Source organism: Cheilinus undulatus, linkage group 18 (genome assembly GCF_018320785.1).
Source record: "Cheilinus undulatus linkage group 18, ASM1832078v1, whole genome shotgun sequence".
NCBI lineage: Eukaryota > Metazoa > Chordata > Actinopteri > Labriformes > Labridae > Cheilinus > Cheilinus undulatus.
Genome location: NC_054882.1, coordinates 25297208 through 25873923, shown reverse-complemented (window position 1 = coordinate 25873923; position 576716 = coordinate 25297208). Strand labels below are relative to the sequence as shown.

General features: G+C 39.9%; 21 protein-coding genes across 36 annotated transcripts; 12 read left to right on the top strand and 9 right to left on the bottom strand.

Annotated features, from left to right (window-relative positions):
• Positions 1-53219: 53219 nt before the first annotated feature.
• Positions 53220-193549, bottom strand: LOC121526088 (ryanodine receptor 3-like). Its single transcript, XM_041812420.1, is given in 103 exon segments — positions 53220-54219; positions 55165-55216; positions 55952-56052; positions 57824-57888; positions 57996-58152; positions 58230-58364; positions 60939-61085; positions 61234-61294; positions 61386-61513; positions 61611-61653; positions 61733-61863; positions 63105-63292; positions 63342-63471; positions 63603-63777; positions 65303-65361; positions 65501-66816; positions 67079-67160; positions 69829-69933; positions 70052-70180; positions 70278-70366; positions 71552-71655; positions 73881-73958; positions 74079-74155; positions 74241-74320; positions 74402-74501; positions 74596-74652; positions 74734-74785; positions 75346-75455; positions 76528-76624; positions 80753-80865; positions 82953-83087; positions 83177-83236; positions 83371-83541; positions 86353-86367; positions 86809-86901; positions 88288-88375; positions 88498-88738; positions 88994-89317; positions 90717-90847; positions 90928-91009; positions 91511-91749; positions 94647-94707; positions 96895-96944; positions 97074-97195; positions 97280-97347; positions 97435-97550; positions 97707-97830; positions 98068-98143; positions 98286-98348; positions 100629-100772; positions 100880-100969; positions 101438-101516; positions 104139-104302; positions 104861-105001; positions 105566-105656; positions 105941-106161; positions 107523-107692; positions 108239-108359; positions 108438-108546; positions 108662-108848; positions 109109-109244; positions 109344-109447; positions 113362-113494; positions 114079-114193; positions 114276-114549; positions 123790-123921; positions 124496-124598; positions 126954-127154; positions 128673-129480; positions 131557-131783; positions 132138-132224; positions 132634-132799; positions 133350-133510; positions 133585-133651; positions 133882-134081; positions 134159-134367; positions 134740-134914; positions 136906-137086; positions 137345-137517; positions 139365-139524; positions 139711-139794; positions 142277-142380; positions 146919-147023; positions 147114-147330; positions 150494-150686; positions 150959-151200; positions 152747-152880; positions 157186-157304; positions 157598-157693; positions 160585-160720; positions 164106-164286; positions 165183-165304; positions 169876-170040; positions 171425-171581; positions 172072-172146; positions 172940-173033; positions 173278-173377; positions 175696-175808; positions 176297-176375; positions 178833-178907; positions 179418-179432; positions 185021-185125; positions 193439-193549. Coding segments are annotated over 102 exon segments (14484 nt in total). The 5' UTR covers positions 185054-185125; positions 193439-193549; the 3' UTR covers positions 53220-54123.
• A 44260-nt stretch (positions 193550-237809) lies between these two features.
• On the top strand, positions 237810-328362 carry LOC121526426 (formin-1-like). 2 transcript variants are annotated; one of them, XM_041813003.1, is made up of 19 exons: positions 237810-237872; positions 238732-240343; positions 258540-258706; positions 266528-266648; positions 271053-271114; positions 274734-275491; positions 278902-279043; positions 287585-287672; positions 292428-292489; positions 294711-294799; positions 296069-296198; positions 296284-296430; positions 296534-296593; positions 296668-296788; positions 308409-308501; positions 315674-315725; positions 323832-323981; positions 326632-326713; positions 326803-328362. In XM_041813003.1, the coding sequence occupies exons 2-19, from the start codon at positions 238840-238842 to the stop codon at positions 326845-326847; spliced, it is 3873 nt and encodes a 1290-aa protein (XP_041668937.1). In that variant the 5' UTR covers positions 237810-237872; positions 238732-238839; the 3' UTR covers positions 326848-328362. The 2 variants fall into 2 exon arrangements, with proteins under 2 accessions (XP_041668937.1, XP_041668938.1); XM_041813004.1 differs by lacking the exon at positions 237810-237872 and adding an exon at positions 237966-238039.
• A 287-nt stretch (positions 328363-328649) lies between these two features.
• On the bottom strand, positions 328650-331018 carry grem1b (gremlin 1b). The gene is made up of 2 exons (XM_041812182.1): positions 330741-331018; positions 328650-330330 (listed from the first exon to the last, which is right to left on the bottom strand). The coding sequence occupies exon 2, from the start codon at positions 330327-330329 to the stop codon at positions 329781-329783; it is 549 nt and encodes a 182-aa protein (XP_041668116.1). The 5' UTR covers position 330330; positions 330741-331018; the 3' UTR covers positions 328650-329780.
• Positions 331019-333129: 2111 nt separating this feature from the next.
• arhgap11a (Rho GTPase activating protein 11A) lies at positions 333130-344649 on the bottom strand. Of its 2 annotated transcripts, XM_041813276.1 has the most exons (12): positions 344010-344649; positions 343288-343355; positions 343096-343192; positions 342744-343000; positions 339666-339829; positions 339436-339576; positions 339134-339208; positions 338585-338758; positions 338362-338491; positions 335955-336063; positions 335185-335299; positions 333130-335100 (listed from the first exon to the last, which is right to left on the bottom strand). In XM_041813276.1, the coding sequence occupies exons 1-12, from the start codon at positions 344136-344138 to the stop codon at positions 333683-333685; spliced, it is 2877 nt and encodes a 958-aa protein (XP_041669210.1). In that variant the 5' UTR covers positions 344139-344649; the 3' UTR covers positions 333130-333682. The 2 variants fall into 2 exon arrangements, with proteins under 2 accessions (XP_041669210.1, XP_041669209.1); XM_041813275.1 differs by lacking the exon at positions 339134-339208 and having other exon boundaries at positions 344010-344648.
• Positions 344650-354114: 9465 nt separating this feature from the next.
• On the top strand, positions 354115-358844 carry LOC121526473 (C-type lectin domain family 4 member M-like). 2 transcript variants are annotated; one of them, XM_041813085.1, is made up of 6 exons: positions 354115-354206; positions 354277-354412; positions 354514-354774; positions 354872-355035; positions 357263-357402; positions 358527-358844. In XM_041813085.1, the coding sequence occupies exons 1-6, from the start codon at positions 354159-354161 to the stop codon at positions 358672-358674; spliced, it is 897 nt and encodes a 298-aa protein (XP_041669019.1). In that variant the 5' UTR covers positions 354115-354158; the 3' UTR covers positions 358675-358844. The 2 variants fall into 2 exon arrangements, with proteins under 2 accessions (XP_041669019.1, XP_041669020.1); XM_041813086.1 differs by lacking the exon at positions 357263-357402.
• Positions 358845-361319: 2475 nt separating this feature from the next.
• On the top strand, positions 361320-369962 carry LOC121525766 (CD209 antigen-like protein E). Of its 3 annotated transcripts, none has more exons than XM_041811887.1 (11): positions 361350-361500; positions 361755-361856; positions 362344-362601; positions 362678-362844; positions 364188-364324; positions 364429-365112; positions 366862-366978; positions 367792-368043; positions 368134-368297; positions 368477-368556; positions 369601-369962. In XM_041811887.1, the coding sequence occupies exons 6-11, from the start codon at positions 364995-364997 to the stop codon at positions 369749-369751; spliced, it is 882 nt and encodes a 293-aa protein (XP_041667821.1). In that variant the 5' UTR covers positions 361350-361500; positions 361755-361856; positions 362344-362601; positions 362678-362844; positions 364188-364324; positions 364429-364994; the 3' UTR covers positions 369752-369962. The 3 variants fall into 3 exon arrangements, with proteins under 3 accessions (XP_041667819.1, XP_041667821.1, XP_041667820.1); XM_041811886.1 differs by having other exon boundaries at positions 368423-368556; XM_041811885.1 differs by lacking the exons at positions 366862-366978; positions 367792-368043; positions 368134-368297; positions 368477-368556; positions 369601-369962 and having other exon boundaries at positions 361320-361500; positions 364429-364818.
• Positions 369963-370086: 124 nt separating this feature from the next.
• ttc8 (tetratricopeptide repeat domain 8) lies at positions 370087-375885 on the bottom strand. The gene is made up of 14 exons (XM_041811884.1): positions 375702-375885; positions 375107-375227; positions 374909-374972; positions 374669-374828; positions 374062-374151; positions 373931-373975; positions 373753-373838; positions 373580-373667; positions 373353-373463; positions 373103-373242; positions 372825-372999; positions 372587-372709; positions 370431-370514; positions 370087-370321 (listed from the first exon to the last, which is right to left on the bottom strand). Exons 1-14 carry the CDS (start codon positions 375813-375815, stop codon positions 370205-370207), a joined length of 1518 nt encoding a protein of 505 aa, XP_041667818.1. The 5' UTR covers positions 375816-375885; the 3' UTR covers positions 370087-370204.
• Positions 375886-377501: 1616 nt separating this feature from the next.
• eml5 (EMAP like 5) lies at positions 377502-447704 on the top strand. Of its 2 annotated transcripts, XM_041813495.1 has the most exons (44): positions 377502-377980; positions 392266-392425; positions 396775-396873; positions 399619-399687; positions 405589-405774; positions 407307-407442; positions 408297-408498; positions 411172-411309; positions 411421-411677; positions 411765-411977; positions 412067-412234; positions 415548-415654; positions 415779-415897; positions 416302-416488; positions 416634-416739; positions 419036-419129; positions 425135-425235; positions 425330-425523; positions 425826-425937; positions 426116-426243; positions 428143-428284; positions 428378-428530; positions 430945-431076; positions 431217-431305; positions 433931-434107; positions 434253-434454; positions 434536-434662; positions 436357-436371; positions 437083-437091; positions 438930-439008; positions 439721-439850; positions 439959-440057; positions 442616-442636; positions 443251-443424; positions 443510-443718; positions 443955-444112; positions 444290-444404; positions 444494-444682; positions 444793-444965; positions 445142-445304; positions 445394-445497; positions 445578-445731; positions 446417-446517; positions 446598-447704. In XM_041813495.1, the coding sequence occupies exons 1-44, from the start codon at positions 377784-377786 to the stop codon at positions 446632-446634; spliced, it is 5925 nt and encodes a 1974-aa protein (XP_041669429.1). In that variant the 5' UTR covers positions 377502-377783; the 3' UTR covers positions 446635-447704. The 2 variants fall into 2 exon arrangements, with proteins under 2 accessions (XP_041669429.1, XP_041669431.1); XM_041813497.1 differs by lacking the exons at positions 444290-444404; positions 444494-444682; positions 444793-444965; ... (3 more) ...; positions 446417-446517; positions 446598-447704 and having other exon boundaries at positions 443974-444113.
• A 235-nt stretch (positions 447705-447939) lies between these two features.
• On the bottom strand, positions 447940-450759 carry isca2 (iron-sulfur cluster assembly 2). The gene is made up of 4 exons (XM_041812840.1): positions 450655-450759; positions 450273-450447; positions 448644-448759; positions 447940-448546 (listed from the first exon to the last, which is right to left on the bottom strand). Exons 1-4 carry the CDS (start codon positions 450756-450758, stop codon positions 448372-448374), a joined length of 570 nt encoding a protein of 189 aa, XP_041668774.1. The 5' UTR covers position 450759; the 3' UTR covers positions 447940-448371.
• Positions 450760-451109: 350 nt separating this feature from the next.
• LOC121526781 (NPC intracellular cholesterol transporter 2-like) lies at positions 451110-456716 on the top strand. Its single transcript, XM_041813524.1, has 5 exons — positions 451110-451198; positions 451468-451571; positions 453825-453932; positions 454040-454212; positions 456176-456716. Exons 2-5 carry the CDS (start codon positions 451490-451492, stop codon positions 456260-456262), a joined length of 450 nt encoding a protein of 149 aa, XP_041669458.1. The 5' UTR covers positions 451110-451198; positions 451468-451489; the 3' UTR covers positions 456263-456716.
• A 2542-nt stretch (positions 456717-459258) lies between these two features.
• LOC121526051 (gsk3b interacting protein) lies at positions 459259-463656 on the bottom strand. Its single transcript, XM_041812336.1, has 3 exons — positions 463411-463656; positions 460443-460688; positions 459259-460357 (listed from the first exon to the last, which is right to left on the bottom strand). The coding sequence occupies exons 2-3, from the start codon at positions 460683-460685 to the stop codon at positions 460199-460201; spliced, it is 402 nt and encodes a 133-aa protein (XP_041668270.1). The 5' UTR covers positions 460686-460688; positions 463411-463656; the 3' UTR covers positions 459259-460198.
• Positions 463657-463692: 36 nt separating this feature from the next.
• On the top strand, positions 463693-481045 carry LOC121526050 (autophagy-related protein 2 homolog B-like). 2 transcript variants are annotated; one of them, XM_041812333.1, is made up of 43 exons: positions 463693-463748; positions 464375-464786; positions 464888-465050; positions 465956-466108; positions 466203-466305; positions 466495-466657; positions 466736-466915; positions 467026-467122; positions 467403-467567; positions 467686-467837; positions 468028-468139; positions 468423-468666; positions 468784-468946; positions 469078-469170; positions 469273-469461; positions 469648-469921; positions 470000-470108; positions 470187-470388; positions 470844-470986; positions 471287-471444; positions 471525-471700; positions 471795-471945; positions 472608-472810; positions 474168-474248; positions 474357-474463; positions 474553-474645; positions 474744-474814; positions 474899-474975; positions 475063-475233; positions 476713-476845; positions 476933-477132; positions 477215-477444; positions 477538-477655; positions 477742-477933; positions 478011-478112; positions 478204-478282; positions 478366-478576; positions 478657-478726; positions 478817-478899; positions 479024-479145; positions 479300-479454; positions 479552-479701; positions 479789-481045. In XM_041812333.1, exons 2-43 carry the CDS (start codon positions 464625-464627, stop codon positions 480017-480019), a joined length of 6231 nt encoding a protein of 2076 aa, XP_041668267.1. In that variant the 5' UTR covers positions 463693-463748; positions 464375-464624; the 3' UTR covers positions 480020-481045. The 2 variants fall into 2 exon arrangements, with proteins under 2 accessions (XP_041668267.1, XP_041668269.1); XM_041812335.1 differs by having other exon boundaries at positions 463714-463810.
• A 658-nt stretch (positions 481046-481703) lies between these two features.
• noxred1 (NADP-dependent oxidoreductase domain containing 1) lies at positions 481704-488371 on the top strand. The gene is made up of 6 exons (XM_041813311.1): positions 481704-481923; positions 481995-482146; positions 485715-485895; positions 485972-486117; positions 487283-487481; positions 487630-488371. The coding sequence occupies exons 1-6, from the start codon at positions 481766-481768 to the stop codon at positions 487781-487783; spliced, it is 990 nt and encodes a 329-aa protein (XP_041669245.1). The 5' UTR covers positions 481704-481765; the 3' UTR covers positions 487784-488371.
• Positions 488372-488513: 142 nt separating this feature from the next.
• Positions 488514-491407, top strand: tmed8 (transmembrane p24 trafficking protein 8). Of its 3 annotated transcripts, none has more exons than XM_041811944.1 (6): positions 488514-488687; positions 488998-489143; positions 489231-489324; positions 489429-489522; positions 489713-490006; positions 490113-491407. In XM_041811944.1, the coding sequence occupies exons 2-6, from the start codon at positions 489034-489036 to the stop codon at positions 490328-490330; spliced, it is 810 nt and encodes a 269-aa protein (XP_041667878.1). In that variant the 5' UTR covers positions 488514-488687; positions 488998-489033; the 3' UTR covers positions 490331-491407. The 3 variants fall into 3 exon arrangements, with proteins under 3 accessions (XP_041667878.1, XP_041667879.1, XP_041667877.1); XM_041811945.1 differs by having other exon boundaries at positions 488975-489143; XM_041811943.1 differs by having other exon boundaries at positions 488515-488687; positions 489032-489143.
• Positions 491408-494299: 2892 nt separating this feature from the next.
• Positions 494300-499579, top strand: zgc:163014 (uncharacterized protein LOC100038766 homolog). Of its 2 annotated transcripts, none has more exons than XM_041812722.1 (13): positions 494300-494457; positions 494542-494712; positions 494797-494902; positions 495092-495214; positions 495740-495853; positions 496692-496869; positions 496946-497074; positions 497151-497338; positions 497435-497631; positions 497720-497811; positions 497894-497948; positions 498198-498295; positions 498943-499579. In XM_041812722.1, exons 1-13 carry the CDS (start codon positions 494396-494398, stop codon positions 499170-499172), a joined length of 1743 nt encoding a protein of 580 aa, XP_041668656.1. In that variant the 5' UTR covers positions 494300-494395; the 3' UTR covers positions 499173-499579. The 2 variants fall into 2 exon arrangements, with proteins under 2 accessions (XP_041668656.1, XP_041668655.1); XM_041812721.1 differs by having other exon boundaries at positions 495080-495214.
• Positions 499580-499624: 45 nt separating this feature from the next.
• gstz1 (glutathione S-transferase zeta 1) lies at positions 499625-503526 on the bottom strand. Of its 4 annotated transcripts, none has more exons than XM_041812726.1 (10): positions 503301-503526; positions 503050-503100; positions 502914-502965; positions 502759-502826; positions 500591-500671; positions 500373-500498; positions 500221-500296; positions 500079-500131; positions 499952-500001; positions 499625-499813 (listed from the first exon to the last, which is right to left on the bottom strand). In XM_041812726.1, exons 2-10 carry the CDS (start codon positions 503065-503067, stop codon positions 499687-499689), a joined length of 651 nt encoding a protein of 216 aa, XP_041668660.1. In that variant the 5' UTR covers positions 503068-503100; positions 503301-503526; the 3' UTR covers positions 499625-499686. The 4 variants fall into 4 exon arrangements, with proteins under 4 accessions (XP_041668660.1, XP_041668662.1, XP_041668659.1 ...); XM_041812728.1 differs by having other exon boundaries at positions 502812-502826; positions 503301-503525; XM_041812725.1 differs by lacking the exon at positions 503050-503100 and having other exon boundaries at positions 503301-503525.
• Positions 503527-503705: 179 nt separating this feature from the next.
• On the top strand, positions 503706-515894 carry aldh6a1 (aldehyde dehydrogenase 6 family, member A1). Its single transcript, XM_041812724.1, has 12 exons — positions 503706-503859; positions 505901-505942; positions 506025-506099; positions 506669-506830; positions 506910-506988; positions 511448-511750; positions 512951-513072; positions 513370-513559; positions 514061-514242; positions 514331-514510; positions 515368-515466; positions 515561-515894. The coding sequence occupies exons 1-12, from the start codon at positions 503821-503823 to the stop codon at positions 515663-515665; spliced, it is 1578 nt and encodes a 525-aa protein (XP_041668658.1). The 5' UTR covers positions 503706-503820; the 3' UTR covers positions 515666-515894.
• Positions 515895-516008: 114 nt separating this feature from the next.
• On the bottom strand, positions 516009-528444 carry LOC121526578 (basal body-orientation factor 1-like). Its single transcript, XM_041813224.1, has 11 exons — positions 528401-528444; positions 528059-528311; positions 527917-527982; positions 523866-523979; positions 523704-523784; positions 523559-523623; positions 520503-520632; positions 519482-519963; positions 517316-517420; positions 516519-516587; positions 516009-516341 (listed from the first exon to the last, which is right to left on the bottom strand). The coding sequence occupies exons 1-11, from the start codon at positions 528442-528444 to the stop codon at positions 516242-516244; spliced, it is 1509 nt and encodes a 502-aa protein (XP_041669158.1). The 3' UTR covers positions 516009-516241.
• Positions 528445-538443: 9999 nt separating this feature from the next.
• Positions 538444-547273, top strand: entpd5a (ectonucleoside triphosphate diphosphohydrolase 5a). Its single transcript, XM_041812802.1, has 13 exons — positions 538444-539146; positions 539418-539497; positions 539755-539898; positions 540316-540391; positions 540862-540897; positions 542962-543050; positions 543138-543217; positions 543296-543357; positions 543449-543550; positions 544262-544405; positions 544522-544578; positions 545681-545796; positions 545912-547273. Exons 1-13 carry the CDS (start codon positions 538696-538698, stop codon positions 545993-545995), a joined length of 1521 nt encoding a protein of 506 aa, XP_041668736.1. The 5' UTR covers positions 538444-538695; the 3' UTR covers positions 545996-547273.
• A 1648-nt stretch (positions 547274-548921) lies between these two features.
• coq6 (coenzyme Q6 monooxygenase) lies at positions 548922-562864 on the bottom strand. The gene is made up of 12 exons (XM_041812601.1): positions 562505-562864; positions 562171-562305; positions 559448-559506; positions 557224-557350; positions 554596-554726; positions 554402-554509; positions 552143-552205; positions 551943-552050; positions 551107-551309; positions 550091-550206; positions 549579-549745; positions 548922-549059 (listed from the first exon to the last, which is right to left on the bottom strand). The coding sequence occupies exons 1-12, from the start codon at positions 562704-562706 to the stop codon at positions 549030-549032; spliced, it is 1449 nt and encodes a 482-aa protein (XP_041668535.1). The 5' UTR covers positions 562707-562864; the 3' UTR covers positions 548922-549029.
• A 70-nt stretch (positions 562865-562934) lies between these two features.
• Positions 562935-575550, top strand: fam161b (FAM161 centrosomal protein B). 3 transcript variants are annotated; one of them, XM_041812599.1, is made up of 9 exons: positions 562935-563122; positions 566536-566772; positions 566849-567297; positions 570582-570889; positions 573518-573636; positions 573717-573884; positions 573988-574087; positions 574162-574304; positions 574555-575550. In XM_041812599.1, exons 2-9 carry the CDS (start codon positions 566555-566557, stop codon positions 574631-574633), a joined length of 1584 nt encoding a protein of 527 aa, XP_041668533.1. In that variant the 5' UTR covers positions 562935-563122; positions 566536-566554; the 3' UTR covers positions 574634-575550. The 3 variants fall into 3 exon arrangements, with proteins under 3 accessions (XP_041668533.1, XP_041668532.1, XP_041668534.1); XM_041812598.1 differs by having other exon boundaries at positions 562936-563122; positions 566549-566772; XM_041812600.1 differs by lacking the exon at positions 562935-563122 and having other exon boundaries at positions 566649-566741.
• The last annotated feature ends 1166 nt before the right edge of the window (positions 575551-576716 follow it).

The window sequence follows — 576716 nt, the reverse complement described above, 5'->3', positions numbered from 1 at the left end:
CTTCCATGTAATCTCTTCTAATTCTTGTCAATAACTCTCTTCAACATCTATTGTGTTGGAGAGCTTCTCCTACAATTATCAATTTTTATATACAGTATATTTAAAAAAACGTATTTCACAGTCCCCGCTATAGAAATAGCTTCCTTTTTCATTTGCATTCCTTTGACTGTGGCAGGTTAGCAGGAGTGCCAGTGGCAGCCCGAGCCCCACACAAATAACATTCCTGTCACTGCGGGCGTCCTCCTGCAGGACTTGGATCGCCCCTTATCTTGTTATACAGCGACATTTCATATCACATCACCCATTCCCTGCATTATTACATCAGAGAGCCATGTGAATCTCTCAACAGAACTCTCCCCTGTTTCCTGGTGAACAAAACCCTAATAATTTCTATCTCGGATTTTGATGTTAGCTTGTCAAAACCTCTCATAATAAGGAAGAATTCTATGTTTTTATGCAACATGTTAGCTTTTTCCACTGCTAGCATTATGGCTTGATACCAGGTATTGACTGAAATATCTGCGAAATGATTGGCATGAATTCACCAGAGCTATTTGTTTCCTATGGATTGAATTAAAACAACGATAATGGTCCCATGGCTTATCATATAGCACCTCCATCATCAAACTTACTGGTTTATGATCTTGCTTTATGAAAAGCCAAGTTACTAAAGCTTACCATGCTAGCACGTTAGCTTGGGAATTAGCTACAGTGTGTCTGAAATCGCATCCTTCTATTAGCATAGGCTCCTGTAATACAGTGCATTTAAATGCAGCACAAAGCATTACGATTTATGAAATAGCCACATTGGAAACAGCGAGAAAAAGGTCAGAGGCGTAACCCAGGGTTAAATTATGTACAGACCAGCTTTAGAAGCAGATCTGCAAACAGCTGCTTGCTTAAGCTTTGTTAACCATAGCTAAAGCATATATAGCTATGCTAGCAATATGGTTAACATAACTAAATTAGCCAATGTAGCTTAGGTTAGCTTTAGCAACATGAGCTGTAGCAAATATAGGTGCTGACGTTGCTATGTAAGCTATGTATATAATGTAACTACATAGCCAACATTAGCTTCTTTGATATAGGTATGCATGAGCTAAATGAGCTTTAGCTTTTGTTATGGTTGTAGCGTTATCTACGTAGCTTACACAGCTAACAGAGCTATGCTTGCAACATTATAGAGTGTTCATGGAGTACAAGCTTTTTCTTGGTTAGGTTTTGCAGGTCAGGTTTTTAAATTCTAAAGTTTGGTATCCTAACCCTTGCCCTTACATAAGTGAAAGCTTAATCTGATTTTATTTTAAAAGTTTTAGCATGCATTCTGGCGTCTCACAGCAACGGTTTGCGAGAAGAGGTGTCTGAGACCTGTGGTCTGCAGCCAGACCCCTCTTGATTGGTTATCAAACAAAGGAAGCTACATATGAGTGAATAGTTTAGCAGACTTGGCATTAACGTGCCTGAATCTTTTTCAGAGTCATCAGCATATGAATGACAAAGAGTTACTTAAATCAGACTCCAATACATGCTAGTAGGTGCTAGCATAGAAATAACAGAACACTAACCTTTCAATCACCGAAAAAGTTGGTGCACAGGTGGTTGCTTGATGCAAGTCACAGCAGAGAAAGCCATCTGTCATTATCATGAATGTCACCAGATGGCACCAACATGGCTGGGAGATTCAATTCAGCGATGGAATTAGTCGAGATTATGTGTAGCACATACCTGGCACCATGCACTTGTCACTTAAAGTGACTGCACCACCATTAACAAAAACTTGTAGGCTTTATAACAAACTTAAATATGTTTGTTTTTTTAAATGAACCCTCCATACAATATTTATGAATAGGAAAACTTTCCTTAAGAGACCAAATTGTCGCACAAGATTGTATACTGTAGTAAAGTTTGGCATTGTAGCTTGATAGCCTGAGAGCGGCCATGAAAGGAAGCTTAGTTTTTACCTCTGAAAAGCGCACTGTAATCATTTCTCAGCTCTGGAAATTAATAATAAACATCAGCAACATGACTGTGGGCATGTCGACTTTGGAAATCAGCTTAAAACACAACTGTGCTAAAGAAAAGGAGTGTTAAACTGTTGAAAATTGTACCAAGGAGCATTTCTGGTGTCTGACTACATGTGCTCATTGTTAATTAGTAAGTGTTAGCAAAGGCTTAAGGCTACTAGCATGCTAAACATGGTAAATGTTTTTTCCTGCTTAACATAACCCCCTCAGCTGTGTGGTTATGTGCATGTTAAAGTAGTGACATTAGCATGTAAGTAGAAACACTACTGTGCCTTAAAGCAGCCTCAACCTGGCTGTAGACTCTTATCCATGTTCCTATTTGTTTTGGGCTTTCATTATACATTTAAACTGTAAACAGACTTACTCATATTGGGAATTTACTCAATAAATCAGGCAGAAGAAGATTTTTTCCCTTTCATAGAAAAATGACTTGTGGAATCATCCGTGATTACCTAAGATACCAAAAACATTAATAAATGATGACAAAACTGACGTTTAAGAAATGAATTATTCCTGACTCACCGATGACTGTTGTGCTGCTGGGCACACACAAATACACACTGGGTATGGACTCGTTCTACCTCCTGACCTCAACCAGTGGAACAAGTCAAGCCTGATAATAGCTTCTAAATCGAAGCAGGAAGTGTTTTAATGGTTTGCTCAGGAGCTTGGGGTAAAAACAAACTCGGCATCACTATAAATAGTGAATATGGTCCACTGAGGACACCACCAGTGGACTTTTTATGGATACAGTTTGGTATGAAATGTGACGTATGGTAGGAAAGTACCCAGTCTGGTCATAAATAGAAGATAAAGACAACAAGGTGCTGCAAAAAATCTGGTCGGTCTGTGTTTATAACCTTTTACAAATGAAACTATTACATCAGGAGATAATTTCAGAGCCAATTAATGGTGCAAAGCCATCCTGCTCTCACTTAAACCAAGAGAACTGAGGAGACCCTCTATTGACACCCTGACTGCCTCCTTTAATATCAAGTTAGCTGTGTATGTATGAGAAATGGTCATTTAGCCAGTGATTAACTATCCCTTAACTACAGTATTTGCAAGAATAAAGTTGTTAACAGCACCAAGGATCACCTCAGTTCCTCCAGTGTTGAAAAATTAAGCTAATGCAAAAGTGCTAATACAGCTCCCTCAGTGTCCACCTGAAGCAGGATTTAAAAGTTGTGGTATGTGTAAACTTGAATGATTGGTGGTCTAGCTGATCTGACAGAAAAGTAGATGCGTTGTAGCTGTTTGCAAGGAGCAATCATGCCATGACCAGTGCTGAAGTACCCCCCACCCACGTCCCCTGCTGGTCGGCATCACAGCAACATTACTCATTTTCTTTTAAAGTTTTACCTCAATAAACCTCCCTTAAAGTAACTTTATTCAGAATAAAGGGGAACTGTGTCGGTAACTTTACAAAATAAAGTTTCTCCAAAGAAACTCTAAACTGGGCTTTTACTCTGTAAACAGATGAACATATCCTGCCAATGTGGATGTATATATTTGCTTTAAAAAGATAAATATGGCTATCTGTTTATCATTTTCCTGTCTATTTTGGCTGATAACCACCTAAGCAGGAAAAAATTGGCAAGAAGCCTACTCTCTAGATTTTCCTCCCGACTTGTGCAAATGAATCAAACTGTCACGTTGCAGAGATGCGTCTCACGCTGCCAGTCTGAAAAGGCCAAAAGGATTTGTCTCAGCCTTACCTCTTTAGACCTTTGCACACTGGGCCTGTTTTTTTTTTTTTGTTTTTTTTTTTTTGGTCTGATTTTTTGCATGTTAAAAAAAATTGACCTCATGTTGTTTAAATCACAAGTGGACACTGACACTGAAACTCATTATTTTTTTGGATCAGGGTCATTTTTATGTGACCCCCCCCCCCCCCCAGTTATGTGGATAACAACTATGGAAGTACAATAGACAAAGGCATAAGTTTGCACTCACAGCCATGTGACATAGACTGAATTGCTGGTGCTGGTTGAAGCTCTCTGTCAGGCTACATGGACCCAGTGTGATTTTTGAGGAGTGGCAGAGCCTCAGCCTCATTCTCACTGCTTATATCCGTCGTACGAAACAATTTGCCACATTCTAAGAATGTTTGCAGTGAATACAAATAAAATGCAACAGACTCTGTGTGCAAGGCTCAAGTATGTGACAATTTTTGGATTAGGAATCCAAAAAAACTCATCTGAAAATAACAAACCCAGTCTGCAAAGACCTTAAGTCTGTTACTATGTTGACTGCAGTAAACATGAAGCAGCACTTCCAATAAGGTAGCCACCATTGATAGGCTTCCAATCTCTGCTTTAGAATCCAAAGGGTGGCACCACTCAGTTTATTTACATGCATGTAGAAAAAGTAGATTTTTGTGGTAGTCTGACTTTAGCTGGACTTCTGAAAAGTCTGCAAACATGCAGATAATTGAATTTCTCAAAGTTGGATTAACACACCTAGATAATATGGTGAGATTGATTCAATCAGACCCAAACTGGAGAAGGTTTTCTGGGCCTGTTCCACAATCTCAGCACTGGGCTTGGACTGGGAAGTTGAACAGCATAGGTTGAAAGTAAGACACTACAGTGTGGTACTGCATACTACTAGAAGACTAAGTGCTGATATACAGTACAGTACAGGGAAGAGAGGGGAGCAGCTGTCTATCAAAAACCCACATTCAAAATGAGTCATGAGAAAATCTGCCAAGATCATATTTTCTTAAACAGTACTTCTCTCCTTATTATTTGCCTTAACGTCATTCTGAATGGCTTCTCAACTGTCCATGCTGTTTTGATAGGACACAGCCATCTCTCATTACTGAGAGCAAAAGAAATAAAGGAGAAATACAGAGGCGAGCTGAGACAAATATGTTGATTTAATACTAGTTTAACTGAAGACAAGCATGCAAAACTCACATAGCAATTCAGATAGCCTAGATTAAAATTCAGACAGGATACATTTAAATTATTATAAATAGGTATCATAATAAGTATAATAAGAACATGTATCAAGAATCAAATTAATCATCCCCATAGGTTAAAAAAAATCTGATATCATTCTTAGATTTTCTCTGTAAAATTAATCTATACAGAACAATATTTAGTGCATTCCCCAGTAAATGAGCACTCATCAGAACCGGTAGATTCACCTGGTATCTCAGGTAGCTTTAAAACTGAGCCCATTTCTGCCTTAAGGAACACTGGCTTATATAGCATAGTGGTGGCAGCATCATGTTGTGGGGGTGTTTTTCAGCAGCAGGGACTGGGAGACTATTGAAGGTTGAGGAAAAGCTGAATGGAGCAAAGTACAGATATATCCTCAGTGAAAACCTGTTCCACAGCACTGAGGATCTCAGACTAGGCTGAAGGTTTAACTTCCAACATACCGTTGACCATAAGCAGACAGCCAGCACCTCACAGGAGTGGCTTAGGGAGAACTCTGTGAATATCCTAGAGTAGTCCAGCAAGAGACCTGACTTGAATCCTATGGAAGAGACCTGAAAATGGCTGTCCACTAATGGTCTCCATCCAACCTGACTGAGCCTTTGCAAAGAAGAATGGCAGAAAATCCCCCAATCCAGGTGTGCAAAGCTTGTTGTGTCAAATTTAAAGACTGGAGGCTGTAATTGCTGCAGAAGGTGCTTCAACCAAGTACTGAGTAAAGGATCTTAATGCTTATGTTAATTTTGATGTTGTTGATGTTTGAATTTGATGAATTTGCAAGAGAAAAATGAATTTAAAGACTGTAGCATCAGGCTGCAACATAAAATTAATAAAGGGAAGTGGGTTTGAATACTTTCTGAATGCCCTGTATACTGAGCTGTACAGCAGTTCAGTTAAATATCCCAATCAAGCTCTAACTCTAGCTTGACTTTATTGTGTATTTCACTGACACTCAGTCAGCCTAATGGGAAGTGTGGATCCATCTTGTTGCCGAGTGGCTCCCTGCAGGTCCCCTGGCACCTGGCCATCAGAGCTCCTGTGCCGAAGCTCCATGCACTGGCCTCCACCAGGCCTCCAAGCCATGAATAACCTTTTTCTCCACTCTCCTTTGGTTGCAGCACATCTGCTCTGCACAGCAGAAACGTGAAAGCGAATAGCACAAATGTGTGTGTGTGTGTTTGGTGTGTGCATGGCATTTGTGGAAGAAAAGGAAAGAAGATGAGAGAGACCAACAGAAGAAGAAGAGAGCCAAAGAGAGGCGGGTCAAAGCAAAGGACGGTGTATGTGTGTGCATAGTGAGGATGTATGATGTGTAAATTAGCCCTGAGCTTTTTGGCACAAGGGTTCCTGCATCCTATCAGACCACTGACCCATGGCTCAGATTCCTGCATTTATGACGGTTTTAAGAAGGACCTGAGAAATGCTTGAATATATTGAACATTTCAGGAGGAATAAAGGGATAACAGATGCTTATCTAAATGACCCAAATCCTAAACATGCATGGGGAAATTGTATTCTTGTATTGTGTTGGTGTCCATGGTTGGTGTACAACCAAATCTATCAAGTTAGAAAATGTACGTACGAATATGATCCTTAGATGAGTATTATGATCTGCCTACAGACACCCCAGTGGGTTTGGCAGATGCTGAAGGGAATAATACGATCACGCTTGAAGCCTCTTGGAGTTCTTTTTACGAGCAACATTTCATTAAAACTCCATCATTTGGATAATGATACTCATCTGTGTTCTTGCATGAAGAGTTTTCATAGTTTCTTGCTTGTTGTTGTGTTCCAAACTCTGATCAGACACAATTTACTCCATGCTGATGTTGCGTACGAAAGCAGAGATTTCAATGACCTGCATGCTGGTTGAATATAATTTCTGTGTTAGCAAACCACCTGTGCAAAAGTTTGCACAAAAAAAGTTAGAAATCTGTCTTTATCTGAAACCATTATTAGTATGTGTAATGTCTAGCCTGTTTTGTATTATTGCTGGAAAATATAGAGCAGGGGTGTCAGACTAAAGGCTTGGGGGCCAAATCTGGCCTGTGGTACAGTTATAGATCAAGATCTTATCATATTTTCATTATAACTGGTCCACTGGTATGACGTCTGCAGGTTTTCTCCAGTATAAAAATGTACACTTAACCAAAATGATTTAAAATATCCTTGTCAGAGAAATTTGAAGAAGTAAAGATCAAAAAATATTTAGATTGAAAAAAAAGTCAGGTATATGGAAAAAGAAATTAATTCATGTTTTCATGTTTTCAATTTTGCATCCCACAATTACGATTCAAACTTAGAATTATGACTTTTTTATTTTTTTATATTTTGACGTTTTCAATTCATAATTTTTATTTTTTACCTCATGCTTTAACTTTTTTTATTCACAATTTCAAATTTTAAGTCATATTTTAATCTGTTAAAGTCATGATTTTGAATTCTATCTCATATTTAGACCTTTCAATTCATAATTTTGAATTTTTATCTCATCATTTGACCTTTTCAGCTCCAAACTTTTACTTTAATCCCATATTTAGATTTTTAAGACTAACAGTTTAAAATTTAAGATAATATTTTGACCTCTTTAACTCATGATTTTAAATTTTATTTCATATTTTGACCTTTAAAACTCATGCTTTTTGACTTTCATCTCATTTTTTTTCTTTTTACAACTCATGATTTTGGATTTTATCCCATATTTTGACCTTTAAAATTCATGATTTTTGAATTTTAGATCAAATTTTCCCTTTTAAAACACATGATTTTGAATTTTATCTCATGTTTTGACCTTTAAAACTCATGAGTTTGAATTTTATCTCATATTTTGACCTTTAAAACTCATGAGTTTGAATTTTATCTCGTATTGTGATCTTCAAAACTCATGATTTAAACTTTCTTGATCATATATTTGCCTTTTAAAACATTGTTTTATCATTTATTTCACGTTGTGCACATTTGACCCAACAAGTTTGACTTTTATCTCAGAATTTGAGGCTTTAAACTTATCATTTTACCTTTTTTAAGGTCTCTAAAATCATACATATCATCGCTGCTAATTTTTTTCCATAATTCATTACTGGTCTAAATGAGGTTGACGGTTTATGGTTAAATGTTGACCCTGTTAGGCTCTCAGGTTAGACCTAATTTCAGAATCCGGCTCCTGCTGTGATTGAGTTTGACACCGCTGATATAGAGTATATCCCTGCTGGAAACTCTCCAAACCAACATTAGTTTTCCTACAAAAATTGGTATTTTAGTGAAATTTCTGCAGGAAAAAAATAGAAAACTCCCATCTGACATCTAGTCACAACTTTCCCCTACCCAATCTATGCATTAATGTCTTATGGGAATTGTACTTCCCGTCTTTTCTGAGCACCAGCACCTTCTCACAACTGCTGTAACACCTCACAAGATCTGTGGGGACTGGGTGGACTCGTTAAAATCACGGTTCACTGCTTAATCCTTCCTCATTTTGTCATTTCCACTTAATCAAAGAGAGGATGGGGGAAAGGGAAGGCTTGGAGCCTGTGTGCTTTGAGCTTTGGTAGAAACATATTGATTAATTTTGAAGGAAATAAAGAGGGGAGAAATGACTTTTAAATTTTAGAAACTTGCAGATGGCACAAGGACAAACTTTGATTTTTGGATTGTGTATTTTAAAGACAAGTTGGAGAGAAGAATGAGGGTAGACTGGGTGTGCAAAAATAGGACTAAGGTAAGAAAAAATTAGGTCTGCTACTGACAGGCTCATAAAAATAATTGGAAGATGAATGAGTTTTACTGCAGATGTGAATGTGAAGAAGAATCACCAGAGACTGGAGAGTAAAATCAATATTCAACTTAGAAAGGAGGCATATTTATGCACAAACCCGCCACAGTTATTGATAAAATCTACCAGATACATGGCTAAACATGCTTATTGAAGCTATGATGGAATAAATATGAATATATCTATGACTACATATGCTCATCTAATGTAATGTATGGCCTTTTTTCCACACAGCATGTCTTCAAGAACCTATGTACACAGATCTGCGTGGGAGAGCCTCCTGTGTTGTGTTCATTAAGGTAAAAGGCTGCATTAAAAATACATGCATAGACCTCTCAGACATGCACTTGTGCACCCATGTTGCTATTTCCCTTTAAATCCAGGTCACGCCTTTTAGCATCAATAGAAAAGTGCATATTAAACCACTTACTAATTTTTGAAGACTAAAAGACAGGTCATTGATGCAAAGAGGGAAACATACTTACAGCTGACTTTGGTCAGATCTCCTCTTTAAAGGCTGAGTGTGTCTCCTGGTGGGAACAAAGTTTATAGTTAATCCCTTTGTTTTGCCTTCAGGTCAAGTGTGGCACTGAGGAACAGGATCGCAGCGCAGTCGGAGGGATTGAGGTTGAATCCTGTTGAACTGGCCCTCGCATGCCAGAGGATGAAAAGGAGAATAAGGCGGCTTGGGTCATCCCTACAGGCAGCATCACGTCCCCCTCATCCATCCATCGCTGCCTTTGTGTGTCCACAGGGGAAAAGTATCCGCAAGTTGCAAGAGCATCCTCCCCTCAGATATTCATAAGGAAGTAAAATCAGAAGCAAAGAAGAGAGAACTTTCCCTCCTCCTTCTCTGAATGCCGTGCCACCTCTGAAAGTTGGAGCAGAATGAGCCTGAGTGAAGTCACTGCCACCTCCACACTGCTGCTGCTGCTGCTGCATCCACTCTGGCTGGCAGTCACAGATGTAGCTGACGCGAGCTTGCTGGGAGGAGAAATTCCCATAGGGCTGAATGGTTCATCATGTTTCGGGACAGTGAGCATGCAGCTCAGACCTCAGAGTGTGTGAGGGTGGTAGGAGGAGGGAGGGGAAGAGGAGGAGAGGAGAGGAGAGGAGGTGGCCGGGGTAGCTTCAAGGGATATATTTTTATATATAGGGGGTGTTTGGTGTAAACCCTGCTTTTTATATGTGTCAGATAACTATTAATTGCCTTCTTTTGTGCCTCCAAAAAGCAAAAGAAGACACTGAGTGGGGTTATCAGCTCTCCAGGCGCTCTCTGTGTTTGATCAGCATTGAAGCTGAAGCTCTGTGGTTATCAGGAAACTCATCTGAAGAAACATAAAACACCATGGCTGCCTTTGTGCTCACATGGCAGAGCGCTGACATGGCTGGAGCAGATAAGCACACGACTGAAGTGACAGATGTTTTTCATTCAGACCTTTGTGTGTCTGTGTATGCGTGCCATTGTGCTGATTGGGGAATTATTCTGTTGGCATTAGGCGGCTGTCCTGAATGGTTGTAAAGACCTTATATGTTTTAATCCAGCTGATGGGCTGCTGATCTGCTCCATGAGCTTCTATCAAATCACCACTGATAAATCCAGCTCCTGCTTTAGACTGTTTCCTCATTTAATGTATGGATCTGGCTTGCATTCACAAGGTCACAGGACCAAATTGGCTGTTTATCCGAGCTTCATTTGTTGCAGCGGGTTATCAAATTACCCTTACTCTATAAGATCTGAATATATGATAAGCTAAGCATTACAAGCATGGGCTGCAAACAAATGTTCCATCATAGTGGAGAAGCAACCCAACTTTAATATGGGAACATTTTATATGATCACTAGTCAACGCTTTCAGAATTCAGAGTCCTTTCAGTGGGAAAAAACAAGTTAAAAAAATCACAGTTGCTGTAAAGATAAAACATAAAAATGTCATTTTAATTGTACTCATAAAAATCTTTAATCATTAAAAATCTCAAACAATTTTTAAAACCAGAGAAATTCTTTTACATGATACCCCTGCAACACGAAACTCCATTCTCATAAACTGCTGTAATGGTGTGGCTCCACTAGATATTTTGAAGTCATTCCATTTTTTTTTTTTTTTAATAGGTGGATTTAACATAATGGGGGAGAAAAGCTGTTAAAAGTGTCCTCTTGTTCTCTCATTAGATTGAATTCATCCATGAATTGTGCCAACTGTGAAGTTTAGTGGAGGAGGGATAATGGTATGGGGATGTTTTGCAGGGTTTGGGTTAGACCTCTTATCTCCAGTGAGGGGCAATCTTAATGCTCCAGCATACCAAGACATTTTGGACAAAGCTATGCTTCCAACTTTGTGGCAACAGTTTGGAGAAGGCCCTTTTGTTCCAACATGATTGTACCCCATAGGGTATGTCCACCGATCCAGGCTATTTGTTTCAGGACAGTCTCTTTAAACCAGGGGTGTCAAACTAAATCACAGCAGGGGCTGGATTCTGGATTCTGGTCTACCTGAGGGCCTAACAGGGTCACCTTTTTAACCATAAACTTCCAACCTCATTTCACCAGTAATAAAAATAAAAAATAAAAAAAACTTAGCACTGATTATAAATGATTTTGACATTTTAAAAGTTAAAAAGATAAGTTTAAAGGCTAACAAATTGAGAAAAGTAAATTTATTAGTTAATTGTTTTGTTTTAGAGGCAAATATATTAGAAAGAAAGTCAAAATCATTAGTCTAAAAGGTCGATTTATCAAATAAAATTTGTAATCATGCAATTAATAGTCAAAATATGATTCAAAAATTGTGAAATTAAAAGGTCAAATAATGAAGTCAATGTTTGGAGTTGAAAATATGTTAAAAATACAAAATAATTGGTTAAAAAGGTCAACATATCACTTAAACATTAGAATTATAAATGTTAAAGCTCAAAATATTATATAAGAAGTTAAAATTATGAGTTGAAATGCTTAAAGTATGAAATAAATGTCAAAATCCTAAATTTGAGTCCTAATTATGAGATGCAAAATTGAAAATATGAGATTAAGACACAAATTAATTTCTTTTCCCACATTCCTGGCTACTTATCTAATTATTTTTACTCCTTACTTTTTCAGATTTCAGGACTTAACAAGGATATCTTAAATCATCAAGGATAAGTTTACATTTTTAAACTTGAGGAAATCTGCAGACCTCATAGTTGATGGGCCAGTTATATTAGAAATATGAGATAATCTTGCTGGATTTAACAGTTCCACGAGTTTTAGACTCTGTCCACTATTGTTTTACAATCAAGGAGTAACCGCTCCCCCCAGTTATAAGTAAATAAATGTAACAAAGCCTTGCCATAAGGACTTTTGTGGGTTAGAAGATGGATTGAGGGGAGAAATATAATCTCTTATCTCAGGTCTTGTCTGCAAACATGCAGCTGTATTTTGGACCAGCTGAGTTGTCTTCAGACTCAAAAAACAAAAACAGGGATGATAAAATAATGTGGATTTCTACGGCAGAGGGTCCAGTGGTTGGAAAGACCCCTATGTTGACACACAGAATAAAGAGCTGCTCTCTGCCCTGTGCAGCAGATGAAGCTTGTTAGTGCGACTCCCTCCCATTCCTCACTCTGACATTTGTCATAATGAAGCTCTCACACTGAAACGATTCTGCTACTAGGTCAGACCTGTATATGCCAATGACATGATTGATGCGTTTCATGAAAATCCTGCCACGTCTGTTCCACACAGCGCCCGTATATCCCCTCTCACCCTGACAGTCTAATCTAATGCTGATTTCTAGGCGGCAGGCCAGTGGACAGACACCTGGCTCATCATTACAGCTGATTCGCTGACCGACACAAAGTTTAAAGTGTGGTCATATTTTTCACACATTAACACACACACAGCAGTGCAGGCATGCACACCAATCTGCAAGTTCTTATTGATTATTGATTAAATCACAAAAGTCTTTTATAAATAGTGACAAGCTGCACATGCATTATTAACTGTAATTACATGTAAGGTTGAATAGGAAATTAAGTGTATGACCTTTAACCATCAGGGCGTAGACTTAGCCAATACACTTCATTGAACCCACTGAACCTCAAACCTTTACTCTGGATATCTTTGATTACCCACAATACATCTAATAATAGCAAATGAGAGCAGATGCTAAAGCGCCATGGCATTCTCGTCTCTACTCATCTGCATCCTAAAAGCGTGACAGTTTTTTTCCACAGGTCACTGTCTGATTGCTACACGCCTATGAGAGAGACAAGATGGGGGAGGACATAAACACAGCCAGATATGGATTGCATCTGTCCACAATCACCAGGGGGTTTGCTTATCTTCTGACCCAGTTGTGCACCCATATGCTAGGGAAAGTCTTCACCATGCTGCCATAAATTTTCTTTTTCTTGATCCGTCTCTACCTGGAAAGTCCTCTTCGCGAATGAGCTAATCGAGACACCTTTTTCTTGCTTAGTCTGTAGCCAAATTAGAGAGAAGTCCTGATCATTATCAACAATAAATATCCAGCGGTCTAACCTGGCTGACACGATCGATGGCTCTCTTTAGAGCCCCTTTAATCTAGCTGATCCCTGGTGTGCATGTCTCTCCACGCTGGCTGGAAGAATCGACTCCTCTGATGTCCTTTGATGTGAAACAAATGTTTTTTCTTTCTTTCTTTCTTGCTCCCTGCGGCCCTGAGCAACAACTCCACTTTGACATAATGATTTGCCGATATAGGATGAACTGTTTCAGTGGATTTACAAACCCCCTCCTGCTGTGCAGCGTGCTTTAATGGCTGTGGAGAAAAGGCTGGTTTGTTTGGAGCTCCTATGATGATGAGACACAGTGTTTTTATGTTTTAAGCACAAAAATCTTGTTATAGTAATTGTTCAGCGGTTGAGAAAGCCTCCAGCGCTATTTTTAGAGTCATTAATTCGTAATTGCTTACTGAAATTAGAATCTATTGAGGTCAATGATAGAGTAAATGAGTGAACCACCAGCTTTGTTGTTTACCAATGAGCTGGGTCACAGTGGCACATGAGCTCTCCTGCTCTACAATGCAACTTTAATGTTGCCCTGACACAGGAGATTGGGTGCCAGGCTGCCCTGATTGAGCTGTTTTTGTGGGCCTGTGCTTTACACTCCTTTAAGGACATTCAACACCGACTCCTCACACACGCCTGCGTCAACAACCGTGGCCTTGTCTGAATGTGAGCCAGGATAACCCGTGCACAAGGTAAGTGTGCAAGCACCTGTGTGAGTGCAGGATGAACTGTAATAATGTCTCAGATAATAGTGCATCACAGATCCAGTTCTGGATAGTCAAATGCGCCACAATTTTCCTCTATTTCCATGATTTAAAATTAAAGTGCCATTCTCCTGCCCCTGTATTTATCAAAACTCTGCTTTTACAACCCTCTGGAGGTTCATAATAACACTGCTGTGTGTTTCAAATCTGTTAAAACGCCGCTGTCTACGGTGCTTGTGTTAGTATGGTGCATAATGTTGCTTTTATCCCATGAAAAAAACAACCAAAAAGGCTGTTTTTAAACCTGTTAGGTAGCATTATGCACCAATCTTTCTTTTTTTTTATAGCTAGTAAATTATACATTTTTGTAACCAAAGTCAATTGCGAGTACAGTTTTTATTTTGTGCATTCATGATGAATTTACAGGCAAACATTTTAAATTAATCACACATGCACCTGCCAAATGTCTATAACACAGAGGATCTCAGAAGAAATGTTCAGTCAGGAACTTTCTCATCATACATTTAACCATTTAATTGCAAAATGGATGGACAGTTGTACTTGAACAAGATGCTCCCTGGGTTAATCAAGCAGCATGCTTTGACTTTCCAAGGAGCACATGGCTAGAAACCCCCTTATGGATACAATAAAATTAGTCCAAAAGCAATTAATCCAAGTAGCATGAATCTGAATATGAGGGTGTAACAAGCTTTATGCTATAAATGAGGAGGCTGGGGTGGAGGAGGTAAGCTTTGGCAGCAGCAGCAGTGTGGTACGTCAGCATTAATGTAAACAGGGATTAGTGGGAAGTACGTCATATTTAAATACACCGCTGTGTTGAGAGAAAGAGCTGTGATTGGCTGTGGGAGCTGGGAGGCACTAATTAGGATCAGCTGATCACAGCTGTTGTGTCCTGCATGAACTAACGTTAGACCCCTATGTAAGTGATAGCCTTGGCGAAAGCCACTGTGCTTTCAAATTGTGATCAGAATATCTCAAGAACCTGTATGTGCTTTAAATTTGGCAAAAATGTCCACAAGGATGAAAGCACAAGCAAGGATCAACATCATTAGGCGTCATGTTCATCCTTTGCTAATAAGATTTCAACCACAGAAACAACCCCAGCCGTTCTTTGCTCACCACTTTACTTTCACTGTCGAGAAACTGTAGGGCTCGTGGAGGCTAAAACCATCAGGCAGTTGTTCTTTTTCTCCTTCTGTAGTTAAATCTTTACATTAACGTACCCCTCGCTTGATTCCTGTTTTCTTACGGTGTAGGCGCTTTGCTTCTGTGTACGTTGCAGCCTTTTTTATCTGTGTAGCAGGAGAGAGGTGTGGTTATGATTGATGCCTTTTAAATGGTGCCACATTCGTAAAGAACATGCATTTGTGCGATAAGCAGAAAAGCTGAGTAAAAATGAGACACCATTTAATAAGGGAAATAAACAGGCTTTCCAGTAGTATAGGATTTATTGTCAAGAAGCATTTTTACAACAAAGAAATAATCTACCAAACACAAATGTCCTTACTTTTTGTGCTAAGTTGATTTTGATGCTATTTTATTCACTACTGGCCCCTTACTCACATTTAAAATACATTTCTCAATCCCTTAAATTAATTTTAGATGTATACCCTTTTATTTGATACACACGATGATTGGACCAAATACATTCGGCTTCTTGGAGAATGGGGCCTTCAAGATCAGTGGTTCCCAAAAGATGTGCTAAAGCGCACCAGTGTGCACTGAGGTAGTATATATGCAACGATAAACAAATACAGAATATGTTAGAGGAATATGAATATAGTGTGCCTTGAGATATTGGCTCGCCTTAGGCAAAATAAATGTGAAATCACTGCTCATCTTTTCTCAATGGTAAAACCACCCAGATGGCTTCACTGTGTCTCTTGCTTATGCAGCTGTGTGATTTGTACAAGAGCTTCTGCATTGTGACGCAAATCCTGTCTTTGACCATGTCCACTTTCTCTCCCTGTCAGGTCCTCCTGTCATCATCTGTTGGTTGCCCAAACAGATATCAAGGCTTGACTGAGATCTGCGTACAGTGCACAGAGTGAGCAATATCAAGCATATTTTTAACAAAGCTTGACACAGTCTTAACCCTGTAAACAGAAAGTGTGAGACAAAAGAGACTAAAATCAATTGATAAAGTGTGATCTCCCACTCTCTCTGGCTGATTTTCTATCCAGACACCGGCCTGCTCTCATGTTGTGCTGCTCTGTGGGCCACTCCGTGTCTTTTTAATTACTGCAATTCAGGGCCACCTGCTGGAGGACTCCATCTGCCTCGCTCTGAGGTGAGAGATTAAAAAGTCCTCCAATAGAGATAGAAGTCATGTCTAACCTTTATAACAGCAATGAAATAGATGGATCATGTTAATAGATAGTGCAAACAGTGATAAAACCTATAAAATCTTCTGCTCAATCACTTAACTCACTAGAGACAATATGAGGCCTCATGCTGTTGTTCCTGTACCCCCCAGGGAGATAAATCTTTGTGGATCCCTAGGATATTGTTGTAATCTGCTTTTTATACATGAATGTTAATCCTAATAGAAGGCTGATTCTCATTAAATATTATGAAGTGTAGTACGGCTGACTGAAACATGCTATTTATGTATCACCTACACTGTTCAGAGATACAGAATGTGGACAGTTATGTGTTTTTTGTGAATTTCCGTTGATCCATAGTTGTAATAATATGGACCTATTGGTTAGAATACAATCAAATATTTTGTATCTGTGAATCTGTTCATAAATTATTTAAGATACAGCATTACATACTAATAAATATTTATATATACCATACACAGTAGGCTGTATGCATTATGCATACGTATGAATACAGAGCAGATTCATTGTTATTTAAATAACTCATTTAAGCAGTTTCAAAGGAGCAAGTTATTATTCAAATAAAAAAAAAATATATGATCAATCAGCCTGAACTAAGCATGTACAATACCATGCAGTATAACTATCTTATGTCAGAAATATGTTCAAATTCTTTTTAGTTTTATTTCAAATTAAGGAAAAAGTTGGAGCCATGCCTGCAGTTTGGTGATATTTTGACATATGGTAAATGAGCATGATAACCTGACATGCGAGATAGACTGTTTCATATTGTGGCGATCTCCAGTACCAACCTGAGCTCTGCAGCATTGTGCTGCTGTAGTATGTGAACAGTGGAGCTTGTCAGTTAAAATGTGACTAAAATTCATGCTGAAGCCTACCAGGAGACATCCAAAATCTTCTTCTCTGCCAAGAGAAGCTTTTGGTGAAGGAAGGCTCTTTGAATTTGTTTAATAAAGAAATGTTGTTGAGATCTGATTAAACTGGTTCTTTTCTAAAGCTTCATCCAAGCTAGTCACTCCACCAGCAGCCATTATAGTATAACCTGGCTTACAGTGCAACTTAACCCCACCTGCAAAAATTGCAAACTCATGCCAAAGCAGGTCAGGAGAAGAGCAAAAACACCTTTTCTGTCATGAAAAACTTTCAGTACTGTTCTTTGCTCTTTATTCTACAAAGAAATGTGGTCCAGTTGTGATAAAACTGCTGCTATACTACGTACAGAATGGCTACATCAGGGATAATTGCTACAGTAGAGTCAGCCATTGATATTGGCTTGTCATAGAAGCATATCTCACCTGTAGCTACTGCCTCATTCTCCTCAAATGACACTGAATGGTCAAAACTCTTTTCGGGTCTGGTATGGAGTCTGGCCAGTTCTTCTGCTCTGTAAGGTTATGAGGACAGTTTGACCAACAGGAAATGACAACAGTTTGACTTCCTGTTTCTACTTCTACTTCTGCAAGAAAATTAGAATAGATATGATTATAAATAAAATGTTACTATTATTTTCAGTAGCCTAGTTATAAAATACATGTAACCAGTATTTTATGTTTACATTATTTGCTTAAAGAAACGTAACTAATTTTGCCTTAAAGGTACAGTGTGTAGAATTTGGCTGCATTTTGCCGAACAGAAACAGTGTAAATGGGATATAATGTTTATATATTTATGTGAAGTATGTTTAAATAAGTGCACAATCATCCCCTTTAAACTTTCGTTTTCTTTTTACAAAATTAGAAAAAAGCTTTTTAAATTTACATTACCGCGGGTTGCCCTCACGGAGGCTGACATGACGAACCGCCATGTTGTCTACGGCAACGTTTTGGGGACAGAAAGAGCAAAACGCGATTTTTAAATACGAACCTGCCCTCCTAGCAGGTGGAGAAGAAGACTGACCTATAATCTATAAAAATAATGGTTACAAAAATGAATGAATAAACCCTCACCTCGTCACTGCTGTAAATGATGTCCGGCTCACGATCCTTTTTGGTCTTCACAGGCTCTCGTCACTTAGTGATGTGATGTTTTGGTAACAGATCGGCTCATTCTAAAATCTTAACACTAGATGTCGCTAAAATTCCAAATTCTAGACAATGCACCTTTAAATGCCCTTTTCTGGATTGGAATCTGCTGTTGCTAACTGTGTTAGCTAGCTAGCGAATGCTAACAGTACCATAGTGTCCATAGTTCCACACTCAATTTTCGACAATTTGTGCAAGTATACTGTATTCAAGTATACTCCTCAGTGTGACTGTGTGCACTATGCACACTTGTGCACTCAAAATGTTTAGAATTTGGAAGAAGTATGCGATTTGGGACATACTGTTTGATTTGAGTGGTATCAGTCTCCTAATGCTGTTTCTGACCCTTGCCTAGCTAGCTGTTTAGCCCTGCTCCAGTCTTTCCCTGCCATTCCTCAACCAGATTTTGTTTTTTGTTTTTTTGGCTGAAGATATTTTAGCACCACATCTGCTCTGCTTCCAGAGCATTTCTTCACACAACTTTTAGCTCATGTTTTAGATATGATCGCTTGCTCTTGAGCTCCACTCCTCTACAGTGAAACCAAAACCCTGTATGCCAACTTCAAAAAGAAGCTTCTATCAAAGCAAAGACAAATTGTCCAACAAATGTCTCTGGCTAAAATTATGTAAATTATTGCATCAAAGATAGAACCCATCCCAGCTCTGAAGTGCAGTGCACACAACATCAAAGCACGCCTACATTTGCAACTTGTTACAGTCAAAGACTTCAGTTCAACCACTGTTGAACAGAGAGAAGTTTGCATGCAGCAGTCTGTGCTTTCTTATAGATAAAATGCTTTAAATTTGAACACTCACCCTTAAAACAAGCCCAAAGAGACAACACTAGATCCTTCAAACAAAACACAGCATGACCAATTTAAACAGTTATCTGCCTCTAACAATGCGTGCATCTGTTGACCTACATGTTCTGTTCAGTCTCAAGGGTCCACTGATGCTTCTGTCGTCATTCACAATAAAAATCTGTAATATAACCTAGTTTTACAGCGCTCTAAGATTTGTGTAGCGTGTTTTGATCATAAGAGAAACAGCTAACAGGGCTTTGCTCCATTAACCTGTGATCATTCTTGTTTCGACACCACAGCTCTGACTTGAAAGAGTGATGCTCAGGGTGACAGCTCTTACCTGATCACAAGATCTGACGCCAGCTGAATTCACAAGGATGAGTCAGATGAAGGGCAAGCAGGAAAAGCATTACAAACAGATTCCTCACTGACAGCTGAAGAGGTGAACGCATGAAAGTCAAAAGAAGGCTGAAACAGAAAGTTCAGAACAGAGACAAGAGATTCCAAAAACTGCATACACTCACCGATCGCTTTATTAAGTATACCTCTTCTTCTGCTCGTCACAGAAACAATGAACTTCCGTTGACACTGATGCAGTGGAGACTGCATTCACATACTGCAGGTCAGTGGTTCTCAAATGGTGTGGCCAGGCTTTCGCGTGGTTTTCCGTTTCATGGCTGAGTTGCTGTTTTTCCTAAACGCTCCCACTTTGTAATAATATAACTTACAGTTGACTGTGGGATATCCAGCAGGGATGACATTTTTACAGCTGTCTTATAGCAAAGGTGGCATTACAAAGTATTACACTTGAAGTCCCTGAGCTCTTCAGAATGACCCATTTAGGATCACAAATGCAGTGGCGACTATGGCTAGGTGCTTGATTTTATACACCTGTGCAAACAGGCTTTTTTTAAATTTTAGTCTTAGTTTTAGTCTTTAAATAAAATGCATTTTACTTTTAATCACATTTTAATCGTTTCTCCCCTCTTTAGTTTTAGTCTAGTTTTAGTTGACGAAAACTCAAAACATTTTAGTCTAGTTTTAGTCCATAAAAAGTCCAAACATTTTAGTCTTTACTTTTAGCCCAAGCATTTATTCTCTTGCCTGAATCTGGCACCAAATCATGGTAGTGTGTCCTATGCACCCTGCCAAACCTGGGGTCTCTGCTTTTTTACAGCTGAGAGGCAGAATAACTACAGCTGCATTGTTTTTGACATATTTACCCACAGTGGAGAAATATCATGGGTTTTGAATGTCCAGCGAAAACATTTTAGTCTAGTTTTAGTCATCTTGACGAAAACTAAACTTACTTTTTGTCAGTTTTAGTAATCACAGATTCATTTTTGTTTTTAATCTAAGTTTAATTTAATCTAAGTCTTAATCTATTTTTTGTCATGGAAAAAAAGGCTGTTGACAAACAGTTTTAGTCGACGAAATTAACACTGATGGAAACCCAACTACACTCTCCTCTTCTGTCTACACGTACCCCGCCATATTGTCTTGGAGTGAACTAGTCATGTGACACCGTATGTTATGTCCTGTGACTTGTAAATGCGGAAAAAGTGTTTCAGGTGCACTATTGCAATAAATTGAAACATCTGAAAAACCTCATGAGAGTGTAAAAACTTTTTAATCTTATTTGAGAGGTTTTTCAAAATTCAGGTGTTTCCATTACCAGTTTTTCATTGCGCTATTTAGATTTTGTGCATTTCTAAGGGTAATAGAAACGCAGCTGTTGACATACAGCCAGAAAGTCAGTGTTACAATTATGACACTTTTTTCTGTGTTTCAGTTGGTTAAAATCAGGACAGAGGATTTTCAAAACTGGATATGTTAGTGTTTTATGGGTATTTGATATTTGGGGAGTCTAGGCATGGATTTTGAAAATAGACAGGACATATGGTCAGCTTACATGTGTTTCCATTTTTGCTTAAAAATTCAAAAACTATTATCAAAAATGATGGGACTTGCTGTTTGCAGACCTTAATGATAAGCTTGGCTAGATAACTACTTAATGTTGCATCAAATTTACTAAAGCCCCGAAGTTATTTCATTTCTTAACCAATACCGATGATACAATAAGTGATAGACTAAACAAATCTGTTTTCTATTTATGTAATTGTCATCTCTTAGTTATGACCTACCTTTTTAAAGTACCCATCGATGAACTTAGTCACTGAAATGATTGAATATATTGATCAAATGTTGCTACTGGGGTAGTAAAGATTTCCTGGTAATTCACAGTTAAGAACACATTTTTAAAGACTAGAGTAGTGTCAGTACAACCAAGCGCTGTGAACAGAGTCTATAAAGGTAGAAATGTTTGAAGCATTCTCTGTAATAAATGGTTGGATCCATAAATTTAAGGACATTGCCTTTTCTCTTGTACTCAGCGTACATATGATGAATTACAATATCATCTCCATAAAAGAGTTGTATAAAGAACAAAACCCAGTGGACACAGAGGTGAGAAAAAAATGCACATTTAAGCATAAAATGATAAATGTCCTGGTCAGGTATGGTAATAAAAAGGGTCCCAGCAGAGTTTAACACTTAAAGCAGAAAACAGTAGAAGTAAAATGACCAGAGTGATGGCCACAGCTCATCACATGTAGGAGAATCATCTCATTACTGTGACTGAATGTAACTGAGACATGTTTCAACGTGATTGGTAATCAAAGAGTCAGATAACTTAACCACATTGCAAAAACTAATGGGACTCTCCTTTCATCATTTTTCATTTGTAATCAATAGTAATGAATATATATGAAGCCCCAGGGTGTCAAGAGATCAGCAGATTCTTCTCACCTTTGTAACAGGCCGTAATTCTCAAATAGATCTTGTTCAGTTCTTTCCTACTGACACATTTATTTGCCATTCATAAGCATTAGAGCTAACATCCTATAACACGAAAATGCAAACACTAAAGAGCACCAGATGTGTGAAGCCATGTAAAAATGCAGCTTTAGAGGAAGTTTAATCTGAAATCACTGCAGTGGGACTGAGCCAGGATTGCTTTTTGCAGCAGTAAGGAAGTTTCAATTGTTTCCAGTGGGCTGTCAGATCATTTTAATAGAAGGCTCTTTCACTCTAAAATATTATTCATTCCAAGCAAATGCATATTGATCATTGGAGAAGACTGCCCATTTACTTTTATGTGACTGTGCTGCAGCCATACATTATAATTTTGTGTTCTAATCTAAACATGGTTTAATTAATGTGCTGTGTTTCATCCATAGGCGAACCTTGACAAGGAGCATGTTGGCCCCAATTCTTCTTGTTATCCATCTTGTTCTTCTTTCCATTATTCTTCCCTCTGCTAGCCATAATTCTTATGTCACTCCAGGTTCTACTCTATGCTTATAAACTTGATGTGTATGTGTGGAGGGGTTCTACAGGTGCTGTGCAGCATTCTAGACACAAAAATCCTCCTAGTGGCTTATTTCTTTCCCATCTATTAGCATTTTAGCTAAGAATAAGCAACCTTTAACAACAAGCCTGCACATAGGCATCTGATGTTTGAAGCCATTTTGTACTAAGATTATGTTTTACATGAACTTCTGGCTCGTTTGTTCTTAATTCTTGTGCTGCATTTTATTCTTCTTGTTGTTATTTTTACTCTGTCGTGCTAAAGTTCATTACAGTGTCTGTTCAATGCTCCTAAAAGGGATGCATATCATTGCAAATGCTCTCCATGTGTTGTGCAGCATGTACAAAAAAAATCAATATGTTTGGTCCATCAGAAGATTAAACTCAGAAAGTGCTTAAACTCATGGTTTGCAGAAAAACGCCACAATGACAAATGAGATTATCGCGAAATGCCAGACAAAGGATTCAGATGCAGACACAAAACACAGGTAAAAGTTCAAATCTGTTTAATGGAGGCAAGGCTCGGAACGGAGGTGGTAAGTATCTCAGGCAAAAGTACAAAAACGTCAGGCAAATTCAGAAAACTAAGGTCAAAAACTGGGTCAAAACACAAGGAATCTATCAGGAAATAAGGCTCAAAAGAAATGCAAACCAGGAGTAGAAGAAGACGATCCCACACAGAGGGAAGGGAGTGAATGGTATGAATACACTTGTAGAGGGAAGACAACCAGACGGGGATCACCAGGTGCAGCCACTCAGACAATCAACGCAGGTGACACATATGAGGTGACGCAGGGAACAGGTGGGGATGGGCAGGAAGGAGTGATCTGGAAAAGAGACACAAGGTAAGTACACAAAATAAAACAGGAAATGACAAGACTGGAAACATGAAGGAAAAAATAAACTTAACTAACTCAACCAGGGGATGTGACAGAGATCCCAAAATGAGTGGATTATTTCATCCTCCTAGGGTCTCATTCCCCAACTGTTCTCAGGAAGAAATTTATTCTCAAATCCCACTTATGCAGTTTTAAGAGGATTCTAACCTGAAAACACCAGATAGATGTACGTCTGGCAGTTTTAAGACCCTTTGGACACCCACAGTAGACCAGGGGCTCATGGCAACCTTGCTATCTGTGCTAAAGGTGTGGACTCTTTTTTTTTTCTAAAGATTTTTTCCCATGCCCCTGTGCATTTGCAAGGACATCCAGAGCACATTGGGGGTTGTGTCAATCCTCCTGCCCAGTGGTGCCCTTGGGTGGGCTTACTGACCATACAGATCTTACTTCAGCCTCAATTTTTGGCCCAAATGTGCCTAAAAGTTCTGCACAGTGTATGTATGAATAGATGACATAATTATGGTCAACTTTTAATCTAACCATGCAATAGTTGATCTTAATCAGTTGGGATTTTTTCCCCATTTATCACTTTTTAAAAACTTATAATAAGAAAAAAACCCCACCTTCATCCTGTGTAACTGTTATTTATTAATATGGAATGCATCCTTTCCTTACTACAGTGGGATGCATGTCTTTACTGATGCTGTCTGAATGAGTGATTTTATCCAATTGATATGTGTTTGTAGCATATTAAAAAGCAAGACTGGCACTGAATATATGATCAAATCATCCTTACTGGGTTTTATTTCAAGCAGCACTTCATCCACTCAGTAATACTCAGACTTAGAGTCCATTGTGTGATCAATTTTTTTGTTTACTACTTTTTCCCTCATGTAGCTTATGTGTTTGCATACAGCACTGCAGTCTCATGCCCTTATATGGGCATAAAAGAGGCATGTCTCTATGCTAAAAAAACCTCCAGCCCACAAGCACATGGCAATGCTTGAACACTGGCGAGAACAATTCAGCAGTTTAACGTTTCACTTCGGAACTTTAATTGCAAAAATAAGAAAATAAGATATTGGTGGACATGGCCCGTTGTTTGTGAACAAACAGGAAAGTAATTTTTACCAATAAATCTTTTGAGCAAGAGCTCTAATTTAGACAGTTGATCATTTTGTCATTTTAATTGCTTTGGGAAGATTGCTCTTGTAACTTAATTAGAGTTAATTGGTGTTAATTGCCTTTCGACCATAAAATTATACAACATTAAAGATGTAAGCATTAAAACGGAGTTTAGGTCACTTTGACTTAACAGTTTTGTTTTCCACATCAAACTGAGGTATTTGGCTTATTTCCTGCATTAAAAAAAACAGAGGATTGTGCTTACACATGGGAAAGTGACACTCAGTTTTAAAAAATCAACTATACAAGTTCTTTCTCTGCCCGTTCTAAAAAGTTTGCAATGTCGTAGCCTGAGCACACCAAACTTTTAAGCCAGGCTCTGGCATTTAGGTGGATTTTGAGCCTCGGCAGCAGTCAGTGGAACAGCCTGCAATACCTGTGCTGAATACCTAAATCGCATGTATAAGAAGGCTTATCACTGCCGTGCTGAGGGCTTTGGTCATGCTCTTTTGCTCCCCAGACCACACATTTTTTAAGTAAAGATTGATAAACTGAGTGACATGTCTCAAAAGGCAGCTTCAGATTGGACTCGTTCCAGAGCACCATAATATGAAACTAGAAAAACATCAGAACTTCATTGTACATTATCGACTGTGACTCATGGCTATGAGAACAAAGGAATATGTTTTGTGTCCTGCATGGTGACTCATTCACTTTTCCCGCCTCCTTTTCTTCGTTCTGTCACTTTAGTTCTGCGTCTTTCTGCCTCACTCCGTATCTCTGTCCACGTTCCCTGGAAAGCATTTCATGCCTGAGCAAAGTGCATCTGCTTATCTTCACCCAGAGCCCATTTCCCTCCTGATGGCCTGAGGTCAACAAGCTTTGAATTTTCCAGTGACAGACCCACTAAGGATTAACCTCGGTTCATGCTGATGCACCTGGAGAGCAATGTGTTCACGGTTACATGCTTCGGACTACAGATGGAGAAAAGTTCATAACATTTCCTAAACGTCCAACTCCAGAAGCCTTAAAGAACCTGCTGGATTCTCAGACATTAAATTCATGAAGTTAAACGTGTACACGTCTGTCACAACCGTGCCTCATGACTGACACAGCTCAGACATCTCCCTCTTTTCTGTACATATGCTCTCTGGCTGCACACATTTGTTGTCCTGCAGTGTTGGCGCAGCGCTGTCAGAGCACATCTCGTCTCCCTACTGTCGCACTCACACGCCACATCAATCCCCTGTGACTCCATACAGCTCAATGACAAAACGCCTGTGGAGGAGGGACGAGAGGACTAAATCTTTAATGGCTTTAATGTCTTAGTCAATCTTAGCTTCAAGTCAATTAATATCAAAATTAAATGACCAAGCCTATTATTGAATTTTGATTGATTTATGCTCTTTGCTTTTATTTCCATGTGGCAATAACCTCTTCCATATAATCCTGTTTTATTGAGCTTGATCATGTTCAGAACTTTAACCTCATTGGTGCAATCTGTGGCTCTGCTGAACAGAAAAATCTGTTCTGGAAATATGACTCTTAGCACGCTTACTTGCTTTGCAGTAATTAGATTTTTTTTTATATGATACCTTATTAATAGTTCATTTTTGGCATTACTGATACAAATTATTTCAGGGGATTACCTTAAGCACAATTTATGAAATTTATGGTACATTCTTTTTAGGGGGGTTATGGTGACATTGACCCCAGCTCAGAGGTGCAGTGCATCACCCTTCAATCATAATGGTGGTTGTTATATCAGCGTCTCCAACTGCTGTCATGTCAAAGTAATTTTAGGCTGGCTAAACATCACATGATTTTACAATACTAGCCATACTGAAAGAATCATTCCACATAACATCCAAAAACAGCTGTTGTACACAACAAACTGGAGTGTTGATATCTCAGGGTTCATAGTTTCAGAGTTCATTTTAACTCCTTTGTGCCTGAAAATGACCATCAGTGTTGGAATTATTTGACAGTGTTCATCCACCAATGTTAGCTTAGCTCGGTAAAGCATCAATTGATCTAAGCTCCGCCCACTGCCATCTCAAATTTTAGGGGATGTGGGCTTAGTTCCCCATCATGCTCTTTGGCAGAGTTTTTTGATGGGTTGTATATGTGTTTAGTTGTGTTTGGGTGTTTCCCGTTTTACAGTGATTCCTGCTGGGGTTCTTTTGTTTGTTATTTTTCCAGTGAATTGTTGCTGCTTCAGATGTAAGACACATTTGCATCATAAGTGAAGTTATCCACTGAGTTAGGCTTCCCACCTGTGACTTTAGGAGGATGCATAGTGAGTGTTCTTCATCAGCATGCATTACCTCGCTATGAGACAGACTCTGTTTCGTTCCCACAAATGGAACATTTTCAAGACGTACTGCAGCTGTCATATTGTAAAATATTAAAGATTTTCAAAAGTGTAGCTTAATTATATGTAGTGTACGAGTATAAACTCGTACACTACACTGTTAGTTTAAATAACGCTGTCAATTTTGCTGTGTATTTAACCTTATCATAGCAACACAATCTGGCTGCAGACTGTTCAACTGAATACACGCTAAAACTTCTGAAGTAAAATTTGATTAAACTTTTGTTTAGGGTTACAGTACAGGTTAAGGTAACGGTTAGGATTCCAGAAATTGAAAGTTAAAAACCTGACCTGTTAAACCTAATCACAAAACATTTAATAAAGAACAGTAAACAGTCTGCTGACAGGAAAATAGTTTGTTCTTCATGAAAAAATTCTGACATAGGAGACGTAGCTTACATATTCTGTTAGCTGTGTAATCTATGTAGATAGCATGGCTATGTAGCTATAGCTGGCTCACAAAGCAGATACGTTAGTTACACATCTATGTTATCTGTGTAGTTAAGTTAGCTTTAGCTACTTTCGTGTAAGCTCGCATTGCTAAAGGTAACTTAGCTACAGATAACAGAACTATGTAAGCTCATGAGGCAGCTATGTTAACTTGGAAGATACGTTATTTACATAGCTAAGTTAGCTTTAGCAATATTTGGTAAAACTCACGTTGCTAGAGCTAACTTAGATATTGATAACAGGCAATCTGGGTAACTCCAAGCTCACAAAGCAGCTGTGTAAGCTAGGAAGATGCATTATCTACAAAGCAGTGTTAATTTCGTCGACTAAAACTATGACTAAAAATGTTCAACAGCCTTTTTTACCATGACAAAATCTAGACTAAGACTAACAAAAACAGATCTGTGATGACTAAAACTGACAAAAAGTAAGTTTAGTTTTTGTCAAGATGACTAAAACTAGACTAAAATGTAATTTACATTTTGTTGGACATTCAAAACCAATGATATATATATATATATATATATATTTTTTTTTTTTTTTTTTTTTTTTTTTTTTTTTTTTTTACTGTGGGTAAATCTGTCAAAAACAATGCAGCTGTTACTATTCCGCCTCTCAGCTGTAGAAAGCAGGGACCCCAGGTTTGGCAGAGTGCAGAGAACACATGCATTTATGAAAATAAATGCTTGGACTAAAAGTGAAGACTAAAACTGTGAGGACTTTTTATGGACTTAAACTAGACTAAAATGTTGAGAGTTTTTATCAACTAAAAACTAGACTAAAACTAAAAAGGATAGAAGTGACTAAAATGTAACTAAAACTAAAATCCATTTTATTTAAAGACTAAAACTAAGACTAAAATTAAAAATGGCTGCCAAAATTAACACTGCTACATATCTAAGTTAGCTTTAGCTATGTTTGCTAAAGCCAGTTCCTAAAGCTAACTAAGCTATTGATAACAGAGCTACATAACTCTTAACTCACGAGGCAGCTATGTTAGCTGGAAAGATACATTATCTACATAGCAACGTTTAGCAATATTTGCTAAAGCTCATGTTGCTAAAGCTACATTCGCTTTGTAGTTATGTTAATTATTAAAAAATCTGAAAATCTGTATCTGCAAATTATGGCAACTGTGTTCTGACACAGGTGACATCCCACAGTAGTGGTTTGCTAGAAAAAGAAGGCCTATTAATAACAGTATTTTCTTGTTATGATTTAACAGGAGATGCTGGTCAGTGTAGCCCTTAAGGGAGGTCTGGTAGGAGAACCAGCATGGAAGCCAATTTCTAGAAAAACAGGAAAAACTTTTTTTTTAATTCCTTATTCAAAAAGTTATCAGCAATTCACTTTCTTCTACCAAGCCAGTTTGTTTTAGCACGACTTCAGCACATCACAGCGTGTTCCTCTGCCTGTGTCGCACCAACTAACTGGCATTGCCTGTAAGGATAAAACACAGGGGTTGCACCTTTTGTCTTCTTTTATGAGGACTTCTTCACATCTGTTAAAAATCTGTCAAGACACAAGGCAGCACTAATGCCTGCATCCCACACCAACATCAGTGCTTTTTTCTGCCACCTCCATGCTTGAGAAGCCCAATTCATTTCTTTTATTTCACAGTTTTTGTCAAACATATAAAAGAATGATTAATTATTTCCAGAAGCAAACACATGGCTGCCTTAAGGTGCCAGACGGCAGGCGAAGGGGAGCTTGGTGCAGCAGCGGAGGACGGCTCTTTTGTGTGACTTTAATGTTGGGGCATTAGTGCTGTGGTCCAAAGCGTGTGCAGAGGCGAACTATAGGCAGTGTGGAGGCTTTTGATGTCAGGCTCTTTTGTGAGGTGGCTCATGGCTTTTAATGAGGCAAACCTGCCTCATTATCAGAGCTGTGCGAGGCCCTGACACAGCCACATGGTGGGACTGACTCTACTCACTCCTCTGAAGGCACAAATTACAACAGCTTAGCCCCTCACTGGGACTGGAGGCCAACCTAGTCGCCCTCTCTAATGGCACCCGAGGGACACAGAATTGTACGTACACATAAGTTTGGCCAAAACTAGCTTCACTGGTGAATTCTTTTCCCATTAGAGTGAAAGTTTGAGGATTGGGGCGTGAATTTGAGTTTATCCTCACCAATTGAGAGGAAATATTTGGCAAGTTGTGACTCAAAAGGAGCATTCCTCTCACCCTCTTGTATTTGTTTGGCAGTATCTTACCAGCACAGAATGCTGAAATTAAGGTTTCCCAATGCTGTGCCCACACTGTGGCCTAACTTTAAATTCACCTGGGGACAGTTTAAAAACAGCACACCCAGCAGGGAAGGAAATATCAACAGCAGAATCAAATTAGTCTGCCTCACAGTCTGTTGAATTAAGATAAACAATATTTCAGTTCTGTTCTGCATGATTCCCACTATTGTTTTAATAGACCTTTTAAATATCCGGACATAGATAATTCTCCTGAGCTCTTTAAATGGACACCTTAATTAACCGCCAAATTATTTTGTTGAGCAAGAATTAATTCAGCAGGAAATTATTTCATTCAAAAGCTAAAAGACCTATGTTTTTGCCACCCTTTGTGCCTCTTTTATGTGCTCTTTTTCATTTTCTCTCGCCCTGTTTCCCACAAACCTTTGGACTTTTTCATTGTTTAATAGAATGAGAATTAAAGATTAGCTTAATAATTGCAGAAGAGGAAGGAATAATAATGTGTGAGAGTATAAAGTAAGAGAAAAGTTCAAGTTATGCGCACAGAGCTGGATCGAGTTTATATGAGGGCACATATGAGTTTGCAGGGTAACTTGGCGTATCTTGCTCTTGCTCCCTCAGATCGTATTAGAGGCCTGTTTTCATCCATTTATGCCAAATTGCATTTGTACCTTACAGTGGAGCTTTTCCTAAACACAAGTTCTATGGACTCGAACATTTATCACAGAGATTTATGCTCTAAGTTGTTTTCATCTCATAGTAATGCAGTGCAGCCAGGAACTAACTCACTTACTGTTGCATTTACAGACAATCTGTCATCCGTTTGCTCATTATGAGAGTCAGCAGTCGATCAAGTCTGGGAAAATCTCAAAAGGGAGAGGAACCAGATGCAGGTGGAGATTTCTCAAGACCAACAAAAAGACGAAAATAAAAGGCTTACTGATTTGGCTCCATGGGTAGCAGGGAAGAAAATATCCAAAGAAGGGAACTCAACAATGTACTGATGAGGAAACATCAATAAAAGGAACTGGCAAAACCAGAACTACCTGCTGGTGGTTTTGTGTGTTGGGTCAAGAAGAACCTTGACATCCATAAAATTTTAAGTTCTTGAGTCAGTGAGACACTTGTGCAAATTTTATTGAAAATCCCCAAAATGCATCACTGAGATATCCTGTTATCAAGCAAAGGATTAAATATTAGGCCTAATTACCTTCAGTCCTCAGAATCAAATGAGATCATCCTTAAAGTCAAAGTGGATATTTCTGCAAAGAATGACAGACACTTTATAGTTAATTACACCATTACACCAACAAGGACGGTGATGACATTGTATTCAAACACATGTACTTTAATATGGAGTTGCAGCTATAACAGCTTCCACATTTCTTGGAAGGCTTTCCGCATGATTTTGGAGTGTTTCTATGGGAATTTCGCCCATTCATTTTGTTAAACATTTACAAGAAAGCCAATCTTTTTTTCTATTCATCCCAAAAGTACTTGTTGGGGTTCAGGTCAGGGCTCTTTGTGGGCCAGTCAAGTTCTTCCACACCAAACCCCTCAAACCATGTCCTTATCTCTGCTCTGTGTACTGGTACCCAGTCATGTTGGAATAGAAAAGGGCCTTCCCCAAACTGTTGCCACAAAGTTGGAAGCATAGCATTCCCCAAAATGACTTGATATGCTGAAGGATCAAGATTGCCCTTTGCTGGAGATAAAGGGCCTCGCCCAAACCCTGAAAAACGACCCCATACCATTATCCCTCCTCCACCAAACTTCACAGTTAGCACTGTGCTGTCAGGCAGGTAACTTTCTCCCAGACTCTTAAACACAGACACAGACTCTCTTACACTTACAGTTGACTGTGAAATATCTGGGAGCAGGAGGGATTACATTTCATAAACCATCTTATTGCAAAGGTGGCTCCCATCACAGTGCCATGCTTGAAGTCACTGAGCTCTTCAGAACAACACGTTTTGTATCACAAATGCAGACTGCATGGCTAGATTTTATACACCTGTGGCAACAAGTCTGATTGAAACCCCTGAACTCAATAATTAACATGTGTGGCCAAATACTTTTGTTCATGTAGTTTAATTCCAGCCTCTGTGATCTCCTATGCTGAGGCATAAAAATGGACTGACAAAGAGGCGGGGGGAGGCCAGTGCTTTGGGTGAAACCACTTACTTTCATACTATTCGTACCTAACATGACATCACACTGAGTATGTCATTTTAGAATTCACATGCAATTTTGTGTATAAGGTCAAAACCTGGTATAGCCATTTTTTCATAATTTCATTGTATTTTTTCATAAATCAATACTTATACAGGAATTTAGCCGGATAATTATGTGCATCCAGCAATTCAGACTATAACCCTGTTTTTGAATCAGGCTGGAAACGTGTTTTTATGTTGTCAAAATGAGAGTTTTAATGGTTTTTGTGCCTTTTTTCCTCAACTTTTCAAAAGTTACACTGAGGCGGAAGTCTATGATGCACCTTCATGCACTATGCATGGATGAGACAGCTGTAGATTTTTCTTAAATGTAACTATTGTTTCAATCAGCGGTTTCAAAGAATACACAGTCCATGTTTTAGGCACATTAAAAATTTGAAATCTTTATTTGTGTCAAGGAATAAATCTCTCAACTATGTGAGTGTTTGCGTGTCTTTTTGAGGCCATGTCTCGACTTGTCTAACTTCATTCTATTCTGAGCCTCATCCTGCCTCTTGTTGATGAAATTTGAGCAACATGAAAAATAGCATTTGTTGCCCAAAGCTGTAGGCAAGGTGCCGAATGCTAATTGGTCGAGATGTCTGTCAGGAGTCCTAGATAGCTGTGGGCTGATTACCCAGCAACACCCACAACTCTCTGATAAGGTGTTTATTTTGGGAGAAGAGCCAGCACCCATCATGAGGTCCCTCATCTTCCATGCAGAGAATTTAGCATGCAGGCAAATTACTTGCACCCATGTAGACACACAACTGCATAAATATGGCATTAAAAGCTCTGGTGAATTCTTCATTTGGGTAAAGCACGCTGTGTTTGGCTTGAAGGAAGACTCTCCATACTGATTCAGATGAAACATTCTGCATCATATGTAAATTATTTCAGAATGTCAGGAGCACCACTGTCCATATGACAAGTTTCTTGTTTATGAAATTCTTCAATAATTAATTATATAACATAAAATGTATCCTTGAAGAGAGATGAGAGAGTCAGTCGTAATGGAAAATAAACACAGATAGCTTCCCTGACTGCAGACATCCTGATGTATCTGCTTCATACTGATGGGCCAGTGAGGAGATATTAAAAGTGACATCTCTTGAAAAGTTTGAGGAGGATTCAAGGCTAATTCATAAAGTGCACTTTGATGGTTTGAAGTGCCATACTTGTCTTTTTCAGAGACTCCAGCATCAATCTTTCATTCCCATCCTAAATAATGTGTCATGGTTTATTGATGAGTTTTACTTTCCTGTGGAGCTGCGTGCTAATTGGTCCAAGTTGCACTCAAAAGGGGAGTGAGGAGGAATTAAAGCCAAGGTAGCAACTCTGGATGCCTTACAGAGTCCGAGCTTCTGAAGCTCTTGCAAGGGGTTGCATGGTTACAAGAGAGCTTTATCAGACTTGTCAGAGGTAGCTGACATTAAAGTTTCACACCTGCAGTTACACAGCCCTGTCACTCTTTGTAATAACAGTGAAATGGCTGAGAGTGTGACCAGAACCTTTTGTTTTTGAAGGACATTTTTTAAAAGGTGAAGAGGACTATAAAGGCTCTTTGTAATATCTGTAAGAACTCTGTGGGGGAGAGCTGTTTGCTGTCGTTGCATCATATGGCCTTTGTGCAATCTGTACTGAGCTGTATCATATCGTCAGATCAGCATGGCTTTACTACGTATATACTAGCCCACTTGATAAACAAAAAACACAAATGTATTGGGGGGGGGGGTCCCTATGACCATCCTAAACATTAAGCACATGGCTCTAGGTAGATTTTTGTATGGTATTAAAATCAGATAGACTTTTGAGAGAAAAGCCATGAGGGGTCTTGCTGCAGGCCGTACATCTTTGACAGCCCCTCTCGCAGACCAATCATGTGAAATGCCGTCTCTGTCACAACACGACTATACGCTAAAACCTTCTGAATTAAACTGAATCAACTTCTGTTTAGGAGTAGGGTCAGGGTTAGGAGAACAGGATGCCAAAAGTTAAAAGTCAAAAACGTGACCTAAAAACATTTAGTAAAGCTGTGTAACAGTCTGCTTACAGGTAAAAATCTCCTCCTCCATAAAACATTGTAACTCACCAAACATTGCTTGCGTAGCTCTGTTAGCAGCAAAAACTATGTAGATAGTGTAGTTATGTTAAGGTAGCTAAAACTATGCTCACAAAGCAGCTATTTAAGCTACGCATGTATGTTATCTATGCAGCTAAGTTAGCTTTAGCTGCGTTTTTAGCTATGTTTGCTTAAGCGTATTAACTAAAGCTAACTCAGCTAAAGATAACATAGCTTATGTAGCTAACATAGCTAAAGCGAAGTTCTCAAAGCAGCTATGTAAGCTATGTAGATACACTCTCTTAGCTAAAGCTATGTTTGCCAAAGCCGGCATGCTAAAGCTAACTTACGTAAGCTTATATTGTAACATTAATCAAATAGGTTGGGTATCCTTTGGTATCTATCTATCTATCTATCTATCTATCTATCTATCTATCTATCTATCTATCTGATTAGTGACAGAAATAAATTAACAGCGGGACATGAATCCAGATTAAACCAAGTAATGGAAATGTTAGCTTTAGCTACATTTGCTAAAGGTCATGTTGCTAAAGGTAATTTAGCTAGATTTGCTTATGTAATCATGCTAATTACACAGCTAACATCTCTATGTTAGCTTTAGTTGAAGCTTACAAAGTTAAAGTGAGCCAGTGTGTTTACTTCTGAAACGGGTTGATACATTATTTAATCCCAGATTAGACCTCTAACCTTTATCTGTTTAATTTAACAAATGTTGCTTAGTCTGTAATGTTTGCAATGTGGTTTACTGAATTAATGTAATTGCCAGGCTTTGTTTATGATTTAAGTTAAATTCAAATTTTAAAAAATCTAAAACTGGAAATATGTCGAACCAGCAAATTAAGGCACTCCTATTCTGGTAGAGACGGCGTCTCATACAAGCTGCCTGTAAGAAGTCATAGATGTACAGTCTGCAGTCAGACTGTGTCGTCAAACCAAACAAAAGAAGGAAGAAAATCTTACATGAAAAGACCTGGTTAAATGTAACAATACTTAGATCTAGTGTGGAACTTTAAAAGTAGGGGATTATCAATTTTAAAGGCAATATTTGTTTAAGTTTTGTTTTGATTTGTTTTGTAGAAATAAGATTCTTTGAGTCCCCGACCCTGCAGCATACTTTTGTGTTTAGTGTTTGTTCTGACTCATCTGGTGCATTAAATGGACTTTGAAAGATGCTGCTTTAGCTGGAGAAACCTGAATTCACTTGCTTCAGCGAGTCTGATGTGCCTGGCTTTTGTCCCATCTCTGATGTTGTCCAGTTCAATCAAACTATGCTTTTTCCTGATCTGCTCCAAAAGGATGTAAAGCTTCTACTGATCTGTCTGTTTATCCCCGTCTCACCCAGGAGTTTTGAACATTTCCCTCATTAAACATTACCCAGTTTAAATGTTCCAACAGATTGATAAAAACTTACAATTTCCATTGCATGCATGATGTTATTGAAAGGGAGCTAGATTTTCAAGGGCCCAACCATTTCTGTGGACTAGTTGGTAATCTGAACTTTTCTGATTGCCGGCTATGAAACTGGTAGCATTATCCCCAGTGAGCACAGAGGAATCACTTAGTGTGTCTCAAATGGCATACTCCTGTTAGTATACAGGATTAGAGTATACTAGGTTTTGTCTCAAAGTCACTGCTTTTTGCACTAACAGGAAATGACAAAGGTTTAACTGAAGACACCTAATAGATGTTCGGCAATTATGATAAAAAAAATTGACGGCTATTTTATTAACTACTGAATTAGTGTCACATGTATTTTATGTTAACATTATTTGCTTCAACTTATTTTGCCTTTAATGCCTTATTTTTAGTTAAAATGTGCTGCTGTGGCTAATAACAAGTAAGCTAGCTAGCAGATGTTAACGTTATCTTGCGAGCTAGCTTGCTTACAGTACAACACTTGCTCACTGAGGGTGCGAACTGCGAAGTGTTCAGTGTTCCACTCTATTCTTGGACATTTTTGTGTGTGCCAGTAATATACTGCATTTGAGTATACTTCTCAGTGTGACTGCACTTTGCAAACGTATGCACTCAAAGTATTTAGTAGAAGTATGTACGTAGATGTGCTAGTTTGTTTGTACGTTTATCCTCCTTTAACTCCATCTGTTGTATTTTAGTTTGGTGTGTAGGGCTTGGGAACCTACAACACATCAAGTTGCATTATGGGATGAGGCGGCCATATTGGGGGCTACAGTAGTAAACAAACAGAGACTGAAAGTGTTTGAAAGAGATCTCAGACAAGCAGCTTCGTTAGGCAGAATAGCCAGATTTTAGTTTTCATGCTCCCCAAACTGCATACACATCAATGTAAGCATTTTTAACATTTTACTGACAAATGAAAGGCAGATAATTAAATAAATGTTCATTTATTTCTTCACTCAGATCATGTACTTTCAGCCCCTGAATGAACCCTCTACTGTTTAAAAATAATGGTAACAATCTACATAAGTGCAGGAAGACAGTAATTGTCTTTTTTCATTATGATCATGTGAAGTGATGCCACACCCTGTCACCAAACAACACTTACCCTAATTGTAAATACAAAACGTGAGAAAAGAAAGCAACAGCAACAGACAGAAAGCTTGCTACTGCCACCACACTGCTAATGAGCCGGATGAACCGTGATAGATCTCTCAACATGGCAGATCTCCCAGAAAGTATTGCAGCATGACGACACAACCCAAACCCTATTGCTGTGCTTTTGTTTGGGCCATTTACCTGATGAAACCTGAGGTCTAGTAGCTTTTCATATTTTATCTCTTATTCCTATTACTGAACAGTTATTATGTACTCAAACCATTGCTTTTAAATTCTAAATATTTTATTCAGTATATCAGTTGTTAGTATTTCTCCTAGTTAACAGTTCATACCTCTGCCTCTTTGTGGGGTTACTTTTGCTGATGGGAACTCTTATGGTTTGAGCCTGGGGTAACTGGGGTGAGAAATGAAGTGTGAACTCAGTGTACCTAATGAGTGTTCTCTGGTTGAAAGCCCCAGGTGGGAGCACAGTTGATTTTCTGGCCTGTAACAAAACCTGGCCGGTGCTCTTATTCTCACTTGCAGTAGCTATGCCTGTTTGTGCTATATTTCCTCAATCTGATTAGATTCACTCTGATTGAGGGTTTCAAATGCACTGTTTACATGAACATTAAATGAAGTGAAGAGATTAAGTTGTGCTCATGCATAATGCATCAAGTATTTATTATCAGAACAAAAACCTTTTGGACAAGTGCAGAGCTGTCCTGTGGGTCTCATCTGTCAGAAACAGCAGGGGGAGAAGCTGTTCCCTCCTAGTTAAAGAAGAGAAAAATGTGCTCTTGCTTGTAGGAAAGTGATCTCTTTTTTAGTATTAACTAATCAACAAAGGGGACAGTAACACAGCTGATTAAACACTCTGGTTAGTACAATAAGTCAGTTAGTCAATGTGCTTTTGTTGATGAGTATATGTCAATAAAGTTTTCATCTGTAGTGTAATCCAGTTTAATCTGAAGTAATGACCAACCATGAGTTTATTTTTGTCATTATTTAAAGCTAACATAGCAACTCTAGCTGATATTAACATCACTACAGCTAATGTAGCTAAGTTAACTTTAGCAATGTCAGCTTTAGCAAACATAGCTAAAGCTAAGATAGCTACGTTGATAAATAATCTACATAGTTTACTTAGCTGCTTTGTGAACCTGGCTTTAGCTATGTTAGCTACATAAGCTACATAGCAATGCTATCTATAGCTAAGTTAGCTTTAGCAATGTGGGCTTAAGTAAATGTAACTAAAGCTACCTATGTAGATAACGTAGATACATAGCTACGTTAGTTACATAGTTATCTTATCTACATAGCTTACGCAGCCAACAGAGCTACATAAGCTACATAAGCTGCGTTAGAATGTTTTTTACGGAGGCATACTTTTTTTAGTTAACTCAGCTTTATTAAATGTTGTAACAGGTTTTGCAGGTCAGATTTTTCACTTTTAACTTCTGGTATCCTAACTATTACCATACCCTTACCCGAACCCTAAACAGATGTTTAATCCAGTTTTATTTCCAAAGTTTTAGATTAGTTTTTTTTTTTATTTCTGTTCTGAGATATCAAATGAACAGTCTGTGAGAGTGGCTGTCTTGCTATAATAAAGCTGAACACAAAGCAAAACTGACAGTGCTAATTAAACTCATACAATTAAATTTAGCACTTTAAAAGTGTCTATAACATCCACATTACAAATAGTTGACACTTTTGAAAGTGTTAAACATTTTACAATTTATCAGAGCCGCAGTAACTCTAAAAAATTTGTGGCAGGATGGGTCTCCTCTGGAAAGAACACAGCAGAGTCCATCTCACAGCAAGACAATTCCAACTGATGAAGACTACTCACTGTATCCATCAGGAGCACCTAAAGTCACAGGTAGGAACTTTAACTCAGTGGATAACTTTTCTCATGATGCAAATGTGTCTCAGAACTAACATCGGTGGATCAACACTGTGAAATAACTCAACACTGAAGACCATTTCACTGAGAATTTATTTAAAATTACACTTTAGGAATAAAAATCAATTACAGTAATTTGAGTAATTGTACGTAGCTACTTTCCTCCCCCGCCAATGTGTTAATAAGTTGAATGATGGCAGCTCAGCCAGTGCATCCCCTATAATGCAGCTGGGATACTGTTTTTTTACCTTTTCAGTTTACTTAAATGGTAATTGTTCTGAAATGAGAGTGGTGGGTGGTGGGGTGCCTCAAGGAAGCTGTCTGGGGCCACTTTTATTTTCTATTTTCACAAACGACTTGCCTTTGGTGTTGAATTCTGCCACAGTGGTTATGTACGCTGACGGTATACACTTCAGCAAGCACAGTAGAAGAGCTGGATGAGGTGTTAAATAAAGAACTAAAGCTCATTAAGGAGTGGGTAACAGGAAATAGATCAGCTCTTAATATTGAAAAAACGAAATCCATGGGTTTAGGCTCAAAATACAGGCTGAAATCTGCACCAACCTTGAACCTAAGTATAGGAGATAAACATATAGAACAAAAGACAGAGGTAAAGTTAGTAGGATTGATTATTGATGACAGAAGGTGGAATAGTACATTGATCAGAGGGTGATAAAGATGGGCAGAGGCATGGCAGTAGTAAGACATTGTAAGAAATTTATGCCAAGCTACCTGATCAAACAACTAATTCAGGCACTAGTTCTATCGCATTTAGATAACGGTGCAGTCATCTGGTCAAATACAACACAAAGTAATTTGCACAAGCTACAAGTAGCCCAAAACAAAGCAGCTCATATAGCTCTGAATTGTCCATATAGAACAAGTGGCACATCAATGCATAATAAACGAATCTGGTTAAATGTTAGAAATAAATTACACTACTCACTTGTATCTTTCATAAAAATATTATTATAAATAAAATCCCAAAAGTACTCTATACTAAATAAACATTCTTTTCTGATGAACATCAGTACTGTACTCGGCAGGCATCAGAGGGTAGATTTCGGCTGCCTTCGTGCAGAACAAATGTGATAAAAGGAACGGTTCACTACAGAGCAATGGTGGCAGGGAATTTATTACCAAGATTTTTAATTTCAAATAGTAACAGAAGTTGCTTTGACAAAAAATTAAAAATGAATTTGTTTACATATGATTTGAGTTATCTTGTGATCCCAAAGGGTAAGGAGAGTTCTGTTTTTTGTTTCTCCACTTTTATTTCTCTATTTCTATTTATGTATTGATTTATTTTTCTGCAATCAAGAAGTAAATAATAGAGCTATTGTATGAAAGGATTGTCAGTATGAATGTTATGGAAGGGTATTGTCTGTAAGTATATGTTTAAGATGAAAATATTATTTGAAAATGTAAGATGAGGACCCCAGGAAGAATAGCTACTACATATTTGCTGTATCTAATGGTGGATCCAAATAAGCAAATAAACAAACAAACAAACCTTCATTTGGATGTATGAGCAAAGGGAGGGAAACTAACCATAAATAAAGGGGATCACAAACAGCCTGGTCATTATTTTCAACAATGTGGGTGAAAGGCAAAAATTAAGAGCTGGTATTGTCAATCAAATGCAGCAATTTAGTTAAAACCCATGATAACCTGCAGACAAAAAGTAAAAGAAATGAGGATTTACAGTTTAGATAACATCTGTAAGGCTATGGAATCAATAACCTATTGTTCTGTTTATCTCTTTACATGATAATAGTTGCAACATAAAACCCATTTCAGATAACAACAAACACTAAAACATGGCTTTAGACTCAGCTGACAACTGCCTGCTTTGTTTTTATGTGCACAATAACCTAAAGCTGTCTAAGCTTACGGTAAAGTCCTGGGATGCAGAATTTAATAAAGCAGAGTGAAAAACAACAGTAAATTGCTTTTATAAGCTTGTGTCATGTTAAAATTACCCGTGGAACACACTTGAGGCTTTCTACACAGGATCAAATGAAATCATTGTATCCGTTTTCTCTTTTTCAGTGCTGTCTAGAGCAAAATTATACAATCTCACGCATCTTTATTAACCTCAGGGCAGCAGAGAGATATATGCGACTGCTTTCTTCAAGTGCTGCTGTTTCTCTCCGTGGTCCAGGTGCCAGATACAAAAGTCTCTTTTTCAGACATCCGTCAATGAAAGTGCCTCAGCAAGTCCAGCGGCTGAAACCACACTGAAATCATTATGCACATGTTGGAAATTAAACATGCCTTCCATACAGTATATATGCAGCCTTGCAAATTCAGGCACTTTGAATTTTTGCAGTAAGGAACAACTTAGCCACCACAGCTCCTGCTGGCTGCAGATACCAGCCTGTTCATCAGGGCCTGATGCCACAGAGTGATGCCTCATCATGCTACTAAAAAAAATCAGGTTAAGATTTTAGTCGCAGACCTGACAGGATTATATTGCAAGTTTTGCTTACTGACATTATAAACTTTATCTATTGTCCGAGGCTTGATCAGACAGTTGCTCTGGCACTCAGCTGTTTTTACAGATGTCTAGATATTTCAAGAAAATTTCAGTCAGACTACCCCCGAAGTCAAGTGATTCAGGGAGATTTGGAAGCCACTGGATGCCATTGTTACCTAGTCTTTTTTGTATTGCCGAATCATGAACACTGATCTTAACTGAGTCAAGTGAGGCCTGCAGGTCTTTAGGTGTTCTGGGTTATTTTGTGACCTCCTGGATGAGTCGTCGATGCACTCTTGGAGTAATTTTGGTCGACCGGCCACTTCTGGGAATGTCTACCACTGTTCCAAGTTTTCTCCATTTGTGGGTAATGGCTCTCACTTGGGTTTGCTGGAATCCTATACCCTTTGAAATGGCTTCATAGCACTTAAAGACTGGTAAATGTCAGTGACTTTGTCATCTGTTCTTGAATTTCTTTAGCTTGAGGCATAATATGTTGCTTTTAGAGATCTTTTAGCCTACCTCACTTTGTCAGACAGGTCCTATACATATATCTGACTGGAGACCAGTCCTTCTATGCCTGCACTCAGTCAGAACACTGAGGAAGGGGTGGGGATGTAAGAGAAGCAGCATGCTGAGAGACAGTTTATTTTATTCTGTAAGACAGGTGCTAGAGTGTGATATTTATTTGACAGCTTCCAAAAAAGTGGATAACATACTTTGAATCGAGGTAATACCTAAGATTTGCTATGTGCACCTAGTGTTCTGGTGTTTTTCTGCTCTCTCCATGGTCTGTATCGACATTATTAGAACTCATAGCTAAAGGGCAGAGATTTTTATCCTCTGCCATGCACAATTTTGAAGCCTGCAACAGAAAATCCACAGGGACCATTCCCTTTATTCAAGACACTCACTGCCCTGATGCTCCAAATGACACAGGCTGACTCTGGCTAACATCCAAGGAAGAGTAAATGGGCCATGAAGAGGAAATTCAAAACTACTCAGAAGAATACAGGGAGTTCCTAGAAAAGCTTTTGATAGTTGTACCTCCGTGTCTTTTCGTGACTTGCATTAGTCAGCATCAGTGTCAACACCATTCATGCTCTACCTTCATAATGACATTTATTATTTAAAGGTAAAAGGAGAGAGTCAGACTGTCATTGTCACGATCAGTTAGCTGCACAGGCAAAGCAAATTTTCTTTTTGCTTTTCAATGGTAGGTCAACCAGACCTACGCAGGAACTAATTGATCAACCAGTAATTACCTTCATCTTTGTGAGGATGCATCCTGTGATAAAAAGCCACACTCAGGAAGCTTGAGCAGACAACCTGTTGACTGGAAACAAATGGCTGATTACTGTACATGTTCATGTCATTGGCAACCATGTCTTGATTACAGCCCCTCATGTGTTTGTGAACCAGGTGGAGGAGAACTCACCATGCTCCCCCAGGCTAATCAAAACAACGTGTTTAACTTTCCTACTGTTTCCTGAGCTGATGAAGCCTTCACTGGAAAACAGCAGTTGACTTGGTGTCTTGACTTGTTCTTACTCTTTATTGTCCTTTGTTTGATGTCTCAAGTTGCCATTCTTTCAATCAGATCGGAGGGTTTGCAGACAACAGAAACCTTGTTTAGGATAAAGAATATGGGAAAAGATCTTCATATTTTCATATTTTCATATTACGGCTTGTAAGCTTGTAAGGCTTGTAAGGCTTGATTCCCCTCCTTTGTGTGTGTGTTGGATAAGAAGATAAGGCACATGTGTTTGGAGAATTACCAAGACATTGTCACAAAGTAAAAGAAGAGTTGGCCTGCCAGAATGTAGCGTATTTAGAGAAAGATAATGAATGGCAGAAAGTTAAGCGAAGCTAACCTGTTTAGCTTTTTAAATGTCTGTTTACATCAAGACAGTCTGGCTGTGGACCGCAGATCTCAGACCCTGTCAGACCACTACTTAGAGAAAGTGCCTCTGTCAGAACAGAAATACATGCTTAAACTTTCAAAATAAAGGATACCAAAAGTTAAAAGTCTAAATTTTGACCTAATAGCAAAATGTTTAAAGCAGAGTAAATAGTCCGCTTACAGGAAAAAAACACTTTTTTTTTCTTTATAAAAACACTCAAAAGCAGCTAATGTAGCAAAGGCTAAAGCTAAAAAATCTACATAAACTATGTAGATAAAGTAGCTAAAGCAAGAGATGCAGCTGAAGCTAGCAAAGCTGCATAAGCTTTCTAAGCTTATGCTATGTTTGCTAAAGTTCACTTTGCTAAAGCTAAAGTTAGCATAGCTACACAAGCTTATGTAGTAACATTAACTATGTAGCAGGCAAAAAAGCTACATTCATACTATGATAGTTTGTTGAAAAAGTTTTTTGAAAATGACTCTAAGTGAGAAAAAGTTAGCTTTACAAAACCCTTTGGTTAGTTTTTTTAAAAATGAACAAGACAGTCTAGCTGCAGGCCCTTTCTTCTTCCATGAAAACACTCTTAAGCAGCTAATGTAGCTAAGGCTAAAGCTAATGAAGGCAAATAACTTTTGTAGGTAAGGTAGCTAAAGCAGCTAATGCAGCTGAAGTTAGCAAAGCTACATATGCTTTGTTAGCGTATGCTATGTTTGCTAAAGTTCACTTTGCTTAAGCTAAAGTTTACGTAGCTACATAAGCTTATGTAGTAACACTAACTATGTAGCAGGCAAAAAAGCTAGACTCATATTAAGATTGTTCCTTGCAAATTTTTTTGGAAAATGACTTAAAGTGAGAAAAAGTGAACTAGACAAAACCTTTTTGTGAGTTTTTTTTTTTTTTTTAAATGAACAAGACAGCTTAGCTCCAGACCCTTGCAGACCACTACTGTGAGATGCCGCCTCTGTGAGAACAGAAATATATGTTAAAACTTTCAAAATAAAATCATATAAACTTTGAGTAAGGGTAAGGGTTAGGACACTAGAAATCTAAAGAAAAAAAACTTAACCTGCAAACCTGATTATAAAATGTCTAATAAAGCCGAATAAAAAGTCCCCTTACTAGAAAAAAAACTTTCACTCCTCCGTGAAAATATTAACACAGCTTATGTAGCTAAGGCTAATGCTAACAAAGCTACATTTGCTACATTAGCTATGTAAGCTACATAGTTTATGCAGTTTGCGTAGCTAACATACCTGAAGCTTATGAAGTGACGTTAGCTACACAAGTTTATGCTGGGCTAGTTTACACAATGCTAGCTTACCCGACATTCGCTAAAGCTCATTTAGCTTGTTTTCTGCCTTACCTACATAGCTTACAGACCCATTGTAGAAGTAGTTACTCGAACGGTAGCTCACATTACCTTTGTCAGCTTTAGCTGAAGCTAACATAGCTATACTAGCTTGGTAATTAAAATTATTACATAAACCAATGTAGCTAAGTGAGCTTTAGTAAACATGGCTGAATTTAATTTAGCTACTCAGATAACGTAGATGAGTGGCTCATGTAGTTGTTTTGTGAGCTTAACACCTAATACCTATGGTTACAGGTTTTGCAGGGCAGATTTTTAACTTTTCACTTTTGGTATCCTAACTGTTACACGTAAACCGCTACCCAAACCATAAACAGAAGTTTTATCTGATTTTTTTTTTTTTTTCAAGTTTTAGCATGTGTTACCTTTCTGAAATATACAGCATCTCAGATTAACAGTCGTTAGCGTAGCCGTCAGAAATGAACGGGCTGTAGCTAGCATGTCTTGTGTTTCCCTGACAAAAGCAAAGCAACTGCAATAGCAGCAAGGCAGCTAGTTCCCTTTTTGTGTGTTTATAAAACAATCTTATTTCTATCGTGGTGTTTGATAGTAGCCTATGTTTCTTTTGTTTGTGTCTAAAGTTGCCCCTGAACATTGCATTGTGTTCCATTTGAACAAATGTTGTTTCAAGGCAGCATTCACCACCATTTGACTTCGGCTTCTGTGAGGAACTTTAGGTTGGTGCCAGCTGACAAAGCATGACAGTTCATCTCTTTTACGATCTTGTCCTGTACATAAGTAGTGTCTTCTGAAAGAAAAAATCCTTAAATGTCTTGCACAATAAATCCCTGGCATGGAAACTGTTTTAAAAGTCTGCTTCTGCAGTGTGCTGTAAAATGTCTGTGACAGCAGCCCCACAGCAGGGGTGACAGGGATATAAAATAAACATATTTCTGTCAGACAGCTCGCATTTGTAAAGGTTTAAAACATTTATTTCAGTAGCTAAACAGAGTCACTGTTGAGCATCTGGGCTCTGACTTCATCATTGGTTCCAGATTTACTTTACATGTAGAAATTAAGGAGTGAGGAGCCGATATCTTAAACCTCTATCAGTAGTACAGGTGGATGTCAGGGTGGTGATGAGGTTGAAAGCAAGAGTGCAGTCCTGATTCGAGGCAGAGCTGGTGATGGAGCAGACTGTCAGTCTTGCAGCTTACTGTACAGAATTGAAAAAGGGTATCAATCTTCTCATCCTTTAGCCACAAATGAAGTCTTTATTTGCCATGATAAAACCTTTAAATCTAAGGCCAGTGATACAGACTTTCTACATTTAATGAACACATTCAGTGCAGAAAGTGACACTAGTGCACTCTTCTTTCTGCTCTGTCCTCTCTTGTATGTTTGGCCCTGGGTCAGAGCGGGAAATGCACTTGACTTGTCCCCTGCCGTATCAGCGCAATAGAATACCCGTGGAGTAGGAAACAGCTTGTCACTTCAGTCCTCACTCAGCACCGTTCACCTCACATCACTGTATGTCTGCACTTCTGGCCCTGCAGCATTCAGTTACTCAACAGCCATGGGCTGAAGTGCCTCTGTCTGACCTTGGATGTGTAATAGATCCCCTGTACATGAACTTAAGACCTAGTTCACTGCAGAAATCCAGGGAAAAGACAGCCCATTAAAGCACAGATGATGTTCAGGTGTTCTGTTAATAGATATTGATTGTAATTTCTGTACAACAAGAAAGCTTGTGGTTTTTATTTCCCTGTGGAACATTCAAAGTGATGTTCAAGAACGTGAAAAAGGCATGGTTGTCTGAATCAGTCTTAGGAAGATGAACTAAATAAGAGTGGACAGACTTTTCTCCTTGAAACAATACTGAGTGAAGGGTTTCCCACTCATGCTTTCAGTGGCACAACATTGAAAACGCCTCAGTCCAGCACTGTGTCCTAGATAAACAACAAAAGAAACTTCAACAACTGGGTTTTTGTGCCTGCAGACCTTGTCAAAACACACAACCTAAATCTATCAACTCAATCGTCTCATGGCTGGAGGAAAACCTAAAACACTGGAAATACAAAACATTCAGTTTGTTTATATGCAGTGAAGTCAAGCTAAGGTTACAGTTCAACAGAAGTGGAAAGTAACTAATTACATGGGGGGGGGGGGTTGCACTTTATTGAGCACATTTTGAAATCTACACTCCACTAATTGCAATTACAAATCTGAGTGAATGCCCTAAGGCAGCATTTAGGTGTGTTTTATATGTGTTTGGATGTGCCCCTGTTGTTCACTGACCCCTGCTGGGGTTCTTTTACTAAGGTTTCTGGTAGATTGCTGTTTTTTAATGTGAGAAACATTTTGCACCCCAAGTGAAGTTACCCACTGAGTAAGGGTGCTTTCACATTATGCTCAGTTGTTTCAAACTGCACCGCGGTTATGATCCCCCCCCCCCCCCCACTGGCCTGCCTTCACACTAGTAACATCCATCCATGCCCAGGCCCACTTGTGTATGTACTCAGTCTGAAACAGCAGGTGGCCGTATGCATGTAGCTGGTTTATGCCAGTAACTTCACTCTTCGTATCTACACAGCTACATGCAGCTCAGAGGCTTAAATGGGCTCACGCTGCACAGATACAGCAGTTTTTGAGGTGTCAGGAGACTTTTATTGCCTTTGCATCTCATCTCACTTACTTCAACTTGTGTTCATCCGTAAGTTGAGTCACAACAGGCCATTTATTGACTGGATTCTGATGATTTCCGCCTTTTATCGGGGAAAAATGTGAGCCAACTGCCGTGCCGTGGAAAGAAGTTTAGTTTTTACAATGACGTCATAAAGCTGATATGATGCTCTGTCCCGTATCCGGGCGTGGTTGCATTCACATCTCATCCAGACCATGCCAGAGTCCACTTGAATCACACACGAATTGTTTGCATTCACACTAACCGAAACAAACCGGACTTTGTGCTCAAGTGCAGTGGGATCCAGGACCATGCCCCTAGTGTGAAAGCCACCTTAGAGTTCTCGTCTGTGACCTAAGGTGCTCCTACAGGGCAATAGAGCATATTCTGCATTGTTATGCATATCGTTGCTGTAAGGTTCACTCTCCGCTTTGTTCTTGTATTATACGTAGTAAAAATAATGACTTTTTTCGCACAAACTTGTTCTCCCATTTCTTTGGGACCAAAACGTGTAAAAACAATAATTCTGTGACAAAAAGTCTTTGAAATGTTCACATATTTAGAAAAAAGTTCTTGCCCTTTTTGGAGTTTTTGGCACTTCCTGTCTGCAGTGACACAGAGGGCCACAGCACAGCCACTCTGTTTCTGTCTCTCCATAATGAGCCAGTCACTGCACTGTTTGGCAAAGCATGACATGATGATGGACCAGCCTCTCATTGGTTGTCACAGCCTGTCACAATGCATTGTGGGAAATTTATATAGTGGCTGAAGCTAGCAGCAGGAATCATCAAAGAATAGATTATAAAATGGATAAAAAGATGTTTGATATTGGAGTAACAGGTGTGAACTTACCAAAATCAAGAACTACCGATGAGCAAACCTTATAAAACCATTAAGTAATGTGAATTAGCTAATGTTAGCAAATTTGGACTCTCTTATGCTTTAATGGTGATTCATTTCTTGCCGTCACTTTCCTAACAGACGCATTATTGATCCAAAAATACATAAAACTATCTAGACTTTTGTAGACATTCAACCTGGCAGCAGTGTAAAAGGAAGGATGTTCACTACAGTAGATGTACCAGTAAGTAAACATCACTGAAGGGAATCCTTTGTTACTTCAGTGATTTAAAGTGTCCCAGCTACTGTATACAGGTTAAACAGAACCAAATCTTAAAGTTAAAATTAATACTTCAGCTTTTCCGCAGATAATTTTGGCTGTAAACGTGTCATTTTGAGGAGATGAGGAAGCAAGATGACGGTGCTGCAGCACCAAGTAGTGCTCAGTGTAAGCTGCAACTATCCTAAGCTCTTCTTGCCCTCCAGGCCTCCATGTGGTCACATGACTGAAAGCTGTTCCTCTAACTTTTTATTGGACTTTCTTTAAGGCTGCAGTCCAGTTCAGGTAGGTGTTATTGGCTGTCACAGTATAGTTTAACAATCATGAAAAAGAGGTCAGAAACTTAAGTATCTTTTCTGTCTTACTCAGATTTGTTTTTTAAACCATTCCTATAATTCACTTGTCACCTTCATTCTTAGTCTTCATCCAACTTGCTTCATCTCTCTCTCTCTCTCTTAAAACTAAACTCCATTGATGTACGTAGAATTTGCTTCAGGGGGGAAAACATCTGTCAAAGAACTGGATGCCAGCGCTGCAGTGTGTGAACTGAGGACAGAGGGTTTTATGTTACTGTAGACCTCACTGCATACAGTCAAACACACACTTTACCCACACATAAAGCCACACACTCATTTCACACACTCTAAGGTAAAAGTGATCTCCTATTTTATTTTAGGCAGAGTTAATCTCACCTTTGTTTCCATCTGTCTGCAGTATTCCCTGCACAGATTTATCCTCCATCACTGAATGAAGCCATCGTCACATTCCTGAATCTGTTCAGGAGCTTACTCTCTGAAAACAATCACTCTGTGAGGGAAAGACATGTAATCAGGAGTTATCGCTCTACATATATACAGCAGCACTGTGCATGTTTAAGAGCTCTAAGGTTATAATGCTGATAAAAGCTGCTTTAGGACTTGTTTGTTTGACAATAAGTCTGACTAAAGGCCGGCTCAGACTACACGATTCTGTTGGTCCCGTCTTGGCCGACAGCCTTGCCACACTTCAGGAGTGGTCCGGACTGCACAGTGTATGCTGACGTCACCACTGTCTCCGCGACTGAGTGCGAGTTCACAGGTTGGAGGGCGGGCCAAAGAGTGTCAATCACCCTGCAACAGAAGTGCTCTGTGTGATTGTAGCGGTCTTTTGCTCATAGAAAGGAAAATAAGAAACAACTGTGGATTGGATTATGGATAATAGGTATGGATGTATCAAGAGAAGGACAATATGGACTGGGTCTCCTTCAGATAGAACTTAAGGTATGCATGTGATAACGTAAATAAAAATAAAATGTACACATTGGTTTAGGGAATAAAAGGGGATAAAAGTGGTAAAACTAGTAAATGATGATGCAAAGATAAGGAGCAAATGTTCTCCTGTCGTTAGACGTCAAGATTCACGTCGTTAATGTCAGGTCAGGGTGTCAAACTCGACGACGGTGTACGAAAAATTCTGATGTGCTAGTCTTGTTGAATCGTGGTCGTGAGGAATCATAATGAGTATTGGACATGTCGTTAATTATGTCATACTACAAGACAGTTTGTCATTCCCGACTCTCAAAATCGGGCCCGAGTTTCGATGACGAGCTGCGACGTCACAGTCGGGCTTCAATCTGGCTGAATTCGTGTAATCTGAGCCGGCCTTTAAACATTAAAAACCCTTCTCTACCGGTGCTCTTTCTTCAAGAGATACAACCCAGTCATAAGAGAGTGATCTCAAATCATATTTTCATCTGTGAATTCAAATAACACTTCACATAAAAGGAACAAGAGGGAGACTGAGATAAGCACAACCATTACTCTTAAAACCTGGGACAGGTTGACTACCGTGTCCTGCATGAACTAATGCTATGCTTCACGTGTTGGCCGCCTGCTTCATAAGGCAAATCTGGTATCAGTAGCTCAGTTTACTATTATGCACAATCTCTCTTTAATTAGTGCAGTGGCTAATTAGCAGACAGTTGTGAGGGGAAGGAGCTGTTTCCCAGGCTTAAGGCCATTTCTCCATGTCTTTGCTTGATGCTGTGTTGGTAAAAAGTGCATTTCAAACTGCACTTTCAAACATGGTGGCTGCCATCTTTCAACTTCAAAACTCCTTCAGAGACCAGACGATGACTTCACTGAGACTATGTACTTTTTTATTCAGTCTATGATCTACCTCTATGATAACTGAAAGGCTGTCAAACAGGAATGTCAAATGCTTGAGAAAGAGCTTGATTAGTGAACTGACTGTGATTGTGTTTGTTTTCTCAACTCCTAACTTTCTTGTTTTGACTTCAGTCCACTGATAATTTGAACAAAAGGTTGACAGCCCTGAAAAGTTACACTTTTATGTATTGACACAGTGTTATTTTCTGATGCCACAGAGGCAGGTTGTGAATGTCCCTCCGAGTATGTGGCTCACCTGTAGAGGTGTTGTTTTGACGTTACATAACAGGCTCCAACACTGAGAGGATGCATCAACAGAAGCATATGCGGAGACCTGTCACCAATTGGAGGTTTCTCTGCAGGTTGCCAGCTGCAGGTGAGAGCACAAATTGCTTCTCAAGCTGCTCTCTTTTTTTTTTCTTTCATCATACTTGTCACTCCATGGCGCTGTGCGCCATACGGGGTCCAGGATGACAGCTGGCTGCAACTTTCAGGTGTGTTACATCAGTGCTAAGTTCTTTGTGGGAATCAAAGAAAGAGGGGGGCAGGTGTCAGGCATCACAAGAAGACATATTTGTTTCATATTAGTGACTAAATGTAGCTCAGATAGGGGGCTAATATCTTCAAATTAGCACCCTGTATTCAATGTCATTGGAATTAAAGAGCATAGAAATGTTAAACCACTCACCTGAAGAGGACAGGGGTGAAGTGTGAGACATCCCCTGGGTTGTTTCATTCCACCTTGAGCCTTTGGCTGTTTCTCATGGCTGTCTGAGCCTCTAGAGAGTGGGAAACAAGCTGCCCTGTAAATGAACCCTGCCAGTCTTTTTCTTTGAATTTCAGCCATTTTAAAAATCATTAGACACAGAAGCTACACAGCCGCTGCTCACTTTCTCAAGGCTTAACATCCTTAGACCCTGCATGTACATATGAGGACATTACATTGTGGCTTCCCTATAACATGGTAATAATTTGTGCAACTTGATTTTTTGAGATAATTGCCAGGAATGTCCATCAAAGTTGAAGTAATTTGCTTCAAATGCTGGGAGAATTTGCTCTTCGGATATTGAGGGAATTTGCTAGAAATTTTCAAGTATTTTCATAGAAATTTAGGGAATTTTTTTTCATTGGAAGTTTTGGGGATATTTGCTTTGATACTTTGGAGGAAATTTCCATGGACATTAGGGAAAGTTGTTATAATGTTTGGGGAAATCTGGATGTTTCCATGGATATTTGAGAATTTGATTGGGGGATGTTTTTGAAAATTTTCAAGAATGTTCATGGATGTATGGATGTCTCATTTTCATGGACTTTAGGGGGAACATGCTTTGAAAATTTTCAGGAATTTATATGGAATTTTGCCAAGAAACATCCCCAGAGCATGATGCTGCCACCACCATGCTTCACTGTGGAGACTGTGTGTTTGTGGTGGTGTGCAGTATTTGGTGTCCAACAAACATAGTATCTTATCTGATGGCCAAAAAGCACACTTCTTTTCTCATCAGACCATAGAACTTTCTGCTACTTGACCATGGAGTCTCCCACATGCCTTTTGGTGAACTCTGGTCCAGATTTATTCAGTCAAGTTTTCTTCGACAGTGGCTTTCTCTTTGCAACTCTCTCATAAATCTTTGACTGGTGAAGAACCCAGGCAACAGTTGTATGAAGAGTCTCTTGCATCTCAGCAGCTGAAGCTTGCATCTCCTTCAGAGTAGTCATAGGTGTCTTGATGGCCTCTCTTACTAGTCTCTTTCTGGTACAACCACTCAGTTTGTGACGGTCTGATCTAGGCAGATGCGCCATATTCCCGCCATTTCTTGATGATGGATTTAACTGACTTCATGGGGATACTCAGTGACTTGGAAATGTATTTGTACCCATCACCCCTCACTTATACCTTTCACTAACCTTTCCTCTGAGTTGCTCGGAGTGTTCTTTTATCTTCAAGGTGTAATGGTAGTCAGGAATACTGATTAACCAGTGGCTTGAGATACATTCACCACACTCAGCTGATGCCCATTTCACCAATTGGCTGGACCTCTGTATTTTTTTTTTCTGTCAAGAAAGCCAAATTACATTGACCACGATTTATTTACGATTATATATTTGTGACTTATTTTGTTTTAAGGTGAATACTTTTTACAGCTAAGGAATATCAGAGAAATCCTTTATCATGTCTTCATAACAGGAAACAAGCTAATGTTTACTTTGTGCATCTTATTTACATGTTTCAGGTTTGTTAATGTTTTCTGAAAAACACTAGAATGTTAAATGATATCTGAAAATATGAGATTTTATTACCTGTGATATTTACTGAAACATGACAAAGATTGTGAATAAATCCCTGAACAGATCATTTGAGAAGAAATTAAAGACTCAACCTAATTATACCACTGCCAGATTTAACAATGGGAGATAGAAACTAGAATTTAATAGGTATGTCTCCAGTTATTGAATTGCTTAATTGTTGGTATTTTACATTGAGAATGGCTTCCTGCAGCTTTCATTATGCCAGATTATCAGAATAATTGTATCAGTAATTTCACACCTGTTCTCCCATTGCAATAATTGGCACATAATGTGCAACACATTATGCAGGGAGTCTAATGTGCAAAACTTAAGATGGATTTCTTCTGATGTTACTTTTGTTACAGGGCACTCAGAACAAGATGTACTCATTATTTACTAAACTGTCCGTCACTGATTTTTAAAACAATTGTGTGACCTTTTAATTGTTCAATTTATATTAATTATTTAATGACAAGCCTCTGGTTTATTCAAGGGCAACCATTTCCTGAATGGGCTGTTAGAGGAGTAAATAAAGGAAGGAGAGTTTCTCACAGCAGCCGGCTGCAGCACTGTGTGATGCTTGATGTGTGGTGACATGATGTGAGCTGACAGGTGGCATCATGGGTAATACAGCTAAGACACCCATCGTGCAGCATACTGAAGTCCAGTCCTACCTCTCTGACCAATCATAAGGGCTCTTCAGCCACCTGTAATCAAAGGCTGCTGGATGCTCACAGGTATGATAAAGCTTAAAGGTTTGGGTTGAGTCTGATTAACTTAGAACTAAAGCCAAAGGCTGTTTACTCACGGCAGGTATCTTATTTTGAAAGGATTAAGATTAGTCAAAGAGACAGATGTTGCATCTTGCTGTTTTTGGGCAGAAATGACTCACGGGGCACTACACTATCTTGTGGTAAACTGATTGAGAAACTCTTTTTCAAGCTTAGATGTGAGTTTACAAATCTTAAAGTAGAATCATTGTCATTAAGATTTCTTGCATTGATTTCTTTATTTTCCCAATCAAAAGAAATGCACGGATCAGCAAAGCTACCACATACAAATGGCCATACAATAGCAATTTAATTTTTGTTCTTGTTTGAAGGTGTTCAGTAGATTCTGTTGTATCATTTTTACACATTTGTACCTTGAACAGTTGCAGTTACGCTGCATTCGGCAAAAAGACCAATCAAATCAAACCAATGCTGTTCTCCCATCTTCAAATGGAAAAAAGTTCAGCCCCAAACTACGTATCCTGACAGCTACTCATTACGGCTCCAGGAAAATGACTGTACTTACATACAATAAAGAAAAAACAGAAGTTTTGCATAGCTTCATTGTAATGTAGATACAGTACTGTAAGGCACTTCATGGACAAATTTAGGCATTTTTTAATCTTACATAATAAAATCTTTCTGTCTCTTTACTCCAAATCATCTCAATATTTAAGGTTACAACATTTGGAAAACAAAACATATTTTTGCGCACTATGTAAATCTGCTGCACCGCTCCACTTTTCTTTTGGCATTAAGTCTCAAGTTCAACATTCTCGAAATATAGAAGTTGGGTTCTTGTGCATAATATGACCAACACATTGTCCCATAACCCCACACAACCCAGTGTTTCAAAAAGACAAAAAAAGAGTTGTGCAATGATTTGGGGTTATGTGGAGTAAAAGGCAACACGCTGTCAAGTCCCAAAACTGAAAAGAAACAAAATGTCTGGGCAAGTTATTCGTCACGTCTTCTTGGACTGGCACTGTACCAACATGGGAGGAGGAATTGCATTCCCCTAGATAAAAAAAAGATGTTTTATCTTCTCTTAGGCCAGTCTGAATTACTTGTAGAGGTGACTGTTTGGTATAGTAGTCCAGCAGCTGGTTGTAGGACTACATCTTCCAGCAGCCCCCTGCTTATGTGGATAGAGGTAAGGAGGAGTGTTTGCTCTATCCAAGCTGATCTTCGTACTGTTTGCGGAAGCAGTCTCCAGCTGGGAAGAAATCCCAGCAGCGTTCCTGGTACATCTTCCAGACGTAGGATTCCTGGAGGTAGACATGTTCAAAGTGGTCACTTCTACACAACAATGACTCTAAATCATTCCATGTGACTCTAGTCCAGATGGTCTGATCATAACTTAAGGCTTAATGTATAGCTGCACTGTAAGACTGAACAGTAAAAGCTTATTTAAAAAATGAGTTGCGTTAACTTATCAATCCAAAATAGCTATTTTAGCTCTATTTTTTTGTGTAATAGAACATGTTCCTAAAATTAAAACTAAATCTAGCAAAGGTGCATTTAGTCACTATGGTGCCTCTGGAACAAATTGCCTGCTGACCTGAGATCTGCTAAAACACCTAGTTCATTTAAAAGTGGCCTTAAAACGCTGCTTTTCTCCCAAGCCTTTGGCTGTTAGGTTATCTTTGTGTGCAAACTTGTTCATGGATTTGAATATGCTCCTTTTAGAAGATCCCAACATTAGTATATGCAAAATGTTGTACAGATTGGTGCAAGGTGTGTCCAAAATCATTAATCATTTTGCCTGAAATTTTGTTTTTTCTTGACTCAGTGGTGTATCTTTGTTGCTATTTGTCTGTTTGTTTTGTATTTATCCTCTGTAAAGCACATTGAGTTTACGTTTGTATATGTGCTATATAAATAAAATTGAATTGAAAAAAAAGCTTTTTTTGTGTCAAATAAACAGTGCTCAATCATTCCTTAATACAATCATCCTTCAATCTGCAGAGTTTGAACCCCAGAATTTCTTTGGGCATTAGACACTTTTGCACCATGAGTGAAGTTACCCACTCAGTTAGAGAAGTCCTGGCTGTGGGTCACATCTAATGAACTGGAAACAATTCAACTTCAGTTGGAACATTCTCAAAGATCTCCTTGTTTAATTGATCATGTCTGATGAGAGGATTTTAACTGTTTTTGTCATTCTGTTTCCTCAGAGAAAGGTTAGTAGTGTGGAGTTGTGTGTGCTGTACCTGGCCAGTGTGCTCTGTCTCATCCTTGTTGATAAGGTACATCAGGAAAAACCTTTAAAAAAAAAGGGCAGTGAGACAAAACAAAAATGTCAGACTGAATAAATGGTGACAAGATTGTACATGCACCTTCCTAAAGCTGTGATCCAGCTGATTACAGTTTTAATGCACAACAAAGAGCCTGGCTGAGTCACATTTGGTATTTACATCACTTCATGAACAAGAAATGTCTCATTTTTTGTTTCCCGAGGACCATTTCTGATGCTAACAAAGTAGCACCCCATATCTGCATCATAAAATCACCTGATGTTCCCCAAACCAAGTCTAAATGGCAGCAGGCCGCTGCATCTCTGTGGGCATCCCTGCACGCCAAATTGTGATGAATACTGTATGAGAGCACGCTATCACAAACCTATTTTCCAATAAAGTTCATGGCATTAAATAGTAATGAAGCAACATAATTAGGTCGCTCTCATATCCTCCGGCCAGCTGACTGTGAGCGCAAATGGACTGAGACTTGCTATTGTCACGGGCTCCATAGAGAAACAGTGGATTAGCAGGGAGTGAGGGAAACACAGAGACAGATGGAAAGAATACCTGAAGGGAGCTAACGTTCTGGATCACTGCGGCAATTAGTGGCTTCGGCCCTGATGCTGCAGTAATGTGCTAAATCTATCAATCATGTAGTTAAATTACAGAATAGAGGCAGCACAGGCAACAAGAGGACATGTACAATAAATAACGTCTTATAAAGCACAGAAAAAAGAGTGACTAAACACTTGATACTTACAGGTAGTTCGCCAAATTGTGCTCTTGTAAGGTGTGAGTCTCAAAGCCATGTGGTGTGGTGTCAAAGTAGTCATTGCCGATCCCACAGATGAAACATTTGGTCTGAGGATAGAAAATAAAAGCATAAGTAGACAACACGCTTCCCCGTTTATCACAGTCATTTATCACACTCCTCCCTACCCTGTTAGTGTCATCTGAGCTTTTCGAGAAAGTAACCCTCATAATATCTGGGTTAGGTTAAATCAGGACACAAACAACTTTCCTGTTTTTTCAGGAGTGTTTGGGTTTTTTCAGCACACTGGGAGCCCCAGTTTATCAAGTCTAGAATGTTTGACCAAAATAAGGCTTTTATCATATTTTAAACTAAATATTTCTATTATGAAATAACCTGGAGTGCGAAGCAACCGTCATCTGGCTGGAGTTACTGATGCCTAAAAGACTCTGAGGAGAGGTGGAGAGCTCTGAAAACTAAAGTAGGCCACATGTCGGCGCTCAAGATGTCCTGAAGAGACCTTTAGTGATAGAAATATTAAAGCTATGGGGCTCATTTTCTGTGGAATAAACCAAAGCGAATCTAATTACTATATAAGAAATATTTATTTTGCCTTAATCCCCTTTAATGATATACTTGTACACTGTCTATATTATGTTTTACCCTTACTCATGGTCAATATGATTTGGCGTTTAAAAAAAAAAAAAATTAAAAAGAAATAAACCCTCTTTAATGTCAAAGTGAAAACAGATTTCTACAAAGTCATGCCAATTAATAATAAAAAATATGTCAAACAAAATAAGTGACTGTATAAATATTCTCCCCCTCCTAGCCAGTATTTAGTATAAGCCCCTTTGGCTGCAATCACAGCACTGAGTTTTTGTGGGTAGGTCTCAGACAGGCTTGCACATCTGGACACCACAATTTTCCGCCATTCTTCTTTGCAAAACTAATCAAGCTCTGTCAGGCTGCACAGGAATCATTTTGCTGCAACCATTTTACCCTCTACCTTAGCAAGCCTTCCAGGGCCTGCTGCTGAGAAGAATCCCCACAACATGATGCTGCCACCACTGGATGGTGTGTTTGTGGTGATGTGCAGTGTTTGGTGTCTTGTCTGATGGCCAAAAAGCAACATTGTGGTCTCATTAGATCAAAGAACTTTCTTCCATTTTAGCACGGAGTCTCCCACATGCCTTTTAGTGAACTCTAGTCAGGATTTAATGAGTTTTCTTCAACAGTGACTTTCTCTTTCCCACACTTCTATAAATCTTTGACTGGTGGCTTGGTTTCCTCTCTCACTAGTCTCCTTGCACGGTCACTCAGTTTGTGAGGACGTGCACCATAACCTTTTTTTCTTAGTTGCTTGGAGTGTTCTTTTGCCTTCATGGTGTAATGGTAGCCAGGAATGCTGACTGACCAGTGACTGGATCTTCCAGACACAGATGTATTTATACTACAATCACTTGAGACACATTCACTGCACTCAGGTGATCCTTGTTCATTAATTGTGAGACTACAAGCACCAATTGACTGGACTTCTGTTGAATTAGGTCAGTCACTGTAAATGAGGTGAATTTTTATGCAATTTCTTCTTTACTTAGATATGTTTATTTAATTAATATTGCTTTGCAGATTTTTTTTTCACTTTGACATTAAAGAGTTTTTTTTCCAAAAAAAGAGACACATTCTATTGAAAATGAAATCAATAAAAGGGTAAAACATGAAAAGGGGGGGGTAGTTTTTATAGGCACTATTTATATTACCATTGAAATAAAAATAAGCACAATAAACAGCCAGCAAAAGAAAAAAAAAACATTCCATCTCCACTGTCTCTGTCTTCACTACTGCATGAGTATAAGCCAGAATCTCAGCGTTTCTCACCTCCATGTCCTCTTTGACTTGTTCCTGCTGGTCTCTCAGCTCTCCAAAAGCATCAATGATCAAACCTGCAATGGCAGAGGATATGCTCTGATCACTTAATTCTAAGAGTTTACTTAAAGTCTGTCTGAAAGCATCTTTGGATTTGTACAGCGTGAGCTTATGTAGAGTTTACCCTGGATGATGGCCAGGAGGATGACGATGACAAAGAAGAAGAAGGTGATGTCAAACAGGATGCGGTACAGCTCATAGGGGTCACCAGCTGGGTCCTCAATCTCGTCCCCGATGCCCCCTCCTGCCCTCACTCCGACGTACATGTGGAAGAGGTAACACTGTGCAATCACACAAGGATGGTGAGTACATGAAGCTTTAAGTCAATTTATTTAAAGTACAAGTGAAAAATGCTTACAGTCATCATGTCATCACACTTCATGTCGGGCTCATCCTCATCCTCACTCTTGTTGTAGAACTTCCTGAAGAAGTTGAAGGCCACCACAGTGTAGAGATAGACCACAACTGCCAGCAGGCCCACCGTCAGCACCAGCTGTAGAGACACACAGACAGCAGCTGGAGAGTCTGCTCACACTTCCCATCTGTTTATGCTTTTGGGGTTCAAACTCAGAAGAGACAGCAAGGACAAACTCCTTTTTGTTTTCTCTAAAAGTTATTACACCTTCACAATGATCATGGGGAACAGGAGAGGGAATGATTAAATAAACAAAGCAAGTTTTAGCCGATATCCATCACACATCAGTTTAAATTAACTTCAACCAGACATAAAACTATTCAGAATATTTTAATCAACTGTGTTTGCAGGGACGATGTAGCCACAGTAATGCACTCAGACTGATGCTGTGATTGATCCGCCTGCAGGCAGCTGAGTGCAGCAGGTGTCGCCGATTCCTTGTGGTCTTGCCATTTAGGTACACTTCCACCCTTGGAGATGGATGTGACATTCAATTTTGATTTGTGCCTCTGGTCAGTTGCCATCAAAGTCTCTGCAAGATCTGACAGTCAGGGTTTGGGATTTAAATGAAGGCAGCTGAGCCATTTGGCCTTAGTGAAAAATGTCAAATGATACTGGGTGCATCTAAAATCCAGTCTATGCTTCTTCATTTCCTTGCTAATAATTTCTCTTTTCCCCATGTTCCTTCAACTACATAAATAGATGAAATTAGTGGGTTTTAAAGTGCATTCGGAAAGTTTTCACTTTTTCAGTTTTGTTATGTTGCAGCCTGATGCTACATCATTTTATTCTCTATAATCTACATTCAGTACCCCATCATGACAAAGGGAAAACTGAATTTTAGACTTTTTTGCAGACTCGTGAAAAATAAAAACAAAAACAACTGTTGAAATTTAGCTCAGGTTCCTCCCATTTCTCTTAACCTTTGCTGAGATTTTCTACACCTTGATTGGAGTCCAACTGTGGTAAAATAAATTGCTTGGACATGATTTTAAAAGGCACACCTTGCTATAGAAGTCCTAGCAGCTGACAATACATATCAGAGCAAAAAACAAGCCATTAGGTCAAAGGAACTGCCTGCAGAGCTCTGAGACAGGATTGTTGCAAGGAACAGATCTGGGAAAGGCTACCAAAAAATGTGCCACACTGAAGGTTCACAAGAGCACAGTGGCCTCCATAATTCTCAAATGGAGGAAGCCTGGCACAATCAGGGGAGAAGGGCCTTAGTGAGAAAGGTGACCAAGATTACAAGGGCCCCTCTGACTGAGCTCCAGAGATCCTGTGTGGAGATGGGACAAAGTTTCAGAAGGACACACATCACTGCAGCCCTCCACTGATCTGGGCTTTATGGCAGAGTAAACTAGCAAGGCCACAGGTCAGTACAAAACATAGGAAAGCCTGATTGGAGTGTGCAAAAAGCACATATAGGACTCTCAGACTGTGAGAAACAAGATTCTCTGGTCTGATGAAACTAAGATTGAACTTTCTGGCCTGGCTTGTTGTGTCTGAACCAGGCACCGCTCTACATCTGCCCACTATCATTCCAACAGTGAAGCATAGTGGCGGCAGCATCATGCTGTGGGGGTGTTTTTCAGCTGCAGGGACTGGGAGACTGGTCAGGGTTGAGGAAAAGATGAATGGAGCAAAGAACAGAGGTATCCTCAATGAAAAATTCTGCAGTGCTCAGGATCTTAGACTGGGTCAAAGGTTCAATGTGACAATGGCCCTAAGCACACAGTCAAGACAATACAAGAGTGGCTTAAGGACAACTCTGTGAATGTTTTAGAGTGGCCCAGCCAGAGTCCTGACTTTAACCCTATGTAACATCTCTGGAGAGACCTGAAAATTGCCGTCCACCGACGGTCCCCATCCAGCCTGATGGTCCCCATCCAAGAGTCAAGGCTATAATTGCCAAAGTTGCTTCAACTAAGTACTGAGTAAAGAGGCTGAATACAGTCTTTTCTTTTTGATACATTTGCCAAGATTCCTAATATTCTGTTTTCATTTTGCCATGATGAGAAACTGAGTGCAGAATAAAGAGAGAAAAGATGAATTTAAATGGTTGTAGCGTCAAGGTGCAACATAACAAAACTGAAAAAAAGTGATGGAGGTCTGAAGACTTTCTGAAATGCAGTGTATATCTCCAAAAGGAACAAAAACTAAAAAGAATTAGAAAAACATTCCTATTTACATTTGAGTTTCTGCAGTGCACCAGTTAACTATTCACAGAGTATAGCCATATTTAAATGGTTAAGCATAAAAATACTGTAGCCTACAGTTTCCTTATATCCAAAATATAAACACTAAAATTTAAAGTAAGGCTTTATTGCCCTGGATCTCTTTATAACCTGCAGGTTAAAAGTCAAAAAGCTGACCCCAGCAGACATGATTCTGTTTAGTTTTCTTTTTCTTTCTCTAATAAAATTAATTATTGATTCATTTTTTTCTAGTTTTTAGCAGAGCTCATATCTGGCCCCAGACGAATATAACCCAAGATGCCATCAGGAGGATAGGAGCATGGAAACTGTGATAAAACTGGCTGTGGTGTCACGACAGGGAATAAAGAGAAAATATTAATAACCCAGCAGCAACCCCCGACTCTGCAGTGACCCCTGCTGCTGAAAATAATGCCTGCACCCTCCTTATCCTCACCTGTTTGCCATTGTGTGTGACGGAGGAGAGGATTGTCCGAAGGGTCTTAAAGCCCATGGCAATGTCGAGAAGATGAGCAGCAAAGAAGAAGTTGTTGTAGTGGCCCAGAATGGACATGGTGGTGTACCACACCAGATACAGGAAGGACTACAGTATGAGAGAAACAAAAACATGAATATGAACAGAATCCATCTGTCTGAGTCATAACATCATCTGTCAGCCTCCTCATTCATCCATCAAGTCATTCACTGAGCTAACAGAGCTATTCAACATCCTATTCTTTACTCAAACTCACATTGTCTGTAAACACCACTCCCATTTTCCAGACGTGGTACTTTGTATCGATCGAGCTCAACCTGGAAAAAGAGAGGAGTTGATGAGAGGTTTTATTTTTTCTTTTCGACCTCTAATTTCTCCTTAAGGAGTTGGGCCTGTCTGCTCTCTCACCATGACACCAGAGAAGCCTCCTTGGCCACTGTTTCTTCTGTAGGGTTGAAATCCAGGGCACTTTTATCCAACCCCAGCAGTTCTGCTATCCTCTCTGCTCCATACAGGTCTCCATACTTTTTAATCACCTACAAGTAACAACAAAGCACAAACAGAGGAGTCGATGACATTTGGTGAATAGAAACACAGTGGGTGCATAAAAGATTCTGAATTGGGGCCACTTACCTTGCGTTTTACAAATTTATCCCAGTAGTTGTTGGGGAAGGAACTGAAAACACCAAAAATCATCATTAAATCTTAGTTTTTAAAAGACTATGGCTTTATTAAAAATAGTGAAGAAGACTCACGGAGTATTAATGACCAGTCTGTCCCACTGTCCTTTGATATCATCATCTGATGGCTGCTCTGTGATGTAAAGACCTGCAAACTCCAACTTCCTTGCAATCTCCTTCTCACGTTTGAACACCACCAGGGGCACCTTTCACACCAAGAGAATTAAGCTTTATAATGTGTTCAGAAAAGGAAAAAAGTCAGTCACAAAAGACTGGAAGTATGTGACTGGTCCTATATCTCATTTTTAGCCCTATTCATAATTTTCGAGCACCCCAGAGGGGTAGTGAAATATTCCCAAAGGAAATGGGACGACCCTTCGAAACCTTGCTCCATCATTAGTAGTCGTTTACCACATTCAAAGAGCAGAAGCATTTAAAATGCTTGTTCGATATAAAATAACCATAATGCATTTCAACAAGATTAAATCAAGATGCTCCAATCATTGTCATTAATTTTAAATCTTAGTACTTCTTTTATTGCATCTTGCTGATGGTTCACAAGGCATTCTAGAAGATTTTCCAGAACACTCGGTTTGGAGTGTGCCTCTGAAAAATCTCCATGTTACCTTAGCACCTGCCTTCCAACAAGAATTGGGGCACCCTGCCTCCAGATGTTAACAGGCAAAATTCAAGCTGGGCATACACTGTGCAATTCAAGGTGACTCTTTTACAGCTGTGGTGAAATGTCAGCTCTACCATGTATGGCACACAGCCATCATGCACAATGTATGATCAGCTGTAACAAATATCAATGAAGTTTTCTTTGAAAACTCTCATGTATTATCTTGTAGCTTCAAAACATGACAAAACCACTATCATTCAAAATTTATTCATGACTCAGAAATATCTATTCTAAAAGTATCTGTCTCAAAGCAGTATGTTAGTATGGGTATATTCACAAACCGCAAGAAACTGACCAATCAGAGAGCATTTTCCTGGCTCATCACACGTTTTGGTCCGCTTGTAAATGCCTCGTTGTTAACACAGACCAACTTGAGGTAAAATGAAACAACGTAACAACTGCATCCTTGATTCAGACCAGATCAGCCAAACTAAAGGTGTGAAAACGCCCAAAGTGTTAGCTCAAGGTGTGTTTTGGGACCAAGTTAAAGTCTTTGAACATTTGCCTTGTCCTTTTGCATTTGATAGTTTAAATGTGCTTGTAATCTCGCTCTCTTGATCTTTTTTTAACTCTGACTCAGTCTCAAAATATATTCATATATTCATATATTCTTGTTTTTTCATCATAAGCAGAGCTGTTGAACTCCAAATTATTTTTTTCAGCCATTTTCATAATAAGAAACTCAGCTCAAATTAGTTCTGAATCTAAAGCCTTAGAGTTAACACATTTTTAAGAGTACTTCCTAGTTTGTAGTTGTGACTGTACCTTCAGGTAGTAGTATCCCACTACACATAGGAAAGATATGATGGTGTGCAGTATAGCCAGACAGCGAAGTGTTGGAGCCATGTAGCCTGTGCTCTCCTGCAGGACAAAATACTCAAGTGCACCCTCATCTTCCTCCTCTCCAACTCTACCTCGACCATTCCAGGGGTCTTCATCATCTGAGTAATCCCCTGTCACCTGAGAGACAGTGACAGGGTAAAAATATGCACCAGCATGAACAAAGTTCAGTCCATTTACCATAAAGCCTTTATTTCATGCCTACCTTGTAGAAGAGCAGAATGAAGTTGATAGCAAAAGCAACAAAGAGCGCCAGGAATCGGAGGTTGTAGAAGTTTCTGGCCAGGTAATTCTGTGAAAAAAATATAATCAATTTTTTAGTTTTAAACTTCAAACAACCCTGCCTACACTTTTTTTCAGCATGCTCAGGCTGAATGGCTTTCATTAAAATTTTATAACAAAGCTGTGAGGGAAGATTCTGACCAGCATCTTGGTTTGGTAGATTTCCAAGCCAGCGAAGAAGCTGGCCATAAAAGCCTCAGGTGGTTCCTTCTTCACACCAAGCCTCTTCTTTGGGGCCTTCTTCTCCTCTATGGAGGACTCTGGAGGGGCCTCATCTTTGGCCTTGTCATGGTCCTTCTTCTCCCCATCCTCAGAACTACAAGAAAAAGATTATTGGTGATTTAAAATCAGGTACAGTTGTTATGTACTGTGCCTGAGCAAACTTGCATATAAACACAGTCCATCACAGTATGTACCAGTGTTAATTTTAGTTTAATTTGAGTCTTATGATTAAAATGCCTTTTAGTTTAAGTTACATTTAGGTCATTTTCACTCTTTAAAGTTCTAGTTTAGTTCGAGTCAATAAAAAGTCTTTACATTTTATTCTTAATTTTTACTCATAACCTTTAGTTTCTTAAAACTAATTTAATCATCCATATTGTATATGTTAATGTAAAACACTGATGTAAATGTATGGTCAGTACTTTAATTACTTTAAAAGATTCTGAAGGAAAAAACCTACGAAACTGCTCAAGCTCTGTCAGGTTGCAAGGGGGTCAGAACAGCCCTTTTCAAGCCTAGCCACAAGTTCTCTATTGGATTGAGATCCAATGGAGCCACTTCAGAACATCCACCTTATTGTCTTTAAAGCCTTTCTGTGGCCCCATTCATTTTACCCTCCACCTCTACAAGCCTTCTAAGGCCTGTTGCTGAGAAGCATCCCTACATATATGCTGCAAACACCAGGCTCACAGTGGAGATGGTGTGTTTATGGTGATGTGTGGTGTCTGGTGTCGACCAAATATAGTCTCCCACGTGGCTTTTGGTGAACTCTAGTCGAGATTTAATCTGATTTTTCTTAAACAGTGGCTTTCTCTCTGCCACTCTCCCATAAAGCTTTGACTGGTGAAGAACATGGGCAACAGTTATTGTATGCAGAGTCTCATCTATCTCAGGTGCTGAAGCTTGTAACTACTTCAGAGTAGTCATAGGAGTCTTGGTGGCCTCTCTCACTGGTCTCCTTCTTGCAAGGTCACTCAGTTTGTGAAGACAGCCTGATCTAGGCAGATTTAACCATATGCCATACTTCTTTTCTGTCTTGAAGATGGTTTTAACTGAACTCTAGGGGATGTTCAGTGCCTTGTAAATATTTCTGTATCCATCCCCTGACTTATACTTTTCAATAACCTTTTCTCTAAGTTGTTCAGAGTGTTCTTTTGTCTTCATGATGTAATGGTAGCCAGGAATACTGATTAACCAGTATCTTGAGACACATTCACTGCACTCAGGTGATCCCCATTTTACTAATTGTGAGACTACTAGCACCACCTGGCTGGACCTCGGTTGAATTAGGTCAGTGAATATGTTATCACTTAGTTTAATTACATATTTTTGTTTAATTGACATTAATTTGTAGAAATCTGATTTCACTATGACATTAAAGAGGCTTTTTTTGTCATTCTTTTTGTCAAAAAAGACAAATTATATTGACCAGAATTGATTTTCAACATCAGTTAAAGGTTAAAACATCCAAGGGGATGAATACTTAATATAGGTAACTATACTGTTGCACCACATCAGATTCACAAACAATCTTTATGACCTAAGGGCAGAAGAAATTCTCAGATACTGACGACATCTGGGAACATGGGATATGCAATAAAACAGCTCAGAACACTCACTCTCCTTTCTCAGAATCTGATTTGTAGTCTGCATTTGATGCCTTCTTTTTAGCTGCCATCTGAAACAAACAAATAGATCAGCAGTTTGAACAGTTTCTTTCAGTTTAATTAAGCTTGTTTCAAATGGGAATAATAATGTGCTCTCAGTCTCTATTTGCTGAGACATAATAAGTAATAAGAGTAGCTATGAGAACTGACCTGAGCTTTCTTCTGTTTCACAGCACTTGCGATGGATGGTGCATCCCCCACTACCACCTCAGATACATCCCCTAAGCCTGGTTCTGTCCCATGCTTCCCTTCTTTCTTTGGCTGTATATTGAGCAGCTCAGCCATCAGGTCTGCCTCTGCTGCATCCCCCTGAGCCATCTGACCCATCTCTGCCAACGCTGATGCCTCGTTCGCCTCCATCTTCTCCATCTCCAAAACATCCCCGTGGATCCCAAACTGGGTGGGGTCTGGCATGTTCCCTAAAATGTCTGTAACCTTCATGTTCTTGGCCCCTTCAACAAGGCCGCCCCCAAACATGGTGGTCCATAAAATATGGAAGAATCCCCACACGAGGCTGTACACGAAGTAAAAGAGGCCGGTGATGATCACCCAGAAGAATGAGAAGAAGCCTCGCACCAGCTCCCTGACACTCATCTTCCTGAACTTTCTGTACTGCCGCCTCATACTCTTCAGCGTCAGCATCTGTCTGAAGTGGCTGAGACTTTTCCTCATTGAGATGCAGGCGATTGTAAATGCAGAGGAAGACTCCAGCATCACACTCTCCTCTTCCTCCTCCTCTTCCTGGTTTTCTGCCAGACTCTGGTTGTCATCCTCTTCTTCCTCCGGACGCTCCACAGGGTCCGGCTCTGAAATCAGGGAGGCTAGCTGCATCTCAAAGATGGTGTCCTCACAGAAGTTTACAAACAGCTCCATCTTCTCGCTCTCCCCGCCCTCATTCACGACATCAAAAATGAACTGCCGCTTTGACTCCTTCACCTGAGGCTTCTCCCACTGGGTGCGACTTGACTCACTGATCTCAAAGTAGACTCTCTCTATACGTTTTGCTCCGCCCATGATCTCAATGCGGCCCAGGAAAGGCTCAAAGTAGCTGAGGACGCTCTCGGCCAGGTCTAGGAACGTTGAAAGGCGAGTGTCATGAGGCATGTGCTCGGACAGATTGGTGAGGAGGACGGCGACGTTAAAGCCAATGTCTTTGGCGGGTTCATGAAATCTCTCCACAAACTGCTGGTAGCTAAACATGTCGTTCTCGTCAGCCTCGGCACAGGAAAGGAGAAACTCGATCTCAGACTGAGAGTATTGTTTCTGGTTCTCCATGGACTTCTGGAAGTCTTTCTTTGAGATGACTCCTTTACTCTCAGAATCGTATTCTTTAAAGCTGTCTGAGGAAGTCAGGTCTTTTAACTTGAGAAACATGTCGAAGAATTTAAGGATCATCTCCACGTTGCTGGAAGATTCCACCAAAGTGTCCACCATTTGTTTGCCAATGGTACCATTGACAACATTACCTGTGATGTAATGAAAAAAGAGGCAATACTGAAGTTTGTATGCACTCACAATAACAAGAAGCACTACCAACATAAATTAACAACAAAATAAGGCAGACAAACTCCTGTGAGGAGCAAAACAGGCTTCAAAGTGTCTTGTTTTCTATCAAAATTAATTCCCGACTGTTTCATTACAACTTAAAAACTCCTCACAAGAGCTTTAATGAAAGAGATTTCTCATAGTACACTAGTACAATGCAGGATAAATAATAGCAAAAGTAACCTTCAAGTAGAGAGAGCATCATGACAATCATGTCCTTCTGCAGGTCCAGCAGCTCCTTCAATAATTCAATCTGACTGGAGTCCTGTTAGTGGAAACAAAAGGGAAACCTTGTGACTCACACTCTACTATATCACACAGACTGCTGGTGGCCTCCCTGTAAGGGCACAGCCACCCTGTCTAATATCCCTCTGCGATCAAGGCTGCCTCCGTTTGCTGGGACCCTCAATGGTCCTGCTGAGGCCCCAGAAGGGCCTTCTAGATAACATCCATTCATCAGCTCCAGGGTTACTGTCATTCTTCGATCTGGGAGCAGATGGTAGGGTCAGTTTGACTCATTTAGAGCCTCTATGGAGTCTGTTTTCAGCATGCCATAAATCTTAAGCAAACTTTGAGGAGCTAAATTCAAAGCTCTCCACCTGTGCTTCCTTCATCCCTCTACGGTCAGACTGGGCTCTTTCTGATGACTGTGAGATAAGGTTAGGTGGTTGGACTTTATCCTGATCTTGGCTTCTTGGGGAAGTAGAAAATATCATAGATTGAGCCATGCATCAAAGGGCTGAGTGAGATGACAAATGTAATTGTGCTAGAGCAGCCAGAGGTTATGCTTGAGCCTGGAGAGACCTCTAGTGGAGAAAATATATATTAAAGGAGCCTCTGGCTGGCAAATACAAATACCAACAGTCGATAAAGGCTATAAAAATGTCCATTTATTGTTTTTAAAAGTGGTGATATTACTGATGAAAAACTTGCAATTTGATAACTACTTTTGATATTTTTTTCTTCATAAAAATAGAACATCATGTATATGAGAAGAAATATCCATTATGTAGAGTGTCCTGTTTATAAAGATATATATTAATGTTATAAGAGTAATGATAATATTTCGATGCATCAACACAATAAAGGAACATGTGGGAGTCAAATGTTTAAAATAAATAAACTAGGTATAAACTAGATACCTCTTTATCTCCCAAATTGTATATTTCTAAGGCTACTTTTCTGTTGTTTCACCCTCCTGGATCTATCATTACACTCACCTATATTTATAATACAGACATTTTAATGGAGGCATGAAGGACAGGGTTTTTTTTTTTCTGGCACAATTTCACAAACTTCCAAAGTGTGTGGATGATGAATAAAATCTTGAAGGAAATGCAAAGCTCAAAAAATCTAGTAGTTTATACAAAAAGTTTGTCAGACTGAAGCATTTTGGCTTGTGGCCATCATCTGGGTCATTAACTTAATTTGCCACCATTACTGTTGATCACACTTAAAGTTTGTAATGAGCTTTTACATTCCATTGAGCGGCTTGGCTCTAGTTGGTTTGATTTGGTAAGGCAGCCCAGTGTGGCCAGGGATTTGCTTTTCCACCACAACCTAACTAACTATATTTGAGGGCACGTCTAGAGCTGATGATGCAACGTTTTGAGTAAAATGTTAAATACCTGCGCTCCAGTAAGCACTTTCTCCGCTCTGCAGAGAGGGTGATTGGCTGCAATCTACCATCACTTCATGACCTGCTCACCTCCAGGACTCTGAGGCATGCAGATAAAATTGTGGCTAACCCCTCTCACCCAGAACATGGACTTTTTGAGGCCCTCCCTTCTGGCAATGGGGTGAGGTCCATCAGGAACAAAACCTCCCACCACAAGAGCAGCTTTTCCCCCATGCTGTCGGTCTAACAAACAGTACTCCAGCCCTACCCTACGGACTCTCAGTAAACCCCAGAACCAGTAGACAGAATTATTCATGTTTATACAGACTTTGTGCTACCTTAAAACTCACCGGACTTCATCCCTTCTGTTCACAACTGCTCACTGTGTGTATTATACTCATTTAGAAAAAATTGCACTATAAGCAAATCACCAGTAAACCTGCACATTTCTTCTTTTTGCATCTTTGTACATATTCGTTGTGATGTTTACATTGTGTTTTATATAGTATTATTTTATTTTTAATAGCCCCTTGATATCTTTTTACTCTCTTACTTGTTTTGCACCAAACACCAAGTAGAATTCCTTTTATGTGAAAAATGTACTTGGCAATAAAACCTGATTTTAATCTGGGTTTTGTTCCGCCAGAAAAAGAAGCAGCGCCCATTGTTTCTACTTCAAAGTTTCATCTTTTTCTGCTGTTGGTAATAGGGTAGGTATTTCAAAGTTTGGTGCAGTGCTTGCTACTGTCTGTGAGGTGTCCCTGAATGATGAGGAACCCCTGTGACATCCCCATAGTGCACTTGGTGGACCTGGGACCTAAGACCTGATCCAGAGCAGGACCATTCTGGGCACAGCTCAGCATAGCCTTGCACAGCCAAACTGGAACGGGAAGACTTAATAAGCACGGCTCAGTCTGGTTCGGCACAGCCAAAATCGCAGTGGAAAAGCCCCAAGATAAGATAAGATAAGATAAGATAAGATAAGATATTCCTTTATTTGTCCCACAAGGGGAAATTCCAATTTACAGCAGCAGAAAACAAACAAACAAACAAAAAAAACTGCATTTATTGCGGATGACTGACTTGTTAACCATCTGATGTATGCTGATGATTTGGTCACCTTACAGTGCTGGCTGACAACAACTTTTGTTGTACTTATTTATTTTTGTTTATGTCTGCTGATATGAACCTATGTGTCTGAAATAAAGCATAAAGTAAAGAACAGATTAAAAGGGCATTCATGTTATTACTTTTTAGTGTAGTGAAGAGGAGTGAAACAGCAAAAAAACTGATATACCCAGACATGAGAACAAACCTGGGATAGCTTCATCTGCATGTTGGCAAAAACGTGCAGGAATCCCACGACTGCATCCCACAGCCTGCTGTGAGCCAGACTCTGCTGGTTTCCAATGCATGGACCCTGTAGCACACAGAGCGTGGAGCAGAGACAGAGAGCAGTGGGAGATTATCACGGGCCATCACATTCACAGTGCTAATCAGGGTTTAATGTGGGGGTACAATATGTTCAGATACAGTACCTGTATATACTCTGTTAGTGAGTTGAAAACCTGTTTGGCCACTGCTAGCGCTCTGGAGAAGTTCCTCTGACCTGCTTCATCGATGACATCCTTACCAGAGTAATACCAGTAGAAGTCACTGATTGATTCCTGATAGGATAAAGTGTACCGTTATTTAGCATATTTAAGAACACATATGAAACAAAGGTATAGCACTTTTCTGGATTTGTACGGGATTGCATCTTACCTGAAGTCTTAGCAGGTAGTCTACAGTACTAATGATAATGTTGACTGTAGTAGTATTTCCAGTCTGAGTCCTCAGGAAGTTCTGAAAATCTAATACACATGATAAATTAAGAAATAACTGGTTGCAGTGGAATATATTTCCCTCATGGTCTACTGTTACTTGCCTAAAGTTTTGATATTCCATTATACCATGTGTTTAAATAGTGCCGGTATTTGGTTAGAGTTAATCTAAATCATTCATTAATTACAGCATTAACAATCGCAGAGGTGATCATTGCAGAACCAATATTGGCATCCTAGGTGTTGCTAAATGGCCCAACTGTGCCACTTTCTGTTGCCAGTAGGGGGCGCATCAGCAACAATAAAAGTAATCTTTGAATGGTCAGAGGGGTAAAAGGTAAAAGTCATTTAGCACAGTCAAAAATGCCTTATTTTGATAGTGTGGTTAAGCTGGTGGACTTCCTGTTGTATTTTGGGTAGGGGTCTAAAAGGCTATTTTTGTATGCCTGGTCTATTTGCATTTATTGTCTAGACCTGATACATATGTGTACCAATTTTCATACATGTAGCTCTTACTCAGTCCCCTATCTCACATTTGGGGCCCTGTACAATGGGCTTGCACAATTCAACCAAAATATGAACATTTCCACTGGGGGGAAATCTTCTGGAAGGTTTTGGGACTTTTTAGGCATGTTAAGGCCCCCAAAACATGCCATAAAATGTCCGGACAATAAAAAAATATTATTTAAGAATGCCTACAGATACAATAGGGTCCTCGCGCAGAGGTTGGTGCTCGGGCCCTAATTACAGAAAGCAAAATCCCTGCAAACATTTCCTCTAGTTTATTAATAGTAATTTAGTGGAAATATTTAATTTTAGGTAGGCTCTATATTTTTTCTCCCCTGTACTATGCCCTTTATTACTTTAAACAGTATGTCCAATTTTGGCATGTGTTAACTGTTAAATTAACCTTTCTTGTGTGCAGGTTGAAAATATATATATTTTTTTTTAAACTAACATTAAGCAGTTTTGGGTGTTAAGGAGATCATATTTGGTGCTGTATCCAAACAGGTATTGATATAATTTAAACTTCACTATTATCATATCAAAATTGAAAATTCTGGTATCATGAAACAACAGTGCCTATGACTGGTGTTTCTTTTTTTGTGATATATCTTCACGAATCATGCTGAAGTCTAAAAATCTGATGTCATGGCAAACCTAAATGAAGGTAGCATCTGCATTAACAGTGGTTAATGAAAAGTGTCCACCTACCATTGTTGTGGCCCTCACAGAGGAGCTGCAGGAACCTAAAGAGATCCTTTGTGAACTCGTCATTCTGCAGAACCTTCGAACCTGAGGACAGAAAATGAGACTGACTCTTCCAATGCCTGATAAAAAGTTCAGATATCCATAATTTTTCTGTCAGTACAGGCATCAGGGCTTGCACAGCTTTCACTTTCTCATAAAGCTGCTACCTACTTGCCATATGCCATTAAATAATATGCACTATTTTGGGCTTCAGAACACACAGACAAAGAATAGTGCATCATTTCATAAATTAAAAGAGGGATTATTGTAGGAATAAAACTTATCTTGGTTGTTTTTGCACCAGCAAAGCTTTGTTGTGTCTTACAATCAAAGCTTTAAGAGATTTATTTCTCCTACACTAAAGTTTGTTAGTATTATCAAAGTTAGTAAATGACAAGCAATGACTTCTTATTGAAAAAGGTAGGAAAAAGTGGAGAGATTTGAGTCAGTTTGGGGCATCCAACCCTGGACTGAACAATCTATCCAGATGTCAGAGGAGCATGCATGCGTTCCTTCAGTCCAAGGTACAGAGAAGGAGGTTGTTTAGCATTCAGGGCGCAGAGGGAGGGTGGGAGGAGGAGGGAAAAGGAGGATTGAGAGTGGATCAGGAGAGGGAAGGAGGAGTTGAACAGAGAGCAATCAGGATGTCAGCATTGCATAGGATGAGTAGAATCTAAACCATGTATTTACCCCGCTCACTCACGTTGACTGCGACCGATGACATAAAAAACATGATCAGAGGAAAACAAACAAAAGCAGACATAAGCAAAGGAGAAGACATTTATAATCAATCAGAAGAAGTAGGAACAGGAGAGAATGATAGCGCTATAGAAATATTGTTACATACTCACGTCGATTTGCGACAGACATGGGAAATGTTTAACAGGGTCTTTACGTACAGTCTGCTCGCTAGGTAGGTGTTTGCACTACTGAGTACCAGAGTAACAGTTACCATCACTTATGCCTGAGCTTATGAGGTGAAAATGAGCTGGAATATGTATGAGAAAATCATATCAATGTACTGTATGCTACCCATCAGGTCAATATTAATGCAGATTTTCATGTATGTGGGTGTAGCTATGATTGAATTTAGAGGTGGACAGGGCCCAGACAGGACTTAGACATACAGTAACACAGGTTTACCTGTCTGTCGATGACATACAACATGACTCACAAGACGAGACATGACATGGAGATGTGCTTGTATGACAACAAACTAAAAGGGAATTTATTCTTATTAGCTATTTCTTTATTATTTAGTTTATAGACACTGAAGAGCCTAACTAAAGACAATAATGGCCTGAACAAGACTCATGATGTCCCACGAGGAATTTAAATACACAAATCTATTTCATAACACAGGTGGGTAAAGAGAAAAATGTGTCCATCAAAACTTTCAAGAAAAATAAAGCTAAATCATTAAACAGAAACAGTGCAATAGATCAAATGTCCAAATAGTGAACACAGTTAGAATTATCACTATTTTAGACTTTGAAATGTGAACTAGTCTTTGGAACTTTTAGTGTCCCATAAATCATCAATTTATTCAGACCCCCTTCAGGTTGGATGGGGACTGTCAATGGACAGCCATTGTCAGGCCTTTCCAGAGATGTTCAAAAGGGTTTGAGTCAGGGCTCTGGCTGGGCCACTCTGGGACATTCACAGAATTGTCCCTGTGTTGTCTTGACTGTGTGGTTGGGGTCACTGTCATGTTGGAAGGTGAACCTTTGGCCCAGTTTGAGGTCCTGAGCACTGCAGATCGGGTTTTCATTGAGGATATGTGTAGTTTGCTTCTTTCTTCTTCTCCCAGTCCCTACTGCTGAAAAACACCCCTACAGCATGATGATGCCACCACCATGCTTCATTGTTGGGGTGGTACAGGGCAGGTTATGAGCGGTGCCTGTTATCCTCCAGACAAAACATTTAGAATTGAGGCAAATAGTTCAATCTTAGTTTCATTAAACCAGATAATCTCCTTTCTCACCGTCTGATATGAATTAACATAATAGTTTTCCTATAAAAATGACCTCTTAAGCTTCAGTAACTTCCTATTAACCACTTCCTATTTAAGACATTCAGCCAGCTTTCTTCATGAAGGTCTACTACAGAACGCTTGTAATAAAAGCATGTTAGAAGGTTAGAAAGTGTGCAGGAGTTTACTTGAAAGTTTTGATGGACACTAAGAGGTTTACATGTCCTTTTTAATATTACTTTTACTCTTGAGCCATACCTTTGACACTGAATTTTATAGTTACAACAGTATAGCTCTGTTCACCACATCTGTCATCCTCACTTACTTGATCCTTCTTCAGTCACCATCCCTAGACCCTCGGCTTTATTTTGCCTTTCAAAAGCATTCAAGTCCAAGACACTGCAGAAGACAAAAGACAAAACTGTATTTGTAAGATCTTGTACTACTACAAGATTTACCCTTTATGTTTAAGTCAAGGAATAAAAACACAAGAACGCTGCTTTTTGTTTGGTTCATTACCTGCAAGACATCATCAGTCCAGACAAACTTTTGAAAAAGCCAACATCCCGTTTTTCCTTCAGGTAGTCCAGCATTTTCTGTCAAGATAAAGTAAAATAAACAGTGGGCTGATGCTGTCACAGACATACATTCTCTCTCTATGGTATGGTATGTCCAGCATACCTGCTGGACCAGTATGTTTCCCCCGTTCAGGATGGAGATGCCGAGTTTGAGGGTGTAAGTCACCATAACAGTAAGTCGACCTGATGACCAGAAACAATACATCATGTAGACACAAGCTAGTCGTTACGAGGAGGCAGGAAGGTGAGCTTGTCTTTTCCTACCTTTGCTGGCACTGATCATCTGAAGCACCATCTCTGCAGCTCCTCGATCATGAAGCCTGGCCTGCTGGTACAGCATCTTTTGCTTCTCCATTTCCTTTTCCTGTATAAATCAATAACATAGCAGACACCAAACCTCAATACGAATCAAAAACAAACTCAGGTAGAAAATAGTATTTGTGAGAAATCAATAGTACCTCAAACGTTTTCTCTTTCCCTTCCTCATCTTCCTCTTCTTCACCTTCAGCACAACTCTGGAAGGAAGATGAGATCGTAAAACCTGCAGAAACTTTGCTGAAATAAATTTTGTGAAAGCAGTCCAGAGAATGACATACCTTTGCCATCATATCTGCATATGCAATATACAAGGGATCCTCCTCCAAAGAGCTAACAGAAAAGAAAATAATAAACCATGAATACAGTATTCACCCCTGTATTTTTACCTTTATTGATCTTCTGATTCAATAATGGTCAAAATAATTAGACTTTTTTGACAAAACAAAACTCGTCATTGTCAAAGGGAAAACAGATTTCTACAGAGTAATGTCAATTAAACAAAAATATGTAAGGTAAAATAAAATAAGGACTGCATAAACATTCACCCCCTTTAGACTGACTGACCGAATTAAACAGAGGTCCAGCCACAATTGGTGCAAATAGTCTCACTATTAATGGAGTGGGGATCATCTGACTGCAGTGAACATGTCTCAAGTGATTACAGTGTAAAGACACCTGTGTCTAGAAGGTCCAGTAATTCACAAGTCTTAATTATGTTCACAGAAATTCTATAGTATGACTGAAAACTGCCTGTGTTTGTCTCCCAGATTACAATAAATGTCAATGATGTAGCTAAAAACATCTCTTTATTAGCTGAGGAGCAGGCCAAAGCTGTAATACAGCACAGATGGAGGAAAGTGTGCTGGTGCCAGGTGGACAGGTGTGCTTACCTGCACTCAGTCAGAGCGTTATGACTGAAATGCAGAATGAGCTGGTGAAGAGGGTCCGGCTGCTTTCTGATCTCCTCCTCCTCCTCTTCCTCCACTTTGGGCTGCGTTTTCTGAAGAAACCCACACAAGTTAGATTCAGGAATGTAGCTCCTGTGTCACACACTATGATATGAGAGTCCACTTACCTTCAGAGGATCAGGTGTGCCAGAAAAACACAGCGAGAGGACACACTGGTGGCATGCAGACGAGAAACAGGCACAATCACAGACACATGACAGGCACATGCAGACACAATCAGAGATGATCAGACACAATTACATACTTATACCGAGGATGATGACCAGCAGTGTTAGAGGGTGAAGACTGAAGTTAAGCATGACTCTCCATGAGCCTGTTCCACGTTATCATAGACTTCCTATGATAAACATTTCATGATAGTGCACACATTGAGACTACAACTCTGTAAGGTTTAGTGACTAGTCTATTGAATCACAAAGTTTCCTATCAATACCTTATAGGGAATCCCGTGGCTTTTATTTCAAATACTTTGGGAAGAAATGTGAGATGTGGAAATTTAAAAAGGCTTAAAGAAGACCTTGTTTTATTACTTTAACTTTAATTTTCACTATTATAAAAAAAGAAAGACCCCATGTGTGTAGCTAAGCAGGGCATGTCAAGTTCCAGCACCTCCACTGTATAATCTATAATCTCTTTTTCATAAATCCCTGAGCTGTTTTAATATTTCCATGTGTACAGTGCTGCCATGACATACAAAGTGTAAAATATTATAAAAATATAATATTTTCTTTGAAGCTTTTGAGAAAGAATTTTCTTTTTTCTTTCTCAACCAACACAATGCAACATTGTGTTTTTTTGTTTTGGAAATTTCATGAAAGATGCCAAATCTTTCAGAAGTTTCATTTATAAGTCCAAGCATCTCAGGAGGATGGCTGATTCAGATGGGGTTCAGTGGTCAAACCACCTCAGCTGGCTCTGACATCACTGGTGATGTCATGCTTGCTAAAAATGGGCATCCATTTATATATGGATGACTAAGTGTGACAAAGTGTTGAAACTGGACTGCTTTCAAGCACTTTAAACACTGAGACAAATCAGGGAAGTTGGTATCACGGTAGTGATGCTTATGGGTACCAACAAAAGACCCTGGGGACAAGTACTTACTGCAAGATCCTGCACTAGCTTCTCCTCAAAAGAGTACTCCTCTGTTTCTATCCATATTCTCTGATAGGCCAGGAGGAAGAGGTTAATAGAGCGATGCCTGAGGAAGGGTAAAAGGACATTAGTCTGGGTTAGATAGAAGCAGAGCAAAGGACAATAGAAGTTGCTTTGGAAGAGGTTAGTACTGGTTAGCTTAGGGTGGCACAGCCAGCTGGTCACCTCAGAGGAAATTAAAACTTTCATTAACATTAATGTAATACATTTCCATGAATCAGCATGATAGAAATAGTCAGAGAGTGTTTGACATTGAAGGAAATAAAATGAATAATACCTCTCAATACAAAATTTAACACAGGATTAACACCATAATGGTTCATTCCTAAATATATACAGTGCTTAACAAATTTAGTAAGGTTTATGCCACAGCTGCCCTAAATTAACAGCACTGGTAATTACCAAAATAAATTTTTATGTTTCTGCAATGGTTAATACACCAATATGTAGAAGCTCTTTAACCCAAATTATATTTTTAATGTTAAAATATAATTATTATTGTTATTCATGAATTTTCAAATTTACTGATTTACAAAAAAACTTTAAAAAAAAATAGCAAAGCACATTATTATGTCTTGATTAATATGTCAAATTATAGTTATTTATTTGTATTCCTGCTCAGAAAAAATAGTTTTAGTGGTTAAATGTTATGCATGATTAATTTCTGACTTCTCAGAGAAGCCCAGTGAGCTGGCTCAAATTTGGGTATAAAGAGGTGTATTCAGTTTGAAATTCCTCATTCCTGTTCAAAATGGTAAAACGTGGAGAGCTCACTGAAAGTGAAAGAGTCCGCATTAAAGCACTTCATGATGCTGGATGGTCTCTGAGACAAATAGGGAAAGACAAAGTGTTCTCACAGTGTGGTCAAGTATGCTTTGGAGTCAACTGCCAAGACTGGTACTTACAAAATGTGCCAAGGAAGAGGCAGGAAAAGAAAGTTAACTGAAGCAGATGTCAGACACCTCAAAATCTGAAGTACTAGAGACAGAAGGAAGACCACTGCTGATCTTCAGGCAGAGATGAATGCTTCTAGATCAGAGTCTGAGAAAGTCTCCAGAATGACCATAAGCAGACGACTGTCGGAACAAGGCTCAAAGGGAAGAATAGCTGCTAAGAAGCCATTATTGAGGCCTGCAAACATCCAGAAATGCCTCAGATTTGCCAGGAAGCACAAACACTGGACTGTTGATGACTGGAAGAAGGTACTCTAGACGGACAAGTCCCAGTTTGAACTTTTCGGTCAGCATCATCGTGTTTATGTCCACAGAAAAGCTGGAGAACGTTTTGATGCCAGATGCACCCACAATGAAACATGGTGGAGATTCCATGACGGTATGGGGTTCCATTTGTGGATACGGCGTGGGCAAATTAGTGAAAATCGACAGTATCATGAACAAGAACGTCTACCACAACATCTTAGTGCATCATGGAATCCCTTCTGGACTGAATCTGATTGGTCGTGGTTTCATATACCAACAAGACAATGACCCCAAGCATACTTCAAAGCTATGCAGAGACTATTTGAACAAGAAAAAAGGAATCTGGCGTACTGGAACTGATGAACTGGCCAAGTCAAAGTCCGGATTTGAATCCTATTGAACAAATTTGGGATTTAGTAGATTCAAAGATTGATGGCACAAAAGTTTCATCTAAAGCAAGTCTGTGGGAACAGCTAGAAACTATTTGGAACTCAATAACAAAAGAGAGCGTGGAAGAGTACATAAAAACAACACCAGCAAGAACGCGAGCTGTTATCAAGGCCAAAGGAGGCTGTACAAAATATTACGTTTTTTGGTTATTATGTGTGAAAAAGGACTAGTTGTTTCAGTTTGTTATTTGTCAAATAAATTACAATAACATTTTTAGTTTTAAACAAGTTTTTGAAAGATTTCTAAAATATGTATGTTTTCTCGTTTTTATGACAGGTGGTCTAATAAATTTGTTAAGCACTGTAGATGCAGATAGGAGTTGATTAGCATAGCTTAGCATCAACTTTTGGCTTGGTTGAAAGTGTAAAGGAATAGTTTTTTTGGCTGACAGCTGAGGTCAGCCCTACACATGGGTCTATATGTGACTGACTGACTTGCCGTACAGGGCTGAGTTGCGCTATGGGCGGGGTTTAGTTGCCATTGTAATGGCTGCCTCCACTGCATTGATTACCCCTAATGTAGCTTTAGCATAGCGTAGTTTTATAGAACTAGAACCACATTTATGTATGATAAAAAGGATAAGATTAGATTAAAACCAAGTATATGGCTGACTACAACTATCTGAGTTGCCTGTTGTAATGCCGGACGGGGGAGAGAAGTAGCTCCGCCTACTCCCCCGAACAAGGTATGCACAATGCTACAGACTGTTTCATATATCTATTGCCTTAATTTATTTCACATTAATCTTGGAAAGCTCCCATAGAAAGCATTTGGGAAGGGCAGGACCTTTCAAAAAATTCTCAGAAAGCGATTGGAGGAACATTCGGTGACAAGACAAAATTATGTTTGGTGATGGTGAATAAAATTAATTAAAACAATTAAAACAGCTTTTGCTGTGGTTTTATGCTCTTTAAATAAAGAAATGTGGTCCAGTTCCAATTATATTGCCGCTTGTCCTACAGGTACACCTGAACCAACAGCTACCATGGCATCAGCCGTTGGATACACCGGCTAACCACACCTGCAACAATCGCAAACCCTTTCCCGAAGCAGACTGCGAGAGGAGCGGAAACATCTTTTCCTTCATGAAAAGGTCTCAGCATTGCTCTCTGCCCCTGTTTTAATAAAGACATGTCAAACACTGATAAAACTGCCACTGTGGCTAAGTCGGGGCTAATCACTCCGCTAGCAGTCATTGTATACAACCACTCATAGTACAACTAAACCCCGCCCTTAGCGCAACCCGGCTCTGTATGGCTCTGAAAGTATCATCACTTAGTCAGTCAGTCACAAACAGGCCCATATGTAGATCTGATCTCGGCAGTCAGCGAAAAATATAATTTCTAGCATTCCTAAAGCTCCTCTGTTTGAGTAGCTTCAAATAACTAAAGACTGGCAAGCTTTTACTGCGTGCTTTAAAGTTTTAACAGATCTAGATGAGCTGTACTGTATATTTTAGTTAGATTCTTATTTAGCTTACAGACATAGCGAATGCCTTTCTGCATTTTACAGTTTAAAAGAATGATTTTTAAAGCGTCTCTTATCTCAGCTGGCCACATTACTACACAAATGAGGGCCAGTAAAAACCAAACCCAAACAAAAGAAAGCATGCATATCAGAATGGGAGTTGAACTTGTAGCACAAACCATAGCTGTAGGAAAGCTGGGATAGTTGAGAAAGGTAGGTTTGTAATGCAAAGTCATACAGTAGCAATGTTTGATCAGCACTAAATTACCGTCAGCATGGAGAGCAGACTGTCATAGTCTGAGTTCTCATGCATTATCTCCAGCCAAATATGTCGGTAGGCATTCAGGAAGTAATTATTATTTTTGTGCCTGAGGGGATGAGGTACAATAGAGTGTGACATTGAAAAGAGAACAAAGGCTGCACAGAGAGACAAAAGAGAAAATGTGACATCTGAATGTGTAAAACTCAGGAAGAGCCAGAAGCTTCACATTAAACCACAGACACAAATCAATTACTCCAAACAAGTACAGTAAATTGTAAATAGTGTCTGATAATTATAGGCTATGCTGTGTCATATTTCACTGTCATCAGCTCTGAATAAATGAGTCATGCTGTCAGGCAAGCGTGTGGGCGCCACAGTCTGAGCACATATTGAAGATGGCCACCCCCAGGTTGGTCTTTGTAATTGTTTTCTTCCCTACTGTAGCTCTCTGCCTGACTTCCTGTGATTGAGTTACAGAGCAGCAGGGCATGAAATTGCCAGTGTCCCTTTTTCTACTTCTTGATAACAGCCGCAGGCCAGACATTTGTCCTACAAATGCAGGGAGGGAAGCTGTGCATTAATGGAGGGTCAGAACCCACGGAGATGGGTCCTGAGTCAGAAAGAAGAAGGAGAAAGTATGCCGCTATTTGTCCATTACAGCTCATATCACCACTTGCCAACCACGTGCTGATAGTACAAATGGATTAAACATCTTTAAATTATGATTATTAGGCATTTCAACATGATTCTGTACAGCAGAGAATCAGACGCTCAGGTGTGATGTAGACAATCATACCTTGGAAGATTATAAAGTGGGGCCATTCGGAAACAGGCGACGACCGCCCGTTTTCTCTGCTTTGAGAGCAACTTCTGCCACACACATTTCTTTGATCTCAGTGGCTGTTCAACCTTTTGGGAGAAGAAGAGGAAGTCAGTGTTAAGAAAACATAATCATGAGAATAGTGGATCAGTATTCTCTGTTGCAAGGGAAAACACATATTGTGCTGTGAAACTAGAACTGGAATTTCCTCAGTACTTGTACTTTGTATTTTTGAGATTCATCATGAACTTTAGTGAGCCAAGGTGAGGAAAAGCATAAAAAAGAAAGGAGTCAGAAATGTTTAAACAAGCCAAGTGTAACTTTGCTCCCAAATATCATTGAGTTTATTCTCTCCAGCTGTCATACTTATGTGGCTGAATCAGTTCAGATATAGAGAATAAACATGGACTTTTAAAAAAAAAAATCTTCCATTTACTCTACAAACCAGGCTTTGGCTGAATACTGGTGCTTACACTAACTACTAATGTAATTGATTGTGATTAATGTGAAGCAGACAACATCCTATACAGATTCACACAAATGACTTGTGAATATAAAATAACCTTAAATAAATCTAGCATCATCTTTAATAAGAAGTCTTTTTAAAGTGCTATTAGTTGTGTATTAGGTAAAATCATATCCAGATGTGGAGTGGCTAATCTGGAGAACCAAGAGAATCTTTATGTGAAGCATTGCCAAGAATCCTGCAGCAGCTGCAGCTCCTCACCCAGCTTGCTGCTTACAGTGAGAGTGAGGAAGAGCCCCCACCGCCAAGCACAGCTTAGTAGGCAGGTAGGATTCATTCAGTATTAATATTATAAAGTGTGCAATATAAAGGCCTGCCTGCTCTATTTGAAAAGTAATAATAAATTAATAAATCAGTGGCCCTTAATAAATCTTAAAAAATTACAAAGTTATTTCACAAAAACAAAAAGTACCAGGGTCTAGATCATTCATCTCCCCCGATGCTAATAGTCAGTTGTGTTTCCTTTTTGCTGGATAACAGCCAGTTGTAGTTTTCAACAAGTCTTAGACACATCTTCTGAGGAATCTCAGCCCAGTCTTCTCTGGTCAATCTCTCAAGCTCCTTCAGGTCTGATGGTCTTCTGATATGGACCTTGGTCTTCAGTTCACCCCACATATTTTCAGTGGGATTCAAGTCGAGCTTTCTGCAGGCCAGTCAATAACGCTCGCCTTGGTCTTCTGGAGGTAGTTCTTAACCAGTATTTTTTCGTGCATTGGAGGACAAAGTGATGACCAGACCCAGTTTTGCTGCTGACTGCTTGAGGTTTCTTCTTTCAAAATCTTCATGATTCCCAGTCCCAGTTACAGAAACACTGCAGCTTTCCTACAGCATAATGCTCCCACAGCCATGTTTCACTTTGGGGACGGTATTCTTTGGGTTATATGCCTCTCCCTTCTTTCTCCAAACATAAGCAACATCATCTCTATGGCCAAAGAGCTCTGGTTTGATCTCATCTGACCAAAGGACACGCTCCCAGTGTGCAGAATCTTTCTCCAGGTTGTCTTGAACATACTTCAGTCTGACTTGAAAGGGTCTCTTCTGGAGAAGTGGAGTTTTACTTGGTCCATTCCTGTGCCGGGGTCTAGTGATGGTCTTCCTAGAGACTACAACTCCAGACTAGGCTAAGTCATTCAATAGTGTCCTTGGGGTCTTTAGACACATCTTTCACTAGTCTTCGTTCCAGAGTCTTTGAAATTCTTTTTCTTTCTACCTCTGCCAGGCTGTGTGGCTCTCTTTAAACTTCTGGGATAACTTTCTAGATCCTTCTCCTGCTTTGTGAGCATCAAAAATTGTTTTTCTCAAGTCTAAACTGATTTCTTTTGTTTTTGCCATGATGCTTTCTCCAGTGACAGCTCAACCCTTACTGAAGTTTTTGTACTGTGTTTAAACTAGAAGATAACCCTCAGTTTTAACTTGATTTCACAATCTTTGAACATTACAAAGTTAAAACACATTATTGCACAACAGTGATTTGTGCAAAGTAAAATAATGAAAGCATACAAAATAAAACTAGGATGTTTGGAAAAGGTGTGTTAAAAATCTGTTGTTCTAACTCCAGTTAAAGGTCTGAACTAAAGTGGGCTGATGACCCTCTGAGGTTATTTTCATCACAGAATATGCAAGGATAGGTTTATTTGTTTGTGAAGAGACCTGCTCCAGGTTGAAGACAGCAGCAGAGATCCTCTGGATTCGGTCCACCACCCTGTCAGGATCTGGAGGCCCCTCACTCCTCATCGCTATGTCCTTGTACAGGTTTAGCTGCCACCTCACTGCAGGGTCCTCTGACTGAGACGGTGGTACACAGGAGGATGTTAAACACTATGAACACAATGTTTGCTAGCTTATGACTTGATTTTGCGTTGGGACAAGTTTACCTTCTCTCGAAGATGAAGATTCTGCCGAATATGGTCTTTGACCTCATCATCTGTGTCTCTCTGTTGAACATTAACAGGAACAGGGGTGAGAATTTAAACTCTGTCGCAGTGAAATGTTTCAAACATGTTCATGTTAAAGGACAAAGATGACAGTGAATTCTTAGACCAATGTTCTAAAAAAAAAGCAGTCTCACCAGGAGATAGCGAGTCTTGGCTAAAGAGATGAGCTCCTGATCTCCTGGTGTACACATGTTGAGGCCAATCGGCAGCATCTTCTTCAGAGCTGCCACAATCAACGAGGTTTGAATCGAGTAGAACTCACCGCGTCTTTTCTTGTGTCTCCTCTCCTGATCTTGTCCTCCAGACTTGAAAAGAAATCATGAGATTAATGTTCAGAAAAACAAAAGGGTATGTTTGAAGAAGCTATGACAGCTATAAGCTGGTTCAACAAGCTAATAAGCTGGTCTTTTGCAACCCTTCACCATTTTTACCTCCGCCAAGGAGGTTATGTGATCGGGTGGGTTTGTTCGTTGTTAGCAACATAACTCAAAAAGTTGTGAATGGATTTTCATGAAATTCTTAGGAAATGTCAGAAAGGCATAAGGAAGAACTTATTAGATTTTGGGAGTGATCTGGATCACCGTCTGGATCCAGGAATTTTTTTAGGGATTCTGTACTATTGGGAGATAGGGCTAATGGCAGAGGTCTGTGCTGTTACCACTTTACACCAGGAGATGGCGGACATGAGTAACTTCAATCCCAGCAGCAGTTTTTGGGTGTGTTTCTATTCAAAGTCTTGGAGTTTATAGAGCTTGAAAGACGCACGCCCGGTCGAGGAGACGAGTCGGAGCGTAACAGAGAGGAAGACAGCTAATTGTAGCGAGAATAATCACAATGCTGGGAGGAATAGAGGAATATTCACCCTCTGCCATGACTTCCAGTCGTCCAGTGAGACCATGGGTGAGACTGTCAGTGCATGCGTTGGTACCGGCAGGCAATGCTTCCACAATGACAGTCCACCCAGGCAAAGTCATTGCTTTGCCTCTTCGTGTTTCCACCCCACTGGAGAGGGAGTAATGGGCACATGGGGATGAATCCAGGAATTTTTTAAAGGATTCTTCACTGTTGGGAGATAGGGCTAAAAGCGGAGGTCTGTGCTCTCCGAGTGCTTTTCTAGTTTGTCATATTTTCACCAGCAAACTTCTCTTCAATGAGTAAATGGATATCTTGACAGCAGTCTGCTGAAGACTGCTTTGAACAGAAGCGCATCAGCTGTACTCAAATAAGGAAGAAGCAACTTAAGCAAATATTTCCTGGCCCTTTGACCAGACTGATTCTGTGCTTCACACATCAGCTAAAAAATAAAACTAGCAGATAGTAGTAGTAATAGTAGTGTTACCATGAAGCATGGCTCCCTATTTTGATTTTCCAAAGGGCCTAACTTCATTGAGATTATCAAGCAAAGGGGTAAGTTTTCACAGTCTCCACTGCAAAAATTAAGTTATTATAAACATTACTGTGTCTTTGATTACTATTACTTTTTTAAAATCATGTCATTATAACAATTCAATATTCCTAAGGTTATACAGTGCCTATAAAAGTATTCATCCTCTTTGATGTTTCACCCTTTTATTGATTTTATAAATCAATAATGGTCAATACAATTTTTTTTTAACTTTAAAAAAACTCTTTAATGTCAAAGTGACAACAGATTTCTACAAAACAATGTCAAGCAATTGAAAATATGTAATAAAAAAAAGTGACTGCAAAAATATCCACTCCCTTCAAGTCAGTGTTTAGTAGACGCACCTGTAGCTGTAATCACAGTACTGAGTCTGTGAGGATAGGTCTCAATCATGCTTGCACATCTGCACACTGCAGTTTTACTCCATTCTTCTTTGTTAAACTGCTCAAGCTCTGTCAGGTTGCACAGGGATTGGGTGTAAAAAGACAGACAGTCCAGCAGCAAATCCTCTATTGGATTGAGGTCTGGGCTTTGACTCAGCCACTCCACAACAATCACCTTGTTATCTTTAAATTATTTCTGTGTAGCTTTCGCTGTATGTTTCCAGTCATTGCTTTGGTAGAAAATAAATCCCCTCCCAAGTTGCAGTTCTCCCACAGACTGAATAGGATTGTTTTCCAGGATTTTCCCATATTTTTCCGCATTCATTTTACTTGAGAAGCATCCCCACAGCATGATGCTGCCACCACCGTGCTTCACAGTCTAGATGGTGTGTTTGTGGTGATGTGCAGTGTTTGGTGTCTTGTCTGATGGTCAAAAAGCACCACATTGGTCTCATCAGACCAAAGAACTTTCTTCACTTGAGCATGGAGTCTCCCAGATGGTTTGTGGTAAACTCTAGTCAAGATTTAATCTGAGTTTTCTTCAACATTAGCTTTCTCTTTGCCACTCTCCCATAGAGCTTTGAGCTTTAAACAGATCAATAAACAAATAAATAAATGATTGATCTATAAAATCAATGAAACAGTAAAACTGGAGGTGAATATTTTTTATGGGCAATGTACAAAAAAATGAAAACAAAATCATTTTCAAAAAGTTCACTTGTGGAAAGAGTCAAAATACCTCGTTTAAGAGGACAAACTTCCTCCTGACCGCATTATTTTACCCTTTGTAATCTAAAATTATAACAAGGCTTCATGTGGGCCAGATAACTGGTACTGGCAGACTGGACCTGGCCACCATTTGAGGACCCCTGTCATAAAGAGAAGACTGCAATTTGGAGTCACTTAGAAGCAGCTGGCATATTAAAAACATGTACTTACATATTAATGTACATACACAGAGACACATGTACTGTATGCACACAGTTAACACCCATCGACCATGACGTTACAGACATAGCTTGAGGAAATCATCGGTCAAACACAATTACAGATACAGGGAAACACAATTCTTCAACTGCAAACACATCAGTCACAGGTGATCAACAGAAGGGGCGAGCGTCAACACTCGAGATGAAATGTGATCCGCCCATGAGGAAATGAGAATTCACATGATGACGAACATAGGCCACAAAAAATGAAGACATGTTTTATAACTACACTAAAGACTATATAGCGGCGGCACAAGCTATTGGCTTTTCTGCATGGAAACAGTAGCATTCAAGCCAATGAGCTGGCAGGTGAACGGCTCATGCACTGCATCACTCTACCTTTTCCTTAAAGGACTGTTTGAGACAGAAAGAGGGACAGAAAGAGAAAGGCAGATAGAGGAAAAAGGTGAAGGTGCGGTTAATGGAGGATTGCAGTCCTCACATGGATGTGAACTACAACGAAAACCATTTGTTTGCCTTTAAACAGCTGATTCAGGCAGACAAGAACTAAAATGCTCTGACCATTTTAAAGCAGAAGGTGTGGAGGAATAAATCTCAACTGAAGAATGAGTGTTAGTTTTTGTCATGTCGCTCTAAAATCATGCATTCATAAATCCGCGCACACAATCAGAAGTCAAGGACAGGTGTGATTGTGCTTATTTTGGATCTTTGTCAGCTTTGCCAACTGAAACGTGACATTTTACTGGTTAAAGGTGTCCTGAAACTTGACTGGAAGAGCTGCTTTCAAAACAGGGTATTTAACTTGGCTGAGTAAAGAAAAAATGCAATACCTACCTTAGACATCTTGGTTTTATTATCTCCAGTCAAGAAGGAGAGGTTGTTGATTTCATTCTGGACCACGAAGTTCTGCTCTTCTCTTTTGAAATTCTGCAGGAAAACACATGCAAAAAGAAGATATATTTAATCCTTAGGAGATCCTAGGGACATTTTGTGCCATTCATTTTTTTTTTCTTTTTTTTTCAAGCCATTTTGGCTGTGTTGAAAAAAGACAGCTCAAAAGCTACACGAAAACTGACGCATTTGTTCCTATCGACTTAAAATGTCCCACTGAAAACCACCGAAAATGCCATTTTGATCTCACATTTATCTTAAGAAAACACAAATGCATTCCTTAATGTTACGATTTTATTTTGGACTACTAGCTTTCAACTGTAATTCTGTAATTTTTCCACCAGATGGTGCTACTTTTTTCCCATTCAAAGTACGCTGCAAAATTTCACACTTTTACTGTTTGCTTCAAGGGTACATACTTGCTAAAATCCCCACAATATAAATATAATTTGATATGTATATTTCAGGCGGAGGTGGTTTTTAAAAAATGATCAATTTAAAGTGGAAGAAAAATTAATATATAATATTATTACAGCTGGTTGTGGACATTTTTGGCCCTAGGACCACAAAAGTGAGTTTTTTTTTTTAAATCCAACACTGCAAAAAATAACAGTGCCTCGAAATCAGTGTTGTTGCCAATTGCCGACCCATCTCAGGGCCTGATAATAATAATAATCAAATACTCCTTGAAATGAATTTTCTGGAAATTGTTATTATGGTTATTATTATTTTCAATTAAAAAACAGGGGGAGTTGTGAAAACATACTGGGCTTTAAAGGGTTAAAATATCCAAAATATATTATTAATATTTGACATGTACTTTTCAGGCTGAAGTAGCTTTAAAAGATTGACTTGTTTAAAGTGAAAAAAATATATATAAATATAATATTTTTACAACTGGTTTTAGGAAGCAGACATTTTTCTCCCTACAACTATGAGATTGAGGTTTTTTAAAAATCTGATACTGAAAAAAAGAAAAAAACAAAAAACAAAAACAAAAAAAACAAAAACAAAAAAACAATGCATCAAAATGAATGTTGCTGCCAATCATTGACCCATCTCATGGCCTGATATTAACAATAACCAAATACTTCAGATATGTTTTATGGAAATTATTATTTTTTTTTTTAATAAAAAACAGTGGAGTTGTGAGAATTTACTGGGCTTTAAAGGGTTATCCCCCAATATATATAATTAATATTTGACATTCATACTTGAGGTTTTAAAAGACTTACTCATTTAAAGTGGAAAAACATATTAATAAATACAATTTTTTCAGCAGTTTTTGGGAAGTAGAGATTTTTTGTCTCTAGGGACAAATGTCTTAGGTTATTAAAGGAGCTCTTAGGGGTTATTCAGTGTTTTATGACACAGGGGCTGCCTGTTTTTTTGCAGAGCATGCATGCATCCAAGAAAACTTACATGTGACTTGCACCAGAGAATAAATATCTCAGCGACCATTTTGAAGAGCTCATTGGAGTCAGCATCTGGTTCTTTCAGCCACCTGGACCTGCAGAAAGAGAGAAGGATTTAAACAACCTCTTTATCTTTTCTGCAAGCACTCGCATTTCCTTAATATCCTTCTAAATACTCCTTCAAACAGCTTTGTCATCCAACAGTCAGTGATCTAACCTGTTGTTATCCACATAACGGATGAGCATTGGGTAAAAGGCATACAGGTCCCTGCAGAGTACAGCAAACTCATCGAGGATGAGCAGCTCAGCCTCCTGAGTGTCTCCTTTACTGTCTGCTTTCAGCAGCTCCTCTTCAGAAACAACCTTGACTGTCTTCTTCTTCAGTTTCTCTAGTGTGGGCAGGAAGTGGCTCTTCAGCAGGTCTGCACGGGCCTTGCTGATGATGGGTTGCACATACACTAAAGAGAGAGGACACTATGGGTTATTTTATACAGACAGTTAGTTAAAAGCTTGCCTTTATTTCAGTATGGTTTTAATTCCAGCATTGTGAGATGGAAAGCAATAGATGTTATGGCTACCAAAATTAGATTACAGTAACAAATGACAGTAACACCACTGTACTGCCCTAGATAAAAATTACAGGCTTAAGAAATGAACACATGATACCAAAAAAGTTGTAGCAACTAGGTTTTATCATCCCAACCAACACCAACCTGCAATCCTCTTCATCCAGGAGGCTTCATCGATGCCCAGGTTGTTGTTGAGGATCTTGAGGATGTTGCCCAGGATGACGCTCAGGTGCTCTGAGGTAACTGTTGTGCAGCAGATGCTGCCCCCACTGGCAGGCTGGTTCTCAGGCCCCCTCTCCCACCAGTAGGACAGATAGTTGCACAGCATTGGTAGCACCACCTCGATAACATGAGGCATCTCTGTGTACCTCGCTCCAGACTCAGCCATGTCATTGATGTCCTTCATTAGACCGTCCAGCCGCGGCATGCCGGGACACATCGCCTCCACTGAGTCACTTATACCAAGGACTGAAAACATCACAGGAAATTCAAATTACATTATTATTTACATTATGAAATTACATTTTTATCATGATGAGGAAGGCTTTTCTCAAAGATATGCATATTATGTGCAATGTGTATAATTTAGCGCAGGAAAAACATACATACAGTGCCTATAAAAAGCAATCATCCCATTAAATGTTTTACCCTTTATTGATTAATTTTATAAATCAAGCATGGTCATTATAATTTGGCATTTGTCTTGCTGTAAAATAAATCTTGTCCCAAGCAGCAGATCTCTTGCAGACTGAAAAACATTGTTCTGCATGAGTTTCCTAGATTTTGCCACATTTATTTTACCCTCTTTCTTTACAAGCCCTCCAGGGCCAGCTGCCAAGAAGCATCCCCACAGCATGATGCTGCCACCACTGTGCTTCACAAAGGTGATGGTGTGTTTGTGGTGATATGCAGTGTTGGTGTCTGCAAAAAAATCCTGTCTGAAAGCCAAAAATCACCACCATCAGACCAAAGAACTTTCTCCCACTTGGCCATCGAGTCTCCCACATGGTTTTTGGCAAACTCTAGTCCAGTATGAGTTTTCTTCAATAGTTGCTGTCTCTTTGCCACTCTCCCATAAAGCTTTGACTGGTGAAGAACTAATGCAACAGTTGTATGCGGCGTCTATCTCTCTCAGCCACTGAAGCTTGTAACTCTTCAGAGTAGTCATAGGTGACTTGGTGGCCTCTCTCACTGGTCTCCTTTTTTCACAGTCAGTCAGTTTGTGAGGACAGCCTGATCAAGGCAGATTTACAAATGTGCCATATTTCCTCAATTTCTTCATGATGGCTTCAACATCCAGGGGATGTTAAATGCCTTGGAATTTTTTTAATAACGTTTTTTTCAGAGTTGCTTGAAGTGTTCCTTTGTCTTCATGGTGTAATGGTAGCCAAGAATACTGATATACCAGTGACTGGACCTTCCAGGTGTCTTCATACTATTATCACTAGACTACTAGCTCTGACTGGCTGGGACTTTGTTAAATGAAGTCAGTCACTTTAAAGGGGTGAATATTTATGCAATCATTTATTTTACCTTGCACATTTTTATTTTATTGACAATACTTTATAGAAATCTGTTTTCACTTTGAAATTAAATAGTATTTTTGTCATAAAAGCCAAATTATACTGACCATAATCAATTTGTGACACCAATAAAAGGGTAAAACATCCAAAGGGGTGATTACTTTTAATAGGCATTGAATAAGCATTTAATAAAATGTGAAAACATCAAGAGTATCTTAAATTAAGATGATTCTAAAAACAAAATACCCCTGCTTTACCCTAAAAAAAGCTTTTTAATTGGCCACTTTGGACCTCCCCTTTAAATGGATTGTTTTATATCTGAATAATAAATCCACTTGACCTACCAGCTCTGTCTCTGGCACTCTTTGTATTAAAAACGGAGCAGGGGTTGTATGTGTTGAGCAAAGGCTCCAGGAAGGCCACAGGCATGGCTCCAGCCAGGGTGGCCAGACACTGACCAAGAGCTGGCAGCTGTCTGAGGGACGAGGAGAAGATGGGAGTTGGTAAAAGATGTTATGAATATCAATAAGGTTCACAAGGTTGGGATTAAGATACCTCTCCACATAGATGTTTTTTCCAGTGCCCAATGCATAGAGACTGGTCAGGATTCGATAGCAGGACACTTGAACATCATCCACTAGAAAAGAAAGGACAAAAATGAGAATGAAAAATATTAAATGCCATGCTTCAGGTTCTTCAGAGCTGAAGGCAGGCAGACAGAGGTGCTTGAAAATGTTAACAAGCTTGACACATTCAGCATCATAGTTCAACTTCATCGTATTATCAAGCAAATTATACTCAAAGTAAAGCTAAAGCTGATAAGAAGAGTTTTTTGCATCTTAGAATATAAATATCCAAACCTGGCTCTCAAGTATACATTACACAGGCTTTACAATGATGCATGAGTAGCATAAAGCCCTGTGTAAATGTCCCTTGTTATTTTCTAATTCATATTTAAAGGTAGAAGCTGTAGCGTATGCTTGTGTTGGTAAGTGACAGATATATTCCGTGGTATCAGGATGTAAGAAGCCTGTCATCTCAGCACTACACTCGAGTTAACACTGACACTTGACTCCGGTTCTTAAGCTTCCTCTCACACAATTTTTGATCATTCCTGTGCTGTCACTCCTGTACTCACAAAGCAAGTCGACTCCAAAGTGGTGTTGAGTGATGTGCTCAAACAGAGCGGTTAAAATGGGGAGCAGAGCGACGGTGGTGTAGTTGATATTCTGCGACACCCCTTTCATCTGCGAGCGAGAGTGAGTGAACTTCCCCAGCTTAAGGTTCTCGAACGTCTTCTCCAGGTCCTCGGCTGCATTCTCAAAGAACGTCCTCAGCCCCACCCGCACCAGCTCAGAGCCAGACTTCATCACCGTCCTGGTGGAGTGAAAGAGAGCGTGATAATGACTGCAACTGAATGAGGCAATATGCAAGGGCAGGGATATAATAAACCACTGGATACCCCTTAGTATGCAAAGGACAATGCTGTTTACCCACAGCTAGACACAATCATGTATGCAATTACTCCACTCTCACAGTCTGTGAAGGTTTTTAGTCATGATACATGAGAATCAACCTGACCACCCTCACACTGAAACATAGATGATTAATTAAATGAATAAGTCAGATATTCACATCCAAGATGAGCTTGCCAATGTTGGAGCTCAGAGATATCATGACACTCTGAGACTGCAAAATGCATTAATACGATTAGTCTGTCTATTTCTAACATTTCACAGTTCATAACGATGCTAAATAAATTACTCATTGTTCTGACTTGATGCGTCCCAGCAGGAAGGGGAAATGAAAGACAGAGTCTGTGGGCATCTTCACAGTCAAGACAAAATAATAAAGTGCATTTTTAGCCTCAGTATGTGTGAGCTGCATTAACGAACCGTACATTGTCTAGTAAGAACACTATCAGCCTTCGGCAACATGTGGCGCATGAAATTTGTTTCCTTATTTAAATGCCAGATTTTCTTTGTTAATGTCAGAATCTCCCAGAGGACTAATGTTGACTAACTGTTAAAATAAAAAGCCCATGACATTGGCTCCCTTTTGCTATAACAGAGGTTATATTTTAAGACCCCCTTTTATACCTTGTAATAGCAGGGCCGATTACAGAGTTGGCTGGACCCCTGAAAAACCCAATAAATGGGCCTTCTCCAGTCGTAATTTATTGATGATGTCAATGCATTTCTATTGCATCAGTAGCATTAATGCTAGTGTCCTGGCTAACAGTTACCTCATTTTGGACCTGAAAAGTGTGTCAAACTTACTGGGCTTTAATGTTGGAATTATTTGTTTGTGCCACTTTTTAACCCCTTTTCCATCCCTTTTCTGTCCATTTTTGCTACTCCTTTTACCAATTTTAACCCATTTTTGCTGTTTTCCACCCTTTTTGCCATTTTTGCATCTTTTTTATACATTTTTGACACTCTACATGTATTTTAGCAACTGTTTGGTCACTTTCAGCAATTTTTGCCACATTGTGCCCATCTTTGCCATCACTTTGCAACATTATGATCATTTTTGCTACTTTTTTGCTCCCATTTTTGCCATTGTTTTGCAAAAGAACGATCATTTTTCACCAGGTTTTTGGCAGTTTTATGACATTTGCTACTTTTTGCCTATTTTTGCCACCCTTAACCCATTTTTGTGGTTATCTACCTATCTACCTACCCCCTTTTTTGCCAGTTTTTGCCCCATTGTGACTTTGAACCCATGTTTGCTTTTTCTTTTGGCCAATTTTAACCTATATCTGCTTCTTTTTTGGCCATTTTTCCTGCCAGTTTTAGCCCATTATTTTAAAGCATGTAATTAATTTTCCATTAAAGTTGTCTCATTTTTTCCTGTACTGTTTTCTGACACTCTGACATTTGTGCTTACATAGCTTAGCTATGAAGTTGACATTACTTTCAAAGTGGCAGTCAATGCCCATCCAGGTTGTTAATATAATAAAAAAAGGTAATTCTGTTTTAAGAAAGAGGGCTTACATTTCGAAAAAGGCTATATATGTACCACATGTATAAATACAATTCATTTATTGTTGCATTGATTAGAGTGGTTATTATTCAGGTTAGAAATAAATTATGGTTATCACAGCTTAACTCTACAATTGACCATGATTTTCCTGACAACCCCCCCCCATGCAGGCTGGGCCCCAGAAAGCTCTCCCCTTCACACCCCCTTATGGGTGGCCTTGTGTATTAGCTTTCATCCATCCAGGAAGAGCAGATGACAAGTGGATGGCCCTTCAGAATCAGCGTTTTATTTTTATTTATTTTACTTGAGGGACAGAGTGCATTAATGAACACAATCCCAAAAGACAAATGTAAACATGCTGGAGTTAGAAAAACTGCTAATTTACATCTGAGGTCACTTGGCAGGTAACAAAAAGGTATAATGTATTCTGTGGTAAAAATAACTTTTTGTAAAGTGTAGGGATTGTATTATGTAGAAATTCTGATGATAATTCTAGGGTAGAGGTCCATTTAGAGCGGTAAAGAACTAAATTTCCTCTGTTCCCATTCATTCCTAATGGCTGTTCCCCACTTCCTAGCCCCCCAAGGACATTCAGGATCACATGATTGCAGCCTATATAAATCCCATGAAAATCTTTGCAACTGACAATTGCTGAGAACGGACTCCAAGAAAGAGTTGAGTGTAAGTGAAACATTGTCTAAAGTTTACTCTAAGTTCAGTTGGTCAACTAACGTTTGTAACTGCTGAAGCATTTGGTATGGCAGCATAACACGACTGTTTGGCGTCTGGCTCTGACTTTATCACTCCTTGCAGAATTGTTCTGCATGCAGAATTTGAGGAGTGATGAGATAACATCTTAAACCCCCTGTCGGAGCCTACAGGTGGATGCTGGGGTGGAAGTGGGTTGAAAGCGAGACCTTAGTAATGATTCAGGGCAGAGCTTGCAATTGCAGAGCTGCAGGAGAGGCCAGATATCTTGCAGTTTAGGTGTGAGTCAATGAGCTTGAGTTGTCTGCCTGAACTAGCTTGCAGGCGTCGCTCCATTATCATAAATATTGCTTTGTGGCCTCCATGCCTCAGAATGTTTTTCAATGCATAACGCCCATCTAATGAAGCTATTTGCATTTCCTGTTAATGCAAAATGTTTCGAATACACATTCATGTTGCGATCTGTTTGTTTGTGTTGTAGCTATTAGCAACCCTCTTTTCTCTTAATGCAAAGCATTTTGAAAATGGATCAGTGTGCGGCTTCCTGGCTTCCATAGAAGTCTTGTCTAATTTGTCCTCACCTGGTGTCCAGAGTGTGTGCCAGGATATGCAGACAGCTGACGATTGTAGTTGAATCACTCCCTATAAAAGAATAACACCAGCTATCAATATGTAACAAATAGTTTAAACCATGCAAGACTAAAAGCCTCTGAACAAATGTCAGGAAAAGGATTTTACTTATATTTGCTAGCTGGACATGTTATATGAGCTTTGGTCATGCCACTAGGGATACACTGATAAATTCTGTGATTTAGTTCATGGAGAAAAAATCCTCAATTGTAAAAAGTCAATCATCATTTAATGGCTGAGTCTCAAGAAGCTTTTATAAAGGAAAAGGTAAACAAGATGAGTAGCATCTAAGGTGGAAACTGGTTTAAAAAAAAGAAAGGCCTGGCTCTGTAAGTTAAAAAAAAACAGCATTCCAATAATTCTAAGACTCACAACTTAAAGTATTCTATTATGTTTGTTTGAGATATAAACAGAAAAAGTTGTTGGTCTCCTTCATGCTACCCTTATGTACAGGAAACCAATGATAAAGCCTCTAAGACAACAGAACTTAAAGGCACCAAAGAGAACAACCTTAAAAATACTGCAAGTTACTTAACAGACCAACATTCATACTGAAGCCTCTGTTCAAGCTATAAAAACAGAAAAGAGCATCAGCAGCACAACAAATTATTTCTATATGCCTGAAGTTAATCTAAATACAGGTGGATGCCAAAAGACTAAGAATATCATGAAGAAGTTCATGACAGAAATTTTAATTCAACAAGTAAATCTTCCATACACTCTAGATTCCTCTCATGCAAGCAAAATATTTCAAGACATTTTTTGTTTTAATCTTGATGATTACGACCTACAGTTCACTCAAATAAAAAAAGGAAACAAAGAAAATAGTACACAATGAATTAATAATACAGATTTGCTTCTGGAAAATTCTGCTCATTTATGCACTCAGTAATTGGTTCGAGCTTCTTTTGTACAAATTACTGTATTCATGCAACGTGGCATGGAGCCAGTCAGTCTGTGGCACTGCTGGGGTGTTAGTCAAGGTTGCTTTGATAACAGCCTTCAGCTTGTCTGTATTGTTGAGTCTGGTGTCTCTCATGTTCCTCCAGACATTTCCTCAGAGATTCTCTATGGGGTTCAGGTCAGACCAGTTGGCTGGCCAATCAAGCACAGTAACACCATGGTCAACACACCAGTTTCTGTTAGTTTTGGCTTCACTGTGGGGTGCCAAGTTCTACTGGAAAAGGAATCATTATCTCCATAAAGCTTCTCAGCAGATGAAAGCTTCAAGTTATCCAAATCTCCTGGTGGATAGCTGACAGTGTTGACTCTCGACTTGATAAAGCACAGTGGACCAGAAGCAGCAGATGAGACGGCACCTCAAACCATCACTGACAATGGAAACTGAAACACTGGACCTCAAACACCTTGAATTCTGTGCCTCTCTGGTCTTCCTCCAGACTCTGGGATCTTAATTTCCAACTGAAATCTAAAATGTACTTTCATCTGAAAATAGGACCTGGGACCACTGGGCAAAAGTCCAGTTCTTTTTCTCCTTAGCCAACATGAGACTCTTATAACATCTGTGGTCACTAAGAACATGACACTTGTAGTCCATTTCCTGGGTATATCTGTGTGGTGGCCCTTGATCCACTGACTCCAGCCTCAGCTCACTCCATTTGAAGCTCCCCTAAGTTCTTGAATCTGCTTTCTTTGACAATCCTCTGAAGGCTGAGCTCACCCTTGTTGCTTGTGCACCTTTTCTTACCACACTTTTCCCTTCCAGTCAACTCTCTATGAATATGCTTTGATGCAGCCTCTGAGAACAGCCTGTCCTTTCATCAGTGACCTTCTGTGGCTCACCCTCCTTATAAAGGATGTCAAGGATTGTCCTTTGGACATTTGTCAAGTCAGAAGGCTTCCCCATGATTACACTTGTGTGGGCTGAACCAGAATAAGAGAATGAAGGCTCAGGAAACATTTGTAAATTGGATATTTCCACATTATTCTGATGTTATGAGATAATGGATTTTAGATTTTTGTGAGCTATAAGCCATACACATTAAGATTGAAAGAATAACTAAAAAGTCTTGGAATATTTCACTTTGTATCAGATGATTCTAGAATGTATGAAAGTTTAACTTTTTGAAGAAAATTGTGGTAAAAAATGAACTTCTACATTCCTACAATAGCTCTCAGTATTACAGCACACAGAGATGCACACATACACTACTGACTAGTTAACAGTAACCAGCTTACCAAAGAGAGAAATCCTATGTCTGACAAGAGCTGCCAGTTTACAGAAAAGGCTGGAAGTGTGATGGATAGAAAAAGGAGGAAAATTAGTTCATTATCAAGAGAGAATATAAAGAGTTTGGATTTGTAATTAAGCTAATGAGGGGTTTTTATTTATAAATAATAATGCTTTTATTGTGTACCTGGTGACCATCTCCTTCTCCTTGTTGGAGGCGTAACCGCTGCTGCTCAGGTTTTTATTTGGGGAGGAGAGGAAGTAGAGGGAGTGGTTCTTGAAGTACTGGTCAATGAGTGGAAGAAGAACCTAAAAGAGGACATTATCAATGACAAGATGCGAACAGGGTAATAGAAATTTACTATATAAAAGCTCTTTATATCACATACTTACTTTGGCAAAAAACTTGATTTCTTGTTCATGAGGAGACCGGTCTGTTTTCCCACTGGCAGCCATGGCCTCTGGGTTGTGAAGGAATTATATATTCAATAGAAAGAAGCATTGCTATCTTTAGTTTTATGTTGTGATTAGATGTAATCTTTACTAACCCAGGTGAGCGATGAACTCCTGAGCTGAGTCTACATACTTCAGCAGCTTTTTGAGGAACTTGTAAGCAAACCTTTTCTCCATGGATGAGGAGTCTTGCTCTAAATCCTTCAAACCTCTGCAAAACATAGAGTTAAACCACATTTTAAGGGGCTTATATTTTCAACTAGCCAAGAAAAGGACTCCACAGACCACTGTTAGTACTAGTAGTGGCTAAAAAGTTTTGTTTCTGCAGAAATTAACATGATATTAAATCAATTTTACAATGTCCGACCTGGTGATGCTATAACCATGAATCTGCAGAAAGCGGAAAAGGTCCTGAGCCTTCTCTCGATCACGGGCCTTCTCCTTAGCTGTCAGTGTTTCATAAGGCACCAACAGAGGATGTGTGCCCCCACCTGTAACCAAAGCTAGACTATTTTAGGGCAGATGGTTACAGGAAGTGGATATACCACATAAATTAACATATTCAGTCAAGACCAAAGCAGAAACATGCATATATATGCTCTCAGGCAAACAGAAACAATCACATAGCACTCTTCATCCACACACCCGACCCACACAGTGTTATCCCTTGCTGTTTGTAGATATCTGTTTAATATATGCATCCGTAATTGACTTCATTAAGAAATCACCTCTGCTTCCAAGGTCACTCTTTTTCTTCTTGGCCCAGATGTTATGATAATTTTCAGCTAACACCTCCACCATCCCCTTAGACCAAAAGACAAATAGCACATCTTAGTGAGAAGCACGTCCCGCCCACCTTACTTATTCACATTCATTAAATATTGCTTTTCATCTCGTATTCAATCCGAGAGACTACAGTGAGAAAAACATGTGTAAGGTCACTCACCTGCAATTCTCTCGATAGGATCACATTGCTGGTGTCTATTGGGCTTGGATTGAAGCCATTTGCCTGAAGGATGCAAAAGTATAATAAGGCACAGTATATAAATAGCTAAAAAGAACACTTTGATCATGTAAGATTTCAGCTTTTAAAGCATTTGTTGAAGGATTAGTCTACATCTTTAGGCTTTGGGTCTATTATGCGAGAAGATTAGCAACAATACTAGCTTTGTGTCTACAAATAAAAACAAAATCCTTCAATAATATTGTCATAATATATACCATATGGACAAAAGTGTTTAGCCACCTGACCATCACATCAACAGGGACTATAATAACACTGTATTCAAACACATGTATATATATATATATATATATATATATAGAGAGAGAGAGAGAGAGAGAGAGAGAGAGAGAGAGAGAGAGAGAGAGAGTAGAGCATGCAGAGCATCTATGGGGTCAGGCACTGTTCCAGTTCATCTCAAAGATGTTCGGTGGGTTTCAGGTCAAGGCTCTGCGCAGGCCACTCAAATTCTTCCACACCGAACAACTCAAACCATGTCCTTATAGTCCTTGCTTTGTGCACTGGGGCACAGTCATGTTGAAATAGAAAAGGGCCTTCCCTAAACTGTTGCCACAAAGTTGGAAGCATAGCATTGTCCAAAATGTCTTGTCATGTTGAAGCATTAAGATTATCCTTCAGTGGAATTAAGGGACCTAGCCCAAACCCTGAAAAACAGCCCATTACCATTATCCCTCCTCCACTAAACTTCACAATTCTCACAATGCTGTCAGACATTTGCACCACTCCATCCGACGCTTGGTATTGGACTTGGTGATGTGAGGTTTGCATGCTGCTGCTAAGTCATGGAAACACATTACATGAAGCTCCCACCGTCAGTTTTTATGCTTATATTAATGCCAGTGGAAGTTCAGAACTCTTTAGTTATGGAATCAGCAGAGCGTTGGCGACTTTTACACATCATACACCCTAGCAGTTGTTGAAACCGTTGTGTGATTTTACGATGGCTTTGTGGCTAAATCACTGTTGTTTCTAAATGCTTTCACTTATAATAATATAATTTACAGTTTCCTGGAATATACAGCAGGGATGAAATTTCCCAAACCTTCTTATTGCAAAGGTGGCATCCTATCATGGTACCACATTTGAAGTCACTGAGCTCTTCAGGATGACCCATTTTGTATCACAAATACATGTACATAGAGAATGCATGGCTAGGTGCTTGATCTTGTACACCTGTGCCAACAGGTTTCATTTAAAAAACACCTAAATTCAAAAATTAACAGGTGTGGTCACATACTTTTGTCCATTTGGTGTATATTATAGTATAATCAGAAAACGGTACGTTGTACATGGACTAGTCAGAGTCAGTGTAACACATTTCATCTCGATTAATTCATGGATTCACAAAAGTTTGATCTAAAAATATGAATTCACAGTAGATTTTGTTTGTTAGTAGTTGTTGACTGCTTAGCTAAACATACAGTAAAATAACTAGAGAGAATTAAGCTTAAAAGTACAGTGAATACCTCTGGCTTAAGTGCTAGCTAAAACTGTTTTTATAGCTAAAATGAGTTCACAGTTGCACCTTTTAAGAAAAGTAATTGCTAAAACTTTAAATAGAAGGCAAAAGAAAGAAAAAAAAACTTTAAAGTGTGAGCTAAGAGGTTAACGACTGAAATTGTGAGCTTATCCATTCAAGAGAATTTGCACAGGTAATGTCTTTCCGTTCTTTTTCCTTGTCTTTAGCTCCTACTACCTACTTTTGCTCCTGTTTTTCACCAGATTTCAAAGACTCGATAGCACACCTGTTTGCTGTTTATAATTAGTCCTGAAGTTGTCCAGACCTTCCACTCTGTTACACCCTGCCTTCATCGGCTTTAGCCTTACTCCACTGCCTACTGGCTTGACTTCATTATAAGTTTGTTTTTAGTTTGACAGTTAATAATAGTCCCATTGTTTGTGCTTTGGATTTTTCCTCATGCACCCCTAGCCATGAAAGTGTTTTTGTCCATTATGGCCTCCATGATCAGCCTCTTGTGGTATATTCAACTCGAGCTCTATCAAGATAGACTATGTTTACGTAAATGACTAGTGATGACGTATTAGGACCTTGAAGGGTTGTCTGAGTTCATAGGGGATGGTTCTGTCACTATCCCTTCTAACTCTGTTTGACGGGGAAGGAGCACTTTAAAATTATGAGTGGGGATAGGAGTAAAATTTAGAAAAGTGACTGAGCCTTTATCTCCATTTCACTCATTATAGTCCCATCTTTTTTGGAAACAAGCCTCGTTTGTTTTTGTATTAGTCCTATCGTCAGTACTTTACCTGTGAAGTCTGAGAGATCTTCCTCATTTTCTCCGTCTCCCTCTGAGACATGCTTTCACCGTCTTTGGTCCTGTCGATGCTCCAGCCCATTGCCAGCATACTCTTCAGGGACTCTCTAATAGGCCATCTGTAAATCTCTTTCTCCTGCAGCACAGACACAGAGCTTGGGATTGAGCCCAGAATCTGTAATCTTCAGGGTTATCTGTTCAGTTTCAATCTTCTCCACATATCTCATATTAAACATCATCTACCTTCTCTGTCAGGGCTTTGTAGGTCCTGAGCTGAGGGTGAGTCTTTGCCTTCTCATCCACACAATCTCCATATTTCCATCCCAGCAGCACCTGAGGGGAAACGCACAGAGGGATGCACAGGAGTGAAAGGATCCTTAATGCCTTTACATTCCCTAGGGGATGTGATTTATTACTTGAAAGATGGGTAAAAGATTAACTGTGCATCACACAATAAGGAGCCATGGTACATTCAGTTCCTGCTGGCCTCAGCATTTGTTAATTTTTTTTGACAGATGCAAAAAGTCAGACAATGCATTTGGCTGAATGAAGTAAAGCAGGGGCCGGCTACATTGAGACTGGACCAATTATTGTCTGCAGAGTATCCCCACAGAAAATACAAAAAGAAAACATAACCAGAGATAAAAGATAATAAGACAAAAAAGTATGGATTTTAAGTTGTTTTTTCACTTGGATACAGCTGAAATACCTTCCTATTGATTTTAAAAATAGTGTATCTTTATGCAGTTAACCTTTTCACATATCATCTCAATTTTCCTGTTGGCTCATACGTGGTCTTACCTTCTCCGCTGACCACTTCTCATGGGTATGCTCTGCATATCTGTTAGCAAAGTGTTCAAGCTTCTCTGGGAGAGCAATGCTGGAAAAGACAACAAAAAGATTAGGTGGGGTGCACACTAGAAGATAATAAGGCTGATTATGGACCCAATCCAAAAAACTAAGACATGCAGAAAAGAACAATGATGAGTCAGCAAAAGCCTAAGTATTTGATAGTTCTAAAGATTATATTCCTGTGGTATGAAGCTTGTTTAGAGTGGTTTTACTCTCTCAAATGTGCTCAGAATATGATCAGGGCAACCACAATTTGAAATCCTAATTAATCCTGATGCAAATCACTAACATTTATTTTGGACATGTCCAATCATTCAGGGTAAGTATTTGTTTAGCTTTAAAAACGATTTAAGGCTGTGGATTACTAAATGATATGAAGGTACTGTATTTTAGTTTGATTACAAATTAGTCATTAAAAAGCAAAGACTAGTCAGATAATGATCATGGCTTGTTAAAAATCACAAGGAGATGGTATAAACCTAAGCCCCCAAAACTTAAGGAATGGATGGAAGTAGTTAATGAAATAATGAAAATAATGAAATACAAAGTGGAAAAAATGACTTTTTTACTAAGACTAAAAGTCATGATCCTGGGTTTTGATTTAGTATTTCAGAGTTAGTTTTGTTCCCTGTTTTTGAGATCATGTCATTTAATCCTCTTGTGTTTGTTTATAGTATTTTTTTAGTTTTAGTGTTTAGGGTTTAATGTGTTTTTTCCATGTTTCCTGTTTTATTTTGTAGTTGTCATCCCTGTGTTTGAATCCAGTCTTCTTCCTCCCCTTGGTTTCCTTTGATTGCCCTTATCTTTTTCTCCTGTGTTTCATTAGTCACACCTGTCCCCCTGTCTCTAACTACTCCTTGTCTGTCTAGTTTCTGTGCTGCATTCCTTCTGTGTCAGTTCATCGTCGATGTTTGTACATTTGGGTCCTCATGATTGTGTCTTTTGCGGCTACATTTGCCTGGACTTTCTGAAAACTTTTACTTTACTTTCAACTTCTGTTGAATGAAATCAGATTTTGTGTCTCCATTTGGGTGTGTTTGAAATTTTTGTAAAACCATGAAATCAAAAGGAGTTGTCTTTGCTAAAAAGCGCAAACATTGAACAACTTTGTTGAAAGTATTAGCACACTATCTTATTGTGACTCTGAACTCTAATGGAATTCTTACTTGCTATACGATCAATATTATTACCATGGTCAATATAAAAAGGTTTTGACAAAGAAAATTACAAAGAAACTCTTAAATGTCAAATCAAAAACAGATTTCTACAAAGAAATGTCAATTAAATAAAAATATGTTATGTAAAATAAGTGAGTGCATAAATATTCACCCCCTTCAAGTCACTGTCTTTAAACCATTTCTGTGCAGCTTTCGCTGTATGCTTCGGGTCATTGTCTTGCTGGAAAATAAATCTTCTCCTAAGCTGTAGTCCTCTTGTAGACTGAACAAGAGTTTCCTCCAGAATTGTTCTCTATTTTGCTGCATTCATTTTACCCACTACCTTTACAAGCCTTCCAGTGCCAGCTGATGAGAAGCATTCCCACCACACCTCCTTGCTTAACAGAAAGGATGGTGTATTTGTGTTGATGTGCAGTGTTCAGATCAAAGAACTTTTTCCACTTGACCATGGAGTCTCCCACTGCATTTTGGTGAACTCTAGTCAAGATTTAATGAGCAATCCCCTACGGTGGCTTCCTTCCCTGCTACTCCCCCATAAAGCTTTGACTGGTGAAGAACTCGGGCAACAGTTGTTGTATGCAGAGTTTCTTCCATCTCAGCTGCTGAAGCTTGTAACTCCTTCATAGTCATAGGTGTCTTGGTGGTCTCTCTCACTCGTCTCCTTCTTGCACGGTCACACAGTTTGAGAGGATGACCTGATCTAGGCAGATTTACACATGTGCCATATTCCTTCCATTTCTTCATGATGGATTTAACTGAACTCTGGGGGATGTTCAGTGTCACAGAAATCCTTTATCCATCCCCTGACTTATATTTTCCAATAACCTTTTCTCTGAGTTGCTCAGTGTTCTTTTTTCTTCATGGTGTAATGATAGCCAGGAATATTGATTAACCAGTGACTGGACCTGCCAGACACAGGTGTCTTTTATACTACAATCACCTGAAATACATTTACTGCACATAGGTGACTCCCATTCCACTAACTGTGAGACTACTAGCACCATTTAGTTAGACCTCTGTTAAATTAGGTCAGTCAGTTTAAAGGGGGTAAATATTTATGCAACAACTTCTTTTACATTACAAATTTGTATTTAATTGACTTTACTTTGTAGAAATCTGTTTTTACTTTGACGTTAAAGAGGTGGTTTTGTCTTTTCTTGGTAAGTAAAATGCATATATATACATATTCACCATGACTGATTTATAAAGTAAATAAAAGTACGAAACATCCAAAGGGGTGACTACTTTTAATAGGCACTAAAACTGTGAAATTTGTCATTTTTTACCATCCTGTGTGAAGTTTCTCACATTTTAAAAATGGCTTAAGATTGCAAAACTATTTCAGTGTGCCAGGCTTAAGTTGGCTCACATATGCAAATGTGTGTTAACTTAAGTCATGTAGTATGCATATAACCACAGGTGTCAGGCTGACATGAAAGTCCTTATTGATATCTGGCTTTGACTGGGCTTACTTAGAAGTATTGATGGGTTTGGGGTCAAAGTTGCCCTGAGCGTCTACAGATACAGGCTTCTCCAGAGCGGTACTGATAGAGGCGTCCACGTAATCCGGCGGCAAAGCTCCTGCTATGGCACTGAGGCAAGGCATGGCCATCTTGAAAAGCTCTGCATCATATTTCTGTGGAAAAGAAAAAAAAAGTATAAAAACCTAGCTTTTTATAGGCTATTTAGTTTTGTTTTTTTTTACAAAATGTTTATCTAAAGAATACAAATAAGTATTAAGCTCCTCTGAAGAGGTGCTTAAATAGAGCTATGTGTGTACTTCAGCGGGGGGGGGGGGCTTTAATGAAGAATTATTCTAAAAGCTGAAGAACCCAATTGCAAGAGGCTTTGGATCAATGAGGTCTGTCGAGATATTGATGTTTTTAGGCCAGCCCTTTCACAGCCTCCTTTCATGAGTGTGCATTTAGCAAGATGTGCTGAGTGCAGCCATCTGCATCACGAACAGAGCTCACCATATTGGTGCCAGTGAGTCCTGCTCATACATACATGCTAATCTAGACTGTGATGAATTAGATGACTTTATTTAACAGTTCATCACTGTCACAAAGCATTTGTAGTTAAACAATGGCTTTAACATAGCTTTTTAAAAGGAATGAGAAGTCAGTCTTTAGTAAATCTAATGACTAGAAAATTGAGTCATGCAGAAAAGGGCCATGATAAAATTTTTCCTTACCCTCTGGGACAAAGAATCAAACACTCCCCAGAAGATTTTCTTGGTCAGCAGCAGTTCATCCTCTGAAGCTGTGCCGTAGCTGCCCCAGCCCGACGGGAGGCAGTAGTACTTCCAGTTCTGCTCATAGTGGTTGGTTAGCAGCTGAAGGGTGCATACAGAGAAAAGTCAAAGCATGCACAGTGATAAAGTTCAGCAAAAAAGACATGTTTTCCATGACAAGAAGTACACATACTCCAAATAAACTGGCACTGGAACATGCATGAAATCGTCCACTGAAGCTTAGATCAAATAAAATCAAAATGTACGCATAGGATAAGTGCAGCTGCAACCTCGCAGGCTGCACACAGTCCAGTACATATGCAGTATTTCTCTTGTGTGGCTAGACAGATGGAGTTGAGCAGTGGAGCCAACAAGGCTGTAATCACATACTCTGATACTTCATCCCCTTGTTTTCCCTCCTGTGGCTGCCCTCTACCTCCAAACCTGATGATTAACACCCCTGGGTGGATTAGAAATGTGCACCTTAGAGTTTGGCTGTGTGAAAGGTGAATACCTTTGCTACAAAGGTAAATTTGCAACAGAGTTAGTGTAAATAAGCCGCTGTTATTTTTTCACACAGCTGAAAATCTACTGAATTAAGGTAAAGCAGGACAGAAAAAATCATGCAGAGCAACAGGCAGAAAAGTAGAAAAAACTGTCGCCCACCCTGAGAGGCATCTTGCAGTAATCAGAGAGCAAGGGCACATCAAAGACGAGGCGGCGCAGGAGCTGCTGCAGCATGGAGGGCCGAAGGTGCCTGCAGAACAAAGTTAGAAAGAGAGAGAGAGAGAGAGAGAGAGAGAAAGATAAGAGCTCTGCTGCCCTGAGCTGCCTTTAACCGGAACATCTTCACAGTCTCACCACTTTTGTCCCAGCGATTTAGTAGGATTTACGAAGCCTTGAGCTGTTAAAGAGTTTTGTTAGAAAGCAGATAAAATGTGTTGTTGATCTTGGCTGTTACTGCCAGCTGTGCAATCACATTGTTTGTTGTGTAATCTTTCATCGAAGAAGAGAACCCTAATAGTTTAATATGTGCCTCACTTGCAAACAGCCAGCAGGCACTCTTCTATGGCATCTCTCTGGGCCTTGGTAAGAGAGCGGCCCTTGGATAGGCGGTAGATGGTGTGCAGCGTAGAGTCGATGAGGGTGGCATAGTGCTCAGTCCCGGCAAAGAGAGGAGCGCAGCGGGTGAGGAGGGGAAGTAAGGCTGAGCCGATGTAGCGGTTCATGGCCAGGGCAGTCTCTGTGGTGCACAGACCCTCCTGAAAATGGAAAGAACATACACCATGTGACAAAGGTGACCATACTGTGTAAGGTAAATTGAGGTAAATGTCCCAAATCTATTAGCCACAGTGGCCTATGGGTCATTAAAGGTATCATAATGGAGAGATTTGTGCCAGAAAACATTCAATTTAATCCCTAACTTCTGTATCTCTGCTCTGGCACAGAGCCAGGCAGCTGCGCTTTAGCCAGAGTTCACCATAAGGTCAGGGGGCAGGCTAAATGCTGGAGTGGTTTTCTTTTTTTTTTTTTTTACTTGAACCAGATGTAGCAGGAGCAAACATCTTACCTACTGAAGGTGTGTTTTCATCTAGATTTCACTTGTCTTCAGTCTTGGATGATTAAAAGAAAAAGACTGTGGCTTTGTCTCTCTCAAAGCAGCAATAGTTCAGTCCCTCCTGTCTGTTAGTTTTGTGATGCTTTAGTAATGTATCTCATGATAGACTTTTATTTTGAAGAGATATATCAGGAAATGGAGTATTTTCAGCAGCAACTTAACAACAAAGAGGGCTCACAAATTGGAGGGGGCCATAACTTCACATAATTCAGAAATTTTGATATAAGGAATACCTGAAGTGTTAAATACAGGATGAGAAAATTAAAATGAGACTTTTTAGCTTCAAAACTGACTGCCTGTCATGACATAAATTTGATTGAGTCTCTGGTGGCTTAAAAAAGAGAGTTATAGCATAGCAGCATAGCAGACAGATGATTTCTCCAGTTAGGTTGTAGCATATTGAACAGTTTCAGAGGATTGTATTTCTCCTGATTGGCCTTGGCACATTCAAGCTAGAGCAGATCTTACTGCCTTATTTTTCACGAATTTGAAGCTTAATTTCATAAACTTGGAGATGTTTTTCATGACTGAATTTGGCCTGGTTGTTCATAACACAGTGGCCTGTCATACAACAAACCTAATTATCAAAATGCTGTTTAAGTTATTGATACATCAAGGACAGCCATCCAATATCATTTTAGCATATTTGTGCAATGCAATGACAATAAATGTTTGTCTATTTAAGGCTATATAATCCTACTTCATGGCTAAATTTCAGCCCAAGCTCTGATCTGTTCAGAGCTAGAAATGGATAATTGAGTAAGCAAGGCTGATACACTTTTGTTAATCTACTGATAACTCTGCAAACTTTTTTGGATAAATAAGAGTTAAAAATGATTGCATTAATCAGCTTAAGTGAAACTTTTTAACAGGCCTAATGAGAAACTCCTCATTAGTTTAAAAGGTTGCCCAATACTATCGATCCTGAATAACCTTGATAAAGTTCATGTAACAGAGGCTGTCCATTCATCACTTCTTTCTCCAGCTGTTGCCAACATTACCCACCGTATCCAGAGATGTAGCTGCACGCAGGTCAGGAAGAAAGCCCACCTCAAGCAGGTGCAGCAGAAAGCTCTGATCCTCTATACCGTACACTCTGTCCAAGAAGAGCACCATGGGGGCCTTGTGATCTGGACAGAAGCAGGCTGACATGTCCGGCTCTGTCACTGACCCATCTAAGAGATTAGGAAACAAGAGGAAGGCACAATAAACCACTCAGGTGTGCAGCAGCAACATTGGGAACAGCCTACAGTAAATAATGGAAAGTCCTCTCTGATTAGGGGGCTCGTGTGTATTCATTAGGCAGCATGCAGCAGCACCCAGATGGGAGTTTTCTACTGCTGGAGCTTGTTGTCTTCACTCTTGGCCTGCTGACAGAGCTGGTGCAGCAGTGCTCAGGGCAGCAAATTTAAGAGGTGAGCCTCGCCATGCTTACGCCGATCAATCAATAGAGCATGACAGCTTGCTATAGAAATGATTTGGCTTACTCAGAGCTATGGGAGTGTGCCGTAAAGCGCTGTGCTGATTAAAAAGGCATGAGCGGTGAAATGAAATCAATAACCTTCCGCCTTGCACTGATGGTGTAGACTTTGGTAACTATTGTACTTTCACATGAGCTGCACATCCTGTAGTAGCATGCAAATAAAAGGATCTGACAGAGGTTGTGAAGATACAATGTAGAAAGAGTGCTAATGTTTGTTTTTGAGTGTGAGCATCCTGACCTTTGTTGATGATGGGCATTTTCAGAGGTATGCTGATAATTCCAACAAGATCCTCAGTTGGCACCAGAGAGCGCAAAATGGCACGAATACGCAGAGCTTCACCTTTCCCCTTGTTGATAAGCTAAACAGCAGAACAAGACAGTTTTAAAAGGAAAGAAGTATCTGTGTAAAACAACATAACAGGTTTTTTAACACATACATGCATCTCTGGGGCACAGCGTCCAAGCAAATCAATGAGCGCGGAGTAAAAAGACATGATCGCGTTGCCCATGTGTACCACCTCCTCTTCATCGTCACCATCAGCAGATCTAACAGCAGGAAAAGTAAAGAGCAAACACAAAAGTCATGAGGGATGAGAAGCCAATCTCAGGGTTAAGTCCTCTGCATTGATTTGATAAGCTTTTCTTGATCTGAAAGGCTTACACGTCCGAGCTGACTCCATGCACAGACCCTGGCAGATCCAACGCTGGCGTCTCAGAGATCTTGATGGCCTCCTTCATGGCGGCCAGTAAACCATTACCTCCTTCTCCCCTCAGAGCGGGTCCGAAACACTCCGGACGGCGGATAAGGAGCTTGACGACAACACTGGAGTTCTCCTCAACACTCTCACCTGCAGCACAGATATAAAATCATTTAAAATATAGAGAGCATTAATGAAGGATAAACAAAAACAATCTGATTATTAAACACGACAGCTGAAGAGACAGGAGATATTAAAGCGGGGGAAGACAGGGACTTTACCAGGATTAGATTTTAAACTAATAGTAAGTGCGCCCACTGTAGAAATAAAGGTCTTTCAAACTTTGCTTCAAAGTAAACAGAGATACAGATAAGGAAAATAGTGAAAAAAGGTGTTTACTTTAGTCTTACCATTGACAAAAACAGCAAACCGCAAGAAGGAAAGGTAACGCTCCCCCTCTATGGGGTTCCAGCCGATGTCAGGATAACCTTTAGCCAGCAGCATGGGACAACTCTGGAGACCACAGCCGGCCAGATAAGTGACCACCTACAGGTACAGCACACAGATAAAACCACATACAGAACAATAGTTATCCACAACATCTACAATATTTCACACTACAATAGCAAGTAGTAGTAGTCTTACCTTGTCCAGATCCGGTTCTTCCAGAGCCAAAGCCAGGCCGTTGTTGTCCATCACAGAGGAGGCAGCCACATCAAGAGGAGTAGAGCCTCTCATAGCTGGAGAAGCTAAAAATCAAAGCATACACATAGACACAATCATTTACCGCACTGAGAGTTTTATAAGCTGGTGTCTGTGTTCACATTTTGATAGAGTGTGGCACAACAGCAGGGGGTGCTGTTTCTACTTCTGTCAAATGATCAGCAGCTGCCTACAGCTGGTCAACATCACTTAGAAAGACTCCTCAATTGAAAGTAACCAGTGGTGGACAAATTATTTAATGTCAATACATGAGTCAAAGCAGAGCAACTCCTGCTAAAATATTACCTTGTTGTATTTTCACAATAAATGCATGCAGTTAAGACTATACTGTTGTGCATTCTGCTGTGTTAGTTCAACTTATAAAACATTATTTACTCACATGCAACAGATATCCAGATTTGCATTTCCAAAATAATAGGAACAATATTAGGAACAACTTAAAATACCTGTAGAGCTAGGACTGTCAGACATTTTTTATTTTATTTTCTGCCTTCTACATTTTGTTTCATTACGTCTGAGATGTTGACCAATGAAAACAGAGCGAACTCTGATCATGCAGAAGTCAAAGAATAATCAAACTAAATGCTGAAACAAGGGAAAATGATGAAGTTGGTGCTGTGAGATGGAGCTGTGAGACGCAGGAGAAGCATCCCTGCCTTTGTGAAGTGTTGCAGAGCAGTGGTTCTCAAAGTGGGGGTCAGGACCCCACGGGGGGTTGCAAACACACAACAAGGGTTGTGATATGCCCTCCAAAAACACAAAATGCATTTTTGAATCTCTTTTAAGTTGTAAATTGTAACCATTACTGTCAAATTATATGCATAAATGTGTTTAATTCAAAATAAAACCATTGTCATTAGGCAGGATCTATGCTGACATAATAGTAATGTTTAAAAAAATTCTTTAAATGTAAGTCTGCATACAATTACACTTGAATGTGCAAGGCTGTGTGTAGCTATGCTTTAACCTCCTAAAGGGACAGTGGGGTTCCCCAATGTCTGGCAACATTATTTTGGGGTCTTAGGCTGAAAAGTTTGAAAACCACTGTTGTAGAGGGACTACCAGGGCAGACTGAAAATAGAGAAATGTTGGCAAGAAACAGCTGATGTACTTCAGCAACACAGTGAGCAACCATTATTTGTCGAGCTTTTATTTGGTATGCATTTTTGATATCTTCGAGGTATTTGGACCTGATAAGTATGATAACTTAACATTGTCTTAAAAAAGTAGTTTTCAAAAAGTTGATGTTGTCATATAAGGGAAGTGGGTCTATTTTGCTGTATAACACAATAAAGACACCACCCAAGGCACTGCCCAAAACAATATGGGCAGTTCTACCAAACTAGTGCAACGACAGAGTTGGAAATAGCCTGAAAGAACAAAAGTTTCACATTCACATTTTCTATGCCTGCATATTTACATATACAGTGCTTAACAAATTTATTAGACCACCTGTCATATTTGTCTCAGAGACCATCCAGCACCACGAAGTGCTTTGATGCAGACTCTTTCATTTTCAGTGAGCTCTCCATGATTTACCATTTTGAACAGGAATGAGGAATTTCAAACTGAATTCACGTCTTTATACCCAAATCTGAGCTGGCTCACTGGGCTTCTCTGAGATGTCAGAAATGAATCAAGCATAACATTCAACCACTTAAACTCATTTTTCTGTTCAGGAATGCAAGTAAATAACTATAATTTGACATATTAATCAAGAAATAATAATGTGCTTTACTATTTTTTCAGTTTTTTTTATAAATCAGTAAATTTGAAAATTCATGGATAATAATAATAATAATTATATTTTAGCATTAAAAATATCATTTGGGTTAAAGAGCTTCTACATATTGGTGTATTAACCATTGCAGAAACATAAAAAATGATTTTGGTAATTACCAATGCTGTTAATTTAGGGCAGCTGTGGCATAAACCTTACTTTGGGTGGTGGTCTAATAAATTTGTTAAGCACTGTATATATATGGGCTTTATTGATCACAAAATGGCAGACAGTGTCCACAAATGAGGCTAGCAGGTCTAAGTTCAGCAAAATTAAGAGTAATGGCGTAGGGAACCCAAAACATAATGTCCTCATTTGAGGATGCTGGGCCATAGGAGGTTGATGTTAATACAGTACAGTAAAGCAGAACGTAATGCAGTATCTTCGATATGCCCGTATTTTCAAACTCACTTTAGCCAATACTGATTGATACCAACAGGAATGCATGATAGAATTGGTATGATATCAGTATTGGTAGATATCAGCGGGAATTAGTGAATTAGTTATAAAAAATAACAGCTATTTACAACCGAGATTTTGGCTACAAAATTCTGCCTATATCACCTGTAAATATTGGCTGTACAAACAAATAAATTTGCTGACTTTTTGGCTGGACCACCAGACCTGCATCAGCTGAGTCTTTCTCTGCATTCATTATCCTTACTTACACTTAAAAGTGTGTTTTAAGGACTGAAGTTGTAGGGTTAAGGTTATATTGAATATCAACAAAAATCCAATATAGCGCACCCCTAGATACCAATATAAAAATGAAAGCCAGACTTAAAACTGTAGTCTCTAAAACACATTTTAAAGTTTAAGGATGAACAAAGGAACACACTCTAGTCCCTAAAGCACACTTAAGAAATGAAGATGAACAAATAAAAGAGTTCAGCTGATGAAGGTCTGGCAAAGATTTTTATATCTCCTCAAACCAATTATGACATTTTTAAGCATATATCTGCTGATATTAATATCTTGCCAGTTACACTGTGCATCTTCGTTTAAATTTTCTTCTGATATTTCATCTAGTTCCGCCTCTCTTCCTTTCAATGCCATCACATCGGTTATGGGGATTGGTCAGGTGCCACTGTGTAGTCTGTCATGTATTGTCAAGTCAGGTGACATATTTATGGCTCTGTGGTCGCCTAAACTGACACAGTGGTCATGGAAACAGACACTATTGTGTAGTATGACCTAGGCATTAGGCAAACCACATGCAGAACTAAAGGAAGACAGTTTTTTGTCTTTGGGATTGGATTTCAGAGCAAAAGTAGTGAGTAATGAGAACATTCATGGAAATTTAGTGGAGTAAAGCACAGTATTAAAAAATGTACATAAGTAGAGCACTCATGTAAATTCACTTCTTTACTGTCCACTCCTGTATGCAATAGACACATTTAGTCATGACCACTTTATGATCCAATGTGCATTCAGAAAGTTTCTATATTACTTAGATTATAGCCTGTTTACATCTATTTATAGACTATAATTATGCAGTTTATTTATAAAACTCATTCTAAGGTTCCTCATAACTGGTTGTCACCTGTTTAATGTGAGTGTGCCTGTGTCTGACGTCTGCACCCAGCAGAGACGCTCTCTCACCCCAGCAGGGTGCTCCCTGAGTCTGTGGCACTGCCGTCTTCTAACAGAATGGGAGATGAGTTGCTCGCTCTTCTGATAGATTTTCAGCACTCTGACTCACAATTACACACACTCACGTACACACATCTTTTAAGGTCTAGGGCTTATATGTGTGAGTGCAGAGGCTCAGAATAAGTCCCATGATGGCAAAGCAGAATGTGTTAGACATATTAATGAGAATCCTGGCAGATTTTAAATCAGCCTTTCAGAGGGTTACATGTATGCAGGATTATGCTGGGTCTGCCAAAACAATAACAAAAGATGGTAAATAGAAGCGCTGCTTATCTCCACCTTACTTCTTGTTTTAAATTTAAGGAATCTATTTACCATATAATCAACCTCATAATGTGTTTTAACAAAAAAGCAAACCACAGTTTTTACTTCATGGATAAATTTGAAATAAGACGGAGAAAAGCAGCTAAAAGTGTCTTTCCTTGCTCATGCCTGTGAGCTATCAGCAAAGCATTCTGGGCTGCAGCGTGAACCATGATGGCCTCTCTGATAGAGATGCTAACTCACCGAGGCCCACGCTGCTGTTCTCCAGCAGGTAGCTTAGATGATCAAACATGGCTTTCTGGTTCTGACGGCTGATTCGGCAAAAGTAGCACAGGAAGCGACAGCAGCTCGCCACCATCTTGGGAAAGGCTATTTCCTGTGAAATGTCATAAACAAACCAACTTGGGTCAAATTTCTGTGTGAAATTGTATGTTAAAACAATAAAACTTCAAAAATCACAGCCTAGAATTCTGTACTCAGTAAGAAGGGCCCAAAACAACACAAAACCTATCAACTTTCTTGACGTCTGGGAAATTCTTAATAATTTTCCCTTTAAAAAAGTTTTTTTTTTTCAAACAGTGGTTATGGTATGTGTTTTTATTTTTTAAATTTATTTTAATGGCCTTCTCAGCACTTGTTTCTGTGAAGTCCCCAGCATGTTTTGTGTCTAATTAATGTCTAAAAGGTCTGACACCTTCACACACTGCCAGCCAGCCAGCCACAGGCTGCCCTTTCTGCCCTTTCACAGACGCTGCTGTAAGCTTGACAAGAGAGCCCACCTACTGGGACCAGACCCTGCACCCAGACTTCCCACATGTATGATAACAAGCAAAACTGGGCTTAAAGCAGAAACTTTCTGGCTGAGAAGCATCATTTCAGGGGTTTTAGCACAAAACCAGCATGGGCCTTTTTAATAACGTGGGTAAGCCTCTCTAAATACATAGGGAGAAGCAGTGAAACCTGGGATTTGTCTCCTCCGAGCACATTGACCATGACCTCCATGACGGTCTCATGCATGCCCAGTATCCTCATTAGGTTGGGGTGCTGGTAGAACACCTTGTTGTTCATGATATCCCTGGAAAAGAGACAAAGAATCTTGATACCAAACTCAAACTGCAATAAACCAATTTAACAGGATGAAACTCAACACAACCTACCCAAGTCCATCTATCATCAGCTTCTCCTCCTCTTTCCCCATACGGACAGAGAGCAGAGATCTGATCTGGCCCAGGGAGGCCAGGAGATTGATGGTGTCCTGGACCGAGGCAGCACTGATGGTGTAAGTCTTCCTCATTGCTCGGAGCAGCTCTCCGATGCTGTCGTACTGCCTCCTCAGCAGGCTGAACATCTTACGGACCAGCTCGGAGTCCTGGATGTGACATTCCTGAGCCCAGCTCACCATCGTTTGAGAGATCAGTTCCTTTAGGTTAGCTGTAAACAAAGTTAGGAAAAGTTCCACTTATTATGTATAAAGAGCGTTACATTTTTAAAACATCTTCCTTTTTCTTCTAAGCACTGTTTCTCTGTATTTAAGCCTTTTACATGTAAGGTTTCATGTAACACTCAGGTGATCCCTTTTCATTAATTGTGAGACTACTAGCATCAATGGGCTGGACCTCTGTTGTAGGTCAGTCACTTTAAATATTTATACAATCACTTATTTTACCTTACATGTTTTTATTTATTTGACATTACTTCATAGAAATCTATTTTCACTTTTACATGAAGAGTTTTTTACATTTTTTTTTGTCAATAAAGCATTGTATGGGCACAGCACCTTGATCAATTGTTCTTATCACTTCCATTTTTTAACTCTTCCTGTTAGCTACTGATAGCTAATGTTTTTACCGTAGCCAGCTTATCACTTGATTTGCTGTCATTAGGTGTGTGTTAGATAAGCTGCAATAAAAAAAACAGCTGTCGTCTCATAATTTAAGAAAACAACTAGGAAGACATGTTACATGATCAGGTGCGTAGTTGTATTTTGACTCTCTGATATATCAGCTCAAGTGGGTTTTTACACAGTAATCAATGTTAAGCTGTGAATATTCATTAGTGCAGCTTTAATATTGGATAGAAAAATGACTCCTGACACTATAGTCATTTTAGGCCTAAATAATTGCATTCGAAGTCTTTACCTTTAATGATAGTTACAATAACAAATTGCAAATAAAAAAAATATATTTCTGATAAGATTTGCCTTCAGAATATCAGAGAAAGTCCTCACTGCATAGTTTTGCAATTCTTACAGCATATCATTAGCATAAAGAGAGAAATTTTCTGCATCTCTGCTTCTATTAACTTACACCAAGGTCACACTAGGACAGAGCAATCCCACTTCCTCCTTAAATGCACTGTCACATGGAGGCACACACACAACCATTAGAAAGCCTTATTACCATAATGCAAAAAGGGGCCTCCAGTTGACTGACTGTTATAATTTATATACTCATAATTCAAAAGATGCTTTCATAAAGAGGCACAGTGATGCAAACAGGACCTAAGGACAGTTTATGACTTTAAGGACAGTCCATGACTTTAAAATCTTTAAGGAACTACATGCATGCTATCACCACCTTTAAGCCCCAGCTATTACACTGATGGAATCAGCAGTTATTCAACTACGAATTATTTTTGATGGAGAAGAAAACACAGCATGCAAGCTCATTCAAAAGAAAGACACATTATCATTGAAGCGTAAAGAAAGTCGTATTATGTAACAAATTAGTGAAGGGAAGTGGACATAGATATTAATAGTTCTGTATGGTTTTATTCTTCTTCTTGTGGTTTAATTTGAGGCATTTGTTTGGACAGCTCATCTGTAGAGTACCCTTAAGGCTTCATTAAAAGTGGATCAATAGGATGTGAGTTATTCGTGAGTCTGTTCTTTAGGGTATGAATACACAAAGGAGCAAAAGGCATCAATTAAACAACTCCAAAACCATAAAAGACGGAGCCTTTTATGTGCAATTGATTTCCTTAAAAGTATTGCAATTAGGTGATTGTGTTTTTAAGACCCTTGTGACCGTCTGGGTGATTGGATGTCTTGGTTTTCTAAAAACTGTATGACAGCAGGTTGTCAATCAGTGTAATGTTATGGGTTTGTGTGTTTTGTGTGAGTGGAGAGAAGGCTGCAGAGCGTCACCGTCAGTGGAAACTGATCCCGCCACCACATAGGATTGCGTGGGTGTCAGAGAGAGGGCAGAAGTGGCGGCTTGTTCTAAAATGAGAAGCCACATTTCTTCCTCTTTACCAAGATGCTTTAAAACATCTGACAATCCTTCTGTCGCACTATCAAACACAGTATCTGTCAGCTTTGCTCTTGACACACCCTTCTAACACTTTCCCCTCACTGCGCTGCAACCAATGATTAGTCATACAACTCACATTTGTAATGGTTTTAAACATTTACTCCAGCAGCATAGAGCATCACTACTCACAGATTCATAACGCAACATGCAGACTCTGTGGACAGATGAGAATCAGAGTGATCCTAAGGTATCTTAACCCCCCAGTCAGAGCCTTTACAATGCTTATAAAAAAGTATTCACCCCCTTTGATGTTTTACCCTTTTAGGAGTTTATAAATCAGTCATGGTAAATATATTATTTTTTGACAGAAAAAACCCCTCTAATGTCAAAGTAAAGACTAATTCTACAAAGTAATGTCAATAAAATAAAAACATGTAATGTAAAATAAGTGATTGGATAAACATTCACCCCCTTCAAGTCTATATTTAGTAGATGCACATTTGGCTGCAATCACAGCGCTGAGTCTGTGTGGACAGGTCTCAACCAGGCTAACACAATTTTACTCCATTCTTCTTTGCAAAACTGATGAGTGTGCAGTTTTTGTTAGTTTTCCTATTAGCAACCTTTGTTATCTAATTTTGTTGGGTGTTTTGGGGAAGGGGTGTAACAATCCGACCTGAGTTTCTCCAGTGTCTCCTTGTTTCAACTCCTAGGTCATTTCTGAGGTACTTTTACTGAAGAACTGAGTCCCCGAGACATGCCTCTCTGATTGTCAGGTGGTAAATCTGGCCTCATGATGCTCTCAAAACCATCTAGTGCAATGGTTCTCAACTGGTCTAGACTCAGGACCCACCATCACCTCCTGAATGTGAAATCGCAACCCAAATTTTTGATAGTTTTCAACAAAAAAAAATCTATTTATCACAAATTATTAAGGTTTGCAAAATGTAACCAAACAAAGAGACAGGACAAGCTTGCATTAAAGAAACCCTAAACTGATAGATATGCATATATAGAATTCTTTCAATTTTGCATGATACAGTGTAAATTTTGATTAATTTCTAGATATTTCGAGGAACTAAAACACCAAAATAAGACAACAAGTATTGTTTTCCACAGAAAAGGGATGAAACACATTACAATCTAAAAAAAATTATCATAATTTACTTGTTATCCAAGAAAAACAGAGTTTAATAAAATGCATGGATGTACTCCCAGCACTCATTGGTTGAGTAGCATTTCTCCTCACAACTCCCTTGTCTCTACATCTCTCTCTCTCTCTCTCACTGCATCTCCTGACAGCAATGTTCCCTATTCAACAGTCAACCAGCTTGGTCAGGGAGGTCCATCGGTGACCATCTTTCTGGAAGTGTAGGCTTTTTTGGCTCTGTGATTAGGTTAGCTCTTTGAAATTGGTTAATCCATCCAACCTAAGAAAGTCCAGATGATAACACAGAAAAAAGATGGGTTATAAAAGAGAAAAGGTGGCACTGAAAAAGATAAGATTTAAAATCAGAAAGCTTTCGGCCACATGTGCCAAACTTGATATATTTTTTAAAACAGCTTGCAGCTTAAGGTAATTTTGCCAGGTGGAGATGACACAGGTAAGCTAGCAGTGTCAGATACGCCACACAGAACACAACATATAGCATGCAAACCCCCGTCCAAGTTTATGAATTAATTCAGTGAATTGCGTGGTGTAATTTAGCCAAATATAAACCACAGGAACATGAATAAGTTCTATGTAAAGAGTGGCTACAAGAACTAAGTGTGAAACATTTTTTATGTAGCCCACTGCAGCATTTGCCTCTAAACCAGTTCCCTGCTGACAGTGAGAGTAAAGATCACTACCAGACACAAGCTATGAGAGTCAGCAGGTAGGATTTAAGTGGTAAAATAAAACTGACTTGGCTGCTATTGAAAAAAGTTCAGTATAGTATTCTAATGAAAATACTAAATCCACAATTAGCCTAAGTAACCCATTAAAGGTTGTGCACTCAAGTGGGCTGCTCTGAGCCATGAAACTCTAGGGCTGAAATGAGTCCCACTCCAACCCTGACACATGCCAAGTGTGAAATCAGTGCAGCTTGAGTTTTTCTGCCTGAACTAGCTCACAGGCATAGCTCCATATCTGACTGGTTTGGTATTACATTGATGAAGGCCAAATTCTTCTGGTATGACAGTTCACACAAAATCTCTTTGCCTTCTCGCACCCATTTCATCACCTCAGAGCATTAAATGCTGCGGGTGGAGAAACAATTCATCAGAGGGGAGAAAAGGGAGAACTCAGGGCTCCTTTCCTTTTACTTTGTCCCAGTGAAATAATGGCTGAGACGTCCAGGCTTTTTTGTATCTTCAGGGTTTCACTGAGCAAGATGATCTGACAAAGGGAGGAGAAAATATAGCTAGAGAAACAGGGCAGGATAAATCATCCTCCTCCCTAACAGCAAATCCTCTTCTCATGAAAGATGTGATTTTTTTATATAAAAATTTCAATGTATATAAATAAATCCATCTTATTTTTTCCTATATGACTACAAAACCAGTAATAATGCTAACAGCATGAGTAGTAAAAGTAGTAATATTTTATGATATATCTTAAAATTAGCACGAGCAACTAAAATGCCACAATTTCTTCCTAGGTGTAAGGTTTTCTGTAAAATATGGTTGTATTGACTGTTTGGTGTCAGCAGTGCATTCTCTATGATCAGCTACACTGTTGTCTTCCTGGAGCGGAAATCATTTCCACGTCCACAGTAAAATTATCTTCTGTTTTTACAAATTTCACCACTTATTGTCAGTAATGTTATTTTATTCTGGCTCTAGGTTAAGGTCGAGGCTTTGGTTATTACCTACGCAAAATGCTTTTTCATGTTTTGCATACACTTCACATATGTTTGCACAAGTTGTTTTCAACTGTAAGCCTGCTCAGAGGCACTTAGACAAAAAGGCAGCACTGCATTAAACTGCATTAAAAGGCTTTCACAGATTAGTCAAATTAAGTGAAAGCATTTAAAATTCTGCACTGATTTTATTGGACCCCAAGCAGGCTTTTTAGACTTGGCTTAAAAGATTCAGCTACCTGCTGGAAATGTTGTGTGGATGAGGTACACTGATACATGTATTATGGTCATGTCCCATGATTCATTAGTATTGGATAAGGATACATGGTTACATTGTTAATGTCATAAAAAGCCAGTCTGTACTCTGTCCTATGCTGTATGTCCTTGGGGACTCTAAAGTGTTATCTGCTCTGGAGAACCTCCTTTTCAGAACTGGATAACAGAACTGGGTGTTGTTGCTGCTTATGAAAGAGTGTCATACAGGATTCAGGACAGAACAGAAAAATACTTCCTGAAATGGGGCATGTATCTTGATACCATTAACAGGCCTGAGTGAAGACAGAATGCATGAGCAGTGGGTTGATGGATTTGGTAGGAGACAAAAGAACATTGTCATGTGTTATTTTGGTAATGTAATTTATTTCTATATTGTTAGCCACATGAAGGTATGCTGACCCCTCTTAGTTTGTGGGTGGGGGGTGGGAAGTGGTTTTTGTAACAGACTAAGATGTTTGCTGTATGTATTCATGACTGATTTGGTTATTATAAAATAAAAAATTCAAGTCAAAAAAATTAAGTGAAAGCATCATATGAGCAAAAATATTTAGTTTCGTTTGGACATTAATCTCAACTAGTTAAACTCCCTGTGAATTGAAATCTCAAGTTTTTGTCTAAACGCTCGATATGTTTGAGAAAGGTTGCTGTAAACATTTCCTGGCTTGGTTTAATTTGGGCAGGGAAAATACATCAGCTCATGACGTCCCCAGTCGCTATGGGGAATTACCCTGCCTGCCCTAATGCTACAACAACGTAAAATCACAGAGCAGCCTATCTTAATACAGTCTCTTAGCCAGTGTCACTGCCTTCACTGAAAGTTAACAGCCAGCTACATGCTGTGTTTCTGTTCATCATGAGGTAAATTTCCCAAATCTACCAGCCACAGTGGCCTACGGGACATAAAAAGTTTCTTAACAGAGAGATTTGTGCCAGAAAACAGTAAATTTAATCCCCAATTTCTGTCTCTCTGCTCTGGCCATAGTTGTAAAGTTAGGGGGAAGGCTAATTACTGGAGTGCTTGTCTATTTTTCACTTGAACCAGATGCAGCAGGAAGAACAATTTGAAACAATCTTACAAAGAAGCTGATCTGCCCTCTTCTCTTGTAAGACAGATGTCTTTATGGAAGTTCATGTAAATCTGAATCATAAAATCAAACACTTTGTCTTAATCTACATAATGATGACCAAAGAGACAGAGGCATTTGGCTGTAAATATTTTCAATGACTCCACTCTCTTCATCACTTGCCAGTACTCCCAGTTTCAATAGCAGATGTGATGCTCCTGAACCGCCGCTGCCACCATAAACAAGCCCTCTCATCAATCAGCTTTCACACGACACCCTGCAGAGACCACCAACACCTCCCAGAGCACTTATTCAAAGGAAAATACACCCTCCTCTATCGCTCTGTTTTCATTCAGCCTCCCTCCTGTTGGATCAGTGTGGTCGTCTCATAAGCTCCACGTCAGGGTCACACCAAATCTCAGCGGGCTGATTACCTTCCTCCACCTGCATACTGCAACACATATTTCAGCAGTGTTGTCCATGGGCAATTTTGCCACACTTGGCTGCCAGCGGTGCTGTCAGGGATAGATTGGGAGGCCATGAGATTATCAGAAGGATTTTTGAAAGGAATAAAAAACTCCCTTTCTAGAAAATTGAACGCTGACACAAGGGTCTCTTTCTTTATTGCCACAACAGGGAAATTTTCAATCATATCCAGGTGAAAAATTGCAGCAATAACCTAACAGTCAGAAAAAAGACTCAAAATAATCAGAAGTTTCAAATAATACACTGCCTCCTACACTCAAGGCTAACATAAACAAAAGAGAAATTTTTTTAACAAACTAGTCTGAGGGATTTTATCTGATTGACTCCAGAATTTTTATAGTGATTGTAGACAAGTTGGAGATCTAAAGTCATTAAAAACATTTCCATAGGGTGTGGCTGTGACTGGGGACTAGTTACCCTATTTTTACATTGTTTTCTGCACAACTATTCCATATAACTTTAAACTGCTTATGTCAATCATTGCCAAACTTTACAAGGATGATCGCACATTGTGCCTGAATAAATCATCCATCAAAATCCTTAATTTGATCACAGCACCTCCTGTGGCCAGCCCCTTGACACCATTACACCAAGGCTTATGACCTTCCATCTGCATATACACCATGACTCCACCTATAAAACTAGAAGAGCACTCGGAGAGCGCAGACCTCCGCCATTAGCCCTATCTCCCAGTAGTGAAGAATCCTTTAAAAAATTCCTAGATTGGTCCCCATGTGCCCCCCACCACAGCATTCGCCAATTACTCCCTCCCCGGTGGGGTGGAAACACAGTGAGGCTTCGCTACGGGTGATATCAGATGCGCCCATGGTCTCACTGATAACTGGAAATCATGGCAGAGGGTGAATATTCCTCTATTCCTCCCAGCATTGTGAGTATCCTCGCTACAATTAGCTGTCTTCCTCTCTGTTACGCTCCGACTCGTCTCCTCGACCCGACGTGTGTCTTTCAAACTCTATAAATTTCAAAACTTTGAATAGAAACACACCCAAAAACTGCTGTGGCGCCACCTACTGTAAGAGGCCAGTAACAACTCTGACATCAAATGTCCCAACTTTGAATTTGACTAAATAAATATCTGTCCTAGCCTCATCAGCTCTACATTTTAGCATCTTGCTTTGACAGGCTGCCACCTAGTGATGATGAGCAATACTACTTCATATACAAAATACAATAACCTCATTATTTTACATCAACTGACAGTCCTAGAGGATCTACATGATCTTTCTGCTGCGCTGCAGCACACAGCATGGGTTGCCAATACCAGGCAGTTACTACAAAGCAGCAATCACAGTACAACTCGGCATGCAGCGGGGTGCAAGGGCCCTCCAGTGCTGCTTGCTGCCCTAGTTTTTCTTGTTTTTCATTGTTTCACTTCTGTTAGTGTTTACTGCAATGATATGTTATTTGTTCCATGTGTTTGCTCATTATTGTGTAGTATCTACATACATGTCAATGGGTTTGATTTATTAAAGATCTATTAAAATCTGGTGTTATAACAGTTTTTTCCTCCTTTGTTGTTTTTCCTCATCTCCAGCAGCTGGTAGAAGATGCTCTCCACTCTACAGCCTCTCCACCATCCGGCTCCATGTATTACCATAATAAAATTGAAAAGAAATTGAAATGGAAATGACTTCCACCCGACGACACAGTCCACATGACACAAGCAGACAAATAGAGGCAACACTGAGGGTGCTGTAGGTGCAAAACAGGGTCTCCTGTTTTCTAATCCTCTCTTTAAGTGAGGAACATAGACAGAGAGCTCGTACAAAACAAGGTGAAAGAGACCGTAAACACGCACAATGTAAGGCAGAATGAAAGGATAACATGTGAAAGGAGCCTGGGTTTTAATGGAAATAACAAATGTTGTACATGATGTAAAAAAAAAAAACAACAGCTTCAGGGTTGTGTTAAGGACGCTTATTTATGGAAGTTTTAGCCATGCTGACCTAGAAGTAAAATCTCAAACAAGGAGTGCGTCATAGAAAAGCTTTGAGTGGTTCTATTGTGTTCATTATGTTGCCATGGTAACAAACAAATCAAGTTCGTTTTTTAAAAAGACACTCAAAGCTGAACTAAGGTTAAAGTTTTTTCAAAGTGCATTTGGAGGCATGACTCATGGTCTATGTTTTGACCAGATTTCACTGTGAAATCTCCCTCAGTCAATATTTTATCATATTAACAGGCCATATACGAATATAGAGGCCTATATGACATACATATTGGCAAAAATTATTGTTTCACTGATCCATGCATCTTATTCCCCAACAAAGATGAACCAAAATGAACCACTTTCAATCTCTTGCAAATAAATCTGTTGCTGAAACCTTTCAACCACTAAACTGTCTCTGAATTTTGAGCCTGTCAGGTATCTATAAACTACGTCAGCATTAATCAGAGCTGTGGTCTAAAGACCAGCATCTGTTTCAGCCTCGAAGCATACTGACTATGTGATGGCTGAGACATACGTCAGCTCTGCTCAAAATAGACTTTTTTGTTTTAACCTTTATGATTATGGCTTGCAACCCATGAAAATAAGAAATCCACTATCTCAAAATATTAGAATTTTGTGGAAAAGTCAAAACGTGCTAATATGTGCATGAAAATCTTGCATCCACATCCTCAAGCCAATCAGAAATTAGCGCTTAGATTTTAGATCATTAAGACCCAGGTATTATAAAGCAGGTACCATAAGTTTAGTGCATTTAACGATAAAAACAGTGTTTTTCTCACATGGCGTGGCTTTCTCCTTTTCTGTTGGCTCTTCTGCCTTGTGCGCCTGGCCTTTGATCTTGTTCACCAGCATTAGGAGGCGACCTCTGATAGATGTAGCTTGCTCATCTTCATCTTCCTCCATAGGGATTCCTACACAGTACAAACGAAAAGACACACTATATAAACACGTGGATCAAAGCTTATTAAAACCATATCTCTGCCGAGCATGGCTTCCTGTGGGGTTAGCAGGCGTGTCATGTATATAGTAAACAGAATGAGATGTACAGTATCTGCAGTTTCTTTGCAATCTAAAGCTGTGTGTTATTGTTCTGTGTGTGGCGGTTCCATGACAGGTCGGCACTTTGCAGCATGGCTGAAACTGCCGTTGGATCAGTTGTACCGCAGAGAATTGGGTAATTCAATTATTTATCAAAACATCAAGATGTCAGAGCAATTTGAGAAGCAGTGAAGTGTAACTCTGCTGCAGAAACAGAGAGAGAGGCAGAGGTAGAATGAAAGAAAAAGGCATTTCTGAAAGCAATTACTGTTGTTATTCAACTGATGTTGACAGAACGGAGCGGAAATGACTCTCTTATCATTTATGTCTTCTATATTTTACATTTGATATATCTTTTGCAATTCCTGTTACAAATTCTACAACATGAATTTTATTAAGTTTAATACAAATGTGCATCTCATTTTTAAGATTGTCTCCTAATCTCACCACAGTGAAGCTGCAGCTGGTTGTGAAAGTCGTACAGTTCCTCCTGGATGTCTGTTGGACATGGACAGTCCTCTCCGGTACTGAATGTCAGCAGCATGTTGATCTAAAATACAAAAATATGCAAGAAGACACTTAATGCAGCTGAGAAATGGCTGCTACTTCTCCCCGTCATCACACGAAAAGCTATTTATGATGTGATTTAATTGTAACATTTTCAGAGAAAAAGAAACATCTTAATTTTGCTTCACAGGCCGAAGGACTCTCTGACTATTCATTAAAGTAGCAGTGAAGCGCTGAACTCCATCTCCCACTGTGACCCTTCAGGGACGAAGCATGCGTGTGCATGAGAGTGCACTCTCACTGAAGCAAAGACACCAAAGACAAGAAGGATGATTTGGCCTTGAGGCTTTGTTCAACACACAAAAAGAGTGTTTTCTGAGAAAGGATCTGCTCTAGATTATTCTAAAAACACCGCAACAGAACATCTTAAAATAGGGATACTAAGGGTGGGAGAAATAGTGGCCATATATGTAGGAAATCACAGAAGTTATGTAACATCTCCAGATGAATTATCCAGTTACATGCATCATTTGAAGTGTTGAGCCTGCAGGCTGTCTGTGTGGTCACATGTAACAGATTTTAGGAGTCATCACTCTGAACAGATGCACAGTCCCTGGCATTTACCCACCATGGCTGATCTGCATTTTATTTAAAGTCACATGAGCTTTAATAAGGTCACATGCACAACATGTGAGCGATTGTCAGTCGCATGAGGAGAGGTGTGAAGTGTTGTTAGGATGCTGGGTTTAAGATAACACAGCTGTGATGTGAGGGGGGGAGAAGCGGTATTTCCACGTGGCTCATCTCAGTCTATGTCATGTCTTATTGTATAAGGTTAAAAGTTGCAGACTTTTTCTAAATTGAATAAAGTTTGATGTTTCTGTGCAGACCTTAAATTAATAACAGTCCTGAGGTTAACAATGATTGTAAATTAAAGAGCCCTTGAAACACCCACACAGGTTATTTTACTTGTTTTGGATGATTAGAGCTCTTGTCAGGAGCATGTGCTTGTTCTTTGCTGCCAGGTTTAGATATAAAACACTTAAATTCATACTCTCTTACTTGACAATGAAGTTTTCTAACCCATCTACCTTGTTTGTATTTAAAGCCTCCAAAAGAAGTGAACTCTTTGATAATGTGCAATGCCTTTAAATATGCAAATAAAATAAACTTTAGTTCTTTTGGTAAGTAAATAGGTTTATTTAAAGCTTCTTTGAGGAGTTTTCAAACTGCAGTGTCCAAATGAGCAAGCCTGACTGAGACCTATCCACACATACTCAGTGCTGTGATTGTAGACAAAGGTGCATCTACTGTATTCTGACTGTTTTTATCTGACTATTTGACATTACTTTGTAGAAAGCTGTTTTCACTTTGACAATAAAGAGCTTTTCTTGTCATTTTATTGCAAAAAAAAGCCAAATTACATTTTATATAAATATTTTACATAGACACTGTCATTTTCTTAAATGTTCGTGACGTGTTGATGATATTTTTTATGATAGCCTTTCCTGAGTGGCAGCTGAGTCATGGTAACAAGCTCCTGAAGTCGGTCACTCCCTATAGTACACTGCATTTTAAACCCCAGTACACATCCAGGTTAAGGCTCATGGTCAATATTTTTTCAGGGTTTTAGAGCATTGCATTTCTGATATATTTGGAAATACAAATAGAATAGCACTACCTCAGATGACTTGTACTTTTCAGCATGGTTAATAATTCTTATAACAGACAGCAGGGTTGCAGTGGTTGCACTGTCGTCTCATAGCAAGAAGGTCTCTGTTTTGAATGCCAGGGCCTTTCAGTGTGCAGTTTGCAATAGCTTCTCATGCACATGGGGGGCTCTCTCTGGGTACTGTGGTTTCCTCCAACATTCTTTGGGCATGCTCATTACGTAATCTGTGACTCTGAATTGCCCGCAGGTGTGAGTGAGAGCATGAAGGTGTATGTCAGTCATGTGATTGAACTGCATCTGGTCCCAGAGGCCCAATGACAGCTGGGAAAAACTCGAGCCCACTGTAACCCTCATTGGGATGAGGAGTTAAGAAAATGGATGGATGAATGGATAATTCCTACAACACTTTGTCAATGTTATGCAATGTTATGCATTGTCTAGAAAGGTAGTAAATGACACCCAAATACTGCTGTGGTAACTGGGATGCACTGCTGTTAAAAAGGTGTTGTTGACATAAATACATAGATACAAATTGAGCATCTGTTATTGTGGGTATGCTCTCAATGTTGTTAATATTTATAATATTAACCTACTCAGTGTTGTACTGGGAATAAGAACATTTCAGTAGCATGCACAGCAGACAATGAGACACTCTTGTTTACATTTAAATTAGACCCCTGTGTCCTCATTCCCAGCAGCCCTGCGGTGACTGCAGCCTCGTCTCACCTGTTCTTGAGGGGGCGATCTGAATTCTTTGGTCTTCTTGGCGGTGACAGCGGCCGACATGTTGAGGGCTAGCATCAGCTCGTTGTAGCGAAACTTCTGGTTGTACTGCAGCTTGGAGACGAAGTTGTCTGAGAAGGACACAATGGCCTCGATACGGTGCTTCAGCTCACAGTCACAGAAATAGTGAAGCAGCTCGCACATCTTGACAGGAGACCGGGGGTGAGACAAAGGACAGGTATATTATGTTTGAAGGAAAATATTTTAACTTTACCTTATTCAACAAAATTAACTGACTGGGAATTTCAGGAAGTAGGTACTAAAACAGGTGAAGAAGAATGGAGTATCTGTCTGCTTAAAGTGTCTTGTTTTGCTCCTTACTTGTATTTTGGTTTTATAGAGTTTATTTTTGGAGGGGGTTAATCATTAAAAACTGTGTTCTGTTGTGTTTTTGATGTGACTAAAAATAGTGGTACAAATGTAACAGAATAGTTAATGTAAAAAGTTGGTTTAATCCCTCAGTTGACTGCCACTTCTCTGTCACTGACCAACCAAAAGTAGAAAGGGAAGACTTGTTTTTTCAGCAGAAGAACACTGATCTGACTTGTATTTTGGAGGGTAAAGTTTCCAGGTCCACAGGTACCAATGGCATGACAGGATTCCATCAGACAACTTTTCACGTTTTCTTGGTGACATTTCCCTGAAAAACTGATATATAAGAACATACAGCTATTTAAGACAATGTTAGGGACACTACCAGGAAAGCATAGGTCAACTTTGGTAAACAAAACATTTATAGGAATTTGAGAGAATGTGATTGAAATTTGGGGTGGGGAATTTCTGTCAAAATTTCCCTGATTTTTCATGGATTTTTTCGGGAATATGTTTCAAAGTTTGGGGGAAGTTGTTTGGAAATTTTCCACAATTTTTCCTTGGAATTTTGGGGAGAATCTGTATGTAAATTTTGAGGGATCTGACTAGAAACTTTGGTGAACATTTCTAAGACTGTATGTTAATCAAATCTTTAGGCTTTTATGAAAGGTTAACCTTAAGTTTTGGGAAATGTTTGAGGACTTTTTGGGGCATTTTTAGGGGATTTGAAACAAATGTTTAGAATTTTCCTAGAAATGTTGGCATGTCTTGGAAATTTAGGGGAATTTGACTGAAAACTTGGGTGAGGAATTTATGTCAAAATTTTTCTCATTTTAATGGATGTTTTTTGGGATTTTTTTTTTTAAGTTGGGAGAAGTTTTTGCACATTTTTGAGGATTTGATTGAACCACACAGAGGAACACCAGAGAGTCATTTAGTTCTCCAGTCTGTAAATCCAGTCATACATTCACAAATGTTGAACGTATGATGCAATGGCTGTCAAGATTATATGACTTCACTTTCTGTAAATTGCTTGGATATGTCAAGGCTAACACATGGATATATCTGAAATGAATGAGCATACTAAACCAACACATGCAGCCATCTGGTTAACAGTATTTTGCTTATTTAAGAGTCATTTATATGAGCGGAAATGTGTTCAATGTGTGACATAGCCATTTCATGTGTGATTGACTTCTAAATGGGTCTATAACAGCAGATTGGTTATGAAACATGATGATGCTGACAGCTATCTTTTGGTGTGAATCATCTCTTTTAAATGAAGATGTTCATTGATTTCACCTTCAGTGGTTACAACACATGTAAGAGATCATATGTGCTCATAATTACCTGTCTCTTAACGGGCTCAGGTAGTCTCTTCTCCAGCAGCCCTTTCATTGGCTGTTTAGCCTCTTTGGCTGCCTCCTCCTCGCCAGCCTCTACTGCTTTCTCCTCCGCCCCTGTCAGTCCTTCTTTGTCTGTCGCCCCGACAACCCCCTCTTCCCACGCCTCTCTGAAAACATTTGGGTCAATCAGCAGCAGGATTTTATGGACGTCCTCGCTGCCCAACACACCCATAGTCAGCAAAGTACTCATGAGCTTCAGGATTGGCACAAACTGGTACTCCACACCTCCTCCTACAGGATCTCTAATGTGGTGCCCTCCGCCTTGAACAGCCTCTGTCAACATTGAAATCGCTTTCTCTTTCAGAACATCTAGAGGGATTTGGGGGCTGTAAAGATGCTGCTCCCGTTTGGTGCAGATGAAACAAGGTGGAGCAAAGTTGAGGCGTGGTTTGAGTGAGGTACTAAGCCCCACTCCTGGGGGGAGGTGTTTTTTAGAAGCATCTGAAAAAAGGCGTATGGATCGTGTCTCAGCTGTGACAGGGATGATGAACTCATCTTTCATCATGAGCCGTGCCTCTTTGGCAGTCTCCAGGTGGATGCTGATCAGGACGCTGTAGAAGCCCTCACGTAGCATCCCAGAGAGGTACTGATTGTCGATGGTGTACAGGAGCTGCGATTGGTCCAGGTGGCTGCAGAGGGCGTGGGCCACACGGGTGTTTCCTAGAGCGCAAAGGGCGCAGTAGAGTTTCAGGGTGTGGTAGTGAAACTTCTTCATGTCCTCCTGCTCGGACAGCTCCATGATGTCCACACACCTAGAGAATCAAAAGAGGTTCAGAAAATTACAGTCTTGGTTATAATTTCATACAGGATAACTGTGACTGTATTTTAGGAGTTAAGTGGCATTCAAATATGAATCAATAAAAGTAAATGCAAGGAAATTTTACAATCTCCCAATCATTTAGGGTAGGCCAATTGGACAAGTGAGCAGGCCCAGACCAATAAGGCCCACCCATAATGCTTTGTCTGGGTGACTGTGGCTGTGTGACTGTGTGCACATTCCCATGGTGCATTACTACGGGTTTGAAAAGTAAGACAAAAATTGTTTCCTATTCACAAAGTCATGATACTCATCGCATGGGCCACACTTATTCAAGCCTGCCAGGAGGTAATGGAAGTGAGCCTTTATGCAAACTAGACAGCTGTGGCTTAGTGGAAGAGTATTTTGGTCCCTAGCTCCTGCAGTCCACTGGGCAAGACTCTGAACCCCAAACTTTTCCAAAAAATATAGTGAGGGGTCCGACTGCAGACCGTACATTTCTGATGGCCACTCAGACAAACCGTTCAGTTGAGACACTGTTTATCACAGAAAGAAAATGCCATAATTTGCAAGTACAACATTTTTTTTCATTCAATTTCATTCATTAACAAAGACTGGCATAACAGCACACAAAACATTTCATTAAAAAAGGGGAATAAGATCAGAGGTCTGTGATTCGATTATGCATGTATCTATTTTGGGATAGTAACACTAACGGTGGCTCACTTTAGCTACGCTAGCTAGGTAACTATTGTTACTATATCTTCAGAGATTTGAGCACTTTAAACTACTCCATGTTTTGCTGTAATTTTATGTAACTACTTTGATGTAAAATTTACTATTTTGTCTTTTAATTTTAACTTTTGTATATTTTGTTTGTAACAGACAATTTGTATTGTCCCTATTGAATAAATTTAATAAATACAACAAAAATAAACATAAGCCAATATAGCTTAGCTTTGGCTTCATTAGTTATGTAGTTATGTGGTCTGCATAAGCTATGCTGCATTAGAATGTTTTCATGGAGGACGAGCTTTTTTCATGTTTCAGACTGTTTACTCTGCTTCATTTAATGATTTAAATCAGATCTATCATGTCAGATTTTTAACTTAACTTTTGGTACCCTAACCCTTACCCTTACCCGAAACAGAAGTTTAATCTGATTGTTTTTGAAAGTTTTAACGTGTACTTCTGTTCTGAGAGTGGTTGTGAGAGTGTCTGTCAGAAATAAATGGACTGCAGCCAGAAAATATAAATACTGAAGGCATAACTGTCTCCACTTTAAAACTGGGTTTAGTCTTCCATTTGAATGTGACACTTGGTTCTCTAAGCAGTCATGACACTAGGACAGGGATTGTATAAACGATGCCAATTTACCAATCACTATTGAAACAAAGCTAAGCACCTTCTTACCGTAGAAAGCTTTTTTTCCATTTACTTAAAAAGATCGATGTGTAAGATGCCTTTTTAGTACCTATTTATCTTCTAAAAAGTTAGACACACCTTACACCATCATGACAATAAGTGCAGCTGTCACTACCGACCACTACATGCTATCTGAATTGATTAAAAATTTGCTCCAATTCTTGCAAGTGGCCGCTTCACAGATCACACCATGCTTTAATATGCAGTGACAAAGCCCAGATCAATGGGGGCAGGTATCATTTTTTACAATTTTTTTCCTCATTGTATGCAAATCCTGCATTTTGATTGAAAATATTTCAAAACTCATGACAAAAAGTGACAAGTAGAGGTGATCGGTAAAATTCCCAGACTGTGGGTCTGTCTCACAAAAATGACTGCAGGCTGAGCTCAACTGGAGCAAATGTGTTTTGTTTTTTGAATATTATTTAGGGGCTTTAGATGCCTTCATTGAGAGAGCAAGGGCAGAGGATGGAGTCAGAAACAGGGATGAGAGAAGAGAACAACATGCAAGACTTAAACGTGGGTACAACCAAACAGCTAGACCATCCCTGAAGCAATATGCTTAATTTTCCTCCAAGTACTGCCCCTTTTACTTCAAACCTAAACCCATCAACTCCATACACCAGCACAGTAAAACCTGAAGCACCTGTTCTCTTCAGGTATATGCACGGCCAACATCTGCAGGGGCTCCACACACTGCACCACCCAGCCGTGCCTCTCGTTGACTCTGGCTGTTTCCACTTTGAGGAAGGTGTTTGGCATGCGGCTCCACAGCACGGCATTGATGGTCTGGACATCTAGACGGGGCGGGCACTGAGGTACTGGGTTTTTAAGCTCGCTCTTAAAGATGGCTGATGACAGAGGCATGGCGTTCTGGAGAGGTCACATGACAATGGATGAATATTGCTGTTAAAGTTTTGAAAAAACGATTACTTCTTAACCAGGAGGAGACAGTCTTTTTAAGCTGCATGCAACCATTTCTCTGTGGAATGAGGTACAAAATCTGCCTAGTCTGTTCCGTCACTATCTTCTTTTTTTCTCCTTGAAGATAACATCATAAAGCTTTTAGCATCTTTGTTTCACACTAAAATATTAGCCTTAAGGGTGTAGCTAAAGGCTGCACCTCTTAGCGCATTTCAGGGGAAAATAAGGTGATGCAGAAAGACTCAAATGAAGCTCAAGCAATTATGTTTGGATTGAAGGATTCTGTGTTAATGTGCACTCTACCTTTATCTTGGCTAGCTCAAACTGGAAGAGGTTCGGGCTTGTTGGTCGCACAAACACTGCAGGAAATAGCTTGGTGTTTGGTTCCACCTGGAGCAGAAAAATAGTAAACAACAAGAACACGTCAGCAGCTTGAGGTGCAGCAAGAGAGTCTGACTTGCAGAAAGCAGCTTAATGATGCATCATGAAACTCCATGACGGTGCTAAGCGTGTGCCTGTGTGTGTGTGTGTGTGTGTGTGTGTGTGTGTGTGTGTGTGTTTGCAGGTTTGCATGATAACTGGCGAGATGAGTCAGCGTTGGTTGAAGCGTCACAGAGTTTCAGTGAGGGAGAACATAAGAAGATTATACCCTTCCAAAGGTTCTGTCAGATTTAGTTCTCAGAGTAAATCTGAAAAGGGAGAGTCTGACGTTCAACAATGGAGACGTCATGGCTCTGTTTAGAGAATATGCAAAGAGAGAAGATGGATTTCCTGGTTTAGTACTTAAGTTATTCAGTACCTGATAGGATGTGGAAATCTCTTTTCCGTTGACGGTGAACGTCACCATGCCGGTGGCGAGGTCTATCAGACAGCCAATCTCCAGGTCCACATTGGTGCGACTGGAGGCGTGAGCGGCATTTGTGACGTCACCACCCCACACCATGTAGCAGTTACTCCTCCTCACACTGTCAGAGAGCAGAAAGCAATGACTCATTTCCTCTTTATGTACATTTTATGGCAGCATCTAGCTTTTAAAAGAAGTACATTAACACTCAAAACACATCAACACATCTACTGCATAAACTATAAAGTAAAGAGTTCAAATCAAGGTGAGCAGCTTTACAATTTCACCTTATAGACACAGCGACTCTTTTCTTTTGATGCTACTTTCAGGGCAGAAACCTAACTGCTGTCACAATGATGAGCTGTAAACTGAGCAACTACAGGGTGTATGACAAATTACAATAATTTCACTGTTTCTGAGTAACTGAGACTTTAATAAAAAAAAAACAGATGTCTAGATGTCTAGATGTCAGATGAAAACAGATGTCTAGAAAGAAATGTCAATTAAATAAAATTATGCAAGCTAAAATAATTGACAGCATAAATATTCACCCTCTTAAAATGACTGACCCAGTTCAACAGAGCTGCGTTTGGGTGCAGATCGCTGCACTGACAGAGTATGTGGAATTTTGGGGTTACAGTATCATCAGCAAGTAAGTAAATGAATCTCACCTCTCATGGACTCTTCCTCGTTCATCACCCAGGGTGACAGTGACTGTTCGGATTTTACTGAGGTTGAAGTTGTTGCTATAGTAATGGTAGTCAGGGGTTACCCATCCAACCCACACGGCGGCTGGGTCCTGACCAGCAAAGACCCTTACTGAGTGGTAGTACTGAAATGACACAGGCAGAAGTTAGCCAATACCGTTGATGTTGTGAATGCAAATTAAAAAACATTATGTAGTACCATAGTGATGCTGCCGTAGTCCACTCGTCTGCTCTCCTCACTATGTCTCACTGACCTTAACGGATATCTAAGAAGAGACACATTCAATGGTTGATCACAAAGTACAAACAACAATAATAATATCTGTGCTGCTGATTTTTGATTGGCTGAGACTTTAAAGGAACCACACATCTCAAACAGCATCAAATAATTAGGTTTATAGATTAAAAGGAAACTTGCTTATCAATAATTGAGGTAAATCAGTGAATAAATGTGGAATACAAAATGAAAAAAGTGAGTTGCTTAACATATGATTACCTGTGTTTAACTTTAAGAGTCTCCTCATCATGGACTCCGTTCATGTCCACGACAGGGTTTGTTTTGAAGACTGAGTGGAACTCTACAGGCATGCTGAGGCGACAAAACACCATGTCTGCATTACTGTTCTGGGTGCCAAAAGACTTGTGGGTGACTTTGAGACACGGTGGGCTGTCTACAGTACCGTCAATCCTAGTCACCTGCAAAACACAGGGGAACATTAGCGTTTTATGTCTTAATTTATAAATAAATTATACAATATTTTTTATTTTCTCACTGCAATGTGGTTGTGATCCTTTGGCACGTTGACAAAAGTGGGCAGACGCTTGCTAAACCACATGGTGACCTCTCGGTTCATGTTGACAGCGAACGGTTCAAAGCCTTCCTGCAAGCCGCACATAGTGTAGTACTTAAAGGTGCTGGCATCTTTCCCCAGATTCATACGGCCCACCTGAGCCAGACCAAGGCTGCAGACTGGAATGAAACCTGAAGGACAGCCAGAGGAAGAGAAGGAGAGAGTAAAAACCTCTAAAAAGAGCACAACCACACACACACACACACACACACACACACACAGCAGGAGGGGAGGGAAAATCAATCCAGCTTTTCAAAAAGCCAATTTACAAGCGTCACATTAAATAAGGGTGATTTTGTTACAGGGCACCACTTATTTTTCACTTATTTTGCTGGTGTGGTCATTCTGGGTTAATGCGCCATGCTCTGCCAGTGAAGGCTTTATTAAAAGATGAGTGACCAACGAGTCTTTCGACAATCACCTTATCAGTCTCCCACCATCTGACCTTACACTTCTGGCTCTGTTAGCACACAAGCAATATCCAGATTTAAAGACTTTCTCACCATCCTCAGTTTCAAAGTCTGTGAAGCAGAGTTCTGATCCCTTGGTGGTGATGAGGATCTCTCCGTTGAGGGTGAAGATCATGGATTTGTCCTCCATGTTGATCATGCAGCCCACAACGTCCCCGGCATGCCAACAGCGCCCAAACAAACGGCTGCCCATGTTAAGACAGTGGCCCTGTATATAGAACATAATCCAGCATGAAATACTGCACTCAACAAGTGGTTTTAAATTTTATATCCATTATCCTTATATCCAACTAAACACTCAAATATGGGATGGGCAACTGACAGCAGGTCAATTTTAATTTTCAATAAATTATGACCATTAAGAAACCATGATAGTATCTGACATGAAGAATGCAAAACTTTGTTGCTAGTACAAAACCATTCACAAAATCTAAAGGCATTTAGGTAGAACAATAGAACAATTTCCATAATAATCTTTGATTTACAGTTTATGTCTTGTGCTCTGCAAAACATCATTAAATGCAGATGTTTTTTTTATTTTTTAAAGATTTATTTTAGGGCTTTTCATTCCCTTATCTGACAGAGGAGGACAGTGGATAGACTCAGGAACGGGATGAGAGGGGGTTGAGACATGGGGCAAAGGGCCACAGGCCAGATTCAAACCTGGGCTGCCCACATTCATGGATCACGCCTCAGACCACTAGGCCATCTGCGTGCCCAATGTAGATGTTTTTTATTGTTTCTATGAAACTATTTTCATGTCTTTTTAGAGTCCCTGTAAAGTGAAATCCAAACTTTGCATCTAACACACTAGATTTTTTAGAATAAGGTTGCTGTAAACATGTAAAAACATTGAGATCTATATGTGATTGACCATTAGAAAGCTGTTCAACTCTTTCCTGGTTTGGTTTAATTTGAGCAAGGCAAAAATCTCAGCTCAGTCTTGATGGGGAATTACCCCACCCTCCAAATGCTACAAAAACGTAAAAATCAATGGGCAGTTCATCTCAGTACAGTCTGTTGTTAGCTAATGTCACTGCTTTCATTGAAAGTTAACAGCCAGCTGCATGCTGTGTTTTTGTTCAGTGTGAGGCAAATTTCCCAAATCTATCAGCCACGGTGGTCAACAGGTCATTTAGAGTAGTAGTAGAGATTTGTCCAAGAAAACAGTAAATTGAATCCCCAATTTATGCAGCCATGCTCTTGCCATAGTTCACCTTAAGGTGAAGGGGCAGGCTAATTGCTGAAGTTCTTCTCTATTTTTCACTTGAACCAGATTCAGCAGGAACAAACATCTTACCTGCTGAAGGTGTGTTTTAATTCATGTTTCACTTGCCTTTAGCCCTGGATGATTAAAAGAAGGGAGTTGTGGCTTTGTCTCTCTCAAAGCAGCCAACGTTCAATCCCTCCTGTTTGTAAGCATTACAATGCTGATGTTTAGAATCTGATGATAGACACAATCTATTCCTGCCAAGTCTGTCACAATAAAAGCCTCCAATGCTAATCATCATTGAAAACTTTTATTTGGAAGAGCAACATCAGGAAATGGAGCAACTTAACAAAAATGTCTCGCAAGAAAATGAGATATAAAAAATACCTGAAGAATTAAATAAAGGGTGAGAAAATTAAACTGAGACTTTTCAGCTCTAAACTGTCTGCTTGTAATGACATGAATGTGATTATTTCTCTGGTGACTTAAAAAGAGAGTTGTAAAACGGCAGCATAGCAGACAGAGGACTCCTCCATTCAGGGGGTAGCTTTATCTTTTGAGAGAGAGGATTGTATTTCTCATGGGTTGGTGTGGCTTCAGTGCTTTCCCCCTGACACTCACACAGCACTTAAAAAAATAGAAATGTGAGTAAAATATAGGTCCACTTCATTTGCCCCCTAATATAATATCTTTACTGCATTACAAAAGTTGGTTTTAATTTTGTGTTATCAAATCCAGTTAACTCACAAGATATGTTGTTTTATATGCTAAATTCTGATGAAAAATAAGTATTTGTTCCTTCCATAAAATTATAGGTAATAGTCTAAACAAGAGTATCTGAACATGTAACAATTTGGTCCTCTGGTAGTAAGATTAATACCAAGGTGGCCCTCTTGGTAACCATAGCTCGTCCTTGACTCAAATGAAGGTAAAGGGTAAATGGCAAAATCTAATAGAGTTCAAAAATAAATTTTTCAATATACGCTCACCCTGTATCCATCAAATACAAAAGCAAGCTCATCTGTGCCAAGCTCCACGTCCGGCTTACATCCAGGTCTGGCCCAGCCCACTCTCATGTCTCCCCCTGTCACAGCTTCAAATTCAAAGTACCATTTCCCATTTTTTACAGCGTATGTCCTTTCTACCCGGAAGAAGCGAATCTTGTCGATGCTGAGCCGTTCAACAACTTGACCTGCAGGATGAATTGAAGAGCAACATGGTCAAGATGTAGATTATTGCAACAAAACCATCAGAGTCCCCTCATTAAAAAAGGTAAAAGTCAGTAGTGCAACACCAGAAAAGGCAGTTATTGGATAGAGTTAATGGTATCTGACATCATCATTTTTTTTTTTTTTATGTCATTAAAGGGGTAAAAAATGAATTTGCTTATCTGTGACAGAAAGTCACATTTCAGCGCTTACAATTGGCCTAATTGTAAATGAATTATACCCACCACCCTCCTGGTCTGAAGGCTCAATGTTGTATCCATAGCCAATCAGAGTGCGAATAGCCTCCCGTAAGCTGTCCCTGTTAGACTTCTTAGTACGCTCATCCAGCAGGGCATAGGGAACAAGGCGAGGGTTGCGTTTACTCTTCAGATCCTGCAGAGAGGAAAGACATTCATTAAAAAAAACATAACCAAGTTCCTAAACCAGCTCTGGCTTCCTCATTAACTGTAAACCCACTTAAAGGTTAAATGCGGTGTCAAAGTGTTAACAGCAACTGAGCTGTCAATCCCAATAATTGATGTCTTAATTGGCTATCTAATTGCCATTGGGGTACTGCTACGTATCACTTCCTGAATTTTCCCTCTGTAATCTCCCACTACAGTATTTCCACTGGGATCTGGGGGAACAGCCATGGAAGTGTCTAACTAATGCCACTTAAGCTCATTTGTGGAGCTTAATTTAAAATCTTATGTGGTTATGCAAATCCAAGACAGTTCCTTTGGTTTCAATAAATCGGGTAATTTAAAGAGCAAACTGCAAGTCTACTGAGATTTCAGTTATACCATGTGAACAGGACTGGCCCCAAACATAGGCAACTGTCTACCTGTCTTGACATAAATGTGATTGTTTCTCTGGTGGCTGACACAGAGAGCTGACAGGTCCAGCAGAGCAGAAAGATGATTCCTCCATTCAGGTTGAAGCATTTTTTTTTTTTTTTAAAGAGGATCATATTTCTCATGAGTGGGTGTGGCTTTGGCTCATTTAACCGACATGCTGACATCATCCTAGAGCAGATATTACTACCTCATTTTCATGATTTTGAAGTTTAATTTTATAAACTAAAGAAATGTTTTTTATGTCGGAAATTTGGCCTGGTGGTTCATAACACAGTGGTCTGTCATACAACAAACCTAAGACATTGATTTTTTATATCCCTTTACAGGGACTTTAAAGCCTATATTTAAACGCACATCTTGGCTGCAGAACTAGAAGAGCTAAACTGGTGTTTCCGTAACTAACATGGGTATTCAGCCCACCACAATTCCTCCTCTTTTCCCTCTTATAAGCAGCCAAAAGTTGAGCCTGCATTTCCAACATCATAATCACCATAGCAAAAAAGGCTAGATAAAGCCCCTCCCCAAACATTAGACATGTTCATCAAGTTAATTAGGATAATGCATGGTTGTCTCTCTTTGTCAACCCTCTGATTGACTGATGATCAGTCCCGGGTGAACTCTGACGTTTGCCCAATGACAACTGGGATTAGCTTCAGCACCCCCAGTGACCCAAAACACTATGAAATATAAGATAAATGAATAAAACTACTTCTTGAAAGTGTAACAAATCCATACCTTTAAATAAGTAGGCAAACAAACTACACAGAGAGCATATTTTTCATACAAACCCTCCCACCTTTTGATTTGTCCTGTCCTTAAAGTAAGTCTTGTATTGCACTGACATATGTAGTTTTCACATACATAAAACATTACCTCACTGAGTGTTTTCATATCTAATTTATGGCAACAGAAACAATACATAGCAAAGCCAGAGTAACAGGAGCTGGGAGCTAGGAGCCAGTGTGTGTAGCTTTAGTACATTTTCGTTAAACAGATGTGAGGAGACGTTCTCTTTGGAGCCTGTTCGGCACAATATGTTCTGTGTCTGGTTGGCCTTCAGTGCAGAACATGGTGCTGTGTAGAGAATAATGGAGCTAAGAAATGTCAGGCCAAACAGTCCGTCTGACATGTGCGCTGGTAGAGTATAGGCTCTATTGAGGGAGAATAAATGAAGCATGAAGGAGACAGTGAGAAAACAAAAAAATACAAAAGAAAGAAGAATAACTTGCTTCTTTCTCACTATATTGTAAGAAAACTGAGTTGTTTTGCTTCATTTTGTTGAAAAGTAAAGTTAAAGTTGCATCTTGGGTGACTTTTCAGAGGATTTTTTTTTAGGTTTGGCTCAAACACAGTGTATGCAAACAGCCTGCACAGCTTGTGTACCTGCTGAATGCCATACGTCCAGCCCTGTTTGATTCGATCCTTAGCCCACACATTGTGTGCGTTCTCTGCCAGTTTGTCCACCAGCAGCTCCTGACCTGGAGTCAGTTTGATGTCAGACAGATCCAGAGGAGAAGGCTTATAACCATTGGACATCATGTAGCTACAGAAAAAAGACATGACACATTATTTTAGTTATGCAAGAAGGCAAAGCTAAGTCTGCCAAAGCAGCTTTTACCTGCATTTACATTATATGTAAGCACATCCTGCTTATAAAGTGTAGATAGGGTCAAATGAGCAACATGTAAATAAATGAATTAAGACCATAAATATGAGCATGAATGCTTACTTTTTAGGGAGTTTGATTTTTTTGAGTGAGCTCTCAGCATTTGGATTGACCTGAACGACACGACAGCCCAACGCCAGCAGAGTCCTGAGACAGAGAGAGAAATTGTGCAATCCACACAGTGACAGCAGTACATCTGATTGACAGCACATTTTCATGTTCAAGCAGTTACATTTTCAGTTGCACATCTCCCTGTCAGGAAAGGACAGGCCATGAGTGCCCAGAGAAAGTGCTTCTGACAAATTTCCCTCACACCTTTAGAGGGTCAAAGTGACTGTAAAAACGAGTCCCTCAGAAAGCCATCAGTGTCATCCAGATGTGTCTGCCACAGCCTCAGATCAAGATTAATCACAGCAAGCCCCAACTCTGTCCTCCATGATTAAAGAGCAGTGATGTAAAATATCATAATAAGTCTCGCTGGTGCCTTTATGAGCAGAACCAAATGATGTGATGAGGACTGAGGAGCAGGACGATAGAGTTGGTACCCAATCATATACTAAACTTAACAACAATATCTAGCAAATAAATAAATGAAAATTAAAAATAAATTTATGAAAATGTTTAAATATTAAAATTAAATGCTAAAATAATTGCTTATAAATGTAAATCAGTAAGTGCAAAAATATAGTATTTGTTTCTTAAAATATGGTAAAAATTATCACATTATAAATTAAATATAACTGACCAATTAATAAGAAATAATATAAATAATACATTTAAATTGAATGAAGTTTAAAAAATGCATTTCTGATGTATTAGCCTAAACTTAGATTTAAACTGGATATCTCTAATATAATAAATTTAAGCAATAATTCAAAGATACTTCAATTAACTTGAAGTTAAATACCAAACTTGTTTGGATTTAATTCAATCTATAAACTTGATATTCATTTAAATGCAAAAAGTGATTTAGTTCAAAACAACATTTTTGCTGCTTCTCCTACATCACTGACATCAATCTCAGACAGGTTTGGTCATTAGTTTGCCAGGTGAACCCAATTAAAGGGAAATTATTTAAGGCGGTTGTCCCACATTATTAAGCCAGCCACAGGTTTCATGAAATATGGGGGAAAAGAAAAAGATCTTTCAGCAGATAAAATCGCATGAAACATTGCAGTATCTCGCAAAAAACATAAAAACACTGGATATTTCACAACAAATTAAGAGAGATCATCTTACTGTGAAGAGATTTGTGTGTGATTCAGAGCGCTTACAGGTTCATTCAGATAAAGGAGTTATGTGGAGTTCCTAACTGCCCATTTCCTGCCATGGTATAAAAAGAAGAACCATGCCTTCCAGAGTAAAATCATTTTCATGCAAGACAACATCCCATACTGCAAAAGAAAAATAAAAAAAATAATCCCACTAAGGCCTTGGCTGCCATGGCCATAAAAGGAGAAAAAATCACAGTGTGGCAACCATCATCCCCTGACCTCAACCCTACTGGGAACCTGTGGAGGATCCTTAAAAGGAAGCTCTATGAGGGTGGACAGCAGTTCACCTCTAAACAGCAGCTCTGGGAGGCAATTCTGGCATCCTCAAAGGAAATATAGGCATAAACTATACATGGACTTACAAACTCAATGGATGAGAGAGTTGTTAAGGTGATATCAAATGGAAATTGATGTGTAAAGTTTTTTTTTTTTTGATTGAAATAGCTTTGATTTGAGAAAAATAACCTCCTAATGCAAAAAATACAACAGACTTCCATTTTCAATCCCTCAGAAACTATTGAGTGTTTTGAAACTCTGTTTTGCACAGTTATTTGGATTACTGCATTTTAAGTTATTGTGCAAAAAAAATGCCATTGTCATCATTGGTAATTTTGCCGAACAAAATCCAGATTACAATATAATTGTTGAGGAATGAAAACTCCTATCAACTGCCAATTATATAGACTACTTAGGACAAAAATGAACAAAAACAGTACATGCGTAATGATTTGGGAAACAGTGTAACATTAAAACATTTGTTTTTGTCCCCCATTGAATTCTGTGCAAATACCTTGTCCATTTTCATTTTTGTGCAGGTTTTCAACCTGTTCTGTCTGAATGAAGCCTTTCAAATAAAAAAAAAAAAAAAGAAGTTTCAAGAAAACAAAGAAGTGAGTTGTCCTGTATCCTCTCTTGTCACCTCCAACCTTTCAAGTTCAGGCAAAGCTGCAATAAACCCCTAAGAACTTGACAGTGCTAAGCCAAACAGATATGAAAACCATGTGGACATTTTCCAAGTTTCACCGCAAGCATAAGCTTGTTTGTAACAAACTCCCTTTAGGATCCATCACGATGTGTTGTTATAGAGTATCCTAATAGACTGAATACCTGTGTCAACTAAACTGTGGTTAAACATGCTCATCCTCACTGTTCTTCCATGTCAGTAAAACATACCCCATGCCTTGTTATTGCTCCTAAATGACTGATTGAAACACATGAGAAGCATCTGTTCTTGTCATTTCTGGTTGTGACTAATCCGTCTGGCTCTCTCTTTGGCTCTGTCACAAGCTCCCTTTCTTCTTCTTTTCAGAGACTAAAGCACAATAGAGAAAGCCAACCCATAATACTCCACATACTTCAGAGTTTCTGTTGACATCTGCAGGTTGTAGTTCTTTTCAGTTTCTGGCAGCTTGGAGAAATCCACCAGGCATGGATGCTGCCGCTTATTATCATCCCTTATCTATAAAAAAGAAAGAACAGTCACAGGAATAATACTTCAACTCTCCTTTTATTGCCTACAACTTTGCTCCACAGCAGCTCTATATATGCATGTGGGAAAGTTTACTAAATATATGCATATGAAATACACAGCCTTGTAAGTCAGTGTCACAGTGCACTAAGGAGAGGAGAGATGTGCTGTAAATACAGGCTGCAGTGAGAAGACAGTCTACTCTAGTGAACATGTTATGAGGAGGAAGAAGGAAGCATGTTTTCTTGGGGGAGATAGAAAGGTGCACGACTAGAATACCAAGCGAGAGGTGTGACTCCTCTCTTGAGGCTGCACCTTAGGCCAAATAATCCCTTTGGCTATGCTGCTCAGTGGAGGGCGGCATGGCAATAGTGGATGTTTACCAAGAAAACATGCAGGGCTGTGTACTGATATGCAGCTGTGTGTGTTGTTTTGTGTGTGTAAGTGTGGGTTCAATGAAAACCAGCCAGCTCTTTTGTAAATAGTACAAGAACTAAACAGGAAATCTATTTCTCTGGCAGTTCTTCCACATGAGGATTTAGTTTTGGGGAGCAGATAGCAAATTTAAGAAGGGTGTTTTTATGTAATGAATGATACAGAGCAGCCAATGCTGCATTTATGATTTACTGTGTGATAACAGCTGTAAATGCTGCTGTAATTAGTAACAATGAGATGAGCACAGCCCAGACTGGACTGAAACATTCAATTATACAATGCATTCAGGTAGCGTGCAGACCCTTTTACTTTTTCAATTTTGTTACGTTGTAGCATGATGCAACAGCCATTTCATTTTTTTCACATTAATCTACACTCATACCGATCATGACAAAACAGAATTTTAGATGTTTTTGCAAATTAAGAAATTTTGATTTCTCAACATGTGGCACCCAAATCCGACCAATCAAAATGACTGTAACCTATGATAGAAGATTTTTAAGGCATACAGAGGAGTAAAAATGTCCTCCTTTCCAACACCACATGATGTTCGGCCCCTTTTCATATAAATATCTGTCTGTAGACAGTGCTAAATTGTTTCTTTTTATAGATCTGATATTATGTAGCCCAGACTGAGACAGGCAGCAGGCAGCCCCGACACATGTCCATGTGAAGGTTAATGTGCTATGTACACAGCCGGAGCTGTTTATAAGCTAACAGGACTTTTCTCCAATGAGAAATACAAGTTTCAATTTTGCACAGTGACATAAGTGAAAACACAGTGAAAGCTTGTGTTGACCTGCTTAAAAAAGCATTATTTTGTGTGAATTATTCACCAAAAAGAAACACCTCTGGTGTGCTACGACCTCTAGCATCAGATTCAGTAGAGGTATCAACATCAGTATCAGTATCTATACCAGAGTTAGAGCTGTCACTTTTTATCCAAAATTCAAACGTTCATTTGAACCTGTGGGTGAAAGTTTATATTTGAAGTCAAAATGCAAAATCTATCAGCGCACCTTGACACCTGAAATAGGTTGCCTTTTGATCCAGCAGAGGGCGCTCTCAGTGTCACTTGTGTGCCCTCTTGACCTCAGGAAATAGATCAGAGCAGTGCAACTTCACTTCCCGCTTTCCAATGTGACCCCCCATTCCCTCATTTGGGGGAAAGCAAACCCTCAGATTGAATGCCTGTAGGTTAGAAAATGTCGGTAACAATGCCATTAAAAGCTATTTTGTTGTGTTTCGTACCTTAGACAATTAAGAAGCCATTATTTAAGGCATTTTTTGTTATTCTCAAATAACAAAAGAGTGTCAAAGAATATTTCTGTGTATTTTGGCTGAAACTAGAAAGGAGTATAGCGTGCTAATGTTTGACCGGTGCTGTGGTCTTAATGAATTTAAGCTAGTGATCCCTCTGTGACAGCAGTCCTGCTAACAGCTTTTTCACATGTTAACTAACTTAATAACCACATTGAAGTGTTAAGATCCAACACACATAAGGCATATGATGTCAGTTTATGATTACTCCAGTCACAAGATGGGACTAATTGTCCAGTTTGACGGAGGGAGCCTGAAGACATCCACTCTCATGTATACATTTATAACTTTATTTATTTATTATTGTTAAATCCATCCATTTTCTATACCGCTTATCCCATTGGGGTCGTGGGGGGGCTGGAGCCTATCCCAGCTGTCACTGGGCGAGAGGCGGGGCATACCCTGGACAGGTCAACCACGGCTAATTTAGAGTGCTCAATTAACCTAATGAGCATGTTTTGGTGGTGGGAGGAAGCTGGAGTACCTAGAGAGAACCCACGCATGCACAGGGAGAACATGCAAACTCCGCACAGAAAGGCCCTGAAAGACCTGGGAAGCGAACCAGGACCCTTCTTGCTGTGAGGCAACAGCGCTAACCCCTGCACAGCCGTGCAGCCCCTTATTGTAACTTACGATGCAAGTGTTTTTCATAAATGGCCTACATTATATGTTTACATCACTGGCCTTTAGTTTTGGCTCCCAAAAACCCTTTAAACGTACAGTTTTCATGTTTTAAGCTTTTAGATCCCTAATGACCTAATCCTTCCCACTGACTGCCGTTCATGTATAAAGAACATTTTCCCCCAGAAAGGGGAGGGGCTGACATCGTTTGGGAAAAGTACCCAGATGGGTTGATCTGGTCTATAAAGACAGTTGATGCAATAAGTTTTACAAAGATGGAATGTGTCAATAGCAGAGCATTGAGCGGACAATAACAACACCAAAACACTCTAGAAGCTCTGTGAGGAAATAATTTGTATTCTACACTGTGAATGGTAAACAAAAAAACTCAGGGGTGCGATTCAGGAGATGCAAAGGTAAATAAAGGAGTCTCCTCTCTCTGGCAGCTGCTTTGGTGGAGAGATACGGTGCACTAGAAGGCTGCCGCTCACCAAGCTGCATCATAAACATTATGCATACCAGGAACCTCTTGTTTTTGTAGCATATAATCTCCATAAAAATAACCAGGATGCCATTAGGGTGTCAGTAATGCTTAAATAGCATATTTTTGCTGTTTAAATCCAAGGCTTTGAAAATCGCTGTTGTTGTCTAAAATTGTCATATTGAACACAGGAGATTTTATCATTTAAATTCTGTTAGGACTGTTGTTTTTTTATGATGAGCTCCTGATGAGTGTAGCTCAATGAAAGATCAAAAATGAATGAGGATGTGTCCGTGTGTGGGGGCGGGCGGCGTGTTGTTTTGAAGCTGTTTTCCTAAAAAAAACTGACAGCCCTAGTATCAGTATCCCTATCCATATCAGCATTGTGCATCAGTATTAGTTTTGGCATTGGTCTTGGTATCAGTTTCCATAACTGTAACAGCACTACTGGTAACAGTATTGGTAGCAGTGTTGTGAATCATAACAGTACTGGTAAAGGTAATGATGTTAGTATCAGTATTGTATTCTGGTATCATATTGTATCAGTTACAGTCTCAGTATTGGTATTAACCCTGATATTCGAAAAAAAGCCAGCAGTCAAAGGATAAATGGTGGATCTGATTTTTATATTTGTATTATAGACATAAGAGCTGTGTTCCTCAGTGTTTGACTTATCTGTTCATTTAAGGGCAAAACAGTCACTCTGCAGTCATCCTTTAGCTAATGCAGCATGCAATAAGCAAGAGGAGTTTTTTGGAAAACAGGAAAAAAATCAACATTTTCTATCATATAACTGCAGTTATCATGATTGATATTAAAGAATTTGGTGGAATTAGAAATTCCCATTCCCACAGATCCATCTTTGAATCTAGAATGTAAGCGTGGTTAGTTTAGCATAAATACATCAGGATACAGGGGAGACAGCATCCTAGGATCTTCAACACACTAATGAACTTGTTTTATCTCATTTGTTTAATCCCTACTTACAGTCTGGAGTCTGGTTGTATTTTTGACCTTTGAACGCAGCCAGGATAGCTGTTTTTCACTGCTTCAGGTCTCTGCGGTAAGCTAAGCTTAGCTAAGAGGGTGGTATTGATCTTTTAAGAGAACTCTCAACTAGAAAATGAACAAGCATTTCCCTCAAAATGTCAGACGAGTACTGCAGTAGTCCTCAGACTTGGACGATGGATAATTCAAATGTCTCTTAAAGGTGGAAAAACGTCTTTGAAATGCACACCATCCTCTTGGTTTATTGCCACACTTTTATTGCTAAAAAATGCTGTTCTGCCCTTTGATGGAAACAAAACTTTGTAATTCATGACTTCTACTGAAAACACAGACACAATGGCGCTGCTGCCTACAAACAACCTAGTATGAAGCATCTAAATGAATGACATGAAAAGCAGCAAACATGGAAAATGAGAGTGTTCTTTCCACTTACCCTCTTTTTGGTGTGAACCGCAAATTATAAAAGAGAAAGCAAGATGACGTACAGGCTTTGGATGGTTACATTTCTGTGTACTGCTAACTACTAATGCATTTCAAGCTGCTTTTAACCTAAATTTGTTGAGAAAATATGTAACTTTGATGTTTATTTCTCCACAAACATGGCAAAATGTATGGATTATGCATTTTGAGTTTTTAACATAAAGGGAGGAAAAATCTTTCTTACCTTGCCGTAAGACCAGCCAAGCTCTATTTTATTCATGCCCCACAGTTCGTGGATGTTTTCTGCTAGCTTGTCTCGCACTTTCTCTAAATGATGTGGCATAACAATCTGAGAAAACAGGCATACAAGGGACGTCAAAGGGTTATACCAGCTTATAATCAAGACTATCTCTTTATTCATTTATTTCTCTTAGTTTACCTGGGTGGTTTCAACAGGTGTTGGGATAAAGGAAGCCTGGGATAAAAACTGTGTGGTGCCCAGCAGATCTCTGACTCCTTCTACATCCCTCTTGTACTCCTTCACCGGCTCCACCTTCATCTTTTCTTTTGGCAGCAGAGCTTCGTAACATGGAGCGTAACTCGATGGAGGCAGAAACTTAAAGTCACCATGTCGACCACCCAACAAGAAACGCACCCTGAAGAGATAAAAGATTAATCATGGCTGTATTTTTTCATTATTCTAGGCTCTAAAAATCAAGCAGAAAAAGCTCATTAACAGGAGCTTAAGTGTGTGTAAAAATAAATTGTTTATTGAATCACAAGTGATAATCAGACAGTGAATTTGGAAGCATTCATTCAGCCAGAACTACCCCCCCCACCCCCCACCCCTTCAATCAGTTCCAGCCCCTGCACTAACAGGGACAAGTTTAGCTCTGAGACTGGAAAAAAAAAGTCTCAGGCCATCACTGTGAAGAGGCTCTCCTGAGGCCACCAGAAATAGCTGCTCAAGTAGTAGTGATGACGCAACAGGGCCCGTTCTGACTGCAGCCCTCAATTATTGAGCAGTCAAGATGTGTGGCTGTCATCTGCTGGCACGTTTAAATCCGTAGAGATGTTCACGCTGTTCAGTGGGTCAGATTCAAGAACAAGCTTGGAGGTGTCAAAACCTCAAATGACAATCATCATATGGAAGCTTTCTGTGAGACTGCTGGATGGAAACTGCAGATAATTCTTGAAGGAGAGCTTATAACTGTAGTGCATGTTCATTTAGTTTAGTGGACACTGTATGATTAAAATCAATGGCATAACAACATATAATAAGTGGTATATTTTATGTTCAAGTCTTAGAAGTAGAAAGAAGCATCTGTATTACAGGAGGACTCTTATCTGCGCAACCACTTACAGCAGCTGCATTTTAGATGAAACTGCTTTGAAACTTGATTATAAATCAAAGGAAGAAAAATATATGGAAGGCTACAGGTGCCATTAGCTCTTTATATGTTCTAGCTATTAAAAGGATATTTTGTGTTTTTTAAGTTGGGTTGTATAAGGGACTTGGTAACAGTAGTGACATAAGCTTGCATTGTGCTTCGCCCCTTTTAGCATGACATGCCTTGTGAAGAAGCTACATACAGCTGTTCTGCATAATTGAACAAGTTTTATGTAAAATGGGTCAAAAGAAAATGTCAACTCAATTGAATGCTCTACCCAATTTTTTAAAGTTTTTTATTTTTCACCTGGAAAGTCTCTGTGTTTAGCACAATTTCCAAGGAATCTCTGGCTACTAGCTAAATGCTCTTCCGCCTTAGTGCATCTGATCAGCTGTTTGGGTCTGCAGGCTATCTTCAGAAAGTTGAAGAAGGTCCATAAAACACCAGCGCCCAGAAAGTCAGGGAACTCAGAATGGGGAGTGATGCAGCCTGCAGGCGTATGTGGGTATCCTCTGATCTGAAAAGTCCTGACGAATTGCTGATAAGTCCCACTTGTGATAGCAGCAGCCCTCTGTTTGTGGGCTGATAGCTTACACACCTGTACCAACAGGTAACTCCACTGTTTTAGCTTTGTTTGTTGATGTTATTTCTCAGGAAGTTTGCAGACCCAAGCTGAGGTGGAGGAGCACATAGCTGATAGAGGCTTTCTGGGTTAAAAATTAAACGCTTCAAAAATTGTCAATAGAGTGTACAATTGAGCTGACATTGTGTTTTGGTCAATTTCTACCTTAAATTCACAAAACAACTATACCCATCTATAGCCATCTGTATAGCCTAGCCTCCAAGCATGTCATGCTTAAAGGGGCAACGCACAGTGACAAGTCTGGAGACTAATGCCACTACTATTACAAGTACCTGTCACAAGTCAACTCCACAAATACCAAAATATTCCTGTTGCATCAAAACAGTTGTTTTTTTAATGAATAATTTAAAAAACACTGTAACCCTCTGAGCCCTAAGCAATTTTTTAACCATTTTGTCTTGTCTTAAAAAGCTTGTAAAAAAATCAACCCTGTGGTGCACACAGTCAAGCTCTAAACATCCTTTTTTCAGGACGACCTGGGCTTTAAGAATATGTCTGCTGTAGTAATGTCACTTGATTTTTTAAAAAGTTATGAGACTATAAAGACAAAGATTTTTTGCAAAAACTTGTTCTCCCATCTCCAGGGGACCAAAAGTTCAAAATAATCATTCTGTGACAAAATTCCTTGCAATTGTTTGTACAAGCTACTTTTGTGCCAACATTAAAGCAGTTCCTGTCTGCAGTGGCACAGAGGGACACATCACAGCCTCTCTGTGTCTCTTTCTCTCCATTTTAAGCTCTTCTGGCTGTCTGCTCTGGAACATGTATGCACAGTTTGACAAAGTATGACGTGATGACAGATCAGCCTGCCATTGGTTGTGATAGCGCAGTCAGAATGCATTGTGGGATACAGATAGATAATACAACAGACAGCATTAGCTGCTAGCGGCAGAAAGGATAACAAAAAAAAATAATTAAAAGAAAACGTTCAATAACAGAGTTTCTGGTGTGGATTTAATCTTTAAAGTACTCGAAAAGTCACCAAAAAGAAAGAACAGCAAAACAGAGGGGGAGTAAGTGGCTATGATTTATGGTTCAAAAAACTTCAACTTTTGCTGTTTTAAAAGTGCCTAATTAGTACATTTGGATTTGGATTAATCTAATGACAGACATCAGTAAAAGTGAAAAAAAAAACTGTGGACATTCTATTAAAATTAAAAGATAATAAGATGCTTCTTTTTTACTTTTGAGTTCACCGTGATTCTTTTAGAAAACAGCTTTTTCTTTTTTAATAACTTACTGCTCACACGTCTCATACCACTACTCAAACCTTGTCAGGTCTGGTTTTTCTTTTTGAGAATTCATTTCATTAGAGAATGAAGTCTGACTTGACTTTCAAAGACCTAACATGAGAAAAATAAAATCAGACTCTTGCCGTCAAGTGTCTCTGGGCTTCAGAAAGTCAAAGCTGTTAATGCAAAACGCAGCTTTGCTCTACAAAGTCGGAGTCAATCATGGAGTTATGGAGAACCTGCTGAAGCTTGAAATTCCATTTTAAAGTCTTGTCAATCACACTATCTGTGGTCACCATGGCAACAGAGCAGAATATAAAGCCCGTTTATTTCACCTGTGTCCAATCTCAGGGCCTTGAAGATTAATGAATTTGGAGCAGAATGAGAAGGTGGATTAGATTGATTTCATGCCGACAGTGTTTGTGTGAGTGAAGCCGTGAGGCGTACGTGTACGCTTATTTCTTCTGGCTGGAGTGTCTCTGTCTCATCTTTCAGCATAGCTCGTTCATCAACGAGGAATTTTCTCACAGAGGAGTAACAAATCAACACTCACTTGACCCCCGCAGAGAAGCTGACGACCGGGAAGAAGAGCCCGTCTGTGTTGAAGTTTTCAAACATGCCCTGGACTGGCTGTCCGTTGATCCTGAAAGAGATGCTGGGAGCTCCCAGGTCCAGACAGCAGCTCACAACGTCCTCTGAGGTCAGAATGTGCTGGTTCATAGATGCAACGGCTCGTGGGACACGACCTGAGCCAGACAAATGCACACATGATCATGAAATATGAGCCAGTGAGTGATGCTGGCACAGAATACCTCTCTAATAAACACAAGATTGAACACAGAAATGTGCACAAAGACACGCACACTCTGGGCAAGGAGACGGTCCCTGCAGGGTGCTGATCCTGTCTAGACACAACCTGGCTGTAGCCCAGGGTTACCACTCATCTTTATTATATTAGCGTAGCATGACACCAGCAGGCTAGCACATGCACACAGAGACTTTTTCTCCTCAGACTGACCTGACCAGAGGTGGAGTCCATCAAAACCGAACGAGTAGAGGTCGTCTCCCACTCCGTTGCCCCCCCACCCCTCTCCTCCCCCAGGGTAGGGAGCGTAGCCTTTAGTGTTGGCCCAGCCCACCCTCAGGTGCGATGGCTCACTGGTCACAAAGTGGTCCACTTGGTCGATCATGAGCTCGTAGTACCACTTCTTATACTGAGCCGAGCCCTCGCTCACCCCCAGGAAGATGTTGGGTCTCATACTGAGGATAAATGAAACATGAAGTCATTAGTTATTCCTCAGAGGAAGATTTCAGACACTGATATTCATTTGTGATATTTTTTCCTTAAAAATGTAATGAAAAACTCTGCCCTTAGGACCAGATAATTAAATTTGCTTTTAAACTATCTGATGTCGGAGGTTCCTTGAAGGGGTCATAGCTTTAAACAAAACAGAGCAAAATAGATCGCTGCACAAAAGTTGAGAAAATGTCCCAAAGAGATTTATGAAAGGAGACTTCAGTCAAACCAGAAGTCTCTTTTAATAAAACAACACTAAAAGTTAAAGGTTAAAAACATAAATTAGAAGATATGACGTCTGCTGCAGCTTTAGTTTATTATCTTTCATTGTTTAAAAAAAATGCCTCTGATTTGAGACCATGCTGCAAAGTGACATGGTCTGTAATCTCACAAAGACAAAGTGGGATGAATTAAAAGGATCCCTACACATTGAGTCATATTGTCCTTGTCAGTTTAACTTTATTGACTTTTAAATGAATGTTGTACAAACACACTTGATTTTTACATTTTAAGAAAAAAACAAAAAAACAGATTCACATGTGTTGTGCAATCCACTCTGGGCAGTGATATGATACACTATATTGTACCCTTAAATATGTATAAGACTCCAAAAGCTGCACACAATAAGCTGCCAGAATAGAACAATAGCAACAATAACCCACAAAGCATGTACACAAAGTTGCACATCAATAAAAGATCCAACCACATGATCATCATACTCACATACTATACATACTTTTCCACAATCCAGCGACAGCCTAAAGACATATTATTCAAAATCCTAATTGAGGTGGGCACAAACAAGTTTTTCTTAAGATTTATTTTTGGCCTTTTTTCGATAGGACAGTGGATAGAGTTGGAAACAGGGGAGAGAGCGGGGAGAGACATGCAGGAGATAGTGCCACGGGCCGGATTCGAACCCGGGTCGCCTGCGAATATGACATGCGCCTTAACCACTCGACTACTGGCGCGCCACAAACAAGTTTTTAAAGTGGCTGAGTTTACATTTGGGGACTCTTGTTTTGCCTAAAGGTGGCCAATGTTCAAGCTCATGTTGGAGAATGTGAGATGGATCAGAAAAATCTAGTTGTGCTTGCCTGAGAACAGACTGTTTTCAGAGGTTTTCAGTACTCTCTACAACCTCCATGGCGGTATGTAGATGAGCAAGTTTAGATTTTAATTGGACAGGAAAATTAGCATACCAGGTTTACATCCTATACCGCATTATTCTCTCCAAAACAGCCTGATAAAACAAAAACACGATCTTCTGACCAAAGCCAAACACAGTGAGTTTATATACAAATACTGTATATATATATATATATATATATACTGTATCTATAGTATGACATGGGAGGTCATTTTTTTAATCCATGTAGACATTTCAGTGTGGAAATTCAACATATTTGACCGTCTTCAATTTGTTTTTACAATGTAGTAAAAAAAAAAAACATATATAATTGATGCATAATATTAAAAAGAGGTTTGATGCTTGTTTATCCCACTAACCTCTGGACGTCATTGACCAGCTGGGTTTGCATCAGTAGGTCTCTCTTGGGCAGCAGGTGATCACAGATCAGGTTCTGATTGGTTCTCACCGCAACACCGTTGCACACACACAGCGAGCAGAGCACATCAAGGATCTAAAGCAGAGGAGACAGGAGGAAAATCAAGGTAAATTTGTCAAATACAAGCTCAATATTTTCACTGTATACACAGTGACCTGGTTGTCCCTATTAAACCCTGGAAATGAATCCACACCTTCCAGTAATGACTTGTTATCTGTGTCCAGGTTGCTGCTCTAGGGACAGACTCCTTTCATCCAACTAGTACATAATTACACAAAGATGCTTATTGGGGGCAAAACATGTCCAATAAAATCCCTCTGATGCCTAACAAAGCAGTGGAATTAAATGGAGCAGGAAGCTTTGCCAAAGGTGACAGCCTCGCGTAGCCATGTTTTATGGTTGGCCCTTTTCCTCCTGCTTCCATACTAAATGATACATTCAGGCTGATTTATGATCCAGTCCAGCTGACTGCCCGCTCCTGATCTGCTCGAACTGTAACACTGATTGATTCACAATAGGGACACGGTGCAGCCAAACCCGCAGGAAGCCTCAGTCTAAGACGGCAGTTTGTGTGCTGGTAGAAGGTAAACACGATGAATTAGTAGCTAAACAGAAGAAGTTGTGACAAAGAAGCCCAAGGGGAACTGGTGTTGAAATGATGTGCAAATCTATCCTGAAATAAGCTGACAAGATCCATCTTCCACAACTTCTACAGCTCACTTATTAACACATTATATGTAATTTGTTTAATCAAAATAAAGTGTAAATTTCCTTTAAACAGATGCCACAAACTGTTTTTTTTCTTGGCTAGGTGCTGCTTGCAGCCAGTGGAGACCCCACCACTTTAGCACCAGAAATGCACGAGGTCAGTCTGAGCTTAAATGGGGTTTAGATGTTTTAAACTTTGATGGTGTTGCACCTGCAGATAAAACTTCAATGTTTGCATAAGTTAGTGCTTGATTCTTATTTCTAGCCCCCTCTAGGGGTTAAGTCCTCTTTAGACTTTTGTCATTTATTTTTTCAAATTAAAATTTGTTGGCTGTAAAAACGGTGACTTCTGGGTACAGATACATCAGCACATCCTAATATGATACATGCTCTATCACAGAGTCAGCACAGTGGAGAAATATGCAGACAACATAAGAGTAACTCTCTTTTGTGCCTTACTTTGAGTCCTTAGGCCAGATTTAACACTTAGCTATCGTTTAAAATGATTGTCATGCTGAAGGGTCTTAAAGATAATCCGTCAAATGCACGTTGCACGCTTGCACTTGTGCATGTGTATGAGCAATCGTGCTGCACCAGGGCACCCTTTTTATTTGTACCAGAGCCTATGAAGTGTACCTTGCTTCAGCACATAACAGCTATGGCTTCTTAGTTGCAAGGATAAGGGGATCCTCAGCGGTAAAGGTTAGGAAACACTGGCTTGTATTTTGAAAAATGTGCCCTTTCTCAACTCAATAAATCGCTCTGCTATCCTTTATGCAATATGTGGACTAACTTTAAAAACATTTTTACCTACAGGTACATCTAAAAAAATTAGAATATCATGAAAAAGTTCAATATTTTTTGTCTCTCATTTCAGAAAGTGAAACCCATATATTATATAGACTCATAACACATAGAGTGAAATATATCAAGCCTTTATTTTTTAAGCCACAAAAGGTCATTGCTAAAAAGCTGGTTGTTCACAGAGTGCTGTATCCAAGAATATTCATAGAAAGTTGATTCGAAGGAAAAAGTGTGGTAGGAAAAGTTGCACCAGCATAAGGGAGAACTGCAGCCTTGAGAGGATTGTCAAGCAAAATCCATCTGAGAATTTGGGGGAGCTTCACAAGGAGTGGACTGAGGCGGGAGTCAGCGCATCAAGAGCCACTATGCACGGACAAATCCCAGACATGGGCTACAAATGTCAAGCCACTCCTGAACCAGAGACAACTTCAGGAGCATCTTACCTGGGCTGTGGAGAAAAAGAACTGGACTGTTGCTCAGTGGTCCAAAGTCCTCTTTTCAGATGAAAGTCAATTTTGTATGTCGTTTGGAAATAAAGGTCCCAGAGTCTGGAGGAAGAGTGGAGAGGCACAGAATCCATGTTGCTTGAAGTCCAGTGTGAAGTTTCCACAGTCAGTGATGATTTGGGCTGTCATGGCATCTGCTGGTGTTGGTCCACTGTGTTTTCTGAAGTCCACAGTCAACGCAGCCATCTACCAGGAAGTTTAAGAGCACTTCATGCTTCTGCTGACAAGCTTTATGAAAATGCTGATTTCATTTTCCAGCAGGATTTGGCACCTGCCCACACTGCCAAAGTTACCAAAAGCTGGTTCAGTGACCATGGTGTTACTGTGCTTGATTGGCCAGCAAACTCACCTGATCTGAACCCCACAGAGAATTTCTGGGGTATTGTCAAGAGGACAAAGAGAGACACCAGACCCAACAATGCAGATGACCTGAAGGCCGCTATCAAAGCAACCTGGGCTTCCATTACACCTGAGCAGTGTCACAGGCTGATCACCTCCATGCCACGCCGCATTGATGCAGTAATTCATGCAAAAGGAGGCCCAACCAAGTATTGAGTGCATAGAAATGAACATACTTTTCAGAAGCCTGACATTTCTGTTTAAAACATCCTTTTTTTTTAATTAATTTTATATAATAATCTAATTTTCTGAGACACTGAATTTTGGGTTTTCATTATCTGTAAGCCATAATCATCAACATTTCAAGAAATAAAGGCTTGAAATATTTCACTCTATGTGTAATGAGTCTATATAATATATGGGTTTCACTTTCTTTATTAAGTGACAAAAAATATTGAACCTTTTTATGATATTCTGATTTTTTGAGATGTATCTGTATATATTGACTGCATCTAGACAGTCATCTTGAACAATCATCATCACTTTTTCTTAAGTCTTTCTTACTAACCCTCGTGCTGTTAAACAGAGCAAATACTTTTCATCACAGCTTTTTAAACATCCTAGTTTTATTTTGGATGCTTATTTTACATTTTATTTTACATTGCACATAGAAAGAAAATTATTCCACAAAAACCAAAAACTACCAAGTTCTAAATTATTAGCCCCCTTTAGAACTGACCTTTGTGCTGAGCAATTGCACAAACCACTGCTGTGCATTAATGAGTTTTAACTTTTTAATGCTCAAAGTTTGTAAAATTGAGGATTATCTTCTAATTCACACACAGTATAAAAACTTCAGTAAGATTTTGAGCTGTCACTCAAAAAAGCATCATGAAAAAAGTAAAGAAATTAGTTTAAACTTGAGAAGAAGAATTGTTGCTCACAAAGCAGGAGATGGTTTGTTATCACAGCACTTCCAAGTGTCAAGAACTGAAGTCAGAAGAATCAAGAAATTCAACACAGAACAGAACAAGCCTGGCAGAGGTAGGATGTGTCTAAACCCCATAACAATTGACAAGAATGAATGACTGAGCCAAGTCAGGAATTGTAGTTTCAAAGAAGACAATCACTACAGCCCTGCAAAGGAATAGACCAAGAAAAATTCAGCTAAGAGACACCTTCAAGTCTGACTTAAGTATGCTAAGGACAACCTGGAGAAAGATTCTGCATACTGGAAGCGTGTCCTGTGGCCACATGAGACCAAACTAGAGAGAAGAGACGTTGCTTATGTTTGGAGAAAGAAGGGGGAGGTGTATAACCCAAAGAACACTGTCCCCACAGGGAAACATGGCTGTGGGAGGATTATGCTGAGGGGATGTTTCAGTGCATCTGGAACTGCTGACCTCGTAAAGGTGGAAGTAATCATAATTTTGAAAAAAAAAAAAAAAAAAAAAAAAACCTCAAGCAGGGTTGTTGCTTTGTCTTCCAATGACCCAAAACGTACGTGGACACAAGTGAAGGGCTGCACAAAGCCCTGCCTTGAATCCCATTGAAAATCTTTGGGGTTAACTGAAGATGAAGGTCCATGTCAGAAGACCATCAGATCTGGAGGAGCTTTGGATATTCACCAGAGAAGATTGGGCAGGGATTCCCCAGAAGATGTGACTGAGACTCATTTGTACCCCTTGTTTCCAGGTCCTAATGTATAGAGGTGTCCATCTTTGGGTGGGGCTAAAGGTTTTGATCAAAGTTTGGTTTCTATGTAGTCATTAAAAACATGTCAATAGAGTAAATAAATGATTAATATGTGCATTTTTAAACTTTTTTTTAAAATTGTAGTTTCCACCCATTGCCTTGTATTTTTACTTAACGTTTCTTTCACGTCAACTGTTCACCCTTGGGATCATCGGCCAATTTGCTTGCATGCCAAACAGAATAAAATGATAAAGCCCTCATGTGTCATTATCTAAAATCACAGTCCAGACAGTTTCACTCATTAGCACAGGTATCCTGAGCTGCTCACCTTGTGGTTGCGTCCGTGCTTGTAAAGCAGCGATATGATCGACTTGATGTGTCCTCTCTGGATGATGTTCAGGGCCTCTGGGCTCTCAATTAAAATGCAGTGCAGAACTTCCAGGATGCCTGCACAGACTCATCAATTAGTCAACACCCATCGTAAGAAAAAAAAAAAAAAAGACAGCTATATGTAGAGGACACTCGTCAAAGAGCCATCCAGTCCTGCATAGATCAACAGGGAACATTCAGTGCTGCTGATGGAGTCTTTACCATACTGTACATTAAAAAAAGAGGCAGTTATACAATTCTAAGCCGTCTTTTTACATCTTTAATGAATTGCAGACTGTTCAGGACTGGCTAAAAGGAGTTGGATGTCTTTGACGGAGGTTCACAATGCTTGAAAATGATAATGAGCATACCTGAAGAAGACTCTAGCCGCTCCAGTTTGCTAACCAGCCAGTCTAAGTTGTTGGAAAACTGTGTGCAGTTATTTCTGTTGCCTCTGATTAATGCAGCTGAAGAAAAACAGCAAAAAAAAAAAAAAAAAAAAATGCAATGAATCAGATTTCACAGGTAAAAGGACGTGTTTGTGTTTAAAGATGTGTACTTAATCTCCTTAAGTGCAAAATATCAAATACACCTAGAGTGGAGGAAGGAAAGGTTGTGCTTGGACACCATGATACATATAATTCAGAAGATGCCTAAGATGGAAGGAGCTGATGAGAAAAGACAAACACATACGGACAAACACGCCCACATATGTCCTAGAAAGACAGGCAGGGTCAAATAACACAGAAAAGAAAGGGAAGAAAAAAGGGAGGTAACCCAAATCCACTTAGCGCTGCACTGGAGAAGGTGGGTGGAGGAGGGAACGGGATGAAAGACGTGTATGGAAGACTAATATAAGCAAGGAGGTAAAATTGGTGGAAATATGAGTGGGAAGGAGAAACTTGGAGGGCAGAGGGACTTCAGTAAGGCAGAGTGGAAAATAACCTTCACATATTGACTGAAGACATTCTCTGATTATGAATGTGTTTTCTCCAAACTGTGACAGAGAGAAAAGACTCGCATCTTTTACATCACAGCTGATGATTTGAAAAAAAAATATGATGCAGGAGAGGACAGTAGGTTTGCTGACAGAGGGAGTGAGTTAAAAAAGCACATATTCTTCATGGCAGATCCTCTCAGTGAGATACATCCATTTCTGACAGAGCATATGCAAGCAGAGCGAAAGGTTAAAGTGATATTGCTAAAGCAGGACTGATGACATTCTGTTATAGGGACAGTAAACAATATGCACAGCTAAAGTAAAAAAACAGCACAGTGATGAGATCTGGCGGACACATGCCCTAAAAACAGCCATCTGGCGAACAGGAAACACCCAAAATGCTGCGTGTGCGTCCGTGTGTGGGGGAACAGTCAACTGATCCCATTGGGCTGATGCACTGGAAGCACTTCACAAAAACTGAAAACTCTTTTGTAAGCAGTGGCCACATGCCACTGAGCCTTTTCCAAACAATGTGTGTGTGTAAACGGGGTTTTCTATTGTGTGTCTGTGTGCACATGTTAAGCTGTCTGAATTCTTGCAGAGCTGGGCCTGATTTGCCAAAAATGGATGCTAATAGCTCTAAAAATGGCATCATTTGCTCCCACTTTCTGCTCCGTCTTATGGTCTGATCAACAAAGCATAAAGTGTAATAATAATCAGACAAAATCACACCCTAGAAGTTGTCCTCCTTACTTTGCATCTGAATGTGGAGAAAAGCTATCTGCTCTTATGCTGTCAGAGCCCAATTAGCCCAAAGAAAAATTAGCTACAATGAACAATGTGACATAAGTTCCATCGTTTAAAGTTTTAACCCTAAGTGGAGAATCAGGACGACTGAAAGAATAAAGCACGTGCATCGTCATCATGCCTAAAAGCTCCACATGATTGTGAGACACCGACAGTCTGAACTGATTCAAGCCTTGATTAAAATAATGATAGTAAGACAAAAACGATATTCACAGACTTTAATTCATTCCTATTAAGTCATAGAGTGGTCAGTTATTTTCCTGATCACTGGAAAGTTTGAGTAGGCTGCACACAGCTTAAGTGGTTGGCGCTGTCACCTCATGGAAAGACATTTCCTGGTTTGAATCCTGGTTGGACAGGGCCTTTCATTGAGGAATTTGCATGTTCTTTTCTATGCATGTGTAGATTCTGTAATTCTGCTTCCTCTCACAGACTAGACATACTCACTAGGTTTGTCAGTGACTCTATATGGCCCATAGGTGTAGGCATACACCTGCTATTATCTACAACTGCAGAACACATAGTGGATTGATTGATTTCTGATCAACACTGCAGGGCATTTACAACCTTGTTTCACACAGATGGGCATTTCAAGTTTTGGCTGTTAGCACAGCTGTTTGTCAATAAGATGCCTTTTGCAATTAAGACTGATTTGCATAGAAAGGGTCCAATTTTCCCCAGATGACTGCACAAAGCTTCTATAAACACACACAAACTACAGAGGTGCATAGATATACAGTTTGCTTTGCAGTGCTGTTAGGAGTAACCTTGCAAAGTAGATGGATTAACCAGATTCCATGTCTGTCATCAGGCAAAATCATCTTGCAAAGCACCAAGCTGTTGTTCCAAGTCTGAGAAGAGACCCAACCACACTGCCATGTCTACTACCTAATTTTGTCTTGACACTCTGATTGGCCCATCATGAATGTGACAAAATGTGTGTCCAATCACTTTCTAAGAAATTTTCAAAAGTCCTTCCCTTCCCAAATGCTTTGTATGGGAGGTTTTCCAGATGAATATGAAATATATGCATGATTGTTTTGTGGCATACCCAGGCATGACTGCATGATTGCAACCCCCCTTTCCTTTCCCCTCTCACTTGCATATGTACTGTACATACGCAAAACAGTAGGTGGCATAATGCAGGTAGCTGGTTTAAAAATCTGCCTAAATGAAGAAAAAAAAAAAGACAAACGTTGCAATGGACTCAGGTTGACATTTGTTTGCGCTACATCCTGCAGGCCACCATGAATGTTTAATTATTAACTATTATTAAGAAACCAACCACTACCTGTCCTACTTCAACACCTACTGTGCTGCTCAGAGGATGAAATCCTGCTCAGATACGATGATTTTTGAAAAGACAAGCGATGTTCAGAATTAACCTTAGTACTACCCCATACACGGGCCAAGCTGCGTTCATATCTTCCATGTAATATGCCTGAGTACAAATGAAATGTGCCCGAGACCACCTCAGGCCTCATGCAGACTCAGGTATGGTATTTGAGTATGGTACCTTTGTGTTCACACTTACTAAATGGAACTGGACTTAAGGCTGAAGTGTACTGTACTAGGTTGCATGAGTTTGTGTGAGTTGGTTCAGCGCCTTACCCAACAACTCATACAGCAGGTTGAGGATGTCTTTCCAGGCTGCTCCGGCCTCTGCCCCTGCACATTCTCCAAAATGTGCAGCACTGTTGTAAACGTTCAAACGGTCAATACAGTTTGAAACCAGGGTCAGCATGCCCTGAAAAATAAACAACAGTGTCACTAATGAATAAAATGCTTGTTGCATTAAGCTCAGTTTAGCATGACAGCTTAATCTAGTTAACCCTTTCTGTGGTATTCACTCAGGTGACGTCCTGAGCGCAGCCCTGTAGTGGTTGTGTCATGGTGATTTATACTACAGAGGAATTTCTATGGTGATCAGATATGCTAAATAGAGAGCAGAGAAAGACAAAATGGAAATTGCTGATGATTTATAATGCTGGGGGAACTCCTGAGTCAGCTGCCTGTAGTGACAAATTGACCTTCCACACGAAACCATATTAGGGTTGGGACAGAAACGAGCTGTTCAGGTATATTATCATAGAAAGTCAGGTAAATAAAATGAAAGATTAATAGCTGAAATATGCATAGTTTGACAGCAAATTGTCTTCTTATGTTCTAACAAGTTAATCTGGACCCATGTATGTTGGTTGCATGAATGCTGTATCCTGTTGGAGCAAAGGGGAGTTTTAATAGTTCACATCATAGACCCACTCAATGAGCTGGCTGACATTTTGTTATTGATGAAAGCAATTTAGGTCCTAGAGGCTTAGCAGAAAGCTTCAGTGCACTGGTGCCAGCCTCGAAAACTTATAACACCAAACTGCTGACGCCTCTGAAGGCAGTGCCTCCGAATACAAGATGGTATTAAAACACACCACAAAGAATCAGTTCCTTTAACACACTTTGTCTTGAGCAGTTGAGCTCTCTGCACTATTGTATGGGAAGTCACTTACTAAGATTGCCTCAATCACACGTCAAAATCTGATAGGTAGAGGGACTTTTCATTTTGCTGCAATGCAGAATAGCTCTTCATGTTATGGAGGGTTTGCTCATAATGTCACGTTAGGGTGAAGTCACTGTGGTTACACTAAATAAGTAGCAGAAAGGCTGCTGATACTGAGAGGTAGCATCAGCATTGAGACAGAATAAAGCAGAAACACAAAAAAACATCTGACACAGGGCGCGCTGATGGTTGACTGGTTTAAGGCGCGCACCATGTATGAGTCTAAATTTGTCTCTTTTTTTTGACAAATAAGGATCTCTAGTAACTGGGTAGATCACCATGCTTTTACCTGTTTCAGAAATTATACAATACTTACCTGGCTTAACAATCAGGTATAGTGCCTGTAAAAAGTATTCTCACCCTTGGACGTTTTATCTTTCATTGATTATATAAATCAATTTTGTCTGGTGGCCAAAAAGCACCAGTTGGGTCTCATGGGACCAAAGAACTTTCTTGGCCACGGAGTCTCCCACATGCCTTCTGGCAAACTCTAGTTGAGTTTTTTTCAACAGTGTCTTTCTCTTTGCCACTCTCCCATAAAGCTTTGACTGTTGAAGAACCTGGGCAACAGTTGTATGCAGACTCTCTCCCATCTCAGCTGCTGAAGCTTGTAACTCCTTCAGAGTAGTCACAGGTGTCTTGGTGTCTCTCACTCGTCTCCTTCTTGCAGGTCACTCAGTTTGTGAGGATGACCTGATCTAGGTAGATTTATTCATGTGCCAAATCCCTTCCATTTCTTCATGATAGATTTTACTGGACCCCAGAGGACGTTCAGTGCCTTGGATTTTTTTTAGCATCCATCTCCTGACTTACACTTCTCAATAACCTTTTCTCTGAGTTGCTTGGAGTCTTTTGTCTTCATGGGGTAATGGTAGGCAGGAATACTGATTAACCAGTGACCGGACCTTCTAGCCACATGTGTCTTTACACTACAGTCACTTGAGACACATTCACTGCACTCAGATGATCCTCATTTCATTAACTGTGAGACTACTAGCACCAACTGGCTGGGCCTCCATTTAATTGGGTCAGTTACTTTAAAGGTAAAACATGAAGGAGATGAATACCTTTTATAGGCATTGTACATACACTCACCAACCACTTCATCAGGTAAACCTGTTCAACTGCTCATTTATATAAATTTCTAATCAGCCAATCACATGGCAGAAATCAATACATTTAAACACATAGAAATGGTCAAGATAATCTGCTGAAGTTCAAAGCAAGCATCAGAATGGAGAAGAAAGGGGATTTTTTGAACGTACCATGGATGTTGCCTATGCTGGTCCGACTATTTCACAAACTGCTGATCAACTGAGATTTTCACTTACAGCCATCACTTGGTTAATAGAGAATGGTCCAAACAGAGAAAATATATAACCTTGCAAATCTGATGGATTGGCCAGATTCCACGTCTATCATTGTGCAGATTCATGTTGCAAACCGCCAATCTGAAATTGTTGTGCTCAGTCAGAAGATGGCCTGACTAATCATCGTCATGTGAGGAGAAGGCAGTAGGTGTGGCCAGTGTTTAGTTTTACTGTAAACAACAGCACCTTGTGGAGTGATTAGCACAAATGCATCTCTAGCAGCCGTTTTATTAGAACTGGACCATATTTCTTTAGTATAAGAAGATCAAAGATTCACACAGAAAGATTTTCTTTGCAGAGAGCATGTTTATGCTCTTCACCCATGTGGCCTTGGCTTGAGTTTGTTTCACTAATTGACTTCACTGATAGTGGACAACAATAGCAGCTACGGTGTCAAGTTTCATCGCCCTTCAATCAATCAACCTTCAAAGTTTTTTCAAAGGTTCCTCCCTTTTCCAAACACAGAATATGAGCTTGTTGCTAAAGTGGATGTGAAATGAATCCCATGAAATGGATATGCGAAACAGCCTTTCTTCTGGTCAGGTCAGAAAATATCCAGCAGTTACCCAGGAATAAATGCCGTTTTGATGGCAGAGGTCAGAGGAGAAGGACAAGACTGGTTCAAGAGAAAAGGAAGAAAAAAAAAAAAACAACTAATGTATCAAGAAGAGCTCTTTGAATGCACAACGCGTTGAACTTTGAAGCAGATGAGTTACAGCAGCAGAAAACACACTGGATGACACTCCTGTCAGCTGTAAAAAGGGAAAGTGAGGCTACAAATCACATGGGCTAAGCAAAATTTGACAATAGAAGATCAGAAAAATGGTCTGATCAGTCTCGATTTTTTGACGACCAACAAACACGATACAAGTCACTTAAATAACTTTTTTTCAGCATTCTGATGCTCATTTGAACTTCAGCAAATCATGTTGACCATGTCCACATGTGAAAATGCATTAGTTTCTACCATGTGATTGGCTCTGATATTTTTGTGAAAGAGAGCTTGAACAGGTTTACCTAATGAATTGGTTTTTAGCTGTATAAATGTCAGGAACCCCCACTAATTTAAGAAGATATTCATCTCTGTTATTGTTTATTTCTCTCCCAAAGGCAGCCATGTTCAGGACTCGGGTCGTGTCTAGATGACGTCAATGAAAACCCTCTTTTCAAAGAATGCTTCATTTGCCTCCTTCCTTGCCAAAACTCACTTCTTGTTTGAAAAGGTTCTGCCGGTTCTTGAGTGAGCGCAGCTTGATCTGCCTCTCCTCGTGCTCCAGCTCAGCATCGGGCAGCTGGAAGTATGCAATGAGGTCATTGAGGGTCTGGAGCACCTCCTCGACAGGCAGCGCAACCAGTGCTCTGTTCTTAACACCCAGACAATCCAGGTCTCTGTGAGAGGGAAAGAGAGCACAGTCAACACTTAAGCATGTAAAAAAGCCTCTTTAGGAAGGCAGCATCTCTAACGGTGACGCTCGTGTTCATGGTTTGTTTTTAAAGTACTCTCATTCATCACATATGCAGCCTCCTCCTGGTGAAGTTGCTCTAATGGGGCAGCTGAGCAGACTTAAGGAGACGTGGTGATGACTAACACAATGTTTAGCCCACAGGTTCATCCATGCTGAAATGCTGATTTCCGCTGGAGCGCTAAAAATAGCTCCTGTCGTAAGCGTGGGAGGGGTCTGAGGCAATGTGAGTGTGTTAAAGCCGCGTGGGAGGCAGACAGACTCTCACATGTTCCCAGCGTGATTGGCCCCGAGCCTGACCCAGGGGGACAGCAGGCCGTTTGATAATAAATAAGGCTAGTGGAAGCATCCACTTAGGTGCACTGTGACTTTTTTTTCCATAGCTGGCCTTGTGTAGCCATGACAGCATTGCAATGTTTTCTGTTTTTGAAACGCATGAGTGGCTCACTGCGTGAGCTGTCTGTGGCTTTGGCACCCCACTCAGTCAAAACTCACAGCCCTGGAGCTGAACTCTCCAGTGAGCGTGCTCACAATCTGGGGGGACATTACATCACAATCGTGTGGACTGTGCGAGTGTCCACAAGGCTTTAAAATGTTCTCTAATTTGTGGATATGGTGTATTTTGGGACTCTTTGGTTTATCATCTCTATTAATCATGCTCTTAAATCACAAGTGTGGTGCTAACATAACTTGTACCAGGAACAGGACATTTTGGGGGTTGCCCTTTAAAGTTGCCTGTGGATGTTAATGTGGTTTAATTGGGCAATTTCTGCGATCATGTCACTTTTTTGCATGCCAGTGCTGCTGAAATGTTTGACATACCTTATGAAGCGATTAAAGAGTAACGTGGTGTTGCGGATGATTCGTGCAGCGCGGGATTCCTCATGTTGACAGCGCTGCAGGGTCAGCCCGTCATCCATGTGACCTTCAGCGTGTAGGCATGCCTTGAGATGACAAGAAAGGAGAGAGTGTGAGACATAGGCATCGGATATTATGGGTAACAAAGAGGGAGAAAATTGAGGAAAAAAGCAAGAGGAAGCTATTTAATGGAAAGATAAGTGCAGGGGTGGACAGAGGTATTCCAGAGCATTACAAATGAGCTGCAAATACCACAAACAAGTCACTTGAAACGCTAACCCAGAAAACCTGTTTTATATCAATGTGGATAGTGCTAAAACTGCCTGTGAGTGAGGCCAAAACATGCAGAATTCCCTCTATTGATGCTCAATGTAGTTGGCATATACTGGTTTCAGTAGTTATTAGCTTGACAAGTTAAATATCAGTATTGGCAGATATGAAAATTTCTGTCTGAGGCAAGACAAACAGACCTGTAGTATGTCAGCTAGGGGTGTATAGGTACGTGTATTCACGGTACGGGCAGTAGGCAATTTGAGGGGGGATGAGGGGGGATGGTGTCCCCCTTGTTAGCAAAATGACCAAAATGCGTCCCCTTTGTACTAGGTCCCATTGGTTAAAAAAGTAATCCAGTGCTGAAGTCCGTGCTGAAATCGGCAGAATAGACGATAATTAGCATACTTAACAAGCTAACGCATGGTTGTATGATGATGTGTTCAGGTTGGCTGGGAAATTTTAAAGAATGGGTATAAATATGTCAATATATCAATTAAAATAACCTAGTAATTCAAAAATGTATTTATTTATTACTAATGTTAATCATTGAAGAACTTTTGGAAGGAGGTTGCAGCACTAACAATAATTTAAATGTAATGTATTCAGCCTATTTATCTTAATACAATTTAATTTTAAAAAATTATAAAATAAAAATGTATTTATTCGCTTCAATTACGGTTCTGAAAACTTACCAAACCGTGACTTCAAAACCGAGGTATGTACGGAACTGAAATCTGTCTGTACCGTCACACCCCTAATGTCAGTTAAAGCCTTTCTTTGTTTATCCTCATTCCAAGTGTGTTTTTAGGGCTGACATTACAGTCGAACCACAATTATATAAACTTAGCACAAAAAGTAAGGAAATTTGTGTTTGGTATATTATTTCTTTGTTGTAACAATTCTTATGGCACTATATCTTTTACCAAAAGTCAATAGCAACAGCAGAATAAGCTGTTTGGCACCAGCAGAGAAGACCTGGCAAATTTTTCAAGGGTGCAACCCACATACTCAGCTCTTCTGCTTATCTTACAAATGCATGCTCCTTACAAATGTGGCACCATTAAAAAGAGAAATAGACAAGCTTTCCAACGATATAAGATTTATTGCCAGGAAGTGGCAGAACTGCATCCCTAGTCCTCTCTACTAACTAGCTTCACTACAGATTTTGAAACAGCCTCCCCTATGTGAACAGCTGGGAGATGGGTCCATCAGTCATCCCTCAACTGGAACGTTGGGGGTTCGATCCCCAGCTTCTGCAGTCACATGTTGATGAGTACTTGGGCAAGACATTAAAAACCCCAAAAGGCTCCAAGTGCTGTGTCAGTGGTGTGTTAAAGCAAATATGATGTTCACTCCTACTGTTGTAGACAATTTACACAGCAGCATTTGGCATTAGTGTGTAAATGTGGATAATGATCCGCAGAAGAAAAAACACATAAAGCGGCCAAGGGGACTAGAAGAGCACTACACAAGCTAAAGTCCATTTACCTTGCACAGGTTGGACTATAAAGTTTAAACACAGAGCAATTAAATTTTTGTCACACCCAGACTCTGTTGTGATGGTTACTTATTAGGAATGGGAACAATTAATCAATGATCGATTAATTGGTCGTTAAGAATTTGGTCGATCACAGGGAATTTAGTCAATCTGATGTTGGCATTTAATAAAGAGATTAAACACGTCTTACTCTGCACTGCACAACAATATCTACCATCATGACATTGTGAGTGGGTTTTAACAAAAGCAATGAGACATCTTACCCATCAGGGGGCAATTTCACTTATGGAGAGAGGGAGAGGGCAAACAGAAGAAGTACTCGAGAAGCGCAATGCATTATCTCAATTTGCCAAAACGCAAAATGAAGAGAGCGAAGCGAAGCGTAGTGTGGGACTATTTCAGTTTAGAGAATCATTGAGAAACACACTCATTAGTTACCAGTTTTTGTTATATAGGGAAATGTTAAATATATCTGAGTTTCCATTAGCCGGCATTGGCTGGTAAAAAGGGCGGAAGTCCGGCAGATAAAAATATAACTGGTCAAAATGTCGGCAGAAAACATGCCAATGACCAGATAAGTAAATACTGAATGCTTGCAGATTATATTTTGTGTAACCTAGAGGATATGTTGTGAGAATGCATTAACATGAACTAAAGTAGCCTGATCTTACTACATCTACTGTCCTGCGGTGCTGGGGTTACCTCTTCATACGGCAAGCACATGGCTAATTATGTATGGACGATGACGTAAAACCCAACCCTTCTCTCTGAGCATGCGCAGTACTGCTGGGACTTTGCTGGAAAAGTTTGACCAGAAAATTCTCGGAAAGCAGAATTTTAATCTAAGTGAGGTTTTCCTGGTTAACCAAAGGCTTAATATCATCAGCGGTATGGAGGGATTTTGTGTTAGTCATCGCTGCGAGTAATTAAGAGGCTGAAACAAAGGAAATTGTATAGCTGAGCGGCTGAAACACTGATGCAGCAGCAGAGAGAGAGAGGCCTACACCAAGCACAACAGTGGACTTTGATAAACTACCTATAACCAATCCTCAGATAAAGTTGGATTGTAGTCAACACAGAATCACATCGTGCAGAGCAGCAGAGACCGCTGGAGCTGATAACGACGGCTCTGTCCCTCCGCCTCGTACGTAGCTGGTTGTTAAGGCTCGGGATATCCTGGCTATTTAGCAGAAGTAGTCTTGGAAAAGCCGTTAATGAGAGGAGGACTGAACCGGACTATCTGCTGTGAAGCTTTTGTCTTTTTGGGACTACTCCAAATAAACCAGGATGGTTGGATTTCCAGCTTTAGCAGAGGTTACAGTTAGCTATATCATCATGAGGACTGATATTAGCAGCTGATGGTAAGACTCATTTTTCATTTGAAATGTAGAGTTCTAACGTTGTGTCCAGTTAACAGAGCACCTTTTTTATCTGTTAGAATGCTTCGTTGTTGTCGTTGGAGGATGGTATTTGGCTGTTTTAAGCTGCTAAGTTATGATGGCGACCGATGTGCTAACAGGCTAATGGTGGTTATGTGAAGCTAAGTGTTGTTGTTTTTGAGTTTAATGTGGGCATGTGTTGTGTTACTGACTGGGTGTGTAAGGAAAAGCTCGCAGCTTTCATTTTGAAACCACTTACACAAAGAAAAATAAGAGAAAGTCTGTGTGCAGTCATTTCTAGGGTTTTAATCATGTGTACGTGTCTACCAGTCTGTAATAACAGGATAATAATTACTCAGGTTTACTGTTGGCTTGGTTTCTACTGTCTCGGTTTTGGGTCAGGTCTGGAAATAAAAATGTGTCTTCTTTTCTGTTTAGCGCAGACATGTATGTATCAATGTACCACAGAATATCAGATTTATGCATTTTGCTGCTGTTAATGCAGCAAAATAATATTAAAGCAAATGTCCGGTAGTTGTTCTAAATGGCCGGAATTCTTGAGGACTGCCGGTCATTTTGACCAAGGACAAAAATGTCTAGCAGAAACGCTGTGTTATACATATGCCCATGTATGTATGTTTTTATACATACATACATAATGATTAATCAGTTAATTGATTGTTAACATTAATGATGCTCGAGTTGGCAGGTTTCTTCCAAACGCCCATCCCTATTACTTATCATATTTTTGTCTAAGTGTTCATTTTTAGATGGTTTAAATTAGCTAGTTGATGCACTAAAAAGTGAAAGCTGTCACATTATTATGTGCAACAGCTTGAGTCGAGAAGTAAAGGCTAGAGAAAATGTAAGGGAAACTTACATGACAGTAATCAAACTTTCCATTCAAATAAGCTTCTGCAAAACGTAGACACAAGGATCTGTTCTGCTGTGACAGGTTTTCGGTATTTGTATACAGTCAGTGATTTCTGACTTTTCATTCTTTTTGTCATTTAAAGCACTTTTGCTTGTAATGTTATATTTTTCGCTTTGGAACTACATTTATTTACAGTGCAATTCTGTGTTTATATTTGTTATTTGTTTTGCATACATTTTTAAATTGGAAGCCTGTTTCTATGGAAATCATTCCGCCTGTTGCTGCAGAATAACCTTAGTCAACCACCGTACCTCAGCTTTTATCAAGCCACAATGTCTGGAACGCAGGTGCTGACTCTTCAGGCTATCTGGCTGTGTTAACATGCAGGACACATCTCCACCTTCACACAAACATCTATCACTTCTGCCACAGCAGCCAAGGGACAAGGTTTATATTTAGTGGAGAAAGAATTCCGAACTAATAGACAATCATCCTGACTGAATCAACTCATTATCCTCTTAGTAATTATCCGCTCCAAGGAATTTCATTATTTATCTATTAAATTTGCTTGTTTTTCTTATGATATCATCCCAAGACAGAACCATGTTTATGTGTGGGCTGAGGCCTGCTCACTCGTCTCTTGAGGGGACCCAGACGGGCAGATTTGACATCGGGCGCCTGGTAGGAGAGCCACAGCCCTGTGGCTACGTGCATGATGAAGCAGAGTGAGTCCCCGTATTTAATCTCGGCCACACCCATGCCTTCGATGTCCCGCTTGGGGCTCTGCTCCAGCTTCTCCTATACAAAGGAAATGAGAAAATGAAGATGTCAGAGCTGTCAGGGGGGACAGACAAAAACAAGCTAAACCTGTAGTTCACAATCAGTTACACTCCAAATGTCAGATGTTTTGCTTTTAATATTTGCTAATATTTATTGTTTACATTTCCTAGTGATGCATATAATTCTCATTGTTGTTTTTGTTATTGTTAATAATCTAACTTGTTTTTTAATGTCTTTTGCCCCATCATACACCTGCACAAAGGGTAGATGTCCTTCTGATATTCCACCCGATGCAGTTACCATTTTCACACCCAGCGCTCACAATATTTGAATAGCAAATTAATGTGCCCCTGTTAGCACCCAGGGTTGTTTGTTTTAAATGGGGTTTGATCAGGCAAAAAGGTTGAATGTTTTTAATCTTGCTGATGCAGACAACAAAAGTGTATTTCAGTTCAATTTCTGTCATATTTATATTTCTCCCTAATCACTCTAAAAGGGTATCTGTATATCCAAATTCCCCCCCTGCGTATGACAGGAGTGTTTCAGATTCTGTTTATGGCTCTACCTATGACTCTGAAATGGAGCTTAGCAAAAGTTCAAGCATTCATTACCCAATAATTTGTCCCCACTCGTTTATTTTTCTCCCTTCTTCCTTCAGTCTCTCTTCCCTCTCTGGTGATCGGCTGATTATGGGCGTTCATTAAGCAAATCACATTCTGCCACAACCTCGTTTGACGAACCCTCCTCCACCCAAGCTACCTCCATTCAGTTTATCAGCATCTAGTCCAGATCCTCACAGGTCTTCTGCTCATCTCTTCATCACTTCTCAGTCTCCTTTTCATTATTGGTGTCTCGGTCCAGCTTCTCAGAAGTCTCCTCATCTGATCCTGCATCCCTCATCAACACCACCACCAGAGTCTAGACTCCATAGGGGGGTATCCTATTCCTTCAGTCAGCCTCACAACCCCTTCAAGTACATGAAGTCATCATGTATTTTTGTTCAACTCGTATTAAGCCTCTCTGTTAGGAACATATATTTTATGATACAAGCTTTAAATCCATGTTTTAAGGGTCACTAATAAACTAAAGATCACTGTCCATATCTAAAAACTCCATTATGTAGAGTACGGCTGATTGGTGTCTTCAGTAAGAACCTGTAAGTTCAGCTAAATTAACCTCTATGCTGGTGGTATTTTCACTGCTCCAGTAGTTCTTGTAATTTTCATTGTCCTTGACCAAATGGTGATTTTCCAGCAGGAGTGGGCAGTTCATTTGTTAAGGTATAAAGGAGATCCTTTGTAAACACTTTCTAGCAGTGCTTGATGAGAAAAAGGTCACCTTCAAAACCAGCAGGGTGTTAGGTGCATACATTTTGCGCCCTTGTATCTGTGATTGTGCCAACCTTGGAGGCTCTGAAGCAGAAGGCAGTGGCGACAGTGTCAGACCGCTCCCTGTCCTGCAGCACCAACCCCCTGTCCTCCGTCAGGGCCAAATAGTGACCTGTGGTCAGGTGCCGCAGTCGGAAGGGCTGCCCCCAGCGGATGTGGCTCCCGCTCCAGCTGTCAAGGTCACATGTCACACATTAAAACCAACAAACACGAGGAAAATGCTGCACTTTAGAAACTCTGGAAACCTAATATCTGCTAATTAGTTGATCTAAGCATTGCTGCCAGCTGTCATTTATTCTTGTGCCATGCTGCGGGATAATTAGCAGAAACCATCTCTCTAATTTGTTTCTGTTCAGAGAAGTCAAAACAAAACCAGGGTCAAACACAGAGAAGATGTAACAAATATCACGATTGACACAAGCAAAAGAGAAAAAATGGAAAGGCTGCATCCCTGTGGGGCTGTGAAATAGCCAGGATCAAAGACTTAAAAGCGAAAAGGGAGAGTGGGGAAGGAGAGAAAAAAAATAAGGGAGGGAGGGGATGCATAAAGAGGCAGAGAGGGCAGAGCAGAATCAGATCATATGTGAGGATAGGAGAAGAAGGATTGAGGAAGACAACAGGATAATGCTAAGTAAAAGAATAAAAGGAAGAAAGATCGGACCTGATTCGGAGTGGCTCCAGCCTCCATAGGGACCTGGCCTTGGCCCCCGCTTTACCCGTCTCATAGTTGACAATTCTGTAAACAAAAAGAACAAGTGGGTGGTCTGTGTGTGGGTGCTTTTAATGGTGAGACACCACTGATGCTGTCAAGGTCGTTCACCCCGGCTGAGGAGAACGGCATCTCTTCACTCTCATTCTTCACGCAGGTGGATGTTAGACACACCACACACCAGAGCTCAGGTTTGTGTTTACTCTGCCGACTACAGCATCACATCCTTCAAACGGAGACATGTGCGCCCTGATAACCCACAGCTACACTGTCTATCAGTGATATGGGTGACTGGGTCTGATGATAAAAGAAATCCTTCATCAGCCCCCCGCTGACAGCTTGGAGTGTGTTTGATCTGCCTCAGACAAATTATAGACCTCTAAGAATCGTCCTCCGTCTGTTGGATTTCAAGGGCAACAGAAGGAGAAAAGCTGGAAATAAATCCCACCCCTATATATCGGCTCTGTTCTAAAAATAGACACAGTGTGTACGTGTTTGTGCCAAGGAAGAAGACGCGTCTCTTGGCACATGGCTGAGTGTGAACGAGCCTTGCCCGCTGAACTGACCCACTTCAGGCCCATGTGTGCCATTTTTCTATGGCAGGTCTTAGCTGTGTTGGCACCTGGTGCTAAAAATAATGCAGCAGCCATTTTGGCTCCCAGGAGGGCCAGGTGTCACATCAGTCAGAGGCATTTTTATGAGGGAAGGTGGGGGCTAGCTTGCAGGTCAGTTAGCCTCCCGTGTGCTACATAACTGCTGAAAGTGTGTCCCCTGACGCTGCAGTGTAACCCAGTTTGTCCAAAGTTTGCTGTGTTTGTACCTTTGCTGCTCTGCACTCTGGTCTGATCCCGGGATGGCCACTACCTCGTCATGACCGTGGAACAGACGCATGACATGACCACCCAGCAGGTAGCCTGGGGGAAGAGGGAGAAGAGAAACTTCAGATGTTGCAGTTGAAAATGTTCCTTGCTGTTGCTGCTTTTGCCTCCACTTTGCATCTTTCTTTCTTTGACTAATTAGGGAAACTTTTGCCCAGCCAATTCTCATTCATCTGACAGCCAACTTCTGCTCTATTTATACTGTTTATGTTCTAGTTCTTTCTATATATAAAACTCTGTGAAGAAATTATGCATTCTGGGGTTTCAGTATAGCATATACCTTCTTCTATGTTGCTACCAGAGCAGATGGGATGCACGTTCCACAGGGTCTGCATGAAGGAAGCATCCACCTGGATGTTTCCATTGGAGATGGATAAATGCTGCAGGGGAGAAGAAAAGATCACACAAAGAATTAATTATTTGATTAAACTGACACCAGTTTCTGTGCAAGGACTATAAGGAGTTAAAGGTTTTTAGCATTTAATCTGTATGGTTCTATTCTGTCAAAAAATGCTATCAGCCTGTCAAAGAAGGATATAACAAATCTTAGGGTGGAGGTGGAAGCTGTTCAGGAATGAGCCTGATAACACAGTATCAATTCATCTATTTTACTTTTATTCTGGCTTCAAAGAACTGCAAAGGATCAATTTGATGTCTAAAACTAGACTAGACATCCACAGAGTTGTCTCTAAGTCTCTCCTGTGTTGTCTTAGCTGTGTGCTTAGTGTCATTGTCATGTTGGAAGATAAACCGTTGACCAAGTCTGAGGTCCTCAGCGCTGCATAACAGTTTTTCAACAGGTTTTCTCTGCACATGGCTTCATACAGCTTCCCCTCAACCCTGACCAGTCTCGTAGTTCCTGCTTCAGAAAAGCACCCCCACAGCATGATGCTCCCACCACCATGCTTCACGGTTGGGATGGTATTGTATTGATGAGCGGTGCCTGGTTTCCTCCAGAAATGACGTTAGAAAGGCCAACAACAAGGCAAAACAGTTCAATCTCACTTTCATCAGACAAGAAAATCTTGTTTCTTACAGTCAGAGAGTCCTTCAGGTGCTTTTTGCAAACTCCAAGCAGCTTTCATGTTTCATAAGTCCTGGTTGTACCAAACTTCTTCCATTTGAGAATTATGGAGGCCACTTTGTTCTTGGGAACCTTCAGTGCAGCAGGGTTTTTTAGTAGCCTTCCCAAAATCTGTGCCTTTTAACAATCCCATCCCTGAGCTCCACAGGCAGTTCCTTTGCTTTTTGTTTACTCTAATATGCATTGTCAGCTGGGAGACCATCTATAGAGACAAGTGTGCCTGTCCAAATCATGTCTAATCAAGTTAATTTACCACAGGTGGACTCCAATCAAGGTTTAGAAACATCTCAGCAAAGATCAAGAGAAATGGGAGGAACCTGAGCTGTATTTAAAGTCTTGATGCAAAGGGTCTGAATACTTATGTCAATATGATATTTCAGTTTTTCTTTTTAATAAATGTGCAAAAATTTCTGAATTTCTGTGTTCACTTTGTCATGATGAGGTACTGGGTGTAGATTAATGAGAATGAAAATGAATTTAAATGACTATAGCATCAAGCTGCAGCATATAAAAATGAAGGGGTTCCTTGGGGAAAAATCACTTTCCTGATGTTTTTGGATCAAAGTTAAATCAGTCCTTCTGAAAAGCCTGGAATTACAAAGACTAGAATTTCATCTGGGGGGAAAAAGAAAAAAAAAGCAGGATACCTTTTCTGATTTTTATCAACAATACATAAACTTCTTTTTTTAACTCTCAACAACATGATTTCAAGATTTTATCTGATTCAAAAGCTTTAACCAAATCAGATCACTCTTAACAACAAGTCCTGGATCTCTAGAGGTGAACCAAAGAGCTCACAAATGTTGTTTCTATTTCTTTTATAAGAAAAAAACATGCTACATTACAAATGATGTGATTTTCACATAGTTCAGCTAAGGATGGAGACGGTCTGTTTCTGTGACAGTCAGTTTTTCACTGAGAGTTGGGAACCATAAAACTTGACAGCTGCCATCAGAGTCAGGGTATTTATGTGTCTGGAGGGGCTGTGACGTGTGTGTGGGGCTAGGTTTCAACAGTTTCTGTGTGTCAAACTCTGTAAAAATAGCCTTTAGGTGGTGTCCTCAGAAACCACCGAGTGGATGACTGTGGTGACAGACGAGCAGATTGACTATGGTGACTGTGAGGGGAAAGATGAGCATTTGACCATGCTGCTTCTACTATAGGTGGGCAAAGACCGCCTGGCTACTGTTACTGACTTCATGGATCACCGGGGACATGCTTCCCAGGGTTAATGAAGTGAAACGCTCAGAGGCTCAGCTAAGAGGTTTCATAGCTTAGCTGTGCAATGGCAACAAAATGATTATTAATGTAAGGATGTAACAAATCCACCAAACTGACATTTCCTGTGCAGATCAAATTTTGCATAATGCAATTGTTAGCAGGCTTGGAGTCATGTCAGAGGGAAAAGTCGTCACTTTTAATGTTAAGCCTCCGGCAGCAGAGAGGTCATGGCGAGAGTGCAGCATGTGGTAACCGGATTGGGATAATCTGAAATTTTGTCACATCAGGAGAAGCAGAGTTGATGCTCTCTCACTAAGACCTTACATTATGCATGCAAACTCATACACACTCCACATAGAGCTTGGGGGATCAAATTCTTAATGTTAAACTTACAAGGTATCTCTCTGACGACAAGCTGACGAGGATGAGGTCATCACCAATCCGTACTTTCTCTCCTTCTGATCTCTGTTTGGAGGCCGGGTGGATCGTCCACCAGCAGGCCTCACCTACGGTAAAACATTTAAATAATATTTAAACGTTGCCACTGTGTTTGACTCGAGCAAACTGATAAAGTGTTAAAACTTTGGATAGAGCGCCACACTGCTGCTGCTTAAATGTCATCTGTAATTACTCGCAGTAAGGCAGAGGAGGCAGAGGTAAAAATGGATGTACCATGGCAACAGTCATCTGGTGCACAGTGGAAAATAAATGACAATGCAAAAAGAAGCCAGCCAAGGTTGCAGAAGACCTTCGCATAACTATTAAACTGCAGCAGAGGTGTGATCGGCTCTGATAAGAGAAAAACACAGTACGTCTACGACACTCATCAAGGAATATTAAATGCAAAGATGAAAAAATGCTTGAATGTTTGCTCATAAACAAATAAAGTACAAATAGAAAGAGATAAGAGAGGGGTTTTGAGACTGAGGAAACAAAAACAAAGACAGACAAAAGAGATGGATAAAAGCAAACTATGTCAAAGGTTTTCTTTTACCTGTTGAATCTTCCTGCAGGCCGACATCAAACGACAGCTTATCTGTCTGTGACCTCGATGTCTTCAAACAGGCCAGGTACTGTGATGAACACAGAGAGGGGGATGACACACATACACACACTCATTTTTCCAACAAGTGGTTTAACAGAGATTTTTAGTATAACTCGTACCTTGTGCCAAGTTTTGACAGAGAAATGGCAAATGTAATCTAAATAAAACAACATAAGACATTTACTCCTATTTAGTTCTAAGTGAGCCACTTGAAAAACAAAAGAATTCATATAAATTATGATGTCAGAAAATCTATGGCAAATAGGATTCTGCAGCCTTATGAAGAGCTTTTATCAGGTCTAAACTGCTGCCTTCCATGTTATGCCTATGCTATAAGGAAGGCAGCCTTGCCTGTGAGCCTGCGCTGAGGGCAATAAAACCCAGTGCCTACACTTACAGAATTGAGTACACATTTGCAGATCCTGCGTGGCAGAAGTGCTGCAAAATTCATACGTGTATGACAGCCAGTTGAGAGGTAGACTTCAGTTGAAACTGATGGTTTGTGAGTATTTTGACAGCTTAAAGCAAAAAAGAACGAGTTTTCTGAACCAAAATAAACAAGTAAATAAAAATTGGTCTAGACATTTGTAGATTTGTGCATGCATTTGTGGATCTTTGTACAAATTTGCATATCCTTTACACATTTGCAGATCTGTAGATGCATTTGCAGATTTCTGTACAGACATTTTTTTGCACTTTCAAATTGTTTTGCAACAATAAAAGCTTCATAAGTAAGCAGACACGTTGAGTCAGGATTCCTTGTACCAGGGATTGTAGAATTCACAGTGAGTCTTAAAACTTGTCTTCAGGAAAACAGGATAGGCTGAGTAACTCAGGGCTCCATGGAGAGTGCAGGCATTATGAAAGTGTGTCGGACACAGCTATGTGAATATTACTGACACTAAGAGCTAGCGCTGCTCCTGCAGCAGCCGTGTCTGAGGAAGCAAGCGGGAGAGGGGGTCTGCAGTTGAAAAATACTCTCAGGATGTAGTGAAGTATGTTTAAAAAATCGATTCTTGAGGAACGCAGATGGACTAGCAGTCTAAGGCACGCCCCCTGCACGCCCTGGGTTCGAATCCGGGCTGTGGCCCTTTGCCGCATGTCTCTCCCCACTCTTGTCCCATTTCCGACTCTATCAACTGTCCTCTGTCGAATAAAGGCAGTATAAGCCAAAAAATAAATCTTAAAAAAAAAAAAAAAAGAAAGAAATATATATATATATATATATTAAGGGTGGCCTGGAATAGTCGTCAATTTGACGATTCGATTCGGAGGAGTCTGATTCAACTATTAGCCTCATAGTCGAATCAGACTTCGCCCACTGTCTTGTGGTGCTGGGGTTGTTTATCACCTCAGACGGCAAGCACATGGCTAATTATGTATGCACGACGACGTCAAAGCAAATCTATTTCTCTGTGCGAGCTCAGTATTGCTGGGGACTCTGCAGGGAAAGTGGGAAAGTTTGACCAGAGCTTTCTCGTAAAGCAGAATTTTAATCTAAGTGAGGTTTTCCTGGTTAACCAAAGGTTTGATATCATCAGTGGTATGGAGGGATTTTGTGTCACCGCTGCGAGTAATGAAGAGGCTGAAACAAAGGGAACTATAGCTGAGCGCTGTAAACACTGATGCAGCAGCAGAGAGAGGCCTACGCCGGCCAATTAGCAAAAGTAGTCTTGGATAAGCCGTTAATGAGAGGAGGACTGGACTATCTGCTGTGGAGCTTTTGTCTTTTCGGGACTAGTCCAAATAAACCAGGATGGTTGGATTTTCAGCTTTAGCAAAGGTTTCATAGGTCATCGTGAGGACTGATAATAGCAACTGACGGTAAGACTCATTTTTCATTTGAAATGTAAAGTTCTAATGCAGTGTCCAGTTAAGAGAGCACCCTTGTTATGTGTTTGGATGCTTCATTGTTGTCAGTGGAGGATGGTATTTGGCTGTTGTAAGCTGCAAAGTTATAGTAGCAGCCAATGGGCGTATATTGTGTAACTGACTGCGTGTGTAAAGAAAATCACGCAGCTTTCATTTTGATGCTTTAAACCACTTACACAAAAAAATAAGAGAGATTTATGCATTTTGCTGCTGGTAATGCAGCAAAATAATGTTAACGCAAATGTCTGGTAGTTGTTCTAAATGTCCAGAATTCTTGAGGACTGCCGGTCCGGGGACAAAAAAGTCTAGCGGAAACGCCGTTCGCCTATTAGTCGACTAAAAGCAAAATCTGACGAATCAGATTCGACTATGAAAAACCTTAGTTGTTGACACCCCTAATATATATTTATATATATGTTAGGGATAGATTCTTGGACATTTTGAATCAATACAGAATCATTGGCATTAATATATGCAATTCTGACATGATTCATTTTTTCCAACACCTGTAATGATTTCCTACCTCAAATAAAATATGAACCTTTTTTTTTTTGAGATAATCAGGTTTGGTTATGTTGTTATGATGATGAAGTTGCTTGTCTGGGTTTCTCACCATTGAGCTGAAGGAGTGCCGCAGCAGGATGGCATGTCCATACAGTAGAGTCTTGTGTCCACCACTCTGCGCCGCCTGCACACACACATCACACAAACAAAAGCAAACAAACACATTGTTACATGTCTACTTGATCTCCTGACAGAACAGCCCCAGCGGCCTCCCTCCAACCGATTCAATCCACACCCGACCTCTGGCACTCAACATTGACCTCAGCCAAGACCTTCTCGCCATCCATGATGACCTCAAGCTCGAGGAACACATCTCCCGGGAGGGCTTTTGTCACCCCAGTCTCGTGAATGAAGACATGCAATCTGACTGGCCACGGGAGATGGTAATTCTAGTTCCTGTATCCATGGGCAACCAGGATACGGGCTCATCTTTTCCAGCACTCCCACTACAGGAATGTGGGAAGGATGTGCAACTACAGTGAGTCTTCAATGTATATGTCTACATTAGCAGGGAATGACTCCACTGCTTATGGGGTTTGGGTTAAGATGCGGGAAGGGATTAGATCTCTACTGGTAGAGATGCAAAGGGGATAAGAGTTTTCTTTCTTTGGCAAGCAACCCCAATGCTACTCACCTTTCTTATGAGCCTCTAGGAAGCATTAAAGGCAAAAAAAGGGTCATTATTTGGAATGAACCATTGTTTTCTAGAGCCTTCTGCTTTCTTTTTGGCTTTTTTAAATCTTTGCATCTAATTTAGAACATTCTCAGGGCACACATGTATGTCTAAGTAATCTCTTATTTTTCATTTGGACAAAAAAGAAAAGTTGAAGCCTCTTTTGGTGTACAGTGTCAATTAAAAAAGTATGCACCTCTTTGGATGTTTTACACTTTTATTGATTTTATAAATAAATCATGGTCGATATAATTTGGCTTTTTGACCAAAAAAAAATTACAAAAAAATAAATATAGAGGGGAAAATGAAATATAGGAAAATCCTGGAGGACAATCTTAGTCAGTCTGCAAGAGAAATACAGCTTTGGAGAAGATTTATTTTCTAGCAAAAAATGACTTGCAGCATACAGAGAAAAGTACTACAACAAGGTGAATGTTCTGGATTGGCTGAGTCAAAGCCCAGACCTCAACCCAATAGAGAATTTTTTTGTATTTTTGGGGTGTTTTTTGGTCAAATTTAAGTGCCTAATGACTGATTTAAAAATCAATAAAAATATCCAAGGGGTTGAATACTTTTTGTAAACACTGTATTTTTAATGTTCCATGAAGCACTGCTCAAACCAGCAGCTGAGCATTATTTAAAAAACTGAACTGCAACCACAGCAGAATGTTAAAGAGCTTAATTTTAGCTAAGATTTGAGCTGTATATTTATCAAAAAAAACCATGAACCATGGCAGTGTTTCATGAAAACATCCCACAATGCATAGCCTCTTTTTCATACTGTCTCTATTTTATCTCTTTCTCTCTTCACCTCCCCCTCCACGTGCTTCTGGGACGATTGTCAGCCTGTGATTTGATGCAGTTTTGTCGTGCAGACTGCAGCACTGGCTTCCAGGCCTCTTCTGTGCTCCTGGCTACAGCTATATGCTGGCTGAGGTACTGAGCTTAATGCGGCGAGGCATCCAGCTGCAATCTCCACAACCGATAAACCCAAGCCTTCCGCTCACTTCCTTATCCCGCGGCTGGGCGGTGACTTGCACAGATATAGCTCTGGTGTTAAATAGTGGCTTATATCAGCAAAAAGAGAGGGAATCTTCTACATGTGATACACCTGAACGAGTAAAATTGTATTACCCTAAACTCATTGAACCATAAAAAAGGGGAATCAGATCAGGGAGGTATGAGTGTACCCAACTGTGTCTCCTGTCCAGCTGTTGACCACAAGTGTCAGATCAATTTAAATGACATTTAGCTGAATGCAGACTCCTGGTGTGTGTGCCTTGCAGCAGATTAATGTGTGTGGCCATAGTGTGGAGGTTTAATCTCAGGGAAAAGAGGGGGTTGAAAAGCCACAAGCTCACTCTAAGATAATAAAAAAGGTGGTGGTGAAAGCAGAGGAAAAGATATGAAAGCATGCCTGATGTCGTCAGAGCAGCTCTGTTTCTTTGACTGACTGATCTCATTATTCGCCGTTTTGACCAGTGAACCAAGCATCGAACAGGTCAGCGCCTTTAAGACAGGCAATAACAAATTCACACAGAGTTACTGCAGGTGGATACAGAGCTTAATGTGCTGTGGCATTTTAAGCTTTAAGGGTGTTGTCTTTGCAGCCTCTTCAGTCCCCTCGGAGTCTCGCAGTCTTCCGGCAAAAGCAGCCCGCACTACCGATTTGCTCCAGCCACTGTCTATTGATAAGCCCATCCGTTCAAAGACGTATCGATTTCAGAGCCTCAGCTGAGATGAATTCAACCTCCATTTCCCCTTTAATGGCGCTTCCTCCAGTGACAATTCAGAGCAGGCGAAGGATGATGAATAGGTAGACAATATCGAAAACAGATAACTGTGAGACTGAAGAAAATACAGTGAAAATGGACAATCCAGCCATTTAAAATACTCTGGGGTTTTTGCTACAACCTCATAGAGTTAAGGTTTAAAAGAGATTTCTGAGACAAACCAAAGTCACACTCAGTCCTCTGCTGATACAGGAATAAACTTCTTTAAAGATCTAAAAATGTTCATTAATTGTTTCATCGTTCTTTCTTAACACCATGTGCAGCCCTGCATTATTTGCTATTTCACTTTGACAAGCATTTTGCTTGAACTGTTGCTCTATTTACCAAAACAGTATTTGACAGAATAGTGAACCCCTTCAAATCTTTACATCAGAGACATTCAGCCTACCTGGGATGCTCTTTTTACTCCTTATCAAGTTAGTTAACCCTTTAAACAGTGGCATGTTTCATCAGGTGTTTTTAAGCATTTCCAGTCTTTTGTTGCCATTGTCCCAACTTTTCTGAAACATGTTGTCAGTATTAGCTTTTAAATATTTTTTGGAGGGAATGATGTTTCTCAGTTTCAACATTTATATTGCTGTCTCTCTGCTTTTAAAAAATATTTTCAATGTTTAGTTTCAATGTTTTCATTTTATTCTGTTTTTATTTGCATTTTATGCAATGTCCCAACTTTATTGAGCTTGGGACTGTGCAATAAATGATATTGTTGATGTCAGTAGTTGTATTAATTTTCTGCTTCAATTTGCTCAATTTTATTTTATTTCCCTCTCACTGCCATTTTGCCAAGCTAAGGCTCGCTACACAATAGATGATACTCAAATCTTGACTGACATAAAAAGATATTAGCTCAAAGGCATGAGGACAGTTACAACTAGGGCTGTCAAGATTAATCTGACTACTATAACTGATGGCGTGTCTGTCTGGAACAGCTTTAACGCTCCCCTTATTGTGTTGTTGGCCAATCCCGGTTATTACGCACCGATATGCAGAGACACTGAGCCATTATACAGTTATTTGAGGAAAAACAAACCTTTCCAGGCAAAATGGCCTTACTGCATTAAGCATCTAATGACGAGGTTGGTTACAGCATAGATAGAGTTAAGATTACTGTCTACTGTCTGTGAGAGCTGCTGGAAGTGCGCTGCAGTTTTCATGGTGCGCAAACTTTCCAGAGATCAGGAAATAATTCCACCTCTGTATGACATGAGCTACACGCAAAGTATTTTGGGAGCCTGGACCGGTGCAAGGCCAGAAGGCTTCGACACTTTAAACATCTTTTCCCTCTTAATATGTGAAATGTATCCAAGGAAATAAAGTGTTGGTTTACTGTATATTACATACACCGTGTGGAGTTCAGTTTTAATAATAAGACACCTCAATTCAAAAAAGGCATGTAAGCCCTGGGGGTGGGCGGGGCAAAATGCTCCGTCCGACTGTCACATGGACGGATTCAGTGGGGCCGTTACTCTTGATATTGTGGGTATCATACCTGATCATTGTTTGGACAGATAATCAGTTGTGATAAACCTCAAATTGGGCCTGATCATTGATCACTGAGAACAAATCAGACCCAAAACTAGGCTGAACAACCAGACTTCTGTTGTTGCTTTATGAGGCACATTTTCTTTGCATTTAGCATCTTTAACATTACATGTTTAACTTTTTCTTATAGCTAATGATCTGTTGTGTAACTCCTATTCAATATACTCTAATTTTGGAAAAAACAGAACTAAAATTTCCATCTGAATTAATCAAACAATATCTGATTTTATCCTGATACTTTCATCATAGATAGAAAAAAAGGCGTTGGTGACCATAGATGCCTGCTTTCTCTCAGCGGCTGGAGGAACAAATATATTCCTGCTATTGACTGAAATCAGCAGGTTACCGGCTGAGCTTCGGCAAGGAAGTGAGAAAGGATGTAAACAAACTCATGCACTTGCTTACAAAGATGGAGAGAAATGTATTACGAGCGACACTGTGTAGGCCACACCAGCATCTAAATGGACCTAGGTGACATTTCAAGCCAAGTTTATTTGCAGTTCACACTGCTGCAGCTAACTAGCTAGCCTGAAAACTCTTAGCAGTGCAGTGCATCTACTCTTATAGAAACGAACACCTGCAAAGCTCTGCAATTATGCAAAACAAAAGGAGGGGTTCCTTTTAATGTTTCCTCAAATATGTGTGCTTTGGCAAGAACAAATCCTCACTCTGACTTAAGTTGGACTTAAAGAGTGGTGCCAAGGTTTTAAAAGTTGCTGATGCAGGAAAAATGACACTGTACAAGCAGTTATATGCATCCATTTGAGCTTTAATTTAGCTATTTAATATGATGAGCACCCATTTTTTCTGCTTTTCTGCATGTAAGTCCCTTCCTTTCAGCTTTTACTCTCCCCACAGCGACAGTGGAACCAATGCTCTTAACTTATGCTACAAAGACAGTCCACCGTAGCCCTGAAACATCATTTAATCTCTCAAGTCAAGTCAGTGAATGTGAGCCTTAAAAACTGAGGATTTATGGGAATTGTCACCATCATTACAGACGTGGCATAAAAATTGTGAACTGGCTAAAGCTGGATGAGTCCAGTGAGAGCATTTTTATCTTAATAGCCCAAGATTGTATTCTGGTAATCTTGGTCTCTGCTGTTTATGGCACACATCTAAAGATAGTGGGGAAAATGCAAACAGATCCTATGTAAAGAAAATGACACTGCAATGAGCATACAACTGAATGCCCTGAGGACAGGGCTAATGCTAATCTGACACTAATCCAGCATCGATGCCGCTCTACTTCACCAGCAGTGGAAAGAGAGTTGTGAGAGACGATATATGTGGAGAACGCTGTTGGGAAGTCTATATGAATCAGACGCAGTCATATCGCCCAGTGTTCACACAAACACCCACAAGGTCTTTCACTGCATTTGAATGGATAGGTTCTGGTGATATGCATTAGGAGGAAAAAGTGAGACACGTGGAATAGAATAGAAGCCATACGAGGCAAACAGGGTGAATGAAAGAGCAAATAGTGTCTAATCTACTGAGTCATGCATTGGGGATGAGAGAGGGAATGATGTGAGTGGTAAACATACCAATCGATCCAGGCTGCGACTCTATCATGCAGAAGATGAAGATTACACACAGAAAATAGAAGATAAAGGCGGGAGAATTACACATCTGTCGCATCAATGAGGAAGAGAAGCAAACACACTTGCAAGAAGACAACAGCAACAGAAAATTATCAGCCATGTTGTATTGCTTAAATATGCTAATACCTTCCGGCAGAGACTTGATGCTACTTTTGTAATAGTGGATTTTCTTGATAAAGTCAAACGCTGCTCTAGCTGCACTCTTTGCTAGTAGGGTGTTTATTACAGAAAAGAAAATATGCAGCTAATGATGCCATTTTCCTTCAAGGCATTGTGTTAATCAAATGGGCAAAAGTGCATGCGGCACTTAAGGAAAAGCTGCAGTAATGCCGGGCATCCTCATTAATATTCATAGAAGCCCGGACCTTTCTGCAGTCGGGGTCCCCAGGCCGCTGTAATGGGCCTATTTGCCCATTAATCTCTTTATAGTGACTGAACAAGTTAAGAGTATTCAACTGAGCTGACTGCATTCATTACAATTAACTGTTTAACAGCCTGGTCTAATGAACATCTAACAGAAAGAGACAAACAGAAGACGATTCAGGGATGGCTTATGACGAGCGGAAGTATGGAGTGTCAGAACTTGCCTGTGTGTGTGTGTGGTTGTGTGTAATACACCACTCACCCCTTCGCTGTTCTGTCCACTCTTAGCTAGCATCTCCTGCAGGGCCCGCACTGACAGAGACTGCTCCAGCACAAAGGTGCAGATGCACAGGTCTGGAGGAACATACTGCAGAAAGAGAAAAGAGCTTTTAAGGTCAGTGTAGTTACTCTACATACAGTTTAACTTCTTTTGAGTTCCCTTTTTCTCATTGTAAAAGCCTCAAGCTGTATGAAACTGATGTTTACAGGTGATTTTTAAAAAATCTAGCAATGGTCTCAGGCTAAATAAAAAGCAGAGGCTGTAGAGGCATACGACAAAGGACAGGCCATTCCCAAATATGTTATCACAGAAATAAACAAGTCTATCAGCCGCTCTCTAGTTGCTCTGTTTTTCCAGTTAACTAACCTTGTGACCTTAAATGTGTCAGATAAATAAATTCAAATAAATGTTAGTTTTAGACAAAAATAACCATGAATAAACTGTGATTACCCACTTTTCTTGGAAAGCTGAGTTCAATTTCACGAGCCACACAGAGGCCTGATCACTGCCAGACCCGCTGGATCAAGAAACTTAAATAGAACCCGCCTAACAAAGTGAAGTAGGCTACAAGTTCTCAAAAAGCAACACATCATGCTGCAATTCAAATAAATTCAAGAACAGGTGAGGAACAAAGTAACTGACATTTATTAGTTCGGAAAAGTTACAAAGCCTTTTCTCAGGCTTAGAGACTGCAGCAGGCCCCTGGTTAGAGCCATTACCCACAAATGGAGAAAACTTGGAACAGTGGTAAACCTTCTGAGTAGTGGAGTCTCCCAAAATTACTCCAAGAGCACATCAATGACTCATCCAGGAGGTCACAAAAGAGCCCAGAACAACATCTAAAGACCTGTAGGCCTCACTTGACTCAGTTAAGGTCAGTGTTTATGATTCAACAATAAGAAAGAGACTGGGCAAAAATGAAATCCATGGGAGAGTTCCAAGGCCAAAAACACTGCTGACCAAAAAGAACACACAGGCTCGCCACACATTTGTCAAATAACATCCCCAAGACTTTTGGGAAAATATTCTGTGGACTGGCAGGAAAAAAGTTTGACTTTTTGTAAGGTGTAAAACTAATATTGCATTTAAAAAAAAAGAGCATCATACTAACAGCCAGACTTTGTGGTGGACGACTTGCTGCATTTGATGGAACCATGAATTCTACTTTCTGTCATCCTAAAGGAGAATGCCTGGCCATCACTTCATGACCTCAAGCTTAAGAGCATTTTGGTTATACAGCAGGGCAATGATCTGAAACACACCAGCAAGTCCACCTTTGAATGCCTTAAATAATTTAAGTAAGATTTTGGAGTGGCCTAGTCAAAATCCAGACTTAAATCTGATTGAGAGGCTGTAGCATGACCTTAGACAGGCTGTTTATGCTCTTAACACCCTTCAATGTGGCTGAATTAGAACAATTCTACAAAGAAGAGTGGACGAAAATTCCTCCATGGTGATGTGAAAGACTCATTGCCGGTTGTCTCAAATGCTTGCTTGCTTGCAGTTGTTGCTGCCAATACCTGGCACAAGTTGTTAGGTTCAGGGGGCATTTACTTTTTCACATAGGGTCAGGCAGGTCTGGATGACTTTTTTCCCTTGACTAATGAAATCATCGTTTAGGGACTGCCTTCTCTCTGGCAAATTTTTCTTATATTAAAATTTGTGTGATGATTTAAAGAAATCAGGAAGGGGGCAAACAATTATTCAAAGAAATGTATGTAGAGTTGCTGTATATACACGCAGAGGAAGCAACATCTACAGAACATCATGTACTGTACAGCAGGTTCTCACAGAGTGTGAACCCAAAAGCAAAAGCAGCTGCAGTCCCCTTCTCCTCAATACCAAAGAGTAATTAATAAAAGGATTACTGCAGCCATGTCTTGTCTCCTGTCAATACTAATTTTGCTAAAGTACTTAAAGAACTTCTTGCTGTGTAAGCGAAATATCTACATATAGCCAAACAAATGAAAACTCCTGCCTGAATCTACAGGGATATTCTGATTAGATGCCCATAAAAGTCTGCTGCTGCAGCATTTCTGCCTGACTTGAACCAAGTTTTGTCTTAATCAAGAGGCTGATATTCATTAAAAGGTACTTTAAAAACAGATTAAGTGGGCTCAGGTCAGTCTGTGCTCAGATAAGTCAGGTCTTGGACCGAGCGTGAGCAGGCAAAAGAAGAAGCTGCCAAATCACATCCTCAACCAGGGCAGTGCTGGACGGGACAGCAGAGGATGGAGGTGATCCCCTGACAGAATGAGGGAGGCAGGAATGGCGATATTGTGGAGTATGACTAGAAGATTAATTGTACTAACCTGAACAGCCTCCCTGGCCTCCTTAGTGAGTAGCTCAACTCCTACCAAAGCGGTTCAGTCACACAGGTACATCTAACCTCATTTGCAAACTTTACACAACCCAGTTTTAGGGTAAAGTCACAACAAATTCAAGAGTAGAAAGACAACTCCTGTGAGCAGCCATAGCACTGTGATCATTAAAATCTATGTCAGGTTGAGGTACAGATGCTCCAGGGGGGTCTGTGGAAAATCTTCAGTGAAAACAAACAGAGATGATTTGATTTGAAGCGACACATGCCAGTGTGAGGGAATTCAAACTCCGCAGGCTGGAGACTGAAGACATACGGCACAATCATTAACAAAGTAATCTTTTAATATTTGTTTGATTCAGAAGGATTGTATTTATTTCAGCATAAATGTCAAATTAGTTTCAGGACAGCACCAAACATCTGACACTCCCATAAATGCACTGAAAGGATAACTTTGATAGTTGGGTAAATATCTGCGGGTTGTCTCATAAAACAGCTTAATGAAAAGATATTATTCTTCTCTCTGCCTCTTAAAGTGCCCATTATTAATACTCTTTCATAACCAAAGGATGAAATGTAAATAAATCAGACAAGTTTTTGTCCTTTCGCTAATGGCTCTATGGAGCTAAGAAGCAATTTTTAAACAGGGGCTGTTTTAGTAATCTGGGGGCCCAAGGGAGAGACTGATATGAGGCCCAAACACATTTTTCTAAAAGCAGTTAAAGCAAGTAAACAAAATATTTGGAAGCATTTTTAATCTGGTAACAAGGTCAGACAACTACAGGATTGAAATATACAGTATCTATGACTGTAATTTGCTTGATATGATGACATTTTGGGGTTTTTTGAGGGGCTTAGACCTTGTTGTCCAGGCTAGAGGTCACCCTAAAGGACTTTTTAGTATTAACAAAATCTATTTTGGTGTTTTTTTTCTTTTATGGCCCATTACTTATATTCAGAATGTCATCGAGCAGCACTAAATGTTTAACAGACAGATCAGTATTTTTATGATGGAGACCGGGATAGCTGATGCCCTGTTGTAGGATGACTAGCAACATCACTCCAAATAAGGCTGATATCTATCAGTTTTGTCAATTGTCTGATCTATAAATTTGCTGATAAAGCTTGTTTTCTTCACCACAAAAGCCATGAAATTGAAAAGCTACAAATTTAAATGTAAAGAAAAATATCGATTCTTGGAAATTTTAAATCAAATCAGAATTGTAGAAATTAATATATGTGATTCTGACGTGGATTGATGTTCTCCAGCTTCTCTGCTATTTACTGTAATTTCTGGACTATAAAGTGCACCTGAATATAAGCCGCACCAGCTAAATTTAGGGAAAAAACCAAATGTGTACATATACAAGCCGCACTGGACTATAAGGCGCAGGTGGAACGGTGGCACGGTGGAAACACCTCGGCCGTCTGCTCTCTGTGTTCAGCCAATCTTCAAGAAAGTCTTCAAGTTCGGGCCATCTGCTTTTATTACCTCTGAAAGCTTTTTTCGTCTTTTTGCATTGAGCCAGTTCTTCACGCTGGCGTCTCCAACGTCTCACTATTGATTCACTGATGCCAAGGGTACTTGCAGCAGCTCTATTTCCTTCTTTGACAGCCAGATCGACTGCCTTTAACTTAAAAGCTGCATCATATGCATTTCTTCGTTTGTTTTCCATAATGAGGGTTTGTGCATGAAAACTTCCTTTGCGCAAACTGTCTCGCTCTCGTAATGTCTGTCTTGCTCTCGTTCTGTCTCTCATACTGCATTTGGTTCCACTTTTGCTTTCGTTGTTCGCGCGAACTGCCTGTCTCACTCTTTTCCGGCCTCCAGCATTTCCTGCTGGAGCCCGCCTCTTAAAGGTGGGGGACGTGGACCGGCCATAGAGCCCATAGAGTTTAAAGGGGGGGGACCGTAACCTGTAAAATCCATAGATTTAGAAGGTCCCCTAGTGGCCGTTAGCTGTAACTAATCTATGTAAAAATCCATATATTAGCCGCATCGTTGTATAGGCCGCAGGGTTCAAAGCATGGGAAAAAAGTAGCGGCTTATAGTCCGGAAATTACGGTAAGTACTATATCGTATTTTTAAATTGCAGTATTGTCCTGTATAATCCCGATCACGCATAATTACCTAATTGTGCTGCGCTACTCCAAATGTAAACTATATGTTTCTCAATTCCTATTTTTTTTTTAAACCAAGAACTTGTTGATTAGGGGTCATTTTCAGTACCAGGAAGTTTAAAAAGCACAGTTACTTGCTGTCATAATTAGCAGGGGACTTTGCCAAAGAGATGCTGCTAGTTAGGTTTTGTGCTGGAAGCAGATGAAACTTAGCTTGATGTAATTCTTTCGTGGTAAAGATGCTGCTAGCTATAGCCTCAATTATTCTGTGACCAGCAATAATCTTAAAGATGTACACTAATATTTCTGGAAAGAAGTAAGCTTGGTGCATCTTAGCTTAGATCCTAAAAGATGTAAGATAAGATGTAAGCTAACCAGATTCTGCTGGTTGTCTTGAAAAGTTAACTTGTAAAGATAAAGATTTTAAAGTAGCTACAGCCAGTAGCATAAGCCAGCAAACAATGAAAATGGTTGATGGCTAACCTGGCTCTTTCCTTTTGGTAAGAATTTCAAAAATCAAAGGCATATAATGTTTATTTCCCTTATAGATTTGCGATGACCAATTCTATTGTAAATATGTTGCTTGCTAACACCTCCATATGTCGGATGACTAGTCCTACAAACATAAGGTAACTTTTCTAATTTCTGCTGGTTAGCTTTAAAGCTTTTAGTGAATTATAATGATTGTGTTCACAGCCACAAAGTAAGGAACAACTTAAGGTAATGCTTGAGACAGTTAGCTTAGCATAAATTTGAGAAGCATGGGGAACAGCTTCTTTAGATCTGTACAAAAACTTAAAATGAAATGCTAACTTTCTCCTTTATTTTCAAATTCATGTTAAAGGCATAGACAGGAAAGACTTGTGCAATTTTCATGAAAAAAATTAGTGTACACCCCCCCACACTTCACACTTTTTTGCCCATTGTTTCCATCGATATTTTTCCACATTATCAGTGCAATGCTTTGTCGCGCGGTAGTAAGCCTTCTCCCTACAGTGGTGAGACTTGATCCACCCCCGCCCTCCTCCCTCTGGGTGACTAACGGCCGACCTTTGCTCTCTCTCCTTGCACAGGGCCGTAACAGTAAGTACAGAGTCAACGTCCATAAGAGTGCGAGGCAGTGAAATAAAGGTCTAGAACATCCGGAGGGGATGATGAGTGTCCACCCATGTCAGGATGTCTTCTCACAAGGAGGAGCATGAAGACATCTTTACTGCGGCTTGGTCATACTCTGCTGTTTGCTTTATGACCAAGATGCAGTAGGGTAATGACGGGAAGAGTGTAGCTTGATGGTGGGAGAATAGAGATTACGTATTCCATCTGTAGGGTCAAAACTGCTGATTCCCCTGAGGAGGTGACCCTGTGCTCTGTCATTTAAAGTCAGCTTAATTGGATGTGCTGAAAAAACAGTTAATTGAAAGGTTAGTGGAAAGAGCAACAATGTCGGACATATCAGTGGACTAGAGCTGCTGTTATGTAAAAAAAATCTACATTTCAGCCATGATTGTTTGTTTACATCTGCAGCCAGTTGGTCATAAAATTAAGTCCCTGACAGGCGAAAGCTGCCGCTTGTATATCACAACCATCCAGCTCCTCATTGGCTGATTGATGCTGCTGTTTAAAGCATGCATGCTTTAAATCAACCTCAACACGTCATCTCAGTTCCTTGCTCCATTGCTGATCTACTCTGCTATAAAAAAAGAGGCTGTTCCAACACCACCTCGGGTTTTCTCACCTCTCTGTCATTGATCCTAAAGGTGGGGTGTTGCCTTTTTTTTATTGAAAAAAAAAAAAACGGCATGCAATTAGGACAAAGTGCCAGATAGGGAGAACATCCATCACACCTGTCAGCTGTAATTACCATCCAATATGGGGTGAAAGCTTCACCTCGCTGTGCACAACACACAAACATGGAGGGTCTATGTGAGGGCAGGAGGGGGTTGAAGTGAGGAGAGAAAATACAACATGCTACCATTGTTTCTCTTCCTTTCATCACATATTCTCCTTTTTTTTCTGAAATGCGTCTTCGTATCTCTTAAGTCTTTACGCTGTAAATTCCTGCTGTCCTAAGCTTGTGAGAAATTATCTCAGACAATACTAATGGATTATGATTAAAAGACAATCAATGCGGAAAAAGCCTATTAGGCCTGCTGTCAACAGGCTCTCAGTGTAGGAAAACATTAATGCCAGATAAGCATCAGAGCCACAGGAGCAATGTGAGAGCATCTATAAGGCAACCATCAGTCCGATATACCTGTCTTTATAGCTCCAGTGTTTGTCGAGCACCATACTACAGAAAAAGCCTGAGGAAGTGCTCGGGTATTTACATAATTTGTTACACAAAACCTTAATAAGGTGGCAGCCTGCTGATTACAAAGGCAAACAATTGAATTTAACTCAACTCTGGTAATTAAAACTTTGCACTTAGTTGCACAAACCGGCAAATGCGTCAGCAAGTACAACAATGTTGCTCAGCTGCAATAAAAAAGCTGTAGGCAATTAAAGGCAACGACGGTGCACTTTATGAAACAATCCATCAAATAGTCCAGGGGCATAATTTCAGGGAATTATCTTCTGACAGAGGACCCGCAGAGATGCTACGTCGTCCCCTGAGCCACAGGAGGAAAAACTCATCAAGGAGAGTGTGTGGATGTGACATGTTCCTGCTTTATCACTGAATTTGTTGGACTTAAACAAGGGTGAACTAAACAGATGTCTGGTTTCCATGGAGCTCTTGCCTGGGTGAATGCATCTTTTATCCTCTTTACTTGTATTCACTGTGTTTCTGGGCATTTTATCGTATTTATGTCTGAATGTCCGTGCGTGTGAGGAGAGTTGACTCTGTAACTGCTGACAAAACAAACCCCATCAAATGTAGTAAACTTAGCACAAAAATAAGGACATTTATGTTATTTATTATTTCTTTGTTGTAACAATGCTTCTTTGTGATTAATCTTATAATTTTAGAAAGCCTGTTTAATTTAGTTTAAAATGGTGCCACATTAGGAAGGAGCATTCATTTGTGGGATGAGCAGCAGAGCTGAGTATGTGGGTTGGGCCAATGAAAAATGTGCCATAAAGAACTGTGACAGCCTGGCACCTCATCCTCATGCTGGTCACCAGCCTGGTCAAACACTGCTGTGGGATGGCATCCTATTCTTCAACCAGCATTTTTAACAAGTCAGCCAATGTGGTTGTGTTGGGCACTCTGGCAGGAACAGCACGCCCAAGCTGATCCCACAAGCGTTCAATGGGGTTCAGGTCAGGACTGCTGGCAGGTCATTCCACCCTCTCCACTCCCAAATTCTGGAGGTAGTCTCTGATAAACCCTGTCCTGTGTGGGTGAGCATTGTCATCTTGTAGGATAGAGTTCGGTGCCAGACTGTGGAGATATGGGATTGCCACTGGTTCAAGAATATCATCTCGTTATCTCTCTGCATTGAAATTGCCTCCTGATGACAAGCCTTGTTTTTCCATGCCACCCCAAACCATCACACTGCCTTCACCAAAAGATGTTAATCTATGGGTGCAGCAATCAACACAGAGTGGGAAGAATCTGGACTAATAAGGCCCCTGTTTGTCAGCACCTGAGGGTACAAGAAGCTCAAACAAGAGTCAATTGCAACAGCAAAATCAGATGTTTGGCATTGTTCAAGAAGATTCAGCAAATTTGTCATGGGCGCAACCCACATACTCAGCTCTGCTGCTCATCCCACAGATGCATGCTCCTTACAAATGTGGCACCATTTAAGAGAGAAATAAACAGGCTTTCCAGTGGTGTAAGATTTATTGCCAAGAAGCAATGTTACAACAAAGAAATAATCTACCAAACACAAATTTCCTTGCTTTCTGTGCTTTAGATATTGATGATACAAAAATCCCACACAAATTAAAGGATTTGTCTTCCATAAAAGATTTTTTCATCTCAAACCACGATAAGAAGGATTCACAGTTCATACCTTCGCCTCAGACGTTGGCTCCAGGTAACACAGCCGATTGCCGAGCCCCTCAGCAGCCAGGCAGAACTTGCGATTCTCCTTCTGGATGCAGGCCACGCACTGGAGCACCACTTCATCATCCTGTCAAGAGAAAGCAGACCTTAGTTTGTGACTTGAATGTAGACTCTTTGATTTTAAGGATCGTGTCCCGAGAGAGCACACATGTAGCAGTACACATGCCACGCGCTTTTCAAGGGGGGTACTCTAGTGCCACTAATGGTCATCACCCACCACAGTGATAGAGGAACAAGACATGGACAAACAGGCTCAGAGATGAACAACACCGCTATAAATCACTGAGCTAGAGCCTGTGTTTGTTCCTTATAGCGGGGTCACTACAACCTTTTGTTTCCTTAATGGGCTGATTTTTTTAAGGGAAAAGTAACGGTAAAACAAGAAAAAGCATGAGTAATTCAATTTTGAATGGGCATCTAACCTGATTCGCCCTCGAGAGCAGGTGATCTAAACCATTTTAAATGGGAGGCTCAGAAAAGCTGTCATAAACCCTGTTACATGTGCAATATTTCCTCAGTTCATCAGAATCAGTCTGATTGGTAAATGGTAAATGGACTTCAGCTGGACTCTTCTACTGTTAAACATGCTGTTCTGACTGATGCAGTTCATTGTTCACAATGCCTTGCTAAAATAATCAAGGCTTTCCCTGAAGAGGACGGACGTCGTCTGTATAGAAGCATATGCTCTAAAACCTCTACATACTTTTCAGCATTAATAGAGCCTTTCCAGATGTGTAAGCTGCCCACGCCTTAAGCACTAATGCACTCCAAACCATCAGAGATGCAGGCTTTTGAACTGAGCACTGATAATAAGCTGGATGGTCCCTCTCTCGTCTGTGGATTTTAAAAAAAAAAAAAACTTAAAATTTTGATTCATCTGACCACAGAACAGTTTTCCATTTTGCATGAGTCCATTTTCAATGAGCTTTGGCCCAGAGAAGATTGTGGCGTTTCTAGAAAATGTACACATAAGGCTTCTTTGTTGCATGACATAACTTTAGCCTGCATTCGTGGATGGTATGGTGAACTGCGTGATTCCTTGAAGTCTTACTGAGTTCATGCAGTGATTTCCTGTACGGAATCATGCCTGTTTTTAACGCAGTGCCATCTGAGGGTCTGAAGATCACAAGCACTGACCTTCAGCCTTGTCCCTTGTGCACAGAGATTTCTCCAGATTTTCAGAATCTTTTCTTACTATGAACTGTAGACGGTGGTATATTCAAAGTCTTTGCAATCTTATGTTGGGGAACATTTTTCTGAAATTGTTCCACAGTTTTTGACACAATTTTTAACAGATTAGTGAGCCTCTGCCTCTCTAAAATGCTCCTCTTATGCCCAATCATGTTATTTACCTGTTCTCCTAATTAGTAGCAAAATGCCCCTCCAACAGTTTCCCATGAGTGCCACTTACTTTTCCAGCCTTTTTTGCCTTATCCTTTCTATTTTAAGATGTGTTGCTTAATCAAAAAGAGCTAATATTTTTCATGAAATGTTAAAATTTCTAAGTTAAAACATCTGATATGTTGCTTATGTTGTACTGTGAATAAAATACCATTTTGTGAGTTTTGCAAATCATTGCATTGTTTTATTTACATTTTACACAGTGCCCAAACTTTTTGGAATTGGGGTCACACATCCTATAATGTAAACAATACTCTTTTGTGCTGTTCTCCAAAATAAAAGTGAAAGCTCAGAGGTACAAGCCTGCAATGAACAGGGAGAGCGTAGGACTGCAGGAGGGCTTACAGACATGCATTTGAAGATAGAGGCAGACTTGTGCAGTAAGGATAGATTTGTGACTGAAGCCAGATAAAGTTCCTGCAAGTCGGCATTCCGGTGGTTGAGAAAAATGGATACAAAGTCTTTTTCTTCAAAATGATCTTTTCTTGTTTTTTTCTTATTCTATGCAAGTCCGACATTTAAACTACTTATTCCATGAAAAAAGTAATACAAATGTGACATTTAAAAGCGTTAATTTTGGGTTTTAAAATGCCCTGTTTTTGGAGTTGCTGCAGGGAGATTGAGGGGAGGGGAAAGCGAAACTGCGGGGTGATAACTGGCCACTCAGCCTGGCATTGTTCCCAGTTTCGCCCATTGAGATGGACAATAACAAACGCCGCATGGCTCAAACGCCACCCCTCCCCCGGCACGTAAATACAGCTGTTTCTAGTTATCACCTTTTATTAACAAGCCTCAAGGTGCACCCTGCAGCAAAGAAAAGTAGAAGAGACGATGAAGAAGCGGCAAGAATTATCAACAGACTTGGGACAACTTCAGGATCACTCCACAGTGAAAGTCTGATGAAGGCGGATCTCCTATGGGAATATTTTGATGAGCGTCACCAGTCCGATTGAGAAGCTTGGTTTGGATGGACTTTATGCAAATGTGGCCCTATTGTTCACGCCCATTACCTGGCCTGCCTGAAGGTAGGAGAAGTCCTGAAACTTTGAGCCTGGTTTTCTCAGAACAAACAGGAACTAGAAGTTAACATTCAAATGAAATGTGCTCAGATTAAGGTGTATTATACACTATTTGGAAGCTTGGAATCTACGCTTTCATAATGTGTAAGAAAAAACTAAAAAATGACCTCGGACAACTTACAGGAGTTTTTACCAGCTTTGGTCACATTTACCCCAACCAGAAGGTCATGATCTGGACTAATGATGTTCCTAAGTGTCTATTTCTGTATTCGGCTGACTGCTCACTTAAATTTCATTTAACCGACTAGTCTTAAGAGAAGAAACACCTTAGAAACAGTCAAATTTTTCACTGGGTCATTGTGTCAGCGGGTGTGACTTTAGTCTGATATACTCTCTACAGCAAGGCTAACATTACAAGCTAGCGCTACCAGCCTTCGTTCCTCTTTGCACATCAATATCGTGCTTTGATATGTGGCCTCTTTCACTTTGAGTGAGTAGTTACACGTGAGTTCAACCCTCGACAGTTTACATACCACTTTATTTCCATTTACTACTTTAAAAAAACTGTCATACCGTGCTGTTCCTGCTACACGATAACTGCTAAGCCACACTGAGCCTCTCATGTTTCCATCCTTGAAGAACCAGACAGGAAAGCAGCGGCCATTAACTGAAGCTACAGCGGCCTCTAGTGGTGGGAGGTTCATTACAGTTTAAAAGCATTTTAGACCAGGATTTCAAGCCTGTGTTTATAAAAATTATGGATAATTCGTTTAACTGATTCTTAAATACCGTGCTGGGTAATTTGAAACACGAATTTAACCATTTTAGTGATTAACCGAGCACATCCCTGATCTGGACACTGGTCAAAATAGTGATCCACCTCCATGTAAGCCACCCCTCTTGTTCAAAATTAAATGCCTTTCCACATGGGCTGATCTGAATCAGAATTTTCTGGTTGACGTGTTTATATGAAGCATTTTTATTCTGAATCTCATCACCAGTTTACTAAAATGAAAGAACATAGTCCAAACTTAAATCTCGTATCATAAGGAAAACAAGAAAACTGTCTAAAATCCTGATAAAATCATATTGTGAACTCAGTATCATGTACCAGGTGTCATACCTTGAGTTGAGAGTAAAGATACTTCTCTATCTCACATATTTCACAGTTAATCCTTATTACTAACATAAATTTCCCATCTTAAAAAAATATATTTTCTCTGCCTTTGCCTGGCTAATTGGGCTTTTTCCCCCTAAAAGTGATGATCAAACACAGACCTTCCACAGTTGATGCCTTTGAAACTAACCATTCTCCTTTAGGCTGTTTACTCAGCACAAATGAGCCAATTGATTGGAGTGTTACACGTTTAAAAGGAAATTAAAACATTCATGTATGTGGGAAAAAAAACACGGCACAACTTTGATGCTGAATTAGTAATGTTACAAATTAAGTGTGCATTTTTAAGCGTATTTGATTTTGTGTGTCATGTTGCTGGATTCTGGAAGCCATGTCTTCTTGACTTTAAGCACAAGTCTTTGACAAGTCCAAAACACATTAGAAGTGTCACAATAATGTAAAAAGACAGCCCTAAGAGAGTATAAATCTACATTTTCTATTCACTTCGGCTCTAATTTGCAAAGAAAATGATGTAGAAATGATGTAGGCACATCTGCAGGAACATGATTTTAATAGTAAGTTTATGTAGACATATGCATAAACAGGAGCCATACATAAATAAACAATATTAATGCTTAATGCAGATGAGTCATTCAGTTACTAGACCTACTTTCTGTCTTTTGCACGTGTATCCATTGTAGCTACTGTATGTACCAGCAAAAAGAGGTGTGACAGAGAGCAAGCACTCTTCTGGGAGCGCAGCAGCAAAAAAAAAACAAACATCTGATGCTGCTGTTGTGTAAATGGGATGATTGTGTTTATAGTGTTGGCGCTGTAAACGCTGAATTGGACATAGTTACTCTCTGTGATAGCAGAGTGCGGAAATTTGCTGATACGGGCTGCTACGGAACGCAGGGGTGGGGGCTCCTGCACAATGGCCAGCTGCATTATTTAATGTGCTGAGAGCAGAGTGCAGCAGTAGTAGTAGTAATAGTTAAGCGCTCCATAATGATGCGGAGTGAGAGAGAGATGCAGAGGAATAAAGATGTGCAGCATCCATGTTTCTCTTTGCTCCAAGTATAAAGCATTAACTTCACATTCGTTTGTTTAGAAACCCGGCATGAAAATCAATACGACACGCCTCAGGCCACACAAAACACAGGCATGACACATTTTGATTTTCCAGTTGATGCTCACGTGTGCTTCAGATGTAGTCCAGAGCAGATTCTGATGATGAACACATTGTGACGGGGTATTTATGAGGATGCAGTGCAGAGAACAGGGCTCATATCACAACAAATAACTGTAATATGATCAAACATTGTCAAAGTTGTGTAATTTTGTGTAACACAGGTCGCAGGAATGATTCCCTGACTTTTCGTTTTATGATGATCCAAATGTTTCTTCCAGAGAAAGGTCTGGACTGAAGGCAGGTCAGTTCAGTACCCAGACTCTTCCACTGCCAAATCATGCTGTTGTGATGGATGGGTATGTGGTTTAGCTTTGTCTTCCTCAAATATGCAAGGCCTCCTTTAAAGGAGCTGTTGTCTGGATTGGAGCATACATTCTAAAACCTCTATATCAGTGTTACTCAACCCTGCTCAACCAAAGAGCCAAATTGTTAAAAAATACCTTTGCAAGAGCCATACTCTAAGTGGTGAAAAGTGGGTGAAAGCGGCAATAAAAATAAGTTAAAGCTGGCAAAATAGGTAAAGAGCTGCAAAAAAAAAAGTGGCCAAAAGTGGGTGAACAGGGGTAAATTAATTAAAATTGGCAAAAAGCCACAAAAAGGTAGTGGAAAATGGGAAAAGTGACATGTAATGGCAAGAAGCAACGTAATGGGCAAAAAGTGGCAAAAAAGGGAAAAAATTAGCAAAAAATTGCAAATAAAGACAATGGAAATATACGGACGAAAAATAAAGGCTAACAATTAAATCTGACAATTAAAGCCTGCTGTACAAGTGTGGGAAATAAATTGCAATGGATAATTCTGAGGTCAAAGTTTTCCTTTTAAATGGTTTTCTGGGGAAATCATATTTCAAATTTAGACATAAAAGAGCCACATGTGGCTCTAGAGCCACAGCGTTGAGTATCACTGCTCTATATACTTTTCAGTATGGATAGTGCATTTTCAGATGTGTAAAGTGTCCACACCATAAGCACTAATTCAACCCAATACCATTAGAAATGCTGTTTTTCATCAGTACCGCTTACTTTTCCAGCCTTTTGTTGCCCTGTCCCTACTTTTTTAGATGTGTTGCTGCCATCAAATCAAAAAAGAGCCAATATTTTTCATGAAATGCCTCAGTTTCAACATCTGATATGTTGTGTATTTTGTATTGTGAACAAAGTATGGATTTATGAAATTTGCAAATCAATGCATTCTGTTATGAAAGTGTAAGTGAACCCTAATTTAACTATGCTTACTTCAGGAATTTGAAAAATGCACAAAAAGTGGCCAGTCTGGTACTGAGAGGAGGAAAGGTAACAGTCTACTTTTTGTATAAAGTTTGTGTAACACAGACCACGCCTTTTCAGAAACAATTTTTCAAAGCAGATGTCCATTTGAGCTAATTTAAAGCCTTAAAATGCATCACCCCAACTTTTTTTGTATCAGGGTTGTTTAACCTCAGACACTCAGATTTGGCCTTTAAACTTATGTAATGGTCTGATGACCAAATAAATAAATATGCATTGACAGCCAAAGTCAATAACACATAATTGTAGTACAATGATCCTGATGACATGACATCCACGAGGACTTATGTTGAGAATCTATTCATCTCAATTGTCATTCCACATGATATGAATGCAGCATCGAAGATATGCTTCTTCTCAGATAAGGGGAAATTCAATTATTGGGAAAAATTCATTCTGACAGCCTGATTTCGTTCACCGCAGGCTGTTTTTGTTGAATATTTCTTTGGATTACTACAGCCCTACTAGACAAACCTAACTCTACTAACAGCTGATCTGCCAGCAGGTGGTCAGACAACCACGGTCCATGATGGAACACACATTAACCTCCAAAAGTATTGGAACAGTGAAACCATTTCTTTTATTTTTGCTGTAGACTGAAAACATTTGGGTTGAGAGAGATGAGATCGACATTTCAGCTTTTATTTGCAGTTATTTAGATCTGGATCTGATACACAACTTGGAAAATAGCATTATCTGTAACGGAACACCAAATTTCTAAGGTGAGCAAAAGTATTGGAACTTTAAATAGATTAAAGTGAATAAGACTTAAAGGGGACATATTATGCAAAAATCACTTTTTCTGGCTTTTTTAACAAAAATATGTGCCCTAAGCCTGTCCACAATCCCCTCAAATACCAGAAAAATCCATTCCCTCCCACCCTCTCCTTCACCTTTCAGAAAATGTGTGCTAAAACAAGCCATTCTCAGATTTTACACTCATGATGTCATGGGGAGTAAGCACCTGCCCCCAGGTTTGGTTGGCCCTCCCTGCTTGCAAGAAAGTTCCACACTCCTCTCTTTATCTTCCTCTCAGCTGCCTGCAGAAATGCTGGATAGCTCAGTAGGTTACCCTGCTGACTCTTGACTGGGAGATCAATGGTTCAAATCCCAGTCAGTTCCTAAACTTTGGATTAAAGTGTCAGTAACATTGTAACATCAGGAGTGTCACATCCATTTCCTGAGAGAGGTGTGGTCAGGGGTGGAGTCAGAGAGCTGATTACCATTTAAAGCCACAGACACAGAAACGGCTTGTTCTGAGAAGGGCTGAAACAGAGAGGTTTTTAGACATGCAAAAATCCTATACTGGAGTGTTTTTCAGCAACAAAATCGACAGACATGTTTTTGGGACCTCTAAAAATAATATAAGCTTGTCTTAAAAGGATAAAACGTGTCTCCCTTAAATATTTAGCTGCAAATCCTTTTCTTGCAGTAACTGCATCAAGTCTGTGGTCCACCAAACTTTTGTATTCTTCTTTTGTGATGCTTTTCCAGGCTTTCACCGCAGCCTCTTTCAGTTGTTGTTTGTTTCGGGAGGTTACTCCCTTCAGTCTCCTCCTAAAGGGATACTTCAACATTTTGGCAAATTTGCCAATTGCCATAATCCCTATAGTCTTAGTAATATGTTCATTTCCTTTAGTTGTTGGTGCAAGCTGTTTTTAGATCTGGGGGGCTGATACGCCAGCTGCTCAGCTAACGCTATGGAGACCTCTGGTATTTTCGGCTTTCCCTCATCAAACTAAAATACAGGAGGTCTCCATAGCGTTAGCTGAGCAGCTGGCATATCAGCCCCCCCGATCTAAAAACAGCTTGCACTGACAACTAAAGGAAAAAAAACCTATTACTAAGACTATAGGGATTATGGCAATGGGCGAATTTGCCAAAAAGTTTTAAGTATTCCTTTAAGCAGTTAAAATGCTCTATACGGTTTAAGTCTAGAGATTGACCTGGCCAGTCTAAAACCTTCCACTTCTTGCCCCTGATGAACTCCTTTGTTGCTTTGGCCGTGTGTTTTGGGTCATTATCTCGCTGCATGATGAAGGATCTCCCAATCAGCTTGGTTGCATCTTTCTTTAAATTGGCAGACAAAGTGTTTCTGTGTCATGTGTTACATCTGTACTCTGTACTTCTGTTCATGAAGTCTTCTGTGAACAGTAGATGATGATACCTTCACTCCTGTCCTCTGGAGGTCATTGCTGATGTCACTAACAGTTGTTTTAGGGCCTTTCTTTACAGCACACACAATGTCTCTGTAGTCAACTGATGCTGTTTTCCTTAGTCTACCCGTTCCACGGCTGTTACTGAGTACACTAGTGGTTTCTTTCTTCTTAAGGATGTTCCAAACAGTTGTACTGGCTATGGCCAATGTTTGTGCAATGGCTCTGATTGATTTTACATCTTCTCTCAGCTTCACAATCGCTTGTTTTTCACCCATAGACAGCTCTCTGGTTTTCATGTTGGTTACACCTCTAACTATAAATGCAGTCTGCACAGGCAAAACCCAAATCTGAAACCAAGTCTAGACATTCAGCTCTATTTACTATTTGAATAATACATGTAATAGGACACACCTGGGCAACAAAACACACCTGTCAGTCACATGCTCCAATATTTTTGCTCACATGAAAAATGTGCAGGTTCAAACAAAGGGTGCTGTCTTTCGCAGCTTTGTTGAAAGAGTAGCTTGTCAGCTTGTCTGTTTATTCTTACGTTATTATCCTGCTTGTGTATTCACATTGATAAGAAGTAGATCTCATTGAGACGATACTTACTGCTGGAATTGATCGTGCCATTCATGGACCTGTTATGGGAAAGTCTTTGGATAATGCTAACAGTCATGGATCGATATGAAAAGGTTATTCAACTCAGATGCAGATTGAAATGAATAGCTCTCTATGATAAATCAACACTTGGCTGTGCTGGAACATGGAATCAGTCCCTCTGGTTTGTGCTTGGGCACAGGGTTGATTTAGGCCATATAAGGACAGTATCGATCCACACAGCCCATTCATGCCTGTCTGAGTGCCAAGATCTACACACACACACACACACACACACAGGTGTTATGCACATACACACACACACACACACACAGGAGCATCACTTTAATCAGGGAGGCTAACTCCCATGTCTCTGGCTCTGTCTAGATCACGACTGGACCTTTTACCTCGTCTCACCCCTGTGCTGAGGTAAGAATGTGACGTTGTCTCTTGTTCTCCATCCCCGCGCTCTCTTACTCACTCATTCCTGCTGTTACAGAGGAGGAGGAGGCACATCAATCATTCATAAAGCGAAGCACTGAGCGATGTCAGCCGACCAGTAGGAAAAAGGATGCTCTCCTCCATATGGGAAGGTTCAATTTACAAAAGAAAAAAATATCAGGCTGAAGGGAATTCTGCGACTTTTGGCTGACTCTTTGCTTCAGGCAACATTTGGAAAGGTCACAAAAATCAAAGTGCTGTGCAGGAACTTTTTACTACAAGAATTAAGAGTTTGAAGGATGATAAAGCAAAGAAGGGTAATTTTCAAATTTTGCAAATTCTGCAGTTGATACCCTTCACCTCATCAGGAAGTTTGCCAAAAACAGGACTACATTTGGTGGGTAGGAGACAAACTGCACACCTAGAACAAGGTTTCCCCTGTTGTAAGATGAAAATAGTACTAAACCGCGCTGCAACTGCGAAATGCCATCGATGCAAGGCAGTAGTCATTAAGAACAGCCACAGGGGCTACCAGTGGTGGCTGCTGCGTGCAGTTTAAACAAAGTGTTTGACTTGGATTTGGGGCCTGAACTGATGAAAACAATATTAAGAATTACTTCAACCGACTCTAAATAATGGTGCCAATTACCAAGGGATCCAAAGTTCACTGTTTAGGTGGCTAATTGTGCTTATCCCTCTCTACATTAGTAGACAGTATATAGGAGTGTTGTTCAAATTATGAGTGAGCATTAACATGCCTTTTACAATAGACTGAATCTATCCCACAATGCATTGTGAAAAGCAGAGTAGTATATACTCAGAGGTGGAAAGTAACTAATTAGAGTTATTCAAATGACTGTAATTGAGTAGTTTTCAGGTACTTGTAGTATTTTTTTTAGTATGCTCCGAAAGCATACTTTTACTTCTACTCAAGTAAGTTTTAACCAGAGTAACTGTACTTTTACTTGAGTACAATACTCTTGTACTTTTTCCAGCACTGATGACTACACGGTAGCACATAGCGAGAAAGTGGGACTACAAAACAGCACAAAAAACTGGAGTGCTGATATCTCAGGGTTAAACATTTCTGAGTTGATTTTTACTCCCAAGGAAATGGTCTTCAGTGTTGGAGTAATTTGGCTGGTTGATCCAACAGTGTTGGTTCAACACTGTAAAGAGTCAATTGATCTAAGCCCCGCCCACTGCAATTTCAAATCTTGGGGGGGGGGGGGGGGTTGTGGGCATTTGGACGTTGCCTGTTGTACAGCTATCCCTGCTTGGGCTGTTTTGCTTAAGTTTCTGGCCATTTGTTGTTGTTAAACACATATGCAGCATAAGTGAAGTTATTCACTGGGTTAGAGTTCCCCATATTACTTTAGGTTCTCCTAAAGGGCACATTGTGTATATTCTCATCAGTATTCATTGCCATGCTATGAGACTGACTGTGTTTACATTACTGTGTGTGGCACACCTACATACCGCCCACACTCTGTGGAGCCGTGAGTTATTCGACCTGTCCGTCTTCACCAAAGAAAAGTTTTAATATCACTGTGGATTCCACAATCCCAGGTAAGAAAGCAGTGTTCGCTGAGTGTTCTAAACTTAAGTACTGTTGCCTACTTCAGGAATGGTTCATATGTCTGGGTTCACAGTGTTAGTTCAACTCTGTAAAGAGTCGACTGATTTAAACTCGACCCACTGCCATTGCAAATCTGGGGGGATGTATGGATGTAGTTACCTAAGAAAAGAAACTTAAGTAGAATGCTCACATCTAGTGTTAAGTTTGTCAACTAAAACTGTTAATTTTCATCAAGATGACTAAAACAAGACTAAAATGTAATGTCATTTTTGTCGGACATTCAAAATCCTTGATATTTCTCCACCGCGGGTAAATCTGTCAAAAAACAATCCATCTGTACCTATTCCGTCTCTCAGCTGTAGAAAGCAGGGACCCCAGGTTTGGCAGGGTGCATAGAACACCCTAACATGATTTGACACCAGATTTAGGCAGGAAAATAAGTGTTTGGACTACAAGTAAAGACTAAAATGTTTTGAGGTTTTGTCGACTAAAACTAGACTCAAACTAAAAAGGGTAGAAATGACTAAAATGTGACTAAAACTAAAATGCATTTCATTTAAAGACTAAAACTAAGACTAAAATTTTAAAAAGCTGCCAAAATTAACACTGCTCACATCATATAGACACATGGACCTGGAGTAAAAACAGTTGGACAGGGCCCTGGTTTAGTTCAGTAGCTAGAGCAGGGGCACAAATACAGAGGCTATAGTCCTCAACACACTGGTTGCAGGAATGATTCCCTGTCTGTTTGGTGCATGTCTTCCCATACTCTCTCCCCATTTTTCCAGTCTTTCTTTAGCTTTCCTGTTGGAACAAGGCAAAAAGCACACAAAATAATCTTAAAAAAAAAAAAAAAAAAAAACTATAAACAACAGGATCTATGTTGTTTCACTCCAAAGACCAATGTTACGGTTGAATGAGTGACCGTGTTAACTGGTGACTATACGAATGCCTCGGGCTTAATAACAGTTGTCAAAAAATTCAAGAGCCCCATTATTTAGTTTTTATTTAACCCTTAATCTTCTACGCATATTTAAGACACGAAAACATACCCTTACCCTAACCCCTGCTAATGCTCTTGCAACCAGAGCTGCTATTAATTTACAGTAGAAAATAAAATTAATTTTTTAAAGTGTAGGTGAGTATAATGCACCACGTAAATTCAACCCGTAACCATTTTTATTCTAATCCATGTGACAATTTTTGAAACATTTCCCACTAAAATAAAATGATGGTATGGAATAAAAAGGCAGTTCTACATCAAGCAACCTACATTTAGTAAACAACAACCAGCCTGACTGTGAGGCCATCACCTTACATCTCTATAGATTCAAAGAAAACATTTCATTCACTTGTTCTTAAGCACTATGTGAACTGAGCAGTCTCCAAGGGCACCTTGAGATTGAATCCCCCTTCATCATACTCCCTCCCTCACACTCCCTCAGTGCTTTGTTCTGTGTAAATCCATGCATTTGTCATCTCCAGTGAGTATTTATGTGTCTCTGTGAGCACAACAATAGCATCAAACTCCTGCGAGACTTGTGTGAGTAACACTGAGGCATATCAATGAGCGGGCCTTGATGACATCACAGCTTATTTTCTTGGTTTCAGCCAATCAGGCTCTCCTGAGAAAGGAGGGGGAGATAACGGCATTGGTTAGAATGTTTGCATAGTGACAGGTAGGCGTACCAAAGGTCTCCTCTACGAGGCTGCAGGGAACCAATCAGAATCCAGAAATGCATATGGCTCACATGAATGACATGCTTTAACACCAGAGACCTGCCAGTGCTGCCCTTCAGCTTTGACCTTGTAGTACTGCCGGCATGGGCTGCACTTAATCACAGACTGCAAATGAATTATAATTATTGATGATTATGAGGAGAGATAAGAGGGAAGTAACAGGCTGTTATGGCTTTATTAAAAGCATAACAGCCCTTCAAAGTGTGCAGTTACTGAAAGAGCATCTGTTTTCCCTCCTCTTTATTTGCACATCTGCAGGAATAGTTTTTGAATCCTTCCCTTAAGACAACAAAGATGAGAAGTCCAGAGTTTAAGAAGTTTAACTTTGTGTTTTCAGCTGCAGGCTTCCTCTAAAGCACCAGGATAAAACAGAAGCAAACCAATCCAAAATGCTTCCAGGAGTCTGAAATATCTAAGCCGGTGTTTGGGCAGATGTTTACAGCAGGTAGTGCAGTGCAGTGGGTGCCATTCCCTTGTGGAAAGAGAGACTCTTCCACCTTATCATGCACTCTGCAGAGCTGCGGTGCTTTGGCAATGTATTCTCAAGTACATCCTGGAGGCGCTACAATAACTACTGTAAAGCTTGAGTCACAACATGTCTTACAGGCACGAAAGAAGGCTGAAGCAAGAGGGGAAAGAGCAAAGTACCTCTGCAGGAAAAACATAATGTTTCCTGTTTGTGAGCACGGTGAGCTGGGGTGGGATGGCCAGTGAATTGCTTCAGTATTTCATGCACTGCTCCGATGCCTCCCAAAAGGCTCGCATTACAACTGCTTGCACCATGTTACACTGAGAAGTCTATGCTTGGGACATTAGGATTGCTCATTTTTCATGATATTTTACTTAATTCATTACATGCCACAAGCTATGCATCCATAAAAACATCACATCATATCTTTAAAATATGGCAAAGTTTGCATATAATTGCAAAAAGAGCGTTATATCAAACCCTTTAAAGTCTGTGTACATACAGCGGGTGCATAAAAACCTTTGGGAGTTCATAAAGAAAAGCCAATTACACCTCCTGTTAAGATGAAATTGCCATTGCTAAGAGTACCCCATCAAAGTAAAGACGTGTGGTGATAAAATCCAGACTCTGCTGCAGCTCTCTGCTCTCTGCATCGCTCTCTGAGGTCAGATTTGTTCTGTCTTCTCCACCTTGATCGTGTGCCAAAAAAACAGGTGAATCAACAGCAGATTGATCTGAGGGTGGCACCGAGAGGCCCCCGGGGAGGAAGTTGAAGGGTATAGCAACATAGGCAAGAGAAGAGGAGATTAGAGGAGAGGAAAGGAAAGGAATAAAGTATGTAGAAGCAAAGATTACACCCCGCAAATGACATACAGAGCAGACCGCAGCACTTGCCTCCACTTGCCTTTGTCCCTGTGTGACACCTTTTTTACAGTGTTCTGGGTAATGAGTCTCCATCATCACCAGGGGCCCTGCTGCTGCCAGTCAACACCGTACACAGGCTGGCTCGCACACAGAGGCTCTGTTCTGCACAGATTGATACAGCTGGTTAGGCAATGAAGAACAAAATACAGCTGGGCAGTGTTTGCACCCCCTACAAGCTTTCTCTCCCACCTTGACTTTCTCCGCACATCACTCAGGGTAGAAAAAGACCAGGATTTTCCTGAGAGAGCATTTCAAGCTGTCATTAGAGAGGACTGCAGTCTAATCAGTCTGATCAAGCACAGGAATGAGCGGAAGAGGGAAATCAGGGCATAGTCTATCTCAGAATCCAAAGGCCAAACTTTCTACTTTTAAGAAAAGCTAAAGGCCTCCGTTGAATGTCCTTAAATTCTTACATTTCCTTCAGGAACTGAACACGTTCAGACCAATCAGCGTCATTTGAGGAGAACGAGGTGGTAGCTATGGGCGGGGTTTGGTTATATGATGTTTGCAATGGCTGACTCAAGTTTAGCGATTAGCTCGGATATAGCTCTAGTATATGGTCAGTTATACCAGAATTGACCACGTTTCTGCATGAAATAAGGAATAACAACACTAAAAGCGCTTCATGATGGGAAAGATGTATTCGCCCTTCTACCCACCAGCATTGGTACTAGTTTGTGAGAGTTACGGAGGGAGAGTGTTAGTTGGTGCTGGCGGTTGTATACAATGGCTGCTAGTGGAACGATTAGCTCGGACTTAACCACGGCAGCGGTTTTGTCAGTGCTAGATAGCATTTCTTTTTCTTAAAACGAGGGCAGAGAGAAACACTTAAAGCTTTTCATGACAGCAAAGATGTTTTCGCTCCTCTCCTGGTCTGCTTCGGCAAGTTTGCAATCGTTAATGGGGGGGGTTTGACAGTGTATCCACTAGCTGTTAGCACAGATGTAGCTGTAAGAAAGCAGCAGTAGAATCGGAACTGGACCACATTTTTTTAAAACAAGAGCAAAGAGCCACACCAATAGCTTGTCTTGACAGAGAAGACGTTTTTGCACGCCTCCTGACCAGCTTTGGCATCACTTTTATTCACAGAGAGCCATTAACAGTCTACAGCAGGGGTAGCCTGTCAGCTAGCGCATGCGTACAACGTCATTGTGTCTTGTCACTCTGATTGGCCTGTCATGAATGTGACAGACAAAACTTTCTTGCAGTAATCTTCTGAGAATTTTTTGAAAAGTTCTGCCCTTCCCAGGGTGTGACGGTAGTCCAATGGTTAAGGCACGCACCATGTATGCGGGCAGCCTGGGTTTCAATCTGGCCTGAGGCCCTTTGCCGCATGTCTCTCCCCCACTCTCGTCCCCGTTTCTGAATCTATCCACTGTCCTCCTCTATCCAATAAAGGCACGAAAAAACCCAAAAACAAATCTTAGAAAAAAAAAAAAAGGAAAAGTTCTGCCCTTCCAAATGCTTTCTATGGGAGCTTTCCCAGATGAATGTGAAATCTATTCATACAATGGATATATTTGAAACAGTCAATCTGGCATGCCAGGTTAGAGTTATTAACAACTGCAGTAAACTTCTCTGTTTCTATGATTTGATTAATTCCTGATTGTTGACAGTGACAAATTATTGCTCTCTAGAATGTAACTGTAACAGAAATTAAATTCATTTATCATCTCAATAGTCATCTAATACAGGGGTGTCCAGACTTTGTCCATTAGGGGCCACATACAGATATTAGTAAGGATGGTGGGGTCACTTTTATATCTCACCTTTATATCAAAGTTAGTAAAACCAATCTAATTTTTTATTATGATCATTAAAATTAAAAATTATCTTTTTATGCCAACAAGAGATTTTTTAAAGGGACATATTATGCAAAAATCACTTTTCAGGCTTTTTCAACAAAAATATGTGCCCCTGGCCTGTCCACAATGCCCCCAAGAATCCGAACCCCCCCCTTTCAGAAAATGTGTGCTGAAACAAGCCGTTCTCAGATATTCCCATCCTGATGTCTTGTGGGCAGGCAGCACCGCACCCAGGTTTGGTTGGCTCTCCCTGCTTGGAGGAAAGTTCCGCCCCTCTCTCCTGATCGTCCTCAGGACAGCCACATCCATTAAGCCACATCCATTTCCTGAGAGGGGCATGGTCAGAGGCGGAGTCAGACAGCTCAGTAACAGACGGAGGGGTTTTTAGAAATGCAAAAATCCAATACTGGAATGTTTTTTCAACAACAAACTTCACAGGCATGTTTTGGGGACCTCTGAGACCAATATTAACTTGTCTTAAAAGGGTAAAATATGTCCCCTTTAAGGAAAGAAAATCTCCATCATAAAAAGAATATCAGCAGGTCAGACAAGGCAAAAAAAAAAAAAAAACCTACAATCAGTACACTTCTGATTTGTTGTTTACTCTGTGCTGTGGCAGCTGTGCATCTTGTCCCTCTCCGGGGCTCTATGGGGGTGACATACCGCCACCCCACCAACTATTACAGAATTTGAAGTTTTGTGAAGAAGTTAACAAACACCTTTATCATGGGTGGATATTATCTGTCAATATTTTATCTGAATAATAAAGAATAAACATATACGATACAATTAGTCAAATATACTTGTCTACTTTTCCACTAGTCCTGTCGTCTGCCTCAGCTGACTCGGCGGCTATACTTTACATCTCCTCTGATGTCTCCTCTGTCTTCTGTGAAATAACTGCAGTATGATCAACTGCTGCTCAATATTTAACAGCTCCAAATGAAATATAATACAATCAGATTAAGTTGCTGTTGTTTTCTGTATACAAACAAATAGAAAATGTGTCATCAGGACCAGGAACTGGCACAAAATCACATTACTGAGAAGTGTATTAGTGTATTACTGCAGACGCTGACACACTGTAAAGCATGTTTACTCTTTTCATGTATCCACCAGTGATGGGAATTCTTACACTTCATGGGTACGTCCTTATCTAGAGAAAAACAGCACAGTTTATATAAGTCAGCTTTAGTTTTATCTGTCATACTATACAACAACAAGGCTTAAATCTAGTCATTTGTTGTTTGGACTGAAGGTCATGTATTTCATTGTCCACTTTCCTTCTTAAGGTTCTCCAGCTGAGGAGGAAACATTTAAACACAGCAGATGTTTAGTCCAGAATCTTCCAGCTGAGATTACACATGCTATCTGCTTGGCTCCCTGTTGCAGTGATTCAGACTTGTAGCTTAGCACTCTCTCACATTGTGCAGTGACACCAGCAGAGATGGAAAAGAACAAGAAAAAAAAAGTTAGACCAGAGGAGCTCGGCTTTTCTCTCATGACTCAGAGCTGCTGCGTAAATGGGAACGCTAATGCTCGACTCGAGGCGCAGCGCTGAACATGCTGCCCTCAGAGCACAGACAGACCGATACAGAGAGAGAGAGAGAGAGAGAGAGAAAGGCAAACAAAGCTACAGAGGGCTCAAGGACCTCACACATACACAGATCATTAAAATCCCTCGGTCAGAGTGACACCATAAATGCGTCTTGACATACGCTTAAATTTCAGCCTTCTTTAAAGGCTCTCCTAAGGGTGCTGAGGATGACAGTTTTACAGCTTGTTATTGAACAGTGTCTGTGGCCAGCCCTGGCACAAAATAAAGCAGACGTATTAGAGACTGCACAATATTTTGTTGGGAGAATCTTTGAATATATTTCAGTAAATTTAAACTTAGAATATGCACTATCAGCTGTAGACAGGGAGGTTTATTTCTATAAATATCTATTCAGTAAATAAACTGTAATCCTTAACATCACAGAGTTTTGCACTCTGAAACAAGGCAGCTTAAATAATAATTTATCTTTCCACTTTGCTCAGAAAAATTGTTTTTAAGCTCTACACTCAGGCAGCTTACAAGGAAGAAATAAATAAACCAGAAAATACAACTAAGGCATTTGAAGATAATCTAATCTGTGGTGGTTCAATAGTCTCATCCATATTTGATCTTCTCAGGTTTTCTGTGTGAGACATCCTCATCTGGCAGGTATTTCACTCCAGGCCTGCACTGTCTAATCACTGTAGGCAATCTAATTACCCAATCACCATACAATCTCCATATAAAGCTGTGAACAGCAGCCACCATATGGGCTGAGGCAATCAATCTCAGAGATTGGACAGGTATGGCCATCACTGCAAAGCAAATAGCTGGAGGAGAAAAATGGATATTCCTTAAACGGTTGAGAATGTTTCTCTGCTGCTGTTCGTTTATTAACGTAAGAGTATATCATGATGCTGATATGACAAAAAGTCAAAGCAATAGTCTGCTAAAAATGAGGGCTGCCATGGGTCATATGAGGAGAAAGTTCATAAAACCAGTGTGATTAAGTAGCGTCAAACCCCTACTCCGTCAGGAGGAATAAAGCCTGCGTGCATCAGTACAGGAGGAGCAGAGGAGGGAGGCTGTAAAGTGTTTCATTGCACCCTGCAGCACTGCCTCTCTTCCCCAGCGGTGGTTTTAATGTGAGAGGCTAAATAAGCATTTTCATCACTTTGTGCTTCCTGTCAATGTATGCTGAACAAAATGAGGAACAAGCTGGCAGTGAAACATCTCTGTAATGTCTGAAGCAAACTGTTTGCCTGATGATGGTCCACTAGTGAAGTGGTGCAAACAAATGACTCTTCTTAGTAGTTAAACAGCGTGTCAGAGTTTACTTTGATTTTTCTTGCCAATGATGGCAAAAATGGCAATATATATCTAAGAGTATCATCATCCCAATGTCAGGTTTTCTAACTCAGTAGCATATGATACATTATGATCAATACGTAACGTATTATAGAATATGACATGATATGATAATACAATTAAATATGAACCAACACTGTATAATTGATTCAGTATGATACAATATGATACAAGGGCTGGACTCCAGGCCCTTTCTGTGTTGAGTCCAAATACCTCGGCTTCCTTCCACCATCAAAAATATGCTCGTTAGGTTAATTGGTGGCTCTAAATTGGCCGTAGGTGTGCCTGGCTGTTCGTCTCTATATGTCAGCCCTGTGATTGACTGGTGACCAGAACAGGCAATGAAGATGGATGGATGGATGGATGGATGGATGGATGGATGGATGGATGGATGGATGATATAGTATGATAGGGTGCAATATGCTGCAATACAATAATGCTCCATGGAACTACACAGTATGATGCAAACCAAATTATAGAATAAAGAAGGAAATGATGAAATACAGTATGATACAATTTAATATGAGCCAGCCTTTTTACAGTATGATATCATTTGAAACTATTCACAACTAAACCCTATGAAACAATGTGATACACTACGATACAGTACCCTACCCTAGGATATGATTTGTTTCGAAACAATATGATATGAAACAACATCACACAATACCATGCCATACAATACAATATGGCTGAACAATTTGGGAAAATAATCTAATAATCTTTTTTCTCCCAATACTGCAATTGCTATTTAATATGCAATTATTCTTCAAGTTCTTCATCTGATGTATTTTCCAGCAAACATAAGATATAGACACAAGTGTCTACACTATAACCAACACAATAGCCGATTAAACCAGGGCTGAACAATTTTGAAAAAATATCTCGAATTGTGATGATTTTGACTTGTATTGCAAACTGGATATGAATTGTTGTATTAAAGGGAATGATCATTTTTATGTCATTCTCATATTTAATAAGAAAAACATACAAAAATGAAGAAAGTAGTTTTTGGTAGATTATTCGAAAATATGTCACTTGAATGATTGCATATGCAATACATAATATCTCTGCTGCAAAAAAAAAAGTTTTAAACTGGTATTTTGACACAAATTTCAGGTTAAAAATATATTGCATCCAGCCCTACAATACGATACATAAGACAATATCATATGATACCTTAGGATATGATGCGATGCAAAACATTATGATACGAAAAGATATCATATGATACAATACAATATCCTTCGACACAACACATTACAATATGATACAAGATACACTTTAATGATACAACACAATACCCTATGATCAGGGATGCACAATATTGGATCTTTGGCGATATCTGACATGCTGATAGTTAGAGATTTATTTTAGACAATACCATATTTAAATATGTTTGTCAGACCTGAAAATTTACAAACTTTACTCCTTAAAAAAGAGTTTTAAGTTTCACGAATGAGGTTAAATAAAGAAAAGACCTCACCTGACATAGGCCTGTTGGTCCAGCCTAAAACTCCCCTAATTTATTTTTATGTATGGCCAAAAATTACAGTTGATATATGCTGATATTTATGCCAAAATATCAGTTTTCAATAACGGCAAAAATGTTAATATCTGCAGATACCGATACTAGGCCAGTAATACCATCATCCCTACAATATCCTACAATATGATACGCTACAATACGAAACAATATGATAGGAAATGATATCATAAAATACGATAACCTATGATGCAATTCGAAACAATACCTTACCCTACGATACAATACAATATGATATAATACACTATGATATGATACCCTGTGACAAAATACGGTACAATACGATATGATTCAACACGATACAACACAATACTAAACTGCACCCTACCATATGACACGGTAACCTACGATACAGTCTTAATTAGATACACTTAAGTGGATTGGTTTGAGTATAATAATAATATATAATAATAATAATAATAATATATAATTACACCAGTGCATATCATGTTTACAGTGTAGTAGTGGTGAGGGTTATTTCTTTACTAAAATTGATTCTAACACGACACAGATGTTTTCAGATAAAGTTCATGCAGTGTGGTGCTGTTCATCTGTTATAAACTTTGATTGTTTTATCTGTTTCTCCATCATACACTGCTCCCTGTCTGCCAGCTGTCTCATGCTGGTCATGTGTGTTAATACACACATCTACATCCCAACCGACCATGACCTGCCTTTAACACACCATAATAAAAAAAGATAACAAAAGGGATATTAAGGGGCAAAATGTGACAGCACTAGAAGCTGGGCGAGGAAATGTGCAAACTACCTCACACTCCCTCTCTACAAAGAAACCTCTTCCATCAAGGGAATTGAGACTTTTCGTGGCAGGACACAGAAAGGAGAAAATAGGCTGGCACTACTATTGCTGTTGACAACCAATGTGTTGTATTTTTAGAGGAAGAGCCTCCCCGAAGGTCCAAAAAGAGAGCAGTGCTAACAGGTGCATTTGTAACCATCCAGCGTCTGGGAAATGAAGCATGAATTCTGACTCACCATTTCAACTCTGTGACGCTGGAGAAAGACTGGAGTGGTGAGGAAATGGAAATGCACTTTGCTTTCAGGGTCAAGAAAGTGGAAAAACTGTGTATGAGCTATCGTCTACAAGAGAGCAGTCATTACAGGTGCTTTACAAGTGTCACAACCCATCCCCTGATCACCAGGAAAGGATGTCACTGAAGCATATCAAACTACAGAAATCTACCTGTCACCAGTTTAAAGACATAGTTTGGAGGAAAAAAGTCCATTCCTGGAGATGAAATACTGGCCAGGAGAGCAGTAGCTTAGTGTACAGAAGGCTTCAGCAACACTTTGATTTCAGTGTCTCATTTTATAAGTTCTCTGAACAACAAGTGTTTCTGGAGCCTTCTGTTTCCCTCAAGACTTTCTCCATCCTCCATGCACTTTAGCAGCTGATGAAGTCGAGCCAGGAACACCTTTAGCTCAGAGTAGCAGAAACAAATAGAGGAAGAAAAAAGCATGTTTAATAAAACTCTGGTGTGATTTAGATTTCAACTACTCTACATTTCCCTACAAATTGGGCCAATTTTTCTCATAAACTTCTACTTGTTTTAATTGTGTGCTTGTATGTTCTTGGGTTTTGTTGTACTATGAAAAAATCTTAATAAACGCTCTACTAAAAAGCACACAACTGTGTTTAAAAAAAAACAAGAGGCAGGAGTAAACAGCAGTCACTTTCTGGAGTCAAAGCTCAAGTTAAATTTAGAGCTGGACTGATACGTCGATTCACAACCCATGCGTCCATTTGTTGCAAGAAGAAAGATAGATTCGCCCTGTCAAAGAGTTAGCTCTGCTGAAGCAGTGTTAATTTTAGCAGCCGTTTTTAGATTTAGTCTTCGTTCTAGTCATTAGACAAAAATAGTTTTTGTTTTAGTCACATTTTAGTCCTGTTCACCCTTCATAGTTTTAGCTTAGCTTTAGTCGATAAAAAGTCCTTACATTTTAGTCTTTACTTTTAGTCACACTATATTCTCTCTCTTTAAGAATTTGCCAAATTATAAAAAATAAACACTCATTTAGTACAATCAATAGGCCGCATGTAGTAATCTGAAATAAACTGATGAAAATACAAATATACAGTGGATAAAGTACTTTTGTGATGATAATCATTGATTTTTATTCATAATTGTACTCTTATTAATGCACCTTAATTATCAAACTCTTTATTGATAATGTCAGTAATATTATAGGGATATTGGTGCATTTTGGGTAAAAAATGAGACAATATGTTTTTAACAGAACTCATGCTTTAAATCTATTTTGTATTATTAAATAAATACACGCTTCTCTTTTAGAAGACAGAATTTATTCCAATTTCTCACCAAAAACTAAAATTCAATTTTCTCCATGTGACTGTGAACGCATCATAGTAAGTTCACTTCATCCTCCTTGAATTGTCAGAAGTCTGAGCCAACTTTAAACACATCATATTGTAACAGTGCATCACCTCCTTTGGATAGCTAATTAGCATTTGTCTTGATGATTTTAAAGCGGATTTCAACTTTGGATAAATATTTTAAACTAACGAGAGTACAAGGGTTTGGAGGGTTTTTTTATCACTGCAACTCTGACCAAGACTGAGGAGGATTACTGTACAGCAGCATCAGAGGCTAATATTAGAGTCTATGCTGCTAAACAGCTGATGGAAATTTTCATGATTCAAAGGTAGGCTGGCTGCATTTTAGTTTAGTTTCTTACTACCACTAGAATACAGGGAAGAGACAGAGATGGGGGCTCGAATCCGCAACTTCGACTCAAGTCGCAAGTCACATACATTAGTGGCTTGAGACCTGACTTGGACTCTTGCGCAAAAGACTGGAGACTCAAGTCGGACTCATGGTTTGGGACTCGCGCACAATCTTTGGTTTCAAATTTTCCATCAAGACCTCCTGTCCCCCCTCACTCTTTTCATGTCGTCCCTTTCCCTTTAACCATTCGTGTGTCTTTGCCACTTTGTCCACAGTAGTTGCTTAAACTGACACAGACTGAAAGTTCCACACAAGACCTTTAATTAAAAGTTCACAAATCTGACTGCTCCTCTACCCTGCAGCCTAACTTTATTAAACATACTCCCTAAATATCTAAGATAAGTGATGACAGTGTCAGCCTCTCAAAGTTAAAAATACCCTTTGTCCTTCATGACCAGACTAAAATTCTTCACGTGCTCATGAGTAAAGCTTCATAGTGTAACGCCCTGCAGCACAGGAGAGACTAAGATGGAACAGCAGCTATGGCAGCCCTCTGTGTCAACTCTTTTTGTTCAGGGACTGGTGACAATGGCCAAGTGAGGATGTCAAACCTGGATCACAGCTGAAAAGCACAGGCACAGAGGATGCTGCAATAGTTTAATTTGGTGTCTAAATTTAGGAACATATGTGTTGCCTGCATCAACATGTCAAAAAAAGGTGGTGGAAAAAGCTGTAAGGTGCAGAGAATCAGACATCCCACTTCTTCCAGGCTGTTAGTCATTAAAAAAAACCCTCCTGTCAGGTAACTTTTTTCTGCTCCGAGTATCAACCTGCAGCACACTGATTTGTCATACATTACAGGAGGAGGCCATTAAGAGCTCAGTGGGGGAATTTTGAAGTGTCAGCTGTTCTTCTATACTGCCACTCTCCTATAAAGTTAGAAAGTAGTGCGCAGGATGGAGGGAAAGACTCAGCAATGCTGCAGAGGTATCGGCCCAGTAAAGGTATAAAAAATGCTCCACTGTCTCTCTGCCGTTCTCACCTGCAGGGCTAGACCTACCTATAAACTCCTCAGAATCACTGCAGAGTCCCAGAAGAGAGAAGCAACACAAAAGCTACAGGAAATAAAAGTCCATATGTAGGGCACTAATGAGGGAAATGTGCATTGAAAATGTGTGTGTTTGCCGTTAAGAGTATCCTTGCTGTGTTTGCAACCTCCATGAATCTCTAACCCTGCTGGCAAGGCAGGATAGTGTGTTTTTTTTATAACACATATCGTTGACTCTGCAGCAACATGGCCCAATAAAGACGGTGATATCGCCTCGTCTGTGCTGGTGTGGTGCGACGCAGAGGTTGTTAAAGACGTATGAATCTTTTATGAGGTGGGAAACGCCACCGTTGTCAATATCAGATATAAACGCCAGGACTCTGGCGTCAGCCTGGAGGGGGGGAGGGACAGATATTCTGAGCACAGCAATTGTTGTATCGTCGGGTGCACCTATGTGTGAAGATCCTGCAAATTACACCATTACACACCTTCAGTCAAGTCAATAAGATTCTTCATGAACATGCCCTGGTTGCACTGGGAGTACCTCGCCTACAGCATAACGATCCAGCATTACAGTTTCAGATGACTGTCAAGGTTTTCTTTAAAAGTCTGTAAACTCGGGGAAAGGCACTCAACTTTCTGCCATATAAAGTGAAGCACACCAGCAGCAGATTGCAGCAGTAAACACTCCTCTAAATGGCCTATTAGGGGCACAGTGGGGAGACTGAACATTGGACATAATTACGGCAGATACCAAAGCTGCTTCATGTAGGAGGAGAATGATGCACAAGCAGTGAAGTAGTGAGGGTTTAATGATTTTTACCCATGATTATGTGCTAGAATCAGTGGTTTCTGTGGCAACAAATGTGCAGGTACAGAAAATGATTTTATAAAGTTTCTGATGTGAACTAATACATACAATTATCCCTCGCTGACTTCAGTTTATTAACCACCTGTGACCACTACACATGCTGAGCCATGTAACTATGAACTCTACCATGTATTCAGTTCATCTTGAATAAAATCTGTTCACTGTTTATCCAAGACTTTTAAATCAGAAAGTTTAAACGAGTCAGATTTTCTCACTGGATGGATTTGGTGCCACCCCGGCAGCTAATTACAATAGAGGAGGCGATTCTCTGGTTTGTTTTGGGTAATGGGCCGGCTAACAGTGACGCCTCGGAGGATGCAATAATTGATGCAGTGAATTTCACCTGACAGTGCCACAACTCATCTTCAAATAATTAAAAAGGTAAAGATAAAACTAAGAAAGCCTGACAGCGTAACAAAGAAGAAAGCCTTGAACATTTCATCTGTTTATGATTAAGATACCCACAGCCTGGAGGTGGGTAGTAAACTAGTATAATGTCATCACCTATTCAAACTAGGGCTGAATGATTTGCAAAAATAATCTAATTGCAATTTTTTTTTCCCTAATTTAATATTGCAATTACTATAAGGTTCCTCTTCTTATGTATTTTTCAACAAATTTGAGCAATAAATAATTCTGTATTATTCTGTCAGGAACACTCTCATCAAAATGTAACCATTTTATTGCAAAATGGATCAACAGTTTTTTCAAAAGTTCTGCTCAAAAGAACTCCCTTGGTCAAGCAGATACATTTATGACAGTGTAAACTGAAAACAATGAAATTATTTCAGAAGCAATGAATCCATTGTAGCATTAATCTGAATATTAGGGTGCAACAAACTTTAATGTACAGTTGCAAGAAAAAGTATGTGAACCCTTTGGGATTTCTTGGATTTCTGCATAAATTGGTCATAAAATGTGTTCTGATCTTCATCTAAGTCACAACAATAGACAAACACAGTCTGCTTAAACTAATACCGCACAAAAAATGCTATGTTTTCATGTTTTTATTGAACAAAACATGTAAGTATTCACAGTGCAGGGTGGAAAAAGTATGTGAACCCCTAGGGTAATGACTTCTCCAAGAGCTAATTGGAGCCAGGAGTCAGCCAACCTGGAGTCCAATCAATGTGATGAGATTGGATGTGTTGGTTAAAGCTGCCCTGCCCTATAAAAAACACGCACCAGTTTTGAGTTTGCTGTTCTCAAGTCATGCCTCGCACAAAAGAGCTCTCAGAAGACCTACGATCAAGAATTGCTGACTTGCATGAAGCTGGAAAGGGTTACAAAAGTATCTCTAAAAGCCTTGATGTTCATGTGTCCACGGTAAGACAGTCTGTCTACAAATGGAGAAAGTTCAGCACTGTTGCTACTCTCCCTCAGCGTGGTCGTCCTGTAAAGATGACTGCGAGAGCACAGCGCAGAATGCTCAATGAGGTAAAGAAGAATCCTAGAGTGTCAGCTAAAGACTTACAGAAATCTCTGGCACATGCTAACATTCGTGTTGACAAATCTACAATAAGGAAAACATTAAACAAGAATGGAGTTCATGGGAGGACACCATGGAGGAAAAAAAACATTGCTGTACGTTTGAAGTTTGCAAAAGAGCACCTGGATGTTCCACAGCACTACTGCCAAAATATTCTGTGGACAGCTGAAACTAAAATTGAGTTGTTTGGAAGGTGCACACAACGCTATATGTGGAGAAAAAAAGGCACAGCACACCAACATCAAAACCTCATCCCAACTGTAAAATACGGTGGAAGGGCCATCATGGTTTGGGGTTGTTTTGCTGCCTCAGGGCCTGGACGGATTGCTGTCATTGATGGAAAAATGAATTCCCAAATTTATCAAGACATTTTGCAGGAAAACTTAAGACCATCTGTCTGCCAACTGAAGCTCAACAGAGGATGGGTGATGCAACAGGACAACGACCCAAAGCATAGAAGTAAATCAACAACAGAATGGCTTCAACAGAAGAAAATACACCTTCTGGAGTGGCCCAGTCAGAGTCCTGACCTCAACCCGATTGAGATGCTGTGGCATGACCTCAAGAGAGTGATTCACACCAGACATCTCAAGAATATTGCTGAACTGAAATAGTTTTGTAAAGAGAAATGGTCCAAAATTCCTCCTGACTGTTGTGCAGGTCTGATCTGCAACTACAGGAAACGTTTGGTTAAGGTTATTGCTGCCAAAGGAGGGTCAACCAGTTATTAAATCCAAAGGTTCACATACTTTTTCCACCCTGCACTGTGAATGCTTACATGTTTTGTTCAATAAAAACATGAAAACATATCATTTTTTGTGTGGTATTAGTTTAAGCAGACTGTGTTTGTCTATTGTTGCAGCTTAGATGAAGATCAGAACACATTTTATGACCAATTTATGCAGAAATCCAAGAAATCCCAAAGGGTTCACATATTTTTTCTTGCAACTGTATAAAGGAGGCAGCAGGGGTGGGGGAGGTTAAGATCTGCCAGCAGCAGCAGCAGCGTGGTGCCTACATTAATGCAAGCTGGGATTAGTGAGAAGTACGTCATACTTATATGGACAGCTGCATTGAGAGAAAGAGCTGTGATTGGCTGTGGGAGCTGGGAGGCAATAATTGGTATCAGCTAGCTATCAGCTAATTGTGGCTGGGGTTAGGACTTCCGTGAACTATCCATTCATTTCATCCATCCATTTTCTACCAGAACTGCATGCAGTGGGTGAACTCTGACAGGTTTATCACTGAGAATTCAACTCACCCGGTTTTGCGGTGTAGTGTGTATTCTGTCTGTTGCAGTTCTATGCTCACAACCTCCCATTTTGCGTCACGATGGAGCAGAGATTCATGGTTGAAAATTTCAGCGTGGGGTATTGACAACAATGAGGTCTGACCCTTGATCATTTGTGAGGATGCTGAGCATCCACACTATTGATATTCACGTCGGCCATTTTGTTCATTATTCTTCTTCCGCACCGCCTATCTCCTTCTTCATACTTTGTCAAATTGACACTGTTTAAACTTTAAAAAATTCAGTTTCTTCGTCATTTGACTGCTATGAATTTTCTCATTTCTAACTTTAATAATTTTTAAAAATATAACTATTTTCATGCTATTTTCAGCTATTTCTATGCTTTTTCAGCCATTGAATTCAATTTTCAGCTACTTTTAGGCCAAAATCAGCTTTTTTTTTTTTTTTGCTTTTTTTCAGCTATTTTAAGGCTACTTTCAGCTATTTGAATCTATTTTATGCTATTTTCAGCTATTTTTGTGCTTTTGGCCAGCAGTTCTTCCACAATTCAGCTCTCAGTATCCCCACACAATTTTAGCTGAAATTGCAATTTTGATCTAGTTATTGAAAAAGGTTAAACAGTATAATTATTGATTCCCAAGCATTTATTTCCAAGCATGCATGCTTGAACTGATCTCAGTCTAACGTCACTGTTCTCTGTTCAATACTAACTGTGATCACAACCCCTTCATAAATAAAAATAAAGACTCAGATCAAAGAGACCTCCAACTATGAAATGGAAGGTATTTCAGTGTATTTCATGCATTGACCAACAGCATGTGTCTGCTTCAGTCTGGCAGTAAACATGATAATAAAAGGCTTCATTACTGATCCCTGTCGCACGCCTGCTTCTCTCTGATTCTATCATAAAAATATTAAAGCCCAACATGTTGGAGGTCAACAATCAAAGGGGAAAGAACAACATCTTCTTTAAGTGGAAGTACCCTACCTCATTAAATATTCATGCTCTGAAACAGCAGATCAATCAGGCCTGCTTACTGCATGCCACTGACATTACTGAGGAAATTTCTTCATTTTGTGGCACGATCAATAGCTCATTACAGCAGCTTTGCACTGGGTTGTCTGTGGGCTGGCAGGCTGGCTTAATTCCCTCTAACTCACAGCCCTATCTCATCTGTCCATCTTCATCATGCAACACAGAGGAACAGCTTTCTGCTTAAGAACAACACTGCACATTAAAGCTTGTTTCAACTTACTTTACTGCAAGTGCCATGTTGGGAAGTGTGAACAAGCCCAAACTAACTAGTTTGGTAGTTTATATGTATGCAGAGTCAAGAGAGAGAAAGAGAAAAATCAATACTGTGCTTCATGCATGATTCAACTTTGCATTTGGAGGAGCTTAAATGCACCCCATTGAGGAAAAGAGTCTAAATCAAGTCCATTTCACACTCAGAGGAGGGAGAAAATCATACAACAAGGAGAAAATTTAGGCAGCTTTTTATCTCTAATTCTCATTAACAGCTGCTAAACATACTAAACAAAAGCAACTGAGTGCATAAAACTATTTTTCCTGCTTTAATGTAATTATTTGTCATTTTTGAGTGAATCTTTCCGCTCCAATCTGCGCCGTTATTCTCCTTTGGTTGCTAATGAATCTGAGGTATTACTTTTTGAATCCAAGCATGAAATGACAGCAGAACCTCATCATAATAACATTAAAGCTCCCCTCCTTAGTGTCAAGAGGAATGTGATGAAGTGAACTCCCATCCGTGGGAATAATTTCATGGTAATCTCTGATAATTATACACAGGGAGAGTGACAGGAGGAGCAGAGAATTAAGTGAGCTGGGGTGCTGAAATCATAAATAAACAAGTGCCAAGTTGGGGCATAAAATTCAGAACTGATAAAGAGTGGTGAAAGAGTTCACAGCTGATCTGGGATCCATTCAAGACCATGCCTCATATAATCCATCCTGATCCACTTTATATATGCAAATCAGAGAAAGTGATGCAACACAGTCACAAAGTCATTACAATGTCATTTAGCAGACACTTTTGTCTACAGTAATACATTGTACATCTGAGAGTAAGAACACAAGCAAAGATCTGGACAGGAGGAAACAACATTAGTAAATGCCACAAAGTGCTTCAAGTCCAATCAAGCAAAGGTGCTGCCATGTAGCGCTAGAGGCAATGCACATGGTGTTTCGCAGTATTTTTCCTGATGCTATGTATATCAGCAGCAAAACAAGTCGTCAACATTGGGCCCTCTATCATTTTCATCAATTACATTTTCTTCACTAGGGTTGAGCTGTTTAGGTTGTTTGCGATCATATGACCCCAAATGGTCAGTGGGGGTTAGGAAGTGGGCCACAGCTGTTAGGAATGAATGGAAACGGAGTAAAGGAGGCAATCAATATTGCCATGTAGCGCTAGAGGCAATTCACATGGTGTTAAGAAGCATTTTTTCCTAATATAAAGCAACCAAGTAATGACGTGTCATTCATGAACAAGCCTCTCCTAAAGAGCTGCTCCTTAATGTGAGCCACTGTAGCTAGCTCTGATTGGTGCCAGTTTCCTTTCCTCCATCCTCTAACTCACATTTTAGCCATTTGGGAGCCAAACAACCAGCCCTACTGAGCTGTGCCAAATTATCTGGATCTCTTAAAAAAGATGGCTTGCCTGTCACAACTGAGCTAAACTGGACTGCTTGTGTTGTAAGACACTGCTTGTTCAGGCTTCAGAAGGACACTTCTTAAAATTCCTGAAAACTGCCGTTTTTTGCAGTTTTTTGCCTGAAAATTTCACAACTTCTGAAGCACGAAAGTAGCTTAAGAATTTAGAGTTTTTATATATTGCACTTTGAATGCTTGACATAGCCCTAATAGCTCAAAACATGACCTTTTCGGTAACGTTGTTCTATGCAGAAATCCCTTCTTTCCCCCCATCGGGATTGCTCTGCAGCTGAGTGACATTATCTGCAAAAGACAGATACCATAATTTTTGTACTTTTTCAGTACTTCTACTCAAAACAGCCAGGTACAAGAGTTTCCTGGTGTTCGGTACCACTCATTGGTCAAAGTTTGGCTCTGATGCAAGTAGAGTATAAAGCAGACTGGAAGAATTTGAAAGATGTATGTGGATCTCCACAAGATGGCAGTGTGAGCAAGCCAACAGTGAACCAATCAGTTAGGCAAAGCAACTGTTGATTCAAAAAACTGTATTTTTTATTAGACAGAAGAAGAACCTTGTTGAACCCTATTATTTTAAACATGGGTATCCTCTCTAATATTCACATGTGGTTCATCTCGTGTTAGTGCCCAACAAAGGCAAACAATCAATACCAAATATGCCCTGCAAAAAGACAAAATAAATGCATTGACTAAAAAGGTGCTGCAAATACAGCAATGCAAATTCAAATTGACCAACCTTAATGCTGTCAGTTAATGACAGTTATTATAAAGTGTTGCTAAAACGTCTCCTTTAGGATGCTTTAGTACAGTTCATAATCAGGAAGATATATCCCAGACTGCATGCTGCAGATCAAGGGCACCTCTGGCTCCCTGTGGACCAGTGTGGAGCAGCAGTTGGTGACAGCCTCCCACCCTCACATCCAATCCCTAAACTGGAAACATACAGCACTGTAAAGAGGCACACATATTTGAACAAGCTAATAACATGCAAAACAGGAGACGGAGATAAAAGTGAAAAGCAAGAAAAAGAAAGTTAATTTGTGAAGACAGAAGTGTGGAGCAGAGAGGAGTGAAAAAAGAGCAACAAAGGATCAACACAGCAGGGTGTCCAAACATGAGTGGGTGAGGAAGCAGTGAGCTCTGGCACTGATGTCGCCAGCAGATTCAACAGCCAAAATTAGCCTAACTCATCATATGCTTGTATTCATTTATTTATTTGTCATGGTTATTTTTTGACTTTCTTCTGCACGTTCAGCTCTGTGCATTTCCTTTAAGTTGTCGCACTAATGCTCCTTGCCTGCATGCAAAGTGCAGCTGCTGCCTTTCACATAAACAAGCGCCGCCTGCCACTGTGCATTAGTCCCAGACCCAGTCTGGCCTTTTCAGAGTCGCTACACCCACTCAAACTGATAATAGATCACCAGAACTTCATACACTCCTGGCAGGGAACCTTGCAGCACAGAAGCTGTGGGCAGGGAAGCTCTCACTGCATGCTGTAGCATGTTTGTACCAAAAAATGGCAGTCATGCATTAAGTACATAAAATATAAATCTGACTGAGACAAAAACAAAAGTTTGTTTTTCCTCTGTCCTCGCCTTCTCCTCTCTGCCTCCTCTAATGACACAAAGCACAGTAGGCAAGCTTTTCATTTAGAAAACAAGCCTTACATAAGGAGCAGCTTGAGCTATGTTAGCATAAGCTGATATTTTATTCCGTATACTGCTTATAATAAAGCCATTGATGCTTGAGCCGGTGCATCTGAGGACAAATCAGATTCCCAAATAGGAGTTCCTGTAGAATATGTAGCCTTATTAAAGTCTCTGCTCAGACCCTTTGCCCCCTCTGAAATTAAACTGCAGTTTGGGGGAGGCTTTTCTTTGAGTCTTCTCGCTCAGCATCGGCACCGTTCCTCTCCCTGTAACATCAAATTACCCATGGCTGAGGTATCCTTGCTCTCTTCCCTTCCTTTTTCCTCCCACTGAGTTGAGGTTTATAGGCAGCAGTCCGGCAGGGGTAATTTCTGCTCTCACTCCAGGGAAATTACTTTGTGTTGTTAGAGAAAAGGCAGTTTGTGAACTGCTTTATCAAGCTCCCTAGCTTTAATAACAAGCTACATTTGGGCTGCTGCGAGAAATATTGCCACTACATATCCTGGCAGACTGTTTTCCAACTATTGCTCTTTGAAAAGCAACTTCAGAGTTTTGCAGATTTTCATACCAGTGTCAGAAATACCTCTAAAATCAACTTTGGAGAGTATGTCTTTCAGTGCATCACTGTGGCCATTCTATACTTAAGCTGTTAACACACTGACTTATTCAGTCTTCCTAAATCCTCACACAGTCAGTGATGGGAATAACATGTTCTGTTATCCAAGTAGTAGATTACATTGTTACTTTTTCACATAAGTAGTCTGTTCTTGGAATAGAAACGTACAACATTCATAGTACTGCACTATCAATACTTCAATTGATTTTAAATGTACTGATAAGTCGTATTTAGGAGTGATTTTTAACATTCAAGGATCCGGCCTCTTTTTAGTCTGTTTGACAAAACCTACCTACTTTTTGTCAAAAATTTTACCATCAAAGACCTAGCTCTAGCTAGTGGTTGTCTAGTCTTCATCTTGGAAAAAACAAATAAGAAAAAGAAGACGAAGAAAAGAAGCAGAAAAAAGATGGAAATCCCCACAGCATGTGCATTGTTTCTGTTTCTCTGCTACTTCTAGATAGCTAGATGCGTATCGGTGAAAGGTAAACCTAGTCGTGTCAGTACCCATGTAAGGCTGATTCATCTAGCAAGATGTCATACAGGACAGCATTTATTTTGTGGACATGTACATATCTTATTATAATTGGCGGTGTGTCTGTGTTGATTTGCACGCCATCACCAACTTGTGTTTATGCACTGATCTGATACTGGTGTTGTCGTACATGCCAAGAAGTGACACAGGTTATTAAAAGTCAGATAACTTTTGAACCATAAATTGTAACATCTTACTTTCATTGCTGTTGAAGCTAGCCATTGTGCCATTCCAATGATGCTATCTATGCCTTTGTAACCCTTAGGGTTCTGACTTTAATCCTAGAATTGGACGACTGTGGCTCAGTAGTTAGAGTTGGTTGTCTCACAATTAGAAGGTTGAGTTTAATGCCCAGCTCCTGTAGTCACATGTTCGATGTGTCCTTGGGCAAGACACTTAAACCATATTTTCTCCCTCTGCTTCATCGGTGGTGTGTAAATGTGTATGGATACATTCAAATAGAACTAGCTAATATAATACTGCTGGCCAATTTTCCATAGAAACTGCTGCCATCAGAAGACTAGAAAAGGGCTATATAAGCTCAGGTCTATTTACCTTACAGAAGCTTTTCTAGTGAGGCTGGAACTCAGGTGACTTTTCAGTGACATTAATGATTAAATCAGCACCAGTAGATCCAATATTGAAAGTCTTTAAGCCATTTTTAAAAAAATAATTTTCAGTCTTTTATTGCCGCTTGAATGCTAAGCACCATACTGTTTTCCCAGAATGCTTTGTGAGGGGCTGTCAACCACTGGCAAGCTGTTCCATTATGCTGTGTCAAACTGTGCATGCTTAAAAATGCAGATCATTATGGAGATGGCCTGAATAGAGCATAATGGAGAGAAAGAGAGATAGAGAGCCTGTGGATTGGCCCTCTGTGTTATTGTCATTTTGACATTTAGCAGTAAAACTCACAACAGTTTGCAGGAAAAACAACTTTAAGCAAGACATTACAATTCTATTTGTTCAGCCATGATCTGAGTTCAATGTAGGGCTAAAATAATGTGCCAGTTTTCCACAGCACAGCTGGTCCAGAATGTTTACGCCATGTTCCAAATTATTACGCAAATTGTTTTTTAGTGTCATAAAAATTCATTTTTTGTTTTTCAGTTAAACTTGTGTATGGTATTAGGTCTCAGGACTCTTTGGGTTGCTGAAATCAATCTCAGACACCTGTGATAATTGGTTTGCCAGGTGAGCCCAAATAAAGGAAAAATACTTAAGAAGGACATTCCACATTATTAAGCAGGCCACAGGTTTCAAGCAATATGGGAAAGAAAAAGGATCTTTCTGCCAAAAAACATCGAATAGTGCAATGCCTTGGACAGAGTATGAAAACATTAGATACAAAGCAGGTATTTGAAGCTGCTGGTGCCTCTGGAGTCCCATGAACCTCAAGGTGTAGGATCCTTTAGGGGCTTGCAGGCGTGCGTAAACCTACTATTCAGCTGTCCCTAATCAATGCTCAAAGCAGAAACGGTTGCAGTGGGCCCAGAAATACATGAAGACTCATTTTCAAAGTCTTGTTTCCTGACGAGTGCCGTGCAGACCTGGATGGTCCAGATGGATGGAGTAGTTGATGGTTGGCGGATGGCTTCCATGTCCCAACAAGGCTGCGACATCAGCAAGGAGGTGGTGGAGTCATGTTTTGGGCTGGAATCATGGGGAGAGAGCTGGTAGGACCCTTTAGGGTCCCTGAAGGTGTGAAAATGACCTCTGCAAAGTGTATAGCATTTCTGACTGACCACTTTCTTCCATGGTACAAAAAGAAGAACAGTGCCTTCCGCAGCAAAATTATCTTCATGTATGACAATGCACCAGCTATTGCTGCAAAGAATACCTCTGTGTCATTGGCTGCTATGGGCATAAAAGAAGAGAAACTCATGGTGTGGCCCCCATCCTCCCCTGACCTTCAACCCTATTGAGAACCTTTGGAGCATCCTCAAGCAAAAGATCTATGAGGGTGGGAGGCAGTTCACATCAAAACAGCGGCTCTGGGAGGCTAATCTGACGTCTCTCAAAGAAATTCAAGCAGAAACTCTTCAAAAACTCACAAGTTCAATGGATGCAAGAATTGTGAAGGTGACGTCAAAGAAGGGATCCTTTGTTAACATGTAACTTGGCCTGTTAAGATGTTTTTGATTGAAATAGCTTTTGATTTCAGTAAATATGACCTCCTAATGCTGCAAATTTAACAAATGACTAATTCCAGTTCTTTACAACCTATAAAATGCTCTGAAACTCTGTTGTGCATAATAATTTGGAATAGTGAATTTTGAGATTTTTTGTTTTTGAAAAAAGATCGTTATCATTGGGAGGTTTGCTTAGTAAAATTTGAATTATGCTCGAATGGTTGATGACTTGAAAATTATACTGACTGTCATTTGCATCAACTTTTTCGGAAAATCAGAGAAAAACTGCATTATATTTGGAACAAGGTGTACACCAGTATCAGATCAGGACTTGGTATCAGCCAATTTTGGAACATTTACAAACTATAAGTTATAAACTGGTTAACATGACAGCAGTTGTGATACATTTAAAGGCAGTTTTAGAGTAGGCTATGACCCATTCCAATGGTTTTCAACTGGTGGGTTTGGGCCCAAAGTGGGTTACAGAGTGGCTTTCAGTGGGCCCTGGATGTGTCTGCAAAAGAAAATACAAAAAAAAAATAATTGGGGGGGTTGGGTCAAGATTTGTCATTATAGGGCTCGCAGACGGCCTAGTGGTTAGGTCACATCCCAGGTTTCAGCCTGTGCCGCCCCCCCCATCATCCCCATTTCTGATTCTATCTGCTGTCCTCCTCTATTGATAAAGGCATAAGAAGCCCCAAAAATATTAATCTGAAAAAGATTGTCATTATGGAGGTGGTAGCGGGTCCTGAGGCTACACTAGCTGAGAACAGCCTCTTTATGAGCACAGAGGAGGCTGCCAGCTGAGCAGCTGCTAATACCTCATCTTGTATCTTGCTTCTCTTCTTGGTTTTAGGATTTTTTAAATTGTATTTTGTCAGGCCCTTCAGCCATATCACTGTTAAATGTGATAGAGGATGGAATCAAGCTTGTAAAAATCATCACAAGTTGATGATTTTTTATCAGAGGGGTTCTTGCTATCAGCCATTATGGTATCAAGATTGACAAACACAACATGATGAGTTCAGAGCTAGCGTGTATGCATGAATGTTTTTCAAGTAGCATATGTGTGTCCTACTGAGCTTTTGTTTCTGCAGGACTGACTTCAGTCATGTAACTAAATGTAGGCCTGTTTGTGTGAGCATGTTCATACTTGTGTGTATCTGTTCTGCTCTTCTACACTGAGTGGTTCAGCTGTGCCTCGCTTGGCCTGATGAATAATTTCTGCACTGTGCTCTGCTGTGGCACGTCTGGTGCAGCCTGACTGCACCACACAGCTACAGCTCTGCATTTGCATTCAACACGCACACAAACTTATGCACACACTCTCAGAGGCGCACACACTTTTACCCTCATAAACACCAAGCCCGCTCACTGCGCACCCCCTTCCAAACACCATCCAGCCTGTCAGCTGCCTCCCTGTGTGGAGGGATGCAACAAGCTGCTAAGCCTTTTTTTAAAGCAACAGCGGTTTCCTATAAGTCAATATCATTTCATTTCTGCTTCCTGAGTTGAAAAAAATGGCACTAAAAAAGAGTGCAGCACAGTCAAGATAGCAGAAACAAACTCATGTGAAGCTTGTCTCTTAAATTCCTGATTGTGGATTGCTGGCATTTAAGTTCGAGCTCAGAGAAGAATAGAGAAGCGGTGCTGAAATGTCAGCTTTTTTCTGGAGTGGCAGGCATGCTGATGTGGTGACCTCTATGTGCTGTGGTTAAAAGGTTGGGGAGGAGGCATCAGCTTTTCTGAGTGAAAGGAAGGGACATTTAAAGATTGATGGGGAAAGGTAAGCTTTTCTGTACAAAAAAAGCAGATTTAGTTAAGATCAATCACTGCAGTGTGCTCTTTATAGGACTCATGTTGATACTTTGATACCACATTTTTAAACAATACAATGTGCATTATTTTCACAATTAATAGCATCAAAAAGTCAAATCTATCTTTTTATCTGTTTGTTGGAAAAGATTCCACATATTTTGGTCACAAAAACAAAAATCTGATTTTTCCAATTCAGATTAAACCTGCAGGACATGAAACATCAGAGAGTCAGTTTGGTAGGGTCCAGCTGACCAGTTTAGCATAGATGTTATATAAGATAGTGTACGACCAATAAGGGATTTATAAATAAAAATACACAGGTGTGTTTCACCTCTGTGCAGAGAAGATCAATTTTGTTTTACAAAATGCAATGATGAATCAATATGGTATTTAAATGTAAATCACACCAAACCCCAAGATATTTATATACTGTTACTCTCTCTTTTAATGTTAATACCATCGAGTGTGGATAAATGTAGACAGTTAATAGGAACATCTTTAGCCTTGGGGAAAAAAGCATGAATTTTGTTTTGTTACAATTAAAAACAAGCTTAAGGCTTGCAAGTGCATTTTAGAGGATATTAAATTATAATTTCTCAGCAGGAAGCTAAACAGAATCAGCAATGCAAGATCAACACAGGGCTAAGAATTGACCCCTATAGGACACCTATGGTGTGGCACGCTTTGAGGCAAGTTTAGGTGGCCTTGGGGTTTTGGCTTGATCATAGGTACTTTATGTCAGTTTTAGTCAACAAAGATCTATTTTTGGCTAGTTTTAGTCTAGTCTTTCTCATGGAAAGATGGCTGTTGATGAACATTTTTAGTCATGGTTTAAGTCGACCAAATTAATACTGTATTGTATTTGAAACAAATCAGACACTGTAGAGGAGTTGCCTGCAATTTTTTGCTAAATTAAAGTAAGAAGTGACCCATTATTGGATGCCTAGAACCTGCGTTTGTTTCATTGGTATCAAAACAGGAATCAATATCATTTTGTCTTTACGAGTATGGTATCAATGATGGAAATCCTGGTATTTTGACGAGCCTGTTTGTTTATACCACCCTGAAACCTAAAGATAGAGTAACCCAGCCTCACTGGAACGCTTGATTAACATGTTGTCTTAACATGTGATAACTGACTACATGAATGCACTGAAATGTGAACTTGCAAAATTAGTTTCAAAAGAGTCATATATTGTAGTTTCAATCAAAATATCATAGTTTACATAAACATAGCAGCATCCCTACTTGGTTAACCTCAAAGTACACGAGGTTGCACATCTGTGAGCAGCTTAATAATGAAGGGAAACCACAAGCAGCAGTGCTAGTGATATGTGTCTCAGGGTCTGTCTGGAAGACCATCAGCTCTCTGCCCCTTCATGCATCAAAGATGGATGTGTATTTTCAGACATGGCATGCATCTCAATGCATTTGATCATACATGATCTGATGATGTATGTAATTGTAACAAGTGGAAAGTATTCCTCTCTGTGCAACAACTGTGGGATATTTTCAATCTTAGGCACTGCTTTTTAGTTGGAGAATGACATTATGATAAATACTGTAGTCTGGTTAAATCCTAAATTACAATCTCCTTAATACATTGCAGCCTTTTTGCTGTATATTGGCTTTAGTTCAACAAGTAAGGCACATTATAAATCTAGCTGAATGCAGTGATACTGTATTTGTAACAAAGTCTTGCTCTCAGTGCATTTGCATGGACCTTTGCTGCTGCATAAGAGCCCTGGGGTGACTGTCTGGACTGGCAGCCTACACTGCCAGGATACCACGTTTGAATATATTATACAGCATGCAGCACACTGACTCCTTTTCCCTCTGAGAGATTTGCCATACTTTAAAATTCCTTGAGTTTTTAAGCCAGCTAAATCACAGTGTTTGACTGTCAAGCTCTGTCCAAATTGTTTCTGACAATAATGCATACAAAAGTGCAGCATGGGGCTCGTGTAAGTTTGTCATGGCTTGGGGAACAGTGCTGTCAACTTCTGGAGACAGAGACTGCAGAAGAGACAATAGCTGTCAGTGAGCCATGCGCAAAACAATAGAGTACTATCACCGCCTCTAAGATCTGCAAGAATGCAGAGGGTTATCAAAGACTACAGGATTCAATAACCTGTGAGAATCAAACCAAGTCAAAGGAAATCAACTGTCATAATCCCACACACAAGGCACCATGAAAAAAGAAAGCTTCACATGTCTTCACAGCCACCGGGGCAGCGCTTCAACTACAAGCGGCAGGAAAATGTACTTACAGTCCTGAGGAACTGAATCTCATCCTCTCCTTCTCCACCTTCAGCCATGGCTGCAAAGGAGCCTGTTCAGACTCGGGAAGCCTCCGCTGGCTCCTCTCTCCTATCGATATTAGCATATATGGCTAATCCACGGCCATTCAGCGGGGTAGACTACCGCAGCATGTGTCACTGAAGCCCCTGTGCTCGCCGCCCGGAGGAGGAGTGAGTGTCAGCATCGGTGGGCTGGAGCGACTGTGGACGGTGAGGCGGCGGGGAAACGGGGAGAAGCCACGTCGTGTAGCCGAGATACAGCAGCGGGGTCTTTATCTTCGACGTCACCGGCAGACCTAATAAATACAACAGAGAAAGCGCGAATATTTAAACACGTGAGGGGCAACTGCAGTCAAAAAAAAAAAAGCTCCACATAACACGAGGCTCTCATTTTTGTTGTTTTCCCGCCCTATCTCCTAGCTACAGCTTCATGGTAAACATGCTGCTTCATGACAGCGTCACCGTATAGCACCTTAAGTAAGACGTTGATGTTGGCTGCTGTTTCTAGAGCTAGCCAAGTTCAGCACCATGGACAGCACCCCACAACACAAACAGGCTACTGTGTGGAGGTAGACTGTAAACGACTTCATATCAAAACCACTTTCGACAGTTTTTTCTTCATTTTAACAAACGCTGGACATAGCTAAAGGTAGACTAATGTCCTCTCATTTTTATATAGAGAACGTGTTACTCATGCTGTTGTAGACAGGGGCGGTTTTAGCTCTTTGGGGGGCCCAGAGACAATAGAGCTCAAAACTGTCCACCCTCTTTTTCCGTGGCGTTGGTTCCGGAAGTAAAATTCGCCATACAAATCCCCCACAAAATCCTTATTACAAGAATTTTAATTGCAAGAACCAAGCTATCTAGGTACCTGAGTTCTCATGACTATAAAACATTTGATTCAGCGCAAACAACTGCGTTGGAGAATGGAGAAAAGTCAAAGGCACAAGATGGTGTACATTTCATTACAAGGAGGAACTACGTATCCCACAATCCATTGTGATTCATTTTATTTTTTGTAAATGATAGTTTTTCGAGCCGTCAAACAATTTACGTAGGCTACCTCTTTACTACACTTACTTTTCATTTTTGTAGTGTTTACATTTAATAATGATGTATTTAGGGTTGTCAAAAGATTGACCTTTTTAATCGCAATTAATCTCTGAATTTCTGTAGTTAATCGCTCCCTTTTTGGTGCACTTTAAAATTCCATCACTGTGCATTCAAAACTTTTTTTTTTTTTTTGTTGTTTTCATTTTCACTTTTTAAACTAAGGGAAATTGACTTCCTTTTTGGTACAGACCTGCTTTTATAGGTAGGTCAAAGATTTTAACATTAATTTAACCATGAAAAAAAGGAACTTGTTATAGATTGGAAATGAAATAAAAGATAATTTAAAAGGTTCAGATGACTTCTGACTTGTCCACTTAGCTGTCTGCAAGTTTTTTTTAATAAAATGAGAAATTAAGAAGCAGTGGTGGACTTATTTTCCATCACTGTGGCTGCAGAGAGACACTGATATGTCTTATACGATGTGTGTTGAAGGGGACAATAAAGCATGCAATTAATCACGATTTAAAATATTAGTGCACTTATTGTGAACCTTGATTAATCACAACCAACGTGTTAAATCTTAACAGTCCTAGTTGTTACACATTGTAATTGAAGTATTTTTTTGCCCAGTACTGTGGCGGCATGTTGTCATCAACAGTTGACAGCTTTAATTTGCAGGCCCTGGGAGACCCCACCAATCAGAGATGTCACTTTAACACTTAAGGATTGTGGGTATTGTTCTATTTTTGGGTGAGATTGCGAATGAACAATTTTTTTCTTGAACCAAGGTAGATATTGTGTTAACTTTTGTCTTCTACAGGAGCATATATCATTGTTTCACTTTCAGGTAGCTTGCTGTAAAAATTTTTGATTTAAAATGCCAACAAAAATATTTGGAAAAAATATTTTAAAAATATACTTTTTAACAGCAAAGGCAGGGTAGGAATCTGGAGTAATAGTTCACATTTGAAACATACAAAGATAAATGTGTGGCTACAGATATAGATTCATGTATTTATTAAATGTATTTATAATAAAAATGCCAAAAATTCTAATGCGAAGTTAGAAGTATTTCTTGTACAAATAGGTGTCTTTAATCTCTTTGAAGTTAAAAAAATAAAAGTCCCTTATTTCAGATTTGGCTAGAATTCAGTAGTAGAGTTCAGGGGTCCTACCAAAAGAATGTGCTACTGATTTTATTCACTCTAGGCACCTTATTTACTCTCTAACTACTGGCCCTAATGATTGAAATTAGTTACTTTACATTTGATGCTCACCTTTAACTGTGTCTTGAACCCCCTTGGTGTACCAGGCTCTGAGCAATTGCCTATCTTCACCTAATCACAAAACCACGTATGGTTGGAGGAATATACCCATCAACTTTCAGCACTATTGTAGTATTTTCAAGGGGAAAAGAATATTCAATGTATATTTATTACTGAACACAGTCTGTGACGCTGAAACATTAAGAAGGAAGTGTCTACATTATACTTTCCTAGCTGAATTAAATGTTTTACCTTAATTTTATGATGCTATGGGACAAATGCAGCCTGAAAAAACTGGTACATGGGCTCCTTGCAGTAGCTAGAACTATTTATAACAATGATTTGATGAATAGTCACTAAACTATCCAGTTTAATGTAATACTGTTAAACAGATTAACCTCAGTAAAATACATGAATGTGATGACAGTTCATTTCAGTTTCTTTTTTTCCCTGAGGACTGAATGCAGTGACAGTGATCAGTCTGGTCCTTGGTTACCCACTGTTGAATCACAGTTGACTCAGCCTTGGTATAATGAAGCCCACTCACCCCTGCCACTAAATTAAACACATATGCTCCGTAATAATGATGCTGTGGCGCCCTCTAGTGTCGATGGTGTGAGTGACATGTTCTTTCCCCATTCTGTTTTCCTTCTTTCATTCAGCCTTTTTGAGCTCTTCATCCTTTCTTTCACCTCTTTTCTCCCATCCTCCTCGTTCCAATTAAGTCCCATGTGCCTCTTTCCTAATGATGACAAATGATATCCCCCTTCTTTCTTTATTGCCCCATTAACAGCCTGTTAGAACAAGCCGCCTAATGATAACATGCATATTTCAGTAGCCCTTGTAATATTCATCTAAAATAATTCAGTCAATTTATGAAGGTAATAACACTATCAGCTGCTGAAATACTTCATGCTTCTCTTGTTGTAGATGTTGGCAACTGAATGTGAAATTAAGTGGCACATGGTGCCCCCCCCCCCAAGCCCAACAACAGATGGAATCATTCCATCAATTGCAAAAATATTTCAAGCAACACAAAACATTTTATAACACAAACAAATAAACAAAAATGATCAAAATAATCAGTCATTAATAATGATCAAAATTAGCTTTAAAACATTTAATGACATGCCATAACATTATGTGAAACACAAATATTCACTTACTTTGTGAGATTCAGAAAATCTAATTAAACAAAAAAGGCCCAAAAAGCATTTCATGAAATGCAAAAACATTTCATGAAATGAAGAAATTGCCTGAAAACTCAAATTATTTCACAGAACATGAAAAAAATTGAAACCCAAAAATTTTTAAAGACACAAAAAAAACATTTTGTAAAATATAAGGAATGAAAAAAATAAGAATAAATACAAAAAAAAGTAATGTAAATATTTCTGTGCTCCATGAAACAACAAAACAATGTATTTTTTTCTATCAAAAAAGCAAAAGCAAGGGGCAAAAAGCAAATTATCAAACATAAAAGGTTAAATTCAAATTAAATCTGATTTTACAGGTTTATGTACTCAGGCTATTTGGTCCAGTTCCTATAAAACTTTTCCTTTTGCGCTTTGAGTGAGAATGACAACTTTTACATATGTATATTTCATATACAATTTCAATTCCATCGTCGATAATGGGTGGTTCTACCTTTAATCATTTCCTAGTAATGGCTTGTTCACTTGCTACCAATAGTATAAAATAGTTTTTGTGATTTCTACTCCAGTCTTCTAATAGTAGATCACCAAAGTACATAGTTTCACATTTAAAGTGAATGTTTACACCATATATATTCATGACATATTTATAAATCTCTTCCCAGCATTTTTGATAACCAGACAATTCCAGAGTATATGAAAGTGATGAGCAACATTGGTTCCACAAAGTCTCCAACTTGTGTACCCTGATGCTCTTCCAGCAGAGTTTAGGCCACGTGTTTGACCCTGTGGTGAGCCACTGTAGAGGGCTAATTTTCTCCCAACTCTCTTTAGAAAGCAATATTTGTGCCTCTCTTTCCCACTTCTTTTTGATATATTCTGTACTTTCTCGCTGAGACCACAAGACATGTTTTTATAGTCTAGATATAATGTTATTGCATGTTTGAGACTTACAATAAAATGTGTTTGCAGTTGACCTTCAGGGCCACCGTAATTTTTTCCTCCTTTCACGTATATTACTGATATTTTGGTAATTATCACTGACAAACGTATTGAACATCTGATGATCCTCATTAAAAATACAACTAGAGTGAAAACAAAACATTCTCTGCGAAAATACATGTATTATTCAGGGCTTTACGTTCTATTTTAGGGTAAGTACAAGTCTCATTGTAAAGCAGCTGTAAGCCACTAGGTGCCTCTGTTTCGTAAGAAATGGCGCCCCCTTGAACCTCAAAGAGCAGGTGTTTTAAATAACCTACACTTCATCTTCCGTGAGTACAACTTAAAGATAAAATGATCATATGAAAAGCTAGTGACAGTGACGACATTTTAGTACCTCAATTTAAGCCGCACTTTACTTTCTTTCGCACTGAAGCCAGGCCGAAAATTATCACATGGCCTACCTGGGAGCTGCAGCTGCACTGGGCTGGCTCAAACTGTGGGAGGTGGGTGCAGAATAAGAAACCAATCAGAGAGCAGTTAGCCTGCGCTGAGTTTCTCCATTGGTCCAAATACCCGTCAGTCACTCCTGAATGCCCCAGTGAGGCAGCGGTGAGCAGTGGCTGGTTGCAGAACAGAGATGTGAAGAAACATTTACCATGCGACTAAATCGGGTAAGTAGTTGTTTATCTTTTATGAGCTAGTGCTTGACTTGTGCCCGCTGCAGGTGCTTTTAACCGGGACAAGGCTCAGTTTCTAATTAATTGTAAAAATGAAGGTTATGCAGCTATTGCGGAGTTTTTTTTTTTAGTAATTTCATTCAAATTTCCCTTAAATTAAGGTCAGTATTTCCTGTTGTGAGTTGTAAGTTGGCTGCAAAAACCCTCGGGGTAGTTTAATTATGCTGCCATTTAAACACTGATTATTGCACTCGTGTCTCCTTGCAAGGTGACAGCAACCCACGGGGTTTTGTTGCGATATAAACAGTTCAGAAATGTTGCGAAATGTTAGGGGAAACATTGAGGACACGCGACATACGTGTGAGCTGAAATGGCATCGACAGCACTGGGCTCTGCTTGTGTCGTCACCTTATCTGACACTCAGGTTTGATGCAGCAGCGTGTGAAATGTTGCTGATATGCGTTTTGGAAATGTTTCATCTAGTTGTGCAGCAATGTCGTAAAGGAGGAGGATATGATAGGGGTTGACAGGAAATGTTAATAGTAGATTTACAATTTTAGTGTGCATGCAGTGTTTTATGTAGCTTTTGAATTAAAATAGGGCTGGCTGTATAATATGGAGGGCCTATTGCTGAAAAGGGGCAGCTTGTAGTGGTTCAGCACCAGAACTAGCTTCACAATTAGCCTGCAGTGATTTGAGAAAATGCCTTTTGTGTTTAAGATAATAATAACTAATCTAATATTTTACTCAAATGTTAAAATGTCTTCAAAGTTCAGGAGAGCCACCAGTAAGTCTTGTATGTTATTGGACATTACATGTGATTTAAAGCTGTGTGCTACTTTCTCCTTGACAGCATCTGGACAGGACAGGTGATGAATAGCCAGAGATCCTCCTCTGCAGTCCGAGCCCAGTCACTTATCCTGGGGACTGACCACTTTCTCACAGTGCTTCAGTGATTAATATGGCACCCATCATGGAGGGCACTCACACTGTGTTGCTCCTGTATGCACCCATCCGTGAGCTAAGCCACATCAGCCTGTATTTCCCCAAGAGGCGGGCCCCGGTCTTCAAGTACAAGAGCCGCGCCCCTCATTCAGAAAGGTTTACTAATGACCATGACTGGGGAAAGGAGGATCTTGCAGTGTCCGAACAAAGAGGCCAGTCTTCTTACTCTTCAGGCGAACTCCTCAACTCCCAGCGGGCAACAAAGGAAGCAGTTGCAGAGCTCTGCTGGCTGGCGGCTGAGAACCACCAGTTGCTTGCAGATCTTTTATCGCTGTGTCGGGTTTGTGCCAATAAAGTAAGGATGGGCAACCAGGATGGGAAACTCCAGGAGTACATGGAGGGTCAGGAAGTTCACCTTGGAGGTCAGGTTCTCAGCAGCACCAACTGTCCTCCCGCTGGGTCTCCAGAGCAGAAGAAAGCAATGTCCAAGAGCAAAAAACTGAAGAAGTTAGGAGGTAAAAAGCTTGACAGTGCTGAGGATTTTCTGCACAGCAAGATGAAGAAGAAAGTTTCAAATGGGACATCATCAAATGCTCCAAACGGTGTGTCAAAATCTTCACCCTCAGTAACAAAACAGATCCCTGGTGCACCTTACCCTGTCCCTGTCTCTGACAGCTCAGTCACCGGCTCTTATGTCAGCGCCGTCAGTAACCCCATCCTCCCCATGGAGGAAAACTTCAAGATCGGTCATGAGGGTTGGGACTTCATGGAGGACAACCGTGTGTTTGACCCAGACATAGATTTCTGTGCTGACTTCTCAGAGTGCGATGGTGAGCTAGGTTACGAGTCGTCATTTTGCAACCTGACTGAAGGTCGGACCCGACGAGAAAGTGGCAGCAACCTTCGACCAATTAAGAAATGTGATTCTCTAGATGAGACATTAACTGAGAACGTCAAGGGAACCAACCAGGGGGTCAGAGCGGTGGCGAAAGTGCAGCATGTAGAAGGGAAAGTTAAACATGTCAACCACACTGAAGGGCCTTGTGTGACTCATCCTGGGCCTAGCAGTTGCCAGCAGGAGTACGGAAACTGGAGTGGACCAAATCAGGGAGAAAAACCAGGCCGGAAACTTTCAAAAGGGCTACAGTTGCCTTTGTCCAACACAAACGAACCATACCTCCAAAGCAAATCCCACCTCAAGAGCCCCTCTTCACCGTCTCTGGCTGGGGTCTTCAACACCTCTTTCCCTGCATCTAACAGCCTCCAGAGCATGTCCCCTATCCTGTCCCCCCTGTCCTCCAAGCAGGAAAGCCCACAGCTCAACCACCGGATCGTGATGCTCTCTGACAAGGATATAGACGTAGAGCAGGATAGTTCTAGCAACACAGACGAGCCTAAAATCTTCACTGAGGTCATCGACAGGAATGGCAACAAGCGGACTGTCACCCGTCTGGATCTGAACCTCAGCAGGCGGCCAAGCAACTCCAAATGGAATTCCTCCAGCAACTCCACAACAACAGGTGAGTTTTTAGATCTTAAAATGTTCCTGTTTGAACATCAGCACTTTGATCATCTAGGCAATAAGAAATGTTTGTAAGGATTAGGCCCTCATGTGGCAGCGCTGATGCTGGATCTGAGAAACAGAACTAAAAAAGGTATGCATTGAGAGTTTGTGTGTAAATACTGCCTCAGGTTGCTAAAATTCTCAAGCAGTTTTCTCTGTGAAGCATGTAACTGTCAAGCATTGTCCTTAAAGGAAATTTGATCTAATACGCTAGTAAGACAGATGAATGAGAGATACTATCCAGAATGTCTCTTTGAGCCCTGATTTGGACCATCACAAGTCGTGAAGACGTGTGACCACAAATTAAAAGCTACCCAACAGAGTTGCACAAGGGGGCAAGCAGGACCCTGAGAATAGTTTCCCTGATGATTTGTTTTAACTCTTTGGGTGCAGCTGGGAAAGCAGAGATTAGCAGGAGTGTCACAGATGAAAGCTCAGAGTTAACTCTGAGGTTGACCTGATCAGGGTTCTCGTGAGCGCCTTGTTAACTGAAGCATTGCCAATTTGGACTTTGAGGGATCTGCTGCCCCTCCCTTAAACTCACATCCCGTCAAGCTCACGGGAAACGGACAAAGGATCAGGGACCAAGCAGGGACGAGGGTTGCAGAAAGAAGGATTAGACTTAATGCAAGACTCTCTTCCTCTTTCTTTAAACTTTATCTTATCCTAACAGTTATTGAATAAATAATTTAAATCAGTGCTTCTTAATGGGTGGGTCAGCACCCAAAAGTGGGAAGTGGAGCTGTTACAGTTGGTCACAAATGTGTGCCTTGGACAAGAGTGTCGTCAAATGGTGTATGATGTATGGAAGCCCAAAGAAGACATGCATAGATATAATTCTTCTTCTTTGAGTTTGCAGTGATAATGAGTACATATTCATTGTTTTCTTAAGATCTGGACTTACCTGTCATATTACCGTAGGATTAAACAAAGCTATTTTTCCCATGATAATGGGCTAATTTCTCAAGACCTTTGAGACTTTTATGCTTTTATTCAGACTGGAGGACAGTGAATATAGAAAGAAACAGGGATGAGAGGCTGGAGTCAAACCCTGGCCACCCACATAAGCCACCACCGAACTTCAGTCAAGTGTTTTATTCCATTTAAGGTTCAAACTTCTGCATTTTTCATTTTTTGAATTAAAAAAATTAAAAATTTCTGGAGGGGGGGGTTCTCTATCAAAACAATATTGCAATGTGACTAAGAGGGACCATCACTGCTCAGCTACTCCCATCTCTGCTGTAAACGTTTTCTTTACTTCTAAGATAATGGCACTCCATACTGTGTTTACTAAACAGTCAACCAGCCTTTTGGTTTTATTTATATGTATCACATGAAGAGGGAGAAAAGCTGTTGGTAGTGGCCTTCCTGATCCACACTGTCAGCTATTGCAAAGCATTCTGGGATCAAGAGGTGTCTGGCTACAGACCCCAGATCTCAGGTGCCCCTTCTTGCAGACCACTACTATGGGACGCTGCATCTGTCAAGGCAGAAGGGATGTAATTCGCCAGCACAATGTAGTTCGCATTTTAGAAAGTTTTTTAAATTCCACTCTATTCATTTCATAAATAGAACAGAAAAGAATGTCAGAGGTCTTAACTGGGATGTATTTATGTATAGACTCGTTTCAGAAGTAGTTACCTGAACACTGGCTCACTTTAGCTTCAATAGCTTTAGCTAATACATAAGCCAGTGTAGCTGTGTTAGCTTTTGCAACATGAGCTTTGGCATATGTAGCTAATACCCCTTTCCCACTGGCTGAAAAACCCGTTTAAACATGCTAACAATCGGCTCCTGTCGGCAGTGGGAAAGGCTCTAATCGGCATTCAGACCCGCGTTGACTGAACCTGCAATGAACACAGGTTTTTATCAGCTCGCCTCCAATTAGCTCCAGTGGGAACGTCACACCCGGGTGAACGCGTGATGACTTTGGCGTAACGTGCCTATGTTTGTATTAATACAAATAATACGTTTATGTTACTTGCCTGTTGTGATCTCATAGATCCTTTTTGTTATTGTTGTTGCACAGAAACTTTATTCTGTCTGCTGCGCATTTAAGCCTGATGTGCTGGAGGAGGCAGGAATTTAAAGGCAGAAGTTTCGCAGCATGGCAGCACAGTTTAACGGCACATATAAACACAAAAATGCCCATGTCATAATGAACATATCCGCTGAGAATGTTTTTTTTCCCCTTTCCCTTTATCACATGTCTGCACATTGGAAATGACTATATATTCTTGTTTTTTTTTTAGTTTTCACCCTTAAATCTCAGTCTGAAAACTCTGCCATCTCCTCCATCAGCTGTTAAGCTGGATGACAGCTGATGGAGGAGATGGCAGAGTTTTCAGACTGAAGTTTCTGTTTTAAATCATTAAAAAGATCGATGTTTGCCTAATATTTCCAAGAAGCAGATAGATGTGAAAATTTGAAATAGAAACATTGTTTAGAAAAGGTTAACTTTATTTGGCTGTGCTCATAAGTAGGAAGTGCTGAGCTTTACTGGATAATCCATGAGAAATTCAAGACTGTAGGAGTTGAATGTGTCAGTAGAATATTAGTTATTCTCAGTGGATATTTTTGTTATAGAAAGACTGAGATAGGAAAGCATTTTAGTGTCTATATGTGCCGTGAAATTTCGTTGCCGTGTTGCAATGGGCGTATATAGCCTTTCAAAATGAGATTTATATTTCCCTTATTGCATTTCTCTGCTTGCTGCGTTCTTAAACCCGCTCTCTACGACTTAATAGGCTGAATTGCTGGCAACTCCATCAGACGGCTTCATTCGCGCTGCAACGCTTAGTTCAGACTGCTGCGACTCATTCTAGAACTGTCTTGCGTCGCGAATCTTTTGCCTGAACTGGGCTTTAACTGTGTTTCGGCGCGCTGATGATGATGTCTATAACGTGATGACATCAGCTTGACACACCAGAGGAAAAAAAACAGCCATGCAGCTCGTCTGCTGGAGATCAGACCTGGGTCTGCTAGCAATGGGAAAGGAGTCACTTGCTGATTGTTAGCGGGTTTACCCGCGTTTAAAAAAAAAAAAAACGCTTTTACATGCTACTTTAAGTGGGAAAGCGGTGTAAGTTAGCTACATAGGTAATTCAGATTACTAAGCTAAGTTAGCTTTAGCAAATGTAGCATAACCTTACATATTTTACGTAGCATGATGTAGCATAACCTAACATATTTTATGTAGCATAATGTAGCATAACCTAACATATTTCAGTTGTATTACCTACCTAACCAATGTAGTTTTATTAGCCGTAGCCTTAACTTCATTAGCTGTGTTAGAATGTTTTGTAGTCAGGCTTTTTAACTTTAACTTTTGGTATCCTAGCCCTTGAAGTAACCCTTACCCAAACCCTAACCAGAAGTGTAATTCAATTTTATTTTGAAAGTCTAAGTGTACATTTCTGTTTGGACAGAGGCGCTGTCTCACAGGCTTCTGCAAGGAAGCTGTCTGAGATTTGCGGTCTGCAGCCAGACTTTCTTGAGGCATCCTGGCAAAGTTACAGTACAAACCAGGAAGTCCACTTTTAACAGTTTTTCTCCCTCATTATGAGAAATTAATTAATGAAAACAAAACGTGGGTCTACTGTCAAGTAAATACACTGTATGGAGTGCAATTTTATCACGCAGAGTCCTTAGTTCAAAACAGAAGGTAAGCCACAGCAGGCCTGTTCTCCACTTGATCTGGAAATGCTTAGTGGGCCTGCTGCATTCTGGGGGGAATTCCATGTTACAGGGAGAGCAATCATGGTCCATTACAAGTAATCGGCACAAAACATGAACGAGATACAGCAGCTTCCAGTTGCAGCTCCCTCCGTAATGACAGCCACCATATCAAGACACATCCTGTCAAAACTGTAAAAATTCAGAATTTCCCTGGTATTGAAAACTGTTAACCTTGCATAACAGATGGATACGCCCATTTCTGTGTTTCTCACTGGCGAATCTATCTTATAAAGCTCCCATCTGAACCGTTTGGGCCCGGTTAGAAAGTGACAGGACCAATCAGCGTTGATGGGCAGTACTTACAGGCATGGCAGAGTTATGATGTAAGCAAGCAGCGACAAGAGGCCAGTGAAACTGTAGCAGAAGACATTAGCGTGGACGCTGTTAAAGCGCCAGTTTTATGAGAACTTGACGACATTTCTTCGTTAGAAGAAGAACAAAGAACAGCATTGAATTACTTTCTTTGAAAAAATGACAAAGGTTGTGTACTGACATGTCTACAGTCAACATGGTTTGCGTTATGCAGTTCTCTATGGCATTTACTCCATCGGTAGGGGAGCAGCTCGGTAGCGGCTACGTCATATGTTTTGTTGCTCTGATTGGCCCATAAAGATGTGACAGACAAAACGTTCATCCAATCACCCTCTGAGTTTTTTTTCAAAGGCTCTGCCCTTTCCCAAAAGCTGTCTGTGAGGGGTTTTCTAGATGGATTTGTGAAACAAACCCGTCTGGCGTGCCAGGTTAGGAAACTGTTGGAAATATGTGAGATAATGAGATCTCAACAGAATTAATATAAAGGTATAACAAAGGAGTAGTCTTTTTTAAATTAATCTTCATATTATAGCTTTAAAGAGAGGGTGCTGGTTCCTCAGGATAGACCAGTTAAGAGCCACTGGTTTAAATAGTTAAACACACTTAAATTACACACTTTAGCTCCCCTTTTCTTTCAAGATTTTTTCACAGGTCTGGTCATGGTGTAAAGTTAATATATGTTTACTTGCACCCCAAACTGCACAATCAAATTTGATGTTTAGGGTCTGATCCTTTAAGAGAGGCCTTAACATTTTGACGTCTGCTTACCCTGTAACATTGTTAATCATCCCTTTGCGTCATTTCTGTAACAGAAAACACAAAGTCTTTCACTGATTACGACATTTACTACAAAACTGTGTATAACTTTGGGCCCTTTAGCACAGTGTTACTCACATTGGAAGAGCTACGGTACATTTGAAGGAGCGCTACGGTGTGATTTGTTACATCACAGAGAAGCGCTAGGTCATCCAATTCAGCTAGCAGTGCTGATCTCAGCAGCAGCCGGAGGGAGAAGGAGAGCTGAGCTGTGTGGGGCTGAGCTAACGGTGGACGGGGAGATATCCAGTATAGCCTGGCTTTACTCATTCTGAAATGTTTTGGATCAGTTCTCACTTAAGTTAAACTGGCAGTGTGTGACCTCACTCAGAAACAAGCTACACACACAGTTACAGTCAATAACATTTACACAGACGCACATGCATTGGACTTAAATTGCTAAACGCAGACCTAGACACACAAAGTCATTGTCAGAAGTAATAGTGTGATGTTTTGCCTCTAATCTGCTTGTTTAAAACCCTTAGGAACAACACACATGTAACATTGCTGCATACATGTATGCTATATTACATGTTTCATGCCATACAAACTTCACAGTAAAAGCTAAAACCTTTAAGCTTTAAAAAAGCCTTTTATCAATTTGGCTGTGCCTTAGCTCTTTTCTGCATCACCCTTGTGTTGCCTGATAATTAAGCGCACATCAGATGCTAACACAGATAAATGAACATCACAGGGTCCAGCTGAAACGACTAAGTGGGTCATTGTGAAGCTTGCTCCTTCATGATTTGCGAATGCCGAACTAATTATGATTCTGGCTCTTTAATCTTCCTAAGCTAAGTGCTTATTAATGAGTTTGATTATTATGCAGATGGGAATGGTTGTTTTTAAAGAAACAAATTATCCTGTTTGTTTCATGTGCTAATGCTCTTACATCCCAGTCTGTGCAACATTGCTGGAGGTGTGTATGTGATGCTGATTAATGCCTGCCTTTGTCTCTTATGTTAGCTTAGTATTTATGATTCTCACTCTCTTGATATCTATTCTAAACCCTACAAACATTTTTAAAACATTATTTTAAAGCTGCACTGTAAATTTGTACATACTTTATTCAAAAACATGTACTTTGATAGGGAGTTTTCTCCTTTTGTAGGTATCACAACCTCCACTCTTTTTGAAAGGCGCTACACAAGATTTGGAGTGTTTTTGTGGGAATTTGTGCCCATTCATTCTTTGGAGCATTTTTGAGGTCAGGGACTGATGTAAAACGAGGCCTGGATCACAGTCTCTGTTCCAGTTCATCCCAAAGGTGCTCCATGGGGCTGAGGTCAGCTCTGTGTGGGCCAGTCAAGTTCGTCCACACTGACCTCATCAAACCGTGTCTTTATAGTCCTTGCTTTTTGCCCTTGGACTCAGTCATGTTGGAATAGAAAAGGGCCTTCCCCAAACTGTTGCCACAAAGTTGGAAGCATTGCATAGTCCAAAATGTCTTGGTATGCTGGAAGCATTAAGATTGACCTTCCCTGGAGCTAAGGGGCCTAGCCCAAATCCTGGAAAACAGCCCCATACGATTATCCCTCCTCCACCAAAATTCATTGTCAGTACAGTGCAGCCAGACAGGTAATGTTCTCTTGGCATCTGCCAAACCCAGACTCTCCCATCTGACTGCCAAACACAGAAGCGTGAATCGTCACTGAACATGTTCCCACTGGTCCACAGTCCAGTGTTCTGTCCAATCCAGATTTATTTATAAAGCACAATTAAAAACAACAAAATGCTGATCAAAGTGCTGTACAGTGAAAATAAAAAAACAAAACAAACAATAAAACACAAACAATAAAACACAGATGCAAGACCAGAGTAAACACTGGAGGACATAAATGGATCAATAAAAAAAGAAAGGATAAAAAAGCCAAATTCTCAAGTAGAGCTGAAAGCCAGGGAGTAAAAGTGCATTTTTAAGTTTGATTTAAAGACAGGCTGTGAGGGGGACAGTTGAACAACCTTGAACTCGGGACAGTCAGAAGACACTGGTCAGAGGATCTGAGAGTCCGAGATAAAATATGGGGTTTAAAAGGTCAGAAAGGTAGGGAGGAGCCAGCCCATTTAGAGATTTATAAGTCAATAACAAAATTTTTAAATCAATCCTAAAATGCACAGGAAGCCAGTGAAGAGAGGCTTAAATGAGGGAAATGTGGTCATATTTACGTCGACCAGTTAAAAGACAGTGCCGGTGTGCTTTACACCGCTCCATCCAACACTTGGCATTGGACTTGGTGATGTGAGGCTTGCATGCAGCTGGTTGGCCATGCAAACCTATTCCTTGAAGCTCCTGCTGCACAGTTTCTGTTCTTACATTAATGCAAGTGGAAGTTCAGACCTCTTCAGCTATGGAATGCACCTTGGCAGTCATTGACTTCGCGCTGTGATTTTACATGGTCTTCTGCTTTGTGGAGGTGCTGTTGTTCCTAAATAGGCTCCCACTTTCAATATTATTACTTACAGTTTTCTGTGGAATTTTAACACTTGAAGTCACTGAGCTCTTCTAAACAACCCATTATGTATAATAACGGAGACTGCATGGCTAAGTGGTTGATTTTATACACCTGTGGCAATGGGTCTGATTAAAACACCTGAATTTGTCCGTATAGTGTATGAGTATAACCTTAGGCTACCAGGGACATTATCCTTTACTGACAACATGATCATTAGTTTAGAGTACATTTTCTCCACTTTGGAAATAGGGGTCTTATTTCATGACATCACGATTACTACTTGAGGAAATTTGTGGTTCTTTAGTTGCTTTAGGTGAAAAGTCTACACGCACATCCAAACCAAGGCAGGTGGTAAGCCAAAAATGAGACTAAAAATGAACAGAAAGACATCTCGCACACTGCAGGGCTCCAAAAATACAGTTATATATTGCACCACCGTAGTGACTTTGCAAGCAGTGTTGCTCTTCATCAGACTTTAGTGCTTGAAACGTCACTACGTAACTGTATTTTTAGAGCCCTGCAGTGTAAGAGTCACTTTCTGTTCATGCATCTTCATGCTTTCTATTACAGTGGTAAGTGCAGTAGTGCTAGCATAGCTGAAAATTAGCTCTGGCTGTAAATGCTGTCTTGTGTGGTAACAGTATACTTGCCTCATACTTGATCCTACACACTAGGCATAAAATACCTGACTAAATAAATAAAAAGCTAAATGTATAGTAGTGGTATAAAAAGTAGTGTCAGGTGGGAGGTTTTCTCAACCTTGCCTGTGTTCTTGGACCTAAAACAATTATCAGAACTGACCCAAAATATCTCAAGTTCTGTAAAGCTAGTGGAATAGCATTGGTTGATATCTATCATCAAAAAATCCTTTTTAGCCTGGACGTTGTCATTAAATCTGCTGGTATTAAAATATTTGATTCGGCAGCTTAACTTTTTTTAGTCCCATCAGTCATTACTGTCCTATCCATTTATATGCTTTCCTCTCTGTGTCCAACATTTCTATTGATGGACATATGGCAGGCAATACCATAATCAGATTACCCAATAGGTTCCAGCAAGGTCATATGAAACTGATCAGTGCAGAGCAAGAGTGCTTCAGTCTGCTCTCCATGCTTGCTGTCATTCAACACAAAGTGCCCTGCTATGCAACATTGTTCATCACGGTGAGGACAAGGGCCGGCTCTATTTGGTTAATGAAGAGAATTCAGCCAAAGCAGACTTGGAGCACTTCAGTCTGTCTCACATTGTTGCTCTTAGCTTCATTCTGCATGCACAGAAACAGAGCACAAAGGTTTGTTTTTTTTAATGTATAACTTGTTTATACTGTGGTTAACGTCAGCTGTATTTCAACCTGTGCTTTCTAATAAGAGTGGCTTTGGGTCAGAGTTTCTCCTCAGTGTTTCAACACAAATTGGACTCCTGCAAACGCTACCAAATATCCTGTCTGCCAGTCAGTGACGTGCCCTTCTCAATGAAAGCACCCCTCCCTCTTCCTCAGCTCTGTATAAACCCATCAGCCTCCAGAACTGCATTTCAAATGACTAATGATGACTCTGTGGGCATCATGTCAAGCTACATTACAATTGTGGGCCTCAGAGCACAGCAGCACTCTGCTCTCAGCTTCCACTTGTAGCTGCCTCTTACATTGGCTTCACCACTGACAGCTAAACCATTAAATCCATCAACCATGCAGCTAACAAGCCAGTGTAGAGAACCAGCAGAGACTGGGGCTAAAGTAACTGGGTGATTTATAAATCCTGCATTTTTTAAATGATTTATGTAAAAGTCTATGATCCTCCGTCCTGGCTGGAACGTAATGGAGGGGGGTTGGAGGCTGCTAAATACATCAAAAATGCCACATGGCCTAGTTTTTTATATTTCGAACGATGATTTAATAGATTATGAGTGTCTAAAATATGGCCCACTGGGCAAAGCTGCTTGAGTGATTTTAATAGGAAGCAGGGATTTAACAGGAGGAGGGGCTGAACTAGTGAATGATCAGTTAACATATTGCCCTGTCTGATCAGATTACACAGGAAATTATCAGTAGCAGTAGATGACACTATTAATGTTCTTATTCAGCAGAGTTGTTTTTATGTGACATTTAAACATGTATTTTAATTTCAAACATGGGAAGTAACTTGAGGGAATTATCTTGGGTTTTGGTGTCTGTTTTCATTTAACCTGACATGCCTGACTGTTTAACATATCCATTGCATGGCATATATTTCACATTCGTCTGGGCAACATCCCATAGACTGTGTTTGGGCAGGGCAGAGCCTTTCAAAAATGAAACACAGAAGGTGATTGGAAAGAACATTCTGTCTGCTACATTCATTATGGGCCACATATGAAGTAGGTGTGCACCACTGCTGAGGATTAAACAACATAATGCAAGCTTCTCAGGCAGCTCTTGTCATGTCTATATACGATTCTTCACCATCAGTAGAGGACAGATGACAGCGCGAGCGAGGGAAAAACTACAGGACTTTCAACTGGTTAATTGATGTACCTGCAAGTACAGCAATATGTTTCACTTTGTTAGTATTAAGAGTGAGATATACAGTGCTTAACAAATTATTAGACCACCAACCAAAGTAAGTTTTATACCACAGCTGCCCTAAAATAACAGCATTGGTAATTACCAAAATCATTTTTTATGTTTCTGCAATGGTTAATACACCAATATGTAGAAGCTCTTTAACCCAAATGATATTTTTAATGCTAAAATATAATTATTATTGTTATCCATGAATTTTCAAATTTACTGATTTCAAAAAAACTGTAACACAAACACAAATAGAAGTTAAGTATTTAGAAGAGAGTAAAAGTGGAATGTAACTATTATTTTGGTTCTAACATTATTCTGATCCGACTATGAGAGAGCATGGTTGATAGACATTTCCAGACTTTTTGGAACTTACTGGGCCTATAAGTCTAGGGAGGGCCCCCACACCAGTTGGGGATTACCTCTTCACCCACCAACAGGGACCAGGGGAGGACAGGACAAACTCTCCTGGTGTGGAAGCAAGTTCAAAGTTCACTGTTGTTATATGTTTAAGGTTATGTAGTTCTTTTCTTTCAGGGGAAATATTGCCAACTTTCAGTTAAATATAACATCTAATAATGTCGTAATAGTGCCGCTGAACGTGAACGGACTTAATACTCCAGTTAAAAGGGATGAAGTCATGAGGAAGATGAAGAAAGAAAAAGCCCATATCACATTTTTACAAGAAAGCCATCTAAATCATACAGAACATGAAAAACTTAAAAAGTTTGGTTTCAGGAATGCATATTACAGTTCTTATGGTAAAAAAATACAGGTGTTATTATACTGATATCAAATGCTGTCAAATTTGAATTGATGAGGGAATTATAACACAGAGAAGAGATGTATGTATTGATTAAAGGAAAACTTGAAGACCAAGTAATTACTTTGGTTAATATAAATGCACCCCACATAGAAAAAGGGATTTTGTGGAATCCTTTTTAAACAGCTTAGCAACAGAAGCAGAAGGGATTTTAGTTTGTGGTGGAGATTTTAATATAATATTATGACAAAAAAATGAATACAACAAGCTTAAAGAGAAGAAATACACATCAATCAAGGTTTATCAAAGTCTGTTTGAATGAAATGGGAATGGTAGATATCTGGAGATATCTCCACCCAAATGAAAAGCAATTCACTTACTACTCTCCATACCACAAAACTTACTCAAGAATGGACTACTTTTTTGTAAACTCACAAGATATACACAAAATAAGAGAATGTATAATTGGGACAGCAGATGTATCTGATCATAACTCCTTACATTTAACATTACAGATTGGAAATAAAAGGAAAAATACAGTGTGGAGGTTAAATGTAGGAATATTGAATAATGAAGAATTAAACAATCAAATAAAGAAGAAGTACATAGGTATCTAGAAGAAAATGATAATAGAGAAGCAAACCCGGCCATCCTATGGAACGCAATGAAAACAGTTTTGAGAGGTAACTTGATGGCTTATACTTCGGCAATCAAAAACAGGAGGACAGAGGAGTATAGAACACAAATTTACAAATGTAGAACAAAACTACTTGAAGGAATTGGAGAGGAAACATGAATCCTCTAATGACTCTGGAATATATGACGATATCACAAACACGGAAACATATAAACAAGTTACTACTACAAAAAGTTGAGTGGAAAAATGAATATATAAAACACAAATACTATGAAATAGGACTGAGAGCAATAACATTACTAGCAAGAAGAATACAAAAACAACAAACACAACAAACTATCTTTAAAATAATGGATCCACAAACAAAAAAAGATTACACACGAACCAGAAGTTATAGAAGAAGTATTCAAAAAATATTATAAAGACCTGTATACACAACCTTTACTACGTAGATAACGAAATAGAAAACCTTTTTAGAAGAATTAGACTTGCCTTCAATTGGAACACAGCAAAATGACATACTGCAGATATTACAACAGCAGAAATAAATGAAGCCATTAACTCACTAAAGAATAATAAATCTCCAGGTAGTGATGGGTACCCAGCAGAGTGGTACAAGAAATTCAAAGAGGAATTAGTACCATTACTTCTGTCTTCCTCTAATTGGACATCAAAAAATAATAAAATGCCGCCATCGTGGTCAGAGGCAATCATTTCAGCCATACCTAAACCAGGAAAAGATAACAGTTATTGTGAAAATTACTGACCAATATCAATTCTGAGCATAGACTGCAAAATTTACACATCAATTATTTCTAAAAGACTCAACAGTTTTATAGCCAGTTTAAAAGACAAAGATAAAACAGGGTTTATAGCGGGGCGACAAACACACAATAATATAAAAACAACTTTATATATCATAGAAGAGGCACAACAACAACAAAGCACTGTATTGTTAAGTATTGACGCAGAGAAAGCGTTTGATCGTGTTAATTAGAGGTTTTTATATCAAGTGTTAAATCAATTTGGGTTTAATAGTTAATCAGTGGTATGTATACAGACGTTATATCAACAACCTAGAGCTCGGATGAAAATAAATGGCAGTTTGACTGAGAAATTCGTTCTACAGAGATCAGCTAGACAGGTATGCTGTTTATCCCCCACGTTATCCCCCACACTAGAAATATGGTACAGAATGGTTAAAAGATATCAGCTACAGAAAGACATTAAACCTTTAAAATGGATAGCAAATGATAACAGTTTTGAACCTGTTCAACAAGAGCTGAGATTTAAACATTGGCCTGTAAAAGGAATTACATCATGGAAAGTTTTGGAAAAAGATGGAAGAATGAAGAGTTTTGAGGAAGTGAACAAACAATTTGGCCTGGACAAACAGGACTTTTAATTATTTACAAGCAAAGGATTATTATAATAGGGAAATCAGGGGAGCTGCTTCCATTGGAGAGAGCCTGGTGATAAAAATAATTCATAAAGCATATGACGGAAAGTTGATGAGAGTTTTTTCAAAACTTTACCAGTGCACTTATAATGACCAATAAACATTCAACTGATCATAAAAAGACAAAGTGGAAAAGAGAATTAAATGTTGAAATATCATCAGAGGATTGGAAAAATATGTGGAAAAACCACCAAACAACCACTGGCTCTCAATGATGGAGAGAGTTCTCATGGAAAAATCTTATTCACTATTTCCTAACACCTAAAATCACAAGTAAATATTCTAACCAGTTTATCCCATGCTGGAGAGATTGTGGTTTAATAAATGTTAATCATAGCCATATATTTTGTAAATGTTTGAAAATCATGACCTCCTGGGGGAAAATAAATTTATAGAAATACCAAAAATATTGGGATATAATTTACCTCTGAAGGGAAACACACTATACCTTAGTAATTTTTCAGAGAAATATGTACGAGGGAAGGATAAATATTTAGTTAAAATTTTGACTGTAGTCTGTAAAAAAACGATAACAAGGAAGTGGCTTCAAGCTGACCCCCCAACTGTAAATAGATGGTTCCAGACTATTGAAGAGCTTTATCTAAGGAAAAAAATCTTACTCATATAATGAGACTGCAACAATCCCAGGTGGAGAAAAAAAAATGTGAAAATGAATGGTATACAGAAGTCGGAACAGCGGCACTGGAAACTGAGACATATTTTTAAGAATACAGAAGAATGACGGATGTATGTTTGTACGGCCTTGAAGTGGAAATATCTTCCCCTCGGTTGTAAAGATTTTTTTTTTTTTTTTTTTTTTGATGAAAATAAATAAAAAGAAAGTTAAAAAATGTTTTATTTGAAGGATTGCTGGTCTATATTGTCCTCCTTTTGATATGATGTCCATAATTATTTTTTGTCATTTTCTTTTTTTCAGAGCAAAAGGCTGCTATCATCACACCGTGCACTTCTGTTGTAGCTATCGACACTCTTTGATCTGACGAACTGCAAACCCACACACAGTCGCAGAGACAGTAGCGACAACAGCATACAATCAGTGTCAGATCACACTTGTAGTGTGCCCAATCTGTCAGCCAAGACCAGACAAGATTTTCATTGCATCATCTGACATAATGCCATCATAGAAGTCAAAAGCAGTTATGAAGTCTGAGCTGAATCTCTTCTCCTCAACTGACACTTATTGGCATTCTCTGACCAGGAACAGCTAAAGCTTTGTAAGATGGATCTGCCTGATGACTGACATAGAATCTAGCCAGTCCATGTGCTTTGCAAGGCTAGTTTTTAGTGCTCAACAGCCCTGAATTTGTGAGTTGTCAAACATAAATCACACACAGTAATGCAAACCAGACTGTAGGTCCTGTGTTTCTTGGCAGAGGGATCTGCAAATTTTAGGCAGAATTTCTTGAGTAAAAATAAAGTAATCAAACATAAGTTGTACTTCCTAACATGGCTGCATGGTTTGTGTCTGCACTGTAATGCATATGTACACTACAGCCACCTCAGTGCTTTCTCTAACCACTTGGTGACTGATGAGCTCCAGACAGAGTGATGGGATTAATCCATCACTGCTGACAACACCCACCTGCAATGATCTGACATTAGAGGGTTTCTGAGCCGCCCAGAGCACAGATACTCCGCTGTTACGATAATGCTAACGTTTACACAGAGAAGCGTGTTCTGACTGACAGCTGCTCACTCACACTCAGTGATTTTTCTTTGCCAGATAACTGCAGTGTCACTCAACACCTGCTGGTTTGCTCAAAGGAAACACCTGTGTGTTATTTAGTCTCCATTACAGTAAAGGGCAGATTATTGCATTAAAACACTGGAGACTGGAGAATAATATGTAGTTTGATGGACTGCTGTTGCTTTAGGTTGGAATTATTCAGTTATTATGCATTAAACACAATCCCATCCACAGCTGATGTCCCCTCCATTATGGATGGACAGTGTGATTTAGTCCTGGCTTTTAGAGCCAGCAGGGAGGAAGATTAAAATGTAATAAGCGCACAGTTCTCCCCAGGGCTGGTGCAAGTTAAGCTCACTGTGTGTGCGTGCATGTAGAGCCTAGTGCCATTATATAATGCATTTAAAAGTTGCTTCACTGTATCTGTTTACTGTCATTGCATTGCACCTGTTTTTGTTGCAGAGCTTGTCTTATTAAGAGCATACAGCAGAGGATGACTACAGGCAGAAAGGCTTGCATTTCCCTCCCTTTGCAGATGGGGGCAGTGTGGGACAATTTGTGCATATTTAATGAGGGAACATGTTGGCCATCAGTGTAGAGCATGAGCTAAATGCACAAATATTGTGTTTGAATAGAAATGCAGTAATTCCTTTATAAATTCAATTGCTTTTATCAGAAGGAATTGTAGAGAGGGCTGTTTCTGATCAGAAAATTCTTGCCTTGGCTTAGACTTGGAAGATGCCCAGCTAACAGTCAGCATTTCCCACTGTGAGACCATGCAGCACAGCATTATGATAATGAAAAGTTATTAATCTAATCCTTCTTTTTCCTGCTGTCCAAGTCTGATATAACTGAAGGGACTGCAGGCTCTGCTGCTCTCTCCTTATGACTGATGGTGACTGAAGCTGAATTTCAATGCTTTGTTTTTTTTTTAAACAAAGCACCCCCAGTTACTTGTGTGCGTATATTTTTCTATATGTGTGTGTGCTGGCACTCATAACTGAATTTAAATCATTTGGCTAAGGCCCAGGCTCTGTGGAGCTGTCCAAGTCCTTAGAAGTGGCTGCAGGTGAGCATTGCAGCAAAACTGTTCTCTCTGTGCTCTCTTCAAGGATACTCACCACAAAGGAAGGTTATGTGACACTTAAAGCTGGTTATTGAACAGGAAGTGACATGATTCTTTTCTTATGTTTTCTGCTCATTTTTCTGCACAAGCAGGTCAAGGTGTTGTCTTACAGCTGGAGGAAAATTGAGGCCACAAGCTGCAACATGCATCCCCTCCCCCCCCTGAAGCTGCCCCTTCACTTCCTCCTTTACCATCTTGCATCTTCCTCACTCTTACCTCTTAACTTGTATTTTTCCCCTTCTCTTGCATGACCGAGTCTTTTGATACAGTCGTGAATCAAGGCAAGATAAATCATGTTTCAGTGTACGTGAGAGGAATGTGAAATTCCCTTTCCTCCTGTGTTGGCAGCAGAGGAGCTTTCCTGGTTGTTGAAGTTCATACCATGTGATTTTGTCTGCAGCCTGTCAGTGAGTGGTAAATATTAAATGCCTGATCCTTCTTAAAGTACAGAATGAAAGCATCTTGCCTGGTGCTGTAAAACAGAAGTAACTGTTTGAATAACATTTTCTATGCAGTTTTCTTCTTTACAGCTTCTTTATCATCCTCTGGTTAATTTTTGTAACACATTACATTACAGTGCAATGTAAGATACATTATGTCACAATACAACATATTATGTAATTATGTTTCTTTATAATGTGATATGATATAATACAATACAACACAAGATGATCCGACAATATGTTGTGCCGTGGAACAGTGTTATGTCATGCTTTATCTGCTTAAAACTACAAGATGAGAAAGACAGAATAATTAAAAAGAGATAATAATAACAGATAGGCCATACAATACGTACAGTCTAATGAGGATAAAGCATTAAAGAACTAAGATAAAGCTTTATATTTTGAATCCTTATGGGCAATTAAATGGCCAAAAGCACTCCAGTCTGTACAACATCCCTGCTGAGCAACCCCACAGAGCACATTCCTTGGATGCAAATCAATATCAGTCAGTGGTATTTGCTTTTTAGGCCAGTGCTCTGCAGTTGCTTTCCTTCTCTGGATCAGTGTGGCTCTCTGCTGGTGCTGGCGACAGGAACTGGGCCGGTTAAGTGCAGATAAAAATAGCCGTGTGCCCTCAAGCCTGCAGCAAACAAGGGTCTCTTTCTGCTGCCTTGATGCTGAAAGAGTCTGATGTCTACCTCATTCCACTTTAACTAGCCACACAGGTGACACATTTAAACAGGACCATGGTCTGTTTTGCTGATTTATAGCTACTGTGAGGAAATGTTAGCATTGTAGATTTTGTAGACCCCATGGACAAGGCAGCACATCATGTTTCTTTGAGGATTTTATTTTGCACATGGTTAAAGCTCCTGTAATCAGGCAGTAGTTTGTGTTGAGTCTGGCACCCCTGTGGACTAAGCAGTATCTCTTGTTGCTTTACTGATCTTTAATGTGTATGTACCGTTGTTTTTAGCAAAAACTACTTGAAATTTCTTTTAACTGTCAGCAGCTTGACACCCCCCCCACCACCAGCAGCAGCAGCAGCAGCAGTCCTAGGCTCAGTTTAGATGATTTGTGATACAACAAAACTGTTTGAGAACGTTGCTGTAAACAGTTGCAGCTGTGTGAACTGAGCCACCACAGAATCGGGACAGCTGATGGTGTTCCCTCCATTCAGCTTGACAAATTGTCAATAGCTGGTTTTTGGACGTTGCCAGCAGAAACAAGTGAAATGGAAATCTTGTTTTGTTAAGCTGTAACTGCCAACAAATATTTGTTGAAAGCACAGCATTTAGTTAGCTAAAACTGTGTGGTGAATTAGGAATGGCCTGTAATACAGTATTACCGTATGCTGGGGCATTTAAAAATGGCCACAGTGTTGTTTTAATAACCCTTCAGGACTGACGTTGCATATAACAAGAAGTGATGCAATTTATAAAAACTTGAATAACTTTTGAGCCATGATACATAGCCTTTTACTATTTTTCCACTTGAAGCTGCCATTGCGCCTTTCCTATGATGCTGTCCATGAGAGCTGAAGCTTTTCTAGCACACCTGGAACTCACATGACTATTCAGGGACTTTGAAGATTAAATCGACACCAGTAGATTTGATAATGAACTTCTTTTTATCAATTTTTAATCAATTTTCGATCCTTTTTATTTGCTGCTAACTCAAATGCTAACAGCCATATTGTTTTAGTTGTATGCTTTGTAAGGGGCTGTCGATCAATGGTCATCGCGTCATACTGTGTCAGTTCTAAAGGCAAAGATCATGATGGAGACGGCTTAATAGCTCATAATGGAGAGAAAGAGAGACAGAGAGCGTGTGATGTGGCCCACTGCAGACAGGAACTGCTTTTAGGAAAACAGGAGCTCCCAACAGGAGCTTTACTCAGTGTTTTTCTCCAGCAACTCTCATCTTCCTTTCTTTAAACAGCTAAGTTTTTAACTTTTCTAGAATCTTTGCCATAAAAAACATTTTAAAGTAGTTGATTCTTGCAGTAAATAACTTAGTTTTCCACCTACCCTGCAGCTTTGACTTTGCCACACCTGTTGTGCTCTCATTTTTCCCCCCCTTTAATATCTTTCTCAATCTAGAGCTTTGAATAATTACTCTGTGGTTGTGTCTGTGTATTTTTGTACAGAGGATTCCCTCTTGCGTCAGGATGACATTTGGATGCTGGATGGCGATGATCCTCAGGACACCATCTCCCGCGTTCCACGCCCCGATCACCTGGACTTCCTGCGCATCACGCCGCCTGAGGATGACATCATTGGGGACACACCCTACATTCCCAAGCTGGAGTGCACGGTACGGAGCCTCAAACACAAACACCTGAAGATTAAAATGGGCTTTAATACATATTGTCACACCAAGAGCAGTGTACCACTCCCTTTTTTCCCCTCTCACATATTTCTTCACTCGACTGTTCAACCACCTGATCGTGCTTTCTTAGAAAACAGATTAACAGGTCACGGATTATTTTCTGCAGGCTGTAGTCTTAAGCCAAAACTGACTGAGATCATTCCACTCAACCTTTTCTCATTCAGAGCAAACACAGTAAAATTTCTCTCTTGATCCTGAAGAATTTTTAAAGCACCCTTTTTTCAATGTTTTTGGCTGTTAGGAGTGATTAGTGCTTTTGCTTTGTTGTTCACATAATGTTACTGTTTCTCTGCAGTGCATGCGACCAATATAATCTCATTGTATTGTAAGTTTTCCATCCTGAAAAGCAGGACAGCAAACAAAGCACAGTTTTTTTGTTGTTTACAATGTTTATGCCAAAAGAAGACATGGTGTACTTCTAAATCATCCAATCAAAAACAGTGAAAAACTATCTCTAAATCAGTCAGGATTTCATCATGCTGTCCGGCAGAGGCATTCATTCCTGTGTCAGACGGGGCAAATTACTTAGGAGCGGTTTAAGGCGGTATGTGTATCAGCGCAAACAATGCATTGTTCTTCCAAGACACAATAACCACCCTGACTCTGAGCATAATAAGCTAACATACTGATACAAAGGCCACGCTAGACAGATTTAGACACTCTGGTTTTTTGTGAAAGTGACATGTCTTGCATACTTGGGTGTAGCATTGCTTCACTGGCACAGTGACGCGACGCTTCATCTGTTTCCTTGTTGTTATAAAAAGAATTTGCGGTATTATACATGATGTTTTATAAATCTGCTGTAACAACTTATTTTACAAATGTAGATTTGAGAGGATGACACCAAATCCAGTTCTATAACAGATTCTTTGCTAGATTGCTTTTTTCCCCAAGTAGGGTTCACTTGATCTGACACATGAAAAGGGATCAATCTTCTCCTATTCTGGGCTCATATTTGTCAGCTTTACACTTGTGTCACTCTTTGTCTAGCAGTCGTTCTCTCTTTCTAGTACAAACCATGAGGGGGATTTACTGTCTGTGCATGAAAAGCCATTGCTATTACATAACTTAATTCCTCATCCACACAAGCCCCATTCCTATTTATGGCTGAGGGCAAAAAATAAGCACCAATCCTACGAAATACCATTTCAAATGTCTTTGTTGATGTCTTTTTATTTACTACAGGGTATTATTTTCTTTAATTTGCCTTCCAATTTTTTTTTTTGCATCATATACCTAAGAAGAGTCTTTATGATTAAAAAAAGTTTATTTCTCAAAAATAAAAACATTATCTAACACCTTTACTAGTTAATCTAGTGTTGAACAGGTTCTGTATTTGGCTAGACATTAATATTCAAAAGGGATTTAGGTAAGACGTAAAAGTGAATCAGAAATCTTTAAGAAAACCAACTTTAAACAATCAAGTAGAAGTGTGCCATTTAGGTGCTCCAGTTAAGACAGTGATCAGTCTGGCAGTCAGGAATGTGGGCCCTGTTGTTGCTAAGGGCAACAACAGCCTGAAGACTACTGTTACTCTGTCTCTTTCATTTTGACAATATCAATGGTAAGTGAACATTAAACTCAGGGTAAGCTTTAAAAATAATCATTTAACCATCAAATATATTATTACCTTCTGCCTCTACCTATATTTTTTTATAGTGTGGATGGATTAAATTACTTGCATTAGCCTGGAAAGTTATGCTAACATTGGCTAGGAAACAAAGGCAAACTTTCAGGAAAATACTTGTTACACCAAAGATCCAAAGATATCGTATCCCTTTGGTTTTTTGTTTGTTTGTTTGTTTTGTTTTTGGTGATAGATGAATTTGTTAAATATTTTTCCCATTAAACCTCTTCACTGGATAAAGCTAGCGTGAGTTAGCTTGTCAAAGTTAGCCGATGTAGATTACATTAAAAAACATTTGTAGAAAGGCAGTTTTAACACCAAGAAGGTAACCCCTTCTTTTTCCTGCACTTGTTTGAGAATTGAGGAACTGTTTTACACTGATTAAGTTACTTCCATTAGCTTTGAAAGTTATGCTAACATTAGCTTAGAAATACCTTAGATCTTTCAGTAAAACGGTAGCTGTTGTACCAAGAAAGTCATTTCATTTAAGTCTTTTTGTTGCCTGATTTGTAATGAATTAATTTCTGCAATAGTTTTCCCATGAGCCCTCTTCTACAGATTAAATAGCTAGCTCGTGTTAGCTTGTTAAGGTTAGCTGACATGGCTAACATACGTTTAAAAACTTTAATAAATAGGCAGTACCCTGAATAAGTTCTTCCCTCTCTGCTTTTCCCTGGATTTTTTAAAACTGAATAACTCTTTTACACATATGTAGTTACTTGTGTTCACTTGGAAAGTTATGCTAAAGTTAGTTTAAAAACATCTGAAAACCGTCAGTTATAAAGGTAGTTGTAATAGATTAATTTCTTTTACCTTTACCCATTAACCGTCTTCACTGGATATAACTAGCGTGGGTTAGCTTGTTAAGGAGAGCTGACTAGCTTACATTTAAAAACATTCATAGAAAGGCAGTTTTAACTCCCAAGAAGTTAGTCCTTTCTGCTTTTTCCTGTGTTTTATTAGAGTAAAGGAACTCCTTTATATGGATTAAGTTACTTGCGTTAGCTGGGAAAGTTATGCTGACAGTAACTTAGAAGTACCTTAGATCTTTCAGTAAGACGGTAGTTGTTTCAACAAAGAGGTCATTCCCTTCTACTTTTTTTCCAAAATTTCCAGTAGCTACAAACCCTTTGACATAAATTTCTCCGCTTCTGTTAGCTTATAAAGTTTAACTAACATTAGCTTGGAAACTCTCAAAACCTTTCATAAAGCAGATACTTGTCAACAAAAGAAGTTAATACTTATTTCTTTGATCTGAATGTTTTTCACATATACACTCAGTGTGTCCCAAATCACATACCCCTGCGCCAAATACTAAACATTTTGAGTGCATAAGTGTTCAAAGTGCATTCACACTGAGTAGTATACTCAAATGCCGTTTAATAATGGTGTACTCAAAACCGTCCATGAGTTGAGTGTGAAACGATGGACACTTTAGCACCCTTAGTGAACACCAGTTTTGTGAGATAGCAGGTATTGTACTGTTAGCCTGCTAGCACGCTAGCTAATATTAGCATCTGCGAGTTATTAGCAACGGCTGTACATTTCAACCAAGAAAAAGGCATTTAAGGCAAAATGAGTTCAATTTCTTTAAGCAAATAATATGATACAAATTACATGGATTTAATAGTGAGTAAAAATAACTGTCAGATTTCTTTTATAATCACTTAATGGCTCTTAGAGGTTGCTGTTAAAAATGAAGCAGAAGAAGAAAACAGGCGGTTAAACTGTTGTCACTTCCTGTAAGTGTGCAATTTGTGACAATAATAAGCCACTGTGATTAAGTTTACTGTATTAGATATTAGTGTACTGTAATACAGTATAGTAACATAAGTATGCAGTTTGGGACATATGGGTCAAGTTTGCTAACTTGTGTTAGCTTGTTAAATTCAACTAATGTTTGCTTGGAGACATTTTTAAACTATTGTGAAATGGTAGCAAACGTTGTCTTTGATCATTGTAAAACTATTACTTGACGTGAAAGTAGTTAATTATTTCTCTTTTGTTATTTTATTTATATGTTCTCATACTTTTAAAAACAGAATTTAAGCCTTTAGTGTTAGCTTATTAAATTTATCTTGGAAACTTTAATCCCAAAAGGAAAGTATCCTCATAAGATTTTCATTTTCAATTTAAAAAATTGTAATCCTCATTTAAACAACACTTAAGGTAAGTGTATTATAACCTTGATTTTCTAAATGAATGCATCTCTTTGTGCAGTGATGGGAATAACGGCGTTAAAATTAATGGCGTTACTAACAGCGTTATTTTTTTCAGTAACCTGTAATCTATCTAATTACTACTTCCATCGTTACAACGCCGTTACCGTTACCGGCAATAAAATGGGACATGTTATGAACTAAAGCTACTCATTGAGGTTCGTGTCATCCGACTTGGCTCGCCACAGGAGCTGCAAAACTATTTATTTTTTCTTTGGTGAGGGAGGAGGGAGGCGCGAGACATCAGAGGCAGCGTTCAGTTTACACACAAAGCACGCACGCACACAGCAGCCTCACACACCCAAACTAAGAGAGGTACGCTCAGCAATGGCGACTCTGGAGGGAAAGTTGGCTTCTTTTAATTGGAAGCACAGACACTACTTTTATTCACCTTGAGGTAAAAGGCAGAAACATACATGTGAAATGTACATTATGTCCCGGGAAGTGTAGGGAAGTGTTTGTCCACGTCCGTTGTAAGCAACTCTAATCTAATGAAGCATCTCTCAACGGCACACGCTTCTACAAAACTAGTGGCCAAAAATACTGTTGTTAATGTAACAGAGCGATCTGGGCTTCGCCTAAACTGTAGAGAAAACAACAGGACACTGAATTTCCTTACAACAAAATAGCTTTTTCTGCTCCAGCTTCACAAAAACTTGTGACACAGACTGAACTGAATGGAGTGATAGGCAGGGAGGCTATGTGTGAGAGTTGAAAGCACTTGTCATATTGTTATATTGGTAAAGTGTGTATTTTTGTGATGAAGAAAATACTTGAAGTACAGTATGTCTACCAGCTGTGGTCTGTTGAGATGCAATAAATATTAAAAGTTCTGTGTTAGTACCTGTCTATGCAGTTCTACTCTATGCAACTGGCTTGTGAAACCTGCTTAGAAAATATCCAAGTTCTTAGACATATTTGAACTTTAAAAAAGTAACGCAATAGTCACTTTCCCTGGTAACTAGTTACTTTTATAGTAGAGTAATCCAGTTACTAACTCAGTGACTTTTTGGGAGAAGTAACTAGTAACTATAACTAATTACTTTTTAAAGGTAACGTGCCCAACACTGTCTTTGTGTGAGTAATACTGCCCTGCTAATCTAATGTTAGTGTCCTAGCATGTTAGTCAGAGCTGACTGCCTAATCACCACATCTTAAGCCCTTTACGTCTTTAGCTCACACAATGCTGGTGGTCCATCTGACCACAGACACTCTCTCCACTCTTGGTGTTTGCTCTTTTACCTCAGTGTTCATTATACGGAAGTGCGTAGAGGTAATCAGACACCTGCAGTGCTGGGCTCCACAGGTCCCCTCCCAAGAAGGGAGGGACCTGAAGGGAGGCGTCCCCAGACCGGGTAGACCAGTGAGACACATTTTCTTTCCGACCTGAGGGCTTTTTTTCCCACACTACTCCAGAACACAGAGTTTCCTGTAAACTGAGAGAGAAAGTTAAAGAAGACAGACTCAAATCCAGAAGATCTTTTTATCTATGGACTCCAGGCTGTGAAACCGGCACAGGACAATGTTTAACTTTGTGGATATAAGTGCTCAGCTCGTGGGAGCTGTTGGGAATGCTTGTGTGAAAGGCAGGTGAACTCTGCTCTCCCAGGGAGATTACACTGGGACATGCTTCCAGCCACTGAGCAGCTCACTCACAGCGTCATGGGAATATTGCTCTTACAGAGAAGTATTAGCTGCACCAGTGACAGCATACTGTACCGCCTGTTGTGCTTTTGCTTGATGCTGTGAAAGTCTGATTTATTCAACACTTCTATGTGATGTTAAACAGAAATACAGGGTTGTGTGGCTTTATTTGGCACCCTCCTGGAGAAGGTAAGAGGAGCTGGGGAGATTTGTCCTTACAAAGGCCTTTTGTTCCCAGCTGGCAGTAGAAGTTGAATACAAGCAGCCTGGAAGTGGAAGACGAATTGTTTTGTGACATTTTCAATTCACTTTTTTCTTGAGCTGCTACCTGTTTTGGTTTTCCTTGCTTTCTTCACAATTGGTATCATACTTTGAACTAGAATGGACTGCACTGGCAGCAACTCGGATAGCCTGGTGAAGCAGCCCTCTAGTCTCCTTAATGTCATTGGTGGTATCTTTGGCCTCAGCAGATCTGAAGACCCGGCTGTGCTGGTGGGTTTCAAGGACATACCAGATGAGGAGGAACCTCCTCCTGAAGATGATCAAACTACTAAAAGTGAGCCCAAAAAAGGGGAAGAAACACCTGGGGATAAAACGCATGCTTTCGATGATACAGGAGCAAGCACTGATTCAACAGAAACCAGCGAGGCAGTTAAAAAGAGGGCAGCCAGAACCTCGGCTGACCTAGACCTGGTCCAGGTCACCATGGTAGAGACATACAGTGACACAGAGGATGAGGAGGCAGCGCACAGAAGAACTAGTCTGTCAGAGGATAATAAAACAACGGACCACGGGGTTGGAGATCAGTTAAAAAATGCCAGCGATGAAGAGTACCATGTGCCTGTGTTTAGAACACACAAACTTCAGGAGAGATCGCCTATAGAAGATATTTTATATTCAGACAAGTTATCAAGTAAAAGTCCCTCCAAGTCTTTAAGCTCCAAACAGGAAAACTCCAAAGAGGAGAGGGATGAGACGAAAGAGAGCACCACAGAAGACAAACAAGAAAGTGATGAGACAAAAAAGAATGCTGCAAGTCTGATTTTGGATGTAGAAAAATCTGGAGGTAACACAGACACTGTGGGAACAGATGAGAGCGAGGAGTTTGCTAGTATAGATTGCTCTAAGCCTGTTCCCACCATCAGTCCCACAAATGCTGCAGCCCCAGCGTCGTCTTTAAAAGACTTAGGAGATGGAGATAATAAACAAAAGGAGAGGGAGAAAGAGCAAATGTCCACGGCTGAGAAGGAGACGAATGAACCTTCCAGCTCCATGTCCTCTGTTTTCTCAAGCCCTGGCACTCCTGAAATTTTGGTCCAATCTTCGTCCACTCCACAGGAGCTGTCAGACTCTACTGATATCAAAAATCAAACCAAAACACTTGCATCTTTATCCGATGAGTCTCCTTGTGACATCAAGCAAAGTGCCAGTCCTTCTTCTCCAGTCAAAACTGCTCCAAAGACACCAGAAACAAACAAGCCATCTCCAAATTCATCTCTTTCCCCCTCGCCTTCCACTTCATCACCATCCAAGGATGGGGCGCTCTCTTTGTCGCCTTCCTTCCAGATGCCGGCTCTCTTCAGTGGATTACGTGTGCTGAAAAAAGGAGCAGTGGGTGAGGAGAGAGAGACAGTGTCAGAGATAAAACAGAGGGAGAAAGATGCTGATTTGGCCCTTCTTAGCCTGAAAAAGTCTGTAAATAAAGCCAAGCTCTTCCCAGAGCAAAAAGCGGCCAACCCAGCTAAAAAACACACAGAGACAAAATCCATCATAGACACTAAAAGCACAGTAATGGCCCAGCTCAGTCACCTTCGCACAGGAAACAAACACAAGGAAACTAAAAAGCCAAACGACAAAAAGGATGCTGACCCCGAACTGAGCAAAAATGTTTCTGAGAAGGCAGGAGAGGCTGTAGAAGAGAAAGGTCCAGGTACCAAATCACCTGCATCACCACCAGGGGGAAAGAAAACCTCAGATCTGGCGTATGAAGCCTTCAGGAACTTGTATGGCCCCAAGTCTGTTAAAAAGGAGATAACGGAAGATGTGGATCTGGAGGCAGTGAAAAAGAAAATCAAGAATGACAAGGAAAGTCTGAGGTCTATTTTTGAAAGAACCTCCAGATCTCCTGGCAGGGAAGCCACAACTCCAACAGAAGCTAATGTATGAAACTTTAAATCCTCACACTATGCTTCAGCTTAGTTCTCGATGCTGTTTTTTTGCATTGTTAATGTTTCTGCATGTGTTTCTTTCTCACAGACAGAGATTGTGTCGCCTTCAGACAGCGAAGACCGGACTCCAGGGCGTCTGCAGGCTGTGTGGCCCCCACCCAAAGGGAAAGATGAGGAAGAGAAGGTGGGGCTGAAATACACTGAAGCAGGTAAGAAGCTCAAGCTCGCTGCTTTTGACACTGCTGTCTTGGAAGATTGGAAGATTAGAATGTTGGCAGAGAATAATAGCAGTCAAGCCTAAACTGACACACCTATCACAGATTTGTTTTGTCATTGTAGACAAATCACAGACCTTAGTCATTGAAAAGATGACAACACTGAAATTATTCTAAAACTGTCACTATCACACCCTAGAGATTAGAATTTAGATCCTGCCTAGTATCAGCAGCAATGTGTCAGACATCCTTAAATCCATTTAGGGATGTTAATGCAGCTGTTTATCTGGTTGCTGTTTCTTGTTGCCACAGATGAGCACGTGTGGGTGGTAGCACAGAAAAAGCACTTAATGGAATCAAATACACTCCGGGCAGCACGCCATTTTTGCCCACCTTGTACTCTAAAGGTGTAATGACACAGAGAGAGGTCAAAAGCACACATAGGCTGCTGCAGGTTGATTAAATTAAAAAGCTTTTCTTTCATGTTCTGGGTGCAGAGAAATTGTGTTGATCACAAGTGCATTGAAGAGGAGGGAAACAGCTGTTGGATGTGGTGTTGCTTCAGCCCTGAGAATAGATTAAGACTATCAAATCTGGATAATCCCTGTGGTTTGTACTCTTGTCTAAGGAAATAGAGCTGGGAAATTCAAAGACAGAACAGAGGTCGTATAGATAAAACTAACACGTGTACATTCATGTATCATGTAACAGGTCACACAGTTACAGCCTATGAAAGGTGCACCAATTAAAAGCAGTGTTATTATAGTTAACAAAATATCTGAAACAAAAATGTAAAATTATTTTAGTTAACTGTAATAGAATTTAAAAACATGCCTAAAACTTAAGTGTGCTGACAAAACTAATGTAAAATAAAATCAGAGGCAAAATGGTCTTGGTTTTGGTTTTTGACAGCAGCATACAGACTGACATACACTTAGCAAGTTGAGTTTATAAAGGCCAGATTTGATTGAAGAAGACTTCACAAAGTGGTAAGGTTATGTCTTGAGTTGTGTTCAAACATAAAATTTGAGCAAATAAAATGAAAGTAAAGAGTAGCCTATATTAATATGTATTGTAAAAATTGTATGACTACTTTTTTTCTGGCCCTTTTGGGTCTCGCCCCTGACAGGTATCCCATATTACTGAAAAAAGCAAAACTAACTTCAAAGCTAATCAAAACTACATTAAAACAGTGTTTTTACAAAATAAAAAAAGAAAGATAACACACCACAAACTAAGTTAAAACCCAACAAGGATTAGTATGTCACTTCCTGCCCCACTGTTGAGGTTGCCCCATCATAGAGGTCTGCAGCCAGATGCTTCTCAAAGTTGAGGCTTTGAGCTAAAAAAGTTTCCACTTGATTAACAACTGTGTTTTTTCAGCCTTTAGTGTAATCAGCAGTTAGTTTCAGTCAGTTTAGTTAGTTCTGTAAGGTTTCAGGTAGGTGAAAAAACATCAGAGTAACAGAAAAAAATGGGCACACACATGCTTTAATAGATATGATATTGTAATAATTGTAATAATTTAAATGAATAATTGAATTATCCACTGAATCCAAACCTGTATTCTTGCTTTTGTTTTAAAGGTACAGTGTGTCAATTTTAGCTTAGTAGCATTGAGCAAAACAAACTTGGTAAAAATGAAACATAATATTTATAAGTAAGCCTATCTAAACTAGTGTTTAATAACCTGAATATTTAAAATTTTTGTATTATTTGATCCTTTCTGTGGCACTGTAGAAACATGCAAGATGCAAAAATCAAAGATTGCAGAGTCCATGGAGGGTACCCTCCCCATGTTTACACAATGCTTTAATGTAATTTATCAGACACTTTTGTCCAAAAACTACATCTGAGAGAAAGTACAACAAAATTAAAGATCTTGACAGGAGGGAACACCATCAGTTGGTGCTTCAAATAAAGTTGAACGCAGGTGCAGCCATGCAGTACTAAAGGCTACGCATATGGTGTAAGAAGCTTTTAAAAAATATTTTTTAACGATAAACATCAGTAATGAAAAAATGATCATTAATGTGAGACCCCTAATCATCGCTATCAGTTAAATTGTCTTCACCAATAAGTAATGACCAAAGTAGTCAGTTGTTCAGAAGAAGAAGCAAAACCTCCAGAAGTCGAGCAGGTCAGTGTGAGCCACCCTTATTGGGAGACTCATTCTACCACTGGACACAACAGAGGAGATGCACATTCTGATGCTTGGTTTTCAACTTCTTGTCCATGTCTAAATGCCTAAAATCATCGATTATCATTGGCTGATTAGATATTTACTTTCCGTGTTAAAGTTAACATTTACAGCTGCACTGCCTCTACATAATCTGTGTCTGTCTGTGTGTTAGCCCAGCTCCTCAGTGTGAGCGGGGTCAGAGAGAAGCCCCCAGTGTTAGAGACATATTAGCTTAATGATTAGAGAAAAGAAGAAATGTCTTCAATCACACTGACGGACTAATCGTCACTAAACTCTGCCGCTGAAAACAGTGAAAGAAAAGTTGCAGCAACGGGATGGCGGAAAAGTTTTCTGTCCATATCTTTATTCTAACTCCCTCATATAAAGATTTTAAAGTAATCTTTTCCACCATTATCTGCATAACTCCCTTATTTTGGTAAAATCTGAAAATTACACTGTCTAATGTTTGACTTTATACAAGGTTAGCTGTAGATAGTCTTTAGTTTTATTTGTTAAAGCAGTAAACAGGCATCTCTAATGTTATTTGTGTTTTATATGAAACTACTAATTTTAGAATTGCTACGTGAAAAAAAAAAAACAAGGTAACTAGAATGTGAGCTTTATAAAGGAAATCCCAATCTTCTATAATTGGTGATCTTGGATTTCTGACTGAAGTTCCATCAAAAATGGTTTCATAAATATTCACCAAAATGTAGAAAATTGTGTGATGGATTTTCAAATTTCCCGGCGGGCCTCCAGACCCCCTCTCCTATTAAATATGAATAAACCTTGTTAATAAACTGTTGTGAAGCACTAATCTAATTCTTTTAACCACAGGGGTTTATAGCAGCCCACCTTTATTTTAACAGGACCTCCCTGTAAACAGTGTTCCACTCCTTTTTAATCACAAGAATCAGCTCAGCACATCTGCTCAAAATACTTTATAATTAATATCAGTTTGCAGTTTATTGATAGATTAGAGGCTTTAAACATGCCAGAAACCACCAGGGTTGGGCGTTTATGACCTAAAAGCTTCTTTGTCCTATACCAGTGGACATTTCATAAACAGAACATTAAATCAGAAAAGTCAGTCCTGGTCCAGTGTGCCGAGAAATCTTAAATGCCTTTATTTTTCAAGTGCAAAAACTTGTATTAGTTTTTCTCAGTTCAAGTCTTAATAAAGGTCTTTTAAATTTGATGTTTTAATGTGTGAAGCAACCCTGTAGTAAGATGTATAATTATATCCTTTACATTAACTTTTTTATGTTTCTTTACTTTAATTGTTACCTTTTCTAAATCATCTTAAAAGAATGTTTTATGTTTCGGTTTTTTGTACACCAAAACTCCAGCTTTACTTGACAGCACCTCAGTTCTGTGTGGTTTGGAGTACTATGTATATAAAAACACAAAACCAATTAGAGATGTGCAGACAACAGTAATGAATTCTTACAAGCTAAAAAAAAATGCAGTGCTTAGGTTTTAGTTTTAGTTTCTTGATGTTTGAGATCAGCCTGAGTCTGATTATTGACTCAGCTGCAATGCTGTGTTGCTCATTAAAAGAACCATAGGCAGGCAGTGCCTTATATCCTATGAGATCATATTCTGTGCCTGGTCTTGATTTTATTCTCAATTTTAGATACAAAATAAATGAAAATGCGCCAATATGCAGCTGTTAAGTCAGCAAATACAGTGAAATAACAGGAGGAGATATACGATTTTTTAACTTTATTCATTCAGATACAAAGTAGCCCAGGACAGAGGAGAGAGTAACATGATATATTAAAAATGCATAAATAAAATCATTTAAATCCCCTCCCTTCATCTCATATTGCTGCAGATAGATCAGAGGTTTAAATGTGTTTTCTTGTGGAAAAATGTTTTGGCTTTCATTTCAGCCAGCAGTATGATGTAAAACTGGTTAGCTGAGTTTTAAATATGTCCCTATTATAGTGAAGGTGACCCGCCCTTCTCTTAAAGTTAACCACAAACAGTTGTATGTCTTGTTTTGATGTTTTATATCTTGCAAACAAGCTTGGTAATGATTTACTGTGCTAACCTTATAGCCAACAGCTCAGGAAAACATAACTCTCTCCCCCCTCCCTTCACCGATAAATAAAAGAAAGACTCCAGCATTGAGCTGTGATTATTGAATGAGTGTGCGCTTGAGTGTTTGTTGAATAAATCACGTTGTGTGTCCTTGTTCTGCCTCCTTTCAGAGCACCAGGCTGCCCTCTTGCAGCTGAAGAGAGAGTGCAAAGAGGAGCTGGAGAGGATGCATGTAAGTAATTATTAAAGGCTTAAGCAGATGTGTTACAACACTGAATTTAATGCAAGAGTGTTAAAGGAAGAGGTAAAGGAAGCAGGTTTTTAAGTGCATTATTAAACAGACAAATAGCAAATTCAGTACATTGGTCAGGCAATTAAGGAATCTAATCACAGTTAACTCTTCTGAACACTAGATGGCACTAAGTACGCATGAAATGAAGTGCAGCAGTACCTCAATGAGGAGCAGTCACTTTTATGTGAGAGCACTGAAAGAGATGTTACAGCTTTCAAGAGTGCCACGTATTCTTCTTGGTTTACCTATCAGTCAAGATGATTAAAAAGATCATTTTGAGGTTATCCCCTTCCACTTAATCTTGCAACTTTTAACTGTTTGTGTCAATGTAGACTGGTTTTAAGTGGAAGAACAGCCTAAACCATTCTATGGAAATGGACTTGTAACGCCTATAGTCGTCTGACTACTCAACGCGCCTTTTACACAACGAGTCATGCTTAGTCATCAGGTTTCAGTCATTCACAACTGTTCACTCGACATTTAAACACTGATGCAGAAGGCTGCTATGTCGAGTGGCCATCATTAGTATTAGCTAATGCCATTCATATGCATCCCTACACATTGACATTCCACTGACGCGGCAGTGGGAACAGAGGACACATCAGCATGTGACTGTCGGAGTTGGAGATATCCATTTTCTGACGCTGTCTCCCATCCTGTGTTAATAAAGCAGGGCTTTAACTGGGAAAAAATGGTGTGAGTACGCTCCTTAATCACCTGTCATCATGGAACTGATTTGGCCAATATGAAACATAAATCTTATCTTAGTATCTTTTTTTTTTTATCTGAATTGCAATTCATAGCTACGTTTTTTTTTTAATCTATAAAGACATAAATAGTCACTTCTAAGTCAAATCCTCGTGGATCAAATGTCACACAAGTCAACATGGACATGAAAAGTTATATAAAAATAAAGTACTTGTTAAACAAGAAAATGAGAAAAATAAAATGCTATTTCCCATTAGACTCAACAGTTGAAGTTGACTATTTTGTGGCCAGTATTACTGATAGAGGCTCACATTCCTGACTTTCTCTCCCTGATTTCCTACGCTATCCACTGTCCTGTCCTCTCCAAATTAAGGCAAAGACCCCAAAATAATTTTTAGTAAAATAAACCATAATATGAAATATAAAATAACAGAATAAAAATTAAACAATGAGCCAAAATACTGTCCATGATCGTTTTATCAACAGTCCAGCCGTTCTTTTTAAATACCGTTCTTGTTATCAAATATTGTTAATGTTGACATCTTGTTCAGGGAAATATCAGCAGGAACAGGTGTTTTTGGAGGGTCAGGCTCCTCTGTGGAGGTGCAACTGCTTAAGTGCTGTGTCCATTCTAGTCCTGGACTGTCCAGGAGAGGTGAACATTTTATACTCTGGTTTTCCTCCAGCACAGTGACCAGTGAGTTCACCTGGATTCTTAAACAAAGGTGAACGTCATAGCACACAACCAGGAGAGCGCTGTTTGCCAAATGGATCTGTCGAGATGCTAACATAAGTCATCCACAAAAGCTGTCAGCTGTGGAAAGGACAGGAGAGCGTACCAGCAACTTCATGGTGTCCTGGGGGGTCTTACAAAGTATTAAAAGTGAAAAAACTGATTTGGAAAAATTAAGGCTTTTAAAAGATATTAAAAAGTCATAAATGCAAGACTATGAGGACTTCAATTTTGTTACTCTTTTTCATTTTTATTCACTTAATAAGATTATAAGTAGTTTTTCTGCTTTTGATTTTTCTTTCATTTTACTCATGTCGCGTTCCTTTGAACCTCTGCCAGATTATTAAAATGTTATAACTCAACTATAGTGAGCTATATTGTTATCAGCTGAAACAGTAAAGTGATCATTGACACATCAGTGAATCAGAATCTGAATTAAAGAATAATTAAGTGTCCTGAAACGGGCAAAAATGCTGTATAATATTTTCGTTAATCCTAAATGTATCCTGTTCTATTTTGGAGTTTCAACTGAAGTGCAAAACTTGTTAAAAGGTACTTAAAGAATATGGTGTGGCCACTCTAGGTCATTAAACTAAAAGAAACCTTCCATTATTAGCTTCCTTGGTCTCAAACTGAGGTCTTTTGCCTCATATTCTTATCTCAGAATGCTTCAAGAAAGCTTAATCTACATACTAAAATAAGAAACACTACTGTTTTTTTCTGTGTTGTTGAATTTGTAAAGGTCTTAAAGTTTTAAATTTGATGTCAGGTTTTCTGTTTATACCTTGAACTTGTGAGAAGTGCCAGTATGCTGGTCCTGTATACCGTTGCGTACTGGCCCACTTTAAGTGCTAGAAAAGACTAAAAAGTAGAGAATCGATGATTGTCAAAATCAAGGCTGGCACCGATGTTTGAAATAACTTTTTTTCCAGTTGCTGATACTGATGCTGATGATTTTCATCACTTGTTTTGATGAAATACTCTCAAAATGCAGACATTTCCTCTCATGTTTGACTACAAAAACAGATCAGATTTGTCAAACAGGTCGCTTTCTCTGCCTGATTAAAAAGTGTTGATCTAAATCAGCTGTCATGTTTGCCAGCATCAGATTGATCAAACAGAACCAGACAGAAATGTGCAACTAATATCTGTTCATACCACATTATTTGCCAATATGCCAATCTCTGTTTACTGGGCAGATATTACAGATGCAGATGATGAGCTGATGTATTTGCTCATCCCTACAAACAAAAGTAAAATCTTAGATATCAAAGATAAACTGAATGAAAAGATGGAAAATCATACTTTAGACACCCAAGAAGACGTGAACTGTGGAAAGTTAGAAAAAATGTCAAGAGAGTGATTTTTATTAAACTTGAGCACTATGTTTTTTTCTTCCTGCACTCTCTCAATTCGGTGACTGACATGAATGTTATGTGTAACATGACGCTCACCCTCACTCTATTAGAGCTGTCAGTGTTTCATTCCTTCAACGTCTGACTTAACATTTTTAACTCTTGATAGCCAATAGAGCAGAGCTCTGGTCATGTTTCATAATTTGTTCCACTGATAAATGACTTTATGGACTGTTTCCTTGAAGTCTAACCCCAGAGTTGGTTTCCTAGCCTGTCTGCTTTAAGCCATTAATTTGATGTTGCCCTGTAACGGACTGATGCTGACACTGAGAAACATGCACCACAGTCACACCACAAGAAAGGGTGGGAACGTGCCTAATTCTGTTTGTGCTCTGACCCTACTTAACCAGGAACATGTGTTAGATATATTGCAAAACAATGTTCTTTGTGTCCAAATCAATACTTCACTTAGGTTGGACTGTTTTAGTTGGATGGATGACATGTCAAAGGAAACCAGACGTTAAAGATTGTTATTGTGCTTGTCACATATTGACCTCAGATTGGAGAAATATAATAAATGGGTATGAAGTTGGAAACATGATAATATGATAGCTACTGTAGTCCCCTTAGAAGATTAATAACAGTCTAAGCCAAGTTCATTCAAGGAAACACTCTGTCTACCTACTAATATGGTTTATTTTTACCCTATGAAGGAAAATGGCTGAAGTTTCTGGTCTCTTTCTCCTTCTTTTCCATCTTTCAGTCCGACTTTGAGCTCAAGATCTTCCAGCTACGAGGGGAAAATGCCGTCTCTCTGTCACACCTGGAGGGAGTCATCGCAAAGATGCAGCGAGACAGGTCGTACAACTCTGGCCTGGAGCGAGTTGGGGTCTGCGATGTGGCTGTCTCCACCACGGACGACCCAACACTAAAGATGAATCGCACTGTGGGGGTCCAGACAGACAGGGACACCTTCATCAGGAGCCCTGACGGAGACCCAGGCGGGCTGGCCCAAAGCCCCAGCCAGAGCATCCCAAAAAGACTCAACCTAGACTCTATCGGACTAAATAAAAAAGCTGAAACTGCCTCAGGGCCTCCTGCACCACCTCCTCCTCCACCTCCTCCCCCTCCTGTTCCTGGCTTCTCTGGACCTCCACCAGCTCCTCCTCCTCCCACTTCCCTATCGGGCCTCTCGGGACCTCCACCACCACCGATACCACCTCCCCCTCCCCCTTTGCCCGGCAGCATGGGAGCACCACCACCACCACCTCCACCACCACCTCCTCCTTTCTTTGGAGGTGGTCCACCTCCCCCACCTCCTCCACCGTTGCCTCCTGGCCTACCTGGAGCTGGACCACCTCCTCCTCCCCCTCCACCAGCTTTCGGCGCACCACCTCCTCCCCCTATGGGGGGCTTTGGTTTTGGCCAGAAGGTGGAAAAGGCCCCGCGGAAACCTGCCATTGAGCCAGCATGTCCTATGAAGCCTCTGTACTGGAACCGGATCCAAATACAGGACAATAAGTATGTGCTTTAAATTGCAATCTAGGTCTTATTTTTACTATTTTGTCTCTTGAATAACATTTTACAGCTCAGATTCATCAAAGAGATCTTGGAATGCAGCATTTCTGCAAAGAAGTTCCAAAAAGAACAAAAACACAAGCAATAAATAGACTCCACAACAGTCAGATTTATTCAGAGGCTGACTAGCCTTTTTTCAACCATAGTTATCTTAATTTTGTGCAAACATTTTTCCTTTACAATCAAGGATTTATGATGACTTTGACAACTCTTACTTAAAAATGACCAACAAATAGAGACTCTGCAGAAGATGTTGACTTTTTCACAACTGTTCCAACCTCTGAGCATGGCCAAAACTACAAAAGTAAGTCCTAGGCTGAAATAAATCATAATTTGTTTACAACACAAAAATCACTTTGGTTTCACACATCTGTATTTCTTCACCCTTACCTAATTTGAACTCGACTTCTAGTGCAACCTCACTTAGCATTTGTACTTTTCATTTCAGTAAATCAGTGTTAATCAATGTAGCTACAGACTGGAACATCGGCCAATATAAGCATGTTTTCTAATATCTATTGCAGATAAGTAGCTGTCTCTGTTTCTACCAGAGAGTGCTGACAAGTAGATGTTTTCCTTAGAGTGAATTTGTGTAATAAAACAAGACAAAAACAGATCAAGGGTTTTGCTCCAAGATTTTTTTTTTCTCTTTTTTATTTCACTAGATGTTTCTCAGACAGTAGCAAGAGTGTCGATGATATTCAGCCTATAAATAAGAGAATTAAAAACGGTTAAATTCCTTTAAAAATGTAAGTTACTGCAGAGTCAGGACATAACATTTGCATGGGCTCCCTGAATGTTCACCTTCCCTGCCCTCTCAAAATCTTTTGTACCATTCAAACCCATATGCATGTGACATGCAGTGTTTCCCATACAATGCACGGAAAGATTTGGCTACTGTTTTGTTCAATTTCACCAAAAAATTAAAGTTAATGTTTTCAACTTTTAAACTAATTCTTTTTTAAACGCCTTAGCAAAAACACATGCACTTCAACCAGTAGCTAGCAGTGAACTAAAGACGTAACTTATTGGAAACTCACAGCAGTTGTGTAGGAATACTCAACCTTTAATCTATAACACTCCATGTGACTGTGAACCGCGTGGTTTTATCCTCTTAAGCACAATCTCATTATTTAATATCCATACCTTGTAAACCCGGCTTGGTTGAAGTTTGTCCTGATTTACATTTTTACCATGATCATGATATGAATATGCATGATAAACGCATTGCAAAGGAGCATTTAAAAGGTTATTAATTAACACAAATGCATCTTATTTGCAGGAACATGCATGCATGCACACTCAGCTTGCAATCATTTGACCAATCACGTTAAATCCTGGATACTTTGGTCATGCTTTCATGCCAAATCAAGCAGTTCATTACCCTTAGATTCATTGGTGCTCTTGTGATTGTGTCTGCTAAGCTAGCTAGCAAGTCAGTAAAGAAAAGGTAGGAAAAAAACAATATAAAAAAGGTAATTTGTATTGTTTGGATTATGTAGAGCAGAGGTTCCCAAACTTTTCAGCCTGTGACTCCTAATATAAAAGCGTCAGAGGCCGGGGACCCCCACAGTCCCTGGAGGTAGTTGTAGCTTACAATGTGGCACACAGCGTCATGTATAAGTTTACACTTTAAACACAAATCTCACTCATCTATTAATAATTTGAAATTTTCTTTGCTGTTTTGAAAAGCATCATGTAACGCCACCTTAGAGCCCCCCCAAGTCTCTTAGTGTGTAACATGCAGGTACTCATTTAAAACACACCCAACCTGCTTTTATCCCCTTTTAACATTTAATAGTTTCATTGCACATCACAGATTTTGCTGGGTAAGATGATGATCCTGGATATAAATAGCTGCAGTTGTGTGAGCAGTCATCCTATTGCCATAGCCTCATTGGCTGCAGTCGAATAGATTCCTCGTGTATCTGGGAAAACTGACATATCATAGATTCTGCTGCTGCACCAGATCCTCTGTAATTGTAAGTGGATTATCCAGCCCATTTCCAGTGGCTGTGGTTGTTTCCAGGCCTCCAGCTTTATGGCCTTGTATTTCCATGGCTGGATTAGTGCGGGAAGCTGAAGTTGTAGTTTGCCCTCTCACTGGTCTCAGCCGGTGCTGCAGGACTGACTGACGGCGCTTTCACGTCAGCAGTAAATTAAACCATAAATGGCAGAGTTAAGGGGCATTAAATGGGTCAGATGTTTAACTGTAGCTGGATCAGCTGTACGATCGCTGTTTATGGTGTGAGGTTCTGAGTTATGAGGGGGAACGGTGTAAAGGTTTGAAATGACGCCAGGTGAACCAAGTACAGTTGGCAACATTTGGAGAAGACTTTATCTAGAGGCTGTGAGCAGAGCTTTAAGGAGGATTCGGATTCAATTATAGGCATGATCTGTTCAATTAAAAAGTTGTCTTGCATGGAAAAATGTCCTGGGGTTTAAGTGCAATTATCTTTTCCAAGCTGAATTCCTGCACAGATGTGTTCAGAGGAATCAAAGGCTCATCATTGGACTTTTTCCCCTTAGTCAATGGGAAAAAAGTGGAACTTAAAGGCTTATTTAGGGACAGTATTATTATGTCTTCAACACAAAACCTCTTTGCTCTCACCACTGAAACAGGAGACATATGCAACTCCAACTGCACTTACATGACCCTCATTAAGTCTACTTTTTTGGAGTGTGTATTCATTCCTATAAGGTATTTGTTGCAGTGTTTTGCATTCTGATTCTTGACTTGAGCTCACAGATGAGATGCCAAATCAGAAAACTATGACCTGAAAAAACAGCTGGGACTTGTGAATAAACATAGGAACCCTGTGAGCAGACATGTGCAGTGTATTACAGATGTCATCACTCTAAAATCTCTTCACAGAATCTTTTTTTTTTTGTCAGTCTGTTGATTATGCTTTTAATGTACATTTGATTAACAGATTTAGCAAAGGAAAGCAGAGACATATGTTTTAGGGTTCAGTGAGCAGACAAGTAGACTTGTTTCAGCTCCTGAATGTCCTCTTGACTTCAGACACAGATTTTTGTGAAAAAAATATACTTTATGTTTTCTTCTGTGTTACTGAGCAACCTCTAAAATACAACATTACTCATGTATTCTGCTTCATTTGTGAGAAATGTTCTTTTATTAGTGAAGCAAACTTTTGTTATTTTATCACTTAGCCCGTAAACTTTTTAAAGTTGAGAATCAGGCTTTTACTGCCAAGTTTTGGAAAGATTGTTAAGTAAAAGATGAGGAACAAAAGGACCATGATCTTGGATCAAATCATAAGCAGCATATTACCTCATATTTACCGCAAGTTAAAGCAACATGAATCTAAACTCTGCTCCTCTATTTCCAGCAACAACTCCCTGTGGGGTTCTCTAGAGGAGCCGAGCATCATCAACGCCAACGAGTTTGAGGATCTTTTCTCCAAAGCCACGCTGCAGCCCAAGAAGAAGCCTCTATCGGACACCTACGAGAAGAAAGCCAAAACGAAGAAGGTAAACTCAGCTGCCCTGATCATCCCTCCTTACATTTTCCTTTTATCTAGTTTTTCCTTGACGTAGATTGTGTATCTGAAGCCACCTGAGAGTGTCATGAGTTCGTCTTCTTACCAAGCTTTGTTTAAAACCAGCCCTTGTGATGCGCAGTCATAAATCAAAGAAAGCAATAACAAAACTTGAAATGGGAAGAGATAAATTGCAGCTCTCATTAGATCTTTCTCTAAGGAAACAGTTGCAAGGTCTTGCACTGGGCCAACAAAGGCAGTTATCTCACTCCCTTAAATGCAGGCCAAGCTAACAGTGCAGGGTTCTGATGTAGGTAGGTTTTTCTAAATGAAGCCTAGCATTAATTAATGCATACGCCCAGCTGTGATTAGCTGACTCCCTGCTGATCCCAATTATCGCCTCCAAGCTCCCACAGCCAATCACAGCTCTTCTCTCAACACAGCAGTGTATTTAAATATGATGTACTTCTCACTAATCCCTGCTGCTGCTGGTAAAGCTTAACCTCCTCCACCCCAGCCTCCTCCTCTATAGCAGGGGTTCTCAACCTTTTCGGCCTGCGACCCCCAAAATAAAGGTACCAGAGACCAGGGACCTCGCTGTATCTGAATGTGGTTGGACACAGTCAGACAAGGCTGTCCATAAGGGGCGATAGAGGGGGAGGTGTCTGGGACCCAGCCAAACTTGGGGTCTATGGAGGTTAGCAAAACCATGATCCATTGTGAGGTTAAGCTGTGAAAACCATATTTTATATTTGACCTGAATAATAACCACTCTTATCAAAGACAGAAATATCTTTATTTATTTATTTGTGTAATAAATAGCCCTCTTTAAATGGAAATAACTTATAAGACATAATTAAAATCGGTAAAAAAATGTTAAAATTTGTTAATAATGGGAAAAAATGGTGGAAAAGGTGATGAAATTGGATTTTTAAAGAAAACAAATGGGATAAAAGTGGCAAATATTAGATGAAAGTGGAAAAAATATCCAAAAAAGGATTAAAGTGGCAAAAACAGGCACAAAAAGTGGAAAAGGGGATTAAAAAGTGGCTGAAATGGCTTTTTAGTGCAAAAAACTGGAGGAAATAAGGTGGACTGGGATGAAAATTTGATATAAACTGGCAAAAAAGGGTTAACTGTGGTTACGGCAAAAAGGTGTGTACAGAGTGGTTGACAGAGGCAACAATAGGCAGTAAGTGGCAAGAATTGGTTTAAAAGTGGCAAAAACAGGCAGAAAAAAGTGATGGAAAGGGTTTAAAATTGACAAAAATGGGTTAAAATTGGCTAAAATGGTGTCAAAAGGTGATAAAAAGGATTAACATTTGGTCAAATTGTTATAAAGTGACAATAGTGTAATTTCAAAAAATGTTCTTAGTTTTTTTTAGGTGTCTGGTGACCCCCTCTCAGTGTCTTGCGACCCCCAAGGGGGTCACGACCTCAAGGTTGAGAGCCACTGCTCTATAGCTCAAAGATTGTTGCACCCTCATGTTCAGATCCATGCTACTATGGATTCATTGCTTTTGAACAAATTTTATTGTATTCAATATGCTTTGTCATAAATGTATCTGTCCATATGGGGGTTTCTAGCCATGTGCTCCCTGGATAGTGAAGGCATGCTGCTTGACTAACCTAGGGAGCATCTTTTAAGCAGAGCCTTCTCTGCCAAGTAAAAGTGAATATCCATTTTGCAATAAAACGATAAATGTATGACAAGTGTTCCTGACTGAAATATTGTTAGTTTTTCATTTGTTCAAGCCTCAAAGTTTAAGATACATCAGCGAAGACATGCTCCTGCTCTAGATTGATCTACCCCCAAAGACACACTTTGGTGTCTTGTCAAATCCTGCAATTCTGCACCTTTGCATCAGCCAACGCCGCGTCAGCACCCAGGCCGCCTGTTGGTGCTCACTGTGGCGTCCGAGCACTTGAAAAATCGGCCACTGCCCGAGACTGTCCCCTCTAAATCTATACAGCTCCCCTATTCTGATCAATTAGGTAAGGCTCCACTCCACAGGGCCACTTTGTGACTGTGTCTGTGTCTTTGATCTCTCCATTCAGTCTGGTCACTCAAAAGCAGCAAAGCATCCAATATTAGATCCAACTGACACAGCCACATCTAGACACAAATTCTTCCAACTGTCTCCTGTCTTAGCTTACATCAGCTTGGAAGATAAACTCATGGAAAATCTACAGAAACAAATTCATAACAGACCAAAACTCCCACATGAAATGTAGTGTTTTTATAGCCCTGAAATCTATGTTTAGACATCTTGTTCCCAGTATTTTTATTATGCAGGAGTCTTATGTTTAATAAGTAGGTCTGTGTTTAGAGCATTCAAAGTCCAGATCTGCTGGTCCAGGAAAGTGAATACGCAAACAGCAGCAGGACTATTTTCAGCCTGTTTAGCAGTAAGTGACTGGAAAGGTCCTCAAACCTTATCATTAATTTATCCCTGGAAGTTTATACAATGAGTTAAAGAGCCATCATTTATGAGAGGAGTCGTCTGATTTACCAGATGATGATCACTTCCAAGAAGTTCAGCTGGTTATTGACGGGGAAAAATAGAAAAAGAAGCAAATAAAGGAACAGCTTGCAGAGATTTAGAGGAAGAGATCAGAGCTAGATGACAGATTGCTGCTTGCTGAGAAGGAATGGATCATAAAGGTGGGCTACTGTTCCAGGGACTAGAGAGTGCAGAGTATAGAGGAGCCTTAAGGGGGCATATTAAGCAGTTTTGGTAGACTGTGAAACTTTTTTCCCCCTTCTGGGAAAAATAAAGTCATATCAATCTGAATCTTGTCCACAGTGCTGTATAACCTAGCTTTCTGGCCTGTGCCCTTGGTGCCCCTGGTGCACCCCTCTCTACTAAGGCGCTCAAACTCATCGCACCAAAGAGCTTTCTTTCACTTCACCATGGAGTCTCCCACATGCCTTTTGGTGAACTCTAGCCAAGATTTGATGTGAGTTTGTTCAACAGTGGCTTTCTCTTTGCCACATAAAGCTTTGACTGGTGAAGAACCCGGCAACAGCTGTTGTATGCAGAGTCTCTCTCATCTCAGCTGCTGTAGCTTGTAAATCCTTCAGTGTAGTAATACGTGCCTTGGTGGCCTCTCTCACCAGTCTCCTTCTTGCGCAATTGTTCAGATTGTGAGGACAGACTGATCTAGGCAGATTTACACATGTGCCATGTTCCTTCCATTTCTTGATGATGGACTTAACTGAACTCTGGGGGATGTTCAGTGCCTTGGAATTTATTTTTATATTCATTCCCTGACTTTTTCTTTATAATAACCTTTTCTCTGAGTTGCTTGGAGTGTTCTTTTGTTTTCATGATGTAATGGTAGCCAGGAATACTGGACTTTCCAGACACAATTGTCTTTACTACAATCACTGGAGACACATTCACTGAACTCACTCCCCATTCCACTAATTGTAAGACTACAAATTGGCTTCTGCAACTCTTGTTTGATAAACCTGTTCCCTTTATGTATGTGCTGCTCACTTTGCAAAATGTAATCCCAAAGTGGTCCCTTCTTCCAGCATGACTCCTCAGATCAGTGGTACCTCATGTAGATTAGCTGCTGTCTCCTGTCTCAAGACAGAAAAGTGTTCTTCTACAAAGTGACTATTGAATCTGTTTATGTGTCTGTGTGAGAGGAGTGGGTTTCACAGTAATGTTTGCATCTGTTTGTTTGTTTCTGCTGCATGTTTGTGGTTCCCCTGACCTGTGTCTGTTTCTGCATCTGTGTTGCCTGGATGCACGTGTGTGATGACGGCACGTCCTCCTGAGTCATTATACACTTGCTTCAGAAAGTGTTGCCAGATCATGCTAACACCACAGCCCAGGGGGGCAGCAGAGGGGGTGTGTGGGGAGAGGAGATGAGTCTGAGAGAAAGGAATGTGTATGTGCATTATGCATATGAGCCACTTCCCCACTTTTCCAACAACTCCACACACCAAAAGTTGAAACTCTGGGGATGCAGCCGATGCCTACATGAGCGGGTTAATGTCTATCATGTGTGCCATAGAAAAAATCAAAGCTCTTGTTTACGCTGGAACCTTTTCTCTCTGTGCGGATTAGCATATCAAAGCAGAGGAGATGACATGGAAGAGGGAAGACTGGGCCGGACTTGACCAGGGGTATAATTGCAGGCATGTGGCTCCACTCCAATCCTGTGTATGGAGGAGGTGAGGAAGACGGAGCACCCGTAGGAGCAGAAACGGCGTGCATGTCAGTGCATTCTTGATTGAGAGATTATCGGGAATCAGCACAGCTAAAAGTGCAAATATGCACATCAGTAAACACATGAATGGCAAGTTCCTCTTCCCACATAAATCAAATCAGAATCAAGTGTACACATAGCAGATCTTAAACAAACAGCAGCTTCAACAGCTTTATGGGAACATCTTATGAGCAATCAGAGAACGTTTATTAAAGACATATTTGGATCTCTGGCGCTGACGTTAGAGAGTGGGTGTAAGACTAACACGGCTGGGTGAGACTGGGGTTGATGGGTGTAAAGTAGGTGGTTATTGATGGGAAGTCTTGATGCAGTTGTTCTTGGAAAATCTGCCTGGGTAATTCCAGACAGATAGCGGATGCAGAGTGGGCTGGCTGCTCAGCCGTGGCTGTGTAAACTATCTAAACCTGCCCATGTCTCTGAACATCATCCACCTGCTTCAGCTCACACTGTCTCCCTTCATCATTCTGTTTATTTTCTTAGGCAGCACAGTTCTCTCTCCTCTTCCTTTTCTATCCACAAGAGGGAGTCATAGTTTTTGATGTCTGCATGCCTCAGCATCAGCATCTAACCCCGTCTGTTTGCATCCAGGATCAGTTGTCTTTTCTCATTAACGTAACTGTTTGAGCTAATTGTAAGCAGCGAAAAGGGTTCCTGGGCTGCTTTTAGAGTGGCCCGTCCAAAATGGTTAATTAGAGGTGTTGGGAAAAGCCTGCTACACAACTCCTTAGAGCGGGAGATCCCCAGTGATCCAGGTAATAGAGCTGGAAGCAGCATGGCACCCACTAACGCTCTGTAATGCAATACCCACTTCTAAGGCTTCTGCTCTCCAGCTCCCACTGGACACAGTGCAGTAGCCGACAACGCCATAATACCTAATGAAGAAGCCTGACACATTAACTTTTAGAGCGGGGCTTTACCTTGCCAAAACTCTCTCTGGCTTTACGGCTAATTCAGTCATAAGTAATTGTGACCATATGTAGGCTCAAATAAAAATCCTGTGAATTTATAGTTTGTTATAAAATAAAGGCCTGCTTCTCTTTGCTTTGCTCTTCTAGACTGTCCTTTTATGGTGCCACTTTTGCCTTTGTACTTTCACTGCGACTTGATATGTTTTGATTATATCTCACATGTGTTCTTCTGTAAACTGGAGGACTGTTTGACTTTGCTCACTCATTGATGTAACTTGTAACTCGTCTGCATCATGATGATAGGGGTTGGACAACTTATATTGATAAGCCTGATCTATCCAGGCTGCATAGACTAATTTCACAGCAAGCAGTGTCCAAGTAATTTTACCCGACTCTCATCACAGAAAGTTGCTTTTTATTTACCAGCCTAATCCAAAATGTGCTCAATGTCAGTGCTTAAAGCCACAAATGATAGTAAATGAAGGTATGAAAAATCAAGGAAGACCTTAGTGCGTTGGTCTCCAAACTATGGCCTGGGGGCCAAATGCGGTCCAGGATCCAATTTTAATTGACCCCGTAAGAAATTTTAGAAATAAAATGAAAAATAGCCCACATTTGAGCATGAAGCGTGGGCTTGACTGTTAGTACTTCATAGTGTGAGCACAAGGCAAGTGCCACCATGCTAAGTCTGTAAACAAACATTTTGACAAGAAGAATTTATTGATGTGTTTTTTTTGTGTAACTAAATTGAGACAACTGTCTACATGGTAAGCATACAGCCAACCAAAATAATATCAATGTCTTATTTTCTAACTCTGTGATGGGGTATGACAGCAAATAGCAGTACCAATATTATTTCAGGGGCGGAGCCAGTGGTAGTTTGGGCACAACAGGGCCCCCTGAAATCTGACGGCCTCCCCAGTAACAAGGAATTGATTGTCTATTTGCCTTGTCAGACATTAAATCGAGCGTAAAGCATTAGTTCAAGCAGGTCACGGAGTTAAGCACTGCCATAATCACACAAGCCCTCATCAGCTCTGCTCTTGCCTAGCCATGCTCTGTTGCTCTCTCTAGAAGCTGCTCTAGTAACCCTCCTCCACCCCAGCTCCTCCTTTATTCTGCTTCTGACATGATCAATGCCACACAGTTGTCACTGATGCCTGCTCTGCTCTAAGTTTTTGCTGCTTCCTGAAGGAGCTAGCCATTTAGGCATACTCAATCACTAAGCACATCTCAACCTATATTATTTTGGTTTTAAAAACTTTCATATACCTCATCTTGTGGATATTAAATTGGCCCAAACATCCTTATATATTTCTGTATGTGGCACTCAGTGGAAAAAGTTTGGACACCCCTGCCTTAGTGCAATATGGAAGATACAACTGGTCACGCAGGGATACATTGTTTTTACTTGATTTTTATCCATGATTGAAGTAACTTGTGATTAGGATTTTATAATCTCAAGATAAAATATAATTGTAATCATAGTTCAGTATCGAACAAAAATCAGATACTAGTGATGAACTCCTTATATAAAGCAAACAGTATCAATACTTGTTTAAATATTAGAGCAGCATTTCCCAACCACTTTTCCTTGGGCCCTCCCATGTACCTAAGAAAAGCAGGGCCTCTGCAGGACCAAAGAGAGAAGAAAAAGTAACACACTGCCATCAAAAACTGACATAGATTTTAATTGTTTCACTGATAAAACTGTAAAAAGAGGCATGTGCATGTTTTTCTCATCAAAAGACCTTTGTATAAACTACAATAACTGCTTTATCATCGTTTTAACCAATATTTTTAAATCTATTTTTGGCAGCCTCAGAACAGACAAGGCCTCGTGCCCCCCCTAAGATCGTTGGCGCCCCCCCCAGGGGGTCCTAGACCCCAGGTTGGGAACCAATGTATTAGAGCACCAAAATATAAGTCCTGTACATCCATGTATTGGGTATTTGCTAATTGCATTCCTCAGACTTAAAGATTGCAATCCAGTGTAAATTAGAATGATTGGACAGATATGTGGCGTTTTGAATATCAGCTGACCCCCATTTTGGACTATTGACTCCTTATTTTATGCAGAAGGCCTAGTGGTTTTGTAACGCCCCATGAAGATATTAATCTGGCATGCCAGATGGATTTGTTTCGCATATCCATCTGGACAACCTCTCATACACAGCATTTGGGAAGGGCAGAGGCGTTGAAAAAAAACTTGGAGGGTGATTGGATGAACGTTCTGTCTGCCACATCTTTATGGGCCAATCAGTGCAATAAAACATGTGACGTAGCCGCTATCGAGGCGTCAACTCCATACAGAACTGCATAACATGAAACATGGCAACTGTAGACATGTCAGTACACGACTTCTGACGTTTTTGAAAAGAACACAACTCACTGCTGCTCTTTGTTCTGCTTTTAACAAAGAAATGTCGTCAAGTTCTGATAAAACTGGTGCTTTAGCAGCATCCATGCTAATGTCTTCCGCCATATCTGCACAGGCCTCTTGTTGCTGTTTGCTTACATCATGACTCCACCACGCCCCAAAGTACTGCCCCTCAACACTGGTTGGTCCTGTCACTCTCTAACTGGGCCCAAACGTCAGACGGATGCTTTGCAAGGTCGATTTGCCAGTGAGAAACACAGAAATGGGCGTATCCATTTGCTTTGCAAGGTTATGTAGATAGGTGGCCAGAATTCAGATCTGGCTCTTTCACCTACTCTATTCACTGTTCTATCTCTACAATAAAGGCATAAAAGCCTCCAAAAATCTTTAAAGAAACAAAAAACAAATTATATGGGGGTGTGAAATGTCCAATTTTGAGTACCTGTTTTAGCTGTTTTAACTAATTAATAAGTGTCTTAATTAATATGTTGAGTATAGATAAATTTTCTCCCAAACCGTAGATCTCTTGCAGACTGAAGATTGCCCCCCAGGATTTTCCTATATCTTGCTGCATTCATTTTACCATCTACCTTTACAAGCCTTCCAGGGCCGGCTGTCAAGAAGCATCCCCACAGCATGATGCTGCCAGCTTCACATTTGGGATGGTGTGTTTGTTGTGATGTGCAGTGTTTAGTGTCTGCCTAACATAGCATCTTGTCTGATGGCCCAGAAAGCCCCTTTTAGTTCCCATAAGACCAAAGAACAACTGAGTTTTCTTCAACAGCAGCTTTCTCTTTGCCACTCTCCCATCAAGCTTTGACTAGTGAAGAACCTGGGCAGCAGTTGTTGGATGCAGAGTCTCTCCCATCTCAGCTGCTGAAGCTTGTAACTCCTTCAGAGTAGTCATAGTGGTCTTGGTGGCCTCTCTCACCAGTCCCTTTCTTCATGCTGTTATTCATGAAAACTAGTATTAAGAGCATATTTATTCTCTGTGTTTCAGATAATCAAACTACTGGATGGGAAGCGTTCACAAGCAGTCGGCATCCTCATATCAAGCCTGCATCTGGAGATGAAGGACATTCAGCAAGGTACAAAAGACAATCTTCTCTGTTATGTCTGTGCAAACTGTAATTAAATCTCTGTCAAGGAAGGAGCCAGTATTAATATTCCACAGTAAAAAACTAAACTTACATTCCCTTGTAGGAAGAAATTGTGAATGACTCCTGATAAAATGCAGATGGAGTTATTATGATCTACTTCTTTTCTTTTGACAGTGACTAATTTGTAAGCAGACACATTATTTATTTATTCATTTGTGTCTAAAGTGGATGATTTTCCATTACTTTGGTGGGAAAGAAAATGCCTCTATTTGTCATAATGTGAAACTCAAACAGGGGGATGAAAGCAGCCTAGTTTTTCCATCAGACCATGTCAAATCTCCTCTGCACTGCTTAAATCAAATTACAATCTCCTTTATTTGAAGAGCCGCATGGATTGATTACATGCTTGGTTGTTCTGTGGAAAATGCAGGAGTGTGTGCATATGTAAACACATTATGTGTGTGTTGGGGACAGCGTAGATAGGCCAGGAATTGGTCCTGTCCTGGGACTGTGGCGGAGAGTTCCTGCCGCCTGCTAGTCTGAGCATGCGGCCAGCAGATCTGTTTATTGTAGCCAGTGACGGTTTCCACAAGCCTAATGGGACTGACACCCCACTAATGATCTGAGCATGTACAAAACCACCTTCCACAGTTAGCAGACACTGCGCTACCACATAAAACCACCTCAAACACGAGCCAAACAGCACATAGCACCAGGACACCCATTTTGTTTAGATTTTTTTCTCCCCATTCCTTTGAATCCCTTTCTCTCAGTTCTAGTGTCTGCCTGTAGGGGAGGTTTGGTTAAAAGAGGCCCGCTCGCTCTCAGCGTGAGGCTGCTTCCTTGTGCCTTAATGGGAGGTGAATGTGAAATTAACAATTTGAATCTGACAATGAAGGACAGCACCTTAATAAGCACTTCTAAGGGCTCTGGTCCCAGGCCTCGCCTGCTTGCCTCCCCTTTGTTGCCAAATTAAAAGGACATGGGACATGTAATGTAATTAGAGCTACTAGGGAGGGAAGGAGGGGTAGGTAGCACTCTAGTTACGGCATAGAGGGGGTCAACTACACCCGTTGGAGTGGCTGAGGGACCTCAAGGGCCACCATGGTTCAAGGGCAAAGGGAGGCTTTCCCCCACACACCAACTACAAACACACATACGCATGTTCACACAGCCCTTCCACACTAAAGCCGATGAGTGAAAAGTGGAAGGAGAGGGTGTGAGGCGGTTGGCAGGCCGGCTTTGATCTGCCGGTGTGGAGAGATATCCGGCTCCCCTCGGATCAGAGTGCTCTTGTGCACACTGCAGCAGGCCCCCCTTTGGTGTGTGATTGACGGCTGCATGGCTGAGGGACTGAATAATCCACTCTAATAAGATGTAGGAAATGGACCTCCAGCGATCTCTGTGATCCAGACATCAGGACCACATTGACAGCTTCTCTGCAACTGGAACAGCTGGGAACCAGAATACAAAGTATTACCTTGTTAGCTGGAAGCAGAGTGTGATTGAGAAGACTGTTGTCTAAACTGTTACTTTTACCTTTGCCAACACAATATGGCACTGGCATTGCTTTCACATTACTATAAATATTTTATTCTTCCTGAAGCCATTTTCCTCAAAATGCACTGGTGTCTGAAGTACAACACATGTATTTATCTGAATAAATGGAGTATAAAATAACAGATGTTGACTTTTACAATTAATGACAGCGACAGTTATTTAGCAAAGGTTGCCTAATTTTGCTTTGATGTGTTGTTAAAAAGCTGGTGAGCAGCTTGAGATACATTTTCATAAAACAAATAAAGATTCTAGTCTTATTTGTTGTCTCCCCGTGGAACAACAGAGCTTAATTGAACTAACTGCCTTCTTTTGATAGTTGTCATTTATGGCCATAGCGTCTTCATTCAGCTAAAGTATTCTTATTTTGCTCTCATGTTTTTTTTAAGCTAGTAAGCTCATGTCAGTTAGGCAAAAGAAGCTGACTATGCTACAGGTTTTACATAACGGAAGTTGCTTTGAGACTTTATTTATCTGCTGTTTTTGCGCCACATTAGGGTAATTACTGTTGTGTATTTCTCAAGTAACGGCTGTCTTTTGGTGGATGCTTTGTAATTACGCTTTATGTGCTATTGTCAAAATAGCTAATGTGCTGGCTTTGTTAGCTATCAGGTAGGCTACTACTTTATATTTTTTGAGGAATTTTCCCTATTTATGCAGTTAGTCTAATTTGAATGTATTATTATCATCTTGTAATTACTTATGACTTGCCAAAGTTGTGGCATTGCTGGGCAAAATGTGAAAATTTTTGTTTTAATTAAAAATGACTTGGAAGCGAATGTAAACTTGTCGCTCGATGGTGTTTTGTTCCCTCAACCTCGCCCCAACCGCATTCCAGTCAAGTAAAGTCATTAATTTAACCCCTCGTCCATCACCAGTCACCATATTCTAGGGAACGAGATTGCCGCTTCCCCAGTCAATTAGCTAGCTTGCTTGCTAGCTTCTATAGCGTAAGTTTGTTAATATTAGCTATCTAAAGTTAAATCTAAATAATGTCATAGATTGAAACAAACAACCAAAATCTACCCAGTTAAATCTCCTTAGCAAATTAAGAGAATCTTATTTATTTGCTAGGCGTCTAGATGCCATCTAGAATGCTTGGTGTTATTATAACAGAGCCTAGCTGGCTTCAAGGCAGCTAAAGACATGGCTGGGACATGTTCATTTCTTCCAGGCTGCCCATTGGTTGTGAATGACTGTAAGGCAGTTAGGCACAGTTAGTGCTTGCCTTCCTAGCAAAGTTTAGGGCACAAAACACTATCAGGCAACATTTTTAGGCTTAGCTCCTGCTAGCAAATTTAGGATAGATTCTCCAAAGTGACAAATATCAAGTAAGTTTGTGACTTACTCTTGTTCTTATGCTAATGTTGAGAGATTTTTTGGCCTTTAACCGAAGAAATTGTTATATAAAGAGAGTAATTCAAGTTTAACATTGGTGGCTAATGTGGTGTTAGCTGTTGTCCGGAAATTTAAGATAGGTCTTTAACTTAGAATACTGAAGTGTGTTTTACTCTACACTGTACTTTTATTGCATGACTGCATCTGCTATACTTTTGTTGAAGTTTAACTAGTTTTTATTTTAATTTAAGTATTGCAGGTGTCAGGCCAAAACCTCTTATCTTCAAAAATAGCCACTTTTCAGGGAAGGGGGAAAACACTGGATTTTTCTAACAATTTAACACTACATGGTGATAGTGTCATTTTGACACTTGTTAATGTTTAAAAAATTGGGAAACAGATGCAAAGAGTAATTGATAACACTAACTTTTAAAAAATAAAATAAAAATCATGAAAAATGGAGATAGGGGGTTATAACTCCATGCTAATAATTTACTGTATAAAGAAGCCAAGAAAGTTAGCATACTTTAACAAGATTTAGCACCGTGTGTGATATTGCTGACGTTAGAGACTTTTGTTTATTTGTGCTGCTTTTGAACTACTTTTCATTATTTGTACTCATCTTAAAATTTTCACCTCTGGCTGGGAGGACTGTCTTTTAGCTAAAGTAACCCAGTTTTTCTGTAATATTCCATGGCGAGGATGCTACCCAACACAAGTAATACAATTGCAATAGCACACCCTAGCATTTTAAGGGTGTCTTCGATTGTCATTGATAGTTTGTTAAATTGCCCATCAGCCTACTGTATTTGTTCAGTACAGATATTGAGTAATGATATAATTTCCACTTGTTTACAGTAACGTATTAGTTACACAATAAGGCTGGGAAATTGATGGAAACTTAGATTAAATCACGATTTGGCCTACTGCATTTTTCAATCATGAAGGGAACGATATTTCTTCTATCTTAAATATGTGTCAAAATACCAGTTTAATAAAATTTGACTGCAGCAGAGATGTTATGCTCTACACTTCCTGCAGATATTTAAGTGTCAATTTTTTAGAATGTTTTACCAAAATTCCTACTTTCCTTTTTTTAATTAAAACTGAGAAACATAAAAATTATTATTCCCTTCAATACAAAAATTCACACTGAATTTGCAATATGAGTCAGAATTATAGTAAAGAAAAAATAATTGCATATTGAATCATTATTTTTCCAAATCGTTCAGCCCGTTAATGCGTTTCATTTTTTCTTGTCAGTTATAAGTTCTTGACTGTTTAATTCAAAACCACAATATGAAATCTAAAAAGCAAGTGTGATGCATGATGTTGGTGACATTTTCCTCCTTCCCACTGATCTTCACCTCCTCCTCTCCTCCTTCACCAGAGCTGTAAACTTGTGACGCCTCTCAGACACAGAACAGGAGGCACTTTCTCTTTCTGTGCTGCCTTCTTCTCTCTGTCCCCCTGCACTCTTTCCTTTTCACTGAAACATGCAGATGAACAAGATTCAGAAAATCATCAGAAAGTCAATGCTTTCCTGTCTTCTTCTTCTTTGTTTCCTATCTTCCTCTTTTGTTTCTAAATGGCTCACCTTTTTATGCGTTTATATAAAAGTCTTTGTAGTTGAGGGACCAGAGACGAGGAGCCATGTTTTGTAATGCATGCCTTAAATATAATGCTTTATGCATCTAAGTTTAACAAAATCCCCCTGCCATCATGAGTTTACTAGTCTAGTCAGAAAAGTGCAGTCAAGGTCTGCTACAGCTCTTTGATTGGTGATGAGAGTAAAATCACATCGATTTATATGACAAGTTTCTAACATAGATGTCTTTACTATTTCAGCTGTTCTTACTGTGGATAACTCTGTGGTGGACATGGAAACTATTGAGGCGCTATATGAAAATGTAAGTACGAGGAGAAGTTAAGTACAGTGATGAAAATCAGTTTGCTCATTTTAATCATTTCATGCTGGAAATAAGTATTATTATGGAGTGTCATCTATGACGTAAAGGGCTGTGGCTGTATAGAACCAGAAGAGAACATCCAGAAAAGACTAGAAAAAAGAGAACACTATTATAACTTAAAAAGAACAGAAATCTTTAAAACATCAAGATTCAGAACTGAATGGACTGTAGCATTTCTGACAAAGGAATCAGTTTTGAAACAATCCCAACAGAGAAACAAGAGACTCTTAAGTTAAGTATTATGTTTCAAAACAATTAATACCTGTACGTGAAGAAAAGAAAATGATGTTTTTGCTTTGTATGTGTTGTGGTGTTACAAAGATGAGTATAACATGAGTTTACCTTGAAAGTAGGATAGCTAGGCCTCCAGCTTGTTACTTAATTTCACATTATTTATTAGATGTTATATTTTTGTATGTTTGTATTTTGTTAATTAATATCTTATAAAAGAGGGGCAGATAATGTAAGATTATTATTCTCTCTGCTCCTTTTCATTCAAGATTTTATGTTTGGATATAAATTTAGCCTTCAGATAAAATAAACTTTTAAATAAATTCTACTGTTTGAATATTTTCCTATTTCCACATATTTTTATTTTGTGTATAGTCGATGTAATACAACTAAGGATGTTACCAGGCATCTATTTCCCTATTTGGCTAAACATCCATTAAAATTGTGGATAAAATGCTTAGGAAACAGTCAAATTCAGCAATGTCATCGTATCAGCGGGTATGATGTGAGCCTGATATACTATGTAGAGCAGGGGTTCTCAACATTGGGGGAGACACTGAGAGGGGGTCTCTAGATGCCTTAAAAAAAACTAAGAACATTTTTGAATTACACTGTTGCCACATTACACCAATTTTGCCTCATTTTAACCCATTTTTTATTACTTTTCCTACCAATTTTGCCAATTTTAACATTTTTGCAACATAAAACCATTTTTTGTCAATTTTTTTCTTTAAAGATTTATTTTTGGGCCTTTTCATGCTGCTTACATGGGTCGTGCCTTAAACCACTCAACCCTCTGTGCTCCCGTCAATTTTAAACCATTTCCATCACTTTTTTTAAGCCGGTTTTTGCCATTTCTAAACCAAATCTTGCAACTCTCTGCCTATTGTTGGTTCTATTGACACATTATTGCCACCATTTACTCCTTTTACCACTTTTTAAGCCACATTTCACAATTTGATATGCCCATTTTTGCCAGTTTCTGACTTTTTCTGCCCCAGCTAACCCTTTTTTTGCCAGTTTATATCAATTTTCATCCAATTTCACTAAATTTGCACCTATTTTTGCCACTTGAATGCCATTTCAGCCACTTTTGAATCCCCTTTTACCACTTAATATGCCTGTTTTTGCCACTTTAACCTATTTTTGCCATTTTTTTGGTTATTTTGCCACTTTCATCTAATATTTCTGCTACTTTTAAAATCCAATTTCACCACCTTTCCCACAGTTTTTTGCCATCATTAACCTATTAACCTATTTTTAATGGAATTTGGTTCTGTTTTTTACAAAAGGATATAAATTTTTTAAAGTGGGCTACTTACTACACGAATCAAAATTTGTTTCTTTGTTAAGAATGGTTATTATTCAGGTTAAATATAAAATAACACAGCTTAACTTTACAATGGATAATGATTTTGCTGTCCCCCAGCTTGGCTGGGCCCCAGAAAGCTCTCCCATTTTTCCGCACTAATGGGTGGCCTTGTCTGCACATGACACATGGCTTTGTTGTATGGCCTCTTTTCTCTTTAATTGAGTAGTAATATGTGAGTATAGCCCTCATAAGCCTACATACCACTTTGTTTCCACTTTCTAGTTAAAAAAATCTGCCATACCGTGCTGTTCTTAAGACATACTAGCACACTAAGCTATTCATGTTTATGTCCGACAAGTGCCAGGGAAAGCTACACCACGATGGCAGCAGCCATAAACTGAAGCTACAGTGGCTAATAATGGCAGGAGGCTTCATTTACAGTCTTAAAAGCATTTGACCAGGATTTAAGGTCTGGGTTTATAAAAAAAATTTAAAGGAAGTTAGTTTAACCGATTGTAAATCTTGCGCCGGCTGATGTAGTATACAAATTTAGCCGCTGAACTGGCTTATCGCCACATCCTTAAATAAAACTTTTTTTTAACTTTTGTGTTTCTACAGAGGGCCACCAGCGATGAGATGGACAAGATAACAAAACACTATGAGACAGCCAAAGAGGAGGAAGTAAAACTGCTGGACAAACCTGAACAGTAAGTAACATGGTAACATATTAATCATTTTCAATCAGGAAAGAAATTCTTTAAAAAGATAGATAATCAGGGGAGTTTTACTTGTTTGCGCAATTTTTCAGCATACATATATAGTTTAAAAAACATTGATTGACAGGGAAATATGTGATTTTTTTTAGTAGTCTGTGAGGGAAAAGACATTTTTGCTTATTTTCTATCAGGGCTGGCAAGATTAATCATGATTGATTAAGGACTACATTTAGTGCAGTAATTTATTATGTTTAGCCTAAATTGCAAGTAATCTCATACTTTATTGTCACTTTTAGCATACTTTTCAGTCACTGCATCATCTCCCTGCAGCCACAGTGTTGTAAAATAAGTCCACCACTGCTCCTTAATGTCTCATTTTACTTTATTTCGTTTTCAATCCATAACAACTTCTTTTTTCAGCGGTTAAGTTAATGTTGAAGTCTTCAATCTACCAATAAAAGTAGGTCTGTATCTAAACAGGAAGTCAGTTACCCCTAGTTTACAGTAAAAATAAATAAAAATGACACAAAAACAGTTTCAAATGCAAAATAGTAGAATTTTAAAAGGGTGGGATTAATCAAGATTAACTACAGAAATTCTGAGATTAATTTCAATTAGAAATTTTAATCTTTTGACAGCCCTGATTTCCATATTTCTAACATGCATACTTTAGGGAATTATTATTCTGTACAAGTGTTAAGTTATTATGAAGAATTTCACAGTTCTGTGAAAAAAACATGAATTTGTTTCTGTAGTTCACTAATTCCTGTCAGGGTTAAGTACTCTGGGCCAGTTAACGAGGCCGGGACTCAGCGGTGCCGCTCAGCCTGGCCTTCCTGTTTCCATGTTTGACCAGAGCTGTCACTAAGGCTGCCAGAGTCATCCTTACTAAGTGTCTCCCTCCATCAGAAGGGCCTAATCACACAGGATGTTACTGCTCTGCTCCCCTCTGACACACCAATGTTTACATAAGTCGTCCCGCATCAGGCCAGAGCTACCTTTGATCAATCTGTGTGCGCCGCTCGCTGCTCTCCCTCTGCCCCGACCCCACAGACCCTTCAAACCCAGCAGAGCAGCACTGCTCATGACTATCAGCTGCCTGTGTGCTTGTGAACAGCAACACTGACTCAGCCGACCTGTATGCTGGAGCAGGGCCTGCCAAGAACCTGGAATAGTTCTTCCTGTTAGACATTTTGTTTAAATTTCTCTCTACATATCACACCTCCTTCTCCTCTACCTCCTCCTTCCTTTTGTTTCCAGGTTTCTTTACGAGCTCTCACAGATTCCCGACTTTGCAGGCCGAGCACGCTGCATCATCTTTCAGTCAGTTTTCCTTGATACCATCGCCTCCATCCGCCGCAAAGTGGACATTATCTTGAATGTCTGCAAAGTAAGAGCAACATCAACAAACACTGCTTCAGAAGAGTGTTGACTATAAGAAGGCTGACTAACATAAGTGTGTTAATGTGTTTCAGGAGCTGTTAGAGTGTGAAAATCTAAGGAATATATTGGGTCTTGTCTTAGCCTTTGGGAACTATATGAATGGAGGGAACAGGACAAGAGGTCAGGCTGACGGCTTTGGACTGGAAATCCTTCCAAAACTAAAAGATGTCAAGAGCAGGGTAACATAGCTTCACATTTGACGAAAAATACAAAATGTAAGCAAAATAAAACCACATGATAGAGGCAAACCCTGATCTTCAAAGTCACTTGTTTCCCCCTCAGGACAATCGTATGAATCTGGTGGATTATGTTGTTCTATACTACCTGCGTAATTTTGACAAGGTAAGCCACTCTCAATTAAATTACCCAAATTTTACACTCAACAGTTACCCAACACTCATTTTTATATGTTCCAGCATGCAGGCACAGATAAGAGCGTGTTTCCTCTGCCAGAGCCTCAGAGTTTCTTCCAGGCTGCTCAGGTGAAGTTTGAAGATCTCTCAAAGGACATCAGGAAGCTGAAGAAAGATCTGACTAGTAAGCAATGCCCTATTTTATACGAACCCAGTCGATTTAAATTGTCCTTTTTGCTTGGTAAGTTTCCTAACTGAGTGTCAGCCATGATAAGAGCTAGTCAGACAGAATCAGTGATTTCCTTTTTTTCTGCATATTTTTCACATTTAATATTAGACAAAGATAACCTCAGTAGGTATGAAATGCTATTTTACAATGATGATTTCATTATATCATTGGCCCTATTTGAAAAATAAATTGCCCCCACATCCTAATTACTGGCAACAACTGGAAGCAATCATTTGCAGTAACTGGCAATGAGTCTTTCACATCACTGTGGAGGAATTTTGACCCACTCTTCTTCATTGTTTGAATTCAGCCTCACTGGAGAGTTCTCAAGCATTAACTGCCTGTTTAATGTCATGCCACAGCATCTCAATCTGATATACAGTGCTCTGCAGAAGTTTTAGGCATGTTTGGGCCAAAATTTGAGGCTGAAGTAAGGTGTGTAATGGCAAGTACGCCCACCTGAGGGCCCCATCAGGCGGGAAGGAGGATTGACACAACCCAGGTCATGCTCTGGGTGTCATGGGAAAATAATCTGATGAAAACTAAACAAAAAAACCACAGCTTTAGGGCAGAGTTATGGGTAGATGTGGCGCTTAAACACAGCCAAGGGTACTGGTAGGGCGGGTAGGAGGGTTGCCACAACCCCCTGGTTGTCATGTGTATGTTCTAAGCACCTAAAAACTGTTGGTGGTTGCGGGGCGTATTACCAGGGGTGCAAAGGCCCAGACAAAAGAAATGCTGTTAAGCTCGACCTTGGATGCTGAGCACCGCACACACATGTCAAATGTGTCGACACTGACTCTGGCCGCCCTCCCTCCTCTCTTCAACCCGGGGTTGTGGAACATCAGGACATGTGAAGAACCGTTAGTGCTCTACATGACTAAAACTTCAGCACAGTACTGTATGTCCGGTCTTGAGGATCATCAGGAAGTTTTTTGGCAAATGTGAGATGAGCCTTTGTGTTCATTTTGGTCAGTCGTGGTTTTGGCCTTGGAACTCCCCCATGGTTGCCATACTTGTCCAGTGGCTTTCTTATTGTTAAATCATGAACACTGACCTTAACTGCGAGGCCTGCAGGTCTTTAGATGTTGTTCTGGGCTTTTTTGTGACCTTCTTGATGTTCTCTTGGAGTAATTTTGGCAGGTTGGCCACTCCTGAAAAGTTCACTCTGTTCCAAGTTTTCTCTGTTTATGGATAATGGCTCTCACCATGGTTCTCTGGTGTCAAAATGGCTTTGTAACCATTTCCAGTCTGATAGATGTTAATGACTTTGTTTCTCATCTGTTCTTCAGTTTCTTTAGGTTGCGGCATATGTTGCTTTTTGAGATCATCTACTTCAGAAACCAGTTTTTAGGTTTGAGGGGAATTTACTTTTTCACATAGGGCAAGGTAGGATTGGGTGGCTTTTTCCCTTAATAAATGAAATCCTCATTTAAAAACGTCATTTTGTATTTACTCAGGTTATCTTTGTTTTGTTTGATGATAGGAAACATTTAAGTGTGACAAATTTGAAAAAGAAAGAAATTAGGAAGGGGGAAATATTTTTCACAGCACTGAAGGCTTATGTGACTATATAAAATATAAACATCTTAGAAACAAGAAAGTTAAAGAAAGAAAGAAAGAAACCAAGATGGTCATGATTACAGGAAAAATAGAAAATTGAAATATTCATCAAGTCATAGCTTTCTAAAGAAAGTAAAGAAAGTTCTTAAGAGATATTAAATCTGTGAGGTGTTGTCGGATATTGCTTGTCCTGAATAGACATTTAAAAACCTTAAAAAGCATTTTGTGTTCACATATTTTCTTGATTATGTAATATCTTTCATCAAGGCCAAGGAAAAGAGGAGAGGAAAGAACTTTGGAAGTAATTCTGTTGACGTTTTCGAACAGGCCCACCATCTTTTAACTTTGGTTTTCAGGGTTTGTACTGCACACTGCACTTCAGTTTCATCTTTGTTTGATAGTAAATCAGTCATTATTGTGGTATGCATTACTATCTTTCATCAGAGCAGTTTAAATGTAAATGCAGAAAGAGTTTTGGAGGGTATTTAAGAGCAAGGAATGCCTGAGGCAACATTCCCCAGTTTCCAGACATTGTATCCCCACAGGCCTGTCATCTTCACCTCTAACTTTTCTGTTTGAACACAAGTGACACCACAGCTAAGAAAATTAGCATCTAAACTGTTTAAATTGACTCTAAAGCAAGGATAGAGTCCACAGAGCTCTCTGAGGAAGCCTCAGATGAATAATTTCCTGATTAAAAAAATGAGGGTTTGTGGGTGCCGATCCACTCAGTAACCAAGCCAGCCAGTCTTGGCCGGGGCCATGCAAAGGTTAAAGGCGACGCACCCCAATGCCCCTGGTGTCTGTGGTTATTTAAATCAAGCAATAATACGGCATATGAAAGCAATTAGATATGCTCTGCAAGTTTCCCCTACGTTTTTTTGATCGCTGTTAAAGCCCTCTCCTCTCTGACCTGGGGGAAAAATACAAAGAGTCTACTAAAGCACCCAGACCCACCTCAAGCTGTCACTCATTTATTAGGAAAAATGGAAGACCTGAAGACAATAAATGCAATGTAAGGGCCCTCGTATTTGATCTCCGCTACAGCGCAGTCTGGCACAGTAGTCCTCGGGGGTATAAGCATCAGAGAGCAAATGTTGGATTTTGGATGTTTGGCAAGCTCCACCTCTGACTCCCGCCATTTTTATCCTCTGCAGACGCCAGGAATAAATATTTATGCCTAGCTAGTATAAACCTGCCTAAAGAAAGCAAGTGGTCTTAATTATAAAGCTAACACAGATCACTTCCATCCACAGTGTGAATTGTGTCACTCAGAGGCGCACACAAGCAGTCTGCCTGGTTCTGCTGCTGAGGTGGTGACTGCATCATCTTGCCCTTCAGGCTTGTGTCAAATTGGTTCTGAGTAATTATTGAGTTTCAATTTCAGTTACATTTTTGGCTTTCCACCATCATAAAAATCATATAATCATGATTAAACAATTACTGTGCTATATGCCGGGTTACGCTTGTTTGGTCCTCAGGTTTTGTCATCTGGTTAATGTTCCAGTGTTTGTAGTATTTTGGTCATAAATGTAAATCTTGTTGTATACAGTGCCTATAAAAGATATTCATCCCCTTCATGTTTTACCCTTTTATTAATTTTATAAATCAATCATGGTGCTTGTAGTCTCACATTTGGCGAACTGGGGATCACCTGAGTTCAGTGAATTTGACTCATGTGATTGCAGTATAAAGACACCTGTGTCTGGAAGGTCCAGTCACTGGTTAATCAGTGTTCCTGGCTACCATTACAACATGAAGACAAAAGAACACTTCAAGCAACTCAGAGAAAAGGTTATTGAAAAGTATAAGCCAGGTGAAAGATACAAAAAAATCAAGCCACTGAACATCCATCCTCAAGTTCAGTTAAATCCATCATCAAGAAGTGGAAGGAATATGGCACATGTGTAAATCTGCCTTGACCAGGCTGTCCTCACAAACTAAGTGACCATGCAAGAAGGAGACTAGTGTGAGACGCCACCAAGACACCAATGACTACTCTGAAGGAGTTACAAGCATCAGCACCTGAAATGGGAGCTCTTCCCTTCCTCTTGGTTCTGTGCATTCACGTCAGATGAAGGGGTATCCCAATTCTGTTTTTAACTGAGGGCTAGGGCTAAGGGCCAAGGGCACACAGCCCTTAAAACATCGATTTTTCAGGACCACACTTGAAACCAAGGGATAGTTAATTTCTCACCATGCACTGCATTCACTTGCAAAATGGCACAATGGACTACGAAGGAGGTGGATAAATGTAAATATTTTCGTCATTGAATATAGGAAAATATAACAGTGTTTTCTCATATATTCAATCTTTAAATACTGAGGATATTAGTTTATTATATTTTCAGTATGCACACAACTGAGGGCTATCAACTGTATTAATATATAGTATGAACAAGATGGTTGAGGCTTTATTCTCACCTCTGATGGCAGACTGTTTATTGACAATGTTTGATGATGAACAGCAATCAAGTGGCGTCACGATTCTTAAGGGAAGTTTTTCACCCCTACCCCTTAGCACTCTGTTCTGAGGGGCAAGGGGGAAGGCTAAGGGGGTAGAAATGGGATTGGCCTTAAATCTTGACTAGAGTTTGCCAAAAGGCAAGTTTACTCAAGTGGAAGAAAATTCTTTGGTCTGATGAGACCAAAATGGTGCTAGATGCTATGTTTGGCGGACACCAAACACAGCACATTACCACAAACGCACTATCCCCACTGTGAAGCACGGTGGTGGCAGCATCATGCTGTGGTGATGTTTTCCAGCAACCAGCCCTGGAAGGCTTTTAAAGGTAGAGGGTAAAATGAATGCGTTAAAATATAGACAATTCTGGAGGACGATTTTGTTCAGTCTGGAAGAGAGCTACGGCTTAAGAGAAGATTTATTTTCCAGCAAGACAATGACCTGCGAAAGCGAAAGCTGCACAGAAATGGTTAAAAGAAAACAAAGTGGATAATCTGGAGTGGTCGAGTTAAAGCCCAGACCTAAATCCAGTAGAGAATTTGTGGCTGAACTTGAAAAGGGCTGTTCACACCCAATCCCTGTGCAACCTAACAGCTTGAGCAGTTTTGCACTAAAAATGGAGTCAAATTGCAGTGCAAGATGTGCGAGCCTGATTGAGATCTCTCCACACAGACTCAGTGCTGTGATTGCTGCCAAAAGTGCATCTACTAAATACTAACTTGAAGGGGGTGAATATTTATGCACTCTTATTTGTTTTTTTCACTAATTTATTTTCATTCATTGCTTGTTTAAGTTTAAAAATGCAAATGATGCAGATGTACTTAAACCAATGAATAATTGTGTTCAATAATCAAGATCTCAATAACAAACAAAATAATCATGATATAATTATGGAGCAGGTCTAGGTCAAATGTCAGGAGCCTTTGTGCTTGCAGTCAGGAGCTCACCTCTACTAGCTCAGCCTTCACCTAAGACAAATATTTGATTGTGTAAATGAACTGTAGCCTTTCCTTTTGTTAAAAAAAAAAAATCACATCTTGTTGTGGGTGAACTTGCACAGTTTTGCTAAGTGTGTGTGTGTGTGTGTAGAATTTAGTAAGTGATGCTCAGGAGTGTGTCCCTGTCCTCTTGGCTGCCCTCTCCTTCACTGGCTTGTGCAGAAACATGATCCTCTTTTGATGGGGCTTCCTGTTTGGGGAGAGGGTGGTGACCTCTCTGTGTGCTCCTCACAGAGGGAAAGGGATGAGTGGGAGGCCACAAGCAGTTAAGCCCACTGTAGAACTCCCGAAAAGCAAAATATCTCCTCTTCTCTGTCAAATCATTGCTTTCAAACCCAATATCCAGTCCAGTATTAGTCTACTGCACAACCTGAGCTCTGAGCTGCTTATCTAAGTGGACGCCGAATCTGCAGATCAGATTCAGTGACTACCTACATAAAGATCCATTTAACTGCAGAGTAATTGGACTTGACAGAGAGGTAGGGACGCTACTGGATGAAATAGGATCAAATAAAAAGAAACAGTCAGAGCTCATTTGCTGCTCAGGGGAGTTTAGTGTTTCACTGAAGGCCTGGCCCAGGTTAGGCATTCATCACTGGTGCAAATCAGACAGTGCACTGATTTTAAATGGCCTTTAATGTCAGGTTCAGGCAGGGCCTTTAGCCTGAGCTTTGCTTTACGATGGAGGCTGCACTCGGAAAGGCATGTGTGAAGTCAGTGTGCAAAAAGACAAAATTACCCTGAATGTTCAATCAGTCAGCTTAATTGGCCTAGTATGCTTATGCAACAAGGAATTTGACCAGATGAGCTCTACTCTGAGTGTAAATACAAATAATACATACCACTGAAAAAAATATTAAGATTTAAATATGTACAGGCTCTTGTAGGTATTATTTCTAGTATGTACAACACTGTTAGCATTAATAGAATAGTTGCAAGATATGCAAAGGGTGCAGTGATGCTGACTAGATATGAGGTGAGGCTTTTACAACAGAAAGCTTTCTTACAGTATTTGAGAAACCCTAAAGGAGTAAGAGACGGTGCAGGATATTTTACGTTAAACTGGGCTAAGGTGCTTGATAAATGAAATATTTATTTTCTCTGAGATCATCAGAATGACTGTGATTCCATTCAGCATGATATAAATCTCTATTTTGCTCACACTTAATTTATTTACTGTAGCTATTAGATGAGCAGGACTAATTATTCCATAAGTTAGCTTTTGAGTTTTTGATGCCCCCTTCACTGACATTTCAAGACAGGTTGATGCTCTGGCTCATATTTGCAGCTTCCTGCAGCCTAAATTTAGAAGAAGGCTTATAGTTTTTTGTCGATTTATGAGGAGTTGAAAGGCTAGAAAATGTCTTACCTTTTCCTGTTGAAGCAGTCTCCTGGCTGGCCTTGCATCAGGGAGGATAGAAGGCTTCATTCCTCAGAGAGCTGAGCTGGAAGTCTGACAGTCTGCAGGATTTGGAGATAATTGGGGGTCACAGAGAGAAATCACATCCCAGGTATAAATTATTAGGATGAGCCTTGGCTAGAGCATTGCACTGGTTTAACCTCAGATAAAAAAGCCATAGTTCTCTGTCCAAGAATGCCTTTTTTCACATTAAGATATTTGTCAGAGTGGAAAATAACAATCTAGGAAATTAATTATTGCATTAGTTGGAGCTTTAGTTCCGCTGGCAACTGTTAAACAACAATGAAGTCACTGGTTTATCATCATGTGTTTCTGCTTCCTCAGTCTCTATTTTAATAATGATCCAGAGCTTCAGAGACAGGAGGTGGCGAGGCGTAGAGACAGAAACATTCATCAAACAGCTAGTTTCCTCATCTTGCGGTGCTCTCCCATCCACTGCTCCGGCTCGTCCTCTAATTCTCTGACACTCGTAGTCGTGTATTGTCTTGGCTGGTCGCTGCATTGGGCAGTAAAATCTACTGCAGTAAATTCATAAGTACATACTGGCATCACCCACTCTGTAAACCTCACAGGGCAAAAACCGGAGCATGATTTTTCTTTTCTCGTTTGTTTTTCTTCCCATTTACTCCCCCACCGCTGCCCCTCCTTTACCCACAGCTTGTTGTCATGTTACCTCAAATGCTGCACTGTCAGATTCAGATATGATGGATTGAGAAATGATTCCTCTGGAGGAAAACTGTAAATACTTGTTTATTTTTCCCTAATGCTTCAGAATATCAGCTCTGATTTGTTCAGTTTGTTAGCTTGAATCTGGCTGAGGTGGAAGCTGTGATATCCTCTCTTTAGCTTGGATAACACAGTCCACCTTAAAACGTGTTAATGTGATCCACACATCAACACATGACTTGTAGCCAGACAAGAATTTATAGCCCTTAGTTCTGTTGTTTAAAATTGATATGATTCATTTGTTTTTGTAGTTCAGTTCCAAAGAACCCGAGTGTTGTGGATGTAATTTCCCCAATTGTTTTTTTGTCGTGACATTGAAAGTTAAACCTGCCACCACTCCCATTTTCACAGGTTTTCCTGTACTTTTTGTCCATCTCTTGCCCACCTCCCGCTTTGTAATTTCTTCTGGGAAACCCTTTTTTGTCTGAGGGTACCAGAGTTGCCAGATCATGTATGAATCACACATTCCAGATCCACCAAAAAAATTCAACCCTTCTGTCTCTTGGACCTGGCAACCTAAAACGTGGTGTGAGAGCTACAAACAGATGAGATGAGTTACGTGAAGAGTGAGGAAAATGCCAGGACCAGACTGCCTTCTGCATTATGATAATACTTTATCTTATTGTTATTATAATATTTGGTGCTGTCATACGTAGTGTGTGACTAAAAACAACTACATACTGAGAAGAAGTGTTCACACTGTGCGGATTTCTTTAGTGTAGTCAAAGCGTCACAGGTGATCATCGGGGTTTTTTTCAAACTTCGTCTGCTTATATGAATATTTTCACAAAGTAAGAGAGTGACCAACATGGACTACAATACCAAATATGAATGTTCTTATATGTTGAATTTTAGTGGAAAACACATTTAAAGTTAATTCCCTTATTATGTTAGAATCTGGATAATCAAAACTAAAGTAGAAAACATCCCTGTCAAAGAAATTCTTAGACTGAATGATGACACTGGTGCTAAAATTCATGTGAGAGAGGAAGGCCAGACATTAAGGCTGATATTTGAATGAAATAGGCCAATTTTTTTTTTTCCCTCACAAAAAGAAACATAATTTCATGACAATAATACAAATACTCCTAAACACAGGAAATAAAGTGTTAAACATCAAAATTTCCTGGTGTAGAACTACCTACCTTTTCTGATCTACCTGCTTAAGGTCTTAAAATGGGTGTTTAAATTTCCATTGCCCCTGAATGTCACACAGCAAACATCTGCATGATCAAACACAGGACAGACTGGTTAAAAACATGGTTTTAAATGGGCGACACTTTCCAGCATAACTTTAACGGCCGTGATAACTTCTTTAATATGAGCTCATAACAACAAACTGATTATCTTGCCTCTCAGTTGAGGCAAGATAAGGAGGTTTTATGACCTAGCTGCAATGGAAACTCAAAACGAGCCTCAAAATAATCTGAACAAGAAACACCGCTTTTTCTCAACTTCAACTTTATGGTCCGCTCAGGGAAATTTGCTTTGCAGCCAGGTGAAAACATGAACATTAAAAACACCATCACACAAATTTAGACACAACCCTGAAATGCATAAATACAAAAATTCAATGAAAGACAATTGAAGGCAGAACCACCATTTTAAGACATCTTCAGACATCTGTAGTGTAAATAAAGTGCCTCATATTTGTTCATTTTTAAAATTGGGCTTGAGTTATGAACAAATTTTTCATCCTGTTGGATTTAGCCTTGAAATTATTTTCATCTGCCAAAAAGCGGCCTGGCCGCTGCTTTAATCTGAAGAAATGTAATCTTCAAATCTTCAGATCTTATCCTTTTTCTATATTCTTCAGCCCAATTATGAGCAATTCAGTACATGCAAATATGTTAATGAACACCTTTCCTTAAAAAAAGTGTTAGACAATAAAACAAATTAAAGCAGCACTACAATTCTCTTTTTCTGCTCCCTTGACCTGCATTTGGCTAAATTAATGAATTTATTCATTCATTTATTTGTTGGTGTCAGCAATAAGGTCTTCTGTCTGACTCACAAAAGAATCCTCCCTTTCTAGACCCGCCTTTGTGAAACTGTATTATCACTGTAAGACAATGTCTGAAACTGCAGCTTTTGGTTTTTTATTCTTTACAGCTGCTGTGTTTTGTGGGCTTCCTCCTTGCGGCCTGTGCTGTCTGGACCACATTTGGGAGAGAGCCGCCGCTAAATTGTAGACTTGCTGTTTTGAACACAGTTTTTAATGGGTCGTTTTGAGTTGGGGGATTTCTGGCGAGGAAACGTGGTTTTGTCCAAACAGGATATTTTGGTCATCATGTTTTGTTGCTGATCTCTGTTTTTTATTTTGATAACTGCTGGCTCTCACTACTCACAAATTTAAAAAGAGTCCTGGAGACCAGACAGTGAGGCTGCACGTAGTTACTCCTCTTTTTTAATGCTCAGACGTTGTGTTTCCTGTCTGATTTATTAACACAGCCAATAAATAAAAGATGTAATAGACTGAGTATACCCAGTTACAGGTGCAGCTGCTCCGCATGCGAGCATTTGAGAGCAAAACTCAGATCTAAAGCTTTGTCCCAGTGAAAGAGGCTGCGGCGAGACCTGTTAATGCTCTTGTTGTGTTGCAGAACTATTAAGCTATGCAGTCATAAGCAAGTCAAGGTATTTATTGCAGCCATTAATGACTTACAGGTTGGAGCAATGTGCCAAAGTTCTTTTAGCAGGCGTCTGTGTGTATATTAACCCGGGTTACAGTTGAGAGGAAATGGGAAAGGTTCGGCTGGAACACGCTCAGTCACGGCTGTTTCCTCTCAGATCGTGCGAGTTAGGTCATTTGGAGCTGCTCAGAAAACAAATCCACAAACAGCAAACACACATCTGCTGCTCTCACGTGTATATTATTAAGTCAGCAGAGATACCAACAACATGGAGAACAATGCTTGAGAACTACTGGTTTTTAAATCAAAGAGTATGCGACAACAACATTAGAACCTATCCAAACAAGAAGCTTATGGGGAAAATTAGTCAGAACGTTTAGTGAAAGTGTACTTATATATGTTATTTATATATGTAGGGAAAATGTATTTATTCTAATTAAGACTTATTTTACATGGTTGATATAAGCTAGTTTAGTTTCAGTTGGCTCACTTTTTTTTAACAAGTCTTGTCTTGTTTTTACAAACTGGGTGACTGTGCAAGAAGGAGACTAGTGAGAGAGGTCACCTGTAACTACTCTGAAGGAGTTACAAGCTTCAGCAGCTGAGATGGGAGAGACTCTGCATGCAACAACTGTTGCCTGGGTTCTTAACCAGTCAAAGCTTTATGAAAGAAGGAGAAGAAAACTTGAAAACTCTGAACTGGAGTTCGCTGAAAGGCATGTGGGAGACTCCATGGTCAAGTGGACGTTGTGGAAGTTCTTTGGTCTAATGAGACCAAAGTGGTGCGTTTTGGCCATCAGACAAGACACCAAACAATGCACATCAACACAAACACACCGTCCCCACTGTGAAGCGTGGTGGTGGCAGCATCATGCTGTGGGGGTACTTCTCAGTGGCTCGTAAAGGTAGAGGGTAAAATGGATGCTGCAAAATGTAGTAAACTCCTGGAGAATATTCTTATTCATTCTGCAAGGGAACTACGGCTTGGGAGAATAATGTTTGTAGCAAGGCAATGACCTGAAGTATGCAGCAAAAGCTACACAGAAATGGTGAATGTTCTGGACTGGCCAAGTCAAAGCTGTCAGGTTGCAGTCCATGTGCAAAGTTTGCACACTTTTGCGAGGCATGCAAAAAAAGCTGTGTATCTTCTGGATAAGCAGTGTTTAATGCACCAACTATTGCATAGAAATTAAACTAGATGGAACAAAATGTGAGTTGGTTAAAAGTAATACATGAGGGGAACCTAGAATAATAAATCTGATAGTAGTAGTAATTTTAATGATAATGATAATGATGCATTTCATTAAGCACTTTTCAAAGCCCTCAAGGTCCCCTTTAAAGGCAAAAACCTGGAACTTGGTTTCTTTCTTCCTTGATGAACTGAACTTGTGCCCAGCCTTAACCCCCAAACTGGGACCTCTGTACTGAATCTTTCCTCCTCGTGATTTTTATAAAGATTTTTTTACACTAAATTATTTATTCCTTATATATAAATCTCAGGTCAAAGTAACAAAACTGCGCACCCGTATCCTTTGTATATACAGTATGTTCATAAATTTCAAGAAACCAATTGGAGTGCATCTTCATCACACATCATATATTTTGGCCTGCATGTGAATGTCTGCATGTGAACACAGAGCACACTTCAGTGGAGCAATGTGGTGTTGAAGCAAAAGAAGAGAGTAATAAAAAGTTTATATAATATGATGAAAGAATAAAACTGATACAGGAAAATGTTGATGATAAATTTCCCTCCATTTTTTTGTTCTAGCTTGTGAGAAAGACGTACAGAAGGTGTGTGACAACTCTTCAAGGGAGCACCTCAATCCATTTAAGGGGAAGATGGAAAGATTTATCTCTGCTGGTAAGTCAGGCTATGATTCAGTTTAACTTTATGGAGCATTACAGCCCTAAACGGGTACAAACTGGTCTTTCATTTATGTAAAAATGTCTTTATAGCTTATATCAAGACAATGTCAAAACATAAATGTGGAATAAAGAGTCAAAAATACCCTTTAGCATCAAAGGAAATCAAAGGAGAAGTCATCCATTGCAACCTTCCTGCACTTCTTAGAATCTCATTTCCTTATTTAAGTCCCAGATCTTCACATTTCCATCTCCTCTGAAGCTTCCGTCTAATGTTAATATTCCCAAAATGTTGTTCTACACACATTAATTTGACTTATTCAAGTCTAGAGGAGCCATATGTAGTTTAATCAGCTACTGCTCCCGAATCATGCAAGAAAACGTACTTATGTCCCCCCTTATGTTTGCTCTCAGTCCCACTCTCCTGCTGCCCCGTCATTCGTAAAGCTGTAAAAGGACACTGAAGAAAATTCTTGTTTTCTTCAGAAATGAAACGGGTTATTTGACAGAGGATTTACAGCTGAGCAGATAGACATGAAACTGAGCTAGAAAAGCCCAGTGTTCGCCCTCATGCCCAGTTTGGGACCTTTAAAAAAGAGGAAGGTATAATTATGTTTTTTGCCATGTCAGACAGTCAGCTGAGTGGTGCAAAATCTGCCTGTCAGTGTGTGCTTGTGTTTGTGCGTCTGTGTGTTTTTGGTCTTGCTGGGAGAGGGTGTCTTGGTGCGCTGTAAGACAGCATGAAGACAGGAGTCTACAGGCCCGTAGAAGGGATCGCATTGCCTCTTACATGGTTCTCATGCACTCTCAGCTTCTATAAAGCTGGCGGGACATCTCTGGCTGCGGGCTTGTAAAGACTGGCCGGCCTCAGTGGATCCGACCTGGGGACCACCAGGACAGGAGCAGAGCTTCTGAGACTCACTCAGACTATCTTTGTGCCCTTACTCCTTAAACTGTGGGATATTTTTTGAAGCTGTCAAGTGAAAAAGATGCACCAATGCAAAAGTCACTCACCATCTATGCACCTTTAAGCCTCTGGTGTTATTATGGACATTTTTGTCCACATTATGGTTTTTTCTATTTTTATTTTGCATTAATTTTTACTGAGTTTCTGCATGTTTCTGCTTTACTGACAAGTTTTTCTGCTGATACAGCTCAGCATCAGTCCCCTCAGATTTTGTTGACATAACATCTACTTAACCATCGTGATATCAGAAAATAGTCATTTGTAGACAGTTAACTGTCATAGGCAGCCAACTTCTGACCTTAAATGAAGTTACCATTTCATACTTTAAATGTATGGTGGAACTTTTATTGCAGCCTGTTTTCTTTTGCTCTAAAAGAGACGACAAGGAAACTAGAGCATGCTGTTCTTCTCAAAGGGTTGGTTCACACAAATCAAAAGCAGGCTCTCCTTCTAGGAACAGTGTCCCTGCTCCTCTCAGAGATCCACAGACCCTCTAAACCTATGTTACTGTAACAGCAAAGTCCATATTCATGGTCTATTTATTAGTTCTGGTTTTTTGTGTGTACCATTGCTCTCTGGGGGCAATACGTTGTCACAAACTTAAACCACAACACAACAAGGATTTCCCTCTGTATTTTTTCCTTTGTTGTGGTCAAACCTGTAAGCCTGTTTCCTCAAACCACAACCCCACAGAACCACTCATACCAAAGGTTTGTCTCAGATTAAGGGAATGAATGTGCAACATCTCTATGGATATTCCATGAAAACTCTCACTGATGTCTTCATATCTTCAACCTTTGTGTTTTTCAGGTTTGTTCTTTGAACCAGCAGTCGACAGAAATTAACTTGAACAATGCTCATTCTTGTTTTAAGACACTAAAGATATGTCACTAAAGAAAATGCATGACAACAGAGAAGAAAAATAACTAAAGCTAAGCTTTAAATTTATGGTCTTGTCATGTTACATCAGATAAACTCAGGTTTCAGTACTTTATGGATTGGTACAGTGCTTAACAAATTTATTAGACCACCCTAACCCTAACCAAAGTAAGGTTTATGCCACAGCTGCCCTAAATTAACAGCATTGGTAATTACCAAAATCATTTTTTATGTTTCTGCAATGATTAATACACCAATACGTAGAAGCTCTTTAACCCAAATGATATTTTTAATGCTAAAATATAATTATTATTGTTATTCATGAATTTTTAAATGTACTGATTTACAAAAAAAACTGAAAAAACAGTAAAGCACATTGTTATTTCTTGATGAATATGTCAAATTATAGTTATTTACTAGCACTCCTGAACAGAAAAATGAGTTTTAGTGGTTGAATGTTATGCTTGATTCATTTCTGACTTCTCAGAGAAGCCCAGTGAGCCGGCTCAAATTTGGGTGAATTCAGTTTGAAATCCCTCATTCCTGTTCAAAATGGTAAAACATGGAGAGCTGACTGAAAATGAAAGAGTCCGTGGGGTTTGCTGGCCATAAGAATATCTGCATATTAAACAAAAAAGGCAACTGACATAATATGCTTTTCTAAACTTTTAGTACAAACTTTCCTTTAACTTAAGGAGTTCCAGAAAACTTCAGATAAGGCCCAGCCTCTCTTACTCGCCTGGTGTTACTGCACCTTCTGCCCAATAAAGGCAAGTCTGAGCCAGAGGCCCTTATGCATTTAGTGTTGAGGGAGGTAGCAAATTAAAAACAAGAAAAAAGATCAGCTAGACTCAAAAAGTAAAGGTAAACTTAATTATCTGTCCAATAAAAACAAACTAATGGTAGTATGTGTGTCCCCTGTGAAACAGGTTGATTTCACATCTTCAGACTGGGTGCGTGTTTGCTGCGTGACGGCAGCAAAGCATGTTTGCTCCAAGTTTTTTTACCTCTGTCCCCCTGCTGTCACAGCTTTGTCTTCCCCCCTATTTTTACCTCATTGAACCTCCCTACAAGCCACTTGATTTATTGCATACCTATAAATTTGTATAAATTTCAGAATAAAAAGCAGCACTTAACAGAAATGCTAAACTGGGCTTTTACTTTGAGAAGCACAAACCAAGTTGTTAAGCATTCTGCGTTTATCGTCCCTATGACATATTCTACCGACGTGGACACAGAAAGCTCCGGCAACAGTTGAAGTTTAGAGAACAGCTTTATTAGAACAATGCATTTTGGTTTGTGGCCTTTATCAGGGTCATCAAGAAACACATTGCAAACATTTTCTACCAATGTGGATGTGTATCTGCTAAAACAAGGTAAGTATTTCGGAGACCTCCTCATTTTTTAGGTCAGTTATTCCTCAACTGTTAGGTCAGGGCCCAAAGTGGGTTGCAAAACTTTTTAAAGTGGGTCACAAATGAGTGTCAGGAAAAAGAAATGTGGGAAAAACAGGATCCCTAAGTAGATTCATATGTGTATTTTTAGGTTTTTCCATGAAAACAAGTAAATCTCAGTATTTGTCTTGAGAGTTCTACTTATTTGTCTCCTTTTCTTTGGATAACACAGCTGGTGTCTTTGAGAAATTACACAAATTTCAAGTCCGCCTCTGGAAAAATTGAGTAAAACAAGATAAACGCATGAACAGCCTTCTGTAATGACATGCATTTTAAACATATTTGTTTTACATTGTCTGTTTGTTCGTTCTGACTTTGTTTGTTTTTTTCATTTAGGGTTCAAACTGAAATTGTTTTGTTAAATAAATTCAAGAGGTCAAACATTTTCAAAAACTTGGTCGCTATTGCTCTCCAGTGAGAGATACTGCTTTAGGTGATACTGTTAGAAGAATATGGTGAAAAATGGATGTCGAAGCTAACTAGGAATATTACTGTTATCAGAAACAACAGAAATCATTTTCGAATAAGCCGTTTTAGGAAATAAAAGATAAATATGGCCCTCTGCTTATCATTTCCCTGTCTGTTTTGGCCTAGATCCGTGTGTGGCTTGCGGAAAAAAATCATCCTTTATTCTCTAGATTTTCATCCTGTGAGATGCAGCACTGCTGCAGGCAGTCTAAAATCCCTGACTTAACATGCGCACTGAAATGAAAATCAAGCTTTGACGCAGCTGACACACTGTTGACATTCACCCCAGTCTAAAGCAGCCCTAAAATAACAATTTCAAAGCAAGATCATATGCGATTTCACATTTTTATTAATATCCTAGTTTTACAAACAGTTGAATTTTCTTTCTGGTATAATCTGCATTTTGTTTTAAAGAAGTGTTGACATCTGTCTGTCCCAAGTGTAACAGGGCCTCCCTTGTAGGCTGATGTAAATAAAAGCTCAGGTTTTTACCTGAATATTTATGGTATGTTTGTCAGCATGAGTGATACCGTTTTAATCCTGTCCACAATATTCATATCTCACAATGACTACATTAACAGACTACAGCCTGCGTTATTTGCAGAGGAGTTCAGAATAGATAAACAAGACTCCCTCCATCATCTGAAATCTGCAGCCCTTCTTTGGCTGTGTTCAGTATCTCAGAATATTTGAAGCTTTTAAAACCACTGTAGCCGCCACTGGCTACAAAATCCTCTCGGTTTCTGCCTGCACATCTTGAACATAAACTTTCCAATGGAAGACTTGTAAACCTTTCTTAATAAACACAACTCCTCAAGCCGTTGCCTGTGCGTCAGCGAGGAGAGGTGTGTAATCGTTGTTTGTGATGAATCCATGACTTCAAAAGGCAAAACAAGGCAACTGTTCTCACATCAGAGACAGCTGAAGCTCTTAAAATCTGACTCATCAGCAAATGCGTGAATTTCTTACCTAGGTACACACCCTGGAGGCTGACAGCAGACTCATGTGCTTGGCACATGATTTTAAATATTGAAATTAACTGTTTAGAAACAATACTGAGACATGCATCATCACATAACAAGGTCTTTCTCTTACAAAGTAGATCAGTGATAAACACTTTGCTCCTGTTTCTAAGTAGCACTGACCTGTAACCTGCAGGCTCACAGCAAGTTCCGCAAGTGAACCCAGACGCTCTGTGCTCTTGCCTGGTTGATCTCTCTCTGATCTAACGGGGAACTTTAAAAACTAAGCGATCCGATCTCTTGTAAGACTGCTCTTGTGCTTGTCACATCATGTTACTGCTCTGATTCGAAAGTCCTGGCTTCCTCAAGATTTGTTTGCCAGTTGACATTGGAATGAGGCCATTATTGAATTGTTGGAGTCAAATAAAAATATAATAATAACTAATCCCTGCTTGCCCTTAACCTCCTCCACCCCAGCCTCCTCCTTTATAGCATAAAGCTTGTTGTATCCTCATATTCAGATCCATGCTACTTTGGATTAATTGCTTTTCTATAAATTCTATTGTATTCAATATGCATTGTCATAAATGTATCTGTCTATGTAGGGGTTTCTAGCCATGTGCTCCCTGGAAAGTCAAAGCAAGTTGCTTGACTAACCCAGGGAGCATCTTTTGAGCACAGTTTTCTCCGCCAAGTAAAAATGTAGACCCATTTTGCAATAAAATGGTTAAATATGTGATGAGAGTGCCTCTGACTGAAAAACATTAATTCTGGCCATTTTATTTTATTCAGTTATTTAAATCGTCTGATCACTCATTGCAATACAGAATTTAGTCGCATGAATTGTTAGGGGACTTGTACTGTGCCATATCTCCCACACCATTTCATATGAAGACTTGTTTTTTTACGAGGCATTAACCTGATCCTTTTTGCTTATTTTCTGCCATATATCCTGATGTCTGGCATTTTCTTCTCTTTGCATAAAAGTTGTTTCTAAGGTAAAGCTAGAAAACAAAAACATCCCCGTGGATAGGATTGTGTTAATGACAACATTCCCTCTTTTGTTTCCCTTTATAATAAGCTCTTTGAAACCTCTAGGGATGCCCTGATGGACATATTTTCGTGTTGAATATGTGCCACATCTAATTAAAAACAACTCCACTCTTATTAAATGATCTGGCTCTTCCAGTGCAGGCACATGTATCATCACATCCTTACGCTTTCTTTGTTGTCAGTGAGTCACACCCAATAACCAAAACTCCACTTGTCCAGATGACCATGAATTACGTAAATCAAGTAGAATCTGCAGATAAAATCTGACTAAGGATCGTTTTTTTAGATGAGCTCTGAGATGGGATCAAATAGAGATGGTAAAGGGATGCCCAAGGTCTTCAACACTCTTCATGGGCTTTGTTCCTTTGCTTTGTTATCTCGCTAAAGCAGCCGTTTGGTAAAGTGTGTCAGAGTTTTAAAGCCCTAATTTATTATCCCTCTCAGCATGCACATCTCATAACTTTCTAGTTAGCGACTACTGGTTTCATGTTTACACAGGGAGCCGGCGAAGAGAAACTTCACACATCCTCTCTCTCTCTCTCTCGGCTCCAGTGCCACCTCTGCACAGTCGCACCAGAGGGGTACCTCAGGCGCCAGCCCGACCCCCACTGAGACTAACACCATTGGTCACGGCCCCTCTCCTCGCCCCCCCTCCTCCTCGTACCCCAGACATGGCCACAGCCTCCCTTCATTAGGTTTGCCTCCATACCCACAGAAAAAAGGGTAAAAGTAAGAGGGGTGGTTGGTTGGAGGCTTAAGCTCACCTTCTCCCAGAAGACCCCCAAACCTTTCTTTGAACAATTTTTTGGAGACTTCCCGCTCTTAAATCTTCAAGTAGGAAAAGGTCCCCCATCATTGTAAAAAGGATGAATCTGGAAAAATGCAATAAATCTGAGATCACAGGCTCTCTCTGGCCCTAGATAAATTCTTGCACCTCAGCCTGGCCCGCCGCACACATCTGCCTTGCATTTAGACACTTTTACATGGCAGCAGTCCGCAGGAGCCTCCAGTTCCCAAGCCTCTATGCTCAACCCTGCACCCCTGTTCAGCTCTGCACAGATCATGCACATGTACCAGACCACCTCTCCCCACCCTGAGCCCAGGCGTCACAGGCTCACACTCCCTTGCGTCAACTCACAGAGGCACGTCAAACTTTACAATGTGCTTAACTGACACTTGGATAATGCGCTCGTTGAGTACATGACATCTCAACCCAGAGCCCTTTCTTCTTCTGTCCTCCTCCAGTGGTAACTCTAAGGTTGTGTCATGAGTGCAGCGCCCCCATCTGGACTCCATGAATCACAAGGGAACAGTCTTCTTTATCTGAAGTTGTTTGATAAGTCATTGTCGATGTGCCTAAATCTTACATTTGCCCTTTTTTTAACAGCTCAAAAGGATCATTCAGCAGAAGAGGACCGACTCAATGCAGCACAGAAAAGGTAAGATGCCAACTTATCAGCCTCAAGCCCAGGCACATTTAGAAATAAGACTAAAAATCTTGTTTAGATGAGAAAAAATAATGTAGTAGCCTGATTTGTTTATCATTGATCACAGATCACATAACAAGTATCTGCAGGTACAACACTGCAAAAACTCAAATCTAAACAAGTCTATTTGTCTTATTTATTGTCAACAATATCTCAGAACCTTTATTGTAAGCCACATTCACCTGACAAGTCCAGATAAACATTTTATTTCAAGATATACAGATGCATCTAAAAAAAAAAGACTATCTATCTGATATCCTCTGATTAAATTCAGGAAATGAAACTTCCATATGTTCTAGATAAATCTCATACAACGTGAAAGATTTACCTTTGTTTTTGTTTGTTGTAATCTTGATGATATCACTTACAGCTCATGAAAATGAAAATCCACCGTCTCAGAATATTAGAATATCACAAAATATCCATCCAAAAAAGAATTTGTAGTACAGAAATGTTGACCTGGAAAATTCAGCTCATATGTCCACTCTGTAATTGGTTGGAGCTCCTTTTGCACAAATAACTGCATTTATGTGACGTGGCATGGAGCCAGTCAGTCCGTTGTTGCTCATCTTCCTCTTGACATTTCCAGAGATACTCTATGGGGTTCACGTCAGACCAGTTGGCTGGCCAATCAAGCACAGTAACACCATGATCAGCAGACCAGTTTCTGGTAGTTTTGGCTTCACTGTAGACAGGTGCCAAGTTGATAGAAGAGGAAATCAGTATGTCCATAAAGCTTCTCAGCAGATGAAAACATGAAGGGTGCTAAAATCTCCTGGTAGACGGCTGCCAGTGTTGACTTTATAAAGCACAGTGGACCAACAGCAGCAGATGACATGGCACCGCAACCCATCACTGACTTTGGAAACTGAAAGCAATAGACTTCAAGCACCTTTAATTCCTGGCCTCTCTTATCTTCCTTCGTATTCTGGAACTTTCTGGATTTCCAAATGATATTCAAATTTTCTTTCAAACCTTTGCAAATTGGATTTTTCCACAATATTCTATTATTTTGAGAATATTTTTTTATGAGCCATAATCATCAAGATTAAAACAGAAAGAAGTCATGAAATATTTAACTTTTGTGAGGTGTGAATCTAGAATTTATGGAAATTTAACCTTCTAAAGTAAATCACAGAAACAAATGAACTTTTCCATGATTTTCTAAACTTTTAAGAATCACCTGTACGTAATTACATAGCTGTGTAAATATGTGTACAAAATTCATGTTGTTTCATTGTTCCAAGAAAGATTTCTGTCCATCCGTATCCCATTTTACATCGCCCCCGAAAAACTTTCCATGAACAAAATGTGCCCTACACTGATGACTGTGGGGAATTCTGTGCTAGCATCTAGAGAGTAACATGCACCTATCACCATTCAGACAGGGCCTGGGCAGAACAGACTGTGACATCAGAGGCAAAAGGGCTGCACTAATGATCTTTTTCTTGATCTTTTTCTTGGATTTTTGATAGTAAAAAAACAAATCTTCAAAAACAAACCATGTCCCAGTGCTAACTAGGAACACATTGGATTTCAACACACCCTCACTATGAAGCACTCTGTATTTTAAGCCTGAACGCCCAGTGCTTCCTCCCCTGCAGTTCCTATCATTCTTATCTGCCATGTTTTGTGCAGAAGACTCCCAAGAGTTTTCTGAGAGGCATCTGATTTATAGGCGTTAGACACACTGTCCGAGCAAAATCATATCTGGAACATTTCATATTGGAAAAAGATGTTGGAGCAGACAAACAAGGGGAATAGATTATTTTGCCTTGTTTGGATAGAGAGCAGGGTTGTTTGCTTTATAATCTTACTCCCCCACTTTCAAAATGAATCATGAAAGCACATAAAGGAGAAAGTGAAAGATGTCGGATACATGGAAATGGAAACTCTAAACAATGAAGACGTTTATAGCTTTGGACAAAACTATAACTCAGCAAATTGGTCCCAAACTCTTGTGTCTCATGTTGCTGTTTGAAGCCAGGGAAAAGGCTTCTGCAGCTCTCAGTCTGTGCCATGGCCTCTCATCACCACCCGCACTACAGACTAATATCTGTAGCAATGACCTGGACTAACATGTTTTTGTGTGCAGCACAACTGTAATGAAGGTGTTGAACTTCAGGTGGAATATTGATCAAAGGGGCCCTGCAGCTGACAGCACCTTTGCCTTTAATGAAGTTCTCCTTTAATTTCATCTAAAGAGGGGGCTGGCTGACTGGTGCTAGGTAGAGCAGAAGGGAGGCAAAGAGGTGGTGGGGGGCGTTTTTCTCAGGTTCCCACAGAGTCACCTCATAAAAGTGACACGCTGTTGATGAATATGGGCGTCAGCGGGCTCACCGGGCCCTGGGTGGGCTTTCACATCTGCGCTGGGTGAGGGATCCTCACAAACAGCAGCAGCAGTAGTAGTAGAGGCGTCAATATTATGGCTCAGTGATAATAAAGGAAACAGACAATGCATCTTTAGTGCTACATAATACCTAAGCCTCATAAGGAGTCAGTGGGTATCCAAGAGCCTGTGAATCAAAGTCAGCCAGTTGGTTTTACATGGTGGGCTGTTGTGTCACTGAGTTACTCATTTTAGGTTGCGTGTACAGCTAAAGTCACAGTGTTTTAGTCGATGACGTTAGATAGCTGCCGTTCAAGTAAGCATTGTTTTTTCATGCCAAAGTATTCAGACTCCCTTCTCTTTATAGATTTCGTTATGATGCAGCCTGATCCTGCAATCATTTAAATTCATCTATTCTCTCATTAATCTACACTAAGTACCCTATGATGGTTAAGTGGAAACGGAGTTTTAGATATTTTTGGTCAGCTATGAACTGAAAACTGAAATATCACATTGACATTAGTATTCAGACCCTTTACTCAGTACTAAGTTGAAGCACCTTTTTAAATTTGACACAACAAGCTTTGCACAACTGGACTGTTGGATTTTCTGCCATTCTTTTTTTGCAAATTCTCTTAAACTCAGTCAGGTTGATGGGGATCATTGTTGGAGAGATATAACACATTCAAGTCAGGGCTCTGGCTGGGCTACATTCACAGAGATGTCCCTAAGCCACTCACAGCCACTTGGCTGTGTGCTCAGGGTCATTGCCATGCTGGAAGGCGAAGCTTCATCCCAGTCTGAGGTCCTGAGCGTAACAGGTTTACATTGAGGATATATCTGTAGAGCATGATGCTGCCACTGATATGTTTTGTTGGGCAGGTGATGAGTAGTGCCTGGTTCTCTCCAGACATGATGTTTAGAATCGAGGTCAAACAGTTCAATCTTGGTTTCATCAGACCAGAGAATCTTGTTTCTTATTTCTCTCAGTGTGAGAGTCCTGCAGGTGCTTTTTTTGCAACCTCCAAGGAAGCTTTAATGTGTTTTACACTGAGGAGATACCTCTGTCTAGCCATTCTGCCATAGAGCCCAGATCAGTGGAGGGCTGCAGTGATGGTTGTCCTTCTAAAACTTTGTCCAGTCTCCACACAGGATCTCTGGAGCTCATTTCTTTAAGACAGACAAGATTCTGGTTCTGGTTCTGGCTCTGTTCTGGAGTCTCAAGACCTTGGTGCTTTCTGGTAAACCAGTGTGCGTTAACACCAGTTTAAGCAGAACCACAGTGGGAGGATGTTACTCCATGTTACTCAGGTTGTTTCTTGAGTTTATTAATAATTTGTTCTGGCATTCAGTCACACCCAGCCTTTGTCATCTCTTCCGTGTACTACTCTCCAGCTTCATCTGGAATTCTGGTGATTCCCATATCGCAACCAAACATTTCATCTCCTCAGCAGACATCTTCTTCTCCATTTTCTGCCCAAATTCACAGCCTAGAATATGGCAAGCCCACTGATGATGTCATGGTTCACGAGGAAGAAACAACTATTTTTGGTTCAAGCTAAGAACCAGCTTTTCAGGTTCCAAACCAGTTCAAAATTAGGTTTAGGAAGTTGAACTAAACCATCAATGTAATAATTTTAAAAGCACTCTGTGATGCTGTATAATATGAAAGCATCTGTTAAGTGAGTATCTGGTTATTTGTGTTTTTCCACATTAAAGCCTGTATAAATTGATACTAGTGCCTTCTCTTCAATATGCAGTCCTAATTTGTTCATGTCCCAGTGCAAATGAGGTTTTTCTGGTTCTGTCCTCAGTTCTGCCTCATTACATTTGCTTCTCCCTGCATCATGCTCAATTTGATCTGGCCTTCACAGTCACTATACAGTTTTGGTTTCAAAGATGCCAGGTGGTTTATTATTCCACTCGGCTTTTCTGTGATGACTTGTTGCCTTTGCTGAATCAGCCAACAACACGGCGTTAACTTGTGTAATCTTCCAACTGGGGAAACAAAAGAATGCAGAGTTTCTTCTCCAAATATTTCCCTGATTCTCATGGCTGCTCATGGTTTTGTAATGGCCCTTTTTTTTTATAGCTGTCAGTGAGGAATGCCGGCTGTGGGTGCTGCAGTAAACCATCTCACGGCAATGCCATCATAGTGTGGATCACAGAAGCGTGTGTTTGTTTGCATGAGTTAAATTCTTGTACACTGGTGAGTGAACAAAGGTCTGCTTGATTGTGTTTATGCTTCATATGTACACTCACATGTGTGTGTTGCATCTGTTTTGAGTAAATCTTTGTGTATCTGTCTGTGGTGTATGCTTGGAGGGGTGAAAGGAAAAGCACTGATGCTTGATTTGTGCATTCTTTGACATGATGACCCAGGGTCAGAAGGGAGCTGATAGAGAGGCGACCCTGTTCATCATACCAGACCGGACCAGCTGCAGCAAACGTCTGTTTGGTCAGTCCAAACATCCAAGAGCCTCTGATTTCTTTTGTAGCGTACAGAATGATCTACAGCGAAATGACGCATCACTGGGAAATGTGAAGCAGGCTCACGCAGGAGCCCACTTTGTTTTCAGCTTTCAGCCACGCCGTCTGGGCAGCATATTGTACCGTTTCTCTGTGTGAACATGTCTTAGATTAGCGTCACCAAAAGCCACTTCAGAGCATATCAAGGTGTCAACGGGACAGGGAGCATCTTTTGAATTATAGCACCCTTTATCAACCTGTTGACAGGCAGGGTGAGAAAACATCTTTCATGTTTTGGTCAGAGGGGAAAAATGAAGGGGAAGTCTGCATTTCACTCAGCAAAACTCAAATTTAAGCATGTGTATTTGTGCAATTTATCATCAAAAACATGTAACTGCCTTTATATTAAGCCACATTCACCTGACAACCCCAGTCAAAATGTAAAGCACAAATTGTAAGGGAAGCATTGTTTGTAGCAAGTAAAATTCTTTCAATTGGGTTAGCAATTTTAACTGGATCGTCTTGAAATAATCACACTATCAGATGTTATGAGAGGTGTCTGGCTGCAGACCACAGAAGCCCCCCCTTGCAGACCACGATGGTGAGATGCTGCATCTGTCAGAACAGAAGGGAGATAATCTGCTGAAACAAAGTTTGAACCCTTTTTTATTTATTAAAAATCTGGCAGTTGCATTCATTAAATAGCCACATTGCAAACATTAGCTTTAGTTAAAGTTAGCATAGCTTCACTACATATGTTGTTAACGCTACTATGTAAGCCAATATAGCTAAAGCTACAGCTAAATCAAGCCATCATTCACATACTTACTGTAAAAAGTAGACCTCAAATCACTGCAATTTTCCATGCAACATATTTGTAAAAAAAAAAATCACATTTCACTGCAGTTGAAAAAACAGGACAAAAACAGAAAAACAAACCTAAAACTAACTCATCAAAGCTTTCAGTGCAACAAATTTGCGAAAAAAAATTGCAGTTTAAAAACAGACAACAAAAAAGACAAACACAAACACACAAAACTAACTCATCGTAAATTTCAATGCAACATATCTGTAAAGTAAATTGCAATGTTCATTGCATCTTTTCTGAAAAAATAAAAATAAAATAACATTTATCACTGCAAGTTTTTTGGAAAAAGAAAACCTCGAATTGCAACTTTCACTGCAATCTTTTGAAAAACTATCATTAAATCAGGCATTTCAACCCTCTGCAGTAACAGACACGGATGGATTATTTTTAGTTAATTAATTGTGCATACATGTCCAGGTTCACATAACTACATATTTAATGGGTCAAGCTTCAGTGAACATGACATATCTGACATAGTTACCGTAGCTTTGTTTGTTTTAGCTTTAGCAAAGTTAGTTATGGAGCCACATTACCTATGGTGCATATGTAGCATAATTAGTTTGAAGGTAGTTACGTAACTACGTTATCTGTTATCCACCGCAGCTTTGTTAGCTTTAGCCTTAGCTATGTTAGCCGCATTAGAGCGTTTTCATGAAGGAGAAACTGTTTTCCTGTAAGCAGACTGTTCAGTTCAGTTTATGCAGGACACAGTAGTCATTCTCCCAGTCGTGATCAGCTGATCACAATTATCACCTCCCAGCTTCCACAATCACAGCTCTTTCTCTCAACACAGCGTATTTGAATATGATGTACTTCGCACTAATCCCTGCTTGCATTAATGCTGATGCACCACACTGCTGCTCCTATTGGCAAAGCTTAACCTCCTCCACCCCAGCCTCCTCCTTTATAGCATTAAGCTTGTTGCACCCTCATTCAGACTTGTGCTACTTTGGATTAATTGCTTTTGAACTAATTTTATTGTATTCAATATGCATTGTCATAATTGTATCTATCTATATGGGGGCTTCTAGCCATGCCCTCCATGGAAAGTCAAAGCATGCTGCTTGCCTCATCCAGGGAACATTTGTTGAGCAGAGCCTTCTACGCCAGGTAAAACTGTATGGCTGTTTTGGAATAAAACGGTTAAATATATGATGAGAGTGTTTCTGAATCAATTGTAATTGGGTCAGTATTTTTACTTTTAACTTTCAGTATCCTAACCCTTACCTTGATTCCTTCCTTAACCCTAACTGAATGTTTAATTTGATTTAATTTTGAATGATTTATTGTGTATTTCAATTCTGACAGATGTGGTGTCTCATCAGTGTGGTCTGCGAGAGATCTGCTCTGTATGAGATCTGCCGGACTGTTTTGGATATTTTTGACTAGAAATTTGAAGGTTGGGCTTATTGCAGGGTATGCCTTCTTGCCACCTTGCAAAGCTGATGAATTTTGCCAGAGTCAATGTCTGTCATCTGGCAGATCCATCTCTCCAATCTGAAATGTTTGTGCTTGATCTGAGAACTGACAACCCAAGCAGCATCATTTGAGGAGAACGAGGCTGTAGCTTTGGGTGTGATTTAGTTGCACTGTAAATTGGTAAACAATGGCTGCCAGTGGAGCAATTAGCTCAGATGTAGCTATAGAGGTACTTCTATCACTTATTTCTTTACTTCAGAAAAAATAAAGAACAGTACTGAAAGCTTTTCTTGGGGAAGGTATGATTCTTCTCTCAACCAGCTCCGTCGTGCGTTTGATTCACCAACAAGCTCCACTGATAGTAAACAATTTCAATTCAGTTCAGTTTAGTTCATTTATTATTACTTAAACATGCCATGCACCAAACAGGTGGCCAGCCCTCACAGACTTACAAGATACTGGGAAGCAAAACATACAAGAGCAACAGCATAGTACATGTGTCTGAAATTGCTCTCGTGGGTATGTCATATCATTGTCTGCCAGTAAGTGTGTTCCTGCAGAGTTCAACCGTAGTGTGTTTTAGAGAGTGTGGAGGAGCAGCAGCGGGTCTTGGCTGTCTTCCTCTCCTCTGGCAGTCTTCCCTTGCAGTCTCTGGAGGTCAATGTGATAATGAAGCCGCCGCTACTGGAACAGCAGGGTGGACTCTTGCCCTCCAGCTCTGCTTCTCGCCCCTCTGTCCAACTACATCCATCTTTTCCTGCGTGCGCTCCAGGACTGTTTTTAACCTCTCATTTGTTCATGTTTTTGGGCATACACACCTTCACTTCCCAGTGCTGTCTGACCTTTCTGTTTATAACTTTAACTTGTAAATCCTAGACAGTTCACTGAAACTCTCTTTTGTTTATGTCTGAGGTTATTTATAAGTGTTTATGTGTGATAAGACAACACTGTGTTTGTCTCTGCTCTGTTTCAGTTTCCAGGACACAGTGAACTACTTTGGGGTTAAGCCAAAGTCTGGGGAGAAAGAAGTGGCCCTGAGTCATGTTTTTATGCTGTGGTACGAGTTCATCAATGACTTCAAGAACGCCTGGGTACGACAGAGCAAGAACGTCTCCAAAGAGAAGTGAGTTAGTGTCTGTTTCTTAGTTTCTATGACAATGTTGTGCAAACTTTTCAACCTGTAGATGTGGTTTATATGGGATCTCTGAACGATCGACAGTGTTTTTATGTAGTTTGGTGATGAAAGCCAGCACCACATACGTCACTTGCCATCAAATCAGCTTTTAAAGAGAATTAAATTACACTTGCCAAGTTTCTGCCCATAAAGAGTATGCCTGTAGTCAACCAAACGACCAAAATTACACCATCACACAGACCGATCAATTGGACATTGAGGAAAGCCTTTACTTGATCTCCTTTTTCTCAAAATCATTTTAATCCCCGACAGATTCCTCATCTCATCCTTCTGGTAGTCTAAAATTACGTTCACACTGCAGTTAAAAGTGACCCAAATCAGATTTTTTTTTCTTGCTCATATGTGACTCATATCTGATTTCTTCTGACAGCGTGAACATCACTAGACGCAATGAATCTTGTCTTTTCATGCAGATTCAGGCCACCTTCAAACGTAGTTCTAAATCAGATACATATCTGATCTTTGGGACTTTGAGTGAGAACAGCCAAACAAAAAAACATCAGATCTGAGAACAAATCAGAATTAAGCATTGAGGCCTGCAGTGTGAATGTATTTTAAATTATCTTAAAAATCAACATAAGTTTTATGAAGCATTATTAATTGTTTTTGTCCTCATTATGTTGTACTAAAATAACAGCTGACTGAGATGATCAGCACACCTGCCCTTAGCCATATCATTTCTTTGTTCACAATACAATAACTACTTTTTTAAAAGTGTTGCTGCCATCAAATTCAAAATGAGTTAATATTTCTCATGAAATGATAAACTGTCTTAGTGTAACATCTGTTATGTTGTCTATGATCTATTAGGTATAAAATATGTGTTTATGAGGTTTGCATTCTGTTTTTATTTACATTCTACACAGTGTCCAAAGTTTTTTGGAATTGGGGTTGTAATTATTCAATTCATTTGCATTATGATCTTGTTTTTATTTCATTTTTTTAAAGATTTATTGTGGGCATTTTTGTGCCTTTATTTGATAGTGAAGGACAGTGGACAAAGTTGGAAACAGGGACAAGAGCGGGGTACAGACATGTGGCAAAGGGCCCCAGACTGGGCCGTCCGCATACGTGGGGCACGCCTTAAAACTTTTTTAAAACTGAGAAGAATGGGTAAAAGTTAGAAACCAGAGTCAAAGTTTTCCCAGTTAATACATGAGTAAGATTAATTAAACATATGTATCTTTATTTTAAAATGATGGTCAAAGATTCATTCTCTTGTTTTTGCATTAAGGAAGAATCATGTGTCATGTTTCAACCCCATCAGGTGTCAAAAATAAATAACTACTCAGGACTACAATGTAAATGAATCACTTTTTATTCTACTTGATTAGCTTTATAGGGCATTGATTTTACTTCTACTTAAGAAATTTTGACTCAAACTAACTGTACTTTTACTTGAGCACAATGTTCTTGCACTCTTCTCTCCCTTGGTTCCAAGATATTTATACTACCATGTTGCATTGTGGGATATGTAGGACCCAGTAGTTTTTTGGAACACAGAATTTGACTCTTTTCTTTGCCTTCAGACTCCGTTAAATCTGTTAAAATCTTGCCCATATTGCAAAAACCTGACTGTTATCATTTAGTCAGGTCCTCTAAGAGAGGATGAACCCAGGCTCTACCATCTGGTTAGACTTCTTGTCTTTGTCACTTTCCTCTTTCAACAATCTCTGACATTGTGTCAAATTAGCTCTAATTGTGGAAGAGTGATGAGCAGGTTCTGGTGAGGAATTAAATTGGTGTGGGGGGGACATCAGAGAGGAGTAGCTGAGGGTTCTGTGTCTGAAAGACTAGGGTCTGGATTTATGATGTTTCCTCTGACCTGAGGCATCATGTTGGGGGGGCATTCCACTGAGGGACTGCAGACCCTCCTGGCTGCCGCCTGGCTTTATTAGCAAGCGAACTGGGGGCCTGTGGCCGTTAAAGGCAGTGGGTTTGGGGAGAACTGATAAACACTGTAATGATGGTGGACATGGCAGCCCAAAGGGCAGGAGAGCTGCAGGGTCAACAATGACACCATCAGAGGGTGAAGTCACTGCTCATCTCTGATAAGAGGAAAGTCAAAGTTTGAAATATCAGGTGGTGCCTTCACAGATCCTGCCATCCTCCGCAGATGCGTTAATTGTTTACTAGGTAATCGTGCCTCACATCACTCCCAGCTGATTGTGCTTATGTACAATTAACTTGATCTTAAATGGTGTTCGGACTCATAAAAGCAAAGTGTTTTTTAAAGGCTGCCTCATTATCTCATCAACCCACTGTCATTCTCTACTGCCTCTCACTTCCAGAGCATTCACTGACCACAAACTCCTCAGAGGATCTGCATGTGTGTGTTTGAGTGTGTTTAAGACTGCATGGCTCCATGACACAAGGTGCCCTAGGGAGATACTTAAATGTCTGCTCTTACAAACAGCTTCAGAACGTCACAGTGATGAGAGGCTTCTGACCTTACATTGTTTTTATGAGTTGCACAAGGACTATTTTCATGATTTAGCACCAGAGCTTTCAGTGTGCTTTTTTAGTTTTAAAGGGAACTGCAAATATCAAGTCCATGTGGATTTTTTTCTCTCTGTAGGTTGAAGGAAGCTGAAGAAAACATCAAGAAGATAACAGCGGAGAAGAGGGTTGAAACCAAGAAAGTCAACGCCAACAGTCTGGTAAGTAGTTGTAAATGCATGGTAGACAACGCTCTTTATTGTGTGCATTGAAATGAATAAACAGAATCTTTGTTGGGTGTTTCCAACAGAAAGAGAGGCTGCGGCAGAAGGAAGCTGGTGTCTCCTTGAGCTGAATGACAGCAGAAGAAGAAATGAGGAGATCAAGAAGGCCTCTTCCCTCTTTCCCGACAAAACCTCACCGGACTCTAACAACTCCCACTGCCATATCTCTGCCCTACTAACCTCTGCCCGTCCCCACCCTATGCTCCGCCACGCTCTCATCAAGGTTTTTCTGCCTGCTGCACAGACAGAAGTCGGGCCTGCAGGGAGGATGCATGGCTGACACCACTGCAGTGATGAGAGTGTGAGAGGGTAAAGGTTGATCTCATTCATCCAGAGTGACGTGACCTCTGAGTGGCCGGCCTGTGAAAGGTCTCAGCGGGTCAGCGGGATTCACAGCAGAGCCAGCTGACACATCCACGAGGAGTTTCTTCTGCACTGTCAAAGTTACATCAGAGAGCAGAGGGATGAGGCTTCTGTGTATTCAAAGAGGGAAATGTCTCTGTAAGTGGTAAAAATACAGTTCCCATTGTCTTTTTTTTTTTGTAGCTTTTCATTCACCACAGCTCATTAAAAATCTTGTAAATATGTCATGTAGCATCGGCAGGGACCATGCAGCGTCTGATCTGCGCAGAGGAAGTGTGATAATGTCTGTCCACCAATCAGAATGTAAAGATTACCCACCCTTTTGTGTACCTGACTGACGGCCAGAGAGGGGACGATGACTGTCTCACTCACACAAACTTGAACTTCTGGCCCCGCATCCACTCACGCCTGATATTAAATATGCATTTTAGAGTATCCTCGACAGACATCACAGTGTGTGGTGCACATTTTTAAGCACTTTACCGCTTGCAGAAGCTGTTTGTCATAGCTCGCGATAAGTCCCACTCCCCTTGTATGCTATCTGTATGTGTTTTTCATGTCTTGCACTTTTTTTTAACACCTCTTTTCCTATGCAAAGGTTTCCTTGTTGTAACATTTATGAATTTCATTACTTCATGTTTGTCATGTTTTTTTATTTTATTTCTCAAAAAGTGTAAGAAACTTTGTTTTATTTTGTAAGGTGTAACCACGCTCCTGTAACATTCAAGAAAGTCTATTTATGTAAGCAAAGATTTATTTTAAACCAAAAATATTCCCTTTGTTCTCTTTGAGGCTGTATTTTTATGAGTTATAAAGAAGCTGGAGTTAAATGAATGCTATATTTTCAAAAAAACAAATTGAATTTATTTTTCAGTTCTTTTGGAGAGATGAGGGTTGTATTTTGTGTACGGAGAACATTGAAGCCATGTGAGTTACCTCAGATAAACCCTCCATGATCAAAGTTTCCATCAAACTGCACCTTGAATTACTTTTTTACCCTCCAAAGTCCTTCATATGTGCCATTTTTTTTGTAAAAATATTTCCTGCTATGCTTTGCTTCAGAGGGTTTACGAAATGGGGAAAAAGAGCAGATAGTGCCCAAGGACCTGCTGTAGCCCCTACTGTGTGTCGGTTCATGTAACCTTCAGTAACTCTCACATAGGTGCTCTGTAATTTTATGGAATTGTTTTAAATTTCAACAATAAACTATGGATGCTGAAAAAACTGGAACCCAATCTGTGTTTTTTTCTTATAAGGCAGAAGTGAAAAGACTAAGGGTGCAGCCAGCAGGAGACCAGAAGAGGATGTGATGAGTCATAATTCAGAGGGTTTTCAATAAACTGAGTCAGCATGAAGCCTCACATTCAGAGCTTGTGTCAAAGATAGAAATTTTATGTGGTGGAATATCCCTTTTCATGTCCTAATTTGGCGCATATAAAGCTTACTTAAAAACACTAAGTTAAAGTTCTTTGTTTTCACAGCAGAAAGATTTACGGATAATGAGCTGAACCTGATTTAAAAAAAAACTTTTATTTTGACAGGAGATTTACATCTTTGGCGCTTCAATTAAAGAGAGGTTAAACCAATAAGTATGACTGTGATAGAATAGTGTCTTTTCTAAGCAAGAACATCAGATTTGCAACAAATCAAGTTTGTGCCCTGTAACCAGAAATCCCCTATAAAATCTACTATCAAATCATAATCTCCAATTGCATAGATTGGGCCAATATCAAGGCTTAATTCAAACCTCTAAAAGGGCATCTTTTCCCATCAAACTAAAGGATTTTCTGGGATTGGTTTCCAGGCATCTGAGAGCCAGTGAAGATGAGAGAAGCAGGTGATGATTCAACATGGTTTTTACACACATTACATCAGGGGAAACAATCCCAATTTTCCAACATCCGTTTATTCTAAGTTTCCAGGGATAATTTAACCAAAGGGGAAATCAAACCGGTAACATTAAAGTTGGCTGTACATTTTACAACTATTTAACCTGGACGCTGTAGAAGCAATCACTGTACATTCTTTATTCTAACTAAATAAAAAACGTCTACAATAAACCTTACCAAAAACAATTACTTCGAAATCCAAAGAAATCAGTCAACCTCAAAAGATTCTTGTAATAAGGAAATAAAATCACATTTTCTATTTACAAATATCACGTGTAATCCATCAAATTCCACACAGTGGAAACCTCCAGTTAGACTAAAAAATAAACTCATAGAAAAACAGCCAGAAGCAGAAATAAGGTCCTGCCACAATGCGCTTTCAAAAAAGAGTGATGTGTTGAATAAAACTCGGGTTCTGCAGTCATCACTGGGTGAGGAAGCCGTGCGTAAAACGTGCTCATTCAAAGTCAGCGTTCCCGTGCAGTGATGTTTTTTACAAAGAAGTGAGGAGTTCAACTCTACAGATCAACATCTGTTTTTTTGTTGATTTTTTGTTTGTTTGTTTGTTTGTTTGTTTTATATCCTATGTGTTCACGCATTGTGCAAGAGAAGAATCCATGTAGCCTAAAGATGCTCGAACGGATGCCTCCTCCTAGTTGGAGGCAGGCACGTGCTCTTTGCTGACACAGCATTTCAGTCCAGTCCATAAAGTAAAACGCAATGAGAAACATTCAGCGTGTTTCTGTGCGCCTTTAGTCCAGATCGATGGATATACAGCGGCACTGTTTGACGCGCTGAATGCGTTTCTTTTTGGTTGGGGGCTGCTGGTCCGGACAGTTCAAAGTAAACGTCATGGTGGTGAAACGCTTTGGCTTACAAAACGAGCAGGACTGAAAAGCCCCCTCCTCCCTGCGGATGTGCCGGGGGATGTAGAAGGAGTTGCACTGTCCGTAACAGAAGCGGTTGATGATGGTGCGGCTGACGCAGCCCTCCTCGTGGATGGTCTGCTTGAGGGGCTGCGTCTTGCACCAGTCCCGTTTCAAATACTGGCGCTCCGTCACGTGGAGCGCTTCCTGGCTGGACTCCAGCACCTCGTCGGCCGGTGAGGATGAGCCCTGCCTCTGCCGGGACCCGGAGCCCGCCTGTGGAGGCTGTGGTTGCTGCTCCGATTCGTTTGGGTTGTTTTTGTCAGGATGAGGGATGGCGCCTTGTGAACCTCGGTTTCTTTTGGCATCCACGGGAGAGGAAAGCAACCCGATGATGAAAACCATACTACAGAGGATATGCGTCGAGCTGGCCATCCTGAGAGGGAGCAAGAGAATAATTCATCATCTATATCGTTTCAACTTTAGACGTTTTACGCACAGCTGTCAGTGGTTTTACGCTGCGTCAGAGCGCACTGAAATAGGTCGCTTTAAAAAAAACCCGAACATTCCAAGCTGGTATAAAGAGCAAAACATATGACTTCATACTAATCTAACTTAAATAGATCAAAAATCGTCTGTAGTTTCAACCCAGGCTGTATGCGACTGTGTACTATCCATTACGCATAGGGATACCACACCTTCTAGCCAATACCAAAGCATCCGCTTTACTACGGCCATATTAAACAATCTTCGCAAAAACTGCATATAAAAACATGAATTTTCATAAATTTAGCAACAATGTCTAATGTTTGTGGCGGGAGACAATACGCATCCAAATCCCCTCACCTGCGCAAGCCTCCACTGTCACAAGTGCGATGATCTAATCCTGAATGAGTCCTCTTCGGCACCCTCCGAGGTGATCAGCACCTACTGCTGTCGGCTGTACGCTGGTGGGACTGCTAATGGGTGGGAGACTACGCGCTCCATAGACAGGGGCCAGGGGGGTTTAATACAAATTGCTCCAGCGCCGGACTGTCTCCCTTTTAAATGTCTGCCAGCTGAGATGTGCACAACAGTCCCCTCTACATTATTGGCTCAGAGAGATGCAGAGAAAATCAAACTATCCGCCCCCTCAACACTTCCCTGAACCCACCTCAAGAAAACAGCCGAGGAGGAGAGGGGAGAAAAGAGGAAGTGGGGAAGACAGAGGGTGGACGGGCCTGAAATTTCTACAGAAAAAGTGTTTCATTAAAGAAGCACTTGGATGATCTATTATCTGTCTTAACTTAGAAATATGAACATGGCGCTAAACTAACAGTGAGTAGGCCTACTTGTGGGAAAGAGTGACAACAATTAGAAAAGCTAACACACATTTCAGCACACCTGTTACCCCCAACAAACAAAGATATAACTTTGACATTTTAGTATTAAAAATAAATAATAATTTGGACGTAGTAATGTGTTAGCATTGCTATACTTGCTGTAGTTATTAGCTATAGTCTGTAAGTAAACTATTGCCGTCATTACGTTTATTTACGCTGCCGATATTTTAAAAAGATTTTAAAATGTATACTTTGTTAACGTCATAAAAAAAAAACTAGACGGAAATAGTCGGTCCTGAAACAAAAACTGCACAAAATAAACCCCGTCATTACTGCACGAGACAATTTGCTTTTGAAAACGTTGGCTACATCCGATGTAAGCTAGCTCTGGTATGTGTACAATGCAACAAGACTATTTTTATGTTTAATTGTAAAAATTGTCAATTTTCAATCCCAGTAAATTAAGTTATAATTAAGTGTATTCTTTTTTTTTTTTAATAATTGTCTAATATTATTTACCTACGTCAACATTGAGAGCAACTTCTGGGTTGCCAGGTTTGCAAATTTCCCACTATTTTTTCTATAATATTAATTGTGATAAGCAGCTTCATATGTAATTATGAACATAATTAAGCCGGGCTTTTAACTGATTTAGAATGTTTCATGAATTGTTTAATCCCCAAATGTTTTTGTGTTTATTGTAGGGAAAAGTGCACATTTATGAACATGTAAATATGCTAGACTGTAGCTATAGGCTAATTTCCTTCTGTGGTCCCCAGCAGGTTGATGGTCTATATTAAAGTACTAACAAGCATGTATATAACGAACATAAAAAACAGACAATACACAGAGACCAGATATAAACAGTACACTACAAAGACCCACTTACAACAATACAGACTGACCAGGACTAAAGAGACTATTGCAGTTAAAGTGCATAAGGCAGATGGTAAAGTGCTATAGTAAACAATGCAATATTATGCCACACTGGATACCTACAAGCTGAACTGAACAGTTATTTAAAAAAGATATGTCGGGATGAATCTAAAAATTCCCAACCTGATAGCTCAAAGTTAACTGCTATTAGCTCATAAATAAAGAACTGGTGTAGTAAACGACGCCAGTGGCCTTTATTCCCACTGTATTTGGTGGACTAATCACTGTCCGTGACTTCCAAATGTCACTTGAAAAATCACCCATTTTCTTGATTTAAACTTTCTTAAATTATTTCGTGTTAGTTCAACACATTTTGCCCCACATCGCGCTGTTAACTCATCTGCTGAGCACATGGCCGCGGCGCAACACTGTTCTGTTCCACTTGTGCGTCATGACGCAGCGTCTTACGTGGTTGAGAAAGACTCGAATAAACTACGCTGCAGTGAAAATTACAATAAGCTGATAGATTTGAGGAGGGTTTCGACCTTTCATCCAAGTATAATATATCCTGTTTCACATGAAAAAGCTGAGAGCCTCCCAATGGGCTGAGGAGGATAAATCTTTGGAAATGATTGACCTTCAGCCTCTCACAGTCTACTCTGCAGATTCTTTACATGAAGGAATTTCACTTCTTTATGCCATCATCAATTTTAGGCGGGTTGACCTGGTGCACTCGGGCAGAGCTATTCAGTATTTTTAGCATCTATTTTCCCTGCTGAGCTCTGGTACTGCTGGAGGAAAAGTCAATTTGGTAAGTGAGTCTATGTATGACGTCTTTTTAAATTAATGTTGAAAATGAGCTGTTGATGAATATATTGTTTAGTCTGTACCGACATTGCACCGTTTCTTTAAGAAAATAGTGAGCCCTGTTTCAGCGCAAGCTTCAGTAAGCAGTTCAGACTGACGAGGTTACAGCAGTGGTTGTAGGGCTCCCCCTCGTGGATCCAAGGAAAACTGACAAGACAGATACATGCCGTTTAGTTTTATTTGTGTGAAGCAGAGAGCACGGTAAAGCACTTGAACTGGTTGATGCTTTGAAATCAATACAGTGCATACAATCTGTCTATAAAGGACAATGATCAATACTGCTTGGCTTTTTTTTCTTAAAATCCAATCAAAGGTGCACATTTTCCTATTTTCTCATAAGAAAAATAGTATGAAAATATTGTTATCAAAGAAATATTCAACTGAAGTAAACATTTTTTTTCTTTTTAAAAAAGCAACTAAGATTAGATATAAAATGCATAAATAAAAGCCTAAGTCTAAGTCCAAGTATTTCCAGTCATACCGTCATTCACATTTCAGATCATTTGGCCTGCACACTAGTCTAGAACATATTTTTATAGGCTGACGTGTTGATTATTTGACTTGTAAACTTGTTTCACTGAAGTAAAACAAACTTAAGGCATATGAACATCTCCCATTAAGGCCCTTGCGCAACACAAACAGCACCTAGCATAGCTACAAATAAATTAAAACCCCTGAAAATGTGGATTATATGAGAAGGAATGTTTAGAGTCAGGTTTGGGACTATAAATCGACAGGCTTGGTGGCAGACAGCAGGCGTGTTTGGACCAGAGGGTTTCTAGGTGAGCCTCTGTAATGGTTCATGTCCTTTTCTGCGACCTGCTGCACCAGAGGCTTCTGAGCTGTAGCTGGATTGGAAACACAGAAGTCTGCTTTGGTCTTAGCTTGGACTTTGTTGGTGACATCGCCCAGAGCGTAAGCTTTACGAGCCAGGGTGCTTGGCTTTTTAGGTGGGACAGGAGGCGGCATCTTTTTCGACAGTCCCACATCTCTCTGCAGTGGCTTCAGCTCTGGGTGAGGGGAGAGTCCACTCTCCAGGCTCACCGTCTTCACCACTTGAGTGGTGCGGCCGATGGTGAGCTCCATGCTTCTCGTCGGCCTCCTGCTCTCCCCAAGCAGAGAGTTCATCCTGCGAACAGTCTGCCGCACCGGGGTGCGCTGGAACTTCAGCGGTGATCTGATTAGTTTGCCCATTGGTCCTTTGGGTGAATGAAGGGTGAGCCTGTTGAAGTGTTGAATGTGATCTGCAACACGGCGCTTTTCTTTCTCCAGGCTGCGAGGTGAGAGGGGCTGCTGGGCTTGGACCTCTGTAGCAATCTCATGGGAAGATTCACTTTCTTCATGTACCACACTGTGACAGGCTGGTGTACCAATCTCTCTTTGCTCCAAATCTAGCTTGTATGGAGTTGACTGCAGTCCAGATGAGACGCCCAGTTTGAAGAGAGCGGGACTGTGGATGTCCAGGGCATCAATCAACCTGCTGCAGTTCAGCTGCTCCACCTCCTCCACTGTGGAGCTGTTGTTGCCGCTGATGGGAGCAAGACTCGAAGACTCTTTATCACCCTTCACTACCGGACTGAACGCACCAGACTCGAAATCAACAGTGTCTATATGCAAAGGAGACAAAGCAGCGATTTCAATCTGACCGAAGGTGATGTTCTGATCAAGCTGGGTGGTGAAACAGGGCGCCTCTTTATCTATAGACAGAACATTATCTGTGGGAGTCTCTGGTGGTGGCACTGCGACACAGTCTTGTGGTTGTGTTGCATGTATTTCTGTGGAGAGGACGGGCTCCTGTACGACAACCTGGAGGTCACTGCTCAACTGTGTGAAGGCTGTCTTAATTTTGAGCAGGGTAGGGCCAGTTAAGCTCTGTGCTTCAGCGATGGAGCTCTCGCTCTCCAGGCTCTCAGCGCTGGAGGCACAGCAAAGCTTCTTAGGAAGGTTTGCCACCACTGGAGGCTTTGATAGCACTATGACCGGCTCAGACACGTAGGTGCTCTTAAGGCGCATGTTCATAGGGGTGTCAGTGAACGACCCTCCACCTACTGGAGACCCCCCAATCCATGAGGCACCGTATGCTCCTGAGTTACACTGAGGGGTCAGCAGGTTGTCCTCAGACTTACTGATGAACTTTGAGTCTGTGAAAAAAGAAGTGGGGAAATTAGCAACAACTCAAAGGAATACGCTTAAAAAAAAACCCATACATATCTTATTTTACTTACTTTTTGATTCTACTTTTCCAGGCACGACTGAGGGACTGAACTCTGTCTCTTTAGTGAAACAGAAAGTGGTGGTGCTCTCCTGAGTGGCAAGTCGCAAGCCGATGGACTCAGATCCCTTTATCACCAGCATGAAATGAAAGATGAAACAAAAGCTTAGAGGAGGATTAAGCTTGATTTTGTTAAAAAGAGCCCAAAGATGTCAGCCATCATGTGTCATTAATATGTTAATTCCATGATTATTTGGGTTAGTTCTTCAGAGGACGATAAAAATCACTCAGAAGAAACAAATATGATTTGTTGGTCAACAACTTTTTATTAAGTGAATGCACATATAGCTATAGAGCATAGGGAAGACATGCACCTTAAACCTGAAAGAGCTCATTCAATGTTCCCCAAAGGGTTACAGGATTTTTTACACTATAAAGTCAATCATCATAAGCTGATGGCTTAAACCACTGAAACACAGCACCAGAAATTTCCTCCAACTTTGTACCTCACAACAATAAACATTATTTATCCTAAGTGTTACAAACCTAAAGGAGCTAATTAAAACTCATTTTTACAGCTGTGCCTGTATTAGTGTTAGATATGGAAAGGAAACTTAAAATGTTACCAAAAAAAGTGCTAATGTGCAACAAAAAACCCCTGTGCAAATGTTACTAGAGATTTAATAAGTGTCACTTCAACACATAAATCTTTTTTAAAATTTTCATTATTTATCTGTGAACCAGACAGGTGAACTGTGAAGTCTATTGGGCGACCACACTTACAGCCTCTTTGCTGTTTTTCCCCAGGCTGAAACGCAGACGCAGAGATTTGCGTGGAGCTTCTTTTTTGTCGACTTTAGGAGAAAAGCAGCCAGCTCTTCCGGATTCAACTCTGGAAATTGATGTATTTGGAAAAAGAAAAAAAATCAGCACAAGACAACGTAAGAACATTATGTAGCACAGTTTAAATTTGATTGAGCAGCAGAAAGAGAACTATTTAAAACCCTTGGACCACTTAAGTCCTATTTATATGGATATTTATTAGGCCCGCTGATCATTTAGTGTCCAAATCTCGACACTGGAGCACTAAGTATTAAAATTCTTTACTTTGTGTTAGAAATATGCAGAGTGACTGCCCTCTACAGGCTGAAACCTGCTACTTCAACTGTTTTTAAATGGGTGACCCAGAGGCATGTGAATTATGTGACGTCTGCTTTTGTTACCACAGCACTCAACAACCATTAAAACCCCTTTAGAATTCCAAGTAAAATCAGTCAAAAACGCTCATCAATGAAAACCCAAATTAAATTCAATGCTGCATTTGAACCATCTTGAGTACAAGCACATGCAAAGTGTCTTTTAAAAGGCAACAATGAATTTTCCTCCCAAACTGTCAGACTCACTGTAGCTGCTACTGGTATTGAGTAATACAACATTAAGCTTTTTCCAGTCTGAATTTGTACTGTGAAACAGAGGTCTGTAGATGACTGTAGCTGGGATGTTTTCGCTGGAAAACTCAATTGGACTAAAGCATAAAGCCTTAGCAAGTTCAGCTTTAAAGCTGATGACAAAAGAACGGAAAATGAGGATTTTATATCTGTTTTACAAGGAAAAGTCCAGGCGCTGAGACTCCAGAAGAGAATTGAGGTTAGCAGACATTTCTTTTTAACGCATTTCTAATATACCTTTCTGGAAATAGAGCAAATACAGTGGACAACTGAGAACAACAGACTTTTTTAAATGTGAAATTAAATAAAACCAGTCAATGGGTCTTCATGCATGTAATCATGTTATTTGGACTAAATTTTTGACTTGATTTAGATTGTTGGGACTCTTTCTGATGCAGAAGGACTGTTTTGGATGGAATATTATGATCAGGAGAGCTTCTAATGGTGAGCTATAGCACTTTTATTATTGTTTGTAGCCTGACAAATGCATTCATTGTGCCTGCTGTGGTGGATTTTTATCCAGGAATGGTTTACATGGTCAGAATCCTGAGAATCAGAGCTTCCTGGTGGTTAGTAAATGAATAGTTTAAAAAAATCTGCTGGCCTGCCGGTGGGTCCTTGGATGTTAAAGGGTTAACTTCAATGGTAGCGGGAAGGCTCATCAATCAGAGCTGTTGCTAGGATTAGGATTAGGTGCAGTGTATTTCTACCCAAGATCAAAAATAAGGAATAATGTCTTTGGGGCACAGGTGACCTTGTGGTTTAAGGCGCCTTATGTGCGCTGTTGGCACGGGTTTGAATCCAGCCTGTGGCATTTTCCTGCATGTCTCTCCCAAACTTTCTCATCCCTGTTTCAAATTCTATCTACTGTCCTCTGCTGTCATTAAAGGCATAAAAAGCTAAAACTAAATCTAAATAAATGAAATAAATCAAGTTTTCCTTAAATGTGATCAATAGCAAATCAACTTGTGCCGTCTACGTGACAATATACCATTGTTTCCTGCTTAAAACGTTTGTTTTTTAAAAGTGACTGTTATACCAAGTCGCAGCAGCCAAATGTGGCAGTTTTCAGGTAAAAGCAGGCTCCTCCAATCAGAGACATCACTGTGACACTCTAGGGTTGTAGAAAAAACCTTTTTTGTCTTAAAATAAGGTTGACAAAATACAAACTTCTGCCTTCTACAGGATCATAAACCATTGCTTCGCACTGAGGTAGGTTGTGGTAAGCCTGCCTTTGATGGTTATGTCATTATGGCGAATAATCAATTCTGTGGGGCAGAGTGAAGGGGGTGGGTGGGTGCATCTTTTCCCTCAACCTTCCCGGCCCTGTCCATGCTTTTTTTAAGCATTTCCGAGCACAACTATTTCATACCGCACCCCGGCATGATTACTACCTCTCCCCTGCTTTCACATTAGTGACACTGTTGCTGGTTTGCAAATCCACTGAGATGAAAAAAGAAGAAGCAACCACTGGCAACTGAGCGACAATTGCTTATGTTTCATGCAGGCAAATGGAGTCCATGCTGCCACTTTGTTTATAATTATATTCGAGCCAATGATGACTCTCTTCCTACTTCCACATCTGCCTTGCAGCTGAGGATGAAACTGGCTCATGTTGTGCAGATACAATGGTTTTTGAAGAGACTGGAGAAGTTTGGAATTTCAGGGTAGATATTTCTTTATTGAGACCCTGGAGCTTAGTTACTCTTTAAGCTAAACTGGAGGATTGAGAGAGCCTGTACCTGTGAACAGCATGTCTGCTGCTAAGTCTTCGGCTCTTCCTCCTCACAGACGTAGCCGACTGTCTTCTAGTCCTTCCTGCTGATGATAGGGCATTGTGGGAAGTGTCCAAGACCCCAGAAGCACTGTAAGCTGCAACAAAAACAAATGAAGTATGTAAGCTAGATTCAAGCTTTATATAGGGTAAATGAATGGATGCCCCGTTGTTTCCACAGCCATCAGTACCTGATCCAGGAGTGGACGTCCCACTGAACAAAGTATTGGGGAGTAAATCTATGCCAAGGTTCTTTTTGACCGATCTACGTTTCTTGTTTGAGAATCCAAAAGAGTGACCAGACTCCAAAGGAAGCTTTCTCTTTGAGGTCGGTGTTGCAATCACAGGAGTTGCAGAGGAAAAGACTGGCAAAATCACAAAAGAATTAACATAGTCAGAGATAGGATTGGATTTACTGTTTTATATCTGAAACATTCTGGAGATGATTGGAAGCAAAGGCATGGAGAATAGAAAACAATACATGCAAATGAGGCAGACGGCCAAGAAAACAGCCAGTGAAGACATGTACACCAGGCATAAGTCAACTTCATTCGAATGACTCCATAAGAGCAGATATGAATCATTCAGGTTTGAAGAAAAGCAGAAGAGTAAATATGTAAAAAGTAGTTTGATTTCTGTGTAAGGAACAGTGTTCGTCATTTATGCACAGCAGATGGATTACTAGAGTATCACCATGCTCCAAGACGAGTTATGTTGTCTCATCTGACCAAAGTACATACCAAGACTGTCTGACTGCGGGGCTTTTGTGGGGGTTCTATTAGTTTTTATCATATTCAGAGCACCATTGACCATATCTGCAATATGAGACAAGGCAAACCACTTGAAATAGCCCAGCATGTCTGAAACTTCAATGTAACTTGATTTATTTACAGTTTAATCCAAAAAGGGCACCATTGTCTTTGGATTTGTGTGTCTAATGCACACAGATTTCTTTGGTTGCACTAGTTTTAAGACATAATTTATTTGTCTACTGTAAGTTTTTTTCATACACTGCATACATGAATGTATGACATAATTTTACCTCCAAAGCTGCGCCTGTGTCTCTTCTTCATCCCAGTATTTAAGTCCAACTCCTCCAGTCCTTCATGAGTTGGGGACATAACAGCTGCATCACAGCCCATAATGCCTGGAACCTTCTCTTGAAGGAACTGTGGTAACACACCTACAACAAACACACACAGATCAATCAACATTAAATATTAATGGACACTTATTGGACTAGCAGTCAACTTGCAGGTGAGAGTTTTATACCAAAGCTGTGTGCATTCTCTATGAAGCACTGGATAATGGCAGCCTGTAGCTTCAATCGTTTCTCAGTGTTGGCATTTATCTTCTCTGTACCGTCACCACAGTGAAGGAGGTTGGGAGCCAAAATTACAGACAAGTTACTGCTGTCCATCTTATTTTCCACACTCCTATTAAGCAAAGAAAAAGTAAAAACAGAAGAAATTGTAATTGTAAAGCAAACAAATGTGAGAAGACTGTGAGAATGTGAAACAGCATTTGCCCCTTCCAGAGTTCTTATATTTTGTATATATGTCACACTTAGATGTTTCAGATTAACAAACAAATCGTAATATTAGCTGACTTACTCAAAAATACCTTATACAAAAATTTCCTTATTCTGGCTTTACACAAGAGGACTTCGTCAAAACTTTAAAAGACTGACATCTGAGACTCTCTCACATCTAAAGACAATTTGTCACCAAGTTTAGACACAGACCAAGATTTTGCTAAGACTGGGGGTCACTAAATACAAGACTAGAACAAGATTCCTTCTGAAATTATTTCCCCATCATGCATGTATTAGAAAGTCACAGCTTTTGGGCAAAGAACAAGATGGAGAAGGATATTATAATTGGATGTTTTTAAAACATTTACATAAAGTAGAAATGAAAGGAAATTTAAAAAAAAAAACAACTTAGCAAGTTACTGCACCAACCAAAGAACGATCCCAGACATACTTCAGAACAAAAGCATCGTAAGAAAACAAGGGTTGTCTCACCACGGAAGCAAACTGATCAGGCTTTTACTTTGAAAAACCTGATAGAGGTTGACTGTACCTATCATATCAGCCTGGAGACAGACAAGATAGACAGAGCGCAGAGATTTGACTCTGAGCAGAAAAGATTTTTCCATCTCTTGGGGCATGAGCGGACATTTGTCGGCTTCAGACTGAACTACACTCACGTTCATGTTATGAAAAATGAACTGATTTAACGTGCCTACACACAGCACTGGCTCCCATGGGTTGTGGATAATGGTTGGATCACTGAAAACTGCTCTGATCGAGTCTTATGATCACCTTACACCTGATGACTGATGTAGTGCACTGCAAATTTTGCAAGGCTCTTATGATTTTACTCCAACGTTAGAATTTTGTCTGCGACTTTGAAATTGCTTGAAAAGTCATTAAGTGTCAGGCCAGCATTAGTAAAACAATGGCAGCAGGCATATAGTTTCTCAAGAAGGTGGACATTTTTCTTTTTAACAACAAGGTGGAGACATCTCCATAAATGTTTCAGCAACTCGAGGCTTACAGTGGTGTAAAAAGTATTTGCCCCCTTCCTGATATTTTTTTTCCATATTTGCAAGATGTAAATATTTCAAATCTTCAAACAACTGAAGTTTTTGAATGATTATTTCATTTTTTAGGGGGAAAAAAACCCTCCGAGCCTACCTGGCCCTATGTGAAACAGTATTTGCCCTCAATTGTAGTAACAGCTCATGCCACTTTTGGCAGCAACAACTGCAAGGAAACATTTGCAATGACTGGCAATGAGTCTTTCGCATCCCTGTGTAGGAATTTTTGTCCACTCTTCTTTGCAGAGTAGTTTTAATTCAGCCATACTGGGGGGGGGGGGGGGGGGTGTTCAAGCAAGAACGGTCTGTTCAAGATCATGCCACAGCATCTTAATTAGATTTGAATCTGGACTTTGACTAGGTCACTCGAAAACATTCCCAAACCATTTTCCAGCCATTCAAAGGTGGACTTGCTTATGTTTTTCGAATCATTATCCTGTTGCATAACCCTAGTGTGCTTTATCTTGAGGTCACAAACTGATGGTCAGACATTTTCCTTCAGGATTTTCTGGTAGAGAACAGAATTCAAGGTTCCATCAGTTATGGCAAGTCTTACAGGTCCTGAAGAAGCAAAGTAGCCCCAGACTATCACGTTTGACTGTTGGTTTGATACTTTTTTAATTAAATGCATGTTAGTTTTAAACCAGATGTAGCAGGATGTAAAACCTTCCAGAAAGTTCAACTTTTGTCTTGCCTTTCCCAAAAGTATTGGGGATCATTAAGGTGCTTTTTGGCAAATGTGAGATGAGTCTTTGTTTGTTTTGGTCAGCAGTGGTTTTGGCCTTGGAACTCTCCCATGGATGCCATTTTTTCCCAGTGTCTTTGTTATTGTTGAATCATGAACACTGACCTTAGCTGAGTCAAGTGAGGCTGTCAGGTCTTAAGATGTTGCTCGGGGTTCTTTTGTGACATCCTGGACTACTGGTCGATGCGCTCTTTGAGTAATTTTGGTAGACCACTCCTGGGAAGGTTCAGCACAGTTGCAAGTTTTCTCCATTTGTGGATAATGGCTCTCATTGCGGTTTACTGGAGTCCCAAAGATCTAGAAATGGCTTTGTAACCCTTTGCAGGCTGCCAGTTATCAATGAATTTGTCTCTTGTCCGTTCTTGAATTTATTCAGATAGCAGCTTGGTTTTGCTTTCTGAAATCTTTTAGCCGACTTCACTTTGTCAGACAGGTTCTGGTTTAGGGATTTGGCCAGGCAGTAATTTATTTATTTAACCATTTAACCACACTGAGATCAGTGATCTCTTTTTTAGGGGAGACTTGACCAAGAATGGCTGGCCTGGGTGTACCAGATGAAACTGAACTTGGCTTTCCAAAAACGTGGTTCAAATAAGGATTCTTTGTTTGTATAGCTCCAATTCATAACCAAAGTAATCAAGACACTTTACAAAGAAAGCAGGTCTAGACTGCACTCTCTGTTGTGGCCTACTATAATAAAAAACAGCATTAATAACCACGATTAATCACAGTTATATATGATTATAAAAAGGGGGGTGCTTTTTCACAAAGGGACAAGTAGATTTGGATAGCTTTTTTCCATTAGTAAATATAATGCTCATTTAAAAACTGCATTTTGCATTTACTCAGGTTTGTCTTTGTCTAATATCGCAATTTGTTTAATGATCTGACATATTTAAGTGTGACAATAAGCCAAAAATCAAGAAAGAAATCAGGAAGTGGGCAAATACTTTTTACAGCACTGTATACACTGATGGATATAGGTTAAGAATCTTGGGCACCTCTTAGACACATTATTGAGGAAGTCAAAAAAGTGTCGCAGCACACTCAGGTTTCTGTCAGGCAGTACACAGGACAGCAGCATGGTGGCAGAGGTCCTCTCCTCTTGTGTTGGGAGCTGCTGGGCCTTCAGAAAGGCCTCCTGTAGCTCTGTGGACAGTACTGGCTCTGGCAGCTCCCTGAAAAACTGCTTGACCAGCCCAGCCACATCACAAGGAAGAGCAGAGGACAGGCATTCCTCTCCTGCATCTAATTTAGCCTGAAAGAAAGAAAAGCACAGCTCTGTTAAGTCAAGACCTTTCTCTTCAGGTCAAGGTCCCTCTGAAAACAAGGTCAACAGCAGCCATCACTCACCCTGAGTGCTTTCAGACGGATAACAGATCCTGACTTTCTGAACAGGCCCTCTGTGTCGACATGAGCGAGCAGTACCATACATGCGTCAACCAGAAAGCTTTGAAAGAAGGAAAATGTCAAGATCTTTTCACTAAATCAAGGAAAAATGAACACTTTTGGTTAAAGTTAAAACAAATATGTATATCCATTTACCTTGGCACACTTCCACATTCCATATTATAGTATGGTAAACTCTCCAGGGACACTCCGAAAATCTTTGTCTGAAGGAACAATTGAAAAAAATAGAAATAGAACATCAACACAAAAATACTAAATAATATGATCACACAAAATGTGTGGCATGTTGAATGTTTTTGAAAGTAGCCCCAAATGCAGAAGTTCAGTGTTCAATTGAAAAGTCACAAGTCACTTGCAACATACCTTGTGACTCTTGTTAAGCAACTGGAAGTAGATAAAGAGAATCTGTCTCCAGTCTAAAATTAACGGCTGTGAAACTCGGCATGCATGGCTTTTAAAAAAGTTTCAAATTTCATGCCTTAATAACGAGGGGTTTATTGCTAAAAATGTCCAGAGATGCTTCAATCATGTGCCATAAATGTTTATGCGAAAACATTGCCTTTTTGTGTTGTAACATCTCTCTATTGTTGGTATACAGATTTGTGGTGTGAATAACCAAGCCAAACAAAGCAACAGCAGTGACTGACATGGGTGACAACAGCCTGTGAACAAATGGGTCTCATCAGTGGGGGCAAGCTTTCACTAATATGCTAATTCCATTCAGCAGACAAAACAATAGTATGTCCAAGGCTGACACTATAATGCAGTTTCGTCGTCTGCCGCATCAGGGAAATTCATTGTATAAGATTAACTGGATAAGCAGTTGTACAACAGCAATAACTTTTACTTTAACTTACCGAGATGCTGCTTGTTGCCTTACAGCTTGCTGTTTTGTTTTTGTTCCAGTTCTTTGTCTTTATCCCAAACGCTGAGCGGAGATGTTGGACAGCTACCAGACGCATCACATTTCTCTCCATGACCCTCATTTTACACTGGAGTTTCCTATCTTGAGACGTGAATCTGTAACCGATGTCGACCTGACAGTCGCTGCTTTTACTGTTTTTTTAACACGAGGCCTTTCTAATTTAACTACTTCACCCAGAGTTCTGCTAAGTCATCCTCATGTGAGCCCTCGCCCCCCACAGACTGCCTGTTGTCCAGAACCTGCTTATCTAAACCGTGACCTCAAAAGAAAGAGCGACATAAAATTTGAGTAGATGTTAGCTACTCCGCTAGCCTCACATTATGAAGTGCTATCCAACGGCTAGCTATAGAGGTAATGTAGTTAGCTAACTAACGTTAGCGCGTCGTTATAGTAAGACGAACTGAAAGAAAAAAAATGCGGAACGCAGACAACAGCTTAAACAACCCCTCGCCTCGTCTGAAGCGGCGAATTAGTCCATTTTCTTCCGTTTACTGTCTAACTGCATTGTGCCACGGTATCTTGATGTCGTCGGGTCGGTTGCGTTGCAAGGGGTGTCTGTTTCCGCAGAGCATTCAAACAACGGCGCTCCCTACGCTCTGCGTTCTGATTGGCTGGAAACAGTTCGAAAAGCATTCTATAGGGCGTGTGTTTTAGTTAACGGAGCAGCTTCACTGGGCGGGACGGCACGACCCGACTCTATTCTATCAACCGGCCCACTCGAAAACAAAACTAAATGCACCTTTAAAATGGAAAGCGCACACAGCTGCAAGTGTACTGCAAACGTTGTGATTACATTACACAATTTATTGAACAACAGAAAAGTAGAATTTTATTAGTTTGTGATCTTTTAACTGCGTGTTTTGATGAATGTGGGACACATATACAGCTTTTGTATTGCATTTAATTGTTCAAAATCTCACATTTGAGCAAGATAATCAGATATTGGTCACTATTTTACTTCAGTGTGAATGTAGCCTAAGTAACTAACTTGCAGCATTTATTCATTTACTGAAGTGAAAGTGCATGTTCATTTTTCTGCTTAGCTATTAGATGGAGATCCAAACAAAAATTGCTGTGATCTCTTCTAAAAATTGTATTTGTGTGTTTTTTAAATTATACTCTGTGAAAGAATTTCATTTTGACAAATCTACATTCTGGACATTTCAGCACATTTGAACAATATGAAGGTAAAAATGATAATTACCCATTCATTTTGGTCACAATAATTATGATATGAAATGTTCATACTATGATATCTTCAGTTTAAAGTTTCTCCAGGTGATACAGAATGGTAATGGCTGTAAGGTTTGTTAATGTTAATGTTTTTCTTCAAAAAAATGAACCATGGTGTATTTTGGTTAAGAAAACATAAAGCTCAGTAAACGTAAAATTTGATAATGCATCTGTGCTAATGATCATGTCTGTATAATCCAGCTTCCATTATGACACTTAAGCCAGAATCTTCTGTTAGTAATATTCTATTAACAAGCAGCCAAAACAGCCCCACTTGAAAAAACAACATAGAAAGCAGATACAAGCTATAGGAACTGCTTTTTCAATTTATTTTTTTTCACATAGAACCAGACGCATTTATTTTGAAAAGGGCATTCGAACGGTCGAATGCCCTTTCAAAATTAATTATACTGATACATGTATCATGGTATCATGGCACATGGAAAAAGCAAAATACAACAAAAACATAAAACAGAACTTACATTTTTCACTGTACTTATTTAAATTTCCCTGACCTCCTATGACCACATTCTGTGCAGCAGAGGACACCTTCCCCTCATGCAGAAAGCAGTTTAGATGCCATATAGAACTAAATAAATGAGCTATATGATGTTTAGGGAAACATGCAACAAAACCTACATTTTCACTGTTCTTATCTGCATTTCATACTCTGGTCATTTTCTGCATTTACAGAAATAATTGAGGTATATTGCTGCTTTAAAAAAACAAACAAACAAAAAAAAAGTTTAATTTTCCACATGATAGAATAAGCTACATCTTGCATTCATCCGTCAACTGCAGACAAAAACATGATAAAATATGCTGTGAACCTTCAAAATCTATTAGCAATGTTTATAAATGACAGTCTCTCTGGGCAAAATTAACAGAAAATGTACTTCCTTTGTGAACACAAAAAACATTAATAGTTTTATCAGAGCTAATTATACTTGAAATGTACCATTTGTTACTAGTAATTAATATGTCAGAGATCATTATAAGAAGTTTTCCCCTGAAAGAACTTCCCTTAGAGACTCATGTGTCCATTTTGCAGCTTTGTTGCAATTTTTTATACTCTCACACTTTAAAAAAAATTTAAGAAATCCAATGTGCATGTATACATACACATGGGCTAAATTGTTGGTACCCTTCTGGTAAAGAAAGAAAAACCCACAATGGTCACTGGAATAACTTAAAGCTGACAAAAGTAAGTAGAAATGAAAAATAAGTGTAACATGAAATGAAAACCAGATATTGATTTTGAATTGTGGTTCAAAAGAATCTTCTTAAAAAAAACAAAGTAATGAAACCTGGACAAAGTTGTTGGTACCCTTAGGAAAGATAATTTGACCAGAGGGACATGTTAAACTAAGGTGTGTCCTGTAATTAGCATCACAGGTGTATTCAAACTTGTAGCCAGTCTGCCTATTTAAAGGGTAAAAGTAGTCACTGTGCTGTTTGGTATCATGGAGTGTACTTCACTGAACATGGACCGCTGAAAGCTAGTGTTTTACAGTATATTTTTATTGCTGTTCATATGTGTTATTCATTTTAGGATCTGAAGAATCTGAGTGTAACACCTTTTAGGGTATCTGAGGGTCAAACTTCAAACTCATATAGTGCCAACAACTTAGATAGGAAATGCGAGTTATTCTATTTTTTAAATATTATTTTATCAAGAGAGAACATTTATCACTAGAGCGGAAATCGCAAGAGGGGCTCGGGGAGGCGTGCAGGTTTCATTGCAAGGTCATGTATGACAATAGACCTGACTTGTCATTACAAAGTCATGTCCAAGTCCAGGCTGAAGCAGCATGTAGCTGGACAATGACACAGTGAAATGGTTAAGAAACACTGTACATGACAGGAGACTTCATTCATGTGTTTTAGTCACGTGTGGCCTGATTAGCTGATGCTGATCACCTGGCACCTGAGCCTCAGCTGTCTTCTTGATATACCTGGTGGTGTTGGCCCTCCCTATGAAATAGAGTCCTTTAATTGAATTTTATACAGACATGCAGTTCCTGTCAAGGTCTTGATGAGAGCAGGTGCAGAAGAGATGAATTTTATCATTTCCAGCTCCATTTGAACACATGAAAAACTTTTATTGAGAAAGGATTGTGGGTTCTTATTTTGATTGACGTCACCAAAGTCAAGACAACACAAAAAACACACACATGCGCGCTTCATGCGCTAACACACACATACAAGTGCACAATCTCTCCCATTCACTTCATATGGGGTATGTGTGTGGCTGTCTGCACTGCTGATGCCCTGAAAATTGTCATCCCAATGTATTGGGAGCGCCTGGCCAAATATGTGTCCCAACCTGAAATAGCTTCAGGATCAGATGACTTCAATGTAACAGCACGCCTTGGAGACTCCCTCTTATGCCCCTTTTCGACCGAGCTGGTGCTAGGGCTAGTTCCAGGCTAGTGCCTGGGTTAGCACTGGTTCTTTCTATTTCCACCAACAAAGCACGGGCTCAAGGTGCTAAAAACTGGTGCTTAGCAAGCACCAACTCTTTGCTGGGCCAGAGCGAAGCACCAACTACATCAAGAGGCGAGGTTATCGTGACGATCATGACATGGTGGAAAACAGCCATTCTGAACTCGGCCACAGCCATGAAGGAGTACATGCTGGTCAGCTCCGTCCTGCAGACCATCGTTACTGATCCTGGTTAGTTTTATTTCACCCTGTTGTTTGCCCACTATGAATACGCTTGCTACAATATTCCCTCATCAATATTATGAATGTTATACCAGCAAACGTGGTGCGTGCTATTGTTTGCTAGCCAGTTAGCTGCTAGTAAGCTAACAAACAATTACAATGCCTGACCTGTATTCAGAACTTCCCTCATTGTTAACAATGGCCCCTTTAATTATATTACTGAACTATATGGTAATCAACAATGTTTCTTGCTCATTTTACAGTTGTCGACCGTGGATTTGGAGGCTCTCTCACAGAGCTTCGCCAGTGCTCTGCAGGTCCCACACGACAAATGTGAGAGTGCAGAAAAGCTGGCAGAGATGATGGTGAGTGAAGTTTCACAGAAGGCAAATTCTCTTCTATCTGCGGCTGCCAAAAGCCCACATTGGCCAGAAGATCCTGCGGTTTATGTCACCAGTTCCGTGTCTAGTGTGTCATCTCTGCGGCACATGTTGACCTATGCAGCTGAGTGTCTGAAAAAAATTCATCAGTAAGCTTAAATTTAAGAGTCTTAGATTTTGTATGGGGCCAAAAGATGTGGAGATTATCTCCAGCCAGGGATGTAAATCACAGGTAAACTCTGTGTGTTCACTAGCAAAAGAGGAAGAAATACAATGTGAATCCCCTCAGAGCTTAAAATCAAGGATCTCTGTTGAGTCAGCGGTCCAATCAGTGAGTGACATCCTGCAGAAATGGTCTGATCAGAAACCAGACATCACAGAAGAGGCAGAAAAAGACACCTCTTTTGATGTTCACTATGCAGCGACTGAAATTGTAAAGCAAATAACAGATGGTTTGCAAGATGCTGACGTTAAAGAGGAAATTCCTGAGCCAAGGAGCCCAGCTAAACCTCGTGTGAATATGAGACCAATACTTGATACAAGAAGACACCAGCACTACAGAAGGGGTTCACAAAGTCAAATTCTACCAAGTTGTGCAGAACAAAATTGAGACAATGATTGAAAATCTACAAAATTCCTTTAAAAAAAAAAAAGACCCATACTTTGTGAGTCTTATACAGGTTTTAAAGTCCATCAGGCTCATGGAGGAAAAGAAGGCTCTGGAAGAATCTTTACCAGGAGTTGTTCCAGAATCAAAGCCCATTCGAAAAGTTTGCTTTCTGCTTCCGGATACACAAACTGTCCCAGAAAGAGATACGTCTTCTACGTTAGATTATGCAGACATCACAAAGGAAGTCGACCTCTTGATTTAAAAGACCAACTTGCCGCAAGAAAGACTGAAAGACTTCATGTCTAGTAACGAGATCCAGATGTTTGCGAAGGACCTGACAGATAAAATTTATGTTTATTTGAATCCCAGCAAAACATCTCCTTGTTCCCTTGTCCCATGGAGAAAATGTTACTCGGACCCTGTCATTTCCAAGAAAAGGGTGGACCAAACCACCCTTGAGGCCCTGTATATCATGGTAGAGGATGAAGTGAGAGCGTTCTTGCAGAAAGTCCTGCTTTGGTTGGATACAACCAGAAAGTTTCAGATGCGCTAACAGACATAGAAAATCTGATTCCAACTATACTGAACCCACCTGAAGAGATATGCAATGGCAAGAAGACAGAAACATCTGCTTCCAGTCAGCTGTCACCTCCTGACATGGCCTCAAAAAACTCCTCTTTATGCTATGACGACTCAAATCTACAATATCATTTTGATAGTTATATTTTGACCTCGCGCTATGAATGGGTGTCTTCACGTCCAAACTCACTTGAGGTACCCTCTCTGTCTCCTCCGACCTCCCTCCTGAGCCATCCATCAGCACCTGACAATCTGGTGACAGACTCTGAAAGGTTGTTGGTTAAAGACTATTTAGAGGAAACCAAAACCTCATCGAAGTTAACTGATAGGGTCCTTTTAGCTCCAAGTAATGCCTCATCCAGTGAAAGCATCAAAAGTACTAACAGCCTCATTGTTGCTCTGGTGGTGAAGCTCCAGTCAAAAGCGCCAAAGAAGGTCCGAATGTCCCTTAGTTTGGAGGATGTTGATACCGTCATCAGCTGTCTGTTAGAGAAAGCGATGGAGGAGATTGACTTCTCTGCTTTGACTAAAATCCAGGACGAGGAGATTTTTGTTAAGGCAGTGCTAAAAGAACTCTACGATGAATATGGATCTCCAGGAGAGACACTGAGGACGGCTTTATCAGATCAGACCCATTTTGATGAAGCTGTCCTTGAGTATGTGAAACTCCATCCGGATGCTTTCCAAAACGCCCCAAAACCAAATATAGTTACGAGGTTCTTTGTGGCACTGGGAAAAAAGATAATGGCCCCCTTTTACTCGTGCATGAACACAGGACTAAATTGCCCCCCACCTCCCCAAACAGAACCTTGATCTTCACTGTGTTGTTTCTCAAAGTTGGCATTTTGACAGTTGATGGCTTCCATTTAGGTGTCGCTAAACGCCACACTTAAATGAAATCAAGTCGAAATGTCAGCAATGGGGAACACACAGTAGGGTTGGCTCTCTGATTTGGGGTTCCATCATCCTTGTGGGTTTTCTCTGGGTGCTCCGGTTTACCCCACCAAATAAATTTTGGGGAAAAAAAATAAAGAAAGAAAATAGACAAACTTGTCTTCAGTTTTCTTGGCTGTAAGAGTTTAGGGATACAAGTGAAATGTGTCAAACTGATGTGACAACAAAGTAAGAGTATTTTATAGGTTGTATACTTTAAATTTGCAATCATAGTGCAGTATATGCGGCTCAAGGTCAGACACACAATGCTAGTTTTAAACAATAAAGATGCTTGGCAATAAGTAGAAATTGTACACTTCTTATTGACAGTTAAATACAGAAACAAAACACGCTGGTCAAATTAAAACATCAAAAAAATCCATAGTGCCTCAAAGTTCTGCTAGGAATAACCACAAACAGCTTTTGAAGCCAATCCACGATGGCTTCCATATCAAAATCGTTGTCTTAACCGAACCGGATCCATGGACATAATATACGTAGACGCCTCATTGGCTGTGTTTGACCGCTGCCGTGATAGGTCAGAGTGTCCGCCATATTGCCAGAGGCAAGACCGCCTCACAAGCTTAAACAAGTACATGAGGGAACTTGAGATTTGCTGAATAAAAAGCACTCATGTGGGACCATGAACGCGTGATAAATGCAGTTTTGAATACATGAATACACAAATTACAGACATTTATCATATCATGATTAGTGCATTAATGCAGACAGCCCTAGATGTTACATATTACAGTTAAGTTGACATTACGGGCAGTAGAAGTGGGTATATTCTTCATTTTAAACAAAATTCAACCAATTTTCAGAGTTTGTTTCCTCGTTTAACTGTTTCAATCCAAAAACCAAAAAAAGAATAAATGGTTTTTCAATTTCTGTCCAGAAACGAAAAACAAATAAAGCTGGCCACCTTGATGTCCCATTCAAAATAAAATATACTTTGACACCCTGAACCTTCTGGGGAGTCCCATTTTACAAATGACTATTTCTTTCATTATTTGACCAAGAAATCAAATGTTTCAAATGTAACCCAAATGCAGACATAAAATACAATTTAAAAAAAACAGGTGACTTCCACAAAAAACCTCTGATTTTGCCTTGGAATGGATGGCTGCATTAGTACAGTTTCTAAAGAAGACATTGATAGTCATTTTCTTTTAAACCACAAGGTGGAGACATTTCCCCCTCCATGTTTCAGCAAGTCAAGGCTTACAGTGCTGGGACAAAGTATTTGCCCCTTACTGACTTCCTGTTATTTTCATATTTGTCCCACTTAAATGTTTCAGATCAAATAACCTATTTTAATATTAGACAGATAAAAACTGGGTAAAAACATTCAAGTTTTCACTGATGATGGGAAAAGAGCCATCCAAACCTACCTAGTTATGTGAAAAAGCAGACCCTATAGCTTGTATTTGCTTTCTGTGTTGTTTTTCAAGTGGGGTTGTTTTGGCTACTTGTCAGTATATTACTGACAGAAGATTCTGGCTTAAGTATCATAATGGAAGCTGGGTTATACACACAATCATTAGCACGGATGCATTATCAAATTTTAGGGGAACTGAGCTGTATGTTTATGTAACCAAAATACACCATTGAAGAAAAATGAAGCAACAGTAACTAACCATTACCGTTCTGTATCACCTCTGATAAACTTTAAACTTGAGATGCCAGGTGACAATAATTAAGATATAAAAATTTCATATCATAATTATTGTGACCAAAATAAATGGGTTATTATCAGTATTACCTTGATAATGTTCAAATGTGCTGAAATGTCCAAAATGTAGATTTGTCACAATGAAATTCTTTCAGAGTATAATTTAAAAAAAAAATACACACACACACACAAATACAGTTGTTTTTAGGAATAAATTCACTTCTACTGTCCCTAATATCTGTAACATGTAATATCTAGGGCTGTCTGCATTAATGCACTAATTATGATATGTAAAACTGCATTTATCACGTGTTCATGGTCCCACAGGAGTGCTTTTTATTCAGCAAATCTCAAGTTCCCTTGTATGCTTGTATATGCGTGTGGTGGTCTTGCCTCTGGCAATGTGGTGGACATGTTGACGTACCACCGCAGCAGTCAAACACAGCCAATGAGGTGTCTACGTATAAATGTCTATGTAGGAACCTCCTTAAGCAGAATAGACAATTTGTATGGACCCAGGTAGAAGCAGTTCTCTCTCTCTCTCTCTCTCTCTCTCTCCTTGCAGTTGGTCAAGTGGAGCGGACCATCCATGTCCGTCTGATTGGAAACAAAACCGTTAAACTGTTTCCACATTTAGCACGTGAGTGGTCGATCCCTCCTGCACAGTCAAAGGTATAATCAAGAGAGAAAGATTGATATTATCGTGAGCGAAGTTGGCGAAAAAGTTGGACTAAGAAACAGAGTGCTTTAGAAACTCAAATATGCAAAGTTAATTTTATCACAAGCTCACAGTTCGATGTAAACGCACCAGGTGGAGATGACACAGGTAAGCTAGCAGAACCACGTGTTCAACACATAACAGCATAAACTGTGCAAACCACAATCTAAGTTTATGAATCAAATCAATGATTTGTATGATTTTATAGCCTATAAAATAACATATAAGTACACAACAAAAAGAAGCTCTAAGCAAATAGTAGCTATGTTGAATTGTTAAACATCACCTCTTCAGCAGCAGCAGCCCCTCCACCAGTCTGCTGCTGAAAAGAAGAGCCTTCACTTCTAATGAGAACAAATGATTGAAAAAAAAAAAGGTTTTATGAAGGGAACACATTTCAAGCAACAGACTTGTACAATTATAAAACCTACTTAGAAATTGAGTTGCATCGAAGATCACAATAATGAAACAGTCAAAATTATGAAATAAAAGTATAGATTTTTGTTCTTTTCTAATTGTGGGAACTAGCTTTCATTGACCCAAGAAAACATTTCCTAAAGTTTCAAACTTAATTTTTGCATCAGCAACAGTACCAGGCCCCAGTATTGAGCTCAGTGTAATTGTTGCTATCAGTAATACACCGTGCCCAAGCTAACTGTTGTTCTACGGTGTGAGCAATTACACAAAATGAAACTGTTTCCAAAATATGTATACCGGAATGCTAAAAGTAAACTTTCATGCTTTTTAAAAACTTAATAGCCTAATTAAACTTTAATGTAATCAAAATACGTAATCTGCAATTGAATAACTTAAGTGAAAGTTTTTCTTGTGAGTGGGTGTGGCTTCAGCTCATTCAACCTACACAAACTGCCTCATTTTTTTCCTGATTTTAAAGCTTAATTTGATAAACTTAGAGATGTTTTTCATGACTGAAATTTGGCCTGGTGGTTTATTACACAGTGACCTCATACAACAAACTAAAATAAAGATTATTTTTTATCACTTTACAGGGACTTTAAGGGGAAGAGAAGAAGATTAGCTGGCTGCTGCAGAAAAAACCTATAGTGTTATTTTGATTATATCAGTATGTAAGATGATGTTTCATATTATATCTTGTTTGAAAATATATCTATATATTTGAGAAACTCGAGTCCTTATGCCCCCCTTATCATACACGCACACACAAACAGCCTGCATCCCGTTTTGTAATATTGACACAGCAGATAAAAGTGACATGCTGTGGAGAATTCTGAGAAACAACCCCAGGACCTGAGAGGCATCCAGACATGGTTTCAAATGATGAAAACTACAGAGGTGGAAGTTCTGCAACAAAGGTAGGTATTACTATTATTATGACATTCATAGTTTTAATATACATATTAAAGAGTGGCTGTGCACTTCCAGGTTTCTGTTGGTTCAGGATTTCTGAGCACTGTCAGAGTTGGGTCCAGAAGTCTCCCACTTTATCCTCGGATTATTCTGTGCTTGGGACTGCTTGACACTGTTCTGATCATAACGGCAATTGTCATTGGGGTTTACTGTGAGTACAACCATAAAGATATATTTACAACCTAAAGCTGTTATGGTTTTCAACTCTTTTTCTGGACGTGAAATCTTTCTCTAATTCTGTGCTTATCACAGGTGGTACAGCTACTGAGAAGTCAGCTCCAGACCAAACTGCACAAACCCTCTTAATAGAGTTCAAGACACTTCAAGAAATGCAAACTGAAGTAATCCAGTCTCATGAAGAGGACAAACAAGCATTAAAAGAGGAGTTGAAGAAAAACAAAGAACTGAAACTGCTTGTTGAGCTGAACCAGAGTTCCTGTGATCGACTGCAGACACAGATTGAGTCTCTTCACGTAGAGAGAGCAACACTGCAATCCCACATTTCTGATATTGGTGAGAGGCTGTTGAATCCTTTTATTAATGACTTCTGTTGTCAAACCTTGTCCTGATGTAACTTTAGCTTTTTTTTTCAATTTTTTTAACTCAACAGAGGGCAGTTGTGGACGATGCCTTTCAGGATGGCAACTAATCAACTCAACATGCTACTTTCATTCTGTGTCAGAAACTAGAGCCTTCAAGAACTGGCAAGACAGCATGGTGGATTGTATCAGCCGGGGGGGCAACCTTACTGTAATTAATACCTGGGAGAAGCAGGTGAGTTTAGGATGCTATAGACAGAAATAGTGGTGGACGGGGAGCCATCTTTTCAAAAGTCCCATGAAGTGTAAGAATTTATGTTCATGAAATAACAAAATATATATGGGCTTTCTACCAAATTCATCCAAGTTGCAGTCCCATACTAAAAAACACATTTAAAAGACAACAGGATATTCATAGCCTTGATATTTATTAATGTCATGCTATGATCTGTTCAATACAAATGCATTAGTTCAGATAGCATTAAATTAAATATATATAAAATGTCCTCCTTTTTATGACTTTGCATTGGGAAGTGGCTGTCCCAAACTCTAATGCCTAAATTTCAATGAATAATAATATCATTTAAATGATTTTTTTAATGGGTTTATTTATATATCTTGTTGATTTCTTTTAAAGGGAAGTTAAAATATTCAAATTGATTTTGATAGCGTTTATTGTCATTGTACAGGAATATACAACAAAATTTGAATTCAAGAAATACACTTCAAAACACCTGTCCCATGTTTTCATGTCACTACTGAAACAAGATGAGTTAGGGTCTATAGGTTGAGCCTGTTTTCAGCTACAAACACCAAAATTTTACCAACAATAAAGGCAGACTTTCTCTCTCTGAAGGCCAAATGGTGAGTACAGAAGTAGCGCTGTTTTAAAGTTGTGTTGCAAAGTCTGACAAATCGAATGCATTTTTTCCAAGAGGATCTGGCTGCAGATCTCAAGCAGACCTCTATGGGGAGGCGTTCAACAGCAGAGCCCTACAAGAGTACCTGGTTGTAGCTGGGACCTCCACTTCACACCAGAAGTCAGAAAATCGCCACTATATCTTGTCCTCTAATAACGGAAGTCACTTTAACTGAACATCTTCTTCGTTGTTTTCTCCATGTGTCGCCGCCATGTTAATATAGGCAAGTCTGCCACACAAGGAAATACAAATAGACAAAGAGTTTTTGGGTTAAACAAGCACAGCGATAACATTACATTAATTTTAATGAATCGATTTATGATCCAAATTCAAGTATCACTGAGCAGAGACGTAATACGCAACGGGAGATTGGTTGGCTGGCGGACGTCGACTGCCATGTTGCCAGAGGAAGGTCTGGCAGGTAATGCAATACAAGTAGACAAGGAAAGTGCAAGTTTTTGGAATAAAAAGCTCAAACGACAAGATTACATTGATTTTAATGAGTCATTTCAAATCAGTGGTCCATATGAAAATAACTGATAGTGAAATATAAAATCAGAATCCTCTTTCTTGTATTTTCTCAGTTAATTTAATACAAATATTTTTGATTTATATTTATGCATATAATTGATATATAATATATACATGCATACTCATATATTAATATAGATCACGAGGTAGAAATGATTCATTAAAATCATTTTAATCCGATCGTTTGAGCCTTTTACTCCAAAAATTTGCACATTCCTTATCTACTTGTATTGAATATCACATCTGGGCCAGCCAGCCAATCTCCCGTCGCATCTTATGTCTGTGCTCAGTGATACGTGAATTTGGATCATAAATTGATTCATAATAATTGCTGTTAAGTGTTCGCTGTGCTTTTTAGTCTGAAAACTCACGTATTTTTTGTCTACTTGCATTTCCTTATGTCCTGCCTCTTTTAATACGGGGGTGACACGCAAAGAAAACTTTTTTCTTCATACATACATACATTATTTACTTGATTTACCCGTTTATATACAAACTAATACACTAAATACATATATACATGTATATATATAGACAATCCATATATGAAGAAAACAATGAAGAAGACATTCAATTTAAGCGACTTCCAGTATTAGAAGATGAGATATGGCGGCGCTCGTCCGACTTCCAGTATGAAGTGGAGGTCCTCGGCTGCATCCAGGTCACTCTCGACCTCTACACTGGAGCGTTCAGCAGCAGACCTCTCCACTAAGGCGATGACGTATATTACCCGAGCAGAAATTGCAAGAAGATTTTCAGTTTTTTTTTTTTTTTTTTTTTTTTTTCATAAAACTGTTTTGTTGTGTAAAATAGCCACTTACCGGCTGTGTCCGAATTCACACACTCATTACCTACTCCCTAAACACAAAAATGATTTTGGACACTACTCCGGCCATGGGAAAAGATGTCATCGCCAATCCAGCATATCGAGCTGGGCCTGCTCTGCAAATCAAATGTTGCTGTGTTAACTTTGACTAATTCTACTGTTGTTTGACCCCTGTTTCCACCTAGCTCAACCTGTATGAGTTTCTACCAAAAAAGGATCAAAGCTTACAGTTCGGAGCACAAAGAGGAGCCTGGATCGGCCTTAGATATATTCAAGCAGACCGCAGTTGGGTGTGGTTAAATAAAGTGACTCTGCACGGTCCAGGGTAAGAGCTCTAATCCACACTAGAGATTGAGAGACACAGATGAATATAGAGCACACCAAATCCAGATGATATAGCCAGACACCACAGCCAACTATATAAAGGGTGCAACATACAGTACAAGGCTTAAAGTCAGTATGCAGTAGCCGTCCAATTCCTACCTTACTGCATGCTATTCCTACTGTATCCAAGACAACAGCCTTCATATTCATTCCAATATTTTGAGGACTAGTCCATCCAGTCCACTCAGATGTTTTGTCCGTCATCCTTCTTCTAGATGGCCTGGACTTCATCATGAACTAGCTGGCTGCTTCCCTCTGCCGTATCATAACTGCTGCAAAACAATCTCTGCGCTAGTATTGTGTTTCACTCTAAAAAATTGCAACCTTGCAAAACAGGATGGATTGGCCAGATTTCATGTCTGTCATCAGGTAGATGCAGCTTGCAAAGTTTCAAGTTAAAAACGCTTGTGAATCTGCGTCCTTTGAGCTGAAAGAGGCAGTAGCTACAGGCATGGTTTAGTTGCAGCCACTGCAAGCCTGTAAACAATGGTGGCAGGTGAACAGATTAGTCTAAAGACTAAGACTAATTAAAAATAGCTGCCAAAATTAACACTGTTCTGAAGAGCTCACTCTGTGCATGGATCTGTGATGGATGCCACCTTTGCAGTAAGACGGTTCATGATATTCCACAGTCAACTGTAAGTGATATTAATAGAAAGTGGAAGCACTTACGAAGAACAGCAACCTAGCCACAAATGCAGAATGAATGGGCACAAATTCCCAGAGAAACACTCCATAATCTTGTGAAAAGCCTTCTTAGAAGAGTGGAGGGTCAACTCCATATTAAAGTACATGTCTTTGAATACAATGTAATTACCGTCCCTTTTGGTGTAGTGGTCAGGCTGCCTAATACTTTTGTCCATATAGTGTATTTGCAACCTGACACTGATGAGTGGACGCAGTTTAAGACAAACTCAAGAACAGAAAACAGAAAAGAAATGAAGAAATGCTGTCACAGTTTAGTTTCTGTAAGAAATAGATGAACAGGTACTAAAATGTATTTAAAGAGCATACAAGATTATGCTGGCAGCACCACTGAACAGAGTTTTTATTCTATCTCCCTAGGTACTGGAATGTCGAGTCGCTCAACAACCAAAATGAAGGAGATGAGTCTTGCGTAGCAATTCTGAATATGAGAACCCCAGAAAGAACGTGGTTTCATGCATATTGCCGTTTGGAAAAGGAATGGATATGTGAAATGGAGCCAAACTAGCTGTGGAGAGAATGATTGGTCTGTTATCAGATGAGATGAAAATCTCTCCATCATATTAAAGAAGCTAAGAGAAGAAGATGCTATGATGTTCTTTTTTCAAGTATTATATGTCTGCAGTGTTCTTTTTTGAATAAATATAAGGAAGTATTAACAAAAGTGGATTATTCATTTCTTTGGGCTGTATGCTGGGTTTTAGTTACACATTTAAAAGACATTAGAGGGACTGGAATGCATTCATTCATGTAATAACTGAAAAGAAAGAAATGTTTTATTTTCTAATAACTACAGATCGACAAGTTAAGATACTTTTAGAAATGGACTAAAACTGCATACCACTGATTATAAGATTAGTTCAAGATTAATAAACACAGTTGTTTCAGTGTTGGTAGGTACATCACAATAATGCAGCTGCAGGCAGCTATAAGGAAACTTCTCATAACTTCACTTTACTTTTTTCAATTTTGGCATGTTGCAGCCCGATGCTTCAGTCAGAAAAAACACTTTTTATTCTAATTAATCTATACTAATCATGACAAAGTTAAAGCAGAATTTAAATTATTTTTTATTTTTTTGCCATGAAAAGCAGCTGGATTGGCCAGATCCTATGTCTGTCATCAGGCAAATCCATCTTGCAAAGCCCTACTCTGAAACAACTGTGCCGAGTCTGAAACTGACCCGACCAATCAGCATCATTTCAGGAGCTGGAGGTGGTATTTATGGGCAGGGTTTAGTATTACTGGAAGCTGCTGCCTGTGTAGCCTTTAGCTTGGATGTAGCTATAGCAGAAATGCAGTTTTATCAGAACTGAAACATATTGCTGATTAAAACAAGAGCGAAGAGCCACTTCTCTCGCCTGGTCTGGGCGTGAATTTTGTTTACCGACAAGCTCCACTGTTCATAAGCTACAGTAGCTCCCGTCTGTCGAGCTCAGGTTACTATAGCTGCACATGCCCACTACCTCATTTTGTCTTGTCTCTCTGATTGGCCTATTATAATGTGACAGACAGAATGCTCATCCAATCATGTTCTTAGAATTTTTTGAAAAGTCCTGCCTTTCCCAAGCACTTTGTATGGGAGATTTCCCAGATATAACCATGAAATGTATTTATCAAACAGTCTATTTGGCATGTCAGGTTAATGTTACTGTACTTCAGACTGGTAAATCATGCTGTTTTGAATGCCCAACAGATATATATTACTGTATTCTGTATCATATAATCTGTATTTAATTTACAATCATATTTAAGCATAATAATGACATTCACTATTTAGTAAAACTATAACAAGAGCAACGTGTTTTAATCATACAAACGCATAACTGAATTGAAGGAATAGCCTCTTAGCTAGTTAGCAGCTTGTTCACTAAGATAGCCTTTTGTTTTTAAATATACTCAGGCACAGCCTTGACAAAAATACTGGGTGCAAGAACATCAGACATCACAGACAATCCCGTAGGAATGAATGGACTTGTTTACTCGCCCCCATAACCATATACAGTCATGGACGAAAGTATTGGTGCCCCTGGAATTTTTACAGAAAATATTCCATTACTCCCAGAAATTGTTACAATTACAAATGTTTTTGTTGTATACATGTTTATTTCCTTTATGCACATTGGAACAACACAAAAAAAACAGAAGAAAAAAGCCAAAATTGACACAATTTTACACAAAATTAAAAAATGGACCGGACAAAATTGTTGGCACCCTAAATTTAATATTTGGTTGCACACCCTTGGGAAAAAAATTACAAAAACCAATCACTTCCTATAACCATCAACAAGCTTCTCACACCTCTCAACTGGAATTTTGGACCACTCTTCTTTTGGAAACTGCTCCAGGTCTCTCAGATTTGAAGGGTGCTTCTTGCAACAGCAATTTTGAGTTCTCTCTTAGGTGTTCAATGGGATTTAGATCTGGACTCATTGCTGGCCTTTTCAGAACTCCTCAGCGCTTTGTCTCCAACCATTTCTTGGTTCCTTTTGAAGTATGTTTAGGGTCTTGTCCTGTTGGAACACCCATGACCTCTGACGAAGACCCAGCTTTCTGACACTAGGCCCTGCATTGTGGCCCAAAACCTTGTGATAGTCTCCAGATTTCACGATTCCTTGCACACAGTTAAGGCACCCAGTGCCAGAGGCAGCAAAACAACCCCAAAACATCTTTCAACCTCCACCATGTTTGACTGTAGGTACTGTGTTCTTTTCTTTGTAGGCCTTATTCTGTTTTCTGTAAACAGTAGAATGACGTGCTTTTCCAAAAAGCTCTACCTTAGCTCTACCTAGCTCTAGCCAATAATTTTGTCCAGCCCATTTTTGAGTTTTGTGTAAAATTATGTCAATTTTGGCTTTTGTATTATGTTTTTGTGTTGTTCCAATGCACATAGATGAAATAAACATGTGTATACCAAAAATATTTGTAATGGCAACAATTTCTGGGAGAAAAGGTGTATTTTCTGGAAAAATTCTAGGGGTGCCAATACTTATGTCCATGACTGTATAAGTGGAAATGTTGGGTAAAGAGCGCTGATGATAGTGCTTATGGTGATATTTCTCTGCCTTATCCAAAAATATGCACAAGGTCCTTAGCATTCAGACCAGTGTCTAAACACAAAGACACACGCAAACACGCACACACACAACAAACATGCCCTTTCACTGGTAGAAGCAGCAGACAAACAGATCGATATGCTCTACTTTCACCAACATAATGGAGGACTTTCAGTCACAGGCAGAGTCCAGGGACAACATTTTCTTAAAACAGAAGATGTCTCGGGATTTTGAACATAAATATGGACGTTCTGGATTTCACCATCAATCATTTGAAGGTACAGCAAACCTTTAAAATCTGATTTCCAGCAGTTATTGACCTATATCCAACTTTTACTACAGACATCTGCTGTTTTCTTCTTTGAACTGATTCAGTTACTTTAGATTATACTATACTTTTAAAATATGACAGAAATTATTGAATATAATCCAATTATTTTTGATGTGTATTATGTTAACTATAACCAGATCATTTAATGCCTCTGTAACCTGTAAACTATTACGATATTAACTCATAAACATTTGTTTACAGAGGGAGGATGCTTTGCATTTCTACGCCATCGAAAAGTTATACTGGGTCTTTGTCTGCTGAATGCTGCTCTGTTGATAGTTGCTGCCGTCCTTGGGGGTTACTGTAAGTATCTGAGTTCACAGAAAAGGCTGATTTCAGAATAATCTGTCTGTAGAGCTGGGAGTCACAGCTGAGATTTAACGCCATGTAGATACACTATATTGGACAAAAGTATTTGGCCACACCGGTTAATTATTGGATGCAGGTCTTTCAATCAGACCCATTGTCACAGGTGTGCACCTGGCTGCGCAGTCTACATTTGGAACATATGTGATACAAAAAAGGGTTCTGGAGGGCTCAGTGACTTCAAGCATGGTACTGTGATGGATGCCACCTTTGCAGTAAGATGGTTTGGGAAATTTTATCCCTGCTAGATATTCCACAGTCAACTGCAAGGGAATCAGAAAGTGGAAGCATTTAGGAACAACAGCCACAAAGCTGAAGACCATCTAAAATCAAAGAGCGGGGTCAACAGCTGTTTAGGGGCATAAAAGTTGGCATCACTCTCCATACTCATATCTTTTATTTACCTCGTGTTTTCATGCTTCAGGTGCCAAAGCCATCAACTTTCAGGTTCCTGTTTCAGCTGCCACGCCCCTCATCCACGAGATGAACTATCTCCGAAACCAAAGCGGTATCATCAGAGCCACGCTGGAAGCTAGGACAGCATTGGCAAAAGAGCGTGCCGGTCAAGTGCAACTAAAGCTGCAAGTAAAGCAGCACAAAAGCAGCCTGGACAGGCTTCAGAAACAGATAGAGACACTGCGTACAGAGAAGGAACAGCTGCAGTCCAATATAACTTCATTGGGTGAGCAGGTTTACATCATTTAACTATACTATGCAAATATGAAGGGTTTAAAATGTTTAATTTCTTGCTGTAACAGAGGAAAACTGTGGCAGATGCCCAGTCGATTGGATTCTTCTCAAATCCTCCTGCTATTATTTTTCTACTAACCATGAGTCCAACTCCAAAAAGAACTGGCCGGATAGCAGAGCGGACTGCCACAGTAAAGGTGCAGAGCTGCTGGTGATCAATAACTTGGACGAGCAGGTGAGTCAACAAATTAACGGAAAGACTCAGTCTATATCTGCCCTTTGGCAGATGAAAATACATTCAGCCCCTCCCCCCACTCCTCATGTACGTATCCACATCTAAAAACATGTAAATGTATGACAAACACCGTTATTCATAATTTTTACAATTTTTTTAGACTTTACCATTACATAAAATCTAACCTTTTTGAGTTTTAGAGAGGTTAGAGATTTAGCTCTGCTTATGATTTCCCTCTGCCTCCAAAACGTTCGTACGCATGGGTCAGGGTGTGCTTACAGGTGCACACATATTGCAATCAGGTCTGTTTTTTTAAAGATCACATACTTTTGAGTGGGAATTAACTTTGGTTTGCACACCCCGTTTTGTGCGTTCGAATGTTTATAAATTAGACCCAAGAGCTGAACAAGGGCAGAGTGTCGGTGGCTAAAGTCAGGCCAAAAGCCAAACAGGGGACGTACAAAAACATCACTGCTGCAAGGAGAAGCTTTCGGTGTGGCTTTTTGCTCTTGTTTTAATAAAGAAATGTGGTTGAGGTTTGATTAAACTGCTGCTTTTCTACAGCTTAATCTGAGCTTATTGCTACAAAAGTATCAGCTACTGTATACACTTGCTAAACGTACAACGAAACCCCACCCTAAACAATCATAAACTCATGCCGAAGCAGATCAGGAGAAGAGCAAAAACATTTTTTCCGTCATGAAAAGCTTTGAGTGCTGTTCTTTGTGCTTTAAAGAAATGTGGTCATGTTCTGATAAAACTGCCATTATATGATAGCTACATCCAAGCTTATTGCTGCGCCGGTGACAGCCATCACTATTGGCTTCCAGTACATCTTAACCCCGCCAGCTGCTGCCTCTGTTTTTTTAATGATGCTGATCGGTCAGAACCATTTACAGGTCTGGCACAAACGTTGTAGATTGGAGCTTTGCAAGATTGATTTGCCTGATGATGGACATGGAGTCTGGCCAATTCATTTGCTTTGCTGGGTTCCTATAAAGAACTCAAAAGAAGATGTCAGTCAAAAGTCGCAATTTAAAGTACCAACAGTAGAAATGTGCTTCACCAAAGTGCAAAGGTAGTTACTTTGAGCCAATCAATCAGATTACAAGGGGGCCCATGCCGTATGCCCCTGCGCGTAACTACAACACACTGTGAAGTCGCTTCTTTTACGTATGACCTCTCAAAATCAACAACAAAAAGACAGGTAACACCTCAGGTCTGAGAATTAAGGTAGTTCCTCTCTATTAAGGGCCTCTAAGTTCTGCTTGATCATACTTACAGATACGATAAACTGAAAATCAGCAATTAAAAAAATTCAATCAGCATTTTTTCTCTTACAGCAACTCCTCACTACCCAATTTCCGAGTCAGAGTGGCATCGGTGAGTGGTGGGAGAAGGGATTTTGGATGGGCCTGACTGACGTGGTGACAAAAGGAACATGGGTGTGGGTGAACAATGTGACAGAGGTGCTAACAATGTAAGCATCTCAGATTATAAACAGATTTAACAAAACAGAACCATAAATAACATAAAAAAAAAGATTACCTTAATTTTTCTTTGTCTCATTGTGATGCATAAAAGGTACTGGAGGAGTGGACAGCCGAGGAGCAGTGGACCTCAGAGTGGGGACTGTGCTGCTTTGTTTTACTTTCCTGACACCATCAGGATGTGGTACAATGGGAACTGCCAAAACCATCAGTATAACTGGATATGTGAGAAGCAGGCAAGCACAATATGAAATCACAATAACTGAAGAAATGATCTGCAAATGTGCAAAAACTTTTAAATAAACATGCTACAGCTCTACAATGTTATTGTCTTTTTAAAAGTTTGAGGTTTACTACAGGTATCTGTGTGCTGTTCTAGCATATACAAAATTAGATTTGCCACAGAAATTTTTATGAAACTCTTTTTGACATGTTTGATGTCCCACCCTGTACCTTTTAACTCTGAATAAACAATGAAATCAGACTGTTGTCAGGAATTGAAACTTCTCTCCAAATTGCCTCACGACCCTGTAAATATTTAACAAATGATCTGGATTTTGTGTTTGTGATGTTACACTCGTGCTCTCACACAGGGCAATGTCCTAACAAATAATCTCTCCTGGACAAACACATCAGTCTGCCTTAGTCTTTGCAGTAAAAATGGAGGACAGAGAAAATTCAAGTGGGACTTTTGGTGGTGGTTTTAACAGACTGATTAGTCAAGATGAAGTCAGTGCAGACGACAACACGCTTGACTCAAACCAGGAGAAGCAACAAGGTAACGTAGATAACTGAATTTATGACTGCTGAAATAATTACATGTCTGTGTTCTCTGCTCTTAGTCGAAGACAACACTCGCTTCTATGCATTCTGCAAAATAGTTCCTGCGCTTGTTGTAATCTAAGCTTTGTATTTATGTATTTACTGAAGCTTTAATGTATAGCTTATACATTATTATAAAATGTGAATAAACAGAATACGGTTATTTGCAAATCATTCTCAACCCATATCCAATTGAATACAACCCCCAAAACAATATATTTAATGATAGAACTGATATTTTTTGTAATATATATATATTTATGCCTGAGACATGTTCAAGAAAACTGGGACAGTAACATGTTCACCACCGTGTTACATCACCCTCCCTGACAACACTCTATGACTGTATTTTTAATGGGAGACAGGTCTGTATTGCATGCAGGCTAGTAGTAGTAGTACCCACAATCTTATTTTGAAGCCATGCTGTTGTAACTCATGTCGAATGTGGCTTGGTATTGTCTTGTTGAAATAAATCGAGGCATCCCTGGATGGAGGCATGTGTTGCTCAAAAACAAGCACTGCAAAATCTGTGAGGTCAATTAACACTGTCCAGGTTAAAGTCCCCATAAAGTGATGAAAAAAAAAATCTCTGTATGTTAACTTTGTTGTATGACAGAGCATCACCAGGCCAAATTTCAGTCATGAAAAACATCTCTAAGTTTATCAATTTAAGCTTCAAAATCATCAAAATGAGGCAGTCTGCTCAGGATGGTGTGGGCGTGTCTGCTGAAGGAGCCGAAGCCTCACCCACTTTCGAGAAATACGATCCTCTCAAAGTTTAAAAAAGTTTGTAATTAGAGCACAGCTGCCTGGCTCTGTTCCAGAGCAGAGAGACAGAAGTTGGAGATTAAATTTACTGTTTTCTGGCACAAATCTCTCTGTTATAATGATTTTAATGACCCATAGGTCGCTGTGGCTGATTGATTTGGGAAATTTACCTCACAATGAACAAAAACACAGCAGCAGCTGGCTGTTAACTTTCAGTGAAGGCAGTGACGTCAGCTAAGGACAGAATATACTGAGATGAACTGATCTGTGATTTTAAATCATTGTAGCGTAATGGGAGTGGGGTAATTTCCCATCAAGACCTGTGATGTCATGGGTTTCTATTGCCCCGCTCAAATAAAACCAAGCCAGGAAAGAGGTAAACAACTTTCTGATGGTCTAAATTAAAAATTCTGTCACACATTGATCTCAGTGCTTTTCACATATTTACAGCAGCCTTATTTCAAAATATCTTGTGTGTTAGGAAACATTTGTATTTCACTTCACAGTGACTTTGATACTGATGCTTTTACACTGTCTATCTGGGTCCACACCACAGAACATTGATTTGACTCTTTTTTGAGGTATAAATGGACTCTTCTTAACACTGAGCAGTGTCACTTTAGCTTTTAACTATTAATCATTGGATCCCAAAGCCAATTTTTGCTATTTGTTGTCCGCTTCTTTGTTTTATGCGAAAATGACTGTAGAATCTCAACCCTTTAAGTGCAATCAAGTTATAGACTTTTTCAGGACAACCTGGATTATCAGAACACGTGTGCTGCACAGATGTCAGATGAATGTATCAAAAGTTAAATGACCAGAAAAACAGTGAATAGAACTTAACACAATGCCAAGATCAACACTGAACATGCTTTTTCACATCTGCATTTTTCACGTCTGCATGGCCTGTATGTTGATCTAACACTTCTCTCTGTAGTGTCCATGTCCATGATGGGACCTAGATCCAGTTTGAATCATTACAAAGTGCTCACAGGAAGCCTGGCTGTGCTCGCTGTCATTCTTCTAGCTGCTGATATCGGCCTTGGGGTCTATTGTAAGTCACTGCTAATCAATCAAACTCTCCTTGAATACAACACTGACAAAAATAGTTATTAGATGATTATGAGGTGACATTAGATACAAAGGCCAAAACATTAATATGAATATTTCAAAATTTTGTTGAAATCTAAGACTAGTATTCCAACTTTTTGCAGCAACACTTTAAATTTAGCTCAGGTTCAGCCCATTTCTCTTGATTGTTGCTGAGATGTTTCTACAAGCTGCACTTCATGGTGCCATCATAACAAAAATCTGGCATGTGTAACAACTGCTTGTACACAGTGTATTTTAGACTTACTTCTTGAGCTGAGCATGAAATAACAAGATCAAACAAAAAGAAACAATGTTACCAAAATTCCTGCAACGAATCATCGAAAAAGAAAAGCACGTAAAATGCACACAAGGGTCCCAGAGGGTTAACAAAAACGTCTAAAATTCTTTTTTTACTTCGTCATGGGGAACTGAGTGTAGATTAATGAGAGGAAAAGAATGAATTTAAACAACTGCAGCATCAGGCTGCAGCCTAAATACTTCAAGGGAGAATAGAGAGCTACACACACGTCAGGTAATCACAGATGCGAGAGGCATGTAGGGACACAGGAGGATCTGAAATGAAAACAAGGTAATCATCAAAATAAAACAGGAAATACAAGACATGAAATATCAGGGAGGAACTTAAATATCCTGATGGGATGACCAAGTTAGGAGGTGAAAGATACAAATTAAGGTATTAAACTGTTATTAACTGTGCATCAACTGTATAGACGTTAGCATTGCTTCATTAACACTACATGTTTAACACCCACAGATTATAAACTTACTGATGGGTTCCATTTAGTCACGGACATCAACAGTGAGCTGGCTAAACTGCATGCTTCTTACAACACTGCCATCCAGAAAAGGGATGAAGCCAAGAAAGAGCTGGAAAAAGCAACCTCTGAACATCAGGTTATGAAGTGGGAGCTCGAACACCAGAGCATAACATGCAAAACATCTGAAAAAGAGGCTGACAAACTTCAAACTGACGTTGTAACATTGAGATCACACCTGCCAATGCTTAGTGAGTCCTTTTATTTTGTCTTTGACTATTGATTCTTTGTGGTTTTTAAGGCATACATAATTATCATGTTTCCTTCTTCTTTGGCAACAGAGGAGGGCTGTAGACACTGTTCAGCAGGATGGACTTACACAACCTCAAGGTGTTACTACTTCGCTTTCTCCAGTACCCTTATACGCAGAACGTGGCAGGACGCAAGAGACTTCTGCAGGAAGCAAGGAGGCGACTTGGCAGTGATAGACAGCAGAGAAAAAAACGTAAGACTCCACCAATATTTCTGACCTTTTTTTTCTTCATTACCACTTCATATGTTTTTCTGCATGGTGTAAGCAACCCCCCAAAAAATGACTGTTTGTCTTTGTGTCATCCTTGGTATTATTAGCTGGCATTAACTGAGCTGATTAGGGCTTATAATAAAGAAAAAGCTATGTTCCAGAGTGGTTTTTGGATTGGACTGAGGGATGTGGATGAGGAAGGGAATTGGAGATGGCTGGATGGGACACCTCTGACTGTCAGGTAACACAACTCTTTTAAGACAATTAATTTGTTTGAATAGAAAGTGACTGAGCAGATGACAGTCATTAGCACTGTTCACCAAATAAGGTGACATGACTGTTCCCCTTAACTTTAGCAAGTACACAATATGGACAAATGTATTCCACCACCTGAGAGCACAGAGGTCAGGTACTGATGTTAGACTAGAAGGCCTGGCTCACAATCTCCCTTCCACTTCATCTACAAGGTGCTGGGTGGTCTTCATCAAATTGTGTCTTTATAGTCCTTGGGCACAGTCACGCTGGAATAGAAAAGGGCTTTCCCCAAACTGTTGCCACAAAGTTGGAAGCATAGCATTGTCCAAAATGTCTTGGTATGCTAAAACATTAAGATTGGCCTTCACTGGAGAAAAGGCACCTTGCCCTAAACCTCAAAAACAGCCCGATACCATTATCCCTCCTCCACCAAGTTTCCTAGTTTGCACAATGCAGCCAGGCAGGATTCGTCACTTCACAGAACACGCTCCCGGTGCTCCACTGTGATTTTATGAGGTCTTCCGCTTGGTGGCTGTTGTTCCTAAACGCTTCCACTCTCTAATGATATCACTTACAGTACACTGAAATATTCAGTAGGGATGAAATTTCACAAATTACCTTATTGCAAAGCGGCATCCATCACAGTACCACACTTGAAGTCAGGTAGCTCTACAGAACGACCCGTTTTATATCACAAATGTTTGCAAATGGAGACTGCATGGCTAGGTGCCACACCTGTGGCAACAGGTCTGATTGAAACACCTGAATTCACTGATTAACAGGTGTGGCCAAATACTTTTGTCCATATAGTGTACCTGCAATTGGTACTTGTTGGGTGTTAATTTACAACACTGGTTTGAATATTTTCTTGCTGTGATAGGTTTCTTCATCCCAGCTCATGGACTCAAACTCACACTCACACTCAAGCTAGTATTACACCGTAGATGCTATATCCAACAGTTCAATACTGTAGCATTCCTTATATCTACCCCAAAGTATCATTATAAATGTGATCTGTTATTCGTTTTAGCTTCTGGAACACTGGAGAGCCCAACAATCAGGGAAATGAGGACTGTGCAGCTACATATCCAAGAGATAACCCCTTCTTTTCCTGGAATGACGCTCCATGCAGTCACCATCTGAAATGGATTTGTGAAATGGCACCAAGGTTTAACAATTAATGGTTGTGCTCAATAAATACATTTTTGGGAAAGTGATCCAAAGAATTAACACTGTCTCGATAAAAATACTCTGAAATATTATTTTTATTTTTTGTTTATATTTGTTGAGACTACAAAATGACAGGCTAAAAAGTACATCAGATTGTTGAAATAACCTATAAAATGTAAGTTACTTCCTTTTTTGTAATAAATAAAATCTTTAAATTAACAATATACAAACAGTGTTTATTATTTTAATACAGCTCTGTACACTAAGTTACCAGTTTATCAGGAATAGCTACGTTCTTTAGGTGAAAACAGTAGTTGAGCGTTTATGCCAAATTACTGATTTTTATGTCTGATTATCTTGTCAACTGTCTACCATTTTTCTTTACATACCACTGCAGTTTCCCTGATCTGTGCCAACTTTCTATTCCGACTATGCCTTGATTTTTAAGAATGCTGGCCGGCTGCTCACAGCTCAGCAAAGTGCTGTCGGAGCTGCCTCAGAAGCTGCTGCGTGTCGACGTGCTCTGGAAAAGAGTCCTCAGACTTTTGTGCAGCAGTGTAGCTGCTCTGGAGGTCTCCGATCTGAAAACAGCCCAAAAAAACAACAACTTTAGCAGACTGCATCATGGAAATTTACTTTTATTCTTTAACTTCTTCACACGCACAGAAGAATTACATCACATCACATTACCTTTTCAGATAGAATGGAGAGATTGTAGTGGGGCTCATACATGTGAGGGGAGAGTGATTCTGCAGTCTGCAGGAAGGCTTTAGACTGAAAGAAAGGAAAAAAATACATGTATTGATTCTCATTGTATTTTACCATTTTGTTCTTCAGTTCTAGTCAAGGTTAACATCCTTCATGGTACATTGCCTATAGAAAGTATTCACCATCTTGGATTTTTTAACCTTATTATAAATAAATCATGGTCAATATAATTAGGCTTATTTGAAAAATAAAGATCTTCATTGTTGAAGTGAAAAGACATTTCCACAAGCTAGTGTCAATTAAACAATCTAATGTAATGTAAAATAGGCAACTGCATAAATATATGAACCCTCCTTAAAGTGACTGACCTATTCAACAAAGGTCCAGCCAATTGGTGCTAGTAGTCCCACATTTAGTGAAATGGGGAACACCTGAGTGTAATGAATGTGCCTCAAGTGACTGGTAAAAAGATACCTGTGCCTGGTAGGTCCAGTCACTAGTTTATCAGTATTCCTGGCTACCATTACACCATGAAGACAAAAGAACACTCCAAGCAACTCAGATAAAAGGTTATTGCAAAGTATAAATCAGGGGATCGCTACAAAAATATTCCAAAGCACTGAGCATCCGCTGGAGTTCAGTTAAATCCATCATCAAGAGATTGAAGGAATATTGCACATGTGTAAATCTGCCTAGATCAGGCCGTCCTCATAAACTGAGTGACCGTGCAAGAAGGAGACTAGTGACAGAGGCCACCAAGACACCTGTGACTACTCTGAAGGAGTTACAAGCCTCAGCAGCTGAGATGGGAGAGACTCTGCATAAAACTGTTGCCTGTGTTCTTCACCAGTCAAAGCTCTATGGGAGAATGGCAAAGAGAAAGCCACCGTTGAAGAAAACGTATTAAATCTCGACTAGAGTTCACCAAAAGGCATGTTGGAGACTTCATGGTCAAGTGGAAGAAAGTTCTTTGGTCTGATGAGACCAAAATGGTGCTTTCTGGCCATCAGACAAGATGCTCTGTTTGGCAAACACCAAACACTGCACAGCACCACAAACACACCATCCCCACAGTGGTGGCAGCATCATGCTGTGGGGATGCTTCTTGGCAGCCAGCCCTGGAAGGTTTGCAAAGGTGTAGTGTAAAATGAATGCGGCCAAATTTAGTAAAACCCTGGAACATGCAGCCTCAGTGCTGTGATGGCAGCCAAGGGTGCATCTGCTACATGCTGACTTGAAGGGGGTTAAAATTTATGCAGTCTCTTATTTTATCTTACATTTTTTCCTTATTAGAAATCTGGTTTCTTTTTTACATTAAATAGATTTGTTTTATTTTTTTAATGTATATACAGAGCTTAACAAATTTATTAGACCACCTGTCATATTTGTGTCAAAGACCATCCAGCATCATGAAGTGCTTTAATGTGGACTTTTTCATTTTCAGTGAGCTCTCCACGTTTTACCATTTTGAACAGGAATGAGGAATTTCAAACTGAATTAACCCAAATTTGAGCCGGCTCACTGGGCTTCTCTGAGAAGTCAGAAATGAATCAAGCATAACATTCAACCACTAAAATTAATTTTTCTGTTCAGGAATGCAAGTAAATGACTATAATTTGACATATTAATCAAGAAATATTAATGTGCTTTACTATTTTTTCAGTTTTTTTGTAAATCAGTAAATCAGTCTGCATATTGGTGTATTAACCATTGCAGAAACATAACAAATGATTTTGGTAATTACCAATGCTGTTAATTTAGGACAGCTGTGGCATAAACCTTACTTTGGTTAGGGTTAGGGTGGTCTAACAAATTTGTTAAGCACTGTATTTTTTTATTTATGAATTGCAACTTATTGCACACCCCTACATTCATGTAACTGGATTTCATCTACCCACATGAGATACTTGTGTGCAATTACAAAATATTATCTAGAGTTTGTGTACAGCATTTTAATTTACAACAGATGAATTCTGCTGGAAGGGATCATTCGGTAAAAACAATTAAAAAGATGATGAGAAGAGATACAAATATGTAGACAAATTCTACATATTGTACCTTTGAGTTTGAAATTAGTTACTGAAATAATCGAATATTATCTAAAGTGAAATATATATAAATATATGATGTGCCTTCACCTGTTCAATGCGGCCTTTGCGCAGCTCTAGGACAGCCAGGTTGTTGTAGGCCTCAGCGTGGTCATTATTAAAAGCCAAAGTCAGTTTAAAACACTGATAGGCCAGAGTCAAATCCCCAATTCCCTGTAAAAACAGAACAAATTGATGCTCCTGTATTTGAAGTAAGCTGAGGTATTTTTGCTAACAGAGAATATATGTTCATTATTCTAAGTAAGCTGATATTCTGGATTTAACTCACCACTGCCACATGTCCGATGTTATACCAGACATCAGCCTGCTCTTCATCATTGGCCACCAGAGCCAGAGCCCTTTCAAAGGAGGACAGAGTCATATCATACTGCTGAGCATAGAAGCAGCACAGTCCCAGGTTGTTGTACAGCTGGCAATTATACACCCCCATCTGGAGCAGCCGCCTAGAAGTGAAAGAAACGCATTGAGTCACAGATGAAAAATAACTTCACATTACATTAACTGTGACAATGAATCACACAAATTATATAGAAAAGCTTGTTTGACCTGTAAAAGCGCAGAGCGATCTCAGGCTGATCCGTGTAAAAGTGGTTGCTGCCGATACAGGCTATAGCCTCGACGTGAGTGTTGTCCTGCTTCAGGACATCTTTGTAGTATTCAGTGGCTGATGAGATGTTGTTCATCTCCTGCAAAAATAGCACAGAATCAGCAATGAAAATGGTTTTCTTGTACCTTTAGAAAGAAGTGGGTGGACTCTGAAGTCAGGTGAAGTCAGGACCATGATGGCATACTGTACCTCATGTATGCGGGCAATTCCTGTTAGAAGGGTAACCTCACCAGGAAAGTGATCCAGACCTTGTTTGAAAAGGTTGAGTGCTGTTATTGGTTGGTCCAGGCGTTGATACACCTGAGGGATAGCATGTATTTTTTAAACCATAGGCAAAACCTTGTCTAGCCTTGTATAAACTATATTCAGATGTGTTACAGATGATAAATGTGAAGCAAAGCCATGATGATCCTTACTTTTGCAAGGTAGAGGTATGTGTCCACCACCTCTTGTTGGTTGAGTGCTGATCTAAACTGTTTTTCTGCTTCCCGATATAAACCAAGCCTGCAATGACAAGGACATTATAACTCATCATATAAATTATAATTACTTAATTCAAACTTAAATCAGTCACTTATGAGTTACTTGCCTGTAGTAGCATTTTCCCAGCTGAACTTTCCACCACCAGTCTCTGAACTGAGCATGCTCAGTGGCAAGAGCAGCTAAATCTAAAGCCTGAATAAGACAGATTAAGTTAGTCCAAATATCCAAATAGCTAAACATGCACAACATTTATTTGTTATGGCACAGTTTTTAACAGCACTTACATTTTTCACATCATTTTCATGATGGAAGATGTACTCAAAAAGAGTCTAAGAAGGGAAATTATGGTTACTTAACATGCAAGAAAAGAACAATGATCTTGAGAAATTTTTGAAAGTCATAGTCTCTGCCTTACCCTGGATAAATTTGGCTTTTGGGAATACTTGGCCAAATTTAGTCTGGACAGGTTTATAAATGGCCCTTCAGGATTGGTTAACATTGACGCCTGGAGAAACAAGGGAAAAGGTCACAACAGACAGATTTTTTAGGCTTTCTTTAGAGTAAAATAGACTAAGTAAGATGAAGCATTATTGAAAAGACAGAGTACAAAATATAATTGGTCAAACATCATTTATATCTTTAGATACAGGGGACACTACTATAAACATAGGTCAATAATATACAAATATCATTGTAAAAAGATAAAATTTACAAGTGGTACTTTCACAATTATGGAGAATATTCTATTTGCACAAATAAAACCTCAGCTTAGAAAAGCATTAATTTATGTCCTACGAAGCCTCTCAGTTATGTCTTATAAACTAAATACCTCTATATAGGAGTCGTTCTTTTCATCTGATCTGTTTAGCTGCTTTGTATAAGTCTTGTTATTCTCAGAGAAGATGGCGTCTTTGTAAGTCTGTTTTGGGCTTCTAACCACCATACACAATGGTTTAACTTTATCACACACTATTGTCTTTTTAATAATGTTCAAATAAAATAAAACAAAATAATCTACTCACTGTTCCCATGCGAATATGTCTGCCAGAGGCACTAGTAACAGGCCGGGCGGTGCTTGCAGTGCGTGGCGTCTTGATGGCCTGCTCCATTGTCCCAGGACGCCCCGACTGTGTGCCGGGTCTTACAAATCCTGTGATTGGACGTCCTGATTGTGTCATAGGCCTTGATTTAAGAAAATTAAAACTAAGGTTAAGTGTTTCTTATCTTTTAAAAAGAGTCATCAGTATGATACATTATAGTACCTGACAGCCTGTGTGGGACCCCCACCCTGACTTGTGCCAGGGAGCCTCAGTGATGTTCCTGGTCCTTAAGAAAAATAAGGGTACATTAATTAAACCAAATTAGCCCCTGAATAACTGTATGATTTTGGTTTTTCAATTACACACATTTTGTTTTTTATATATTTTTTGATGTTCATATTGAGAGGGGTCTAAACTCACGTGCAACTTGAGCAATTGAGCTCTCATCCAGCATCATCTCAGCAATCCCCTCCTGGTCTACCTCAACTTCATCAATGTAGACCATCTCTGTAAGTGCACGGGTTTTCAAGCTCCATGCAGCCTATGAAAAACAAAGTTTCGAGTTTTTTCCAGGTGTGCACGTGTTACAGACATACACACTCAGACAGGAACTGTGTTGTAGTGTCCACATGAAAGAAGATGGCAAAGAAAAACAGCCACAGTTACCTCAGAGATAGGCAAGGAGGAGTCCTTAAGATAGCATGCAGTGATTTAGTGAGAAGGGAAGTAAAGAGGGGACAGGTGAATGGAGGAAAGAAAGAATGAATAAAGGAATGAGTGCAAAGAAAAACAAATGTGTGAAAATAACATGCAAAGCAGTGACTACAAGTGTATCTAAATTTTTTATGTATTTGAGCAAATAAAATATTAGTTGACCTATGTTTAAATAATCCACGGCGACCTGGCTTGTCAGGATTAAATGCATTCCGTGCGTTAATGGTAGCAAACGAACAGGCTTTCCTAAATAGATAATCGCTAGCATGCTAAGCTAGCCCAACCAACTACAGCACAGTACCTGGTCGTACGGGTTTTCTTGCAGTATTTTAGAGCAAATGTCGGAACATTGTTGAAGTTTTCTCCTCCTGAAATAGCTCCAAGCTAAAAACATAGGGTCCATCGTCACCTCCATAGCTGTGGTTGGTAAAACGCTCCAAGAAGTCGGCTAGCAGGCTGTTTGAAGAACTGGGATGAGAGTAAGCTTCCTCTGTCGCTCGGCAACGGCGGAAGAGGAAGGTTCTCTATTACGTAGTTTCCGCTAATGCTATAAAGTACAAAATAAAATAAAATAAAATAAAATAAAATAAAACGAAATAAAATAAAATAAAATAAAATATTATTGAAATCTAACATATACAAAAAAATCTTACTTTAAAAATACATACAGAGTTCTAAAAAATAAAGTTTTACAATGCTATTTTAATGAAAAAACGGAGCAACGAAATATACCCTCTATTTGCACACATAGGTCATAGTTTTATGTCGTTACCTACACTGACAAAAAAACATCAACCTATTACATAGATTAATTTGAATGTCTTGTATAATTCCAAAGGATTTGACGCTGACTGTGTAAAAACATTGCATAGTAAGGCTTTTCATTGATTATTAATATAACGTTTGTGAGGCACATTTAAAAACAACAACAACAACAAAATAGAGATGCTTGTCAACGAACATTTATTTAATGTAATACTGATGAAGCTCTTCCTTTGATGCCCTTTCAGTTGTCAAAATGTGGGTGAATATGTATATAGGGGTTTCTAAAATAGGGAGGAGGCCTCATAGGCTGCCATAAAACTGGAGGGGGTTTTAACAGTTCATTAAGTGCATTATGCGTTTTTTCTAGAAATGCAAGATATTGGGTCGTGCTGATATTTGCAAACAAATATTACTTGATACTGATATTGAAACCAATATCCAAATGAAGTTGGTCCAGCCTGAAACTACACTTACCTATTTGTTTGTAAAGCCAATATTTACAGCTGATATAGGCAGGTTTTTATAGCCAAAATATCAGTTGTAAATCTTGGCAAAAATGTTTATACTGTATCTGCTCTTACCAATAATTTACTTTTTAAGGTTATATCTACAGATACCGATATCATGCCAATAGTATTGTGCTTCCTAGTTTTCTCTATACTGATGCTCCAAGTAGGCTTGAGTGCCTTTTGAATTTGGATAAGATGGTTTAATTTGAAGCTGATAGTTTAAAAAAAAAAAACGGTGTGTCTTAAAATTCTTCTTCGTGATATGAACTTTCAGTATGAGATGTCTTGGATTACATTGTGATTTGCTCAAATGTTTTCAGTACAACTTTAATAGAAAAAAACATACACTCTTTTTCAAGATGATGATTATGACACCATTATGATTCTTTTTAGTACACAGATAGTATTTCCTTTCTCAGTGAAATGACATAAATACACTACATATAGTTAAAACCCTACATTATGCACTAAGTCCAACCAAAGTGAGAAATGAACAATAATGTGAAAATAAAATGCAAGAAAAAAATTAACACTAGGAATAAAAACAATAGGTAAACAATGTTTACTTGAATTTACATATAAAAACAATAAATATTGAAGGGAAAAGGAATGATTTGGGTTTTCAGTCTAATTTTAACCTAGCATAACTTTTTAGCGTTGGCGGAGTTGACCCCGCCTGCTTTTTCCTCTCAAGGCTGAGATACGGAATCTGATTGGCTGGCAGGCTTGCCCGTCACGTTTTTGGGCGGTGCTTGCGGAATAACAGAGCAGCTCCATCTTTGTAGGATTTGACAGGAGCTTTGACCTGTGTCGAAGAGGACCGCGAGCCCGGGGCTGAGGAGGTACAAGACGATTCTGACAATGAAGACAGCAGCTTAAAAACCTGTTTCTCCAATAGAGACAGAGAGGTTTTCAGCCTGTCGGACAGCGGAGACGTTTAATTCACATGACCCTCAGAAAATGCCTCATTTCAACGCTCGAGCTGGACTGGTGGAAATGCAACGGAACTAATGGGACACGCGGGCTTAAAATAAATCCTTTTTGGTGAATGACACTGTTTCAGAAAACCTACCTGATAGCGACAGAGGGACAGACACGGAAGTGCGGACATGGCTGACAGGACTGCTCCCAACTGCCACCTGAGACTGGAGTGGGTTTACGGATACCGGGGACATCAGTGCCGCAACAACCTGTACTACACCGCCGCCAAGGAAATAGTCTATTTTGTCGCCGGTGTTGGAGTTGTGTATAACACCAGGGAGCATAAGCAGAAATTCTACCTTGGGCACAACGATGACATAATCAGGTAGTGTAACCCCACACACATACATCTGACAATTAGTTTCAGCACCTTGGACAGCAGCAGACCCTTAGCAGAGTATGAACTGATACTGTACTGCTGTCAGTGTAGGTGCTGGTGTCACCTTGTCAAATGTAATATGATATTGGTGTAGGTTCGTATATAGGGAGCTGAAAGGGTCATCCACCTAGCCCTCAGAGTTTGCAAAAGGGGTTTCAGGGTTTTGAAGACACTCCAACAGGGCAAATGCTCTCAGCCAGCCGTCCAGATTGAGGAAGGCTGCTTCAGATCACGCTGGCTCCCCTAATAAGGTCTCCTTATGTAGTTGGAATGCTTGTATCCATCAATCTGGCGCTGATCTTAGCACATTTAACAGGGATTAAAAGCATCATTTAAAAAAATCAGAATTCAGGGCTATGATATGAACAACCCCCCACCAAACAATGTAATGTAATCAGTTAAAACCATAACAACATCTACTTAATAGCAATAAGTCATGCGTGAGTACACCAAATCCACTTTATTTTATCCCATCTTAAAATGGACACATCTCTGAATACAACTTTTCTTGATTATTTTGACTGTAATTCATATGATAGTACACGTTTAAAACATGGGGAGGGGAGGTATGCTTGCATTGAGTTCTGTCAGAGTGCTCAGGCTTCCTCTCACAAACCAAAGACATTCTCGTTTGGTTAATTGGTGGCTTTAAAGGTGTGAGGTCTCAATATGCCATCCCTGTGATTGACTGGCGACCAGTCACGGTCCAGGGTGCACCCCCGACTCTCGCCATCTGGGATCAGCTCCATCCCCCTGCGACCCTGAATGGAAGAAGCGGTATAGATAGACGAATAGATGGTTGGACTTTGTCTCTGTAAATGTGGCTCCTACTCTACCAACTCAGTATATTTTAAAGCTTTCCCACTCTGCATGCGTCATCTTTCTATTTTTATCATTCTTCTGTGCAACTTTAAAAGTTAACAACAGCATAGGTGTCCTTGCAGGCATCCTTGACTTTAAAAGCTGTCTATGGCTTGTGGCTGCATTTCTCCATGTGGTCAGAAAAACCTTGAGTCACCAGCTTTTCCCTGATAACTCACAGCAGAGTAACCAACTGCTGTTACATCACACACAATCCTCCAGCCTTTGTGACTGCTCATAAGCATGCGACACAACAACAACAACCTGTGTCCAACGCTCCGGCGTTGACATGTGTGTGTGGGTTGGCGTGGAGATGACGAGCATTATATAGTGTGTCGGTAGTCAGCTGGACTCCTGCTCCATTATTAATGGGACAACAGAGATGCTTACTAACCCTGGGCTGCCCTGTGGGTGAAGAGCCACAGAGTTCAAACTCTTAGCTGGACGAGTATCTGACAGAGCTGAGGTGAAAATACGGCTTGATATTTAAAAAAAGTAAGGAAAATGCAAATATTTATGAATTGGCAACTCATCAGATTGGCCATCTGCACTTACCAGTGCAAGCAAATTTGTAAAGATTCAGTCAGATTAGGCTCCTTATGGTGTCATTTGGGCTTCTGCTGCACCCAGGTTATTCAAATAGATGCTAAAACATATTTTAGGTGATGGTAACTCCAATATCAGATGAGTGCTTGTGCAGCTCCCATAAACACTATCTTCGACTTCTCAGTAGATTTAGAGCTGAATAACTATTGGTGAGCGCTCCTCACGTTGCACTAACTCATGTGGAATGGATGAATGCAGCCCCCTCAGAAAGCAGAAACCTCGCTCTTTTTGTTTCCTTCTCCTTGATCTATTTTTGTTGCTGCTATTTTGTCTGTGTGTTACATATAAATAGGTGTATTACTTTATGAATTAATTCCCTGCCTTTTTTTCCCTTCCTGGGCTTAATGTTGCCCTGCAGCCACGCTCAACTGGTCTCCCTGTCTGGTTTTCATACAAATTAAAAGGCAGAGTAGTCCATGGCAGAAGAGAGGATTCAAGGTAGCTAGTCCTTTATTCATACAGAAGTGGCAATCACAGGGTAACTGGATGATACGATACAGGATAATACGATACGATACAGGATGTTCCCAAAGATTTGTTTCCTAGGTAGTTGAACAGAAAATGAAATTTTGACTAAATTACTAAAATGAAGTTAAAAAAAACCCCACAAAAGCTGTAAAAGTTGAGCACAGTATCACAGTGCCTGCATGTAAACAGTGATTAGTTTGCAGAGGCTCACATTAGCTGTGCCTTTAGGCCTCTTTTTCCTGAACGTGTCTGCCACTTTAACCTTCATACAACTTTATCCAGATTTCCTAGACCAGAATTCCAGGGCTGTAGTCAACCAAAGAAAAACTTGTTCAACTGAAATGACACCTGCTCATTAACCAATCAACTGGCCGTTTAAATAAACTTGAAGATTAACACAACAAGGTTTTTGTAGCATAATCTTTAATTTATTTTTAACCTCATTATGTTGTACTAAAATAATAACTCAGAACCAAGCAGTACCTGCCTGTATTCATATGATTTCCTGTCTTTCTGTCACAGGTCCTAACATCAATTTATATGCTTTAAGCAAGATATTATAGGGACTTTTGCTGGCTGTTAACTAAAACAGGTAGCTGGTGTAGCAGCTGTGACAAAGGAGAGAGCAGAGACATGCAGCCTGCAAAAAGAGGGCCTCTTACCTCAGCAGCCTTCAAACAAAATCCACCTTCCTGCATGTTTGTGACCACGTGTTTCTAAATTCTTATGGGTAAGGATCAACCAATGTGCATGTTTTAAGGCCATTATTGATAGCCAGTATTAGGAGTTAATTAGACAGAAAACCTGCATGTGCTGGGTAGGGATGAGAGAAAATTTAACATCCATTCACATAAACTACCAAATGCAACATATAAACCCAGATACATGGCCAGGATGAAAACAGATCAACCTCTACTTTAGGGCATAACATCCATCCATTTTCTTCCGCTTACCCGGGGCCACAGGCTAATCAAGTCAATCCAGACATTCCTCTCCCCAGCTACAATATTCAGCTCTTCCGGGGGGATCCCAAGGTGTTCCCAGACCAGACTGGATATATAATTTCTCCAGGGCGTTCTGGGTCTTCCCTGAGGTCTCCTCCGAGCTGGACGTGCCTGTAGGACCTCTAAAGGGAGGCACCCAGGAGGCATCCTGATCAGATGCCCAAACCACCTTGACCACCTCAACCCTTTTGAAAGGGAAGGAAGGCCATAACCTCTGTTGAAACAATTTGTAAATAGTAGGGATCCACAATACTGGATTTTTTCCATTATTTACAAAATGATTTTTGCCAATTTATCCAAATAGATATTTAGATGTAACCTTGCAAAGCAGATGGATATGCCCATTTCTGTGTTTCTCACTGGCGAATCCATCTTGCAAAGCTCCTGTCTGAACTGTTTCAGCCTGGTTAGAAAGTGACAGGACCAATCAGCGACAAGGGGGCATACTTTCAGGCGCTGCAGGGTCGTGACGTAAGCAAGCAGCAACAAGAGGCCGGTGCAATTATGGCAGAAGAGCTTAGCATGAATGCTGCTATCAGAACTTGATGACATTTCTTCGTTAAAGGAAGAACAAAAAACAGCAGTGAGTTGTTTTCTTTTCAAAAACATCAAAAATCGTGTACTGACATGTCTACAGTCACCATGGTTGGCGTTATTCCTTGGTAGCTGCCACGCGCACCTCGGTTGCAGCTTCGGCACATGTTTTGTTGCTCTGATTGGCCCGTAAAGATGTGACAGACAAAACGTTCATCCAATCACATTCCGAATTTTTTTCGAAGACTCTGCCCAGTTTGAGAACGAACAAATCAACAAATTTCATTCATTAAAACACACATTAAACTGAAAAGAATGAGGATGAACAAAGAAAAATACTTCAGCTGTAGTACGTCTGCTACTCCAGCCTAAAAGTCCACTAACTCATTTGTTCGTACGGCCAATGTTTACAGCCGATGTAGGCAGATTTTTATAGCCATATCACTTGTAATTATCAGCAGAAATGTTCATATCTGCCGATACCATGATTCACTTTTTAAGCAAATATCGTCTGACACTAATATCATACTGATATCCCTAGAATACAGCATCTAATTTCTCTGCATCACTGCTTTATTTGTAACTCTCGGCACTTTCTCTGTTTGACTGCCCTCCTTCCCTATCCTTCTGTTTTTGTGATTATCCAGTCAATGAGATTTCGGTCGGATGAGAGCTCAATGACCGGCTAATTAAGCAACTGACTGGAAGGTGTCAGCACTGCATAATACTGATAGGCCTCATGCTCCTGCGGGATACTAACCGTTCATTGTGCTGGTTTACATCTGGGCAGTAAAGTAAGAGACCCACTGGGCGGAGCTACAGCCTCTCTCCTACACATAGTCGTGGGCAGCTGCGTTACAGTTTATACAAAACATTTGGCCATAATTGAGGGCAAATATCTAGAAAGTAATTAATTAAACTGACAAGTAAGTCTGATGTCGACTAGCAAGGGTGACTATATTTAATTATGCTACATTAATGTACTAGAGCCCTGCGTAGGACTCAACTACAACACTCATGTCCTTGTTATGCATTATGGAGCCACACATGGATGAAAAAATAGCCGAAAACCCTAGACTGATTTAACACCTGGTGATAGCTAAGTAGCTAAGTAGCAATGTCAAAGTAATATCTACCGACTTTATTTACATATCACTTAACAGTATGTATTTTAAAGTCACACAGAGGTGGAATTGTTTCCTGATCTCTAGAAAGTTTGTGTGTCATAAAAATTACAGTGCAGCTTCATCAGCTCTCACGACAGTAAGCTCATCTTTGATCTATTTATGCCATGCTGTTACCGTCCTCATCGTTAGATGCTTAATGCAGTTAGGCCAATTTGCATTGAATGGTGTGTTTTTCTCCCAAATTACTGCATAATGACATCTCTGCATGCCAGTGCATATTTGCTGTGATAGACCTACAACATAATAAGGGGAGCATTAAAGCTCTCAAACAACACTGACTGCACAGACAGACTCATATTCAAACATATTTACACAGCACCGCCATGTGTTATACAGAGACGTAACTGAACCAAAAGATGCAACAATTTTGGATTTAATAGAAAGTCTGTACATATTCAAGATTTTTTCATGGCACTAGTTTCGAACTATTACACCCAAGAGGCCGTCTGAGCAGTTTCAGGGCGATTTGAGCAACGGTGTGGCGTGCAAAATGAGACAGCCACACAGACACGCCGCCAATCATAATAACAAAATAATATCAAATTATGTTAAAGCTATAAAAAAAAACCTAAAAAGCTATTTTCAGTTCAGTGCATTTGGTATCAGTTACGCTTTTATTATGCTTTATCTCATGACTTCATTTCACCACTGTCTTTCACTATCCTGCTGTCTTCTTCGTTTATTCCCCGGACAGATTCTTTTTTGGCCACTAACTCGCGTTCATGTTATCCTTTTCATGTCTGCAGTGCTCACACGAGGAGTCATGAAGTGGCGGCACTATGAGACAAATTATCAGGGAAATCTGTCAGGAGCATTGTATGCTTCATTAAGTCATCAATACTTGGCACCATTGATGCCATAAATGTGTCACACAAGTCAAGAGAGCGATATATTGCTGTATCAATATTTTTTCCCTACCCCAGGTTGCTTGGTGCTAGTAGATCAAGGATACCAAATCCTCTTTTAGCCATTCTAGTTTTCTGTCCTCGATTTTTTTCTACACACCAAATTCAGATTTATTTCAAAATTTATAGAACTCAAGGCTACCGCTGAAAAACCTGCCAGAGTTATTCTGAACCACAAACTTTAGTTATTCCCCCTTTTTTCCCAATCATACTGACATGCCAGGCACTGAGCTGAACAATGCACACCAATGCATTCAAAAGACAGACATGCACATGAAAAAAATGTAAGCCGAATTACTGAGAGATGCTCTGAGTGTGTGATCCCATTGAAATCCCGTGGCTGCTGCAGGACAGCACACACAATCCAGCTTAGTTAAGGGAAGGTTGAGGGGAATGGGGCGTATTTATGCCATCATTTGTGATTAAAAACAACAAAGAGGTCTGCATTTAGACTGTGGGGGTTGCATTTTGAATGCTTAGATGGATATATTTGACCTTTGATCTGTAAAATTCATAATATTTGACAGTTTAAGTTCAGTGAGCACAGATCCCTTTTGCTAAATTAACAGAAAAATTCTGATTGGCACACTGAAATATCACAACAGGCATATGTAGGATTATTTCTGCTTCTTTATTTACAGTTTTGGCTTATCTGTGTTCATTGTGATTAGAGAGAATGAGGAGGATTAATTGGAGGTTGTTATGAACACAGAAGCAAAAAGCTGTCTCTTATTACAATATCTTGTTCTCTTTATGACAGAACACTGCCAGAGTTATGGATAATAGATACGAGACCGAGGCCGATCTTATTTCAGTGAGCTTTGAGAGAGAAGGTGAATAAATGTTAATGAATGTAGTCTATCCATCTAGCTGCTAATAAATCATACTTCCTTGTTAGAAGCAGCAGGAGGTTGCATAGAGAAAAGGGTTTGCAGAGAAGTCTTGCACCTGCTCTCCGCCTGAGCTGTGATCTAACTCTGCATATTAATGTGTGAACTAAAGTCAAACCATGTTCTGTACTGACGCCATAGTGTAATGAAATCTGTGCAATATAGTGCGTTTGACTTCTAAATAACGCTGCTTAGGCTTTGTGTGTGGTACGGATGACTCAGGTACGTATGTGGGAGTGTGCTTTAGGCAATTACTGTTGACATCAGCCAGGAGAGCTAATAGATATGAGTCATTTCTCCCTGTTATTGTTTATCTTTAGTCCATCCACAACTTTATGTTTCAGTGACCATAAGGACATAGTAGAAACAGAAGCTTTTGATCATCAAGAAAAGCTCTATAACTTTTACTTTTATTGTGTTTCTTTTATTTCATCCTAGCCTGTACATATTTCCAGGTGTTGGGTGCAGATTGTCGCTAATCTGCTGAGGTCTTAAGTCCCATCATCGCTGTGAAGAGCTGAAAGCCTCTCACAGAGGAAGGCAGCGTGGTCTCTAAAGAGCAGAACTGTCCTCCCCCATTAGCATCCTCCAGGGTTCAGTACAGTAACTTAGCTCGATAGCATGATTCAGCATCTTTGTCGCTGGGATTATAGAAATAAATTTGAATAGACGTTTCATTTAAGTGGTGTTATAAATGTTTAACACAGAGGAGGTGGGAGCAGCTCTGCTAATGTCCTCATGTTACCCTCAATTAGAAGCAGCAAAGATCTCATTAATAATAATGATGATTTAGAATTGACCGAGGATTGGGATTAGAGCTCAAGTTTAGTTTTAGAGGAATTGCCTCAAAATTGGTGAAATTGGCTTTCATTCTCTGGAATTATACCCATTTTACCAACAAAGCTCTTCTCTGAATTAGCTGTTGGGTGTGCTTAATAAATGCCAGCATTAAATTGATACAACCGACAGATAAATATCTGCTTCTGACATCTTATTTGCCGATGGCCTGTGTTAGTCGACAGGGCTAATAGTGGCCGATACTGATGTTAAACCAAAGCATCACTAAAAATAAATACACAGTAAATTTAACTGAGCAAATTTGACCCAGTTTGAATAAAATTGTACTGAGAAATATACCATTGGTCCCAGTCTATCTAGAGTAAGAATTACTGTTCTTGCAAATTAAGTTTTCAGTTATTTTTACTTGAAAAAGTGTTTTTATTTAACTGATGATTATGCACTCCATGATGAACAGGATGAAAACAACTCAATATGGAGTAATTGTACTCAATATAGGGTAATACAGAAGATGGACCCTTTTTGGGGGAGCTGAAGCCACCCTAAAGTGTTCCTCAGCCCCCCTAAAAGTAATTACAGATGATGATTATGATGATCACTGCGATACGTGTCATCATCAACGAGCCTCACACATGCAGATCACATGACTTAATAATGGGACTTAATCTCCCATGAAACTTGTCCAAGTGTGGGTGTTTTACTTGATCTTTAATGTGCTACTGATAATAAACACTGTTAAAAGAGCAGAAACAGGACACCAAAGCAACAGAATGAGGCAGGGTGGGACGATGTGTCTAAGAGAGCTGCAGGTGTGAGGCAGGGCCTGTTTTAATTATTTTGAGGCCTAGGGCACAGACCTAACCTGACTGGATGAACGTCCTGTCTGTCACATCTTTATGGGCCAATCAGAGCAACAAAACATGTGACGTCATAGCCACTACCAAGGTGTGTGTGTGTAGCTACCGAGGAATAAACTCCATATAGAACAGCATAACCCGAACCATGTACCTGACTTTTGTCATTTTTGACTCGAAAACAACTCACTGCTGTTCTTTGTTCTTCTTTTAACAAAAAATGTTTTCAAGTTCTGATAAACCTGGCGTTTTAGCAGAATCCATGCTAAGCTCTTCTGCCATAGGTGCACTGACTTCTTGTTGCTGCTCGCTTACGTCACGACTCCGCCACACCTGAAAATACTGCCCCTCAACGCTGATTGGTCCTGTCACTTTCTAAGTGGGCCCAAACGGCTTTGCAAGACAGATTCGCCAGTGAGAAACAAGGAAACGAGCGTATCCATCTGCTTTGCAAAGTTAGAACGGACCAATATGAGGCCCCTCCCCCCTTTAGCTTAAAGCATCAATAATGAGTGGAAAAAAACAGAAAACATCTCTTTTGAGTTAGACAGAGCCACAGAACTACAATAAATGTCCCAGTGTAAGATATAAATACCCAACTAGTTAACCATAATTCATCAGCTCTTTAAAAAGCATCTCAGAGCTCAAACTAATATTTATCTAAGTCATTAGACCTGGTGGAACTTGCATAAATATATATGCTAATATTAGTGACATATCCTTTCTTCTGATACTATAGACATTTTTTGTGGCTGATTGCATCCAATTTAATTACACCATGAAACCATTATATATATAGTACCATTATGAAACTATATATTTTTAGATATTATGTACCACATTCATATTTAACTAAATGCATTCATGGAGATGTTTCTCAACATGAACTCACCCCAACATATAGACTTTCAAATACCAACTCATAAACACACTCAGGCTGTTACTAGAAAAAAGGAAGCTCTCCCCAAGAGTCAGGAAAGGACAGTCTTCTTAAGGAGATGAGAATGAGCCAGATTATACTGTAGGTCCTGATTAATGCTCTACAACTAATAATGAATTAGTTAATGAAACATTCCAAGGTGTAGATAAAAACATTTGGTGAGCACTGTATGCCAAGCATTGCCTGCAACCCTTGGGGCTAAGCCCTCTCTGTCTTTCAACCCTAGTGACATCCCTGACACAGAACATCATGTACTTTGAAAGAGCTGTTTTTCACTCAATACATTGATGATTTTAATCCTTTCAGAGCCATACCGTATAGAGTTGTTTTTCATTCCTTATAGAAATGCTTCCTACTCATTATAGAACAATTTATCCTCCATAGAAATTGGGTACGCTTTATGTAGAACTATGATTTTTACTCTAAATAGATTAAAGTTCCTCTTTATATACAGCTAAATTCTATTCTAAATAGATAATCCTCTTTCTGCTGCCTTTCCACCTGCAAAGTGCAGAACAAAAAATGAGGGTTTTTCGACTGTATTGAAGCTATATATAAGTATAGACATAGTGTTCTAATATTAAATAAAAAAAAAAAAAAACACTTAAGATGAAAATATGATGTGGACCAAGAGCAGATCCCAAGACGAGATAGTAAGGTCAAAGAAGTTTATTTCACAAGAACAACACCGCAGATGATGGTGAGTCTACTGGCTGGTTGTCGGCAGAAGCACTGCAGAAAGGTGTTAGACAAGGCAAAAAACTCCCTGAAAAATCACTGGATTCAAATGCTGGAGAGGAGTTGGGTTACCACACAGGAAGCTGTTATGTACTCTGGCATGTGAAGGTTTAATACTAAGTGATTAAAAGGAGATCTTTATTGCCATGGTGACACCTAACAAGCTGCAGCTATGACTGCCCAGTGCTCCTGCCCTCACCAACCAGCCTGCACTGAGAAAGAGAGAGAGAGAGAGAGAGACATCTCCAACACAAAAACAATGATGTAAACAATAGGGGTGGGAGAAAAAATCAATACAGCATAGTATTGTGATATTTTGTCTGGTGATATATCGTATTGTCTCATCCATCTAGTATTGATTGTTTTTCAAATTAATTGCTAATATGAACTGATCTTTATGATATTGGAAAAATAAAATCAATTGTTTAAGACAATTTTTTGTCCAGTAAGGTCAGCAGAGGTGACGGTCATAGAGCAGGAGAAAGTTAGTACAACCAATATGGCAGCACCAGGGGAAGGACACTAGGAATGCAAGCAGGGCACGAATGAGATGGACATGACACATGAGGTTTGCAAGAAGTGCTACGTGAAAATAAAATACTTAAGAAATATGACAAACATGAGGGCAAGATTTTTAGCTGATAATGCTAAATCAGCTAAAAAGTTGAAAAAAATATATGGTATCGTAACACTCACTGTATTGCAAAATGTTTAAAATGGCAATAATATCGAATCGTGACCCAAGTATTGTGATAACATCGTATCGTGAGGCCACAAGTGATTCCCACCCCTAGTAAACAAAGAGAATCACATAAACTAAAGAAAACAAGAGACCAACCATCCACTAGTCAGCTTTTTCTAGGTACAGCAGGCCATTTCATTCTCTCCATTCCCATATTCTGGAGGTAGTCTCTGATAAACCCCACTCTGTTGGGGTGATAGTTGTCATCTCAGTGGAGAGTTTGGTCCCTGACTTTGGAGATATGGGGTGCCTCGAGATGCTGCCCCACATCATCACACTGTCTCCACCTAAGATATCACTCTGACGACTCGACAATCCAACTGTCGTAGGCAGAATGAGGGCTCGTCACTGAACTTAACAGGTGCCAATCAGGCACCTGATTGTCAGCACCTGGGGGTACCAGAACCTCAAAACAAGAGTCAGGGGTGACGGCAGACTAAGCTGTTTGGCATTTGGCAGAGAAGATTTGGCAAATTTTTTTATGGGTGCATCCCATATACTCAGCTCTGCTGCTCATCCCATAAATTCATGCTCCTTACAAATATGGTACCATTTAAAAGGGGAATAAACAGGCTTTACAACAGTGTAAGAGTTACTGTCAAACATTGTTACTTATAGCTTGTTCGTAAGAGGCAAAAGTTGGAACATTAACTAGATTGGCTATTTTTTTTCAAGATTTATTTTTGGGCTTTTTCATGCCTTTAAAGAGGTAGTGAACACTTTAATTTTTTTTTTCAGCTGTACACTGAGGTATCTGACTGAACTATGATAAAACACATCAGTGTTGGTGTTATAGCTGAAATTTGCACCAAACTGATAAAAATCTGGATTTTATGGCTTTTAATTAGCTCAAACGGACATCTGCCTTGAAAAATCTTTTCTGAAAAGGTGGGGCTTATGTGACGTAGAAACCGTCCATCAGTAGGTTTCTACATCACAAACTCTATATAAAAGGTAGAGCGTTACCGCCTCTCAGAGACCACTCCCATCCTCTCCTGCCTGCACCTGCACTGTCTCGGGTCTGAGAGCTCTGGCTACAGTAACGCCGCTGCTGGAGCCAATGGACCGAACAGGTAGTGCTCAGAACCACCACAGTCCACCACGACACTATAGTCTGCATCAGGGGGACACTAGAGGGGAAAACTCCTCCACTTTAAAAGATTGCCATGAGACAGCAGTGCTGTGGGACTCTGTCTGTGTCTCTCTCTGACAAGGGGACGTCACTGTTACTCCCGCCTCATCTGGAAAGCCCTGTCCTTTTCCCCTCCCTCCTCTCAGCACCAAACTGCCCACTTTCTGTGCAATTTTTTGAATTATGGAGGTGGGCGGAGTTAGCTCTGAGCCGGGGGTTCACTTACACTTTAATAGATAAAGGAAGGACAATGGATTGACTCAGAAACAGGGAGGAGAGTGGGGAGAGAAATGCAGTAAAGGGCCACAGGCTGGATTCGAACCCAGGCTACCCGTGTACATGGGTGGCTCCTTTCACCACTCCACCACCTGCACGCCCATAGCTTGGCTCTTTTTAAAAAATATATCAGTCTATGAAATGCTCTAATAGAGTAAATAACTTTTCAAACGCCCCGTAGATAACATCGTCAAGCTGTTTGTTTTTTATAGAAAACAGATACCCAATTAACTGTTACCTGATAAATGACCAAACCGATTATGTCGAATTGACTAACTCATCAGTTAATGGATTAATCAATTCAGCTCTATTACTGGTAGACAATGTGTACCTGTGACAGTACAGGGCTACTTATTTCAGCTACTCATGATGGATGGATGGATGGAGTTCGTCAAACGCCAACATTATCTTGTGCTTATTCTCATTTCAGGTCTTTATTTCCAGCTGTGAATTCTGCTGTATGGGCAAGCGTTGCAGATGACATTTGATGGGTGGATAGATTAAAATCAGTTTCTGGAATCCCAGGAAATACTGATCAGACCTTCAGTAATATGCTAATCCTGTGCTCCTCTTTAATCCAGTGTAGGTAGATCAAACAAAGGGGAATGTGAATCAAAGTTGCTGTGGGAACTCGTCATATCACAGGGGTTTATCATTATCCCTCCCTGTATATAACTGTCTATAATCACTGGTCAAAAATAGCTCACTTTATTGACGCTGAAGAAGGAAAGCGTTTATGCAGAAGTGGGAAACGATGTAATTGATTCGACCACCGTCTCCTCCTGTGCTGCAACTGTGCATATTTTCAGTGAGAAATCAGCTCCTCGGGCTGTTTGTTCTCCCCATATCTACATGGAAAACAGGCTGTTTAATTGCTGCAGTGTTTAGCTAGTTTTGTAGTACAGGGCTTGGCAGATGGGAGACAGCCGCATCAAACAGCCGTAGCCATTCACAAACAGGAGAACTGTGGTGAAGCACTGCAGGCAAAGTCATTAGTGATGGCATTTAGCGAGCTCTTCAGATGACAGAAACAAAACTGAAACAAGGATCTTTTAGTGCTCTCAGAGACTGAATTGCATGACCCACCGTGCTTATCAAACCTTCTATGATACCCTCACTTTGACCTGAGCTTGACTCCATAGCTTTTTGTGGTTCCATGCATTATACCTGCACCATTTCTGCCTGCTTCTCAAAGTCTTCTAATCATTTCACCTCCTTTGAGGGCTATTTTTAGCTGCTTTGCTCTGATTATATAATTCATAAAAAGTGAGATGTGAATTTGTGCCATGTTAGAGAAAAGGTCCAGCAAAGAAGGTGGAGGAGGAGGACAGAGAAAACAAGAGTTGGGTCGACAGAGGACAAGGATAAGTGTTGTCACATCTCACCCACCTCAGCTGTCTTAAGACCCCATCAAAGACTTGTCAGGGCAATGGTGACAGAGTGTTGAGGGTGCAGATGAGGTGAAGTCAGACAGAAAGAACAAAGACAAAGGAAGACAGGTAGAAGAGTATGACAAGGTGAAAGTGGAAGAGCTGCACAGGCTCAGCAGGTTTCATAGCTGCTCCCTGCCATCTGAAAACAAGCAAAATTCTGGAGAGCAGTTGGAAAAACCAGACAGCCTGATTATAATGGAGGGAGCTCCGTCGCAGCATGAAATATATAGGCCAGGACAAGGCAAGAGGAAGAATCGCCCAGTGAATCACTCAGGCCTGCCTGGAACGTGACTGGCGGCTGCTGAAAGGAGGGGCGGAGCAGAGAGAGAGAGGAGAGGAGAGGAGGGAGTGACAGCTTTCTGCAGAGGACTGTTGCTCAGCTGTAGAGTGGGAATTCTCGTAGGTGGGGGGAGGTATGAGTGGAGGGGAGGGGGGCGGGATTATGTAACAGCCTTACAAACATATGCCTGGCGATGCGAGGAAACCCTAGATGAATTAGAAAAGGTGAAAGGGGCAGGGTGTAGATACCGGGGATGCTAAAAAAATTTGAAAAATTAAACGCACAGATTCACCATTACTGCTCTTTATACTGTGGAAGCACCCCATAGGCATGCATGAAGCCGGGCTCTGTGTGTATTTGAGCATTACTGAGTTAATTGAACCATGTCACCTCATCAAGCTGCCTCTCTGCCTCCATATTCAGACCCATCACAGACTTAACATGTTCATTTCATCCCAGTGGTTTCCGCTGGGAGGGTGAATCCCTCATCTGCTCCCGGCATACACAAACACGCTGACAAGCACGCGAAACCGCCATGCTAACCAGATATTTTCTCTCCCTTTCTCTCTCTCTCCCTGTACAGTTTAGCTCTGCATCCCGAGCGTGTGTTGGTGGCCACAGGACAGGTGGGAAAGGAGCCTTATATCTGTGTGTGGGACTCTTACACAGTACAAACTGTGTCCATCCTCAAAGACGTGCACACGCACGGTGTCGCCTGTCTGGCCTTCGACCTTGAGGGACAGGTACGGTTGCCACACAATAATGCTCTTGTTTAAATAATGATCATCTGCCAGGGAGTTTTCAAAGAGACTGGTTATAAGTCACCAAAGACTCTCAGTTTGAGCCACACAGAGCTGCAGGCTTGCTTTAACAGTCCGGCTGAGTTTCTGAATGACACATCTGTGATGACTCCAGAAGTATTAGCTGGATAGCTGCACACAGACATGCTCTACTTGGTAGATTTTGCAGGAAAACAGTCAACCACAATGCTAAGTACAGTGGACTCTGCGACAACTTCATTTTGTTATTGCCATTATATTTGTGTAACTTGCAGTTCAACCTTTTCATGTAATCTTTTAAGCCAGCTCTCTGCAGACTTGCCACCAGTTAATATTTACACACTGCAGCCTCCACCTAATGTTGATTTGGACTATAAAAATCGATACTGTGTGAAAACCACCACTAGGGTTTCATCTTTGCACGCCTCTCTCTTCCTCCCGTAGGAGCTCTCAGAGTGGAGTCATACCTCCTGTATTTTGCAGTAAGAGACAGGAAGATGACCCTGCGCTATTTTCCTGCTCGGGTAGAGAGTCGGGGATTTAGATGGGCTGTGACAGAGTTTAAATTCAGAGGAGGCTTGTTCACCTCTCAGTGTTCTCAGCACTGTTTACTCTAAAGCGCTCCTCTTCCTGGATCAGAGAAAGTAAAAGCTGAACCCAAGAATCCCTTGTGCCACTGCCCTGTCCATTTATTGAACGAAGATTAAAAAATAAAATTAATGTTGGGAAGTCTCTGTGCTGTCTGGTACAAAGACAGTGACTCATGATGTTTGTTTTACTTCATTTTGTTCAGATCTCTATTCTGTTTGAGTCTATGGTAAAGATCAAGTAACATTTTAAATGGTCACTCATGTCACATGATTTCAGAGAATGTTCTACGCATGAAACTCTAATTAACCCTCAAAAATAATTAGAAAAAGGTACCCTTTCATTTTGACATCTCAGCTAACATTTTGCTATTATTTTGGTATTATATAAGGTGTTTAGCAAGACTACACCTGACGTAGAGCTCATATAATATTTTAATTAAAAAATATTATGCTATGTCCAGATTTTCTTACCATTTGAAATGGCCACGTCACTGCTCTTCTCATGGTTTCCCTTAAAGCACTGGTTCTCAACTGGACCCCAAAGTGGGTCGCAAATGTGTGTCTGAAAAACATGGTGGCAAAACTCTATGAAGAACATGCAACCATGCTGTTTATTTTCCTATTTTTTATTGTGATAATGGGTAAATTTAAATGCGTTATCAATATTTCAACTCATTTATCTCCTTTGCTTGCAATAAAAGCTGCTTTTACCATGTTAACCCTTTAAATCCTAGTGTGTCGCTGACGACACGCTGTTGAAGTACACTTTGCGTGACCATAATTGCATGACTGTTTGTGTTAACAGAAAAATTCAAACAGTTTCTGAAAGCTGAGAAATTGTGCTTCACAGCCAGCATGTGGTTATTACTGTAATTTCCCCTTTTCTCACTAAGATTCTAGCATAAAGTTCCCCCGTTTTTTATGTTTTTTCATTTTAAACTGTAAAAACACTCTTAACATACAGTAAAATGTGTTTTATCTGTGTTAATTATTTTTCTGTCGTCGAGTTATGATTAAAAGGGTTTTCTCCACTCTTTTAAACTTATTCGGCCGGGAGCTCCTTGTTTTAGCTGTCTACAGTCTCATCTACAAACTGGAAGTCCCAACATGCAGTAAAATGTAAATTACTGCCATATATTCAAAGTTCTAAGTTTTGTGGAAAAATGGGCAAAAGCACGTACTCACAGGACATTTTCTGGGCCTTTTATGATTAAAATAAGAAGAGTCCAGAAATTCAGGTTTTAAAGGGTTAATGAAGTAATTTCTCAAGATTACTGGAAAATTGGACAAAATTTACACATTATCATGGGGAAAGAGGGTTGTAAATCATGCCAGTTTTGCCCCGCCTCTTGTCCCATCCAAGATCTTGTGAAACAATTTTATTTACCAAACGTGCAAATTTTCAAACATGTTGAAAATTTTGGGAAATTTGGGTCACAACTTGTCATCAAAGATATTGGTGGGTCCTGTGGTTAGACCAGTTTAGAACCAGTGCCTTAAAGCATGATTAAGGCTGCAAGAAAACAGAGGTTGACTGGCTAGAGAAAAAGTTTCCAGCAGGAAGAAAGAGGGAGAAGAAAGATGTTAGTCAAAAAGATATTGTGATGTATCTTATGTGAATATCTTCCAATATGGCCAAAATCTCTGGATTGCTATATTGTGATGCTGTTAATGTAACCAAAGTCTTATGTCAAGCTGGTCTCATCGTGTATAGTATGGTTTTGTGAGGTTCATATTGTACCATGCCTTTCAGCTGTGGTTCTCAACTGGTTGGGCATCAGGACCCACCAACACCTCCTTAAGAGAAATTTTGACTCACATTTTTGAAGCTGTTCAACAACTTTTATTTATTTGATAAAGCATGTTGCTGTTTGGACACTAAAAGGAAAACAAAAACATGTTGAACAGAGAGACAGGACAAAACAAACATGTTTAAAAAGAACACCATTACATAACTACATGGATGCATGTATATTGTGTATCGAATTTTGTAATTTCTCAAGGAGTTTCCTTGTTATCTTGGGAAAACCAGCTGTGGTATACCAAGAAAGGAAGATAAATAGGGAGAGATCTCAAGAAATGCTCATATTTATTTAGAATATGTACTAGGGAAACTTAGATGTATCATGGTTTATTAGTGATTGGTGGCAAACTGGTACCAGTCCTGTCACCAGTGTAGTTTTCTCTCCTGAATGGATTTTCCTCTGTAGGCCTGACTGGGGCTTTAACACAAGCTCTGTGCTTTGTTTGGTTGACCTGGTCTGTAAAGTTAGCAGGTTTTACATGCGTTCATAGCAGCAGCTATAAACTTATTAGTTCCATACACTCACTTAAGTTAAATCAATGATAAACATGCTGTGCCTGAATTTTCTTCAGTATATAAGTGTATATTTCTTATTCTTTTTCAGTACTTTTATCGTGAACAAGAAGCAGCAGCTTGACGCACCTCAGCAGGAGAGAAATTAAACTACAGGTGGTTTATAAAGATGTGAACAGACAAAGACTAACAAATACATTTTTTGTGATCTTAGGCACAGACATGAGTTGAGTATGCCATCACAAGCTTGTTTTAGGGGGGATGTAACACCTGGGTGTGCATTTTAAGGACTATGATAATTCCAAGATATAACATTGTTACCACAAAAAGACAGTAATATCAATTTTAGGCAATAATACCCAGCTCTAGGGTGTATCGTATCACATCTTATTGTATCATATTGTGCGTTGTTCCCACCTCTTAGATGCTTTAAAAGACAATACTAGCAAACAATACACTTCAGTTTAGCATGTTGGCATTCCAACATTGATTTATTACTAAAAGACAGATCAAGGTTGTGAGTGTGATAAGTTTTGCAGGTATTTGCACACAAAACTTAAAATCTGGGGAACTTTTGACCCGATGACACTAGAGTAAAGTGTCTCATATCACCTAAATTTTCTCATAAAATCCTGAGGAAATGAATGTAGACATTTGCCCCAAGGCTTGTAAGGTATTCACTTAAAAACAACAACACTGGTTTTTAAGGAAGTGACAGGGAGCATTGAAGTCATAAGGAACCAGAAATAATTGCAATTTCTTGTCTACCTTCAAAAAAAGAAAGAAAAAGAGATCCTTGAGTCCGGATCAAAGTGGGTGCCTAATCTGCAGACTAACATCCCCCAGAGCCACATTGCTTGCATGGCTAATTCGCTTGAGTTTTCATAATATGGATGCCCTTTTCAACCCACTCATCTATGTGGTTTCAGGAGGTTTCGTCACGCAGACTGTCTTTGCTCATCATTAAAACCCAGTCCCCTCTCATCCAACTTTAAAACCACGGAAATGCTTCGCAGAGACTTTTATCTAATAGCCAAACATTGATTCAGCCGTGGATCAAACAGGACATCCTCCGACATGTAAAACAAGCTGCAGAGTGTTGAAGGATTTCCATACGAGCTGCTCTTTCCTCTTCTGCTCCACTGCTGTTGCTGCTGCTGCTGCCTACTCACTCAGTCCGCTATAGGAGGCTCCTCCAGCAAAAGCACTCAAACACGCTCAATAGATGTGCCAGGGGCCGGACAGCTACTTAATTCTGCTCCGTAGCCGTCATTAGCCCTTTCATTGTAGCTGTGCATGCTACAGTGGCGGTGGCTAAGTTTCTACACAGTGATTAGTGCAGCAGAGTGCAACAAAAAGTGTGTTCAATCTGTGATGTGAGATCTTTTTCTCTTCTTTCTTCACAGTGTCTGGTGTCCGTGGGTTTGGACTCTAAAAACACAATCTGTGTGTGGGACTGGAGGAGAGGGAAGGTTCTGGCAGCCGCTCCTGGCCACACAGACAGGGTGAACACTCTCTTCCTTTTCTTGTCCTCCTCATAAGCTCAGTATTGACCAGTTCAATCAGCCACACAGGGGGGAGGGAGAGTAAGGCCCAAAGAGGACATAAACAAGTTAGGCTTGATTGATCGTCAGCTTCCCAGAGACTGCACGGCTAATGAAAAGGAATTTTAAAAAGATGAAACACGGGCAGCTGTTGCTTTCTGATTTTCTGCCCACACACAATATAACAGCCGGGACAAACACATATGCACTTTCTCTGCTCATTTCCCTTGTTGTTGTCTTTGTTTTTTGTTAGGAGTCTAGACTTTTGATTAATATGAATCGGTTAAGCTCATTCAAAATAACGAACACTACAAAAAGTCACATCTCTGCGAAAATCTTGGCTAGTTTCGCACCAGAAATGTCTCAAAACAGCTAGTTAAATCCACATTCTCTGTACAATTCTGGATTTATTTTTTAGTTCAAGTTATAAAAAGAAAAAATAAGATCTGATTTCTTGTGATAAGTAAATATATCTGCCAATACAGCAGGAACATTTTACTTGTTAATGTCTTTGTATGAGATATACCACCTAATTTAGACACTTCGCTAGTCACGTTTGCTCAGCAGATATTTTTACTTATTTACAGCAATTTAAGCCTTATCATTTCTTTCCTAGGTGTATATTTAGCACTTTTTACACGTATTGGTATTACAAGGAGGTCTCTGATAGTTATGAATTTACCTCTGACCTCAGTGTTTATTGTGGTGCATTCACAGGGAATAAGTAAAATCTGTAACATATATTTGAAACACACTCTGCACTTTGTTTTCTAATTCAACACAGAAAGGTATGTAGTTTTCACAACATTTTTGAAGTTGGGTTGTGTAGGCTAATTGGCAATAATAATGGCATTTGCCTTCAGTGATTCCAGTCTAATTTGCCCCTCTAAGGTAAGTTGGCCGGGGGCACCAGCAAGGAAGCTAGGCTATACAGCACTATAGATGGGTACAGTTTCTACATGTAGTTTAGCAAGTTTTAGGAAAAAAATGGGCCAAAGATTATATAAGCCCAAATGTAAGCTCTATCTAAAGATTCTTTATTTTCCCCAGAAAGCCTCAAGGTTCAGCACTACTTTGCAATGCAACTTTTGGCTTTGTGTTATTTCACCTGTGTTTTGTCATATTCTGATAAGCTGTTGGGGTTTGTAGGCTTTGACAGAGACTACAAAAACAAACTTAAAGCTTTCTTTAATTACTGACTACTGACTAGCTACTGAGGAGCTGTACAGTGAATGTAACCTTTCCTTGGTGGCAAGAACAACACAGGAATAGATCTCCAACCAGGTTGTCCAACCACCTCAATAGTAACGTAAAATACTCAGCAAAATTGACACTGTTAATTAAACTTATATAAAGTTAAATTTAACACTTTAAAAGTGACTGTTGGTCCAAACAACAGAAAGTTAAACTACTCCTTTTAAGTGTTAAATATCTATGATATGACAAAAGCTGCTGTAACTCTTAAAAATGTGTGGAAATGGTGCAAATGTGTCTAACAACAAAACCAACAACAATCCACCGGAAACACAACCAAAAGAACCCCAGAGAATAGACTCTGCCCAAGGGCATGATAGGAAACTCTGCACATACATCCCACCAGATTTGAAATGGCAGTGGGCGGAGCTTAGATCAGTTGACTCTTTACAGAGTTTAACTAACAGTGGGGGATCAAAGCTGTCACATAACTCCAACACTAAAGACCATTTCACTCAGAATGGAGTTAAAAAAACTATTTACAGTAATTTGAGTAGATGTAATTGTTTACTTTCCACTTGTGCATTAAACTTTTAGCTCGGTTTTCCACTTGAACAACTAAGACTTTGCCTTCATAGAGTAAAAATATCATGCTGACTGTTGCTTTTCTAATTATCAGCCATTAGAGGAATAGAGCGACAGACAAAAAAATGACTTTTATGACAAATTTCCTTTCAGCTCTTCTGGTAGTAACTGGTTTTTCTAATTTATGTATCTGCAAAAAGTTGAAGAAGGTCTGTAAAACATCGGCAAGCAGTACAGCAGGGAACTCTGGATGGGGAGTGATGCAGGCTGCAGGCATCTGTGAGTTTTATCATCTGATCAGAAATGCGCTGAAGTAGCATAATAGCTTAATCCCACTAGTGACTTTGGGTTTGTGGGCTCACAGTTTGCACATTCACTCCACCAGGTAAATGAGATTTCTTCTGTTCAGCTGTCTCTAGTAAAGTTGCTCCCCTCTCTATGTAGGCCACGCTGAGGCTCCATCTGCAGGAGTTGTTCCACTGTGTACTTAGGGTCTTAAAAGTGTCCCCTTGTATCCACAGGATATGGCATGTCCTTGTCACTCGAGTTGAAACCACTCAGTTTTAGTTTAGTTTGTTGTTGTCTCTGTTGAAGCCCAGCTGGTCAGGAGACGACAATACGCAGGGGTGGATGAAACATGAAGCCGAAAGGCTGCACTGCAAAACAGTGCCAAATCATCCTGATTCATACCTTGCATTGGGATTAAAAACACAGCTATCATCTGCAATTATTATTAAATATCAAAGGTCTTCAGGTCACTTTAGAGTAAGATGTTGATCTGGAGTTGTCAGGTGAACCTGTCTTCTAGTAATTGTGCAAAATAGTCAAATAGTTAGATTCAATTAATAAATCAAGAACTAATATGCTGTATGACAGAAATTGGACTATTTGTTGTTTTTGGTGTTTAATGCATGTGTCTCTATGCAGATATTCGACATATCGTGGGATTTGTACCAACCAAGCAAGCTTGTAAGCTGTGGTGTCAAACACATCAAGGTAAAGCCACTTCCTGTTCATTTAAACATCCATTTTTACGACAAGCTCTTAAGAGTTTCTTTTCTTCTGCCTGATTTGAATAAAATCTGAGAACAGATTATAATTTTTTGGAAGTTCTCTGAATCCCTCGCCTCCTTGCCCCTTTCCTTCCTGCCTTTTCAGCTTTATCGCCATGGCCATATCAAAGTCTTAAAATAGATGTATGCAAATTTACTTTATTCCAGAGAGTTCATGGTTATTAGGCACTTTACATAAGTAGGACAGGCAATGACTCACAGTCTCTTCTCTCAAGATTTGTATGAATCTGCTGCTCAGAGAGGAGAGATGTTTTCTTTCTGTTGGGAACCATGACTTCACTACTCAGCTCCCCCTTTCAGCTCCCCTCATTCAGCTTTTAAAAGACCCTCTATTGTACAAACCACAGCTGTGCACGCTCCTCTCTCCAGGCCTATCTCTATCACTTCTTTTTCACAGAAGAGTGCTGCTCATAAATCTTTGATGAGTTCATGCCGGGTGTATTCGCTAAGCCTTCCTTTGGGATATGTAGTAGTGTTGCTTGAGCCGCATGGCCATTAGGAAACAACAAGTAGTTTGAGGCGTCAGAGGAAGCTCATTTCTCAAACATTGAGAGGAGAGGTGATCACGCTCAGATAGGCCTGGTGGCACTCTTTCAGGCACTCTTTAATAGGTTTGATACAAGCAGGAGGTTTAGCCTACTGTACGTATTCCTCAGCGGTGTTACAACTCACTGATGACTCCCTCATGTCAATCCAGCTTGACCTGCTGCCTCTCGTAGTAATTCCCCCTTGAACTCTTCCTCCACAGAAATCCCAACCATGCCACCTCACCCAGCCCACCCCCCTCCTCCTCCAGTCCCCTACTGATTCCTGAGTCTTCCCCCTTTCTCCCCCTCCTCCTCCTTTTCCATGTCTCATTCCCCCCCTTCTGGTTTTTTGATGCCAAGGCAATCCAGCAATTGTCCCACATAATTCCCCTGCCTTCACCCTGTGGACCATGTGACATCTGCTCCCTGGCCCTGCACTCGCTCAGCGATTATAGCACTCAGAGCATCCAGGAGATTTAGTCCCCGGTAATCCAGTCACTAGCAGGCTGAGGAAAACACAACCTCTATGACGCGGGCCGCGGCTGCTGGCATCGCTCTTCTTCTCACGCAACTCCTTCCAGCTAATTATGACGGTTTGTAATTTGATTGGTTTAGGAAAGCTCAGATGTTAGCATGGCCCAAACACGCCTAGCATTATTAATCATCAATTCCACATCACAGGTCGGATCCTTTATGTTATTCGTACACATCTCAAGAGCCAAGATCATTAAGTTAATCAAACATTGAGTCCTAAATATTTGTATTTATGATTTTAAGATATCCTGAAGTTATCTCTGAAAGAAGAAACTGAAGTGTGGGCAAAGCTGTGAGTCTTAGCGCTTTGTTGATCCTGTAGTTTGTAGTTTACTCTTAGGAAAACTCCCATCCTGCATCCTTTTAACTGGATTACACACTATTCCATTTGCTTGGGAAAATGCCAATAAAGGCTTCTTCTGTCTGCACGCTGTGCATTGGTTTGTTTAAACCCGACCCATTGACATGCATTTAAAGTAACCAAACAGAAAAGGTCAGTCCTGCAGGTGATGGTCTGGATTGATTCTGAGGGTCATATAATGGTTTGATCACTGTTTTAGAACCAGTCAAAACACTTCACCTTACATTCAAACCAAAGAATGTTTATCTTATTAACTACACAAGTTGGAAATTTACAGCATTAGCTGTCTCCGAACCCATCAGCTGCTGTTTGAAAAGCATACAGAATAGTCTCGGGGCCAACCAGGCCTCAGGGTAGCCAAATGCTAGCATCTAGCCATTTTTTTTTTTCATTATGAAATATATCATTGTCAGTGGTTCGAGTACCAACTTGGGAAGCAAGGGTGAAAATGAACTTGACATAGCTGACTGTAAAGACCGCTCAGACTACAAGAATTTAGCAAGATTGTGGCCAGACCGCAGTGTCACAGCTCGTCGGGAATGACAAATGCTGTGACATAATTTACAGCGTGCCCTAGACACCCCTCAAACACGATTTGATATGACTTGCATGTCCTAATTTTTCTTGTATGGTCGTTTAGTTTGGCACCCTTATCTTACGCCAAATCCTGACAGCTAACAGAGGAGAGCATTTTCTCCCCATCTTTGGAACAACTTCATTATTGTTTCTTGTTTGTTGTTTTTCTTCTTTTCAGAGCAAAAGGCTGCTAAAATCATATAGAGCACCTTTGTTGTAGCTATGATTGTCCCTCTTTGACCTGTCTCCCTGATGACCTGTTGTGGAGACAGTTGTGACGTCTGCAAACGATAAGCAGTCAGGATCACACCTGCAGTATGGCCAGCCTGTCGGTCATGACTGGATAAGATTTTAGTTTCAAAGTCTGATATGGTCGTCATCGTGAAAGACCAAATAAATGTGTAGTCTTTGCTGGCTTTTAGCTGCACTTAATTCCAGAAGTCTGTTTAGAACGCTTGATTAAAAGCCAAATGTCATGACATGACAGCCTAATGTGCTCTGGTTTTGCATTCAGTAGAAGTGTTATGTCTCTTTTGCTCTCATCATGGTCTTTCTCTGACATGCAAAGCCTGGTGGAACGCTGGAGAATGAAAGGGCTCAGAACACAAACAGAAACCATAACACATCTGACACTAAAAATCTTGTCGCTGGCTCACTGTTTAAAGTGTCATAAACTGGATGTCAGAGGTGTCAGTCGCACAGAATTCATGAGATTCTCCAAAACATTGGACAGTTAAAAAAAACTAGTTTAAGCTTAGGAGCGTACTGTTAACTGTATTGTATATCCTGGAAATAAAAAAAATGCCCTCAGAACATCATGGGGGGGATAAGATGCCAATTCACTCATTCATGCTGTCCCCATCCAGCCCCAACACCATACAGTCTCTGCTGCTTTTGTGGATTGGATTATTAGCCATGTTGTCATTACCATCCAAGGTAAATTTAGCACTAACTACCTGAGTGTGAAACGATGGTAATTTGGACCTGTAGAACACTTTATTTCAAAGATGGGTTCCTGACCCTCTGTGGGGTCGCCAAGTGTCTTCTCTGATGGCTAAAAAACACAATTTTGGTCTCCTTAGACCAAAGAACTTTCTTCCACTTGATCATGGAGTCTCTAACGTGCCTTTTGGAGGGCTCGAGATTTAATGAGTTTTCTTCAGCAACGGGTTCCTCTTTGCCACTCTCCCACAAAGCTTGTCGTATGCAGAGTCTCCCATCTTGATAATGGATTTAACTGAACTCTGGGAGATGTCCAGTTCCTTGGAATATTTTTTATCCTTCCCCTAACTTATAATTTTCAATAACCTTTTCTCTGAGTTGCTTGGAGTGTTCTTTTGTCTTCATGGTTTAATGGTAGCCAGGAATACTGATTTACCAGTGACTGGACCTTCCAGGAGGCGATCCCTGTTTCACTAATTGTGAAACTACTAGCACCAGTTAGCTGGATCTCTATATAATTCAGTCACTTTAAATGGGGTGAATATTTATTCAATTACTTATTTTGCCTTAAATATTTTTTTTTTGACATTACTTTGAAGAAATCTGTTTTCACTTTGACATTAAAGTCAAAGTGTCGTATCGTTGCATTCCTATATGAAATGATACTGATGACTTCTTTATTGTAATTATAAATGCCTGAAACTGCTGCCAAGATAATCAAGCAGATTCCCCTCTTCCGACCACAGTCAGCAAAGGCCCGATCATCGTATTGTTCTAAAGATTATCATGACAGATTTTCCTGTCGTGTAATGTGTGTTAAGAGTGATTTTTCCTCGTTAATCTCCTCGGAGGATGATCGGAGCTACTCTGAATTGAGATCATAAAACACAAATCCTGTTATGTGGGGGGGAACACAGAAGACAACCGAGCAAACAAGAGCGGGATTGTTACGTCAAACTGAGTAATAGCCAATCAGGATGCAAGCTGACGGAAGGAGGAAGCACAACAAACAAACAGCAATGGTATAAATAGTAAATATGGTCCCTGCATTACAAATGCCTTTGTAAATTTCTGTCATTATGCGTCAGTTGTCATGGTGTTCACTTATGCTATCCGACCAAAGCCTTGTATGAAAATCGTGAATGTAGGCCCTTAAAAGCCGTAAAGTGCCAGCGCCCTCAAACATATATATATGCAATGCCTAGGAGTGCTACAGCATTTGGCACCATGTGGATGGATGTCAACAGCTTTGAGAAAATCTGCTTCCAGCAGCACTGACAGCCAGTGGTCTAGTTTTGTGAGCTGCCAAAGAGTTGACCTCTGTTAGCGTAGCATTTAGTGACAGGGTCACTGTAGCCTGAAGGGGGGGTATTATGAGTGAGATGTAAAGGGATAGGGGAGCTGTAGCTGTTTAGTACACTCTGCAAAAAAATGACAAATGCAAGATTTTCCTTGGTGTGGTAGAGGAGGTAACTGAGCTCATGACAAACCACTAATCCCATGTTAAGAGCAGCAGCCTCCACTATGCCTGTGATATCCCCAGAGGATGTTTGACATTTTTATTCAGAGAAAGCAACACTATAAACCAGACCTTCATTTCGAGTCAAAGCAGTCTCAAGGTTCAGCACATTTTCACCTTTTCCACTGTGCTCCCCCCCTGCCCCTCTTTGCCTTTTCTCCCATGCTCCTGGCCTCTTCATAAACCCCTCCAGCATTTTGTCTCCTCTCAGTAATTCAACAGCAAGGGGATTAGCCGGTGCCAGGGTCTCGCTGTCTTATCAGTTGCGGGCAGGGAGAGCTGTGCAGTCACGCCGCATCCATCCTCGCTGCTTCTGCAACAGGCTGGGACCACAAAGCCCCTTCCCATCCCCTTTCTCTTCAACACTTGACACACTTACACCTGCAAATACACCTTCCTAAGATTAGACACACACCTATGATCTTTCCTGCTTAAGCGCCAGCCTGTAACCTGTGCGTAAGCTCGTGCTTGTGCACATGCAAATTCTCACTTTGAGCAAGGATTAGCAGACCTATGCTGCTGAGGTGTGTATGAGCGTTAGAAGTGTGATGGCAGGGCTGTATCTGAGGCTGTGATGCCTGCCGCTGATAATCGATCGCTCCTGTTAGCACACAGCAGCCCTATCAGTCAGGAGGATGGTTGTTAGTGAGGGCGTGGCAGGCTGTCACAAGCTGAGAGCTCATTGTGTGAGTGTCTGTCAAGCTTGTGCAGAAGGAGTCTTAAAGTTTGCCTACAGTTGTACTTTGTTTTGAGCTTATAAAGCATTTTTGCAATAGATGATTACTGGTCATTCACTGAAAAATTCTGCTTTTGTCAGTGCCATCCTTCAGTGATTTCCCGGCTGCTTGCAGGTGATGATTGTGTCTGTTTCCTGTGCAGACAGCCGTGTCTCAGCATTCGAGACGCCCTCCCTGAGCTCTCCCCCTGTGATCTCATCTCCATGCAGACAGAGCGTCTCTTTTTCGCCCTCTCCTCCTCCATTTGATGGATTTAGGCCTCAGATGGGGCCATGCCAGCGCATCCCAATGACCTTGTTCATAAATAATGAGCCCCCATGTGTGCGTACGTGTGTCTGTGTCTGTGCATGCTGATCAGGTGGTTGAAGCACTGACCCCCAGCTAGAATCCCTGGTATCACATGAAAAGGAGGGGGGAGCGTTTGAATTTGACTTTGCTTCCTTTCAAGGTCTGTATGTGTGTTTTTTCAGTGGCGCTTCTCTCTGTGTGACCGTCAAGTTAAATGACTTGATGGTTTTCATACTCTTGTATCCAAATTGTCAATAATTGTCTATTTCCTCTTTCAGGGACAGGATTACATTAGGGATTAACCACCATGCTTTTTCACTCTTTCTGTTTGTGTTTGCAGTTCTGGAGCTTATGCGGTAATGCCCTCACACCCAAACGTGGCGTTTTTGGCAGAACAGGGGATCTCCAAACCATCCTCTGCCTCGCCTGCGCCAAGGACGAGGTCACATATTCAGGTGCCTTGAACGGGGACATCTACGTGTGGAAGGGGATCAACCTGATGAGGACGGTGCAAGGAGCTCACGGGGTGAGTTTTATAAGATCTGTGTGGTTACTGCCGACACCTGCCTGTTTCATTATGTTAAAAACTCACAGTAAAAGCATCTAGTAAACTGAACCAGGGCCGCAGCCATGCATTCAGTAGAAAGGATCAGCCTTTTACTCCACAGGATTAAATGATATCTATTGGATCAACAGCTGGGTGAGGGGATGGGCAGATGGGGGAGGGGATAATAAGTACAGTGCCTGTTCATTCCTGCTTTTTGTCCCACCAAATGTCTCTGAGGGTTTAGGTAATGCATTGTTTACAGAGAGAACACACATGGTCATCCATAAAACCGCAGCACCTTCTGTTACGTCATTCCATATTACCTTCAGGGACATTTATATTTGTATTTTAACCTTTTTTAAACCAGGAGTATTTCCAATGAGATACAAAAATCACTTTTACAATGGAGTCCTGGCCAACAGCAAGGTTGCATCAATGAACAAATAAGCAGCTTCAATAGAAAACATGGGCATACACTGGTCGAATATTCCCTTATTCTCAAGTTTTCGAGCGTTCTCAGCGTTCAGCTTGGAACAAGATGGTGGAGCAAACACATTAAAAGCTCTTTTACCAGCTACAGAGCAGGTTTGAGGAATCACATACATGGTGAATCCATGGGAATGAAGGTTACAGCACAGTTTTTGGAGTCATTGGAGAACGTTGATAAGAGGGTAGTTCATGTAGAATGGCCTTATGGAGAAAGATAGACCAATGGTTCATCCTTCTGTTATGCAAGGAAGGCCAACCAAGCCCAATGGGTGCATCTCAAAAAACTCCAACAACATGTCAAATATTTTCTTGGGATTTATTCAAAAAGTTTCATTTCCATATAGTTTAGATTAACTTCATACAAGAGTAGAATATTCCAAGACTGTTTTTTGTTTCAGTCTTGATGATTACGGCTTACAGCTCATAAAAATCAAAAATTGACTATCTTAACATATTAAAATGTTCCGGAAAAGTCCAATTTGCAAAGGTTTCCTGAGCCACCCTTCAAAAGGAGGGTAAGCCACAGAGGGTTACTGCTGAAAGGGAAGTCTGTTCTCAGAGGCTGAATCAAAGCATTTTCATGGAAAGTTGACTGGAAGGGAGAAGTGTAATAAGAAAAGGAGCACAAGCAACAGGGATGAGCTCAAACTCTAGAGGATTGTCAAACAAAGCAGATTCAAGAACTCAAGGGAGGGTTCAGAAGGAGTGGACTGAAGCTGGAGTCAGTGGATCAAGAGCTACCACACAGACGGGTCTGGGAAATGGGCTACAAGTGTCATGTTCTTTTTGTTGAGCCAATCCTGAACTTTGCTTTTTACCACTCAAGTAATCTTTCAAAGCATTTTAGTGCTGTGTGGGGAAACTTCTGTAATAGGATATATCCATTTTTTGATGTGTGGTTTACAAAAATCATTTTTTTATTATCATGAAAGCCTTTTCAAATACAAAGTTGAGCTGGAGCTTGTCCTGCTATTGCTCATTTGTCGTGCACATCCTCACTGACAGTCTGTCTTTTCTTTCAGTCAGGGATTTTCAGCATGAATGTCTGTGAAGAGGGCTTTGCCACTGGGGGCCGAGACGGCTGTGTCCGGCTGTGGGATCTCAACTTCAAACCAATTACCGTCATCGATCTCAGGGAAACAGACCAAGGATATAAAGGTGAGCTCAAATGATCTTTTTCTTACTTAAAGGCACAGTGTTTAAAACTGGGAATATTGGCGCCATTTAACAGTCAGAAGCTAGGTGACAATGCTAACTTCTGGTGTGACAGCCACATTTCTGATTTTCAGTCCCTTCTGTGGTACTGTCGAAACAGGCAAGATGCAAAAATACAAGATGGCGAAGTCCATAGAGGGGACCCTCTCTAGTAATGAATAAAACAAATTATATTCAGGTGATTAAACACTGTTTTAGATACGCCTACTTATAAATGTTATGTTTCATTTTTACCAGGTTTGTTCCACTAAATACTTACAGGCAAACTATTACACACTGTACCTTTAAAACTCAAAGTCTCAGACCTAACTATAGTCTCTTGACCCAAAAGAAATTTAAAGATCATCCTACTAATTTTTCTCTGTTTATCTTCTTTATTTAAAATCTTGGACCTTACAGTAGCTAGAGGTGAAAATAGTCGAGGTGGGTAATGTCATCATGGGCAGAGCTAAGTAATATGTCTGTCTGTAGCAGTCACATCATTGTTCTGCTGTTCCTCTTGCTGTTAGTAACTCCAAAGTCTGTTGCAGTTTAATGCCGTATACTATACATACTCTTGGTTTACGTATGTATACAGCACATGCTTCTCTGGATGTAACTGTAAAAAAGTTAATCACCGATTTGCTGCCTTGTTTTGAAAACTCCATCCTAGTCTGCCTGCAGTTGGCTATTTACACCTCTTGTCTTTATCCACCCTGTCCTGTCTCTAAAAAGTCTATGTGCTGTCATGTGAGCATGCTTTTACTGTTCTTGTTACTGATATTAAAGTGCTTTCGTGGCTTCCATTTTTGTCATAGGATTGTCTGTGCGCAGCGTGTGCTGGCGGGGAGATCACATCCTTGTGGGCACACAGGACAGTGAGATCTTTGAGGTGGTGGTCCACGACCGCAACAAGCCCTTCCTCATCATGCAGGGTCACTGTGAGGGCGAGCTATGGGCTCTTGCTGTTCACCCCACCAAGCCTCTGGCCATGACAGGAAGTGATGATCGATCAGTCAGGTAAATTTATAGCACTTTTAAGACCTGGGAGATTTTTCAGGGAAGTCGTGTCATGTAATGGGTGTTTTTTTAGTGGGTCACATTATTTAACACTGAATTGTCATAGTCAGCATTGTAATTAAGATTTTTTTATTGGTTTCAAATTTGTTTAAACCCACTCACAGATGTAAAGGGGGACTAAATCATGGACAAAAAAAAATCTAAATTATGATCGATGGAGGTTTTGGCCTGGCACAGACTATATTTAACATGCAAAGACAATAAAAAGAAAATTTTGTGCAGGCACATCAGTTTGAGAATAATACAAGTATTGTATCTATACCATCAAAAGTCCATGATTGTCCAGAGGGAGGCACAGTGTAGCGCTCTCATCCTCAAGGTTTTTTCCGGGTTTGGACTAGGTCCCTTGAGCAAGTGAGGCCAATCTTAATGCTTCAGCATTCCAGAAATTTTTTGACATTGCTATGCTTCTAACTTCGTGGCAACAGTTCTGGGGAAGGCCCTTTTGTATTTCAACATGACTGCACCCCTGTGTACAAAGCAAGGATCATTAAGACCTGGTTTGATATGGGAGAACTTGACTGGCCCACACAGAGCCCAGACCTCGACTCCCTTGAGCAAATTTGGGATGAGCTGCAATGGAGATTGTGAGCCAGGCCCTCTCATCCAACATCGCCTGACTTTATAAATGTTCTACAGAATGAATGGGTACAAATTCCAAGAAGAGCGGACTATATATGTAGCTGCAAAAGGGGACCAACTCCATAAAAAAGTACATGTATTTGAAAACAATGTCATTACAGTCCCTGTTTGTGTAATGCTCAGGTGGCTGAATACTTTTGTCCGTATAGCATCTACAAGCCAAAAGGAAAAGAGATATGCCATCTTAATGGCCACTTAAAGATTTATACTGTACATATATACACTATATTTCCAAAAGTATTCACTCACCCATCCAAATAATTGAAATTAGGTGTTCCAATCAATTCCATGGCCACAGGTGTATAAAATCAAGCACCTAGGCATGCTGACTGTATCTACTTTCTGCAGGTCAACTGTCTTCAGAGTCAATCACTACAGACTTCCAAACTTCATGTGGCCTTCAGATTAGTTCAAGAACAGTGCGTAGAGAGCTTCATGGAATGGGTTTCCATGGCCGAGCAGCTGCATCCAAGCTATACTTTACCAAGTGCAATGCAGAGCGTTGGATGCAGTGATGTATAGCACGCCGGCACTGAACTCTAGAGCAGTGGAGACACGTTCTCTGGAGTGATGAATCGCGCTTCTCCATCTGGCAATCTGATGGACAAGTCTGAGTTTGGCGGTTGCCAGGAGAACGGTACTTGTCTGACTGCATTGTGCCAAGTGTAAAGTTTGGTGGAGGGGGGATTATGGTGTGGGGTTGTTTTTCAGGAGTTGGGCTTGGCCCCTTAGTTCCAGTGAAAGGAACTCTGAATGCTTCAGCATACCAAGAGATTTTAGCCAATTCCATGCTCCCAACTTTGTGGGAACAGTTTGGGGATGGCCCCTTCCTGTTCCAACATGACTGTGCACCAGTGCACAAAGCAAGGTCCATAAAGACATGGATGAGAGAGTTTGGTGTGGATGAACTTGACTGGCCTGCACAGAGTCCTGACCTCAACCTGATAGAACACCTTTGGGATGAATTAGAGCAGAGACTGAGAGCCAGGCCTTCCCGTCCAACATTGGTGTGTGACCTCACAAATGTGCTTCTGGAAGAATGGTCAAAAACTCCCATGAACACACTCCTAAACCTTGTGGAAAGCCTTCCTAGAAGAGTTGAAGCTGTTATAGCTGCAAAGGGTGGACCGACATCATATTAAACCCTATGGTTTAAGAATGGGATGACACTTTTCATATGCGAGTCAAGGCAGATGAGCGAATACTTTTGGCAACATAGTGTACATTTGTACACCACTGCTCATAGCTTTAAAAATGATAAATAAATAAAGTACTAAAAAAAGATACAGCACATAGATAGCACAGAGTAAATTGTCTGGAGTCTGATAGACGTATGATTTATTTCTACCATTTTATTAAATGAAGCTTTATCCTTAAAGTCTTGGATAGACAGTCATCATTTCGATTACTAAGGCTTCTTTCTCTGTCTATCCATTCTTTGTGGTATGGAAGCACATGTTCAAGCCAGTTTCTCATAATGGCCTGTTTACAAATTAAAAAATATACACAGTAGCAGTCTATTTTGAAATAAAGAGCATCCATACTTAAACCAAAATATTGTTTGAGTTTTATGTAAAAATATATTCCAGTGCTCTATTCTGAGCTTTGGAGCTCAATATTCACCTGAAACAGGGCCAAAAAAAGTGGGAGTGATTAGTGCCCCTGAGTCCACCAGCTGCATAGCACGGCTTTATTTGATTGAAAATGCTGACTTTTGATGTGTGATAATGAAAAAAAAAACAGGTAACAATTATTACTAATTATATTTTGAGTACCACTCTCTCCTTAAAAGTTCCGTAATGAGGGCATTTCTAGAACAAAGTGTTGCAGAAGTCAATTTCATTTACAACAATTAAGCTGCTGTCATCTTGAAGTCATAAACCTAATACATAACAGGTCAGGTCGTTTGACTCTCTGTAATCTCATCACAGCTCTGTCTTTTCATTTGTCCTCTCTCCTCTGTGTCCAAAGGATTTGGAGCCTCATAGATCACGCACTGATCGCTCGCTGTAACATGGAGGAGCCAATCCGCTGTGCGGCTGTGAGCACTGATGGAATTCACCTGGCGCTGGGAATGAAGGATGGCTCCTTCACCGTTCTCCGAGTCAGGTGTGAACACAATCCATAAGACAAATGGGAAAATTCACCTCTGTGTGAATTCAACCTTTTGTATCCATTTTAGTTTCCAATTTCAGATACATTTTCTCTTTCCATCCACAGAGATATGACAGAGGTGGTGCACATCAAGGACAGGAAGGAGGCCATCCATGAGTTGAAGTATTCCCCTGATGGTGCCCACTTGGCTGTTGGGTCTAATGATAATTCAGTGGACATCTATGGTGTGGTGCAGAGATATAAGAAAGTGGGCGAGTGCATCGGCTCCAACAGCTTCATCACTCACATGGACTGGTCGACGGATAGCAAGTATTTGCAGACCAATGACGGCAGCGGCAGGAGGCTTTTCTACAGGATGCCAAGTATGAGCATGCTCCCAGGGCTGTTCTTTCATAATATGTTATCTCAGAGCTCCTTTGTAAGATGGCGTGTTTGTGTTTTCTGTTGAGGTGGGAAGGAGGTTACCAACAGGGAGGAGCTGAAGCTGGTACAGTGGGCTACATGGACATGCGTGCTGGGCCCTGAGGTGAATGGAATATGGCCCAAGTACTCCGATATCAACGATATCAACTCTGTGGACGCCAACTTTAACAATCAAGTCTTAGTAACAGCTGATGATTATGGATTAGTCAAACTGCTACGATATCCATGTGTAAAAAAAGGTAAACAAGGCTCAGTTTTATGGAGAGCTAAGTAAATGTTCAAACTCCATATAAACTGATTTGTAATGATGTTGTCCCCTTTATTTTAGGTGCAAAATTCAAAAAGTATTTAGGTCATTCAGCTCACATAACAAATGTCAGATGGTCCCATGATTACCAGTGGGTCATATCCATTGGTGGTGCTGATCACTCAGTGTTTCAGTGGAAGTTTGTTCCTGAAAGAAAGTCCAAAGAAGCCGTTCATATAGCTCCACAAGGTAAGACAATTCTCTGCCACAAGCACTGTGTAATCAAACTTAGGAACTGACCTCCACAAAGAGGATTCAAATTTGACCGTACAATCAATGAAATGAAGGATTCTAAAAGGATAAACATTTTATTGTAGCTCTTTGTGCAGAGCAGGGACTTGCATATTTGGTATTACTCACCTCACACAATCCTCAGCTTCTGCCAGCACGACATTTTCAAATCAAACAAAGTGGAAATCCCTTGATGGAAATGTTGATGTCCGCTCAGTCTCTTACTCACATTATGAAGAACAAAGTGTGAAACAAAATTCATTAAAAAAGAAGAGATTTTTGTCGAAATATTTGCTTTTCTACTTAGGGCTTGCAGATGAGACCACTTTCATCTGTATTAAATATGGATGCGTAGCCAGGGGGCGCTTAGCTCAGCTCTTCTGGAAGAAAGATGAGCCTGGTATAAAAATATTCCCGCAACGGCTGCTAATGCCTCCTTTGTCAACATGGTGTTTAAACAACTAGAGACTGAATGAGACTTATTTGACAAGACAACAAGTAAGCTATAAACAGGTTTAATTTGTGTAACAGCTCAGCTGTTTCCCCTTGTTTTAAGTGTAAAGGTATAAGTTTCCTGGCAGATCACCTCCTGACTCGGACAATTGCAGAGTGAGAAAGAGAAAGAGCAATCATAGCAGATGGAGTGAAAGTGGGAGCATGCAGGGATGGCATCACAGGGAAGATGAAGCAGTGTTGCAGAGCATTTTTGGTTTTTAGAATGTTTCCATGTGGTTACGCTCTAAATATGTAGAAAGACAACAAAAGGTCAGCATGTTCAGTTTCAGTAGTAACCTGAGCTCGACAGGCTGGCACTGCCATAGATCATAAATGGTGGAGCTTGTTGATGGATAAAAATCATGCTGAGGCTGGCTGGGAAAAGAGCAAAACATCAACTCTGCCAAAAACAGTTTTAAGTGCGACTCTTTACTGTTTTGTGATAAAGAAATGTGGCCAAGTTCTGATAGAACTGCTGCTATACTAGAGCAACATCTGAGCTAATCGCTACACCGACTGTTGTACACACTGGCTTACAGTACAACTAAACCTCGCTTGTAACCATTGCAAAGTCATGCTGAGGCAGATTGGAAAAGAGCAAAAACATGTTTTCCATCATGAAAAGCTTTCAGTGCTGTTCTTTGCTCTTTATTCAATAAAGAAATGTGGTCCAGCTCTGAAAACTGCTAAGCTACATATAAGCTACATCGGCGGCAGCCATTAAATGGTGAAATGGAAAATGGTAGAGCTTGTAGAGCTCTTTCCTTGTTATCTCGCTACTCAAAGTGCTTTTACACCGCAGGTCACACCTTCCAATTTACACCACATTCACATGCTGATGGCAGACGCAGAAATGGAAAATTTGCCATCATTAGCTAAGGCCAGTCATACACATTTACAAAGCTATTGAAGCAAATTTGGGTAAAGTGTCTTGCCCACACTGACATGCTACAGCAGGAGCTGGGAATCGAACCCAAGACCTTCCGATTGCCAACTCTACCACGGAGCCAGTCACCCCATTTCTACCCTCTCCCAGGACAACTAATCCCTGACCATCAGAACCATTTTCAGACCGCTGAAAGGGGTCCAGGATGCGCATGCTCTCTAGCGTTGCTTCCAGTGCACATGCACATTCTGAAATGGCTTCTAGGACAATCCCAGAAGTGCCTTTCTCAGTGCATTTCCACCCCATTACTAGAAATGTATGAATAAAAACAGAACATCGGTTTTCTGTTCAGTAAATACACCTTATGAATTTTATTGACAAGAGTCCTCAATTCAGATCAAGAAGTAAATGGTGGAGCTGAGTGATGCAAGTCTTGGCTCATCATATTGTGGCATTGTTTTGGTTGAGAGCCCCCTGGTGGCGGAATTTTCCATACTGCGCTTTTAAACAACCAGTTGGATTTTTCAGTGTGTAGTAGTAATTTTCTCTTGGTTGACTATAGCTTTACTCACTGACATTAATCAGTATTATTAAAGCTAAAGACAAGGACCAAAAAATGTTTGAAAAAGATGTGTATGAGGTTTATATTGATTTGAGAGTCTGATCTATATCCCATCTGTTAACACTGAGGATGTTGGGCTAACAACCAGCTCAGGGACTGTCATGTTGTTCATCTTTTTATACTGTCTGTTTAACACATTAGGAATAATTCTGGTCATGTAATTACCAAGAATTTGGTGGGAATATTAATACCATTTTAATCTAAATATAAAGCTACAACAAGCAGCCTGTTTGCTTTGTAAAAAGACTTGGTGGAAACAGCAGGCCTGGCTCAGTCATACAGATGACAGATTCCACTACCAGCACCTGTAAATATATTTATATTATATTATATTTTCTTCTTTCGATCAGAACATATCTTGGAGTCCACCTTGCAGCCTCCTGCTTTTGCAGTTGGACTGTTTGCATGTCTTTCTGCTATGCTAAGCTAACCATTTGCTAGCTTCGTATTTAACCGACATCTATAAATCTCTTCAAGGCACATAAGTGTAGGTGTTAGCTGTTACATTCTCCTAGCAAGAAATGAAATGTCAATTCCTGTAAAATCGCATTATGTATTACGAGTGTCTGCCTGAGAGTAAGATTATTTTAGTAACAATCGCAGTTGATGTAAACCCATTTAGATGAATTAAAGTTCACAGTAACATTTTTCAGCTAACTGTAAGGATTGTATTCATGCCGTTACATAATGTGCACCCATACTGCTCCCACCAGACTCATAAAATTAATGCTCTGAACCACTGGAGAGCAATGCACTAGATTGTCCTGCATAATGTCTTTCACAAGCTACCATTTGGATAAAGCTCTGCAAAGAAAAAGTCATCATATTAATTAAACATTTATAATAAAAATGACTGAAGCTTGGAGAGTATAATTGCATTGTCATTCCCAAGTCATATTTTTGCAGGAGACAGAGCACAGCTGTGCTTACTAAAATTGAAGCACACACTCACTGCCTTTCCTTTTAATTTTCCTAATGGATCTTGTGAGTAGCTGCCCTCAGCTGCCTTTTCTGCTTATTGCCTTGTCCTGGCACGGCTTCACTGTGCTGCATCAGCATTTTTTCACATTTATCTCAAGCGATGTCACTGTGAAGCTTGACGGTCTGATAAATAGGAGATGTCATAGAATTATTACATGATTGACCCCTCACTCTTGTGGAAATACTGCAGTGTTTTTCTCACAGTTTGAGCAGTAGATATGTCTGATTAAGAGGCAGGGAAGGATTTTACCAAAAATGTGTGATGTAACCTTTTTTTCTGCCTTCAGAGACCCTGGCAGACTCAAACAGTGAGGAGTCAGACTCTGATCAGTCAGACGTGCCTGAGATGGACTCAGAGATCGAGCAGGAGACACAGCTAACATATAGACGGCAGGTCTGTGATTCAATTCAATCTAGTCTCCTTTATTATATTTTTGTAAAGAGAAATGTGCTTTATGTTTCAAACTCTTAATGTCTCAATGTCTGGAGAGTTTACACACTTTTCTCCATACCTTTAGGTTTATAAAGAAGATCTACCTCAGCTTAAAGAGCAGTGCAAAGAGAAGCATCGAGCAACAACCATGAAGAAAAGAGAGCGAGCGCCGGGGAGCGGGGTGAAGCTTCACTTCATTCATGGGTACGTTTACTCAGCTGCATCAGAAAGAAAAAGTCTTGACATACTGACATTATATAACAAAATTAATATAGCAAAAGACCTGAAAATGCTGCAAAAATTCAAATCTTAGTAAGTTTATTGGTCTCATTCCTATACAAAAATATCCCATTGCATTCAGGGTAAGTACAATTTACCTAAGAAGTACAGATTAACAACTAATTTAAACATATAACAAGCAAAAAATAATGAATAAGAATATGCAGAAAGAAAATGTGACTGCCTTGAGATGTACTGGTTGAAAAGAAACTCAGTTACAATATGTAGAATTTTGACATGAAAATATCCACAATAATATAACAATAACAACAATAATATGTGGTGAAGTCCCTGAAAAATCAAAGCTTTTCTCCTCTTTTTGTTTGCAGATACAGGGGTTATGATTGCAGGAGCAACCTCTTCTACACTCAGACTGGAGAAATAGTCTACCATGTTGCTGCTATTGGGGTTGTATACAACAGACAGCAGAATACTCAACGCTTCTACATGGGCCATGATGATGACATCCTCTGTCTGGCGATCCATCCCCTGAAGGACTTTGTAGCAACAGGCCAGGTAGCTTCTGGCACCTCTTTTTATAAACCAGTCAAAGATTTTGTTAGCTTTGGTATGGATCTTCAGAGATTATCTGAGATACTGTAGATTTTTTGCTGTTTTTTGAAGTATAAATGAACATAATTTGATAAATTTGTCTGTCCAGGTTGGCAGGGATTCCTGCATCCACATATGGGACACCGAAACATTAAAACCCATGTCTGTGTTGAGGGGTTTCCACCAGCTGGGAGTGTGCGCTCTGGACTTTTCCGGTAACTCTTTCAGCTTGTTTTCTAGTCCCGTTCACTCATATACCTCTGAAAAATTCCTTTCCCACTGTGCATGGATTTGCCTTTAAGACAGAAAATTTTTTGTATGTATTTCAGTGATTTATGTAACTGGACATATTCACAGTATTAAAAAAAAGGTTAAAAATAGCATGATGTAGCTTAATTTTGGGGTGTTTGGTTTTGCACACGTGGACTGGGATGCACATCTTAGCTTGTTGGCTTGATGCTAAAAAATGATAGCAGCTGCCATTGACAGGCTAGCAGAATTAGCTTAGCGTAGTTTATTTTTGTCCGAGCTCCAAGATTTTTTGGAGTGTTTTTGTGAGAATATGTGCCCATTCATTTTGTTGAGCACTGATGTTTGACGAGAAAGTCTGGCTCACAGTCTCCTTTCCAGTTCATCCCAAAGGTCCTTGATTGGGTTGAAGTCAGGGCTCTGTGCGGGGCAGTCAAGTTCTTTCACACCGAACTTGTCACACCATGTTTTTAAAGTTGGATTACAAAAGGGCCTTCTCCAAACTGCTGCCACAAAGTTGGAAGCATAGCATTGTCCAAAATGTTCTGCCATGCTGAAGCATTAAGATTGCTCTCCACTGGAGATAAGGGACCTTGCCAAAACCCTGGAAAAACATATCCATACTATTATCCCTCCTCCACCGAACTTCACAGTTGGTGAAAGCAGTCAGGCAGGTAATGATCTCTCGGCATCCACCAAACCCAGACTCACCCATCGGACTGCCAAACAGAAAAGCGTGATTCATCACTCCACAGAACATGTTTGCACTGCTCCACGGTTCAGTGTCAGAGTGCTTTACAGTACTACATCTGAGGTTTGGCATTGGACTTGGTGATGTGAGGCTTGCATGAAGCTGGTTGGCCATGGAAACCCTTTCTGTGAAACTCCTGCCACACGCAGTTTTTGTGCTTTGGATTCTTCCGCTATGGAATTAGTAGAGTGTGGGCAACTTTCATACACCATGTACCTTGGCAGTCACTGATCCCACTCTGTGATTTTACATGGTCTTCTGCTTCGTGGCTGAGTTGCTGTTGTTCCTAAAACCTTCCACTTTCTAATAATATCACTTACAGTTGACCATGGAATATCCAGCTGGGAGGAAATTTCAAAAATCGTCTTGTTGCAAAGGTGGTATCCATCACAGTACCTCGCTTGGAAGACATTGAGCTTTTCAGAGTGATTAATTTTGTATCACAAATGTTCCCAAATGGAGACTATATGGCTCGGGGCTTGATTTTATACACCTGTGTGGATCGGATTGAAACAGCTAAATTCAATAACTAACAGGTGTGGACAAATATTTTTGTCCATATAGTGTACTTGAGATATGTCAGATATCACAGAGATTCCTATAGGAATGAATGAACTTCTGGTATACAAGGACTAAGCTAAAGGACAAAAGGGATGGTTGCACAACTACATAGATGGCAGTGTGCTCATAAAGTTTATTGGGGGAAAATGTTAATTTGACATTTGGCATCAGTTGCTAAATCATGTTGTAGGGAAACATGAGAGGAATATTACTTTGCTTCCAATAAAAGTGGTTGTGCCCATTATAAAAATGGCAAAGACCATACCAGTCGAACACTGATAACACACCACTCCCTCACAGGATATTAGAGTCATCACCCTCTCAATCTAGCTCTTGATCAGTTTTCCTAAATGTTATCCACCATGTTTACCCTGTCTTCTTACAGAGCTTTACTAGGAGTCTTGTATGGAAAAGTTCAGATTAAGAAAAAGTAGACCATATGCATGCAGACAAGCAACCCACCAGGAAAAATATCAGGAAATTTTAGGAGCACAGTGCATGTGTGAAAGGAGCTCTGACTTCTTTTGGTATTCCTTTCCAGACATATTTAACAAAACTTACAGTTTGTATTCATAAATCGAGTATGTATTCATGAATTCTTCCAGACTAAATCTTTTACAGGGGAACAAAAAAGCCTCTTCCACACATAAATGAAAAGAGCAAAGTCAAGATACCCAATTTACAAGACACAAAAAAACCTGTGTCTGTTACCTTTTATTCACATCAGTCTGGCAGCATCAAGGTAGACCTGTTTGTCTCACTTCCTTTAATTGGCCCCACACAGAGGCAGAGGCAGTGATCTGTATGTCAGAGTCGGTGAATCACCTGCCATAGATCAAACCCACAGGGCTGCTTTCATGTTTCTAACAAGGGCCAAACATCACTGAACCGAAGCAGGAGTGGGCGCTCTCTGAGGTTTTACTGAAAGGTTTTGGTTTTTTCTTCCACAGCGGACGGCAAACGGCTCGTCTCAGTGGGCCTGGACGACAATCACACCATAGTGCTGTGGGACTGGAGGAAAGGGGAGAAGCTCTCAGCCATGAGGTTAGTACAGCTGTACTATAGCAGCTCACAGCACCAGAAATCTTTGACAAATCCTCCATATAATTATAAAGATTGTCTGAACGCTTTTAGCTTAAATATGGACAATTATTGATGAGGGTTAAATTGAAGCCACTTTGCTCTGCAGGGCTGACAGCGTGATTGATGAAAGAGAAGAGAGAAAGAGAATTGCTTTTTAGATTGCATGGCTGCTCTGCTGAAACACTTAACCCTGCCTGAGTTTGAACAGTTAGAGTAGGAGCTTGCCCCAGGGCCCCATTTTGGGATCCATAATTAAGGAGAGTTACTTTTCATTTACATTTGCCATGGGCTCATCCAGTAGAGATGATGTTTTCATTTGAACAACAGCGCATTTTGGGAAGAAAATTATTTTACAGTGGCAAAATGTTCCAGACATCCTGAACAAAACATAAATGGTTTCTAAAACAACCAGGCAAAAATAGAAAGTAAAAACACGGAAATAGCTGTAATTACATACACCCTGTTCTCATCTTTAAAGTAAATAAAGATGGAGGAAGACAAAAGTGATATACAGTGCCTATAAAAGTATTCACCCCCTTTCTTATTTTACCATTTTATTGATTTTATAAATCAATCAGGGTCTATATAATTTGACATTTTTGGCAAAAATGTGTGAAAGTATGTAATGTAGAACAAGCGACTGCATAAAAATATTCACCCTCTTTAAATTGGAAGACCTAAAAGATTCTAGTGGTCTCACAATTAGTGGAATGGGGATAACCTGAGTCCAGTGAATGTGTCTTAAGTGATTGTAATATAAAGAAACCTGTGTCTGGAAGGTCCAGTCACTGGTAAATTAGTATTCCTGGCTACCATTACACCATGAAGATGAAAGAACACTCCAAGCAACTCAGAGATAAAGGTTCATGAAAAGTGTACGTATGTCAGGAGATGGATCCAAAAGAATTTCCAAGGCACTGAACATCCCCCAGAGTTCAGTTAAATCCATCATCAAGAAATGGAAGGAATATGGCACATGTGTAAATCTACCTAGATCAGGCCGTCCTCACAAACTGTGTGACTGTGCAAGAAGGAGACTAGTGGGAGAGACCACCAAGACACCTATAACTACTCTGACAGAGTTAAAAGCTTAAGCAGATGAGATGGGAAAGACTCTGCATACCACAGCAATTTGAATTTTGCCAAAAGGCATGTGGGAGACTCCATGGTCAAGTAGAAGAAAGTTCTTTGGTCTGATGATACCAAAATGGTGCTTTTTGTCCATCAGAGATGAAGCTATGCTTGGCAGACACCAAACACTACACATTCCCTCTGTGAAGGACAGTGGTGGCAGCATCATAGTGTGGGGATGCTTCTTAGCAGCAGTAAGGCTTGTAAAGGTAGAGAACTACTGCTTGGGAGAAGATTTATTTTCCAGCAAGTCAATGACCTGAAGCATACTGCATAAGCTACACAGAAATGGTTTATGTACAACAAGGCGAATCTTCTGGTCAAAGCCCAGACCTCAGTCCGATAGAGAATTTGTTGCTGGACTTGAAAAGTGCTGTTCTTACGCCTGATCCTCATGCAACCTGTCATAGTTTTGCAAAGAAGAAAGAGTAGAATTGCAGTGTCTAGATATGCAAGCCTAAGACCTATCTTCACAGACTCAGTGCTGTGATTGCAGCTAAAGGTTTATCTACTAAATACTGACTTGAAGGGGGTGAATATTTATGCAGTCACTAATTTTACATCACTTATATTTGTTTTATTTACATTTACTTTTAGAACTCTTGACACTTTGACATTAAAGATGGTTTTTGGGATATTTTTGTCAAAAAAAGCTAAATTATATGGAGCATGATTGATTTATTTTTATGAAATCAACAAAAGAGTAGAACATCCAAGGGGTAAATACTTTTTATATGCACTATAAGTCTAAATTTGGCTTAGACTTTGGCTATGTGGCATCTCATCAATACATGTGATCATAATTGTTGCAAACACACCTGGCTTGTACCTTAAAGACCTCCTATGCGACCTTAAAGAGACGATTTGCAGACCAAAATAGTTACTATCTTTAAACACACTTCACCGGCCCCCTATCATTCCCATGCTCCCTTCTTACTTCATTGGGGATCAATTTCAAGTGACGATATGCGTCTCGTAGGTTATTCAGCTGCTGTCTGTTAGTCTTTTAGGCCAAAGAATATCCCTCCTTTAATTGAGAAAGACTGTTTGTTTTCCTTCAGTTAGTAGTCCTGCAAAAACACTTGTTATACCCCTTGACATGGCTTCTCTGAGTGGGCAGTACCGTCTCCCCTCCCCTACATGTGGATCATGTGAGAAAAAATATGTATGAAACATGTCTGAACCTTTGAAGATAACATAAACAAGCTGAAGAAAGTGTAACTCAAAGCTGAGAACAACAAACTAGGTTTTAATTAGATTTTTGCTGTACTGATAATCAAAATGCTACATGTTAAGCCTTTAGGTGGATTTCCTCACTAGTCCTGTCTTGTGAGAGGTGGTGATATGATAAGCGCATATTGTTGGATTTTCAGTATCCCAGCACTTAACATTACATAACCCTAGAACCAGTGGAAGCCAAAATTATCTAACTGGAAAACATCCACTGCCCAAAATAACTGCTTTGCTTTCTTACTCGTCCTACTTGACGCTCACGTTTAGTCTCTACTCCATTGGAACTCCCCCCTGGCGAGTCTGAAGCAGTGCATTGCGGATCGCTCTCCTGCGTGTTGTTTGCCGGTCTCTCACTGCAGCTCAGGGACAGCTTGGAGCTGCTTCTAATCTCCTTAGCAGACCCGGGTGGGCAGCGCAGTGAGGCGGACGCAGGGAAATGGGGCCTGACAGAGCTGAGCTTGTGCAGTGCCACTGTCCGTCTGGACTTCAGCTGGGGGAGGAGTGGGTGTGTTAGGGAGACGTTAAATGAGGGTGTAGTTTGGTTTAAAGTTGGATACGGTGAAAAGGAGACAGGAGGGGGCTGTAAGTTCTTAAGTGCAGCTCAGTGCTTTGGAAAATTGGTCCTTCCCTGAAACTTTAAAAACGAAGGGGAAGTTAGGAAGCAGAATGTGATCCATCCAGTCCAATAATACCATCAAATAGTGATAAACTGTCCCACATTATTAAACGTATCAGTCTGTAATTCAATCAGTTTTTATTTATATCACGCCAGTTCTGTCAAATATTATCTCAACACTCTATAAATAGCACAGAAGCCCTAAAGAGACCTAAATCCATGCATTTTATTTCTAATACATATTTGTCTCCTTATCTCAACTTTACAACTCTGATTTTGCCATGATAACAAGTTCTCAAGATCCAGGAACATTATTGAAATAACTTATCCTTTGAAAACAAGCATTTTATTCTGATTTAAGATTAAAAAAAAACTCAGATAACTCAAGTTTAAAGAAAACAAGCAAAATGTACTGATCTTTGTGGGATAACTGTGCAAAATTCACTGTTTGCATGAATGTCCTCTTAGAGAAAAAGAGCAGGTCTAGACAGTAGACTGTACTATCTCTCTTTTATTTATGTAAAATTCTGTGTATTCTCCTTGTCATATTGGTCAAAAATGACCTATAAATTCAGCTTTAAAATATTGTTCTGGTCATGATAATGTTTCACATTTTTTCCAGTGTTGGTGTCACTTTAAGAAAAGTCATAAAATTTCATGATGACAAAAGTTTATTAAGGCAAGTTTTGCTGTTGTTAAAGATTTGTTCGGGTCATTTTTGACCCTAAGAAAACACAACAGATCACAGCAGAAAAACGGCCACCTGACCATCACACCAGCAGGAACTCTAATGTATTTGTGTTCAAATATACAGTACGTACTTAAATAGGGAGCCTTAGAAGGCTTTCCACAAGTGTGGGAAGTTGTGCCCATTTATTCTTTAGATCATTTATGATGCTTTGCTCACAATCTCCCGTCATCCCAAAGCTGCTTGATGGGGTTGAGGTCAGCCAAGTTCTTCCACACTGAACTCATCAAACCATGTTTTTATAGTCCTTGCTTAGTGCACTGGGGCGCAGTCATACTTAAATAGAAAAGGGAATTTCCCAAACTGTTGCCACAAAATTGGAAGCATAATATTGTTTAAAATGTCTTGGTATGCTGAGGCATTAAGATTGGCCTCCACTGGAGATAAGGGGCATAGCCCAAACCCTGAAAAACAGCCCCATACCATTATCCCTCCTCCATCAAGCTTTATTGTTGGCAGTGCAGTCAGGCAGGTAATGTTCTCCTGGCATTCACCAAACCCAGACTCACCCATCTGACTGCCAAACAGAGAGACATGATTTGTCACTCCACTGAACACATTTCCACTGCTCTACAGTCCAGTGTCGGTGTGCTTTACACTAATCCATCTAATGCTTGGCGTTGGACTTGATGATGTGAGGCTTGATTGCAGTTTTTGCACTTACATTAATGCCAGAGAAAGATCAGAACTCTTCAGCTATGGATTCAGCAGAGCATTGTGGACTTTTACTTTCAATGCACTTTAGAAGTCGTTGACCCCGCTCTGTATTTTTACATGATCTTCTGCTTCGTGGCTGAGTTTTTGTTGTTCCTAAACTGTTCCACTTTCCAATGATATCACTTACAATTGACTGTGGAATATCCAGCATGGAGGGAACTCCTGAACTGTCACAGTAACATGCTTGAAGTCACTGAGCTCTTCAGAACAACCTATTACCTGTACCTCAAAAGCATGGTTAGGTGCTTGATTTTGTACACCTGTGGCAATGAGTCTGATTGAAACACCTGAATTCAATAATTAACAGGTGTCACCAAATACTTATGTCTATGTTGTGTATATAGACCGTGGAAGTACAGCAATGGGTCAAGAAGAAGGGCTGGGTGATTTCTGTGGTTTTGTAACTTGTAGAAAACTTATAAGCAATGAATGAAAATGAGGCTCAGTGACCTTGACCTTTGACATACTAAATCTTTCCAGTTCACTCTTGAGTCAGAATCGACATTTGTGCTAAGTTAGATGTCATGCTCTAAAGAATGACCTTTTTTACAATCATTACCTCCGCCAAGGAGGTTATGTGATCGGGTGCGTTTGTTCGTTTGTTTTTTTGCAACATAACTCAAAAAATTAATGGATGGATTTTGATGAAATTTTCAGGAAATGTCACAAAAGGAAGAACTGATTAGATTTTGGGAGTGATCCGGATCACCATCTGGATCGAGGAATGTTTTTAAAGGATTCTGTACTATTGGGAGATAGGGCTAATGGCAGACGTCTGCGCTGTTACCACTTCACACCAGGAGATGGCGACAAGTGGGAGCATAACAGAGAGAAAGACAGAAAATTGTAGCGAGAATACTCACAACGCTGGGAGGAACAGAGGAATATTCACCCTCTGCCATGACTTTCAGTCATCCGGTGAGACCATGGGTGCTTCTGCCATGACAGTCAACACATAGCAAGGCCAGTGCTTTACCTCATCGTGTCTCCACCCGTGTCTCCCTCCAGGGGAGGGAGTAATCTGTGAATTAGATTTTGGGAGTCATCCGGATCACCGTCTGGATCCAGGAATGTTTTTAAAGGATTTTTCACTATTGGGAGATAAGACTGATGGCAGAGGTCTGAGTGCTTTTCTAGTTATTATTTTTATGTATGCATTTTTGGATATTGTTGTTGAAAAAAAGATTTTTGTGTGGCTGTGGAGTCACTTCTAACTTCAGTTCGGAAACTGTTATATTCCAAACACTCAAGTGAAGCATGTTTCTTATGGCGTGATTAAAGGCTCCAGTGTTGCCTGCTTCATGTGCTCTGTCCTTAAATCTTTTCTGCTTCCAGCCACATTTGTTCAATCTTTAAAGTCCAACTTTATTTGTCCAACTGTGAGAAGAAATGAATTTCTGTTTCCTCCATGTTTCAGAATAAGAATAAATGGGCCATAAAATAAGTGAGAGTATGCATCACAGAATGTCAAAATGAGAAGTCTTCTCTGTGATCATTAAGTGATGTAAATATGTTTTTCAGGGGAAGCAAAGACAAGATATTTGTCGTCAAAATAAACCCCTACCTCCCTGACAAGCTCATCACAGCTGGTGTGAAACACATGAAGTTCTGGCACAAGGCTGGTAAGACTTCCAAGTGTTTATTTTTTTCACCAAGAGCAGAAACTCTAACAAGCAGAAACTCCACCTCACCATGAGCCGACTGTTTCTATTTCAGGTGGAGGCCTAATTGGACGCAAGGGAAACATGGGGAAGACGGAGACTATGATGTGCGCCGTGTATGGCTGGTCGGAGGAGATGGTGTTTTCAGGGACGTGCACGGGTGACATTTGCATTTGGAGGGACATGTTTCTAATGAAGACTGTGAAGGCTCATGATGGCCCTGTTTTCAGTGTGCATGCGCTGGAAAAGGTACCACAGAGTAAAGGGGTGTTTTTCAGATCAAAATAGATTTATTTTAGTAGTTTGAAAATGTTGTTTTCATTGTCTTATTTTTCAGCCTCAGGATGTAGACAATATGAAAAAAATCTATTTTGAAGGACTGTATGACAGTAAACTGTAGGCATAAATGAATAACACTACATTAGATGCATATTTTGTCTCTGTCTCCAATTGTATCTCTAACTCTGCTTTCAAATGTCATATGTTTAGATAAATCTGTTCTGACATAGATCATTTCAGGGTTAAATGTGCCCACATTTTCTCCCTTGTAGGGATTTGTGACAGGGGGAAAGGATGGTATAGTTGCTCTGTGGGACGACACATTCGAGAGATGCCTCAAGACCTACGCCATCAAGAGATCAGTACTAGCTCCAGGCTCTAAAGGTAAAAAGGTCACCCTGTTTTTTATGTTGTTTTTTCCAGTTCCACAAATGTAATCCACCCATTCAATGCAAATCCATTTAAAACATTCAGTGCTTTTAGCTGAGATGAATATTTCCCTCCAGCGGCCTGGTTCAAGCTGAGGTCTCTGCCTTCATGCTATAATTCATGCATTCTGCAGGGCTGCTCTTAGAGGACAACCCCTCCATACGTGCCATATCTCTGGGCCATGGACACATACTGGTGGGGACCAAGAACGGAGAGATCTTAGAGGTGGACAAGAGCGGGCCAATTACTCTGCTAGTCCAGGTAAGATAGGCGACTCAGGCAAATGACCCCAAAATTTGTCACAATTCAATACTGTAAACAAGGCTTTGACAAAAATGCAGACGTATATGTAAAAGCAGAGCATAAGAACCCAGACACTGAAGAACCTATCCAATAGCAACAAAACAACATAATTTAAAACAAAAGAAGAAATCCAACCAACATGAATGACCCAGACATGATATGATGGGTTGGAACCTAAGCAACACAAGAACCAGACAACATAACATTAGACCAGAAGGACCAAAGATGTGAGAAACCTTACGAGGCAATCACGTTAAAAAGAGATGAAACAATGAAAACGGGGAGTAGAAACTATTAAATGAGTTCAGGCACTGAATAGATAAAACATGTTTTAAAAAAGAATGAATAAATGAATAGATAAAAAGTGGAAATATATGCTAAAACCAAGTAAGAAGACAATAAAAATGAAGTGATTTTAAAGAAGTAACTGATTCCGCAAGCCTTATCTCTTCAGGCTGGCTGTTCCAAAGTCGACGGTCCCTGATGGCAGAAGCCGCTTTCAGTTTTAAGCCTTGACTTTGGAACTACCAGGAGGCCCCCACCTGGGATCCGAGGCTATGGGCTGGCTCATAGAGCTTTTGCAAGTCTGTAAAGTAGCTGTGAAGACCCATATGTGCTTTAAAAAGTATGAGACAAACCTAAAATCAATGTTTAAAAGTGCAGGGAAGCCATGTGATGGCAGGCCTCTGCCTTCTGCATTCTGAACTACTTGCAGGCAAGAGAGTGCTTTGTGTTTGAGAGGAACAGATTATGGAAATTAAGAGTATGGTTGACTATGAATATGGCGTTCCTTGGGATTTTGGCTTGGTCTAAGGTGTGATTTTGTCAAAGGTGTATGGAAACATATGCCTTACACTGGAGAGTTCTGTTGAATGGTTATGAAAGGGTTATATTTACTTTAGGTCAAATTTGAAAAAAAAAAAAAAAGTACTATTTCCTGGAAAAAATTCATCAGTAATTGTTGCATATCTACAAAATCCCCATGAAGAGTTGCATCCATACATTTGAAGTCATTTCATCCTGTTTTTTTGGGGATCTTGACTTATTTTTCTTCTGTTCTTATAGTTACAGAATTACAAAACAAACATAGGCTTAAAGGTACAATATGCAGAGTTTTCACAAAGAAATATCATTAATTAAAAATGGATACTCCTATGTTATGTTTCAGTCAAGAATTTTTTTTTATTATCACAGGACAAGCTGAATAAATAAAATGTATGGTTGCATGTCCCACAGGGCTTCTGTTGCATTCTGTTGACTCATGTCTATGGCAGAATCAGCGGGGAGGTGGCCATAAATGGTGATGAGTTATTGCTGCTGGATGTGAGTTGTTAATTTAGCTAAGTGGTCCTGCAGTGTCTCCTCAACCGCCCCCATCGTAGGCATACAGTGCCAATTATATTGATCGCTCCTTTCAAATGCTTTAAAATATACAAGTAGATTTTGATGAATAGGGTGGTTTGATTAGGGGAGTGGAGGTTGTCTTGGGTCATTTCCAATGGATAACTTTCAGTAAGCTTAGAGAATTACGTTGGTGGTAACACATAGTTAGCCTGGTTTCTTTAGCCTATGTTTAAGTCAGTGAGGAGAGAAGGCAGAAAGAAGAAGATGCATATAATTAATATTAAATATACTAGGCAGAGGTTGTTGCTGTAGGCTCTCTATATGATCAAAAGGTTAAAATCTTTGCTGCAGCAATGATGAGCACACAGCATAACACACAAAGCATTGTGTGTTTACTGTGCTCTTTTGACTTTTCTTTAATAAATGATAATATTCAGGTTTGAGCTCATTGTTTTTCCAGTGTTTTTTGCCATATGCTAATCTTTATCAACTTGCTATCCCATGTGTCTTTAGGGTCACATGGAGGGTGAAGTGTGGGGCCTGGCCACTCATCCTCACCTCCCTCTCTGTGCCACTGTCAGCGATGACAAAACCCTGCGCATATGGGACCTCTCGCCCAGCCACTGCATGTTGGCGGTACGCAAGCTCCGAAAAGGTGAGTCACCGCTCAGACGCTAACAGATGAGTTTATTTTCCGACAGGAAGCGCGCAGGTCCCAAGGCGATAACAAACGCATTATCCTCCACAGGCGGCCGTTGTTGCTGTTTCTCCCCTGATGGTAAAGCGTTGGCGGTGGGCCTGAATGATGGCAGCTTCCTCATTGTGAACGCAGACACTCTGGAGGACCTGGTGTCCTTCCACCACCGCAAGGACATCATCTCTGATATCAGATTCTCTCCAGGTCTGTGGTCCACCTCCACATTTCTAAAACGTTTCAAAACTGCCCTGACATCCTTCTCTGAAGGATAAAAAAGCATCTTAAATCAGTGTGCCCTTCAAATCCTCTTAGTGTACGTAGGATGCTGAGCAGAAATTCAGCAGGTATACATTTTTCTCTCCTGCTGTTGAGACTGGGAGATATTGCTGCAGGCTTGACCCAAATTAGTATCTTTCTGTAATAGGGCCAGACAGAGAGACATTGAGAGCAGAATGGGAAGCAGTGGGGGTGGACAAAGTGAGAGCGAGAAACTAAACTCTTGTTCGCCTGGACACTTAACCTTGATCCACACTGCAATGGATCCTATTTCTCAACCCAACACCCAAGAATCCTCAGGGCCTATGTCTTAATGTAGAAGTCGCTATACAGAACTGTGTAATGCTGAGCAGGATTTCAGTACAGTTATGATAGAGAAACCAATAAAAGTTTTAAAGCTAAGAAGCTACAGCTGTGCCTCTGAGGCTGTAATTTTCCTGAATTTTAGATAAATTGAAAAAAGATTCAGAATACACAAAAAGTAGGGTCTTCACTGAGCTCAGAATAGATGACATACTTTACTAATCCCTCAAGTCACTGTTGTTGAAGAAACGTCACAAAGATATTAACGGTCAGCTGTGGAAAGACTTGATGATAATGAGATTTTTCAGGACTCCATTGGTAGTCTCAGGGTTTAGTAGGGCTGCCAAGATTAATTGTATTAACTGCGTTGAACTTCAATTCACGATTAATCGTATCATTCATTGTCTCTTCAGCACTCCTTAGCTAAGCCACTGTAGCCTCTCCCTGCAGCCACAGTGATGCAAAGTAAGTCCACCACTGCTCCTTAGTCTCAAACTCACAGACAGCTCAGTGGACAAATCATTAGTCATCTGTACCAAATTATATAAATTTTTGACTTTTTCACTGTCCCCTTATTTTCTTTTCCATCCATAGCAAGTTTTTTTCTTCAGTGGTTAAGTTTATGTCGTATCTTTAGTATATCTATAAAAGTAGGTCTGTATCCAAAAAGGAAGTCAGCGGCCTTTAGTTTAAGACAGAAGAACAATCCAAAATGTCACAATAACAATTTTAAATGCAAAATAAGGGAATTTTCAAATATGATGGACAGCATGTGATAATTGCGATTAACTATAGAACTCCACGATTAATCGTGATTAAAGTTTTTAATCTTTTGACAGCCCTTGTAAAGATGCAACTTTAGCCTTGTGTTAGAGGAAATATAGGATAATAGGAGATCATTCACATATTTTCTGGGGCTGTCCAATGCTACACAGATTCTGGTAGGACATAAAGGAAGAGTTGGAGAAAAAGAGAGAGTTGATAATGACCACTGGTAAAGATTACAGTGAACTGGAAGAAGGCACTGCCACCAACAAGAACTCAGTGGACCCAAAGGCTGAAACAGTTTTTTATTAAGGATTATATAACAGCATTACTGCAGCTGAAGACAGATGTATTTCTACAAAGATGGACTCCGGTGATTACTCATTTGAATGTCTGAATTCCTGGATGTATAAGCCATTTGTCAAGGAGGATTAGAAAAGGTTTTGTTATTTGCCTTCTTGAAGTTTGAGTAAAGTTAAAAAAAATGTGAAATATTATTTCTGCATATATGAAATTTGTCATTATTTACAACCAATGTATCAACTGTTAATATCAGGCTTAGTCAGGACTAACAGACCTAAGTCAGCTGAAGTGTTTTTCTTTGTCCATCCTCATTCCTTAAACTTGACATAATTTGTTTTGTTTTTTTGTGTGTCTTGTTTAAGTTTTAGGTTTGAACTATATCTATATAGCAGTATCAATATCAGTATTGGCTAAAATAGTTTGGAAATGTTGGTATATTGTATTTTGTTTGTTTGTGCATTTACGTGACAATTCACAGCATTTACTTAAAGCATATTTACAAACTGAATAGAAGAAAATGAGGAGGTTAATAACTATGGCTTTAAAATACAAAAAATGGGAATGAAATCAAAGTCATTCAAGTCCTTCATGAACTCTGAAAAGCACAGATGCTATGTGATTTTTTTTCTTAATTTTGGCCCTCAAATGTCTTAAAAAGTCTTTTTATTTGGCTTAAAAACTTATGAGCAACCCCAAAGAACTAATTAAACGGTGGTGGTTATGTCTGTGCTGGTGCACAGAGGCAAAGTGGGTTTAATCAAGTCTTTGTCTCCTCTCCTGCATGTTATTTCCAACTGTCTTCCCCAATTTCTGAATCTGAATCTAAATAAGGGCATAAAAGGCATTGGTTTGGAAAGAAGGGAAACACTCTGGAGCAAATTGATGGCCAAACTGAAGACTGACACAAGCACCCAACCTGATCAAATCCGTTGATCTGTTGGATGACAATCAGTTCTCTCTTTTGTTCTCAGGTGCTGGGAAGTATCTTGCAGTAGCATCTGGAGACACATTCGTGGATATTTACAACGTAATGAGCAGCAAACGGGTCGGTGTTTGTAAAGGATGCCTGAACTACATTACCCATTTAGACTGGGACAAAAGAGGTAAACACACATCCTTGTATACTTTCCTCTTTCCTCTCAGAAAATTGTTGCTGCTAAGGAACCATTTTCAGATTAAAAGAAAGAGTCTGTATTTATGGACAGCTGAGCATTTCTGCCCACTGGGCTTTGTTCATTCGCAGGAAAACTACTCCAAGTCAACACAGGTGCTAAAGAGCAGGTGTTTTTTGAAGCTCCTCGTGGCAAGAGGCAAACCATCCCAGCTACAGAGGTAAGCAGGGAGCTGAGGGATAGGAGTGCTGTGGTTGTGGAGCTGTTGGCTCAGACATTCCCAGAGGAATCAGAGTAGGCTCAAGGAAGGGCAGCACAGCATTAACACGCCCCACTTTCACCAATTCATTCTAATTTTGGCAGTAGAAGTGGGATATTGTTTGGTGGCTTTGATACAGAGTGGCATTTAGACATCGTACGAGGTAAAAAAATATGGAGGGCTGCATTAAGAAAATAAAGCTCAGACATGATGGATAAGTTTGGGTCGTGTCTGGCTGCAGCCCAAGATGTCCTCTTTGCTCATTCATCCCCATTATTTACCATGATGCATTAGCTCTCCTTAGTCCTCCCATTCATTAAACGCCTCTTCATTGCTGTTTTAAAGTAAGGAGCACATCAAGGATCTGTTATCTGCCCCGTTTTTATTAACTCCTATAAAGTGAAATTCATCATATCCTGTATTTTCTGTTTTAAATTTAGATATCATTAAGTTAAAGGAGTGGAGAGACTGGAAATCACAGAAGTTGCTCCATTTGAATAAGGATAAACTAATTCTGACCAGTCTCTTAATTAGGTACACCTGATCAACTGCTCATTAGACGGTGAATGGACTTCACCTTATAAAGTACTTTTTAGATATTTTTAGACAGCTCCCACAGTCACATCAACATGTGACTGTCAGAGCTGGGAATCGAACCCATGACCTTCCAATTGCAAGACAACCAACTCTCCCAACTGAGCCCCATGAGCACAAATATGAAACAGTTTATGCCGTGCATGCCCGATGGGTTGGTCTATTTCACAAACTGCTGATCTACTGTGCTTCTTTGATCATCTCTGGGGTTTGCAGAGAAAACATCCAGTGAGCGGCAGTTCTCTGGGCTAAAATGGCTCGTTGATAAGTGAGATCAGAGAAGAATGACCAGACTAGTTTGAGCTGTTAGGAAGGCAATAGTAGCCCCAATAATCTCTTGTTCAATCAAAGAATACAGAAGAGCATCTCTGAACACGTAACATGTCAAACCTTAAAGCAGAGGGGCTACAGCAGTGGAAAACTACACTCAGTGTCACTGCTGCCAAGATCGAACGATAGGAGATAGAGAAAATGCAGTCAGGTCTGATGAGTCTCAGCTCTTGCTGTGATATTTCAAACTGGAGGTTCAGAGTTTTGAGTAAATGGCATAAAAGCCTACCAGACCAACAACAAGGGCATGATCAAAGTCACTTAAATCATCAGCAGATTGTGGAGACCAGCCTTTCTCACACTGGGTGCTGTAGCACTCTGGGGTACTTTCTGGCATTGCTGGGGAGCTTTCAAAATGCTTTAAATTCAACTTGGAATTACCTAAACAGTTTAGATCATTAGCTGTCCTGGCATAGATAATCAAAATTGTCTTATATGTCCTACCTGAAATCAACTGTTGCCTGAGTTCTTCTCCAGTCAAAGGTTTAATAGGAGAGTGACAAAGAGAAAGGCACTGTTGAAGAAAACTTGTGAAATCTGGGCAAGAGTGGAGACTCCATGGTCAAGTAGAAGAGAGTTCTTTGGTCTAATGAGACCAAAATGGCACTTTTTGGCTTTCAGAAAAGACTATATGTTTGGCAGACACCAAGCCTGCACATCACCACAAACACACCATCCCCTCTGTGAAGCACGGTGGTGGCAGCATCATGCTGTGGGGATGCTTCTCAGCAGCCGGCTCTAGAAGGTAAAATAAAGATGGCAAAATAAATCAGAGGAAATAATAATAAAGGATATTAGTGGAGGACAATCTTATTTGGTCTGCAAGAGAGCTATGTCTTGGAAAAGGATTTATTTTCCAGTAAGACAATCTCCCCAAGCATGCAGTGAAAGTTACACCAAAGTGGTTTTAAATAAACAAGGTGAATGTTTTGGAGTTGCTGAGTCAAAACCCAGACCTCTATCCAATAGAGAAATTTGTGGCCAGACTTGAAAAGGGCTGTTCATGCCTGATCACCGTGCAACTTGACAGAGCTTTAGCAGTTTTGCAAGGACAGTGTAAAATTGCAGTGTCCAGATGAAAGCCTGATTGAGACTTATGATTTATAAAATCAGTAAAAAGGTAAAACATTCAAGGGTGGAATACTTTCTATAGGCACTGTAGAATTAATTGTGATTGGGTTGACTTGAGATTTTTTATTTTTTACAATATTTAAAAGTTCTTTAATAGAAAAAAAGGTTGACAAATGCTGCTGAAGACCATGTCTACATATCTAAATGCACTGGCTGCTGCTGTGATTGACTCGTTAGACATTTTTGTTAATTAGCGGTTGAACAGGTGTTTGTAATAAAGTGGTCGACGGTTCTTTATCGTTGGCCCTGAGAGACGATAATAGACCCTGCAGCTTTAGCTCTGCCTAAAGATCAATAGGAGTCTTAAAATGTGCCAGTAAAAACTTAAGTTGGTATTCTTGTATGGGGTAAGGTTAGCTGTCTAGCCCTGTTTCTAATCTTTAATGCTAAGCTTTTATTCTGTTGACTCAGTTTTGGCTGCCTGCAGGTTTCTAGTTTAATAAAGCATTCAATAAAAGGTTCGTCAGTTTTTTTCTCAAAATATTTTTAATGTGCTTCATTAATGAATGCATATTTACTCGCTTGTCTCAGGTGGAGAAGATTGAGTGGAGCACGTGGACATGTGTCCTGGGAACGTCTGTTGAGGGCATCTGGCCATTGATCAGCGAGGTCACAGAGGTGACCGCTGCCTGCCTTAGTAACAACAGGAAGGTGCTCGCAACAGGGGATGACTTAGGATACGTGAAACTCTTCAGATACCCTGTGAAGGTGACACACTTATCATGATTTTTCATGTAATCTGGTCTGTGTGTGTATACCAGCTTGAGGCTTTTAGTTAAAAATTATGGAAATGTTATGTTAATTCCTGTGAGAATGTCACAAATGTTAAACAAATGTTGCCCCTCCTCCGCAGGGAAAATATGCAAAGTTCAAGCGTTATGTGGCCCACAGTACACATGTTACCAATGTGCGATGGACCCATGACGACAGCCTCTTGGTGACTGTCGGTGGGGGCGACACGTGCCTCATGATCTGGGCCCATGAGCCCGAGGGCCACCGGGAGTTCAAGCAGTGTGACAGCGAGGAGTCAGACATCGAGAGCGAGGATGATGGAGGTAGGTTCTACTTTTTGGATTAAGTCATCATATGTTCTTGTTTCTAAGGTTAACTTTTAATCATACCCTACCCTTTTACAGGTTATGACAGTGATGTGACGAGGGAGAATGAGATCACCTACACCATAAAGGCCTTATCCACAAACATGAGACCCATGACAGGGGTTAAACCACACCTGCAGATGAAAGAACTATCTGTAGACGAAAGGTATTCCTCAGTTCAGCTAAAATAAAGCACTATAGACACTCATTTGGATGCTCCTGAAGAGTCAAAACTTAACTTATAAATCTAGCACAAAAAGTAAGGACATTTCTGTTGGCTTATTTCTATGTTGTAACAATGCTTCATGGCAATAACTCTTATACCATTGGAAAGCCTGTTTATTTCCATTTTAAATGGGGCCACATTTGTAAGGAACCTGCATTTGTGGGATGAGCAGCAGAGCTGATCATAAAAAATTTGCCTTTAACTTTTGTTTGGTGTTGTTTGGTGGATTTGATGATTGAAGTTTGAAGAAACAAGACATGTTGGCAATTTAATAATTTATTCATTTAACAAACAGGAGCCTCAGTAGTGTGTGGAAGAACCATACACAGCCACAACAGCCTGGCACCTCCTCCTCATGCTGGGCACTAGCTGATCCTACAAGTGTTCAGTGGGGTTGAGGTCAGGACTGCTGGCAGGCCATTCCATCCTCTCCATTCAAAATTCTGGAGGTAATCTCTGATAAACCCTGCTCTGTAGGGGCGAGTGTTGTCATCTTTGAGGATAGTGTTTGGTCCCAGGCTGGAGATATGGGATTGCCACTGACTGCAGAATCTCATCTCCATATTTCTCTGCATTGAAATTGCCACTAATGATGAGAAACCTCAATTATCCAGTGAGGCAGATGCCGCTCCATACCATCACACTGCCTCCTTTAAAAGATGCAACTCTGTCAGTGCAGCAAACCAACTGCTATGGGCAGAATCTGGACTCATTGCTGAACATAACATTGCTCCACATGTTAAGGTTTGAGTGCACGTGTTGCCGACACCAGCGCAAACAGGCCTGATGGTGAAGGGCAGTCATGACAGGCCTCCTGGCCGCCCCATGAGACCAGAGATTGGCTGCGTACAGTCTGTTACAGATTGTCTGGGCAGAGAGCCGTCTACCATATCGTCCTGCAACACTTGGCTGCAAATATATAGAAGACCACCTCAGGTCTGATGCTGACAGGATGAGGACTTGGTCTTATTGGGGTCTGCGCCCTGTCTTTGGCATCCCCAGTTAGATGGAACTTGGCCTTCAATTTGGGGATGGTACAAGGGCTGACTCCTAGTTGTTTTTGCTGAATACCGAATCCAGATTGGTCGAATGTGGCATGCAGATTTTTGGAGCAGACACCTACTGACCACTGTAGCAGGACCCATACTCAGGAGACAATCAGGCCCTTGATTGTCAGCACCTGGGTTACCAGGAGCTCAAAATAGGAGTTCATCGCAACAGCAGAATAAGCTGTTTTTGCACTGGCAGAGAAGATTTGGCAAATGTTTCATGGGGCAACCCATATACTCAGCTCTGCTGCTCATCCTACAAATGCATGATCCTTACAAATGTGGCACCATCTAAAAAAGAAATAAACAGGCTTTCCAACGGTATAAGATTTATTGCCATGAAGCACTGTTACAAGAAAGAAATTCTCTACCAAACACAAATGTCCTTTCTTTTTGTGCAAAGATTACCAAAATTCTACCCATCATTGGTTGAAAATGTGTCCATATATCAAAGCTGAATTCTTTAGTCTATATCTTTTTTCTGTCCTGTCCCTGCTTTATTAAAATAACTCGGCCTTTCTGCTCTTCTTTCTCGTCCTCTCATTTCCCTTCTTATCCTGCTTCCTTTTTCAATTCTACTTGAAGACAAGGTGTTGTCAGGTAAGCTTTTGTATTCATCATTGGTCATGATTAAATTGTGTTATAGGATGACATGAAGATCTAAGAAAGTATCAACAAATTTCTTTCACCTGTTGCCATCTCCTATAAATAAAGTTTGAAGCCTCTTTAATCTTTTTCAGTGCTGTGGGACTTTTTCCTTCTCATATAAACCAAGATGCCGTTTCAGGCATTTTATCACTTGCTAATGAGATTCTGTTCTGACTGGCAGGACAAATTGGGCTGAACATCGAAGTAGAGCTTGAATTTAATTGACTTTAATTAGTTGGATGTCCACTTTAGCATTCAGCAGAGCAAAATCTGGATTGGATGTACAAGATTGTTTTTTAATAGTTAGGAACTCTTGGGAAAAGTCATGATTAGAGATGATCAGTCGCTTCTCACCACAGGAAAAGCTTACACATGTACCAGTATGTAATTTATCAGGATGGCTTTAAACAGACGTCAAATCTTCATAATCAATGTGTGACAGACTGCTGCTGCTTTAGGTTTATTGATTTCTACTTTTTTTTTTTTAAGTATGCAAGCATCCATGCAGCAGTTGTCATGGAAATGGACTTGAGTTGTCATGGTTACATGATGGCGCTGACTCTTGTATTTTATGTCCTCAGTGCGTCTGCTGGGCAGCAGTGAGTGCTGTGAGAAGCCTTTTTTGTAATTCTTGCTTTTTTCTTTGTTATTGCTGCCATGAAGAGGGTCAAGGTAAGCTCTGAACGCACTGATTCTATGATTTTATAAAGCACACACACTTACACACAGATTTATGTGATTGAATATGAGGTAAACTGGTCCTTGTTGTCCCTGTAAAAGGTCAAGTCTAATTGCTTGAAATTTAAGGTTTGACTGACCTTTTTGTCTGAAATGTGCTTTTTTTCCCATGAAAAAATGAAACATGAAAAACTCAGTGGCATTCTTTGCCCTCTATTTAATAAAGAAAATCGGCCAAGTTCCGATAAATCTTCCGCTACACTATAGCTACATTTAAGCTTATTGCTACACCGGTGGCAGACATTACTGTCAGCTTCCAGTGCAACTAAATCCCGCCAGTAGCTACTGCCTCGTTCTCCTCAAATCATGCTCCTTGGTCAGGCTCATTCTCAGACCGTGCACAATCATTTTAGATTGGAGCTTTGCAAGATGAATCTGCCTGATGACAGACGTGGAATCTGGTCGATCCATCTGCTTTCCAACGTTATCCCTGCAAAGGGACCTGAGAAATCTTAAACTACACTGATCTGATGAGTGAACTTCACTCTGGTTATCCCATATCAAGGGTTTCTGAACTTTGCCACGCCAAGGACCCTTTATAGAATTAGCCTCCTACGTGGTCCTCCCTTTGCAAAGATTCTTAAATAAGTCGTCTGTTACATTCGGAAAATTTAAAAAAGTAACCTTGTAACTTAATTTAATGTTCCCTTATTTTATTTACGGTTTATAACGTTGTTAGTCATTCATGAAAAATTAGTAAATCAAAAGAAAGTTAATTTTTCCTATGATTAACTTCAGAAAGTTAAAATTCCATAAATTATTAATCTTATACAAAGTGAAACATTTCAAGGCTGTGTTTGTTTTAATCTTGATGATTAAAGCTTACAGCTCATTAAAATCAAAAATCAAGTATTTCAAAATATTACAGTATTATGGAAAAGGTTTCCTGAGGCTTCATCCTGTCATTCTGGTTCAGTACATAGCTCCAATCATGGGGATGACTGCTGACTTGACTTTTGACCAGGAGACAATCATTGCCATCCTGCTGAAGGGTCAGGCTGTTCTTAGAGGCTGTATCAAAGCATTTTCATGGAAAGTTGGCTGGAAGAGAAAAGTCTGGTTAAAAAAGGAGCACAAGCAACAAGGATGGGCTCAGCCTTCAGAGGGTAGTCACACAAAGCAGATAATTCATTTATGAATTTGAAATATGATCTTTCCTTAATGTGGGATAACAACCAGAATATATAACACTCCATCCAGGTTGTAAAGGTAAAGGTAACATTCATGATAAAGTGGAATGCAACAACTGTTTTTGTTTTGTGCTAATGCCCATCATGTAACCCTTGGGAGTCAGGACTTCCGCTAAAGTAAAAACTGTCCAAGATCACTTAATTTTTTGCTATGAATGCTGAAACATATTTTATCAATGATGTTTTGAGCCATTTTAGGACTTTTTAATGATGTTTTGATTATACAGAAGAAGTAACTACACTCCAGTTATTTAATGCTGTTTCTTTCTTTTTGATTTTTACTTCAGAACCCTGTAGTTCATGTTATAATTAAGGTTAATCAGGTCAAATTTCACCCCTTCCAACCTTGCCCTTTCATTGCTGAGCTGGTTGTACAAACTCTGCACATGTTTGTTTACAAGAAACCTTGACAAATAAAACGTCTCTGTCATCAACTTTTCAAAATGTTCCTCTTACCTGCATAAAAAAATCCCTTACCTGTATGCACATCAAAGCATATACAGTATTTGTGGAACATTATTATCATCATTAGCCTGATGAACAGCTGTGTGTCAGACATCTGATCCCAGCTCTCTGTTTCAGGCCTCCTGTCAGCAGAGCGCTGCCACAGCCAGAGAAGCTGCAGACCAACAACGTGGGCAAAAAGAAGAGACCCATTGAGGTAAGAATCAGAGATCCATCACGTGAGAGGGCCAGTGTGATACGTATCACTGTGTCCTTTAGGGTGCTGGTTTTGGATGACCTAAGGCCCATTTAGGCTGAATCATTGTCTGAAAACAACCTCCCAAAACCTGAGGCTTTTCTGAGAAACTGCACGGTTGCTCCAGTGTATTTCAGTGAAATATGTTGCAGTTTATCAGTCAAATGTTGTAAAACGGGCGACACAGACGCTGCATCAGGTCTTACAGGTAGAAGCATGCCAGTGTCTCATCAGGTCCTAAAGGAACATACACACAAATGGAGTTTAATTTTCTAATACAAGAAGAAAGGACAGAAAACTTTGATTTTGAAAGCACAAATAAACTTTTTATTCAATGCATTTAACATTTGAAAAAGTATCAAAAACAGCATGTAAGTAATAACTAATTACTAACATACATGGGCCTGCCATCCTAACTAAACCACAATAAACTTAAAGATGCTTAAACTTTATAAATAAACTAAAGGAGTCTTGTGTCTCTCTAAACGGTAATGCTTCAAGTCGTGCTTCTTAATGTGATTATTTGAGCTGAAGACGCCGTGTGCTTGCCCTCTCTCCAGAGACTGATGATGCTTTAATCAAATAATGATGCTCTCCATCAGCTCTCAGCATCTTAGTTGTCATGGCGTGGTTGACCTTTCTGACTTTCTGTCTCTTCCTGACTCTCTCTCAGGACCTGGTGCTGGAGCTGGTGTTTGGTTACCGTGGCAATGACTGCCGCAATAATGTGCACTACCTGAACGAGGGGGCAGACATCATATACCACACAGCCTCAGTGGGCATTGTGCTCAACCTGACAACCTGTAAGCAGATGAGGACTGGACAAAAAGACCCCTCTACTCTGTTTACTTCCTTTAAAGCAAACATAACACGTACATACTTCATTTTGAGCCTCTCTGTGTGTTTTACAGCCTGCCAAAGTTTCTATGTTGAACACAGTGATGACATCCTGTGCCTGACAATCAATCAACATCCCAAATTCCCCAACGTGGTGGCAACTGGCCAAGTAGGTATGTTTGTGAGATGTTGACCTCCTGTGTCAGCAGCTGCCTCATTTTTTTCCTCCCTGTTTCTGCTGTTTTATTGTTTACTCTGCAGAATTACTGTGCATGACAGATGGCCTTCCTCTCCTACAAGCTTGTCTGCACTTTATAGCAACTAACGAGATAAATTAACATTTTTGAATACATGAATAGTCGAGGGATTTTCACAAATGTTGCATTTCTTGGATAAACAAGGCTGTATTCGCAGAATGCCAGAGGCCTTATAAAGCAAAATTTACATAAATGTCAAGACTATAAAGACATACAGACAGTACACAGCAGGGAAATAAGCATACACTTCACTCATGATGTGATGCTATCATGGTGCTGTGCTCATGACACAGTTTGATTGGGATACGTGTAATAATATAAGTTTTTTGTATCTTCAAATGAGATTAAAGTCTAATTATGAGCTAGAAAATTCTTAAAGAAATTTTGACAGGTGTCAGCATGTTGCTGGGCCACTAGATGTGAGTGTGAACCTAAAAGAAGTAGATTCTTTTCAAAAGTAGAATTCCTACTTGAAATTTTTTTGAGCTGTTGGTTGTGAGGCTTTAATTTTGAAATGATGGAAGCTTTTACTTTTTTAGAGCTCAGTTTGACTGACTTCATATGATTATTTTATTTTAAAAACCAGTCTACTTAAATTAACTCTAAGAAAGTAACATGAAATGATGAAGGCTTTTAGTTTTAAAGTCTGCTCTATATAAGAGATTCAAAGAAACTTATTTTGGAATAAATTAGGCTTTTATTTTGAAATAAAAGTGTACTTAAAGGGATTCTAGTGAACAGATTTGAAATTATTGAATCTTTATTCTGAAAATCCAGTCTACTTCCAGAAATTCTGAAGAAATAACTGAGAGTATTAAGTCTTTAATTAAGCCCACTCTAAGAAAGAGATTTAAAAGAATTTAATTTGGAATAATGTAGGTTTTTATTTTAATAACACAGTCTACATAAGAGATTAATAAAGTAGACTTTTATTTTGAAAATCCAGCCTATTTACAGAAATTCTTAGGAACCAACTTCAAGACAACTGAGGCTTTCATTTTAAAAGTACACTCTTTGTAAGAGATTTGAAGGAAATTGATTTGGAATGATTCAGGCTCTTATTTTGAAAATGTGTCTATTTAAAGGGATTCTAAGGAACTGACATTAAAATATCAAGTCTTTCATTCTGAAAATCCAGTCTGCTGAGAGATGGTCTGAGGAACAAACGTTGAAATAGTTAAGACTTTCAATTTGAAAATTCAATCCATGATAGAGATTATGTTTGAATATTCTTTACATAAGAGAATCTGGCAATCTGACTTTAAATGATCAGTTCTTATATTCTGAGATTATTAGGGCTTTTATTTTGAAGTCCACTTTAAATAAGAGATTCAAAATAATTTATTTTGGAATCGTTTAGGCTTTTATTTTGAAAACACAGTCAACAAAAGCGATTCAATGAAACTGGCTTTTATTTTGAAAACCAGTCTACTAACAAGATATTTTAAAGAACTAACTTTGGGACATTGAGGCTTTTCCTTTGAAAAACAAATCCATTAAAGAGATCTATTTTATTTATTATCGAATTTTTATGGTGAAAATTCCAGCCTGCTTACAGAATTTCTAAGGAACTAACTTTGAGATGATAGATGGTTTTATTTTGAAAATCCAATCCATGAAAGAGAATTTTTAAACATCTCTCTACATAACGTGATCTAGGTAACTGACTTTGAATTATTTAGTCATTTATTCTGAAAAGATGCAGTCTACTGAGAGAAATTCTAATTTTAGATTTTGAGTCTTTTATTTTGAAAGTCCATCTTATATAACAGTTCATATGAATCTATTTTGGAAAAATTTAGGCTTTTTTATTTTTAAAATTTGTCTCTGCAAGAGATTCTAGGAAACTGATTAAGGATGATTGAGTCTTAAATTGTAAAAATAATACTCACACAAATTCTAGAGAACTTAATTTGGAAATGAATGGAGGTTTTATTTTGAAAATCCACTCTATATAGGAAATTTAAAGTAAATTATTTTTGGAATAATTAAGGCTTTTATTTTTAAAAATCTGTTTTCTTAACGTCATCTAGGGAACTTGCTTTAAATCATCAAGTCTTTTATTCTGAAAATCCAGTCTACTTACAGAAGTTCCCAGCAACTAATATGGAGTAATAGAGGTTTTTATTTTGAAAAAACAGTTTATGTAGTTGATTCAAAGGAAATGAATTTGAAATAATTTAGGCCTTTATTTTAAAATATTTCTACTTAATACTGACTTTTAAATTGTTGCATTTTTTGTGTTGAAAAATCCAGGCTTCTTGAGAGATTAGGTGGAACTATCCCAGAATTTCAGGATGTGGAAGAAATATGAAATGGCTTTTTTTCAATACTGTCCAATTCATTACAACAGGAAGTCTTTGCCCATTTTTGATCAATAGTGTCCCCATTGTCAAGCTTTTGTACATGAAAAGTAACAGCACACTAGTCCTAAATTTTCCAGCCATGATAAATTGGATTTCCCTTTTTTCCAGGTGATACTGGTGACATGTCAGGTAAGGAAATATTTTAATTACTCTTGCATACAGCATTATATTCTTGATGTTACTGCCATCTAGTGGCCACTTGATTTGGAGCTTAAATCCTTCTCCTCACATACAAATCTCTCCATGCTCTGGCTCCCCAGTACCTTTCTGATCTCCTCCATCCATACACACCATCCCGCAACCTTCGATCTTCAGACACTGGCCTACTTTCCATGCCCAAAACCAAACTCCGAACCTATGGAGACAGAGCCTTCAGCGCTGCTGCTCCCACCCTCTGGAACACTCTTCCTGCAGACATTCGTAGCGCTCCATCTCTAGACATTTTCAAAAAACGTCTCAAGCACCACCTGTTCACCACAGCCTACAGTCTTCACTAAACCACCCCTTACACTCATCCTACCCCTCACATAGTTTGTCCATGTCTATGTGTTCCTGTAAAGGGTCCTTGGGTTTCTTGAAAGGCGCTATATAAATTCAAGATATTATTATTATTATTATTATTAAATCCCTTCAGATAATTTAAATACTTTGGCCTGATGTTCCTACATACGCTGAGTCTAATGACTGGGAAAAGGGTGTGGTAAAATATTTAAATGTTCTTCCTTCCTTCCCCTGTTTCTTAGCCACGTCTCCATCCATCCATGTGTGGGATGCCATGACCAAACAGACTCTGTCAGTGCTACGTTGTTTTCACTCTGGTGGAGTTTGCTCTGTCAGCTTTAGTGCGACAGGAAAGCTGCTGCTCTCTGTGGGCCTGGACTCTGAACACACCGTCACCATCTGGAAGTGGCAGGAAGGTAAAATAATGTGCCACTAAGCCCTCCCAAAGTCCCACCACAGCTGAGATTTCACACTCTCACCGCTCTCTGTTTTGTTGTTCAGGTGCCAAAGTGGCCAGCAGGATCGGTCACTCTCAGAGGATCTTTGTGGCTGAGTTTAGGCCGGACTCAGACACACACTTTGTGTCTGTAGGGATCAAACACGTGCGCTTCTGGACATTAGCGGGTCGAGCTTTACTCAGCAAAAAAGGTGTGCTGAGCTCCATAGAGGATGCTCGGATGCAGACGATGCTGTCTGTAGCATTTGGAGCTGTAAGTGACTTCCAACCAATAAAACTTACAGTTAATAATTTTGGTCAAACAGCTAATTAATCCTGACATGTCACTATTTTTATAAAATCTTCATAATATACCTCATAATTTGATTTTGCTGATATTAAAGTGATCAAATGTCAAACTTTCTGCTTCAGTGTGCTGTGAATTGTTCTTGCCTTGCTTGCTCTGCTCTTTTAGGCCACTAGATTAGTGCAGATTTGTTTTCTTTTCAGAATAACTTGACATTTACAGGTACCATAAGTGGGGATGTTTGTGTGTGGAAGGAACACATTCTAGTAAGAATTGTGGCCAAAGCTCATACGGGCCCTGTGTTCACTATGTACACCACACTGAGAGACGGCCTCATCGTCACCGGAGGCAAAGAAAGACCGTAAGTACTGTGATGTCACATTTCTACCATGCTTATTAATCATTAAGCTTGGATAGTGACTTAACTGTCTCATACACTATGTGGACAAAAGTATTCAGCCACCAGACCATTACACCATCAGGGACTGTACTGACATTGTATTTTGAATATTAAAGACATCTTTTTTTCCCCACACAGGTCAAAAGAAGGAGGTGCCCTGAAGCTCTGGGACCAGGAACTAAAACGCTGCCGAGCGTTTCGATTAGAAACAGGACAGATCATAGATTGTGTGCGCTCTGTATGCAGAGGAAAGGTACATCCTGTTCTGCACTCAATAAAATGTGCAACTTATTCTCAAAACTTCTTCTGTGTTTTGGTGATATTTGATCATTCCTGTGTTAGGGTAAAATCCTTGTTGGGACCAGGAATGCAGAGATCATAGAAGTAGGAGAGAAGAATGCAGCGTGTAACATCTTAGTGAACGGACACATGGACGGACCAATCTGGGGTCTGGCCACACACCCCTCCAGAGATGTATTTCTGTCCGCAGCAGAGGATGGCACCGTTCGTCTGTGGGACATCCCAGAGAAGGTCTACTTATTCTGAGTATCTCATTGCTTCCATCAAAAAGAATTAAGAATTTATTCATGAAAGATTTCCACTTACTAATGCGTTGATTATTTTCTATGTTGGGAAAACAGAAGATGCTGAATAAGGTGAACCTGGGCCACCCTGCACACACCATCAGCTACAGTCCTGAAGGAGACATGGTGGCCATCGGCATGAAGAACGGAGAGTTCATCATCCTGCTGGTGGCCTCACTCAAAATCTGGGGCAAGAAAAGGGACCGGCGTTCCCCTATTCAGGATATCAGGTAATGAAATTAGTGTGTGGCACTTTACACTTGTACTGTTGGACTTATTCATTTATTAACAGCAAGGAATTTTCATCAAAGGTTTTCCAAACATCCAAGTTTTATTTTGGATGCTTACCTTACTTTACTTTACTATTTTACAAAAAAACTTCAGACACTGCTTATCTCTCTTACAGGTTCAGTCCAAATTCACGGTACTTGGCCGTCGGCTCCACTGAGAGCGCAGTGGATTTTTACGACCTGACACTCGGCCCTCAGCTGAACCGCATTAACTGCTGCAGAGACATCCCCAGCTTTGTGATGCAGATGGACTTCTCTGCTGACAGCACCTATGTCCAGGTAAAGACCGACACACACAGTGGGAGGGCATGTTTGACGAAGAAACATACTGTCTGTGCGGTCTCCTAACCTGAAATGTCTTCATACAGATCTCCACAGGTGCTTATAAACGACTCGTGTACGAGGTGCCGTCTGGGAAGCAGGTCGCAGAGCAGACCCAGATCGACAGGATAACATGGGCCACCTGGACAAGGTGAGAGTCTGTCTGAGACAAGTCTGTCAGACAGGTGATACTGAACTGAATTTAACTCCTCATTCTCTCTCTGTCTCCAGTGTCCTCGGGGACGAGGTTGTTGGAATCTGGTCCCGTAACACAGACAAAGCAGACGTCACCTGTGCCTGTGTGTCACACTCGGGCCTTAACATGGTCACAGGTGATGACTTTGGAATGGTAAAGCTGTTTGACTTTCCATGTCCAGACAAATTTGTAAGTATGATTGTTTAATATTATTATTACTTTCTGTCACTATGTCAACATTTTCAATCCATTATGATGTTAATATTTACAGTATTAGAGTTTGTCTCATGATAATATGTTAACAAATTACAAAAAACTCTTTAGTGAGAACATTTTTCTACAAAGTAATGTCAATAAAACAAATATTTGTGCTGTAAAATAAGTGAATGCATAAATATTTACTCCCTTTAAAGTGATTGGCCTAATTCAACAGTGGTCCAGCCAACCGATGCTAATAGTTTCGAACTTACTAGAATGGGGATCAGTATCCAGTATTCCTGGCTACCATTACACTATGACGTGAAAAGAACACTCCAAGCAACTCAAAGAAAATGTTTTGAAAAGTGTAAGTCAGGGATGGATGCAAAAAAGGCAATGTACAATTTCCAAGGCGAGTTTGGTTAAATCCATCATCAAAAAAAATCAAATGATATTGACCATAGTTGATTTGTAAAATCAATAAAAGGGTAAAACATCCAAGGGATGAATACTTTTATAGGCTCTTTAACTGGTTTGCTGACCATGATGACTTTGTGGCTTTAAATCTTGAGTTAGCCTCATGTTTTTGTAATATTTCATTACCATTATCAGACACATTTATTTATCAAAGATGGAAATAATACCACATAGATGATGTGCATTTCATCTTTCTCAGGCCAAACACAAGCGCTTTCTGGGCCATTCTGCTCACTTGACTAACATTCGCTTCACAAATGGAGATCGCTTCGTTGTTAGTGCTGGAGGAGACGACAGAGGGTAGGGTCCAAACCATAACACTGATAACAACTTAACTACCAATATTGTCGCATTCACCTTCTCTTTTATGCCCTTTGCAGTCTCTTTGTGTGGAGGTGTGTCCACGCCCCTCACTGAGGACAACACCTGGACCATCCTGCCCCCCACCCCGCAGAAAGGCTCCTCAGAGAAAAAAAAAACATCTGCTTTAAATGAAGATGACGAGGGGGAGACCTGGCAGCTTGTAAATGAGTCAATGTTGTGATCTGACTCACTGCCTCAAAACAAGGTGCATGCATGTGACAAGGCTCATTTTCATGTCAGCATCAGTCCTGATTGTGAATGCAGGCAGAGAGCAAACAGCCCTGCTCTTACTACATCACATCATCAAAAAAGCATCTCGTGCATATCATCTCAGAGCAGGATTTTTAACAAGCCTACGTGTCCTGAATGGCAGTTTTTTGCCACTTGGCAGGTCTATGAAGTTGTGTTCCTGACAATGCCATTTTTGAGTAACATGTAGCAAACTGAATTGGCCTTAATCTGAGTGTTCAGTTTATGAGGGTTTGGATTTTTTTGTATTCTGTTGGGGGTTTTTTTTGGGATCATGTAGTCATTTGTTTTCTATTTTTACTGGTAATTCCAAATCCTGTGGCCTTCCTCCTGAATGTAACATCCACTGTTATGTTCTGGATGTCAGCATGCCAAAGCATACTATGCACTGTACACCTGACCTGCTCACTGTGTTACCCCGATGGTTCATTTAATGGTTTGTTTACGTGGTTGTGTTGTTGACTGGTTGACCTTGAACCTCCCTTGGCAGTGTTCCCCCCTCATGACATGTTAAAAGTGTGCGTACTTGTGTGAGGATTTGTTTGTGGTCCGTAGGGTGTGCATGGCTCACTGAAAGACAATCCGTCCAAACCAAAATCCTCAGAAAAGAAAAAAGAACAGCTGTAAATCGATGTTTTTATGCACTGTTGCAAATCTTTGGGTCATTTTTCAGTGTGCTGCTATGACGTATTATTGTCGCATTTTCAAGAATATGACAGTGTGACTTTTTTCAACAGTGAGCTAAATGTTTTGTGTAATCAGATATATTACATAAATGGAATGTTTTATCAGAGAGAAATTATGAAAAGTGCAAAACATTTTGCTTCTAACTACAGACTAAGTACAAAAAACGTTGCTGCATATTTTGATTTACATTATACCAGTGTAAATATCATTTGTACATATTCTTTTTGTATATTTTTTGTGAGATGTTTCTTAAATTCCACTTTAATAAAAAAACAACTATGATCTTGAGTTTAAATTTGAGTGATTCCTGCCCTTTCATCATTCTACCATTATCAGGAAATGCATCATGTGGTCTCAGAAGCATGATGACCTTTCAGACCCACAAATTAACATACAATTACCTGAAATCAGGGAGGAAACATCTAAAATTCAATCAATTTTAATTTAGATGAAACAAGTACAATATAGCTTTCTATTCATCCATATAGCCTATTTACATTTTTACATACAAGGGAAGATACAAACCTTTCCACTGAGCCCTGTGTTCTTGAAATACACAACAAATGACAGTTATGGTGGCCATAAATGCAGTCTTCATTAAAGCTAGTTGTGACACTAGATGTACTTATTGGCGTATTGAAACAGGAATTAAAGACAATCAAAGATGGTTTTCATCATGTAATACCCAAAGTTTCCAGTTTAGGAGGCATGCATGTACTTTTAAAGGCAATCCATAAGTCTGTCTTTTAAATATTTTAAATCTTTTAACGTTCTGTTCTTGTTGACCATGTGTCAGGTGTCACATCATAAGCTGTTAAATGTGGGTAGTAAAAACATTTCTGCAGTGAAGTAGGGTCATAGTTTGACAGAGAAGGAGCTCCCGCAGGAGCATCCGTGATCAGCCTGAGGATTCTTCTGCACCTGGAAGGCCGAGCGGATCAACTCCTGGCTGAAGTCCACAGTGGATCCTTTCACAAACTCCAGACTGTCCTGATCCACGATGACTCCCACTCCTCCCTGCTCGAACACCCTGAAACACAAAGCAGAGGGGAGGGGGCAGACTTGATTGGATTAGCGAACAGGGGCAAGATCAAAACAATGTCTAAACAAGATGAGTGGTAGTTTACCTGTCGTCTTCATTCTTGTTACTATCAACTGAGAACTTGTACTGGAACCCAGAGCAGCCTCCTCCCTCCACATGTATCCTCAGGTACTCTCCTTTCCCCATGATTTCACCAAGTCTCTGTGGTAGAGAGGGATATAACCAGCATGAAGGTGGCACAACACACACAAAAAAATGACTGAACACATGAGGAGATTCTTGCTTCTAGCTCAGTGATTCTCTTTCCTTGGAGCCCCAAAGTCCCCACCATCTACACTGATTATAATTGTTTAATTTATAAACCCATAAGAAAATAGGTGTACAAGTGGTTTTCCTACCTGAAGACATGTGTATAAACTGTTTAATCAGTGTATTACCATAATTTTAGTAATTATGTGCAAATCTAATTTTGACTACCTCAGAGCTAGAGACCTCTGCTCTGACACCTCAATGGGGTCCTGGATTTCAGATTGGGATACAGTATTCTACCTCATATAACAGGCAGAAATTAATACTGATGATACTTTGAGACCTACAACAGCAGATAAAACCATCTGCTTCAACACTGACTACTTCTGTATTGACGCTTGTAAAGCCATGGGGTAAGTGTCAACTTGCAAATTACAGCAACAGCAAATTAAAAAAAAAAGAAAAACAGCCTCTTCTTAAGTTTCACATTAGAAAAAAATACAATAGGAGATTTTGAATGGAAATAGATGGGCTTTTTTTTACAGGTCAAGATTGCACAGATCAATGACATATAAGGCTGCATTCATTGCGGTTGCACTACCTGATATTTGCAACAAATTTCAAGTGAAATAGGCAAATACTTTGACACATGTTGCTACTTTTATCCTTGTTAAAAAGAAGATTTTATATATATATATATTTATTTATTTATTTATTTATTTAAAGTGCTATTTTAAATTGGTTGTACTATCTGACATGGAAAGTGCACCTGCCAACCTGTCACTGGAAGTAAATGTTTTATCTTTACTTGAAAAGGACCTGCAAACCTTTTTACTTACCCACAAGTGTTAACTGGAGTTAAATGGATGATGAATTGTGCTACAATCTGTTTTCATCACTTCATTTTAAAATAAAATACCCATGATTACAGTTAAGCCAGCTTCACATTTAAGAACTTGTACATTCCCAGACAAAAGTTTTTTGATGATCTTACCATCTGATTAATTCTAATATTTTTTTTTATTTCAAAGATTTCAACCATAAAATAATTCTAAAGTACTTTTTGAATTTCTCACAATTAAAATCCATTTTTGATAGCCACAACAAACTGTTCATTCATTCAGTCACGCGACATGACATTTTCAGGGTTAGAGATACCAAAATATGCAATTACTTATATCATTTGAATAAACTAAAAATATTCAAACAAAGTCATTGTCATAGGATAAACTGATATATGCCATGATTTTGTTCAAAAGCAAATCACAGATTCGACACAAAAAAATGCATGTCATGTCAATGACTCGTTATCTGTCCACAGGAGGGCGCCAAAAGTTCAACATAGTAGCTTTGATAACAGTGTCTGAACAGCATTAGGTATTATCAATTCTCATTTATTTCTTTAAAACGTAATGTTTTATCTCGTCTTGTCAGACCCAATAAAGTGTATGGTGTGTCTGCTCACCTTCACACATGACTCAGTCAGATTGACTCTATCTTCAGATGGATTTGACACCTCTTGTTTCTCCTGTGTTGAGGTGCTGAAACGCTTGACCCCAGCTGCCTGAAGGGGTGGGGGGTTTGGTAGAAGCCGCGGTAGTTGTTGGCCCACATTGGTATTGTTGATAAGATGAGATGCCCTGTAAAACACAAACACTGCATCATATGACAGCAGAGGACTTTAGACGTCAATAGCATTAGTGCTAGCTGGTAACATGGCCAGTAGGCTAGGTTTGCTAACAACCAATCAAATTCTACATGCAGTGAACTAAACACCTTTACGTTATATATTTATGTTCCAGAGACATGTATACTTATGTTAAAGATGTATGGATGATGAACTTTACCTGGCAAGGCTCAATACTTTTGACTTTGACGCAGTTATCATCGCTCTTGTAGCGAATGACATCTTCCATAACAGATGTAGGAAAGTCCCACCCCCAACCGTCATCACAGACAGATAGCATTCCTATTGGTTAAAATTGTCGCGTCAGTTAGACGCGCCCTGATACGATCATCTCTTTCGTCAGTCAACATGCCAATCGCAAGGAATTTATGTGGGTGAAAACGACTTTTATACCTCAGTTTTGCCTGTAAGGCACAAGTTTTAAATCATGTGTCCTGCTTCGAAAAAGAACCAAAACATTACACATGCACATAAATGGGTGGATTAACGACGAATAGCGCTTGGACTCCGTAATATTCTTTTCTTGTAATCAAAGCAGAAAACATACGATGTTTACGCTGGGGGAGTTTCCTGTCAGGCTTTACTTCGGGCAAACAACAGGGGTGTTTACTAATGGGCGTTACTAAAATCTCGTGATAAAGCGAAATAAAACGTGCCAGGCACTAATCATTTCCACTTTAGCTGCTGGTGTAAGCACGTCAAAGGTACAGACTGTTCTTCTTTACTTTCTTTAACCTCTGTTTACTGATTTTAAAAGACGTCTTATTCTAACTGGCTTGTTTACCACAGAGTAAGGTGGTCGAAGTGTTTTTCTTCCGCGTTGCTGTGAACTTTGTACTCCCTGCTGCTCTTTTGTGGTGTACTCCGGCTCTGGGGGGGACAAACACGAAGTCATATGATTTGACAATTTATGCTGACTGCTTAAAGTCAGCCTGGTCTCATGGGCTCTGCTTCTCCCTTTTCTTTGTTTTAGGGTGACACGATAAGAAGGGAACATGGACGTAAGAACTGGTTTGGTCGTTTTGCTCTGCTTAATGGGGTTCACCTGTGCGGATCCGGTGAAATTCAAAGACTGCGGTGAGTTTCTGAATTAAAATGCTTTATTTCTTTGTTAACGTGCCCGTTACTCCATTAAAAGTGTTCATAGAGCCGCAGATTTAAATTCTTTATTTTTGTCGATTTTCAAAGATTTTGCATTTGCTTTTATCTTGTGAATGTTTCTCTTGTAATAAAGTCTTCTGTGCCTCTACTAATGTCACCCTCAGTGGTGGACTTAATAATTTTGGGGCGTAGGGCGCACAACCATTTTTCTCCCTTTTTAAATTTTTATTTATCAAAGAAAGACCTGCTTTTTACCTCTTCTTTAATCAGTCTTCACACCGCAATGACATGAGGATGTCTGGGAAAATAAGATATATAATTTTCCAGTAGTCTAACATATTTCATTCTAAATTTCTTTTTGCAGTCTTCAGTTTTCAGTATTTTGTTTTTAATTCTGAATGTCATTTAGTCATGGCTGGGTTTTTTTGGTCATTTTAGAAACCTTTTCCTTCCTTTGCCTAATAGTAAAGTTCACCTCTGGCCACCCAAATATTGGCATCTGACATATTAGCCAATACCTGCACATGAACTACTTCCACATGCACTTATCTTTGTGGTTTGTGAGTTCAGAGAGTTCCCTGCGAGGTCAGATGTCTACATGGAAGCCTTTATCCTCTATAAGCTATAAAGTTCAGGGTCCTGTGACAAATACTGTTGAGTCTAAACCTAGGGCAGCAGAGTAAAGGAGATCCTCATGGGCAGTTTTACCATTAAGGTGAAGTCGTTTTAGTTCTGCACCAAATATGATGTGTATCTCTGAGGAATCTAAAGTGATGAAGACTTGATTTACAAGCAGGGGTTCAAGAGTAAATTTTAAAAAGCATAAAAACACTCTGTCCAGAAAGTTCCTTAAAAGATTTATGGCCCCAAAATCAAGGGACGAGCACCTGAAAAGCCCCTAAATGTCTTCATATCAGGGAAAATATGGTTTTGTAGATCATTATAGAGATAATGAAACAATGAGTTGGTGGATTACTGTTAAAATGGCATACAGTACATAAAAGTTAGTGGTTTTTGGTAAAAGACATGAGCTAGTGACATCTTAAAATGTTTAGATGTGGTGAGTCTAAATTATGTTGCCGCTCTAAGGTGCGAAATGCAGTCACTGTCGGGGATTTAATATTTATATCTGTAATCGAGCTTTGCCTTTAAGTGAAGATTATTATTTGAAACATTTTGTTCTCTTGCCGTGTTTGCTTGCAGCTAAACGAGGAAGTGACTCATACTGGTCTTTAGCTGAAGCCTCCAAATAACACCTGGATATCGTGACCTTTGTGCCGAGTTTTTAAAAAACTGGATCTTTCGTTTCCCTAAATACACCTCAAGTGTCTCTGCTGTGTCAGCACTTTTTTGTGTCCCACTGTGGAAGTTTTTCCCCTAAAAAAGCCTCAGGAAAAAGATGAAAGCTGACTAAGACCCTCGTGACAATGGCTGTGTAAAAGTTTTACAGTGCACCTTTAGTCATTGCTTTATGAACTCAGATTTTAAAACGAATTGGGTCAAAATGACTTTAAAATAAGCTCAATTAAGGAATGTGAAAAATTTGGGGTTAACGATATAATCTGCATGCTAAATCCAAAAGTAAATCCCTCAGAATGCTTTTAAATTACTTTAACACATTTCTGACTTCACTCATGCATTTGACACCCAACAGTTTTTGTCTTGGATAAAGGTGGAAAAAATAAGCGTTGACAGGCTGGTTATAATGTTTATCCTGCTATTAAAGACTGAAAACATCTGGAATAATATACAATAAGTTTCAAAACTTTATGTATGATTACGTTTTGCACATTCCGTAACTTACAAAAGCCAAAAGTGTAGTTGAAATAAAAAAGATCTGGATGTATGCAGTACAGCATAAGCTGAGAAAAGCTAAATCTTTGTGTAAAACATTACCAAAAATTACCTTTTATTACCTTCCTGTTTCTGTCTAAAAGTTTTATAACAAAGAGCCAGTTTCTTTACAAACCCAGTGTCAAAATTGTGAAAAAATATCTTAAAGGTATAATAAAAAGTGTTTTTTTTTTTCATGTTTAACCTCTTTTCCTCTGAGATGTGAAAAAGGGAAGTCCTTTATGAAAGTTTGTGGCAGAAAAAGATGCATCACTTAAAAAAAAAAACAAAAAAAAACAAACTCCACTCTTTAAAAGTTTTCTAACCATGAACAACAATTTGACATCTTTGGAAATATCTTGATCAAAAACTCCCTGTACCTGTGCTTTTCTTTAGGCTCTACCTCTGCCTCAGTGTCCCTGGTTGACATCACCCCGTGCCCCACGCAGCCATGCCAGCTCAAAAGAGGAGGCTCCTACAGCGTCAATGTGACGTTCTCAAGTGGTGAGGGGCTTTGGCTTTTTAAAATGCTTTCCAAAAAATCAGAACATCACTGGTAAAGTTTCTGAACTTTTGAATTAACAGCCTTATTTTTTGTTTCTGTGATGTAGGTGTTAAAAGTGATACCAGCACGGCGGTGGTTCACGGTGTTATCGCTGGTGTTCCGGTCCCCTTCCCCATTCCCAACGAGGATGGCTGCAAATCTGGAATCCAGTGTCCCATCCAGCCGCAGCAGTTGTATCACTACGTGAACACTCTTCCCGTGAAGACTGAGTATCCTGCAGTAAGTACTAAATGTGACATCAGTACAATAAGCCGATAAATGATCTCAGATCTATAAGTCAGATTATTTTATGATTCAATGTTTCTGCAGCTCCAACAAGCCTCTGGAAAAGTGTTCAGAGGAAAATTAGTGGACAGTTTTTTTTTTTTAGATGTGTAACCTTGTGTTTGGATCATTTGACTTGGAACTTTCAGTATAGAAGTGGAAAAAAAATACAGGAGTACTAGAGTAGATCTGCTATAGAGCCCAGAATATTGGGCTCATTTCCTTAAGTTTTGCCTCCACATCTTGTTTGAGTGCTCCTTGAGACGGAGTTACAGGAGCTTGTGGTTAAATCTTCCCCAGTGAAATCTGACGACCCTTCAAGCCTCTGATAAGTCATCAGTTTTCATCAACTGTAGTTACAGAAATGGATGTGGTGGCAATGCCAGACTTTTCTAATGTAATGTAGTGAGAAATTTAATTTTGATTTTGTAATTTTCAAATTTTGCCAAGGATTCACCAGGCAGTCTGGGAGATTTCCTATAGCACTAGGTGTGGACTGTGCCTTTGGAAAATCTTGGTTTTAAGGTCCATGTAGCCCTAGCTCTTCACCCAACTCCATTCAAACAAGGATGGATCTACAACCAGGTTGACTATTATAAGGTGATTTAATTGAAAGTAAAATGCAATAGCTGTTTTGAGATGCAATGTGGGATCATTCACTTGCTCTGTGCTACTGCTTGTATTGTTTGTGAAAGTCAAATTAATACCATTTTCTCACTGGCAGAAAGTGTAGACCCCCTTGTTGGGCTTTACATGATTTTACTGTACCTGATGCATTTTAAAATGTAATAAGTTCAATACTCTATCTTTTAAAAAAAGCACAGCTTTTGTGATCCTCCGTCCAAACTAATGATTGTGTTAAGAACTTGTGTGTGCAAATAAGGTACAGTGTGGCTGGAGATCAAAATAAACAGCAAATCAGAAGAGTCACTGTGAAAAGATGTACTTTTTTTTTTTTTTAAAGGGATAAACCCTCCCATTAGACTGGCTGTGGGCTTGAAGCTGACAAATTTTGAGTAATACTTGATTATACTGTGGTTATAGAGAATGATGAGACATCAGATGTTTTCTGCAGCCATTTTTCTCACTGGAGTACACAGTGACTCCCTCATCACAACTACTCCTGTACGGAGTGAACTCTAACATGAATGAAGCTCCTTTTGGTTGAGGTGGAGGGTGAAAATTCAGCAGCAGGCTTTGGGACAGGCTCCCCTCACTGCCAGGGGAACCAGAACTTTAGGTCTCCTGTCTCCCTTTAGCTGTCCTGTCCAACAAAAGGCTAACAACGGTCTTTAAATCTGTTTATTGGAACTTCTTTTAAAAGACTTGTTTTTGCATTTGCCATTTTTAACCTCCTTTTGATAAATTCAAGTTTTTGCAGATGATAAACTTTAACCTATAGAGCTTCTCCCATGCAGAGCAATGAAAGCTGCCACACCAAATTTTCAGTCCAATGTGTTGGACTCGATGTGGTGGACTCTCTACAAGAGAAGAGAAAGGCACACAACGTGCCTATAGGCATCACTGAGACTGGCACACAGACTGATGCTACCCAGCTAACCAGATCCCAGGGTCCCAATATCATGGTTACATTTTAAGGAGGTGCATGTCAGGCTTCTGCAAAGTTTCAGGGCTGCACTAAGATTTGAGGCTGGTGTATAAGTCAGGCTGTATTATTACCAGATGGTAGGAATTCCATACACTTGAGTCAACTGCAAATTTGCAAAGGTAAAAAATAAATGTATGTACTTTACATTCAACAACTGGGAACCAAAACAGCAGTTCATAAATTCTTTACATTCCAAGAAAACTAACCAGTATCAGTATCCACATTGTAACACGTTTTCACTTCCTTTTTAAAGATTTAAATTTGCAGATGTTCGCCCTCTGTTCACTGACTACTATTCTGCTTTTTCAGATAAAGCTGGTGGTGAAGTGGGAGCTGAGAGACGACAACAAAAAGGACCTGTTCTGCATCGAGTTCCCGGTGCAGATTGTGAGCTGAAGCTGCAGCAGTTACTCTTAAATTAAATGTGCCGTATTTTTTATTAAAAGGGATTCAACTTTGAGTTAAAAACCACAAGAAGACTGAGCGAATGGAGATCTCATTTTAAATCCATCAGATTGATTTTTAAGATGTCTCTCTCTGGTCTGCAACACTTTGCCTCCTTTACACCTCATGTCCTGCTGAAACTGGTTTAAAAATGCGCAATCATGGCTGCAGTCTTCCTCACAGTCAGTTTTTAAGAGTGGTGGATGTAAAATGATGTGATTAATAACCCTGAATTATATTCCACTTTAGCGCAAATGTCTTGTCTTACTGGCTGCTGTGTAGTCTCTAAAGATTGATAATGTACTTAAACTTTTGTAATATTTCTTACTAATCTTGTACCACTGAGACTTATCAGATTGAAATGCAAAAAGGTTATATGATTAAATTTAATAAAGTCTAATATGTACTCAAGTCTGAAAGTATCTTGTTTTAACTTAGCAGAAACTCTCCTCATATCCCTTCCTTCCACCTGATTTACCCTTTTTTCAAACATAATTTCAGACTACAGGCAACCTTAGCCCCAAATGTTTTCATCATGAGAAAAAGGAAAATGGGCATCTTTCTTGAACTGATTTGCTCGAGCAGTAAAGGAAAAACGTTAAATGTGCAAAGGTATCCAGATCATAATCAACTGTCATTATGCACAGTAAACCAACATGCCACATGGCCAAACAGTGTTTTTTTACGGGTGTAACCGATCACCTCATGATTCAAATATCCACAGTTTTAACAATTCAAATTTATTCAAGGAAAAATGTTTGGACCTTTACATAGAACAAAAAATGCATGCAGACAACTTATTTTGCTCTATTTTAACAAATAACATGTCGGTTGTTTTCCCGAGATCTAGAGAAGATACCTCTGTCAATTGTAAAAAAATAATGCTAACGGTGAAGACTCAAACAAGTCTACACAATGAAATGGATGGCTGTCAGTCTACAGATGAAGATGGCCTTTTTTATCTGAGTGGACATGTATCGTGATGACTTCATGTACCTCAAGGAGCAGTGAGACCCATACATACGTACTAGTTTATGTATTTCTGGGGATGGAGCCCTATGTCACAGATTGTCCTGTAATTTGAAATGTAAGATGACTTGTGAGAGAGAGAGAGAGAAAAAGAGGTCTCAAGAAGGAAACACATCAAGAATAAACAGATTTGTCATCCAAAATAATGGCAAAAACACAATTTTTCTCACACACACACACACACACACATTACCAAACCCCTGAAAACCACCCCACAATCCACCAGACGAGAGCCAATAATTTATAACTTCATGTTTTGTATGTCTGGAACTTGAAGCTTTAAAATCGATGAAGTACAGTATATTCACAGCATTTCTCTTATGAACTGGCATGCGTTAAAATGCTTAAGTCATAAGCAAATGGACACAAAAAATGCATACCTTTGTAGCATTCCACTGCTGGAAACAGTGATATACACATTCTCTACATTCTATGATAGCTGGTCAGTGAGTCAAACAAGGCATATGACCTGACCCTTGGTGTTTAACTTCCAGCTAAAAGAATGCTTCTCTTGTGTGTCTAGAAAATACAATATTTGTCAAGTGATACTGTCTGTGTATGATTTGAGGTTTCTGTTGAATCAGGGTTTTTTCACTTCCTTTGGCCTTGTTGAAATTGACATTTGGTCAACAACACACATATATTATTACATTTCAAGTTTTTTATGCAAATCCAGATTGTGGAAAATATTTTTAATTTACCTCTATGACAGCTAGCTGTTTGTTTGCTTTTATATATTTGCTTGATTCCAGTTTAAAGGCTACTCTCACATTATTAGAGAGCTACAGAATATTCAACTTGTTGTCTTTAAACCATTTCTGTGGAGCTTTCACTGTATGCTTCGGGACATTGTCTTGTAAAATAAATCTTCTCCCAAGCCGTAGTTCTCTTGCAGACTGAGTAAGATTGTCCTCCTGGGTTTTCCAATATTTTACCCTCTACCTTTACAAGCCTTCCAGGGCCAACTGCTGAGAAGCATCCCCACAGCATGATGCTCCCACCACAGTGGGGATAGTTTGTGGTGATGTGCAGCATTTGGTGTCTGCTAAACATAACATCTTGTCTGATGGCCAAAAAGCACCTTTTTGGTCTCATCAGATCAAAGAACTTTGTCCCACTTGACCATGGAGTCTCCCACATGCTTTTTGGCGAACTCTAGGTGAGATTTAACACGAGTTTTCTTCAACAGTGGCTTCTCTGTGCCTCTCTACCATAAAGCTTTGACTTGTGAAGAACATGGACAACAGTTGATGTATGCAGAGTATCTTTCATCTCAGCTGCTAAAGCTTGTAACTCCTTCAGAGTAGTCATAGGTGTCTTGGTGGCCTCTCTCTCTAGACTCCTTGCATGGTCACTAAGTTTGTGATGAAGGCCTGATCTAGGCAGATTTACATGTGCCATATCCCCACCATTTCTTGATGATGGATTTAGCTGAATTCAAGGGGATGTTCAGTGCCTTGGAACTTTTTTGTATCCATCCCCTGACTTGTACTTTTTAATAACTTTTTTCTCTGAGTTGCTTGAAGTGTTCTTTTGTCTTCATGGTGTCATGGTAGCCAGGAAAACTGACAATATGAGACACATTCACTGCACTCAGGTGATCCCCATTTCACTTATTGTAAGTCGTCTCTCACCTGTTTAATCAGGGTTAAATCCCTGTCTTCTTCAGACACTTAAGCCCTCATTGTTCCAACTGCTGCATCAGTGGCATGTGATTGGGATTATGCTGTTGGTAAGTATGATTTGTTGTGAAAAAAGCAACTTGAGTAGTAAGATGACTTAAAAAGCACTATGCAAGCACATGTTTATTTACTATTTGGGACCAAGTCTCTGCTTACAGACCTAACCATGGACCAAAGTGAACTCTAGTGAGACTTTCATCAACATTTTTCATATGGTGTAAAAAAAGGAAACCGACATCTTTTTTAAGACTTTATTGGTCTGAGCAAAGGCCAGCAGCAAGGAATAACAGTAGAAATGCAAATGGAGCAAGTTTTCTCAAAGTAGATATCTTAACACTGAAGTATCAGGATCATAACCAGGTCACATGTACTATAAACCAACACTGTAAAGCGGCTCTAAAGGTCCCACAAATGCTGAGCAGCACAACAAAATGAACCAAAATTTAACCACAATAGAAATAAAAGTATTTATCCCACAAGGATACAGCAGCAGCCTGAAGTGTAAGCTTGAGTTGTAGTTCAAAAAAAGAGAGAAAAGCAAAATAGTGTTACTTGGTACTGAATACTGAGCCAGCTTAGTCAAAGGCAGAATATAATATAAATTATCTGTCAACACAAGATTCAACAAGGATAAATAAAGGAGTTTTTGTACTTTTCTAACCAAAAGTCAGGCATTAAGGCAGTTTAAAAGACTGAAGCTGATATACTATAGCTTTGGCCATCTCCCACTTGCTGTCAACAAACCGGTTGTTAATATCTGAGCAGTTCTGAGCTTTAGTGCAAGCAGGGCAGAGAGTGAAACTGACTGAATACTTTGTAAAAACGTGCTGCTGCTTTCTCAGATCATTTTTCATCAGTACAAAAGGTGCTGAACTCACAGTTACAGAGCTGTAACATGTGGGAGCAGGAAGATCTTTTCCACAGTGAAGTCCACAACACATTGTTGCAACAGACCCCGCACAGCCAATCCCTAAACTAACATGTAGTCATTCGATGGTATGAATGTCAGAAGAAAGCAGAAGATAGGGCAGGCAGGCCCGCTTTGTGGTGGCAGACAGGCAGGCAAACGTCACATAGTATGCTAGAATAATATTTGATGACTCATGTCCAAATACACCCACATCCTCAGCTTCTGTTCCATTTGACCCACTTTTGAATGACTTGGTCCTTTATATTTTTATTGTCCATTTTGCTTCAGCCTCTCGAGCCGTTGGAGCAGAGCGTTCCCAAAGGCCTCCCTGTACCCGGGACTCAGTGTGTCCAGCAGGGAGTAAACAGTCTCATGATACTGGGTGCTCAAATCCTCGTCCACTTGATCGAAGGCATAGCCCACCACCTGTGTGACGGATAGATTCCCAAACTTAGCATCCATTAAGTAACAAAACAAGAAACAATGCGGTGTCAAGTTTTGTGGCTCTTACCCTCAGTCCTGCCTCTGTGAGCTCCAGGCAGTACCGGTTTCCCTCTCTGGTTTCCACGTTTATGTACGCCACATCCGACGCACTGTTAAGACTCTGTGACACGTGCATTTCAGCGACAGCAAAAAGAACGTCATTGACCACTGCTTCTGCCTCTAGTCTCATGTCCTTGACGTCACCAAGTTCCACACAATCCTCATCAAATGAAGTGACGATGGCCTCCTCAGGCTGACAGTCTATCTCCATTCCCTGTGAGAGAACAGCGTTAGACACCAGGTGAGCTGAAGACAATATAGCCACAACTGTATGCTATTAAAAGTATACACAAAAGTTAGGACCATTGGAGCAGTCTGACTGGACAAGAGGCATTCAACGAGTGCTGATATAGAGTGCAACATCACTCTGCCTCAGCAAGGCGTCTGAATAAATTAACATTCCAGCAAATAAAGTTTGTCCTGATTAAACTAACTGGTGCCTCTGCAGGAGAATGTTTCGACTGCTTATCAACAGGCCAGTTTCAGTTGATGGTTTGTGTTTATTTGTCCACTGAGGTCAGATATTGGTGTTTTGAATGCTATCACACCTAAGTTTGGCACTTTCAACTTATAAACTGGTAACTCAGGGTACTGAAACTTCCTCTGATTTCCAAGATCAAATAGAACACAAAAAAATGTACAAAAATTGAGCACAAAATTTTTTGTTTTGTACCGTTTTCTTTTATATGCATGTGTTGGAGAGCAATACCACATTAGAATTCGAGTGTTGCACTGAATAGCAGCCCTTCCTGGATCATCCTTGGCTCTCTGCCTGTGGCCTTGTACCTTCAACTGATTCACAGCAATGCAGACATCCAGCCCAACAGCACTCCCTCTCATGTCATACTGCTTAACTACAGAGTTCTGCAAATCCATGATGACTAAAGTATACCAACATTTAAATAACTGTGTAAAACCCAGCAGCTGTCGGCCTTGACAAAATTCTACAGTCATAGAAATTATACTGAAATAATAAAAAGTAACATGATGCCTTAAAGGCATAAATGCATTAGAACAGGGACCTTGAAGGTATGACATTGCAAACAGCCCTTTCAGCAAACATAAAGGAGAACTAGAACAGACGTCCTGTATTGTTTAGTCTTATTTTTAATGATTAACTTCCTGTATGAAAGTTTAAAGTACTTTAGGGAAATTACCCACCTTTATCTAACTTCCTTAGGTGATATAGTTTTATACACGTCAAACAAATGAGTGGTTACTTGCTGGTTTATTTTTTTTAGTTAGAAGTTCGTCAGAATCTGTAAAAGGTTTGGTGTTTTTTCCAAAGACAAAGCTGCCTAAAGAGAAGAGCAAGAACAATACTGGGTTGGCCACAGTTGGCTTTTTTTAACAAGTCAGTTGCTGAGAAAAGTGTTATAAAAGTGTATAAACCTGCCAGGCAGATCCTCTCTGGTCTCTGTAAAGATAACTGACAAGATCTGACTATGATATGCTGATAAAGCTGACCGGTAATTACAATCATGCTCCTCTATCATGAGTTCTTCAGCTGTCGTGGTGCTTTTATGGGCAATGAGCCCTGATTAATGTAAAATACATTTATGAGCCATTATCTTAATCATATATCAATAAAAAGATACTGTAGAAAGTTTTAAAGAGGCTGTTTTGTATTGATATGAATATGGTGTGCCTTCAGATTTTTGCTTGATCTTAGGTGTACCTTGTGCAAAAAAAACCCACCCCAAAGTGTGGGAAAGGGAAGATTATAAGTTGAATGAACCATCACCAATCTGACCAAAACTTTACAATCTTAATTATGATTTAATTGGATGCTGATAGTCATAAACATTTTGCATTTCCCACATCACATGTTCATGACTAGATATGTGATAATGACAGAGAAGTTAGTAATGACTGAGAAGATTTTTTAATTTAAGTAAGCCTGCAATATCACTACGACTGATAAATTGAGCAAAAGATGTGTGGAAAGGAATAACAGTACAACACGTTATGGGTTCTTAACTCCTCTCAGCCCCTCTCTCTTGTTTTTCTTTTCTCACTGTCTCAACAGCACCACCTGCTGAACAACCTGTAAAACCCCATGCTACCATAGCATTAGCCAACTGTTAAAAAGTGAGTAGGCGAAATAATAGATGTATTACCCCAACCGTGTTTGACCTTACAACTGCACAACCCTTTTTTATATGTATTTGTGTCAAAATACAACAATTTCATTCCCTCAATACAAAAATTAATATAAAGTAGAAAAATGACATTAAAAAGCATGCCCCTGGAAATCTGATTTGAGGGAATGACAGTACAAAGGTGTATTCTTCTTCTAATTTATAATATCAAAAGTAAGGGATTTTGATTAAGAAATTAACCCTATCTGTGCATTACATTACACACAGTATTGTAAGATTAGTGTTGTTGCATTAGTTAAGTTATATTGTTGGTGTTGGAAAATGAAATTGAAGTATCAATATAGCGTAGCTGAACTTTGTAAAGTCCAGTAGGCTTCTAGTGCAAATGCACTAATGTTAAACCTACTAGTATACTTATAATACACGTTAATTTAAACAAAACAATCATCATAGCCACATCTTCTGTAGCAAACTGAGGCAAAATGTCTGGTAACTGTGCCCACGTCCTACAGATGACATAACTATTATGTATTCATTGTGCGAGTGATATGCGTGTGTTCTAGTTTAGCCCGTTCATACAGAAAGCTTAAACAGTCTACTGCAGTAAACTTGAACGTTAGCATGGCTAACATATGCTACATTAAAGGGCTGAACTCTGGGGAAACTACCCTGTACTGGTTAACGGTTACGCTGGCAAAAAAAAAAACATTGGCGTAATTCAGTTTTTTTATATATTTCAAATTCAAATAAAACATATATGTCGAAAATAATCAAATATTCACTTCATTTAGTTGAAATAATCATTTCTGACATTACTGCGTTCAGTTTTCTCACCTCCTCGCTGGTTGTGTTCTTCCGGCTTGTGGAAGCTTCGAGCTCACTCGGAGCTCTCCGTCAAACGCGCGCTGACTCTCGTGAGATATGTAACGGTTGAGGATCAGAATAGTGTACAGAAGCGGGCTGAAGCTACATTAACGCATGCAGTGCATTAACCTTGAGCGTACCTGATTAATGTCTGAATAACTACTTAAAATAAATCTTGACCCAATAATTGTCCCGTGGGCAGCACAGTTCCGCCATGTTTTGACGTCACCGACTAATCCCACCCCGAAGTGTGTAGGCTTCAGTTGGTGCGGAGTCATGAAAGTGTTTGTAAACAACTCTGTCAGAAGGTAACTTATTAGCCGCACTCGTATCGTCAGCTCTGTCAGTTACTCATACGTGTCAGCAAATGGTTGGTGAATATGAGTGTTGTGCTTTTTGCCAGTGTGCATGTCACATGCGAGGGTTTATAACTTGAGAAATATTGGGGTTAATGGGTTACCTAGCAGGCTAACTAGCAAGCACGCAGAGCTACAAGCCTAGCCTGACGTTAGCCGGCTGTGCTAATGCTGACTCGCTTGGAGCGGTCCATATGCCAGCTAACGGTGCTAGCCGGCTAGTTAGCTTGTCTTTGTCTAGCTAGCAGTCAGAGCGCAGCCACCTTCTCTTGAACACGATGACAGCTCTGTTTTAGCAAACATGGCTACTCTGGCATGCTAACTGTTATTTCGCAAGTGCGTTCGGTTAGTTTACACTGACATTATTTTATGAACAAATAAAAGCTCAATAGCAGGACTTCAGGTATAACCATAAGGTTATAGCATCGCTACTCAGGTCGATTTTACACGTCGTTGTTATAAATTGATGATGCATGAATGGAGCTTCCTGATTTGTACTGTGTTTTGAATATATTTGATTAATTCTAATGTCTCAAATGTGAAATTACAATGCAGGCACCATGTTTGTCTTTCTACAGGCGAAGCAAACTGGAGTCGGACCAATTCCCACACATATCCTTGAGTGTCAAAACATCCCCCAAAGTGTCCCTAATCTTGGGATATGAAGGGTATTTGAGCTCACGCTTTCTCAATGTCTTTAAGCCGACAGGATGACACCACTGTAACCTCAGTGACTAATTCAAAGCCTTGTCAGTAGCCATAGTGTTCCTGTTGTAGATCATCGAGATCCCTTTCAGTACCTGTGCACTGCTGCCCTGTTGGAATAAGATGCCTTGGCCATTTTCTGAGTCTATCAAGAAGCGGGCATGCAGGTACCTACTGCATCGGTACCTTGGCAACTTTCTGCAAGAAAAGCTGAGCTTGGATCAGCTCAGTTTGGACCTTTATCAAGGCACTGGATCACTTGCACAGGTGCCACTGGATAAATGGGTATGTAAAGTGTCACATCTGTGGCAGGAAATGTATTGGTTTTATATATGCAAAATCAACATGAATGAAGAGAAGCTTCATAATTATTTCTCTTTCCTCAGTCGCTAAATGAGCTCCTTGAAACAGCGGATGCTCCTTTTGAGGTGATTGCAGGGTTTATCCAGACAATTTCTCTAACCGTCCCCTGGGCAGCCCTGCTACAGGAAAACTGTGCCCTGGAGGTCAAGGGTTTAGAAATGGTGCTCAGACCAAGGCCAAGAGTGGGTAAGGAGCTCCTTTATAACGTGCCATCCTCTATGAGAAACTTTAATGAATGTTCACACAAGGGTTGGGAATTAACTTGTTTGCCTACCTGCCACTTTGGCTGGTGTACTCAAAAATCTACCCACATTTTTTACCATTCATTTAGTGTTAGCAAGCAGTATTATGAGATGAGATTTGATATGAAAATCAAGAATAGTATTGAGTATTAGTATAATAGTACTTGAAAGCAAGATCAGTAAATTAAATGGGAGTTAGTGCACCAATAATCCAAACTGTCACTCATTTTAAACCATATTTTTAACCAGTTTGTCCTATACCCGTTCATGCAAATGTTTGCTGCTTGACATACGGGGGCACTGTAAATTTATGCAGCATTTTCCTGCATAATAAGTGTCAGACTTAAGATAATTATATATTTAATGCATGATTTGTGCAAGCTCACACCTTAATTCAGGCCTAGTTTCTCAATCTTAGTTCTAAAATGAGGAAAACATTATTTTAAAGACTTAAGCAGGTACACCAGCTACAGCACTACTCATATGATAGTGGGTCAAACCATTACAGCACACAGTTGACTGCAAACATTTGACAGCAGCTCTGACACAGGAAGGAGGAGTCAGGGTCCTTCGGCCAATTGGTGATTCGGTCTGCACAGTTATGGTCATAAAGTTTGTAGAAACTAGCAAAAATCCAGGACTCAATTTATGTTGTTTACCATCACAAAATCAGTACGTTCTGTTACTTTTTATCTACCTCCCCTAGTGGCTGGTACATTTAACAAATTCACCATACACTGCTCAAAAATACCCACATTTGGCTAGTAGCAAGTGCTTATTTCCCACCCTATTGTACACATTGTTGACTAATTTTAATGACATCTATTTTACTACTTCAATTTCTTCCAGCATCTGGTACTGAGCCCATGTACTGGTCCAGTTTCATGACGAGTAGTATGCAGCTTGCCAAAGAATGTCTGAGCCAGAAACTCACAGATGATATGGGAGAGAGCTTCCAGCCTTTTGAGGGATTGGAGAAATTTGCGGAAACTATAGAGACAGGTATGTTATGTCTGTACTGTCAAGCATTATATGAAGAGGGTTGTAAGATGAGCAATGTGCAAAATGTATTTTCTTTGAATTTACTATCTTGCAGTTCTGAGGAGAGTTAAAGTGACATTTTTGGATACTGTTCTTCGAATTGAACACATTCCTGAAAATTCCAAAACTGGAATCGCTCTTGAAATTCGAATCAACAAGTGAGTTTTGGCTTTCATTGAGACAACACTTAAATTGTAAATAATGTTCAATATCAGAGTAGTCTTATCCCATCATTATAGTTCTGCCATTTCTTTTCTGGTTTGAAATATATAACAGATTTATAAGAAATCAACAGAAATAAGTGGGAAGCCCCTGTGCTGCTAACTGAGTTCTGTGTTTGCTTTCAGGATTATTTATTGTGACGAGACAGGCGAAGAAAGTTCAAGTGTGAATGTGCACCAACCAACAACATTTGCACATAAAAACCTGCAGATGGAAGGCATCACCGTGTTTTGGGATGAGTTTTCAGACATCTCCCGTGCTGGTTGTAAATCTTCGCCCACTCAAACGGTTAGTCGATGTTGCCTTTAATAGATATTTTACAAAAAATGTGTGAATATGTTTTAATAGTGTTCTTATTTTTTACAGGAAACTGAGCCAAAACTCTCACCTAGCTGGAATCCCAAAATAATATGTGAGCCTCACCCCCAGTTCACAGAACCTGTATCCTCTACAACACCGTTTGAACCTGTGCAGGTTGGGAGCCTCTGTGGTAAAATCGAGTTGTCCCTCACTCTGAAAAATAACCTGGCTATGCCTGGAGCAAAGGTAAATGGACAACTGCTTGAAAATAAATATTATAAGGACATTTTTCAGTTATAATATTATAAAAAAACAAGTGTTTGCTTTTAACTGTGTTTTCATGCTTTGCTCCTCAGCTGGATGTTGTTGGGCATATTGACACACTTATTATTCTGCTATCCCCTCGCCAAGTTCATCTTCTTCTTGACTTGTTTGGAGCCTTCTCTGGTGGAGGTGAGCACCCCTCTGATGAGAGAAGATGGTGAACTCTTAGGTTGTACAGGGAGACAGTAAAGCCAATGATTTAGATGTAAAAGAATGGATTTGGGTGCTGGTGTAGCTGTAGTTATAGCAGGTGGCTACATACTGAATTTTTAGTCCTCAGTGGTGCATTTCTTCCTCTACTCTCTTTCTCGATATTTCCTGTCTCTCTTCAGCCCTCTCCATTAAAGACAAAAATATCTATTTAAAAAGAAAGAAAATTAATGTCTTCTTTCTTGTTCTTTCTGTAAAGCTGCACAGGAGTGGGCAAAGGATAGAAAAAGCCGACCGATGCAGCAGGAGGACGAGTATCGACTCCACATGGAACTGAACCGCTGCCTGAAGAAGGATACTGCTGTGGCAGGAGCAGACCCGGACCTCTTTGAGAGTCAGACCACCAGAACTGTGTCTAGTCGAGGTAGGACTGAAACACAATCATGTAATTGATCTGTCTCTGAAATCTGATGTGATGTAGGCATCAATTTGATTCCATTCATACTTGTTTTCTCTTTTTTACACACGTGCGGGTGATGTAGATGATGTGTTCTTCTCCATGGCTGACATGGACATGTCTCACAGCTTATCATCTCTCCCTCCTCTGGGTGAACCACCCACTGTTGACTTGGATTTGTCACTTAATAGCAACTACTCTGCATCCCCTGGAGAATCTCCTTCTGGCAACGCAACAGTAAGTGTTCACCTGTTTGACACGTGGCATAAAAAATAGAAATTTATATGGTTGAGTTGCTCCATTAGATCCTGAAAGCTTTGAGAAACCACAGTACAATTTGATAGAGTTTTTGTACTAAACAGAGGAGAAATGTAAATAATAATTTCCTTTAAGGAAACATTATCTTGTCCTGTCTCTGTGTTCTTAGGCTCTGTGGGATGATTACATGGATGTTCCTCGACAAAGAGAGAAGCAGACAAATGAAACTCCCGTCCAGTCAAGGGATTCACAGCTCCCTCAAAAATTACTGAGACAGACCTGTATGTATCACAGAGCATTTCTTATTTTTGTACTCAATATAAACACCTTATACTTGTTATGCCAGTCCCTCTGTAGCCACTTTAGAGAGGGAAAGGAGTTCTCAGCTTTTATTCAAAGAAGGGACAACATCAGCATAGCTACCTGATGAGATCTGTATCCATGACTGTACATATATTTATCAGCTGCTCTAATATTTGGATCTATGAATACACTACGTTCACACTTAACACATCACTGTAAAATGGCATATCTGAATGCTGATCTATCTTTGTTGTATTTCAGCCCATCCATCCAAAACACATGGCGATGAGTCTAGGCCAGAGCTGGTGCTTAAACTGACTCTGAGTAGCCTGGCGGTCTCGGTCCTCCACATCGACCCACTGCCACCACCAGATGCTACACCCAGTCCACTCGGCCCCTTGGCTGCACACTTCTTCAGCATGGTGGGGCCTGGGTGCCTCTCTCCAGCTGCTTTTATTCAGTCCCGAATGGTGTTTAACCAGGCCTGTCCCCATGACCATCTCAGGTGCATGCTTGTTTTTATCTAGTTCCTGTTTGGCAAGGTTATATTTGGTGTCTTATGAAGACATACTGAAGGACAAAATTGCAATTTAGAGGTTTTATATATGCCTGATCGATGCAGGTTTGTGGGCCAGGGCCTGAAGATTAACTATGAGCACTGTCAGGGATCCAGCCTGCGCACTTTCAGCACAGACGTCTCCCTTAATCAGATGGAGTTTCTGGAGTGTCTCTTCCCATCTGAGGCTGTCATTGGCGGCTACCAAAGAGGCATTCAGTACACAGAGGTCAGTAAGCACGTTTTGCAATGCACAGAGTTACATTTTGTCTAATGCTCCACATAAATCAAGTACACCTAAATGTTTTGGCTGGCTTCCCATTAAGAGTGTTTCTTATTAGCTTATCTGGCACATTTCAGCTCCTGACATTTGACACCTTAGCCGGTGCTGATGCGCCGCTCACCACCTGCCTTCACCTGCTTTACAAACTGGCAGAGCGGAGAGGTCCTCAGGTATTTGTACAACATTTATCCAAAGCAAGCAAACAGTTACTCAAACATATGAACTGTCAGTTTTGGGCTTCTACTAAGTCTGCTTGTGTGTTCTTTGTGCAGGGGGGCCAAGTTCGCCTTAGCACCATCCCTAGGAAAGCTGAGATCCAGGTGGAGCTGGGTCGTGTGCGCTCTGAGCTCGACATCAGCATTGTAGACCGACTGAACTCTTTACTACAACCTCAGAAGCTGGCAACAACAGAGCTGATGGCCTCCCATTTGTACACATCATACAATAAACATGTCAGCTTGGTAAGGGAGTCCCAAAATAACTGAATAATTTTGAACTCATAGATGACTTCAAGTGTGATAGTAAAAGGGTCACAATATGGATGAATATTGCTGCCAAATAAATTATTATTATACTGAATTGCCAATTTAATGGCTCTTAAACTCACAAGTTTTCTAAATATTTGTCTCATTAAACTCATTTTACAGCATAAGGCCTTTACTGAGGTTTTCCTTGATGACAGCCATACTCCAGCCAACTGCCACATATCGCTGACAGTCAATGCCCCAGTGCTGGGCCTAACGGTACGCTTCCCTATCCCTGACTTGCGCTCAGATCAGGAGAGAGGGCCCTGGTTTAAGAAGTCCCTTCAGAAAGAAGTTTTACTCCTGGAGCTGGAAGACCTGGAAATGAAAACAGAGTTCATGGGTGGCAGCTCTCCAGACCAAACCAAGATGGAGCTCACCTTTAGGGAGCTAATTGGTATGTGGACTTAGAAAGTACCTGGCATTTCTTTAAATCCTTGCCTGTAATCTGATTTTTTTTTCTCGCTTTGCATAGGGAAGTTTCAGGAGGAGCCAGATCAACCAGCTACTCGATTTCTCAGAGTGTCCCACACAATGGATGGAGACATGACTACATCTGAAAGTGTCAAGTTTGACTGGCCAAGGTGAGTTAAACTAACCAACCTCAAGCTTATCTGTCTACTAAGCAACACCTTTCAGTGATGTGTGATCTCTCTGAGCAGGGTTGTGCTGAAGATGAACCCCACTGCAGTCCACTCAATCCTAGAGAGGGCGACAGCTGAAGATGATGAGGGTGCTGAGGACCATTCTCTTGAAGAGGAAGAGGAAGAAGGGGCTGCTCATTCACTGAAAGATGTGTGTGACTTTGGGAAACCAGAGCCGTCACCCTTTTCGTCACGAAGGGTTATGTACGAGAATGAAGAGGTAGATTATGACAAAGTAATTATTACAAGCAATATTAAACAACAATCAAAAACTTCATTGATTATAACATCTTTCTGAGCTGAAGTTTAGCATTTTTTATTCAAAAGTAAATTTGTTCAAGCTTTGAAGTTAGCTATGGGTAAAAATACCACGATTATCTTTATAGAAGCTGACTACTTATGTCTGGACAAAAGAATAACAAATTTTCAGTGTTTAAAAGAAAACCTCTCCCTAAATTTGCTTCTCAAATTGTTTCTGCATCCTTGATGATGTTATTTGTGCAGGTGCACAGATTTGCATGCAGGAGCGAGGGGATCCTCTGATTGATGCGTCATGATGTTTGGCAGATGCATCATTATGCAAACAGCTCACAAAGACTGCTTTGCATCCTAAACCTGTTGAGAGCACAGATGGAGGTGTCAGGAAAATCTTGTTTCTATGTTTTTTAATTTCAGATGGTTATTCCTGGTGATGTCGCTGAGATGACAGAGTTTCAAGAAAAAACCATGAACAACTCTCGCTTTGTCCTTGAGTTGTGTTTCCCCAACGTGCAATTAGTCCTCCCCAACAAGGCATTTTATGAGAAGCTTCACAACAGGTATGGCGTCAGTAAGACCAGGTTTGTTACAGAAATAGCAAATGTTTTATGAATACTGCTGGCCATAAAGAAGGTATCATCTGATTTTTTTTCAGATGTAAAAATGTGCTTTGAAGGTGCTGAAATATGATCAGATAATCAGTGCAGATTCACTCCCCAAATCCTGCTTAAAAACATGTTAAATGTCAGTTTAAATTTGTTGACAGCCAGTTTATATAATGAAAATAGTAGACTGTAACAAGATGCATTTTAAGCCTCTACTTTTTTCCTCAAACATGATATTTATTCTTCATATTTCAGGATAAACAATGACCTGCTGCTGTGGGAGCCCACTGCTCCATCTCCAGTGGAGACGGTGGAAAGCATGCCTTATGGAGTTGGACTCTCTGTTGCCAGTCAGCTGATCAACACTTACTCCAAAGACAGCTTCAGCCAGTTTCGCTCCACAGGTCCTGAGGGTGAGACAGACGAAGACCTTTCTGTGTAAAGTGAACTCATTTTTTAAACTTCATAAACATGCTTTTCAATGTGCTTTCAGATGAGACCAGTGGTTCTGAGGAGGAGACCATGCACTATTACTGTCCTGCATCTGACCTTGGCCTTAGGTCTCGCAAGAAGAAAAAACCCAAAGCTCAGTGCAAGACCTCGCAGAGCTTGTTCTCCGTCATCCTCAGTGTCAATCATGGCCTGGTGGCTCTCCAAACTAATGCCAAGGTTAACGCAAATACTCTTTAAATTATTCACAGAAATGTATTAATTTTTAATAGATATTTTTATTAATGTTTGTTTTTCTGTCTCCATTTTTCAGAAGGAGGATAAAAGTGTTCTGAAAAACAGACATGGCGAGTTCTGGCTGGAGGTGAAAAATGCTGTGCTCTTTAGTGTGACGCAATATGAAGGCTACAAAGACCAGCACTATGTCTGCTTCCACACCAGCAATGTTGGCATGTATCATCAAGGTAAACCAAATCCTTATGCTAAATCTCATCTAACTATATGTGCATTTCTGCCAAGCAATCTGGTTCAGTTCTGTCAAGGACAGAACGCAATCATTTTTTGCATTTCACTTTTATAAGTAAAGGTACTAAAGTAAGTGGTCTGGAGTAGAGCTAGACTCACTGCAGTCTTAACTTCCCCTGCAAAAGCAGTTCTAATGGAAAAACACAAGACTTGCCCTGTTTTGTACAGAGCTGAACAGGCTCTCTCCTTTATTTTGTCACAAACATACTTTTAAGGGAATGGTAATTTACTATTTAGCAGTTAACATCATGGGGCACTAATTAGATTGAAATGAGTGCTTAGTTCAAGAGGACAAGTTGCAACTCATGGTAATGTGTCCTTTTTGAAAGAGCCAGGTTAATGGCAGGAGATGGCTCCAACTTGAGAGCAATTTTTCCCATTTTGATTATTTAATAGACATTTAAAGCCAAAGTAGTACCAAATAAAGAGCCATCTGGGAGCTAAAACACCCGCTGTTATGATTGAGCTATGCCAAATGATCCGATCTTAAATCAGAATAAGGCTGGATGGACATTGGCTGGGTCTACTGCATCAAACAGAACCGCTCGGTAGAAATGCACCATGTGGTCTCACTGATGATTTGTTCTCTGAAAATTATCAGGACTTTTGGATGGAGGTACTTCTGTCTCAGAAATCAAGTTACCAGGCAGGACGCATCCACACTGGTTAGAGCCCACTATCTACCAATCAGAGACGTCTCCCGAGAGATCTTCAACACCCTCGGAGGGCATCGGTCTGGAGGCCCGCAGCATGGTTTCTGTTGCTGTCAAAATCTCATCACAGAACACAGAACGCAATGTTAAGGTAGGGCAAACTGATCATGACATTACAGCATAGGTCATGTTAAGTTTTCTTGTTGAGCTATTTTCAGGTCAGTTATGAATCTTGAGACCCATCAAAAGGACTATAACCACATCTCAGGGGTTTGTTTTTGAAAGAGATTAAAATGCATAGACAGCTACAATACTTCCCCTCTTGATCCATTTCTTTAAGATCTGTTATGGGTGGCTGCACACTAGAAGATCATATGATTTCTAACATTACAACCCTTAGAGCACACACGCTAAATGATTCATCCAACCATTTGTTACTGCAGTGTTAAAGCCATTTGCAACAACTTTACAGTGGTGAATCCATGGACACCAGATCCCTTAGAAACAGAGGAAAAACAACATCTGCTGGCTGTCCTAGCGTACACTCTGTTCTGCAGCAACAAATAAGAAACCAGGAAAAGACTGCAAAATCTTAGCTGAGAAGAGGGTAGAAGTTGTTTATGTTTGTGAGCTGTGAATGCACACAACATCTGGTTGGTGACGCAACCTAATCTATTTTCCCTGACTAGTTTTTCTGTCAGAGGCAGCTTGACTTGGAATCTAACTTTCAAACATACTTTATATTTATGATTTCAAACCGTGAGGCTTCAACTCAATCTGAAGTCAGTGAAACTACTGTTATGGTACCACACTTGAGGATTTTTTTTAACAAATAATCGGTTGTGACAAGCCCCATATCAGGTTTTTCACCTTCTGACTGCCTTCTGACAAACAGACTTTAAGTTGCTCCATTTGTAGCCAGACATCTCTTACATGACCACGTTTGCCCTGCAGGTGGGGCTGTGTTCAAATTCAGTGTCTTTTATCTTACTACTATAATTAGAGAGCTGTCTGGATGTCTCAATTTGCAAACCTCCCTGTTACTCCAATTGTCGTTTATACCTCTCAGGGGACTTTTTGGGTACACTGGTTGGATTGAAACTGGAACCATGACAAAATCATAAATATGTAGCGATTTTCTATAAAATCCGAAATTGTGAAGTTTCTGTTCGGTTTGCTCCCCCCACATCCCCAACCAATACGGCTGATGTGCAATGTGTGCGTTACATTAAATACAAAAGTATATAAACTTGTAAAGTATTACAATTACGATGTAGATATGTACAAGCTTTTCATGGTATTATTTCTAGTTGATTTATTCTTCAACCATAACCCTGACTGTCTAGTGAAATGGCGCTTAATACTTGTCTTTTTAAAGTCAGACTAATGAGTTTTCATATCCACATCATTGATTTAACAGCCAGTGTACTGAATTACCTGATTGTACCTGTTTGCAGTGGCATCTGTTTTAATCCATGTGTGCTTTGTGGCTTCCTTTTTTACTGCAGGAGTTTCTGGTTGCTATTGGAGTGAGAGGAGCCACCCTCCAGCACAGAGTGGTCCCTCCCAGTCTGGGTTGGTATGACCAGGTAGGAGCACTGTCTGTCCTTTATTGTTTTGTTTTCACTAAAGGTTCAAAAAGCATGTTAAGGGAGTATAATGCCTCAAAAGACTATCTTTTATTCTGTATGCAACAGATTGTTGACTTTCTGAATGTTTCTGATGAGCCTGTGCTGGGTTACGCCCCTCCAACATCTGTCACAACCTTACATTTACACCTGTGGAGCTGCTCTTTAGACTACAGGTAGAGTAAGCCTCAGATCTTCCCATTACTAGTGAGTATTTTTTAATCTAAGTGTTTATTCTAATGGGTTTTCCTCTCCTTTTCAACAGACCCCTTTACCTGCCAGTCAGATCACTGCTGGTTGTGGAGACTTTCAGCATCTCCAGCAGCGTCTCATTAGATCACTCCTCATCTACACTCAGGTTTGAACACGCTGCTTGTTTTTTGCTTCAGAAACATCTCTAAATATTTAAAGTAGAGTTAAAGAAAAAAAGTAATCTGTTTGATCTTATGTGTGCAGGATCATTTTGGATGAAGCTGCTCTGTTCCTGTCAGACAAGAATAACGCTGTCTCGGTCAATCTAGTACGAGGTAAGTTGACTTCAGTGATGACTGTGAAGAAACCCCCTTAAATGTTTCCCTGCAGCTTTGAACAATGATACATTTTTCTTACAGACTATGTCCAAGTAGTCGACATGGGAACACTGGAGCTGAGGATTACGGCTGTCAAGCCTGGAGTAGATGGAAAATTGGTAAACTATTGGCTTCAAAATGGCAGAAACTGGTTTGATTTAAAACTTGATTTGTACATTATTTTTTACTGTCTTTTTGATTTTTAGTCAGAGCCCAGGTTTGAGCTGCGCTGCTCCAGCGACGTTATTCACATCAGAACATGTTCGGACTCCTGCGCCGCTCTCATGAACCTGATCCAGTATGTAGCAAGTTATGGAGATCTGATGCCTCCTGCAGAACCTGAGACCAAGCACAGCAGCTCAACTCAGAAAACAAAGGTCAGCATTTACGATAACCCAAAATTTCCATATAGTCTATCAGCGTTCTGTCCGCACTGCAGTTTTACGTCAACCAGTGGCTACTGGATCGGCCCACTGGATTGGTCTGTGAAGCAAAGTGCGGTCCATAGCAGCTTTTGTTGATTTTATAAATCAGTCATGGTCAATATAACTTGGCTTTTTGTTACAAAATATATTTTTAAAAACTCTGTAATGTCAAAGTGAAAACAGATTTCTAAAAAGAAATACCAACTAAATAAGAAAGTGTATTGTAAAATTAAGTGACTGCATAAATATTCACCCCCTTCAAGTCAGTATTTAGTAGATGCACCTTTGGCTGCTATCACAGAACGGAGTCTGTGTGGAGAGGTCTCAGCCAGACTTGCACACCTGGACACTGCAATTTCACTCCATTCTTCTTTATAAAACTGCTCAAGCTCTGTCAGTTTGCTTTGGGATGGTGAACAGCCCCTTTCAAGTACATCCACTAATTCTCTATTGGATTGAGGTCCGGGCTTTGACTCGGCCACTCCAGAACATTCACCTTGTTGTCTTTAAACTATTTCTGTGGAGCTTTTGCTGTATTCTTTGGGTTATTGTCTTGCTGAAAAATAAATCTCCCAAGATGCAGTTCTCTTGCAGATTAAATGAGATTGTCCTCCAGGATTTTCCTATATTTGGCCACATTCATTTTACCCTTCTCCTTTGCAAGCCTTCCAGGGCCAGCTGCCAAGAAACATCCCTACAGTATGATGCTGCCACCACTATGCTTCACAGTAGGGATGGTGTGTTTGTGGCGATGTGCTGTGTTTTGTGTCTGCCAAAAATAGCATCTTGTCTGATGGCCCAAAAAGCACCATTTTGGTCTCATCAGAATAAAGAACTTTCTTCCACTTGACCATGGAGTCTCCAGTGTGCCTTTTGGCGAACTCTAGTCGAGATTTAATCTGAGTTTTCTTCAACAGGTGAAGAACCCAGGCAATAGTTGTATGCAGAGTCTCTCCTCTCTCAGCAGCTGAAGGATTTAACTCCTTCAGAGTAGTCATGGGTGTCTTGTTGGCCTCCCCTGTTGTACACTTTTCGGTAACCTTTTCTCCAAGTTGCTTGGAGTGTTCTTTTGTCTTCATGGTGTAATTGTAGCCAGGAATACTGATTAACCAGTGACTTGACCGTCCAGATACAGTTGTCTTTATACTACATTCAGTTGAGACACATTCACTGAACTTTGGTGGTCCCCATTTCACCGATTTTGAGACTACTAGCACCAACTGCCTGTACCTCTGTTGAATAAGGCCAGTCACTTTAAAGGGGGTTAATATCTTTGCAGTCACTTGTTTTACCTTACATAATTTTGTTTGATTGACATTACTTTGTAGAAATGTAAGGCATCCAAGGGTGTGAAAACTTTTAGGTACTGTATATGAAAATGGATCAACTTTAGCGCTCATGCTTGATTTTATTGGATGTTTTATTTGACAGGTGGAGTTTCCTAGTCGGCTCACCTCTCAGACCCCACTGCTCGCTGAGACAGAGCAGCAGATCCTGCAGGATCTGATGAGTGAGGCAATGGAGGAGACAGATGGGCAGCATGTACCAGGACTGCAGCAAAATGGTGAGGACTTTGGATTAGTTTTAAGTGTCCTGTCTGTGAATGACACGATCTGCTACTGTAGATTTGCTAATTTTCATATATCTTAAGGTGCACATGAGGAACAGAATCAAGATCATGACCCGCCTCGCTCTGACCTGTTCTTGTTCCCGGATGAGAGTGGGAACATAACCCAGGATTTGAGCCCCACCTACCCTCTACTTCACTCTCCTTTGATCACTCCTGTGCCTTCGCTTGCCCAAGAAACTGATGACTTTTGTATTCTTGAGACACCAGGTTCAAGAGGAGAGGTAACGGTGTGCTTAATCACAGTTTTAACTATATATAAAAGGGACTGAGGATCTGTGTTGGCTGAAATGAACTGTGTTTCAGGATCTCGATCAGGAGCCAGTGGTAAAGCAGCTCACCTCGGACATTGTGGAAATCAAAGACGATCACTTCAGTCAGCCCCTATATGGGAGCGACACCAGCCGTGGAGCTATGAACTTTCCCATCCCAGAAGTACGATACCTTATCAAAGAGATCTCTGTTGTCTGGCACCTTTACGGAGGGAAAGACTTCGGGAGTGCGACTTTCACAGCATCACCTGCTAGAAGCCGAGGGTGAGTTACAAACTATGGGACTGTGAAGACATTTTTTTATGTGTAAGAAGAGAAACAGCTGGTGTAATTTTTCACATATTCAATGTTTTGCAGGTCTACACCTCATAGCTCCCCCTCTCAAACTCCAGTGAGGCAGGCCAAGACTTCAGGACGCACAGGCGGGGGAAAAGGAAGGAACCCGGACGTCCTGATGGAGATACAGCTCAGCAAGGTAAAACGTTAATTCTGACACCCTCTTTTTGATGACATTCATGGGCTCTTTTCTTTACCTTTAACTTGATTTCTTTGTTTCCTTAGCTGAGATTTCAGCATGAGGTGTACCCACAGACTCAAGTTGCATCTGGGTCAGCGATGGATCAGCCTGTCTCTAGGCAGGTGTTCATTGTGCAGGACTTGGAGATTCGAGACAGATTGGCTACTTCACAAATGAACAAGTTCCTGTATTTGTATTCTAGCAAAGAAATGCCCCGAAAAGCTCATTCTAACATGGTAAGTAAGGCAACATGCACTCGTTAAGTGCATCAAAACTCAGCCTGGTGTAACATGTTGCGTGCTCTTGGTTTTAGTTGACAGTTAAGGCTCTGCACATGTGTCCTGAGTCAGGCCAGGCTCCACAGGAATGCTGTCTGCGGGTTTCCCTGATGCCTCTACGCCTCAACATCGATCAGGTGAATTAATCTGCAACACCTGATTTTTCAAAGTTTCAAAGAAAAAAGTCCACATTTTCTGTGGCATCACAGTTTTGTTTTTTTCTTGTAGGATGCCCTCTTCTTCTTGAAGGACTTTTTCACCAGTCTTGCCACTGAAGTGGAGTTTTTTTCTCCGCCTGCTCAAGAAGGTAGTATTCATTCCTCAAAATGCCTTCATGTGAGCATTACTTTCACCTACTGGTGCCCGATATAATATATATGTTCCCCACAGCTGTCAGTGTCTCCACAAAAAAAGCATCCGCTCCAGAGATCTCCTGCAGCTTCTCCAAGCATGCTGGCAGCAGTCAGGACCCAGCCCCAATCATCTCAGTACCTGCTCAGAGACGCCTGAGCCACAATGGATTCTCCACATCTAGCAGAGAGGAACTGAATGACAGTGAAGCTTCTGCTGCTCCCTTCACAGACCAGCCTATCTTCTTTAGGTCAGTGTACTAAACAAACTAACGACAGCCATTTGGATTTAAGTCCCAGTCTGAGTTTTAATGATTTCTTTTCCGTACAGGGAGTTTCGGTTTACTTCTGAGGTTCCCATTCGCTTGGATTACCATGGGAAACATGTTTCAATGGAGCAGGTCCATGTTTCATCAAGCTATAGTGTTGCAGCATTAGTCAACATTATTTATTGTGCTTTGTGAATGGTTTTTCTCAATATCTTGTTTCAGGGAACATTTGCAGGGATCATTATCGGGTTAACACAGCTGAATTGTTCAGAGCTGAAACTGAGGCGCCTTTGCTACAGACAAGGGTAGGTTTATCTCAGGAATGTCATATAGTGACCCCCTAACTATACTCCAGTCGAATGTGTAGATCACTCTTCACAGAGAAGCAGTAATATTTCCCTGGGGACTAACGTTTGTATTGCATTTCAGATTATTAGGTGTGGATAAGCTGTTTTCCTATGCAATAAATGAGTGGTTAAATGACATTAAGAAGAACCAGCTTCCAGGATTATTGGGTGGAGTGGGGCCAATCCACTCTCTGGTACAACTAGGTGAGTCCTGCCCATTACCAAGAGACAAAAGTCTGACTTGTGGTTCTTCTCTGTGCTTGATTTCTTATGCTATTCACTCCCCTGTCCTTTCAAAATAAAGGTGTAATGCATGATTTTACATAAACCTTGTTCCTAAGATTCCCTTTCTGTTCAGTTCAGGGATTCAGAGACTTGGTGTGGCTGCCGATTGAGCAGTACAGAAAGGATGGTAGGATAGTGCGAGGGTTTCAGCGTGGCACTGCCTCCTTTGGAACTTCTACGGCTATGGCTGCTCTAGAGCTCACCAACAGGATGGTGCGGACAATTCAGGTGAAGCCCCCTTTTGCCAGTCACTGAAAAGTCTGAATTCACCGTCTATGCCTTTTAAAGGCCAACTGTTTTATCTGTTGTTGTGGTTTGTTTTCAGGCAGCAGCAGAAACAGCATACGACATGGTGTCTCCTGTCCCAGATGAAAGAGACATGAAGAGGATAAAACGTTTCTCACATTATGGCCTGGCTCATCAGCCTGTGGACCTGAGAGAGGGTGTGGCCAAAGCCTATACTGTCGTAAAAGAGGTGAGAAAAATAAATTCATTACAGCGTTTTAATTTCAGTGATAGTGACGGAGAGAGACTAGTTTAAACGAGGATCTTTAATCTGCAGGGGATCACAGACACGGCTCTGACCATCTACGACACCGCCACCAGAGAGCACGAGCAACGTGGGATGACAGGCGCTGTGGGTGGAGTTCTCCGCCAGCTCCCACCAGCAGTGGTCAAACCTCTCATTATGGCCACTGAAGCCACCTCCAACGTCCTGGGTGGGATGAGGAACCAGATTCACCCCGATGCCAGACAGGAGGAGTCTCAAAAATGGAGGCAGGGTGAGGAGTGATTCTCGTTGCCATGTGGTACCTCAAATCATGACTGTGCAGAAGCAGCAAATGGTGAAAATAATAGAAAATTTTCTTTATGAAGACATCTCAGAGGTTTATTAAAGCTCTGATGTAAATAAACTCTGTTCATCTCATGGCAATTTGAGCTACCGTGGTTCAGCTTGTGTCAGTTCCTTCACAGTGCCTTCATGGTTATCAGCAATTAGCCACAGTACATTTAATCAAAGGGATGAAAATAATGAGCCACATTTTGTCTTAATGTGGAAAATGCTCTATTGTGGAATAAACAATGGCATTAAAGATATAAAATCCTAACAATAAAGACATAGGCTGCTTTCACGAGGTGCAGAAATTAGCTTCATTCTCAAACAGCTGTTTACAAGATGTGTGTTGTTGCGTTCCCCATCCTATTTGATGTCAACAGACACTAATAATCTAGTTATATTGACCTGTAATTTATAAAAACTGCACTGTATGTTGGCTTTATTTACTGTATATATTCCTGATGTGTTACATTTCATGCAAATATGAGAGAACAAATACAGATCTGAATGTTTGAAGTTCTGTAATCAGCACTTTTAAGTGACTCAAAAGGTTGCTTCCTCAAATGAATGACACATGGGAAGATCACTCAGATTTGTGATAGTTTTGTAATTTTATTTTGAGCTGTGATCAATGTTGTATACATTTTGAGAAAGCTGCTGTGACAAGATGTTTTTGAAAGTTAAAAAACGTTCAAATGTTTCATTCTTTCACTTTGCTGCTCACATTTCACACTGTTGACACAAAACAGTCCACCCAAACTCTTGAAGAAAAGTCTTAAATCCTGTGTACAAGATTTTTTTTAAGTGTATGTTTGATTTTTGATTTTTAGCTTGAAGGTGTATTGCAGACATTTTGATTGACCCATTTTGTTGTTTATGTGGCCAGGATAATATTCCTTGTACATAGGTGTACAGTTAAATTGATGAATTTGTATTAAAAGCATGAAAGGGAAATAAAAACAGTTATACCCATGAAATAAATTTGTGCCTTGGAGAAGTTATTACTTTTAACTACAGTGCCTAAAAAATGTTTTCACTTCCTTGGATGTTTGACCCTTTTTGTTGATTTTATAAATTAATATAAGGATTTTTTGGATTTAAGAAAAAACAAAGCCAGACAATTGTTGCTAATAGGCTAATAAGTAGTGAAATGGGGATCATCTGAGTGCAGTGATTGAAGTATTAGTTGGTTTACCAAGTTGGCCATCACAGAGACCCAGTGGGAAGATAAAAGGAAATGGAAAAACGATCATCTATGACATTTGCGACAACAATAACTATATAAATAAATAGCTATATAAATGAAAGTTATTAGTATTTTATATAGTATCCATCGCTGCTTGTTAAATCAATGTTTTTTCCCTTTGCCAACATTTTGCTAGTGTTTTCCTTTTCATGTTTTCATCCTTGTTCGTTTTTTTTTCCAGGAAATTCAGTTTAAACATAACTTTTTGTAGTCCTGGGTAGACCATGTTTGTAGTACTATTTTTTGATTACGGTAGTTTTACTACATTATACCGCGGACTGCGTTTGAAAAGTAGAGTTTGACGTGACTTTTATTTTGATAGGCTAACGTGTTAGCCATACGTCGGAAGTTGCCACGTTCCCATAGAAACACGAGGAAGAGGGAGTCTTTGACCGTAAACAAGCGAGCCATTTAACAAAGTCAGTAGGTTATTATCATCCTGAAACTTTAGGACGATGGTGGACGTGACAGCTGGTTTAAACAGTTTTTCTTTTGAGACCGGATGTACAGATGAGGAGAAAGAGTCACTTCATCTTCGTGCTCGCGCCTTGACACTGGCAGTTAGCGGGTGTGCGCAAGCAGTGTTCCTGTGTAAAGTCGTCCAATCACTCAGGTAAAGACAGACGGACAGACAGAGTTTGTGAAAACATGCAGATGTATGATCAACAGTCACTTTCCATTCAGGGACTCGATGACATCAAAAGACGAAAGAGACCTCTGCGTGGGGATCCTGGGGATGGGTAACCTGGGAAGGCAGTTGCTCAGGTCCCTCATTGAAAAGTCCTGCATCAGTCCTTCAAATATTAAGATCTCCAGTAGAAGACCAGAATCTGCAGGTACAGCGACAAGCATGAGCACTAAACGGTTTAAATCTCAAGTCACAGAAGTAGCAAGTAGCAACATGATTTATGCTACAGATCAGTTGGAATTCATTCAAGATGAAAAGGGGCATCTAGCACATCCTGGGGCAGAGGGCCATATGCCACAAATTCAACAGCATATTAATTAATTATCATACATGGCATTACTGCAGTGCCATGGCCAATGGCACATATGGGCCTATTTTTAATACAACCAAATGACAGAAAAGCAAATTCTTTTAGTAACATGGTTATATTTTGAACCTCATTTAACCCTTGTGCCCTCCTCAAATTTACTACCCCCAGAGACCTTCGAGGTAAAGATGTACATGTACAGAAAAATTAAGAGTCTTGCATGGGTCAAAGATTAGCAAAAAACTTGATTTGACTGCTCTTGTATTTTTTTATGTAGTGCCAGCTTTGACATGAGGGCACCCTCTGGACACCTTTGAGGCAAAAATGTACATGTACAAAAAACTGCTATTAAATCATCATACGTAAATATTGGTTTCTACTTTTTTTCATAAATCTCTTTAACAACTTCAACTTGTAACTGGAAAATTACAAGAGTTTCCTGCATGGGCCTACAATGGGTAAATAGTTGAATCTGGTGGAATACGGTAAAAATGTCAAATTTCGGGCTGGTAGGCGGGTGGTTAAGGCGGCCTGAGGTCCTTTGACGCTTGTCTCTCCCCCACTCTTGCCTCTGTTCTTCAGGCTGCTTTTTTTGCATGTCCTCCAGCTCTTTCTTTAATTTCACAATCTCATTGGCATTTTTGATGTCACTGTTGAAGGCCTCTCTTTTCTGTAATCTTAATTTCTCCACCAGATCTTCCTTTTAAGCCATGAGAGTTGTGTTTCTTGGTCTCGATTCCTCCAATTCCTTCCTCAGCACCTCATTTGCCTGCTCCTGGGCTTGGAGTTTGCAGAGGAGATCTTGATTTGCTTCAGTCATTTCTTCCAGATGGTTATTCAGAGCTACTGTCTGCTTTGCTGCCAGAATGTTTTCTCTCGATCGGCCTTTAGTCTTTTCCTCAGAGCTTCAATTTCAGCTCTGAGAGTTTGCTCCACTTTCAGGTCACATGAGGGTGTTTCCTGGTTAAGTGAAGTGACACCTGTGCGCTCCTTTTCTTCCCTAAATGCCCTGATCTCTTTCTCTAACTCAAGTCTTTCTTTTCTCTCCACCCTCCACTTTTCCTCTACCTCCTCACATTTGGTCTTGCTGTTTTCGAATCTTTTCTCGGCTGCACCTCTCAGTTCTCTCTCCTTTCTCAGATGAGTCTTGACTCCTTCTAATTCATCCTTTAAACCTGCTATCACCTGCCTTGCAGGTAGGTTTCCCTGGTATGAAGGGTTTGGGTTTCCCTGATTTTACGGATGTGGACCTCTCTGGCGTGACGGATTTAGAGGTTCGTCACCGTACAACCACTGGTGTTGTCCCAACGGTTCCTCACTTTGGCTTCTTAATTGTTCCATTTCTGATTTATCTTAAATTCAGACGTGGAGTAATGAAGTGTTTTGTTACCTAGTTTTCCACTGTGTAATTAAGGAATTAAGGAAATACAATCAAATTTGTAGTGAAAGTGTTTGAAAATATAAGAGGAGTCAGAAACGACCACAATGCAGTGTGAAACTACATTCACAACATCATTTGTTGATGCAGTGTTTGCAGATACATTAGCATTAGGCTAAGTACCTAACAGGTTGGCTAGCACATAGCTGACTGAGAAGGTCATCCCAGATACCTTTGATGGCATTAAAACAACTGACAACTATGCTCTAAAATGATGGTATGGATGGGTGTTGATTTAATTATCTGTGGTCGATATAATGAAGCCAAAACCTGTATGACAAGTTAGCAACATAAACACTACACAGCAGCCATGAGCCGAACTTCTGCTTCAGCCAGTCCATTGACTAGAGGACAGCATCAAAGTATTCACAGTGGACATTTCTCTTTCTCTTTTCTTTGGTTGGATTTTATATTTTTAGGTGAACAGCAGTTGTAGTTGAGTTCTTCAGCTTATGAAGAATAAGATGGTAAGATCAATTTTATTGAAATGCTGAGTTTTAATGTGGTGTCTAATGAGAACTGACTGCTGGTTAGCTATGTGTTGTAATAGTTTGTTGGTGTTTTCTCTGGAGGGTATTTGGCTCTAGTAGCAAACGGGCTAACGTGAAGCTAAGAGGCCTTTATGTGTTAAACACAGCAGCATGTATGTTGTAATGTACTGTATGAATGTAAGAAACAGCTATTTTTGTTGTTTTTTTTTAACAACCAACATATAGATGGATGGAATAATGATTTTTGCTAGTCATATCACCATCTGAGCATGTGCAATCTGTTTAAACAGGCAGGCTGTAACAGGACAACAGCTCAGGGACTACCAGGCTCGATTTTTACGGTCCGTGACTTGGATCAGAACTCAAATAAAAATATGTGACCCATTAGGACAAACATAATGAAACAACACTGCTCTTGCTAATGTTGAGTTAGCTTTTAATATGCGTGTGTTAACATTAGCCATTGGCTAACTAATCTAAATCCCTCACTGTTCATGCTGTCTCAGTCTCCCACACTGGTTTGTTTCTATCTCACATCTTTCCTCTGGGTTTTTATGGCTTTGTGAAAACAAAAAATTCCACTCCCCACTGTAAAGATTTGGAGAAGTTCACTGCTTCAGTACACTATCATCTGCTGAAAGCTTGTCCGGCCTCCTGTGCATAGTTACGGTTGCTAAGCTAGGATTGGACAGTGGCTTAGAGAAGCACATGATCAAAGCTAAAAAAAAGCTAACTAAAATTGAAATTTTATGTTTTTTGAAATTCTTGGAATAGTATTTCAAAGAAATATACTCAATCCACATAGATACGTCTTCATCAGAGGGTAGTGAACTAAAGTGGGCCGGTGTGAGCTGTCAAACTCCAGGACTAAAAATTAATCTCAATTAAGATCTAGGTTATACAGCACTACAGACTGGTACAGTTTCTCAACATGATTTGGTGAGTTTAAGGAAAAAACGGGCCAAAAAAACAATGTAAGCTCACATGTACACTACGTCGAATCATTGTGAGGTGTTTTATTTTTCACCAAGAAAGCCTCTGTGTTTGGCATTATATTGCATTGCAAGTTTTGGCTACTGGATACATGCTCTTCAACCTCAGCGTGTCTGTTGCACAAATATATATGTTATATTAAATATGCTTATTCAAATATAACATGTCACATTTTTCATCCACTCTGTGTTGTTTTAGGATTAACAGAAGTTAGCTTACGTTATTTTTAGCAGTTACTGGGTTAAAAACTGCTCTATATAGGTTGGTGAAATGAAATGAAAACGTTATATCTGCACCAATATTTTAGTTAGTTTGGATGTAGAGCTCTACTAGTTAAGATCAACCTTATATCTCTGTGGTACAACAATGACACAACCTAAGATATAAACATCCATCAACGTCCTTTTAACGTGCTTCTAGCCAAGCCATGGATAAAGAGAAAGTCCAAATGATAGACTCAAGTATCTGAATGCTGTTTCTTTTTCAGTGGAGCCTATTCAGTTTGGCATTGAATGCTTCTTCAACAACAGCAGACTGGCAGCGTGGACAGACATATTGTTCCTCTGCTGTCTGCCCTCTCACCTCCCTAAAGTCTGTGCTGATCTCCGCTCTCACCTGTCAAAGCACTGCCTGGTGTTCAGCTTTACCTCAGCTGTGCCTGTCAAGAGGTAGCACCCCGCTACAATCAAATAAAACCAATGTATTTTTAATTATCAGTCTCTTAATTTCTCTCTTTTATTTAAGATTGGCTCATCTTCTCGGACATGACTTCATTCTCAAACCTCATTATGACTTTGTGACTGATGGCCCTGGAGATGGCTGCTCCCAGCTAACCACTGCTTTGAATGACTCTTTGTTGATAGAGGCATCACGTCCGCTTACAATGAGAGGTATTACAATTGCCTTGATTTTTGAAGACTGGAGCTTAAGTTGAATTTAATATTCTGTATAAAATCTTTGGGAGCACATTTTATATTAAATGCATTGTGGCAAAACGAATGCAATTTATGTTTAGCTCTGCTTGCTGTCAGCATACTTTCATGCAGTTTCTTGGTTGAAACAAGCCTCAAACATCAGGCGAAGCTCGTGTTATTCTGTTTTTGAAAGAAATTGAAAAAACTGAAAAATTAGTGGTTTTTCTATTTTTTCGTTTCAATCACAGAAATGGTAAACCACAAAACACAATTTTAGAAACTGGTCCACTTTTTGTTTTCAATTCCTTTTTTGTTTTCTTGTTCTAATTCAAGGACATCATGTTACCCAAGGGGAGAGGTGCACATTTCAAAATAAAAGCCTATATGTCAGAATAATAGTATAATAGAAAATTTGATTTGTATTAAATACATGGATAAATACCTTTAGCAGTCCAGGCTTATGATTTTTATTATTTTTTCTTGTAATAATAATAATATAATCCATGAATTTATCAGTACATTTACCATTAAGATCATGTATGATACTCTGTGTAAGTCAGACAGACCTATATACTGTAAAACACAATGAATGGCTATGAAGGCTTTTATTTTGACATGAGGGTTTTTATTTTTAAACATGTACCTTTCCCTTTCGATCAAAGGCTTTCCTGATTTTCGAATATTTCTTTAAGATAAGAAAACCCAAAAACATTGATTAAAAACACAATTTAGTCCGATTTTTTAGATTTTTTAAAAATGGTTTTCTGTTTTTGTTATTGCAAAGAAATAATGGGAGAACAGCTTATTTTCTTTTTTGAATATTTTTTTTTTCAATGGAAAAAATTGCTTTGTTTTTTAGTTTTTCAACTATTTTTCAAAAACAAAAATTGAATAACAAGAGTTTCTCCTGATTTTTGAGGCTCCTTTCAAAGAGGAAATGGAACTGCTTGAAAATCCACTGGCCATTTGTTCAGCATCTTCAGTCCTTTTTGTTTCTTTGAATTTATTTTTTATTAATTGCATTCATGTGGCATCCATTCTTTCATATGGTCTCATTGTGTTTGAGCCTTTTGCTATATTAACTGTTTAAAGAGACAACAATACTACATGTTTAAATGAACTTTTTTTCCTCTTAATCCAGGTGGTCCTTCTCTGGGTCTGAACTGGGTATGTGCTGTGTTGTACAGCCTGCTAAATATCTGCACATCGGCTAACCTTGGTTCCAGTGATGCTATTTGTCTGATCAACATTATCCTTAGAGAGAACGGGGCTCACAATGTGGAATTAAATGTGCAGAATTTAATCAGTGCATCATATGCATCTTCTCTCCTTCCCAAAGAGTAAGTACAATGCTGCATACCTCCGGATAATGAAATGGCAATGAAAAATGAAAACTCCAGCAAGGATGCAGGTTACCTTTGACTGTGGTGATGGATGATGAAAGATATTTGAATTAAAATAATTTAATGTTTTGGCTTTTTTTCAAAGGCCTTTTCCCTGGATTTCTCTCACTGATGCTCAGACCAAGGACACCCCTCTGCAGTGCTTTCTATCAAGCAACAAATCCATGCAACAAAGCATCTCAGCATTGTTCCAACCTCTGTTGCAAAACAGTAAAACTCTACTTACAAATGAAAATTAATATCCTTCTTCTCAGTAAGGAAAAATCACAACCCAAATTTCCAGGAATTTTCAACCATTCCAATGTATTAATGTCCCTGCAAAGGAAAATCAGAAATAAATCTCTAAGTATGGTCACAGTATTCGGCCAAACCTGTTAATTATTGAACTCTGCAGTTTCAGTTAGTCCCATTGCCACAGGTGAATAAAAACAAGCACCTAGCCATGTAGCTTTCATTTGCAGTGCTCAGTGACTTCAAGCATGATATTGTGATGAATGCTGCCTTTGCAATAAGATGATTCAGGAAATGTCATCCTTGCTGGATTTACCACAACTAAAAGTGATCTTAATAGAAAGTGGAAGCATTTAGGAACAACAACAACTCAGCTATGAAGTGGAAGTCCACGTAAAATGACAAAGCCAGTTAATGACTGTTAAGATGCATAAAAGTCAGCAGTGCTCCTCTGATTCCATAGCTGAAGAGGCTTTTTTTCACAAAAGGCTGCAGTCTTTAGTATCCTCTGCAACAGTACATTTTACTGCATTTAAATTAAAACAATCCACGAATAAAATTAATGCGTGTATTGTTGCCATTTCAGAAGAACCTTCATGATTCCTAGAAGGCTACATTATATTTTTTGACTTGTTGCGTAGCCACTGTTATATTTTTATAGCAGGCATTTCCAGCTTTACTTCAATGACTAGATTTCTTCAGAGAATCTCGGCTCCTCAGGATCGCGGATTTTCGGAAACGTTCGCGAAAACACGGAAGTGTCAAAAAGTGTCGGCTGCTGGTAAAAGAAAACCAGCACAGTGAAAAGAGCCGTCACATTATTACAGTGACATGGAGATGTAGTTCCTAATGGTGTGCTTTGGACTGGTGTAAAATCGCTCCAGACTATCACATTATTAGTGTCACATCGTGGTAAGTTTTTTTTTTTTATCCAGTCTATCCTTGGCTGCACTTTCTGTGATTGCTAGTTAGCGTTAGCTACAAAGATGCTAACCATCTAGCCTGGCATCTACAAGCTAATGTTAGCGCATTGTGACGTAAGCACAGTATGTTATTTACATATATATCTGAGGTAAGCCGCTAATTTGGCAGTTTTTGTTGTTTACGTGGTCCTTTAATGGCTAACAGCTTGTTATTTTAGTCCTGTTTCGTTGTTAGCTTCGTGCTGTCATCTTTTCCTCCCTCCCTGTGCCTGAGAGGGGCGGGGATTCATCTTTTCCAGCCACGCAGTCTGAGGTGTTTGCTTCCCTTTCCAGCCATGGAGAGATTAGAGGCTACATCAGAGCTCCAGTCTCGGCTGTCATCTCTGTCCTTCTCCTCTTTTCCCGGAATAACATCCAAACAGTGCGACAACCGTCCTCTGGATATGTGAGTGAGTTCGCCTGTTGCTGCATGAAGCTGCTGTCACCTTCTCGTATCCTGTTGTATGCATCATTGAAACTGTTTGCTCCTCAGGCTTCCAAATACAGACCTTTCACAGAGCTGTGTCCAATCCAAAAACCAAGCTGAAATGGATGAACCCAAGGAGGACTCGGGACCATATACAGAGGTATTGATATTTAAGAATGTCCGGAAAGCTGTCATAAAAAAAGAGAAGAAAATAGGATCTGATTTCTCAGCTGCAATATTAGTCTTGTGTGTGTGCATTTTAAGGGTAATGAAGAGGTCCCTGCTGAGCCAGCCCTGGGGGAAGGAGGCGAGGAGAACAACAGCTCTGGGAGCTGTCAGCTCTCTGCTGAGATGAAAGGTGAGGTCCTGCTGCGTGTGCCATCATGACTGCTGTTTTGTTTTATGTGTGATGAGGATTCATAAATCTCTACTGCGTGAGTTTAAAGAGTAGCACAGGCTATAAAAAATGAATTGAACTGTTGTTACGGGTTATCTAAGCTACATAACAAATTCTGAGTCTTCATGCCATTTGTTCCTCCTGATGGCAGCCCAGATGCCGCAGCTGAAACCCCCTTCAACATGGACATCTGCTGCTCTGAAGGAGCTGAAGGCAAAGCTTCGCACAGAGGAGGACAGCGTGGTGACAGTTTACCGAGGCGACATCATGACGGTTCACGTGCCCACCGTGCCCGAGGCCAAAAAAGTATGCTGGGAGTTTGCTACAGACGGTTATGATATTGGCTTTGGCATATATTTCGACTGGACTCCTGTCACAAACCGGTCTATCACTGTGCACATCAGTGAGTCGAGTGATGATGAAGAAGAGGAGGAGGAGCTGGAAGGTCAGTGCTACATGCTTTTGCTTTAATCACGCTCACTTTTCACACACCTGTTTTAATGCTTTTCCTGTCATTGTTGACTTTGTGCCCCATCTGGTTTCTGCTGCAGGACCTGTCAGCAATGGAGACATCGAGAAGGGCTCCAAAAGTCAGTCCAACTCAAACTTGGGTGAAATCTTACCAGTGTACCGCCAGGACAGTCACCTGTCAGTCCATGGGGGGAGCCACGAGTTTCAAGGTGAAGGCACATACCTTCTGAAGTTTGATAACTCGTACTCACTATGGCGAAACAAAACACTTTACTACAGAGTTTATTACAGTGCCTGAGATGCCAAATTATACTTAATGAATGTATACTTAATTTACAGAATACTACTCTTTAGAACGATGAACTATTTTTGATTCCATGCTTCGGAGAAGATGAAGTTATAATATAAAAGGTTAAATATAGGCATATCTATTTTTTATCGCTATCAGCTTGTGTTAATATCCATATATGGTCATATAATTCAGAGGAGGCGAGCGTCGTGCTGAAAGCTCTTTGAAGAAGCCTTGCATATGTGCCATATCCCCCATGTATGCACTGTGCTGTTTGGTCATAAAACCTATATATTGTCTTCAGGCCTAGCATTTCTATGGTAGCAGTGATCAGGGAACGCCTGCACAGGATATTTTCACCCCGCCAGGTGCTTTAATCAGCAGTGCTCTGCAGAAATGAAGATTTTCTTGTTTTGTGTGTGTTGCGTTGCGTGCACCATCTATAATTCTGTTGCTTTGTTGTTGTCACCTGTATTTATCCCTCTGCTTTGCAGCGTAACTTATTTTTTATCTGTGTTAAATTAAACCATGTGATGATGAAGAATATAATTCTGTGCACAGATCTGTCTTCTGTCTCCGTGCTGTTTGCTAAATGATATAAGTTGAATGTACTGATAACAGTTCTCCAAAGTGTGCTTTTTTATGACACAAATAAAAGTCATCCCTTATCACTCAAGGCTCTTATTATGTAATAAAGATTCAATATTTACATTTTGTCATTCCCACTTTTATTTGCAGTGTCACAGGTTGGGAGTGGTTGCAATATTTCATCTAAATGTATTTTGTGCTCATGTCTGCAGACCTTGAAGTCGATGTTTTGTTTTTGTTGGTTTTTTTTAAGTTTTCTTGATGCATTAGGCATATGAGTGTTAAATAGCCTTGTTACATCCTGTTTGTAAAATTGTTTCCTGTACAACATTCACTTGTGCGCATGTTCCCAAATATGTCACACATTTGGCTGCTCAGTCCATATACAATGTAACCAACTGTTTTTGAGTTTCCCATGTTTGCTGTACCGTACCCTCACTGTAAGTTATGAGATTTGTTCCTCAAATTTATATCAAACAATAAAGAGAATATTGTCTACTTCTGTTGTGTTTAATTCTGCAGAGGCTCATGTAAAGCTTCAGGATTCGGTTTATAACCATGCATATCATCTAGTGCAGCCTTTCCCAAAATAACTAACATCGTTTAAACATCAAATATCCTGTATGCTATAATAAATTATCATTGTCTTCAGAGGCATACAGTTTATTAAGAAAGTATTTGCAGAATGACAAATTATCACGCCACCAGTGTTTACATATTTGTAAACACTGTGATATCTGTAAAGTCAGCTACATTTTCTTTTTAATATCCATCTCTTTAATATTACTTTGCAACTCGGCAAACTCTTCAGGTAAAGTTATGTCCACAAAGTTCTTACAGTCAGGAAGAGAGTAGACTAGTAGAACATTTAAGGAGTCACTAGTTAATCCAACACCAATTAAACTTTGACACTGATTTTATAACAGAAAAGTGAAGTTTAATGAAATTTTTGGTTGGGATATTTTTTTATTATTTAAAATGTTGTTGGTTGGTTGGTTTTTATGCTCACCTGAAAGACCTTCAGGGCCCACCATTTGGCCCCTGCCCACACTTCAGGACTGATCTAGTGGATCGTTTAGCTGTTTTCAGTGGGTTGCAAGTGTGTCCTCGATAAAACTAAATATTTTTTGAGGTTATAAAGTCATAAATATACAAGAACCAGAATTTTTGAGATTATAAAGTTGTAAGTTGAAGTCTATACATGGAAGAAAATCATACAAGATGATGCTGTTTGCTCTGCATAAGTACAGCAGTTGAGAGCCTCAATAAGGAAATACTGTGATTTTAGCCCAGAATCATCACTTTAGCATAAGTATCTGGACTTTGATGAGAGATTGTCATGAATTGGAGCTTTTCAGAACAAAATGACTCACTGACAGCATGTAGGAGGGGATTCTGATCCAACCACTGTCGTTTTTTCATTTCTTGCAAATTTATGAGTTAAAATGGAATTTTTTTTTTTCTTGAAAATTAACAGAGTCATTCTTAAATATTTTTTTAGGGTAGCACTTTATATGCCATCATAATGATGTACGGTAGCCCAAAGTGGGCATGCATCCTTGCTTATCACAGTCATAACAATTTTTTTTTTCCCTTCACTTTTTAAATCTCATTATCTTGAGATAAAAAGCTTATTTTCCTGTGAAAATGCTTTAATTTCTGAAGATCCCCAAAAAATAAACATTTACATGATATCACAGGACATTGAGTTAAATAAACTTATTTATGCCGGTGATCTTTTTTAAAACATGTTTTTTTTTGTCCTGTCTCTTTCTTCAACAATGTTTTTTAAAAATCTAATTTCCAAACTGCAACAATTTTCATTAAATACATTTGAACAGGTTTGGAAATTTTGGTTGCATTTCTCAAGGAGGTGATGGTGAGTCATGAGGCGAGACCATCTAAGGATCACTGGTTTATAAAATGTAAAAAAAAAAAAAAAAAGAAAAATGTGAATACTACTTTATTTACTTTATAATGATTTGTCAATCCCCCAGGGAAATTCTGGCAACACAACACAACACAGGAGAGGGTTGGAAAATGCAATACAATAGAATCGACAACATAAATGAATGAAGACTGAATAAACAATTAAATAAAAGGGACGGTAGATCTATACAGTTAACATTCTGTGCAGACAGTAACAATTAAAGTGATGTTCGTGTAAAGGGATAGTACACTTGTTGGCAGCAAATTCTATACAGAACAGTGATATGACACGAACGTGAGGTAGTGCAAAATAAGTCCAATAGAATGGGATGTTATATGTGCAGTATGGAGAAGCAAGATTATAGATAATACAAAGATATATAGATAACAGCGAAGTTTGGAATTGTAGTATGAATGTTAATATCAAAGTTAAGGTGCAAAATATAATATAATAAATACAATATAATATAATATATGCAGCAAAAGTGGCATAGTGAATATGAACAGTATTGCCCTGGTTCCTGAAGCTGAGGATATCTTTGAATGTCCTGATTAGTCCCTTGCCCACCCAAAAACTACTACTGTTATATAAAAGTATACCAGAAAATATTTCTGAAGATTCAATCATAAATCTTTGTGTTGTTCAATAAACGAGTACAAATCAATAATCGTTACACATAAATAAATGTAGCAGCTGAATGCTACAACAGAACAAGAGGTGTCTTTACAACACTCGTGTTGTCTCCAACCAGCCAAATCTGTCCGTTCCACCTGAGACATCATAACAGTCTCACTGCAGATCCAGAATTACATGGTGCTTCAGGATGCTCCCCTGTGTTTCCATTAAATTGGCGCATTAGGGGTTTGATGTAATTGTTACAGAGGTGCTGATGACACACGGTTTTATTTTCAGCTCTCCCCAAAGGACTGTCAATCCAGTTGACTCACCTTTTTACTGGCCTACTGAAAAGGAACCTATATGTTCTGTCTTCTGACATTTTTTTATTGTTTTAAGGAAACTGCAAATAAACTACTGTTAGTTTTAAGTAGCACTATTAGACAGTCAGACTTTAAATGTTTATGTTAGAGGGTGTTGACAGGAAATATGCAGCTACCACCTTTTTAAACTGGATGGTTGTCCATTTGAGTGTTATGAGGGTAGTACTATTGTTAAAAATAAATAAATAAATAGATGAATAGATAAATAAATGGGAAAGAAATTTCACTTTGCTCACATTCAACACAAAAATAAAATAAAATTCCATAAAATAAAATAGTATAAAGTAAAACGTTACGATGAACATAATTCTTTTTTTTTCTATACATACATTTTTCATCGGTCGTTACGTAAAATAAAAGTAGAACAGAGCTTAAAACCGAAACTCTTCACATTGCAGTTGTCTGTAATCAATCGTAGAGGATTTCAGGTGCGCGTTTTTCACAGTGTCCTCGCACTCAAGTCAGCCAATCAGAAAGAAGTATCGCAGCTTATGTTTCCCTGTGGGGTTGCTAGTTGTTGTAAGAGTAAACTTCTTGACAAGAAGACCCTGAAACAACATGGGGAAGATGACCTTTTATGTGCTCTACTCCCTGCGGGACGCCCCACGTCAGTTTTTTTGGTAGGCCTTTCATGAAAAAGTACATATCGATGTTTTAACACTAAAACATGGATTTTTAACATGTCCTGGTGTTCCCACGCGCAGCAAATCCAACCGAAAGTGCTACCAAGTGCACGTGCCCCTACCTCTTCCCAAACAGCTGGTGGTCTTCGGTCTCGGAGAGTGGAAAGGCAGCGAGACAACAATCTCTGTAGAGGTTGTGGTCAGTGCGGAGGTACCTGCTCAGAAAATAGGGACGCTGACCTCTCAAGCGAGGTATGTGTGTGATTAAAGGTGTTAGCCAGTTCCCACCAGAACCGCTCCAATCTTAGAGGATAAAACTGACCCTTTTGACCTCAGGTGCATGACCTGGGAGGGCGAGTGGAGCCCTGACATAGTTTCAGTGGCAGCAGAGAGAGGCAGGAGAGGAGTTTATGGAAAGATAGTGCTCACAGTGTGTGGAGAGGTAGGAGCTTTACTTGATATTTAATCACTGCTCTTTATTGTTCAGGAAGGAAGACTATTTTTTCTTAATCTGATAAAACTGTAAAATCAGTTTAAAGGGCACACTGCTCTTTGTCCTGGCGTATATTTCCCCTGCATTGTTATATTAATATTGTTCTTTTTATATTTAATGCCACTGACTTTTGAGCAGGCACAGGATAAATCCACTATCTTCAGCAGCACTCCTCTGGTTCAAAGAAAATGTCTGTTCCCAGACGAGCACAACGCCACTGATCTGTCTTCTACATTACCCCAAAGCATCGCAAATGACACGGTGAGATATTTAAGCTGTATCACACCAGAGGGAGTTAGGGCTGTATAGTAAATGAATTAACCCTTTCATACGATTAGGCTAAATCACTTCATCTCCTTGTTGCCACAGTAATGTAAAATAAAGACACTATTGCTCCTTAATGTCTTATTTCCCTTTGAAAAAACCTGACAGGAAGCTCCTTTTTACTGTTCCATTATTTTCTGTTCTATCCATAACAAGTTCCTTTTTGCTATGTTTACATTCATGTCAAGATCTTTGATCTACCCAAAGTTTTTTTTCCAAAATAAAAGCAGCTCTATACCCAGACAGGAAGTCAGTCACCCCAAGTTTAACACAGTACAACAATCCAAAATAGAACAAAGTAGTTTTGAAGTAAAAAATGTGGGATTTCAAAATGTGAAGACTGATGGTAATTAACACTTCTCTACACTCATTAGATGCCTCTTGTCTAATCAAATACTGTTTTGTTTTTTTGCATTTGTTTACTCGTTTTGTGTATTATTTTAATATTATTGTTCCCTGCAGATAACTGCTGAAGTGTCACACTTGGGCGAAAGCGTTTCTTGTGCAGAGATCCAAGTTAACAAAATTGACAGCAGCGTTTCCACTATGGGAAATAAAGCCAGAGTTTGGCCTACGGTAAGGGTCGTGCTTACTGACTAATGCACATTCATTGCCTCTGTTGGACTAAGAACACGTTACTGTGCTGTAATCTGAACCATAGCTTTAATCAAATGTTTCTTATTATTATCTGAATTTTGGCAATTAATTTAGATTTTAAAATAAATGGTAACATTTGTTTTTGATTTTACTTTTTATTCCAACATTCAACATATTGTTTTTCTCTACAGATAGTTTGATAATAATAACTTTACTTATATAGCACCTTTCAAGAACACCAAAGTCCCAGTCCTTTACAAAATAGATGGAGGAAACACAGGCAATGATACAAGGTACAATTAAAAAGAAACCACTGTAAAAAAAATTAATTAAGGCCACTGATCTTAAACCCAATGGAAGAGGGTACCAAAGAGTCAGAGTAATGAACTTGGTATTAAACGATGGTGTCGGCTCCAGAAGACACAGAAGACACAAGTTGTTCTGTGACAACCCTGTTTTAAGAAAAACATGGTTTACTTGATTGATGGGGGAAACAACTACACTACCCACTACTCATAAAAACAGCGTCTCTGATCAGTGTTGCTATACTAAAGGTAACATGGCTGCTATATCTTGAGGTCTTAAACACATGTGTCGACTTCCTCCAGATAAACAATAGAAAAATAAGTTGCATTTACAGGGTTTCAGCTTGAAGAGGATTGTTGCATATTTTAAACACAAAATGTAGAATTGAAATACTTTTAGGATTTGCATCGTATCTGGTAAACAATACTACTAAATACCCATTTACATAGTTTTACCACTAAAAAGTGGTCTTGGAGTTTAATTAGTCTTTAACTTGCCTTGCCTTTATAAGGAGAAAACACCCAGGCGTACAGTTATTGGTAAGAGAGGCCACCTGACATGGAGTCTAGAGGATCTGGACAGCCTTTCAGAGGACATGGACCAGGCTTCGACCCCAAAGAGAATGAGGATGTCCAGGATGAACAGTCAGGACGACGTGTCTATGCAGATCAAGAGTGAAAACAGAGAAGGTCGGAGACAAACTTTTATGACAACAGCTCTCTGACTTCACAAAATGGGATTTTTTTTTTTAACAATCTTTTTTAGTTTCAGCGTGCCCGTCTGAGCGCTGGAGCCATACAATGTGTCTGAGCGACCCTGACACGGCCATCCTCATTGGTGGAGAGACGGCAGACAAGAATTACTGCAAGGACTCGCTGTGGAAATTTGAGTTAGGTCAGTATTGTAATTGTGTTTGTGCGCTTACACAGAAATAAATCACATTAAGTTTGATTTCTGATGCTCTCCTCAGACAATGACTTCTGGTTCCCCATGAACTCCTCTTCCTCTGGACCTGTTCCCCCATGTGCTCGAGGGCACTCTGCAACATACGACCCTGAATCAAAGTCAGTCTATGTTTACGGCGGCCTTAGGGAGAGTCAGTGTTACAGCGAGCTCTACATCCTTGATACTCTGACCTGGAAGTGGAAGCTTGTCAATGTGAGTCATTTTAAAGCCTGTAATGGTATTTTCTTTTCTCAGTAATTGGTTTTAAAGTGCTTTATGTTACTTTCATGGTGAATTTCCCCCTTCTAGGCTAAAGGAAATGTACCGAATTTGGCCTATCACTCTGCATCCTTTTATAAGAAAGAGCTTTTTGTCTTCGGCGGAGTTGAGTCGAACCATTTGTCTGCAGATAAACCCTGCAGTAATGCTCTGTACATCTTCAACCCAGAATTTGAACTCTGGTACCAGCCCATTGTGGAGGGAGACATGCCTCTGCCACGTTTTGGGTCAGTCGTCTTTTCAAATTCAACCCCAGCAAATAAATACACAGCCAGTCTTTCCTGAACATTCCTAACCATGTTGGTGTTTAACCAGACATTCAGCCACTCTGATATTAAACAAGTTGATAATATTTGGTGGAAGGAAGACTGCTACCTATCTGAATGATCTCCATGTGCTGGATCTGGGTAAGATGAACATTTAATAGCTGCTTAAGGCAACATATTGTGGTCAGGTTGAAATAGCTAATTATTTTCTTAATGATTGAAGGATTCATGGAGTACACAGCTGTGAAGTGTGGAAACATGCCACCGTTGCCTCGAGGGTGAGTACTCATCTACTGATCAACCTTGAGAAATGTCAACCATGTAGCCATCTTTATATTTTTGGCATCTTTGACGGGCAGGAAATAAATATTTAGTGGGTTAAACACAGTATATATTATTAAGTAGACATAATAGTCTTAGTTTGGTGAAGTATTCAGCTCGATGCGTGAGCAAATTTATTTTCTGTAGGAATTAGCTTAATCACTTAATTACACCAGTAAAAATCCTCCTGGTCTGTATTTTGACAGGTTTCATGCAGCTCTGCCAGTTTCAGACAAAAAGATATTAATCAGTGGGGGATGCTGTGCAGTTGGAGCCCTGCAGGATGTCCATGTTTTCAACACTGGTGAGTGTGCAATTTATGAGACACTTGGTATTTAATTTGATTTAAGAAAGTGTCAGTCTGATTGGTTGAAGTCCTTTGTTTTTACTATGTCTGTTTTTAAGGCCTTGTGCCTTTGGCACTGTTTGATTTTTGACCTGTGACATTATTGAGGTGTTATTAGCACTACAGAGACAAAAATACATAAAATCGTATCAGTTCCCATCCCTGTTACCTGATAATTCAGAGAATTCAAACAGCCCTAATCATGGCTGGACCTGAGGCCTTGAAATCTGCAAACGCAGATGATTGACATAAATAAAATGTGCAAAGTTTTGCTCACTATTAGTGACAAAAAACCTGTTTCAAAGAAATCTGAGCTTCGTCTGTACATGCATTTTGTTATGAATTTTTCTTCCTGCAGTGCTTTTAAAACCTCATTAATGCCTGAGCCAACATCATATACGGGACAAAAATATGAGGGTGTAATGTAGCGTGTTCTTTGTAGTCTGTTCTCATTTACTAATGATGATGAAAATGGTAGATATTCTATCATTTTTCTTTTAGTAAATGTTAAAACAACTTAATTTTACCCAAACACCAAACTAGGGGTGAATCCAAAACAGACATGATTATTCTATCATAAATCAGCTCATTTTCTTCCCTTTCAGACACCAACATGTGGAGTGCACTGGCTACTTCTCTCCTCTGCTCCAAGCCCCGTGCTGGTCACAGCATGATACATTTGGGATGCTCCATCCCAGCTGATACTGAGAAGCATAAAAGAGGTGAAAATGGCCTAGTAAAATGCAGTTTGCTGGTGTTTGGAGGATCAGATTGCTCTGGGACTTTCTACAATGACACAGTGAAATGCACAGTGGATATTCCTGTTGACAAATGACAGATCCATCACTCAAGAAATCCAAACAGGTTTTTAGAGGTTCTAAACAATAGAGCTGTACTGATCTGTCCTGATGTGACAAATATATTATAGTACTTCAAAGCTTTTAACAGTTATGTTTCGATGTAGTTTTCATATATTTTACTTTTTGTGATGTACTCTTTCTTCTTTAACTTAACTATAGCTTCTTTTTAGGAGTATTTTTAAACAGCCATCCATTCTTCATTCACAGAGATAACAAGCTGCAAGCATTGAAATAAGTGGTTTTTAATTTGCATAACAAATCTGATCTGTTTACACGTGAGGTTCTGACCTTATCCTTGTCCTCTTTCAATGTTTAGAGGATAAAACTGCTGGACGTGGTAAAATGGACAAAGGCAAATGCTAATAAATACTTTTACTCTTCAGTTTCCCTTGTTTTATTGTTTTAAAGCAACACGCTGGAATGAGACTGTTTTCAAAGCATTTTATTTAACAAAGCAGAAAAATACATGTGTGTCCTGACACTGGAGATTTATGCACGCAGGTCATCAGGTGTGTCTGGTTGGCTGGATGGGTGGCTCACTTTGAAGGCGTCGATCTCAAGTAAGGTTTGATTTAACCGTTTGATGGTGGGAAACTGTTCCATGTCCACTTTGAATCTACACACATTAAAGACACACAGGTGTCATGCTCCTTTGTGTAGGGTGTTTGGAAATTAAGCAGAGGCTTTGGTATAGCATCTTGACTTCACACTAATGAAAAATCAGTTTTTCAAATAAATTATCTGACCCCCTTACCTCTCTGCATTGTAGACTTGTGGAGCCAGACAGATGTCAGCCATGGAAATCTAAATGCAACCAAAAAGATCAAATGTTTGTGTTCATCAAACTCTTGCAATGTGTGTTGTCATGATCATCCCCTTACCTCGTCACCCACACAGTATTTCCCTGCTGTTTCTTTCAGAATGGGTTCCAGAGCTGAAATAGAAAAGGAAGCACATGAGAAAAATATACAGTAAAGAAAGTCAAGAGAGGATGAGAGGTAAAGTTGATGAGCTTCTACCAACCCTGAAAGCCTCGATTAATGAAGTGCTGAGACCACTGCACCTTCTCTGCTCCTATTTTCTGAATCACATACAAATTCTAAAACACACAAGATTATTAGTATTTAAAAGTTACTGGCATTGACTTTGTAATAATTCACACTTATATTTCTTACCTGCAGAGGTTGTATCCCAGAGGCAATGAGGTCACTGATCATCCGAACCTGGGCACGCTTCTTTGGGTCTGCTGGAAGAAGTCGGGGGCCTGGCCTGGTCTCGTCGAGGTACTGGATCACTGCCAGCTGTGTGAGCAACAATTTCCATTTCCATTCAGGTTTGTTTAATAAAATGTGGCTTTGCAGGATTTACATGGATGAAGAGTTTAGGGACTCACTGACTGACAGAGGATGAAGCCATCAATTTCAACTGCAGGCACTTGTTGCATGGGGTTTATTGTCTTGAACTCTTGTGTACGCTTCAGCACAAAGAGAGCTTGTGTTAGACTAGTGTGAGATTTTCAGATGCATAGAATTGATCAATTTAAGACTGTTACAGAAGCTGATCATAGTGCATGATTCAAGAAGTGATTAAATCTCATTCTTTCTGGAGGAAATGATGAATAGCAAAAAAAAACTTGGGTGCATAAATATGCATACCTCTGGACTTAAACTTCACTGAAGCTCTTTTTTATTTCATCTCAGCACTCAGTCTTTTTGGTTATGAGTTTATCAACACAACTTGTTTCAACCCTGAAAAAATCTTTCTTTCAAAAGCATAAAAAAATCTGTCAGATTATGAGGACATTACCTATGCATATCTCTTTGTAAATCAGCCTTGAGGTTTTCAGTGGGATTAAGTTCTGGGCTGTGATCGGTATAATCCAAAACTTTTATCTTCTGGGAAAGCCATTCTTTTGTATTTTTTGATGTACTCTATGTTTTGGGTCATTGTCACTCTGAAAGTTGAAATTCTTCCCATTTTCAGTTAACAGCTACCTGTAGGGTGTTTTGGAACTGTTCATATTTCCTCCACCTTAATGAAAACTCATACTATAGCATGATGCTGCTTCCATCATGATTCAGTGGGATCTGCTAGAAAGCTGGAGAAATACGGGAATTTCACCTCTTAGTGTGTTGTTGAGCCAAAGCATCTTACCAAATCTACAACAGAATAACTTGACCAGAAAAAGATAAAAGTTTTGGGTTGGCCCAGCCAGAGACCAGACCAGAGTCTTTTTTTTTTTTTTTTTTTTTTGTCCGATCGAAGTGTATATGCCAAAGAGGGAACATTTTGTGAAATAATATACAGGTGCTTATCATGTCCCCATGATTTTATTAATTTTATTATTAAATTCTAGATTAGAATTCTAGATTAGAATATTGTAAAATGTCTATTTTGCAAAGGTTTTTGAGCCTTCATTCTCACTATAGGTCAGTACACACAACTGCAATCGTGGGGAAGACTGCTGACTTGAGCCTTGACTCTTTTGTGGAGGACAATCACTGACACCCTTCACAAGGAGGATAAGGTACAGATGGTCACTGCTGACAGGGCAGGCTATTCTCCGAGGCTTTATCAAAGCATATTCATGGGAAGATTACTGGAAGGGAAAAGTTGCGCAAGCAACATAGATGAGCTCAGCCTTCAGAGGACTGTAAAACAAAGCAGATTCAAGAACTTAGGGGAGCTTCACATGGAGTGGACTGAGGTTGGAGTCAGTCGATCAAGAGCCACCACACAGACAGGTCCAGGAAATGGACTACAAGTGTCATGTTCTTAGTGTCTAGACAATCCTGAACCACAGATGTCATAAGCTTCTCACCTGGGCTAAAGAGAAAAAGAAATGGACTGTTGCTCAGTTGTCCCAAGTCCTTTCAGATATTTCATTAGAAAATCAAGGTCCAAGAATCTGGAGGAAGATCTGAGAGGCACAGAATTCAAGGTGCTTGTAGTCCAGTGTTTCAGTTTTCCTTTTCTAGCAGGACTTGTCACCTGCTCACAGTAAGTCAAAACTACCACAAACTGTTTTGCAAACCATGGTGTTCCTGTGCGTGATTGGCCAGCAAACTGGTTTGACCTGAACCCCGTAGAGAATCTTGGATGAGACACCAGACTCAACAATACAGATGAGCTGAAGGCTGCCATCAGAGCAACCTGGGCTTCATAACACCCCAGCAGTGCCACAGACTGACTTCATAGATGCAGTAATTTGTGCAAAAGGAGCTCCAACCAATTACTGAGTACATAAATAAAATAATTATCCAGAAAGTCAACATTTCTGTATTAAAAAATTGTTTTTGGACTGATGTTTTGTGATATAATATTTTCAGATAGGGTTTTTGAGAGCTGTAAGCTGTAATCATCAAGATTTAAACAAAAAGTCTTGAACAAAGTTAACTTCTTGAATTAAATCACGAGTAACAATAACTTTTTCATGATCCCCCTTTTTTTTTTTAGATGCACCTGTATATCTTAAAGGTATGTTGCCCAGCCCTAATGCCACTTTATCATCATGCACAGTCATTTTTGCATTAATCCAAACTTTCAGAATCTCTACTGTACCTGTTGACCTCCATCTTTGATTAGATTGACTGGAACCTGGTCATATTCAATACCTTTGAGAGCAAAAGCTGGAACACAAGAACATTTTTTTTATCATTAGGTAGCCATCAAAATGCTTTAGATGTTAAGTAGTCAAATGCTTTGGTACAACTCACCAATGCGGACCCTCCAGGAGCAGGAACTTCTGAAGTATCCATGAAGAACAGGCTGCAAAGAAGAAAAAAGTTAGTTTAATCCATTTGGAAATCTATCATATTTCTGTTTGCAGGTGATTTCTGTCTTCCGGTTCACCTTGGTTTGAGATGCCATAGCTTTTTTGCTTTACTTTTCTCCTCAGCTAGACTGCATCGACAAATGAAAGCAGTTTTTCTACACTGAAACAACTCTTCATCCTCCAGCAACCAATAGCATGAGCCCCCTAAAATCCCTCCTACTTAATCTTTGGTCCATGACTAAGCAACAACTGGGCTTCATATGGTTCACATTAGGGACTCGGTGCAGACAGTTCACCAGGCTCAAAGCCAGCAATGTTACTACTGTACCTTGGCCAAGAGGACTACAGACAGGCGCATTGTTGTGGCTGTAATATCGCTTTGACTCTGAGGATGAGCTCTGTCAGTCACACGTCAGACGAAAATATTCTGCCTGAGAACTTTTGTCATGTGCACATTTCTCAGCTGAGCGGAGACAATCTCTTCGCTAAGCTAACTCCTCTGTTTTTAGCAGAATTTGTGTCAACAGTTTAGCCCCTATTACGCAACTCGACCGGCTTTCTTCTAACCAATTAAATAGCGAGTTGTAACTCTAAGGCGGGACTAGCTAAAGTCTCAGCCAGTGATTGGAGAGAATCCGCTGACAGTTAGCCAATGGCGCCGCGTAGTTGATGGGAGTGCGCTGTGCCATTGGCACGGAGCGAATAGCAGTTAGGAAATTGCCTTAAGCCCGCCCACAGATAATACATCTTTGTTAGGAGAAAGATTGGACTCTGTCTTCTCCTGGCCACCGTACTACCTGCTGAGTGGGGTCTAGAAAAGTCGACCAACGCCTGGTAACATTTCCAACATGGCAACAACAGCGTTAAGATCCGTTCTGAAGGCAAAGGTACGTTATAAAAGTAAAACGTCTGTAATTGTAAATGGCTGCAAATGACGCAGGTATATTTGACAGCTCACATTGTTTACAAAGTGCCAGGTGTCATGTGCTGCAGGATTTAGGTTCCTGCTGCTGTTATACTGAGCTATTACAATCGTGTACGAGTAACTTATTCACTTCAAATTAGTTTTGGTCATATAGTTACACACAACTGAACTGATTTGGAATTTGAAGCATATTTTATTATTCATCATTTAAAGATTGAACCTGAGTAAAGCTTCTCACTTTGCCCCTGCAGGCTGGACTGCATTCATTCCTCCAGTTCTATCCAGTCCTCTTGACTCTGTGCCCTTCAGACCTCCTCATAACTCCATACTTTGTAGTTGTTCATTAATCTGGTTTGCAATCAGGCTGCAACTGGAAACAACCTGCATTGTGTATTTGGTGTGAGAGGAAACCAATCCTACAGTTACAGTATAATAATAAATTGATAATATCAGTGAAACTCAACATGTGGCCCTTGAGCAAGGACTTCTGGCCCTGTTAATGGAAAAGAATAATCCCCCCCCAGAAAACTTTAGGGAAAGGTAATTTGTGATATCAGAAATTATCCATTGCAAGTAATGGCAATGTGTTTGTTTCCCACACTTAAACAGTTTGCTTTAAATGTCTAATTTAATTTTCAGCCTTTATTTTTTGTTTGTGTATTTCCATCGGATGTGTACAAGAAAGAACATGCAAGATAACTATCATTGATTCCTGAGAAGAGAGAAAACATACTCTAACTTAACTGTACTTATGTTTTACTATAACAATTTCAAATTGGAGATTTGTGTATGTTGAGGTCTCAGCTAGCTGTTGTGTGTAGGAGGAGATTTTTAATTCCATTTCTTTTTTTCCAAAAAAGTTTTTTGCCTATAATATCTTGATTTTTGTCAACTCTGTCAGACACAAAAAAAAATTAACTGAATTCTACTTTATCAATTCAACATGAATCGCAAGTTTTCAGTTCTCTAATACTGCTATTCAGTGGTAATCTTTAGTAGGAAAATGCATTTATTTTCACATATCTTTACCACAATCCCATGAGTTTAAAAATTAATCTTTAATATTACCCATACTAAATTAATCATTTAAAAATTATTGAGTATATATAAGCTGGTATTTTAACATGCACAATAAACTGAACTTAGAATAATGCATTTTTTTGTAAAATGAACAAAACTCTCATCTGACAGATTTGCCAGTGTGGATAATAACTGACGGCTTAAACTAGCTTTTGAACCCAAACAATGATCTTTTAAGACTAAAGTTAAAGAAAAATTATGAAAATAAAGGTGAAACCAAGCTCTGTGCCTGCTTAAATTCAATTAGGGCTGTCATTATTAATTGAGTTAGTCACGGTTTATCAAGGTCCACGAATAATGCATTGTATATTTTTTAATCATGATTAATCTCATGCTTTATTGTTCCTTTCATTCCACTTTGGTTAAGGCATATCAGCCTCTCCCTGCAGCCACAGTGATGTAAAATAAGTCCACTAATGTGCCTTAATGTCTCATTTCACTTTTGAAATATTACAGACAGCTTAGTGGTTAAGTCAACGTCATCTAAATTTTTTTAATGTTCTATCATCTAATTTTCAATCCATAAGAATTTCCTTTTTCAACAGTCATGCTTATGTTTAAATCTTAGGAATACCAATAAAAGTAGGTCTATTTAAACAGGCAGCCAGTTACCCCTAGCTTAAGACAGTTGAAAAATCCAAACTGGCAAAAAAAAGGATAAAATGCAAAATAGTTGAATTTAAAAATGTGATTAAAAGGGTGTGATTAATTACAGAAATTCCAAGATTAACTGCAATTAAAAATTCAAATCTTTTGACAGCCCTAATATTTAATTATTCCTTTGAGCACATTGGACTCAAACCCAGAGGTCTTGGTTGTCTCTTGCAATGGTCTTTTTTTCAACAGTTTGGCTCTTTGGTTGAGTAGGGTTGAATAACACTGGATAACATTATTGCATTTAGTGACTTCTATTTCTTTCCCAGGTCCCGCTAAGAGCTAGCCGCATGTGCTACTCCTCCTCTGTGGTGAGAACAGTGTCTACCTACTGTCACTCTGCTGTTACATCAAATGTCATCCATAGGTGATCAACCCTCTCTCTTTTTACAGCCCACAACCAAGCTGTTTATTGATGGGAAGTTTGTTGAATCCAAGAGCACAGAATGGCTGGATATTCACAATCCTGTAAGTATTAGACCAGGCCTAGATCCATAAACATGTGCCTGTTAACTAGGGTTGGCTGATCTGGTGTTAAACATAAAATCTGGTTTTAATTTTTTCCACATTAAACCTTATTTACGATTTAAATAAATTTTCCTTTCTTGCTTGATATTGCAACATGCACTTATGGAGTGGAGAGAACAATGGTCAACTTCTGTATCAATCATGGAATGCAGTCTTTTGTGGATAAAGATAATAACTGCTTCAATTACCAGGTCAATATTCAAATAAGAAATATAAATTTGTGACTTTTAATCCTCAGCCCTAACACATATCTGTGATACTAAAATAATTGACTGCTAGTAAGAAATACTTCTACTAATAATAAATGATTATCTTAAGGAATAAATGTTGAAATTTGTTATTTATATTTGATCATCTCTGACCTACAGATTTATGAAAAGCCGGTTAAAAATCAGCTACAATTGATCTGTTGTGTAATGTTGCATGGAGTAAAACAGCACGTGCTGATTAGAACAAATTGATCTTAGCCTATTATTCTAAATTGACTTATGGTCTCCGCTTCTCTGCAGGCTACCAACGAGGTGATCTCCCGTGTCCCCAAAGCCACCCAGGAGGAGATGCTGGCTGCCGTAGACTCCTGTTCCAGAGCCTTTGCCTCCTGGTCTGAGACCTCCATCTTGGCCCGGCAGCAGGTCTTCCTGCGCTATCAGCAGCTTATCAAGGACAACATCGTAAGTCACAGAGTCAGGCGCAAGTGAAAACATGAAGCAGAAAACAAAGGAGTGACGCAGCAGTTGTCTTGTGTTGCAGAAAGAACTTGCAAAGTCCATCACAGTGGAGCAGGGCAAGACCCTCGCAGACGCAGAGGGGGATGTGTTCAGAGGATTGCGTAAGTTTATCTTACAAACACACGTGCACACACAAAGGGCAAAAGTGAACTTTTACATGTCATGTAGGCTTTGACGTCTGTTAAAGGGAAAGTTAATGAGTTACACTGACTCTGCATGAGCATAAATCAGAGTGGGTCATTTTAAATGATTGCTTGTAGTTATCAACCTTGACTTGTATGTTGAAAAAAGGAACTTAAGTTGGCAGATATTTAATTTAAAAATATCAAAATAAGCCTTTATCTCCTGTCATCATTACTTTCAGAATTGTTCCACATCTTGTGCTTACATAATTACATATAGTTTAATCAGGAGAGACCAGTGACTGATTTAAAGATAACCTTTTATTTTACATGTGTGATGAATTATATTTATTAACATAGCTGTGATACTTAATTCTTGTCAGAGTCTCTTTGACGCTTGAACTCCACTAGGACATAGCGTGATTGAAGGGTGTCTGACCTTAGCGGCGGAAAGATCTATCCCCCAAAAGAAAGGGGCACAAGCCCCATTGTTAACACAATTTGATTGATTCCATGGAGAGATTGCTCAGTGAGCAAGGGTGAAATTATCTGAATTATGTGAAGGGCCATAGATGATAATCAAAACATACAACTTAATTTGGGTCATGCTGAAACAAGGTGAACTTAAGTTTGAAGAGATTAGCCCTTCAAGAGGAATCAAGGAGAATGTTTTACAGAATGGTTACTTACCAAACAGGCATAAGTAATCAGTCCTACAAATGGATATGTATAGCAAAAAGATCACACTGATACGTCAAGAGTTAATTATGAACAAAGATATGGCAACACTATCTTTCTAGCAGAGATGGTATGAAAACTGGCGATGCAACAGTGGTGGAACTGATATGAAAAGCTTTGAGATGATGCATTGAGATGACAATGCTACTGAAAAAGGTTTTAAAGAGGTTAACCCCTTAAATTTGAAATTGATGACCCCCCCAAAAAAAAAAAAAAAAAAAATTGGAGACCTAACACTAGAAGAGAAAATGAAACAAAATGAGAATTTAAAACATTACCCCTGATGCACTGATTACAGAGTTGCTTAAAGCCACCCGGGATGAGGCCATCAATGGCTTAGGGACCACTTGGTTAGCAATGTGGAACCAGGAATGGGGCAGATTGCTTGGTCCCACCTGAAAAGAGATGTAGAGCCTTGGATGGCTTAAGGACAGTTTGCTTGATGCCACCTGAAATGAGAAATCAGATATGAGATATTAGGCAAGCTACAACTTAGAGAACTGCTATGTCCTACTGCCACCTGAAACGAGATGCATGGCCAGCAAGTGCTGACAGGGGGGAACACATTCATACTCATAGTAACACAAATACAGAATATTTTTGTGAGTTGTTTATCCCATTTGATGCGATGCAGGCTAACAATTGTTTAGTCAGTTTATTTTGCCCATTTGATGTGATGCAATTTTGCATCTGTTAAATCTTGTTTGTTTTGTTTGTTTTGTTTTTTAGCCCCTTTGATGCATTGGGAACTAGCAACTTTCAGCCACCAGTGATTAACCTTATTTCATACAATGCAAGGCTGGCAACTGTTTACCACAATTCATTTTACTTTATTTTATGGGATGCTAAGCTAGCAACTCTTTAGTTGATTTGTTTTACCCATTGGATACGATTTGATGCGATCCGTTGTGATGCGATGCAGGCTAGCAATCGTTTAGTCACAGTTTGTTTAGCCCATTGGTTGCGATGCGATTTAGCATCTATTTAATCACAGATTGTTTAGCCCCTTTGATGCAATATGAGCCACCAACTTTCAGCCACCAGTGATTAACCTCATTTGATACAATGCAAAGCTGGCAATTATTTATCCACAGTTCGTTTTACCTTATTTTATGAGACACCAAGCTAGCAACTGTTTGGACACAGTTTGTTTTTAGTTATTTTATGTGATGCCAAGCTAGCAGCTGTTTAGCTAAAGTTTGTTTTACCCTGCTTTATGCAATTCTAAGCTAGCAACCGTTTAGCCACGGTTTGTTTTAACTTGTTTTGGGCAATGCAAATCTGGCAACTGTTTAATCACAGTTTGTTTTACTTTATTTAATGTAATACTTAGCTAGCAACTGTTTAGTCATACTTTGCTTAGCCCCTTTGATGCGATAGGAGCTAGAAACTTTTAGCCCCCACTGTTTAACATTGTTTGACGCAATGCAGATCTGGAAACAGTTTAGCCAAAGTTTATTTTTACCTTATCTTATGCGATGCCCAGCTAGCAACTTTTAGCTAGTTTGTTTAACTGCTGTTGCTGGGAGATGTGAAGCCAGTGGTAGCTTAAGGACAGTTTGCTTTGCTCCACCATAAATGAAACGCCCAGGATTTTAGTTAGTATTAGTGATTACACTGCAAGCAGTTTTATTTATTAATTTATCTATTTTTCACTCCCTTGATTCTAGTCTGTATGACTGAGTTAAGAATAAGTTGCTTAGACCCACCAAACATTAGATATTAGCTAGCAATAGCTTAGCAGCAGGTTACTCAATCTTGATAGAGTTTGATTGGTTGCACATAGAAAATACTTATTTGGATGCTTGTAGTTAGTGATGAGAGCAAATGGCAATACCTCTCAGGGATAGTTTGCTTAGTCCCACATAAGATGAGATGCACAACCAGCAGTTTACTTAGCCCCACTTGCATTTTGTAATACTTACAAATAGCATAACCCTAATGGGACAAAGGAATGCTTAGGTCAGCAATGGGACTGCAGTACTTGATATCTAGAATAACATGCAGAATATGTATGAGCAAGCTTTATCTTTTTTTTTTTATCTTTTTTTTTTTTTTTTTAATTACTGTTATTTATTTATTTATTGTGACCCAACATCATTTGTTTAGGTGGGACTTTCACACATCACCACCAGTAATATGCAATTTGCAAAGCTGTGCGCTGACGATGAGATTTGCAATCAGTAGTTTCATCAAAATCATATTTGCAAAAGCCAAAGTGACATTTAGAGCCATAACAGAATATGTTAACAGGAGCAATGACTGCATTATTGCTACCATAAATAGGTGTACACCGTACACTGATGAATATAATACAGGGGGAATGCAGCTGTGCACAATGGTTTTGCAAAAGAAATGACCATTATTACTTTTTGATACATTTATACATTAGTGATGCAGAAGGCAAGCAGTGCTATTAGTTTTGCTAAGAGGTGTATTCTGGGTATTCAGGATCCTTACAATCATTTAACTAGTAATCTATTACCAAGCCCCTCAGAATGATAAATTGTGACATATCACACACTGTGATTAATGTGAAACCTGGTAAATAAATACACAAACTGGTCCAGGATGAGCAGTTTGGATGAACAGAGCTTTTACCTCAGATGGGAAATTTCCTCCTTTAGACCACGCTTTGAAAGTGAGGCGTCCTTGGAGAACCATTTTGATTGGATGCTCTTATTTTGAAATGTTGTACCTCTTTTAGCAATTGCAACTTTACTCCCGTTTTTACTTTTACTTTATTTTGAAGGGCGTTTGATATTTCCGGTATGTCGTAACTTTCAGCAAAATTACGTAGAGCAGGCGCCCATATACTGAGGCTTCAGTCCCAAAAGCAGTGGTTGTGAGATCGATTCCTGGTCTCGGTCCATGTCTTTCCCCTCTCTCTCCCCATATTTCATGTCTCTCTTCAACTGTCATATCTAATAAAGGTCAGTGAAAGCCCAAAAAACAAACAAAAAGAAAGGTAACTGCTTTGTCTGTTTTGGTATATTTTTTTGGAAACAAAGTAGACAGCTGTCCAAGTTGAACAAATCAGTTGTGCAAAGAAAAATAACCAAAATCATATGAACTTACAGTGTATTCACATTTTTTCAACTATGTTGCAGCCTGATACTACAGTTAAAAAAAACCCTCACTTTTATACTCAGTAGTCTACAGTCAGTGCCACAACATGACAAAGTGAAAACAGAATTTTAAAAAGTTTTGCAAATTAATAAAAAAAAAAAAACCCTGAACTATCACACTGACATTAGCCAAGAGCTGGTCAACCAGCCAAAGTGAGCAATAAGGGGAGATGGATCCTAGTAAGAGGTTTGACCAAGAATCCGATGGTCACTTTGACTGTCCCACTTCCACCCAGGATCTCTGGAGCTCAAACTTCCAGAAGGAAAAACATCACTGCAGTCCTCCACTGGCATCTGGGCTTTATGGCGGGGTGGCTAGACGGAAGTCTGTTCCCCGTTCAAAACACATGAAAGCCTGCTTGGAATTTGCAAAAACTCAACATGATGGGTTAGTGAGTGTAGATTAATGAGAAAAAAATGAGTTTAAATTATTGTAGCATCAGGCTGCAACAGAACAAAATTAAAGAAACTGAACTGTGCCTGAATATTTTCCAAATGCACTGTAAGTCACACTAAGCAAATTAACCTGACACACATGAACTTATATGTTGCATGCATCATTTTCCTTGCAGAGGTTGTGGAGCACGCCTGCAGCATCACCTCTCTGATGCTCGGTGAGACTCTGCCCTCAATCACAAAGGACATGGACACCTACACATACCGCCTGCCCCTTGGGGTCTGCGCCGGCATCGCCCCCTTCAACTTCCCTGCTATGATTCCTCTGTGGATGTTCCCTATGGGCATGGTGTGTGGCAACACCTACCTGCTGAAGCCTTCAGAGCGAGTCCCGACCTGCGCCATGCTTCTGGCGAAGATGCTGCAGGACGCTGGTGCTCCAGATGGGACGCTGAACATCATCCATGGCCAACATGATGGTACGAGTTTGTCTGTAACTTTAGCCAGTGTTTATATGTCATTCATATATATATATATATATATATATATATATACAGTGCTTAACAAATTTATTAGACCACCTGTCATATTTGTCTCAGAGTCCATCCAGCATCATGAAGTGCTTTAATGCGGACTCTTTCATTTTCAGTGAGTTCTCTACGTTTTACCATTTTGAACAGGATTGAGGAATTTCAAACTGAATTCACCTTTTTATACCCAAATTTGAGCCAGCTCAGTGGGCCTCTCTGAGAAGTCAGAAATTAATCAAACATAACATTCAACCACCAAAACTCATTTTTCTGTTCAGGAAAGCAAGTAAATAACTATAATTCGACATATTAATCAGAAATAATAATGTGCTTTACTGTTTTTTCAGTTTTTTTGTAAATCAGCAAATTTGAAAATTCATGGATAACAATAATAATTATATTTTAACATAAAAAATATCATTTGGGTTAAAGAGCTTCTACATATTGGTGTATTAACCATTGCAGAAACATAAAAAATGATTTTGGTAATTACCAATTCTGTTAATTTAGGGCAGCTGTGGCATAAACCTTCCTTTGGGTGGTGTTCTAATAAATTTGTTAAGCACTGTATACATAATAAAACTGGATCTACAAGGTCAAAACAATTCACCAAGATATTTGCTTTGCATAAAATTTTGATTTTTTTTCTCCTTTTGCTGTAAAACTGACTTTGATCATGGTAAGACATCACAAAAAATCAGAAATGGTCAGAAAATATTTAGAGGAGCCATCAAAAATGATGTGAAAATACTTTTAGTAAGAGATCACTTCTTACAAATACAAATAAGATGTCCGTAACAAGATGTCCTTGGGCATTAAGTTCTCTCATCTTGGCTCTTAAGAGTTTTAATACGCATTTTAAAAAAGAAAAAACACCAGCATTTCAATATTACTTTTGTCAAGTCAGTAAAAAAGCATTAATTTCAATTAAAAAAAAAAACTAAATTAGGAATGAGGCCAATCATAAACAGTAATATTTTTCAGTGATTTTTATCATTCTCAGTAATGCAAAATCGCAGCCTCATTTCTTTTCTATTTCTTTTAAAATGGCAGTTGGCAAATTACCAAATTATCCATTACACTGTATTGACAATTATAGTCAAACACAGCAACTTTGATTGTTAAAACTGTATGTCAATTCCTCCACAGCTGTGAACTTCATTTGCGACCATCCAACTATCAAAGCCATTAGCTTTGTTGGCTCCAATCAAGCTGGGGAGTATATCTACGAGAGGGGATCTAAAAAAGGCAAGAGGGTCCAGTCCAATATGGTGAGCATGATGGGATGATATAACATTATCTGACCCCTGGTGTAAATGTCCACAAGGTGGTAGCATTGGTCAACAGACTTTGGTTTATGGTGGTTTCTTCTCCTCACTGCCAGCTGTACAGAAGTGAGATAGTGCAACAGATTTCAGCTGTGCATCACTGTTAAAGGGCCAAGTTGTGAATAATCCCGTTCCATTAAATTTCATGCCTGTCCGTCAATCACATAAGGATTAAATTTGTGATTTTCTCTGATTCTGAGATCAAACAGCAGGAGGCTAACCACTTCTTATGCACTGCAGGGAGCCAAGAACCACGGTGTGGTGATGCCTGATGCAAACAAGGAGAACACTTTGAACCAGCTTGTGGGTGCAGCGTTTGGCGCAGCGGGACAGCGTTGCATGGCTCTGTCCACGGCCATCCTGGTGGGCGAGGCTCGGAGCTGGCTGCCGGAGTTGGTGGAACGAGCCAAGGCCCTGCGAGTGAATGCAGGTACCGCACCCCGTCACTCCATCCTTAACCTCTGTCTCTCCTGACCTTTGCTTCCCCTGAGGGCCTTCGGTTTAGTCATCTCGGTGGCCACCCACGCTGCCCTAACCACACCTCTCGCCTTCTGCGCTGTTGTAACTTCGCTTTGGAGTCAGCTGGGAGAGACGGCCTGTTGAGTCAGCCATGCTGCAAATTTGTGGCCAGATCCGCGGTTTAGACCTAAATAGCGGTTCAGAGCATCAAACCTTTTCAGAAAGGAATGATGTGGAGTAAAATTGAGAAGGATTTTCCCCGTTTGCCGTGATACGGACTCTAATTTGTGTCGTACACAGGAAACCCATAAGTATCCACTTTTGAGGGCGTGCCTGAAGGTGCCCCTCGTCCTGGCTTTTGCGTGTTTGTGGAAAAAGACATATTTGAATGTCAGTGCCAGTAATGTGCTCACATCATGCAAATGCCATACTATGTAACCTTATAGCTGGTTGTTTTTTGGGGCCCTGCTAGGAGACCAGCCTGGGGCAGACGTGGGGCCCCTGATCTCTCCGCAGGCCAAGGAGAGAGTGTGCAGTTTGATCCAGAGTGGAGTGGACCAGGGAGCTAAGCTGCTGCTGGATGGCCGAAGCGTCAATGTCAAGGGTTATGAGAACGGCAACTTTGTTGGTCCCACAATCATTGGCAGTGTCACAGTATGTTGGTTTAGCATCTTAAGTTGTATTTACCTCTGTGTAACATCAAAAGTTTGACTGTAAAAGTGTCGATTTTTGTCCTCCGCAGCCTGAAATGAAGTGCTACACAGAGGAGATCTTCGGGCCTGTTTTGGTCGTCCTCGAGGCAGAGACTCTGGATGATGCCATCAGTTTGGTCAACAAGAACGTCTATGGCAACGGAACAGCTATCTTCACCACAAATGGCGCCACTGCACGCAAATACACTCACGAGGTGGACGTGGGCCAGGTGAGTGGCTGCTGCCTCCAAATGTGTTCCTCAGTTTTGAGAGAAAGGAGACATTCACATCAGTCTGTCATGTCTGCGCAGCATCTCAATCTGGAGGCTCATCACTTTTCTGTTTGTAAAACATTCACACACATTAAAAAAAACAATTATTTTCCATGTCAAGTATAGCCTTGTTTGCCCCCTCACCTAAAATAAACACCTTTGCGCCCCTTCCCTCCACTTCCCCTCCTGCATAGGCTACAAATAGCAACAGCAAATATGTGTCTTACCTGAAAACAGGGGGACATAGAAACCTTTTTCCAGGTAGTACTCGAGGAGGGAAATCTTAAATTAAACTCAGAAAGGGATTCCTAGGGTCCTGTTCATGATTTAAGCATAAACATGGCCAGCTTTCCCCCTGTTTGTTTGCCTGTGAAGCCCTAGTTATGCCCTGTGTTTGCTGTTCACATGTCGGGGAATGCTGTGCAGGCCATGTGCTGTGCTCCTCTCCAAACCTCGGTGCAACAAACATCTACTTTTCCTTTTTTTCCCCTCCCTGCACCTTCGCCAAAAGGCCTTAGTGTTCCAAAGTTATTCCTGCTGTATCAAACATTTAAAACCAACCTTGCCAAGCCTCTGCTGCTTTCATAACAAAATGTTTTCTTTAGGGTTTCTTCTCTTCAATAAGAACATGCTACGCTCTAACATAAGCCGCAGGTTTTGTTTTGTTTAGTGTGACCATGTTGGTTTGTTTGTTAGAGTACACAGATTTACCACTCATCTGCCACATCTCACTTGTAGCACTTTAACATCAGGGGGGATTATTTTAAAAAGCTCACAATTATGGAAATTGAAGGAGAGATACTTGTTTTCCACAGGTGGGAGTCAATGTTCCCATCCCGGTTCCACTGCCCATGTTCTCTTTCACCGGATCAAGAGGATCCTTCAGAGGAGACATGAACTTCTACGGAAAACAAGTACAAAATAAACAAAAGCATCACATTGTTCCAGGTGTGAATCCAGCACTGTTAGATTTTAATGGAAATGCTTTTATCTTTTTTTCTTCTTCAGGGAATCCAGTTCTACACTCAGATTAAAACAGTAACCTCACAGTGGAAAGCAGAAGACGCCACTTTGAAGAGTCCTGCAGTAACAATGCCAACAATGGGACGCTAAATACTCCATCTAAGAGCTCCTTTTGACCTGGACGCCCTTGTTCTAGATATAAAACAGAGTATTATTTTCACTGTGAATAGTTTCTAACTGAAATAATTAGCTTTAAAGACTTGATATTGGAGTTCTATGTGAAGATACTTTTTAAATAAAGCACTGTTGCCAAGAAATATGCAAAAGATCTGTACAGCTGAGACAGTGCATTAAAACCAATGTCATTACCTTGAATACAAGACCAGTATTGTAACAGCTGTGCACTTTATTTTCGCGTGTATAATCCTCATAAATGATGGGCTCACTGCATTTTGTTCCACTGACCCAGCATTTATATTGTTTTTGTTTATTCCCTGGTACATATTTTGGGATCAAAACTCCAGAAAGTAGTTTTTACTTGAGGACAAAGCCTTTAAATAGATAAGAACAAGCTTCATACATGAAACAATACTCATGAGAGGTGTATACATGCACGTTAAGATATTTATAACAAGAACAAACAAACATTTGTGCTCCATTTGTAGACGTGTACAAAACAAAGGCGAACAGCAGAGTTCAATGTTCACTGCAGAGGCCAAACAGAGGTCAGGTGGTGTGCATATCCGGTGGGCTGTTTGGGTTCGGGGGCAGAGTGGGCTCAGGCATCTCTGTGTTGAAAGTCGCTGGGGATTGCTCCTCTTTAATTCTGTAAGACAGTCATCATTATGCAACACTGAACCGCAACTGTCGAATAAATCATACGTTGGTACTTGGATGCTTTCTAAGCTAAACATGGAATGTGGGACCAATAAATCTGCTCAGGCTTCTCAATTGCAAAGATGAGGTATAACTTAAATTCTCCTGCATTCCTCAAGGTGCTTACCCAGCAGCATCACTGTCAATGTGGCTCTTCTCAGAGGAGGCAGACAGAGTAAGAGGGTTACTCACTTTCCTATCAGAAAATGCAGAGTTGCAGTTAAACACCGAACCTCGAAGTGTATAGCCATGTTTTAGCACATTGGTGTTTATTCACTTGGACCTGCAGCCTGTCTTGGAAATAGGGGGGTCACTTTAGGTCAACCCGATTCACATGTACTTGAATACTACTAACGGACTCAAGAGTCGCCAAATGTTCTCTGTTATTCTGCAGGACTAGGTGCCAGACCACTGCTAACATGAATATACATTTCTGCCTGCCATACCCCCATACATCCAGATCCCCTGCACACTCCTCTCTGAGAATCATGTTACCAGCTGCTCTCTGACCACAGGCGTTCAAAGAACAAAATAAACAGCCAGTGCACGTGAAAAGGGGCCAATCGGCTTGAAGCAAATCGACGTGACCAGATGTTTGTTTCCAAGCACACGACTCTGTGGCTGGGCCTATTTTTACTATTGTGCCCAGACTCTTTATTCATTCTTTTTAAGCAACTGGATGGAAAAGAAAATTGGTTGAAGCCTAACTGATGTTTTATGGTATCCTCTTCTTCTGAGAAAATGGCTGTTTTAAACATTAAAAAGAGGGAGGAGCCACATGAAGTTTGGCTGTAACTACTGCTCAGTTAGGTCACTGCACTTTGTTCATTGGAGGTAAGTAATTCAGTTTTCAGCCTAGTTCACGGTTTAAAAGAGCACTCCACAGAAAAATTATGCAAACTTATACTGGAGAAGTTTTACTACCTTGTGGCCCGTTCATTCATTTTAGCAAAGAGAAGACTGAGCACTTGTTCCTTCTGCTCCCAGGTGAGATCTGAGATTTGAACTTTGCTTCCTGGCAAATGACCCCTGTAAAAAAAAAAGATAAAAGTCTTAGAGTGTGTCCTAAATGGCATACTTGTGTTTGTATAGCTACTTTATTTCAGGAAATCGAGTACACAGTACATAATCACAGCTGGCAAGTATTGTCTTAAATCTTGGACCGCCATTTTAGACATACAGATGGTGATAACGATTTAACTGTTTTGTCCCCCAGCTACTTTTTTAACAGCAAGTTGTAGACAGTTGTTAGGCAGTAATAATCAAAATTTGACGGCTAATTTCACTCACTATTGAATTCATGCAACTTGTATTTTATGTTAACATTACTGGCTTCAAGAAAACAAACTTACTTTGCTTTAAATGCCTTTTTCTTGATTAAAATCGGCAGCTGTGGCTAACTAGCGGATGCTAGCATGAAAAATGAAGCCAATGCGGAAGTGCAAAAAAATTGCAATACAGCGAGTGTCCACTTGAGGCTGGCTGCAGGAACACCAGAAGTCCCATCTGGACACCTGTTAAAAAGCTGATTTTACACTAGAAATAAACTGGCCTTGTTCAAAAACCCAAACGTGTCTCAGGAGCTAATGTCTTCATGTGCTCTCACTGTGTGGGGGTTGAAATTTTTGTACCATTATGGTTTGAATTATATTTAGGAAAAACCTCACTATGGACTGATTGGCATGTCTCATTTGATTGACAAATAGCTCGACAGGCAGAAGCTACTTTCTGTCAACCAGAATACTAGCTAGCAAGCTGACAGGAAGTCAAGCTTAGTGGGCGGGCCATTAGGTCGATCGAAAGCTCAGTTGAGACCGTGATTTCAATATGGAAGCCGCCCCGGATTGGCTTCGAGAGCTGTTTGAGTGCGCCTATTTTAAGCAGACGGCTGACATCACACAGGGTTTGTCCAATTCTTTCTACAGTCTATGCATTTGAGCTTCTCAGATGTGTCAAACCGGACGCCATTTGCAAAAGGGGGAGTCGCAACTGACAATATATACAATTCAGTGACATTAGGAGATCCGCTGTTCTGATGCTCGTAACTCCCTGAAAAATGAACTGATTTTCAAGCCACTTGTTTTGTCACAAACATCAACGAAAGGCTCGTATGTGTAAAGCAGAAGGCCTCCACAATAAGGATCTGAGTCTCCTCTTTAGTGTCAGATTTATGGACAATCTAGGTTTCCAGGGTGTTAACACCTTGAGATCTCTTAGATTTCAATGGGTCCATGTCCAGAGAAGTGATGATATTGTTCTACTTAAAGCCATCTTCACCAGCTTCAATCTGATCATGGGGCTCGAAGAAGTCTTCCTGATGGACTACATGCCAGCTGGGCAGGTGTTTCAGTCAGTTGGTGAGGGTGTTTTTCCTTCCATTTGTTTCGCCGCTGATGCTGATGAGCAGACCAGACTGGTGTTGAAAGCTTTCCGCTGAAGCTGCACTGGGGTTGGTTAGGGCTAGAAGGAGGGGTAGGGGTGGAGAAAAGCAAGAAGAGGAGAAGCACTGCAACCTTCTAGAATTTCTGTATGCAAACCTTTGTTTTTAATTTCATCAGGTATCCTTGATCATTAATGCATGTCTGACATTGTGACAAAACAAATGGCTTGAAAATCAGTTCATTTTTCATTGAGTCATGAGAATTTTACTGGTCGATAGACCTCGCACCATCATTGGCTTACATTTGTCAGTTGCTCTCCCCCTTTTTGTATATGGTGCTTGTGTGACACAATGTCTCCAATGAAATCAAGCTGAACAGATGGTATCTATGTATTGATATCTGTGCCGATATCTGCTATTTTACCAATATGGCATTAATTTGAAAGTGTCTTTTCTTCCATGCTAAATTCTTGCATGGTTTTAAATGTGCCATCAATACTCTGCATTTGGGTCTATTTCTCAATGTGAACGGAATTTGCGCTCTCATGCAATAAAAACATTTAGTATTTAGAACAGAAAAATGCTATTTGGAACATGCAAATAGTCTGCGCTGAGACTGGACAACTGCTTGAGCTTGGGTGTGCTCAGTGCTGAAATACATAGCTTTAACATATCAAAAAGAAATCTGCATATCTAGAAAGTGGACCCACCACCATGCAGCTGCCTCCATGTCTGTACAAACAGAGTTGGTACTGGGGGGGCACTGATGAAAGGTGCGGATGGGTGGGAACTTCAGCCTTCCCGCTGTGGTTTCTCTCATCCTCCAGCGATAATCCTTCTCTGCCTCCTTTTTGTGCTGCAACCTGCTGGCTGTGATCTCCTGCCTCACGTGATGAAGGGCATCATGGAAGAACTGTGACAGCTCCGTGTGCTGCTCCACAATGGTTCCCGCTAACCTCTTGATGTGCGCTAATTCCCTCTCCCGCATGGCAAGCACCTTCTGCAGCTTCTCCAACTCTATCTGACTGGCCTGGGTCACAACCTGAGTCTTTTCTCTTTCCCTTTCTAGCTCTCGCACAGATTTCTTAACTTTAACTTCCAGGGATTCTACTTTAGCCCTCAGTTGAATGAGCTGCTTTTTCTGGGTCTCTATCTGAGCTACATTCTTCTTTGCAATCGACTCCAACGTGTTCTGCGTGAGTTGAAAGAGGAGCAAAGTGTTAAAAAGGATGACATTGAGCTAACATTGGAAAAACTTCATGCCAATGCAGAGCTGAAACAGATAATGGTTTGTATGCTGGCTGCGGTACTGATGAGTGAGTGGCCAAGCCTTCATCAAGGTGGATTTACTCTCTGTATTTACTGTCATCATCACAGGTAAGATTAATGCACCCAATATTTATTTGTCTTGATGAGTCGGTGCCAGAAACCTGTGAAGAAGAAGCCACTAAATTTGAACCCATCAACCAGTGGAAACTCGCCACAACCACTGAACACTGAAAGGCTGGGTTGGAGGCAGGAGGTGGAGAGGAGTGGGACCACAAGCAAAATACACAGGGTCAGCACAAGTAAACAACACAAGGGGAAAATCCACCTGAAATATATTCTGAGCACATCTGACAAGTGCTTCATCACTGAAATGATTGAGAATGCAGATGAATGGTGTCTATCCAACCCCTCTACGTGCCTTATAGTATCACTGCTGTTTGCTGTCCTACAGTTCAAACACACCTTGTCCACTGCCAGAGATACATTTTCCTCTGCCAATGAAATTTTCTCTTTTTCAAGCTCCTTTACTTCTTTCATGAGATATTCCAGCGCATCACTGAGCTCACTGAGTCGGGGGATCTCTGCGGACTGCCTAGATATTTCACAGAACAAACAAAATTGATCATTAAAAGCTGAATTTGTAAGTATTACAAGGGGAACAAATATAATTTTGGATATACAGGTGCATCTCAAAATATCAGAATATCTCAAACAGTTCAAAAAAGGATATATAATACAGTAATGTTGACCTTCTGGAAATGTATGCTCATTTATCCACTCTGGTTGGAGCTCCTTTTGCACAAATTATGCAATGCAGCATGGGGCCAATCAGTCCGTGGCACTGCTTGGGTGTTATTAAGCCCAGGTTGCTATGATAGCAGCCTTCAGCTCGCCTGTATTGTTGAGTCTGGTGTCTTTCATCTTCCTCTTGACATTTACCCAGAAATTCTCTATGGGGTTCAGGTCAGGCCAGCTGGCTGGCCAGTCAAGCACAGTAATACCATGGTCAGTTTCTGGTAGTTTTGGCTTCACTGTGGGCAGGTGCCAAAACCTGCTGGAAAAGGAAATCAGTATCTCCTTAAAGCTTCTCAACAGATGGAGCGTGAAGCGCTCTAAAATCTCCTGAAGACAGCGTTGACTCTGGACTTAATAAAGACCAGAGGACAAACACGAGCAGATGACATGGCACCCCAAACCATCACTGACTGTGGAAACTGAAAACGCTGGACTTCAAGCACCTTGGATTCTGTGCATCTCAGATCTTAAAAGGAACCCTGCATGATCAGACAAGTTCATCTTGTTGGATAGATATTTGTATCTCTCAAATGTATATTGAACTAAAAAAAACTCACTTAATATCCCAGATATTTGCATTTTTAGTAAATTTGAGCTCATAAACTCACCTGGAGGCCACCATGTTTTGGTCTGTGTGACGTCATAGTGCCGCAGCAATCTTCGTTGCTATGCAGTAACAGTTTTTCAAATGATTTTTCTGCTTGCAGCTGTAGCTGACACGAGTTTGCTGCGTGTTGGTTTTGTCTCCCTGCTGTCAAAGCTGTCATTCCCCCAACATTTTACCTCAATAAATCTCCCTACAAGTGACTGGATTCAGTTTATAGTGTAAGTGTGCCGGGAGCTTTTCAAAATAAAAGCAGTATGTACATACGAACGGAGTCTGTCCAAAGAGATGCTAAAGTGGACTTTTAATTTGAAAAGTGCAAACCGGAAGTGCTTCCATTTTGTGTTTACCTTTACCTGAACCGTATGGAAACAGAAAGCTTCATAGAGAGTAGAAGTTCGGGGAACAACATTATTAAACAGATGCATTTTAGCTTGTGGCCTTCATCTGGTTCATCAAAGAACAGATTTCAAACATATTCTGCAGATGTGGACATAAATATTTGCTCCAACAAGGTGAGTATGGCTCTGTATTTATCATTTTCCTGTCTAGATGGACAGATAACCGCTCGTGGTGCCAGGAAAAAAATAGATGAGACCTCAAATTTTAAAATTCTCCGTGCGTGAGATGTGCAGCCTCTCTGAGATGCAGCCCTAACACTGGCTGCCAGTCTGCACAGAAACGGTGAGGAGCACTGCGGAACAGTGATGTCACAGCGCCAGCACGGACCAAACCATAGCGGCGTCCTGGTGAATTTATAAACTCAAATTACTCAAAATGCAAATATCTAGTGCGTTTTTTTCGTTCAATATGTATATGAGAGATACAAATGTCTATCCAACAAGATGAACTGGTCTGATCGTACAGGGTTCCTTTTAATCCAGAATCCAAGGTGCTTGATTTCCAAATGAAATGTAAAATTTACCTTCATCTGGAAACAGGACTTTGGACCACTGAGCAACAGTCAAGTTCTCTCTCTCCTTAAGACAGGCATACACTGTGTGATTTTCCCCTGAAAATGTGCGTGTTGGTTGTACGTCGTAAGTTATTCAAACACACAGTATGAGTTGACATTCCACCATGACTGTCATGTGGTTGGCTTGAAATCGCACAGTGTATGCCTGTATGAAACTTTAGTCAACGTGAGACGCTTATGACATCTGTGGTTCAGGATTGGCTCGACTTTTAGCCCACTTCCTGGACCCATCTGTGTCGTGGCTCTTGTTTCCAGCCTCAGTCCACTCCTTGTGCAGCTCCCTTAAGTTCTTGAATCTGCTTTGTTTCACAGTCCTCTGAGGCTGAGCTCATCCCTGTTGACTGTGCTCCTTTCTTACCACACATTTCCCTTCCAGGCAACGTTCCTTGATTATGCTTTGATACAGCCTCCGAGAACAGTCTGCGCTTTCATCAGTGACCCTTTGTGGCTTATCCTCACTGTGGGGTGTCAATGAGTGTCATGTCAGCAGTCTTCCCTATGATTGCAGTTGTTTGTACTGAACCAGACTGAGAGAATGAAGGCTCAGGAAACCTTTGTAAATTGGACTTTTACACTATATTCTAATATTTTGATATCGTGGATCTTTGATTTGTTATGAGCCGTAAGCTGTATTCATCAAGATGACAACAAAAGTCTTGACACGTGTTACCTTATATAATATGAATCTATAATATATTGAAATTTAAATATCTGGAGTAAATCATGGGAAAATGTACTTTCACTGGTTTTTTAGTTGACAAAGACAAGCTAAGAGCATTAAATCAGTCACTTAACACTGACTAAACCTGCAGGACCACACCAGTATCAATGGTAAAGTTTTATGAGCTGCAAAAATCACTAAATATAGCTGAAATGTACAGTTCACAGCCTCAGAGGTAATAATCTATGGCTTCCACACATGCATAACCCTCTTCTGGGGTGGATAAAGATGTGATCATTGGCTTCACTGATGTACACTACCTGAACATGAGCAACCGCTGTGGTTGAGAAAATAACATTAGCTCCAGCTATATATATTCATACACATAAACACTGAAGTATTTTCTCTTGTGATCTGTGCACATCAAAGAGGAGTTATAAGAATAAAATTAGACTGTAGAAGTCAAGTAGAGACATGCTCACATAGCTTCATTGCAGGCCTTCTCAGGTACGACTTTCCTTTCCTCAGCTTCTCTCTCCAGCTGAGCCTAGAGAGAAGTTTCAAAACTCACCTCATGTTTCACATTCACTTACTGCTTTTAAGGGTATCTTTAAAACTCAAGATTACCTTTTCCTCCGAGAACTTGTGCTCCATTTGTTTTAGATTTTCCCTGTACGCCTTCTCAGCAGCATCCTTGCTTTCTCTCATCTAAATAAAGCATCCGTATTGGTTTACATGAATGAAAATTCTTTCATAAAAACAGCTTATGTGTATGTTTTTGGTCCTCACATCTTTAAGCTCATGCTCCATCTGAAATATTTCCTCCTGGATCCTGTCAAAATCACTGGACTTCTTTCTCAACAGTTCCTTCATCTCATTGATTTGTAGTGTGTAATCTTCAGTCTGTTAAAACCAATCATATAATTAGATGCACAGGATGAAAAAACTGTATATATTCAATGCCAGCCTTCAGTGTTTAATTGCATCCACCCTTCTATATAGATGCTGTAGAGTTCCCATAGCAGCAGCTTGTATAAGTAAGGATTTTTTTTATTCCAAAGTTCACACGGGCCATGCTCTGCAAAAACCAACTTAAGCACAGATCAGTCAGGCTGAATACCTCAAGATGCTACTGTGGATAAACCAGTCAGAGCAGAAATGTGACAAAATGACCAAAGCCATGAGAGACTGGCAAAACAAGCACCCACAAACATGTACATGACGACTAAATGAGAGGTTATCAACCATTTGATTACAAGTTAAGGCCTAATCGTTATTCTTCACATAACTCTGTCTACATTAATGGAAATCAGTTGTATTTTTAAACTGTGTGACAGTAAAAAGGCTAGCTTTTAAAGAAAACATCAAACATAGTTTTGCACAATGACGGCAGAAAGTGTAGTTGGTAAAGCCTTAATAGAATAATTTATAGGCAATTTTGGACCTTTTTAGGAATGCTGGAGCACCCCTTAAACAAGTATAACAGGGGTGACTTCCCTACTAGGAATTTTTCTAGTTTGAGAGAAATGTTGCAACTAACTTAATTTTAGGTAGCGAAACACTTAATTCTCAATGGTAATCCCATATAGGATGCAAGGGAGTTTCATCCCTTCCTTGATAAATGGCAAAACCCCCGCAAGTTAATCATGCAGAAGGTAGGTTTTCTGGTGAGATAATACTTTTTTTAAGGCTTTTTTCCCTGCATCATCCAGTCACTGGTTAATCAGAATTCCCAGTTACCATTACACCATGGGAAAGTGGCAAAGAGAAAGTCAGTGTTGAAGAAAACTCGATTTAAATCTTGATATAGTTAGACCAAAATGCACGTGGGAGACTCCCTGGTCTCCCTGAGAAAGTTCTTTGGTCTGATGAGACCAAAATGATGCTTTTGGCTGTCAGAAAAGACGCTATGTTTGGTGGACACCAAACCCTGCACTTCACCACAAACACACCAACCCCATGTAAAGCATGGTGGTGGCAGCATCATGCTGTGGGGATGGTTCTTGGCAGCCAGCCCTGGCAGGCTTGTAAAAGTAGAGGGTAGGATGAATGCAGAAAAATTTTGGAAAACCCTGGTGGACAATCTTACTCAGTCTGCAAAAGAAAATACGGCTCGTTAGCTATACAGAAGTGGTTCAAAGACAACAAGGTGAATGTTCTGGAGTGGCCGAGTCAAAGCCCAGACCTCAATCCGATAGAGGATTTGCGGCTGAATTTAAAAGGGCTGTTCTGGGCAAAGAAGGATGGAGTAATATTGCATTGTCCAGATCAAGGTTTTAACAGTTTTGGATTTTTCATTAGTTTAAATTTTTATTTCGTTTTCGCTTTCTGTGTTCAATTTCCATATAGTTTTTATTAGTTTTGACTGCTGGTTTGTTAGTTTAGTTTTTATTTTGCAAAAATGCTTAGTTTTAGTTTAGTTTTTATTAGTTTTAGTGTTGGTTTTAGTTTTTTACAAATAGATGTCGGGACTGAGTGAGCGTGATACATTTTCAAAAACATATTCAAACATGCTACTCTTCATTCATCATTTATTTTTAATGATGATGTTTGAATACAACTCCAGACATAAAACTACCACTATGTGAAGTCTTAACCAATCAGATCAGGCAATTTTACACTCCCCTGACTTGTGTGTAGGTGCCAGTCAGTACGGTTGTGCTAAAGACTAAAACTGAGGATATTTGTCTCCATTTCTATTTTATTTTAGTTAGATTTGTAAACGAACTATACAGTTTTAGTTAGTTTTCATGTGTTTTTTGGTAAAGCTTAGTTTTTATTTAGTTTCAGTTAATTAAAGTGATTTTTTTCATTTTAGTTTTAGTTATTTAGTTTTAGGTATAACCTTGGTCCAGATGTGCAAACCTAATTGAGACCTATCCACTCAGACTCAGTTCTGTGATTGCAGCCAAAGGTGGATCTACTAAATACTGACTTGAAAGGGGTGAATATCTATGCAGTCACTTATATTGTAAGTCAATTTATATTGACTCTGGCTGACTTATAAAATCAATAAAAGGATAAACATCCAAGGGGGTGAATACTTTTCTAGGCAAAGTATAATGGTATTAGTATTACTAGAAAATCAGAGAGCGCAGACCTCCACCATTAGCCCTAGCTCCCAATAGTGAAGAATCCTTTAAAAAATTCCTGGATCCAGATGTGATCAGGATCACTCCCAAAATCTAATTTGTCGATTAGTCCCTCCTCGGTGGGGTGGAGACACGGTGAGGCAAAGCATTTGCTTTGCTACGTGTGGACTGTCATGGTGGAAGCACCCATGGTCTCACTGGACGACTGAAAGTCATGGCAGAGGGTGAATATTCCTCTATTCCTCCCAGCATTGTGAGTATTCTCGCTACAATTCGCTGTCTTTCTCTCTGTTACGCTCCAACTCGTCTCCTCGACCGGGCGTGCATCTTTCAAAGTCTATGAACTACCAATCTTTCAGTAGAAACACACCAAAAACATGCTGCTGGGATTGAAGTTACTCAGGTCTGCCATCTCCTGGTGTAAAGTGCCATTAGCCCTATCTCCTGATAGTAGAGAATCCTTTAAAAAATTCCTGGATCCAGACGGTGATCCAGATCAGTTCCAAAATCAAATCAGTTCTTCCTTATGCCATTTGTGAAATTTCCTGAAAATTTCATGAAAATCCATCCATGACTTTTTGAGTTATGTTGCTAACAAGCTAACAAACAAATGGACAAACCCACCCGAACACATAACCTCCTTGGCGGAGGTAAAAATAGGGTTCATAAACAATGACCTATATTGTAGTAGTGTGAATTTCTAGTGTTTTTTCTTTCAATAAAATGAGTTGTTTAGCAGGGGGATACTACACTTCAAAGAAACTTTACATGTCCCAGTTTCTTCAGGAGCTCAGCACCTCTAAAGGTTTAATCCTAAAATTGCAACAGGAATAATTATTTGACTGACCGAATTTCTCAACACTCAGTTTCATCATGTCTCCTCTTTGAGAAAACAAGGCTTTAAGTGCCTTTGATGAAGCAGTTTCCATTAGCTAATTTAATTTGTGAGAATGAACCCTTTAATGAGAACGTCTTGAAGTCACATCGTCAAAGTTGACCACAAAACTGTATTTTTTGTCCCAGTAACTGGACATATGTGACAGTTGTTCAAAATAGAGATGTTTCAAGTTTGTCCAGACCATATGCCTCTGTTTTCCTCCTCTTATTGGACTCTGTTTTAACAGCATGAAGTAAGAGCTGGAAGATGGAAAACAGCTGCTAGCAAAAGAAGCAAAGCTTTTTTATACCTTTTATTTTGTCCAGTAAAGCCACTTGGATTTTGTCATGTCAGTTTGACAGCTTGATCTTAACAAGGAGGAGTAGAGGTCATTGAGGATAAAAGGAGTCAAAATAAGTCCCTGCTTTGGTGTGTGTAGGGTTATGTAACTTAAACTGGTGTTTTAGAGTAAAAAATCTGTGTGACATGTGAATTTTGGTTAACTCATCAAGACCAACAGTGTGACTTTTTCCCCGCCAAGCACTTTCAAAATAAGGCTACGCATTTGTGCTGTGGCCACCGACATAGATTAAAATAACATTAAACCATGTAACTTGGAATGTGAGGGTTTGTTTTTTTATTTTATGGTGGTTTTGTGTGCTTGTTGTTTTCTTCCATAATAAATGTCAACATAATTACACACAAGACAGCTGCTAACACACAGCGCAGCACATTTTTCAGATGCTACAGGTTTGATTTGCGCACAGTAAATCAAAGCAATGGCCGTAATTTTCTACCATGAAGCATGTTTTATAGGCCGATGGAAGCTACTTTTCTTTTCTTGTGGTTGTGTTTTAAAAAATGCACTCACCAGTTTGTTTTTCTCTTCACGCGCGAGTAACTCTTGAGTCTTGAGGCTTTTTTGCAGCATTATAATCTGTCAACAATTGAAAACTTTATTAAAACATCGCAATACTCATTGTGTTAATCTACTATCATATGCAATCCCAAACCTCCTCCGCTTGAGCGTCAGTTTTTCTGTACAGTGAAGCAGTCACAGCGAGAGAGTCCTTCTCTGTGTGGTACAGTTGGTCGGTGAGCTGTTGGTTAGCCAGTCCCAGCTTGTAGCAACTCTTGGTGCACTCTGCCAGTGACGTTTCGGTGGTCTTTAACCTCAGCTCCCAGATGGCTGCATTGGTCCGGGCCCCCTCAATGTCTGACTCCTTTTCCGCTTTTGACTCCTGTTTCACATCTTTCTTTCCCTCCCTGTGAAAAATAGGAAGAGAAAGTTCAGTTTGATTGTCCGTTTGAACAACAGTAAAGCCAAAAGTGTTCAAATAGGTCAATGCACGTACTCAGCGTTTGCCTTCTTTACTTTGGTGACTTTTTTCTTCAGCATGATAGCTACATTTATGAACTAAAACCCACTGTGCCTCTACATGGAGAGGTTACCAGGTAGGCGAATTATCCAAGTTTGCAAGCTCCTTCTCTAAATGTTTGTTGTTGTTGTTGCTATGGCGAAAAAATCTTTCCTCTTAAATAATGCAAATAATAATCCACTTTATTCCTAGCTCTCATGATACTTTGTGGTCTCTCTTTTTAGAGAGATTCAGAGATTATAAATGTTTGAAAGTCATCTGTTTCATTTCAAAGGGGATGATCGATTATTCTGCTTCTGCTACTATCAAGAAATGAGAGAAAAATATTGAGAAAGTGATAACATAGCATATTTTGCCAACTTTTTTAGCTACGTATTGCAGTGTAAATTCTGTTGACTAATTATTTTCGTCATAGTTTTCATTAATAGCCTTTTTCCCCTGACGAAAACGAGACAGCAGCTACTATAAACAAGTGCACATGGACTAAAACTAAATTAACTGACATTTTAGTCAACAAATAAAAACGAGATGAAAATGCAAGTTAGGCATCTATCCAATCACAGCTACTTTGGCTGTGTGGAAAGGTGGGATGAGATATGGGGGAGATCCAATCACAACTGCTTTTGCTGCGTGGTGGCGGGGTAAGTTGGGGAGAGATCCAATCAGTCGACTAAATTTACTGTAAATTTCGTCAACTAAAATGTTGGGAAGTTTCGTCAACTAAAACTAGACTAAAACTAAAACACTTTAGATGACTAAATTATGACTAAAACTAAAAGATATTTTTGGCACAAGACTAGAACTAAAACTAAATTAAAAAGCGCTGTCAAAATTAACGCTGACGTATTGTGTCTGCAATGCAAAAATTTTTATTAAAGTGGGACACAACCAAAGACTAAAGAAAGAATTGGACAAAGCATGTGTGAAATCAGCTGTTTGGTTACAATAGGCGGACTCAAACTGCTTTTAAAACCAATCCGCAGTGGCTTTCATATTGAAATCGCTGTCTCAACTAAACTTTGGAACAACCTAACAGCCAGCTCACTAACTCGACTTCCTGTCAGCTAGCTAGCTAGCATTCTGGTTGACAGAAACGTAGCTTCTACCTGTGAAGCTATCTGTCAGTCAAATGAGACATGCCATTCAGTGCGCAGTGAGGTTTTTCGTAAATATAATCAAGACAATTGTGGTCCAAAAAAGTCAACTCCTGTACAGTGAGAGCACATGGACACATTAGCTAATGAGATAAGTTTTTTTTTTTTAACCATGCTGTAAACCAGTTTTTATTTCTTGTGTAAAGAAACATCTGTTTAACAGGTGTTCAGACGGGACTTCTGGTGTTCCTACAGCCAGCTTCCAGTGGACACTCGCTATATTGCAATTTTTTGCACTTCCGCATTGGCTTCACTGGTTGAGGTTCCTGCAAGGACACAACCTTATGCAGTTTATTAGTTTCTTAGCAAATAATTATCATCTCAAATCACGCACTGCAGTTTTGCACTAACAGGAAGTGACAACTGTCTCTGTTTTCTTGTATTTCTTTTTAACTGGAATTTATAAATATACGTTGGGTGATTATAATCTAAATTTGCCAGTTTTTTTCACTCACTGTATTCATATCAAGTGTATTTTATGTTAACACTATTTGCTTCAATATGGCAAACTTATTTTTGCTTTAAATGCCCTTTTTTGGTTGAAATGTGCTACAGTTTCTAATAACATGTCAGCTAGCTAGCAGATGCTAACGTTAGTTAGCGTGCTTTGACATTCGTAAGTGCATCAATGGTATATTGCTTTTAAGAGTATAGTTCTCAGTGTGAATAATCTTTAAGCACTCAACATTTGTATTTAGTAGGCCACAGAAGTATGCAATTTTGAACACAATAACAGACTTAACATTTCTTTCTTTAGTTTGTGGATGTTCTGAAATGCTCAAAGGGTCACGCCTGCGATACAAAATACTTGTAAAATCGTAGCCGGTTTTGTCAGTGTGAGAGACCCCATACATGTCAACAAAACCCCTGATTCTATTGTTTTGTTCATAGTGACAGAATCTGTTAACCAACTACCAGAGTCTCTGGTCTTGTCTCTCAAAACACAAAATATTGCACGGTCAAACCTTACTTTAGAGTGAAGATGCTAATGTGGCTAGCTGTTTGCTACATGCTTGGTCAACTGCTGTGTTGCTGTGGTATATTTTTACAGACCACATTTTTAAACACCCGTTTCATTGTCACAAATCACCAAATTGCTGCTTTATTTCTGACGTCCATCAAACCTTATGCTTCCCGTTTACAATTTTTTTTGCCATGGCTGTATTTTGTTCTGCCTCCTCCTTTGGCCAGCTAGCTTCCTGATTGGCTATTGCTGGATTCCACATCACAAGTCTGCTTGTCTCTGCTCATCTGTCCTCAGTGCTCACCACACTAAACAGGAAGAGGATTTCTGGCCGGAAGCACTGAACATATATATATATATATATATATATATATATATATATATATATATATATATACCCAAAAGTTCCTAATTTTCTTTTTTAATAAAAGCAGCTGTATCCAAACAGAAAGGCAAATACTCCTAGTTAAAGACAGAGCAAACATCTAAAATGAAACAAAAAGCTTTAAATGCAAGATAGTAGAATTTACAAAGACATAGATTAATAACAGTTAATTACAGAAATTCTGTGATTGATCACAATTTTGTTTTTAAATTGAATCGTTTGACAGCCCCACTGCAGAGATAACATAGTTAAGATATTGGCCTACAAATGTATTGAGGCCTTAATATCTTTTCACAAATTTTGGGATTTAACAATGTAATCATTAAAAATTACATACACATTTACAAGGGTTTAGCAGTTCAGACATTAACTCTTTAAAACACACAGTTTTACCCCTTCAGGTCTAAACCTCTGTGCTTTTAAAGCTATCCAACTTTAAGATTTGGTTGCATGACTTAAGAGGTTTATAGATAGGAGAGAGGTCTGGTAAGGCGGGAGTTTACCAATGAGTACTCTGTAAATAAACAGAATGATGTGTTGCCTTCTGGGTTGACCCAAAGAGGGCCAGCCGAGCGATGCAAGTCATGGTGAGTCATCAAACAAAGAGCACTGTGATACACAGTATCCTTTAGCTTTAACACAGAAGCAGTTGCACGTGTATAAAGACTATCTCTATAGTCTAAAGCAGGTAAAAATGTAAGGAAAGTGTTTCTATTTCTTGCTTTTATTCCTGTGAAGAAAACCAAGCTAGGGCCTTTTTTTTTAGATACATTTGAAATGTGTGACCTAAAAGACAGATCCTGACCAGATACCAAGGTATTTGAACTGTTGGACACGTCGTCTAAAGTCAGCACAACATTAATGTGCTAAATGTTCTTTCTAGAAAAATTTTTCTCTTAACACAGAGGTGTATTTAAATGTGACGTACTTCTCACTAACTACTGCTTGCATTAATACTGACACACCATGCTGCTGCTGGCAAGTTTTCTAGCCATGTGCTCCCTGGAAAGTCAAAGCATGCTGCTTGACTAACACAGGGAGCATCTTTAAAGCAGAGCCTTCTCTGCCAGGTAAATCTGTATGTTAGGGCTGTGACGAGATCTCTGAGATCTCGCGAAATCAAAACGTCACGAGCTGCTCTCCTGACAGAAAACAATACCTAACTGGAAGTTAAAAAAGATCACAAAGGTGCCCTGGACACTTAAAAATTGTTAGTTTGTCAGCTAATGAAGTAACAGGGCTGACCCGTGACTAATTCAGATCATGTGCCATCCCCCGCCCTCTCCTCCATGTGCGCTACTCGTGGCCATAAATGATCCATAAATGCATAATACGTTAGTCATAACAGTGTGAAAAGATTAAATGCTGCAGCTGGAAGCCTATGCACTCTCCGTGAGTTCCTGTATGCCCGCAGATTCGCTCATAGTGCCACTATTTGCGACTTTGTAACTTTGATTTATTAGCTGCTTCGGCACATCTCCTCATCTCACCGTCTGTCAGTCACTCATCCATCGGCTGTTGGCTGTGTGTGTCAACAAATTAGCAAAACAAACTCTATCTGAGCACCATAGAGTCCACTGTTAGCTCCAAAAAGTGAAGCTCTAGCCCCAGTTAATTAAAGCTATTTCTCTAAATTACTATAAATCAAATGTGTTATTGACAGAAATATTTCTTTTGTTTTAAATTTGGATGTTGTCAAAGAGGAAGAGAAATAGTTTAAATGTTTTTTAAAATGATTTTACTGATGCAGCTCTTTATATTTAGGTCTGTTGTAAATAGTTTTAAAATTACTTTCAAAATAATCAAAATGCTTTTATTATTATTATAATTGTAATCGTAGCAATGGGTGCATAGTAAAGTAAAATAAATATGTGGTAGAATATTAAAATGAAAGGTTTGATTTGAAGAGCATTTAAATGTACAATTTGAGTCAGAGTTGACAAGATAAACTGTATGTAAGCATTGTTAGCCTATTCAGGAGGAGTTAGTCTAAACATTTCTGAATAGACCTGAATGCTTTGCAATTATGACTCTCAGCCATATAAAGGACATATTTACCTCCATTTTTTTCAAAATGAAAGAATCGCCTCGTGTCTCATGGGCCCAAATCTTGTCTCATCTCGTGAGATAAGTGTCTCATCAAACCCAACTGTATATCTATTTTACAATTAAATGGTTAAATGTATGAGAATGTTCCTGACTGGAACACTCAGGGGGTTTAAACATCAGTTTGAGATGAACAAGAGCTTGGTGGAAAAAGTTAAAATCAGTCTGTAGCTGTGAGAGGGCTTGCATAGAGATGATTTTTTTTTTACAATGTCGTATTTGTCCTATGATGTCATTCATATAGAGAGTAAAAAGAAGTGGCCCAAGGATGGAGCCCTGGAGTACTCCTTTGCTTACCTCTAGAAAAAGCGACTTAACATTATCCACAACTATTGCTTGCATTCTGTTGATAATAGTTGTGGAACCAGTTGCATTATCAAAACCAAGAGAGGATGGAGTGGTCGATAGTAGCAAATGATGTATATATGATTTCATCAATATGTGAATAATTCACATTCAGATGAATGTTGGACAAAGCAAGCTCATAAGAATGATCATTCAGTTTCAGTCACTATAAAACTAGATCTTACTCTTTAATTACTGCTTCATCAAACTTAATTTGAGTGTTTTTATCGTGACACCTGCTGTGTGGGTTTATCCTGCTTTTATCTTGTTTTTAATCACTAGTAGAGACGGAAAAGCTACATATGTGTGTTCTGTTCAACAGACTCTGGACTGACGCAGTTTGGCTGTATTTGTCCCTTGTCTTGTAATTATAGTCCTCTCATGCCGGGCTCTATCAAACAGGATCTGTTTGCACATGATCTCCTCCCACATGATGACATGAGAAACATTTGGCTCCTGTCAACAGTATTGTCCATGTTGTCCTGAAAAGAACTATGTGTAACTCCCTGCCATCCCCACAATCGTTGTTTGCTGGAGTTATGGGAAAACCACTAAGGTTCACGAAAATGCACTTGGCTTACATCTTCGAAAGGAGCTCATCAAAAAAGAAACAATGTAGAGTTAGTGCAGGTCATAATTCAGGCTCAAAACCGCTGAATTCTCCTCCTTATCTTGTTTGTTTTTTTTTTTTTTTCTGCAGGAGCCTGGGAGCGCCCAGTGCAGATTATTCATCAAACAAAAAAAGGAGATATCACAAAAGTGTTGGGTGGAGCTACCGTTGACTGAAACATATAGGGTCGTACTCTGCTCTGGCATCATGAACAGAGTTTGAAGACTAAATTTAAAGGTAATTACTATGACAGTGAGAGGAGAAAACTGAAATAACCCTGAGCTTTTCAAAGCTGTCATTATCATTGGAATTGTAATGACAAGGTTTGGGTCTCTTCAATAGACTTTCTGGGGTAGGACACCCACAAACATGGCATTCCTGAGGGCCACATTGCAGCATATTAATGACATATTGCACAGTGTAGATTACAAAGCTGGGGTCTCTTTTCATGCTTTACGGTTTCATTTAACTTGAAACAAAATACCAAAAGTACCTCTCTTTACAACATTGTGTTTGCTGTGTGCTGCGTCATGCTGCAGAGGAGAACCTTAAATACAATGTTTTAGCCATACATGTTTTACAGGACATGATTTTGCAGCATGCAGACTTTCCATAGGATTTTATGGTTTTAAATTGTAGAGAGAATATTCAGAACTTCTGTTGTAAAATCTTCGTTATTATGATATTTAACTTCAAGGACAACATCACATTATAGTGCCATAAAAAATAGGTGCGGCTGTTGAACTTGAGCAGGATATAATTTATGCTTTCTACAGAAGCCCTAAGCAGACATGCATCTACACATTTTATTTGACCCCTTTTTTAGGAGTAATGCAATTTACAGTTGGTTTCTGTGCATCTGCTGCTATTTACACTGCCTATAAAAAGTATTCACCCCCTTGGATGTTCAACCCTTTAATTGAGTTAATCATGGTCAATGTAATTTGGATTTTTTTGACCCCCCCCCCCCAAAAAAAAAACATTTCTACAAAGTAATTTTAATCAGAAACATGCTATTTCAAATAAGTGACAGCATAAATATTCAACCCCTTCAAGTCAGTGTTTAGTAGATGCACCTTTGACTGTAACCACAGCACTGAGTCTGTATGGATAGGTCTCAATCAGGTTTGCACATCTGGACACTGCAATTTTACTCCATTCTTCTCTGCAGCCCTTCTCAAGCCCTGTCAGGTTGCATGGGAATCGGGTGTGAACAGCTCTTTTCACATTCAGCCACAAATTTGCAATTGGATTGTGGTCTGGGCTTTGACTTAGCCACTCCAGAACATTCACCTTGTTGTCTTTAAACCTTTTCTGTGTAGCTTTGGCTGTATGCTTCGGGTCATTATCTTGCTAGAAAATAAATCTTCTCCCAAGTCGTTCTCTAGCAGACTGAATAAGATTGTCCTCCAGGGTGTTTCTATGTGTTTCCACATTCATTTTACCCTCTATCTTTACAAGCATTTCAGGGCCAGCTGCTGAGAAGCATCCCCACAGCATGATGCTGCCATCACTGTGCTTCACAGTGGGGATGGTTTGGTTGTGTCGAATAAACATTGTCCCAGTCTCAATGTCCACACTCACACCCTCACTGCGTTGGTGAATTACCCATAGTTCATAGCATTGTGAGTATGACAGGAATTACCTTGGGGGGCTAGCTAGCAAACATTGTAAAAGTGAAGTGAAAAGATCAAAATGGTAGACAAAAACGTGGATCATTTTTGATGCCTTTTAAAAGAATAATTTTCCCTGTGAGTATAAAACAGCCTTCATCCATTGAGGAAATTGACCTATAGGTGAGACATGCTTGTTTTTATGTTTGTTTTTTATATCTGCAAGATGCTAACTGTCGACAAAAAACAAAGGGCTGTCCCATTCCTATTTATACCATGTTGAGCTCTTGCAGTCTCATGCACATGCACTTTCCAGGTGCAGTCCGTCCTTAAGGGCGCAGGGTTTAGGGAGGAGATTGAGATTCTGATGGCCAAAAAGCACCATTTTTGGTCTCATAAGACCAGAGAACTTTCTTCCACTTGACTTTGGAGTCTCCCACATGCCTTCTGGTGAACTCTAGTCAAGATTTAATGAGTATTCTTCAACAGTGGCTTTCTCCTTGCCACTCTCCCAGAAGCTTTCTTTCAGAGTAGTCACGGGTGTCTTGGTGGCCTCTCTCGCTAGTCTCCTTATTGTGAGGATGGCCTGATCTAGGCAGTTTTACACATGTGCCATATTCTTACCGTTTCTTGATGGTGTATTTTACTGAACTCCAGGGGATGTTCAGTGCCTTGGATTTTTTTTTTGCATCCATCCCCTGACCCGTGTTCTTTTGTCTTCATGGTGTAATGGTAGCCAGGAATACTGATTAACCAGTGGGGTAAATATTTATGCACTTAATTTACATAACATATTTTTATTAAATTGGCATTTTGTAGAAATATTTTTTGCTTTTTTGTCAAAAAAGCCAAATTATATTTACCATTGTTGATTTGTAAAATCAATAAAAGAGTAAAACATTCAAGGGGGTGAACACTTCTGATAGGCACTGTAAATATGTGCAGATACTTGCATAACCCCCGGAAAAGGGAATAAAATAAAATGTGTAGATGCATGTCTACTTAGGGTTTTGTCATGGGATTGAGTCCTGGTCTTGGCGCATGTATGGTGCATGTCTTTCCCTAGTCTCTCTCCCCATATTTCCTGTCCGTCTTTGGCTGTCCTATGAACATAAAATGCAAAAAGCCAACGAAAAAATCGAAAAAAGAATAACGTTAAAGAAGGGATTGAATTTAAACCCAACATGATTTGCGAGGTAAAAGCATGCACCAGACAAAACATGACTTCAAAGTGATCTTTCCTCTCTGACGTTATTATCTAAGGCTTATCACTCACATTATCACACTGTTAACATGTAACCAAGACATCCCCAGGCACAAGTCAGTGAGAGGTCCTGCACATGTACGCTTTGATAGGGGCAAACGACCATTCTGGTTAGCCACAGGATTTGAGAAAAAAAGTAGCCACAGTATTTAGAAAAAAGGAAGGAGGAAAGAAAGTCCAATATTTTTAGTCCAAATTACAGTGTTGGAACAGTGCTTTGCACAGTCGAGTGTCCTGGGAGTGGAATGGCATGATGGGTGAACACTGGTGCCAAGCCCCACCCTCCCCACATTGTCCTCTCTGTGGACTTCCCGCACTCTCTCATGCCCATCTACAGGACCTCTGCCCTCCCTTTACCCTCCTGACTGGGCTGGCGGGCGGATGGTTCGGTTTCTGCCTCAGTCTCCTGCTGCATGAGGTGCAACAGGCTCACATTTAAGCACATGTTAAGTTGGGGTCTTGGCAGGGTCAGTCCCCCAGGGATGCCTCTACCAGCGCCCGCTGTTTCAGATCTCTGTCCCTTTTTTCTGTTGATACATAGTGGGTGGAAAATATCACAGCAAAGTACAAATCTCAGTTCATGCAAGGTCTTTGAGTTGCTGCGCCTCCGCGCCCCTCTGCTCTGGGATATCCTACATGCATGTGCATCATTCTCCAAATGCAGCAACATTACATGATGAAGCATTAGCTGACCCGGTGCAGCATGGTTTATGAGGCTGTGCCAACCACCCACCTAAAGCAGAGAAACAGCCACTCATGCTTTTCATGCATTCTCTTGTGAAACGTGCCGTGCTGCCCAAATATTTTTCCCTTGGAAAGGCTGCGGTTAACACAGGGATGAGTGGGAGTGAGATGATTGCAAACATTCTTCTAACTTTTATGCCAGCTGGATGCAGGTTGCATTTGCAATTTTTGATGGTTGGTGAGATCTGCAGAAAATTGAATCTAGTGATAATTAATATGAGATTGAAATGATATTTTCTGTGCACATGATTACCTTCAGATACTAATAAATGATTCATCAGAGGTAGAAATAAAACAACCACCTACAGTACACAATGAGTCACATTTTCTGTCTGAAAGAGGTGGCTCTTTGTTAATTTATTGTCTCCCTCATAAACCTAAGATATTTCAAATTAAGCAAGACACACATGTGCTCACATTGTAAAGGTTAATCCCAGTGCAAGCACTGGAAAATTGTAATATTTGATCTGATTCATACAACTCTGAGGTAGCAGGCAACTGGAAACTTGCATCATTTACACTGCTGTAAAAATCCAGAGTTGCAAGATGATGGATATTTGCGCAAGTTTGGAATACACCCATTAAAAGTATTTTAAGACCTTTTCTTGAGTTTTCTAAGTGTCAACCACTCATTTGACTTCTTAAAAACCCCTTTCTCCTTTCTTAAGGGAATTTTTTGACTCCAGAATTACCAGTTGAGATGAGGAGGGGAAAAACATAACCAAAAATAATCCTTTCCCTTAAAAAAAAAGGGAGAAAAAAAGGAAATGCAGTTGGAAGGCAGGTAGTCAGCCTCCAGCTCAGCTCCCAGGAGGAGGTGGAGGTGGGGGGGACTCCTGATGGAGCTGGGATGGACTGTCACGGGATTGGTGGATGGCTGCTCCCGGTGTGGCCTCATGCCAAGCCCTTATGTCTTTATATACTGTAAACAGATGACCAGACAGTCCTGAGCGTGCATCCATTCTGCCTCTCTTCATCTCCGCCGCTCTGGCCCTGTCAATCTTTCACTCCAGCATCCACAGAGGGTCCTTCTTCCTCCTCAGCTCGACTTTCTGAAACTTCTGGGATCAATTCTTCTCGAAAACAATGGCCGCCCCGAGCCTGCTCCTCACTTTCGCTGCGTGCCTCCTAGCTGGGAGCCTCCTAACGGAGGCGACTTACTACCGGCACCACCGCTACATCCCACACTTCTACCGCTACCGGGAGCACTCCGCCAACACGGAAAACCTCCTCCCTGAAGTCTCCAACCCGGCGCCTGAAGTCACGCAACCTCGCGTGCCAACCTTCCCGGAGATCCCCGAGGTGTTCCACCCGGCGACACCTGAAGTTGTCCACCCCATCCCTGAGGCTTTCAACCCGGTTCCAGAGGTGGTGCACCCTGCACCTGAGCTCTACAACCCGCCTGAAGCTCACGAGCCGGCGGTGCCTGAAGCCTCCTCCCCCGTCAACATGAGCCGGGTTTTCTACGGGATCATGTTCGACGCTGGGAGCACCGGCAGCAGGATCCACATCTACAAGTTCATCCAGAAAGATCCGGGTAAGTAGTATTTCATCGCACATGCTGCTGGCTTTCACTCTGCCTGCTGTTAGGTCATTGACTGTGTGGTGTAAGGACAAACATGCTCAGACAGAGTAATACTGCTTCTAAAAGTAGCTGAGGTGGACTTTAATTTGCCCATCTGACTCATGTGTGTAGGAAGCAGACCTCTTAAACTGGGTCAGGATGTAGGTGAAGAGCTGCAGTCTAAATATTACCACTTGTAAAAGAGAAGATATGCAATTACATGTGCCTCTTCCTCCTTTTTTAGTGGAACTGCCGGTTCTGGATAATGAAATGTATCATGCTGTGAAGCCTGGACTGTCTGCGTACAGGGACAACCCTGAGGAGGTATGTGCACTTGCAAAATTTCCTATTAATGAATGCATTAAGGTGCAAAATGTGATGTGCAGTTAGAAAAATGTTTCATAATAATGCCAATCTCTTCTGTTTTCAAAGACTTCAATCTGATGATACGAAATAAAACTAGAAAGTAAAAGCTCCAAGGCACTATATTGTCTTTATTTTCACAGCATGACCATACAGACCTTAATAAAGGTCTATACGCTGCATCAAAATCTGATGATACTTTCCCATATTTTCTGCAGGGGGGTAACACCATCCGACAGCTGCTGAAGATCGCCAAGAAGACTGTGCCAGAAGAAGAGTGGAAGCGGACCCCGGTGGTCCTCAAGGCCACAGCAGGTCTGCGTCTTCTGCCCGAAGACAAGGCCAACGCTCTTCTGAAGGAGGTGAGGCACGTTTTCTCTCTCTCTCTCGTTCTCTCTCTGCCCTCAGACAGTTTGGCACAAGCAGCGCCCGTCCCGCCACGGAGCGGGATGAGAAACCACTAAGTGCTTACAAGTGTCACTGGAAAAAAAGGGAAAAGGCTGCAGCTCTGCCCATTTGGTGGCTATCATGTTGCAAAAAAACAGCTGTTGTGGGGTTGTGTGGAGTAACCATATTTGTCATTTAAAGTATTAAATCCAGGCTTCTGTTCCAGCCATGCTTGTGGTTGAGTTATCTGTCAATCTAAAGCTGAGGAGGCACACTTTGTCTTCTGAAGCCTGAATACACCATGTCCTAACAACTTAGGAGTATTTACTCTGTACATGTCTCTATTGCTTAGTAGAAAATTTAAATAAAAATGTGATTTATTTACTCCACAGGTGAAAGACGTCTTTGATGAGTCTCCTTTCTTTGTTCCAAACAACAGTGTTTCCATAATGAATGGAGCAAGGGAAGGTAGGTTCACTTTTTAAAGCTTGCAAACAATTTTCTAACACAAAATCCAGATTTTTTGACCCAGTACTGAACTCCCTGGTGTCTCTATTACAGAGGATGCATCATCAGAACTGCTCCCATAATTCTTTTACAACATGTCTGTTCCTCCCTCATTAAGACAAATAAATATGCCAGTGTGAGCTGCCGTCCCACGCCCCATAATTTAGCCTGATCCTCCACATCACTCATTAAGACAGCCTCACTGTGTTATGTTTCATCATCCAGTATATGTGCCAGTCATTATCCTCACTTTATGAGCACAATAACTTCACATCTAAGGCAATTGTAATCACCTGGGCTGGTCTTAGACCAACTTTGCTAATTTAATAATGAATCCCTCAGTGCTAAGTTTGGGTTTTGTGGTTGAGAGAGTCATCGGTGATAAAATAGCATCATTTTTAATCAGACATATCTCCCTTGTGCTGTTTTAGGAGTCCTCGCCTGGGTCACAGTGAACTTCCTTACAGGTAAGACATGACTTGTGTTTTGCTATGTTGGTGTTAGTGGTCAGGGGGCTCCAGTGTACACAGAAAACCCGTCAGTATTAGACCCTTGTCTCCTGTCTGAGGTTATGAGCTTGAATCACTGGCCCCAAACAGGTTGCAAAACAAGCAATATTTCCTCAGGTTTTCACACAATTATGGCAACATCATGTTTATTTTAAACAACAGCCCTTAGCGTCAAACCAAATGGGGATTTTCCCTCTTAGAGGGGGAGGATGTGATCTGTATGAATGCGTCTTTCTGATATCTTTCAAAGTAGAAGTTAAACTAGCTTCATAAATCGTCTCTAGGAAAAGTAAAAACTATCTAATTTAAGGTTTACTTTAAGTACCGAGTAGTTACTGAGGAGTTGCAGCACCTTTCATAATAAAAACATGCAGGCTTCACAAAGAACAGACCGACAGCAAAAACCAATAAACAGAAGACAAGAGGACAGTTAAGAATTAGGTAAAAAAGAAAGAAAATCAATACAGTAGAGAGACTGAAATATTAAAAAGTCAGTAAAATACATCAAGTAAGTGAAAGTAAAATAAAATAAAGACCATAGATAAAAACTGCAAATATTAAACAGAACAGCAAAAGTTACCCCATGCAAAAAGCCACAAAAAATACACATCTTCAGTTTTCTTTTAAAAACATCAACCTTTCCCTAGTGGCAAGAACAACAAGAGACTAGATTTCCAACCAGGCTGCTCAGGTAAAGTCACGCCTTTATAGAGTTAAATTTAATACTTAATAAGTGTCTATATTGGTCCACAAATTCACCTTTGAAAATGTAGAATATTTTACAATATGGCAGCTGCAGTACCTGGCTAGGTTAGTCTCCTCTGGCAAAAACAAAGCAGAGTCAACCACAAAGCAAGGCAAAGCATACTGATGCACAGTGTGTAATTTAGGAAGTCACGGGAACTCTAACTCGGCAAAACTTCAGTCATAGTGCAGATGTGTCTCACACCAGAAACAACAATTCACCAGAAACACGAGCAAAAGAACCACTGTACGGCAGGAAACAATTAAAAGAACTAAACACTCTACCTAAGGGCATGATGGGAAACTCCACCCACACATCTCCCCAGATTTGAAATCCTAGTGGGCAAAGCTTAGATCAACTGAGTCATTACAGAGTGATAGATCATCACTGTCAAAAAAACTCCAACACTGGAGACCATTTAAAGTTAAAATCACACTTTGGGAGTTAAGATCAACTCTGAAATATTTAACCCTGAGATATCAACACCAGTTTTTTTGCTGTTTTTGGATGCGATGTGGAATCATTCTCTTGTTAGGTGCTATTGTATAGTCACCAGAGATGGAAAAAGTACAAGACTTTTAGGGCTATCAAGATTTATCGCTTTAATCACGATAAACTACAATCCACAATTAGTGCGCTCATTTTTTGAATTACGATTAATCGCAGGCTTTATTGTCACTTTCAAAAAATGTCCGTTAAGCTACGTCAGCATCCACAACTGCTCCTGAAAGTCTCATTCCAGTTTGAAAAAACATACAAATGGCTCAGTGGACAAGTTGTAAGTCATCTGAACTGTATAAACGTTTTTACTGTTCACTTATTTTTTTTCTATCTATAACAAGTTCCTTTTTATGTGGTTAAGTTCATGTTAAAAATCTTCAATCTACCTATAAAAGCAGGCCTATATCCAAACTGGAAGTCTCTTACCCTTAGTTAAAGACAGCAGAACAATCCCAATTTACAAAAACCAGTTGTAAATGCAAAATACTGGAATTTTTAAATGCCATAAATAGCTTGCGATTAACTTTTACTTGAGCCTAACTCAAGTAAAAATACAGTCAGTCTGGTTAAAACATACTGAAGTAGAAGCAGACTTCTTGATTTCAAAATATACTCACAAAAGTACAAGTACCCAAAAACAAATATTCAGTTACATTAATCTGAGTAAATGTAGTTAGTTACTTTTTACCCCTGGTGGTTTTAAAAGTTAAAAACAGATCTCCTTAATGATTAAGGAGTTTCCTTCATGTGTCAAACTGTGTTTATTTTCCCTGCAGGTCACTTGTACTCCAATACGAAGAGGACAGTGGGCATCCTAGATTTGGGTGGAGGATCTACACAGATCACATTCCTTCCAAAGTCAAAGGTTAATTAATAGTTATTGACATAAATATATATATTTTTAAATGCTGTTACCAGTACAGATCTATTAAAGATTGTTTTTATCCCCCAGAAAACAATCATTTCTGCTCCTCCGAGTTACATCGCCAACTTCAACCTCTTCGACCACACATATCAGCTCTACACACACAGGTGGGTAACACACAAATAAAATGCTCTAAGGATTAATTTCCCCAAATTTACAGGTTTTTAATGATTGTCGTCACACAGCTACCTTGGGAACGGGCTGTTTGCAGCTCGCCTGGCGACTCTCGGAGCACTGGGAGCTGATGGTAAGTATCTCAGCTATTTCCATCACCTTAGATTCGTGTCATTTTTTTTCCTTTTGGTGACAACTGCCTGTTCCTGTCTTTTTTTCCCCAGGCTTGGATTGGAAAGTCTTCACAAGTTCCTGCCTCCCGAAGAAGTTCAGAGAAGAAGTGACTTTTGGAGGAGAAACCTACAAAGTTAGCGGGATTCCAGACGGTAAGATAAAAGCAGCCTGAGGTTTTGATCGCCTTCCCGCTGCCTTGGATGCAGCAATCCGTGCATTCCTTTCCCAAAGTGTGGAACACAATAGAGTACAGTACGAAACAGTCTGAGAACATTCATATGCTGAGGTCTCTGTAACCTTGGCGCCAAACGCATGTTTTGTCATCCTCTCTTACTCTCTGTCCACCCCCTTGAACAATTATACTGCAGTCAACCTTGTATTTAAACGAAAAGAAAACTGTCAGTTAACTTCACAAATAAGGCAGTCACTCCCATACCACAGTCAAGTAGCCAAAAGATGCTGGGCTTGTCCCTGAGTTGTTTTTTTTTTGTGTGTGTGTAACGAGTGGCTTGATCTGGATCGCTCACAATTATGTGGTAAAAATAGACAGCCCAACAGGGCCGTGCTAACTGCCGCTCTTGTCAGCACATGGTTTCGCCGGCACAACTGAGCCGACCATACTCATGGGGCTGCGTGAAGCTTGTCCTTTTGGGGCTTCCCTTGTATATTATATGGTAAGCCCCCAGCGTCAACCCACAGCTGACCTCAAACTGAGGCTCCAGACTCGTCTCATTGCATTCCAACCCTCAGTGGCTCCCTGCACCTTTAACTCATTGTTTACTCCGTCATTTCAAATGCATGTTGAGTAATTTGCCGACTAAACCACATATACATTCTCTCTCTCTCTCTTTCTGTCTGCTCAGGCTATGCGGGCTATAAGCTGTGTTACTATGAGGTCATGAAGGTAATCAAAGGAAAAGTGCACCAGCCATTTGAAGTCAAAGGAAGCAGTGTCTTCTATGCCTTCTCCTACTACTATGACCGGGCTGTGGATTCTGGCCTCATTGGTGAGTGGGCGCAGACCGAACAGTCACCATCCAGTGCTATTATCTTGCAGGCTAATTATCATCTTTTGCCCAAAATGAGCTATTCAAATTGCACATTGTATGTTTTCTCTGCACAGATAACAGCCGAGGTGGTGCAATTGAAGTCAGGGATTTTAAGAAGAGAGCCAAAGAAGGTAAGAGTTGCATATTATCCTCTCTAGGGGTGGAAAATCTTATGTGAGAATCATACAGGTTACATACATGTCTTCATCTTCTAACCACTGAAACGTTACTGAAATATTTACAAGCAGTTACAGCATTCCAAATTTCATAGTAAATGGACTTGGAACCTCTATAGCGCTTTTCTAGTCATCTGACTACTCAAAGCACTTTTACACTGCAGGTCACACCTATCCATTCACACCCTTTTATGTGGTTTCGGCCATCCTAAAAGACCATATGTTGAGCAGACACCAAACACTGCACATCACCACAAACACACCATCCCCACTGTGAAGTATGGTGGTGGAAACATCATGCTGTGGGGATGCTTCTTGGCAGCCAGCCCTGGAATGCTTGAAAAGGTAGCAGCAAATATAGATTCATGAGTTTTCTTGCGTACTGAAGCAGTCAAATTTGCAAATATTTTCCCCAAAGTTAAAAACAAAGAACGAGTAATTAGGGGTTACACCCCATGTACACGGTCAGCCCCGGTTCAAGTCCAGCCAGTGGTTTCTTTCCCTGCATGTCTCATCTGCATTTTCAACCCTACCCACTGCCCTCCTCTCTAAATAAAGGCATAAAAAGCCCCAAAAATATCTTATAAAGAAAAAAAATAGGGTCCTTGCACTACTGTTTTATCTTCTCCACATCATACAAATCACATCTATGTAGAACCAGATATATAGAAAGAAGGACCAGGCCTGGCGTCTTATGTAAGGCTATTTGTGTTGTGAGAACACAGTCACATGGTCTCGAGGAACAGTCCTGGCTCAGGCCGCTTTGGCAGCCGAGCAGAAGATGTCTGTCCGGCCCCCGGCAGGAGGGCACCTGACAGCCACACACCACCTGAAGGCTGACACATACTGATACACACAAACTGTGAGCTAGGCTGCCCACCCACACCCTATAGCCTTGAGCTGACCTGCAGCTAATCTCCTCACACCTCCGTGTTTATTCAGCAAAACAACACAGACTCTTTTAATTATATGAAAATGGTTTTATTTTAATGTAAGAAGACTGATATCAGTGAAACCTGAGTTAACCTCTGAATGTTGTGGCTTCTTGTGTTTGCAGTGTGCAACAAAATGACCAAATACCGTGCTATCAGCCCCTTCCTCTGCATGGATATGACATATATCACCTGTCTGCTAAAGGAGGGCTTTGGCTTTAAGGACAGCACTGTGCTGCAGGTGAGTGAATCAGAGCCACATGAATCCTCCGTTCTCACAAGGCTTCATCATTCTCAGACTGCTGTGGGTGTAAAATGTTTCTTAATGAAGATCTTTCTGTCACTCTGTTCAACAGCTGGCCAAAAAAGTAAACAATGTGGAGACAAGCTGGGCCCTGGGAGCAACCTTTGACTACTTCAGAAACCTCAACATCCACTAAAGACGGCTTGCTGTCTCTGCAGCCGACACTGAGAGGGACAGTCTGTCACTGTGGGGTGCCCCGTCCTTTGTCCACCCTCGAAACAGCCCGTCCCCCTCACAGACACACCTGACCCCCCTCAACCTTCTCTTATCCTCAACCTTAGCATCCAAGAACTGTTGAAAAAGAAATCACTATATTTTTATAAGGCCAGCTATTTCTACTGTATGTTGAGCTCATAACTGTTGGGCTGAGTTTATGTTTTTGTTTTAAGGTTTACATTTTTTATTCCTTCGGGGTGTCTGATCAGGTGTGAGATCTCTCACGTTAATGCATAGAGGAATACAACCAGTCATGGTACTTTGGTGCTTACTGTGGTCCTGGTGTGCACTGTACAGTACAGTGAGTTTATGTACAGACATGGTTGCTTGAAGTGCAACTATAGTTTTCTCTTAGAAACAAATCTCCTTTTATACTCACAGTAAATTATTTTAACTCCTCTCACCTTTTTGGGAATAGGGGAGATGACACTCATATCTTCTCTTCGAACTTCGCACATCACACTTTAATCGCAGATATTGTAGCTACGACGTGATCAGTTGCTTTGATGTCGACTAAAGAGTTGTATATATTTATAAAGAAGTGGAAAGTGAGAACTGTGGACAGAGAAGCCTCTCACAGACTGTGTTGTACATGTATGAGGGTAATGCCTGTATTTTACACTTCATTATTTCTTGTTGTGTCTACAGTGCAAAAGACCTTATCAAGCACGGCTTAATTGCAGGGGCCTCAGGTCTGAGCTGTATTTTAGACGAGCAGAAGGGAAACCTCTCATCAAGGCTAGATGGTGCATCCAACAGCATAACTCACATTAAACGCTGCAAAAATGAAAAACAGAAATTATGTAAAAATCCACAACTCTTTGGTTCTCTGCTGGTTGCTCAAAAACATTAGTAATATTGAATTGTGTGCCATCTTTCTTGTGAAATGTACAAATATTTATATAACTGAAAGTTTTTCTAATGTAGAATATTTGAATTATCTTCATTATATCAGCTTTTTCTAATGTAAGCATTGCCTCTGCTGTGTTCTAAGTAGCCAACATGTTCAATAACTACTGCTGTATATACTTAATGTAAACTTTTATTAGCTAAATGTTTTGGACAAGAACTGCTTTTTACATTGCAAGAGCTTTACGCTGCACACACGCCCAGAAATGCCTCTATGAACATCAAGATGAAGAATCTGATGACTGACAATATGTAAATTGTTGTTTTTATGAAATCCAGTGAAATATGTTCAGACTATACATGTATGTTTTAATAAAACATGAAAAATATTCTTTGTATCTGTACTTTTTTAATCAATTCAGACTTTAGGATTTTAATCACACACTTTAAAGCTGCTGATCACGTCTACTGCATGTGTAGGCTGTGTTTTTTTTACCATAAAGCACATGTCTAAGTGTTCCACTCACTGTGACTATTTTCTGTAGGAAATGCTAAAAAACAGACTGGACACCTACCACGCAGCAATTCTAAGCATTAAAATAGATAACTATAATCGATTCACTGATGGCCTTTTTCCCTTCTTAAGACCCCAAAGAGGCATGAAAATGAATTTTATTTTCCCAGAACAATTTGAAAGCATCTCAGGTTCTTTAAGGCATTGGTTCACAGCCAAAGGCCCGGGACATCTTAGTGGGGGAAATGATCTACGGGCAATGTTCAGTGGCCTGGAAGTGCAATACAAAGTAATAAAGTCCGAAACACTTTTACAAAGTCTCAAACAATTTTTTTATTAATCAAAATCGTTTTACATTTCATTAAAACAAATAAACATTAGTAAAACACTTGTCACAAATGAGAAAAAATAATATTTTTTACAACACAAATGTATAAAAAGTCCCATCTTTTATTTTTAACAGATAAATTTAAAATTTCATCACAGCAGCGCAGGGGTTGGCGCTGTTGCTTCACAACAAGAAGGTTCCTGGAGTTTGCATGACCTCCCCCGTGCATGCAGTGGTTCTCTCCAGGTACTACGGCTACCTCCCACCACCAGACATGCTCGTTAGGTTAATTGGTGACTCTTAATTGGCCGTAGGTGTGAATGTGAGCGTGCCTGGTTGTCTGTCTCTATATGTCAGGCCTTTGATTGACTGGCAACCAGTCCAAGATTTAACCCATCTCTCATCCAGTGACAGCTGGAATAGGCTTCAGCGCCACACGACCCTAATGGGTTAAGTGGTATAGGAAATGGATGTATGAACTCTTAACGAAAGGGAGAATTCCAAATGACCGAAGTTTTTGTGATAGTGTTTCAGGCTTTGTAATTTTGAATCCAACTTTGTAATTTTGTATCTGACTGTCCAAAAGTGTTTTGCCTATTTATTTTTTTTAATGAAATAAAAAATGTTGTGGTTAATGTTATTTTGTTTCAAGCTTAGTAAAATTGTGTCAGACTTTACAATTTTGTATTGCACTTGCAGGCCACTGTAGAGTCTTTGCCTGCTCTGAGGTTATCAAAATCATGATAAAAGACTTAACAGCGGTCCTGTGATAAAGACAGCCTTTTTCCTTTGATATTTAGTAGTTAAAAAAATATGTTTTTGATTGATCAAAAAATGCATCATGGGTCATAGGGGGCTCAGCTTTTATTAGATACAAGTAGGGGGCTTAAAGGAAAAAAAGGTCGGGAACCACTGCTTTAAGGTTCACTATTATGCTGGAAAACATGCATAAAAGGTATTATCTTTGCGTTGATCTTAAAATCTCTTTAAAAAAGCTGCAAAATTCTCATGCATGATGTTATCTATTTCAGTTCTGCATTATTTCCCTAAAGTCAACAAAGACAATGGTTTTTAAGTCTCACTGTATGCTTTAAACAATGCCAATAGGTGCCCTTGTTTAAGCTGAACCAAAGCATAAATAAAAAGAAAACCACATAAGAGTTAAAATAAAACTTTAATATCTTTTTACATTCACATCTTTTTACAGTTTTTAAAGTTTACAGCCTCTGGAGATTCCCCAGCCACCACAGCATGAGTGACGCATCACTTGCTTGCAAACGCCATGATCTGCTCCTGCAGAGGTAAAAAGAGACATCAACAGAGAAACTCGGTCACCTTTGACTCATGCTTATTATAAAAAAAAAAAAAAAAACAGTAAACCAGCAAACTCACAGCATTTAATATGAACAAAATGCCACGTTTTACTTTGTGCCACCACAGTGAAACGCCTTTTACAACGCGTTACAGTTGTGTTGGTCTGAATCACTTAGTAGGGTATAAAGCCATTTCACATGAGTGGTCGTAATAAAAGGGGTGTGAAAACACAAGCCAACACCGCTGTCCGCTGCCCCAGGGCCAGCCCTGCACCCCACCCACACACTTTTGGTAACACTAAATTTGGGGCTAAACTTAGATGCCATAGTAGTAGGTTCAGAACCTTGGAAATTATAGACACCGCTAAAGTAAAGCTCCATGTAATCAGAAAAGAGAGGGAGGGTGGGGTTGGGCTGGAGGCGGGGCTTAGCTTTGACAGGTGGTTGATGCTATCTGAGTGATGGGCAGGTTCACTGGGATGCACAGGAGGATTCTTACTTTTAGAGCTGGGAGCATGTTGGTGGCCTGCAGACCGAAGGTGCGTAGGAGGACGACAGGAGCAGCATTGGTGGAGTAAAGTCTTTTCATTAGGTCGATGGCAGCCATCATGGGCAGATTGTGTCGCTGGCGTTCAGTTTCATACTCTAGCAGGTGCTGCATGGCTCCTGCACAGACAAGGAGTAAAAACAAGGGACAAAATTTTTGCTTATAATGTGTTTTCTGCATTAAGTCAACACACTGATGCTATTCTGACTTCATGACATTTAACGGAGGAAAAAAATAAACACATTATCCCATAACAGAAATTCATTTTTAACTAAAAGAACTTACATATAGTTCCTGGCAGAATGAACAGCAAAAACAACATCAAACAAATGTTACCGGAAAGCTGCCGCTTTTTATAATTCAGATCAACAGCGTGCGTCTGAGCTGGGGCAATGGAAAAGAGCTTAGAGGAAACCACTACGCCTCGGTCGCAGCGTTTGTGTCTGTTTAGAGTTCTCACTGACCCAGGTCCTTCCCGTTAAAAGCTGCCTGGCTCAGGAGCTGCGTGAGGCAAGCCACATCCCCAAAGCCCAGGTTGGCTCCCTGACCCGCCAGGGGATGGACGCGATGGGCTGCATCCCTGCAAAGACAAACATATCCCCTCTGTTGACTCACAGTGTGCTATTTATGCTCAGCGCAGGATCGCTGTGGGAAGTTCCCTTACATGGAGTAGAACAGCTCAAATTTTTACTTAAAAGAGGACTTTTCAGGATTTTCCTCTTTAGATCATTACAGAGTTTTCACCACTTTTATAAGGATGCCGAATAAATTAAATGTTGGATTCAGTTTAGGGTGGTACGCTATGATTTGTCTCTGATTCATGTTTCTGCATCTTGTATAGGAGAGTTGGCTTGTTTCCTTTCTTTTTTTGTTTTTCTTTTCATTTTTGTTTTGAAACGACTCGTACAACATTCAGTTACTGCAACCTTCAATCACATGGACACATTTTGTTTGTCATTCCTCAAGTTAGCTTTCTATTTTGGAGAAAGCAATTTTCATGTTTTTGCTCACTTATCTTGGTTGGAACTGAAGAGTCACCTAAGACTTTATAGTCTTATAATCAGTGCTGTAAACCAATAAAAAAATAATAAAAAATAGGGCTGTAACCATGAATTGTAATTAGTTAAGATCCATAAAAAATAAAATATAAGAAGGACTGCATTACTGGTAGATTTACTTCATAAAGCTGTTCACACATACAGTGCCTGTAAAAAGTCTTCACCCCTTTGGATGTTCTACCCTTTATTAATTTTATAAATCAATAACAGTCAATATAATTGAGCTTTTTGACATTTGACAAAAAGCATGATTGATTTATAAAATCATTGAAAGGGTTAAACATCACAGAGGGTAAATACTTTTATAAGCAATTTAGGTACCGTTGTCTGACCTTGACTTAAGCCAGGAGTACCCTAAGTATTTTTTTATTGAATCAGTAATATCACCAGTGAACTTAAGATTATATGACTGACTATCTTACCCAATGAGAGCTACCCTGTGCCTGACGTACTCGGCTGCATGACCCATGCCCAGAGGAAACATGACCCTTGTCTTAGGGCCGATCCCCGCCACACTCGGGGGAAGCTGTCTGGGTGAACCTGCAGAAGGCATGATGGCCGACAGGGCGCCGCGGAACATCGAGCCAGCCGTCTCAATCATCTCCGACTGGTTCTCATTACTCCACTGTAGGCGCACACAGACAGGCGAGAAGACACAGACACATCACAGCGAGGGGAAAAGGGCCAGAGAAAGAGAGAAAAAACAGACATCACCCCTTTGAGTGGACAAAGAAATGAGCTGACACGGGAGCAAAGCTGAACTCCAGGCCAGAGAAAGTGCTTTCTCTCCCCTCCCTAACTAACTGGTTTGGCAGAACTGTGGGAGCTGGGCTAATTAAAAGAAGATGCCGGCCAGGCTATGCAGTTGAATTAGCTCTGTTTGAAAAACATTCCATGCAGTAATGGTCGACACAGGGAGACCACAGGTTTAATTAGCAAACCAGGCCTGTAACCGAACGTGACTCAACCGTGGTGACCCCGTCCATCAACAGGCCCTTTAAAAATAGCCAGCTTGGGAAAAGGAGTTTCTCCAAACACAAAGAAATGGACAGTAAAGTATTAGTATTGTTTAAAGTTTGGGCACAGCAATGACATTATTGTTTGTGTGAGTCGGTGAAAACAGCTGAACATGTGTCTGAGGGGTCTATGAAGAACCCCTGCTGCACGTCATACAGAAATGCATCAGCATTTCTCTGACTGATGTGGGATCCCACTTTAAACACATCATCAGAGGCTTGACTGATGGAGGAAGACTCACGAAAGCAGAGTTGATGGCGTCGGCAAAGCTCTCCTCGTCCAGCTCCAGCAGCTCCTCTGCAAGCCGATGGCTGGTCGACCACACCAGAGAGCTCTCCGTGTCCGACAGCTACAGGGAACAGGGTGAGGACACTGGTATCACATATTGCAGTGACACATGAATATTTAGCAAGAAAAACATCAGAAATGTAAATATATTACCGGTAACATTGCAATGGGCCCAGTTGGGAGGAACCTCTGCCACGCAACATTGTTCTCTGTGGGCTGCCAACACATAAATCAAACACTGAAATATTGTGGCTTTGTATTGTATTGCATAGGTGCTAATTATATATACTGCACACCAAAACAAGATATTACAGAGTATACTTGTTGGTGGGCGTATGATGACAGTTATGACCATAAAATAACTATCATATTTAAAACAGAGTACATTCACTTCAAGTATAAATACAATATGAAGGAAATGGTTGATATAGGGGTGGGGACAAATTCTTGTATGGCCATATATTGTCATCCTGACCCGTGTAATTATTGCATCTCTAGTGTCCAAGATGAAAGTTTGATTTAAAAAAGCTCTCTAAACACATTTCCTTGCAAATTGTACAAATGCACAAGCAAGCTTGGAGCAGTGTGAGTGCCAGCCAGCAGGGGATTAAGGGTTTGGAGCAACTGGCCCTAACATGGGTGCACACTAACACTGTCCTAAAGGCATGAAAGTGTCAAGATATTGCCCCAACCTAGATCTTTTTAATATTTAATTCTCTGTCTGGTAAATTTCAGTTTTCCTCTTAATGGGTATAATATCTAGTGTTTTTTTGTAAAATGCAGAGAAATGGAGGCTTAATTGACACGTCTCATTGACAAGCCAAATAGTTACGCCTCTGTGTTAGCAAACATTTTAAGGAATATTACTAATTTACCATTAATTTACTTTTTTAAAACGAGATTTGTGGAAATGGAAAATTGAAACAAAATCATATACTGCATATTGCATTACATATAAAATTGGACAGTGCCCAATATGTTGCATAGTGAATTGTAGTGTATACGGTATTGTTTCATGAACTGTATCATATATAGTATCTTATGGTGAACTGTACCACATATTGTTTGTGAATGGTATAACAAAGAGCAAAAAACATTTCACTGTGATTTGCCCTGCCCTAGTTCATATTACGGTGATGTCTTATTACATCATTGCACCACTTGTTTTATATCCTGTCAGTGATATTTTAGTATTTTTGAAGCTGGCTTGTATAAGGTAGCCTCCAGAGATTTTAGACAGCGTTGCCCTTTTCTAAATATAACACGCTTGGAGTATTTAGGCTATTCAGTGTGGCAGATGGGTATAGTTTTTCGGCGTAATTTAGAAAGTTTAAGGTAAGAAATGGGCCAACAAGCAATGTTGTCTCAATTTTACACTACATGAAACGTTTTTAGGCATTTTATTTTTCACCCAGAAAGCCTCTGTGTTTGGCACTATTTTGCAATGCAAGCTTTGGCTACCTGCTATGTATCTGAACAACTATTTTGGTGTGCTGGCTTCGTCAGAGAAAACAACAAGTAATTCAGCTAAAACAACACTAAAATGAGCGTTTGGACTTGAGTAATGATGACGGGCCGTTTACAGTGGGGGGATACTTTAATGACCTGGTGTGCACAGAGGATCCTCTACCTAGTGGAAAGAAAGAGGAGAGAGAAACTTTAGTTGAGAGTGGTTTGCAGGAGAGATCCCGAATCACGTTCTGGTGTAGGTGAGGGAAATATGAGCCCATGCCAATGAGAGCTACTGGTGCCAAGAGTGGGACTTAGTTACAACACTTCTTGCGGACATTTCTGATTGAAGATAGCAGCTCACAGATGCCTGCAGCCTGCATCACTCCCCATGCAGAGTTCCCTGCCTCAATGAACGCTGGTGTTTTTAAGGACCTTCTTTAACTTTCTGAAGATAAACGGGAGAAACTGACTGACCAGAAAAGCTGAATGGAAATTTGTCATCCAAGTAAGTTTAGAGCTGTTGCTATAATCTTCTAATGGCTGATAATTTGATAAATAGAAAAGCTACAGTCGATATATGTTTACCTTGTGAAAAAAAATGTATCAGCTGTGGAAGTGGAAAACTGAGCTGAAATAATTAGTTTTAGGTTAGTCACGTGTTGTTTCCCGTGATGAAGCTGCAGACCCAAAAAAGCGGTTCAGATACACGGAGGCAGAAGAGCATGTAGCCAGTAGCCAAAGATTGCATCGCAAAATAGTGCCAAAAATTTGAATGTAGTGTACATTTGAGCCAACACTGTTTATCTGGCCCATTTTTACCTTAAACTCCCAAAATTAAAACTATCGCCAAGTACCTTATTAAACCCAACCTCAAAAAATACCAAAATATCCTTTTAATTGTACTATAGTGCCAGTATTGCAGTTCACAAGCTGTATGCATATGATTAAGATGATGCTCACCTCTGACAAGTGCAGCACAGCAACAACTGCAGATTGGTCATAATTCCATTTGACTGTTGGTATTCCCAACTCACGTCTCACCATCGAGTTTGGACCATCTGCTCCGATCTGACGAACAGATGAATAAAACACAACCAGTAAAAAAGAAGGCAGAGAGATGAGAACAAAAGTATGAATAATGGAATCAAACTGACCAGCAGCTTGGTCTGGATGGTCTCTCCATTGGCCAGCGTGACCTGCACCCATGGGACCGACTCCAATGCCTGGTGAGGCATGGGCCATGTGTACTTCACCACCTTGGACCTGTACTTAACTTGCACATTATCTGAAGGACAACAGAGACATAAAACAGGTCACTTCAAGGGCGCTTTTACCGTAAAAAAGGCACTGGTCCTAAAATAAAATGGTGTGAGTCTCAGAACAAAGGGATTGGTCGTGGTCTTTTGTTTGTATCATCACACGAAATCAGTGCTCTGCAACTTTTTCGGTCAAAACGCGAGGTCTGCAAGCCAAGCAGTGGAAGATCTATAAAGCACCTCGTAAAACACCAATGGTTTTCCTCCCTGGAACATGCAAGCTGCTGAAGTTCACATTTGACAGTCTTCTTAATGGTCTTGGCCTGTCACTTTGCACTGACTAATAGTGTTTATCTACAAGAAACACCACGCCACACTTTACACATGCTGCCAGCTGCTTGGATTTGCACTTAAACAGCCCCCTCATCCTAAAATATCAGCAGCTGGTCATCCCAAACATGAAAGGATCTGGAGCTACGCTTGCTCAGGCTGGCTTGGAGCAGGACCCATCCACACAAGTGCTACTGGTCTCTGAAAACGACATCAAAAATGGGTTTTCATTGATTGGAGAGCAGGGTAACATTGGAAACAGCTGGCCTGCAGCACTTTTCCTGTACTGCACTGAGCATAACGGCAGCACAGCTAAAAAGAGAGAGAGAGAGAGAGGAGGAGAAATGGTTGGCACATGAGGCAAAAACGTGCTGCAACCACACATCCGTTGTTTGGCGCAAAATGTTGAAAACTGTTTATAAATATGCCACTTTAACTGTCAGGCACACAGCGGAGAGAAGTTTTATTTGCGAACCTCACAAAAGCTGGTCTAATGTCAACAGCACGGCGGCACTACACGCTGTCAGCGCTTTCGTGTCTTAAGAGGTGGTGAAGCTCGGGAGCACATGGCAGCTTTAAATAGGTCACTGGACCACTTCACGTGTCAACAGAGGGTGCCGGGGCTCTGCAAGCTCCCACAATGTGAGGTTTTGATTGAAATTGCAGAGAAAAACATGAACGCCTCCAAGAGTTTTAGTTGTCTTTGAAAACACCAGGAAGAAGGAGCAAATAAACACAAAGAAATCTGGGGACAGGATGGAATAAATGTGGTGGTTTTTAGAGCCAGTGTCAGCATCCATTAGGAAAAGGACTGAAAAGGTCTCAGAAACCCCTTGCCAAAAAACTGTCAATGCAAACAACAGAGTCTTTCACCTTGCCTTGCAAAGCAGTTGGAGGCCAAATTCCATGTCTGTCATCAGGTGAATCCATCTGCAAAGTTTCAAGCTGATATGCTCAGTGGTGTAGTGGTACTTGCAAAAGTAGACATACCCTTAACTCAAGACCCTCATGTTTTTACATCCACGTCCAGCAAAGAATAAACAGCCTGTGCTATAGCATGCTCCTGCATATTTGGTACACCTTCAAACAGGCTGTTTATATTTGCACATAGAGTACCAGCTTCAGCTGCTTAAATTTGGGTAAAAAGGATCACCTCAAAATTATGATCAGGACAGCAAGCTGATAGAAAACAGCGCTTCCAGCTCAGTTTGGGTGGCTACATATCCCAGAGATCTGCAAAGTATGACTCTAATATACAATATTATTACCCCACCAAAAAACAGAGTTCAACAGTGCCCTCCCACTTTTTCTGGTTTCTGGTTCTGGGAGTAAAATTTGTCATTCAAATCCAAAAGACATTTTGTAAAACTCTCATTACAACATTTTTCATGCATGAACCAAGCTAACATGCTACCTGAGTACTTGTGCCTATAAAAAATGATATGGTGCAGAAATGGCGTTCAAAAATAGTATAAAAGGCAAAGGTATCCACAATCCAAATCTGCTATGAATGGGAAAATGTATGGGAATTTCACATCTGGAACTATGCTGTTTAGTTCTAAAGAGGCAGTAATGAGCCAAGCCAATTAGAGGCAGAGTAAGACAGGTCATGGCTTCCCCATTCTAGGAAATAAATATTGCAACAATATATCACTGAATGATGTGCATCAGAGAGGACTGGGAAGTAGAAACATAGCATCACACCATCCCCACTGTGAAGCATGGTGGTGACAGCATCATGCTGTGGAGATGCTTCTTGGCAGCTGGCCCCAGATGGCCTTCAAAAGGTAGGGGGTAAAATGAAAGTGGCAAGCCTGATTGAGACCTTTCCAGACTGACTTGGTGCTGTGATTGCAGCCAAAGGTGCATCTACTAAATACTGACTTGAAGGAGTGAATATTTATGCAGCGACTTATTTTACATTACATATCTTTTTATTTTATTGAAATTACTTTGTAGAAATCTGTTTTCACTTTTACATTGAAGATGTTTTTTGTAATCTCTCTGTCAAAAAAAGTTAAATTATATTGATCAAGACTGATTAAATCAATAAAAGGGGAAAACATCCACTGGGGTGAATACTTATTATAGGCACTGCAGATTACCTGCATGTTTTCCAGAAAATTTCAGGGTAGCAAGAGTGAAAACATCTTGTGTTGCTACAGTGTGGAGATATGTATTAAATGCTTTACTTACCGGACAGGCTGTCCAGCTGCTTGGTGAGGGCAGCCACAACGATGTCGTTCTCCACGATGTACGCCATCTCCTCCTCCAGGTTGTCCTTATCGAAAGTGATCAGGGCATCCGAGCAGGCATCCCAAACCTAAATGAGAGACCAATTATGCCTGCGGTTACAAAGTCTCTCCTTAAATGCATCCCCTTTCCCTATATATAGCAGAGCAGAGAAGTGCCTCTTCGTTTAGCTGAACACATCAAAGTTTGTAGTTGCTCTCGGAGGTTGGCACAGCATGCATACATCAAACCAAACGCCACGAGGGTCACCAACACTCCTCTAGCTGGACGACAGCCTTAACCCTCTTGAACTTTTTGTGATGCGGATTTTTAAAACATTTTCTTGGAAGGGAAAATAACAACTGGCATGTTTGTGTACACACAGACTGAATCAATATTTACCTGTGACCAAAAGTGGTAGAATGAGATTAAGTTGAAGGCAACATGAGGAGTAAGGAAAGTGTTTCTACAAGGTTAATCCTCTCTTGGCTTGTAACTATGGTGACACAACCCATCATTGTGCAGTAATATGCTGATGTACTCCTTTTTTCCAACTTGCCATAAACTAGGGGGATATACTCTACAGAAAACCACTAATGGCAGTGGGTTTGCAGCTTGTGATAAGTGGTTGGGAAGAAAGATTTACTGAGACCAGCCCAAAATTGTTTTGGGTTTGTTTAATGCGGGGTGAAATGATGCAGCGTTTGGGCTGCTGCATACTTTCTGTGCAGGGTTTAAACAATACACATCTTTAGCTTTAAGGAGGAAAAAAAAGTGGGAAAATGACGCGTTCATGGCAAACTGTGTTCACCTTCTGTTTCAAATCTAAACCCTCAACGCTTGCTGGGATGTTTAAGGTGGAAGAACATTTTACAGCAATGGAAAGAATGTTCTTTAGAGCAGACCTGCAGTACATACTTCCCAGTGCCATGAGTGAGATGGATATGACTGCAATTCAATGGACAAACAAGCCAAAAGAGTGGTGGCAGAGTGAAGGTATAATGGGAGAGGTACACTACCATAATCACTGGAAGGCAGTGCATGATGACATCTTAGGCCTGGAGAGAAACCCTGCGGTCAGGGGTTTGGTACACGCCAACCACATCTTACAAGAAGGCCTGAGCCTTCGCCCACAGCCGTAAAGCCAGTTCACTATGCAGCAAACAACCACTCTCCTGATCTTTCATCTTTTAACCTTTGTTCACATGAATTTTTGTAATAACAAGATGTTAAAAACATGGCTTTAGGTAATACTTGCTCCATGTTCAGAGAGTAGTATATATAGTTGTTATGAATAGTCAGATTAAAGGCTCTCTGTTTGTGTATGATTTAAAGAAAAAAGAGGAAATTTTGTTTCAGTGCCTTTTGTTTGTGTGTGAGAGAGAAAATAAAAAATATTTTTATTTCACTTACCCCTTACATGAAATGACTCCCACCTATCCTTATTTTGGGTCAGTTTTTTAGTTACTCTATCATTTTGATAGACTTAGTGGTTGGCAGTGTGGAGACATAATCCCCTGCCACCTTTTAGAAACCCAAGGCCCATTTTCTTTGTTCATACAGTATTTGTTAGTTTCCCCACTAGCGACCTTTGTCATAAAACTTTCTTGGGGAGGGGGATGTAACATAATGCTTTGAAACAGTGTAGACAGCCTTCTTTTAAATGTCATAAACTGCATCTCAAATGTACGTCGCTTTGGATAAAAGCGTCTGCTAAATGACATTGTAATATTATAACATTGTAAATGTACCTTGTGTGCTTTGGCATTCCTCTAGCTACAGATCCTGCAGAGCTACTGAAAGTACATAAACGCCACTGAGGAATGAACAAAATGCATGCTACGTGAAACCACCGTTTGCCATTTTAATGTGAACAATTACATACCCTACGTATGATTATATGATACTGTATTGTGTTGCTTGTTCATTAAGCTGAATGACTGAGTAGAGGCTGAGAGTCACAGATTTCACTCTCCACAAATTGTATGCTGCCATGATTGATGGATGACAGAAATACATACAGCATGCCTGAAAATTAGAAAGTCTGGAAGACATATGAAGTAAGACTCAAAGATGTATAGCACAGGAACTCTGGGAGATGCACAGTGCTGCAGCATGGCTCCAGTTTATAGCAGTTAAAAGGTAGTTACTGAAACTGGAGGTTGTAGAGTTCTGAAAATCAACATACCTGCATCTTTTTATAGGGCTTGCACCTCATCTGTGTGATGGTTTCCCATGCTCCAATACCTGAGTGTGCAAAAACACATTTCCAAACTGTTATGGTACTATTTTAATTCAGAAAAAATGTATAAAAACATGCTCAGAAAGTCAAAACTCTAAAAGAAAGCACCCAGTAAAAGCATGTCTGAAACCAACCAGCACACATATATAAGGTTAAGTAGGTGTGTCACTATCCATTCTACTGAGGCTCCGAAAAAACATGAAGTGCATCTCTTTAAAGTAGGACACGTACTTTTAGAGAATCTTCTAATCACATTTTTCCTCTTAACTCAGACAAAACTGAAGTTATTTTGCTTGGTCCCAAACACCTCAGAGACTTTCCCTTGTCACATACAGTGCTATTAAAAGTACTCATTCCTGTGGATGCCTACCCATTTTCTTAAAATTGTTTAACAATTATGATCAATATAATATGAATTTTTTTTTTTTACAAAAAGGCAAAAAAAAAACCCCAACTCTTTAATGTAAACATCAAAACAGTTTTCTAAACGTAATCCCAGTTAAACAAAAATATGTGAGGTAAAACAAGTTACTGCATAAATATTACCCCCCTTCAAGTCAGTTTCTAGTAGATCCACCTTTTGCTGCAAACATTAGATTATGTGGATAAGTCTCAATCAAGCTTGCACATCTGGAGACTACAGCTTACACTGCTACACTTTTATAAGTTGACTTTTTGATAAAACTCATAGTTACAGTTGGACCGGGCCTAGACCAACTGCCTGATTTCCCCTTTTGACTGATTCTGATAACTGGAGTACTTATGCTATAAAGGGGATTGAGTTTTCTGGTACTTGAGGGGATTGTGGACAGGCCAGGGGCACACATTTTTGTTAGAAAAGCCTGAAAAAATGAACTTGCAAAGCAGCTGTATTTGCCAAGACTGTCATCAGGCAAATCCATCTTGCAACGCTCCAATGCCTAATGTTTGTGCAGAACCAACCTATTACCGCTGTTACCAGCAGGTCACATTTTCAACCCAATATTAAATCTCTTCTCTGTATCTGCAGTTAGGTATGTTAGATTCCTGCATGCTATAACACAATAGATACACACTGGTAACTGATGTCTGTATATGCCCACATTATTTGCCATGGGTCAATGCTTGTTAAAAGGGCGGATACTGGCTGTGGCTGATGCCAGCTAATTTTTAGCTGAGCTGCCTCCAACTGGCACCTACACAGGCATTTTTGTTACTAATATTATATTCCTGGTGCTCTGAACTGCATGATCCACTGTGGAGTTGGTTACTGGCTGACACTGTTAATAGACTCAATCTAAGCTAAATATTATTTTAAGATTAAAAATAGGGGAAAGAGGGGCCTTTGACCCAGTCTATAAGATTTGAGCCCATCAAGCCAATTAATGTGGAACTTCACAGGTTACCAATTACTTTTATGTTTTTTTTAAGTTATCATTAGTTTTTAAAGCCTTACATGGCCAGGTACCATCTCATATTTATGATCTTTAAACTCTAAGTTTAAAATCTTCCAGCAGGGAATTTCCATTTGTTCTTGAATTCAGACTGCTGACTAAAGGTGACCAGGCTTTCACTGTTTTGGTCCCAAAGCTTTGGTATTCCTTGGTGGAGGATTTCAGACTAGCCAACTCTGTGTCCTCTTTAAAATCATTGATGTAAACTTTATTCATCTCAGGGCCTTATCTAAACCATTGTGCTATCTTTATTTATTTTCTTATTTACATTTATTTCCTTTTTTTCAAGGTTTATTTTGGGCATTTTTGTGCCTTTATTTGACAGAGGAGGATAGTGGACAGAGTCAGAGAAGGGGGGAGAGACACAAAGGGCCTCAGGCCGGATTTGAACCCGCGCCGTCCGTGCACATGGGGCGCGCCTTAACCACTCGGTCACCTGCGCCCCTTTTATTTCCTTTTTAAAAGGATTTTGTCTTATTGTGTTATTTGAGCATCTTAATATTCACATTGATCTTTGCTTAGTTTTACTCAGTGTATTGTTTTTAGCTGTCTGCCTAGAAGGCACCTTGTAACTCTGGTTTTAAAAGGTGCTTTACAAAAATGGTTATTAAATATAAGATCTATTCCCACACCTAACAAACAATTTAAAGGTTGAAAATGAAAAACAGTTGGATAAGAAGAAAGAATGATACAGCCTTGAATTTTGAAATAACAGAAAGCAGACAATTGGACTGATGGTCACATTCAGCAAGCTATATTGGTTTCAGGACCCATGCTACTGGGTTTAGAGCAAAGACAAAGTTACACAGACAAGGTTATTGCACCCAGATTAAGTTAAACAGGCTGATATCCAAGACTTTCCCTCTCCCTAATCCCTTACACTGAGAGACAAACTTTTAACTACAGACTTGGCTCTTAAAATGTCCCACGTGCAGCTTATTCATCAACTGTATATGAGTGTGACAAAGTAAAGCCATAATCCAAGTTGACATATCAGATAAGGAGCAATTAAGGTCACATATGATTCCTCTAAAGCCCTAGAGCCTGGACAGTGTCTGATCCCTGGCTTACCATGTGGGAGTCATTCAGTAGTCTAGCACTGTCGGCTTTTCTCAGGAGGAGCATTAATCACAACCAAAATAACTTTTGTAACAGTCCAACTTGTTGCACAACGAGTTTCGACACAAATACAATGGAACTAAAAACATGTCCTGGTCGCTGAAGTGTATACTCTACCACTGAGGAGGGTGGCAGAGCCTGGACTGATGGAGCTGACTCTGGTACTGTAGGTCCCAGGGACCTTGTCCATCACTTTCTTGTTACCCGCCTCAAGCAGGAGGATCTTCTTTCCCTCTAAGTTGGGATCCATGCCTGTCAAAAAGCAAAGTGATTATAAAGAGCAAAAACATGTATGTAGAGTAGTGGAGTCTTAATCATGTGGTGGAGCTGTGTGTGTAAAATCAATCTGGTATGATGCAGCTCCTGATTACACCACTTTTCCTCTTAGATTTGAGGGCATAATAAGGTCACACACCCACATGTTAGGTAGTGTTGTGAAAGCATCACTCACCGAGGGAACATGCCATTGCAGATCCAACCATTCCTCCTCCGGATATAACAACATCATAAACCTCACTCTTCCCCGAGTCACCTCCATGTTCAGCGCTCACTAACCCTCGGCTGATTATTTTAATAGCAGATAAATGCTTTTCTGCAACATAACAGCGGCTGAGACCATTTAAGGCCAGCGTAGCCTTTGTTAACTTGTGCATTATTCAATCTCTCTTCATTTAGAACAAGCCCGAACTAAATCTAACTAAATAGTCAATATACGTTCATGCCAGAGTCGAAAAGACGTTTCTCCTTGAATGTGTCCTAAAAAGAGCAGCGGCGTCTCTTCTCTAATCCTGCCATGTTGTGTTGACAGTCAGCGCTCCGCAGGAAGTACTTCCGGTTTCTCGACCAATCCGAGAAGACGCTTTTCACGGCTGACGTTTCCGCTAATGTCCACGAACGTTGCTAATGTGACCAGAACAGGGAGAGCCGAGTTCAAGCTCCCTCTTTAAAGCGTTTCTGACCCCCTTTTTTTTTTCTCACCGAATGAGTTATAGTATGCTGTCTGCAGGGACGAAAGTTTGGAGGATTGTACGAAGTTAGAAGACACTTGAAAAACTCGTCTTTTCACCAGGTTGGTTGGTGTTCATCACTTCTTTCACTTTAAAAGTCAGTCCTTTGGTTTTTCTAGTTTAGTTTTAAGTCGCAGAATCAAAAAAAGAAGTTTAATTTTATTCCAAAAGTAAGTAAACGTCGAAACGCATTTCAACCGTTATTTAACGCGTAAGGTAATACATGATCAAAGCGCCCGAGGTCTGGTTGCTATGGGAACGTTTTCTCACAAACTGAGCAAGGCGTTGTGAAGTTGTATGTGCGTTACCTTTTTTTGCCTTAGTACGATTACAAATATGGCTACAAAGTATTCCATATTTCTGTTTCCATTTTGATTATCCATTTCATTATTATATTGTTTAAATTTTAATTATTTTTTGAACCATCAGATGGTGTAAAAGAAATTGTAACAGCACTCAGGCTGTTATGGCCAAAAATTGCAGCATAAGTACATAACAATAAAAATAATATACATTACTATTTTTCCCAACTTCTTTTGCATTATTTAAAAAAATCAAGTTCAGACCTGATGATAAACATTAAATTTTACTTTTCTTGAAAATTTAATCATTTAAATTCCAGTTTAAGCGCTAAACCCTGATGTCTGTAATGGAAAAAACACGGAAAAATGAAATACATTTCTTGTACAAAATGCTAATTGGATTTACTTTAAAGGGGTTATCACAGCCTTAAATATGGCAATAATGGGCAACAAATTTGTTTTTTTGCATTTTTATGAGGGATACAAAATATTATCAGTATGATGCTTATATTTTCACATTTCTGCTTTAAAAGTGCATTATTAGTATTTGCAGAGATGAACATTGCTGCTGATATTTACAGCCAATATTTTGGCTACAAAAATCTGCCTATACAGCTGTAAATATTGGCTGTACAAAAAAATAAACTGGTATTGGAAAAATTGAAGTTTTAGACTGAACCAAATCATCTGAAGACTTTCTATATTCATCATCATTTCCCACACGGTAAAGTGTTTTAAGGACTGAAATTTGTTAAGGATTAAAATGTAATGTCTGAATTATATTTAAATATTGGTATTCAAATTGGTATTGGCCAAAGTTTTTTTTGTAAATATTGGCATTTTTGATATTAGAGCCTGACCAATTGATCGGCGGGCCGATTAATTGGGCCAGTTATAGCATATCACAATATTAATCAACATCGGTCAGTATGTAGCCGATATATTAACTTTTTTGCTGCACGGGGATTTTGTCGGTCTCTGTGTCCCTGCTGAACTCAGCCCGAGTGCCTGGCCCCTCCCTCTCAGACACAAGTGAGTTCAGCAGCAGCTCTCCCCTACTCAGTGTTGCCAACGAGTTTTCAGACCCCTCTAGTGACTCTTTTTCAAAATAACGACTAGCGACAAATCTAGCAACTTTTTCTGGTGTTATTGGAGAATTTTGGAGACTCTGACGTGAAAGCACGTATCGTTGTTGCTCTTCTCAGTGAGCAGTGGGTGCTGCCGTGGGCTGTTTCAGACTAGGAGCGTGTTTTGCTGCTTGCCTGTGCCGCGCGTGTCAACTCTGGTTCCTGCGGGTGCGGCTTTCACACGGGGCGTGAGTTTTCTGCGTGTCAGCCGCATCTCCCTGCTCTCAAAGCCCTGTCCTTCTTCATAAGTTTTACCTCAATAAACACCCCTAAAAGCGACTTGATTCAGAGTACAGTGGAAGTGTGTCGGGAACTATTCAAAATAAAAGCGCTCTGTACAAGTGAACAGATTTTTTCTATAGAAATGATAAACCGGGCTTTTACTTTGAAAAGCACAAACCAGAAAAGCATTCATGCGGCGTTTATCTTTCCTGTGACATATTCTACCAGTGTGGAGACAGAAAGTTTCACTAATAGTAGATCTTTAGGGAACAACTTTATAAAACAGGCGCATTTAAGCTTGTGATCTTCCTCAGGGTTATCAAGAAACACACTGTAAACATACTCTATGTGCATATTTGCCACAACGATGTAAATATGGCTTTCCATTTAGGCTATCATTTTTCTGTCTAATATGGTCCACAGCCACAATATAAGACTATTATACAGTGTTTTAACGTTGTCTAAGTTGCGTCTTTGTGAAATAAAGATAAATGCAACTGTTAATTCACATGTCCACATTTGTGTTCATGTACAGTATATATCCTGTGTATATCAATGTTCTTATTTCATATATCGGCCAATATATCGGTTATCGGCCAATATATCGGATATCGGCTTTTTTTTTAAGCCCCCAATATCGGTATTGGCATCGGCCCCAAAAATACTATATCGGTTGGGCTCTATTTGATATTATGCACCCCTAATTATCTGTTTGTTTGTTTTTTAATTTGAAGATTTGAATAAATTGTTACGCTTAGGGTGTAAGTTGCCCAAAATTGGCACCATGCATAAATAGCAGTAAAAAAAACAAGGAGATTTTTTTCCTGCTTTTTTTGCATTCATTTTTTAAATCAAGACCAGAACTGATCAGAAGTAGTAAATATTGCTTAACCTTGTCAGGCCTGATACCTAAAATGATAGCCAGAATATTTTCATTTTGGAAACTGAGATATTTATAAAACCTTCTAACAAAATTCAGTAAAAGAAAAATTGCTGTAAAATTTCACATAATTTATTTTTTGTATGAAATTTGATATGTGAGGCATTTTTTATAACTGATAATACACTTGTGGACATTTTTATCATTAATCAGGCTGTAAACAAAAGGTGTTAATTAGATAGAGGTCTCACAAAATCGTGTATCAAATATGATATAGTTGACTCTAAAGGGGTAAATTTTGAGGAATTGAACCCTTTAAGTGCCAGTTTAAGTAAAAAAAAAAAAAAAAAACGGGATTGTTGTAATGTAAAAAACACAGAAATTAAATATTTGTCTTACACTATATGCAGATTGGATTTTGGGGATTATCACATCCCTGAATATTTTAACTTGGGGCGAGAGATGAAATCTGGTACCAGATTCAACACATCCGATACCTACCGTACTGAATTACAAGAGAGATTGTGGTGCTGAATTTTGGTACCTCACCTTCCCAACATGCTTTCCTGCTCCCCTGGTAGGAAATATGTTGTGTGAAAAGTTACACCTTATTCTCTACTTATACGTTCTATTGGTATCTTAGTTCCGAATCATTTATAATACTGAGACAGCTTTTATTCAGCTGCCGACAGTTTGGTGGTACCTTTTAAACAATATTGATTTAAACAAGGTTATTTAAATGGTTTTGTTAAATGCCCTTAAATGTTTGTTTTAAAAGGTGACCTAACATATAAAAAACTGTTTCTTGACTTTTTTGTCAGATGGATATGGTGCTGAGAAAAGGAATTTCCCTTTGAGGACATTCAAGTATAGACATAAAGCTAAATCACATGAACTATTCTATTAACTTATATTTTATCATAATTTACTCTCATATTTGTCAGTTTCTCTTTTCAGAGAAATATGTCAAAGCACGACACCTTGCTGGAAGATGGACTAAAATCAGAGCTGATGCTCAAACAGCAGCTGAAGGCCCTGAAAGAAACCCTGAGGAATCAGCTGCAGGAGACAGAGAGGAAACAGAAAGAGGAGCTGGAGAGGAGAATCCATCTGAACGCTCTGCTGCCAACATATGATGGGAGAGAATCTGGTGATAAAAATGAAGTGGACCATCATGTCAAGTATGTTTCCTTAAAGACTGCTTAAAGCCTTTTTTCCGCACTCTTTTTATTTCTCAAGTGTCTTTGTGTTTTCCAGACGTGGTGGCATGAGAAGATCTACACCTCAACATCAAGAGACTGTGCATCATCCAAGACGGCCAGAGAAGCCTAACTCAACATCTCCAGCCTCTGTTACTTTAACAAACTGGCAAAATGTTTCCATCCGGACTGCCACACCAACTCCTACTCATGTAAGAAAAGAAAGGGAGGCTGCAGCTGAATGTCAGAAGAAGTTCAGTGCTCTCCCAGTCCCCATCCATGTCACTCAGCCTCTCTATCAGGAGATGATAGAGCTGAGAGAGAAGGAGAGGAAGCAGGGCCATGAGCAGAGAAGGGACTTCTTACTCTCCATTCAAAAACCCTTCAGTTTCCAAGAGAGGGAAAAAGAGAAAAGCGAGCAACTGATAGCAGTGTTAAACCAGGTATCACAGGATCAGAGGAAAAGTTTAAACAAAGCTAAAGACTTGTCCGATTCTGAACTAAAAGGTGAGTTTCCTTTGCCAGCAATGATGCTGATTAGTCCAAAGTTTGGTATAAAAATTGGAATTTATGTTTGTTATTGCTGAATGTGCCACTTTACAGACAGAACATCTGCCAACTGAGAAGAGCTCTAATCTGTATAGGCTTGTTATCAATGAAAGCTGGACATTAAGATGATTAGATCTCATTTAGATAATGCCTATTCAAACAACAGTTTTCCATGACATTAGTTAGTAGTTAGTGGGCAGACATTTGTAGCTCAATTCTACATATTTAATAATAAAATTAACAGAGGAATTGAACCTGTGAGATAAGACAGAAAATAATTTTTCTTTGATTTTTTATTTTCATAAGAACAGCTAGCTTTGGTTATGAAAATGAACATTTGAAATCATTTTATAGCACATTCAGGGAGTATTCAGACCACCTTCACTTTTTCAGTTTTGTTGTGTCGCATCCTGATGCTACAATCATTTGAGTTCATATTTTCTTTAATTACCCCTAAAGGAAAAAGTGAAAAATAATTTTAGAAATGTTTCCAAATTTATTAAAAATACTACCTGAAGTATCACTTTGACATAAGTATTCAGACGCTTTGCAACAACACTTGAAATTTAGCTCAGGGTCCTCTCATTTCTCTCGATCGTTACTTAGATGTTTCTACACCATGGCTGGAGTCCACCTGTGGAAAAATATATTGATTGGACATGATTTGGAAAGGCACTTCCCTCTCTATAGAAGGACTCACAGCTGACGATGCATGTCAGAGCAAAAACCAAGCCATGAGGTAAAAGGAACTGCCTGCAGAGCGCAGAGACAGTACTGTTGCAAGGCACAGAACTGGGGAAAGCTACACAAATTTCTGCTGCACTGAAGGTCCCCATGATCACAGTGGCCTCCATAATTCTCAAATGGAAGACGTTTAGCACAACCATGACTCTTCCAAGGGCTGGACGCCTGGCCAAACTAAGCAGAAGCAGTTGGTGGAGAAGGATCTTAGTAAAAGAGGTGACAAAGAACCCGATGGTCACTCCAACTGGACTCCAGAAATCCTGTGTGGAGATGGGACAAAGTTCCAGAGGTTGAACTATTTGGCCCTAATTCTTTTTTCTTTTTTTAAAGATATATTTATTACGTTTTTGGTTTTTACAAAATATATTGTACAAAACCATAAAGTTACCTTATTCTACAAAGAACACAGGGAACAAAGACTCCGACACAGTGAATAACTAATAAATAAAGAATAATATCAAGAGAAAATTATGGAATACAAAACAACACAGGAAAGACAGAAAACAAAATAAACAACAAGAAAATAACTCAAATTGACAGTTGAAGGGGTACATAAGCTGATATCCAGGCAGTAAGGTGTTACATTATGGTGTTTGGTTGATACCAGAGCTCAAGTGAGGTTCCTTCTGGGTATGTCAGACCAAGTAAGTCCATAGAGACCTTTCTGCTAATTCTGAGCACTCTCCATTCCAGTATAGTTCAAAAAAGGGTTCCAAGTTTTATAGAATAACAGAGGTTTGTCTTTAAGCCAGTAGGTCTTTGCTTCCAGGGAGATAAGTTCCATTATGCCCTGTAACCACTGTGAGAGCTCAGGAGGTTTGTCAGATATCCACTGGAGTAGGATACACCGTCTGGCACCAAACAAAAGGACATCTAGCAGTCTCAACATACAAAAATTAAGATTCAGTGCAGGGTGTAATCCAAGGATACAAGACAGCGGAGTAAGATCCAGTTCTTTACCAAAAATGTCAGAAATTTCTTTGCAAACCTTTCTCCAGAAATTTTTAATAAAGGGGCAATCAATAATACAATGGTAGTATGATCCCTCTGAGATCTTACATTTATTACGGTATTTGGAAAGTGTAGGATTAAATTTATTCCATAGCACTGGTGTAATCTGGAGCCTATGGGTAATTTTGAATTGAAATTCCTTAACATTGTTGGTGGATAGATAGCCAGACGAGCTCAGCCATACATCGCCCCACTCCTCATCAGAAATTGTTACCCCTAGGTCAGCCTCCCAGAGCAATTTCAGATGACCAGTGCCCTCCGCTGGAGGAGACAAAGCATTATAAAACCTGGAAGTCAGTTTTCGGGGTTCAGAGTCCTGCAGGACCTTTTCAATAGAAGAGCGAGAGAACCTGCCAGGGTGTGACCTCGCATTTGAAAGGACAAAGCTACGGATCTGCAAATACCTAAAAAAATGTTTAGAGGGGAGGTCATGTTGCTCCATCAGCTGGTTAAAAGATTTAACAGTGCCGTCAGCCAGTAAGTCTCCTATCGTATGAATACCCTTCTCAGACCATAGGAGAAATGCGTGGTCTTCCAGACCAGGGGGAATCCTCCTGAGTCCCTATTTTATTAATAATTCTCCAAACCTTTAGTGTGTTTTGGAGGAGGTAATTGCCCCTTACTTTGCCTGACACATATTTTTTAGAAACATACAGAATACGATGAAGGGGAATTGGATCCAGAAGGGCGGACTCAATGCTAAGCCATGTGGACCGGGGATCATTTCTAAACCATTCCCAGAGATAGCGTCATAGGCAAGCCAATTGGTAATTGGTATAATTGGCCCTAATTCTAAATGTAATGTTTAGAGGAAACCAGAAACTGCTCATCACCTGCGCAATACCGTACCAACAGTGAAGCATGATGGTGGCAGCATCATGCTGTGGGGGTGTTTTTTTCAGCTGTAGGGACTGGGATATGGGTCAGGATTGAGGGACAGCTGAATGGCAGAAAGTACACTGATATTCTCAATGACAACCTGTTCCACAGGACCTCAGACTGTTGGGCTGAAGGTTCCCCTTGAAAACGACCATAAGCACACAGCCAAGACAACACAAGACTGGCTTAGGGACAACTACAATATCTTGTGGCAGCCCAGCCAGATTCCTGACTTGAGTCCTATTGAAAATCTCTAGAGAGACCTGAAAATGTCTGTCCACCAAAGATCCTCATCTAGCCTGAGAGCATTGATGAGGATTTGCTTGAAAAATGGCAGAAAATCCCCCTATCCAGATGTGCAAAGATTGTTCAAAAAGACTCAAGGCTGTAATCGCTGCCAAAAAGTGCTTCAACGAAGTACTGAGTAAAGGGTCTGAATACTTATGTCAATGTGATATTTTGGTTTTTTCTTTGTAATTTGCAAAATATTCTGAAATTCTGATTTCACTTTGTCATGATGGGGTACTAAGCATAGATTAATGAGAGAAAAAAGTGTTTTTGTTTTTTTCGACTGTAGCATCAGGCTGCAACATTGTTACTCTCTACAGACCAGGAGCTTTGCCGAGAAGTCACCACACCAACAGTCCGACAAGAGAATCCTGCTGTGTCTGGCAGCCCAAAACTTCGGACTGCCGACCGCACCAGGAACCAAAAATTGGGATTCCTGGATGAGAGGCCAAGCTTCCAACCAAAAATTAACCACCAGGTTCCGGATTTCAGCAGACTGCACAGAGCCTTGCAGACAGAAGGACTGAGAAAGACACAGAGCAAAGCAGAGATAAAATGTCAGCCCTTCCAGTTGAGGACGTCGGCGCTCCCTGCAAGGCGAAGTAGGATGAGTCAGGAAACCTCACAGGTACATTTTTTTGTATCCGTTAATAGATTTTTTTTTATGTTTGGCCATTTTAAGAATCTAAATGAATGCATTATTGTAATGTTTAAGTTCCATATATGATTTTAGTATTGTATGATTGTGGCTGCATCTAATGCTAGGAGCAAAGTCGGTGTACTTTTTCTCTATTTTTGTGGAGGTATTAGGATTGTTGAAAACTGTATTTTTATTTATCCTAGAACATCCACAATTATTTTATTTTATTTTCAAAACTTTGCATGAAAAATGTGAAGAATAAAGCCTGTGAATGCTGGTTCCTCTAAAGAAATTATATAAGAAGAAGCTATCCGTGACTTGAGACACCAGATGGCTTCATGTTATAATTTTACATTACTGCTCTATTTGATGGATGGTTTGAGAGACACATCCACCCACCACTTCATCGAGTCAATACACTCTCTTTTTGAACAGGGGTAGAAAAACCACTATCTGTCTCTGAAGCCTCCAATAATCCACATGATTAACAGTGTGGATTATCCAAATCCTAGCTTGTTAAAAAAGGGCCGTATTGCTGTGATCTCACCAAATGTGTTACAACCAACCCACAAAGAACAACTTTAACCACTACGTTTTCTTAGACTTCATAATTTCCATCATGAATTTTTTAAGACCATCACGCACAAAAAGTCTTTCATAAAATGTCTTTGTACATAATTTGTTGAGTTAAAAAGATTTATTCTATGGGTAAAGTTTCTCCATGTCATATAGTGTTATTTTAGCGGACTTGTAAATCAGTGCTCTCAGTTGTGGACATATAAAGCTATTTAAAATATGTATGTGGGTCTTCTTCACAGAGAGAAAACTCCCCTCCCTTTACCATTGTAATTCAACATTTCTTCACCTCATAATTTATCTGCTCTAACTCCAGCTCCATTTCTTTAATGCATGATGTGTAAAGCGGTCAGTGTTTGCCAATTTATTGCTTTTTTACTCAAGCAAGAACATATTGATTTATGAGAGTCATTGCACATTTCCCCCAAAAATCCCCTTATATGGATTTTTTTACTGGAAATTTCTTCACATGAGGGCAAAACGGAGTAAAAATATTTTGAAGAGCAGTAATTAAATAAGCATAGCAGCAATTTACATTCTTCTAAAAAGGCAGAATACACTTTAGATAAGCGAAATCCCATTTATCTCCTCTCTAATCGATGTTCTCACTCTAATATTATAAGATTACCAGAGAGCTAGTCAATGATCTGTTTCAAGCATTTAAAGTCTTCTGTCTGAACCAGTGCTGTAAGTAGATCTGTTTGGTCCGATGATATCAGTTGTGGAATGAAACAAAGTCAGTGTGGGAAGAACAGCAGCAGTGTTAGTGGATTAAGCAATGCTAGTTTAAGTACAAAATACTTATAATTGATTCATGTAGTTATACAAAGTAATGCTGTGAGTTGTCATGATAAATAACTTCAAAACAACATTCCCATACATATTATCATTATAATCATTATATAGATCCAATAACCTGACTCATCAGATAGACTGTTTCATAAATGCATTGCATGGATATATAGTGGATTTGGAAAGTATTCAGACCCCCTTTACTTTTTAAAATTTTGTTCTGTTGCAGCTTTAGTTGAAACATTTCTATTCTCATTAATCTACTCTCAGTGCAGCATAGTGACAAAGTAAAAACAGAATTTAAGAGCTTTCTGTCCCGCCACTTTGCCGTAAAACCCAGATGCATATTGTAAGGGGAACCTCTGGCCCAGTCTGAAGTCCTGAGTGCTGCGGAACAGGGTTTCACTGAGGATATCTCTGTTCTTTACGCCATTCAGCATTCCCTCAACCCTTACCAGTTTCCTAGACCCTGCTGCTGAAGAAACAACCCCACAGCATGATGCTACCACCATCATGCTTCACTGTTGGGATGGTATTGGGCAGGTAATGAGTGATGCCAAGTCTCCTCCAGATATAACATTTAGAATTGTGGCCAAACAGCTCAATCTTAGTTTAATCAGACCAGAGAATCTTGTTTTTTACAGTCTGGGAGTCCTTCAGGGGCTTTTTTGCAAACTCTAAGCAGGCTTTTATGTGTTTTGCACTGAAGAGAGGCTTCTGTGATGGTTGTCCTTCTGGAACTTGGTCCCATCTCCAAAAAGTAACTCTGGAGCTTAGTCAGAGTGACCATCAGGTTCTTGATCACCTTTTTTATTAAGATTCTTCTCCACTGACTGGTTAGTTTTGCCAGGCGTCCAGCCCTTGGAAGAGTCATGGTTGTGTGAATCATGCATTTGAGAATTATGGAGGCCACTGTGATCATGGGAACTTTTAGTGCATCAGATTTTTTTTTTTGCCTTCCCCAGGTCTGTGCCTTGCAGCAGTCCTGTCTCTGAGCTCTGCAGGCAGTTCCTTTTACCTCATGGCTTGGTTTTGCTCTGTCATGCATCGTCAGCTGTGAGGCCTTCTATAGAGAGATGTGTGCCTTTTCAAATCATGTCCAGTCCAGTTCAGTTAATTTTACAGATGGACTCCAATCAAGGTGTAGAAACATCTCAGCATCAGTCAAGACAAATGGGACGACCCTGAGCTAAATTTGATTGATTTAATTTCATTTAAAAGTGAATCCTCATCAGTTCTCTTTTACAGATACCAAGAAAAGGAAATCTCAGCAGAAGCAAATCAGTGGGAGCCCTAACATCGTTGTCTACAGACACGCTGCCCACATACATCACAGATGCTGCCAGGAAACGCTGCACGGCCATCAGGTGACTTTGTCATTTCAACAGTTGCTCTTCCCTGTCTACTGTAAATATAATACTGAATATGTGCACCCTCTCAAATGTAGAAGGTCAGTGGAGATGAGAGAGAACAAAAATCAGGAGAGTATGGATTGGCTGAGGAAGTACCAAATGAGGTCCCAGGCCATGAAGAGGGCAGTCGCTCTCCATGCAAAGCTGCTGGACCCACACAGCAGCTTAAAAGATGTGTTTGATGAAAAACTCCAGCAGCATTGGTGAGTGCCGGTCAAGTGAGGACGCTTATATTCCATTTTTGCAACCTTTGCAACTCTCATCACAACCACAACATCTGTAAATGTAATCTTCTCCAACATGAAGGGAGGCTGACCAGCAGAGGACGAGGGAATACATGAAGGAGTTACGGGACATGAAGGCACGTGTCAGCGAACGCCCTTACCTGTTTGAGCAGGTGACACAGGTGAGTGAGATATGTAGTTTAAATCTCATTAAATAAAATGCCTGTGTGGTTTAACTTTGAGGGTTTACTGGCAGAAAAATGCAAAAGCTCATGCAGAGCAGACATATAGAAACAAGCTGAAGAAAGCTGGATTAAAGGAGCAATTTGTGGAAGAAAAAGGAGGTGCAACATCATCTGGATCTGAGAACGACACAGACCAGAGCTGCATTCAGAGCAGGTATGTGGAGTGGGAATTTAAGGGAAATTTGTTTTACATCCACCATGTAATACCGCCGTGTCCGGTAAAAATATGAATAGCACTAGATGCTATAGAGCCAAGGACTTCATGTGGCTAAGCTGTATGACATTACATAATTTTCTGAGCTTGCCCTGCAACTCCTCAGAGAAGAAAAGACAAATTCTGTAGCCAAGCATAAGTTCATATAATTACTATATAGTCATTTTCTAACCCAACATGTCTGATTTAGGGATGAAAATGTAGACGACGGGAAGAAAATTGAAGATGTGGAAGAGAAGAGCGTGAAGTCCAAAGAAGAAATGCCATGATCAAAAAGGGTTTAGGCGGCACAGAGTTTTCTGTGGCCTCCCCGCTAGAAAACAACGCCGTCCTCAGAAATGATTCATGTCACGGCTTACTGTCCGCAGCAAGCGTTTGCTAGTTTAAGATGTCCAACTATAAATTATGAAATTATAAAACGCTCTGGACTTTACAGTCTTATATGTTTGGAATTATAAGTCGTTTATAGAACTTTATATGTTCCAAGTAGTAAATATTTTATATGCCTTGAGTTTTACACACACATGTCTATACTGTGTTATATAGAATCTGCATGACATTTCAAGGAGAATACATTAAAATGAAAAAGGCTGCTTCTGGTTTTATGACTACGGTTTTGCTTAAGAATATAAACTGTAATTTAAAGAATTATGATACTTGGTTACCAGAATAAACAGCTCAACAACAACATAGCATTACATTGTTACAATAATTTTATGGTACCCATTACACAGCATAAGTTTTTGATATCAAAATAAAGATCACAGGGTATGTAAGGCCTTTTCCCTGCTGTCTTTATTTGAAAAAACAAGCAAATGTCAGTTTTTCATTGGTCATGTCCCATAAGGACACTTGGTGTCTGACATGGGCTTTTCTCTATGTGTCTGGTTCACGTTCCCAGTTTCTTTTGCCACGCTGCCTAAATAAACATCTCACAGAGACTATTTAAGTGGTCTGCTCTAAGCCCATAGACCCACATCAAATACACTGACCTTCACTGTAAACCTGTGCTTAGACAGCCGACTTCCAGGAATTTTAGAAATCATTTTAACTTAGAAACCACATGGGAATGTCTGCCTATCTTAACCATCATAATCAAAATGTCATCATGAAGAGACCAGCACATACCTTATAGTTACTTTTTCTAGACCACTGTGTCATGCATTGACACTAAAGACAATATTTGCACAAGAATCAATCAAGACATCCTAAAAAAAAAACAGCTCACATGAAATTACAATGCAATTTGCCTTTTATAGATGAGCTTCACAACAGAGAATGGCAGGAAAAGGGATACAATTAGCATAAAGTGAATACATCATTTTGAAGAAGAAAATGCTGCCACTTTGTTCTTATAGGTAATAAGTAATCACCGAGTCCTTCCATGAAATCTCAAACATCATATGACAAAGCTTCAAGGGCTCCATCCTGTCAGGTTGTCATGGGAACCGTGTCTCCCTCCCCACTCTGCCTTGTCGTCCCTCAGGAGAACGCTGTGCACCTCTGATTCCCCTGATGCACGGCTGAAAACAGACTCAATCTCTCCCAACCTGTTAGATAACGTGTGAGTGAGCAGCTTCCTGCTGCTGTAGCAGACACCTGTGACCTCTCTAAACAAATCAGAGTGCCTGGAATGCACTCGGAAACTGAAAAAAGGGGATTCAGATTAATGAGAGAGTGAGTGCTGGGCAAGAAAATGTTATGATCACACTGTTTGAGGAGTGGCTCTGCCTGCTGGATGAACAATATAATTTTACTAAGGTGGTGCATTCAGGGCCTTTTATTTTTGCAGCTGCTTTAGGATATGGATATTCCCACACAGTTAATTATGTAAATGCAGGGGTTGCGAATGTATGCAGCTGAGGAAACACCCTGGATTCGCTGTCACTGAGACTGAGAATTCCAGTCTGATTTTTCCCTCTGCCATGTACGCATTCCTGCGCCCCTCAGTTTCCCCTGTTCCATCTAGTTCTTATCATCTGATCTAGCCCGCCCACCTGTGCACCTGTTTCTGTATCCCCATCAGTGCAGCAGCTTATATAACAGTCCTATGACCCCTCCTCCTGCATTATTGTGAGGCCCCTTTGCTCTCACCTGATTGCTCATTAGACAGGCTTGCCTTATTCTTCCTTATTGCTGACATACCAGATAGACTTGTTCATATGTTCATTTTATTGGTAATATAATTCCACATCCATCTAGGCAACAACCCATGCAAAGTTTGCAAGGCAGAACCTTTAAATAAAATCAATTGATCAATTACGACAAGAAATCTCCTGCACTCGGAATAAAGTGCATAAATGGTGCAGTGCAAGTGAAAACAGATTTCTACAAAGTAATGCCAATTAAATA

What these genes read in the sequence shown, in the direction of transcription:
- grem1b (XM_041812182.1), bottom strand. Translation starts at nt 330,329, where the DNA reads ATGGCCAGCTCGACGCATATCCTCTGTAGTATGGTTTTCATCATCGGG.
- LOC121526050 (XM_041812333.1), top strand. Translation starts at nt 464,625, where the DNA reads ATGCCTTGGCCATTTTCTGAGTCTATCAAGAAGCGGGCATGCAGGTAC. An exon ending in CTTGAAATTCGAATCAACAA is followed by an intron (nt 466,306 to 466,494) that starts GTGAGTTTTGGC and finishes GTTTGCTTTCAG; the next exon opens with GATTATTTATTGTGACGAGA. An exon ending in GCTCAACTCAGAAAACAAAG is followed by an intron (nt 475,234 to 476,712) that starts GTCAGCATTTAC and finishes TTTATTTGACAG; the next exon opens with GTGGAGTTTCCTAGTCGGCT.
- LOC121526473 (XM_041813085.1), top strand. Translation starts at nt 354,159, where the DNA reads ATGGTTTCAAATGATGAAAACTACAGAGGTGGAAGTTCTGCAACAAAG. An exon ending in ATCCCACATTTCTGATATTG is followed by an intron (nt 354,775 to 354,871) that starts GTGAGAGGCTGT and finishes TTAACTCAACAG; the next exon opens with AGGGCAGTTGTGGACGATGC. An exon ending in TTAATACCTGGGAGAAGCAG is followed by an intron (nt 355,036 to 357,262) that starts GTGAGTTTAGGA and finishes GTTTCCACCTAG; the next exon opens with CTCAACCTGTATGAGTTTCT.
- zgc:163014 (XM_041812721.1), top strand. Translation starts at nt 494,396, where the DNA reads ATGGGGAAGATGACCTTTTATGTGCTCTACTCCCTGCGGGACGCCCCA. An exon ending in GCCCCACGTCAGTTTTTTTG is followed by an intron (nt 494,458 to 494,541) that starts GTAGGCCTTTCA and finishes TCCCACGCGCAG; the next exon opens with CAAATCCAACCGAAAGTGCT. An exon ending in AAGCCAGAGTTTGGCCTACG is followed by an intron (nt 495,854 to 496,691) that starts GTAAGGGTCGTG and finishes TGCCTTTATAAG; the next exon opens with GAGAAAACACCCAGGCGTAC.
- fam161b (XM_041812599.1), top strand. Translation starts at nt 566,555, where the DNA reads ATGTCAAAGCACGACACCTTGCTGGAAGATGGACTAAAATCAGAGCTG. An exon ending in GAAGTGGACCATCATGTCAA is followed by an intron (nt 566,773 to 566,848) that starts GTATGTTTCCTT and finishes TGTGTTTTCCAG; the next exon opens with ACGTGGTGGCATGAGAAGAT. An exon ending in TGAGTCAGGAAACCTCACAG is followed by an intron (nt 570,890 to 573,517) that starts GTACATTTTTTT and finishes TCTCTTTTACAG; the next exon opens with ATACCAAGAAAAGGAAATCT.
- gstz1 (XM_041812725.1), bottom strand. Translation starts at nt 503,330, where the DNA reads ATGCGCCTGTCTGTAGTCCTCTTGGCCAAG. An exon ending in CTCCTGGAGGGTCCGCATTG is followed by an intron (nt 502,827 to 502,913) that starts GTGAGTTGTACC and finishes CTTGTGTTCCAG; the next exon opens with CTTTTGCTCTCAAAGGTATT. An exon ending in CATTAATCGAGGCTTTCAGG is followed by an intron (nt 500,132 to 500,220) that starts GTTGGTAGAAGC and finishes TTTCTATTTCAG; the next exon opens with CTCTGGAACCCATTCTGAAA.
- isca2 (XM_041812840.1), bottom strand. Translation starts at nt 450,758, where the DNA reads ATGACGGTTGGGGGTGGGACTTTCCTACATCTGTTATGGAAGATGTCA. An exon ending in AAAGTATTGAGCCTTGCCAG is followed by an intron (nt 450,448 to 450,654) that starts GTAAAGTTCATC and finishes TGTGTTTTACAG; the next exon opens with GGCATCTCATCTTATCAACA. An exon ending in AACAAGAATGAAGACGACAG is followed by an intron (nt 448,547 to 448,643) that starts GTAAACTACCAC and finishes TTTGTGTTTCAG; the next exon opens with GGTGTTCGAGCAGGGAGGAG.
- coq6 (XM_041812601.1), bottom strand. Translation starts at nt 562,706, where the DNA reads ATGCACAAGTTAACAAAGGCTACGCTGGCCTTAAATGGTCTCAGCCGC. An exon ending in TGCAATGGCATGTTCCCTCG is followed by an intron (nt 562,306 to 562,504) that starts GTGAGTGATGCT and finishes GCTTTTTGACAG; the next exon opens with GCATGGATCCCAACTTAGAG. An exon ending in ACATGCTCCCAGCTCTAAAA is followed by an intron (nt 549,060 to 549,578) that starts GTAAGAATCCTC and finishes TTACCTCTGCAG; the next exon opens with GAGCAGATCATGGCGTTTGC.
- LOC121526051 (XM_041812336.1), bottom strand. Translation starts at nt 460,685, where the DNA reads ATGGAGATAGACTGTCAGCCTGAGGAGGCCATCGTCACTTCATTTGAT. An exon ending in TCACAGAGGCAGGACTGAGG is followed by an intron (nt 460,358 to 460,442) that starts GTAAGAGCCACA and finishes TCCGTCACACAG; the next exon opens with GTGGTGGGCTATGCCTTCGA.
- LOC121526578 (XM_041813224.1), bottom strand. Translation starts at nt 528,444, where the DNA reads ATGCTGAAGAAAAAAGTCACCAAAGTAAAGAAGGCAAACGCTGA. An exon ending in ACAAGTTCTCGGAGGAAAAG is followed by an intron (nt 523,624 to 523,703) that starts GTAATCTTGAGT and finishes ACTTCTCTCTAG; the next exon opens with GCTCAGCTGGAGAGAGAAGC. An exon ending in ATTGACAGTGATGCTGCTGG is followed by an intron (nt 516,342 to 516,518) that starts GTAAGCACCTTG and finishes ACTGTCTTACAG; the next exon opens with AATTAAAGAGGAGCAATCCC.
- LOC121526426 (XM_041813003.1), top strand. Translation starts at nt 238,840, where the DNA reads ATGGCACCCATCATGGAGGGCACTCACACTGTGTTGCTCCTGTATGCA. An exon ending in CAGCAACTCCACAACAACAG is followed by an intron (nt 240,344 to 258,539) that starts GTGAGTTTTTAG and finishes ATTTTTGTACAG; the next exon opens with AGGATTCCCTCTTGCGTCAG. An exon ending in AGAAAGCCAAAACGAAGAAG is followed by an intron (nt 279,044 to 287,584) that starts GTAAACTCAGCT and finishes TCTGTGTTTCAG; the next exon opens with ATAATCAAACTACTGGATGG.
- ttc8 (XM_041811884.1), bottom strand. Translation starts at nt 375,815, where the DNA reads ATGGAGGTGACGATGGACCCTATGTTTTTAGCTTGGAGCTATTTCAGG. An exon ending in AAAAGCCAAATTTATCCAGG is followed by an intron (nt 373,976 to 374,061) that starts GTAAGGCAGAGA and finishes TTCCCTTCTTAG; the next exon opens with ACTCTTTTTGAGTACATCTT. An exon ending in ACATCGGACATGTGGCAGTG is followed by an intron (nt 372,710 to 372,824) that starts GTGAGTTAAATC and finishes CTGTTTTTACAG; the next exon opens with GGAATTGGGGATTTGACTCT.
- eml5 (XM_041813495.1), top strand. Translation starts at nt 377,784, where the DNA reads ATGGCTGACAGGACTGCTCCCAACTGCCACCTGAGACTGGAGTGGGTT. An exon ending in TCTTCAGATACCCTGTGAAG is followed by an intron (nt 434,108 to 434,252) that starts GTGACACACTTA and finishes CCTCCTCCGCAG; the next exon opens with GGAAAATATGCAAAGTTCAA. An exon ending in TCCCCTATTCAGGATATCAG is followed by an intron (nt 444,966 to 445,141) that starts GTAATGAAATTA and finishes TCTCTCTTACAG; the next exon opens with GTTCAGTCCAAATTCACGGT.
- aldh6a1 (XM_041812724.1), top strand. Translation starts at nt 503,821, where the DNA reads ATGGCAACAACAGCGTTAAGATCCGTTCTGAAGGCAAAG. An exon ending in AGCTTATCAAGGACAACATC is followed by an intron (nt 506,831 to 506,909) that starts GTAAGTCACAGA and finishes CTTGTGTTGCAG; the next exon opens with AAAGAACTTGCAAAGTCCAT. An exon ending in GGCCCTGCGAGTGAATGCAG is followed by an intron (nt 513,560 to 514,060) that starts GTACCGCACCCC and finishes GGGCCCTGCTAG; the next exon opens with GAGACCAGCCTGGGGCAGAC.
- noxred1 (XM_041813311.1), top strand. Translation starts at nt 481,766, where the DNA reads ATGGTGGACGTGACAGCTGGTTTAAACAGTTTTTCTTTTGAGACCGGA. An exon ending in AAAGTCGTCCAATCACTCAG is followed by an intron (nt 481,924 to 481,994) that starts GTAAAGACAGAC and finishes CTTTCCATTCAG; the next exon opens with GGACTCGATGACATCAAAAG. An exon ending in TCTTCTCTCCTTCCCAAAGA is followed by an intron (nt 487,482 to 487,629) that starts GTAAGTACAATG and finishes TTTTTTTCAAAG; the next exon opens with GCCTTTTCCCTGGATTTCTC.
- LOC121525766 (XM_041811885.1), top strand. Translation starts at nt 361,383, where the DNA reads ATGGAGGACTTTCAGTCACAGGCAGAGTCCAGGGACAACATTTTCTTA. An exon ending in TCACCATCAATCATTTGAAG is followed by an intron (nt 361,501 to 361,754) that starts GTACAGCAAACC and finishes ATTTGTTTACAG; the next exon opens with AGGGAGGATGCTTTGCATTT. An exon ending in TCAATAACTTGGACGAGCAG is followed by an intron (nt 362,845 to 364,187) that starts GTGAGTCAACAA and finishes TTTCTCTTACAG; the next exon opens with CAACTCCTCACTACCCAATT.
- entpd5a (XM_041812802.1), top strand. Translation starts at nt 538,696, where the DNA reads ATGGCCGCCCCGAGCCTGCTCCTCACTTTCGCTGCGTGCCTCCTAGCT. An exon ending in CCAACGCTCTTCTGAAGGAG is followed by an intron (nt 539,899 to 540,315) that starts GTGAGGCACGTT and finishes TTTACTCCACAG; the next exon opens with GTGAAAGACGTCTTTGATGA. An exon ending in AGGACAGCACTGTGCTGCAG is followed by an intron (nt 545,797 to 545,911) that starts GTGAGTGAATCA and finishes TCTGTTCAACAG; the next exon opens with CTGGCCAAAAAAGTAAACAA.
- tmed8 (XM_041811944.1), top strand. Translation starts at nt 489,034, where the DNA reads ATGGAGAGATTAGAGGCTACATCAGAGCTCCAGTCTCGGCTGTCATCT. An exon ending in ACTCGGGACCATATACAGAG is followed by an intron (nt 489,325 to 489,428) that starts GTATTGATATTT and finishes GTGCATTTTAAG; the next exon opens with GGTAATGAAGAGGTCCCTGC. An exon ending in GCTCTCTGCTGAGATGAAAG is followed by an intron (nt 489,523 to 489,712) that starts GTGAGGTCCTGC and finishes TCCTGATGGCAG; the next exon opens with CCCAGATGCCGCAGCTGAAA.
- arhgap11a (XM_041813276.1), bottom strand. Translation starts at nt 344,138, where the DNA reads ATGAGGGTCATGGAGAGAAATGTGATGCGTCTGGTAGCTGTCCAACAT. An exon ending in AGGCAACAAGCAGCATCTCG is followed by an intron (nt 343,356 to 344,009) that starts GTAAGTTAAAGT and finishes TTGTTCCTTCAG; the next exon opens with ACAAAGATTTTCGGAGTGTC. An exon ending in AGAGAATGCACACAGCTTTG is followed by an intron (nt 339,577 to 339,665) that starts GTATAAAACTCT and finishes TGTTTGTTGTAG; the next exon opens with GTGTGTTACCACAGTTCCTT.
- LOC121526781 (XM_041813524.1), top strand. Translation starts at nt 451,490, where the DNA reads ATGGACGTAAGAACTGGTTTGGTCGTTTTGCTCTGCTTAATGGGGTTC. An exon ending in CAATGTGACGTTCTCAAGTG is followed by an intron (nt 453,933 to 454,039) that starts GTGAGGGGCTTT and finishes TCTGTGATGTAG; the next exon opens with GTGTTAAAAGTGATACCAGC. An exon ending in TGAAGACTGAGTATCCTGCA is followed by an intron (nt 454,213 to 456,175) that starts GTAAGTACTAAA and finishes CTGCTTTTTCAG; the next exon opens with ATAAAGCTGGTGGTGAAGTG.